This window comes from Carcharhinus amblyrhynchos, chromosome 6, assembly GCF_965287045.1.
Source record: "Carcharhinus amblyrhynchos chromosome 6, sCarAmb.v2.hapA, whole genome shotgun sequence".
Taxonomy (NCBI): domain Eukaryota; kingdom Metazoa; phylum Chordata; class Chondrichthyes; order Carcharhiniformes; family Carcharhinidae; genus Carcharhinus; species Carcharhinus amblyrhynchos.
This window is the reverse complement of record NC_137329.1, coordinates 112,056,574-112,485,883: the sequence shown is the minus strand read 5'-3', so window position 1 is coordinate 112,485,883 and position 429,310 is coordinate 112,056,574. Positions and strand designations below refer to the sequence as shown.

The 429,310-nt window shown below is 43.3% G+C and overlaps 3 protein-coding genes across 4 annotated transcripts; all 3 read right to left on the bottom strand.

The window, feature by feature from the left end:
* Positions 1 to 25,230: 25,230 nt before the first annotated feature.
* Positions 25,231 to 138,155, bottom strand: LOC145344221 (receptor-type tyrosine-protein phosphatase beta-like). 2 transcript variants are annotated; one of them, XM_080191201.1, is made up of 35 exons: positions 138,057 to 138,155; positions 136,227 to 136,628; positions 123,298 to 123,378; positions 121,892 to 122,016; positions 98,836 to 99,112; positions 89,253 to 89,531; positions 87,400 to 87,657; positions 85,900 to 86,163; positions 80,940 to 81,209; positions 77,094 to 77,354; positions 75,710 to 75,976; positions 71,547 to 71,810; positions 68,698 to 68,961; positions 66,251 to 66,508; positions 63,655 to 63,918; positions 62,298 to 62,570; positions 55,156 to 55,419; positions 52,345 to 52,611; positions 49,435 to 49,719; positions 46,299 to 46,577; positions 43,087 to 43,236; positions 41,790 to 42,033; positions 41,589 to 41,686; positions 40,997 to 41,102; positions 39,246 to 39,320; positions 39,119 to 39,136; positions 38,622 to 38,703; positions 38,401 to 38,491; positions 36,476 to 36,552; positions 36,205 to 36,339; positions 35,185 to 35,307; positions 34,181 to 34,344; positions 32,649 to 32,784; positions 29,517 to 29,637; positions 25,231 to 28,072 (listed from the first exon to the last, which is right to left on the bottom strand). In XM_080191201.1, exons 1-35 carry the CDS (start codon positions 138,109 to 138,111, stop codon positions 28,050 to 28,052), a joined length of 6,600 nt encoding a protein of 2,199 aa, XP_080047327.1. In that variant the 5' UTR covers positions 138,112 to 138,155; the 3' UTR covers positions 25,231 to 28,049. The 2 variants fall into 2 exon arrangements, with proteins under 2 accessions (XP_080047327.1, XP_080047328.1); XM_080191202.1 differs by lacking the exons at positions 121,892 to 122,016; positions 123,298 to 123,378; positions 136,227 to 136,628; positions 138,057 to 138,155 and adding an exon at positions 99,348 to 100,009.
* A 2,703-nt stretch (positions 138,156 to 140,858) lies between these two features.
* On the bottom strand, positions 140,859 to 344,423 carry ptprr (protein tyrosine phosphatase receptor type R). Its single transcript, XM_080191203.1, has 14 exons — positions 344,096 to 344,423; positions 328,012 to 328,334; positions 287,045 to 287,158; positions 285,215 to 285,370; positions 273,115 to 273,225; positions 270,307 to 270,569; positions 209,070 to 209,256; positions 207,393 to 207,477; positions 188,723 to 188,805; positions 187,205 to 187,342; positions 172,716 to 172,826; positions 171,385 to 171,542; positions 169,117 to 169,230; positions 140,859 to 142,111 (listed from the first exon to the last, which is right to left on the bottom strand). Exons 1-14 carry the CDS (start codon positions 344,151 to 344,153, stop codon positions 142,018 to 142,020), a joined length of 1,995 nt encoding a protein of 664 aa, XP_080047329.1. The 5' UTR covers positions 344,154 to 344,423; the 3' UTR covers positions 140,859 to 142,017.
* A 41,111-nt stretch (positions 344,424 to 385,534) lies between these two features.
* On the bottom strand, positions 385,535 to 414,634 carry LOC145344220 (tetraspanin-8-like). Its single transcript, XM_080191199.1, has 8 exons — positions 414,471 to 414,634; positions 402,520 to 402,582; positions 401,256 to 401,387; positions 395,854 to 395,928; positions 395,650 to 395,745; positions 391,412 to 391,537; positions 387,186 to 387,269; positions 385,535 to 387,099 (listed from the first exon to the last, which is right to left on the bottom strand). Exons 1-8 carry the CDS (start codon positions 414,528 to 414,530, stop codon positions 387,046 to 387,048), a joined length of 690 nt encoding a protein of 229 aa, XP_080047325.1. The 5' UTR covers positions 414,531 to 414,634; the 3' UTR covers positions 385,535 to 387,045.
* Positions 414,635 to 429,310: the final 14,676 nt, after the last annotated feature.

Sequence of the window (429,310 nt, the reverse complement as noted above, 5' to 3'; positions counted from 1 at the left end):
CAAAAACCTAGAACGTCCCAAAGCGTGGGACAAGAAACAGTTACAAAATCCTAAGTTATTTCATAAGTGGGCCACATGCATCTTCTCCCAATAGCTCCATCCAATTTACTGAAAGACAGTTATGTGAAGTTTCCTTATGACCCTTTTATGGGTGGCACAATGGTTAGCATTCCTGCCTCACAGTGCCAGGGATCCAGGTTCAATTCCCGGCTTAGGTACATTCTCCCTGTGTCTGTGAGGGTTTCCTCACACAGTCTGAAAGATGTGCTGGTTAGGGTGCATTGGCCATGCTAAATCCTCCCTCAGTGTACCTGAACAGGCCCCGGAGTGTGGCGACTAGGGGATTTTCACAGTAACTTCATTGCAGTGTTAATGTAAGCCTACTTGTGACATTAATAAGCTATTGATTACTGTCCAATGCTTTTAATGTCATCACGTGTCCATGATCAGTGGTCAAAATATTTCGTAGAGAATTTCAACAGTTTTGTGCTTACTTGTCGATATGTTTTAATTCAGTTCCCAATTACGTGATCTAAGTCTTGTAAATGTTGATTGACTCAAAGCTAATTGCTTTTGCCAGGATGCTGTTGAAGTTAAGAAAAGTAAAAAAGATTGCTACTTGTATCATCCAGTTCTGTTCTTAACACTTCAAAAAAAATTAACATCAGGCATAATGTGCAGGAAAGTTTCTAAGCAGTCAGGTCTTAGACATGTTGAAGGGGCCCACATATATTTCTGTGGACTCCCTAAATTTTAACTTGCATTTAGTGCTGTGTGTCTGAATATGCTTTCTGTTTGCCAATTGAGATAAATTACATATGGGTTCTCTAGAAAGCAGCTTCATGCACAAATAAATGGCCAACTAATTTGTGCTGTTATGGAATCACAAAGCAGGAAGCTACTTGACTGATCTGATGTAAAGCAATCAACCATTCCACACACCTGCCCCTTCCCCATAATCTGGCAATTTTTATTCTTGTCAATATACAGCAAAAGCAATTAGTCTTGTGTCAATGCAGTCATAAAGCTGCACAAGGAAGTAATTTCATCTTGGCCGTGCTGACAAAATTACATTTATTGCCCTCTATTTGAACTATTGAAGTTTTGAGATGCTGACGCTCCAATCAATAATGGCGTTAATATGGGGGAATTCCAGGATACTGAGAACGACTAGGGATCGCAATACATCTCCCAAGGTAGAAATGAGAGACACTTGGAAGTGAGCTTTGAGATGATGGTGTACCCTCATCATTATTGCCCGTCATTGTTGGTGATAGTGGTTGTTGAACAAGGAGGTATTATTGAGTGTTGTCGCTGCAGGGTATCCAATAGATCATACTGCAGCCAGTCATGAAGGTGATAGATATGGGGCACTGTTAGGGAGAAAAAGAAATTCTGCAGCGTTTCCATTCACTCTTCGAGAGACCTGATGATTCTTTTTGGAGTTTTAAAATGGTCTTTATTACGAGCTATAGCAAGGGATCTAGTGCTCCAAATGGTGGCACGCTGAAGAAGCCTGATCCAAGGATCACAAAGACCATTATAACAGTTACAAAAAATTTGCAATCAAAGTTATATATTTGTTATTGATTATCTATGTTCAATCACCATAATTAGGCTTGTGTCGTGTAGCATATTGAGTACAACTAATCAATTGCGACATGTGCACATCTATTTGATATAATGTCCAATCAATGTAAAGGCTATCTGATCTAATTTACTATCCGCTTCAATTTGTCCTTAACATGACAACTTACCTGTCTGACTTGCATATATCAATTATCTTCCCTTGTCCGGTGACCCTGAATTTTAATGAATTCTCTCAGGGCAAGGATGTTCAATAGACAAGCAAACTCTGTGCGAGCTGTGAGTATGGGCGGCATGTTGGCACAGTGGTTAGCACTGCTGCCTCACAGCACCAGGGGCCCGGGCTCAATTCCCAATTTGGGTCACTGTCTGTGCAGAGTCTGCACGTTCTTTCCCGTGTCTGCGTGGGTTTCCTCTGGGTGTTCCGGTTTCCTCCCACAGACCAAAGATGTGCAGGGTGGGTTGATTGACCATGCTACATTGACCAAGTGTCAGGGGGATTAGCAGAGTAAATATGTAAGGCTACAGAAATAGGGCCTGGGTGGGATTGTGTTAGTGCAGATTCGATGGGCAGAATGGCCCCCTTCTGCACTGTAACGATTCTACGATTATTACCTCCTTTCCATTATTTCCAGACAATGTGGTACCAGAGCAAATGATAGAGCATTTCCACATTGTTCTTACAGTCTTTGAGAGCCAACACCTATGGAGTCCCTGCCTGACAATTAACACTATTTGGAGATGCCGGCATTGGACTGGGATAAACACAGTAAGAAGTCTTACAACACCAGGTTAAAGTCCAACAGGTTTATTTGGTAGCAAATACCACTAGCTTTCGGAGCATTACTCCTTCATCAGGTCAGTGGGAGATCAATGTGCTGGGAAGATCTCCCACTCACCTGACAAAGGAGCAGTGCTCCGAAAGCTAGTGGCATTTGCTGCCAAATAAACCTGTTGGACTTTAACCTGGTGTTGTTGTAAGACTTCTTACTGAGAATTAACACCACAGTTTGTATCCTTGAGTGCTCCTTCACAGCTAGCAGCTCGTAGTTTGTGTCGCCTTCAATCAAACTGATTTTTTTTAGCCCTTTCAGACACTAATTGATAAAGTAGTTGGATAATGTCAAACGTATTATGAACAATGTACAAAATCATAGAATCTTAGAAAACCTACAGTTCAGAAGGAGGTAATTTGACCCATTAACAACAATCCCAGCCAGGTCCAATCCCCGTAACCCCACACATTTACCCCACTAATCCCTCTAACCTACGCATCCTGGGACACTAAGGGGCAATTTAGCATGGTCAATCAACCTAACTCCCACACTTTTGGGCTGGGGAGAGGAAGCCAGAGCACCCGGATGAAACACATGTGGACAATGTGCAAACTCCACACAAACAGTGACCCAAGCCAGGAATCAAACCCAGGTCCCTGGAGATGGTTTAATTTATATTTGTGTGTTTAAATAGCTGGAACATGGTTCTGGTTTCAATTAGAGTTTTTTTTCAGGTAGGTGCTGGGAAGTTTGTAAGCTCTGTTTCTATACATTATTTTTTTAATGAAGTTTTACAACCCTTAAAGTGAAGAGATGAGTTGCAAAGAAATCAGTAGTTTAGTGCATTTAGGGAAAAACTGTAGGAAAAAAATTATGCTGTTCCTTAGTGATGGGGTAAGTGACATTTGCTACCAAATAAACCTGTTGGACTTTAACCTGGTGTTGTGAGACTTCTTATTGTGTTTACTCCAATCCAACACCAGCATCTCCACATCCTTAGTAATGGGGTCAGGGCACACAAAGACACCAGACCTCCTGTGTATGTGTGTATGCCAGAGAGGGAAAGCAGGAGCTCTAAACACTCTAGTAAGCAATCCTGCAAGACTGCTGGGGAACTGAGTTTGGGGAGCTTGTGTTTGTTCTGAATTTAGAATGTGGTTTTTGGATGTCTCGGAGAGAGAGATGCCAGCGTGGGACAAAGCATCTAGTGAATGCTTGGAAATCCATCAGAACAAAAACTACTTGCAACAGAGGCAACCCAAACAAGCAAAAAAAAACTAGCATGAAGGCACTTTATCTGAATGCTTATAGCATTCGAAACAAGGTAAATGAGTTGACAGCACAAATCATTGTGAATAAGCATGATTTGGTGGCCATTACAGAGACATGGTTGTGGGATGGTCATGACTGGGAGTTGAATATCCAGGAGTATCAAACTGTTCGGAGGGACCAACAGGAAGGTAAGGGAGGTGTGGCTCTGATATTTAAGGATGACATTAGGGCGGATGAAATTAGAAATAGGAAGGAGAAAAAGTCACGGATAGGTGTAGTCTATAGGCCACCAAATAATGACATCATGGTGGGGCAAGAAATAAACAAAGAAATGACTTATGCATATAAAAATGGTACAGCAATTATCATGGGGGATTTTAATCTGCATATCAAATGGTCAAACTAGGTCGGTCAAGGCAGCCTTGAGGAGGAGTACATAGAATGTATCCGCGATAGCTTCCTTGAACAGTACGTAATGGAACCAACAAGGGAGCAAGCTATCCTGGATCTGGTCCTTTGTAATGAGATGGGAATAAATAATGATCTTACAGTTAGGGATCCTCACAGAAGAAGTGATCACAGTATGATTGAATTTAAAATATAGATGGAGCATGAGAAGGTAAATTTCAATACCAGTGTCTTGTGCTTAAACAAAGGAGACTACAAAGGGATGAGGGAGGAGTTGGCTAAGGTGGACTGGGAGCAAAAACTTTATGGTGGGACAACTGAGGAACGTTTTCAAAGTGATTTTTCACAGAGCTCAGCAAAAGTATATACCAGTGATAAGGAAAGACCGTAGAAAAAGAGATAATCAGCCATGGATATCTAAGGAAATAAAGGAGGGTATCAAATTGAAAGAAAATGCATACAAAGTGGCAAAGATTTGTGGGAACCTAGAGGATTGGGAAATCTTTAAAGATCAACAGCCGCGAGAAAAGCTATAAAGAAAAGTAAGATGGATTATGAGAGTAAACTGGCTCAGATTATAAAAACAGATAGCAAAGGTTGCTACAAATATATAAAACAAAAAAGAGTGGTTAAAGTAAACATTGGTCCTTTAGAGGATGAGAAGGGGGGATGTAATAACTGGAAATGAGAAAATGGCTGAGGCATTGAACAGATATTTTGTGTCGGTCTTCACAGTGGAAGACACAAATAACATGCCAAAAATTGATGACAGGAAGGCTATGGCAGGTGAGGACATAGAAACTATCATTATCACAAAAGAGGTAGTGTTGGGCAAGTTAATGGGGCTAAAGGTAGACCATTCTCCTGGTCCTGATGGAATGCATCCCAGGGTACTAAAAGAGATGGCGGGAGAAATAGCAAATATACTAGTGGTAATTTACCAAAATTTGCTGGACTCTGGGGTGGTTCCTGCAGATTAGAAAACAACAAATGTGATGCCACTGTTTAAAAAAGGAGGCATATAAAAGGCAGGTAACTATAGACCAATTAGCTTAACTTCTGTAATAGGGAAAATGCTTGAATCTATCATCAAGGAAGAAATAGCGAGACATCTGGATATAAATTGTCCCATTGGTAAGATGCAGCATTGGTTCCTGAAGGGAAGATCATGTTTCACTAATTTGGTGGAATTCTTTGAGAACATTACACGTGCAGTGGACAATGGGGAACCTTTGAATGGGGTGTATCTGGATTTCCAGAAGGCATTTGACAAGGTGCCACACCAAAGACTGCTGCATAAGATAAAGGTGCACAGTGTTATGGGTAACGTATCAGCATGGATAGAGGATTGGTTAACTAACAGAAAGCAAAGAGTGAGGGTAAATGGGTGTTTTTCTGGTTAGCGATCGGTGTCTAGTGGTGTGCCTCAGCGATCAGTGTTGGGACCGCAATTGTTTACGATTTACATAAATGATTTGAAGTTGGGATCAAGTGTAGTGTGTCAAAATTTCCAGATGACACTAAGATGGGTGACAGAGCAAGGTGTGCAGAGGATGCTGAAAGTCTGCAAAGAGACATAGATAGTTTAATTGAGTGGGCAAGGGTCTGGCAGATGAAGTACAATGTTGGTAAATGTAAGGTCATCCATTTTGGTAGGAATAACAGCAAAATGAACTATTATTTAAATAGTAAAAAATTGCAGCATGCTGCTATGCAGAGTGTCCTTGAGCAGGAATCTCAAGGAGTTGGTTTGTAGGTGCAGCAGGTAATTAAGAAGGCAAATGGAATTTTGTCCTTCATTGCTAGAGGGATGGAGTCTAAAAACAGTGAGGTTATGTTGCAGCTGTATAAGGTGCTGGTGAGGCCATACTTGGAGTACTGTGTACAGTTTTGGTCTCCTTACTTGAGAAAAGATATATTGCCACTGGACGGGGTGCAGAGGAGATTCACTAGGTTGAGAAGATTGTCTTATGAGGAGAGACCTTAAGAAGTCTCACAACACCAGGTTACCGACCAACAGGCTTATTTGGAATCAGTTGAGGCTACTCATTGAATGTTGTTAAGGCAAAGATAAATACATTTTTGAACAGTAAAGGTATTAAGGATTATAGTGAGCAGGCGGGTAAGTGGAGCGGAGTTCATGACAAGATCTGCCATGATCTTATTGAATGGCAGGGCAGGCTTGGGGAGCCAGCTGGCCTACTCCTGCTCTTAGTTCTTTTGTTCTTAAGAAGCCTTGGTATTGAGATAGTGGTAAGATCTTCACTAGGGTTGTGGGCCTAGAAAGGCATTGCTGGGTTAAAAGGAGTAGTGAGAATTTGAATCTAGTTCACATTGAAATTTTTCCAACCTTTTTGTCTAGTGTAATATAGTTAATGTTTAATTGTTCTCGTAGAAGTACTCAATAACTGACCACCACGGTTTCTTCTTTCTAAAAAAAAACAATATTAAAGTTTTTTTCATTAGTGTAACACATAGGCTTACATTAACACTGCAAGGAAGTTATTGTGAAACTCTCTTACTCATTACACTGTGGTGCCTGTTCGGGTATACTGAGAGAGAATTTACCATGGCCAATGCACCTAACCAGCACGTCTTTTGGACTGTGGGAACAAACCTGATCATCCTGAGGAAACCCACAGGAAGAATGTGCAGACTCCACACAGGCAGTGACCCAAACCGTGAATGGAACCCTGGCGCTGTGTGGCAGCAGTGCTAACCACTGTGCCACCATGCCACCCCTGTCTGGTTTCACTGACTTTTCTGGTATTAATAACAGCTGGGATTATAACAAATGACTCAAATGCTTTTTACAGCTGGATTATCCAGTTGAGTGGTAAATGTCATAGAATCCCTACAATACTGAAGGCCATTTGGCCACTGAGCCCGTCCCAACCACAGTCCCACCCAGGTCCTATTCCCGCACCTGCGCACATTTACCCTGCTAATTCCCCTGACACTAGGGTCAATTTTTCATGGTCAATCCACCTAACCCACATATCTTTGGGAGGAAATCGGAGCACCTGGAGGAAACCCACACAGACACGGAGAGAATCTGCAAGCTCTTCACAGACAGTGACCCGAGGCTGGAATGGAACCTGGGACCTTGGTGCTGTGAGGCAGCAGTGCGAACCATTGTGCCACCATGCCACCCCAGTCTTTCATCATGGGCAATAGTTTTGTTTTCCATTCACGGAATGTGGGTGTCATTTCCATTCACAAAATGCTGGTGTGGCCAGCATTTGTTGCCTGTCCCTTGTGGTGGACTGCAAGCTTGAGCCACTGCAGTCCATGTGGTGTAGGTACACCCACAGTGCTGTTAGGGAGAGAGTTCCAGGACTTCGACCCATCAATAGTGAACTAATGTGTTTCCAAGTCAGGATGATGTGAAGCTTGGAGTGGAACTTGCAGGTGGTAGTGTTCCCATGCGTCTTTTGTCTTTGCTGTGAAGAGTCAGGGAGGTAGGAGATAAAATACCTTCTCTCTGTCCTTTTCTGGTAAATAAGCACTCGACCAATCATGACTCCATCTCCCCTGATCTTGCTGGTGGCGGACTTGGCAAAGCTGGCACCATTGCAGGCTAAGAAAAGATGATTTTAGCATATTTTTGATTTGAAAGTTCATTTACTTGGCCTTAATGTGGCAATAATATTATCATCTTGCGAGCTCCAGAAGTACAATATATGGTTCCTGTTAAACTAAACTGCTTCAGCATCTGTGCTGGCCAACAAGCTCTTATCTATTCTACTCCCATTTTCCAGCACTTGATCCATAGACTTGTATGCTATGGTGTTCCAAGTGTTCACCTCATTGCTTCTTCAATGTTGTGAGGTTTCCCACTTCTATCGCCCTTTCAGGCAGTGAGTTTCAGAATCCCAGCACCCTCTGGGTGAAAACGTTCTTCCTCAGATTGCCTCTAAATCTCCTGCTCCTTACTTTAAATCTCTGGTTATTGACCTTTCTACTAAGGGCAAAAGTTTCTTCCAATCTTCCCATTCCATATCCTTCATAATTTTGTCCACCTCAATCAAGTCCCCTCCCCCCTCCTCGGTCTTCTCTACTTTAAAGAAACCAACCCCAGCCTATTCAGCCTGTCTTCGTAGCTAAAATGCTCTGGCCCAGGCAGCATCCTGGTGAGTCTTTTCTGCACCATTTCTTAATGTAATCCCATCCTTCTTGTAGTGTAGTGACCAGAACAATACACAATATTCCAGCTGTAGCCTAACGTGTGTTTTAAACAGCTCCATCCTTGCTCTTATATTCTATTCCTCAAGTATCCCATATGCCGATTTAACCATCTGTCTTACTGCCTTCAGGAATCTTTGGACATGTAACCCAAGGTCCCTCTGGTCCTTTGTACTTCCTAATGTCCTACTGTTCACTGTGTACTCCTTTGGTTTTTTTAGTCCTCTCAAAATGCATCACCTCACTCTTTTCAGGGTTAACTTCCATTTGCTACTATTCTGCCCATCTGAACACTCTGTCTATTTAACCCTGTAATCCAAGGCTTTCCTTGCTATTTACCACACCACTAATTTTCCTGTAATCTGTGAATTTCTTGATTCACATTTGGATCATTAACATACACTACAAACAGCAAGGGACCCAGCACCGATCCCTATAATAAACCACTGGTTTCCAGTAACAAAAGCAACCTTTGAACAACACCATTTGCCTCTTGCCGCTAAGTCAGTTTTGAATCCAATTTGCCAAATTGCCCTGAATCCCAAAGGCTCTTACCTTCTTGATCAGTGTCCCTTGCGGGATCTTGTCAAAAGCCTTACCATGTAGACTACATCAACTGCACTGCCCTCTTCTACACACCTGGTCACCTCCTCAAAAAATTCAATCAGATTTGTTAGACATGATCTTCCCTTGACAAAGCCATGCTGATTATCCTTGAGTAATCCTTACCACTCCGAATTCAGGTTAATTCTGTCCCTCAGAATCTCTTTCAATAATTCCCTACTACTGATTACCTGGATTTCCCCTACTTCCCTTATTGGATAATGGTTCCACGTTGACAGTCCTTCAGTCCTCTGGCACCTCTCCTGTGATGTGGAGATGCCAGCATTGGACTCGGGTAAACACAGCAAGAAGTCTTGCAACACCAGGTTAAAGTCCAACAAGTTTATTTGGTAGTAAAAGCCACTAGCTTTCGGAGTGCTGCCGTTTCATCAGTTGCGTGGGACTTCTATTCACAAACAGGGCATATAAAGTCTGTCTGGATGCCCTCATAAGAACAGGATATGGCGCTTGACTCATTGATCGAAATTTCTGATGGTCATGGCGAAAAACCGCACCAACCTCCACAGAAGACAAACATGGGACACGGTCGACAGAGTACCCTTTGTCGTCCAGTACTTCCCCAGAGCGGAGAAGCTACGACATCTTCTCCAGAGCCTTCAACATGCCATTGATGAAGACGAACATCTTGCCAAGGCCATCCCCACACCCCCACTTCTTGCCTTCAAACAACCGCACTACTTCAAACAAACCATTGTCTGCAACAAACCACCCAGCCTTCAGGAGAACAGTGACCATGACTCCACACAACCCTGCCACAGCAACCTCTGCAAGACGTGCTGGATCATCGACATGGACGCCATCATCTCATATGAGAACACCATCTACCAGATACACAGTACATACTCTTGCAACTCAGCCAACGTTGTCTACCTGATACGCTGCAGGAAAGGATGTCTTGAGGCATGGTACTTTGGGGAGACCATGCAGACGCTACGACAATGGATAAATGAACCGCTCAACGATAACCAGGCAAGAGTGTTCGGCCTCTGATCTTCGGGTAAACGTTCTCCAAGGCGATCTTCACGACACACAACGCAGAGTCGCTGAGCAGAGACTGATAGCCCACGAGGATGGTCTCAACCGGGATCTTGGGTTCATGTCACACTATCTGTAATCCTCACGACTTGCCTGGGCTTGCAAAATCTCACTAACTGTCCTGTCTGGAGACAATACACATCTCTTTAACCTGTGCTTAACACTGTCTCCAATTACATTGTCTGTACTTTTAAAACTTGATTACCTGTAAAGACTCGCATTCCAATCATTATTCTGTAAATTGAGTTTGTGTCTTTATATGCCCTGTTTGTGAACAGAACTCCCACTCACCTGACAAGGGGGCAGTGCTCTGAAAGCTAGTGGCTTTTGCTACCAAATAAATCTATTGGACTTTAACCTGGTGTTGTGAGACTTCTTGCTGTCTGTACCTCTCCTGTGGCCAGAAAGGATTTAAAAACTAGCATCAGAGCCTCTGTTATCTCTTCCCTTGCCTCCCACAGCAGCCAAGGATACATTTCATCTGAACCTTGGGGTTTATCCATTTTTTAAGCCCAATAGAACTGCTGAGACCTCATCCCTCTTATTGTTAATCTGTTTGATTATATTGCAGTCCCTCTCCCTGTTTTCCATCGTCCTTCTCCATCATCCTTCCCCAGAATGAACACAGATGCAAAATATTCATTAAATACCCTGCCTATATCTTTCATCTCCACACATAGGTTGCCATTTTGGTACCTAACAGATCCTACTCGTTCCCTGGTTAATCTCTTGCTCTTAATATACTTATAAAACGCCTTGGAATTTTCCTTTATTTTGTCTGCCATTGTTTTTTTATGCCCCGTCTTCACCCTTCTAATTTCTTATGTAAAGTATACTTTAGGACAGCCACTGTTTTGAGCCCCTCTGAATCTGCCTCTCCTCTTTCCTTATAAGAACATAAGAACATAAGAAACAGGAGCAGGAGTAGGCCATACAGCCCTTCGAGCCTGCCCCGCCATTCAATAAGATCATGGCTGATCTGTCGCTGCTCAGTTCCACTTTCACGCCCTCTCCCCATAACCCTTAATCCCCTCTCCTATCAAAAACCCATCAACCCGCGTCTTAAAAATATTTAGCGAGGCAGCCTCCACCACTTCAACGGGCAGAGAATTCCAGATATTCACCACCTTTGAGTGAAGAAGTTCCTCCTCAACTCTGTTCTAAACCGCCCCCCTTTTATCTTGAGGCTGTGCCCCCTAATCCTATTGTCTTTTTTGAGCGGGAAGAGTCTTTCCACCTCTATCCTATCCATCCCATTCATCATCTTATACGTCTCAATGAGATCTCCTCTCATTCTTCTAAACTCTAACGAGTACAAGCCCATTTTATTCAGTTTTATCTAAGTTTTGAATTCTGATGGCGGGGAGGTCATAGAGTCATAGAGATTCATAACATGGAAACAGGCCTTTTGGCCCAACTTGTCCGTGCCACCCTTTTTTTCAAACCCATAAGCTAGTCCCAATTGCCCGCATTTGGCCCATATCCCTTTATACCCATCTTACACATGTAACTGTCTTAGTGCTTTTTAAAAGGCAAAATTGTACCTTCTTCTACTACTACCTCTGACAGCTTGTTCCAGGCACTCTGTGTAAAAAAATTGCCCCTCTGGACACTTTTGTATCTTTCCCCTCTCACCTAAAACCTATGTCCTCTAGTTTTAGATTCCTCTAACTTTGGAAAAATATATTGATTCCTGCTGATCTCTACCCCTCATTATTTTATAGACCTCTTTAAGATCATGCCTCAGCCTCCTACGCTCCAGAGAAAAAAGTCCGCAATCAGTAAGGATAGGCAACAACACGTCCTCCACAATTATTCTCAACGCCAGTGCCCCACAAGACTGTGTCCTCAGCACCTTGCTATACACCTTATACACCTATGATTGTGTGGCCAAATTCTGCTCCAATTTGATTTTCAACTTTGCTGACGATACCACTGTAGTGGACCGGATTGCAAACAGTAATGAGATGGAGTACAGGAAAGAGATATTGAATCTGGTGAATTGGTATCACAACAATAATGTCTCCCTCAATGTCAGTAAAATGAAGAAGATAGTCATTGACTTCAGGAAGTGCAATGGAAGACATGCCCCTGTCTGCATCAATGGCGATGATGTGGAATTGCTCGAGAGCTTCAAGTTTCTGGTTGTTCAGATGAACAACAACCTGTCCTGATCCCTCCACACTGACACTATAGTTAAGAAAGTGCACTGATACCTCTGCTTTCTCAGAAGACTAAGGAAAGTCGGCCTGTCTGCTACAACTCTCACCAATGTTCACAGATGCACCATGGAAAGCATTCTTTCCGGATGTATCATACTACAAAGGGCTGTGAACATTGCCCAGTCCATCATGCAAGCCAATCTCCCATCCATTGACTTCCCGCTGCACTGGAAAAACAGCCAGCATAACCAAGGACCCCACACACCCTGGACATACTGTCTTCCACCTTCTTCCATTGGGAAAAAGATATAAAAGTCGGAGGTCACGTACCAAGCGACTCAAGAACACCTTCTTCCTTGCTGCTGTCAGACTTTTGAGTGGACTTAGCTTACATTAAGCTGATCTTTCTCTACACTCCACCTAAGACTGCAGCACTGTATTCTGTAAACTCTCCTTTCCTTCTCTCCTATGTAGTCTATAAACAGTATGTTTTAAGTGAGAAGTATTGTTTCTTGCTTGCTATACAGATAAAACATACTGTTTATAGACTACATAGGAGAGAAGGAAAGGAGAGTTTACAGAATACAGTGCTGCAGTCTTAGGTGGAGTGTAGAGAAAGACCGTTGAAGTGGTGGAGGCTGCCTCGCTAAATATTTTTAAGACGCGGGTTGATGGGTATTTGATAGGAGAGGGGATTAAGGGTTATGGGGAGAGGGCGGGAAAGTGGAACTGAGCAGCGACAGATCAGCCATGATCTTATTGAATGGCGGGGCAGGCTCGAAGGGCTGGATGGCCTACTCCTGCTCCTATGTTCTTATGTTCTTATGTTCTTATCCCAATATGTGACAGTGATAAATTAAATCAATTCAAGTTATTCCCCTCTCCTGTAAATTCAGAAGCAAAAGAAGAACAAAATATAGAATAGATTGACATCTTTGCACTCTTGGGGTCAATTTATATCCATTCTGGACTGATGGGGATAAATCCACTGCTTTCCAAGAGCCGGAAGGATTCTGTCTCACTCCAGCTCCTACTGAGTGCTGACCAAAACACAAACACAATTTATCCATCGGTCATGACTATAGTACAGTTGCTTGAGAACGTAATAATGACAGAATTGTGACATCACACTCATATTGCCAACTGCCTTAACTTGGTATCTGAAGTTCAGTGAAGCTTCCTTCTGCTCTTTTTCAATGGTTGGCATTAATAAAACTTCAAGAGGTGACTTCTTGGTCCATATAACCTTGAGCCAACCAAACTAGTTTTCATTCATGATGCGAGGTTTGGGTACCAGAAATAATCTGCCAACAAATACTTTTTTATTCTAATCCCCAAAGCAGACATTAGTTCTAATTGTATGTTTTTTTTGTTAAATTATTAATATATTTGATCTTTTTAAAAATAGAGACCACGATATGTCTGTCTTGGACAACATTTGTCCCTCAATCACTGTCAGTAAAACAGATAGGCTGCCCCAGTATCTCTGATTTGATTTTGATTTATTATTGTCACATGTATTAATTAATATGTAGTGAAAAGTATCATTTCTTGCGCACTATACACGCAAAGCATACTGTTCATAAAGAAGGAGAGGAGAGAGTGCAGAATGTAGTGTTACAGTTACAGCTAGGGTGCAGAGAAAGATCAATTTAATGTAAGGTAGTCCATTCAAAAGTCTGATGGCAGCAGGGAAGGTGCTGTTCTTGAGTCTGTTGGTACATGACCTCAAATTTTCCTATCTTCTTCCTGAAGGGAAAAGCTGGAAGAGAGAATGTTGGGGGTGTGTTTGTGGGACCTTGCCCTATGAAAATTGGCCGTTTCATTATATTATACATTTGTGACTTTTTGAAGTACTTTACTGGCTGTAGAGCACTTCCTGAGGTTACGAAAGGTTTCTATAATTATAGCTTGATTCCTCTAATAAATAGATTAGATAGGTGAGAAGACAATACATGAGCTGTGACATGCAAGAACAACTCGAGGAGAATTAGACACCTTCTGGCATCAGCACAAATCATTTACAGGGAACATACTGGAGTATTGAGAATAATGTATGGGTAATCTTGCAATTTGATGAGTGGCATAAGGTGTGTAGGTGGTATGCAAGGAATTGGCAGATTGATTTTCCTTGCAATTTTGCAGAAAAAAAGTGACTAAATGCTCTCCCAAATGAGAGCTCAAAAGCATCATGATGCGTTTTGTATAGTTCCCTTTGGTTTCAAGCCTAATGGGTTGCAGTGATAGGCTGCTTTTCAAAATAAACATTGCTAATCTTATTCATCTTCCGTATCCATACAGCAATACTTCCATGTAATGCTTCTTCCAAAAATGTTCGAGTCAGAGATAGCACTAATTGGGGAAATTGATATGTAGCAAACTGTGCGGGGGCGATCTTACCAAAGGAATGTGAAAATGGAATTGCACCCATTTTTCCAGTGAGAGAAAAATTCAGATCTTATGCCCCTTAGAGAAGAAAATGAGGCAAAGTGTGATTCCCGCCAATAGGGGAAGACGGAGCCTCTTCACATCCAGAAGCCCGCTGCTGACTGCTAGAGGACTTCATTGTGCATGCGCATGATCTTCCATTGCACTGGGAATCTGATACTCGCCTCAACCCCACCCCCTCCACCACTCTGATGTCGCATTACTGCCCCCAGTGATCCCGAATTGCAGAATGCGCTGGCAATCCAATGCCAGTATCATCGCAAGATGCAAGAAACCAGGCGCAAACGCAATCTTATTGGCTTGTTATGTTGATCGATCGGAAGTAAGATCACCACCAACAGATGTACTTGAGATGATAATTGAGGTGTACCTCAAGGATCTTTTCTGGGGCCACTGCTATTTGTCATTTTTATAAATGACCTAGATGAGGGTGTAGAAGGATGGATTAGTAAATTTGCTGACGACACCCAAGTTGGAGGAATTGTAGATAGTGAGGATGGATGTTACAGTTTGCAGAGGGACATAGATAAGCTGCAGAGTTGGGCCGAGAAGTGGCAAATGGAGTTTAATATGGAAAAGTGTGAGGTGATTCACTTTGATAAGAGTAACAGGAGTACAGAATATAGGGCTAATGGAAGGACTCTTAGTAGTGTGGACGAGCAGAGAGATCCCGGGGTACATGTGCATAGCTCCCTGAAAGTTGGCACCCAGGTTGATAAGGTTGTTAAGAAGGCGTACGGTGTATTAGCTTTTATTGGTAGAGGGATTGAATTTTGGAGCCGTGAGGTCATGTTGCAACTGTACAAAACTCTGGTGCGGCTGCACTTGGAGTATTGTGTAAAGTTCTGGTCGCCGCATTATAAGAAAGATGTGGAGGCATTGGAAAGGGTGCAGAGGAGGTTTACCAGGATGTTGCCTGGTATGGTGGGAAGGTCTTATGAGGAAAGGCTGTGGGACTTGAGGTTATTTTCATTAGAGAGAAGAAGGTTACGAGGTGACCTAATTGAGGCAGACAAGATGATCAAAGGATTGGATAGGGTGGACAGTGAGAGCCTTTTATCTTGGATGGTGATGGCTAACACGAGGGGACATAACTTTAAATTAAGTGGTGGTAATTATAGGACGGATGTCAGAGGTAGGTTCTTCACTCCGAGGGTAGTAAGGTCGTGGAATGCCCTGCCTGCAGCAGTTGTGGACTCGCCAACTTTAAGGGTGTTCAAATGGTCAGTGGATTGGCATTGGATAACATTGGAATAGTTTAGGTAAGAGGGTCATTAGATTGGTTCCACTGGTCGGCACAACAACGAGGGCCGAAGGGCCTGTACTGCGCTGTAATGTTCTACATTCTAATATTTTTGATTAAAGCCATTTGAGAAGCGTAGTAAAATAAGAACATAATAAGAACATAAGAAATAGGAGCAGGAGTAGGCCATCCAGCCCTTCGAGCCTTCCCCGCCATTCAATAAGATCATGGCTGATCTGTCGCTGCTCAGTTCCACTTTCCCGCCCTCTCCCCATAACCCTTAATCCCCTCTCCTATCAAAAACCCATCAACCCGCGTCTTAAAAATATTTAGCGAGGCAGCCTCCACCACTTCAACGGGCAGAGAATTCCAGAGATTCACCACCCTTTGAGTGAAGAAGTTCCTCCTCAACTCCGTTCTAAACCGCCCCCCTTTTATCTTGAGGCTGTGCCCCCTAGTCCTATTGTCTTTTTTGAGCGGGAAGAGTCTTTCCACCTCTATCCTATCCATCCCATTCATCATCTTATACGTCTCAATGAGATCTCCTCTCATTCTTCTAAACTCTAACGAGTACAAGCCCAGTTTATTCAGCCTCTCCTCATAGCTCAACCCCCTCAACTCCGGTATCAGCCTAGTAAACCTCCTCTGCACTCCCTCCAAGGCCAAAATATCTTTGCGCAGGTGCGGCGCCCAAAAATGCACACAGTACTCCAGTTGCGGCCTCACCAATGCCCTATAGAGCTGCAGCAAGACCTCCCTACTTTTATATTCAATCCCCTTCGCTATGAAGGCCAGCATCCCATTCGCCTTCCTGACCACCTGCTGCACCTGCAAGCTGGGTTTTTGCGACTCATGCACAAGGACCCCGAGGTCCCTCTGCACCATCGCCTGCTGCAGTTTTTCGCCTCGTAAGTAATAGTCCTTCCTACCATTCTTCCTACCAAAGTGGACCACCTCACACTTGCCAACATTAAATTCCATTTGCCATTTCCTGGCCCATTCGCCCAGCCTATCTAGATCCTTCTGCAGACTCTCCACACCCTCCGCACAATTTGCCGTTCCTCCAATCTTGGTGTCATCAGCAAATTTCGACACTCTACACTCGGTTCCCTCCTCCAGATCATCTATATAAATGGTAAAAAGCTGAGGCCCCAGCACCGACCCCTGGGGCACTCCACTAGTCACCATCCGCCAATCCGAATAGCACCCGTTGACCCCCACTCTCTGCCTCCTATTTGACAACCAATCCTCTATCCACGCTAACACCCTACCCCCAACTCCATGTCCCTCGACCTTCTGCAATAACCTCTTGTGAGGCACTTTGTCAAACGCTTTCTGAAAATCTAGAAAGACCACATCCACCAGCTCTCCTCCATCCACCGCCCTAGACACATCCTCATAGAACTCCAGTAAATTTGTCAGACACGACTTCCCTTTAATGAAACCGTGCTGCGTCTGCTTTATCAAGCAATTCCCTTCAAGATGCCTCGCAATTTCCTCCTTAATGACAGATTCTAACATTTTACCTACCACAGACGTTAAACTAACCGGCCTATAATTCCCCGCCTTTTGCCTGGCACCCTTCTTAAACAACGGCGTAACATTAGCCGTTTTCCAATCATCCGGCACTTCCCCGGAATCCAGCGACGTTTGGAAAATAACCACCAAGGCATCCATTATCACCTCCGCCATTTCTTTCAGAACCCTCGGATGCATTCCATCCGGTCCTGGGGACTTGTCCACAATCAGCCCCTCCAGTCTGTCGAGCACTGCCTTTCTAGTAACAGTAATGTCATTAAGACCCTCCAGTCCTACCACCTTTCTATCGCTAACACCCGGCAAATTATTCACGTCCTCCTCCGTGAAGACAGAAACAAAAAAGTTATTCAATACCTTAGCCATATCCCCATCCCCTACCACTAGGTCCCCTTTCTCATCCTCTAAAGGACCAACATTCACCCTAGCCAGCCTCTTCCTTTTTATATATTTATAAAAACTCTTGCTATCCTTTTTTATATTAAGCGCTAGCCCAGCTTCATAGTTTCTCCTACCCTTCCTTATCAACTTCTTTGTCAATCTTTGTTGACATTTAAACCTCTCCCAATCCTCTTCTCGCCCACTACTCTTAGCTACTCTAAATTCCTCCGCTTTTAGTTTAACACTTTCCTTCACCTCCTTTGTTATCCACGGCTTATTACCTCTCCTCCTACTATCCTTTTTGACCATCGGAATAAATTTCCGTTGAGCACCAAGAAAGATCTCCTTAAAGATCCTCCACTGCTCCTTAACAGACCCTCCCTCCAACGCGCTCTCCCAGTCCACATTCGCCAATTCTTCTCTCATCCTACCGTATTTCCCTCTATTCAAACAAAGGACGCGTGTCCGGGAACCCACTTTCTCCTCCTCCATCTGCACCAGAAACTCCACCATACAATGATCACTCTCCCCAAGAGGATCCTTCACCACAAGGTCCCTAATTCTATCCGCCTCATTACATAGCACCAGATCCAAGATAGCTCGCTCCCTCGTCGGCTCCAACACACACTGTTCGAGGAAACTATCCCGGCAGCATTCCAAGAACTCTTCCTCGAGCCCCCCACGTCCAACATGGGTCGACCAATCAATATGCAGATTGAAATCCCCCATAACTACGGCCGTCCCATTCTTGCACGCCGCACTTATTTGCGCGTTAACAGCCCGCCCCATCTCCAGATCATTATTCGGGGGCCTATAGACGACACCCACCAGCGTCTTCCTCCCTTTGCTGTTCCTAATCTCCACCCACAACGATTCCACCCTCTGCTCCTTGGCTCCAATATCATCTCTTACTACCACCGTGATGCTATCCTTAATCAGCAGAGCTACGCCCCCCCCTTTTCCCTCCTGCCTATCCTTCCTAAACACTTGATAGCCCTGTACATTCAGCTCCCAGTCCCTGTCACCCTGCAGCCACGTCTCTGTAATGGCCACCAGATCGTATCCATTTGTGTCGATCTGTGCCATCAGCTCATCCACTTTATTCCGAATGCTTCGTGCATTCAGATAAAGTGCTTTCATCCCAGCCTTCACCTGGACCCTATTTGCCGCAACGCCACCAACTATACTCACGCCCCCTACTCCCTCTATTATTGGGACATCCTCGGCCTCTTCCCTTACATGTAAACTCTCCTTAACTTTAGACCTCGTAAGGTCACCTACCCTCACACCCTCCCCCCCCCTAATTAGTTTAAAGCCCTGTCTACAGTCCTCTTTACTCGATTCGTTAAAATTAATTAAAATTCATTAAAATGATGAAGAAATATAAATCTGGATGTTGTGCTCATTGTGAAAAAACAACACTTTCCATTTGCTTCGCTGACCACTGTGTTCGGTATTTGAGGACTTGCTCTAATCCAGTGTCATCAATGAACAAGGCACAGGATTGCGGGGTCCTTCAACCGAATGAGAAGAATCCTGAGACACCTGCCTGGGTTTTAGGGGAGTCGGAATGATGCCAGTGGAATTTAAAAATGGCCGACAGGATTGCGACTTGTTTCCACTAGTGTGGGATAAGGTATTGGTAGCTAAACCCGCACCCTGCACTCCCAATGGCTGGTATCACTGTGGGGATGGGCACCTCCTAGCTCCATGTAATGTTCATGGGGTTGGACCAACTTGTCCTTGACTCCTGGCAGGCAGTGCAGACTGAAACGGGTGAAGTGGTGTGTGGCAGGACACATTGCCACCCAGGGGAGCACAGTCAGAAAAGTAGAGACCATTTTAAAGCCTGTCCAAAGGGAATAATGACTAAATACATGTTAGCGTTTGCAATAGTTTTGTGAGCACATTGAGATGAACTGATGTGATTGGTTTGTGAAACCTGAAGGCAGATATGAAGGATTTGGAGCAGGCTTGATGCTAAAATAATGATTTTCTTGTCAGGTGTGATCAGAATCCTATTTGAATGTCTGTCTAATAATCTTTTGCTTGTATTTTTGATCGAGCCCTCCTATTGCTGACTTTCAGCTATCTTTAGTTGCATAGCTGCCCTTCCCCAGAGGCACCGGGCCTAATGTTTTGTGTAGGGCACAGCATGGAACCAGGTTGTGTGAGACTGTCAGGGGAGCAAAGGAATTGCTTGATTGGAGCTTTACATATGAGCTTCAAATGATAGGAAAGGGATGTTTACTAACTTGGAGCCCTGGGGATAAGGAATGTCATTTGACTGAATGGAATTTGGGGAGGAGTGATATGAGAATCTTTCCATTGGTACAGAATGTAGCTGAGGAAGAGGGGCTGTTTAACATGGCTGAGGGGCTGGTTTGGGGGGGTTGGGAAGGGGAAGGCGCGGGGTGGGTGGGGGGGAGTGAATGTATTTGGACTCCTTGTCCAATATTTCCTTGGGTCTTCTTCCAAAGTTAGGACAGCGCCTTAAGCGAACATCTGTGGAAATTTATTTGATGGTGTCAACAGATTGGTTTATTTGATGAGGATATCCGGTCGGAATTTCTACGCTGCTGTGAAGTGCCTTGGGACTGCTTAAAAAAAATGTTATGGAAGAATGGATGTCATTGTTATTGTCATTGAATATCCCCCTTGAACGGCTTCAGGGAATTAAATCCTAACAGTGCCAACTCAGCCACTTCAAAAAGGGCTGGGGTGGGGGGAGGTGGGGGGGGGGGGCGGCGGTGAAATTCTCCTAAGCGTTTCAATAACTTTGCTGGAAGATTTGTAAAAGCCTGAGAATGTCAACACTGATTTATATTTGCCAGCAGATGAGGAATCTACCTAGAGGAGTGGGGAGTGTGGGTGATGGCATCACAAGGACCTCGGGGTCCTTGTGCATGAGTCGCAAAAACCCAGCTTGCAGGTGCAGCAGGTGGTCAGGAAGGCGAATGGGATGCTGGCCTTCATAGCGAGGGGGATTGAATATAAAAGTAGAGAGGTCTTGCTGCGGCTGTATAGGGCATTGGTGAGGCCGCAGCTGGAGTACTGTGTGCAGTTTTGGGCGCTGCACCTGCGCAAGGATATTTTGGCCTTGGAGGGAGTGCAGAGGAGGTTTACTAGGCTGATACCGGAGTTGAGGGGGTTGAGCTATGAGGAGAGGCTGAATAAACTAGGCTTGTACTCGTTAGAGTTTAGAAGAATGAGGGGAGATCTCACTGAGACGTATAAGATGATGAATGGGATGGATAGGATAGAGGTGGAGAGACTCTTCCCGCTCAAAAAAGACAGTAGGACTAGGGGGCACAGCCTCAAGATAAAAGGGAGGCGGTTTAGAACGGAGTTGAGGAGGAACTTCTTCACTCAAAGGGTGGTGAATCTCTGGAATTCTCTGCCCGTTGAAGTGGTGGAGGCTGCCTCGCTAAATATTTTTAAGAAGCGGGTTGATGGGTTCTTGATAAGAGAGGGGATTAAGGGTTATGGGGAGAGGGCGGGAAAGTGGAACTGAGCCACGACAGATCAGCCATGATCTTATTGAATGGCGGGGCAGGCTCGAAGGGCTAGATGGCCTACTCCTGCTCCTATTTCTTATGTTCTTATGTTCTTATCACATATGTATCCCACTCCTATTTAATTGATAGGATTTTGATGGTCTCCTAACCACAGGCTGAGTGGAATTTTAGAATCCTTACAGTGCAGAAGGAGGCCCTTCAGCCCATCAAGTCTGCACTGACCACAATCCCACCCAGGCCCTATTCCTATAACCCCACGTATTTACCCTGCAAGTTCCCTGACACTAGGGGCAATTTAGCATGACCAATCAACCTAACCTGCACATCTTTGGACTGGGAGGAAACCGGAGCACCCAGAGGAAACCCATGCAGACGTGCAAACTCCACACAGACAATCACCTGAGGCCTGAATGGAACCCGGGTGCCTGGTGCTATGAGGCAGTAGTACTAACCACTGTGCCACTATGCCTGCCACAGCTGACCCTCAGTGAAAAATGTTCTGAAGATGCTACAACAGATCAGTGCTAAACTTCTCTTTCTAGGAGCAGAATTCACAAGGCAAGTCCCAGCCTCTGCAACCCAATCCACACTTCCCCGTCACCCATGCCAAGCCTCTCCCAAGATGTCCTCCTGTGAGACCGTACCATATTCCCTTCCCTGCTATTTGGCAGGCACCTTCTAGACCAGGCAAGTGTCAGTTTTAAGCACCTAGCTGCCTCTGAATCGAATAGGCAGTATGCTGACTGGATGTAAATGAGACCTTGGTAATAAAATAGCCTGGATCTCCAATTGCCAACCAATGGCGCCTGGACATCAGGATGTAGGGATGATGTTCATCTTGTTTGGTGGTCTGCTAGAAATCCACTTCAAGCTATAAAAGCATCCCCTCCCCCACCGCACTCAGGGTTGAAGCTGGTTTGTATCCAGCAGGTGGGATATGGTCAGAACTGAGGTTCGACAAGTGTCCCGAGTGACCGAGAGTAAGATTGATGCTGAGAGTGGGACTGAAAGCAGCCCAACATTGACAATAGTGGCAAAGATTTTAAACATCTCTATCCTCTGTCCCTGGTGCCAGTTTTCTGATGATTAGTCTTTGAGGTAAAATTAACCAGGAATGAATTGATACTACACATTTCCTTTTTAAAACTTTAATATTATTCCTACAAATTACACACTTGCCCAGCTGTATGCAAAAATGAGGAAAAGTTGAGACACAATACATGAACAGTGGCAACCAGTGAAACATATTTACATATTAGAGTGACAATCAGTGTTGTCATCTTGGGGCATCAATTAAACAGCTGCGTTTCAAAAAGGTTATCTGTAATAGGCGACATATTCTAGACATTCACAATCACTGGGGATTTTTGTTTTGGTGCCTACAAACCCGCCTATAATATTCCTCTCCAATAAAAGAATCAGGTTGGGGAGATGCAACTTTCTACACAAACACTTCCATGTTCTTGATCCCACCCAGTCCAAACACTTCAGCCACAATTTGGGCTGGACTACTTACACCGACATCAGTGGTCCTAATGAGCCTTATGCATAACTTACACATTTCCCAGCCTCCTTTAGCCTTGTTGAACATAGGGGCAGTGCACTGAGAGATTAAGGTGCATTGTAGACATCAGGCTGCAATGGCCAATATTCCAGGGCCACCTGCCCTCTCCTTATGGGTAATGAATCCTATACCTATATGGTATAATACTGTTTTATTAGCGTAGAATAATAGAATCGCTACAGTGCAGAAGGAGACCATTCAGCCCATCAAGTCCGCACTGACCACAATCCCACCCAGGCCCTATTCCCATAACCTGCAAATCCCCCTGACACTGGGTCAATTTAGCATGGCCAATCAACCTAACCCGCACATCTCTGGCTTGTGGGAGGAAACCGAAACACCTGGAGGAAATTCATGCAAACACAGGGAGAACATGATGGATATATCCTCTGGCTCACAGGGCTAGAATTTAAACTTATGTGATAAAGTAGAATGGCTGATTGTGCATGGACAACTTGTTTTACTTCTTCCCTGGAATAGAGATTGTGGGGGCGACACAGTGGTCAGCACTGCTGCCTCACAGTGCCAAGCACCTGGGTTCGATTCCCGGCTTGGGTCACTTGCTGTGTGGAGTCTGCATGTTCTCCCTGTACTCAGCTTCCTCACACAATTCAAAAGACGTGCTGGTTAGGTGCATTAGCCATGCTAAATTCCCCCTTAGTGTACTCAAACAGGCACTGGAGTGTGGTGACGAGGGGATTTTGTCAGTAACTTTATTGCAGTACTAATATAAACCTTCTTTTGACACTAATAAATAAACTTTCAAACTTTTAAGTTGTAAAATGGGCTGTTGATTCACTGTCACCCATGTCCCACATCACACACAGTCACAATTTACCCCACTCTCAGCATTGTTACTGGGCACCCACAGGTTTATTATGATAATGAGTACCTGCTAATGTCATAGCCACAGAATGTTCCCAAAAACAATTTGAAGTTTGCAAACTTTGGTGATCGTTTGCACAAACTCTAAACGGTTAAGTCGCCATTGAACTGGTTGTTATAGGTAGCAGATGGAGAGCAATATCTGTTTAAAGTATCTAGGGGGCTGACAGACACAAATTATATGGGTGGTTGTGCCATTTTGGTGGGTAGAAGAACATCAGGCAGAAGTTAGGAAAGCTGGAGCAAAACTGCTTGGGGTAAAGCGCAAGACTACTCACAATCTTTGCTTAAAAATGGGACGAAAGGTCTATAAAATAATGAGGGGCATAGACCAGCTTGATAGTCAATATCTTCTCCCAAAGGTAGGGAAGTCTAAAACTAGAGGGCATAGCTTTAAACTGAGAGGGGAGACTTACAAAAGGGTTCAGAGGGACAATTTTTTCACACAGAGGGTGGTGAGTGTTTGGAACAAGCTGCCAGGGGTAGCAGTAGAGGCGAGTACAATTTTTTCTTTTAGAAGTATTTAGACAGTCACATGAGTAAGATTGCTATGGAGGGATATGGGCCAAATGCGGACAATTGGGACTAGCTCGATCGTTAAAGAAATGGGCGACATGGACAAGCTGGGCCAAAAGGGCCTATTCCCATGCTGTAAACCTCTATGATTTCTATGACTCTGTGAGTTCTGTGTCATTCTATTAAGACCACTTGTAACAGATAATTGACTAATATGGTCCATATTATTTAAAAAGCTGCAGATTTCATTGAATTTGGTCAAAGTAAAGTTGAAATAAATCATTATACAGCAGTGGGCAATCTACAGGTACTAGCTAGAGCTGTACAGAACCACACCTAAAGTCAAAGGAGGTGACAGATTAGCTGCTGGGACCCTTTGCCTTCCCAGGTATGATTTGAGTTGCATTGTATGAGGTTTAAATTGGGCTGAGTGTCACTATGTGCAGTCCATCCATTTGTACTGGTTACGAGTGCTCTGGCTGGAGAGATTGTCCAGAGAAAACTGGCAAAAGACATTTTCACTGGCTTACAGTGTGGAGATTATACCCCCTTCACCAGCCAGGGTTACCCAATCACCTCCCAATGACTGCTGAGCACTGTCAGCTGCCTGCCCAGCATAGAAACAACTGATTTCCTTCCGAGTCAATAAAATTGCTTAAAAATGGGCTTGGACCTCATGACAATGACAATAAGTGCATTCTGTCTGACAACAACCTACTGAATGCCAAAGGTTAAAAGTAGCCCTTCACATGTCAAGCATTCTTATGCCTGTGGGTCGGTGCCTGGCTTCACCAAACAGGCATGTGTGAGGACAACATTATAGGCCCTGAAAGCAGCCTTGACTGACAGGCCCATGTTTGGCGAATAGACTCGGTAGAATGATCTCTCTTTCTCCCCAGTCTGTATCTGGAGATGGTTGAGGACCTAGCATACTTGTCACATCAGCTTGATGCCAAGACCCTGATGACACAGAAAATGATTGCTGGTGATATTCCAGTCTTCTGTCTGAAAGAGAACCAAATGGGTGTGGAGATGTAGAAAATACGTTAAGTAGAAAATGGGATGAAATAAATTCTACAGACTGTTTTAAGCTTGGATTTTTAATAGTCCATATTATAAAATCTGTAGATTTCATTGGATTTGATCAACATAAATAAATGTATAATTGAGGAATCCATCGCTTTGTTGTCCACCTCTTGGCTAAAGACACGCATGAACATGACAACCAATGTTTAACAATGGCTTACACTGTGCCAATCTTTGCATTTAACTGCGAAATCTAAAGTACAATATCATCTTTGATCAAACACAACCTCTCATTTAAACACAAGTTGCATTTAAGAAACAGAAATTTTACATGGTGGTACGGAACATTACACTTGGCTGTACTTGATAGAACTTTTAAGGAAATTACATATACTAGTTTGCTGTTTAACAAGAAATCCCCAAGTTCAGTTCATTTGCCAGAATTGGTGGCTTTGGTGTAAAACTGTGAATTAATTTTTGACCAAAAGAAAATCAGCAATTCTTTAAAACTAATTCAACTAAATATTGGGCTATGAGAGGTGCCCTTTTTGAAAAAAATGCTTTTTGTCTTACACTTCTCAGAACAATGTAAGAATTCAATACAAGGAAAATTATCAAATTTATCAACAAAACTGAAAACATTAGATGTGGTTCTGCGATTGGACAACATTCGCTAAGTAATCCTCAGTCTGCTACAAATTATGCTGATGACCAATTTAAGATTTTCAGCCAGCCTCACAGTATGGCACATTTGCATTTGTACTTGAAGCTACATATATTAATACACAAAGCCCTGTGCTTTGCAGACAGAAAGAATAGATATACACATTGCACCTGTTTCAACTAAACAAGTGATGTCTCTTCACTTGTTCATTCTTTAGGACACTGCCCTGGCCAATCAGAGTCAAGCTGCCTGATTTGAATTTCAAACAATGGCTGGCAGTTAACTATCAGGCACCGCCTGGTGCATTCTCCATGGCAACATGTGTACCAATCAATGCCCGCTTGCCAATCGATCGGCACTCTCTTCTCATGCAATGTAAATTTGTTGATTTTCTTGCGAATGTCCTGATGAATGCAAGATGAAACATTTCGAAAAAGAAATGTCCCTTTCAGCAATACTCAATTCTGTATTACCAGAGGTGATCTTACTGGAACGGCTAAGATTCCGAGAGGGTTTGGCAGGGTAGTTGCTCAGAGGATATCTCCCCTCGTGGAGCACACTAGAACTCGGGTTTTAAATGGGTAGGCCCTTATTGAGAAAGAATTTATTCAACAAGGGTCATCAATCTTTGGCAGAGCTCAGTGGAAGGTGGATCATTAAATATATTTAAGGCCGCATTAGGCACATTTTTAATCCATAGGGAGTTGGGAGATAGGCAGGAAAATGAAACTGAGGCCACAATCAGATTTTATTGAATGGCCGAACAAGCTTGATGGGCCAAATAGCCAACTCCTGCACCTATTTCTTAGGATCTTATAAATGGTTTTTCAATATAAACTCCCAAAACGGACATCATAGTTGGGTGAAGTAAGGGGATAAAACCTGTGACTTCCTCACTGGTTGTCCTCGCTTTGTTTACAGGGTGTTTCTGATGGAATGGGACACTCCATAGAACGTTCAGTGCTTTTTTCTCTCTCTCTCAATTTAGAAAGGTAGTGCCCATTTTCACAGGCCGTGAACTGGTGTAATTAGTCACACACATGGCTCACAGATTCAAATAGTAAATAGTGCCAAGACCTGAACTCGCAAAAGAGCAAGGGCGAGATTCTCCGGCCTGCTAGCCATGCACTTCCCCTGGGCGAGAGGTGGCGCCTTGTTCTCCATGGAATTCTCTGGACCTGCTGCTGTCAATGGAATTCCCATTGGCATCACCCCACACTGGCAGGAAACCCATGGGCGGGGATGCACTGCCAGCGGGACTGGAGAATCTCATCGGCGTGAATGGCTGGAGAATTCCGGCCCATATGGTTTACAGCTGAAAGCATGGCGATGCGTACAGGCCTGATGTTGACAAACACCAAACCACAGCCTACACAGCCTGATGGAAAGGTTCATTCAAAGTGTTTATTCCTCAAATATCTTTCCAGTGTAACCACACAAAGTGTCCGCAAATCAACTTTCAAGTACATTCAGTTCTGATTTTCCTTCCACATATTGAGTTCCCTCATATAAAACAATTTGGATAGCATGGAATATTAAATTGGGAATATTCATCTCTTTAAAAAAAATCAAACAATGTGATTAAAAAAACAAAAATATATACAGATTATTATTTTTACTTACAATATACATTTTATAATAAGTAATATAAAATACATAATCTGCCAGTTTTAAAAATATATATAGTATAAGAAATATTTATTTGAAATATATAAGTATATACAATAATCTCTAATACAATTAAATTACAATGATACCCAAAAGGAATACCAAGCAAATAAATTATACACGCCACGATATGCCAGACTTGGTCTTTATTTAGTGCATGTTTAGCAGTGCTGCAGAATAGATTTTTTTCTTCACTCATGGGACATGGGCGTCGCTGGCTGGGCCAGCATTTATTGCCCATGGGCAGGTGAGAGTCAACCACATTGCTGTGGCCCTGGAGTCACATGTAGGCCAGAGCAGATAAGGAAGGCAGATTTCCTTCCCTGAAGGTCATTAGTGAACCAGATGGGTTTTTCCAACAATTGATGCACAGTCATCAGTAGATTCTTAATTCCAGATGTTTTTTATTGATTTCAAATTCCACCATCTGCCGTGGCGGGATTCGAACCCTGACCCCCAGAACATTAGCTGAGTTTCTGGATTAATAGCCGAGCGATAATACCACTTGGCCATTGGCTCCCCAACATCAGAAGATGATTTTTCCACTTTCTTCAGTGCCGTCCAAAGAGGAAATCTATAGAATCAGCAAAGAAAGGACGATTTCTCATAATTCTCTTCATGTTTCAAAGTATAATTCCTCATTGTCTCATGGTGGTGTTATGGTCACTAATTCATTGATGCTGAGAAGGAAACTAGTGGTGAAGACCATATCACCTATTAATCTTTAATGTCTGTCCATGATTTGAGTACTTTCACAGATTGAAGGCAGGCCTGGGTTACAGAAAATAAAACTTAACTACAGGAATGCATACGTGAGATTAAACCTATTGAAAAACGCTTCAAGTAAAGACTCAAAAATGTAAATGGAAGGTTTGAATATTATAAGGAGAGGCTGGATAGGCTGGGACTTTTGCTCCCTGGAGCATAGGAGGATGAGGAGTGACCTTATAAATGTTTATAAAATCATAAGGTGAATAGCCAAGGTCTTTTCCCCAGGGTAGGGGAGTCCAAAACAAGTGGGCATAGTTAAAGTTTATTTGTCACAATTAAGGCTTACATTAACACTGCAATGAAGGTACTGTGAAATTCCCCTAGTCACCACAAAGTGCGTTACAACCACTTTTGAAGTGTAGTCATTGTTACAATGTGAGAAATGGGGCAGTGAATGCATACACAGCAAGATCTCACAAATGCCAGTGAAATAATTGACTGAGACATGTGTTTTAGCTGTTGGTTATGGGACTCTCCTGTTTTTCTACATATTGCTTCAATCCACAAAGAAAATCAAATAAATTAATTGCAATCATTAGCTTCAACGACTTTCTCAGTCAATTCCTAAGGTTTGTAAAACTGGGGATTTGCATTCCCTCTGTAGAATCATAAAATCCCTACAGTGCAGAAGGAGGCTGTTCGCCCTATGAATCTGCAGTGACTCTCCGACAGAACATCCCATCCAGGCCCCTTCCTGTTACCCCATGTATTTACCCTGCTAATCCCCTAACCTACACATCTTGGGCAATAAGGGGCAATTTAGCATGTGCAATCCACCTAACCCACACACCTTTGGAGTGTGGGAGGAAACAGGAGTACCTGGAGGAAACCCCTGCAGACATGGGGAGAATGTGCCAACTCCACACAGACAGTCACCCGAGGCTTGAATTGAACCTGGGGTCCCTGTTACTGTGATTAGCCATGCTAAATTGCCCCTTAGTGTCGAGAAGATAAGCAGGGTAAATACGTGGGGTTACGGGGAGAGGGCTTGGGTGCTATTATTATCAGTACAGGCTCGATGGGCCAAATGGCCTCTTTCTCCACTACAGGTATTCTATAATTCTATGATTCTAGTATATGTGCGGTTAAAATGAGCTTCAAGGCCATTGAGTCCATCATATTGTGCTATAATTAACAGCTCACGCTCGAATACTAACACAGATAAATAGGAAATAACTGAATGCTTTATAAATAAACAAATGCAAGCTATTCCATGGGAAAGTTACCTGCAGGGATTATTTCCATACCTCTGTGATACTCTGGGTTGACGTTCTCATATATAGGAAACAGTGGATTTTCTTGTTCACCTCGTAGCTTTCTACTCCTCAAAATATCTCTTGTGCATAAATGTAAATACGCATACTGACACTGAAAAAAAGTACAGGCAGAAATGAATTTTCTTTAATAAAATCCAGTTAAATCATTTCATAGAATCTACAGAGCAGAAGGAGGCCATTTGGCCCATTGAGTCTGCACTGACCACAATCCCACCCAGGTCCTAATACCCAAACCTCATGCATTTACCCTAGCTAGCCCCCAGCATTAAGGAGGCAATTTTAGCATGGCCAATCATAAAGAACATAAGCATAAGAACATATGGACATGAGAAATAGGAGCAGGAGTAGGCCATCTAGCCCTTCGAGCCTGCCCCACCATTCAACAAGATCATGGCTGATCTGAAGTGGATCAGTTCCACTTTTCCGCTTTCTCCCCATTACCCTTAATTCCCTTGTCTATCAGAAATCTATCCACCCGTGGCTTAAATATATTCAGTGAGGTAGGCTCCACCACTTCAATGGGCAGAGAATTCCAGAGACTCACCACCCTTTGAGTGAAGAAGTTCCTCCTCGACTCTGATCTAAACTGCGCACCCCGCCCCCCCGCCCCCCCACCCCCCCTTATTTTGAGGCAGTGCCCTCTAGTTCTGCTATCCTTTCTAAGCGGGAAGAATCTCTCTACCTCTACCCTATCTAGCTCCTTCATTATCTTATATGTCTCTATAAGATCCCCCCTCAGCCTTCTAAACTCCAACGAGTACAGACCCAGTCTATTCAATCTCTCCTCATAAGCTAACCCCCTCATCTCTGGTATCAGCCTAGTGAACCTTCTCTGCACTCCCTCCAAGGCCAATATATCCTTTCGCAAATGCGGTGACCAAAACTGCACACAGTACTCCAGTTGCGGCCTCACCAGTGCCCTGTACAGTTGCAGCAAGACCTCCCTGCTTTTATATTCTATCCCCCTCGCTATAAAGACCAACATTCCATTCGCATCCACATAACCTGCGCATCTTTTGGACTGTGGGAGAAAACTGGAGCACCTGGAGGAAACCCACACAGACACGGGGAGAATGCACAAATTTCTACACAGATAATGACCCAAGCTGGGAATCGAACTTGGGTCCCTGGCGCTGTGAGGCAGCAGTGCTAACCACTGTGCCACCATGCCAACCAGACCACTTGCTTGCTGGTTTGTATGTTGCCTTAATGCTAGTAAAGTACACTATTATAAATAAACTTTGCATCTCGTTCACAGGTTTCACTCTTTAAAACACAAGGCCAGACAAAAGGCTCTTTTGCCTGTCTAGCCTTAACTTGCTCTTTCCTTACTTACTCAGCAGTATTGATGGATATTTCAGCAATAAGGAAGGAATAATTTTCTTGTTTGTGTTTATAGTTAACTTTTTAAAGTTTCCTTTGTCACAAGTAGGCTTGTATTAACACTGCAATGAAGTTACTGTGAAAATCCTCCAGTTGCCACATTCCGGTGCCTGTTCAGGTACACTGAGGAAGAATTTGGCATGGCAATGCACCTAATCAGCACATCTTTCGGACTGTGGGAGGGAAGAAACCAGAGCACCCGGAGGAAACCCACACAGACACAGGGAGAACATGCAGACTCTGCGCAGGCAGTGCCCCACGCTGGGAATCGGAACCCAGGTCCCTGGTGCTGTGAGGCAGCAGTGCTAACCACTGTGCCACTGTTTTATTTTTATTTCATTTTCCTTTCCTTGGGATATGTGTCATTTTCTGACTGCAAAGATTTCCTCGATTACTGCGGAAAACGGGATGATGGCAAAGTTTCGTCAGCGGATTGGGAGCAATCTTGAGAAAATTCAGGGACACAGCTACTTGAAGCATACCAAATAGAGAGAGAATTACTGCTCTTTATATCATGTTTCTGAGGATTACTGCACTCCAGAGGACAGTGGGATCACTCCCTTGTTGGCTGTCTTCCAAAACAAGGGGTCACAGTTTGAGGATAAGGGCAAACCTTTTAGGATTGAGGTGAGGAGGAATTTCTTCACCCTGAGGTGGTGAATCTGTGGAATTCACCACCACAGAAAGTAGTTGAGGCACAATCGTGGTGTGATTTCAACAGCACCCTGGTCTCTGCGCACCCCACTGAGGGGAGAGGGAGCAGCTCTGGGTTGACAGACAGCTGATGAAGGGTGATGGTGGGTGGCCTGGGGAGGAGGGGGGGGGTCACAGAAGGTTGATGAAAGAAGGGTAGAAGGTGATGAGGGGAAGGTTAAAGGTGACTGTGGGAGGGTGCAGGGGAATGGCTTGAAGTTCTAATGTCAGAGTGGGAATGTTGCAGAGATATTGTTGCGTTAGCTGGAAAAGATCCAAGAGATATGGGAATCATTGCAAATCAGGATGCTTAATAACATAGAAAGAAACATAGAATCCTGACAGTGCAGCGGGAAGCCATTTGGCCCATCAAGTCTGCACTGACAACAATCCCACCCAGGCCCTATCCACGTAATCCCATATACTTGCCTTGCTAACCCTTCAAACCTATGCACCTCTGGACACTCAGGGGCAATTTAACACAATCAATCAACCTAATCCGCACACCTTTGAACTGTGGGAAGAAACCGGAGCACCTGGAGGAAACCCACGCAGACACAGGGAGAATGTGCGAACTCCAAACAGACAGTGACCCAAGCTGGGAATTGAATCTGGGTCCCTGGTGCTGTGAGACAGCCGTGCTAATCACTGTGCCAAAATGCCGCCCTATTTTATCACTTCCTAATTAATTCCTGGTTACAAATGCGAATTAATGCACTCCTTCACACATTTCAATCTGGAACCTGGAGACGTGAATAATTATGTGAATGAGTTTGACCCAAGAGAAGTGAGTTTCGCTGTCATTAATTGTCGTTGTGGTTAGATTTGCATCATTTATCAATTCCACGCCTGTATATAAAAACCCTCCCCACGGTCTCCTGCTGCGAGACCTCCCTCACAACAGAGACAACCCCACTCGACACAGACCGAGACAAGTGTTAAAAACTAACACGCCGGTGTCCATTTAGATGTTGCAAAAGTTAAATCGCGTGTGACAGAATCATGCCACGGTGCTGCAGATATTACCTCAGTTTGCACCATGTGAACCCTGTGCAGCCTCAGGTCATAAACTGTCCCATAAATGTCGACAGAATCTTTGCTCTCCAGGTGCTGAAGGATTCTGTCCAAAGCGATAAACGTGCCTGTCCGACCGACTCCAGCACTGTGTGAAAAGCAAAGCAAAATCTAACATAAGCAGCAAAGGATTAAACAAACGGAACAGTATGTAGTCCTGTCAGTGGATGTTAGCACTTGAAATTGTCAGATTTCAAGAAGAAATTAGATATAGCCCGTGGGGGGCGAAAGGGCTCAAGGAATATGGGGGGAAAGAGGGATCAGGATATTGAATTTGATAATCAGCCATGATCAAAATGGATGGCTGGGCAGGCTCGAAGGGCCGAATGGCCTACTCCTGCTTCTATTTTCTATATTGCCTTTTCATCCTGAGAAAAAGGACAAATTCAAATCCAGGCCAAACTAACAGGGTCAAAACACTTTCCTAATTATCACCAAAATGGCCTTCTTCTGCACTGCAAGGATTCTATGCTTCTATACAGAGCGGGCCTACGGATCTGGTAAGACATTCTGTCAGAGAGTCAGCGCAGACTCAATGGGCCGAATAGCCTCCTTCTGCACTGTTAGGATTCTATGCCACTACATAGGGTGGGGGAGTGGGCCTGGGTAAGGCACTCAGTCAGAGAGTCGGTGCAGACTCAATGGGCTGATGGCCTTCTTCTGCAGTGTAGGGATTCTATGTTTCTATATAGGACAGGGAAGCAGGATGGGGTAAGGCACTCAGTCAGAGAGTCGGCGCAGACTCAATGGGCTGAATAGCCTCCTTCTGCACTGTCGGGATTCTACGATTAGGTCTGGCTGATTTCTGTCCAATTTTTATTGGTGCAAGCCCACAACTCAAAGCTATTTAAATTTTGATCGTGAGGGAGATCATAAAAACTGGAAACTTGGAACTATTGATTATTGGGATTACCACAAGTTCTAACCTAACCTTTCTGACATGTTTGAGGTTAGGGTTGAGATCCAGTGTTGAGGAGATGACTGCCAAGAAGCCTTAATCAAGATAAGATACGTCTAATACAGGAGGGCTTGTTACTGACACTACCTGTGCTGGACAAAAACTTTCCACTCCAACTGCCACGTTCTGTAATGACCATGTTGCAATGTCTTGTAAAATTCTTTTAGATATTTTACGAATAAAGTATTTTCTTGCCAAAAAAAAACACCTGTGCCCCTGACTGAGCATCCCAAGCTGTTGTTTCTTACAATGAAAATCCTGGCCGGAATTCTCCCATCCCTCCCCCCACGGGAGTTTTGGTGGGTGGGTTGCAGACAATGTGAAGGCCCATTGGTAGTGGGGTGGGAACTTCTGGCTTTTAGACCAGCACAGCCAGAGAATTCCGCCTCATGTTTCAGTTTGGCTTTGACCCCAGAGGACCATTGCTAGCCTGTCCAAAATTGCACCCGTCACCTCACATTATCTGTATTATCCTTGCAGTTAGTCATTCAGTTTTGAAACAGAAAATACCACTGATAATTTGTACCTGCAATGTATAACTGTGGGTCCAGAGTTTGGCGTTCTGTTAACATAATCTCTCACTGTTCGCACAAACTGGATTAAAGATTGAGCTGTTTCTGGCACTCCATGATCTGGCCAGACGGTGTAGTGAAAGTGACGAACAATCCTCGCACAGTCAAGTTGATCCTCCTAAATAATAGAACATAGAACATAGAACACTGCAGCATAGGAACAGGTTCTTCAACTCACAATATTGTGCCCAACATGACGCCAAATTAAACTAGTTCCTTCCACTTGCCCTTGGTCCATATCCATCTATTCCTTGCATATTCATGTGCTTATCTTAAACAGCCCTGTCGTATGTTTTGTTATTCATTTGTGGGACATGGGTGTTGCTGGCTGGGCCAGCATTTATTGCCCATCCCTAGTTGCCCAAGGGAAGTTGAGAGTCAACCACATTGCTCTGGCTCTGGAGTCACATGTAGGCCAGACCAGGTAAGGATGGCAGATTTCCTTCCCCAAAGGACATTAGTGAACCAGATCGGTTTTTTCAGACAATTGACAATGGTTTCATGGTCATAAGTAGATTCTTAATTCCAGATATTTTTCATTGAATTCAAATTCCACTATCTACCGTGGTGGGATTCGAACCCAGGTCCCCAGAACCTAAACTGAATTTCTGGATTAATAGTCTGGCGGTAACATCACGAGCTATTGTCTCCTCATTTGCCTCCACCACCACCCCAGGCATTGCAGACACTCTCTGTGTAAAAAAAAGCCTCTCACGTCTCCTTTGAACTTTCCCCTCTCACCTTCAGTGCAAAATGAGTGGTATTACTTGTTCTCCTACATACAAAATGCTGTGGATAAACTGGCCTAATGTAATATATGTAGAAATTTAATAACTTGGAATCTTGCTTTCTATACTGGAAACGTAAATAGATTTATATCTAACAGTTGAAATGGAAGGTTGAAGTAAAAGCGATTCAGTGAACTAATATTTTTAAGAAGACATTTACGGATCCTTACATTGCATATTTTGAATTCTCTGATTGTCCACTCTGGTAAGACAGATTCTGACAGCATCTGGACAATAAGATCTCCATAATACAAAGCATCGTGATCAAAGGGCCAGTAATGATCACATTTTACCTGTTGGTTAGAACACAGAAAGCAAACTGTCAGCAAGATTTAAGTTTGAGCAGCCCAACAAATAGGCAATTGCAATGTAAAGATCTGAATAATTCTTGAACAAAGCTCCCCCCTGAGTTTCCACTGGACTCCTCCTGATATCCTGCTGTAACTATGACAGGAATCTCAGACAAATGGTAGTATCTGCTACGAATACAGTTTTTCTTGGGTTTTCACTAACTGTGGGCTGTTACCACAGGAAGTTTCAAAGCCTTCAGGAATTTTATTTAAAACATTATCCTCAGCCCGTGGATTGCACTGGCAAGGTTGGCATTTATTGCAGATTCCGAGCGGCACTGAGAAAATGACTATGAGCCCTCATCTGTTTTGATTTAAGAAGCCTCACAACACCAGGTTAAAGTCCAACAGGTTTATTTGGAATCATGAGCTTTCGGAGCACCGCTCCTTTGTCCAAAGAAACCTGTTGGACTTTAACCTGCTGTTGTGAGACTTCTTAGTGTGCCCAACCCAGTCCAACGCCAGCATCTCCACCTCACGGCCAACTTGATATAACTGAGTGACAGATGACAAATATCAATTATCTGGGTAACGAACCAAAGTTACACGAGGGCTGGATTGGGTAAGGGTAGCAAATTTTCTCATAGTTATATGGTCACTTTTACAAATACCAGCTTTTTATTTCCAGATTCTTTTTTCCACTGACAACATTCTCAAAACTGCCATGATGGGATCTGAACTGCTATTTTATGAATGATTAATCTAGTCCCCTGGATTAACAGTCCAGTAACATAACCATGACATTACTGTTTTATGTCATATTGTACATACAAGCTCCATTCATATAATATCATTTGCAACCAGCAAACAGCTAAAGAAATGCAAATAGTGAATGCTTACCCTTCCCTTTTCTACGCATTGTGTGACCATCACAATATTGTGAACATTTTGTTCCCAAACCATTTTCCAGAAGTCATCTTTGGTGCCAGGCAAGGGACCTTGTGTGGCAATGTATTCCCTTCGAAAATTGCATCCCTGAAAATTCCCAAAGGCAGGTTACTTTACACATACTGGAAGGCTAAAACATTAACATCTGAATGACGTTCAAGTGCAACAAAGCAACTAAGCAGCTTAAAGTAACTACGTATATAGAAACAATAGTCCAGCTTACTGGTATATAACTGGCGTTGATGTAGTCTGAACAGGGATCATCATCGATGTAAGTTAATTTCACCCTAGTTGAGTCATCTAGTAGCAAAACAAGACAGTGGAAGCATGAATAAAGATCAAACTCTGGCTTGTACCTGAATATTGTTTAGGCTTTGAAAACTACAAAGGTGTTTAGCATATACAGTAAGTGGAACAATTTACCCAAAAAGCCAAAATTGATCTTTCATTCCCAACTCCACCTTACTCTCCACTCCCATATCATACGGGGAAGAATGGCCTAGTGGTATTATCACTATATTATTAATCTAGAAATCCAGCTATTGTTCTGATGACCGGGTTCAAATCCCAGTATGGCAGCTGGTGGAATTGAATTCAACGAAAACTATCTGGAATTAGGAATCTACTGATAACCACTGTAGATGGTCGGAAAAACCCACCTTATTCGCTAATGCCTTGTAGGGAAGGAAATCTGCCGTCCTTACCTGGTCTGCCCTACATTTGACTCCAGAGCCACAGCAACGTGGTTGGCTCTCAATTGCCCTCAAGCGACTAGGGATAGGCAATAAATGCTGGCCAGTCAGCGAAGCCCATGTCCAACAAATGAATGAAAAGAACCTGATACCCTGGCAAACCAAAACCTGCCTCTCAGCCTTGAAGCATCCTCAATCCTCTGTGGTAAAAAAATCCAAAGATTCATGCCCTTCATCGCTTCCTAAATAGTTGAGATTTCTGCGACTGTAACCCACCCATGGTCTAAATTGCCCAGCGGAAGCAGGAGTTCAGGGTCATATTGACATTGAGAGAAAAAATATTAACCCAGAGTTTAAAACAAATTGTATAATCCAGATCCAAAATAAATCAACTGCTCTGGATATATTATCAATTTTCTGAATATGTCAATCACTGGACCACTAAATTGCCCAATTGGCCTCCTCTGGATACTAGATGCTGTTGATGCAACCTCCTGTTATTCATATCTCCCAGAGAACCATAGAATCCCTACAGTGCAGAAGGAGACCATTTGGCTCATTGAGTCTGCACCGACTCTCCGACAGAACATCCTGGGTACTGCCCCCTCCCCCCGCACCACCACCCCCCCCCCCCCATCCCTGTAACCCCAAATATTTACCATGGCTATTCCACCTAATCTATACATTTTTTTGAAACCATTGAGCATGGCCAATCAACCTAACCTGCACTGTGGGAGGAAACCGGAGCACTCGGAGGAAACCCACACAGACACAGGGAGAATATGTAAACTCCACACAGACAGTGACCCACGGCTGGAATTGAACCTGGGTCCCTGGCACTGTGAGGCAGCATTGCTGTCCTGATAATAATTGGTGTTGCATGTTTTACACCAAAATCTAGCTTGCTGTCATAATCAATGTATCATAGAGGGTGGCACAGTGGTTAGCACTGCTGCCTCACAACGCTAGGGACCCAGGTTCAATTCCAGCCTTGGGTGCCTGGCTGTGTGGAGTTTACACATTCTCCCCATGTCTGCGTGGGTTTCCTCTGAGTGCTCTGGTTTCCTCCCACAGTCCAAAGATCTGCAGGTTGGGTGGATTGGCAACATTAAATTGCTCTACAGTGTCCCATGATATGTAGGTTAGGGCGATTAACATATGTAAAGGTATGAAGTTACAGGGATAGGACCTGATTAAGATGATCTGTTGGAGAGTCAGTGCAGTCTTGATGGGCCGAATGGCCTCCTTCTGCACTGAAGGTAGTCCATGATACTTCAGTGCATCTCAAGAAAAAGAAAATCCAGTGGTCAGATGGTTAAACAAGTCTAATAGAGTTTAACAATCAACAAGCAACACCATCAGCACTTCGGTACTCAAAATATTTGGTTGACACTAAATTCTAGCTGAAAAGTGCATCATCTGAAACAGTTGGTGACGTGACAAACATTACACTTACAGGGCAGAATATTATTGTATCGATTTTTTCCTCTGTTCTCCGGTAAAAGTGCTGTGTCAAAAGACTGGTTTCTTCCAACGTCTTTTAAATCCTTTCGAAGAGAAAGCAATAACTCAGTATGATATGCCCAGGGAGTTTTCTTATCATCTTTACCTCTCATCAAACAAGATTGTGTAAATGCATTTATTATGTTTCTAAATGGATAAAAGCTGTTGTCCCACCTCGTACTCCTCGGACAGGAGGTAGCTGGAGTCTGCTTGCAGTTTGGTAAACTGAGTTTCGAACTGGCTTGCCTTAATTTCTCTGAAATGAATTTGGCAAGAGTAGATTTATGAGAAACAACCACAGTTTCAAAGCTAGCATAATTAAGGACCCCACACACCCTGGACATTCTCTCTTCCACCTTCTTCCATTGGGAAAAAGATACAAAAGTCTGAGGTCACGTACCAACCAACTCAAGAACAGCTTTTTCCCTGCTGCCATCAGACTTTTGAATGGACCTATCTCGCATTAAGTTAATCTTTCTCTACACTCTAGCTATGACTGTAACACTACATTCTGCACTCTTTCCTTTCCTATGGTATGCTTTGTCTGTATAGTGCGCAAGAAACATTACTTTTCATTGTATACTAATACATGTGACAATAATAAATCAAATCAAAATCAAAAATTTCAGTAAGAGATTCACATGTCCAAGATAAGTATTATCAACACAAACCTGGAAGTTGGAGGTTGCCTGAAAAATAAAAGAAAAATGGAGTTGCAGTGAACAAATTTTCATCAAAAATTCCTGACTTGAAGAAAGAAAGTTAATGCAGTGAAACTGTTGACCAGAAGGTTCTTACCTTCCCTGCATAAGAGGGACATTAACAGATGACGGCCTGTCTTTTGGCTTTGATACTGGTCTAGATTCAACATTCCTACAATCACAAACACACCAAAGGAGAACATAAGAATTTTTAGGAAATGGACAAATTATGTTAACCCAACAAACCTCTCCCACTTTACATCCTTTCCTCATGTATCACAGCTTGGTATGGCTTCTGCTCTGACCAAGAAACCTACAAAGGCTTGTGAGTGTAGCCCAGCCCATCACATAAACCAGCTTCCCATCCATTAATTCTGTCGACACTTCCCACTGCCTTAGAAAAGCAGCCAGCATAATCAAGGACCCCAGATGTTCTCTCTTCCACCTTCTTCCGTCGGGATAGAGATACAAAAGTCTGGGATCACGCACTAACTGATTCAAGAACAGCTTCTTCCCTGCTGTCATCAGACTTTTTGAATAGACTTACCATATGTTAAGCTGATCTTTCGCTGCACCCTAGCTATAACTGTAACACTATATTCTGCATCCTCTCCTTTCTTCTCCCCCATATATGCTATGAATGGTATGTTTCGTCTGTATAGCGTGCAGGAAACAATACTTTTCACTATATATCAATACATGTGACAATAATAAATCGAATCAAATCTCTAAGCTTGAGATCACCTGAAACTGAATCACTGAATTGTCACTGTGTAGTAGGAGGCCATTTGTCTGCACAGGTCTCCAGATGAGCACCATGGCTTAGTGGCATTCCCCTGACAATTATTTCCACTCAAATAACCATCTAATGTCCTCTCAACTGCCTTGATTGAACCTGTCTCCACCACACTTCTAGGCAGTGCATTCTAGAGACCAACCACGCATCGTATGAAAAAGTTATTTCTCACATCATGTTTGCTTTGTCTACAAATCGTTTTAAACCTGTGCCCTCTCGTTCCTGATCCTTTTACAACACAATTGGCTGAATGGCCTCCTTTGGTGCTCGAATAATTATTTGATTTTGACGCAAGTTGTGCTAAAAGAGTGTTAGAGATAAACATTAATATCATGGAATCCTACCATGCTGCAATCGACTGCAGCCAAGAGATTCTTTGACGCTGGTGTTGGACTCAGGTAGACACAGTAAGAAGTCTCACAGCTTCAGGTTAAAGTCCAACAGGTTTATTTGCAATCACGAGCTTTCAGAGCACTGCTCTTTCATCAGGTGAGATTCTTCATGGCTGCTCTGACCCTGTTGCCATTACTTTGCCAGAGGTGCAATGGAAATTTTGTTTTTTTTATTCACTCGTGGGACATGGGTATCGCTGGCTGGCCAGAATTTAGTGCCCATCTATAGTTGCCTGAAGGCAGCTGAGACTCAAGCACATCTGGTGTTACATGTAGGCCAGACCAGGTAGGGACGGCATATTTCCTTCCCTGAAGGACATTAGTGAACCAGATGGGTATTTCTGACAATTCATGGGCATAAATAGATTCTTAATTCTAGATTTTTTTTGTTGAATTCAAATTCCACTATCTGCCGGGGTAGGATTCAAACCCGGGTCCCCAGAACATTAGCTGAGTTTCTGGATTAGCAGTCAAGCGATAATACCACTAAGCCATCGCCTCCCTTACCATTTCCACCGCTTGAACAGCAATGTAAAGCCAGTGGAGCCAGGAGCAGCTCCGAGGATCTCCATGGCTTGGTTCAAGGCACAAGGAGCTTCACTAATTCAAGTGGATCAACATGAAAAGCCAACTTTGTCAGAAAACGGCCAAAGTACTCACGCTGGCTTCACTTTTCTCCTGCAAACGATTATAGCCATGACTGAAATGAGGACAACAATGAGGAACACACCAGCACTCGCTCCTTCTATAACACCCAGGAGAGGTTCTAAAGGCAGGATGCAAAGAAATTGTTACCCATTTTGATACAGCTTGAAGTTTATTTAATACTGTCACAAGTAGGCTTACATTAACACTGCAATGTAGTTACTGTGAAAATCCTCCTAGTTGCCACACTCCGACGCCCGTTCGGGTACACTGAGGGAGGACTTAGCATGGACAATGCACCTAACTAGCAGCCTTTCAGATTGTGGGAGGAAACCAGAGCGCTCGGAGGAAACCCACGCAAACACCGGGAGAACGTGCACACAGACAGTGACCCAAGCTGGGATTTGAACCCAGGTCCCTAGCACTGTGAGGCAGCAGTTGCTAACCACTGTGCCACCATGCCCACCCCCCCCACCCCCCCCCAACTCCCCATGCGATTTAAAATCCATATCAATATGTGTTGAGTATCTAATGGGGATCTGCTGTATTCGCGAGAGATAAGTTTGACCCCTCAGATGATGAGTGGTTCGCATCAGCAAGAACTTACCTGCCTCCGTGGTTATAGGTAGGGAGAAAAAGGTGTCTGAAAACAAAGGATTGCTCATATCTTCGTCAAATAGCTGAGTAAAGGCACGCACACTGATTCTGGAAGAGTAATCCATGTGTTAGGTTTTGCACAGTTGTGAAATTTTCAGAAAACCTTTGTTAGAACATGCAGGAAGGAGCCAGTTCTACTGTGAGGTCTGACCTGTATGAAGTCCTGGATTTCAAAGGACCATCGCAGAATCTCTTCTGATCCTTCCCACATTTCCCTCCCAGCCTGTCCATCTGCGCTCCAACCTTTATTTCAAAGGTTTGCAATGTGCCGTCAGGATTTTCTGCGCATTTGCTCGAAAAGTAATTTGTTTGATAGTTTTGGACCGAGTTGTTCTGTTTGTATTCCAGATAAGATGGTAATGGGTGCTGTTTCTCTGGCTTCCTATTTTCAGTATCTAGGAATAGAAGCAGATAGTCACATTTAAATAAAGTGCATCATATCACTTCAGTAAAACAAAAACCCTTATCTGTGTAGCTCTGGCGACGAGGATGGTCACCAGAGCTTCTTTAGAGATCCCAAGCTTTCTGCAGTGTCATTCCAGATTTGCTGTTTTGTCCCCCAGTATACAATCTCTTTCTCAGCTTTCTACACCCGTATATACATCCTTATATACACATATGTATTTGCTGGTGGTGAGTTATCTGGGTCCATTTGTGTTCCAAAATTACTGGATGATTCTTTCATCTTAAATATGTAGCACTCCAGCAACCCATAAAAACACCGAAACTCTACCATACCACCCGAAATTGGAGCAGCTGAGAGGCCAACAATGAAATCTCCATTGATCTCGGGCAAGAATTTCATCTCGTCTGAGTGAGACTGTAAGATCCTGCCCGTTGCATGGAATCAATGTTATACTACAATCACTCACCCAGATTCCCAATGTAAATGTGTATTTTCAGCTGTCATTAGTCTGCAGCTCTCTATTTGAATGGAGTAACTGGGAAGGCGGACAGTTAATTGGTTCCTATGTTTCTGCAAGGCTGACACTCGCTGGAGGTTTGGATGTTAAAACCATGTAGAGAAGGCTGCGGTGGCACAGTGGCTCAATGGTTAGCACTGCTGCCTCACAGCACCGGGGCCCCAGGTTTGATTCCCGGCTTGGGTCACCGTCTGCATGCAGTTTGCACATTCTTCACGTGTCTGCATGGGTTTCCTGCAGGTGCTCCAGTCTCAAAGATGTGTGGGTTTGATGGATTGGCCAAGTTAAATTGCCCCTTAGTGTCAGCGCGGCTAGCTACAGTAAATGCATGGGATAATGGGGATAGGGCCTGGTTAGTGCAGACTCGATGGGCCAAATGGCCTCCTTTTGCACTCTATGATTTCCTGATCTTTGCTCCTGGTGTATTAGTGCGCCTTTGTCAGATTGCCTTGTGCCTTTCTCGGAATTATGTAAATCTTCACCAACATTAGTTTAACGGCACAAACCATGTCAATTAATGCTTACCTTCTGCTTCACACACTATGACAGTAAAGTACTTTATGGCTCCATTGATATCACTGAACCAACTGCAATTAAAATTGAAATGTATCGTGGATTTGGTAATGGTGACCGCTTTGTCATCAACACGGATATGTGAAGGTGGAGCTGGTGGACCTGAGGGAAAAATTCATTTAGTTAACTTTTGTTGTAAAATTTACGTTTGTACAGTATAATATGAATCAACCATGATGCCAAGCTACTTCGTCATGTTTTGCTCATTAAGTTATCCGAGCTATTAAGCAGCTTGGAGCCAGTTATGCCAAATGAAAGATTAACAATACAATTGAAAGGTTCCATTGCTGAACTTTTCGCAAATAACTGTGAATTCGCCGCTACATATAATTTTAAATGGAAACAATTGAAATATATCCTTGAGGGAAGTCATCACATTTATTCAATGATATGTGAGAGCTCTTTCTATCAAACTCAGTTATGCTTTCCCTGCGAGATGTCACAGGTACCCCAGTGTAAAATTTCAACCAAAATGAGGTATCCTAAATTGGACAATAATTGAAGACTAATTTGATAACACTTTAAAAAATGGTTGATAAATCATGGTGTCATGTGTTGAGAAAGGCAAAGCAATGATGTCCTCAGAAAAGGAGATAATTTTTCCGGGGCTGCAGTTTGTAAGTTAAGGCGATGAAGCGGTGTAAAAGTTGAAGTACTGGGCCCAGTATTACCAATAGCGGGCCAGATAACCCAGGGCTGGAGGGCCTTGTGCTGAGCCCCATAAGGGCCACCATCCACCATATTCTGGGATTCAGGCCCAAAGCTGCTTCATGAAATAAAAGTTCTCTCGCCTATTGAACCCATTCAATAAAATGTAAATCCCCTCAGATGGTCAATGTTCTAAAAACAAACACACATACTGGTCTGCTTCTAGGAGTGCCCATTGAGATAAAAGATGGTTTGCTTCCCCTCCAGTTCAATGGGTTCTGGGACAGTCGATCTGCAGACTTTGTCAGATGTGGGATAGGTGGCACTCGAATTTTCAAGCCCTCATCTATGTTGGAAACAAGGCAGGAGGGATGTAAAAATGTCAAGTGGGACCCAACTCCAGAATTCAGGACCCCATTCCCATTCTGTTGGATCATTAATATGGTGTGAGTGGCAAATTAGATTGTGAAAATATATATAATCTCCGAGTGCACACTCACCAACACCCACCCTGTGGCGGGCGAGGTGGTAAAATTCTGATCCATATTTCTCAGGATCCACAATGCTGCCTTCCTGTCACTAATTACCAGAACAATTCCAATTCTCTCACAGATCACTAGCTTCACTAAATTGGCACTGCCACTTGGTTTCTCCGAACACCAGTCCCCTGGCTGCACCAAGCTATAAATAATTTCCAGGGCTTCTCCTGGGCCTGTGTGCTGCAATAATTTGTTTTGTGTATTTTGAAATTCAGCCAAACATTCCCAATGGGGCCAGCTACCAAAGACATCTTGGAAGGTATCAATAATGGGCACCACTGAAACTGAAACACCAGGTGGCCTTTTTAGAAGTAATAGTTGAAGTTTCATTTCCATTTCAAAGCAGATTTTTTGCCAGTCCTTTGCAGGGGGTGACTATTTCAGAACACCCCTCCACCCCCTTCCCCTGCTATTTTCCTGGAGTTTTGGTCCTGTTTTGATAGGAGACGTGGACCACAGCACACCAGAGAAACTATGAACCACAAGGGAATCTATTCCCAAGTGGACAATGAAATTTCTTTTCCTGAAATTGTTAAATTGACAAGTTTTGAAATACAAAAAAAAATTTCAGTGAATTCTGCATTGTAAGATGGATGTGTTTTTACTGCAATGATTGATAAGAGGATTATGTCTCACAAAGATAATGTGATTACTATTATGTAAGTTTTGACATGCATTATAGTAGTTGTCCCAATGGAGAAATTGCCATGACACATTCAAAACTGTAGAAAAATGTGCTACAAGATTCTTCTCTCATGTTTTGGATTAAAATCTAAATATCACTGATCTTCAGCTTTGAAAATAATTGCTCTGCTTTTGAACATTAAAAAAAACGATGAGACAACTATATTCCATTGATTGACAAAGAAATCTGCTTTGAAATGGAAATGAAACTTTCTGAAAGGCCACTGTTTCAGATTCAATGGAGTCCATTATTGACACCTCCCAAGATTTCTTTGGTAACTGGGGCAATTGGGAAAGTTTGGCTGAGTTTCAAAATATACAGAACAAATTATTGCAGCACATGGGCCCAGGAGAAGCCCTGGAAATTATTTATAGCTTGGTGCAGCCAGGAGACTGGTGTTCGGAGAAATTTAGGGGCAGTGCCAGTTTAGTGAAGCTAGCGAAAGAGCTGGAATTGTTCTGGTAATTAGTGACAGGAGTGCAGCATTGCGAATCCTGGGAAACATGGGTTGGAATTTTACCACTTCACCTGTTACAGGAATAGGGTGAGCGAGTGGTGGACAATGGAAAGGTCCATTTGCCTCAGGCAGGACATTATGGTTTTGAAATGAACGAGGCCATAAAATCCTGCGCACAGTCTCAGGAGGAATAATTGAAAAGTTGGACATTAAGCAGTTGTTGACGCATGATTGGCTTTTGATGAAATTCAGAGGTTTAATCTTCAAAAGTGAAGAGTTGAAATTCCTTCTGATAGACCCAGAATTTAAATGAGGTATCGTGACTCATAGCAATTTGACGTCTGAGTGGGTTGCTGAGAAATCCACGGAATCTATCTTGGTAGCATCTGCCATTTAATGTGTAGTATGGTACATTTTGCTTATTAATTCATATTTACCTCATGTTAATCCTGAGCGGTAGAATATAAGATAGATTTTGTAGATTGTTTTACTTTTCTGAATTAGTAGTTTATTTTGTATGTTACAAATCATGGAATCCTGTGGCTCAATTCTCCTTGTGGGTAACTGGGACTTCAAATACCATCCATTTGAAACAAAAGGTTACTGGTTCCTAACTGGATTGTAACAAACATTGCACTTAGAGATTGGAATTCTCCAGCCGTTCACACCAGTGGGATTCTCTGGTTCCGCTGCACTGAATGAATACTTGGCTGAACTCCAAATTCTCCACCTTTGTTTGCAGCAGCAGCAGGGCTAGAATGGCCTGAGAATACTGGCCACAATGTTTTAAGCAAAATAGACAACAGATTAAGAATCCACAATAGGGGATACTTACTATCAATCATGGTAATAACACTGTCCTCAACAGCATCGCTGGTCATTTTATCAGAGATAACTTTTATAGCTACTAAATATTTCTTGTCTGGCTCCAGTTCCCTGATGATGTATTGAACTGATTCCTTTTCAATTCTTCGTGAGTATACCAATTCTTTTTTGTCCAAGTGGTAACATTTAACATCGTAGCCGTCATAGTCCGAGTCAGGGTGTGTCCAGGAGCAGGAGACTGCAGTGGAACTCTGGGGTCGACACCGGATATGTTGTATTTTGTCAGGTCCTGTAATGTTACAAACAACCGTAGAAACAATTGCAATGTCGAAAGGCAGAAGGATCGACACTAATATCAGTTTTAAAACAGGCGGAGAAACACTTTCACTCTAAAGGCTGCCTTGGCTGAATCTATCATGCTGACCTGGCACTTAAATGCAACTGAAAGTCTCAGGATTTGTAGAGATTCAACATCTGCGGGGGGGCATGGTGGCACAGTGCTTAGCACTGCTGCCTCAGAGCACCAGGGATCCCGGGTTCGATCCCCGGCTTTGGTCAATGTCTGTGTTGATTCTTGCACGTTCTCCCCGTGTCTGTGAGGGTTTCCTCCCACAGTCTAAAGATATGCTAGTTAGAATTTAGCCGTGTACCTGGACAGGCACCGGAGTGTAGCGACTAGGGAATTTTCATAGTAATTTAATTACAGTGTGAATATAAGCTTACTTCTGTGTAACAAAATAAACTTTACTTTAACATTGTCCTGTTGGTTTCTCATATTGACTCTGTGTGAGGTTCAATTTGTCTAAAGCTTCTTGCCCTCAATTTATCAGGCTCTCAATCGCGTTTATCTACTGGCTCCTTTTGCCCCAATGTCACAATTTCAAAACATTGATCTTTATTCGCAAATTTCTTCTATCTCCCGCCTTCACCTCCTACTCTGCGTCAGTTCAGCCCATTGTACCTCCTCCCGCCTCTTCCTAGCCAGCACTGCAGTCAGGTTCCTCAACCACTGTGGCCCTGAGTTCCAGAAATTTCTTCCCAAAAACCTTCCTGCCCACTGAACTGTTCTGCTTCAACTTTCAAAACAGCCGTCAGAGCCGACCTCTGTGATAATGCATGTTGTGAATCTTCCCAATTCCTTTTTGTTACTCGTTCCACTTTCTGTGAGGCGCCTTGCCAAGGCTTTGCTATTGTGAATGCACTGCTAAAGTGCAGCTGTTGTTGCACATTATAACCTAACTGTCTAAAAACTCCATTAATTTTACAGGAACATGAATTAATTTTCATTTACTTGCAATGGTATTTACTACACACTTGTTTCCATTTCTATATCTTTGTCTGACGCCTCAATATAGTTCCTTTTGTTCTGCTCTTTTATGCGTGTGTACTTTTGAAAATGCATTAATGTCATAGCCCATTTAATATCACAGATTTGGTGACATATTTAGGTCGGCGGTAAGAGGGTTTAACCTGTTGTCTCAATTCAGGCTCAGCTGAGTATTTTGAGATTACTTGATTTGGAGAACCAATACATAAATCTTTAAGCCAGCTTTCAGTAATCCAACAAACCTTATTCCTGGGAAGATTTAACCTAAACCTCTTTACACTGCAGTAATCCAACAATTCATCAACCAGCGAAGAAAAAAAGAATGGTGCAACAAGTTTTAAAATTATAATAATGAAACTTGGGCTTATATTCTAATCATCATATTGGAAGAAAGATGCGTTAAATAGTCTTACGTTGGAGTGTGGGAACAGCAATAGGCCATTTCACCCCTCAATCCTGTTCCTCAGTTTTAAATGAGCTCGTACACTATAGTGTTATACCATGCCAGCTGGGGCTGATTCTGTCCCCAACTGATTAAGATTATGAGATGCATGGACAGAGTGGATAGTCAGAAGCTTTCTCCCGGGGTGGTAGAGTCAATTACTAGGGGGCATAGTTTTATGATGCGAGGCGCAAGGAGATATATGAGGCAAGTTTTTTATTCCCACAGAGGGTGGTGGGTGCCTGGAACTCGCCGCTGTGGGGAGGTCGTGGAGGCAAATATGATAGTGACTTTTAAGGGGCATCTTGACAAATTCATGAATAGGATGGGAATAGAGGGATGCGGTCCTAGAAGGGTAGGGGATTTTAGTTCAGTCGGGCAGCATGGTCAGTGCAGAGTTGGAGGGCCGAACGGCCTGTTTCTCTGCTGTAATTTTCTTTATTCAAGGCGTTGGGACTAGGCGTGGTAATTCCATCTGAATTATGCATTCCTTTTTAATTGAGAAGAACTAACGTATTGTTGAATCATAGAATCCCTACAGTGCAGGAGGAGGCTATTCAGCCCATTGAGTTTGCATTGGGAACAATCCCACCCAGGCCCTATCCAAGTACGTCCACCTATTTACTCTCCTAGTCCCCCTGACAGTAAGGGTCAATTTACCATGGCCAATCAACTTAACCTGCACATCCTTAGACTGTGGGGGGAACCCATGCAGATACGGGGAGAATGTGCAGACTCCACATAGACACTGACCTGAGGCTGGAATTGAACCCGGATCCCTGGTGCTTGTGAGGCAGCAGTACTAACCACAGTGCTGTCACGAGAGCTGCCTAGGCTGAAGCCAGGCATTTTGGTATAACACAAGGACTAAAGCTAGATCTTTTCTGGTCTGTATAGTGTACTAGTAAATAGTGTACTTAGTCAGTAATCCATTGCAGGGGGTTCTGAATCATATAATCCCTACAGTACGGAAGGAAGCCATTGCATCTGTCCTGGCCACAATCCCAACCAGGCCCTATCCCCATTGCCCACATTTATCTTGCTAATCCCCCTGACACTAGGGTCAAATTAGCATGGCCAATCCATCTAACGTGCACATCTTTGAACTGTAGGAGGAAACCCGGGGCATCCGGAGGAAGCCCACACAGATATGGGGAAAATGTGCCAACTCCACACAGGCAGTGGCCCGAGGCTGGAATTGAACCCGGGACCCTGGTGCTTTGAAGCAGCAGTGCTAATCACTGCGCCTCGGTGCCGCCCAAACTCACAATTGTATTTTTAACATACATATTCCTCTGCAACTTAAAGTAATAGCTCTGCAGTTCAATAATATTTTATTCTGAATAACGTTTCAAATTATGTTGTGTTATCACTTACTTGTTCTTATATGAGCCTGAACAGGTTCACTGAAGGATTTCAGTGAATTCCCACTGACAGTCCGTACACTGAAAGAGTAGAGACGGCCAGGGTGAAGTTTCTGAATGATCCGTCCTTTGGATTTCACAGTGTTGTACGGGTTAAAAACAACAACTCTAGAATCTTTCGGAGTCCACTGCAGCTCAAAGTCATCATAATCTGTCCAATCTGGAGGACCCAGCCATGTGATGACCAAGGAAGTGTTTGTAACATCCGCAAAAGATACCGATCCGGGAGGTTTTGGTGCTTTGAGAGAATTAGAGATTAACAATAAAAATTAGGCCAAAATATTCAGCAACTGACCACAGAGCTCATTAAGAATACTTGCATAGCAGCGCAGCATAGTCAAGGATCCCACGCACCCCAGACATGCTCTCTTCCAGCTTCCTCTGTTGGGAAAAAGATACAAAGGTCTGAGATCATGGGTGGGGTTTTATGGCCTCATTTGTCAGTGGACCTTCCCATTGTCCTTCCCTTTGTCCGCTCCGATTCCCTGGTTGGGGCGGTAAAATTCTGGTGCATGTGCCAACCAACTCTTTTGTGACTTTTAAGGGGCATCTGGACAAACACATAAATAGGATGGGAATGGAGGGATATGATCCTCGGAAGGGTAGGGGGTTTTAGTTCAGATGGACAGCATGGTCGGTCCAAGCTTGGAGGGCCAAACGGCCTATTCCTGTGCTTTAATCTTCTTTGTTCTTTGACTCAAGAACAGCTTCTTCCCGGCTGCCATCAGACCTTTGAATGGGCCCACCTTATATTAAGTTGATCTTCCTGTGGCTGTAACACTATCCCTCTCCTTTCCTTCTCCTCTATACTCTATGAACAGTATGCTTTTTCTGTATAGTATGCAAGTAACAATACTATACACCTATATATGTGACAATAACAAATCAAATATATTAAATGTAAACTTTCACTGCCTGTGCTTACCTCGAACTTCTTCCTATCAGGGTCAATTAGTTTAGGTTTTCTTATCAAGCTCCAAGAAGGATTTGCTGTGTGACTAAACAACACTAGCTTTTATATAATGGTCAAGAAAATCCACAGGCATTGCTTTATTGGTTGCTCCCGACTGCAGCCGCTAGCTTAGACCTGGCTGAATTTGCAGGGTTAGGGTGTGGGGTTGGAGACTTTCAGCAACTCAGGTCACCTAGGTTAAGGGATAATTAATCTGGAACTGATGTTGGAAAAATATGCTAACCTTCATTAGGTTTAATTTCTGTCTCAGCAGTAGCATGTCAAAGTTTACCAGGGTAATGAATACCAACGACCCTACAGATCTGGGTATTAGCCTTTCAGACTTTTTCTAAGCGCAAAAGCACAGGTTATTAAGTTATTAAATACATCATTATACCAAAGTCCTCGCTCCTTTTTTCAAAAGCTGTAATTTACCACCACAGTGTGTGTGCATATTCTGCAATGGATTCAGTCTTCCTTGTTAATTTACTTTCTGAATGCAATGATTTTTTTACCCATTTTCTAGCCGAGAAGCCAATTTTCTCCATATAAAGCTATGATTAGAGTTCAAAAATATCTCGCTACCTGAGGCTGTGACATCTGTTTCTCGGCTCTTAATTTTAAAAGAAAACTTTTCTTTCAAATTGGATTAAAAACAGATTTTTGCTTTTGTAACATATTCCAAATTTGCCGATGCCCTGAACCGTACTACAAATTGAGGTTTTTTCAATGCAATGAAGTACAGTTTATTAGTTACAAGTAAGGCTTACATTAACACTGCGGTGAAGCTACTGTGAAATTCCCCTAGTCGCCTCACTCCGGCGCTTGTTCGGGACGATGCACCTAACCAGCACGTCTTTCAGACTGTGGGAGGAAACCTACGCAGACAACGTGCAAACTCCACACAAACAGTGACCCAAGCCGGGAATCGAACCGGGTACCTGGCGCTGTGAGGCACCAGTGCTAACCACTGTGCCACCGTTCCACCCACTGTCACTTTGAATCTCACAGCCCTCTCAATGATGGTGGTTTGCGTGGATTCAACTGGAAGTCTTCATCCTTTTTGATCTGACTTTTGACAGATTGATTTTGAACAAAAGTACTGAACCAAAATAAGGGTGACTGTGTTCAATTCAAATCAAATCCTGAAAGAACTGACCCTCCATCAGTGTGAAAAAATGAACAGTAACACTTCTCAATGGATGACAATAAAATCAGTACTTGGGAAGATTTTCTTTGAATTCCTTGCACTGAATTTACCCTCAAGTGTCCCTGGGTTTTGGATGAATCACACTGAGATTATAGACTGCTTTGTGTCAGCTGGGAGGAAAACCAAAATTTGCCATTCTGAAAGAGTGATCAAAGCGACACCACATTTATACTGACAGGAGTATTCTAACCATGTAGCATACAAAGGTATTATGCTAAATTGGAGTGTCGTTTTAAGGCTACAGAGTCTTGTTGCTGTAACTACTCTGGTGCCAGTTGGCTATTAATTGCTATTGCGGAGAAACAAGTGCCTTGCAAGAAGCAGGGATGCAAACGTGGGGAGAACTTGCAGACTCCACACGGATTCGAACCTGGGTCCCTGGTGCTGTGAGGTAGCAGTGCTAACCAGAATACCACCGAGCTGCCCCATTGGAAACATTGGAGGTAATTTTAAACATCATTGTTGCTGATAGTGAACCAGCCATCTGTTTACACATATCTGGCTTTCCAGCGGGAGTGAGACCGTGCCAATTCAGATACAATCACCTCTGGCTCCTTCCCCATTTGGGTTAATACATTTTCACATGCAGCGAAGTGTAATCACAGTTTATTCATGATACCATCTGAGCTCCATCTATGAGAGATACACTGGCTACGGATATTTAAAAAGCATTAAACATGAAAACATCAATCGGGGTTTACCTGTTCTTCCCTCTGCAGAAACTTCATTGCTCAATTCTCCACTCTGTGTTACTATCACTATCCGATAAATCCTACCAGGGATCAAGCCCAGAAAACTGTATGCCTTCAACTCTTTGCTTCCAGATTTGTTGCTTTGCACAGTGCCATTTGGATTATAAAGTGACATGTTGTAGGAATCAAACTCTCCCACAGCTGGAATCCACGTGAATAACAAGCTGTCAGTCTGGTTAGTGTTCATCCATTGCAGACGCGTAACCTTAGCTGGAACTAAACAAACAAAATTACACTTGGACGATTTAATAAAACAAGAGAATATAAACAAAGGTTTGCAAAAGTATGTCTACATGTATCAATGCCACAGTGCACAAGGTTGCAGACCAAGTGCTGGTATGTGGGATTAGAATAGATGTGGAGATGCCAGCGTTGGACTGGGATGGGCACAGTAAGACGTCTTACAATGCCAGCTTAAAGTCCAACAGGTTTGTTTGGAATCACAAACTTTCGGAGCGCTACTCCTTCATCAGGTGAGCGAATGAGAATTAATGCTTGATGGTTATCATAGACAGGATGGGCTGAAGGGCCTCTTTCTATGCAGTAAAACTCTATGACTGGAATGTTACGGCCATTCACGTCCGTGAGATTTTCCCATCCCGCTGCAGTGAATGGAGATTGGGCTGGGTACCAAGTTCTCCAACCTCGCTGCAGTGGGAACACAGCCGGTGAGATCGTGCCCTTTGGCTCTTTGGGCAGAATTTTCCGGTCTCGGAATCATAATGGGTGGGACATGGTGCATGTTGACCTCGAGCGGGATTTTACGGTCTTGAGGTGAGTGTGGCTGGAAAATCTCGCTCTATGGCTTTGATGAAGGAACTGAGAGTTTTGTATTCAACTTTGCAGAGTACTCCAAATATGTGGTATGGGATGAAACAGAACAAATTTGAACAGATTGAGTTGGAATCGAAGGTGCGAGTCCGTTCACCTCAGGTCGAAAAGAGACAAATTAGAATACTTGCTTCAAGGTAAGAAGAACTGTTTAATAGCAAAGAGATTCGGGTGTCTTGGTAAATCACAAATTGAGAAAAGGTTAATGGGACATCAGCCTTCAAAAGGTATGAAATACAACAGTGTACAATTTATGTTGCAATTGTGTAGGCCTTAGTCAGACCCTACTTCCAGTTTTACCCAGGTAGGGGAAAGAGAAAAAGTAGGAAATCAAAACCAGAAGAAAATGGAAGTGTAGATAATGAAGAAGTACTAGGGTGACAATTTATCAGCCCCAAATCCCCTAATGGTTGCTAAATCTCGCGAGCAGTCCAACAGCAGGGTTTATGCCAGTGAGATCTCAGTTTGAGATCTTCCCCACCCTGAGCTGGAGACCAGATTAATTTTCTACATTTTAATAATATCTACTTACTGGCCCCGAGTGGGTCCCTCATGTCTGGTTAGGTGAGTGGCGGGGGGGGTGCAGAGGGCTGGTGAAGAGGGAAAAGCTCCAATGCCTGTGAAGGGGGTGGGATGAAAAGGGGAGAGCCCCGATGCAAAGGGCACCCAGTCCCAGGATTCCTGGACTTGCCTGTGTCTTTAGACCGCACCCTTGTGAATCTTGCTTCCTTTTTTATAAGGGTGTTGCCCAATATGGTGAGAAAAGCTGGCTGTGCAGTCTGCAAGCTTCACACTGATTTACCACCTGAGCCAACACTTTGTGCATTTTTGGGAAGAGTTTGGCGAGAAGGGGAGAGATAATTCAGGTACGCAGTACGATTTATGGATCTACCACTTCCCAAAGGATTCATACTAGTCCAATAGCAGAAATAGTTAGGGTGTAAAGTAGCATACTGTTCATTGAATATCTTTGTCAAAACTATTGGTATAAGGAATATTATTCTTTTGGATTAAATATAATAATTTTATAAATATGAACTCTAATAAATCCTTTACATTGCAGAGCAGTTGGGGAACAGGGAATGCACTATTTAGTCTGGTATCTGTCAAAAGTATCCTATGGTACTTTTTATTCATGCATATAATGACAAACATTCTAGTGTAAGGAATTGTCAGAAAGAAGATGTTTTTGTTCTGTTTGTTGCAAAATTATAGACTTTTTCTGAAATGCATTGACATAACGGAAATCATCCTCACTGATAATTGAAAACCTAGTCTGATAATGCTGGAAGATAGCCAGGGCTCCTTTTCCTGATTGTTATCAAATAAACACTACTGTTTTTGCAAGGGCAGTGTTCAGGCAAGCTGTGCTGCCCTCTGTAGTTAACCAGCCGACCCTTCACAGCCAAATTGACTCACTGCCTGAAACACGATACTGGCAGGCATTTGGCAACATGAAATTGTATTCCACTATGAGTTGGCATCATCAATAGAGGGGTGGCAATAGTGGTTAGCACTGCTGCCTCACAGCACCAGGGACCTGGGTTCGATTCCTGGCTTGGGTCACTGTCTGTGGCAGACTCTGCACATTCTCCCCATATCTGCGTAGGTTTCCTCTCGCAGTCCGAAAGATGTGCTGGTTAGGTGCATTGGCCATGATAAATTCTCCATCAGTGTACCCAAACAGGTGCCGGAGTGTGGCAACTAGGGGATTTTCACAGTAACGTCATTGCAGTGTTAATGTAAGTCAACTTGTGACTAATGAATAAGCTTTTTTAAACTTTAAAGAATGGGACTGGACTGGGCTACCTTGAGTTGGTGACAGAGAAAATTAATTGCTGGCTATTTTAAATGATAATGAAAACGGCAGAGCCAACAACAGGTTGAAACAAATTAGCAGGAATGATCAAATTGATTACACTGCTTTACCTGTCCGTCCAAACACAGAGGATTCGTTGGTTAAATCCCCGCTGTGAGTGACTATCACAAGCTTGTACATTTTTCCGGGTGTCAGGTTCTGGAAGGAGCACTCTTCAAGGTTCTGGATGCCAGATTTCCTGTCGTGAAGTGTCTTATCTGAGTTGTAGAGGAATATTTCATAAGAGTCACATTCTCCCTCTGCTTTGGTCCAGTTGAATGATAGGATCTCAATGCTGCTGCCTTGCAACATCAGGTTTGTGACTGCGGCTGGAACTGAACAGGCAAACACACAATGATCAGATGCAGCACTTTATAAAAACAACTATGCATCTCCAACACGACCTTGCACTGCGATAATTAAATGGATTCTCTGGATTAAAGGCTCATTTTAGGAAGGAAATCATCATGATTGCCCAGCAGTTAGCGAATGGCAGGCCCTCAGTCCTACTTGTGTCGGTGCTCCAAATATATTCAGACACAGCATTCATGAGTGATTGATCCTTTATTGCCTACTTATTGATAAGGAGAGGAGAAAACTGCAGAATTTCTAAGGTTTCTTCAATCTGCTTTGCTGAATTGTGTACAGTTAGCCTTTTTTTATAGGGCATTTCTTACAACTTCTAGTAAAGATAATTGTTTCTCGTCACGCACACCGATAAATTATTTATATATGATACAAAGTGGTATGTCCGAGACAATAGCTGTTTGATCGTGTCCCATTGGTAATGTCATAATCTTTAGTGGTAGATGGATGGAATGTCCATTCAGACAATAGTCACTTAATCATGTCTTTATTACAGATGCGGCGCTGTTAGCAAGGCCATTCAGCTGTGTCTTATTGAAAGATACAGTGAAACATCCACCTTTGCCTGCGCTATCTATTTCATGTACATGCAGAGACAGTGAAGGTGCTGCTGCTGATGTGCTAATTTTCCTGGTCCCTGGCCGACCCCTTTCTGAGCTCAGTCTCCTCTGCCACACTTGCACTTGCTGGTCTCTGTGCACTTTTTCACTGGAAGTCACAGCAATAGAAAAACAAAATAATGGAGCATTTTCTGCAATGGATCTGGGATCTATGAACAGGGTGGCACCTTGGGCTGGGAAATTCATTGTTCAGCCAGCGGGGAAAGTACCTCCAAAGTCAGAATTTTCATTTCAGGGGTGGGAGAGGAGAGGGATTCAGGCTTGCTGGCCCTAGCAAGTATTTGAGAGCAGCCACAGGGGCTGCTGGGTGCTGAGAATGCATAATGTAGCTTGGCTGAGAGCCCAGATATCCATTAATCTGTTTGAACAGCTGAGCCCCGAGGAAGATATTGCTTGATTGGCAACTATTGCTCTGTGATCTATTCAGTTTATTGCACGTTTATTTACATAAGATATAGAGGTGATAACTGCTTGCAGTTTTTTCAGCTATTGTTACTTCAAATGGTCTAGGTGACTTACACTTTTACAGGGCTGTAGTAAAAGCATTTTTTAAAACAAAATATAAAGTTATAAATGAATGTTTTTTGAAAGCTTTTCCACACATGCCATTGATTCCATGGGGTTCATTGGTACAGAGTGTACACTGGCAGAATTGGCATGGAGGTTGAGTGGAGGGATATAACTTGGCATGAGAGGTCGTGCAAGGTGGGTTGTGATGCATATCCTGACATGAGGGAGTGGGGACTGCATGGATTAAGACCTTTTGAGCTTAGCTTTCAAAAGGCTCCTATATGCACATTACGGCTGGAAGTTTCTGGCCCTGTGGTGGCAGGATCTGCCACGGGAGAAGTGGCAAGCCAGCCAAAAGCCCATTGACTTTCAACAGGATGAAAATATCATAGTGGAGGGTGAGGCTGGAAAATCCTGACTCATGGTTCACAACACCTACGAGGGGCTAATAATCATAGGAGCTTGAAAATTGGCCCGATGCTATGAAGATAGTGGAGGGCAGTAAGATGCCTATGCCTGCAGTGAGGTTGGGAGTGCAGGCTCACGACTTGAACCAGTCTACACCTCTGTCCCTCACTAGTCAAAATTCTGGCCACCAAGAATCAGGTCCTGGTCATTAGAAAAGCTTCACAGGGTCTACCTGACTATGTGAAAATCCACCCCCTTGTTTTTCTTGATTCCAACAGTACTTACTGAGACACGCAGAGCTTGGTCTTCAGATGCCCGTGGAGATTAGTATTCCTATGTGGGCACATTGGTTGTGGAGGCTGTCACTGGATCCTGGTGCCTCCAACCCGGTTTGTAATTCTCAAAAGGGCCAGTGGGAGTAGAGAAGGGGAAAGCTACTCAGTGTCAATTATTGGCCTCTTAAGCTCCTTAAAGAACCTTTACAGAGGCTTGCCCAGCAAAGAATGGAATTTTTATTTCGCTGAACCCAAATCTTAGTGCACAGTTGTCAGGTTTTAGGCAGGGTCAAGTAAAGTTTAATTCTCTTTTGTCTTTTACTATGCCCAATAGTGCCAGGGCCAGTGCTGGACCTTTATTTTCCTAATGGACCCCTTCATCCTCGCTGACACTACTGGCCTGCTGAGGAGTTGCCAGCAGGCTCCAACATGTCTGCCTGTTTCTGTTACTGGTACCAAGCGGGCAGCTCCTGTCTCCTGGAGGGGCTTGGTGCCACTTATTGAGTGATGGGCATTTCTCCTGGTCAGTTAGACCATTTGAATTTAAAATTTAGCACCACAAGAGCGACATATCTGGAGGTGTGGGGTAGGGATAAGAAATCTATCTGGGCATGCTTTGAGAATCCCTTCTACTGAACTTGAACCAGTAGTGTAAGTTATAATATAATATTTAATCCAACAACAAGGCATGTACAGAAAGCAAAATTAAAAAAAGGAAAGAAAAATGGAATTAAAAGAGAGAGAGATAAAAGAAACAATAAGAAAAAGTTTAAAACTTCACTTTTTCTTTCATAGAATCCTTACAGTGCAGAAGGAGGCCATTTGGCCCATCAAGTCTGCACCGACCACCATCCTACCAAGGCCCTATTCCCGCAACCTCACATATTTACCCCACTAATCCCAATAACACTAAGGTCAAGTTAGCATGGCCAACCAACTTAACCCACACATCTTTGGACTGTGGGAGGAAACCGGAGCACCCAGAGGAAACCCACGCAGATATGGGGACAACATACAAACTCTACACAGACAGTCACCCGAGGCCGGAATTGAACCCGGTTCCCCGGTGCTGTGAGGCAGCAGTGCTAACAGCTGCGCTGCCGTGTAGCCCATGTGCCACTGTGCCACTCACACCACCAAATCACCAACAAAAATTAAAATCTGTTGGATGGACATTGCACTTTAAAAGAAAATCTGTGCCAGAGAGGTTGTTTAACAATACTTTAGATTTAGTGCACTGTTAAAAATTGAATCGGTAAGTCTTAACTTTTCTGGGCAAACTGAGTAAATATCTATCACTTAAATATCCCAATGTCATGCCCTTCCATATGTTAGAATGGCCAATCTCTCAGCAAAATATGTCGTCAGCAAGTCCTGTGGAGGAGCAGGAACAGAAAGTTCTAGAGATTTGAATTGAATTGCACACGTGCAGTCTCCAGAGGTTTCTGTCTAATTGACTCTTTAATAACAGTCAACACTGCTAGCCTCATGGTTATGTTTACGACCAAATCCAGAGCGGTAGCTTTATCTGGGATTTCAGCAGAATACTTCCAGGGTTAAAATGGATCATTTCTGAAATACATTGTTCAAACCATTATATGAGCAGAAATACATTTCAAAATAGCTTGATTTTTAATTTAAGAAGTTAAGAATTTGTGTGTGAAAATCCTACCCCAAAACTTATAAATTTGGAAATCAATTAATTGGATTGGGATTTTCCAGCTCCCCCGCAGCATGTTTTCCAGCAGTGGAGACGGCTTGCCATTGACCGCTGGCAGGATATTCCGGTCTCAGTGACACCATTTTGCATGGTTCTCCTGTCCTGCTGCCAGGGAACCGGTCGCAGGGGATCACCTTCCGTGGGACTGGGAAAACCCCTCCCAACATCATTCACTTGCGATAGCTTGTTATTTTCTCATGAAATGGTTTTCAGTTTCACATCACACAATGATTATCTTGCAATGTTTTAATTCAGCCTGTTTTATATTTAAAAACACATTCTCAGAGTAATCATAGAATTGCTACAGTACAGAAGGAGGCCATTCGGCCCATCGAGTCTGCACCAACCACAATCCTACCCAGGCCCTACCCCCATATCCCACCCACTAATCCCTGTAACCTACGCATCTTAGGACGCTAAGGGCCAATCAACCTAACCCGCACATCTTTGGACTGCAGGAAGAAACCGGAGCACCCAGAGGAAACCCATGCAGACACAAAGAGAATGTGCAAACTCCACACAGACAGCGACCCAAGCCGGGAATCGAACCCAGGTCCCTGGAGTTGTGAAGGAGCAGTGCTAACCACTACGCTACCATGTTTTGCCTTTAGTTTTTCAATGTGGATACAACAAAGGAGTTGATGTCTCAGTGATACTAGGTGGCACAGTGGTGAGCACTCCTGCCTCACAGTGCCAGGGACCCGGGCTTGATTCCCAACTTGAGTCATCGTCTGTGCGACGTCTGCATGTTCTTGCGGCGTCTGCATGGGTTTTTGCCGGCCGTTCCGGTTTCCTCCCATAGTCCGATAGACCTGATTAGGTGCATTGGCTGTAATAAATTCTTCCTCAGTGTACCCGAACAGGTGGTGACTACGGGATTTCCACAGTAACTTCACTGCAGTGTCAATGTAAAAATTTTTATTTATTAGTCACAAGTAGTCTTACATTGACATTGCAATGAAGTTACTGTGAAAACCCCCTAACCCTACTTGTGACACTAATAAGTAAACTTAAGAAAAATACTTTTCTGGCCTATAGGTGAGGCTGCTCACAGCTTTGTTGAAATATCAGCATAAATAACATGCTGAAATGCTGGGGTACTTTCTGACCCATACAGAGACAAAGATGCTTCCACTGGCCCAAGAATGATACTAAGAGGCCAGTTCCTCATGTTTATTTACATTTTCTTCTCTCTTGTTGCATCTAGTTCACCTTTGTGTCTTTTAGATGACTGATTTCATGTTTCATGCCTTAAGTGCTATTATTAACCGCATGGCCTTGAGATTGCTGAATCCTATAGATTTATAATTCTGAAAGTGTTCATGCACCTTTGCTTCCACCACAGGTTTTTCAGGTCAAACAGAGCCCATGCTGAGTCAATGATTGACTTGACTGTCAGACCTGAGCCTATGAGGATACATGAGTTTTAAAGGATTTGAGAAAGGCATCTGTCTTTGCAATGAGCAAATATGGGTCATACTCTTTACACTTGGAACATGACCAGCGACTGAGTAAATAGGAAGACAACACAAATGCCCTCTCTCATCCTAGTGCAATTAACCGAGCTCATTTGAATTAAATTCCTGCATTGACCCAGTTGTGAGAAAATCTCTATTTTCCAAAGAGCATTTAAGTTGCCGTTGACTTTCAGAAAGGTAGTTTGCAGTTGACACTCCTTTCATAGACAATTGTCCTTTTTGTTTTCTTCTATAGTAACAATATGCAGTCTGGAGTGATGAAGTGAATCCGTGAAGAGAAGCAGCTGCCACTTATTCCTCGCCTGCCCATTCCTTTCCGACATTAACACAGGCCCGTGTTCAAGATACCAGGTGGATCTTTCCTTACAGGCCTGATAAATGTGAAAGGAACCGCACACTTTGCAATCTACCTCAAAATGTTAAAACATTGTATTCCACCCCTTATATCTTTGCAGTTGTTTGCGCAAACACAACGAAAGTGAACCAAGTAGTGTCAAACACTAGTACAAAGAAGAGTACAGCACAGGAACATGCCCTTCAGCCCTCCAAGCATGTGCCAAAAGAACTAAACTAAAAGAAACCCTCTGCCCTTACTCTGTCTGTATCCCTCTGTTCCCTCCTATTCATGTACACATCTTGTTGCCTCTTAAATGTTGCTACTGTGCCTGCTTCCACTACCTCCTCTGGTAATGCATTCCAAGCACTTACCATTCTCTGTATGGGAAACTTCCCCCACACATTTCCCTTGAACTTCCCCCCTCTCACCTTGAACCTCTGTCCCCTTGTAACTTACAATTATGCCCTGGGAAAAAGCCTCTGACTATCTATCCTGTCTATGTCTCATAATTTTGTAGACCTCAGCTTCTGTCTTTCCAGTGAAAACAATCCCAGTCTAATGAGGAAAAGTTCACTTAACTGTTTTCCATAGATAAGATCCCATAGATTTCCTGTAGTGCAAAAGGAGGCCTTTCGGCCCCTCCAATCTGCACTGAATCTCTGAAAGAGCATCTTACCCACACCCAACCTCCACCCTATCCCCATAACCCCACACACTTACCACGGCTAATCCACCTAATCTACACATCTCTTGACGCTGAGGGGCAGTTTAGCCTGGCTCATCCACCTAACCCGCACACCTTTGGACTGTGGGAGGAACCCAGAGCACCCGGAGGAAACCCATGTTGACATGGGGAGAATGTGCAAACTCCACACAGACAGTCACCCGAGGCCGGAATTGAACCCAGGTCCTTGGTGTTGTGAGGCAGTGGTGCTGACCACTGTGCCACCATATAATAAAAGAATAAGCTGTGAAATGTTAATTGCTTTAATTTCCTTTTCTTACCCTCTCACCAGCACAGTGACTGCAGTCAACACACAGGGAATGCAGATGCAAGTGAGGAAGTATTTTAATGGTGTGCGTTTTAATTCACACCAGACTCTGGTGTGGAAGCTGGTTTCGAAGTAGCTAGCTATCACGGCTCGCTACTATGCTTAGAAATGTTTACATCCTCACCTATTTTTGTTAACAGTAAAGGTGAGTCACAGCCAGACAATTGCATAGTGAAATCTGAAGGGCATTACTAGACGTAATGACATCTAAATACATATAAATGCACTGGCCCCACAGTGAAATATTTTTAAGCCTTACTGCAGACGGTGACCCAGTTATGTCTTCTCAGTTTGGACTTGATGTGTCAAAGACTTGAGCTCAACTTCCACATCATAAAGAAAATGCAAGTGTTGGAGGTTTGGAAATGCGGGATTTAACTTGCCGGTGTATCAAGCAAACTGAACAGTCCTTAGGAAAATGAAAATTTTTGACATCAAATATCTTACCCGTTCTGCCCTCGCGCTCTGCTGCGATGCTGTGCAACCCTCCACTTACAGTGAAGACGCGAATCTTGTACTTCTTGCCGGGAGTCAGATCGCTGAACCTGTGGCCCCTGCTGCCGGTTGGCACAGACACGTTTGAGAGCATTTGAGTTCCTTGTTCATTAAGGAGTTGCAGCATGTAACCCTCCGAGACACCAGTGGCTGGATGCCAAGACACTGCCAAGGTGGAGGTGGTATGTTTGTTTTCTACGGATAAATTTGTCACTGAGGCAGGAACTAGGAATAAAAGAGAGAGGTTCCAAATTGACTCAGTAAGTCATGAGGCCGATTGAAAAATAAGAAGGAATATCCCATAGTATAATGAATCACTGTGAACCATCGGTAGTAATAATTTTACAAAGTATTGGTTTGAAACGAAAGGCATTATTTTGATGAAGAGCGGGGGAGTTGTCCCAGGCCAATATCTATTCCTCAATCAAGACATCACACAAAATGAAAATCCCTCAGATTATCTGGTCATTATCACATTGCTATTTGTGGGAGTTTAAACCATTGAACCATAGAAAAACCGAACGAGGCCATTCATCCCATTGTGCCGGCAGAGCTGTCTGCAAATTGGCTTTCCGATGTCTAACTGTGCTTCCAAACTAACCTCATCAGCCGTACAGCACTTTAAGACATATGGGGCGGGATTCTCCAGCCGTGCTTGCATGAAAACCGGAGATTCCCACCAGACTTCACATGGTCCGCCCCACCCCCCCGCCCGCTGGAATTCCAATGGCGGGCAGGATGGGAGAATTCCGGCCCCTGGTGATCATGAGAAGCGTAGGTCTGTCTTTTTCTGATTCATTTTCCGAGCCCAGGAAATTGATTTTTAAAGTCTGGTGGTTCCGGGGCAATCTGAAGGGTCGGTGGCCTTACATCAGATGCAAGTAACCCATCGAAATCCAACCCAGCGTTTAGAATTATGCTTTAACCCTGAGGCTTGGAAAATGAGGGCATGTGAGAAACGGAAACCCGTGTGTCCATGAAGTAAAAAGTCTCACAACACCAGGTTAAAGTCCAGCAGGTTCATTTGGTAGTAAACGCCACTAGCTTTCGGAGCGCTGCTCCTTCGTCAGATGAGTGGGAGCAGTGACGAAGGGGCAGCGTTCCGAAAGCTAGAGGTGTTTACTACCAAATAAACCTGTTGGACTTTAACCTGGTGTTGTGAGACTACTTACTGTGTTTACCCCAGTCCAACGCCGGCATCTCCACATCATGTCCATGAAGTAGCAGTTCTATTTATTAATACAGAGGATGAACATATCTAATTATTCAATGCATTTTTTTGTGGAACATTAATCACAGAACATCTTACCTGTGCGCCCGAATGCTGTTGAATTATTGTGGAAGCCACCACTATTTGACTGAACTAATACATGGTACAGTTCTCCTGTTTCTAGATCATAAAAGGTGTGCTCGTGCAGATGTTTCGGAATAAGTCGGGTGGAGATTGGATGGCCCTTGTGAGATAAGATCACAGTATAGCTGTCCACATCGCCTCCTCCAGGAGACCAGTTCACCTTCAGCCCCTTGGTCACTCCACTGTTTGAAATGTGGATATTTTTCACCGCACTGGGTACTGCAGGAAGATGTTTTGTACAGAAAGCATCAGTAGCTATAATCACCATGTACTATAATAAACAGAAACCAGTGAAAAGCTGGAAACTCTCAACAGGCCTGGCAGTGTCAGTGGTGCGAGGAGCGGGCGGCACAGTGGCACTGTGGTTAGCACGGCCGCCCCACAGCGCCAGAGGCCTGGGTTTGATTCCTGGCTTGGGTCGCTGTGTTTGCACATTCTCCTCATATCTACGTGGGTTTCCTCCAAGTGCTTCAGTTTCCCCCCCACAGTCCAAAGATGTGCGGGTCAGGTAGATTGGCCATGATAAAAAAAAAATTGCCCTTTATTGTCAAGGAGAGCTACCTAGAGTAGGTGCATGGGTGGGATTGTGGTCGGCGCAGACTCGATGGGCCGAATGGTCTTCTTCTGCACTATAGGGTTCTATAATTTTAAACAAAATTAAGACCAAATTTTTCTGGCTGTTCCCACCAGTGGGATCTTCCACTGCCACCGACCCCCTTGCCACAGGTTCCCCAATGGCAGAGGGTGCAGAAAACAGGAAAATACATTGTTAGTGGCAGGACTGGAAGATCCTAATGCTGGTTAAGGCCTGGCTGCCTCTGCTGATGCAAAACATGTCTCAGGGGTGGAGTGGGGGAGGGGCGTTGAGTGGAATCCCACCCAACATTATAGGGCTTTCCTCCTAATGAAATGTCCTTGACCCAAGATATTATCTCTGTTTCCCTCTCCACGCACAGACTCCAGTCTGTCTCCACATATGGACCCCAGTCCCTTTCCACACACAGACCCCAGTCCCGCTCGACACACAGATGCTACCGGACCTGCTGAGAATTTCCAATATTTCCTATCTATATTTCAAATTTCCAGCATCGCTTTTACACCATGGTCATGTACTACAGCTAGCTTCGAAGTAAAATTATTTTGTTTTACATTATTTTCCAAATAAATATCAGAGTACCTTGTTTTCCAGGCACACTCCTGAGCATTTTTCATAAAACTCTATGACTGAATAATAATAAAGACAACTTGAGGAATGGCTGTATATTACTTAATTTATTGTACTACAGGAATTAGGTATTTTTAAAGAGATTCTGCATTTTAAGATGTTAAGTCATTCTATTTATAGAATGCAGAACAAAATAATCTTTAATCCGTGTGGCAAAATATAGCAAAATAATCAGAGACCTTCACTTGAGTATCTAGTGTAAAGCTGCATGTTTAAGGTTGCTGCCCTTTTTTCAAAGGTCTGGATAATTCTCATCCTCCATCACAGAGTCACTAACCGATCCTTCATTATTATACAGTCAGAGGGTAGAATTCTTCCAAGCTCCTGTTGCTGGGTTCAATGGTAGATGTGAGGGAGTAATATGGGGGAAGCTCAGAACTTGGTTTCACACCAGTGTGAATTTACAATGGGAACCCGTAGTGGGTTCCAAAACCAGCCTGAGGCTGGTGTGGACATCATTTACATCCTGTTAAGGGAATGTAGATGAAGGTCCAAACCCCACCCCCTGCCGGGAAAACGCGCCAGTGTGAAACATGTTTGAAACGTGGCATGCAGATGTTGGGATGCATCTGGGATTGTCTCCAAAGTTGAGGAAGGAGGTTGCCTGCGAACCTGGAATATCACAGCTGTGGGTGAGGGGGCATAACTTCCAGATTAGGAATGCCGGAGGGGGTCCATCTTCCAGCCTATGAATGTTCCTGGAGATCCACCTTCACTTTCAGGTGGTCCAACTCCTTTCCTTAATGGGGGGGACGTCAGTGATGTTGGGCACCTTTTCAATATGGTGCCCAGACACAATGGCAGACTGCACACCATCCAAGTCTGTCCATTCACTGAATATGGCGTAGAACACCAGGGTGCATAATTAACCTTTATCTGCCAGCCTCAACAGTGGCAGGTACCCCATATTCCCAGCCTCACCACCAGACTTAGGCTGGAATTCTCCCATCTCACCTGCCCGCCTGCCACAGGAATCATAGCAGGTGAGACGGAACATGTTTAAAGGCTCATAGAACATAGAACATTACAGCACAAACAGGCCCCTCGGCCCACAAGTTGTGCCGATCACATCCCTACCTATCAGGCCTATCTATAACCCTTGATCCCATTAAATCCCATGTTCACTGAGCCAGGGTGGGAATTTCCATTCTTGGGGCATGTATGGCCACAGAATCCCAATCTTAGTCTCAAAAATGGGAAAATTCCATCCACAGTCTAGACTATAGTGTTAATGTATCTATTATTATACAGCAGTCTGAGATTGTGTCATACATAATATAATAGATATGTATAAGGCTTGCACATAATAGTCTGTGTTATTCTTACTTGTACGTCCTTCAATAAAGGCAGCCCGTTGTAGGTTCCCGATCCACGTGGAGACCAGGATATTGTAAAGACGTCCAGGAGTTAAGGAAGTAAATTGATGCGATGTGCCGCTGAGTGTTATCGGGAAGAAGACTTTCATGTCGTTGAACAGCAGTTGAATCTCATAGTGATCCACGTCACCAGCGGCTGCTTCCCAGGTGACGTTGAGAGTATCAGTGCTCCTGTCAGCCACAGTTAGAGAACCAACTGCAGCCGGAACTAGACAGACAGAGTAAGCTTAGCACCAGATATCCACAACCGTAATTGCAACCCACTACACAAAGATACCTTCAAAATTACATGGAAAGGAAGGATAAAAGCACTCTGAAATCTGATCGAAAGAAATTCCAGCCCAGACAAATTGTCAATGCTGGACTAACGGGGAAGCTAAACTGGTGAGGGATTCAGTATACTATGCCACGGTTCACATCTGCAGTTCTGTAAGATGACAAGCCCACAACCATGACCAAGCTATTGGACAAGGCACGTTACTTCCCTACATGAAGGTGATTCGCCCCAGGCCATTTTCGTGCAACTAATGACTGGCTGAAGTGCAGTGTTTTCAGAGGATTGCAAATCCAGGACAGTGGCCCATATTACCGAGCAATAAACAGTGTGCGGCAAGTGTGGGGGGAAAGCTGAACAAGGGAAGAAAATACAATAACTAAATAGGAGGAGTGAAACTAAATTAACAACTGCTCTATTGTCCTTTTACCGTGGCTTAACATAGAATCCCTACAGTGCAAAAGGAGGCCATTTAGCCCATCAAGTCTGTACTGACCACAATCCTATTCCTGTAACCCTATGTATTTACCCTGCTAATCCCCTTGAGAATTTAGTATGCCCAATCAACCTAACCCGCACATCTTTGGACTGTGGGAGGAAACCGGAACACCTGGAGGGAGCCCATGCAGAACGCCAAACTCCACACAGTCACCCAAGTCCAGAATCGAGCCTGGGTCTCTGGCGCTGTGGGCCAGCCGGGCGAACCACGGAGCCACCCTTTGTCACCTTTGTTTCTCTTGGAAGGAGTTACAAACTAATTTCTAAATTCATTGCAGGCTGATTTGGTGCAAAATGTGTGAAAGAGGAGTTGAGGTTGAGGAGTATCCTTGACCGTGCCATATGGCAGAGCGTGCTTGAGGGGCCAGCTTCTATTTATAACGCTCTCAGGTTCTTAATTGCATGCGAAACCTTGACTGTCTTGGTAACGTTCTCTGCAAGGATGTTATCAAGTCAACTGATACACGTTTTTAAACATGTGTGCAAAAAGGGGCAAGTGCATTTACAAAAGCAAGGACACAGCACAACTCCTAATGTGTAGTGGGCAGTCCAGTATTGTAGATTGCACAGTAGGTGAATACACACATCATGAACTCAGACCGGGTTTAATCATAGAATCCTACAGTGCAGAAGGCGGCCATTTGGCCAATTTAGCCTGCACCTATAACAATCCCACCCAGGCCCTATCCCCATGTTTTTACCCTGCTATGTCCCCTGGTACTAAGGGTCAATTTACCCAACTTAACCTGCACATTTTCCGATGCGAAGGGGTAATTTAGCCAATCGACCTAATCTGCACATCTTTGGACTGTGGGAGGAAACCGGAGGAAACCACACAGAGACAGGGAGAACATGCAGACTCGGCACAGACAGTAACCCAAGCCGGGAATTGAATCTGGGTCCCTGGTGCTGCAAGGCAGCAGTGTTAACCACAGTGCCAATGTGCCGCCAATGTTTTACTGATGGTTTTCTCATACCTTACTTGCAACGGTGCTTTTTGATTTTGGGTTAATGAATGATCCAAAGGCAACTTTCTGATGACATTTCCTATAGAAATATCAGGCATTTGATGTGTCATTACCCTTCCATTTCTAAATTAGAATTTGGTTTGGCCCCAGACACAGATTTAATTTTAATTACCTGACGTCATGACCACCCAGAAGTAACGATTTTACTGCCAAAAGTATTAACTTTCAAAAAGAAGTATTTGACACTCATTAAAACCAAAATGTTCTGTCAATTGCAGCAGATAAAAAGTCTCACAGCACCAGGTTAAAGTCCAACGGGTTTATTTGGTAGCAAAGGCCACTAGCTTTCGGAGCGCTGCCCCTTTGTCAGGTAAGGAGTATCCTTGATCGTACCATATGGCAGAGTGTGCTTGAGGGGCCGGCTTCTATTTATAATGCTCTCAGGTTTTATTTATATCTCAGGCTGGCCCCTCAAGCACGTTCTGCCGTATGGTACGGTCAAGGATACTCCTTACCTGATGGAGGGGCAGCGCTCCAAAAGCTAGTGGCTTTTGTTCCCAAATAAACCTGTTGGACTTGAACCTGGTGTCGTGAGAGACTTTTTACTGTGTTTACCCCAGTCCAGTGCCACATCATTGCTGCAGATATCATACTTACAAGTTCTTCCTGTGGCGTAGTGATGAGATTCATATTTCCCACTTTTGGTACTGACAGTGATGCTGTAGAGTCGTCCAGGAATTAAATTGAGGAATATGCATTCGTTTTCCGACTTTGGAACCACTAAGCTTTTGCTGAAGTTGTAGCTGTCTTTGATCGTTGCGATGTAAGAGTCAAAATCCCCCGATGCATCCAACTCGGAGACCTTCAGATAGTCGCTCCTCCCTGAGTTGATGACTGTGATTTTTTGTACAACTGCGGGTTCTGTTCAGATCAGAGGATGTTACAACATCTTTTAATCAAGACGCTGATGAATAACCCCGTGAATTTTATAAACTAAATTGGTTCAAAATAGTGGGCGGAATTTTTCCATTTTTTTCTCCCAGAGTGCTGCCTCCAGTGGGAAAGGCAGAGGGCAGCCGGCCAGCTGCTTTGCTGGGTTTTCCTGCTGTATTTTCAAACACTTAGAAAAAAAAAAGTGAAGAGGCATTTCCCAGGGCTTCATGCTGGCAGCATGGCCTCATTCCAGCTTCCTCGGCTCCTGAGAGACCCAATCTCCTTTTCTTTAAAAACAAAACAAAACCTAAAAGAAAACTAAAATAGAAAAGGAACATGAGGACAAGGCCCCTCCCCCCACCTCGGACATGGGATCAACCCCATAATGGACATGGGATCCTTCCCCAAGGGTCATCGCCCCCCCGCCCCCCCCCCCTCCCAAACAGATGTCCCACTGGCACCACCCACTGGTGTTGCCCAGGGAGTGCTGGGGGAAGTGTCAAGAAACAGTGCAGGGGACAGCACCAGGGGTCAGTGCCAGGCTACTGCCCAGCCATGCCCTCTCCCCAATGGGGGCTGGACTTAACTGTGCACCCCTGGTGGGGGACTGTTTGCCAGGTCCTCATTTGTCAGGACTTGCTGTAAGTCCCATTGTGGAGAGATATCAGAGCGAGGGTGTCTGCTCTGTTCCTTCATTAATGGAGTTCCTGACTGTTCGTGGTGGGAACCTCATTGTGCCATTGATAGGGGATGGGGACTATCTCAGTGGAAAATCCTGCTGGTGAAAATGCTGGTTTTGGACTCCGATTGGATTCTCCACATCCTCTGGCTTTCCTGCTCACCAAAAACGGGGGCACTAAACTCCTCCCAGTGTTGTAATTCAATCACATGCTACATTACATTGGAATGCCACAGGGATCAGTGCTAGGGCCACCATTATTTACAATACATATTAATAATTTGGACAAGTGAATATACTGTTGCCAATTTTACACATGGCACAAGAATAGGTGGGAAGGCAAGTGGTGAGGACGACACAAACGCCTATCACCTTGCCCGCCATGGAATCGGGAAGGGTGAGGGTCCGACAACGGAAATTTCTGTTGAGACAGGGAGAACGTGCAGGCTCCGCACAGTCACCCAAGCCAGGAACAGAACCCAGGATCCTGGCGCTGTGTGAGACAGCAGTGCTAACCACTGTGCCACCATGTCACCCATGTGTGGAATCCACCACCACAGAATGTAGTTGAGGCCAAAATGTTGTCTGATTTCAAGAAGAAATTAATTATAACTCTAAAGTGTAGAGGTGGAGGGAATGGGGGGAATTAGGATAATGAATTTGATGATCAGCCATGATCAAAATGAATGGCAGAGCAGGCTTGAAAGGCCAAATGGCCTACTCCTGCTTCTAGATTCCATGTCTCTATGTTTCATACACAACTTTATCATCATTTTTGTCTCTCACCTAAAATTATAAGGTTGAGGATTTTCTAAAATCTGGCAAGAAGTACAAACCTTCACAGTACTGAATTTTGCCCTCACCCTGTTTTATTTTGTTCGGAAAGTGTTATCTTTAATTTTTTCTTCACGAGTTTCACTTGTCATTGCATCTTTTTAAAATAGAAACTCTTGGGGAAAATTTTTTAAAAAGCGCAACCCAAAGGCATTTTACTCTACCTTGTGGCCACTAATCCTGTCAATGCAGTTAGCGCCTAACTTCACAGAAGAATGACTAATCTCCTGCAGATGACAATCAAGTCACCAAGCTCGTTCAGATATCTCAAAAAGATTCAGTTCCAACTTGATTCCTTCTGAGCAAACCACACACACAGCAGTAAAAGCAGGACTGAGATTATCTAACACATCAAGTGTAAGGCATGCTGAGATTTCGTGACATATGGTTGATTGGGGTTCTCAGTTTGGATCAGCTTATTTTACTATAGCCAGGTTTTGCTTGGCAACCGATTTGGAGTATCATCCAGGAACACTGTCGTAGGTTTAATCATATTGTTACGCAGTGATTTTGTTAAGCGTCTTCAAACGGTCATAGAATATATACTTTCAGGAGCTATTCAGGAGAATGAACAACAATGTTTTGAATAAATTTAACCTGAAGGGGAGAAACAGAGGAGAAAGGAAGGAAGGTATCACCATAGGGGTGCTGCAAAAACTGCCTTGTGAAAGAAACTTTGGCTGGTATACTCAGCTGTCACTAATGTCCTGTGCCATGGGGTGACAGCATGCAGGTTCACTTTGGAGTTTCCCCACAGAGTAAGATCCTGGTTCCGCATGTGCCATCTGAAAATGCTGAACTGAGATCAGGAAGAGGTAAAGGGGTGAAGAGTAGAAACTAGAATGCAGCTTCTCGAAGATTAAATCTAAATGAGCAGGGCACGTTAGGCTGTTGACCCTGGCAAATTGTCTGCTCCAACTGGAACAATGACAGCCCAACAAAGCCCATTATAGAATGATGAGTCTTGGCCAACACCATCCCGATCAATGAGGAAAACACAACAGTGTTTTACACCCATACGGGTCATCATCATTTCAAAGAACAAAAAGCAATCACGTACGTGTCCGTCCTTGCGTAACGGTGTAGTTTTCGTACTTCCCACTTCTGGTGGTGACAGTCACATTGTACAGCCTTCCAGGGGTGAGGGAACTGAAGGGAAATTCAGAGCTGGTTTTGGAGACTGCGTGAGATTGGACGACTTTCCCATTGTGAGACAGAGTCACGAGGTAACTATCCACGTCCCCAGACGTTGGTTGCCAGGAAACCAGAAGGTAATCAGTGCGGCCATGATTATTCACCGACACACTGGACACACTTGAGGGAACTAAAAAATGACAATTAAAAAACAGCATCATGTATCATAGGTGCTTGGTCATTATTTCAGAGTTAGGTATTTAAAAATTATATATTTTTTGGCTATTTGTACTTTTTAAATTCATTTGTAGGACATGCGGTGGGCATTGCTGACTGGCCAGCATTTATTGCCCATCCCTAGCTGCCTTTGAATTGAGTGGTTTGCCATTTTAGAGAGCAGTTGAGAGTCAACCACATTGTTATGGCTCTGGAGTCACATGTAGGCCAGACCAGGTAAGCATGATGTGGAAATGCCAGCATTGGACTGGGATGGGCACAATAAGAAGTCTCACAACACCAGGTTAACGTCCAACAGGTTTATTTGTTATTACAAGCTTTTGGAGCGCTGCTCCTTCATCAGCTGAGACTCAGCAGCACTCCGCCAGCTCGTAATAACAAATAAACCTGTTGGACTTTAACCTGGTGTTGTGAGACTTCTTACTGAGACCAGGTAAGGACACCGGATTTCCTTCCCTAAAGGATAGTAGTGAATCGGGTGGATTTTTCCGACAATTGACAATGGTTTCACAGTCATCGGTAGATTCTTAATTTCAGATACGTCTTATTGAATTCAAATTCCACTATGTGCTGTGGCAGGATTCGAACCCGGGTACATTAGCTAAGTTTCTGAGTAGTTATAGAGTTATTCTAGTGATAATACCACTAGGCCATTGCCTCCCATACATTGAGATTTCAGAATTCGTGCACCTTTTAGGATGAAGAGTGAAGAGGGATTTTTCTAAATTACACCCCAATTTAATTGCCAGAAGTGCGTAATTCAATGCAAAATAATTTTTAGAACTGCGAATCCATTTGCCCAAAAACTCCCTATTCTCTATAATTGATCCACTGTAACATGAATGAGGGACGTGGTGGAGTAAACAACCCTTCAATTTCAGTGGACTATTATAACAAACTGTCTTCCCATATCTCAATCTGTGCCACTCTTGCTAGCTCCAGCAGTTTCAGATGCAGCAGGTGATCCAAGGCGATGACTATGCCGGGACGGGTGAGGGCTTGGGTTGGGTTGGTCATGGGCACATGCCCATGGGGCATCGGAACATGAATCAAGTGCAAAATAACATTTCTGAAACTGAGCCACTTCCTGTCACTTACTCTATGACTCTGATCTGGAACTCACCAAGCATGGTAAGAAAAGGGCTTTGCACAGGGATACTTTGTTCTTTTAAACAGAGTATTTATTTATTTTTAAATTTTTCATCATATTTTATTAAAATGTAGACATTTCCAGCCTTGCTGAAGCAACTTGTCACACAGCATCTCTCACTGTATCCATTGTTTAAGTTTACTTATTAACGTCATAAGCAGACTTACACTAACACTGCAATGAAAATCCCTTAGTTGCTACACTCCGGTGCCTCTTCAGGTACATTGAGGGAGAATTTAGCACAGCCAATGCACCTAACCAGCATGTCTTTTGGACTGTGGGAGGAAACCCACCCACCGGGAGAATGTGCAAACTCAGGCCAGACAGTGACCCCAGCTGGGAATCGAACCCAGGTCCCCAGCAATGGGAGGCAACAGTGCTAACTACTGTGCCACCATAGTGCTAGTTACAGAACAGTAGGAAGCCAGAGCGTGTGGATTTAAGATAATGGGTAAAAAGTGACAACTGGAGGATTTGTTTTTTACATGAAGGATGGTTGTGATGATGGGGAAAGCATTGCCTGAAAATCAAGTGGAAGCAGGTTTAATAACTGCTCCCAAAAGGAAAGTGGATTTGGGAAAGAGAAGAAAATATGCAATGATATTGAAAAATATCAGGGACTAATTGGATAACTCCAGCAAACAGCCAGCACAGGTATGATGGACCAGAAGGCTTCAGTCTGTGCTGTGTCATTCCATAGCTCTATGAAGATTTACAACTGTTATTGTTGGCCCTCTGCTGGTGAATTGCAGTAGAAACCTTGCAATAACCATTGTCCAAAAATCAAAATACAATAAAAATGATTTTGTGGGCCTGCACTCCTGTCAGGAAGCCTTGTCTGACAGAAGGGCATCACCCACAAATTTGCAACTTTAAAAAATGAATATTGATTGTACGATCACATTTCCAGTATGTTCTCCCAGTAGGCCCAGGCTTGCCATGGGGAGCACAGGCCTGGGGAAACTCCAGTATTTATTTAATCCTTCTTTAAGGAATTAATTTTGTCAGTGCGGGAATCATATGATACAACAGGCCTACTGCTGCCTATGATCTAAAAAATAGGTTTTATCTCCAATGGAGTTAGACATTCTTAAACGGTTAAAAGTTTCAGCGCAGGCAGACAAACAGCCCAGTTATGGTCACACCTTTGTCACAAGTAACCCTCGCTGCGACAATGATTAATTCACCATCTCATTACTCAGCTGATTTAAAGGAGAAAAGCTGTGTGTAATAATCTATTTACAGAAAAGAATGGGGCGGCACGGTGGCACAGTGGTTAGCACTGCTGCCTCATGGCACCAGGGACCCGGGTTCAATTCCTGCCTCGGGTGATTGTGTGGAGTTTGCATGTTCTCCCCGTGTCTGCATGGGTTTCCTCCCGGTGTTCCGGTTCCCTCCCACAGTCCAAAGATGTGCGGGTTAGGTTGAGCGGCCATGCTAAATTGTCAGGGGGATGAGCAGGGCAAATACATAGGGTTATGGGGATAAGGCCTGGGTGGTCAGTGCAGACTGAATGGGCCAAATGGCCTCCTTCTGCACTGTAGGGAGTCTATGAATATTACAGTCCTCTATCAGTGAGCTGACAAGTTTACTTGTCAAATTCCTGGGTGGCTTTCCCACAATCCTTCCACCTGTCCCCGGGTAGACATATTGGTGGGGGGGGGGGCGGGTGGGGGTGGCGGCAGGGGGAATGGGTTTAAATCGAGCCCTCTATTTCCAGTAGCAGGAAGGTTAGTAATCTGACTTGGCAATCCTCAGGCGATTGGTTGACAGAACCGGAAATAACATGAGGATTTTTAAAAATGCAGCCGGTAATTCTGATCTGGAATGGACTGCCCAAGAGGTGGAAGCAGTAACTTTCAAACGGGAACTGGATGAATATTCAAAACAGAAAGGAAGCACAGGGAATTGGGAATACTTGCTTTAAAAATTGAAAAGCTGGCAAACAGCCTCCTTCGGTTTTTGACATCATTCTATGTTTTTTTTTGTATTATCCATTATTGGGATGTGGGTGTCATTGGCAAGATGTGGAGATGCTGGCGTTGGACTGGGGTAAACACAGTAAGGAGTCTCACAACACCAGGTTGAAGTCCAACAGGTTTATTTGGTAGCAAACGCCACTAGCTTTTGGAGCGCTTGCTGCCCCTTCATCAGGTCAGTGGGAGTTTTATTCACAAACAGGGCATCTAAAGATACAAACTCAATTTACAAAATAATGATTGGAATGCGAGTCTTTACAGGTAATCAATTCTTAAAGACAATGTGAGTGGAAAGAGCTACCAAATAAACCTGTTGGACTTTAACTTGGTGCTGCGAGACTTCTTACCTTCATTGGCAAGGCCAGGAATGGTTGCTCTTGAACTAAATGGCTTACTAGATCATTTCAGAGAGTAGTTAAGAGCCAACCACATTATCATGGGTATGGAGTCACATGTAGGCCAGACCAGGTAAGGATGGCAGATTTCCTTCTTTGGCAAACCAGCCGTGTGATTTTACCGTTCATTCATACTACACTCCCGCTGGGAAAATCCCACTGACGGGAACGGTGGGAAAATTCCGACCCAGGTGTTTTTTGTGCTAATTGAGGATAATTTTGTGGTCACCAACTCCTGACTTTATGAATTGAATTGAAATTCCACCAGGGGTTGTGGTGGGATTTGAACCCAGCTGTTGGCGCTCTTAGGCCATGGTTCTTTTCTTACCTGTTCTTTCTTCACCTAATGTCTGCCTTGACGGGATCCCGCCACTCACAGTGGTTACCACCACGGAGTACAACCCTCCAGCTTTCAGGGAATGAAACAGATACTGATTGGTTTCACTCGAAACACTTTCATTCTTGATCACAATGTTTTCGCGAATGAGGTGGATTTGATAACTGTCAATGTCTCCAATGGCTTTGGTCCAGCTGGTGTGTAAGCTATTGGTTGTCCCTTGGTTTGTCACGCGGAGGTTAGACACCTGAGCTGGCACTGTAAAGAAAAGCAATATTACAAATAAACTGAAAGCAGCCTTGCCATCACCTATTTCTATCTGCTGAAGATCATAAAAGCTCTTCTGAAGCAATCATGAAATTCAAATAGATCACAAGGAAACTGAAATAACTCCTCAGAGACTGGTATCCCTCACCAGATTCCCTTTATTTACAAACCTATCTCCACTTCTAAGAGGTACAACGTCAAAATCCAGATTGTCAGTAGCCCTGACATTCCCCATTATAGTTACAGATGAGGCTCCCTGATTGGGTAGGTGATCATTACCTCAATCATGGAGCTCATACTCCACGAGGCAGGCCCACCTTATGGGCCTCATTGAGGTCATTAGAGAAACCATAGACATTTACAAAGAACAGCCTGCCTAAATCATGGGGATTTGGTGGGAGACAAAACGTAGGGAGGGATTTTCTGGCCCTTCTCACTGGCGGGATCTTCTGGTCCCACAGATGGCCATCCCTCACCCTCGGTGGGTTTCCCGGTGGCGGGATAAGCGAGCCATGCAAACTGCTGTCGGCAATGGCAGCACCGGAAGGTCTCACAGGCAGACAGTCGCGGCTGGCTATTGCCTGAACACACGTCTCAGGCTGGCTAGAAAATCAAGCACCTTGCCGAAATGCCCACTTGCAGTTATTTCAATGCCTGCTGACGCATCCAGATTGCGTCCGTTCAAAGCTCCCACAACAGTTTTGCTAGCTTTGAAGGTCCGAATGAAAGTGTGACAATAAGAAAAAAGAAAATCTCACATTTATAAAGTGCTCTTCATGACTCCGAAGCACTTCATGGTCACAGAATTTGGAAGTGTGGTCGCCTTTGTAATGTTGGACATGGGACAGCTAACTTGAGCAGAGCTATAACATGCCTCCCCACCCCCTCCCGTCTCCCCCGCAATGTGGCAATGACCAGATAATCTATTTTAGTGATGTTGTGTGAGGGTAAGTATCAGCGGGGGAATTCCCCTACTGTTCTTCGAAACGTAACAAGCAAATGGAATTCTTTGGCTGCCAATGAACTTTGGTATCAGGGTTACATTTTCAAAACTAACACCATTCACAAAAATGGCAGGAGTCACTGGTATGGCATGAATTCCACTTACCCGTCCTTCCTTCTACCGAAGCAGATTTGCTCAAGTTGCCACTGATGGTGGTCACAGTAATGGTGAACTTCCGGCCAGGCACCAGACCAGAAAACGTGCACTCTTTGGCATCCTTGGCGAGACTTTTGTTCATGCTTGTTCTTCCTGTGTCCTTTAAGGATATATGGTACCTTTCTAGTTCGGTCAGTGGGGTCGCCCACAAGACGCTGAGCGTGGTTTCATCACTATGTTTTATCCGCAGCTGAAGGACAGCCTGAGGTGCTGTGGGGTACGAGTGAGAAAAGCTTAACGATCATGGGTCACAACCGCACTGCGACTTAAAGTAAACCAGACCGTGTTGCACTCTTCAAAGCAGCCAAGGGTGGTATAATAGAGAAATTAATAATAACAGATTCTGCTTTGAACACTATTCCCAATTTCAACTTACAGGCTAACATGGCGGGGAGGCAATGGCCTAATGGTATTATTGCTAGACTATTAATCCAGAAACTCAGCCAACGTTCTGGGGATCTGGGTTCGAACCCCACCACAGCAGACGGTGGAATTTAAATTCAATTCAAAAAAATCTGGCATTAAGAATCTGCTGATGACCATTAAACCACTGTTGATTGTCAGAGAAACGCATCTGGTTCACTAATGCCGTTTAGGGAAGGAAATCTGCCGTCCTTACCTGATCTGGCCTACATATGACTTCAGAGCCACAGCAATCTGGTTGACTCTCAAACGCCCTTTGAAATGGCCTAGCAAGCCACTCAGTTTGAGGGTGACTAGGGATGAACCATAAATGCTCACCCAGACTTTTATACCCATGTCCCATGAATGAATTCAAAAAATATCCAGACTCACACCATACAATCCCATCTGAACGAATGAAACGTGTATGCTCGCAAACTGCTTGGATTCTCAGAATTTTGACCTTTGCTGTGAAGATATTTTTTCAGTTAAAGTGATTTTGTTGTGTGTAGGGCCGTGACGGAAATAAAGTTCTTTTCTGTGCAATGGCTCCTGTTGTCCTCCATGAATTTTGTTTCAATCCCCTTCCTAGTTGGCACCAGAACACAGAACCACTCCAGCATTTCTTGCAGACGTTTTAAATTATATTAAAGTGCAGTGAGGCTATTTAGGACATCTCAGTGTAATGACTTCAATCAGATTTCCCTTGAGGTTGGCCTATTGGAGTATGAGCTCCCTGATTAAGAATCCAACTGACGAACCAATCAGGGGGTCTTTGCATTGTACTTAACTGGGAATGTCAATTCCTCTGACACTCCTGGAGATAGACTGACAGCACTCTGTGTACTGCTGTTAGTGTTTGTATATAAAGGGATTTTGGTGAAGGGACTTCTGCCTCTGCAGACGTATCACACTCAGGTTTGCCTGACAGGATGGGGATGCTTTGCTGAACTTTGAACTCATCTATTGATTTCTTCTCTCCTGTTTCTGTATTTTGAGACCATTTTTCCCATAGAAAAGAGTTGGGGAAAACCCCCTTTAACACAGAATTTTAAAAGCAATGCTTGTTTTCATGAGTTGAAGAAAAGAGGTGACAAGATCATATGCAGAGAGAACATGAATTGAGAGTCCTCCCCCCTAGGCAGTAGATGATAAAAGGGTTTGTTAGTTTTATTTGGCTGTTCAGAGGGGTATCTCTCACCATTGTGTCGGAAAAGCCTTTGATTTTTCTTGGTCTAAGAGAAGAAAATACTTTCAGGCAACATTTTAAGGACTGGACATAAACATTCATAAGGCAATAAAGATTTGAGAAACAGGTCACTGCATCGTCAAAGTCTGCAAGTGATATACTGTGGGGAGAGTGGGGTGAAGGAGAGAGTGGGAATGTGGGGAGAGTGGGTCTGCAGGGAGAGTGGGACCAAGGGGAGAATGGGATTGCGGGGAGAGTGGGAATGTGGGGAGAATGGGACAGTGGGGAGAATGGGAATGCAGGAAGAATGGGAATGCTGGAGGAGTGGGAATGCAAGGAGAGTAGGACCAAGGGGAGAGTGGGACTGTGGGGAGAGTGAGAATGTGGGGAGAGTGGGAATGCGGGGAGGGTAGGACACTGGGGAGAGTGAAAATGCGGAGACAGTGAGAATGTGGGGAGAGTGGGACAGCGGGGAGGGTAGAAATGCAGAAAGAGTGCAAATGTGGGGAGAGTAGGTCTGACCTGAGCTTTAGGATGTAGAAGGATTATTCTGTTTAAGAATACCTGCTGCAGTGAGGTTAATATTGTGCTTATCTTGTATTATTTTGCAAATTTTAGTACATTTGAACTGTTACTCAATGTGTTCATCCTACTGAAGGATAAGCTGGTTTGAGGTTCGAACTAATCTTTCCCCAGCCACTGTTAATTCAGTCTGCCATTCGAAAGATTGAAGACATCCACGTGCAGTGGACACAAATATCTGGTCTGGGTCACAAAAAGAGACTACTGTTATTTCCCCCAAAGGTATGCAATTGTACAGATCGGCAGAGGCCAATGTGGGCTAACTCTTACAAAAAGCAAGATCCACAGACCACTTGAGGCAGTGAATGATGCAAAGGAATCTGAAGAAGTTATCCAATGGCAGGCTCAAATTTTCAACAAATGGAGCAGGCACTTCGAAAATGTTTCCACTGGTCAAAAATATACAACACTCACTAATAAATCCAGTAGTGTATTCAGGAGAAACTTTTTACCCAGAGTGTGGTAAGAACATAGAATGCACCACCACAAGGAGCAGCTCAGGTTAATAGCATCAGTGCATGCCAGGGCGAGTTAGATCATAGAATCCCTACAGTGCAGAAGGAGGCAAACACAGAAACACAGAACATTACAGCACAGTACAGACCCTTCGGCTGAAGGGATTGGACATAGCTTGTGCCGAGCTATGTCCAATCCCAAGATCAAGCTATCCTTCCCTATAATTCTGGTCTGCTCCATGTGTCTATCCAATAACCACTTGAAAGTTCCCAAAGTGTCTGACTCCACTATCACAGCAGGCAGTCTATTCCACACCCCAACCACTCTCTGAGTAAAGAATCCACCTCAGACATCCCTCCTATATCTCTCACCATGAACCATTATAGTTATGCCCCCTAGTAACAGCTACATCCACCTGAGGAAATAGTCTCTGCACGTCCACTCTATCAATCCCTCTCATCATCTTATAAACCTCTATTAAGTCGCCTCTCATCCTCCTCTGCTCCAAAGAGAAAAGCCCCAGCTCCCTCAACCTTTCCTTGTAAGACCTACCCTCCAAACCAGGCAGTATCCTGGTAAATCTCCTCTGCACTCTCTCCAGTGCTTCCACATCCTTCTCATAATGAGGTGACCAGAATATTCCAAATGTGGTCTCACCAACGTCCGGTATAGGCTATTCGGCCCACGAAGCCTGCACCGAAAACAATCTCCCCCGTGCCCTATCCCCGTAACCCTACATATTTACCCTGCTAGTCCCCCTGACACTAAGCGTTAATTTAACATGGCCAATCAAACTAACCCGCACATTTTTGGAGTGTGGGAGGAAACTGGAGCACCCGGAGGGAACCCATGCAGTTATGGGGAGAACGTGCAAGTTCCACACAGACAGTGACCCAAGGCCAGAATTGAACCAGGATCCTAACACCATGAGTCAGCAGTGCTAATCACTGTGCTAATCACTGTGCCACCATGCTGCCCATGAGGGAGAGATGTATAGGAGGATGTGCCGATAGGGTGAAATGAAGCTGGGTGGGAGCAGCAGAAATGTTAGCATAGATTAGATGACCCGAATGGCCTGTTTCTGAGTTGCACACTCGCTGCAAATCAGTGCGATTAAAAATTTGGGTTAAGCCTCCTGAAGAATTTATTGAGCATATATTTCCTACCCGTTCTCCCGTTGCAGTATGCCTTGTTTTGTAACTGTCCACTCTTTACAATGACTGCAGCCTTATACAGCCGTCCTGGGATGAGTCCCATATCCTTGATCTCATATTCTCTGATATGCTTCTCCACGGGTACATTCAGCATCGCTGTGGAGTGGTTGAACAGCTGAATCCAGTAACTCTCCCAATCTCCAGCAGGGGGCAGCCAGCTCATTCTCAGGGAGCTTGTCGAACCATTGCTTGTCATTACCAAGTTCGAGACGGGGTTGGGGACTGGAACAAACATGAAATTTGCATACAATTTAATTGCATTCAACAATCAGTAATTAGACAAATGCATTTCCTTACATTTTCCTACAAAAATGAGGTTAAGAAGTTACAATTATACAGTGCCTTATCATTTCCTCAAGATGTCTTGAAGCCTTGGAATTTACTCACCGTTGTCACGTAGACAGATATGGCGGCCGGCCAACTTATGCACAATGAGATCCCATAATTTACATGAGAATGGCCAGAATCTGTACTTTGGTGATGTTCTCCGAGATAAAATGTAACCAGGAAACTGAGGACTGCCGGCTCTCGTTGATTAATGATCTTTAAACTGAAGGACTCTGTCGAGCTCCCCCACGACTGCCCAGAAATCCTAACCTGAGCTCAAGTCAATGGCTGCGAATGGAACTCATGATCACCAAGGGAAGGGCGGCACAGTGGTTAGCACTGCTGACTCACAGTGACAGTGACCCAAGTTCGATTCCCAGCTCGGGTCACTGTGTGGGGAGTTTGCACGTTCTCCCTGTGTCTACATCTATATATCTGATATATTAACTTGCACTCCCTTTACACATATTACTGTGTATTTTAAATATTTTTTTGTTCAGCAATTTTTATTATTTTTCAGAGAGTAATTTATTTGGCAACTGTAGTAGCCATGTTTAAGTAGTTACTTTAAAGTTTATTTATTAGTGGCACAAGTAGGCTTACATTAACACCGCAATGAAGTTACTGTGAAAATCCCAGAGTTGCCACATTCCGGCACCTGTTCGGGTACACTGAGGGAGAATTTAGCATGGCCAACGCACCTAACCAGCGCTCCAGTCTGAAAGGCGTGTCAGGAAAAATATAATGTTAGTGATACAGTGAGTATATAAGGCATAGGCTAGGACTGAATGATTGTACCCTTGACGCTGACTCTGGCAGTTGTAGATCCAAGTCCTAGTGCTAAGGTTCAGCACATACTCTAAGCTGACATTGCATGACAATACTGAGGCCCTGCTGGCATGTTGGCAAAACTGCCTTTCAGATGAAATGTTAAATCAAAGCCCTGCCTCTCCCCTCATAAAATGTCCTCTGGCACTTGTGAGCGAAGAACATGGCAGATCTCACAGTGTACTGGTTTATATTTATAAGTTAGACGTTTATTTATCAGTGTCACATGTAGGCTTACATTAATATTGCAAGAAAGTGACTGTGAAAATCCCTTAGTCGCCAAACTCAGGCACCTGTTCGGATACACTGAGGAAGCATTTAGCCAATGTATCTAACCAGCATCTTTTTTGGACTGTGGGAGGAAACCAGAACACCCGAGGAAACCCACACAGACACGGGGAGAACATGCAGACTCTGCACAGTGACCCAAGCCGGGAATCGCGCCAGGATCGCTGGCGCTGTGAGGCAGCAATGCTAACCACTGTGCCACCGTGTCGCCCACATCTCTCAATCAAAACAGCTAAAGCAGGTCAGCCAGTTATTTATTGCCCTTCTATCCTCAGATTGGTCTTTGCTCTACTCTATATTACAACAGTGATTGCATCTCCAAATACTTCATTGGTTGTGAAATAACTCCTCAGAGCCTGGTGTCATTTCACCAGATTCCCTTTATTCACAAACTCTATTCCACTCCGTGAGTGCTTCAGGTACAGTCAGAAACCGGAGTGCCAGTGGCCCTGATACACCTATAACTGTATACAGGTGAGACTCCCTGATTGAGCATGCAATCATTACCTCAATCAGGGAGCTCATACTCTAAGAGCCCAACCTGATGGGCCTCTTTGAGATCATTACAGATTATAAAGCAGTTTTAAGACACCCCAAGGTCATCAAAGACATTATGAAAAAATGAAGCCTTTGTTTCTTTTTTCCCATGTTATTACGCAATAAAGTGAGTAGGGAATAATGGATTCTCACAAGTGATTACACGGTAATCTAATTTGATATGAGTTGAAGATTGCCTCCTCTTTTAAATTTTGTACATCTGCAGCATTTTCTACGTTCATTTCAGATTCTATCTCCAACTTAGTTTTAAGCTTATTTATTGGTGTCACAAGTAGGCTTACATTAACACTGCAATGAAGTTAATGTGGAAATCCCCTAGTCACCACACTCCAGTGCCTGTTTGGGTACCCAGGAAGAATTTAGTATGGCCAATGTGCCTGAAGCACATCTTTTGGACTGAGAGGGGAAACTGGAGCACCCAGAGGAAACCCATGCAGGCACGGGGAGTACATGAAAACAATACACAGACAGAAGTCGGGAACTGAACCCGGGTCTCTGGCACCCGGGTCTCTGGGGCAGCATTGCTAACCACTGCGCCACCATGTTGCCCTAACTGAAGGAATTTAATTGATAAGTTAAAAATTGCAAGACTTTTCTCATTTTCAACAACCCCTGAGATCCAATTACTCCTTGGAACCATTTTAGTTTGCTGGAAAAATCTCAGCAGGTCTGGACTTGAAATGCTGGCTCTATTCTGTCTCCACAGATGCTGTCAGACCAGCTGAGATTTCCCAGCATTTTCTGTTTTTGTTTCAGATTCCAGCATCTGCAGTATTTTGCCTTTAACCATTTTAGTTTGTTGATTTTCCAGTTTCATGGGATGCTTATATTGGACATTTGATCTGATTTTTCAGACAGCTGGTATACTCCAAGTCATTGTTACATACTGAGCCTCCCACTCCAAAACTAATCACTGTGACATTACCATTATGAATTTAAGAAATATCCTTGCAGATAATTATTGATAAAATTAATGTTCAGTTCTTCTCAATAAATGATCTGGAGTCAAATGGCACGTACGTACTTGTTTCCAGCCATCAATTCTGCTCAAACGCTAAGGGATCCTTGCTGCTGTACTGGATGTCTCATTGCATTATCTTGACATACAGCACATTAGTGCTTAAGCAGTGAATGAACCTCAATACATTGCTCTGATGCAGAGTCATATCAGTCAAGGGGCAGCATGGTGGCAGAGTGGTTGGCACTACTGCCTCACAGTGCCAGGGACACGGCTTCAATTTCTGGCTTGGATCACTGTCTGTGTGCAGTTTGCATGCTCTCCCAATGTCTGTGTAGGTTTGTTCTGGGTCTCCAGTTCCCTCACACAGTCTGAAGATATCTAGATTTGGTTGATTGGCCATGCTAAATTGTCCCTTAGTGTCAGGGAGATCAGTGCGGTAAATATGCAGAGTTATACCTTGGGTGGGATTGTTGTCAGTGCAGGCCTGATGGGATTCTATAAACTCTATTTATGTTTGATATTTTATAGCAATTCCATTGATGAAACTCCTTTGCTTTAAAACACCCTGGTTGGGGTTTGACCATTGACCAGAGGTTCAACTTGACCAGCAATATGAATGCTGTGACTACGAGAGCAGGTCAGAGTTTGGATGTTCTGCAGTTAGTGATTCATCTCCTGGATCCCTAACTTCTTTCCATGACTTACAGCACGCAAGTCAGGAGTTTGGTGACAGGTTTACCTGGATAGGTGCAGCTAAAATAAGAAGCTCAACATCAACCAGGACAAAGCAATCCACTCAACCAGCAGTGCACCTACCAGTTTGAACACTGCCCTCCACCTTTACCATAATGTGGCTGCAATTTGTGTGCTATTACCGGAGGCACTGCAGGAAGTCACCATGACCGCTTTGGCAGATTTCCCCAAACCTTTGGCTTTCACCACTGACAAGGATAAGGGCAGCACACCCATGGGGGTAATACCCTCCAAGTCACACACCAGCCCAATTTGATATATCCATAGGATCCCTACAGTGCAGAAGGAGATCATTCAGAGCATCAAGTCTGCACTGACCACAATCCCACCCAAGCCCTATCCCCATAACCATCGGATGGCACAGAGGTTAGCATTGCTGCCTCACAGCACCAGGGACCCGGGTTCAATTCCCGGCTTGGGTCACTGTCTATGTGGAGTTTGCGCATTCTCCCTGCATCTGCGTGGGTTCCTTCCGGGTGCTCCAGTTCCCTCCCACACTCCAAAGGTGTGTAAGTTAGGTGGATTGGCCATGCTAAGTTGTCCCTTGGTGTCAGTGGGACTAGCTAGGGTAAATGCATGGGCTTACGGGGATAGCACCTAGGTCGGTGCAGACTTGATGTGCCAAATGGCCTCCTTCTGCGCTGTAGGGATCCTATGGGTACATCAGATTGGGCTGGTGTGTGACTTGGAGCCACATTATGGTAAAGGGGCAGGGGGAGGGGGGGTGCAGTGTTCAAACTGGTAGGTGCACTGCTAGTTGAGTGGATTGCTTTGTCCTGGTTGATGTTGAGCTTCTTATTTTAGCTGCACCTATCCAGGTAAACCTGTCACCAAACTCCTGACTTGCATGCTGTAAGTCATGGAAAGAAGTTAGGGATCCAGGAGATGAACATAAATATAGTATATATTACTGTTCCCTCATTGTTGCTGTGTCAAAGTCCATGGACGCCGTACCTAACAGCACTGTGGAAGTACAGTATGGTCATGGACTGCAGTGGTTTAAAAGGCAGGCCAACCACCCCTTCCCAACGATAATTAGGGACTTGTAATAAACACTGGCCTTGCCAATGATTCCCAGATCTGAGAATGAACAACAATAAAAACCCGACTGAAAAATAAATATTTCATGACAGATAGCAAATGATGTGAGGAAGATTCCGTGATATGATTGTTAGTTTAATTACGAGATAATGTTACCAGTTCTGCCACTGCTTGCAGCTACTGCCTGTAGCTTTCCTCTGATGGTTCTGATTGTAATGTTGTATAACCGTCCTGGGGTTAACCCACGGAAGACAGTCTGTGAGATACTTGACTGCAAACTCTTGACCTCTTTCACTGATCCCCGGTAAGACAGCGTGACGTCGTATGAATCCACATCTCCCTCAGCTCTCCTCCAGGACACTCGGAGACTCTCCAGGCTGCCGTTATTTGACACGGTCACGGCGGTGACCGCTGCGGGAGCTGAAAGAAAGAAAACAGCAATCTCTGTTTGCAGAAATCAAAAGACAGCACAGTGGCACAGCAGCTCGCACTGCTGCCTCACAGTGCCAGGGACCTGGATTCAATTCGAGCCTTGGGTCACTGCCTGCATGGAGTTTTCGTGTTCTCACCATTGTCTGCGAGAATATTGTTGAGAAGGTATGTTTTGTCAAAACTTCTCATCTTGCACTCATCAGGACAATCACAAGGTAACCAACGTCAGTGGTGGGGGTGGGGGGGTGGAAACTACTATCTTATTCTGTATGTGACTGTATCCCACTCTTTTCATTAGATACAACACTCTGAGAGCACATACCAACTGACTCAAGAACAGCTTCTTCTCTGCTGTCATCAGGCTTTTGAATGAGCCTACCTTATATTAAGTTGATCTTTCTCTATACTCTAGTTATGGCTGTAACACTGCATTCTGCACTCTCTCCTTTCCTTCTCCCCTCAGTACTCTATGAATGGTATGCTTCATCTGTATAGTACGCGAGAAACAATACTTTTTGCGTGTGACAAAAGTAAATCAAATAAAACTTTAGGCTAACAAAAAGGATTTTAAAAATCAGAATAAGTCATGACGCATTTTAGAGTCAAATTTATTCGTTTGAAACCAATTGAAAAGACATCTTATAGAATCCCTTCAGTGCAGAAGACCATTCAGCCCATCGAACTTGCACTGACAACAATCCCACGCAGGCCCTACCCCTCATATTTACCCCATGTATTTACCCTGATAATCTACCTGACACTAAGGGTCTACTTAGCATGGCCAAGCAACCTAACCTGCACATCTTTGGAGAATGGGAAGAAACCACAGCACCTGGAAGAAATTTACGCAGACACGGGGAGAATATGCAATCTCCACACAAACGGTGTGGAGGCCAGAATTGACCCCGAGTCCCTGGCGCTGTGAGGCAGCTTTGCTAACCACAATGCCACCATGCCAGGATTAGCAGGGTAAATATGTGGGTTTATGGGAAAAGGACCTGGGTGGGATTGTTGTAGGTGCATACTTGATGGGCTGAATGGCTTCCTTTCCGCACTGTAGGATTCTATGAATGCCACATTCTTTTTTAACTGGTGGGATGATAACGTCTCCAACTGTTTTGGCATCTCGCAAGCCTTGGGACCCTGGGTGCTGGTGGTTAATTTACGATCATGCGCTTACTCAAGTGGGGATGGAAACAGTTCAGCAGTCATTTCCTCATTTACCTGTCTGGACGGATTGAGAGCTGACGTTCTCTAGCTTTTCTGCTACACTGGTCACGGTGAGATTGTAAAACCTTCCGGCTGTCAATCCTGTGAAAGTGTGGCTGCGTGTCGAGTTGGAGACGGTCCTGTACTGACCCGCGTTCCCACTGTGAACCAGTGACAGTCTGAAGCTGTCCACTTTCCCTGGGCCAGGAGCCCAGGCTGCGGTGAGACTCCCCGACGTGCTTGAAATCTGGATATCTTTCACCCTGGAGGGAGCTGGAGAGTTAAACAAAATGAATACATTAGAGTTAGATCGGTCAAAACCACCTCATTCTTTTAGGAAAAGAAATACTGCATATAGTTAATTATATTGGGTATGATAATCCTATATAACTGTATTGCTGTGTAAAGAATATATAACTATTGAGGACAACGTGGGACCAGCGGATCCTAAAGAATAAAGGTTGAATGCCAATTCAGGCTCAGTGGGACAGTGGTTAACACTGCTACCTCACAGTGCCAGGGACCCAGATTCAATTCCTGGTTTGGATCACTGTCTACGCGGAGTCTGCACATTCTCCCTGTGTCTGTGTGGGTTTCCTCTCGGTGCTCCTGTTTCCACTCACCATTGGGAAGACATGCTGTTTATGTGCATTGGCCGTGCTAAATTCTCCCTCAGTGTTACCCGAACAGGTGCCGGAGTGTGGCGACTAGGGAATTTTCACAGTGACTTCTTTGCGGTGTTAATGTAAGCCTACTTGTGACATTAATAAATAAGCTTACACTGGGCGAGGGGCAGACAATGCAAATGTCCCTTGTCCTCAGGTAGGATTTTCCGGTCTTAACTCGAGTGAGGCCGTAAAATCCCGCCTTTAAACTTGTCCTAACACTGACTACATCCAGAATAAGGTCAGCTCATTTTATATTAAAATAATTTGGTATATGTCAAAATTGATCCTCTTGGAATTTCTTTTATCTCGAAGGAGTGAAGTTGAAACATAGTGAGGCTACCCCCAGGAGGTAATGACATCTCTTTCAAGTAAGTGCACTTGGAGTGACTTGGTACTGAATGTGGCTTGTGTAGTGAGTGGAGCAAAACATGTAGCAAGGATCTAATTAGTATAGGCAGGAAATGTATAGAACCAAGGGGAGCACATCACAAGATACCATACAGCTCTAATGCCCTAAAGTTAAAGGCCTAAAGTTACAATAGATTCACTTTCTCCCAGCAATAAAATGGGAACAATGCACGTGGCATAAATTTAAATGAATTCTTGAGATGTGAGGCCAACATTTATCGCCTGTCCCCAATTTCCCTTGAGGGGGAGGTGGTGAGCTGTCAAACTGCTGAGTTTGTGTGGTGTAGGCACACTCACTGTGCTGTTAGGGAGGGAATATCAGGATTTTCACTTAGTGTCTGTCCGAAATCCAAATCAGGATGGTGGGTGATTTGGAGGGGGGCTGCTGTCACTGTGCCCTGTGAACTTTAAACCAGTAAAGTTCACTGGTTTAAGCTTTAAACCAGTACAAGTTTAAGCTAGTGCAAAGGATACTAATCACGCAGGTTGCTTTGTGCTGGAAGGTGCCGAGCTTTTCAAGTGTTGTTGGAGTTGTGCTCATCCAGGCAAATGGAGAGTGTTCTATCACACTGCTGACTTGAACCTTGGAGATGATGGACAGGCTTTGGGGATTCAAGAGATGTGTTACTTGCTGCAGAAATCCCAGCCTCTGACCTGCCCTTGTAGCCATAATATTCACAGAGAGATGCAGTGCTGAAATCAGCAATCTGCCATCTTAGGAATATGAACATGAATATAAACCATCAGATTTGGCAGAGAAACTTGCAGCATTTTTGGAACATTATAACTTACTTGTGGATCCAAAAGTGTGGGGTCCATCACAAATCTTGTTTCCAGCAAGTGTCTTTATAGTGAAGCGGTATTTGCTGCCCGGTGTCAAAGTTAGAAAAGTTGCTTCTTTTTTGAGGGAGTTCCCAGGGACGCGAAGTTTCCGAGTTTCCCCACTGTCCACTCCAAATAAACTGACCTCGTACAAATCGACATTCCCAGGTGCTGGAGCCCAAGAAATGTGGAGGCTGGTGGAGGTCGTCCTAGTTTTGACCACTTCAATACTTTGGGGCGGTTTTGGGTCTAAAAAAATTAAAGCATGGTTAAAAGAGACAGACGGAAAATGCTGGAAACACTCAGCAGGTCAGGCAGCAACTGTGGAGACAGAACAGTTCTGATGAAAGGTTGTTGACCTGAGACATCAATATTGTTTTTCGCTCCTATCACACCTGCTGTTTATGTTCAGCATTTTCTCTTTAACTTCAGATGTTCACTACCCGCCTCACTAATTTTTACAGATGCACAACAGAAAGCATCCTTTCTGGTTGTATCACAGCTTGGTATGACTCCTGCCCTGACCAAGATTGCAAGAAACTACAAAGGGTAATGAATGTAGCCCAGTTCATCACACAAACCGACCTCACATCCACAGACTCTGTCTACATTTCCAGCTGCCTCGGAAAATCAGCCAGCCTAATCAAGGATCCCCGCAACCTGGACATACTCTCTTCCATCTTTTTCCATCGGGAAGATGAAACGAAAGTCTGAAATTACACACCAAACGACTCAAGAAGTGCTTCTTCCCTGCTACCATCAGACTTTTGAAGGACTTACTATATATTAAGCTGATCTTTCTCTTCACCCAGCTATGACTGTAAACTACATTCTGCACTCTCCCCTTTCCTTCTCCCCTCTGTACTCTATATATGGTATGCTGTATAGTGCACAAGAAACAATACTGTATCCCAAAACATGTGCCGTTAATAAATCAAATCAAACGTCCTACCAACGGATTGAAAGAGATTTGATGAAAAAATTAAATATTTCTTGTCAAATAAAGCCCTTAAAATATACTCCATTTATTTAATTTCTTTAAAATTAACATGATTTAATGCTGTTTCCACGAAAAAAATTATATTTCTTTCTCCCTTATTCATTATTGAGTACTGAGGGGGCAGATAGGACAAATGAGCATCTCTCAGTACATATATGCTATTACTGTCCAAGTGCTCTAAACTTGTACTATATATTAGTTAGAATTTATTTGTGTAGCTACAATATGATACATGAATTTTAAATAACTGTTTGCAAAACAAAAGCTGGAGAGAAAAACTGGTGCGCTTACACAGAATACATGTTACAATCTGGTCAAGGGAAAATGTTCACATGACAAAGCTGATTATAAGATGTTTTGAGTTTTTTTATTCTTTCATGGAACTTGTGTATCACCTGCTGACCATCCCTAGTTGCCTTTGAGAGTCAACCACATTGCTGTGGCTCTGGAGTCACATGTAGGCCAGACCAGGTAAGGACGGCAGATTTCCTTCCCTAAAGGACATTAGTGAACCAGATGAGTTTTTCTGACAATCCACAATAGCTTCATGGTCATCAGTAGATTCTTAATTCCAGATTCTTTTTTTCATTGACTTCAAATTCCATCACCTGCTGTGGCGGGATTCAAACCCAGGTCCCCAGAACATTAGCTGAGTTTCTGGATTAGTAGTCTAGCAATAATGCCACTAGGCCATCACCTCCCCTAGTGTAGAGCATTCTTTACTTTGGCAGACACCAAAATATGGAATAAAACAATAAAAATCATATGATTTATTTATTAATGGCGTTGTTTTTTATATATAATTATTTGTTAATTACTTGTGTTTGCCAATTCTCTCTAGCTTTCAGAATCTATGTGCAGTTATGTGTTGTTGACAGTTTTGTTTTAATTTTAAACACTAATGTTCATCACTTATCATGTGAATGTATGAATTTAGAATAGGCCATACTCTGTCATTCAATAAGTTCATGTACGATATCCAATTTATCAATGTAAGATAGATGTAACTTAAGTGACAAGACCACATTTGTTTAACTATTCCGCCTGGAAGTGTACAACTTGTGCCTTAACTCTGGTTCAGAAGGTTTTGGGTTCAAGATCCACTCCAGGACTTGAGTACAGAAACCTAGGCGGACACTCCATTGCAGTACTTGAGGGATTTTTTTATTTATTAATCACAAGTAAGGCTTACATTAACACTGCAAATAAGTTACTGTGATATTCCTCCAGTCACCTGGCCTGTTCGAGTCAATGCACATCTTTCAGGCTGTGGGAGGAAACCGGAGCACCTGGAGGAAACCCATGCAGATGCGGGGAAAACGTGTAGACTCCACACCGACAGTGACCCAGGCTGGGAATCGAATCCGGGTCCCTGGCGCTGCGAGGCAGCAGTGTTAACCACTATGCCACCGTATTGACCTATGATATTGCCAGAGATGAAGTCTGTTGGATAAGATGTTAAACTGATGCCCTGTCTGTCCTTTTCAGGGAATAAAAAATACAAAGGCATTATTTGAAGAAGACCCAGGGGCTTAATCTGGGTATCTATGCCAGTATTGATCAATAACAAAATGAATAAATTATCTTGTCATTATCACATTGCTATTTGTGGGAGCTTGTTGTGCACAAATTGGCTGCTGGGCTTCCTACAATACAACAGTGACTATGCTTCAGAAGTGCTGTAAGATGCTTTGGACATCAGGTGATCATGAAAGATGCCATAGAAATGCAAGTCTTTTTTTTGCTTTCAATAATTAAGTTGTTTGAAATTAGACTCTGCTTCCACTCTTCAGGAAGAGAATTCCAAAAACTCAGCATCCTCTGGGTGAAATCTTTTGGCTCAGCTCCGTTCTAAATGGGAGACCCTTTATTTTTAAACAGTAACCCCTAGTTCTAGATTCTTCCACAAGAGGAAACATTCTCAGCATACCTGCCCTGTCAAGACCTCTCCAGTTCTTATAAGTTTCAATCAGGTCCCCTCTTACTCTTCTAATTTGATCCCAAACTGATAGTTTCAGAGGAAATTCATTGGATGGGGCCAAACTTTCTTTGGAAATGTCTCCGACCACTTGAAATTCAAAAGGGTTCGCAGATAAAATATTAAGGATACATCTCAGCAATTGTATTAACATTGGAAGAGAAATGTTAGCACAAAAAAAGGTTACCGTGCTGAATTAAGATACTTTTGAAGGTCTGATCTTCTACCACCCGTTTCCTGCTTTCCCTCTTACCTGTTCCTATTCTCCTTTAACTATTTACAAAGGACTTTTTTTTAATATTAATCACCACTTGTTGCAAAACATTCTGCAGTCTAGACACTTTAAGTCACAAAGTTTGGTCTAACTTTTCCTGGTTACTCCAAAATGGATCTTGTAAATCAGAGAGTTAAAAGGATGAATTAATTTCTCATCCATACAATTATGGGTCAGAGGCATCATTTTCCTCCAAAGAATTACAAAATAACCATTGAAGGGTTGGTTAGGAGGCAAATTCTCATAACTTGTGGTGAATTGGTACATGCAAACATAAGAACAAGTAGCAGGAGTAGTTCATTCAGCCCTTTGAACTTGCTCTGCCATTTAATAAGATTACGGCTGATCTGTTAGTGACCCCAAACCTGCACCCTGCCTATCTCGAGAATCAATCACCCCCTTGCTTACCAAGAATCTGTCCACCTCTGCCTTAAAAATATTCAAAGACTCTGCTCTCACAGTCTTTTCAGGAAGAGAATTCCAAAAACTCAACTTCCTCTGGGTGAAATCTTTTGGCTCATCTCCGTTTTAAGTGGATGACCCCTTATTCTTAAACAGTGACCCCTAGTTCTAGATTCTTCCACAAGAGGAAACATCCTCACCACACCCAGTCTGTCAAAACCCCTCCGGATCTTCCATGTTTTCAATCAGGTCACCTCTTACTCTTCTAAACTTCAGCAGATACAAGTCCAGGCTCTCCAACACTTCCTCATAAGACAATACATCCATTTCAAGTCTAATCAGATATTTTTTTGAAGCGTACACACACATTTTCTTTCCCTTTGGGGACGAGCTGATTATCAACCATTAAAACATATTATCAAAGCTCCTCTATGGTCAACAAGGGAGCACGGTAGCACAATGGTTAGCAGTGCTGTTTCACAGCTCCAGGGACCCGGGTTCGATTCCCGGCTTAGGTCACTGTCTGTGTGGAGTTTGCACATTCTCCTCGTGTCTGTGTGGGTTTTCTTCCACAGTCCAAAGATGTGCAGGTTAGGTTGATTGGTCATGCTAAAATTGCCCTTTAGTGTCCTGAGATGCATAGGTTAGAGGGATTAACAGGAGAAAAATGTAAGGGTATGGGGGTAGGGCCTGGGTGGGATTGTGGTCTGTGTAGACTTGAGGGGATGAATGGCCTCTTTCTGTACTGTAGGGTTCTATGAAGTTCTGACGTTGGACTTAAACCAGAACCTTCTGGTCCAGAGGCAGGGACATAAATAAAGTTTATGTCCCTGCCTCTGTAAAATAAAGTTTACTTATTAGTCACAAGTAGGCTTAAATTAACACTGCAATGAACTTACTGTGAAAATCCCCTAGTCTCCATTCCGGCCCCTGTTCGGGTATACTGAGGGAGAATTTAGCACGGCCAATGTACCTAACCAGCACGTCTTTCGGACCGTGGGAGAAAACCGGAGCACCCGGAGGAAACCCACTCAGACGCAGGGGAGAACGTGCAGACTCCGTATAGACAGTGACCCAAGCCAGGAATCAAACCCAGGTCAATGGTGCTGTGAGGCAGCAGTGCTAACCACTGTTAGTTTTTTACTCAGAGGGTGGTGGGTGCCTGGAACTCGCTGCTGGGGGAGCTAATAGAAATAGTTATGATAGTGACGTTTAAGGGGCGTCTTGAGAAATGCATGAATAGAATGGAATATGGTCCTGGAAGGGTAGGGGATTTTAGTTCAGTCGGGCAGCATGGTCGGTGCAGGCTTGGAGGGCTGAAGGGCCTGTTCCTGTGTTGCGATTTTCTTTATTCTTTGTCCACTGTTAAGGCCTCCATGTGGTCAGGTAGCTGTATAACTCAGATGCAAATCTTGGAACAGGTTAACTAACTCCAGATTATGATTGAGTTGTAGCAGAGATACGCTTACTACCAGAAATATACACTTTGTGTTGTAAATGGTGCATGGAAACCTTCAAGTGATGGAACCAAATCCATTGAGTAACACTTCTGTTAAATAATGTTAAGATATCTATCTCTAAACGTGATTGATTATACTAAAATGAAAATGACACCAAAATAAGCAAACAAGTTTAACAATGAGAGTGCCCGAATAAGGGGATATAATCCTTCACTGCACCACATACCATACCAGCTATAGGGCCCACACGGTGAGTTGTTGCGTGCTTCGAAGGTTCAGTTCGGAAGCACATTACTTATCTAATCTACTTGGCAACAAATCTAAAACACTTGGGCCTTTTCTAACATCCGTTAGAACAAAGGAACAATGTGTTGAGGAACTGGCGGTGCTCAACCACTCCTGCTCGATTAAACTATTGTTTCTTATTTAGATATTGGCCTCCCGCCAGTAATATCACCGCCATTCTGTTCTGCCTTGCCGTTAACATCTGTATGCACTTGTCTGGCCCAACTAAAGGTCTATTGTTACGACAAGCTGCCAAAATACGGTCCCAAAGGGGGCTGTGAGTTTTAACAACTCTCGTCACCTTGAAATAAAAAAGCTCCTGTCCTTTAAGATGAACAAAATCAAAAGAATCTAGTGCGCACAGAATCAAGGCCATTGGAGAGAAACTAGGCAATTACTAGGGATTCATTTGTCAACTTTATTCTGTTAATTACATACATGCATTCCAACATGGCAATTAGGAGCAGGGGTCGGTCACTCAGCCCCTCGGACCTGCTCCACCATTCAACAAGAACAATGGCTGACCTGACTTTGCTTCAACCCCACATTCTTGCCTCGCCCCTGACAACCTTTCACCTCCTTGTTAACCTGTTCCAAGGTTTGCGTCTGAACTATACAGCCATCTGACCACATGGAGGTCTTGCGGCATGGTGCTAGTGTCCCTGCCTCTGGACCAGAAGGTTCTGATTTAAGTCCAATGCCAGGACTTGTTGACCACAGAAGAGCGTTCATAATATGTTTCAATGGCTGATAATCAGCTCTTTCCCAAAGAGAAAAAAAAGTGTGTGCGTGTACGCTTCAAAAAAAAGTCAGACCAGTACTTGGAATGGATGCGTTGTCTTATGAGGAAATGTTGGAGAACCTAGGCTATTATCTGCTGAAGTCTGAGGATACAGGGTAGGCCATTTAGGACAGAGATAAAGAGACATTTCATCACCCAAAGAGTGGTGAGCCTCTGGAATTCATTACCACAGAAGTAGTTGATGTCAAAATATTGAATGCATTCGAGAGGCAGCTGGATATAGCACTTGGGGCGAATGGGGTCAAAGGTTATGGGGAGAAAACAGGATCAGACTTTTAAGTTGGACGATCAGCCATGATTGTAATGAATGATGGAGCAGGCTCAAAGGGCTGGATGGCCTCCCCCTGCTCCTATCTCTATGTTTCTAAGTTCAGAAGAATGAGAGGCAACTTGAGCTATCTAGCTCTGTCTTAATATTATTCAAAGACTCTGCTTCCACTGCCTTTTGAGGAAGAGAATCCCAGAAACTCACGACCTTCTGGGAGAAAAAAACTTCTTATCGCTATCTTAAATGGATGACCCCTTATTTTTAAACAATGACCCCCTAGCTCTAGATTTTCTGACAAGACATCCTCTCCGCATCTATCCTGTCGATAAGGAGCTTAAAGATTTTGATCACACTGTTTGGTGTGGCAGGGCAATGAGTGAATTCACAACTGACCTTTCAGACCAGATTTTAGTGACACCTGTTTTTATTTTGAAAAAATTAGAGTCTTGCAATTTACTTTTGCAACGGTTCTGAAGAAGTTTCTGCAGGAAATGAATCCCAATGCGGGAATGCACTGCACGGAATAACAAATATTATAGATATTCTAGACACTTGACTATGTTAGAGTCAGTCAGATCTGTCTATTGTTCAGTCTCTGAAGTCATTTTCACGCTGTTTAAACTGCTGAGTTAACTTTGAATGAGAAATTGTTGCCTTTTATCTTTGGTACTTCTATAGCCTGAGCAGGCAAAGGGTTGGTGGAGTGGGTACCTCATCTCTTTTGATGTTGGAGGGAGAGTTGGCATGGTTGCAGATGCCATCTAGTGGTCCCTTATCGGCCAGCTTCGCAAGTGAGCTCAGGAGGTGCTGGACATTCAGACGAAGTTCTGCTTTTGGCTTCAGGTGAAACAAGTCACTGCCCAAACTACCGCACTAACCCCCCTCTCCCCCGGCCATGCTATTCACTTTGGGAATGTTTTTATTTGAACCATGTGATGAAGATGTGGAATTTTAAAGTGATTTAGATTAAATATTGAGGGTATTTATAGATATAGAGGTCTATAAACTAATGAGGGGCATAGATCAGCTAGATAGGCAACATCTTTTCCCAAAGATAGGAGAGTCTAAAATTAGAGGGCGTAGGTTTAAGATGAGAGGGGTGAGATACAAAAGGGTCCAGAGGGGCAATTTTTTCACACAGAGGGTGGTGAGTGCCTGGAAAGAGCTGCCAGAGGCATTAGTAGAGGTGGGTACAATTTTGTCTTTTAAAAAGCATTTAGACAGTTACATGAGTAAGATTAGTGTAGAGGGATGTGGGCCAAATGTGGGCAATTGGGACTAGCTGAGGGGTTAAAAAAAGGGTGGCATGGACAAGTTGGGCTGAAGGGCCTGTTTCCATGCTAAAAACCTCTATGATTCTCTATACCTCCGCAATAGTATTAACATAGAAAGCGGAATGTCAGCATGGAAGAAGCTTTTGCGCTAAATTTGATTCTTTTTGAGGTCTGATCTTCCACCACCCGTTTCCTGTGTGGTAAATTCTAACACTGATTTTCACTGCCTTATTTAAGTAGGTGAAGCAGAATTTTCCATATATCGTTGCAGAGAGGAGGCCATTTGGCCCATTGTGTCTGCACTGGCTCTCCAAATGAGAATCATGATCTATTGCAACTCACCTGCCTTTTCCCCATACCCCAGCACATTGTTTCTATTCATCATCTAATGTCCTCTTGAATTCCTCGATTGAACCTGCCTCCACCACACTTCCAGGCAAGCATTCCAAATCCAATAGACCCATCGTGTGAAAAAATATTTTCTCACATCACATTTGCCTTTTTGCAAATCACCTTAAATGCATGTCCTCTCATTTGTGATCCTTTTATGTGCAGCAACAGTTTCTCCCTATTTTTTCTCATGATTTTGAACATCTCTATCAAACCTCCTCTTGGCCTTCTTCTCTCCAAGGACAACAATCCCAATCTCTCCAATCTATCCTCACAGCTGAAGTTTCTTATCCCTGGAACCATTCTTATAAATCTCTTCTGCGCTCTCCCCAGTGCATTCACATCCTTCCTTTAATGTGGCACTCAGAACTGTACGCAATATTCCAGCTAAGCTCTAACTAGTTTGTTGTGTAGGTTCTGCACAGCCTCCTTGTTCTTGTACTCTATGCCCCTATTAATAAAACCCAGAATACTATAGGCTTTATTAACTGCTCTCTCTACCTGTCCTGCCACCTTCAACGATCTATGTATGTATGACTCAGGTCTCTCTCCTCCTGCACTCCTTCAGAATGTTACTCCTTATTTTGTATTATCTCTCCATGCTATCCCTGCCAAAACACATCACCTGGTATTTCTCCGCTTTGAACTTCACCCACCATACCTATGTATATCCTAGCAACCTTCAGTCAGGCATCCAATACATTATAAGCCATCCAATCAGTTGTATAGACAAGCTCCCCCTTGTTCCTTTCTTTCAATCTTCCAATGCCTAGCTGTGGGAGTTTATGTGGCACAATGGTAATGTTGCTAACTCTGGACCAGGAAGGGGGAGTCGGGGTGTCAAATTCTATTTCAGGGCTTGATTGGTTAGGTGCATTGCCCGTGCTAAATTCTCCCTCCCTGAACAGGCTCTGAAGTGTGGCAACTAATGGATTTTCACAGTAACTTCATTGCAGTGTTAGCCGACTTGTGACACTAATAAATAAACTCTTAAACTCTTGATGAGCATGGAAGGTACACCCAGCACATTGGCCAGAATTCTCCCATCCCGCCTGCCACTGGAATTCTAGCAGGATTAGGGGCGGACCATGTAAAGGGGCACTGAATTTGTGTGGGAATCTCTGGTTTTCAGGCTGGAGAATCCCACCCATTCTATTGAATAATAATCTAATGCCTCGATTGAATCTGCCACCACCACACTTTCAGGCAGAGGACTCCAGACCCCAATCACTTGCCCTTGTGGGAAACTTTTTTTTCTCTCATATCACATTTGCCTGTTTTGCAAATCACTTGAAATCTGTGCCCCTCGCGGTTGGTGATCCATTTTCACCCGAGGCAACACTTTCTCCCCATCAGCCAAACAGGCTGATCAAATGCCGGAAATATTGCACATCCAAGGGGAGGCCAGGCCGGTTCTTACCTGTCTGCACCGTGAGATTGGCGGAGGAGCTGTCAGTCAGGGACACAACCATGAGTTGGTGCAGGGTGCCAGCCTGCAGGTCTTTCAGCTCACACTGGTAGAAGTCGCCGCTGTAAAGAGCTGGACTGCAGCCTTCCTCCCAGGTCTGGCCCCATTTGTAAAGCACGCTGTAGTTACAGGCACTCCCCGCGCTGTTCCAGCGAAGGTGAACTGAATCCCCCGTCAGTGTGATCCCCGTCACGTTAACTGTACATCTCTCCGCCTCCACAATCCCAGACTGGAATAAAATGAGAGAGGGGGGAAAAGAATCAATTAATTCAGGCATGCATTCCTGAAAAACAACATTCCCATTCATAGTTCCCAGATTCGCTTTCAAACTTTTGTGAAACGAAGATGCAAACGGGTTATAAAGGCTTGTTTGATTTCAATAAACTTCCTCAGCCACCAAGGATTGTGTCGTTTCACACAATTCACATGGATATTAAAGACTGGGCAGTTGAATTGGAGCTCACCTTGACCAGACTGGATGCTATCCATAATAATAACATGAAGCCCCTTTCATATCCCAGCATTGCGTTTGTGGTTCTTATATAGCGACGCTCCCGGGCTAACAAGAGAATATAATGCCTTTTAACAGCGCCGTACAAATCCCGTATCCCTCCTTAATCACCGGTGTTAACAGCTTAGTGCACAACCCCACACTTCTGTCAGGGCGGAGGGAAATCCCAAAACTTCTCCAGCGAGGATTTTCTTGCTTGCGATTGTCTGCTGATGCCTCCCCCTCCCGCAGTTCGGCTCTTAACCGCTGGAGTTGTCCATGTATTTGTAACAGCGGGTGTAGTCGGTGGAGTGGGGCTGGTGTTCAATGTTGCCGCTGATCTTCTGCAGGGAGATGGAGATCCGTGCGCTCTGCAGTTCCCACATTGCCATCCTGACCCAATGATTCCACTCCACCGTTCCCATCGACTTCCTCAATCAAGAGTGAGTTTCCCTCGCCTCCTGTCCAAAGTATTAATCCAGACTTGGGACATCAGTGGCTTACACCAACAAGTACAAACCCCCCCTGCATTGTGATTATTTAATCTCTCTCTCTCTCTCTCTTGCTGTTGTTGCTTTGCTGATTTCAAAGGTTCAGGAGTTGCCAATCTTTTCCCTCCACTATTTCCTTTCCTTCACCGACCCTCCCAGCTCCCGCACTCAGACCTTACTCTCACTTTTTGGGAGCTTATTTGTTTTCTTTACCTCTCAGTGGGTGTGTCTCCTCCCTTCTCCCCTCCCCGTCTCTCTCTCTCACTTCCTTATTCCAAGTACAGTTTGTGTGTAGAAACATCTCCCCTGTTGTCTCCTCTCCAATTGTTACCCCTTTATTTACCCCTCCATCTTACCCTTCCTCTTTCCCTCTTAAGATATTCACTCTCCAATTGTTATCCTTTTATTTATTTGCCCCTTCCATCTTACCCTTTCTCCCCCTTTTCTTTTCCCCTCTCTCCCTCTTTCCCTCTCTCCCCCTCTCCCTCAGTTAAAACTCAGGCTGTCTGGACTCCCTGATTTCCTGAACCACTTTATTATGTTCAGTTTTCTCGCCCCCTCCCTATTTATTTTTATATGTTTTTTGTAAACCTCCAATTTCTCCCACTCAGTTGTGAATCATTTATTTTCTGGTTTTGATTTAGTTTTGCTGTTTCTCTGTCGCAGGTGACTGTGGGCTTTTCAAATATTTACTGTTCGTTGTGTACGTTGCGCATTTTCTAAAGTGCACAATCCGCATCAGATCCTGCAATTCTATACAAATATACGCATGACTGTCAGCCAAGTGGAAGGGTTACTTTTCATTTGATGGGGGAATGTGAATCGCAGGGGATGTAGCATGAGCAACCCTCCCGAACGCGCACTGATGTTGCGTTTGGTTTGACAAAAAGTAAACTGTTTAGATACTCCACAGAAGTCACTTGTTCGCAGAGAGCAGCCAACAATTGTCCCGCTCTGCAAGAGGAAAGTGCGGATGTCAGGCACTGGGAGGGCCAGGATGTGCTTTAATAGTCAGTGCGGCTTCGCCCATATACTTACCCGGAGTTTCCTGTCATTTTTCTAACCTTGATTTGAGGCTTTATCAAGAGGAAAGGGCTTTGCAGCACTTTTGTCTCGCAAGAATCTGAACTTGCACACAACCCTCTGGGCTATTTACAACTCAAACCAGACGGGGACCAAAGGCAAACAATAAGGTAGTGGGGGTTGCTTTCCCTCTCTCTGCCTGTGCCTGAACAAAAAAGGGCTACTTGTCGCCTGCCAAAGATCTGGAAATGGGGTTGGCTTTGAACTTCCCCTTGCTGGAAGCACACAAAACACTAGCAATCCTCGCACCATTTCAACTGAAATGTCAGTGACAAGGGGACATCTCCTGTTAGGGAATTCCAATTAACATTGGAGAATCGAACAAACCTGGGGTTCAAATGCAGTAAACTGATCTAGCAATCAGCCATTCATTTGGTCAGAGTATTTGGGAAAGTTTGTCTATAGATGCTATCATGATCTGATATTGCTGAAACTCTCACACCAACCGATCATCTCATGAAACCCGCCAGTGATAATAGTATCCTTCATCTTGTAGAATCATAGAAACCCCACAGTGCAGAAGGAGGCCATTCAGCCCATCAAGTCTGCACTGACAACAATCCCACCCAGGCCCCATTCCTGAACATTCACCCCGCTAATCCCTCTAATCTACACATCCCGGGAAACTAAGGGGCAATTTAGCATGGCCGATGCACCTAACCTGCACATCTTTGGCTTGTGGGGGGCAACCGGAGCACCAGGAGGAAACCCATGCAGACACGGAGAGAATGTGCAAACTCCACCCAGACAGCGACCCAAGCTGGGAATCGAACCCAGGTCCCAAGGTGGCAGAAGTGTTAACCACTGTGCTAACCAGTATGTCACCGTGCCACTTAATCTTAGGCTCACTGCATATACTGCAACTTAATTGCTCTAAACAAATATTGTTTAGTTCTTCACATCAGAACCAACAAGGGACTCCACAAACACTTAGTATAAACGCACAATACTGCAGGTGTTGGAATCTGAAACAAAGATAGAAAATGCTGGAAAATCTTAGCAGGTCTGATAGCGTCTGTGGAGAGAGAATAGAGCCAACATTTCGAGTCAGGATGACCCTTTGTCAGAACTCTGAAGTGTCATCCAAACTCGAAATGTTGGCTCTATTCCCGCTCCACAGATACTGCCAGACCTGCTGAGATTTTACAGCATTTTCTGTTTTTTGACTCAGTAAATATTACAACCCTGCAAAGCAGAAAAAGACCATTTGGGGAACGAGCTATCCAAATCATCCCACCGCCCCACTCTTTCACCAGAGCCTTGCAAATGTTCCAACTCACATAACTGACAAAGCAAAGTGACTGTTATGGCCATATTGCATGTTTCTATACCATTCACCTGACCATAGATTTGCCAATAATCTACCAGTCCCACTTCAGGTTAATAGTTTGATTGTTGCAATATTACTTTATCCACGGTTTTAACATTTTGTTTTGACACTGTTCCATCAATAGAACAGAGTTTAATAGAAAGTGAACAAACAGTAGTGCCTGATGAGATGATACAATAGACTCCATGGCACTACTGTTTGTTCACTTTCTATTGACCAGTGTTACACTATGTAAAAGCCATGTTGTAAAATAAGTTGAATCACTTTTACCATATCGGACTGCAGCAGACAAAAACATTAAAGAACCTGCTACATACAATTCCAGAGTCTTGCCCATTACGAGTGACACCCGTTCCGGTTTAGATTGTGATCCATTTTAATGTCACCCATAAAGGCGAATGCATTTATCTGTTGTTTATGGTGAAATGCCTGGATGGGTGCAGCTCCAACAACACTCAAGAAGCTTGACACCATCCAGGACAAAGCAGCCCGCTTGATTGGCACCACATCTACAAACATCTACTCCCTCCACCACCAACGCTCAGTAGCAGCAGTGTGTACTATGTACAAGATGCACTTTGACAATTCACCAAAAATCCTTAGTCAGCACCTTCCAAACCACAACCACTTCCATCTAGAAGGACTAGGGCAACAGATACTTGGAAACACCACCATCTCCATGTTTCCCTCCAAGCCACTCACAGTCCTGACTTGGAAATATATCACCATTCCTTTGCAGTCGCTGGGTCAAAATCCTGGAATTCCCTTCCTAATGGCGTTGTGGGTCAACCCACAGCACATGGACTGCAGCGATTTAAGGCGGCAGCTCACCACCGCCTTCTCAAGGGCAACTAATGTCCCACAGATGAATGAAAAAAATTGCTTATGAAGATTGCAATCTTTTTTAGTCTCTGTCACTGTCGGTCTCATTCCTTACATTTCTTGGATACCTTCATTTTTAGTTCATGAACACTTTGAGGAATTAAAGATGGAAGAATGCTTGGGTTTGTCATTTTCACTGTAGATCATTTAGTATTAATATTGCACATGCATTAAAGAAGACATTCCTGCATTCAAAATCATAATTGAAATCTGGCAATATTAAATGGTCAAAAGCCCCTTACTGTAAACAAGCAGGCTGGTACAGTGTAATATCAGTACTTTTTACACTGTTAGTCTCCCTGACGCTAAGGGGCAATTAGCATGGCCAATCCACCTAACCTACACATCTTTGGAGTGTGGAAGGAAATCAGAGCACCTGGAGGAAACCCACACGCACACCCACACGGGTAATATGCAAACTCTGCACAGATAGTGACCCGGGGCCAGTAAACCCGGGTCCCAGGTGCTCTGAAGCAGCAGTGCTAACCACTGTGCCCCAATCTGCTGGGAATCGAACCCGGGCCCCTGGCGCTGTGAGGCAGCAGTGCTAACCTTTGCGCCACCGTGCCACCTACCTGATTAACATTTAGTTATTTTATATTATGTATTTGACAATAAATGAAAATAATTAATCTGATTAATTAATTTATATTAACTTATAACATTTATTTATATTTGTTCAATAGTAAGTTCAAAGCCAGAGTGAATAATCCAATGATGGTGAATTCAAATCTCATAATAGTAGTTTGAAAATATTCATCTGGAGACAAAAAAAAATTGCTGTAAAAATTATCTTGAAGCAGTCAAATAACTGCAAAATCCAACTGGTTTACTAATGCCCTTCATAAAAGGAAATTGCCAGTCTCATAATCACAGTTAACTCTTACCTGCCCTCTGATTTGACCTAGAAAACCACACTGTGGTTAATGTATAACATCCCACCATCATACTTCGCAGGGCAACTAAGGATGGGCAATAGTAACCGGCCTTGACAATGACACCACATTTTGAGAATGTAAAAAAAACAGTGCATTTACAGTCCATAAGACCATAAGATATAGGAGCAGAATTAGGCCACTCAGCCCATCCTGACTTACAACTGTATATTTCATACAAACATTTTAACTGCATTATAACCCACCCTTATAAAAACAAAGGTAGCTCTTTTCCAAAATTGTTTTGCAAATGGAAAAGTTACAGTGATGCAATAACATTTGATGTGACATCTGTCTTAGCCTTTTACAGTGGTTTAGGATTTCTATTTTCTTGCTATTTTTACCACCCCATTAGGTGGGGTAACCGCAGCAAAAAATGCACCACAAACCTTAATGACTAAAGCCTTATTGCTTTTCTAGAATCATAGAACTTAGAGTACAAGAAGGATGTCATTCTGCCCTTCACACTATGTAAGCTCTCTGAAACACCTATCCATTCAGCCCAGATTTCAAAATTGTCCACTTGCAAATGAATCATGGGTACGTGAGATGATTGCCTATCTGATGACTGATTTCTGCACTGATTATTTTGTACACATTTTAACTTGGCTCAGTTGATTACACTTTCATCTTTGATTTAGGAAGTAATGGGACAGTCCAGAGGCATGAGCACTTTAATGAGCTGCTGGATGAGTACTGCCTTGTAGGAGGTACTAATCTTCAGAAAAGACATTAAGGGAGACAAGTCCCACTTGCCTGATGAGATGATACAATAGACTCCATGGCACTACTGTTCACGAAGAGGAACATTGAGTTCTTTCAGTATCCTGGCCAACATTCCTCCCTCAACCAATGCCAAAAAACACATGAACTCATTATTGATTTGATTTGCTGTTTCAGGAACCTTGTTGCTTATAAACTGCATTTGCCTGCAACAACTACACTGAAAAAGTAATTCATTAGTTTTGGGATTCTTTGAGGCACGAGTTCTTTCCTTATCAGCTTAACATCTCTGAATGGAGGCAACATCTTAGGAGGTTTGGATGACTAACCAATTCTTTGATTTTGACATCTTTCAGCTATCTGTTTGGCATTTTTGTGTTATTCTGAGAATTGCAAATTCCATTTTACAAGATTTTATTAATCCTGCATGGAAATGTTTAGAATGTAAAGTATGTTTGCCAGTGTCTGAATGTCTGCCACTGTTTTCTTCCAATGAATCTTTTTAAAAGTATTTATTGCTTTAATTTACTTGTCAACTGGCCTGTCTTTTAAATACTTTCATTTGGCAATGCTACATGATATTGCTTATCATGGGTTAGATAAATATTTGCACCAAGTTGTAAGCAGATTTTTTTTTGTTTTACTATTAGCATTAACTGGTTTGTTAGCTGCCTTATGTGTTGCAGAAAGAATTTTAAGTGTCTCTGAGTAACATCAGCATGAATTAAAGATTCTACCGATATGTATAAATGGAGCTAAAGTCGTCTGATGTTTGTCACTAGCTGCTGAGTTCAATTTTCTTATTATGGAAAGGCACTTGATTCATATCAAGTCTGTAAAATTTATTTGTGCAATTTATGCGTGCATGTTTCTTTCTCATTTTGCACACATTTAATATATAGAGTTATAAGCCACAGCTCAGCATTTGTAGGATTGCATAAGAACAGCTTCTTCGCTGCTGCCATCAGACTTTTGAATGGACCCAAATCATATTAAATTGATCTTTCTCTATGCCCTAGCTATGACTGTGCCACTATATTTTCACCCTCTCCTTTCCTTCTCTGTAAACGGTTTGCTTTGTCTGTGCAGCGTGCAAGAAACAATACTTTTCATTGTATACTAATACGTGTGACAATAATAAATCATATCAAATCAAAATGTAGTACATTGGAACACATTCCATTCAGATTTGTTAAAATATCAAAAAAAATCAATTTTAAAATTTGATACCGCATGGAAATGTGAATGTGTTGTGATTTTTCTCTCTGTGTGATTCAATTGACAATAGAATAATTTTTAATGAGCTTGCAAAGCAAGGAGAAAGTGTTAAAAGAGAATTTATTTCTAGAGTTGCTCTGTATTGTCATTTGCCTTCAAAATCTTTCAAGCACTGTTCTGTTGGAATCATAGAATCCCTACAGTGCAGAGAGAGGCTATTCAGCCCATTGAGCCTCCACCGACAACAGTCCTCTATCCCTGTAACTCCACATAATTATCCTGGACACTAAAGCTGGAATTTTCCCATCCTGCCCACCGCGAGAATCGGAGCGGATGAGGGGTGGACAATGGAAAGGTCTGCTGACCTTGAGCGGCATTTTACTGTTTTGGGACAAGCAAGGCTGTAAAACCGCGCCCTGAGGATCAATTCAGCATTGCCAATCCACCTAACCTGCATATCTTTGGACAGTGGGAGGAAACCGGAGCACCCAAAGGAAATCGATGCAGACACTGGGTAAGTATGTAAACTTCTCACAGTCACCTATGGCCAGAATGGAACCCAGGTCCCTGGCACTGTGAGGCAGCAGTGGTAACCATTGTGCCACCATGCCGCCCTGTTGCACAAGAAGATAGAAGATTCTGGGGAAGACCAATACAAGAACTAATATGTGGCAAGTTAGTATCAGGTGGTGTTCCACAGTCATGTAACACTCATGACTAGAGTTACTCCAGCTGATGTTGCTAATGAAGAATACCCACAACTGATCATATTCTTGACTGAATAGTGAAACCCTGGAATACTTTTCAGGCTTATACGGTTATTACCTTGAACATCAGCACGGGGCGGCATGGTAGCACAGTGGTTAGCACGTCTGCTTCATAGCTCCAGGGACCTGGGTTCGATTCCTGGCTCGGGTCACTGTCTGTGTGGAGTTTGCACATTCTCCTCGTGTCTGTGTGGGTTTCCTCCGGGTGCTCGGGTTTCCTCCCACAGTCCAAAGATGTGCGGGTTAGGTTAATTGGCCATGCTAAAATTGCCGCTTAGTGTACTAGAATGCTTAGGTTAAAGGGATTAGCGGGTAAAATATGTAGGGATATGGGGGTAGGGCCTGGGTGGGATTGTGGTCGGTGCAGACTCGATGGACCAAAGGGCCTCTTTCTGCACTGTAGAGTCTCTATGATTAGTATCACTAGTGGATAATGGCTGCTGTAGGAGCTGAAAGTGGAGAAAGAGTAGAAGCGGAAGGAGCAGAACCAGAATCAGGGGGAGAAGGCCTGTAAACACAGAGGCGCTGTAGAGGAAGCGATGGCCTCATGATATTATCACCAGACTATTAATCCAGAAACTCAACTAATGTTCTGGGGACCTAGGTTTAAATCCCACCACGGCAGAGTGTGAAATTTGAATTCGATAAAAATATCTGGAATCAAGAATATACTGATGACCGTGAAACCATTGTTGATCGTTGGAAAACCCAAGTGGTTCACTAATGTCCTTTAGGGAAGGAAATCTGCCATCCTTAGTTGGTTTGGCCAACATGTGGCTCCACAGTCACAGTTGACTCTCAACTGTCCTCTGAAATGACACAGCAAGCACTCAGTTCAAGGGCAACTAGAAACAGGCAATCAATTCTGGCCATGCAGTGACAGACATGTCTCACAAATTAATAAAAGAGTACAGTACAGCTGAAAGGGAGGGAACGCATCCCCCAGCCTCTCCAGGCAGCACGTTTATCACAAATCAGTTACCTGAGCCTAACAGAAGAGCACTGCTTGGGGAAGTAGGTCATGATTCTTGCCATTTCACATCTGAAGGCTCGAAGATGCATCCTACAATAAGTGTTGCTTTGTCTATGGCAGTCACTGGACAGAATTGAACTACTATGTGACTGGAAGACTCTAAGAGCACAGAGAACATTAGTAGAGTCAACCAATCTGTGGGATAATGATGAATATTATTGGCAACTAAAGTTTGTTTTTACACATTTTAATAGACATTGAATTTGCCATTGGATTCCCATCAAAAGCAGCAAAGGAATGACAGAAGTATTCAAATTGATAGATTCTCTAGAATATGGGCATTGGGGCCTATGTTACTATTTGTGTATTTGTTATTATTCTGATGGTCTACAGAAAAAAACACTCCCTCAATGTACAAAAAGATTATTTTGTTAAGAGGACAGTGCTACATGTGAATTTTATTTTGGTGGATGGCCACCCTGGACCTTACATGCTTGTGCAGAGAAGTTTTCCTGTCCACTCTTTGGGACAATAGAATGGATAGATGGTTCCTGGGCAATATGTGAGAAAACAACCCTGATCAAAGTTACCTGACAAAGCATATTCAGTTTACTGAGGCAATAGTTTATATCCCTACCCTTGTTAAGTGGGACTTTTGCTGCATGCTCCTATAAAGGGGCTCTCGTGTGGATAGAGCCTGGTATTGTGGTCAGTACAGACTCAATGGGCCAAATGGCCTCCTTCTGTACTGTAGGGATTCTACGATTCTAAAGGTGAGCAAAGACTTTGCTATTTGTTTCATGCTCTGTAAACTGTGGTCCAATTAGGCCTCCCCATATATGTAAATGAAAACAGTTTGTGATAAAACAAAACATAATGATTTGTGAAGGAGGAACTATTAGTTATTGCATTAAAAATACTGAGTTAGGAGTGAATTCAATTCACAGTGTTTTGGCTAATTTTAGCCAACAAAACCCATTGCATAATATATGTGCAATGTCTATTTTTGCAATTCCTTATCTTGCTTTCCATTGTTCACAGAGTAACTAAATTTCACTCAACTATCAATGAAGAACATGCATGGATAAACCCTTAGACTATTTGTTTTGAGTCAGTACTATTGCTTATCTGGTTCCGTTTGCTGTGGTTTGAACTTTTATGTAAATGCAACTGCAAACGCCCATTTCTATCACGATTGCAAGAAGTCCCACTGCTGTGGAAAGTTTAATTACAAAGAACACCAGTGGAAGACTACTTCTGTCAGTGACAAAGTCTTGTACGGTAGCATCAGTGCAGTGACCACTGCCACTGCGATTTTGGTGCTATCTGAGACTTTGACACCCATCATTTGGTTATGTGATTACATGATCAAGTACCAGTTGACAACACCAGTGCCAACTTCAAGCTCACTCTGTGTGGGCCACTAAATAAATCTGCCAATGAACTAATGCAAGCATACTTCTCCACTGTTCAGAGCTTAGTCAGCTGTACGCAGCAGACAGCCTTGTGAATGTCTGTGCAAATATGTGCTAAATCTGGGCTGGATTCTTCATTGATGGTAACTCCTCAGAGCTTTCACAAGATCATTGACAGTTGTCGAACCCTTGTCTGCATTGCAGAGTTCACAAATGTAGAAATGTGCTCAGTGGAAATACACCATCTACACAACCACATCTGGACGTACTCCCTCAAGCTGATTATCACAAATTAGCTGCCATTGTTCCTTACATCCAATAGTCATTACATTTCAAACTTAGCTATAATTCACTTTGAGGCGTGGCCAGATCCTGAAAGGTGCTACAGAAATGCAAGTTAGTTTATTCTTGTTTGCAAGACGGACATAGCAGAGACATGGGGCCCAGCTTTGCCACCAGGTTGTGCCCACCTTTGGGCGTAAAAACTTCATAAAGTCACATGTGAGCTGAGTAGCATGATCTATGCCCACCTCAGCGTCTGTTCGCCCTTTAACAAGGCCCAAAAATGGCCGCGATTGGGACTGAGCCTGAAACAGGTGCGACAATCATTTAAATGCATTTGCATGCACTTAAATTGACTTAATAGGCTGTATGCCCAACCTTCCCGGCACTTCCCCCTTTACCACCACATTCATCCATCCAGAATTTGCTCCACAAAAGTCCAATTTGGGCACTGAAGTTAGTGATGGGGTCAAGTACCGAGCATCCAAAGGCTTTCTCCTTGAGTCGGTGGGGGGAGTGGGGGGAAGGAGGGGAAAGGTGAGCCCAATGGCTCTCTGCCTGAGATTGGTGGGGGAGAGGAAAGATGCGTTTGTCAACTCTCTACCTGAGATCAGTGGGGAGGTCCGCTGCCACTCTGCCTGAGATCAGTGGGGGGATAGAGGGGTCCACTGGCACTCTGCCTGAGATCAGTTGGGGGAAGTGGGAGTCCACTGCCACTCTGCCTGAGATCAGTGGGGGGATAGGGGGTCCACGGACACTCTGCCTGAGATCAGTGGGGGGATAGTGGGGTCCACTGCCACTCTGCCTGAGATCTGTGAGGGGAAAGGCAGTGGAAAGGTTTGCAATTGGGCTGGGTGGCAGAAGGGGTTGGGGGAATAAGGAGGTCAGTAATACTGGGGGGGGGTGAGGCACTGTCTAGGGGGGCCAGGGGGAGGCATTATCCAGCCCGGGAGCCATGTGGCAGGGGAGCCGCATTCTATCAATTTTTTTGGTGCATGCGCAGTTGGTGATGCCAATTGGAGCTGCAGGATTTTGGGCACATTAAGCCCTGCCCACAGGCTTGTGCAGCGCGATTTGGAATCGCTGATATTTTTGCAGACAGAATTTTGCAGACATTCCCAATTTCAAGTCCACCCAGCACTTAGAATCAAAATGGCAAACTAAGTCCCATATTCTCCAATTGTCTGATCAGATCTCTTCAGTATTTTGACTATATGTAGCTCAGCATGTTCCCAGATCTGTTCTCATAACTTTGTTGGAAGTGCAATGGGAATCCCACTTGTGTATACAAATGTGGTTTCCATTACACTTCTGGCAAATTTATTGTGATGGAAAGGGAACAGCCCCGGGAAAATTCCAGGCTTTTGTAAACAGGCATACTGAAGCTTACATTCCCTGCTGTGGGCCGTGAATTACCAAGACTTTCAGAGGAATTTGTTTACTCCCAGTTTCCTTCCATACTCCAAAAGACATGCTGGTTAGTTGCATTGGCCATGTTAAATTCTCCCTCAGTGTATTCAAACAGACACCGGAGTGTGGCGACTGAGGGATTTTCACAGTAACTTCATTGCAATGTTAATGTAAGCCTACTTGTACATTAACATTAAATAAAATTAATCTTAAACTTAAAACTTAAAATGAAGAAGGGAAGTCAATCTGAAATGTTAGCCCTGTCTCTCTTTCTGCAGACATCTCCAGACATGCTAAATATTTCCAGCATTTTCTGTTTTTATTTCAGATTTCCAGCAATTGCAGCATTTTGCTTTCGCATGAATTATTTGAGTTGGTTTTATTATTGTCACATGTATTAGTATACAGTGAAAAGTATTGTTTCTTGCATACTGTACAGACAAAGTAGAGAAGGAAAGGGTGGTGTTACAGCCATAGCTAGGGTGCAGAGAAAGATCAACTTAATGCGAGGTAGGTCCATTCAAAAGTCTGAACTAAAGATTGTTAGAGATTTTAGAAGAGTTAGAATGAAGTTTTAAAAGCATAGAACGAGAGTAAAAGAATTAGAAGGCATGCTGGGCACAGAATGTCGCCTCAGTCCAGCACCATCTTGGAAAAAAAATTATGGAGTACAACTAGCAGAAGTGCAAATGCCCATGCCTGCTTACTTCTTAAATAACTGAACTAAAATATAACTAATCAGTAAATATGTCTCTCTGTTATTCACAAATGTTCATCATCGATCATTATTACTTCTGGACAAATAAGGCTAGGAAACATAATTCAGTTGAACAGTTTTAATAATGCACTACTGACACTTGGCTAGGGGATTTTCCTCAGACTTACTAACGTCTATGTCAACCATAGTTCTCTAATTCTAAGCAAGTCCGTCCTACAAGCACAATGCAGTCGTGTCATATAGTGAAAAGTTCAATATTTAGGCAGATTGGCCCCAATTTTAGGTGCAAACCTGGAGGCAATGCATAGCATGATGTGGGCTTCAGAAAAGAGCATCATTGTAAGAACTTACTGAAGTAGAATTACATTGCAGCCGTATAATTCTGTAGTTCGTGTTCAGCGCAGTGTTAACAATTTTCTCAAACTAACCTGTACTTGTATATCTCAATGGCTTTAACAATCATTGCAATATTAACACAATGGTCATGCTTACTAATGTGATTCTTTTACTAATGTGATTCTTTTTAAAGTCATATAATTACTTGCTCACTTCTTCCAGCAGAACGAGGCCATTCAGCCCATCGACTGTCCGAAAGAACATCTTAACCAGGCCCACCTCCCCTGCCCAAGCCCCATAACTACATGCATTTACCATGGCTAACCCACCTAACCTACACATCTTTCGACATTAAGGGGCAATTTACCATGGTCAATCCACCTAACCTGTCCATCTTTGGACTGTGGGAGGAAACCGGAGCACCTGGAGGAAACCCATGCTGACACGGGGAGAACGTACAAACTCCACATAGTCACCCAAGATTGGAATTGAACCTGGGTTCCTGGTGCTGTGATGCAGCAGTGCTAACCATTGCGCCACCACTGCTGCAATCTAAGTCAAACTTTATCATCTGCCATGGTGGGATTTACACTTAAGCCCCCAGAGCATTACCTGGGTCTCTGGATTATACTCCATGATAATACCACTGTGCCACTCCTATCTCCAGATGGGCATCTTACCCAAAACACACCTGCATTCATATTAGCAGGTCATTGCTTACCTACAGGAAACAAGCTACGCATGGACAGCTGATCATTCAGAGTAATTAAAATAAAATTTAACTCTTCTTGAACTGGCTTTGGCACAGAATAAGCTTGATTGAAACACACATTTCTGCCCATATATGATGCATTTAGCACATATCAAGCACACACGCATGAACTTCTTTTCTTTGTTATGGAACAACTGAGTCAAGTATACAAGGTAATGAAATCTGAAAATACCCTTTCTTTTCACCCTAACTTCTGACTTGCTCAATGCTATACTTCACTCTAATTTAGTGTTGAATTGTGGTAGTTTTGTGCTTGCACCCTGAGGAACTGTTCACTCATTTCACATTGAATTATTTGTACAGCTAGTGGTGATAAAAATTTTTATCTAAAAAGCCTGACCTGATTTTGAACACAGGGATAGAATTGCGGTCACTTAACTATGTGCAAAGGTTTCCTCAACAATATGCATTTCAACTGTGTCACTGGCTGATTAAAAACTTTTCAAAGAATTCACAGATGTTTGATAAATTTAAAATAAACAAATATAGTTCTGGTAATATTACTAAGGGGTGGCATGGTGGCACGCTGGTTAGCACTGCTGCCTCACAGCGCTGGGGACCTGGGTTCAATTCCCGGCTTGGGTCACTGTCTGTGTGGAGTTTGCACGTTCTTCCCGTGTCTGCGCAGATTTCCTCCGGTTTCTTCCCACAGTCCAAAGATGTGCAGGTTAGGTGGGAAACTGATCATGCTAAACTGCACCTTAGTGTTAGGGGGAATAGCTAGGGTAAAGGTATGGCGTTATGGGGATAAGGCCTGGATGGGATTGTGGTCGGTGCAGACTCAATGGGCCGAATGGTGTCCTTCTGCACTGTAGGATTCTACACTACTAATCCAGCAAAATAATTTTGCACACATTCATATTATTCTGTCGCTGAAAGTGATAATTTTGTATATATTATTGTCACTAAATCATTATGGAAATGTCAGGTTTGTGGAGGGAGTGGACCTAGTTTCAGTTCAGGTGCCTTAACCTCCCAGCTACACTCATCCTAAAGCTTTCAAGTGCTTTGGAGTGAAATTTCAGCATCTGCGTATCTTACTTGTTTTTACTTTAATAATACAGGCTCATTTTATTAAAGATGCTTGGTATACTTACCACAATGACTAGAATGTAGCTTTTAATCTTCACTTCTTATATGATTTAAGTTCAATCTCCTACTCTGCTAAGTTTTTTCCTTCTTCGTTCATAGAGTCTGAACATTGTATTTATTTTGTTTATTTATTAGGGTCACAAGTAGGCTTACATTAACACTGCAATGAAGTTGCTGTGAAAATCCCCTAGTCGCCACATTCCAATGCCTGTTTGGGTACACTGACGGAGAATTTAGCATGGTCAATGTACCTAACCAGCACGTCTTTTGGAGTGTGGGCGGAAACTGGAGCATCCAGAGGAAACCCATGCAGACACAGAGAGAATGTGCAGACTCTGCACAGACAGTGATCCAAGCCAGGAATCAAATCTGGGTCCCTGGAGCTATGAGGCAGCAGTGCTAACCACTATGCCACCATGCCAGCAAAGACCAGTGTTTATTGCCCATCCCTACTCACCCTTAACTGAGTGGCCTGTCAGGAATGCTCAGAGGGCAGTTAAGAATCAGTTAAGAATCACACACAGATCAGACTACTGAATAAAGACAGCAAGTTTCCTTCCCGAAAGACATTAATGAATCAGGTGGATTTTCATAGCAATCCTATCGGTCGTCATTACAGACACTGTTTTTTCTTAATTCCATTTTTATTTATTAATTGAGATAAAATTCCCCAGCTGCTGTGGTAAGATTTGAACTCATGTCTCTGGGTTATTGGTCTAGGCCTCTGGATTAGTAATGTAACCACTAAGCTACTCCAGTAACGTGTACTGCCAGATGTTGAATTAGTTGAGTGCTGTTCCTGGGTGCAGAAAGTTTTGGATCTGGAGTCCAGCAATGTTTACTCAACCTTTCATCTTTTCTGGATGGATGGACTTAATACTTAGAATGTCAAGAAGAAACTGGATGCTTCCAGGCTTGTGCAGTGACTGCTACAAGGTTATAGTAAATTTCTTAATAATTGGTTTTTAAATGCTGACCATTAAGAAAACGAATTGGTTGCAATACTATTTAGACCTCGCTCTGCACTGTAGGATCTCTGAGTTCTATACCTAATCTCAACAAATTCCAAGGTTTTCTTAAAAAAAGTGCTGAAAATTCAAAATAAAATGGGTAAACTACGAAAAACAGTTCAATATTTAACCTGTTAAACTGAAATACCAACTATGCAAGAGGTTGCACATTTCATTGATGTGGACAATATGTTGATGCATTTATCTTAAATATTCACATGGCATCCTTTTCCTTATACTGCTTAGCTACTTTAAATTTTCTCATAAAACTGCAACTCTGCCCACTCTGTGGCATTAATTGTACTTCTAAAAAATGCCTACACTCAGTAAGACACTGTAAAAGCTCAATAAATACTCTAAGTCATACTGCTTCATACAGATATACCCTATTGTTAAACCCTTATTGGTCTCTTATCATAGAATCATACAGTGCAGAAGGAGGCCATTCAGCCCATCAACTCTGCACCGGCCACAATCCCACCCAGGCCCTATCCCCATAATCCCAAGCATTTACCCTAGCTGGTCCCTCTGGCACTAAGGGGCAACTTAATATGGCCAATCCACCTAACCCTCACATCTTTGGCCTATGGGAGGAAACTGGAGCACCTGGAGGAAACCCACACAGACACGGGGAGAATGTGTAAACTCCACACAGACAGTGACCCAAGCTGGGAATCAAACCCGGATCCCTGGCACTGTGAGGCAGCAGTGCTAACCACTGTGCCACTGTGCATGGAGCACACAGAGGTAGCCCATTGGAATAGATCTTTGAAACAGCAGTCATACATCATCCCACACTCCTGGCTTTTGTTCGTAACCGTGGCAGTTACTCAAGAACTTGTTCCTTTTTTAAAGTTATTGATGGAATCAGCTTCCATCAGATTTTCAGGCAGAGCAGTCCAGATCCTGAGAACTCTCTGACTGGAAACAAATGTCAACTTCTCTCTTATTCTTTTGAGAATGATTTTAAACCTATGATTTCTGGTTATTGACCCAATAACCAACCCGCACATAACCAAAGTTATATATTAAAATAAAACAACATCTTGCATTTATGCGCAACATTGAAGGTAGGAAAGTATCCGAAGGTACTATAAAATAGTATGATTTGACAAATGTTATGATTAGTGTAAAATTATATCAGAATTTATAGCCTTTAGTACAGTAAAATAGATGTTTAATATTCCCAACTACATTTATAATAGCATTCCATTTCATGAAAATGAAAGAATGCAGTGATATTTTACGTGATGATGACAAAGAACTAAGGATTCAGGGAATGGCATGGTGGCATAATAGTTAGCACTGCTGCCTCACAGCTCCAGGGACCCGGGTTCGATTCCCAGCTTGAGTCACTGTCTGTGTGAAGTCTGCACATTCTCCCCATGTCTGCATGGGTTTCCACCTACTGTCCAAAGGTGTGCAGGTTTGGTGGATTGGCCATGCTAAATTGTCCGTGAGTGTCAGGAGGACAAGCTATGGTGATAGTGCCTGGATGGGATTGTGGTTGGAGCAGGCTTGATGGGCCGAATGGCCTCCTTCTGCTCGGTAGGATTCTATGGATTCTCCCAGAGTTCCAGCCTTTGTGATGATGTACCGATGATATAAAATGTAAACTCCTAACTCAGCTGTGAGAGGATACCTTTATGTTAACTTTGAAAGCTAATCATGTTTGGCTGTTGATATCTAACAGGTGGTGCAGTGGTTAGCACTGCTGCCTCACAGTGCCAGGGAATTGGGTTCCATTCCGGCTTGGGTCACTGTCCGTGTGGAGATGCAACGTCCTTCCCATGTCTGCGTGGGTTTCCTCCCACAGTCCAAAAGACGTGCTGGTTAGATGCATTGGCCCGAACAGGCGCTGGAGCGTGGTGACCTGGGAATTTCACAGTAACTTCATTGCAGAGTTAATGTAAGCCTACTTGTGACTAATATATGAACGTTACTTTATATTTCCCAATTTGTATTTTATATTTTGGTGGTAATTTATTGATCTGATAATTAGATATTTCAATACTATCCATTGTTTCCTCAACAACATTAATGCCAATTTTTAAAGTATGCGACTCACCGTTGATTTACAGTTTACTGCGATTTCACTGTTGCTAAAATATTGTGACATTGGTGAGTGCTGTAAGAAGGTGATTAGCCATTTCTACAAAGGACCCTTAGGAGTTTCTCTCCATTTGAGGAAGACAATTTGTTATAAAAAGTTTGTAAAATGTGAGTAATTATCTTATGGAATAACAGATCTAATATAGGTTTTTACTCATTTTTCCCTTTTTAATAAGCACAAGTCTTTGACATTCTTTGCGAGAATTAATATCGTTGCATAACAAGCTCAAAAGTGTTTCTGAAACTCCCGGATTCTTTTCATTCCTCAGAGATAAATGTCACCAATTTAGAGAGGTTTTGCATTATTAGCATACACTGGGATGTTGACTGAAATGGCCTCGTCTAAAATCACAATCGACCCATCAAGTAGATGGAATTCATTTGTAGGAAAACTGTTGAAAATGCCAACATTTTTGTGGTCTTATCCTTTTTCCACAGTATTTGCAGATTTGCTAAGCTGCAAAATAGCTTTAAAGTCTGAATCACAATTGCTACCACAGACTGGCTTGTCACTAAACGGACACCCCACATTGAGTCAGACCAGTTGCTCATCCTTCTGGTTCTTTGGCAATGGATTGTTGCAGAAGGGCAAGGGATAATTCTTTAATAAACTGGCGAATTTGAATCTCATGCCATAAAGACAAATATTTTGTGGATTAAGTTGTTTCTCCGCTAATTAAGAACAGACTTTGAGAGCTGTTTAGATCATTACTATTTGTGAAGTCTATGAAAGCAATCATTCTCAAGTATATTTTGAATTTGAGAGGGCAGCACGGTGGCACAGTGGTTAGCACTGATGCTTCACGGCTCCAGGGATGTGGGTTCGATTCCCGGCTTGGGTCACTGTCTGTGTGGAATTTGCACATTCTACTTGTGTCTGCAGGGGTTTCCTCTGGGTGCTCCGGTTTCCTCCCACAGTCCAAAGATGTGTGGGTTAGGTTGATTGGCCATGCTAAAATTGCCCTTAGTGTCCTGAGATGTGTAGGTTAGAGGGATTAGTGGGTACATATGTAGGGATATGGGGGTAGGGCCTGGGTAGGATTATGGTCGCTGCAGACTTGATGGGCTGAATGGCCTATGTCTGTGCTGTAGGATTTCTATGATATTTACTAAAATGCCAATATGTCAAAGATGCTTCCAAACACATTCAGTGAACAGCAGGACCCCCGCTGATCAGCGAACTTCCCCTTTTCTTTGACTACAATAATTTTGAAACCAAAAAATTCATAATCAAATCTTACACATTTTAAGGAGGGACAGTGACATTGTGAAACTGTCACTGGTTTAGTAATCCAGAGACCCAGGTTAATGCTCTGGCGACCCAAGGAAAATGTGAACTCAATAAAAAAGTCTGGAATTAAAGGTCTAACGTTGACTATGAAAGTATTGTCGATTGTGGTAAAAACCCATCTGGTTCACTAATGTCCTTCAGGGAGGTAAACCCTCTGTCCTTCCCTGGTCTGATGTGGAGATGTCGGCATTGGATTGTGGTGGTCACAAAAACAAGTCTCACAACACCAGGTTAAAGTCCAACAGGTTTATTTGGAATCACAAGCTTTCAGAGCACTGCTCCATACACTCACCTGATGAAGGAGCAGTGCTCCAAAAGCTTGTGATTCCAGATAAACCTGTTGGACGTTAACCTGGTGTTGTGAGATTTCTTACAGTGCTTACCTGCTCTGGCCTAAATGTGACTCCAGGCTGACAGCATTGTGGCTGACTTTTAATTGACCCCCTTAAGGGCAATTAAAGATAGATAATAAATGCTAGGCCAACCAGTGACGCCACATCCCGCGAAAGAATAAAAATAAAACACACACAGATGTTCTTGCCATCTACATACATGATTGAATATCCTGTTTTGGTTTTCTTATACAATTCTTAAGGGTCACCAAAGATGTTTCCAGTTTTTTACGGCATGTTAAGCATTATGTAGATAAAAAGCAAAGTAGTCCAGCTTCCTTTGCTGTTAGATATGCCTACACTTTTTAAGTGAAAAGAGTTAAGAAAGGATTATGCTGGCAAATGGTAATTCCAACACCTTGCCAGAAAGGTGAAATATTCACACTATCTTTTGTGATTGTGATATATATTGTGGTGCTTTATAAAAGATTTTTATTTATTCATCAAAGCTGTGACAATTGAAAGGCAAACTATCAGAGCCATTCCTAGGTGGTCTTTATGCAGACACAATTAATGGGATTGTAGCAGGCAAACAGGTACTAAAAACCATGGTATGGCTTCTTTCATCTGATATCATATAAAGCCTAACAAAGTGTAATAGATGTATTTTCAATGAACCTACAAGCATAAAGGTCAGTCATTCATGTCTCATTGTGATGCCACTGCAATCTGCTGGCACTAACATCTTTGGAAAAGGAACGTTCAAAACATTACACCTGTAAAAAGTGAAGTACGCAAGCCTTCTCTGGAAATGTGGGGGATGTGGGGAGCTGGCAGCATGGCCCAGAGCACCTCTCAGGCAGTGTGACTGGCCTAGTGTTCCTTTGCAATCCCTCCTCTTCTGCTAACCATGAAGAATCGCAAAGGCCAACACCCTGGTGTTAATAAAAGAAGCTCATCACAGCAAAAATACATTTGACAGAACATAAGGACATAAGAACATAAGAAATAGGAGCAGGAGTAGGCCATCTAGCCCTTCGAGCCTGCCCCGCCATTCAATAAGATCATGGCTGATCTGTCGCTGCTCAGTTCCACTTTCCCGCTTTCTCCCCATAACCCTTAATCCCCACTCTTATCAAAAACCCATCAACCCGCGTCTTAAAAATATTTAGCGAGGCAGCCTCCACCACTTCAACGGGCAGAGAATTCCAGAGATTCACCACCCTTTGAGTGAAGAAGTTCCTCCTCAACTCCGTTCTAAACCGCCCCCCTTTTATCTTGAGGCTGTGCCCCCTAGTCCTACTGTCTTTTTTGAGCGGGAAGAGTCTCTCCACCTCTATCCTATCCATCCCATTCATCATCTTATAAGTCTCAATGAGATCTCCCCTCATTCTTCTAAACTCTAACGAGTACAAGCCCAGTTTATTCAGCCTCTCCTCATAGCTCAACCCCCTCAACTCCGGTATCAGCCTAGTAAACCTCCTCTGCACTCCCTCCAAGGCCAAAATATCTTTGCGCAGGTGTGGTGCCCAAAACTGCACACAGTACTCCAGCTGCGGCCTCACCAATGCCCTATACAGCTGCAGCAAGACCTCCCTACTTTTATATTCAATCCCCCTCGCTATGAAGGCCAGCATCCCATTCGCCTTCCTGACCACCTGCTGCACCTGCAAGCTGGGTTTTTGCGACTCATGCACAAGGACCCCGAGGTCCCTCTGCACCGTCGCCTGCTGCAGTTTTTCGCCCCGTAAGTAATAGTCCTTCCTACCATTCTTCCTACTAAAGTGGACCACCTCACACTTGCCAACATTAAATTCCATTTGCCATTTCCTGGCCCATTCGCCCAGCCTATCTAGATCCTTCTGCAGACTCTCCACACCCTCCGCACAATTTGCCGTTCCCCCTATCTTGGTGTCATCAGCAAATTTCGACACCCTACACTCGGTTCCCTCCTCCAGATCATCTATATAAATGGTAAAAAAGTATCAGCAAAGAAATCCCAGAAAACAATTACGAGAGGCCAGTTAAAAAGACAAGGTTCACGTATCTTTGAATGTACTGGACTTTTAAAGGATCTTTCACCTACAGACCCACGCGAGACCTCCTTCCAGCCAGGCTTCCATGGTTGGGTATTGACTTGGCATGCCCATGAGGCAAAGGATGGTGCAATGTCCTTTGCCCCACTTTTAGATATGCTGATGTAGCTTCCAATTGCTTTAAGACAGAGTTTCAGCCACACATCCCAGGCCTGACAGAATAGACAATGTGGTTCAATACTAGTGTCCACCCAAAATAACTGATCTCCATGTGCCCGTCGTCCTGTCAGCAGCTCAATTTGGTGCATTAGGGAGACAAAAGTGACCATGTGTTGTTTCTCTCCTACAAAAATACTAATGTAAAAATACATTTGCAAGTACAGTACAAAAACAATTTCGGGGGCATGTGTGTTTATATTCTAAAAATATCATAAATTCTATTACATAGATTAAAAAAAATCAAAATAGTCCAGGTTCCTTTGCTATTATACAATCCATATCTTTTCAGTGAAACAAGTTAGGAAAGGATTTTGCGAGCACAAAGCAATTCCAATATGTCACTTACAATGTAAGACACATATATTTCCTTTTGTGGTTGTGATAAATATGGTGATGCTTAACAAAAGACCTTCTTTAATTTTAAACCATTTTCCACAGTGTTAGTAATGCATGGCACAGTAGTTAGCTGCCTCACAGCGCCAGAGACCCAGGTTCAATTCCTGACTTGGGTCACTGTCTGTGCGGAGTCTGCACGTTCTCCCCATATCTGTGTGGGTTTCCTCTGGGTGCTCCGGTTTTCTCTCACAGTCTGAAGGATATGCTGTTTTGGTGCATTGGCTGTGCTAAGTTCTCCCTCAGTGTATCCAGACAGGCGCTGGAGTGTGACGACTCTGGGGTTTTCACAGTAATTTCATTGCAGTGTTAATGTAAGCCTACTTGGGACGCTAATAAATAAACCTGAACTTAATGATAGCATTCTGTATGGCTGTACTTCAAACCAAATAGCAAGAATATGCATTAGGAATGGTTGGTAAGTAAAGATCAATTCATGTTTCAAGAAATTTGTTAAACAAAATGGTATTTCCCACATTCCCAGAGGTAATGGGATGTTTAGTGTGCCATGTTAAACCACTTAATCCACCACAATGGAAATAACATTTCCTTTCCAACACTGCATTCTCCATTTCCAACTTCAAGGAAGCTTACATGAACACTAAGTGCGTGATTTTTATCATACAGCAGTGCATCTTTTGTTGCTTACTTTTCCCAGATTGGTTCTTAATTGATTATAACTATAATATAACTCTTACCTTCTCAGTTTGATTGTAAAAGCAAGTCATTCTAGAACAGGGATCTTCTGATCTTGGGGATGAACTTGGAGATGAGGATGATAAGCTGTCCGTCGTTGCCTCAATTACTTGTTCAGTGACGCCTCCTGGAGAATATTTCATTATATTTAGAAATCATATCTGAAATACCATGGTTTTTTGTTTAGAAATGTGTTTTTATAGCACCAAAATGTCACAATTAGTAGAAGCAAGATGTGGATATGAAAAATGAGTCCCAGAGGGTGCAACTTTAATAACTGTTGATTAATCACAGTACAGTTTTCTTGGGTGGTACAGCGGTTAGCACTGCTGCCTCAAAATGCCAGGGATGTCCTATTGACGTAATGGGGTCATACTTTGCTTCAATGTAGGAGACCCCTGCCGAGTCAGTTAAGCCTGAAAAAACAATTATCTTCAAATTGAATCAGAAGAGCAGAGCAAATATTTCACCCACTCTGTTATAAGTACCTGTTCACCCAGCTTGCCTCTGGTGTGGAAGTTAAAATTCCCATCAGTGTTCATCCTTACTGGGCTGCTGTGCTGTGCCTTTTGTTTTATTCACTCATGGAACACTTTTTCAAGTTTATTTATCAGTGTCACAAGTAAGCTTACATTAACACTACAATGAAGTTACTGTGAACACTTGGGCATTGCTGACTGGCCAGTACTTATTGCTCATCCCAAGGTCAGTTGAGAGTCAATGACAATGCTGTGGCTCTGGAGTCACATGTAGGCCAGACCAGGTAAGGTTGGCAGATTTCCTTCCCTAAAGGACATCAGTGAACCAGATGGTTTTTTCCGACAATGGTTTTGTAGACATCAGTAGATTCTTAATTCCAGACATTTTTTATTGAAATCAAATTCCACCATCTGCCATGGCAGGATTCGAACCTGTGTCCCACTAACATTGGCCAAGTTTCTGGGTTAATAGTCTAGTGATAATACCACTAGGCCATCATATCCTCTGTCTGAAATCACGCCACATACTTCGGATGTGAAAGGGTGTTTCTCTCTTCCATGAGTTGACACTGACACAAAACTGTCAAAGAAACTTGATTGGGTCGTTGAATACCTTTAAGGCAGGGCTAGATAGATTTAAAACACCAAATGGGGTTCAAGTCAGTGCAAAAAGTAGTTTAACAGTATTCTAAACAGCAGCAGAGTCTGACGTGACACCTGGGTCCCTGGCGCTATGAGGCAGCAGTACTAACCACTGTGCCACCCTAATGGGATAAAGGTTATTTCGGGTTGGCAGGAATGCAGAGCAGTGATTAAAATCAGATCTGCCATCTTCTTACTGCTGGCTCATATGGGTGGCCCATTTTGGTCCTGTTTGTATTTTAAAACAACTTAAAAATTTCTGAAAACAATACCATTCATTGACTTACGTGCAACATCATCATTCCACTTGGCTTTATTTTCCCGAAATGAATGTGAATCTTCCTTTAAAGAATTGGCTTGAGGGGCTTCTGTGTGGTGGGTGGAAAGAAATAGAAACCTTCAATTTGGCAGATTACAGTTATTCCCAACATGTTTAAAACACCAAATAGGGTTCAAGTCTATGCAAGTGGTACTTTAACAGTATTTTAAACAGCAGCAGAGTCTGACATGATGGCTGAAATTCTCCGGCCATTCACTCTGGTGGGGTTCTCCGGTCCCACTGGCAACGCATCCCGGCCTGCGAGTTTCCCGCCGGCATGGGGTAACGTCAGTGGGAATTCCCATTGACAGTGGCGGGACCAGAGAATCCCGCCACTAGCAAACAGCACACCATCTCCTCCTGATGGGAAACATGCAGAAGGCCGCAGAATCTCACTCGATATTACAACAATGGTGGGATATGTGTCTAAGTGGCTGCCCTGGCATTAAACAGGCAGTCTCAGTTAGAAAATGGCTGCATTGGGAAATGGGAATGCCATTCCAATGCAGTATGTGGATTTGCAGATGGAAATTTTGCTTACACCTAAACTTAGGCCGTAATTTGACCTGATCCTGGAGTAGACATTGCAGAGAGCTATTTCATCACGTCATGTGAAGTGTGACTTTATTTTTGGAGTCACTCCAAGAATAAAAGCAGAAGAATCATTTTATAAACCACTATTTGCACCTACAGTGGGGGCTGATGCCTTTCTAAATGCATAAGAAAGTAACAGAAATCAACACTGCTCAATTCACACATCTCAAAAGTGGAGTTTTTCAAGGGGCTATATTTTAATAGCTATAATGCCAAAGAGAAGTTTCAGTGCATTAAACAATCTTGAAAGGTTATCTATTGTGCATGTATCCGCTGCTAAACATATGACCTAAATGTACTTTAATATACCCTGTGTGGCTGAGAAGCTCATTATGTTTAAGGAGGCGTATATTGTTAGACTTTGTGGCATTAGAGCAAAATTAAAATAAAGTGGATGCTGGAAATTTGATACTGAAATGGAAAGTGCTGTACTGTAAATACTCAACGGGCCTGGCAGCAACCGTGGAGAGAGAAAAATAGGAGTTAACATTTCAGGTCAATGGCCTTTTGGTGAAACTGGACAAAGTTAAGAGATACAGCAGATTTTAAGCTAGTGTAGAGACGGGGGGGGGGTGAGATTCTCTGATCCCCTCCATGGCCGCCCCGCTGTAAATGAGAATGGAGAATTTGGCATTCCAGACAAAACTCCATTTACTTCTGGTGGCACCAGAGAATCTCAGCTCTGAATGAGTTTGGAGGCTTTTGGCCAGGGTAAGAGGATGGGAGAATCAAAAGGGGAGTTATATATCGGATGGCAGGTAGGAGAGATTAAATAACGAAAGGAGAGCCAGTACAAGGCAAAAGAAGATGGTAACAGGACAGGTGAATAAAACAAAGGATGGACCTTGAACACGTGTCAATAGAACTTTCGTCAAAGCTGATGAAGGGTCATCCAGTCTCGAAATGTTGGCTCTATTCTCTCTCTACAGATGCTGTCAGAGATTTTCCAGCATTTTCTGTTTTGTTTCAGATTCCATCATCCACGGTATTTCACTTTAATTTCCGATGTCAGCCACTGGTGACGATTCCGCTTCTCCCCGTCACAACGTCCACAAGCCCCATTAGTTTCTTTATTGTTTGTTACCATCCCCATTTGTGCTACACCATTTAATCTCTCCTACCCATCATGGACCTTTCCTGTTGCTCTTCCCCAACAATGTTCCTGCCTCTATATTTGCTTAAAACCTGTAACATTGCTAACATTTTACACACACAAAGAAGGAAAATGCTGGAAACTTTCAGCAGGTCTGACAGTGGGAGAGAACAGAGCCAACATTTCAAGTCTGGATCAGATCTAAGAGCCAGAAATTTTCCAGCATTATCTGCTTTTGTTTCAGATTCCAGCATCCGCAGTGTTTTGCTTTAATCTGACATTTTACAGGTTTGATGAATTTTGTTTCTCTTCACAGATGCTGTCAGGGCTTCTGAGTACGTAGGGCATTTCTTTTGCTTTTATTTCATGTTATTAGTTGCATGCGAAGGAGAAGTGAAGTGTGGTGGGATGCCAGGGAGCACAACAATCATGAGGACAGATGGGAGAAACATATGGTGGAGAGATGGATTAACTCACAGGAATTAAGAGTGACAATTAGGGAGATAGCACGTGAGACACATCAACAGCAACATCACAAAAAATTACTGTTGAGGACAAATTGGCACATTTAGGCAGAGGTCGGGGGTGGACAAGGAAAATAATGTACAAATGGAAATAAAAGAAATAAGATGGGAAGTGGGATATAATCTAAACCTCCCCCCCAAAATAAAACTCTCCAACACACACACACCCCAGCCCCCAGAAACATAAACCCCCAACCTAACAGCCCCCTCTGCCTAACACACACCACCTCAACACCACCTCCCCGCAACCACCTAAAATACAGCAGAACTAGACCATCACTCTGATTTGCTCTCCCCCCGCCCCACCTCCACAACCCCCACCTTTTTCACCCCTACATGAGAGTACCACCCCTAGCCCCCATTGTAGATTGGGCCTGCACTCGTTGGAGTTCAGAAGGCTGAGGGGGGATCTTATAGAGACATATAAGATAATGAAGGGGCTAGATAGGGTAGAGGTAGAGAGAAGGGAAACCAGAACTAGAGGGCACAGCCTCAAAATAAAGGGGGAGTGCAGTTTAGAAGTTGAGAAGTTGAGAAGGAACTTCTTCTCTCAGAGGGTGGTGAATTTCTGGAATTCTCTGCCCATTGAAGTAGTGGAGGCTACCTTGTTGGGTTTGTTTAAATCACGGGTAAATAGATTTCTGATAGACAAGGGAATTAAGGATTATGGGGAGCAGGCGGGTAAGTGGAACTGATCCACTTCAGATCAGCCATGATCTTATTGAATGACAGGGCAGGCTCGAAGGGCTAGCTGGCCTACCCCTGCTCCTATTTCTTATGTTCTTATGTTCTTACGTAATGTTCATTCAACACCCCACACAAGAAAAAACTAACAGGAATAATAATATATGAAAAAAAGGAAAAGGCTCAGGAGACAAGAAGACAACAAACCAAAATTTAAGGGCAAGGCATCACAAGGGGGCAACAAGGGTTGGATGTGAGCCAAAAGAAAAGTGGCAGAGCACAAAGAAAAAGGGACATGTCCTCTCTCCGTTCGACCCCAAAAACCTAACAGTTAAAATAAATGTATTGTAATGGCATCAGACTGTTCTCTTCAGCGAGTAAGTGACCAGAGGAAATAGCTGTAGCTCAGACCTGACCCACTTTTCTGGGTTAGAGTTGGTTGAATACAAAGGATAGGCATTTAGCTGTATCACCACCACTCTGAGAAAGCCCACCTCTGCTGCTGGGATTCTGCAGTGGAATGAGAAGGCAGCGCACTTAGAAAAGGGCCTTGAAGATTCCGGAGTCATTCTTCAAAATTGAGCATATTGGATTGAACTGAGTCATTATGAAGAGAGTGGCGACCCTCTCTCTAAAAACTCCAAAAAAGTTCAAAAGGGTCTGCCCCTGACACCACAGATTCTTCAAGATTAATGGCATCAGTGGTGCAAAGCAACGATGTACCTGATTGTGGGAGAGTCCAAAACCTGGGGGTCATTGTTTGAGGATAAGGGGTAAACCTTTCAGGATTGAGGTGAGGAGAAATGACTTCATCCAGAGGGTGGGATTCACTACCACAGAAAGTAGTTGAGGCCAAAACATTGTGGGATTTCAAGAAGAGATTAGATATCACTTTTGAAGCTAAAGGGATCAAGGGATATTGGGGGGGCAGGCAGGATCAGGATATTGAATTTGATGATCAGCCATGATCAAAATGATGGGCTGAATGGCCTTCTCCTGCTTCTATTTTCTATGTTTCTATACAGCTTCCGTGACCTTTTCCCTTCACCATGATCTATCTGCAAAGATGTGTTCAGGGAGTGGCTGGTCACTGGAGCGAGGGGAGGAATATCCATGGTAATCCTACTGAAAGGAGCAGCACTGGTTGTAGTCTCCCACAGTCTCCCTTGATTTTCTGCTCCCCCGTACTGTTCAATGTTGGGTGAAAATGAAATGAAAACAGCAAAGTTCAGTCCCAATGATTGTGGAAAAAAAAATGGTGGAAGTTCTACTCCCTGACAAAGTGAGCTGCAATGATTAGAATCAAACTAGTGACAAGATGCTCTCAAATAATAATGTCTAAATAGCCACACAAAAAAAATCAGCGAATTACCTAAAAAAATCTCTATTACTCTTTGCGACACACTCTGGTCTAATTAACCATAATGGTTTCCAAAATGGCAATGCTCTCAATAATTGGATAACGCAAGAGGCTTTAACTGATGAGTTCAAGCTGGCTTAATGGTCTTTTATTTGGTGCAACCCACAAATTACCAGACTTATTAAATTTCACAACATGCCATGGTGGCTTTTGAACCAAATCTATTTGACATGTGGAGGTGCCGGTGTTGGACTGAGGTGTGCACGGTAAGAAGTCTCACACAATTTAAAACCCAACACATTTATTTGGAGTCATGAGCTTTCGGAGTGCTGCTTTTTCATTAGATAAGTGGTGATCACTCACCTGATGAAGGAGCAGAGCTCTGAAAGCTCGTGATTCCAAATAAACCTGTTGGACTTTTAAACTGGTGTTGTGAGACTTCTTACCAAATCTATTTGGACCACTAATCCAGCCACTACACTCACACACCCAATGCAGGTCATGCTTGAGAGAATCAGAAGTGTAGTAAATGTAGTTGATATGGAACTTCCAGGAAAACTTTTCATAAAACAATACACGAGATATGGCTGAAAAAATGGAGGACTATGGTCTAAAATGGCAAATGGTGATGTGGATAGAGAATTAGCTGGAAAGCAGAGAGGAAAGGGCTGTGGTAAACAGATGATTATCCATCTGGCAGGCAATGTCTATCGAGGAGCTCCAGAGCTTATTGTGGAGAATTTATCTTGCTTGCTCTCTCTCATATATTTCTGAATTCGCAAAAAGGACTAGATAGCAAAGTTTTCTGATGATACCAAATAGGGAAAGAGCAGTAAACTATGATTGGCGGCGTTCCATTAAAGTTTATTTATTAGAGTCACAAATAGGCTTACATTAACACTGCAGCGAAGTTACTGTGAAAATCCCCTAGTCGCCACAGCACCTGTTCGGGTACACTGAGGGAGAATTCAGCAAGGCCAATGCACCTAACCAGCAGGTCTTTTGGACTGTGGGAGATAACTGGAGCACCCGGAGGAAACCCATGTAGACATGGGGAGAACACACAGACTCTTCACAGACAGTGACACAAGCCAGGAATTGAACCCAGATCCCTGGCATTGTGGGGCAGCAGTGCTAACCACTGCGCCCCTGTTTAAAGAGAAATTGAACATAATAGGAAATAGCTTGTACCGGTTGCAAAAACAATGTTTAATGAAAGGTCATCAAACTAAAGCTTTTAACTCCGTTTTTACCTTCACAGATGCTGCCTGACCTGCTGACTATTTCAGATCTCCAGCAACCATAGTATTTCATTTTTGCATTAATAATTAAATCACATTTGGAATCCTGCATACACCTTTGGGTTCCTCATTATAGATGATAAATAATAGCCCTGGAGACTGTGTAATGTGGATTTGCCAGACAGATCCCAGGATTGTGGGTTTTGAATTATGGGGAAAATAAAACTAATGCAACTAGAATGATATGCTTTTAAATTTCAAATATTAATCGGGGATTAGAAATCAGTGTACATATTGTACAAGAAATAGACAAAGTAAACTGAATATTTTCATTGTTACATAAATCAAAGACAAGCAAAACATTAGATACATAAAGGGGAAAATGAGAAAATAAATCACAAGAGTTAAGAGTCGACTTATCATAATTTCCAACCAGAAACCAATAGTTCTTATTGTCCTTTACTTAGGAATCATTGCAGCCCATTTAGCCAGGCAGTAGAACTTTCACCTTTTTTTCTCAACTCCTGATATTTATAAATATCTTGTTAGGTCAGTATGAAGCAAAACTGCTTCATGCTGATACTGTAGCACAGTGGTTAGCAGTGCTGCCTCACAGTATCAGGGACCTGGGTTCGAGTCCCAACTTGGGTTACTGTTTGTGCAGAGTCTGCACATTCTCCCTGTGCTTGCTCAGGTTTTTTCTGAGTGCTCTGGTTTCGTCCCAGAGTCCAAAAGACATGCTGGTTAGGTGCATTGGCCACGCTAAAATGCTCCCTCAGTGATCAAGGGCAGGCACTGGAGTGTGGTGACTAGGGGATTTGCGCAGTAACTTTATTGCAGTGTTAATATATGCTTACTAGTGACACTAATACTTAAACTTAATAAAGATAATCAAAGTAAATGATACATAAGATACATAAATGGGAAAAATAATTAATGGGTTAACTTAGTAAACTTGGCATAATTTGCAATCAGAAATCATTCGTTCTAATTTCCTTTACTTTGGAATGGAATTGGGCCCTAACTCCAGATATTTAGAAAACAGCTTCTTAAGTCAGTCTGAAGTAAAACTGCTTCATATTGATACTACAGAATAGTAATTGGTGGAACAGCAAGCAAATCAATTCATATTGTAAAGTGTGATTCAGACTTTGCCCACTAGGTGAAAGCTTTGCTAAACTCAATTTCATGAGGAGAACACGAATGTTAATGTTAAGTTTTTGATCATATAAGGATTCAAGACAAAGTTTATAAAGCACCAGGAGATCCAAAGCTCTGAATAACAACTTTGCAGTCTAGTTTCACACTGGACTAAATTGGAGTTCCAAAACCCAAACGACGTGAGAAAGTGCACTTAAAGGGGGGGCCTGGTTGTGTTTAATTTTAGGACACTAAGTCCAATAGGAATCTAATGAAGACATGATTCTTACACTACATTGTCATTTGCATGTTGTTGGTGCAACTGAACCGCATCATTGTGAAACTGGCAGTGAATTAAAATAGTTTTAGAACTATTTGTATCTGGATTTATATCCCAATTAGAAATTGCAACATGAAATTTCACAGAAAGTGATCTGATTTCTGTTACCAATGCCAACTGCCATGCAGCAACATGTGGCCCAAATGCAACCCCAATTTCTAGCTTGTAGTTTAAGAACATAAGAACATAAGAAATAGGAGCAGGAGTAGGCCATCTGGCCCTTCGAGCCTGCCCCGCCATTCAATAAGATCATGGCTGATCTGTCGTGGCTCAGTTCCACTTTCCCGCCCTCTCCCCATAACCCTTAATCCCCTCATTGGCCCATCCAACATCATCCTAAAGATGCACTCAATTGAACAAGACATATTCAACCTGCTCTTCCTAAGTTTCAAGCCTCTTAGAGTCTCTCTCTTGGTGTCCAGGATCTCAGGATCACTCCCAAAACAAACCTGAGTTTGCACAAACTTCCAAATGCATTCAGAGTTGACTTAAAAAGGGATTTGAGACGTTGAGAGAGAAGTAAAATTACTAATACAACATGGCGGCATGGTGGCACAGTGGTTAGCATTCCTGCTTCACTGTGCCAGGGACTCAGATTTGATTTAGGTCTTGGGTCTGTGTGGAGTTAGATGTTCTCCCTGTGTCTGCATGGGTTTCCTTTGGGTGCTCCAGTTTCCTCTAACAGTCCAAAGATGAGCAGGTTAGGTGGATTGGCTATGCTAGAGCCGGTGGATGTGGTCTTTCTGGATTTTCAGAAGGCGTTTGACAAAGTACCTCATAAGAGGTTATTGCAGAAGGTCAGGGGACTTGGAGTTGGGGGTAGGGTGTTAGCGTGGATAGAGGATTGGTTGTCAAATAGGAGGCAGAGAGTGGGGGTCAACGGGTGCTATTCGGATTGGCGGATGGTGACTAGTGGAGTGCCCCAGGGGTCGGTGCTGGGGCCTCAGCTTTTTACCATTTATATAGATGATCTGGAGGAGGGAACCGAGTGTAGGGTGTCGAAATTTGCTGATGACACCAAGATTGGGGGAACGGCAAATTGTGCGGAGGGTGTGGAGAGTCTGCAGAAGGATCTAGATAGGCTGGGCGAATGGGCCAGGAAATGGCAAATGGAATTTAATGTTGGCAAGTGTGAGGTGGTCCACTTTGGTAGGAAGAATGGTAGGAAGGACTATTACTTACGGGGCGAAAAACTGCAGCAGGCGATGGTGCAGAGGGACCTCGGGGTCCTTGTGCATGAGTCGCAAAAACCCAGCTTGCAGGTGCAGCAGGTGGTCAGGAAGGCGAATGGGATGCTGGCCTTCATAACGAGGGAGATTGAATATAAAAGTAGGGAGGTCTTGCTGCAGCTGTATAGGGCATTGGTGAGGCCGCAGCTGGAGTACTGTGTGCAGTTTTGGGCGCCGCACCTGCGCAAAGATATTTTGGGCTTGGAGGGAGTGCAGAGGAGGTTTACTAGGCTGATACCGGAGTTGAGGGGGTTGAACTATGAGGAGAGGCTGAATAAACTAGGCTTGTACTCATTGGAGTTTAGAAGAATGAGGGGAGATCTCATTGAGACTTATAAGATGATGAATGGGATGGATAGGATAGAGGTGGAGAGACTCTTCCCACTGAAAAAAGACAGTAGGACTAGGGGGCACAGCCTCAAGATAAAGGGGGGGCGTTTTAGAACGGAGTTGAGGAGGAACTTCTTCACTCAAAGGGTGGTGAATCTCTGGAATTCTCTACCCGTTGAAGTGGTGGAGGCTGCCTCACTAAATATTTTCAAGAAGCGGGTTGATGGGTTTTTGATAAGAGAGGGGATTAAGGGTTATGGGGAGAGGGCCGGAAAGTGGAACTGAGCCACGACAGATCAGCCATGATCTTATTGAATGGCGGGGCAGGCTCGAAGGGCCAGATGGCCTACTCCTGCTCCTATTTCTTATGTTCTTATGTTCTTATCTCTTGGTATCCAGGGATGTGCGGGTTAGATGGACTAGCCATGGTAAATGCATTGGTTTGTGGGGGTCTGGGCCTGGGTAGGATGTTCTTTTTGACCACTGATGCAGACTTGACAGGCCAAATGCCCTCCTTCTGCAGTGTAGGGATCTTATCACCCAGGTGTGTCACTTGATTCCTCCTGTTGCATGCAAGGTCACAAGCGCACATTAGCAACCACAGAATGTGGTGCACATCCTTCATAGTTCGATTCACATTAGGATTTTTTTTTGCAAGCAGCAATGAGGGCAGGGGGCTGACTGATAGAGATGGGAACTTGCCAGTCAGAAACTGGAGATGGGAAAATGGAGTGGGAATGTCCCTTGGATTTGGAAAGGGCAAATTGAGCATCAACACAACAAAGTAGGAAAAAACGAAGCAAAAATGTACAGGAACAACCAAGTTAGGAAGCATAAAGAGCAAGAGAGCAAAATAAATAAAATATCTAGATAAGTTGACATAGACCTAAACAGATTCTGGTGAAGAGATGCTATTAGATCATGGAGCCAACCAAATGGAAATGAGACTACTGGACAGCAGGACTGAAGAATATGAAATGATAGATGGGCAAATAAGCAAATTGAGCGCAAAAGATAAAAGCAAAAGACTGCAGCTGCTGGAAATCTGAAATAAAAACAGAAAAAGCTAGAAAATCTCAGTGGATCTGGAGAGAGAAACGGAATTAATGTTTTGAATTGGTATAACTCTTCTTCAGTGCTACAGAGGGGTACAAATGTGATGGGTTCCATAATTTTGAAGGGAATGGAGCAGGTGGAGCAAAATGGAAAGTCAAGGATAGCTCGGGAGAGATTTGACAAAGGTGCCTTTGGATACAAGAGAAAGGGAGTGTTAATGATAGTGTTAAAGGCTAAGGCAGGGGTTAATAGTGGAATAAATGTCAATGAATCACACGTGTAAATAACAGTACAAAGGCCAATGCTCTGTGAAAGCGAAAGATGAGAGCAAGTTATAGATTGGCCTTTGTGGGGAGGAGGAGGTTGAAAGAAAAATATTTAAAAACTCAAAATAGAGGACAGAGTCCAGGATCTGAAGTTGTTGAATGTTAAATCCAAAGTGCTAATGGGAATATGAGCTGTTATTCCTCCAGTTTGCATTGGGCTTCACTGGTACATTGTAGCCGGCCAAGGGCGTGTGGGCATGAGAGCAAGGTAGTGCAAGATATTTGATGGAAAAGAAAAGAAAACGCCAGCGAGGGAAATAAGTGAGAAAACATTTCAAAGGAAAATGTGAATGAAAATAAGAGAATGCAATAATTGCTGAGTTTGTGGATTGGATGCCCCGCTGTCGTATTATTGCTGCCTTTACATTGTGAACTGCCTCAAGCGGCATGGTGGCACAGTGCTTAGCACTACTGCCTCACAGCGCCAGAGACCCATGTTCAATTCCTGGCTTCGGTCTCTGTCTGTGCGGAGTCTGCACATTCTCCCCATGTCTGTGAGGGTTTCTTCCAGTTGCTTCAGTTTCCTCCCACAGTCCGAAAGACGTGCTGGTTAGGTGCGTTGGCCGTACTTAATTTCCCTCAGTGTATCCGAACAGGCACCAGAATGTGGCGACGAGGGGATTTTCACAGTAACTTCATTACAGCGTTAATGTAAGCATACTTGTGACACTAATAGTTAAACTTAATCGCAAGCACAGCTCTTGCCGGGATGGTAAGGGCCAGTAGAATGGCTTTATCTGTGCTCACAGAGAACAAGAGTGGGCAATTCTTGGCTGCAATGTTATCTCTAGGTCCCTAGATTTTGTTACAGGAGTAAGGGTTGTCAGGCAGCCCTACTTCTCTCCTTGCTTCCCCGACCAGCTTTTATGCTTTTAAATTGGAAATTCCGCCATAGTATCTTGCTGAGATCCAACCCTTTTCTCATTTTAAAAAAAAATTCATTTCCCATTTCTCAGTGGCTAACCTGTTCCGGAAGCACAGATTGCTTCCCGATCTTGGTGTCATCTGAAATCCCCAAGGAAATGGAGACCAAGAGGTGGGGAAACGCGAGAGGAAAAGGCTCCCCTCAAGTGTGTCAACAAATGGGAATAGCATTTATTTTCTCAGTGGTGCTATGTAATCATTACAGGGTAAAATAGCGGTTGAAAGGCACAAGTTAGGATCAATGGTCTTTATCTGGCGGATAGAATGACATTTATTGGGTTATATTTGAGATATGTTGTTCTCAGGGGTGGCCACAAATCAGCTTTCCCTTCGTCCATTAACTTGAAATGCTGTCTCCACCAGTCCAGTCAAGGCCTCTCTCACAGTCATATCCTTCCTCTCCAAGACAGCCTTGGACGTCCACAGCATCCCTAAGAGGAAACCTCCACCCATCCTTTTATGTTGCAGCTCTCTGGGAGAGTGAGATTTTCAAAGTGTAGATTTATGCTATTTTTCCCTGTTGAGTGTAACAGCAGTTTCTCCCCCGCCTTGTGCGTGCGTGTGTGTATTTTTCCTCTTATCCAGAGTTTTAAACTGACGTGTTCTTTCCAAAGATCACCAAACCCTATTTAAAAACCTCTACTGTGGTAGCAGGACTGGAGGGGGCTGGCGTTACCCAGTTGTCTTGAACCTCTAACAAAACTCCAGGTTCCAGTGCAGCTGAGGGGAAACGGGGATGGGGATTTGAGGCTGTTTGAGGTTAAGGTCTCTGCCTGCTGTCTCTTACATGACACGACATTGGGCAGCTCCAAGTGCGTAGAGTTGAAATTCTACAGAAATCAGGAAAGTGGCCTATTCACTGTGAGAAAAGGGTGATGGTGGGATGGGGTGAGAGGGGGTGGGGGGTGTAACTAGCTCTGGCCCCAGGAGAAGGCACTTTTCTGAGGCTGGAACCGAGCTCCATTGTTGGGAGTTTTACTCCCCCTATTAAGAAAACCTGATTTAATCTCACATGAATAAGATGCTGAACCCATTACACATCAGAAGTGGGAAGTGCTATTATTCCTGGCAATAATGTTCCCTGCATTGTTGGGAACGAAAGTCACACATAACAATAAAAAAAGCCGTGTCAAGATGTCAATCAATCTACTCCACTGATCAACAATGTAAAACACAGGACAACTGGCAGATCACCCAATTTTGGCCCTGAGATTGTACATCCATTTTTTGTTGCTACACAAGACCATAAGATATGGGAGCAGAATTAGGCCATTTGGCCCATCATGTCTGCTCTGCCATTCCATCATGGCTGATATGTTTCTCAACCCCATTCTCCTGCTTTTTCCCCATAAACTTTGATCCCCTTGCCAATAAAGAACCTATCTCTGTCTTGAATACATTCAATAACCTGGCTTCCACAGCCTTCTGAGGCAACGAATTCCACAGATTCACCACCCTCTGAAGAAATCCCTCATCTTGGTTCTAAAGGGTTGCCCCTTTACTCTGAGGCTGTGCCCTTGGATCTTAGTGTCATTTACTAATGGAAACATCTTCTCCAGTCCATTCTATCCACATCCTAACACTATAAGACCCCCTTACTCACAAGCTGAATGTTTGATGACCATTAGAAACTCCTTATTTGAAATGGACACAATAAGGTCCCATAGGACTTGTCTGTCCCTCTCCAACACAGTTTAGCAGTGCTGTTGGTTGGTAAATGCTAAGTGGTATGATTATAGTGAGATTTTTCATGTGTGTAATGAATAATATTCCACATTAAGAGATGGAACGTCGTGTGGCATGTGTTGGGGGCTGGAAGTTTACTGCCTCGCCTGTCTCAGAATTGGGGCGGGTGAGGCTGGCAGAATGGCATTCTTTGTTGGCTTTGGGCAGAATCTTTTGAGCCTCAGGCTGGTGAGGTGGTAAAGTTTCGGCAGGGGTGACAGAGTATTGGAGTATAAGGTAGGCCACATTTCATAATCTGATGGATTTGAGGAACCTTAACAAATTGGACACATTTTCTATCCCCCCTCATAGCCAGCTGCCAGGATCTCACCTTGCGTTGGGCACATGCTCAGTTTAACAGGTTCCCCATCCTCCCCAAGCTGGTACCTACGCCAGCTATCAAAGTACTTCGTCTCGGCCTTCACCACCGCCAGGTAGCCCAACTTTTTGAGGAACAATTTCGGGTGGGCGAGCCCCAGGCGGTCCGGCTGGTTGTCGTGGCATTTCCAGCGAGGGGCCCCAGCACAGTCCCCCAGAACCAGGGTGCGGGAATGCAGCTGGGTCGAGCTGACCACAGCCAGGCACTGGTCCATCTGCCATAGGCGCAGCTTGCCCTGCTCCGTCCACTGCCACTCCTGCCATGGGTTGGTCAGGTTGCATGTAGCCACCAGCACCTTCTCTCTGTTGCCCAACAGGCACTGTTCTTTCCGAGAGTGCAGGATGAGGAATCCATCTGCAAGGGGAAAGGAACAAAACAGACACAGACACACACAAACAAGAGCCAGTTAGAACAGCCAGGGACATATTGCTGCACTGTCAGTAGACTAGAAAGACATCAAGGAGCATGCACAAATGTACAGATAGCTCCATAACAATCCTTACATGGGCATCAAACTGTTTCACAGAGCCACATACTCCCACTATAGCAGAATGATCAGACTCTTAGAGCACTGGGGACACATTTCAACAGGATTTGAATCCCTCTGGCATTCACCGAGACCACTCATTTTTTTAAAAAAGCTACAATGATTTGACCACAAACCATTTTCTTACATTTAGCTTTAAGTGGTTGGAAATAATTTGAAATAATTTGTAGCATTCTGTGATTCTGTGAATTTCAGATCATTAAACTTGAGACTTTTGCAAAGCCAAAGCTCCATTCACCTCCACCCCTTCCCCCTCACCCTCCAGCCAGATTTGTCCTAACGCAGGAGGGGAACTTTCACTTTAGTTGTTTGCCTCTTGTTCAATGTTCTCAGAATGTGGACCCCCCCCCCCTCCAACTAACCCCACAGTCCCATGACATTCTCTTTCTCTAACCCCCCCTTACCCCACAGTCCCATGACATTCTCTTTCTCTAACCCCCCCTTACCCCACAGTCCCATAACATTCTCTCTCTAACCCCCTTTACCCCACAATCCCATTATTGTCTCTCTAACCCCCTTTACCCCACAGTCCCATGACATTCTCTCTCTCTAACCCCCCCCTTACTCCACAGTCCCATAACATTCTCTCTCTAACCCCCTTTACCCCACAATCCCATTATTGTCTCTCTAACTCCCCCTTACCCCACAGTCCCATGACATTCTCTCTCTCTAACCCCCCTTTACCCCACAGTCCCATGACATTCTCTCTCTCTAACCCCGCCTTACCCCACAGTCCCACGACATTCTCTCTCTCTAACCCCACAGTCCCATGACATTCTCTCTCCCTAGCCCCCCCCCCTTACCCCACAGTCCCATGACATTCTCTCTCTCTAACCCCGCCTTACCCCACAGTCCCATGTTATTCACTCTCTCTGACCAGCCCCCCCCCCCCTTACCCCACAGTCGCATGACATTCTCTCTCTAACCTTCTGAAATTGCCACAAAGTAACTGGGAGAAGCAATTGGAAACCGAGATATCGGTATTATGTTTCTTGAGTTCACCGATTCTTAACAAGGCTAGGAGCAGACACTGCTGACAATGGGATAGATGTGCGGAGGTTCGTTAACAACGAACAACAGTACATTTGTGTACATAAACTCATTTCCGCTTGTTTTTTTTAAAATCTGTGCTTCGCCCTGTTGCTGCTCTGGCAAAGACTAACGTCAAATAATTTAGACATACTCTTCCACAGCTATGGAGCAGTGCTGGATTTATTTTTTAAAAAAGTACTCACCAGATAAAGCCAGCAGCGCATTGGTAAAAGGCAACACGAAGTACAGGATATTCATTTTCCCTCTATTCTTGTGACTAAGTTACATGCTGCCACTATAAGCGCAGATTCGGAATCTAAACGTCGAAAGGAAATGTGTCTTCAGGGGAAAAAAAATGTTAGTGACGACCACTTCCTTCTATTCAATTGCTGTTGGATTTTTCATACCAGTGTCATTTAGTAGACTTCTCGGAAATCATCCTTCCCCACCACCCCCCCACTCATTATTACACCAGATAGAAAGGGATATCATTTTGCCCACCACTGCTTTTGATAACTGTGTGTGTGTGTGAAAACTGGTTGCTCCTGTCCCAGTTTTGCTTGTGACGCGAGAATGTCATTTTTAGTTCAATGTAGGAGAAGGGCAATTTACAGTAATCATATAGAAGTTAGCGTAGAATGACATCAAACCACCCCATGTTTACAACCGTGCAATAAACACAGGCTCCCTTTGAAACACCGTGGCCATTTTTAAACAGCTTGCACAAGTTTATCTATTTTTACAAGCTCAAAGTTACAGTAAAAGGCAGGATGGCATGGTGACACAGTGGTTAGCACTGCTGCCTCACAGTGCCAGGGACCTGGATTGATTCCTGGCTTGGGTCACTGTCTGTGCGGAGTCTGCACGTTCTCCCTGTGTCTGCGTGGGTTTCCTCCGGGTACTCTGGTTTCCTTCCACAGTCCAAAAGACGTGCTGGTTAGGGTGCGTTGGCCATGCTAAATTCTCCCTCCATGTACCCAAACAGGCATTGAAGTGTGGCGACTAGGGGATTTTCACAGTAACTTCAATGCAGTGTTAATGTAAGCCTACTTGTGGCACAAATAAATAAACGTAAGTATTTTCCTGTGTTATCCTTTCAAACCTGGGAGCTGGGCGTCACATAGAAACATCGAAAATAGAAGCAGGAGTAGGCCATTCGGCCCTTTGAGCCTGCTCCACCATTCATTGTGATCATGGCTGATCATCAAATTCAATATCCTGATCCCATCTTCCTTCAATATCCCTTTACCCCTTTTTTTCTTCTTGAAATCACACAATTCTAGCTCAAAGGGAATCTTCTTTCAGTCAGCAGTGTGAGACTGGAGTATCCAAAACCCATTTGTCGCAGCAGAACAGTCACAAAACAAAACAGGCACACTTGACAATAATTGTGGTTATCGATCTTTGCAGGGGTGAATAGAGGCAGCTGATATGTGAAAGACATATTCACACTTTTGTAGTAGGTGATATTTTTCAAAGGGTGCTGATTATTGGAGCAGAGTAGAGTGATGTTTTCTTGATGTTGACAGTAACCTGGCAATTGCTTGATACTGACAGGAGGTACCCACACCAGAATACATTAGGACATTTGAAAAAGGAAGAGGAATATGGCATTCCCTCCTTCAAACCTGCTCTGCCGTCTAATAGAAACACTGCTGATCTGATAATGATCTCAACTCTACTTTCTTACCAACTCTCCCGTAACCTTTAACCTCCCTGTAGAACAAAATTCTGTCTAACCCAGCCTTGAATATAATCCAATGACCCAGTTTCCACCACTCTCCAGAACTCCAGAGATTTACAATCTCCTGAGAGAGAAGAGTATTTTCCTTGTCTCTTTCTTAAATGGGATATTCCTTATTCTGAAACAATAATCCCAGGTTCTAGAGTTCTAGATTACCCCATGAGAGGAAATACCCTCTCAGGATCTATCTTGTTCAAACCCCCTAAGAATCCTATCTGTTTTAATAAGAGCACCTCTCACTCTTATAAACACCAATGAACATAGCCCCAATTTTTTTTATTCTTTCATGGGATGTGGGCATCACTGTCATGGCCAGCATTTGTTGCCCATTCCCGATTGCCATCAGACTGAGGGTAGTGAAGCAGCAACCACATTAATGTGGGTCTAGAGTTACATGTACGCCAAACCGGATAAAGATGGCAGATTCCCTTTCCTAAAGGACAATAATGAACCAGGTGGATTTTTATAACAATTGGTGATTGTTCTCACCGTCACCATTACTGAGACTAGATTTATATTGCAAATTTAAATTCCATCAGCTGCTGTGGTGGGATTTGAACCCATGTCCCCAGAGCGTTGGACTCTGGGTTACCAGTTTGGTGACATTGCACTACGCATATCTGCTTAATCTGCTCAAATCTAATCTGCTGAATCTTCCCACATAAAACAACCAGTCCATCCCAGGAATCAACCCAGTGGCTCTTATTCCTATTGTTCAGCAGTGACATATTTCAGTTTGATGTATACATTATTTTAAATGCCTAATAGAATAAATACAAATACAAGTTACTGTGATTCACCCCTGATCCAAATAGAAACATAGAAACTAGAAGCAGGATTCGGCATTCAGCCCTTGAAGTTTGCTCCATCATTCATTTTGATCATGGCTGATCATTGAATTCAATATCCTGATCCCCCCTTTCCCCCATATCCCTTGATCTCTTTAGCCTCTAGAGCTATATCTAATTTCTTCTTGAAATCAGACAACGTTTTGGCCTCAACTACATTCTGTGGTAGTGAATTCCACTCACTCATCACCCTCTGAGAGAAGAAATTTCTCCCCCTCACGTCAGTCCTAAAAGATTTACCCCTTACCCTCAAACAATGACCCCCTCATTCTGAGCTCCCCCCCCCCCCCCCACCACTGGGAACATTCTTTCTGAATCTACCCTGTCTAACCCTGTTAGAATTTTATAAGTTTCTAGGTCATATTCAGAACATCAAAAGATTTCTGATCAAAATATACAGGCCAGAACAAAGATTTCCAAAATCTGTTGTATTTATTGTCATCATACACAAAAAAGTAACAGTGCTGAATAAAAACACGAATTATCCTGTGCAGATTCTGCACTGCTTTCTGTAAACAACTTATTAATGTAAACAATTTCCTGCACACGACAAAAAAAAGGAATTTAAAATATGTCTCATCGACTGGAACATATGCCAAGTAGCTGCATACAGAATAAAGCTACATCAATGCTTCATATTTTTGGGCTTCAATTATTACATTAGTATATATTCTGATACATTTATACAGTGCACTTCTTATCTGTCAAGAGAAAGAAAGTGTTGACACTACCTCACAACATTAGAGAGAGAGAGAGAAAGAGATGCTGTTAGTGTCAATCACAGGGTTTTGCTTAATATCTAGGAAGCTTGTACATTTGGACAATCTCAATAAAAATACATTGTCATGGACACTGGAATACATATAGTGATTGTTTAACATTGTGCAAGTTGACTGCTAGTTAGGATTATAAATATGCATACAATTCAACACCAGGTCACAAATAAAAATCTGCCTCTACGTTACATACAAAACATTTAGAGAGTTTTAAAATATTCCAGAATTGGACAGTTGTTCAAAAATTCATGAATGAAACAGTTGTGCATTTCAGCAGCATGACATTAATGTGGCAAAGAACTAAAATTCACCACATTGTGAAATAGCACTTTTCACATTACATATTAATAGATCACATCTAGAGCAGTGCCAGTTCAGAATACAGAAAACCCAATAAAGGACCGGGCACTATATTTCTATCCAAACTCCTGGCCTCTTTAAACAAATTCAACCGACACTGCTTTTCTGAGATTGCTGCAAGTATTGTTGAACTGAACTTAACATAAAAAGGCCTTTATTAAGACACATATAAGATGCCACACGATATTGCAGTTAGCTGCGTCTTCCTATAACAGAATTTAGGAAAATTTACACAACATTCAATCAATCTGGCCGACAGTATTTTCAAGTCCTACGGTGACTAGTTTCTGAGTTTACAATGGATTACCCTTCTGATGGAGGCAATTCCACTTTTTGTTTCCCTAAGCAATAAACACGTCAGTACCTTCAAGAGATAATTTACTCCCATGTAACTTTGAAATACGTTGTCACGTGCCAATAGTGTAATCTGATAGATTCACTGGCTAGCGTCAGCTGAGATCATGCTCTCATATAGACTTAGGGCGTGATGCACGAATCCATACTGTTCACTTGTCTGAATCATTCCTCCTCTGTAAACAAAGCAAACAGGTAAAAAGACATTGGACTCTGTTAAAATAAAAATGAGCACACATAATCTTCTGAAATTAGAATCACAGATTTATTGATATTTTATTCCACTGTGATTTGGTATCTTTAGGAGGTGGAGATGCTGGCATTGGACTGGGGTAGGCACAGTAAGAAGTCCCACAACACCAGGTTAAAGTCCAACAGGTTTATTTGGAATCATGAGCTTTTGGAGTGCTGCTCCTTCATCACTCACCTGACGAAGGAGCTGAGCTTCAAAAGCTTGTGATTCCAAATAAACCTGTTGGACTTTCACCTGGTGTTGTGAGACTTCTTACTGTGAGGGAGTTGAGAAGAGAAAAGTGCTGAAGGAATGATGGGTGAACGAAACATGTGGGTCTGGCATTTGGGGCCTAGATTTTTCAGCTAGTGCCAAACTCACTACTGATCTCAAAGGAAACTACCCACAAAGCTTCTCTGCTGCATAGATCTCCCCCTTTCCTGACATTGGGTTGAATCTGGTGCAAAGTCAAGGGAATCGCTAGGTACACAGCAATAATATCATTAAACCGAGCAAACAGCCGATCATGTTGAAGTACTCTTATAGACAGCAAACAAGAAAGCAAAAGGCACGGATTTTCCTTCACCTTGAATTTTGCAGGGAGTGAAATAACTGACTGGGACATATACATGGGAGTAAGGTAGAAGCTAAAATACCACAAACTCTTAAAAATATATTATTTTAAACATACATGGAAATTTTATTATAATATTGCAATTCAACTAATTAAACATAGGTTTCCATGGCCAGAGGGGTTTTCTCAGCAGTAATTATGGATATATAAAAATCTCATTCAACAAGATTTAACTTTAACGTATAAATTTATGTCAATCCAGTGATTTGTATTTGATTACTCTCTGTGGGAATTTTGACAGTGCACCCAGTGCCAAAGCACAGAAACACTGATGACAACTTCTGGATTTCTGCATTTAAGTATGCAGGTATAGATTCCATAATTGCTGTCAGCTTCAGAGGGATATTGACTGTAAATATTCTTGGGGTTATCATTGACCAAAAGCTCAACTTGGCTTGCCACATAAACACATATAGCCACAGGTCAGAGGCTAGGAATACTGCGGTGAGTAACTCACCTCCTGACTCCCCAAGGCCTGTTCAAAATCTATAAGGCACAAGTCAGGAATGTGATGGAACACTCCCCACTTACCTGGATGGGTGCAGCTCCAACAACATTCAAGAAGCTTGACACCATCCAGGACAAAGCAGGCCGCTCGATTGGTACCACATCTACAAACATCCACTCCCTCCACCACTGACGCTTAGTAGAAGTAGTGTGTACCATCTACAAGATGCACTGCAGCAATTCGCTAATGATCCTTAGACAGCACCTTCTGAACCCACGACCACTTCCATCTAGAAGGACAAGGGCAGCAGGTATATGGGAATACCACCACCTGCAAGTTGCCCTCCAAACCACTCACCACCTTGACTTGGAAATATATCACCATTCCTTCGCAGTTGCTGGGACAAAAACCTGGAATTCCCTCCTGAATGGCATTGTGGGTCAACCCACAGAACATGGACTGCAACGATTCAAGAGGGCACCTCACCACCACCTTCTCAAGGGAAACTAGGGATGGGCAATAAATGCTGGCAAGCCAGCAATGCCCATGTCCCACGAATGAATAGACTAGAATAGAACGCTAACTGTTTCACTGTCATTTACTGTCGCAAAATCTGGGCTTTGCCATTTCATCTAATTACGCTGCATCCCTGTCTAACAAGGGACAGCAGTAATACTAAACTAAAAATTCCTGGGTTATAAATAAACTATTTGTACAATCAATGAATTTCCACACCAACCTTTACGATCATTAATATAAAAATAAAATGAACCATGAGCGGCATATCAGTCCAAGGCATGAGTTCTTAAGTACTGGCTATATATCTTTACCCCATTAATTCCCCATGTATATTGGTTGCACAGATCAATAAATACATGCACTAGTACTGTGTTTCAGAAGGTATATGTTAATAAATCTATAATTATAAAAAGATCTATAATTATAACCATCTAGTTTAGTACAGTAGAAGCTTTGGTTTCTTATCACAAACAATGACCATATGAATTATACATATGTCATCATTGTTTGTCAAGATAATGAAGATAGGACAAATCAGCTAAACTAAGCTACTCATTTGGGGAGGCACGGTGGCACAGTGGTTAGCACTGCTGCCTCACAGTGCTAGAGACGCAGGTTTGATTCCTGGCTTGGGTCACTGTCTGTGTAGAGTCTGCACATTCTCTCTGTCGTCGTATGGGTTCCCTCCAGGCACTCCAGTTTCCTGCCACAGTCCAAAGATGTGTAGGTTAGGTGGATTGGCCATGCTAAATTGCCGGAGCATGGCGACTAGCGGATTTTCACAGCAACTTCATTGCAGCATAAGCCTACTTGTGACACTAATAGATAAACTTAAATTCACTTCACCCAAATTTGAATTTCAACTTGCAAAATATCAAATATGAAATGAGTTCAGCAGAAGCAGCATACCCAACAATCAAGTAAAAACCTGCCAGCATTTTCATAAAAGCTGGAATAGACCCCAAAATATCAGACTACTTTAAAGCAGACCCAGATATTGACATACAAAGGCAAGTATTTGCACTGAAAGTGCAATGGGACATAGGGGTGAATTTTACATGGGATGTATTCCTCACCCCTCTGGTCCCCCAGATTGAAAGGTAGTCAATGGCCTTAAATCTCGCTGACCCACAGTTACAATATGCTGAGGACAGCCTTAATTACCCAACAGTGGGATTTTCTTTCCCAGGGACAGGAAGTCCTGTCTTCAAGATTGATACTCTGTAGTCCCAGAAGTGCAGGAAGAGAGCAGGAGCCACAGTTGGGGCGACACGCAGTCCCCAGGAAGAGGAAAGATGTCTCTGGAATTGAGGGGAAATCCTGGGATTTTGGTTAGGGAGGAATTGAGGACCCTAGCAAAGGGGTGGGGGTCGGGGGTGGGGTGTGATGTGAGAATGGGGATTGGGTTTTGAAGACTGGCATAAAAAGCTAAGAACTAAGGGGTAGGCATCCCCGTTGGGCACAGAGACGCCCTCAAAGGAGAAACTGCACATATTGTTGTAGGGAAGATGGAATGACAAATTTAAGTGGCTATTAATTGGCCACTTATGGATTTCAATATGCCTAAGAGCAGCCCTGGTACCTTACCTGTTCCCCTGGAATATATGGGTCAGATAGGGGTTGGATGGGAAGGCAGAGGTCTGGTCACGCATTTTATTTGAAGTGCTTTCTCCTGCCTTCAAATAAACTATATTTCCACTCCCGCACCGCCCCCCACCCCCCCTACCCCTTCTTAAGCTTTAATGCAAGTTGCAGATAAAGGCAATGTCCCATCCTAGTCTTGCAGGGACAAGAACCTAGCACATACAAAAGCAAAATTTTCAGCGGGAGCAATTTCAAGTGTTTGTGAAAGGAATTGTAAAGTTTAAAGCCCTAGATTTATTTTCTGGAAAGATCTGGTGGCGTTCAGCCTCTCTCCTCCCAGAAAATATTGATTATTTTATCCTTTACTGGGGTGACCTTAAACACTTTGATACCTACAGTTTCTGATTTTAATCTGGGGACAGATTTTAGATGCAAAGTTAAGCAGTTGTATGGACTTGAATACATCTTTACGAGACTCACTTCTTTTCATTAAAAATATAATCCTATACAATGTATGTTGATCTCCGAACTGGTTTCTTTTACAGGATTCAGCCACAATAAAGTCAGCTAGTGTATGGAACCTAACGTAGACAAATGTGAGTAGCCCAGGGTTCTCCAAATTGCTACTCTTGATTTGAAAGGGCACAGTCAGAGAACAACATTTACACGGCCATCTCTGCGCTTGAGTGAACCTGGGTGTCTTTCGCACTTAGAGTGAAATGTTCATCTCTGAAAGAGGTGGGAAACATCAGTGAAATGTTCCATGGAAACCACAGAAAACCCACAGTGGGCTTACATGCAGAAGGAGGCCATTTTGTCCATCGAGTCTGCACTGACCACAATCGCACCCTATCCCTACAACCCCACACATTTACCCTGCTGATCTTTCTAACCTACACACCCCCCAGACACTAAGGGGCAATTTAGCATGGCCAATCAATCTAACCCGCACATTTTTGGACTGTGGGAGGAAATCGGAACACCCGGAGGAAACCCACGCAGACATGGGGAGAACGTGCAAGCTTCACACAGACAGTGACTCAAGCCGGGAATCGAACCCGGGTCCATGGAGCTGTGAGGCTGCAGTGTTAACCATTGTGCCACCGCGCTGCCCCCTAAGTTCCAGGACTGTATCAACTCAAAAGATACCAGCATTAGCTCACTTTATAAGATGGGGAGTGGGTGAGCAAACAATTCCTGTAAAATGTCACACTTTTTCTTTTGAGGAGGTCCAATCATGATTCAGAACTGGGCTGACAAATGAGCTCCATTCCCCCAGTGAAGAGGCTGGTGCACCTCTTTTCCTTGTACATAAAGCCTCTGAAGTTGCTTCAGCCTTCTCTACTAGATTGAGGTCTTGTAAACTTTCAATGTGGGAAATCCTTTCATCTGTCTTCTCTATGTCGATGGCTTTGTATGGGGTATTCAGCGGAATAACCCATACATGGCACTGCAGGAACTCCCATCACTGGATGATACTTTGGGTGCTGGGCCCTGGCCTATTTTTCAAGCCCTTTAGCTACACTGCAACTTATAGCTCAAGTCAATTGGAAGGTCTGAGGCCTTTGAGCCAGTTGTAGTATAAATTTATAATGAGGGCTCTACTTAACTAAAAGTAGACAGTCTGACACCACGTTATACTGATTCTACCATTATCATATGGGTGCATGCAGAGAAATAAGAGAGAGGAACAGAAAAAAAGAGAGGTTCATTCCAGCGAAAGCCAAAGCACTTCTCTGGGATAGGAAACAGCGGTGTGAAATTATAGCTATGCTGCTTGCATAATTCTCTTGCTTTTTCAAAGGGATATCTGGGGGTCAGTGCTCCACTTAATCAATGTAGAATCAGCATCCATCATGACTGAAATGGCTTCTCTTGTGCACTTTTAGATTGGAAGGATAAGTTGTTTCTGCATTATTTACAGTGTCAGTGGATCCCTGGGACTGGCTCCATTCTGTCTGCACATGTTGCATATTGTACCACGTGTGAATCACACTATCCCCATAGAAACCTGGAAAAGCTCCCAGGCAACAACTGAAGATTCTCTTCAAGTATTCAAGCTAAGTTAATCATCCAGATGTTTTAATGGACATTCAAGAGTCCTTCGGCTAGTCCAGTTAGGGGTTCATTTAAATCAGCATCCTGAAGTCAACTACTTCAGAAATTTAGGCTTAGTCCATCTATTGCTGGATAAGGAATCATTGTTGCCTTTCCAGAATATATCAATTAGTCTGGCATTAACGTCAGAAGCGAACTAGCTTCATTTTTTTTCTCATTCTCAAGATCATTTTTAAAATTCTAACTTTGTACGTATACTGCACATTTTGTTTCAAAAGATCTGTGCCCTGAGGAGTTTGGACCTCTCTATCTGCATCCTCATCTTATTCCAGTGCACAAATGTTTTGGACTTTCCCAAGAGGTGGCTGAACTACCAAACCTTTTTGCACTTTGCATCATGTTCTCCTGCCTTAACAATATGGCCCTCGTCTTCAGGTACCATCACACTTGGATTTTTTTGCTCTTTCAGTTCTTCATCCATTCCATCACAGAAACCAGCCTCCCATCCATTGACCCTACCTACACATCCCACTACATTGGAAAAGCAGCCATCACAATCTAGGGCCCCAGGCATCCCAAACATACTCTCTTACACCTTTTTCTGTTGGGAAATTGATACAAATATCTGATGTCACATACCAGCTGACTCAAGAACAGCTTCTTCCCAGCTGCCATTAGACTTTTGAATGGATCTACCGTATGTTAAGCTGATATTTCTCTACATCCTTGCTATGATTGTAACACTACATTCTGCACCCTCTCCTTTCCTTCTCCCCTATCTACTCCATGAATGGTATGCTTTGTTTGTACGTAAGGATCAATACTTTTCACCAATACTTGTGACAATAATAAATCAAATCAAATCAAATCATCCCTCATCACCTTTCTAGATCCTCATCAGTTACTGTTCTTCCAGATATCTCACCAAAGTCCCATCTTTACATCAAGGCATTCCTTTAGCTTGGTGACTATAAATAACACCCCTATCTACTGACTCTTATTTGAGAATTACTCCCTCTTTCTGTCTTCACTTCCAATCATTTTCTCATTTACTCTCCTAATAGTAGTCAGGGTCATCCCAATAATCAATTCATCACCAAGCTTCTCCGACACTGAGGTCATGAACTTCAACAAAGTCATTTATAACTAGTTCCTCATTTTCCTCATTATACATGTTATGATCACCTTAACACTTCTAACTTTGCCACTGAATAAAACTCTTAGTTGCTTTAAAGAAGTCTTTCTAACTCTCAACTGCTTTTGCTTTGGCTCGCAACCAACCATAACAATTTTATCTTTTATTGACCCATTCAGCACTTGTCTCTTCTTTTCTATCGATCATGTCGCTCATTCCCCATGGCACAGCAGCCAGCTTTGCAATTGGAAATTTGAGGGCTGTTAGATTGAGCTTGTATGATTCATGAGCAGCCTTATGGTCATTAATTGCAGCTCCAGTACATTGCTGAGGGAGTTTCAATTGAACCAGCAATACCAACTTATGGCAAGATCAAGGCAGCATCTGGCTTGGGCAGAAGGATATCAGGTAATATTTACGTAATGATGATCATTAACAAAAAATGTCCAACTATCTCCCTTTGATTTTTAACACTATCTCTCCTAGTTAGTCATCTATCATAGAATCCCATGGTATCATAGAATCCCTGCAGTGCAGAGGGAGGCCATTTGGCCCATCGAGTCTGCACAGACCACAATCCCACCCGGGCCCTATTTGTAAATCATAAGTTAATAAAGTACAGGAGCAGTAAAAGGCCATTCGGCCCATCAGGTCCACTCTGCCATTTGATCATGGCTGACGTTATCTTCATCCCTATTTTCCTGCCTTCTCCCCATAACCTTTCAATCCATTACCAATTAAAAATCTGTGTAACTTCTACTCAAATTTATTCACTGCCCCAGCATCCACCACACTTTGGAGTAGCGAATTCCACAGATTCACAACCCTTTGGACGAAGTAGCTTCTCCTCAACTCTGCTTTCAATTTGCTACCCCTTATCCTAAGATTATGACCTCTCATCCTAGAATGCCCCACCAGCTGAAGCATCCGCTCTACATCCACCTTATCTATGCCTTTTATCATCTTGAATATTTCAATTTGATCTCCCATCATTCTTCTAAATTCCAGAGAGTATTGGCCTGAACTGTTCAATCTCTCTTCATACGACAAACCCTCATCTCTCAAATCAATCTAGTGAACCTCCTCTGAGCTGCTTCTAATACCACTACATCTTTCCTTAAATATGGGCACCAAAACTGCACAATACTCCAGGTGCGGTCTCACCAATGCCTTGTATAGTTGCAACAATACTTCCTTACCTTTATATTCCATTCCTTTAGCTTTAAATGCCAATATTCCTTTCACTTTCTTTATTATCTTCTGTACCTGCATGCTAGTTTTCTGTGACTCATGAACAAGGACACTCAGATCCCTCTGCACTGGAGCACTTCAAAATCTGTCCCCATTTAGATAATAATTTGTCTTCCCATTTTTGCGACCAAAATGCATGATCTCACACTTATCCACATTAAACTCCATCTGCCACATTTTGGCCCACTCTATCAACCTACCTATATCCATTCGTAAGGTTCTAATTCCCTCATGGCAACTCCCTGTCCCACCTATTTTTGTGTCATCTGCAAATTTGGCTATAAAGCCCTCTATCTCTGTATCCAAGTTATTAACATAGATTGTAAATAGCTGGGGCCCAAGGACCGAACCATGTGGCACCCCATCAGCCAGTCATCTATCCAAGCTAATAAATTACCCCTAATCCCATGTGATCTAACCTTGTGAATTAACCTTTTGTGCGGCACATTATCAAATACCTTCCGGAAGTCCAGATATACTACATCTCCAGGATCCCCATTATCCACTTTCCTTGTTACATTCTCAAAGAATTCTAGCAAATTAGTCAAACATGATTTGCCTTTCATAAAACCATGCTGACTCTGATGGATAGCATTTTGACTTTCCAAGTAATCTCTTGTTGATCTTGGTGTTGATCCCGTAACTCCACATATTTACCCTGATAATTCTCCTAATACTAGGGACAATTTACCATGGCCAATCAACCTAACCTGCACATCTTTCGAGCGTGGGAGGAAACTGGAGTACCCGGAGGAAATCCACGGAGTCACAGGAAGAATGTGCAAACTCCACAGAGACAGCGACCCAAGCCAGGAATCGAATCCGGGTGCCTGGAGCTGTGAGGCAGCAGTGTTGACCATTGTGCCACTATGTCGCCCTATCAACAACATACCGGGATTCAACATTGGCAAGATGATTAGCTGGATCAGCATTATCAATACTGTAGCTCTAGGTATTCCCACTTCAAAGCCGTGCACAATCTATAACGCTCATTTTAGAAGTCTACATCTTTTACCATTTAACTATTTACCTGAATGAATGCCGCTCCAAGCACATTCTAGAATATCAACACCAGCCTGCATAAAGTGGTCTGCTTCATTAGTACTTTGCCACTAAATTCAATGTTCACCCCTCCGTCATTGACGCAGAGTGCATTGCAGCAACTTGCTTCAACTGGTAGAAATCATAAAAACCCTACCGTACAGAAAGAGGCCATTTGGCTCATCGAGTCTGCACTGACCATCAAGAGATCCCACTGACCTCACCTCTACTGTCTGGGAGGTAGTCAGGAAGGGCAGCATGGCAGGACAGTGGTTAGCACTGCTGCCTCATAGCTCCAGTAACCTGGGTTCAATTCCCGGCTTGGTTCACTGTGGGTTTGCCCTAAGTGTCTAAGTGGGTTCCCTCCGGGTGTTCCGGTTTCCTCCCACAGTCCAAAGATGTGCGGATTAGATGCATTGGTCATGCTAAATTGCCCTTTCGTGTCCTAGGATGTGTAGGTTAGAGGGATTAACAAGGTAAATGTGTGTGGTGACAGGGTTAGGGTCTAGGTGGGATTGTTGTTGGTGCAAACCTGATGGCCTGAATGGTTTCTTTCTGCACTGTAGGGATTCTATAAATCAGCTCTGCAGACAGTCATCAGACAAAAGTCATCCCAGTGCAGGAAGAGGACAATGATCTCATCGGCACTGCCAGGGTAAGTCAACCTTCAGCTCACTCCAATCTTACATTCTCACCATGGCATCAGTCACTCAAAGCATCACACAGCTCAGGAATCTCACACAGGATTAAAGGGGGAGGTATCAGCATCGAAAGCCTATTCATCAGCATCTCATCTACCTATTAGGAGATGCACAATAGCTGCACAACAGCAGCTTTCTCATGCAATAAGAGGGAGAGATGAGATTGCTCCTGTAGTCAAGGTGAGATCAGCCTCTCCCAGCTCTCTCAACAACCCTAGGTCATCCACTCAGTAGTAACTCTGCGATCCCAATCCCTTTGCCTGTGACCCCATCACCCTCACAGCAAGAGACCCAAACCAGGCCGGTCCCCTCCAGCCTTCAGCCCTCCAGAGGGTGCTTGCCAAAGTCATCAAAGACTGCAGGGAGTAAAAGTAAGCAAGCTCCCCCCACCTCTGCTGTGGATGTCAGTGATCCACTATGATATAGCAGTAGGCTCAGAAAGATCAAGAAACACCGCTTTAGGCTCATGGGTGTTCACTCACTGTGTGTATCACGCGCCTTCGTAAATACATTTGCTGTTCATTACAATGGTCTTACCATTTGAATGCTTTGTGTATCTGCATCTATGTGGCCTCTTATTCACCTCAAGCTCCCATTCAGTAATCACCTCCCTTTGTCAGCCTCTCATTCATGTAACTAAAATGTTTGTTAATCGCCCCTTACATGAGACAGGGAGATGCGTCGATCTCTTTGTTGAAAGACACTGCAAATTGCATTAGGAAGTGATATTCATTATAAGATACCAGGGAGCTCTGCATGCTTAATTACGTTGGAGCATTACCACTCATGTTGCCTCATCATTAAATTACTGCTTTCATTGTTTGTACCAAACCACAAGACCAGCAGCCATGATGGTCTCTCCAGCAATTTATACACCTCTGTAGCAGCAAGAAATATCTCATTTAGGAGGACATGACTGCATCAAGTCCACTACAGAGGTGGCCAATAAGGAGTGTTCGAATGGTGACCCCTCCCCGCCTTGGTTATGTTTTCCCAATTTACAGGGTCTAGATGCATCCCTGACCATGCCTTTCCCAACTGTAGCCCTGTACCAGCCAGACAATCCCAATGCCACTGACTATCAGATAATGGCCACACCGTATTGTCTGATCCCCATTGAGCACATCGGCCTTGACACTCCCTGGCGTGGGAATAAGACATTTGTGCCATATGTAGCTCAGTAGCATAGATAACAGAGCCCCAGGATTGCCTTTAATCTCTCAACCTAATGTCTTGGCATCAGTCCAAGGACCATGACTCAGGTTCCTCATTGAATGACCCTAAATCTGTTTCCCTTCGTAGATCATAAAACCATAAATCATAGAATCCCTACAGTATAGAAAGAAGCCATTCAGTCCATCGAGTCTGTACTGACTACCCAGGCCCTATTCCCGTAACCCCCACACATTTACTCTGTTAATCCCCCTAACACTAGGGTCAACTTAGCATGGCCAATCAACCTAACCCGCACATCTTTGGGAGTGTGGAAGGAAACCAGAAGACTTGGAGGAATCCCACACAGACAGGGGGCGAAAGTGCAAACTCCACACAGACTCAAACTCTGCCCTACTCCATTAGTCTCTGTGCAACCATACTCTTTTGTGGCACACTAACCACACCCCCCCCCCAACCCCTTTATTTATAATCCAGAGTCTGCATGATTTCCCTCCCCTTCATGCAAATCAAATCCCATCCATTTCCCTGGGCCCCAGTCTGCTGTCCCATGTTGGGTTGCAGCTTCCCCATCCCTAATCTTCCCTCTGGCTGCCATCGTTTCTCACCCCAACCCTCCAAAATCCCATTCACCCTCACGTCTCTGCCATCTTTGCCACCCTGGTTACCATGCTGATTTCTGTTTTGGACTGAGACTTGCAGCCCATAGCCATGTCCTGTCAGAGTGACACAGCAGCTACAATGAGCATCCTCACTGTACACCATTCCCCCCCACCCGCTGTCCCTGCCAGTGTGAGCTAACACCGACATCACCACGGAACGGAGCAGCACTGTTGCAAGTAACGTTTAAATGTTGCGCTCTCCTCAAAGTCACAAATGACATGAGGGTGGACAGCTGCACGCCATTTATATCTGGTCATGATTTCCTACTGGCATGGCACATAGTTGGGAGGGGGAGCGTGATTCTGGCGAGTTGCTTTTTCAATGAGTATTCATGACTGCAAATACACGCGAGCAGCATCTCTGACATGGATCAGTGGGAAGACTGACCCACCAGCATCCCGGCAAAGGGAAAATTCCGACTGTTTTTTCCACTGGCAAGCGTTAGACTTCACAGTGAATTTTCCGCTCCCACCTGTCACAAAACCTGCTACTGGGACTGGAAAATTCCACCCAAAGCCTTAAAGGAAATTCATTTATGAGGATTTATATTACAGTTGAAACTTTACAGAATATTTAAGATCTGAACCACTGATATCAACACGACAAGTTTGATGTTAGCCATTTTCAGTCCAGAAATGCATCCTTCCCAAGATATTGCTTTGTTCTTCAGATCTGTGCTTAATGGCAACAAGGTCCTGCGGTAGATCATACGGCCACACAAAGTACAGCATTTTTCCTGTCACTAATACGGACTGACTGCATTACATCCTGTCTAACCATTTGGTAACAACCTCAATTCCACAGATGTGACTCAAAGATAGAAAATTCTCCCACCCCAACATTCCTGCAGTTGCAGACAGGGCTATCAGGGATTCAGTTTTACTGCCCTGCTTTCATTCAGTTTGTAATAAGTGACACATCTGATTCTTTTTACTTGACAGAAGGCTGGAATTTTCCAGCTGACCAGGCCAGCCGATGGTGCATCCCTGCAGTGTTTCCCAGCAGCGTAGGGTGCAGTCAGTGGGAAATCCCTTCAACATCAGCTGGACTGGAAGATCCCACCACCAGCAAATGGCGCGCGGCCTACCGTCGTGGGAAACACATCACAGGGGACACCAGAAAACCACATCACCCACCACCCCCTGCACCACCACCACCACCACCACCGCTCCCCCCCACCTCCTATTTGAAAAAGAACTCCGCCTTGAAATCTACATTAAAAAATGATCCGTGTTTTTTTGTAATCAAGCCTGGCTTTTTAAAATCCATTTTCATTTCTCATCCCACACATCATTCCCAAAGGAGAGGATGGATGGATCTGCCTGAAGATTGTATTGATGCAGATCATGAATTAAGGAAATGTGTACACACTGATGACCTCCAATCTTTCCTTACGTCTTAATGTGAGGCATTTTGTTTTCACTTGGAATTTCCCTGATCACTTGACTGGAGACTGGGAGATCACCCTATGAGGAACCAAGCCCTTGGACTTGTATCCACTCTTTCCCAACCACACTTTAACATTTAACATGTTTAATGACTTTGTGAAGGCTCTATCTTGATCTCACTTGTACTTTATTGTGAAAATACTGGAAAATTGACAGAAAATGACTCAATTCTGGAACTTAATGACCAAAGCATGCAGAAAACCAGCAAACTAAATGACTAATGTCTGCTATAAACAAAGGACGTTGATTAGTCTGGCAACTACATCTCTAGGTTTAGCATACTATAGAACACAACTACGCATTTTGTGACAGATTTAGGTGAATAACTGTCAAGCATTATTTGATGAATTGGGACAGGCTCCCTAATCTTGATTAAGTATGGTTAAATTGTACTTAGTCACGCTTCAACTATGCAAAGCATAACCATTAAAACGCACAGAACTGCTCAGTTGCAAACTTATACAGCGTGTCAACACCATTCAGTGAACTCCTCAAGAACTCCAGTCAACTACCAGGTCCAAATTGTTGCAATAAACTTCATTCAAATTATAAAAAGCAGAAACTCATTCCAACTTTGTTCAACCAGACACAATGGGACCACATGCTACAACAATGCTCCTGTGGAAAGTTGTATGGTGGCACGGTGGCACAGTGGTTAGCACTGCTCTCTCACAGCGCCAGGGACCCGGGTTGAATTCCTGGCTCGGGCCACTGTCTGTGTGGAGGTTGCGCATTCTCCCCATGTCTGCATGGGTTTCCTCCGGGTGCTCCAGTTTCCTCCCACAGCCCAAAGAACTGTGCGTTAGGTTCACTGGCCATGCTAAATTGCTCCTTAGTGTCAGGGTAAAAGCGTGAGGTTACGGGAATAGGGCCTGTTGTCAGTGTGGACATGATGGGCTGAATGGCCTCTTTCTGTAGGGATTCTATGAATTCCAAAAATGTGCAGGTTAAGTTGATTGGCCACGCTAAATTGTTCTCTAGTATCAGGGTAAATATATGGGGTTACAGAGGTAGGGCCTAGGTGAGATTGTTGCTGGTACAGGCTCAATAGGCTGAATGGCCTCCCTCTGCACTGCAGAGAGTTTATGATTCTATGGATCGTCATATAGTGATCGACACTAAGAATAGCCCAACCTGTTCAGCAGATTTAAAATCAAACTGCATTTCATTTCTTTAATGTTGCTTAGAAACTGGGGAGCCCAGGCACATAATTGTTGATTTGAGCTTGGCTGGGTTGTGGAAATTGGACAGGCACCCAATTGCCACTTCACAAACTGGCTGAAATTCTCCACTATCGTTCACGCTGGGCTTTTCCCTGAGTCACTGAAAGTGAATGGGGTTCTGCCTGGAACGCCAAATTTTCCATCTTGCTCGCAATGGGTCCTCCCCACGGTTAGGCTTTGAATGAATTTAATGCCTGGGCCCAGTCAGTTTCCCACCTGAAATAGGCAGGACGCAGCTGTAGAACTGAAGGAAAGGACCACAGCATTGAGTTAAATCATAGGTTTGGGGGAGGACTGCAAATCCATGGCAGTTTAAAACTTTATTGGTGAGGCCTGGAGGAATATTCCTCCATCATTTATAGAATCATTGAATCCCTACAGCGCAGAATGAGGTCATTTGACCCATCGAGCTTGCACCAACAACAATCCCATCCAGGCTCTATCCCCATAACCCCATGTATTTACCTTGCTAATCTCCTTGACATTAAAGTGCAATTAAATATGGTCAATCCACCTCACCCGCACATCTTTGGAGCGTGGGAGGAAAGCAGAGCACCCAGAGGAAACTCACACAGACGCAGGGAGAACGTGAGAACATGCAAACTCCACACAGACAGTCATCCTAGGCCAGGATTGAACCAGCCGAGCACATGAAGGAGAAAGGGAGAGAAGGATTATGGAAGAAGCCTGGTATGGGCCAGTTAAAATCTGCCGCAGGCTCAGTCACTCAGTTAGTTTCCAGTCCGGCAATTAAATTTCCCAAACAAATAACTAAACTGTGGAAAATCTCAGCAGGTCTGGCAGCATCTGTTAGGAGAGAAAAGGGCTGATGTTTTGAGTCCAGATGACCCTCTGTCAAAGATGGGGAGTGGTTTGACAAAAGGTCGCCTGGACTCGAAACGTCAGCTCTTTTCTCTCCTAACAAATGCTGCCAGACCTGCTGAGATTTTCCAGCATTTTCTGTCTTGGTTTCAGATTCCAGCATCCACAGTCAATTGCTATTATAACTAAATCGTGATGTGTCCAATGGAAGTTTTCCTATTTCAGGATTTGTTAAAGAAATTACTTAAAGTTCATTTACTGAGGTAAAATACTTTGGTAAATTGTTTCATGTAGATGACAGCCAAAGAGGGAGAGAATCTAAATAGACAAAATAGAGATAACAAAACATTGAATGCAGAACTTATTCGATGAAAGATCAGGACTGAAGATGTGAGAACTAAAAGGCACAAAAGCCTTATTCATCCTGATTCGAAATGCTGGCTCCATTCTCTCTCCACAGATGCTGTCAGAGTTGTTGAGTTTCTCCAGCATTTTCTGTTTTTGCTTCAGATTCTACCCTCTGCAGTGTTCATATAAATATATAGCTTTTCCTTTCTTTAATGCAAGTGCTGAATGATTGACTTTCTTAATTACTGGTATATCTGTTAGCGGGTTCCAGTGAAGCAGGACATTATGTTGAAGTATTTCGGGAAGTTTTGATCATACAGCTCTTGACAACAACAAAAAAAGGAAACAATTTTCGTTTTTGGGGAGTTGAAAACTGCAAAGGAAGATCGGGAGAATGAGGCCTGGTGACACAAAGCCAGTTGGCTATTCCTAGTTTTTGACCATGCGCTCTCAACCTCTTTCTTTGACACCACGCCTGTGATTCACCCCGAGTTGCTTCATTACATTAAAGATGCTACATGAATGCAGGTTGTTGTTGCTGTTTTGGCTATCCAGCCATTGATTTTCCCTGATGCGTGTCTATCGTATCAATTCATCTCCTGAAGAAGCAACATGAGGGAAGCATAACCGGGCCAGAGTTAATATTAGTTCTTCTTTTTAATCTGACATATGGAACATTTCATTCTTTACACTTTAAATCAACTGTCAAAATGCTTGTTGTACTAAGCATTTACAGCTGCTGTTTTATTGTCAGAATAGAGGGGAGTACTATCCTTATTTCGCGTACTTCCCTATTTCAATGGTTGATTTAAAAAAAAATTGCTGACAGTTCCTTCTCCTCCTCTCCCGAAAGTGCTGATGCATACTGGGATATTGTCCCACTGGTGCCTTTTACTTGCCCAGTTGAACATTTTTCACCCATGAAGCTGAATAATGAGTGTTGTCAGGCGTTCAATTATTGGGAGCAACACAGCCAAGCTTCATCCTGTGCTTTACTGACATCCACTAACCCTCTTTTCAATTGGGATCAGGCAGTGAGCTAGAGTGAGCAAAGTTTATTTATTAGTGTCACAAGTATTAACAATGCAATGAAGTCACTGTGAAAATCCCCTAGTTGCCACATCTGTTCGGGTACACTGAGGGGGAATTCAGCACGGCCGATGCATCTCACCAGCTTGTCTTTGGGACTGTGGGAGGAAGTCGGCGCACCCGGAGGAAACCCTCGCAGACACGGGACAACATGCAAACCCTACACAGTGACCCAAGTCAGGGAATCAAACTCAGGTCCCTGGCACTGTGAGACAGCAGTGTTTACCACTGTGCAATGTGCCACTTGCTGTGGTGTTCTGTTACTTAAACAGTCCAAATCTTGATTTACTGTGGACTCTGGCTTCCAATTTATTCAGAACATAAACTTCCATGAAAATCAATGGCTGGACAGCCAACAACAACAGCTTGTGTTTATATAGCATCCTTTATCTAATGAGGCAACTTGGGGCCGGGATCTTACCACCGTTCATGCTGGCGGGATTTTCACATCCTGCCGTCGTGAATGGAGATTTGGCTGGCCACCAAAATTTCCAACTTCGCTGAAATAAGAGCGCGGCATGAATAGGCAATGAGAGAGCATCCCACGGTGTTTCACAGGTGCAATGGAAAACAAGACGTTTGAGAACACATGATCAAAAACTGGGCAAAGAAGTGACAGATGGAATACAATGTGGAAAAGTCTGAGGTTATGCACTTTGGAAGGAGGAATGGAGGCAGAGACTGTTTTCTAACAGGGGAGAAAAAAACCAGAGGGCATGGGTTAAAGGTGAAGAGAGAAAAATTTAAAGGCAATATTAGAGGGGGGGGCTTCTTCACACAGAGAGTGGTGGGAGTGTGGAATGAGCTGCCAGATAAAGTGGTAAATGCAGGGTCACTTTTAACATTGGACGGGTTTATGGATGAGAGGGGTGTGGAGGGATATGGTTCAAGTGCAGGTCAGTGGGACTAGGCAAAAAATGGTTCGGCACAGACAAGAAGAGCCAAAAGGCGTGTTTTTGAGGTGTAATTTTCTATGGTTCTATGATTAAATGGGAAAATACTTAGGAAATCAGAAACACAAAGGGACTTGGGAATCATTGTTCAAGACTCTCTTAAGATTAACATGCAGATGAACGTTGGCAGTTAGGAAGGCAAATGCAATGTTAGCATTCATGTCGAGGGGGCTAGAATACAAGAGCAGGGATGTATGTCTGAGGCTGTATAAGGCTCTGGTCAGATCACATTTGGAGTATTGTGAACAGTTTTGAGCCCCATATTTAAGGAAGGATGTGCTGACCTTGGAAAAGGTCCAGAGGAAGTTCACAAGAATGATTCCTGGAATGAAGAGCTTGTTGTATGAGGAATGGTTGAGGACTTTGGATCTGTACTCATTGGAGTTTAGAAGGAGGGGGGTGGGGGGGAACTATTGAAACTGACAGGATACAGCGAGGCCTGGACAGAGTGGACATGGAGAGGATATTTCCACTAGTAGGAGAAACTAGAACTAGAGAGCAAAACCTCAGACTAAAAGGACGACCCTTTAAAATAGAGATGAGGAGGAATTTCTTTGGCCAGCGAGTGGTGAATCTGTGGAACTTTTTGCCACAGAGGGCTGTGGAGGCCAGGTAATTGAATGTCTTTAAGACAGAGATAGATAAGTTCTTGATTAATAAGGGGATCAAGGATTATGGGGAAAGGGCAGGAAAAAGGGGGTGAGAAAAAAATCAGCCATGATTGAATGACGGAGCAGACTCGATGGACCGAGTGGCCTAATTCTGCTTCTATGTCTTTTGGTCTTATGGTGTTATGGTCGAAGAGATAGGTTTGTTTCGAGGGTAAATGTGAAATTGTCCACTTTGGTAGGAAGAATGAAAAAAGAAGCTTATTATCTAAATGATCTGCAGAGTTTTGAGGTGCAGAGGGATCTGGGTGACCGAGTGCATGTATCACAAAAGGCCGGTATGCAGATACAGCAAGTAATTAGGAAAGCTAATGGAATGTTATTATTTATCGTGTTCTCTAGAGTTCCAAAGAATGAGAAATGATCTCACTGAAATTTACAACATTTTTACAGTGCGTGACAGGGTAATGTTTCCCCTGGCTGGTGAGTCTAGAACCAGGGGACGCATTCTTAGAATAAGGAGTAGATCATTTAAAACTAAGAGGAGGAGGAATCTCTTCACTCAGACGTGGTGAATCATTGAAATTCTTTACTCCAGAGGGTTGTGAAAGTGCAACGTTGTACATGTTTGAGACAGAAATTAAAAAGATTTCTGGAGACTAATGACATGAAGTGATCTGGGGACAGTGGGGAAAAATGGTGCTAGAGATAGATCATCAGCCAAGATCTATTTGAATGGTGGATCGACTTGATGGACCGAATAGCTCATTCTTGCATTTTTTTTATTCACTCATGGGACATGGGCATCACTGGCTGGCCGGCACTTAATGCCCATCCCTAGTTGCCCCTGAACTGAGTAGCTTTTTCAGAGGCCATTTCAGAGGCAGCTGAGAGTCAACCACATTGCTGTGGTCTGGAGTTACTTGTAGGCCAGACCAGGAAAGGACCTAGTGGCACGCTGACACACTGGTTAGCACTGCTGATTCACAGCACCAGGGTCCTGGGTTCGAATCCTGGCTTGGAGTTTGCATATTCTCTTTGTGTCTGTGTGGGTTTCCTTTGGGTTCTTCGGTTTCCTCCCACAGTCCAAAGATGTGCCGATTAGGTGGATTGGCCATGCTGAATTGCCCTTTAGTGTTAGGGGGGGGCTCCCTAGGGTAAATGCATGGGTTGTGGGGATGGGGCCCAGGTGGGATTGTGGTTGGTGCAGACTCAATGGACTGAATGGCCTCCTTCTGCACTATACGATTCTATGGATTCAATGGATGGCAGATTGCCTTCCCTGAAGCACATTAATTAACCAATGTCCCTATGGGAGTTTAAAACATATTACTTTAATCAACGAATATCTCTAGAACCACATTATACAGTCAGTTTACCACAACTGTGCAATTTGATCATCCATATACAATAAAGCCTTATTTTTAACTTAGTTGATTCATTTTCAAGGTTTCAAAAGTCATTTATTTAAATGAACAAAGTGGCATTTCTGTGAATTTTACCTCAACTCTTTCAAATAAAGCAATAAAAAGTAGCATGGAAAGACTCAAAATCAACAGAAAAAGGTACAAAAAACAGGTGGAAACATCACGTAAGGATGCTGGAAATTTAAAACAGAAATGGGAAGTTTTGGAAACACTCGGTGGGTCAGTCAGTATCTATGAAGGAAAACAAACAAGTTTATGATTTGGATGGCGCCCTTTCTTCAGCCAGCAGCCAAGGAAAGCATGAAAAACAGAGCAAACCCCAGAATTTAAATAAGGAATCAGGAAACTGAAAAGTAAACAGCTTCAGGAAAGCATGAATGTTCAAAGAATCACAGCAGTCCTGCACTGTCTACAGTACAAGGGGCAGCGCGGTGGCACAGTGTTAGCACTGTTGCCTCACAGTGCCAGGGACCCAGGTTCGACTCCTGGCCTGAGTTACTGTCTGTGTGGTGTTTGCATGTTCTCCCCATGGCTGCATGGGTTTCCTCCAGGTGCTCCGGTTTCTTCCCACAGGTGGCGGAGTGTGGCGACTAGGAGAATTGCATAGTAACTTCATTGTGTTAATGTAAGATTTACTTGTGACTAATAAATAAACTTTATTTTTATTTTTACTTTACCATTCATGCTTAAATAGGATTGCATTAAATATACAGCACAATTCTGCCAATTTAACCCAACAGTTCATTCTTCACTTGAATCCCCTTGTATCCTTCCTCATCTAACTCGATCAGCAAAACTCCCTATCTAGTTTCCCCTTGAATGTCCTAGAATGTTCACCTCAATTGTATTCTGTAGTAGCGAGTTCCACATTCTCACCACTCTTAAGGTAAAGAAGTTTCTTCTGAATTCCCTATTTAATTTCCTAAATCGATTTTATTATTTTGATGACCTCTGGTTTGGCTCTTCCTACAAGAGGAAACATTCTCTCTGCATCCACTCCATTAAAAGCTTTCATAACTTTAAAAACCTTTATTAAGTCACTTCTTGGCCTTCAATTTGCAGAAGGAAAGAAATCCTCTCTTTTGTGCATTCCTGATCTATTCAGTCGCTTAGCCATGCGTGCTCTATCCAAGGGTAGGTCCTTTACCTTGCTTCACCTTGAGGTTTTTCCTTGCTAATTTTTTGGGAGGTTTGCCATTTCATGATGCAAGTCAAGGAGGCAAGTTCCTAGTTTACCTCAGCCATAACTTTAGTTGAAAAGGTACAAAGGTCTGAGGTCACGTACCAACCGACTCAAGAACAGCTTCTTCCCTGCTGCTGTCAGATTTTTGAATGAACTTATCTTGCATTAAGTTGATCTTTCTTTACAGCCTAACTGTGACTGTAATACTACAGTCTGCACTTTTCCGTTTCCTTCTCTATGAATGGTGTGCTTTGTCTGTGTAGCGTGCAAAAAGCAATACTTTTCACTGTATGTTAATACATGCGACAATAATAAATCAAATGAAATCAAAAATCTACACATTGGTGTTATTGTGAAGCACATGATGACCATTAATCAGCCAAGCTAACCAGCCTTCTGATATAGATAAATACCCTTTCATTTCTGATATCATAAAGCTTCTTTGTATTCTCTTGGGGTGGCACGGTGGCACAATGGTTAGCACTGCTACCTCACAGTGCCAGGGACCTGGGTTCAATAGTCGGCTTCACACTGTCAGTGTGAAGTTTGTACAATCTCCCTATGTCTGCATGGGTTTCCTCTGGAAGCTCTGGTTTCTTCCCACAGTCCAAAGCTGATTCGGTACATTGGCCCTGCTAAATTCTCCCTCAGTATACCTGAACAGGCACCAGAGTGTGGCGACTGGGGGATTTACACAGTAACTTCATTGCAATGTTGATGTAAGTCTACTTGTGTCAATAATTAATAAGTAAACTCCAGTGCCTCTTTATAATAACAAAGTAAAGCCATGGTCCCAGATTACTGTGGGCTGCTCTCCTCTTCCAGAGCGAGCTAACTGATGTTAACTTAACCTGAAGGTCATCAACCTCAGGCAAGGTTGAAAAGGTCAGGCCTTCATGAATAACCTCAGCCTGTATGAAAATTGAACCCATGATATTGGCATCACTCTGCATTATTAACCAATGGTCCAGCCAACTGAGCGAACCCTTTTTATGATATGGCAGTAGGAATTGTACACAATGGACCATGTATGGTCTAACTGAAGATTAATAAATGAGCCAACAAGAAAATCTAAGTTAACCATCTAATAATCATTAATAGTTTATTTATTTTAGTTTGCAATATCTGAGGTAGTGAAATAAGAAAAAGTTTTGGAAATTAACACAGAAGCTTCCTAAGAGTGATTAGACCCAACTGAAACTAAAATGCAACTTCCATCTGAAATAGGATGGTAAATGTTTCGAATGCAATGGCACAGAATTCAATCTGGGTTCAACTGCTGGAGTAATAATCCAGGGTAATGCTCTGAGGATCCGGGTCCAAATCTTACCATGGCAGATGGTGAAATCTGAATTCAATAAAAAATCTGGAATTAAAAGAACCATTGTCAATTGTCGTAAAAACCCATCAGGTTCACTAATGTCCATTAGGGGAGGAAATCTGCTGTCCTTATCTGGTCTGGCCTACATGTGATTCCCGAGCCACAGCAATGTGGTTGACTCTCGACTGCCCTCAGGGATGAGTAATTAATGCTGACCCAGCCAGTGACACCCACATCTCATGAATGAATTAAGAGAAACATTCATTCTAATGAATTTATCTCCATTATAGATAAAGGCAAGGAATTCTCCCTACCCCATAACATAATCTCTGACACAAAGGCCTGTGGTTTGTCGAATGTCTAATAAACTTTCTAATAATTTTATTGAATAAAACACCTCTATATCCAAGATCTCCAGCATCTTATCCATCGTCCAATATGGCCGAGATCATTCCAATCATTTCCATGTCATGGCACATTGGGTAACTATAATTTCTGGGTATTTTCTAACCACCCCTCCAAATATTCTATTAAGTTTAGTAAATGAGCTTGTTAAAGGCGCAGATTAACCACATCCAGCTCTCAAGGGATTAATCATTCCATGTAACAATGCTGTTGACGTACATTGGCAGAACTTTTATCCTGGTTACACAGCTGTCCAGTAACAAAGCAGAGGAAACATTTCTTAAACATGCTGTGAACTTCACATTGAAGGTTTCAGGCAAGGAGCGCTCCTTAAATCCCTGTATCGTTACTGAACGAATATCTGGATGTCTGCAGGTTATGACCTTGGGATTACATTGAAGGTGCCATATAAATGCAAGCTGTTGTTTTTTTGTCCTGAGCCTCAACATCAAATTTTCCAACTGTGTGGGAAGGAGAATGAGGAGGAAGGGCAGGAAAAGAATACTTCTGGAACTAGTCCATCTAAAAACTTCTCAGAAAGCAAAGATACAGTAGGCAAAATTTTCCCATCTTGCCTGCCACAGGAATTTTAGTGGGCGGGACAGGACCATGCAAAGGTCCGTTGACCTTGGGTGGGATTTTCCGGTGCTGGGCCGAGCGTGGCTGGAAAATCCCATCCAGCACCTCTTTAGGAAAGAAAAAAGTCAAAACACAGTGCTGACCTTTCTCCATTTATAGATTTATAGAATCCCTACAGTGCAGAAGGAGACCATTTGGCCTATGGAGCCTGTACTGACCACAATCCCACCCAGGCCCTATTCTTGTAATCCCACATATTTACCGTGCTAATCCCCCTGATACTAGGTCAATTTAGAATGGCCAATCAACTGAATGTAAATGATGCTGTTTAGAAAATCAGATTTGATATGTTTGGAAAATTTGAATATTAAGACTATTTTATAACACATCACATTATTGGATATGGTGTAAAATGCATCTGAAATCAATGCACAAAATAACCTCTTCAGATGAGGCAATGTTTAACACTTCTGTCAATATACATATTTTACAGAGTGGACCATGAATGTGTCGGAATATCCTGGGGTGGGGTGGGGGGGGAGCGGTGGGGGGGTGGGGGAGGCATAATTCGGAAGGTTAATCTGAAATGACTCTCATTCATGTGTCCTTTTTTGCCAATGTCTAATGGCAGTCAGATTCCTTGCCAATCTTATTAGGATGTGGCAGAATGTAAAAATGGGTTATGACAAGCAAAAATCATTGCATCCAACTCAATCCTGGGCATAGATTCCTTTTCTGAGCATGCAAATTCAAGTTTCAAGCCACTAGCCGTGCCCACTGGGCATCGCAAATTTAATTTTTTAACGTGACTTAAACGGTTATAGAAAAATGAACTGAAGGAAACAGCAAATAGTGTGTGGGTTTCGGGGAGGATGAATATCTTTATAAAAATTGATCCAATAAACATCAGAACCAAGATTTTATTTCCTGCAGTGCCTGAAACCCTGGGCTTAAATTTCACTGGCTTTGAAATAACACCCAGGGAATTCAAGTGCACAACTCCTTCATTGGGGTGGAGTCCCTCTAAAGAACGGAATTCACTGAAGTGTGAGACTGGCAGCCATTGTTGATGAATCGACATCATGGCGGAACAGCCAGTTGACCACTCAGCTGGCACTGTGAGGCAGCAGTGCTAACCACAGTGCCAACACTGCTGCCTCACAGTGCCAGGGACTCGGGTTCAATTCTGGCCTTGGGTGAGTTTCTGTGTGGGCTCTGCATGCTCTCCTCATGTCTGTGTGGGTTTCCTCTTTGGGTGGCACGGTGGCACAGTGATTAGCACTGCTGCCTCACAGCGCCAGGGACCCAGGTTCGATTCCCGGTCTTGGGTCACTGTCTATGTGGAGTTTGCAATTCTCCCTGTGTCTGTGTGGGTTTCCTCCCACAGTCCAAAGTTGTGCAGGTTAGGTGGATTGACCATGCTAAATTGCCCCTTAGTGTCAGGGGGACTAGCTAGGGTAAATGGGGTTATGAGGATAGGGCCTGGGTGGGATTGTGGCCAGCGCAGACTTGATGAGGCCAAATGTTCCCGTCAAAGTCTGCACTGGTGGGACTGGAAAATCCCGCCGTCTGTGTTGGCACCTGGTGCATGTGTAATATTGTTACATCTTTGACAAATGAAAAGGAGTAGACGAAAGGATAAACTGACTGAGGGAGTGGGAAGGGTATTGTGATCTTAATACAGTGAGAAAGCTAGAGATGAGATGGACTGCGAGTCCATAGAAAGTCTGTTGTTGGTTCAAGTACACAGGCCCACCTTCTAGAAGTAGAGAAAATAATTAGTGACATAGAAATAGTTATATTTCTGGTTCTAGAAATGTAAATCCAGAAAACATTAAATTGTGTAAGTAGAACGAAAAGAACAGGTTGGGAGCTATTGAAAGTCAAATTTAATACAATTTCAGGAAATTGCTCTTTACACAGAGAATAACTCGGACATGAAATTGTGTCCCCATAGAGTGGCAGAGCACAAAACGATTAAGAAACAATTTGATATTGCGTTGGGGTCATTGTATTGAATAATGCCATGCCTAGTAAAGGCATGTCCTATTTATAACTTTAAACATGGACTGTTCTCATTCATATGGAAGCTTCTGGAACTGCCCAAATAACTTTTTATGATACAAACAGGAAATGCTGGAAAATCTCAGCAGGTCTGACAGTATCTGTGGGGAGAGAATAGAGCCAACATTTCAAGGCTGGATGACCCTTCATTCGAACTAAGAGCAAAGAAAATCAGAAAAGATTTAAACTTTCAATTTAACCCTACTCTCCTGCCTACATGTCCATCCTTGGTCTTTTGTAATGTTCTAGCAAACCCCAATGCAAACTGGAAGAACAGAACTTCATTTTCCAATTGGGCATTTTACAGTCTTCTGGTCTGAACATTGAGTTCAACCACTTCAGAGTGTGAAGTCTCCCCTCCACCCCGGTTCCACTTACTTTATTTAATTTCATTTCATCTCATTCTCCATTTTATCAATTTTGCTCTTTTCACCCTCCCCCAAATGCCTGCCCCCCGCGCCCCCCCCGCCCCCCCAACAACCCCACCCCCGCCGCTCCCATTTTCTTCAGGCCAATTGCCACATTCCTCAAAGCAGTCTTTTACCAAGCTGTACCTTTGTTTTGTCATTAACACACTCTGGTCACTTAATGGACACTTTCAACACCTCCTCAGCCTTCCGCATGCTCATTTACATTCTCTTTGTCCAAATCCACCACCCCTTCCGGCTCTCATAAGAACAAAGAACAATACAGCACAGGAACAGGCCCTTTGGCCCTCCAAGCCTGCGCTGAACATGTTGTCCTATCTAGATCAACTGCTTATGTCCCTCTATTCCCCTTTTGTTCATATGTCTATCAAGATAATTCTTAAATGTGGCTACTATATCTACCTCAACCACGTCATTTGGCAGAACATTCCAGGCCCCCACCACTCTCTGTGTAAAAAACTTCCCTGAACATCTCCACTGAACCTTTCCCTCCTTATCATGAACTTGTGCTCCCTTGTAATTGTCATTTCTGTCCTGGGAAAAGCTTCCAACTGCTCACCCTATCCATACTTCTTATAATTCCATAAACTTCTATCAGGTTGCCCCTCAGCTTCCATCTTTCCAGGCAGAACAATCCCAGTTTATACAATCTCACCTCGTAGCTAATACCCTCCATGCCAGGCAATAACCTGGTAAATCTTTTCTGTACTCTCTCCAAAGCCTCCACGTCCTTCTGGTAGTGTGGTGACCAGTATTCCAAATGTGGTCGAACCAACATTTTATACAACAGTAACATAATTTACCAATGTTAGTGCTTGAAGCCCTGTTCAATGAAGGCAAGCTACAAGCGTTCAAGCAGCACTGGCGAATCAACCTTCTAGATGTTCAACTACAAGAAACTTTGCAAACCTTACAAGACCCTAATTTCAACATTAAATCATCAGAACTGTTCAATAATTCACTGGTTTGCCACATGGGACACCGGAAACATAAATCAGAAACTGAATTGACTATAATGTGTAAAAGTGCATTATTTTTATCTGCGCGCGCGTGTGTGTGTGTGTGTGTGTGTGCGTGTGTGTGTGTTTGTGTGTAAAAAGTTTAAAGTTTATTTATTAGTGTCACAAGTAGACTTATATTAACGCTGCAATGAAGTTACTGTGAAAATCCCCCAGTCGCCATACTCCAGTGCCTGTTCAGGTACACTAAGGGAGAATTTAGCACAGCCAATGCGTACAACCAGCACGTCTTTTGGACTGTGGGTGAAAACCAGAGCACCTGGAGGAAAACCATGCAGACACAAGGAGAACATGCAGAGTCTGCACAGATAGTGACCCAAGATAGGAATCAAATCTGGGTCCCTGGTACTGTGAGGCAGCAATGCTAACCATTGTGTCACATGTCACCATATGTGGAGTGGGATTTTACGACCATACTCGGGTGAGGTTCATAAAATCCCACCCGAGGCCAACAGAGAATTCCATTCTGTGAGCCTCGCCTATCCCAATTCTGGGGAAGGCGAGGTGGCAAAATTCCAGCTGTGGTGTATGAAGTGTGTGCATGTGCATGTGATGTTGCATTAATCTGGGATAAGTGTGTAAGAATGAATAATCTTCTTTCTTTTAAACTCACAAAAGCTTGCTGCTGATTATTTCATTGGATTACACACTCCATGGGTAAGAAAGAACATACGTATTTCCATACAAAACATACTGATTACAGCCAGTAAGGGAGCAAAGACATTCTGTTCATGACAATCGCTTTTCCCATCTATCATTATCTCGCCATCACAATTGTTCCTGAATCAACCTGGTATGTAAATGGGAGGAAAAATGAGCACTTACCTGTCCACTCGTAGTTGGCAAACAATACTTAGTATGTCAACCACTCCTTCGTTTTTCAGCTGATGGCATCCAATGGTGATAGCAATAAAACAGCCTGTTCTCCCGATCCCAGCACTGAAAGAGAAATGAAGTGACTGTGTACAATAATTTTCCACTCATTGTATTCATTGTTTATGCATTCTAAATGACATTATGTGGGTCAGTCTTCCAGTAAATTTTAGTTTTAGATCTGAGAAAACAGACCAGCATTTAGAAGTGGGGAATTATTTACATTTTATTGTTCAGTTGCCTGTGTCAGCTGTGGCAAAGCTGGCAGTGCTCTTGCCTCTGAGCTGCAAGGTTGTGAGTTCAAGTCCCGCTCCAGGAATTGAGCTCAGAATCAAAGCTGGCATGCCAAAAAAGAACTGAGGGGGTGCACCTCTGACAGAGGTGCTGTCCTTCAGAGGCCTGGCATCTGTTCTTTCACATTACCCTGAAGGGGAGCAAGGGAGTTATCCTTGGAGTCCTGGAATATATTTATCTCTCAGCTCACATCACAAAAACCAAATCATCTGATAATTTTCACATTATTCTTTGAGGAAACTTGCCATGCATAAATCATAGAACCCCTACAGTGCCATTCAGCCCATCGAGTCCACACCAAAAACAATCCCAACGAGGCCCCATCACCGCAACCCCACATATTTACCCCACTAATCCCTCTAACCTACACATCCTGGGACACTAAAGGGCAATTCAGCATGGCCAATCAACCTAACCCACTCATTTTTGGGCTATGGGAGGAAACCGGAGCACCTGGAGGAAACCTACACGGACACGGGCAGAATGTGCAAATTCCATATAGTCAACCAAGTCAGGAATCAAACTCAGGTCCCTGGAGCTGTGAGGCAGCAGTGCTAACCACTGTGCCACCCCTATCTTTCAACTCAGTCACATCACAAAAACCAAACCAGCCTGATAATTTTCACATTACTCTTTGAGGGAACTTGCTATGCACAAATTGGCTGCTGTTTCCTGGATTGCACCAATGTCTGTATTTCATTGGCTGCAAAGTGCTTTGGAATATTGTATGTTCATGAAAGGTGCCATATAAATGAAAGTTTTTTTCTTTTTTTTGAATATTTGGACTGAACGGTACAAACAAATAATTTTGAGAACTGAAGATTGGGCTAACTTTCAACAGGTTTTGTCAGTTTGATGAGTAACTTATTAGGAAGGGAGGTTAATTAAATGGGCAAATGTCCAGGTCCGCCTTTGACCTGTCTGTCCACTGATTATGTGAAAATTCAAAGCAATGGGATATGGAACAGTAAAGCCAGAACTGATTCATTAATTACAGTTCAAGAAACCAGACTCTCAGGGGAAGGAGAAATCTAAAAATATTACCTCTATTTCAGACCATACCTCAACCATGGCTCATTCACAAATTCTTTGCAACATGACTCACCTGTGGTGTAAGTGAAGACTTAAAAAGTACTCAACTGGTTGATAATTCTACTATTTTAAAAAACAGTAAATATCTCATTAGGTTTGTAATATTTAGATAGTTAGGCTTCAATAGTTTACTTAAATGTGTACGTCAGTCATGGCTTAATTGGTAGCACATTCATCGTTGAGTCACAGGATACTGGGTTCAAATTTCACTCTAGGGCGTGAGCACAAAAGTCATGGCTGACAGTTCAGTGGAGTGCTGAGGAAGTACGGTATTGTCAGAGGTGATGGGTGGGTTTTACAGTCTTGCTTATCCCAAAACCACAAAATCCCGCCTTAGGTCAATGGACTTCTCCATTGTTTGCCCCTCACCCACTCTGATTTCTGTGGTGGGTGCGGCAGTAAAATTCCAGACAGGATGTTAAACTGAAGCCCCATCCACCTGCTTGGGTTGATGTAAAAGATCTGACGGCACTCCTTTAAAGAACAGCAGGGGAGTTATAACCTGATATCCTGGTCAATGTTCTCAATCAGCTTCAAAAAAACATGGTCATTATCAATCTTCCAGTTCGGGAAAGTTAACTGTGGCAATTTGGTTATCACATTTCCAACATTACAATACATTTCAAAGTACTTAATTTGCTGTAAAGGACTTGGAGATATCTGGTGGTCATGGCAAATGCTACATAAATGCAAGTCTTTCTTCCTTTTGTATTTCTAAATTACAGTTGTCCAGTCTATTGGCAAACATGTCTTCAAAATATTTTCAATTTTCATCTCTGGAGATAAAACAGTTCTTCACAGACTAAAGAAGAGGATTATGATGAAACTTTTTACCTGCAGTGTACAATGATAGGACCTCGACCTGCTGACTTCTGCCTTGTCTCCTCCACTTTCAGCATGAGTTGCAATAGTGGCTGGGCACTATCTGGGGTCTTGTGATCAGGCCAGGACTTGTACCAGTAATGTTTGATGTTTTGAGACTTGCCTTCATGCTAAGACAGAAGCACTTATATTATTAAATTTGGTGATACTCCCCTTCATTCTTCCATTCAACTTATCTCCTCTCTACTCCATTCTTTTCCCAAAACTCGAAGTTCTGGTGCCCAATGCTTTTCTCTGTCTTCCATCTCTCCGACCATCTCCAGACTTATAAAACTCAAGGTTGGTACTTTCTGATCTACACCTTTTCTACTTTTCAAACTGGGTATGTCTTACATTATCACTCTTGGCTCTTCACTAGGGTTCCAATAATAAAAGAAATACCATTCCGTATCAACTTAGAGCTACAGTTCTTGACATTGAGCAACTTACATTTAATGCCAAAAATACTACACAAGTATATTGTGTAGATAAAATCTATAACATACTTAGTACATTCAATGGAATGGAGTTAACATGGGGAGTTTTAGAAAGAGCTTGAATTAGTCCTTTAATATTGAGATGTTTTAGTCAAATAATAAAAAAAACAACTGGAATATTGGGATACACAGCCAGACAGTTCATACAGGTTATGCTATAGTTTTGGGGTGTATTCTTTAGGTATCATGGAATACAATGTTCAATTTTAATCATCACTGTTGCGCAAGTTTCTTGCATGCATTGGTGAAAATGCAGGGAAAATCAACACGACACATTCTCAAATTTAAAGGAATAAGCTACGAGGAAAGATTATAGAAGTTCCATTTGTACAAATTTAGGTACAAAACATTAACAGTTGTAGATTACCCCAATGGGAACCTACAATGAAATTAGTGAAAAGTAAATTCTAAACAGCCAGTAGGATTTCTTACACTGAAATTGTAATAACGTTTAAGATAATCTGTCAGGCAGGGTGATAGAGAAAAATATACTTGGTTCATGCAAAAATGTTGCTTGATTGGGAATTAGAGTATCAGGTGGGTGTATCTCAATGAGCTTAATGGTCTTTTCATGTAATGATGCCCTTATAGATACATCATGTGTACTGCTTACTAAAAAGAATGCTTAAATAATGCACTATGGTGCCGACAGTACATTCAAAACCAATGTAAAATTAAACAATTGCAGCAATTTTATTAACTCTGAACAATGTTAACGTTGTATTTAATGACAATATAGATAGTTCAATTGTAGATCAACAGAAGTCCAATTCTGGGCACTTAACTAGTGTGTCCATCCATTTTTACCTTCAGGGTAAGGTCCCGCATGATGTAATGTTCACATTCAGTGACGCTGTTTACAAGAACTTCAACCTTCCCATATATGCCCCGCTTCTCTGGCCAGTATAAAACGCATTTCTGTGGCAAAAAATGGAAGGTTTGAATGTACACAGTGTGACCCACACCTCATCATTGAGTGTGATTAGATCAGTTGCTTAGGACAAGGTAAAACAAACCTAAAGGGATGTGTTTTATTTTGATATTACATTTCACTAGTACTACGCAATCTTAGTACAATAAGGCAAAACTTTGTTAGCAGTAACTAGGAGGATGTTAGGATTTTTGTTGTGACAGGAACAGCAAATTGAGAACTACTATCAGAATTTGAACTTTTTTGTCCTATAGTTCGCAAGTTCATAAGATGTAGGAGCAGAATTAGGCCATTTGGCCCATCCAGTCTGCTCCGCCATTCGATCATGTCTGATATGCTCCTCATGGCCATCAGGCTAACACAATCCCACTACATCAGCTTCCCCAGTGGTTGCTGTTGCAGCAGCTGCTAGTGTCCCCTTGACTCCAGTATAGTTTTTCTTAAAGCTGGCATCCTACCTTCAGTGGGAGAGACCACTTCGGTTGCTGAGTCATGACACAAATCGAACGGACAAGTCGTGCGAGAGTAAAAAAATTCAAGCAGATGTGAAGGAGCAAAGACAAGTCACTGGATCTAAAATTCCCGACCAGAACTGATATTTTATTACCCGTCACAGACTGCCAATCCCAGTGAAAAGGAACCTTAGGGTGGGGCCTTTATTTGGTAGGCCTTTGGGGAAACTTCCCATTTCCATTTTAAAATAAACATAAAACAATATTTCTCAAGTCATTGAGAAAGTGGTGTATTTCTTAGATTAGACTGGACTACATTTTAAATTAAGTGAGTACATCTAAATGTTCTGTCCTTTTGTGATTATTCAATTTAACAGCTCTTGGTCAAAATATCACATAAATAAATTGATCTGTTTAGTGTTAGTTTACTTGGATTTCTTTGCACTATTTGAGATGCTCAGTATTGTATATTCTGGAACTAATTGTACTCGAGTTGATATGGGAAGCACTATTTACTTTGGCTGTGATGTATATGAATACTGATTTGCTTGTTTTTGAAGCATTATTAGGGCACAGAAAGATTTGAATTGACATAAAACACCCAAAGGAGAACCTGGTCTTATTCTCCAAATTACACAATAAGTTCCTTCATCAGCATACACCCACATTTAATTATATCCAAACCACTCACAGAAATCTTAGGAAAATTATATAGGTGTCAATAGTAATCAGTTGAACGGAGAAAAACAATTCAAAGTGATTTCCTGTTAGGCAGAGGATAACTTTGCACTAAGGGGTTTGCATAACGGCCCACTACAACAATGAAGGAAATTGTACCTAATGCATGAATATTATGAGATATTAAAATTAAACATGTACAACTAATACAAGGAAGGTGCAGTTCTGCTTAGCAGGCAGTAAGAGGATTTGCTGCAGAGATTGCCAAACCTAGCAGGCCAACAGGAGAGAGGTGAGGTGAATAATTCTGACCCTTTTCAACATGAAACTGTTTGACAGAATAGAGTGATGGATAGAGCAGTTTCTCACACCATATCGGGAACAGATTGAACAAATGCAACCCAAACATATATGACTCAGTTAATTAATAGCTGAACCAAACTTTGATACAGTCCTCACTAACCAAGTACAATTAAACTCAATCCCGAAGGAGTTGTACACTTTGCTCTCTAAGATTTGAACTCATTTAGGTTGAAGCAGAGTTTAACGCACTGGAGCTATACAGAAACATGGATATTAAAAGACAATGATACCTGTCCTTGTAATAGCCCAACAGATGACTGTTTCTCCAAAACTCATGAAAGTCCTTCATTTCCCATGTCTCTCACCTCACCAGTACAGAGCAGTGTTCAGTATCTTCTTAAATTTCATTCAATGAATAACGTATATTCATTGTGTGATATATTTGTTTTATCATTTCTGGAATCAAAGTGAATGGTTCATGCTCCTCCCTCTCACTGTGATTTGATTTTATTGTTAATATTTCCAAAAGTACAGACCAAATCCATCATTGTCGGATCACTAAGACAATCAACCCCTTCTGAGACACAGAGATAAAGGAGCTATTTGATTGTCAGAGCTTTTAACTGTATCAAGGGTGTTTTTCTTGATCCCGTACCAACTAAATTATCAACATTCAAAGCTGGGTGGACAATGTACTAAACCTATTCATACAAACATATCCTACTGATTGTCTCATACAACACTAGCTACGCTTCAGTAAGCTATTTATAACTCCTTCAAATCTGTCCAATCTAAAATGCATTGTTAGGAGTGTTTACTCTTGGAAATATCTTGTATGAAATTAGCGTGGCTTAGGGACAACACTCAAGCCTCTAAATCTAAGCTTTGTGGGTTCAGATTCCTCTACAGACCTTGAGAATACAATCGAGGCTAATTTTGGGTGGCACAGCGGCTACCACCCCTGCCGGGGACCTGGACTCAATTATGGCCTGGGGTGACCATCTGTGTGGAGTTTGCATGTTTTCTCCTTGTCTGCATGGGTTTCCTCTGGCTGCTCCAGTTCCTCCCATCATACAAAGATGTGCAGGTTAGGGGGATTGGCCGTGCCAAATTTTCCTGCAGTGTCTAATGATATGTAGCTAGGTGAATTAGCCATGGTAAATGCATGGGTTTACGGGGATAGAGGGAAGGGTGTGGATGGGATGCTGTTTCAGAGAGTCAGTGCAGACTTGACCAGCCAAATGGCCTCTTTCTGCACTGTAGGGATTCTATGATTCTAGTCCAGAACTAAGGGAATGCTGCACTATTATTGATGCCATTTTAACATTGGACCCACCTGATGAGGCCCTCTGCACCAATCCAGGTGGGTGCAAAATATTTCATGGCACCTTTTCAAAGAACAGGGCATTTTTCCAATGTCCTGTTTGCCTATTATGTTCCCTGACCTACATTAGCTACTTGTTAAGCCATGCCCTAATCTTAAAATTGTCAACCTCATTTTCAAATCCCTTCAGGGTCTCCTCTCTCCCTATCTCTGCAATCCCCTTCCAGCCCCATAACCCTCTGAGTTATCTGTGCTCATTTAATTCTGGCCAATTGAGCATGGCTGGTTTTAATTGTTCCACCATTGTTGGCCATGCCTTCAGCTGACTAGACCAAAAACCCTGGAATTCCTTCTCTAAACCTCTCTGCCTCACTTTCTTTCTTTAAGTCACCCTTTAAACCTACCTTTTTGACCAATTCTATCTGCCCTATTATCACTTCAGCTGTATGTAAACATTTACTCTTTCACCTTAGAGGAGGCAGTGCCACAGTGGTATTGTCACTGGGCCAGTAATCCATAAGACCCAGGGTAATGCTCTGGGGATCTGGGTTCAAATCCCACCATGGCAGATACTTAAATTTGAACACCATAAAAATCTGGAATTAATAGTCTACTGATGACCATGGAACCATTGTTGATTGTAGTAAAAACCCACCTGGTTGACAAATATCCTTTAGGGAAGGAAATCTGCCACCCTTACTTGACCTACAGTGATTCCAGATCAATGATCCTTAACTAGCCTATCAAGGGAAGTTAGGGATGGGCAATAAATGCTGGTTCAGCCAACAACACCCACAGCTCATGAAATAATTAAATAAAAACACTCCTGTAAGCGCCTTGGGAGATTTTATTGTTTTAAAACTCTATAGCAGTACAAGTTGCTGTTCTTGTTGGGATTTTATGCTATTAGGTAGATACTTTAAGATGAAAGTATTGCACAGCTAAGGTGAAAGAGTGGGATTAATGGGGCTGATTCTCCCATCCCAATGTGCGTCGGCCCTGGAGAATCACATGTGGGTCGATTTGCGGGATTTGCCCTTGCGTTCCCGAGGCCCGCGCATCTCCAAGCGCCGGATACCCAGTGCGGTCAGGACCACGCTGGAAACTGGTGGGAACAGCAGATAGGTGATTTTAATCTATTTTTGATCTTATTTTAATGTCATTAGTGGGCCCAGGAATAAAACCTCTGGGCCGGCTAGCATCAGTGTACTTTCACTCCGGAGGGGTTCAGACTCGCTCTCCACCCTCGTGGGACTAACGGGCCCACCCTGCTGGAGAAATTTGGAGACCCCCGGGGGGTGGGGGGGGGGGGAGGGAGGGGAGTGGTGGTGCCCTCTGGGCATGGACACTCTGGCACCACACAAGGGGCAAAGTGCCTATGCCAGGGGAGCATTTTGGCACTGCCCACCAGGCATGGTGCAGTGCCAAGGGAGCAGTACCTGCCGTGGGTGGGGCCTAGGGGGCAATTGGGGGGGGGGTGGGGGGGGGGGGTCCCACTGCCACTCTGCCACTGGGATCTATCGGGTCTGGAGGGAGGCCAATGATTGGGGCGGACTGGCGGGAAGGTTCGTTTGCCGGCTGGGTCTGCCTCCTTTCCGGGGGGGGGGGGGGGGGGGGGGGGGGGGGGGTGGTCTGCCGGTGATTGGGGGGGGGGAGGTCTGCCGGGGGCTGGGGATGTTTGCAGGGTGTGTGGTCTGCCTCCTGTGGGGCGGGGGGCGCAGAATCAGATGAGAGAGCAGGGATTGTTACTGCTGGGGGTTTGGGGCTGGAGATTGGGCGCTTTGGGATGGGGAGGTGGCCGGAGCTAGCCCTGGAATGCTTGTGGGGGCAGGGGTGTGGCTGAAGGGGCAGCACTCCAAGTGTCCCGGGCTGGCCACCTCGATTGCTGGCCGGCAAACTGCAGGCTGATAGTTTGGGGCCGCTGAGCACGCGCAGATTTCCGGAACTATTAGACTCCAGAGTGAATAGGCCCCACCCCCGAGCTTTTAATGATATTCACGACTGTGATCTCTGCATTGCTCAGAGTGTGGGAGATTCTAGTGTGAACTCCCGCTCAAAACACAATCGTGAATTACACCAGTTTTCCGGCGAATTCAGCACTTAGAACTTATTTGGGAGAATCACCCCCAACGTGTTAGCTCTCTGAAAGAGCAGACACAGGCATGGTGGGCCAGATAGCCAGAGAAGGTGCTGTATGATTGAATTATACTTGCAATTTGGCTGTCGCAGTTGCCTGTGAAAGCAACAACAGCTACACTTCAGAAAGTAATTCACTGATGGTGAAGTGCTTTTAGATGTACAGAGGAAATTAAAGTCTCTGGATAAAACACGCCTTTCCTTTAAAATAAAACACAGGATAAAGGAATTTGACATCTAAATGAGTGTGAGCAGGCTTGTGACTCTACCCAAGAGCTGTGTCCTTCTTTCCTCTTCAATTTTTTTTTCCCTGCTTTCCTGAAAGTGACCGATCATTTTGGGATGCCGTCCCTCAAACCCCTTGGGACGAATTTTCCCGTCCCATCTGCCACTGGAATCGTAGGGGCGGACCACAGAAAGGTCCGAAGGCCTCGGGCAGGATTTTTTTTGGTTTTGGGGCAAGCACAGATGGAAAATCCTGCCCCTCATGTCTTAGACAATTCCAAGTACACATACTTCATCTGTGGGCATATTAAGATGTGTGCCTGGTGGAGGTTTGATTGTGAGGAATATCATGGTTTAACCTGATCATGCCCGAGGCTGAGACCCTTTCTCCTGCAGTGGTCAATGCATTTCAATGAGGAGTAAGAACGACAACTTATTGTTCCTCCGCCCTCGTATAAAACTGAGTTGTAATGAAATTTGGTTAATACATCATCATCCTTGTTTTCAAATTCCTCCATGGTCTCTTCCCTCTCTATTTCTGTAATCTCCAGTCTTACAATCCTCTGCAATATCTGTGCAGCTCCAATTCTGCCCTCGAGAACATCTCCACCAGTGGGGGTTGTCTTCAATGAAGGAGCTGAGAGAATTCTATTTCTCTGCTGGCTTAAACCACAACGAGTCAACATCAGAAAAATATCTTTGTCCTCCTTATCCTCTTGAAAGATAAAGCTATCTTAAGTTTCAGTTTTATTTTAAAACGTTGTCATCAAAAACACGTCTTTAAAGATTTATAAAACCGTCTTGCAGGCCCTGTGTCAGAATAATTAATAAAAACAAACATTTACATTCATAACCCAACATCAATGACAGCTAATCCCTTAAGAACCTCTTGGAACTGTCAGTCAAACTGTGACCGCCAGCTCTCTCCGCACGCCCCCCCCCCCCCCCCCACCGTGCTAATGATAAATTATGGAAGCAGTCATGCAGTAATGATACTCTAATGAAAGCTTATGTCAACAAACAGCTATTGAAATTGCAAACATCGACTTATTTCAACTCAACGACACAGCAGACTTTGTTCAAATTTAAAGGGCAGGGGATTTAAATAACTTGAAAGCTTGACTGTTACATATATCTTTATCCATTTTTTATGCACATTCACAACTGCTCCAAAAATAATCGGAAGTCACACACTGAAGGAAACAGACCTTTCTCCAGAACAAATGGGGTCTGTTTGATCGCAGCACTGGATTAAAATTGCCCTGCTGGGTTTGGCTGTGTGAATGATTTCCAGCCCCCTTGACGTGCCCCAATGGAAACAGGATTTGTTGGAAATGGGGTGGTTCTTTGGGATCCAGAATCTGGAGCTATATTTGTTATGGCATGGAGTGTCCATGACTCTGTGACAATTTGGGCTCTTGTACCTAAGTCTCTCTTTGCCCTTGGTCCTTATGCGTCTGTAACTTTCTCCAGCATTATGCCCGCACTTCCAAAGCCTCCTGTTCCTCTCAGTGTCTTATGCATCACCTTCACTACTTACTTCTACTTTGGCTTCCATGTCATCAGCATCTTAGACCCACATATTCTGAAGTACTTACCCCGAACCCTTCAATTTTGCCACTCACCTCTACCACATTAGTTACTCCTTAGAGTATATCTTTTTGACCTAGGCTTAGTGTCTATTTTTGCTTAACCTCTGTAAAAGTGCCTTTACAGAGGTTAAGACTACTTTCTAATGCTAAGGGTGTACGGTAGATGTTGATCTCAATATATAGGCACATAACTACTAGGAATGAACAAATATGAAACAAATCTAGATCACAATCAATCCAATTTCAAAAAATTCAAACCAAATGTTCACAGCTCAAGTTCACTTGCAAATATCCATTTTGGCATTTGAAAAGAAGAATGAAAATCTGAGTTGAGGACCAACAAAACTCATTTCTGATCAAGTTATTATAGAAGAAGGAGGCCATTCGACCCATTGAGTCTACACAGACCACAATCCTGGCCCTATTCTTATAACCCCACATACTTACCTTGCTAATCCCCTTGACACTAGGGTCAATTTAGCATGGCCACTTAACCTAACCAACACATCTTTGGACAGTGGGGGGAAACCAAAGCACCTGGAGTGAACCCATGCAGACCTGGGGAGAATGTACAAACTCCACACAGACAGTGACCCAAGCCGGGAATTGAACCCAGGTCCCTGGCACTGTGAGGCAGCAGTGCTAATCACTGCGCCACCGTTCAATCTAGACAGGGAATACAGAAGGTTTACCAGATAGATTCCTGGGATGGCAGGTCTGTCATATGAGGAGAGCTAGGTCAGTTAAGATTATACTCACTGGAGTTTAGATAAGTTCTACTGGGTCCTTCAAGTTTTCTGCCCTGTATTTGCTCTCAGTCCATTTGAACTTATCTGCTTTTCCACACAGATTTGATTAGGGGTGTGGTGTGTCTCTTGACTAATATGACAAAACAAACGCATATATTTCAACCCACAGGATATCAGATTAGCAGAATGCATTGGCAGGAAAACCCTTCGACTGATGTAAGGGGTTGTCTCCAAATGATTTTTCCCCTTACTGCAGTGAGAGACTTTGTTGTCCACAGAAAGTGCTGAAAAAAAGTTGGAAGTTGATTATTTTTAAAAATAGCGATTGAATTCACTGAACGCTCGAAGTGTTATTTGTGGACGGTCCTCAAACCTTCTGTTCTGCTTGTTAAATCCTAGCAATAATTTTCAAAGTTATACCAGCTTCAATCATCGGCAGAATTGAGTCAGCAGGTGGTGGCTTTAAGTTCCCCTCATGTCTTTGAGAACAGGAACACAGGAATTATAGAGTTATAGGGTGGGATTTTCCAGCTGCGCACGCCCCAGTGCTGGAAATTCCCATCTGAGGTCAATGGATCTTGGCATGGTCCATCCCAGCTATGATTCCCGGGGTGGTGGGGGGGGGGTGGGTGGTGGAGGCAGGAAAATTCATACAGCACAGAAGAGGCCCTTCGGCCCATCGAGTCTGCACCTCTAGAGGTAATAATTACAATTTCCTCAAATGTTATTATATTTCAAATGCTCTTCCAAATACTTTGTAAAGGTTTTAAGCTTCTATTATTTTCCCAGGCAATGCATTTCAGATTCTCATCACACTCTGAGTGAAACTAATGTTTTCCCCAATCCCCCTGAATGTCCTGCCCCTCACCTTAAAGCTATGCCCCCTCATGATTGACCCCCTCAGCCAAGGGGAACAGCTGCTCCCTATTCACCCTGTCCATACCCCTCATATTACACGCCTCAAACATGTCCCCTCTCAGCCTTCTCTGCTCTAAACAAAACAAGGAGGTGACAAAAATGGTCGACGAAGGATGAGCCGTTGATGTCGTCTATATGGATTTCAGTAAGGCGTTTGACAAAGTCCCTCATGGTAGGTTGGTACAGAAGATTAAAGCTCATGGGATATGGGGTCAGGTATCTAGATGGGTAGAGAACCGGCTTGCAAAGAGGAGTCAGAGAGTAGTAGTGGAGGGGTCTTTTTCTAGCTGGAGGTCTGTCACTAGTGGTGTGCCGCAGGGCTCAGTACTGGGACCTCTTCTCTTTGTAGTGTATATAAATGATTTGGAGGAGGGAGTAGGTGGTGTGATCAGCAAATTTGCTGATGACACCAAGATGGCTGGATTGGCGGGCAGTGAGGAGCAGTGTCGGGCAATACAGCGGGATATTGATAGGCTGGTTGATTGGGCAGATACATGGCAAATGGAGTTTAATCCGGATAAATGTGAGGTGATGCATTTTGGCCGGAATAATGTAGGGGGGAGTTATATGGTAAAGGGTAAGCCTGTAAGGAGTATAGAATCGCAGCGAGACCTGGGGGTGCAAGTGCACAAGTCTTTGAAGGTGGCAGTGCAAGTGGAGAGTGTGGTGAAGAAAGCCTATGGTATGTTAGCCTTTATAGGAAGGGGTATAGAATATAAGAGCTGGAGTCCAATGTTGCAGTTGTACAGAACGTTGGTTAGGCCGCATTTGGAGTACTGCGTCCAGTTCTGGTTGCCTTACTACCGGAAGGACGTGGAGACTCTGGAGAGAGTGCAGAGGAGGTTTACCAGGATGTTGCCTGGTATGGAAGGACTTGGGTATGAGGAAAGATTGAAGAAATTGGGGCTCTTTTCCCTTGAAAGATGCCGACTGAGGGGGGATCTAATAGAGGTATATAAGATTATGAAGGGTATAGATAGAGTAAACAGAGATAAGCTATTTCCTATGATAGAGACACATAGGACAAGGGGCCATGGACTTAAGGTGAGGGGGGAGAGGTACAACACAGATATTAGAGGGAGGTTTTTCACACAGAGGGTAGTGGGGGTATGGAATGCTCTGCTAAGTAAGGTGGTGGAGGCAAACAAGCTAGAGTCATTTAAGAGTAACTTAGACAGGCACATGACTGGGTTGGAGATGGGTGGATATAGAAGATTGTTTTAAATAAGGGTCATTAGCATTGGGGCATCCCTGGTAATGTAAATAATGGTATGATAATAATGTTTTTCTCTTTTCATTCACAGGTTTTAAGTCGGTCCACCTCGTGTCCAACGAGGGGCATACACGCGATGGGTCGTACTGGGGCTGCTCTTGGTTGTTCGAGATTGGCCTAGTGCTTCATGTCGTTAGTCTGTGCCTAAACTGGACAAGATACTGGGCAAGACGACAGCTCAGTGACTATCGCTGATTGCTGTGCAGACACATGGATTTGGGCCGGTGTCTGTGGGAGTTTGCGCATTCTCCCCGTGCTTGCGTGGGTTTTCTCCGGGTGCTCCGGTTTCCTCCCACACCCCAAAGATGTGCTGTTAGGCTGATTGGCAGGAATAAATTGTCCCTAAATCAGTTTCCCTCAATCTGGATGGCCATAAAACATTAGACAGGGGTCGTAGGTGGAGAGGGGGACTGGTGGTGTTGGGATGGCGGCGCGGGCTCGTTGGGCCGAAGGGCCTGTTTCCCGGGCTGATTTTGTTCTTTGTTCTTTGTTCAATCCAAGCCTATCTAGTCTCTCCTTATAGCTCAAATGCTCCATCCCAGGCATCAGCCTGGTGAATCTCCTCTGTACCCCCTCTACTACAATCATATCCTTCCTATGGCCAGCAGTAGGCCATTTGGCCCCTCAAGTCTACTCTGCCTTTCAATAAGATAATGGTTGTTCTGAATGTGGTCCCAACACCCCTTTCCTGCCTGTCCCCATAATTACCGACTCCTGTGTCGATTAAACATCTACCTCATTTAACCTCCAATGTGCTCTGAGGAAGAGAATTCCATGGATTAATGACCTCCTGAGGGAAAGAAAATCCTCCTCATCTCTGTTTTAAATGGGAGACCCTTGTATTTAAAAGGGAAGCATCCTTACTGCATCTACCCTGTCACTTCCCTTCAGAATATTACATGTTTCAGAAAGATCACCTCTCATTCTTCTAAACGCCAATGGGAATGGAGTCAATCTGTAGAGGGAGTACAGCCAAGCTTTACTAGGCTGATTCTGGGATGACAGGTCTGTCATATGAGGAGAGACTAAGATGGTTAGCATTATATTCACTGGAGTTTAGAAAGGTGAGGGGGATCTCATAGAAACTTATAAAATTCTAACAGGATTAGACACGGTAGATTCAGAAAGAATGTCCTCAATGGTGAAGGAGTCCAGAACTAGGGGTTATAGTTTGAGGATAAGAGGTAAACCTTTTAAAACTGAGAAATTTCTTCACCTAGAGAATGATGAATGTGTGGGATTCACAATCACAGAAAGTATTTGAGGCCAAAATGTGTGATTTCAAGAAGAAATTAGATATATCTTTTGGGGCTAAAGGGATCAAGAGATATGGGGAGAAGGGGATCAGTATGTTGAATTTGATGATCACCATGATCATAATGAATGGAGGAGCAGGCTCAAAGGGCCGAATGGCCTACTTCTGCTTCTAGTTTCTATCTTTCCATGTGCTCAACCTTTCCTCATAAAACAACCCCATAAACAGCCAGATGAACTTTCTCTGAATTTGTATCCTTTCTTAAAGTAAGGAGACCAAAGCTCTGCACAACTTTCCAAATGTGCTGTCACTAAGGCACTGAACAACTGTAGCAACACTCTATACTCAATTCATCTTGCAATAAACACCAATATTTCACATGCCTTCCTAATCACTTGGTGTATCTGCCTACTGACTTTTTATGATTCATGTGCCAGGATGCCCAGGTTCCTCTGTATTGCAGAGGTCTGCAGTCCCTCTCATGTGAAATAATATGCAGCTTTCTTATTCCTCCTGCAAAAGTGGACAAGTTCACATTTTCCCACATGATACTTTATCTGCCAAACTTTTGTCCACTTACGTAACCTACCTAAATCTCTGCAAACTTTCTATGTTCTCTTGACAACTTATTTTCCACCCAATCTTTGTGTCATCAGCAAATTTAGCTACCACACATTTGGTCCCTTCATCCAAAGCATCTTTGTACACTAAGGGGCAATTAAGCCAAGCTTCTATCATGCTAATAGGTTACCCTCTACACCATGAGCTCTTATTTGCTGTAGTAATCTTTGAGTTATGGCATTTGATAAAATGCCTTTTGGAAATCCAAATACACCACAACTTGCACCTTGCATGTTGCTTTGTCAAAGACCACTCGTAAATTACTCAAACATGATTTTCCCTTTTACAAACCCATGTTGACTCTGCCTGATTATATTCTGATTTTTTAAATGTGCTGCTATTATCATCTTAATAATGGAATTTCCCTGCGGCAGGTGATCAGCTGACTGACTTATAGTTCCCTGTTTCCCTTCCTTTCATGAATAGAGATGTTACATTTCTGATTTTTTGATCCTCTGGCACCTTTCCAGAATTGAGGAAATTTTGGAAAACTGCAACCAATGCCTCTACTGTCTCTGTAGCCAATTATTTTAACATCCTGGGATGTAGGCTATCATGTCCTGGGAACTTGTCAGCCTTTAGTTCTGTTAGATTTCCCAGTACCTTTTCTCTAGTGGTTGTTTTAAGTTCTTCCCTTCCATTTAACTCCATATTTTCAAATATTCAAAATGGACACATAATACCTGTCCAACACATCCGCCATTTCCTTCTTTCCCATTATTAATTCTCTGGTCTGACCTTCCAAGGCACCAGCACTCAATCCGGTTATTCTATTCCTTTTAAATACTGTAGGAACTCTTAGTGCGGAAGAGAAAATTATGTCCCCAGTGCAATGGTGGGTGGGTTTCGTGGCTTGTTTCCCTTGGGCAGTGGGATAGGAGATTGCACCTTACAACTTATTAATTATGTATCTCTGAATCACATGGCTGGCAGAGGCTCATCCATTCTACCCTTCGACCCCACCTACCTGATGGGGTCGAAAGTCCAGCCATTATATTTGAAAGCAACCCAATCATTACCCTCAGCATACCATGTCGTGGACGTGGGCGTCGCTGGCTGGCCAGCATTTATTGCTCATCCCTAGTTACCCTTGTTCAAAGGTCAGTTGAGAGTCAACCACATTGCTGTGGCTCTGGAGTCGCATGTTGGTCAGACCAGATAAGGATGGCAGATTTCCTTCCCTAAAGGACATGAGTGAACCAGATGGGTTTTTCCAACAAGCGCCAATTGATCATCAGTAGATTCTTAATTCCAGATGTATTTTATTGAACCCTACTGACAGGATTTGAACTGAGGTCTGGATTAATAGTCTAGCGATAATACCACTGGGCCATTGTTAGGCTATCAGGAAAACTCCAAGTATGGTGGCACAAAGGAAAAAGCTGCTCCCAAATTCAGCAAGGACTCTCGTAAGGCCTTCATCTGTGGGGTCCACCAGCACTGGATTGTCCTCTACTTGAGGAATGGCTCCAGGAGGCCCACCAATCTGGCCTTGCCAATCTGGGGATGGCAGCAAGGGAGGCCTGCTCATTGGGCACCTGCCCGAGAAATGCCATCCAATATAGGAAGAGGATGAATGATCTCATTCGCACTGCCAGGATAAGTCAACCTTCAGCTCACTCCAATCTCATATTCTCATAATGGCATTATGCACTCAAGTCATCACACAGCTCAGGAACCTCACACAATATTAGTGGGGGAGATATCAGCACTGAGCATCTCATGAGCACTTTAACATCACCAGCATCTCATCTATCATCTGTACAAACTCCATCCTCAGCTGTTATTGGGGAGGGTTCAGCACACACAACAGACTTCCATGCTTCCCAGCCTCCCCTCCATCCCTTCTCATCACATTCCACTCCATTTATCTTCATGTAGCCGAAGATCACCCACAACCACAGGTTCATATTCCAGATGGTAGGAGGACTGGCAAACATTCAGGCGTTGACTGGCTTTGAGGAGGATGCCGCCAAGTTGTAGGGCAAGGACCAAGATCACTCCCGTGGAGATAGTGAGATTGGCCTTTCCCTGCATGCCAGTACGGATCAGCCCTCCATGAGTTGCTCACATCCTGATAATCGCAGCGAGTGACAATGTTGTATTCTGCCTGCTCATTAAATGTATCTAGCTTTTCTCACTTACAGACCCAGACAGATACTCGAGCTACCATCAGCCGAGCCACCTCAGGCCACGTCTAATGGTAGAAAATCAGGTAGAGAGGCTAAGCTAGAATGAAGGATGGAGGAGTCCATCCAAGTTCAGTTTGATATTGTGTCTCCAACATGTGAGTGCCTTGAAGTCACCCTTGGTGACTGCCTCAGGGACCTTCGTCCAGCAGATCCTGTTGGGTTTGCATTCAGACTTGCACTGCATCAGTTTAAGCATTAGTGGGATCCATCAATGGCTCGACGAGAGGGTCGGGGGTAAAAAGTACTGCTTCATCTCTGCTCAGCAGGTCTGCCAGTATCTGTGGAGATTAGAGCTAATGTTTCAAGTATGGAGCTCTGAGGAAGGGTCATCTAGGCTTGAAGTGTTGGCTCTGTTCTCGCTCCACTGATGCCATCAGACCGTTTGAGATTTTCCAGCATTTTCTGTCTTTGTTTCTGATTCCTGCGTCCGCAGTAATTTTACTCACATCTTTGCTGCTTCTTATCTCTATCCAAAGACGATTTTACATTTTCCACTTCTGAACGATAGCCCTCTCTCTCTCACTAATGTACCACTCCAGATCTTTAAAAGGTCTTTGTACATAGGTACTGCAGTTTTTAGTGAGTTCCCTTTGCTTACAATGTTGCAACATGTTGCTTACAGTTGTATACCTTTGTTAGGGTCTTACCTCATTTTTTTCTTTCAGTTTGGTTATCATCACAATCACGGGACAATCCTCTTGCCAAACCATCCGCCAGAAATCATTCACCGTATTGATCATCGGACCCTGCGTTGCGATGTACGCTTTCTGCTGACCACCGTAACCCTGAATGATGTGAAGATGCCAGTCTTTTCAGTATAAATATGTAACTTAGTTATACAAAAGAAAATGCAGCAAAGACTAATAATCGCTTTTGCACATTCAGCAAAGGCAGCAAGCAATCGCATCTCAAGTTCATGTTATCATAGAATCCCAGCGGTGCAGAAGAGGTCACTCAACTCATCAAGTCTGTAATGGCTCTCTGACAGAATATCTTACCCAGGCCATTTCCCCCGACCTATACTGTATCCCATACATTTCCCATCTAACCTAGGCATCTTTGGACACTAAGGGACAATTTCACATGGCCAATCGACCTAACCTGCACATCTTTGGACTGTAGGAGGAAACAGGAGTACCCGGAGGAAACACACAGGGAGAATATGCAAACTCCACACAGGCAGTGACCCAAGACCAGAATTGAACTCAGACCCCTGGGGCTGTGAGGCAGCAGTTCTAACCACTGTACCTTTAATACTTGAAAAGTTTGACAATTACTTTAAATTTTTTAAAGTTTATTTATTAGTGTAGCAAGTAGGCTTACATTAACAATCCAATGAAGTTACTGTGAAAATCTCCTAGTCGCCACATTCAAAATGCACCTAACCAGCATTTCTTTTGGACTGTGGGAGGAAACTGGAGCACCCAGAGGAAACCCACGCAGATGTGGGTAGAACGTGCAGACTCTGCACAGACATTGACCCAAGATGGGAATCTAACCCAGGTCTCTAACCACTGTGCCACCCATAAGTAAAAAGTAGTAAAAATGTTTAAAGAGAAACAGTGGGGTTAAATTTCTGTGGTGGCTCTCTTGATCACCAGAACTATTGGGAGAAGAACTGTGGAAATGCTTAGAAAATGGTGTAAGTGTTTATTGTGTCACAGTTAGGTGGTAAAATATTATAAATATTGGCCTAATTTTTGCATTGGATTTAAATTCTAATCAGTGCTGTTAATTGCTAATTAGCTGCCTTGAGCTTAATCTGTTGACAATTTGACAAGCTGGGCTAAGGACTAATCTTAATAAAACAGCCTTATTGTCTGGCAATGTAGGCAATTAATCATCATTTGTTGGAAGCGAGGTTAGTTTTATTATTCGCTGTTCCTTTTGTACAACATTCAAAACATTTACAATTTCTTATTTGTTTTAATTCCCAGTTCCTGGATGTAGCAAATAAAATTTGATGACATTTAAAAGGCAGCGACTATATTGTGAAAATGCACGTGCAACAAATATAATGTAATGAGAAATCACCAAACAATTAGAAAGAAAGAAGCACAATTTAATTCTGTGGTGAAGGCTTAGCATAACTGTTCTGTTTGTGGACATTAGCAGTATTAATATAATCTCTGCTGATTACAGATGCAACCAATACACATACTCACCCTAATGTAGTTGGCATTAATGTAGGTATTGCTAACAGGTTCGTCTTGACTCTTTGGTATCAGGCATACTCTGCTGTGTGGATCTAAGAGAGGGGAAAAAGGTGAGAAAAGTTCAAATGTCCTTCGTGCTCCATATGATGTAAAGCAAAGAGTGGTATGTGAGAGCTGAGTTTGCAGTTAACATTCAGGGAATTGGAATCAAGAACAAACTTTGAAATTTGCATTTGGAAGATAGTCAGTGCTGAGGAGGACTGCAACAATAGTCCCTCCAAGAGTTCCTTCCAAGAGAGAATTAATAAACTTGCAGAATGGATGAATAATGAGAAAATGCAGTTTGAGGCGGCACGGTGGCACTGTGGTTAGCACTGCTGCCTCACAGCACCAGGGACCTGGGTTCGATTCCAGCCTCGGGTCACTGTCTGTGTGGAATTTTCTCCCCATGTCTGAGTGTGTTTTCTCCGGGTGCTCCAGTTTCCTCTGACAGTCAAAAGATTTGCAGGTTATGTTGATTAGTCTTGTCAAATTGCCCCTTAGTGTTGGAGGAACTAGCAGGACAAATGCATGGGGTTGCAGGGATAGGGCCTGGGTGGGATTGTTTGCAGCCTCAATGGGCCGAATGGCCTCCTTCTGCACTGTGATTCTATGGCACAGATTTATGTGAAGCAGTGCATTTAATAGGGAGAACATAGGGGTCATTTAATGCTTGGGAAGTGCAAGTATAGGTCGGGTAGAGGAACAACAGGCTCTTGGATACACCTGACACAGCGATTAGCAATGCTGCCTCACAGCACCAGGGAACTGGGTTCGATTCCCAGCTTGGGTCACTGTCTGTGTGGAGTCTGTGCATTCTCCCTGCTGCATGGGTTTCCTCCAGGTGCTCCACTTTCCTCCCAGGCTGGCTAGGTGCTAAATTTTTCCTTCCATGTACCCAAACAGGCACCAGAATGTGGCGACCAGGGGATTTTCACAGTAAATTCATTGCAGTGTAAACCTACTTGTGACTTATTATAAATAAACTTTAAACTCTATTACTAAAAGTTGTTCCACATGTTACCAAGGCTATAGGAAAAGCAAACAAAGCACCAAGGCTTTATTTCTGAAAGGATAGAATTGAAAGATAGGTAAGTTATGCTAGACCTGCATTGAATATTAATTGGACCACACAAGAATATACCATATTATATAAAGGATATAGAGGCACTGGAGAGGGTGCAGAGGAGAAAGATGATGCCAGAAATGTCTGCATGTGTCTACTACAGAAGGTTTGATATGCTAGGCCTCTTTTCTCATGATGAAAGAAAGGCTGAAGAATCTTTAAAATTATGAAAGGTTCTGATAGCGTGGAAACAAAGAGAGTATTTTCTTTTGTGGGGAAGAACATAAGCTATCAATATAAAAGTCATCAAGAAACTCAATAGGGAATTCAGAGGAATTCACTCTATATCCAAAAACTGATGAGAATGTGGAACTCGCTGCCACAGAAATTGGCTGAATGACTCATAGCAAATGCACTTCAAGGGAAGAGTAAGAAGCAACTAGACTGAACTATATAAGATCTTGAGGTGTCTTGACAGGATTGATGTGGAGAGGATATTTCTGTGTGTGAGTGAAACCAGTGCTAGGGTTGTCCATTTGAGACAGAGATGAGGGAAATTTCTCCCTCTCGTAGAGTTGGGAGTCTTTGGACCTCTCTTCCTCAAAAGGCTTTGGGGTCACAATCAAATCAGCCGTGATCACATTGAATGGCAGAGCAGGCTCCAAGAATCAAGTGGCCTACTCCGGCCCTTAATTCATATGTTCATGAAGCTAAAACAAAAATATCAGGGAGAAGGGAATAAATTGATTCTGAGGAAAGATGGGAGGAATCAAAACAGAAAATGCTGGATTAACTCAGCAGATTCTGTCAGAAGGATCATTTAGATCCAAAATATTGTTTCTGTCCAGGGATGCGTCCAAACCTGCTGAGTTCATCCAGCATTTTCTGTTTTTATTACAGATTTCCAGCTTCCACAGTATTTGCTTTTGTATAAAGATGGGAGGAGACTTGAGTGGAGCATAAACATTGATATGGATTGAGTTAAATGGTTTGTTTCTGGTGGCACAGTGGTTAGTATTGCTGTCTCACAGTGCTAGGGACCTGGGTTTGTTTCCGGGCTTGGGCCATTGTTTGTGCGGAGCCTGTACATAATTCTCATGTCTGTGTGGGTTTCCTCTGGGTGCACTGGTTTTCTCTCACAGTCAGAAAGATTAGATGCATTGGCCATGCTAAATTCTCCCTCAGTGTGCCTGAATAGGTGCTGGAGTGTGGCGACTAGTGGATTTTCACTGCAATTTCATTGCAGCGTTAATGTAGACTCACTTGTGGCACTAATAAATAAACTTTAAGAACTGTGCCAACTATCCTTTGTAATCTTACTTAATTAACAAGGAAGGAAACTCTTTTTAAGACATTACCAAACAAAAATACAATTGATTAAGTCTTAGCAGCTTTAGGAATAATCATAGCCACATTCAAAATGGCAAATATGCGAATTTAAATTCATCCCCCAAAAAAACTACATTTGAGTCAAACTGTTACAATTGTAATATTTATACAAATGATTCCTTATTCTGAATTGAATAGCTGGCAACAATATATAAAATTCCATTTCTTCCACACCTGCAAAATACAGATTCAGGCATTTATGTTTAGTAATCTTAATTGAACTTATTAAACTAGTTTCCTGAGAACAAAGACTAACAATTCCCTTTGAAGTGAGTGCACTTGCTGTTAACCCGCACTTGGTAGAATAAAGCGGTTGTTTTATTTTATGTGTAAATAAAAGTGGCACAAATTCCATAGCCTGCGATAGAGGAACTCCTTGTTGAACAGTTATCACTTACTTGGTTTCCTCTTTTGTCGTGGGAAAAGTCGTTGTCAAAAAGGAGTTGGATAATGCGCAGCTAATGACCTCTGTGCCAAAATCTTGAGGAAAAAGTTCACTTATGTAATGACACAAAATATCATCACTGCGGATGCACAGTAGCAAATACAAAAGAAAAAAAAATCTAATCTTTGCTGTGTCCTTTGATGTGCCAAGCAAGATGGAAAACACACCTCATTTAACACCCATTAACCTTGACCTTAAGCTGGTAATTACTACCCCACTATTTCTCTTTGACTTTGCTCAGTCTGTAATGGCCAGTGTCTTACCAATGAAAGAACAGGAAGCCTCCCAATTCTTTCATTGTGGATTAAACTATTTCAGTTTCCACAACCACCCAATGACTATGTGATCTTGCCAATCACTCCACCCTTGATTTGTCTTTCTTGTTGTGCAATGCTTGGACCACTTATGCTAAAGAGACGGTGATTCAGGTCTTGTGTGCAGTGTGTGTGCTTATTGCCTTCCAGTGTTTCTTAAGGAAAGAAATTACAGAAAAGAAATGGTTGTAAACTGTTGTCAATCTTAATTATTGGACAGGAATATTGCTGGCTTGGTTGCCTTCCCATTGAATGGCTTCCTTGCTAACTTTCTTGCACAATACAGGTGCGTTTAAAATAATGTCATCTTACATTAAAAAAGATGATTTCTTTTGTTAACTGGATGGCTTGCATAAATTGCATTGCAGTGAAGCTTATTCACTGCAGTTCTGATAATCTGCCTTTTGCTGCAGGCTAATTAACAGTTACACAATGGGAAACTCTTGCCTGGGGAGGTGGTTTGTGCAAATTCAATCCAGGCAGTGTTTTGTATGATTTCTCTTCAAAGAGAGGCTCAGAGTCGCAAAAGACAGTAAAATCTGCCTTCAGAGAGACTAAGAAACTCATAGCTGTCATATTAAACTGAGATACTGGGAAGCAGAACGGTTCTTAAGTTGTGCTCTTTAGACTCAGATCCAACCAACAGGAAACATTTTCTGTACATTTCTGTCTCCCACACGAGCCAAACTGATGCAATTTCTCACATTAGCAGAGTTTAGAAAGCGCTTTTGCTTTGTTTCTAATGTGGTTTCCTCTCATTGCAAATCGGCGAGGCCCATTCAGAACCAATTTGTAGCTAAAACTGGTTTGAACATTAGCAGTGAAGATGACTTCTTTGCAACTTTCTTCGCAGCTGAAACATATTTATAAACAATTTGCAAAGTTTTCAGTTGAATTACGCCGTGACTGAAAATTATTTGCAAACATTGTGCAGTTGAAATGATCAATGAGTTTATAGTTTAAAGTTTATTTATTAATCACAAATAGGCTGACAGTACCACTGCAATGAAGTTACTGTGAAAATCCCCTAGTTGCCACACTCTGACGCCTGTTTGGGCACACTGAGGGAGAATTCAGCATGGCCAATGCATCTAACCAGCACGTCTTTGGACTGTGGGAAGAAACCGGAGCACCAAGAGGAAAGCCATGCAGACACAGGGAGAACGTGCAAACTCCACACAGACAGCAACCCTGTCAGGTACAATGAGGCACAATGGTCAACCCACCTGATCAGTGCATTTTCGGATTGTGGGAGGAAACCAGAACTCTCTGAGGAAACCCATGCAGACACGGGGAGAAAGTGCAAACTCCACACAGACAGTGACCCAAGCCGGGAATTGAACCCACATCCCTAGCGCTGTGTAATACCACTGTGCCACCCTTACCACAGAAAGATAAAAGTGTAATATGGTAGCTACATTTGAAGGCAGTTTAAAATTATGCTCAAAATCTGTATTGAGGTGTATGTTATCGAAAGTACCCAAACATGATCAATACATTTTTCTGAAAATGCTATTATGAAAATTGATAAATGATGTCTATCATGATGACCAAATTAGTTTTAACTTATTATTATTATCTGAAACAGAGAATGGGGCTTTCCAGCCATGCTCGCCCCAATTCTGGCTTCTTGCGCACCCATGAGTTTAATCACTCCACCATTGATGGCCACGGTGTCAGTCACCATGGTTCTCAGCTCTGCAGCTCTCTTCCTAAATAACTCCATCTCACGACCTTTCTTTCTTCTTCTAAGAAGTATCTAAAAACTTACCTTTTTATCATCTACCTTAATATCTCCTTTTGTGATTCAATGCTACATTTTGTTTTATAAAGCCCTGTGAAACAAATGCCTTGGGACATTTTTTTATTTTAAAGGTGCCATGTAAACACAAGTGTTTCTTTTCATTGTATAAAACACAAGGGTTTTTGCAAATTGGTTAGGGGTAAAATTCAACTTCTTGTGGGGCAGCCACAGCAGCAGTAACAGATGAGTGTTTCAAAGTTTATTTATTAGTGTTACAGGTCAGCTTATATTAACACTGCAATGAAGTAACTGTGAAAATTCCCTAGTCGCTATACTCTGGCACCTGTTCGGGTACACTGAGGGAGAATTTCACATGGCCAATGCATTTTGCAAGCAATTATGATGTTTGTGTGTCTTGTGGGTACAGAGCTGGATTGGTTAGAAAGCCCACTTTGGTTCTCTGACTCAGAAGCCGATCTCCCAATATAATTTAAGGCCTTGAAAGCCTCACCTCTCAGTCTCCACACCCTCCACCACCTCCCCACCACCCCCCCCCCCATGCTACCCGTACTCCCTCAGGTTGCCCATGCCACCTCCATGTTCATTCATTCCCCATTCATCCACTCTGCTGCCCTTAAATCTCCATGCTACCTGCAGGCACTCTCACCACACCCCACCCTCCATGCCACCACTTTCTCCCTGAGATCTCCCATGCCACCTGCATGCTCCCTCTAAAGTTGCTCCCACAATATGCCTTAGGGTACAGTCCTCAGAAACCATTCATTAGGAATGGGAATTATTTTAAAATCATTGAAAAGAATTAACGTCTAATAATCCAATAAACCCCCGATCTCAAACAGACCACCATTGCTATGAGAAAGGAAAACAAACTACTCCAGTACAAAGAAATTCTAATTCTTTAAGTGCCAATTAGATTTACAAACAAGGAAAAACATTACATCAAAGGCATCTTCTGTTATTACAGCTTCTTAAACATTTCAATGGTTCTTGGATCAAGGGACCACCTGCTGAACTGAAGCCATTAAAACATTTTCGAACTGAGCCAAGTAGTCATATTGGCTACAGCTGTCATAACAAAAGCTTTCAGCTACAAAGCCTGAAACTGACTGAACAAAATATATCCCACTTCAATGTCAAAGCAGTGTAAGGTGTTTCATTTTTAACTTTCAAAGTAAGTGTTTTTTAAACAGTTATTGCTGTCAGTTGATTTAAATCAGAGTACAAGACATGGCATCTGAGAATGACAGGATTTTTTCATTAAATTTTAATGCATTATGGCACTTTCTCCAATGGAAAATGTATTGCAATGCATGATATAGACAATGTTGGTCAATGTAGGGGTCAATCTACCTTTGCAAGTCATGTCCCTATTTTGAATAGCTTCATTACAAATGCAATACAAAATATCACTTTGAATAATGACATTTGAAGGTGTTGAAACATTTTGTACTTTATACTTATACCCTTCAAATGTTCCCAACTTTTCAACAATGGTCACAAACAGAGGGCAGCACAGTGGCACAGTGGTTAGCATTGCTGCCTCGCAGTGCCAGGGGCCTGAGTTCAATCTGGGCTTCGGGTGACTGTCTGTGTGGAGTTTGCACGTTCTCTCTGTGTCTGCGTGGGTTTTCTCCGGGTGCTTCGGTTTCGTCCCACAGTTCAAAGATGTGCGGGTTAGGTGGATTGGCCATGCTAAATTGACACTGGTGTTAGGGAGATTAGCAGGGTAAATATGTGGGATTATGGGGATAGGGCCTGGATGGGATTGTTGTCGGTACAGGCTCGATAGACTGAATGGCCTCCTACTGCACTTCTATGACTCTGAACTCTCCAAAGGAGGTGAATTTTTTAAGGATTCCAAAATCCATACCAGCAAATGAACACAGTATGTGGGAAGGAATACCATTTTCCTGTGGTACTCACAATGAGAACGTCAGTTACGGAAGACATGCGCATATGTTTTGCACCCAACACTTTTCCAGCCTGCAAATGGGCCACACAAGAATGGTGTGTGGTCCGAAAGCAGAGGGAAATTGTTTTTAGCATAATGCTTAAGTTCAGCATTTCATGACCTGATTCACGCCTCTGTGGAGAGACAGAAATCTGGTCACCTGGTCTCCCACTTCACCAACTGGCTGCCAGGAATTTTACAAACATAGCTGACCCATGTATGCTGAAGCCAGGTTAATGCAGCAATATCACTCCCCTCAAACACTGAGGCAGGCATTCTGGTAGTGATGCAAATGGTACGGGTACCTGCCCATTTTAGTTCACGTCCTTGACCCCAGAATTTGGGATAGAGTCTGGGAGAAATTTCTGCGCTTCTCTTTGTGCGCCCCAACAGAATGCTTCAGTCCCAGTCTCAGAACACGGACTATGATACCAATAAAAAGGTACCAAAACTTGACACAACAATCCTTGTCAATACTAAGTGAAATTGTCAACATAGAGCTGAGGAGGTATAGGCTGTCAACCTACAACCATTAAGAACTGTGCGCTGATTCAGTTTATGTCAGACACTTACAGTCGGAAAGCTGAAGAGGTTTTCATTGCACCAGTAAACCTGGATTCCCAGAAGAAAAAGCGTAAGGAGCCAAGCCACCTGGCTCCAAACACTCTTCTATTATTCAGGAATAAGCTGTTTGGTCGCTCAGGTCTATTCTCCAATTCGATTAGATCGTGGCTGATCTGTCGCAACTCTGTTAATTTGCCTTTGTGCCATATTACTTGATAATCTTTTCCAACAGTGATCTTAGTTCTGAAAATTCCACCTGACCCAGTATCCACGGCTCTTTTGATTCAGAGAGTTCCAGATTTCCACTGCTGCTTACGTGAAAAAGTGTTTCCTGATTTCACTTCCAAACCTTTTCGCTCTTATTTTTAGGTTATGTCTCTTTGTTCTGGACTCTCCCATCAGAGAATATTGTTTCACTGTTTGCAACCTATTGAACCCCTTTATTGTTTTGAAGCAATCAGATTAGTTCACCCCCCCGCCCCACCTTTGACGCTCGAGTGAATACAAACTTGCAATCATAATGTAAGCTTTTAAAATTTTCCCACATTATTAGTAATTACACTTCGAAAAAATACCATTGATTGTGGGCTGTCCTGTGGTTGTAAAAGGTACTATAAAAACACCAATCCTTCTTTCTTTAGTTGTGCTTTTACCTTACAACTTATTAGCTTCCAGACAACTTTCTTTCCAGTTCATTGCATTCGATCCCTACAGGACAAATTTTCCCATTCCTCCCTGCCACGGGAATTGTAGCGGACAAGGGGTGGACCGTGGAAAGGTCCCTTGACCTCGGACAGGGATTTTCCGGTTTGGGACGAAAGCGACCAGAAAATCCCTGCCCAAAAATAAAATAATATAAAGTAGATATTTCTTTCTCATTTTTAAGTCAAATGTTTTCTCTCTTGCCATTGAGTCTGATACATAAAGTTAGCAAAGAAGATTATATTCAACACCATGTCTTTTTGCAAAGTAGTGCATTGGTACAGGTGTGAGGAAAGAACCAATGGGTAATTTTGCTGATCCCTTTAAGCCAATATTAAGTGTTGCCCTCTTCCAGAAAGAAGCACCCCGCCCCCAATCTGTGAGTGTGGAACTGCTCTATGTAACCTGAAAGAAAAATAAAAACCTGGCAGTTAAACCAGTGTAATATCATTTTTAATTTATTGTCACATGTATTAACACGCCGTGAAAAGTATTGTTTCTTGCGTGCTATACAGACAAAGCATACTGTTCATAGAGAAGGAAACGAGAGAGTGCAGAAGGTAGTGTTACAGTCATAGCTAGGGTGTAGAGAAAGATCAACTTAATGCAAGGTAAGTTCATTCAAAAGTCTGACAGCAGCAAGGAAGAAACTGTTCTTTAGTCAGTTGGTACGCGACCTCAGACTTTTGTATCTTTTCCCTGAAGGAAGGCGGTGCTAGAAAGAATGCCCAGGGTGCGTGGGGTCCTTAATTATGCTGGCTGCTTTGCTGAGGCAACGGGACGTGTAGACAGAGTCAATGGGTGGGAGGCAGGTTTGAGTGATGGATTGGGCTACATTTACGACCTTTTGTAGTTTCTTGCAGTCACGGGCAGAGCAGGGGGCATACCAAGCTGTGATACAACCAGAAAAAATGCTTTCTATCTGTAAAAGTTGGTGGGAGTCATAGCTGACATGCCAAATTTCCTCAGTCTTCTGAGAAAGTAGAGGCATTGGTGGACTTTCTTAATTATAGTGTCGGCATAGAGGGACCAGGACAGGTTGTTGGTGATCTGGGCACCTAAAAACTTGAAGCGCTCAACCCTTTATTCTCAGTCCAATCGTTTTTATACTTGTAATGACTTCCCTTGCTCTTCTGCCCATTGTTTGGCACAATGGTGCTGCCTTCTTATCAACTTCTAGTGGTGTAGAAACATAGAAACTAGAAGTAGGAGTTGGCCATTCGGCACTTCGAGCCTGCTCTGCCATCCATTTTGATCATTGCTGGTCATTGAATTCAATGTTCTGATCCCCCCTCCCTCCCATATCACTTGATCCCTTTAGCCCCAAGATCTATATCCAATATCTTCTAGAAATCAGCCAACATTTTGGCCTCAACTACATTCTGGGATAGTGAATTCCACACATTCACCACCCCGGGGTGAAGAAATTTCTCCTCACCTCAGTTCTAAAAGATTTACCCCTTATCCTCAAACTATGAGCCTCTAATTCTGGACTCCCCCACCATTGGGAACATTCTTTCCGAATCTACCCTGACTAACCCTATTACAATTTTACAAGTTTCTATGAGATCCCCTCTTTCTTTTCTAAACTCCAGTGAATATAATCCTAACGGCTTAGTCTTTCCTCATATGACAGACTTCCACTAGAGTTCAACCTGATAAGCCTTCATTGTATTCTCAGTGTAGCAAGGATGTCCTTCCTCATATAAGGACACCAAAACTACACACAATTCTCCAGGTGTGGCCTCAGTCTGTACAATTACAGCAAAACATTCCTATCCCTATATTCCCTGTGGAGTACTGGGGCTACCTGAAAGGGCAAATGCTTCTGATTCTGAAGACTTCTCACCCCAGTGCAAATTCATTTGAATGGCCAGAACCTTTACTTTGACATTTAAACCATTGCCCGTGTGTTAAAGAAGAGGAGATCAATGGAGGGTTTTCTATCAGAGAGCATGGCATGGGAGATGCCATCTGGGGGTGTCACTTGTCTCCAGTAGTCTAAAAATGGGATTCAATGAGCTAAAAAAATCTTAAAATAACCTTCCTTCGATATATAATCAAGTACCCTCAAGGTGCAGTCTATACTTGAATTGCTTTGCTAAATGGCTTCACAATGACTGGTACTTTTCGTGAATGACCAATAATCACACCCAAATCCTTTTCCTTTTATACCTTTGCCAAAGTACACCCATTCATTGTGTACTCATGTTCCTCATTTCCTGTCGCAGCAGACTTTGTCCGGATTTAAATGCATTTTTCAATCCATGGCTTAAGAACAGCTCATATTTAACATATTTATTTCAAAAAGGCACATTACTGTTGTTACGGACGGGAAGGGGATTGATTTAAACAGTCCTGTTTTGATTTTGATTTGATTTGATTTATTATTGTTGGTGTACAGTGAAAAGTACTGCTTCTTCTGCGCTATACAGACAGAGTATATCGTACATAGAGAAGGAATGGAGAGGGTGCAGAATGTAGTGTTACAGTCATAGCTAGGGTGTAAAGAAAGATCTGCCAGGATTCTTCCAGAATTAGTGTAAAAATTAGTGCCAAATTAGTGTAAAAATAGAATTACCTTGCGCTGGTTATTTGAGCGTGATTTTCAAAATGTATCTCCTGCACTCTGTGCCCCAGTGAAATTCACATTGAAAATCCAGGGGTGGGGCCTATTTCTGCTGGAGAGGCCAGCAGCAAAGCACTGAATGGGCCACTGCACCTGCACCGATCTGTCACAGCGGAGATCGGCGCCTGTGCACTAGCCCCGTGCTGCCAGTCTCCTGATCACTGGCCAGCTCAATTAGCTGTTTAATACAGCAGCCTCCCATCCTGACCGTGGGACACCCCTACCACCTGATTGCTGGTCTCCCCACACCACTTGTCTCCATCTCCCCGGGCCATCCCTTGCAGACCCGATCTGCCACACCCTCCCCCCCGCCACCCCCCCCCCCCCGCCCCCCACCCCCCCCCCCAATGGCAATTCCGAACACCCCCCAACCCAACAGTCCCAAACACCCTCCCACCCCAGGCAGCACATTGTCCTCCCCATGGCCAACTCGGAACCCCCACCTCTTATCGATCACACCCTCTCACAGGCCTTGCCCCTTCCAGTAGGCCCTACCCCCTCTGGCCCTGGTCACTTGGCACTACCCAATGCCTGTTGGGCAGATCCAAGGTGCCCCTTAGGCAATGTTGGCCAAGCTGGCAATGCCCAGGAGTCACCCCCCCCTTACCACCAACCTTCATGGTCTCCCTTCACTCCAGTGGGCTCGGGCTCCCCATTAGTGGAGAACTATTGTAAACCCCATTGGAGTGAACCGTTGCTGGTGTGGAGAGGAGAGATGCTAGCAGGACCAGTCCTGGGCCCACTAATGGGATTCAAATGCTCATTATAATATTTAAATCAGCTCCGTGCTGGAAATCCAAGGCCTGGAGACGTGCAGAGGCCGTGGTGCCCAGCGTGGAGCCCACTAAGCAGCGCCTCCAATGTCTCACAGCCCACTGCACTGCTGCAGGCTGGGAGAATAGTCTCATCAACCTAATGCAAGGTAGGTCCATTCAAAAGTCTGATGGCAGCAGGGAAGAAGGTGTTCTTGAGACAGTTGGTACATGACCACAGACTTTTGTATATTTTTCACGATGGGAGAATGTGTGTGGAGTCCTTAATTATGCTGGCTGCTTTTCCGAGACAGCGGAAAATGTAAACAGAGTCAATAGATGAGAGGCTGGTTTGCGTGATGGACTGGGTTTTGATCACAGTCCTTTGCGGTTTTTTGCAGTCTTGGGCAGAGCAGGAGCCATACCAAGGTGAGATACATCCGGAAAGGATGTTTTCCATGGTGTATCTGTATAAGTTGGTGAGAGCCATAGCAGACATTAAACTTTCCTTAGCCTCCTTTTCCACTCAAGCCATAAAAGAAAGGGGAAGAGAGAAAGGAAGAAGTTTACAGGGCAAAAACCACAGAATTGACAATTATAGTTTCATGAAAGTTACAGTCCATAATCAAAATTCAATGGTGTATTCTTTCACAGAGTCGGCAGGTTGAAGACTGATGCTGGATAATTCACTTTTCCATCAGAAATGACTTTGATAATGGGATAAGAATGTAGAGATGAATTTGTCCTATAGGAGTTCGGAAGTTCCAGCAGAAACAATGCAGATGGGGCCAGGTATTTAAATCCGAACAGAGCTCTGATTCTGTACTGCTGTTTGCGATATGGAAGACAGCGATATGGAATTTACAACTCTGCAGGTTCCCCCAGCTGGCCGGGTGGTGGGCGAGGGATGGGGACAGGGGGTTATGTGACTCCCACCTCTCCAGTTTAGCTTACACAAAGAATGAATATTCCTTAGCCTGGATTCTTGAGGTTGGTAATGTTTCAACCATTAAGAATTTCAGAGTTTTCAAGGTCCTTGGCAGTCTGGCTGTCATTGATGGCCAGAATTAGCTGAAAAAATGTAAGTGGCCTTTGTACAACTCCCGTGTACAGTGGGTCATTAGCATCTTTTCAGAGATGATGAGATAGCAGTCGTTCTGAATGTCAGAAAGTTCCTTTTGTTTGAGTTATGGCCAACTTTTGGTTCAATTCATTTTAAAGCCTTTGATACGGACTTGAAAAGTAACCTCTGTTTCTTGCTCCCAAAATGCTACCAGGCCTGCTGAATTTATTATTTGAGATTTCCAGCATCCGCAGCATTTTGCTTTTAGAATCCCAGGATCTGAGCCCTGTGAGTCCAGAAACCAGATAGGTTTTGGGGCAGAGAGGCAAAATGAGACCCAGCGGGTGAGTGGGGTTAACGGGGTTGGAAAGAGTGAGAGTAGGGTGTTGGTGGAGAAGCCGGGGTTGTGCAGAGGAAATGGGGTGGTGAAGAGCGTGCATCCTATGTTGACAGGAGGCTTTTGATGGAGGTGCACACCAGCTCCCACCTCCTCCTCCCCAAGACCTGAGCAGGGTCACTTTTTGGGCTTTCCCCTAACTTAAAATTGAGGCTCAGTGGGAAATAGCTCTTAAGTGGCCATTAATTGGCCACTTACAGGCCTCCATTGAGGCAAGAGTGCAAGGGCTGGCCCACCCTACTGTAAAATTGCAGAGCGGTCAGGGTGGGTGAGAGACCAGTGGGAAAGTAATCGAGGGATTTCTCTGCCATCCCACCAACCTGTTGGTGGCAGAACCTAAAGTTCTGCCCGTACAAAAGAAGCAATTTGGCAAGCGACAGGGAAAAGCCTTTTATGGAAGCATTTGATGTAAGACTGAAACCACAAGAAAGATAATGAAAGATGCTTTCTCAAAGTTAATAATACTGCACCAAGTTGCTTGCCAGTTGAAAAAGAAAGCAACTTATCCAATTGTAAATAATACAATGGAGCTCTCTCCATCTCCAATCCTTTAGAATTGGCTTTCCTGATATGTCAAGTTTTTTGTTACATTTCTTCTGAGTACCATCCTGTCTATATTTTAAAAGATGGCATTCATTTATTTTTAAAGATTAAATGGTGCTTTTAAATTCAACCGACACTTTTTTTGCTGAGTCAAAAGTTACGCAGAGAAACCTCTGTCCCAGGCATTATTCATCCCAACAATTTAAAGAAGTTAACTTGAGTGTGCTCTATAGTTGAGTGCAGTAGCTGAGAGCTTGGTGTGTGCGCAGGGGAGCAGGTAATTCCATCCCAGGGAGATTTATCTCCTTAGTTACTGCCAGTGAAATGAATCCGATCTTTAACATTACTTCTGGCTGCTTGGTTTTCAAATTTGTCACAAGAAAACATGGGGAGGCAGTGGCACAGTGGAATTATCAGTGGATTAGCAATCCAGAGATCCAGAGTCGAATCCATGGCAGATGATGAAATCTGAATTCAATAATAAATATCTGGAAATAAACATCTAATGATGACCATGAAATGATTGTCGTAAAAACTCATCTGGTTCACTAATGTCCTTTAGGGAAAATAATCTGCTGTCCTTATCTGGTCTGGCCTACAAATTTTTTAAAGTTTATTTTTGTGTCACAAGTAGACTTACTTTAAAACTGCGATTAAGTTATTGTGTAAATCCTCGAGTCATCACACTCTGATGCCTGTTTGGGTACACAGAGGGAGAATTTAGCATTGCCAATGCATCTAACTAGCACATCTTTCGGACTGTGGGAGGAAACCGGAACACCTGGAGGAAACCCATACAAACATGGGGAGAATGTGGGACTTTGTACAGACAGTCACCCAAGCCAGGGATCAAACCAAAGACCCTGGCGCTGCAAGGCAGCAGTGCTAACCACTCCAGAGCCTGTGACTCCAGAGCCACAGCAATGCGGTTGACTCTCAAATGCCCTCTAAAATGGAGGGCAGTTAGGGATGGCCAATAAATGATGGGCACAGATCAGCTAGATAGTCAATATCTTTTCCCAAGGGTAGGGGAGTCTAAAACTAGAGGGCGTGGGTTTAAGGTGAGAGGGGAGAGATACAAAAATGTCCAGGGGGCATTTTTTTCACACAGAGGATGCTGAGTGTCTGGAACAAGCTACCAGAGGTGGTAGTAGAAGTGGGTACAAGTTTGTCTTTTAAAAAGCATTTAGATAGTTACATGGGTAAGATGGGTATAGAGGGGTATGGGCCAAATGCAGGCAATTGGGATTAGCTTAGGGTTCTTACAAAAAAAAGGGGCAGCATGGACAAGTTGGATGAAGGGCCTGTTTCCATGCTGTAAACCTCTGTGACTCTATTACAGAGGTCTATAAAAAAAAATGCTGGCCTAGCCAGTGACACACAATTCCCTTAAAAATAAATAAAAACAGAATCTCAACAGAGGTTGAATGTAATAAGATGGTGCCCTGATTAATCCAAAGATACGTCAAACAGATGAATATGAAAACTCCTTACACTACAAAGAGATTTCCTCTTGCCTGATGGTGGAATTATACCACTTCCATCCTTGGAGGGTGTACAGGCGTCTAAAAAGGAGCCCTACAAGGTGAATGTATTTTAATGAGCTGTTCTAAAGAAATACTCATAGGAGTATGAAGGCATAATTATTTCACTGGATGAGTAATCCAGAAGCCTAGATTAATGTACTGGAGCCATGAGTTCAAATCCCACCATAGCAGTTGGGGAATTGAAGCTTAATTAAATAAATATGCAATTTAAATAAAAGCTTGCATCAGTTACAGCGACTATGAAACTAAGATATTATTATAAAAATGTCTGGTATACCCATGTCCTTTGGAGAAGGAAATTTGATAATGTGGTTGACTCTTAACTGCCCTTTGAAATGCCCTAGCAAACCATTTGGTTATATCCCAGAAGACAGCTCACCATCACCTTCTCAAGGGCAATTTAGAGATGGACAATAAATGATGGCCTAGCCAGCGAAGCCCACATCCCATGAATACCGTTTTTAAAAATAGACACCGACTTAGGACAAATCAATGAGTTAAAAAAAATCAAAATGCTTTCTCCTTATGTCACACTCTCCTTTAATTCAGGGGATTATAAGTTAAATAAAAACTTCTTCAGTCTTCTGCCTGAAGCAGATCTGAGCTGCAGTGCCAAGGTTGCCACCACTGGTGGGGCAAGGGGGTTCCTTTTTAGACACCTGTACACCCTCCAAGGATGGAAGTGGTATCATTTCACCATCAGGCAAGAGGAAATCTCTTTGTAGTGTAACCAGTTTTCATATTCATCTGTTTGACATATTTTTGGATTAATCAGGGCACCATCTTCTTACATTCAACATCTGTCAAGATTCCGTTTTTATTTATTTTTAAAGGAATTGTGTGTCACTGGCTCGGCCAACTTTTTTTTATAGACCTCTGTAATAGAGTCACAGAGGTTTACAGCATGGAAACAGGCCCTTCATCCAACTTGTCCATGTTGCTCCTGTTTTTAAAAACCCCTAAGCTAATCCCAATTGCCCGCATTTGGCTGGTATGGGAATCAAACCCCGTGCTGATGGCATCCCCCAGCATGGTATCCCTCTCTGTTCCTCCCCCATGGTATCTCTATCCAACCCCCCATTTCCCTTTTCCTTGCCATGTCCTCCCACATTTCTCGGGTTTATCAAGTCCGAGATAAACTTCTTCCTTGGAAATGCCTGTAGTCCCAGAAGTGGATACTACACTCTTCTGGCATTGCTGGGGCTACAGAGGTACAGGTTAATCAGATTGGCCAGCAGCTCGCTAGGGTGAGACTTCCTATCCTGGGGTGGGGGTTGGGGGGCAGATGTCCCACTCTCAAGGCTGCTGTCAGCGCATTATCACTTCTGGGCCAGCAGCTTTCGATGAGGTGCTGACAGACTTTTAGCAGGTCTTGTGCCCCCTTTGTAAGGTCCACTCCATCATGGGGTGGCATGGTGGCACAGTGGTTAGCACTGCTGCCTCACATTGCCAGGGACCCGGGTTCAATTTCAGCCTCAGGTCACTGAACGCGTGGAGTTTGTATATTCTCCCCGTGTCTGCATGGATTTCCTCCGGGTGCTCTGATTTCCTCTCACAGTCCAAAGATGTGTGGGTTAGGTTGATTGGCCATGCTAAATTGACTCTAGTGTCAGGGGATTAACAGGGTAAATGTGTGGGGTTATAGCAATAGGGCGTAGGTGGGATTGTAGATCTGATGAGCTGGATGGCCTCCTTCTGCACTGTAGGGATTCTATGATTCTATGTGTCATATAGCTTCTATATTTCAAGCACAGTAGTTTAACTTCTGTTTCAAGAAATAATTTATATTGCAAATGAAAGTTGATATGTTCATGGAACAGTTCACCCTCCAGATATCATGGTATTCTTTTCTTAGTCTGGGAATCTATAGTAATGCAGAATGAATATTTAAATGACCATCCTGTTATCTTCTGTGAGGGGGTTGCTTGTCTATAATCTGTCCCACTCCTGTTAAATGCAGAAGTGGGTGGCTAGCAGGTGGCTTAGGGTCAGGTTTCAGATTTTTTAAAAAAATTTACATCCTACCCACCTAAGTCCACACATATTTGGGGGTTGAAGTGTCTAAATGGGTAGAGGAGCAAAACGATCTACGGATACAGAGACACAAATCACTAAAAGTAATGACAAAAGTTAATAAAACCATATAAAAAAAGGCATGGGGATTCACTTTGAGAGGAATGGATCCATGAAGCAGAGAAGTTACGTTAAACTTCATATAATCTTGATGAGGCTACATGTGGGTGTACTGTGCACAGTATTATAAAAAGGACATGAAATTACTAGAGATGGAACAAAAAGGATTTATTAGAAGGATACTAGAAGTGAAAGATTGTACCTATCAGGAAAGATTCAACAGGTTGAGGTTCTTTTTTCCAGAAAAGGGAAATTTAGGTGAGTTCTTTAATTTTCTGAAAAGTTTGATGAGGAAAAGACCAGAACCAGGGCACAAATATAGGATAAACATTAATCTATCCAAAAATTAATTCAGGAGAAACCTCTATACCAAGGCAATGGTTAGAATATAGTCTCCCATAAATGTGAGGTGCACTTGGGCAGGACAAACAAGGCAAGGGGAAACATGATGACTGGCAGGACCCTGGGAAGCACCAAAGAGCAGACAGAGGAACATTGATGTGCATGTACACGAGTCCCTTAAGGTAGCAGGACAGGTGGTTCAGTAGGCATGTGGTATACTTGCCTTTATTAGCCGAGGCCTAGAGTTTAAGAGCAGGGAGGTTATGCTGGAAATATATAAAATGTTGGTTAGGCCAAGCTGGAGTATTGTGTGCAGCTCTGAAATCCGCATTACAGGAGGGATATGATAACACTGGAAAGGGTGCAGAGGAGAATTACCAGGATGTGGTCTGGGCTGGAGAATTTCAGTTATGAAGAGATTGGTGTTGTTTTCCTTGGAGACAAGGGGGTGGGGGAGAGGGAGGTCATGATTGAGATGTGTAAAATTATGACAGGCTTGGATGGAGTAGACAAGGTGTAAAATTTCCCCTTGGTAGAGGGATAAATGACTAGGGGGCATAGATTTAAGTGTAAGAGGCAGGAGGTTTAAGCAAATAAATGGAAAAACATTGCAGTGTTAATGTAAACCTACTCTTGACACTAATAATAGACTTTAAAAAGTAATTTTATCATAACATACTGCCTCCAGTAAAGATGATACAGTGTGAAGTGAGAATTTTTTGGATGCAGTTGATTGTAATGTACACAAGGTCTGATTGTGTGAAGTATTGTTATTAGTTTCATCGTTTCAAAGCCCAGTGCTCCACTGACCCCGACCTCCTCACCTGTGGAGCAAGTCAGCACTGGCAGTAATAGTGAAACCTTCTTACTGGTCTTTAAACTCGCTCAAGACTCCGTACATAAGTAATGTGTTACCCATTTCACTAATCACACAGGCTTGGCCAATGTAATTTGAACAATAAAGAAAATCAACATTTTGTATCAAGGGATATCCAAGACAATTATTTAACAGACAAACTGTGTAACAGGTGAACTTACTTGGCAAAATAGTCTTATATCTATTCTTAGCTCCATGACAGGGGATATTGAGCTCTTTGGGATTCACAAAATTCATGGGAATTTCCTGTTATTTGAAAGGAATAAAGAGGACAAGCATCAGGAATTCCAATGCACTTAGAACATCACATACCTCACTGCAGGAACAAATAGCTGTTATCAGGTAAAGATGTCCGCAATATATATATTTCAGTTGAACCTGAGTATCAATCATGGCGATATGAAATCCACCCTCAAAATCTACTTCCCCTCTCCCATGTCCCACACACTAATCTGATCCTCCGGTATGGGAGTGCCAGGTGAACGTTTTCTGTGGAATTCTGAAAGAATGTAAGGAATGTATAACCTACTGGGAAATACCCCAGCAGTCTTGTGATTTTGTGTGCAGTTTGCCACAGTGGCTACGTCATGAGATTAATTACATGATTAAACCTGTGGCCGCTTTCCTGCATTCTTTGTCTCAGACCTCTACCATATCAGGACATTCAATTTGCATGAATCACACGCATATACATATAGGTTAAAAAGATTCCGTGATCCATATAATTGAACATTCAAGCTATTTAACAGTGGATGGTTTACGGGAACGTTATCACAATGTAGGTGTAATGGCATTCTGGGGTTAATAATCAGAATGACTAAAGTACTAAGAATCTATTGATGTCCATGAAAACATTGTCGGTTGTCGGGAAAGCTCATCTGGTTCACTAATGTTCTTTAGGGAAGGAAATCTGCCATCCTTGCCTGGTCTGGCCTACATGTGACACCAGAGCCACAGCAATCTGGTTGACTCTTAACTGCCCTCTGAAATGGCCTAGCAAGCCATTCAAGAGCAACTGGGATGGGCAATAAATGCCTACCAGCTGGCGATGCCCATGCCCCATGAATGAATAAAAAATACTTCATTAACCCGGCCCATTCTGTAATCAAGGAATGCTAATGACAGGACATCGACAATGTCTGAGCTTTCCACATATTGATTAATATTCGCGAACAAATGTATTTATATACATCAGAACCTCCTTTCTTATTGCTCAACATCCACATTTCATTCCACATTGAACATGAGATCGAGGTAGGGAGAAAATCAACTGCATTTAGTTAACAAAAATAATAAAATCATGTCATAGAATCCCTACAGTACAGAAGGGGGCCACTCAGACCATTGAGTCTGTACGACCACAATACCACCCAGGCCCACACATTTACCCAGCTAATCCCACTGACACTAGGGTCAATTTGGCATGGCCAATCCACTCAACCCGCACATCTTTGGGCTGTGGGAGGAAACCGGAGCATCGGGAGGAAAACCACGCAGACCACGGGGAGAAAGTGCAAACTCCACACAGACAATGACCGAGGCCGGAATTGAACCTGGGTCCCTGGCGCTGTCAGGCAGCAGTGCGAACCACAGTGCCACCATGCTACCTCATCTATCTTTTTGTCTATCAATTTAGCTTTAAAATAACATTAGCCTGGCTGGAATATTCAGCTTCCAGTGAAAAACCTTTAAAAATGTTTGATCCTTCCTCGTTCAAATTGCAGCTTAGACAGCTATTGGTTCCTGCTGTGTCCCATTGAATGTGGGCGAGATGTTTCTCCAATTACAATTTGTATGATTAAACCGAAGTACAAAATTCACTGCACAGAGTATCATACCATGAATTCAGCTTGAAGGGACTGGGCATTTGCTACATATTCTTTCAGCTGCAATCGAGTAAGCACTCGGCTGGCAGAACGTAGATACTCCAGAAATATCTTTTCACGGGGCGTGGGAGCAACACTGAATGATTCAACATTTCCCAAGCTGCTCATGTCCAACGTAAGCGAAACATTCGAGCCTCTCCTGTGAATTAAGAAAGAGTATTTGAAAATGTTTATTAGATCCCGTTCTTTTTCTTGGGCCCTGAGGGCCTCTCCGCAAACAGCCATATTATTCAGTGGACAGAGAGTGGAAGAGAAATAATCTGTGAGGGTTCAGCCAGTGTGGGACTTGGAGTGCCTTCTCAAAACCCATCCATTTTCAGAAGGTAGAGGAACATCCAGCCCCCTCTTACGGCCTGATTTTACCATTTTCATTCTGGGCGCAATTCAGATCCGACTTGGAAATCTGCTTTCGGGTGCCCCCGTGTGCACTCAGCCTGAAAAAACAATTGCAGGTCTGAATCGTACTGTGGGCGGGGCTTAGCGCACCCAAAATGATTGGAGCTCCGAACTGCGCATGCACAGTTAGACAAAAGACTTGAAAAAGCGCACCCGTGTCAGATCGCTCCCAAGCCGCAGAAAGAGGAGAAAGTGGCCTGGGAACGAAAAGCGGGAGCGATGGTCCCCAGGGAGATCACTGTCCCCCTTATCCACCCACCCTCCCTGCTACCCAGGCTGATCGTGACCCCCTGCCTCCTTCCCCCCACTAATCACCCACAGAGTGGCAGCGAAACCCCTCCCGTCCCCGCCCCCCCCCCCCTCAGAAATACATCCTACCCACATCCCTCTTCCTTCCCCTCACACCCACCGCACCCCCCCCAACCCCGGAAGAAGCGATCTGGCCTCCTTCCCCCTCCCCCCCCCCCACAAGAGAATGATCTGGCCTCACTCTCCTCCCCCCTCACCCCCAGAGAATGATCTGGCCTCACTCTCCTCCCCCTCCCCCCTCCCAGACAACGATCTGCCCTCCTCCCTCCCCAACCAAACAACGATTTGCCGGCTCCCCCCCCCCCCCCCCCCCCCCCCGCCAACCAGCCAACGATCGGCCCTCCCTCCTCCCTCCCGCCCACCACAGAATGATCTGACCCTCTCTCTCTCCCCACCACCACCACCGATCTGAGTCAGAGAGCCTTTGGAAGCTCTGAACTCGCCTCTGCAGCAGCTGGAGCGCCAGACTTTTATTTAGCATGTCCGTTTCTGTGCAATTCCAGATCGGCGAACGCGGTGGTAAAGGGGGAAATGCTGATAAAGTTGGGCAGGCAGTTCATCAATTTAATTAGAATACACGCAAATGCATTTAAATTGCTATTGCACCCGGTTTGGGCACAAATCAGATCGTGGCCGTTCCTGGGTCTCGGTAAGGTGGGCATCTGCATGGACTTGGGCACGGATCATGTTAATGGCCTCACACCCGTCTTTATCACATTTTCACACCCGAAAACGGGCGCAATGCAATGGTAAAATCGGGCCCTTCGTGTCACTAGAAGTCTTACTGGAAGTGAATGCAATTTATAGACATCTGCTCATAATTCATTCCAGAACTCAGTAAAGATCTAACCTCAGCTTCCTTCTCTTCCTCATCTCCACATCAATGAGATTGACTATCACATAGATACCTCCACCTCTCAACCAATTCTCTCGACCACTTTGTACCTGACTGTTAACTAGGACTGAAAATTTCCTTCATGCTATTCCACCCCTGCCCCCCCCCCTCCAATTGGGTGGGCCAAATAGAGGACATGAAGGGCTGCCATTGTATACTTACTTCCCATCCTTTTCCCCAGCTCTGGAAATTTGGCAGGCCATAACTTAATGCTCACTTGGGGTTCACGATTTTAATTTCTGTTCCAAATGCAGCTTCTCCTTAGGCTGCTATTGTCGTGGTGATGGGTAAGTTCCTGTGGGGTGCAGGAACTATGCCAGGCAAGTCAGTTTAGACATTTACACTGTACTTTGTTTCAGAGCAATCCCAAAAAGCAAATCTTTACAAAGCATTAGGGTGCTAACATTGTATCAGTTTTTTTGCAACTTTACCTGTAGTTTCAGGACATCACATCACTTTTTTCAGCTAAAGAATTAGATGCTACTAACATTTTTGATGTCACATTTAAATATAAAGCTGGCATCAATGTTGTTACTTTAATAAAACCATACTTGAGGATTGAAACACTGCATTGATATATAATTCCCATCAAACATATTGGAATGGTGGAATTACTATACTAGACATATACAATGGGCTTTGAGGGATCCAACATAGTGTTTTAAAAGTTTTTTTACTATTGTCACAAGTAGGTTTACATTAATACTGCAATGAAGTTACTGTGAAAATCCCCCTAGTTGTCACACTCTGATGCCTGTTCGGGTACACTGTGGGAGAATTTAGCATGGCCAAATGCACAGAAACAGCACTTCTTTTGGACTGTGAGAGAAAACAGGAGTACTTGTAGGAAACCCACACAGACACGGGGAGAACGTGCAGACCCTGCACAGATACTGATCCGAGCCAGAAATTGAACCCAGGACCCTGATGCTGTGAGGCAGCAGGGCTAACCACTGTGTCACCGTGCCACCCTTCAGATATTGTACTCATCAATAGAATACCACACTGATTTACCGTGATTAAGACAAATTATGTTTATATCATATAGCACATTTAAATTCTTGCCCAATGATTTTTGGACCTCTGCTGCTTTCTCATGAAAATTAAGTCAATGTCTTTAAAATTTTAGGTTCATAGACCTTTTGACCTGTTTTCAATCTCTCTTTCCTCCCCAAAGTCCGTAAGTATTTTACAGCTTTCAAATCCATGCCACTTTTTCCTGCAGTTCCCTTTTTGAAAGTCTCCCATCTGGTTCCCATTTCAGTCACTGCAGCAAGAATCTCAAACTAAAGTTGTAAATGACATCCTTTGTGACTATGATCATTGTGCATTGTCCTTGTCATAGCTTGACATCCCTCATATCTATTGAAATAGAGATACAACATCTCCAGTGTGGCTTCTCTTCTCATTCTATCCCTAAAAGGCAAATTGACCAGTGCTATGTTTGGGTTCAGATGCCTTACAGTACTTTATCCAGCAAATTGAGTCACATTTTGCATTCTACAGTATGGAGAAACAGAAAATAATGTGTGTAGAGGATCTGTAATTTGATGTTCACATTCATTTAATGTCCTGACATTGAGACATTCTTCCAGTATCCATGGACTACAGGACCAATGTGGCATGTAATAACACTGGCAAGTCTGTGAAACATTCATCAACTAAATTAAAACAATCATCCATTCAGAATTTTCTTTGAAAATTTTTTTTTTCTTTCAGGCTCATAAAATAGTCAATCAAACACAGGCATTAATATTCCCATTGAAAAAACCTTTAATCCACTTAACATCTCATAGCCTTTTCCAAATAGACAAATAGGCATTTAAAATCCACTTCAAAGAAAGATTAACTTATTACAAACATATGAAGCTGTCAATCAAACAAAACTTGCCTTCCCCTTCACAGTTTGGATTCAAAGCATTCCCGCAGTCTTGAATCCATTACTGAGTATTTGAGGTCAGTCAATGAGACAATCTAGCAAAACAGATGACTGGCCATCTGTTTAGACAGCTTTGCTGATACAGTTGATAGATGAATGCACATAGAACTGGGCCAGTGTCCCAGTAAATAGAGCGAGTTTCTTAGCTGCTGGCATTGCCATCTACCCACCACTGCTGTTATCTCGAGAAGCAGTGGCCCTGACTCAAGCCTGCACTGGACTCCCAAAGGCCAAAATTCCAAAATTTTGCACCCTTGCCATTGACTTTAGCCACCTTCCCAGGCACTGTCCCAGGTTGAACCAGTTTGTTTTCAAAGTCAGAATTCTTTTAGACTCTTATCTGAGTCTGTACTCCCATATCCTCTTCAGCACGCTGCCTGTCTGCTTGTTAACACTGCCTGTCTTTTCCCTGCCTCAGCCCAATACCTGCTGAGACCATCATTTTTTTGTCACCCTCTAGACTCAATTATTTAAGGGCAGCATAGTGGTCAGCACTGCTGCCTCACAGCGCAAAGGACCCAGGTTCAATTCCAGCTTGAGTGTGTAGAGTTTGCACATTCTCCCTGTGTCTGTGTGGGTTTCCTCCAGATGGTCCAGTTTCCTTTCACAGTCCAAAGATGTGCAGGTTAGCTGGTTTGCCCATGCTAAATTGATCCTAGTGTCTGGGGTAAATATGTGGTGTTATGGGAATAGGATTTGTGTGGGACTGTGGTCAGTACAGACGTGATAATTGAGTGGCCTCCTTCTGTACTGTAGGGATTCTATGGATTCTATTCTATAGATACTCCAGTTTTCCCCACGTTGCCTCCTAGAAACTTTGCTGTCCCTATCATATCCTAAATTGTGCCCAACCACCATGCCTATCCTTGCTAACCTACATTTGTACCTGGTCCCCAAAGCCTCAAATGTAATTTTTAAAAAATGCATTCATGGGACATGGGCTTCATAAATACTGGATGGCCAGTATTTATTGCCCATCCCTAGTTGCCCAAAGGCAGTTGAGAGTCAATCACATTGCTGTGGTTCTGGAGTCATATGTAGGTCAGACCAGGTAAGGATGGCAGATTTCCTTCCCTACAGGGCATCGATGAACGAGATGGGTTTGTCTGACAATTGACAATAGTTTTATGGTCATCAGTAGATTCTTAATTCCAGATAATTTTTATAGAATTCAAATTCCACCATCCCAGGTCTCCATAACAGTAGCTGAGTTTTTGGATTAATCATCTAGCCAATGCCTCCTTTATTCTTCTCCTTATAATTAAAATATCTCATGTCCTCAACACCTCCACTCTGTAAACCCCCTCCTCCAAACTGTCTTGGTTCCAGGCTCTTGTATTCTTCCAACTTCCCTTCAACCTACCATTGGCACCCATGCCTTTGGCTCTCTGGATGCTACTTTCTGTCCTGAACCCCAACATCTCATTATTTCCATTTCGTCCTTTAAGTTCTCCTTGAAACCTGTCTTGTTTGTCAAACTATTAGTCATTACTTATAACCTCTCCTTCCTTGCCTTAGCATCCACAGTTCTTAGGTCCTACGTGAAGGTCCTTGTGACATTTTTCCAGGTTAATTGCTGCTGCCACAAAGACTGAGATTTGGCCTAGCAGATTCATTTCTTCAATACTTCAGTTGAACTGTCATACTGCCAAAGTCATACTGTCAAATTCAAGTGGATGCTTACAAGATGAACTGTACTATTAAAACCACACCATGATTTTATGGATTGAGGCCAGAACTCTTCGACCTCACCCACAGCTGAGATTCTCAGATCCTGCTGCTGTGAATAAATATTTGGCTGAGCGCCAAATGTTTTGTTCACACACCAGCGGTGGTGGGGCATACAAGAGTGGAGAATTCCAGCCTGAATCAGTTGGAATGGACTCTGCAAGAATATCTTCCACTTTTTTAACACCTACGCCAAATGATTCTAACTCAAATTTTAGCCTCATATTAAATGTCAGTATGGGTGAGGACTAGGTGTCATAGTGAGCTAACCTAATAGGCAGAATTTTATGAGAAAAATTCTTTATGTCCAGCTAGTGTGAAAATGGGAGAGTTTCAGATCTATTTTTGGGTGAGTCTCCCAAATCTTATGCACTTTGTGCATGAGAAAATGGGCTAGTCTGTTTCCAGCCACCAGAGACAGTAGGCAGGGCTGAATTCGCTAGCCAGCTTACTCTAGCAGCAGAGGGAGGTGTTGTGCATGTGCAGATTGCTGTGGGTGCACATGTGCAATTGCAACAGCAGAGGCCTGACAAAGTATGAGAGAGATCTGTCAGGCCTCAGCTGCTGCAGCTGGCCTCAACCCAGCAACCCCCCAGCTATCACAAGGGACACAGCCGATTGCAAACTTCACACTGCCCAGAAATATCACCACCTCCCCCCCCACCCACACTGCCCAGACTGATTGCTCCTCAGTGCCCCCCCCTACTCATTACCTGCAGGATGGCAGTGGAATCATCCCCCCGCCTCACCGACCCCACCCCACCCCATGCCCCCACCCCCACCAACTTCAACTGAGTGTGCAGCGGGTCCCCCTCCCACAGCTGCAGAGTGTGCAGCAGACCCCTCGTTCCCTCCCTATTCAGGCTGCCCCTGTAGGCCTTGCCCCCTTCAGGCCCTGTCCCTGTAGGCCCCATCTCCTCCAGGCCATGCAAAAAATTGGTAATTAAGAAGTCAAATGGAATTTTGTCCTTCAGTGTTAGTGGAATGAAGTTTAAAAACAGTGAGGTTATGTTGCAGCTGTGTAAGGTGCTGATGAGGCCACACCTGGAGTACAGTGTAAAGTTCTGGTCTCCTTCCTTGAGAAAGGATATACAGGCACTGGAGGGAGTGCGGAGGAGAATCACTCGGTTGATTCTGGAGTTGAGAGGGTTTGCTTATGAGGAGAGATTGAGTAGATTGGGACTATACATTGGAATTCAGAAGAATGAGGGGAGATCTTATAGAAACATATAAGATTATGAAGGAATAGATAAGATAAAAGCATGGAGGTTGTTTCCACTAACAGGTGAAACTAGAACTAGGGGGTATAGCCTCAAAATAAGGGGAAGCAGATTTAGGACTGAGTTGAGGAGGAACCTCTTCACACAAAGGGTTGTGAATCTCTGGAATTCCCTGCCCAGTGAAGCAGTTGAGGCTACCTCATTGAATATTTTTAAGGCAAAGATAGATTTTTAATCAGTAAAGGAATTAAGGATTATGGTGAGCAAGCAGGTAAGTGGAGCTGAGTCCACAGAAAGATCAGCCATGATCTTATCAAATGGTGGAGCAGGCTCGAGGAGCAAGGTGGCCTACTCCTGCTCTTAGATCTTATGTTCTTCAACAGGCCTGTCAACCCAACTGGTCCATGCTGACCATGGTGCCCTCCCAACTAATCCCAATTGCCTATGTTTGGCCCATATCCCTCTTGTCCTTTCCCATCCATGTACTTATCCAAGTGCTTTTTAAATGTTGTTATTATACTTGCCTCAGCCACTTTCTCTGGCAGCTCACTTCATATACACACCATCCTCTGCGTGTAGAAGTTGCCCCTCAGATCCCTTTTAAATCTTTCCCCTCTCATCTTAAACCTTTGCCCTTTAATTTTCAATTCGCCTTCCCTGGGAAAAAAAACTACAGCCGGAATTTTACCACTTCACCGACCCCGGAATCACTCGCAAACAGAATTCTCTGTTAGCCTCGGGCGGGATTTTATGAGCCATGCCCGAGCAATGTTGTAAAATCCCGTCCTATGTGCGTTCACGTTGTGTAAATAAACATATTCAAAGGTGTGTTCACTTTCCACTTGTGTGCAGCTATGTAATTGTGGACAGTAACTTGTGCTTTGAGGTGAAATAGCCACAATTCCCATTCATGTTGATACTGCATTGAGGTTTTTGCAAATTCAATCGAAAGACAGGAATTAGGCAGGTTGGGGAGGGAATTGTGTGCCCGACTTTTATGATGCCCAAGTTATCAGAATTCTGAAAATTAAGACAAAGTGACAAACTCATAATGCCATGCCTGAAATGTTAGCTTTATCGAATCAGTATGTAAAGGAGTGGTCTTTAAAAAAATGTGATTAATGGAGCATTGCCTCCCAAAGGGAAGCTCCACCAGTCCACCACACTGAACCATCTGATTACCCGAAGCCATAAATCGTGGAATGGGTCACAGCCCAGTTGTGGTAGTTTACTAAAATTACACCATAGCTCATCATCGCATAAAAGTAGCTCATCAGATGGTGGCTTCAAATTGTTTGTACAAGTGCTGTCATTTCTTTAAATACTCTCTGCAATGTTTGTTCAGAGCTCTCCAAATGTGGAACGCCCCACAGTCCTGGTCCATGGCCTTCGGTTCATTTGCTGGGTTGGGATTTGACTGAACTGGATGCTTGCCTGTTGAGAGTTATTGCACTCCATAACCTTGTGCTGTCAGGTTAGGGAGTTGCTTCCTCTTGTGTGCACCAAATCCCCGTCCTACCGTGAGCTGCTCCACTGCCACTCCTGGTTTGTTCTGCTGAGTGGAACCAAGTGACAAGCGTGCAGATGGGAGGAAGACATTAATTAGACAGAAGATCATCTCTGGAGCGGAATGAAGGGTTTGGTTTCATCTCAAAGAGGTGAATTTCTCGCCACTGGAAAAACAAACATAGCATTCCCAGTGGATCTCAGACAAAAATCATTAAAATCACAATATAATTGTCGGAGCCATGGAAAAAGAAAAATGAGGCCCATTTGTTTCTTTCCTGCAATTATATATCTCGCAATTTATGGAAAACTAGTTGGGCTGGAGCATGTTACTATGTTGAAAGAGAGTTTAGAAGTTGTACCAATTTATCATTGAATCTTTTGAATTTGGCAATGATTTAAATCTAGCTAAAGAAATCAGCTGATCAGATTCTGACCTATCTGACTGTAGAATCACAGAATCCCTACGGTGCAGAAGGAGGCCATTTGGCCCATCGGTTCTGCACCGACCACAATCCCATCCATGTCCTATTCTCCTAACCCCACATATTTACTCTGCTAATCCCCCGACACTAGGGTCAATTTAGCATAGCCAATCAGCCTAACCCGCACATCTTTGGACTGTGGGAGGAAATCAGAGCACCCAGAGGAAACCCATGCAGACACGGGGAGAATGTGCAAATTCCACACAGGTGGTGACCTGAGACCGGAATTGAACCCCGATCCCTGGCGCTGTGAGGCAGCAGTGCTAACCATTGTGCCACCATTTGTGAAACATTTGGAAACTGGACAGTGACCCCCATTAATACTGCTGCCTCGAAATTGAGAGCTCTAATTTCAAACCACTTGGGTGCCTACCAACCACTATTACCCACACCCCCTGCACCTCCCCGTCCCCCACACCCTGCATCCCCGACACCCTCGCACCCTCCTACACCCCCTGCACCCTCCTCGCACCCCTCCACTCTCCCCACCACTGCTGCCTTCCACTGGAGATTGCTGATCCAACTCCAATCACCAATATCCACCAATCCCCACCAGAGCTTCCCACCAATCCAAACCAGAGCTTTTCACCAAACCCAACTAGAATTTCAAAATTCAGAGGGTGATAGATAGAACATGGAACATATATCATAGAACATAGAACAGTACAGCACAGTACAGGCCCTTCGGCCCTCAATGTTGTGCGAGCTATGTCTAAACCCAAGATCAGGCTGTCCCGCTCTCTATAATTCTGGTAAATAGATCTTTGGAATTCCGTACTCCAGTGGAGACTCAGTCATTGAATATGTTGAAAGCAGAATTCAGTAGATTTTTAGACACCAATGATATTAAGGGATACCAGGCTAGTTCGGGAAGATGGCCTTGAGGTGGAAGATCCAAAGATGTGCAGGTTAGGTTGATTGGCCATGCTAAGAAATTGCCCCTTAGTGTCCAGGGATGTGTAGGATAGAGGGATTAGTGGGTAAAATATGTAGGGATATGGGGATAGGGCCTGGGTGGGATTGTGTACGGTGCAGACTCGATGGGCCAAAGGGCCTCTTTCTGCACTGTATGGATCTATGATCAGCCATGATCTAGTTAAATAGTGGAACAGGTTCAAGGGGCCGAATGGCTTACTCCTGCTCCGATATGTAAAAATAAAAAATGGGCTAGAAATGTTCTGCAGAAATCACCCTTTTATTATTAAATCAGTTTCACTTGTCTTTTGCATTAGTAACACCATTATTACCAAGTTTACAACATTACCTGTCCAGGATAAACCAATCTTTAAAAAATTTATAATTTGAAAGTGACCAGTTAACACGGTAACAGCATAGACAACAAACAACAAGTTATATTTATACAGCACCTTTAATATAATAAAACGTCCCAAGGTTCCTCATAACATGATAAAACTAAGTATGACACTGATGCACGTAAGGAGATACAAGGTCAGATGACCAACAGCTTGGTCACAGAGGTAGATTTAGAATCATAGAATCCCTACAATGCAGAAAGAGGCCATTAGGCCCATCAGCCCAACTCTATCACCTCGCCCACCCCGGAATCTGCGTGGGTGAGGGTCCCACAACAGAAATCTCTCTTGGCCTCAGGAGGGATCTTACAGTCTTGCCTGAGCAAGGCCGTAAAATCTCACCCATCGAGCCTGCACTGACAATGATCCCACCCAGACCCTATCCCTGTAACTCTACATATTTACCCTGCGAATCCCCCGACATTAAGGGGTAATTTAGCACAGCCAACCCACCTAACCATTGGAGAAAACTGGAGCACTCAGAGGAAGCCCCCACAGACACATGGAGAACGTGCAAACTCTACACAGACAGGCTGGAATTGAACCCGGGTCCCTGGCACTGTGAAGCAGCAGTGCTAACCACTGTGCCACTGTGCTGCTCTGTGGATTGTCTTTAAGGGAGAAAAGTGAGATAGAGAAGCAGTGATCTATAGGGAAGGAGTTCAAGGGCTTCGAACCTACGCAACTGAAGGCCTGTTATAGAATGATTAAAATTGGGGATGCTCAAAAGGCCAGAAATGGAGGAGTGGCTGGAGGAGATTGCAGAAATTGAGAGGGAGTGTGCCATAGAGAGATCTGAAAACAAGGGTAAGAATTTTAAAACCAAATGTTGCTTGACTGGAAGCCAATGTGAGGCTGTGAACAATGGCGAATGGGACAAGGTACGAGTTGAGGGAATGGCAACAAACCAAGTAACAATCTGAAAGTTGGTTTTCACAAGCAAATGCTTGGGATCAGCAGATCCTTGAGAAGAGTTAGTTTGGAAGTAGATTGGCGTGGGTCCACATCATTATTTTTACAATAAATGGAACAGAGTGCTTTGTAACATTTCTTTTAATATCAAGGGTTACTAGAGTAAAGGAAATACTATTGTTCGCCTTTCTGTAAATAGAAAGTTTGACTTTATAGGTCTGACCCACACAGCTCATGTTAAATTAAAAGCAAACCTCAGTTAAAAACGTGTTAGTGGAGTTTAGAAATTAAACTGGACTTAACCCCATGAAATAATTATGTTCTTTCTTTGTGGCCAACTTAGTACAATATGAACAACGGGACAATGGATGATTATTTGGTCACGTGCTTCCCAAGTGTGTTTACTGCATAATTTTCTATGTGAATGTTATAGTAAACCAATAAATCACACTGCAGGAATGCTTTATGAATGCCAGTGCTGTTTGCTCAGGATGCTGTCCTCTTAATGTCTGGGCAAAGCTACAGTGCTAGCCCCTAGTGCGGATATCTGCTATAATCAGAAGGACTGAACCCGGCTCTCTAAACAATGAAGGCCACCTTGGATGTGACGAAGCTATTCCAACCTCAGCAGGTCCAAATTGGCTGAGGAAATGATTTTTGACAAGCATTTCTGGATTGAGGTTTAATGCAATCAGTATCTGGTAGTGACAGGAACCACTCAGTATCCTGTGAAGGAAAACAGCTGACACAAGAGCAATTTCAGCTTTCCCCTTTTAATCACGCTTTCTAATGTACTGCCAACGCACCTCTGTCCTGGCTGTGATAAGATTAGTACACTAAATCTAAGGGAACTGACTGCTCACAAATACTAGTTACACAGCCTTCCCTGTGTTCCTGTAGATTAATCTGACTGCAAAATTACTTTCCAGCATGCAATGGAGTAACAGCCACCTACAGTTGTTGTCATTAATGAGGTTTGCAATGGAATTGACATTAGTTAGGCTGCATTTGGAATACCGCATGCAGTTCTGGTCACGACACTATCAGAAGGATGCTTTGGAGAGAACGCAAAGGGGGTTTGGTTGGTCTGGAGGGTTTTGGGTGTGAGCGAGAGAGTGAATAAACTCAAAGTATTTTCACAGGAAAGACGGAGGCTGAGGGGTGACCCAGTTGAGGTTTACAAAATTATGAGAGGCACAGTTAGGGTGGACAGAGGCTTTTTCCTTGGGTGAAAGGGTCGACTTCAAGAGGGCACAGGTTTAAGGTGAGAGGTGGTAAGTTTAGGAGAGATGTGTGGGAAGAGGTTTTCATGCAGAAGGGATGGGTGCCTGGAACACACTGCCAGTGAAGGTGGTGGAAGCAGGCACGATAGCAACTTTCAAGGTGCATCCTGACAGACACATGAACGGGAGGTGAACAGAGGGATAGAAAATGGGTGGAATTCTCCCACTTCATCCGTGACAGGAACCTTAGTGGGCAGGACAGGACTATGCAAAGGTCTGTTCACCTTGGATGGGATTTTCTGGTCTTGGGGGCGAGCGTAGCTGGAAAATCCCACCCCATGTATCCGTGCAGGCTTGATGGGTCTGTGCTGTATTATTCTTTGTTCTTATGGAAATTAAACTCACATATAAGCTTATTCAGAATGATTCAGATGATTTGGAGAAAAAGTAAAGCTTTTGAATTTTGCCCAAATACCTAGGTTAAATAAATGCTGCATCAATGGCTCAAACTAAGTGTGGAACATTATTTCAATAATCCAAAAACTGTACTGGTTTTGTCTCAGTAAATGCACAGTGGAAGTTAAATGGACAATGTATAATGTGAAATCATTGGTTTAGCAGCCAATTTATTGCACCAGGTTAAAAAGATAAAGTTGTTATTAAGATTCTAACCAGGATAGTTTCCAGTCACTTATAACTGTCTGTTAATATGGATAGGGAAGGGATTTGTTGTGAAAAAATCCATTGTGTGCCACCTTTATTCATCTGCTATTATTACTACTGACTTGATCCTTTAATTTCATGTATACAACTTCTGTAACTTTTGATTTTACAAAGTTTAAATCCTGCCTTGCCTAAAGATATGTAGAGGGACAGGTAGTATTGAGGAAGCAGGGGGGCTGCAGAAGGTCTTGGACAGGTTAGAAGAGTGGGCAAAGAAGTGGCAGATGGAATACAATGTGGAAAAGTGTGAGATTATGCACTTTGGAAGGAGGAATGGAGGCATAGACTATTTTCAAAATGGGAAAATGCTTAGGAAATCTGAAACACAAAGGGACTTGGAGTCATTGTTCAAGATTCTCTTAAGTTTAATGTGCAGGTTCAGTCGGCAGTTAGAAAGGCAAATGCAATGTTAGCATTCATGTTGGGAGATTGAGAACACAAGTGCAGGGATGTACTTCTGAGGCTGTATAAGGCTCTGGTCAGACTCTATTTGGACTATTGTGAACAATTTCGGCCCCATAGCTAAGGGAGGATGTGCTGGTCTTGGGAAGGGTCCAGACGAGGTTCACAAGAATGATCCCTGGAATGAAGAGCTTGTCATATGAGGAACAGTTGAGGACTCTAAGTCTGTACTCATTAGAGTTTAGAAAGATGAGGGGGATCTTATTGAAACTTACAGGATGCTGTGAGGCCTGGATAGAATGGATGTGGAGAGGATGTTTCCACTACTAGGAAAAACTCTAACCAGAGGGCACAACCCCAGGCTAAAGGGACAATCCTTTAAAACAGAGATGAGGAGGAATTTCTTCAGCCAGAGAGTGGTGAATCTGTGGAACTTTTTGTTGTGGAAGGCTGTGGAGGCCAGGTCATTGAGTGTCTTTAAGACAGGGATAGATAGGTTCTTGATTAATAAGAGGATCGGGGTTATGGGGAAAAGGCAGGAGAATGGGGATGAGAAGAAAAATATCAGCCATGATTGAATGGCAGAGCAGACTCAATGGGCTGCGTGGCCTAATTCTGCTCCTATGGCTTATGGTCTTATTAACTCTTAGCTTGAATATGGATTAACAGATGGAAAGTTGCTATTGTCCCAGATGACCATAGGCACTGACTGGAGGTGAGTTAACCTGTAGATCACCACACCTCCAGCGAGGGGCAAGGTTGAGAAGGTAAGCCTTCATGAATAACCTCAGACAGTACAGGAATTGACCCTGCACTGATGGCATCCCCCTGCATCACAAGCCAACCATCCGGACAGCTGAGCTAAACCGATGACCACCCTCCATTTATCCCATCACCATTCCTCCGAGGTTGTTCCTGCTCGCTTTGCCTTACTTTTGACTGTATCTTCATCCACCCAGGCTCCAAGCTCCAGAATTCCTTTCCTAAATTTCCCCACTATTTAGAAACAGAAAACTTGCTTTTACAGAGTGCCTTCCACTTCCACAGGATATCTGAAAATCCTTCAAAGCCAATTAATTACTGTTGCATAATCCCTGGGTTTTTTGAAGTAATCAAATTATGCACAGTAAGAACTCACAACTAACAATATAAAAAATGACTAAATTATCTGTTTTATGGCAATGTGGGTTAAAGTTTATTTATTAGTGTTGCAGTAGGTTTACATTAACACTGCAATGAAGTTACTGTGAAAATCCCCAAGTTGCCACATTTCGGTGCCTATTCGGTACACTGATGGATTTAGCTTGACCAGTTCATCTAGCCAGCACATGTTTTGGACTGTGGGAGGAAACCAGAGCACCGGTAGGAAACCCACGCAGACACAGGAAGAACGTGCGGACTCCACACAGACAGTGACAGGGAATCAAACGCAGGTCTCTGGCACTGTGAGGCAGCAGTGCTAACCACTGGACCACTGTGCTGCCCATAAAGGCAACTATAATTGGGACAGATAGCACTGGAGACAGAGTAAATGTTTTAGGCCATCTCAACCTTAAATGCTCACTTTGTTTCTCACCACAGATGCTGCCTGACCTGCTGTGCGTTTCCAGCACTTTCTGTTTGATTCCACTCTCCGCAGTATTTTGCTCTTCTTTCTGTTAAAGTTGGGATTAAGGAGCACTGATAACTTGGAGGATTGTGGGTTTGGAGAAGATAACAGAGATGGAGTGAGGCAAGGCCATGGAGGGATTTGAAAACAAGGCCGAGAATTTTTCAGTCAGGATGTTGTTTGACTGAGAGCCAATGTTGTTGAGCGAACGCAAGGGTATAAGGGGATTGGGACCTGGTGCGGGTTCAGACACAGGCAGCAGAGTTTTGGTTGACCTCTAGTTTACAGAGGCTAGCATGTGAGAGACCAGCCACGAGGTGTTTCGAATAGTGGAGTCAAGCAATGAAAAACCAATAAAGAGTTAAAATTGCAGGCACTTTGTCTGAATGCACAAAACATTCATAATAAGATAGAAATATGGATGGTAAAAATAGTGATGAATGTCTTTGATCTAGCAGACATTACGAAGACGTGGTTGCACTGTGATCAAAGTTGGGAACGATATCTTCCAGGATACTTGACATTTCAAAAAGACAGACAAAATGGAAAAGGAGCAGGGTGGGGGGCAGCCCTGATGATAAAATATGACATAAGGACAGTGGCGCGGAAGGATATTGGCTCAGAAGAGCAGGAAATTGAATCAGCGTGGTGGAGATAAGAAATGACAAGGGTCAGAAAATTCCTGTGGGATTAGTTTATAAACTCTCTAACAGTAGCCTTACAATTGGATGGATTATTACTCAAGAAATAAGAGGAGTTTTCTTCGAAAGGAATAGCATAATCACAGGGCATTTTAATTTTAATTTTTAAAAATTATTTCGCGGGATACAGGAGTTGTTTGGATAGCCAGCATTTGTTGCTCATCTCTAATTGCCCTTGGGAAAGCCTTCTTCAATCACTATAGTACATCTGGTGCAGGTGCAAACTAGACAGAAGGTACAAAGGTATAAACTGGAGAAATCAGATTGGTTCAGGGAATGCATTCAAGACAGTTTCCTAGAACTATGTGCGGAATTTTACGAGAATGATTCTAAGTGTCCAGCTAGCGTGAAAATGGGAGAGTTCCTGATAAATTTTTTGGGTGAGATTTCACACTCAAAATTACGTACTTAGTCATTGAAAAAATGGTATAGGTTGTTTCTAGCTGCTGCAGGTATTGGGCTGCGCTTAATTCGCCAGCCAGCCTGTAGAGAGAGCTGTCAGGCCCATGCTGCTGCAGGCAGCCTCAACACAGCACCCCCTCCCCCACAATCACGGAGGCCTATGGCTGATCACAACTCCACACTGCAAGGACATCTAGCCCCCACTGTCCAGACTGATCACCCCCCTTTCCCCATTGATCTCATCGTAACTGCAGAGTGTGCAGCAGCCACCGCTCCTCCTCAATCCAATCACATCTGCAGAGTGCGCAGAAGCCCCCCCCCACTCCCTCCCAGCTTGGGCCTCCCATTCTGGTCCTATCCACTTCAGGCTCCACCCCCTTCAGGCAATGCCCTTGGCCCTGCCCTCAATAGCCCAGGGGCAATGCAAAGGTGCCCACTAGCCATTGTCCATGTGCCAGGCTGGCAGGGCCAAGCTGCCATTGCTTGGCTGGCACTGCCCAAGGGGCACCTTTCCCTTTGCCCTTGGCAGTCCCAGGGGGCCTCAAAGGCCTCCAGTTCCACCAGTGAGGCCAACACAATTGTTGCCCATTCATGGGGAGTAGGTGTTTTCCTCACTGGAGAGTATCTCTCCCCAGTGAGGCCATTAAAGCAAGTGAGCCCAGGCAACTGAACACTGGGTTCACTAAACAGGTGCAAATCTTCATTTAAGTAAATTTGAATAAATTATTCAGCCTTTCCCTCATTTCCAATGAGAGGCTTACCTCGCCAGAAATCCGGGTCTCACAAAATCGCAAGAGCTGAGGAATTGGCGTGATCTTAATTTCTTGGCACTCGCGCAATTCTACTGCCTCACTCTGCCCATCGATGGGTCATAAAATCGTGGCCCACACGTCAAGAACAATCAGGACGAAGTTAATTTAGAACTTGTTTTGTGCAATGAAACCGGGTTAATTCGTAACCTCATAGTAAAGTATTTTTTGGGAAAGAGTGATCATATTATGTAGGAATTTAACATTGATTTTGAGGTTAATATACATATGTCCAGAACTAGAGTAGAAAGGTTGAAGAAAGCCAATCATACAGCTCTGAGGGCTGAACTGGCTGAGGTAGATTGGGAAAACAGATGAAAAAGTATGATGGTGGATGAGGAAAGGCATAAATTTAAATAAATATTTCGGATCTACATTCCACTGAAAAATGAAAATTCCACAGGAAAAAGATGGTTAGCTGAAGAGGTTAAAAATAACATTAGATTAAAAGAAGAGGTGTATAATGTTACCAAGATGACTAATAAGCCTGAGGGTTGCAAGTGTTTTAGATTGAATTTACAGAAGGCATTTGACAAGGCGTCACACCAAAGGCTGCTCCATGAGATGAAGGTGCACGGTGTTATAGGTAATGCATCAGCATGGATAGAAAATTTGTCAACTAACTGAAAGCAAAGAGTGGGGGTAAATGGGTGTTTTTCTGGTTGGCGATCAATGACTAGTGGTGTGCCTCAGGGATCAGTGTTGGGACCACAATTGTTTACAATTTACATAGATGATTTGGAGTTGGGGACCAAGTGTGGTGTGTCAAAATCCACAGATGACACTAAGGTGAGTGGCAGAGCAAAGTGTGCAGAACACACTGAAAGTCTGCAAAGGAATATAGATAGTCTAAATGAGTGGGCAAGGGTCTGGCAGTACAATGTCAGTAAATGTGAGGTCATCCATTTTGGTAGGAATAACAGCAAAATGGACTATTATTTAAATGGTAAAAAATTGCAGCATGCTGCTGTGCAGAGGGACCTGGGTGTCCTTGTGCATGAATTATAAAAAGTTGATTTGCAGGTGCAGTAGGTAATTAAGAAGGCAAATGGAATTTTGTCCTTTATTGCTAGAGGGATGGAGTTTAAAAACAGGCTATGTTGCAGTTGTATAAGGTGCTGGTGAGGCTACACCTGGAGTACTGTGTTCAGTTTTGGTCTCCTTACTTGAGAAAGGATATACTGACACTGGAGCAGGTACAGAGGAGATTCACTAAGTTGATTCCGGAGAGGGTTGGCTTATGAGGAGAGACTAAGTAGACTGAGATTTTACTCATTGGAATTCAGAAGAATGTTGGGAAATCTTATAGAAACAAATAAGATTATGAAGGGAATAGATAAGACAGAAGCAAGGAAGTTATTTCCACTGGCGGGTGAAACTAGAACAAGGGGGCATGGCCTCAAAATAAGGGAGAGCAAGTTTAGGACTGAGTTGAGGAGGAACTTCTTCACCCAAAGGGCTGTGCATCTGTGGAATTCCCTGCCCCGTGAAGCAGTTGAGGCTACTTTGCTGAATGTTTTTAAGGCAATGATAGATAGATTTTTGATCAGAAAAAGAAATTAAGGGTTATGTTGAGTAAGTGGAGCTGAGTCCATGACAAGATCAGCCATGGCCATATTGAATGGCAAAGCAGGCTCGAGAGGCCAGATGGCCTACTCCTGCTCCTAGTTCTTATGTACTTATACCATTGAAGAATGACCAAGAAAAGTGACAAAGGGGAAAATAGGATAAGAAATGAAACCAACCAGAAACATTAGAATTGAAAGTCTTTGAGAAAAGAGCTTCTATCAGTATATAAAAAGAGAGTAGTAGAGTTACTTGGCACCTTAGAAGCTGAGAGAGAAAAAAATAAAATGATGAAGGAAATAGCTGAAACATTGAACCAATGTCAGACAACAAACGACATGTCAGAAATAGCGTTAAACAAAGGCTACGAAGACTGTGAAAAATTTTTCATAAGAACGCAAGAACTAGGAGTAGGAATAGACCATTCAGCCCCTCGAATTTGCTGTGCCATTCAATAAGATCATTCCAATTCCAGTTTTCTTCCCGTATCTAGTAGCTGAAAGCTAGACAGATTTTTGTCTGTTTCCATAGCTAGTCATTGATGGGACAAGTTGTTTGTCTGTTTCTGGAGGCTTTTTGCTTGACAGATGCCACTCCACACCAAGCATGGCTGAGCAGGAGTCTCTCCTGCTCTAATCGCCGGCAATTGGGATGTTGGAAGGATTTGCAGTTTGACACAATTAACCTTTATGGTCATATTACCTTCATTGGCCACCAAGTCCTGGGCAGGGACTTGAAACCAGAGCTTCTGGCTCAGAGGCAGGGATGCTACTCACTGTGTCAAAGACCTAATAAGATCAAGGTTGATATCAATGTCAGCTCAACTCCAATTTTATGCCAGTGCCCCCATAACCTTTGACTCCCTTATAGATCAAAAATCTGTTCAACTCAACCTTGAATGTGTTCAGTGATCCAGCCTCCACTGTTCTCTGTGGTAGTGAATTCTGAGATCAACTAATCTCAGAGAAGAAATTCCTCCTCACCCCCATCTTAAATGGGAGAGACCTTATTTTGAAACCATGCCTCCTGGTTCCCAATTTCCCCCTGAGGGAACCATTCTCTCTACTTTTACCCTGTCAAGCCCCCTCAGAATCTTATATTTTTTCATCAGATCACCTCATTATTCTAATCTCCAATAAATATTGTAATGTAAAATATTAATGTAAATACACAATCTATATCATCAGTGGTAAACGATTACGTGACAACAGAGTATGCTGAGAGATAGTTCCATGTGTAGAGCCTCGTGCTAAATCATTATTGTACATAGTTAGCAGAATTAAGTTTATCAAGAGCCTTGCCTCCCCAGTGGTTTCTCTTAACCAAGGACAACCTCAATTATGACCCATAATGATCGTAACAAATGGTGACTGTGATGAAGAAAATGGAAAAAGCACTTAGTAAATGGCCCATCAACTAAAAAAAAAGCAGGAAGCTAAATCACTGCAAAAGAAAGGGCAGTGTGAACAGAGGAACACAGGAATTAGGAGCAGAAGTAGGCAAATTCATCCTTTAAGCCTGCTCCACTATTCAGTCAGATCATGCTGATCGCTTCCAGGTCTCAAATCCACCTTCCCACCTGTTTCTCATATTCCTATATCCCTTTTTTATTAGAAATATATCTATTTCCTTCTTGAACCCATTCAACTATTTAGACTCCACTGCGCTATGGGGCAGTGAGTTCTGCAAATTCACCACCCTCTGTGAGAAATAGTTCCTCCTCATCTCAGATTTAAATCTACCACCTCTCAACCTATACCTGTGACCTCTTGTTTGGGATTGCCCCACAAGAGGAAATATTTCATCCACACTTACTCTATCAATCACTTTTAAAATTTTATATACCTTGATCAGATCCCCCTCTTGTCCTTTTAAACTCCAGCGAGTATGTGCCCAAACTGTTTAACCTCTCCTCAGACATCAATGCTTTTATTCCCGGAATCAATCTAGCGAACCTGCCCTGATCTGCCTCCAATGCCACCACATCCCTCCTCAGATAAGGAGACCAAAACTGGACACAATACTCCAGATGTGGTCTTACCAACACCCTATACAATTGCAACAACACTTCCCTACTTTTATACTCCAGTCCCTTTGCAATAAATGCCAACATCCCATTTGCCTTCTTTTCGATCAGTGCTAGTGAAAAACAAAAATCATTGGCACTCACTGATTGGCACGTGTCGTGTTTTTTCTGTCACTTGCAAGATGTGCGGGTCAAACAGTAAAACTCAATGCTGCCACTGATCTTGATACCAACAGTGCTTTATAGAATTTCTGGTGGATCAGACCTTTCAGGAATAACTCACCCTCAAGTATTTCAGTGTGAGGCAACTCACAGACAACCATTTTTTTAGTTTGAAGTTTATCTATTCGTGTCACAAGTAGGCTTACATTAACACTGCAATGAAGTTACTGTGAAAATCCCCTAGTCACCACACTCCTGCCTGTTCAGGTACACTGAGAGAGAATTTAGCATGGCCAACGCACCTAAGCATCACGGCTTTCAGATTGTGGGAGGAAACCCAGAAGAAACCCACGCAGACACAGACGGAAGGTGCAGACTCAGCATAGACTGTGACCTGAGCCAGTAATCGAGCCTGGGTCCCCGGCACTGTAAGACAGCAGTGCTAACTACTGTGCCACTGTTCTTAACTCAATCCAAATGACTTTTAAAGTTCAAGATATACAGGATGGGGTGAAACACAATATCCAAGAACAATCCACTCCAACAAGCCGCCTGAATCGCAATACCATCTGTAAATCTCTGTTCACTTTCGCCTTTGTCTTCCTTATTAGGATGTTTTGATAAGAATCGTTCTGCCACATCCCTTTCTGTGTGTCCCAGAGGAAATGGAAAAGAAGCAAAGGCATTTTTTAAGAATAGACTATTTACAGCCATTGAAAATATTTTGGGAGAAGTTAAGCATTCTAAAACGGACATTCACTCCAATTTGTAGGAGGTCTCTCCTGCAAGAATTCACATGTGATTTGAACAATGTTCCACAGTTCTCCGGCCTTTTGATTTAAGAAGGGCATTTTGTTCCCATGCTATGGGGAGAGAAACCTCCTACAGATTTTCCCTTAAGTGAAGAAGATAATCTGAAACTCCCACTGGAGTCTTTCGACCTTGTAAACAAAGGTCACCATTTTTCAAAGTTGCAAGAAATTAGCGAATGCCCCATTTGAAAGGAAGTGGTTTGACTTTACAAAGTACAATTTTCTTCTGCTCATGTCTCAAGCTCAAACCTTAATCTGCATGACTCTTGTGCCTCATTACAACATTAAGAGTTTCCTGGCCACATGAGATAATGGCTCAAGTCATTTACTTCCAACATTTGTGGGTTTGGACAGAGGAGGAGGTCGAAATCGTGGAAAATCTGTCTACACCTCTCACTGCTCGGAAAAGCAGCCAGCATAATTAAGAACCCCATGCACCCTGGACGAACCCTCGTCCACCTTCTTCCGTCAGGAAAAAGATACAGAAGTCTGAGGTCATGTACCAACCAACTCATAGAATCTGACACTGCAGAAGAAGGCCATTTGGCCCATCGAGTCTGCACCAACCACAATCCCATCCAGGCCCTATCCCCAAAGCCCCATGCATTTACCCCAGCTAGCCCCCTGACAATAAGGAGCAACTTAGCATGGCCAATCTACCTAACTTGCACATCTTTGGATTGTGGGAGGAATCCCTACACAGATACTGGGAGAATGTGCAAACTCCACACAGACAGCGACCCAAGCCAAGAATGAAACCCGGGTCCTTGGCGTTGTGAAGCAGCAGTGCTAACCACTGTGCTACCATGCTAACTCATGAACAGCTTCTTCCCAGCAGCCATCAGAGTTTTGAATGGACCCACTTTGCACTAAGTTGATCTTTCTCTATGCCTAGCCATGATGTAACACATTCTGCACCCTTTCCTTTCCTTCTCTATGAACGGTATGCTTTGTCTGTTGAGCGCGCAAGAAACAATACTTTTCAATGTATACTAATAAATGTGACAATAATAAATCGAATCAAGTCAAATCTGTTTCAAGTCACTTTCCATAATATACTCTTTATTGTCTTTTACTGACTAATCTGATAATATTTTAAGTGTGTTGGGAGCTCAGCTTCAACCTGCCAACTTCTGTATGTCAATTCTGAGAGACCGGCTGCTGACAGGCATCGGCCCTGGGAGAGGCAGCTGGTTAATTTCAGCATGTAACTCACACAATCACAATGATACTGACATGGCGAGGGGGGGTTCACAATTTAGCTCTGGATGAAAAAGCTTCCTGAGTTTTCTGGAACTCAGGATCATAGAATTGTTAGGGCACAGAATGGGACCATTTGACCTATCGTGACTGCATTGGCTCTCCAAATGAGAATCATGACTTAGTGCCATTCCTCCCTGCCTTTTCCCCGTACCTCTGTATATTGCTTATGTTCAAGTAATTATCTAACACCTTCTTAACTGCCTCGATTGAACCTGCCTCCACCACACCCTCAAGGCAGTGAATTCCAAACCACGCGTTGTGTGAAGACATTTTCTCTCACATCACATTTGCTTCTTTTGCAAATCACTTTAAATCTGTGCCCTCTCATTCTTGATTCTTTTACGAGTAGCAACAGTTTCTTTCTACCTACTCTGTCTAAACCTCTCATGATTCTGAACATTTCTATCAAATCTCCTCTTAACCTTCTTCTCTCCAAGGTGAGCAGTCCCGACTTCTCCAGTCTATCCTCATAAGTGAAGTTTCTCATCCCTGGGGCTCATTTTTGTAAACCTCTTAGGCATTCTCTCCAACACGGTTGCATCATTCCAATAGTGTGGCGTCCAGAACTGTACACAATTCAACAGTGAAAGCAAGGCAAGAACACATAGACATTGAGGAAGATGAAGACATGACAGGGAAAGTACTTAGTGCTCAGAATAACAAGACAAGGGACTACTCAATGACTGGCAGGAAGCTCAGAGAGATCTGGGATGCTTGCTGACAGATATCTGAAAGTGACAGGACAGGTTAATAGGGGAGTTAAAAAGGTCTATGGAACACTTGCCTTTACCCGTCATGGCATAGATTATAAACCACGATGCTACCAAATAAACCTGTTGGATTTTAACCTGGTGTTGTGAGACTTCTTACATAGGTTATAAGAACAGGGAGGTTATGTTGGAGCGGTACAAATCCTTGGTTAGGCCACAGCTGAAGCATTGTTTGCAGTTCTGGTCACATTACTGTTAGAATGATGGAGAGTGTGCAGAGGAGATTCACCAGGATGTTGCCTGGGTTGGAGCAGTTGAGCTACAAAGGGAGGTTGGATAAACTTGGGTTGTTTTCTTTTGAGCAGAGGAGGCTGAGGGGGTCCTGATTGAGGTGTATAAGATGATGGTCTCGGCCCTATGTGTGAGACATGGACTTGACCCTGTGTGTGCGAGGTATGGTCTCGGCCCTGTGTGTGAGGTATGGTCTCGGCCCTGTGTGTGAGGTATGGTCTCGGCCCTGTGTGTGAGGGGTATGGTCTCGGCCCTATGTATGAGGTATGGTCTCGGCACAATGTGTGATGTATGGTCTCGGCACTGTGTGTGTGAGGTATGGTCTCGGCATTGTGTGCATACCTCGGCATACCTCACACACAGGGCCGAGACCATACCTCACACACAGGGCCGAGACCATACCTCATACATAGGGCCGAGACCATACCCCTCACACACAGGGCCGAGACCATACCTTGCACACAGCACTGAGTCCATACCTCACACACAGGGCTGAATCCATGCCTCACACACAGGGCCAAGACGATACCTCACACACAGCACTGAGTCCATACCTCACACACAGGGCCAAGACGATACCTCACACACAGCACTGAGTCCATACCTCACACACAGGGCCGAGGCCATACCTCACACACAGCACTGAGTCCATACCTCACACACAGGGCTGAATCCATGCCTCACACACAGGGCCAAGACGATACCTCACACACAGCACTGAGTCCATACCTCACACACAGAGCCGAGACCATACCTCACACACAGCACTGAGTCCATACCTCACACACAGAGCCGAGACCATACCTCACACACAGCACTGAGTCCATACCTCACACACAGAGCCGAGACCATACCCCTCATACACAGGGCCAGTCTGGGTGAGGACAGCAGATTTCCTTCCTTATGATCTGGAGGAGGGAACCGAGTGTATGGTGTCGAAATTTGCTGATGACACCAAGATTGGTGGAACGGCAAATTGTGCGGAGGGTGTGGAAAGTCTGCGGAAGGATCTAGATAGGCTGGGCGAATGGGCCAGGAACTGGCAAATGGAATTTAATGTTGGCAAGTGCGATGTTGTCCACTTTGGTAGGAATAATGGTAGGAAGGACTATTACTTACATGGCGAAAAACTGCAGCAGGCGACGGTGCAGAGGGACCTCGGGGTCCTTGTGCATGAGTCGCAAAAACCCAGCCTGCAGATGCAGCAGGTGGTCAGGAAGGCGAATGGGATGCTGGCCTTCATAGCGAGGGGGATTGAATATAAAAGTAGGGAGGTCTTGCTGCAACTGTACAGGGCACTGGTGAGGCCGCAGCTGGAGTACTGTGTGCAGTTTTGGTTGCCGCACTTAAGCAAGGATATTTTGGCCTTGGAGGGAGTGCAGAGGAGGTTTACTAGGCTGATACCGGAGTTGAGGGAGTTGAACTATGAGGAGAGGCTGAATAAACTGGGCTTGTACTCGTTAGAGTTTAGAAGACTGAGGGGAGATCTCATTGAGACATATAAGATGATGAATGGGATGGATAGGATAGAGGTGGAGAGGCTCTTCCCGCTCAGAAAGGACAGTAGGACTAGGGGGCACAGCCTCAAGATAAAGGGGGGGCGGTTTAGAACAGAGTTGAGGAGGAACTTCTTCACTCAAAGGGTGGTGAATCTTTGGAATTCTCGCCCGTTGAAGTGGTGGAGGCTGCCTTGTTAAATATATTTAAGACGCGGGTTGATAGGTTTTTGATAGGCAGGGGGATTAAGGGTTATGGGGAGAGGGCGGGAATGTGGAACTGAGCCACGACAGATCAGCCATGATCTTATTGAATGGCGGGGCAGGCTTGAGGGGCTAGATGGCCTACTCCTGCTCCTATTTCTTATGTTCTTATGTTCTTCCCTAAAGGACATTAATGAAGTGGATGGGTTTTTAAGAACAATCAATGATAGTTTCATGGTCCCCATTACTGAAAGCAGCCTTTCTATTCCAGATTTATTAATTGAATTTAAATTCCACCAGCTGCCATAGTGAGATTTGAAATGATATCTCCAAGGCATTAGTCTAGGCCTCTGGATTACTAATCCAATGATATTACCACCTTATCACCACAGCAACAATTAAGGAATGGTGATATTGTTCAAAGTCAGGATGCTGCCATTTTTTATGTTGACAGGTTGTGTCTATGCTGTGAGGCACACTCCTCATTATAATATTTATAGAATCATAGAAACCCTACAGTGCAGAAGGAGGTCATTTGGCCCATTGAGTCTGTACCGACACCAATCCCACCTAGATCCTATCTCGGTTACCCCATATATTTACCCCAATGATCCCTTTAACCTACGCATCCAGGGACACTAAGAGTTAATTCAGAATGGCCAATGCGCCTAATCCACACATCTTTGGACTGTGGGAGGAAACCAGAGCATCCAAAGGAAACCCACGCAGACACAGGGAGAATGTATAGATTCCACACAGATAGTGACCCAAACTGGGAATCGAACCCAGATCCCTGGCATTGTAAGGCAGCAATGCTAACCACCACGCCACCGTGTCGCCCAGGCAATTTGAAGCCTGATTTAAATTTAACACTGGTTGACTGGGTTTCCAGCGCTCAGGAAATCCAAAAGAAAAGGGGCAGGATGTTTAGGGGGCAGGTGAGGAACAATCCTTTTACCCAGAGGGTGGTGATGGTCTGGAATGTGCTGCCTGGGAGGTGAGTTCTTTCATGTCTATTAAAAAGTACCTGGATGGGGGAACACTTGCCACATCATAATATTCAGGGCTATGGGCCAAGTGCGGGTAAATGGGATCAAGTGGGAGGCCAGGTCTTTCTCACATGTCAGTGCAGGCTTGATGGGCCAAAGTCCCCTTCTGTACTGGAGTGTTTAGGTAGCAACTCCACAGAGCACAGCTTGTGAGCCAAAAGTGTTTTCCCCAGCCCCTGAGGCAAGTCACTAGCTGTGATCAGCTTTTACCCAAAAAATCCGTGGTCACCCCCCGCCTCCTCGCACCCCCATCAGCACCAACATCCCTCCCCCCCACCTCCCTCCACCCCTCCATCACAAATACCAGTCTAACTACCTTCCCCACACCTGCCCCACAATGCCTCCTTTTCCTCGTTCCCTCTCAGTCCCTACTTGCTGGGGTCTGTTCCAGCCACCGACTCCACCACTGGCTTTTCAACCCAGCAGGCAGCCAGCCCTTGTCAGTCTGGTTGGCTGCTGGTGGGAAGTGAATTAAAAGTGTGATAACAAAGTGCTAGAAGACCGCAGGGCTCCCAGGATTTCTGGGATCTTCCCTCCTGCCCGGTGTTTTAAAAGTTTAAAGTTTCTTTATCGAGTGGGCTTACATTAACACTGCAATGAAGTTACTGTGAAAATCCCCTCATCGCCACACTCCGGCACCTGTTCGGGTACACTGAGAGAGAATTTAGCGTGGCCAATGCACCTCACCAGCGTGTCTTTTGGACCATGGGAGGAAACTGGAGTACCCCAAGGAAACTCACGCAGAAATGGGGGGACCATCCAGGCTCCACACAGATAGTGACCCAAGCCGGGAATCGAACGCGGGTCCCTGGCGCTGTGAGGCAGCAGCGCTAACCACTATGCCACTGTGCCACCCCACAGACACACTTCCCTCAGTCCCTTGATCTCCACTTGCAGTAAAGGTTGGCACCATCTTCTTTTAAATCATATTCCAGCTTCTAAGCTTATTTTGTCTCCCAGGATAAAAGGGAAATGCTGGACTATTTCTGCCAAAACAATTAAAATATCCTGTTAAATGCAGGCAAGCCTTTCAGTTAAGTATATAGCAAACAAGTAGTGCAGTTGCAGTGTCTGAGTCACAAAGTGCCTAGATGTTTTTGGCAGTTCTATTCTGCCTATCGAAATACTGTCAAGTTGCATAGTTTGCAAATTTAGTGCTCGACTGTAAAGTGTTGAATAGTTTTTCTTAAGCTGTGCCAAAAAGGAAAAGAGTATGATGTTTGGAGCACAACAGACAAATGCAAATCTATATCCAGCCCACCAGAGCTTCCTGTCACCATGGGAACTTGGTTGATTGGCATCATAATTTCCTGTATACAGACCTATGGTGGATCTAACAATTTAGGACAAAACATATTAGAAAAAGACCAATACATCATAACACGAGCAGCATGGCTGGAAAATAATAAAGGCCACAAGGTAACGAGTGCACCGTCTCAAGATGAACAAGCAGTGAGCTTTTAAAAAGTTAAACCAAATCACTATGTGATGAGTATGTGGGAATTTAAATGATTAAAACAGTAAAACTAGGCACACTAAAAGGGAGGACTTAAAGCACAATGCATCTTGAGAATGAAAGAATCATAGAATCCCTACATGCAGAAAAAGGCCATTCGGCCCATTGAGCCTGCATCAACCACAATCCCGCCCTGATCCTATCACCTTATATATTTACTCCGCTAATCCCCCTGTCACTAAGGAGTAGTTCACCTTGGTCAAACTACCAAACCCGCACATCTTAGACTGTGGGAGGAAAATGGAGCATCCAGAAGAAACCCACATGGACATGGGGAGAACATGCAAACTCCACACAGTCATTCATCCAAGATTGGAATTGAATCTGGATCCCTGACGCTGTGAGGCAGCACTGCTAACCACTGTGCTAACTTGCTGCCTAAAGACGGGCATTTAGATGGCATTTTTCATGAATTCAGAATTTCCCAAAATGCTTTACAGCCAAAGAAAGGTTTCTAAAGTGTAGTCACTGCTACAAACAAGTGCAGCCGTCGATTTGTATACTTTAAACTCTCACAAACAGCAAGACCAGATAATCTGTTTGAATGTGTTTTATTCTTTCATGGGCTGTGGGTGTTGCTGGTAAGGCCAGAATTTGTGGCCCCTTAAACTGAGTGGCTTGCTTGGCCATTTCAAAGGTCAGTTAAGGAAATGAATCTGGAGTCATGTGTAGGTTAGACCGGGTAAGTTCAACAGATTTCCTTCTCTAAAGAGATGAGATTGGCTTTTCCAGATAGGAGGCAGAGAGTGGGAGTCAATGGGTGCTATTCGGATTGGCGGTTGGTGACTAGTGGAGTGCCCCAGGGGTCGGTGCTGGGGCCTCAGCTATTTACCATTTATATAGATGATCTGGAGGAGGGAACCGAGTGTAGGGTGTCGAAATTTGCTGATGACACCAAGATTGGTGGAACGGCAAATTGTGCGGAGGGTGTGGAGAGCCTGCAGAAGGATCTAGATAGGCCGGGCGAATGGGCCAGGAACTGGCAAATGGAATTTAATGTTGGCAAATTTGAGGTTGTCCACTTTGGTAGGAATAATGGTAGGAAGGACTATTACTTATGTGGCGAAAAACTGCAGCAGGCGACGGTGCAGAGGGACCTCGGGGTCCTTGTGCATGAGTCGCAAAAACCCAGCCTACAGGTGCAGCAGGTGGTCAGGAAGGCGAATGGGATGCTGGCCTTCATAGCGAGGGGGATTGAATATAAAAGTAGGGAGGTCTTGCTGCAACTGTACAGGGCATTGGTGAGGCCGCAGCTGGAGTACTGTGTGCAGTTTTGGTTGCCGCACTTACGCAAGGATATTTTGGCCTTGGAGAGAGTGCAGAGGAGGTTTACTAGGCTGATGCCGGAGTTGAGGGGGTTGAACTATGAGGAGAGGCTGAATAAACTGGGCTTGTACTCGTTGGAGTTTAGAAGAATGAGGGGAGATCTCATTGAGACATATAAGATGATGAATGGGATGGATAGGATAGAGGTGGAGAGGCTCTTCCCGCTCAGAAAGGACAGTAGGACTAGAGGGCACAGCCTCAAGATAAAGGGGGGGCGGTTTAGAACGGAGTTGAGGAGGAACTTCTTCACTCAAAGGGTGGTGAATCTCTGGAATTCTCTGCCCGTTGAAGTGATGGAGGCTGCCTCGCTAAATATTCTTAAGACGCGGGTTGATAGGCTTTTGATAGGCAAGAGGATTAAGGGTTATGGGGAGAGGGCGGGAATGTGGAACTGAGCCACGACAGATCAGCCATGATCTTATTGAATGGCGGGGCAGGCTCGAGGGGCTCGATGGCCTACTCCTGCTCCTATTTCTTATGTTCTTATGATACTTGTTATGGTCACCATTAGACTGAGATTAGCTTTATACTCCAGATTTTTTTATCAATTGAATTTAAATTCCACCAGCTGCCATGGTGAGATTTGAACCCATGTCCCCAGTGCATTAACTCAGGCACTTGATTACTGGCCTAGAGACATCACCATCTCCCCCTAATGGTATTGGTGGAGGAATGAATATTGACCATGAACACTAGGATGAACTCACCTGCTCTTTCTCAAACAGTGGCCCTTCATCTGAAAGACAGCACTTTCAATAATGTGTCACTCCTTCAATACGCCACAGGAATATCAGCCTGCACTTTATGCTTAAGTCTCGGGCTGGGATTTTCCAGACCCACTGTGGGGGATGTGGCAGTCTGGTCATAAGTCCATTAACTTTCGAGGGGAACGATGATCCCGATGATGGGACGGGCAGGAAAATCCAGAAGCAAGAGTGCTACTGAGTGACAGCCATAATTTACTTGTCTAACAAGCAAATATTAGGATGCTGTTGTCTATGAAGCGGTTAGAACAAAGGACAAAGAAAAATGCAGCACAGGAACAGGCCCTTTGGCCCTCCAAGCCCGTGCCGATCGTGATAGATTTCGACCGTCTGGCCTACGTGTGACTCCAAAGCCACGGCAATGGGGTTGACTTTCAACTCTGAACAAGGGCAATCAGAATCATAGAATCCCTATAGTGCAGAAGAAGGCCATTCAGCCCATTGGTTCTGCATCGACCATATTCCCACTCAGATCTCTATTCCCGTAACCCTACACATCTACCCCGACACTAGGGTCAATTTAGCATGACACTAGGGTCAACCTAACCCACACATTTTTGGACTCTGAACGACATTAGGATGGGCAATAAAGGCTGGCCAGCCAGCGATGCCGATGTCCCACAGATGAAGAGTTAATGGAGGTAAGGCTGGAAGTGACCAAATGACAAAATACGTGCCTGCATTGGAAAATCTCTAATTTCTGGGCCACTTTGAATCCGTGAGTAGACAAACACAGCCAGTAATTTGCTCATTTTCTTGTGCAACCAGAGCAAATTGTGGTGACAAAAATAAACATTCCTCGTCACAGTGCAATTTACTGAGGGGAGGATTCTGTCGCCAGTCGACAGACGATCCTTGTCAAAGATAGAATGAATAGTTTTTCCACTATTTATGAGCTGATTGTGTGCTAACCTGCCAAAGAACTACATTCTCCCGTTAAAGGGCCACTGCCTCTCTGCTGACCAGCCCGTTCAGCTGAAGGTCTTGGGAATCTTCCTTCCGCTGTGGGGTTGCTTCGCCCTTTGTAAGGTTCCGAGTCACCCCCACCCCTCCACCCCCCACCCTCCCCACCCCCTCCAACCAATGCTGAAATTGCATCTACACTCACACAGACTGGAAAGCTGCTGGATATCCATCATGTGTACACAATGAACCCTGGCCCAGAAAAAAATTGGGTCAGGACTGCGGCAGGCGAGAGCTGCTAGTAAACATCCTGCCCCATTGATAGAGGAGAAATGTCCCTATGGGTTTCCAAGTAACTGTAGATTTTTTTTATTAATTCGTGGGACATGGGCGCTGGCTGGCCAGCATTTATTGCCCATCCCTAGTTGCCCTTGGCTAGGCCATTTCGGAGGCAGTGGAGAGTCAGCCATATTGGCTGTGGTTCTGGAGTCACATGTAGGCCAGACCAGGTAAGAAAGGCAGATTTCCTTCCCTAAAGGACATTAGCGAACCAGATGGGTTTTTCTGACAGCAAAAGAGAAAATGCTGGAAAATCTCAGCAGGACCGGCTGCATCTAAGGAGAGAAAAGAGCTGACGTTTCGATGCAGATGATCCTTTCTCAAAACTCATCTCAACTCCAAATGTCAGCTCTTTTCTCTCCTTACAGGTGCCGCCAAACCTGCTGAGATTTTCCAGCATTTCCTCTTTTGGTTTCAGGTTCCAGCATTCACTGTAATTTGCTTTCATCCTGGGTTTTTTTTTGACAATCGACAATGGTTTCATAGTCATCAGTAGATTTTTAATTCCAGACTTTTTAAAATTGAATTCAAATTCCATCATCTGCCGTGGTGGGGTTCGAACCCAGGTCCCCAGAACATTGACTGACTTTTTGGATCATTAGTCCAGCGATAATAGGCCATTGCCTCCCCTCTGCTTTGTGAGCACTTTCTTCAAAGTATTGTCTGTCTCCTCACAGTGCAGGAAATGCTCACCCGCAAGAAATGCCCACCTATAATTACATTACCACAATTAAGGAAAGCTATATAACTATGTTTTCGACATCATGGCCTGAGTGCAATTTCAATGAGAACAGAACAGACAGCACAATAAGTACTGCTAACAATAGTATCTGCCTTTTCAGCTCATTCCTTTTCCATTAAATTGGGCTTTATTCTCAAACCCTTTCACAGCCAGCATTTATTTTTGCTCCACTTTACACCATTCTGGACACAGTTGAGTCCTTGTTGTAATATTTGTTTGATGTTGTAATAATGTTTGATGGATACCAGTTATTCTTTGATGTCCCACCCAAGTGGATGTTCTGCACGCATAAACTTAAGAAGCAAGGGGAGCAAAGAGCTGGTGTTTTGAGTTCAGGTGACTAGACTTGAAACATCAGCTCTTTTCTCTCCTGACAGATGCTGCCAGGCCTGCTGAGATTTTCCGGCATTTTCTCTTTTGGTCTCAGATTCCAGCATCCACAGTAATTTGCTTTTACACTTAAGAAGTGACTAGCATTAGGGTATGAGGTTGTAGAAGACATCATAAACTGGACATCACAACAGTCCAAACTTCTGCTGCCCCTACACTAACTCGCACATCACCTTTGTGCTCATGGGAATACATTGGCTTTTGATCTGGCAGAGCCTTGGTCTTAAAACTCACATCCTTGTTTTCAGAAACCTCTAAGGTTTCATGCCTCCCTGTCTTTGCAACCAGTATTAACCCTAGAAATCTCTGAGATATTTGCGCTTCTCGAATTCTGCCATCTGCCTATTTTAATTTCTCTATCATTGACAGCCAGCTGCCAAGGTTTGAGATTCTGGAATCACTCCTGAAGCATCTGCGACTTCCTTTCCTCCATTAAGACGCTTCCTAAAACCTCCTCCTTTGACCACGCTTTGGGTCATCTGTTCTGATATCTCATTATCAAATTTTGTTTAGCCAGTGTTACAGTGAAATGCTCTGGAATGTTCTACGATATTAAAGGCGCCATACAAATGCACAGTGCTGCTTATAACTAAGCCGGATCGCATTCTCAGCTGAACGATTACATGAATTCCCAGCAAGCAAGGGCCACTGAATTGTAATGAGAAGCTTGACTTTCAAATTGGGGTTGGGGACCTGACACCCAAATAATTTCAGGGTCCCAACACTGTGCCACACCGGTGTCGTATGCGATATTTAAATGTAAATGGCTGAAAAGTGTCAGAGGCAGCCATGATGGGGTCTGCCCTGACCTTCTCAAGGAGGGGGAGCTAACTAAATAGTCACAAAAGTGGCCACACAGCCAAACAAGAAGTAATGTGCATGATTCTGTGCAAAATCCCCAGGTCCTGACATTTTTCACCTGATAATAAAATAATCTTTCTGTTCTCCCTGCACTGAACCCGGCAGTTGTGCAGTAATGTGCACCAGACTGTTCAGATTCATCTGTTTGCCAATTGAAAATTGCATTCTCACCCCCCCTGGGCCCATGTGCAAGTTTCTCAAGGAGCTTAAAATGCTATTAACTGGAGGCAAGAGCGTTCCTGGCTCACTCTTCTTACCTGTCCTCATTTTGACAATTGGAGGATGTACTGGTGGCATCGGAAAGCTGAAGCGCTTTTCGTCAGCGAATTGTAGAATTCCTACAGAGCAGAAAGAGGCCATTCGGCCCATTGAGCCTGCACCGACAATAATCTCACTTAGGCCCTATCCCTATAATCACATGTATTTCCCATGTTAATCTCCCTGAAACTAAGGGGTGATTTGGGGCACTGTGCATTGCTGCCTCACAACACTCAGCACTCAGTTTCGATTCACACCTTGAGTCACTGTCCGTGAGGAGTCTGCATGTTCTCTCTGTGTCTGCGTGGGCTTTCTCTGGGTGCTCTGGTTTCCTCCCACAGTCTGAATAATGTGCTGGTTAAGTGCATTGGCCACGCTAAATTCTCTCTTGTGGGGCAACAAGGGGAGTTTTGGAATAACTTCATCGCAGTGTTAATGTAAGCCTACTTGTGACGCTAAACTTGAAATTTAGCATGGCCAGTCACCCTAACCCGCACATCTTTGGAGCATGGGAGGAAACTGGAGCAGCTGAAGGAAACCCACGCAGAAATGGGGAGAATGCTCACACTCCACACAGACAGTCAATGGAGGTCGGAATCGAACTGGGTGTTTGGCTCTGTGAGCCAGCAATACCAACCACTGTGCCAACGTGCTGCCCATTTGGGAATGTGATTTTCAAACCATGTCCATACCCATTCCCAACCCCTTCAGCAATTGAAAATCCAGCTGCGGAATGGGAACTTGGCTGAACTTTCCTTCCCAGTATGGTGCTTCATTTGCAATAAGCTAATGGTGTGTGTGTGTATGACCCTGGTACTTACTGGATAAATTTACTGAATGGCATTGAGCAATCCTGTCATTAATTTATATTAATATTCTAAGCTAAAAAACCAGAATAGCAGGACCCCAATTAAAGATGTCCTGCTACGTTATTCACTCATAATTAGCAACTTAACATCTGCAAGACACAGTATGCATTCAGAAGTCTCTTTTAAAACACACTGTGCCACAAATACCCTTCTAATAAATAAAGGCAATTAAAAAGTACATGGCAAAGCTTCAGACAAACTAAACTGTAATAGGGACATAAATCATGCAATAATTTATTGCACTAAATCCTCGTCTCTGCCCGACAAAGAAAACTTTGCCAAACACTTTTTTTCCCCTCCTGGACTGTCTCTTTAAGAGGTGCGTTGCAAGCCAAAATTAAATGCTAGCAGAATGACACAGCTCAGTGGAGTTCCCAGCTTCTTAACGAACACAATGGGCTGGTGATGAGGTTAATCTGCAAGAAGATCAGCAGATAAAGACTGGTTTCGATCCAAGACTTCTGTGGTTTCAGAGCAATGAAAATAAACTTCATATGTTCGTCCTGATGAGGTCACAATAAAACTGTGACATCCCAGCATGGAGCCCTTTTTATTTCCCAGCAAAACACAACATTAAAAAGTTAAAATTAATGATTTATTCGTCATATGCAAAGCAGCGCACAAACTATTATGAAGATTATGCTTCTTACTGGTCCGTACGATATAACCTTTAGTTCCATTTAAAGAGCTCACCATCCATCATTGTTCTGCTCATGACATGAGCTCTCTGGTCGCCTTTATTTGTGGAAATGAAAACCATATCCAGGCCTCAGTGAGATGTCCTCTGTGTGCTTCATGTTCTGCGCGTAGATTTCTCACACAAATATCAAAAGGCAAACTATAAGCACGTGGGCTAAATAATGACAGATGGAAGTTAATGCAGACAAGCAATGCAAATGGCTGCATATATGATGCAGAATGAACATCCTCTGTTCGAAATGTAATGATGTGTAGATGCCGGCGTTGGACTGGGGGATAAAACAGTAATAAGTCTTACAACACCAGGTTAAAGTCCAACAGGTTTATTTGGTAGCAAACACCACTGGAAATGTAATGCCAGAAGACCAGCCTGCAAGAAGCCAATTTATCGCCTGGCCATAAATCCCACTGTGGCTGTCAAGTGGAAACTAAGTGTTCATCGAACACAGGTGGTACAGTGGCAAGGCGGCATGGTGGCACTGCTGCCTCACAGCGTGAGGGACCTAGGTTCGATTCCTGGCTTGGGTCACTGTGCAGAGTCTACAATTTCCTTCCCGTGTCTGCGTGAGCTTTCTCTGATTGCTCCAGTTTCCTCTCACAGTCCAAAAGGCACGCTGGTTAGGTGCACTGGCCATGTTAAAATTCTCCCTCAGTGTACCCGAACAGGCGCCGGAGCATGGTGACTAGGGGATTTTCACAGTAACTCCATTGCAATGTTAATGTAAGCCTGCATGTGACAATAATAAATAAATAAATCGTGGTCCAGGAGCACTCAGCTCCATTGCTGACGGATAGGTTTTCAAACCCAGTTTTCTAGAATGGAGAAACTTCAGTACCCAGCATGTGGATTCAGAAAGAATGTTTCCTATGGTGGGGATGTCCAGAACTAGGGGTCATAGTTTGAGGGCCTTTCAGGACTGAGGTGAGGAGAAATTTCTTCATCCAGAGAGTGGTGAATTTTTTAAAAAAATTATTTCATGGGCCAGTATCTATTGCCCATCCTGAGGGCATTTAAGAGTCAACCACATCATTGTGGATCTGGGATTACACATTAGTTTTAATTAGATTTTAACTCCAGATTTTTGTTGGATTTAAATTTCATCATCTGCTGCAATGGGAGTCGAACCCACACACCCAGAACATTACCCTGGGTCTCTGGATTATAAGTCCAACAACAATACCACTACACCACCACCAACCACCTCCCTGAGGAATTCACTACTACAGAGTAGTAGTTGAGGTGAAAACATTGTGTAATTTCAAGAAACTAGATATAGCTCTTTGGGTTTAAAGGGGTCAAGGGATTTGGGGGGGGGGAAGGCAAGATCAGGATATTGAATTTGATGATCAGCCATGATCAAATTGAATGGCAGGGTGGGATAGATGGGCCGAATGGCCTATTTCTGCACCTATTTTCTACGTTTCTATCTCTATTGATCATTAAAGGAGAAATGTGGCAGCCATCTGTGCCCAGAAACAGCAATCCGAGAATGACCAGATAATCTGTTTCTGTTATGTCGACTGAGGGATAACTTTTAGCCAGGACACTGAGTGAACGTCATGACTTATATTGAGACCTGTATTATTTTAATGCTAAATACAATACACCCTTACTTCCTACAATGTCTGAAAAATTGCTATCACGCGACAATCTGTACGACTCTCAAAGTCTGGTGACTGTTGCATGTACGTCAGGCAACGTCTTTTCAGTGTGTCATGAATCGTAGCATCATAGTTTTGCTGTGAATCATAGATATTTACAGCACAAAATGAAGTCATTTGGTTAATTGCGTCTTTGATTACTGAAATGAGAACTTTACTGTTAAATTAACATTTAATTGAAGAAGACTAATCCAACCTAACCCCATCTGTCAGCTCTTGATCTGCACCCTTGTCAGTTATCGTACTCCAAGTACTTTTTTCAAATGTGACGAGAATTTCTGCTTCTACTAACCCTATATGCAGAGAATTCTAGACCACCACCACCATCACCACCCTCTGGGTGAAAATAATTCCTCAACTCCCCTCCAACCCTTCCGCTAATTCATTGAAAACCCTGCTCCTTAGTTACTGACTTTTCTGCCAAGGGAAATAAGCAATGCTCATTCAAGAATCAGCTGATTGCTAGTTTAACAGTGAAGTCTTTAGTTCAGCATCCTGAATGACGAAATGAAAATGAACAAAAACAAGTTCCATAGTTACCAATAAGATACAAGTAAACAGAAGAGAATTGAGAAATTGAAATCAGTATTTTTCTCAGAATAAGGGAGATAGAAAAAAGGCAGTTTTCCCATTAAGGGACAACGGGTGGAATTGTCCCATTCTGAGAGGAGGAGGGGAACAGCTGACTCCCACACCTGTCCTGCCGACCAGAATGTCAGATCCTGTGCTTGGAACCTCATTACTTATGCACAGGCAGGTTCTGCTCCAACTCTCCTGCCAGACCAGCAGCTGATTTGTCCCCCGACCTCAGCCGACTGGTCCAATGGTCCCAGCGCCATATTTAAACACCAGTCCTGTGCTCTCCCCAGCCCACCTGTCCTCAGCAGACCGGGCAGGATGTCAGTGACGCAGAGGGAAAAGGCTAGCAACCTCAAGAGGAAGTTTGTTCCTTGATTCAACCACTCTCCCCTTAAGCTCTTCACCTGCACGGCATGCATGCCCCACTTGGATGTCTACCCAGCACTTTGGGAGTCTTCAATCATCTCCTTCCAGTAAATGATGTGGTCTTCCTTTGACACCCGTTTCTTCACATTATCCCAATGCCTCTCTATGCTATTGTAAAGGTGTCGTCATGTCATATTAAGAAGGTACTTGAAGGCCAAGGCTGTTCATGATGCTTGTTTGACTCTTAGAATGACTTACAAGTATACAATAAGAAGTCTCACGACACCAGGTTAAAGTCCAACAGGTTTATTTGGTATCATGGGCTTTCTCCGTCATCAGGTGAGTCGCTGCCCCACCTCCAAAACGAACCCCTTTGGTCTCACGGCAGACACAGGGGATGAAGGAGCAGCGCTCGGTGATTCCAAATAAACCTGTTGGACTTTAACTTGGTGTTGTGAGACTTCTTACTGTGCCCATCCCAGTCTAACGCTGGCATCTCCACCTCTTAACAAATATACAGTAACGGGTACAAGCTGGGAGCTGTCTCCATGCTTGCAGGTACACACAGCTCTGTCCAATACTAGTCTGATTGCAGAAATGGCTGAGAAGCTAAATCAATATTTTTCCTCAGTTTACATGACGGAGGACATGTGTACCATCCCAATAGTAACAGAAAATGCAGAGGTTAACTTCAAACTATCATCATCATTAGGGAAAAAGTACTGAGCAAAGAATTGGGATTGAAGGCAGGCAAGTCCCCAGAGCCCAGTGGCCTACATTCTACAAATGAATATGGATAGGTTAAGTGAATGGGAATTTGGCAGCTGTAGCTTAACGTGGATAAATGTGAGGTTATTCATTTTGGTAGGAAAATTACAAAGGCAAATTATTATCTAAATGGAGAGAAACTTCGGAGTGCCTTGGTGTAGAGGGATCTGGGTGCCCTTGTGCATGAATCGCAAAAAACTAGCATGCAAGTACAGCAGGTAATAAGGAAAGCCAATGGAATCTTGACATTTATTGCTAAAGGAATAGAATATAAAAGTAGTGAAATGTTGCTGCTATTGTACATAACATTAGTGAGACTGCACTAAGAATATTGTGTACAGTTTTGGTCCCCTTACCTGAGGGGTATAGTATTGGAGGCGGTTCAGAGGAGGTTCATTAGAATGGTTTCGGAGATGAGGGATTTGTCTCAAGAAGAAAAATTGGGCAGTTTAGGCCTATGCTGTCTGGAGTTTAGAAGAATGAGAGGAGGCCTAATAAACTAGATGTGGAGAGAATGTTTCTGCTTGTAGGACAATCTAGAACAAGAGGTTGTAGTTTTAGGATAAGATTTAAAACAAGGATGAGGAGAAATTACTTCTCTCAAAGGGTCCTGAGTCTTTGGAATTCACTACCCCAGGGAGTGGTGGATGCTGGGACTTTGAGTAAATGAAAGTCAGAGAATGGCAGGAAAGGACAGAGAGGAAAAAAACTAATAATACACCAACAGTCAAGACTACATTTTACAAAGATAATTAAAAAGACAGAACTATACGCTCTGTATTTGAACGTGCATAGCAATCATAACAAAGTAAACAAATTGATAGTGTACATTGAAGTAAATAAATATGATTTGATAGCTGTTACGGAGACATGACTGCAAGATGGCAAAGTTTAGGTCCTGAAAACTGAGGGTTATGTGACATTCAAGAAGAATATGAAGCTAGGGATAGTACTGCTAACCAAGGAAGGCATTGGCACAATAGTTGGAGATGACCTGGGTTCAGGAGATCAGGATGTGGAATCCATTTGGATAGAAATGAGGAATACTAGGGGAAAGTTGCCAGTGGGAATGGTCTATAGCCTCCCCTAATTGTAGCCATAAGATAGGATAAAGTGTACAAGAAGAAATATTGAGTACTTGTGATAACAATCATGGATGATTTTAATCTATATCAACTGGAAAAATCATATTGGCAATAAAGCCTGGATAAATAATTCACATAATGCTTCTGAGACAGTTTCTTAGAGCAGCACGTTCTGGACTGCAGAGAGCAAACTATTTTAGACTTGGTATCCTGTAAAAGGTCATGAATTAGGTAGCAACAATCACAATATAATTGAATTTTACATCCATTTTGAAAGGGAGAAGAGTGGGTCCAAGACTGGTGTTCTTAACTTATATGAGGGAAATTATGCAGGCACAAAAGCTGAGCAAGCTGAATGGTCTTCCTCTGCACTGTACGATTCTGTGATTGGTCAAAATATAATGAACAGCAGAGAATCACTGATAGATTAATCAGGAGAAAAATAATTAGAGAATGAGAGGAAGTTAGCTAGAAATGTAAAAACAGATTGCAGGAGCTTTGACAAGAAAAAGGTAAGTAAAGTGTGTGTTGGTCTTCCAGCTAGAGACAATGGAAGCTAATAGCAGATAATGAGGCAGTTGTGGGTTAAATGAACAAATATTTTGCTTCTGTCTTCCCTGCTGAAGGTACAGAAAACATTCCAGTCATAGCTGTAAATTGGGAGGTGGAAGAGAGAGAGGAACTTGGTGAAATTGCAGTCTCAAGGGAAGCAAACTGATGGAGTTGGAGGTTGACAAGTCTTTAGGTCCTAATGGACTTCATACTCGGGTTTTAAAATAGGTGGCTAATGAGATAGTAGATTCGTGGAGATTAATTTTCCAAACGTGACTCGATTCTGGGTAGGTTCCATTAGACTGGTAAGTAACAAACCCCTACTGGAACCCGGTTACACAAGCTTCCCATAGCTCCTCTCTTGGAACCTCCCCACCCTCCAACCCAAAAAGGATCTTTATGCAGTGGGTGTTATTTGATAATTTCAGATTCATTACTGGAATACCACTGGGTATCAATTTGCTTATAATTAGTCCTCATCTAGATCCCACGCATTGTGCAATAACACTTTTCTCCCTGTAGGAAACCTTTCTTCCTTTAGTTGTTATTTGTGTACATTTATTATTCTTATAAACCCCATTTTGCTGCAAACCAAATAACCTGGTGAAGAACATAAGAACATAAGAAATAGGAGCAGGAGTAGGCCATCCAGCCCTTCGAGCCTGCCCCGCCATTCAATAAGATCATGGCTGATCTGTCGTGGCTCAGTTACACATTCCCGCCCTCTCCCCATAACCCTTAATCATAACCTTAATGATAACCCTCTTATCAAAAACCCATCAACCCGCGTCTTAAAAATATTTAGCGAGGTAGCCTCCACCACTTCAACGGGCAGAGAATTCCAGAGATTCGCTACCCTTTGAGTGAAGAAGTTCCTCCTCAACTCCATTCTAAACCGCCCCCCTTTATCTTGAGGCTGTGCCCCCTAGTCCTACTGTCCTTTCTGAGCGGGAAGAGTCTCTCCACCTCTATCCTATCCATCCCATTCATCATCTTATATGTCTCAATGAGATCTCCCCTCATTCTTCTAAACTCTAACGAGTTCAAGCCTAGTTTATTCAGCCTCTCCTCATAGCTCAACCCCCTCAACTCCGGCATCAGCCTAGTAAACCTCCTCTGCACTCCCTCCAAGGCCAAAATATTCTTGCGTAAGTACGGCGCCCAAAACTGCGCACAGTACTCCAGCTGCGGCCTCACCAATGCCCTATATAGCCGCAGCAAGACCTCCCTACTTTTATATTCAATCCCCCTCGCTATGAAGGCCAGCATCCCATTCGCCTTCCTGACCACCTGCTGCACCTGCAAGCTGGGTTTTTGCGACTCATGCACAAGGACCCCGAGGTCCCTCTGCGCCGTCGCCTGCTGCAGTTTTTCACCACGTAAGTAATAATAACTGGAATGAAACAGCATTTGATGTTTGGAATTATCATACTGTTAAACAGAGTGTGACCTCACAGCAGTATTCTCACTCAAAAAATTGTAAGCCATTCGAGTTTGGGCAAATTGGTTTCAGATGCCATCTGGATCTCCTGGACATTTATCTACCAGTTAGTACCCTTCTACCTATTTGTCAGAGGGTACATCCTACAAGAGTATATTACACATGTGCTGTACTCAATGGAAGTTAAAATCAGCCCTTGAGTCACAAGCTGTATACAGGAATAATCAAATCAATACATACCTGACTCAGACATAAGCCACAATGTTTCTCTACCCTCTATTGACTCTGAACCATACATAGACCTGGATCTTTGCAACAACGGAGAGCCTTTCTGCCTTTGCCAAAATAGTGGTTACGCCTGAAAGTTGGATGCCCTACCCCGACCTACCATTTCTCTGTGGGTCCGAACGGGTCCAGTCAGGATTCATAACTATGCATTTTGCAGAGACAGCTGCCCATTTAAATCAGCAGCTAATATGATGACCCAGGTGTGTGAAACACAATGTGGACAGGTTAGATCCGCTAACTACAGGTCAGAACTTTGTGCAGAGCTTCGGAAATTTGGGGTTTGCTTTTAGAGAGATACCCTGTGGCTGCAGGGCATCTTTGGGGGAGGTCAGATGCTCTTTGGTGGAAGTTAGGTGTCCTTTGGGATTGTTAAAAGTAGGCATAACTATGTGTAAAGGGTGGGTAAAGTCATTAACTGACAAGCTGTAAAAGCCACCAGGAACAGCCAAAAATGACAAAATGAACTGTCAAGGTGTCAAAACCTTTAAACTCCTGCCCTTTAAGTCTTTGAAAAAAAGGTCTGAAGTGCTTGCTATTTCATTCTGTCTGTTGACATCAACCTGAGGGCCTGCATCAGTAGATTAGTGCTGCATGACTGGTTTTACAACCTCTCGTGATTACAGCAGGGTGCCTTCTATTTCCCAGTTTGATTGACAGCTTCAAATGGTTGTACACACTTTGAAGTGAGACTATGAATTTCAACATTTTTTTAAATAAAGGATTAAGCACTTGAACAACATATTTATCTTTATAAGGGGTTAAGCACTTAATGAAATATTGTCATTACAAGGAAGTTGTTGAAGGTATGTGAATGGGGTTTTATGAATGAGACTGTTTTTTTAAATGAAGACTGCAATAGACACACAACTTTATTTTATTTAATCACAGAATAGATAATGAGGTCTGCCCATGGTGGATACTGGATGAGTTGACATGATAAGCATAAGTGGCAGTTGGTGATGGGTGGGACATGAGTTGGCATGAATAGGCACAAAATTATCATGGGGGCTATAAGGGGTGAGATACAGAGGCATAGGTTGACATGAATGGTAGGAGAGGCCAAGCTGTAGGTAGAGGGCACAGACTAGCCTACAGAGTATGAGGGGCCATGGTGGGGTTAGAGGGTACAAGGTGGCATGCATTGGCATGAATGGGACATGGGAAGCATATGGTGCCATGAGGGGCTGTTTTTTATTGTGTTGATTGAGTACAGAGAGTGGCCTTCTGGCAACCAACCTTCACACACAGCAACCTCAATCATTCATTCCAGGGCTATTGGGCGATGATGTACAAATTGGCTGCTTTTCATAGAATCATAGGATCCGACAGTGCAGAAGGAGGCCATTCGGCCCATCAAGTCTGCACCAACCCTAGTCTCCCCCAGGCTCTATCCCCATAACCTCATGCATTTACCCTAGCTATTCCCCCATGACACTAAGGGGCAATTTACCATGGTCAATCCACCAAACCTACATATCTTTGAACTATGGGAGGAAACCACAGTTTCCTCCAGAGCACCTGGAGGAAACCCATGCAGGCACAGGGAGAATGTGCAAACTCCACATAGGCAGTGCCCTGAGCTGGGAATCGAACCTGGGTTCCTGGAGATGTGGGGCAGCGGTGCTAACCACTGTGCCATCTTTTATCTTGTAGCTTAATAGAATTCCAAATCTAAACATCATGGTCAGCCAAAAGTATGTTCCTTGGTATTGATGATGCTGCAACAGCTCTCTACAATTGGCAGGTGGTTAAAGACATATCCTTAAATAGTATGATGAAGGTAGTATGGAATACTCCAGGATGAATCAATATGATCCTACATTGTAACACACCACATTGTCAAGATCTTGAGCTGCTTTAACATCCAGATCTCCCCACTAGATGGTGATCTTAGACTTCAATTTTTTTGGCATTATATTAGAAGGCTCCAGATGGAATGTTAAAAATGACCACACAAGCAGGCAACATGCCATCTCTGATTTCTTGCATGTTGAAAAAATTGAGGAATCCAGTGATATGCCAGTCTCAATGTCTGACAAACTGATTGATGGGATCCAGGATAGGTACAAGATTCAAAGAACAAAGAAAATTACAGCACGGGAACAGACCCGTCAGCTGCACTGACCATGCTACCCGACTTAACAAAAACCCCCTAACTTTCTGGGGACCATATCCCTCTATCCCCATCCTATTCATGTACTTGTCAAGACGCTCTTAAAAGTCACTACTGTATCTGCTTCCACTATCTCCCCCGGCAACAAGTTCCAGGCACCCAATACTCTCTGTGTGAAAAATCTGCCTCGTACATCTCCTTTAAACATTGCCCCTCACACCTTAAACCTATGCCCCCTAGTAATTGACTCTTCCACCCTGGGAAAGACTATCCACTCTGTCCATGTCTCTCATAATCTTGTCGACATCTATCAGGTCTCTCAACCTCTGTTGCTCCAGTGAGAACAAACCAGGTTTCTCCAACCTCTCCTCATAGCTAATAACCTCCATATTCATGAGAAGCTATTCATTCCTGTTATAGTGACAGTGGTTAACACTGCTGCCTCACAACGCCAGGGACCCGGGTTTGATTCCTGGCTTGGGTTACTAATTGTGCGAAGTCTGCACATTCTCCCCGTGTCCGCATGGATTTCCATGGTCTGAAAGACGTGCTGTTTAGGTGCACTGGCCAAGCTAAATTCTCCCTCTGTGTACCTGAACAGGTGCCAGAGTGTGATGACTAGGGGATTTTCACAGTAACTTCACTGCAGTGTTAATGCAAGCCTACCTGTGACACTAATAAACAAGCTTAAAAAAAACTTAAAAGTCACTTGGACAGAGATTTCAGCAGATTGTCTAATTTGTTTATTACCACGGATTATTTGCTTTTTTGGGGGACGGGGGAGTTGGGGAGGAGTAATTATTTCATATCGAGTCAGGACTCCCAGTGTTGCTTTTACTCCAAGGTATCTGAAAGCAATCCCTCAAGGTCGCAAAGTGGGAACATTTATGTGTGTGGTAACAGCTAGTGCCTTGTAGCCTGTCTGTTATGCACCTTTAACAGTGACATGAGGAGTTAGCTACAAGTTTTACTTTCGAAGTGCACAGTTGTTGACTGAGCAAAGGCACACAGCCACACATTTGTGTTCAGGATAAAACCGTGGGCCTCTTTTCACCAGCTTCCAACTGTGGAGAGGATGGGGTGGCGTCTGATAGTGGAGAGTGTATATATAAATAGAACAGATGCTCTATTCATTGTGAAATCTTTAGCTCAGCAACAACAATAAAGAACGCCTTTTTTTTGGGCAGATGCACAACTGACACAGATTCATGAACTACATATGTTGCATCTTGTGTGAAGGCAGGGAACAACAAGGTATCAATTCCCACTCAGATCAATGTAAGTCATTATTCAATTGATTTAAACATTTCTCAGCCTTCTGTTAGCTTTAGTCAGTGTAATATTCACAACCCATGATAGACATAAAACCCGACCAGAGTCGTCCTGAATATCTATTAAAAACATTGGGTGGGATTCCAAAACTGCCTTAGAATGGTACGAGAGGAGTGATTTTCTGATTTGGAACCGTCAGCAAGGAGCCTTCCTATACATTATTCGTGTCAAGAAATAAACCTTTAAAATGCAAAATAATAAAAGTTGAGAAAAAGGACACATCTGCAACATAAAATATCACAGGCTTGATTTTGTAGTCTAAATAACAGTTAATGATGCTCATTGCTTTTTACGCATACATTGTATGGGTGCTCAGGTGATGGGCAAATGCGTGGTCAAACGTGAAGTGGTAAAAGTTGGTGCCTGAGTTGTGTGCTCTGCTGTTAGCTTTACGACATGGTGTGGAACATGATGTGTCCTTCGAACAACCGTGCAACCTCAAACAGACCATTGTTCGCAGCGAACAGTGACCATGACACCACACAACCCTGCCACGGCAACTCTGCAAGATGTGCCAGAACATCAACATGGATAGCACCATCACACTTGAGAACACCGTCCACCAGGTACATTCTCATGCAACTCGGCCAATGTTGTCTACCTCATACCTGCAGGAAGGGATGTCCCGAGGTGCGGTACATCAGCGAGACAATGCTGACGCTACAACAATGGATGAATGGACACCGCTCAGCAATCACCAGGCAGGAGTGTTCCATTCCTGTCGGGGAACACTTCAGCAGTCAAGGGCACTCAGCCTCTGATCTTCAGGTAAGCGTTCTTCAAGGTGGTCTTCAAGACACATGACAATGCAGAATCGCAGAGCAAAAACTGATAGCCAAGTTCCACACACATGAGAACAGCTTCAACCGGGATCTTGCGTTCATGTCACATTACTTGTAACCCTCGCCATTTGGCCTGGGCTTGCAAAATTCTCCTAATTGTCCTGGCTTGAGACAATTCACAGATCGTTAACTGTGATTATCCCTCTCTCCACTCACACTATCTATACCTTGATTACCTGTAAAGACTCGCATTCCTAACATTACCTTGCAATCGTGTCTTTGCCTATATATGCCGAATTAGGGAACTCACCTCTCCACTCACCTGATGAAGGAGTAGCACTCTGAAAGTTCAGGATTCCAAATAAACCTGCTGGACTTTACCTGGTGTTGTGAGATTTCTTACTGAGCTTTGTGACAGAAACATTTCATTCTCACCATTAAAATGCATTGAATGTTGTGAAGTTGTAGTATTTATGTTACAATGCAAACTGAATCCACTGCAGATATTTAAGGCTAGTAATTACAAGTGCAAGTAGTTTTTTTAGCAATATGATACATCAATGCCTGCCAACCAACTTGACTGATGCTGAAAATTAACTAGTACAAGTGTGGAGTCTCATTCCTTCATGTTGTGAATTGTTACAGGAGATCCTAAAATGCCAAATTATAAATTTTATTTCTTGTTAATTTCATCTCTCTCAATCCAATCTTTGTTTCCCTCTCTATTTCTTTGTCTGGACCTGATTTGATATAGAATTAACCCCCTTTTATAGAATCCCTACAAACAGAAGGAGGCCATTTGGCCCATCAAGTCTGCATTGACTCTCTGACAGGGCATCCTGCCCAGGCCCTATCCCTGTAACCTCATGTATTTATCCTGCTAATCTGCCTGACCTGCACATCTTGGGACATGAAGGGACAATTTAGCATGGCCAATCCACCTAATCTGTACATCTTTAGAGTGTGGGATGAAACCAAAGTACGCAGAGGAAACACATACAAATATGGGGAGAATGTGCAAACCCTGCACAGACAGTGACCCAAGGCTGGGATTGAACCTAGATTCCTGGGGCAGTGCTAACCACTGCACAATTGTGCCATTTCTGTGCCACAGTTACAGTCCTTTTCTCCATCTTCTTCTATTTATATCCCATCCCTCATTAATTAAGATGCTGCCCTGTAGCTTGCCCTGTTCATTCAAATCCTGGATGCCCTTTTCTCCCTCAATGCAACATTATCAACTGGGACTTCTAGCTGCCTGGTGGGCGAAATAGATTTTTGAGCTAAAGGTTACAGAGATAAGTCTCCAGATTTTGAGTTAATATTTTCCAAGAGAAAGAAGAATGAACACAGGAGTTGGGGTGTCTTGCTGAAGTTGTACAAGGCATTGGTAAGGCCACACTTGGAATACTGTGTGCAGTTCTGGTCACCCCTATTTTGGAAAGAATATTGTTAAACCAGAAAGAGTGGAGAAAAGATTTTTCTAGGATGCTATCGGAACTTGATGGTTTGAGTTATAAGCAGAGGCTGGATAGACTGGGACTTTTTTCCCTGGAGCATAGGAGGCTTAGGGGTGATCTTCCAGAGGTCTAAAAATTATGAGATGCATAGACCAGCTAGATAGTCAACATCTTTTCCCAAAGATAGAGGAGTCTAAAACTAGAGAACATAGATTCAAGATGAGAGGGGAGAGATACAAAAGGCTCCAGAGGGGCAATTTTTTCACTCCGAGGATGATGAGTGTCTGGAACAAGCTGCCAGAGGTAATAGTAGAGTTGGTGCAATTTTGTCTTTCAAAAAGCATTTAGACAGTTACATGGATGAGATGTGTACAGAAGGATATGAGCCAAATGCTGGCAATTGGGACTACTTAGTGGTAAAAACTTGTCAGCATGGACAAGTTGGGTCAAAGGGCCTACTTCAATGCTGTAAACCTCGATGATGCTACGATCATTTCTTTGTATGTTCACACTTTTTATCTACTGGTAAGCTTAGCAGGTAAAAGATATCTCTGTATGAATATGTTTTATGTTCTGGACAATTATCATAGAATCATAAAATACTATAGAAGAATCCTTTCTTTATTCCTTCAAGGGAAGTGGGCAAGACAATTTTCATTGCCACCCCTGGTTACCCTTGAGACATTCATTGTCAGCCAGCTTGTGAACCACTGCAGTTGTAGGTACATTTACTGTGCTGTTAGAAAGGAGTTTCTAGGATTTTCATCTTGTGACAATGAAGCAACAAAGATGTAATTCCAAGTGAGGATGATGAATGGCTTGAAGAAGAGCTTGCAAGTGATGTTTCATGTGTCTGCTACCCATGTCCTTTTAGATGAAGAGGCCCTGTTTGCTGTCAAAAGAGCCTTGGCAAGTCGCTGAACTCATCTTGTAAATGATACACATTGCTGCCACTGTCACTGTCAGTGGTGGAGTCAGAGAATGTTTTAGAAGTGGTGGATTTGGAACCAATGAAGCAGACTGTTTTGTCCTGGATGGTGCTGAGCTTTTTGAGTGCTGTTGGAGCTACATTAATTCAACTGTGTTCACTCCTGGCCTGCGCTTTGCAGATTGTGGACAGGCTTTGCAGAGTCAGGGGGTGAGTTAATCATCACCAAAAGCCCAGTGTCTGACCTGCTCTTATAGTACTGTGCTTATGTGGATGGTCCAGCTCAGTTTCTGGTCAATGATACTCCTAGGATGTTGATGGTAATGCCTCAATGTTGAGTGAGATGGTTAGGTTATTTCTTGTTGGAGTTGGTCAATGTCTGGCACATGTGTGACATGAATGTTACTTGTCATTTAATTGCCCAAGCCTGGATATTGTCCAGATCTTATTGCAGTAACTGAGGAATCAGTTGAATGTTTAATCTTATTCAATCATCAGCAAACATCCCATTTCTGACCTTATATCGGAAGGAAAGTCACTGATGAAGCAGCTGAAGATGGTTGGGACAGGGACAACATCCTAAGGAATTTCTGCAATGGCATCCTGGGATTGAGATTTTTTTTCAATTGTGGGACATGGACATCGCTGGTTGGCCAGCATTTATTGCCAATCACTAGTTGCCCTTGGACTAAATAATTTGCTAGGCTATTTCAGAGAGGCAATTGAGAGTAAACCACATTGCTGTGGCTCTGGAGTCACACGTGGGCTGGACCAGGTAAGGATGGCAGATTTCTTTCCCTAAAGGACATTCATGAACCAGATCATTTTCCTGATAATTGACAATGGTTCTATGGTCATCAGTAGATTCTTAATTCGAGGTACTTTTTACTGATTTCAAATTCCATCATCTGCCATGGCAGGTCTGAGTTTTTGGATTAATTGTCCGGTGAGAGTATCACTAGACCATTGTCTCCCCTGAGATGATTGGCTTCCAGCAACAACAATCTTCCTTTGATCTCCAACCAATGGAGAATTTTACCCCTGATTCCCACTCACTTTGCTAGGGCTCCTTGATGCAAATACTTGATAAAACGTTGCCTTGATGTCAAGAGTCGTCACCCTCAGCTCACTTATTGAATTCAACTCTTTTGTTCATGTTTGGGCCAAGGGCCCAGATTGGTCCTGGTGAAACTTAAACTGAGCATCCAGAAGCAGGTTATTACTTAGTAAGCGCTATCTGATAGTGCGATCGATGTCCCTTTCATCACTTTGCTGATGATTGAGAGTAGATTGATGGGAGTATCACCGACCAGATTGGCTCTTTTTTTATGAATCTGATGTCCCTGGACAACTTTCCAGATTGCTGGGTGGCTGCCAATGTTGTAGCAGTGATGGAACAGCTTGGCTAAGGTTGCGGCTGATTCTGATATAGAAATCTTCAGTACTACGGCCAAGTTGCTGTCAGGGTTCATAGCGTGGGTTTCCTCCAAGCGCTCCAGTTTTGTCCCACAATCCAAAAGATGTTCTGGCCATGCTAAATTCTCCCTCAATGTACCCAAACAGGCCCCGGAGTGTGGTGACTAGGGGATTTTCACAGTAACTTCATTGCAGTGCTAATGTAAGCCTACTTATGACACTAAGAAGTAAACTTTAAACTTATTCTTCATTCTATATTCATCTCTGGAATATGAAGTTTGGGGACGAAGTAGAAAGGGGCGAGAGCTTCAGGTTTTTAGGTGTCTAGATCACCAACAACTTATTCTGGTTTCCCTCCCGCACCACTCCCCCCCCACCCCAGGCTGACACTATAGTTAAGAAAGCCCATTAATGCCTCTACTTTCTCAGAAGACGAAGGAAATTTGGCATGTCAGTTATGACTCTCACCAACTTTTACAGATGCACCATAGAAAGCATTCTTTCTGGTTGTATCACAGCTTGGTATGGCTCCTGCTCTGCCCAAGACCATAAGAAGCTACAAAAGGTCGTGAATGTAGCCCAATCCATCATGCAAACCAGCCTCCCATTCACTGACTCTGATCACACTTCCTGCTGTCTTGGCAAAGCAGCCAGCATAATTAAAGACCCCACACACCCCAGACATACTTTCTTCCACTGACTGACTCAGCTGACTCAAGAACAGTTTCTTCTCTGCTGCCGTCAGGCTTTTGAATGGACCTACCTTGCACTACGTTGATCTTTCACTCACTCCTTTCCTTCTCTATAAACAGTATGCTTTGTCTGTATGGTGCTCAAGAAGCAATACTTTTCACCGTATACCAATACATATGACAATAATAAATAATACCAAATCAAAAACCAAAACCACTGCAATGTCAGAATGTGATCGATAGCTTGTGTTCTTATTTTTTACCTTAAAGTTACAAAGCCATTGCTCAGAGTGGACCTAAAAACCAAATTCAAATACTAACTGAATCCACATTGATCTCACTGTGTGATTGAGGGTGTGTTTTAGAATTGAATTCACACATCGGACAGGATTCCTTGGATGGCGGCTTTCCTAGTTCTGCCCCACAAGAGAAGATCCAGGTGACAAGATAAGGCATTGCATCTTGGGCTCGATCTGACGCTTGATCTTAGCCAAGAGGTCGAGGAACTCACCACTGTGACAAACATGGGAGGTACGCTAATAAAGGTCATTCCATTGTTGTTATTAATTACAATGGTTACTATCTTGTTTCCCCACGCGTGCCAACAGTAGCTCCATGTGATATTCCAGCACTCACAAATAGAACAAAGGACAAGCGTATAAAATATCAGAATACTACTCCGTTTAAAACATTGCAGCTCACAATTCCCAAACAGCACATACTCACAAGCTGTGTACACATCATCAAGGATCATTTGAAGTATTTTCAGAACCAATCAGCACAGCTTATAATAGGAGCACTGCACCAAGGCTGAATAATGCTGAAACTAGCTCTCTGTGAAAAGTTTCTTCCGCCTGTTGCTTGGTGATTAAATTATTAAACCATTTGTAAAGATTTTTCCACAGGAGCTCTCCCACTCATTTTTCCAGGGTATCCATGGAAATTATAATGTACGATCGAGAGAATTTCCACAGAAATCCAGCTTTGTGTCACCCATGGGGCATTATCTGCCTCCTCGGAGTTTAGCTAGCAGTTTTAAAATGATACCTTCCTCTAACATCCCCACGATCCAGTATCTCAAAATATATTGACTTAAACATTGAAAAGGGTCTTAATTTTCTTTTAGAAATCACACTTTTTGCAGTGTTAGATGTTCATATTGTGTCTGAGGAGCGTTATAGGCTACATTGATTTATTTAGTTCCCAGCAGGAATGAGACAATTACAGCAGTTACCATTTTGACCTCACTGTGTGATTGAGCAGGTGCTTTTTAGAATTGACTTTACACATTGGACACAATTCCTCGGATGGCAGGTTTCCCAGCTCTGCCACCAAAAAGTCATTGGAGAACGCAGGCTACACTCATTTAACGTCCCTCACTCCAAGGAAGGTGCACTTCAGAGAGCTGGGGCTGAATCTGATTGAGTGGCAGCTCTATAATCCCAGCAGCGCCATTAGCAACAGAGGCCAGGACTGGTACTACAAGCAATCCCCAGATTTCAAAGGACTCCAGGACCAGGTAGGTGCAGGCGGTTGAATGTGGAGGTGAGGCCAAAGGGGAGGTGAGGATTCAGGGGTCAGGGTCATGATGGAGTGGTCAGGGCTGAGTGAGCACCCACAAGGAGCAGAGCTTGTGAAATAGAGCGTGATGTGAAAAGAAGGTTGTTGGGGGATCCATTCTCCCCTCTCCCCACCCCTTCTCGCCCGAGACCCGCGTGTGGTGACTTGCAAACTTCCCCAACCCCCTTACCACGGGAGGCAATGGCCTAGTGACATTATCACTAGACTATTAATCCAGACACTCTGGGGACCTGCGTTCAAATTTCACCACTGCAGATGGTGGAATCTGAATTCAATAAGAATATCTGGAATAAAGAATCAAATGATAACCGTGAAACCATTGTCGATTGTCGGAAAAACCTATCTGGTTCACAATTTAGGAAAGGAAATCTGCCATCCTTACCTGGTCTGGCCTACATATGACTCCAGAGCTTGGCACTATGGTTGACTCTCAAATGCCCTCTAGGGGGCAATTAGGGATGAGCAATAAATGCTGGTAGCCAGCAATGCCCATGTCCCACAAATGAGTAAAAGAAAATCTGAACTCTTCTTACTACTGTTAATCTTAAGGCTCTTAAATGGACATTAATTGCAAATTTACTGGCCTCATTTGGGGAAGGGTGGGTGGGAGACCCAAGGCTTCAACCGCCCTCTGAAAAATTAAGCAAATTTTAAAGAAAGCATGTGAATGAGCAGGAAATGATTTGACCATCATTATGATGATCTGTATTGGAAATGCTGCTTGCAAAATCTTTTCAAATCCCGAATAATGTAGAAATTTCCTTAGAAGCATCGATAAATGCAAAATTCACCTTGCTCCAATCATTTTATGGAACAAATCTTGATAGAAAACATTTGCCTCTGTGTGTAGCCCTCTCATTGCAAACCTGCCTGACATAAATCACAGCTCGAGTTCAGTTCCTTTGTGCTGTATATTACTTTGTTCCCATTTCCGTGCTTTTGCCATATTCTGTGTACGCAATCAAGAATTGGGAAGTCTTGATTAACTGTATATTTTTATCAAGGTGGATGGGAAGTGAATGAACCTTAGAGATTTACTTATCAGATTGAAATTCAATTTCGCTGCTATCTATTGCAGGGTTTCCCAAACCTTTCCAGCCAGGAAACCCTTTCGACCTCTCAAGAGTACTGGCAGAATGCCTGGGAAACATTTTTACTGTGATCAAGAGTTAAAGCACGAAAGAAATTGTTTTGTGCTATTGGTACAAACATACAAAGAGAACAAAGAACAATACAACACAAGAACAGGCCCTTCGGCCCATCAAGCCTACACCGATTCCTAATCCTTATTTAGACCCACTACTTATTGCCCATTCAAAAACCTGATTGAAACATGTATTTTCTATTTCTTATACGTGTATGTTTAATATAATTTTAAAAATATTTTATTTATAAATGTACTTAAACCTTACCTTTGTGTCATTTTTAATGGAGGAATTGGAAAGATGGATTCTGATATCAGACACACAAACACAAATGCACACAAAAAGAACCACCTTTTCCTCTATCACACACATGTGCTCACCTCTCTCCCTCTCACACACAGGCATGCTCACCTACACATGCTCACCCTTCTCTCTCACACACACACAGACACACATTCACCTTTCCCAAACACACATATTCACTTCTCGCTCATGCTCACACACACACACACTCTCTCTCGTCACACACACACAGTCACCTCTCACATACTCATCTCTCTCTCCCTCACACACATGCTCACCTGTCTCTCCTCACACACACACACTCACCTCTCTCTGACATACATACTCATACTCATTCCCTTTCACACATACATACTCACTTCTCTTATACACATACTCATACTCCCTCTGCCATACATACACACTCACCTCTCTCACACACGCACTCACCTCTCTCACACACACACTCACCTCTCTCACACACACACTCACCTCTCTCACACACACACTCACCTCTCTCACACACACACTCACCTCTCTCACACACACACTCACCTCTCTCACACACACTCACCTCTCTCACACACACACTCACCTCTCTCACACACACACTCACCTCTCTCACACACACTCACCTCTCTCACACACACACTCACCTCTCTCACACACACACTCACCTCTCTCACACACACACTCACCTCTCTCACACACACACACACCTCTCAGACACACATATACACACACACTCATACTCACCTCTCTCTCTCTCTCTCTGTAGTACACACACACATACGCACTTACCCTCTCCGCCTGTGCGGACTCTGCACATTCTTCCCTTGTCTGCATGGGTTTCCTCTGGCTGCTCCGGTTTCCTCCCATGGTCTGAAAGACGTGCTGGTTAGGTGCATTGTCTATGTTAAATTCTCCCTCAGTGTACCCGAACAGGTGCCGGAGTGTGGCAGCTAGGGGAATTTCACAGTAACTTCATTGTAGTGTTATATAGGCCTACTTGTGACTAATAAATAAACTTTACCAGGCACTCTCACACACATGCACTCACCTCTCTCTTTCTCACACACACATGCATTCTCTGTCCCTCTCACACACGTGCACTCACCTCTCTCTCTCTCTCTCACACACACACACACATACACACACACTTATTTCTTTCTCTCCTTCACAAAAACAAACCCTCAGCCATCTCTCTCAAATGCTGGTGATCCCCATTCACCTTGACCCCAACCCTCATCCCATTTTCCCCCTTGACAGGCTCTCATAGAACCAATAGAGTGCAGAAGGAGGCTATTTAGCTCTTCAAGCCTGCACCGAAAACAATTCCAACCAGGCCCTATCCCCATTTATTTACCCTGCTAATGCTCCTGACACTATGGGGCTATTTACCATGGCCAGTCCACCGAACCGGCACATCTTTGGACTGTGGGAGGAAACAGGAGCACCCAGAGGAAACCCACACAGACATGAGGAGAACATGCGAACTCCAAACAGACAGTGACCCAGAGCCAGAGTTGAACCTGGGTCCCTGGCACTGTGAGGCAGCAGTGCTAACCACTATGCCACCTTGCCTCACTCCCACTCTGAAGCCCACTTACACTCTCAGTCCCGCTCTAAGACCCTCTCACTCGTGTCCAAGGCCAGCTTCCCCTCTGATTATAATGTCCGCTCTCCCCACCCTCTGCGCTCATCCCAATCTGGAAATTTGTGTTTTGTCCTGTTCCCAATCAGAGGTTGGATTCTGGAGAAGCAAGTCTCTGATTGGACTAGCAGCTTTGCAGCATTTTTCAAATGTTATATATCAGCCTAGCCTGCAGTGGAACCCAGATTGGAAAACCCTGGCTTAGTGTATAAACTCTGTAACTGATTCAACCGCAAGCAAATCTATAAATGTACTAAATTGCAGCACTACTTGTGCCACCTTGGTTTCAAACTTTTCAATAAATCTGTTACAATCCAAACTGATGTAGACTAATTAAGAACACACAAACTTTAATGGAGATCTGGTTTAAATAAAAACATTGTGAAAGCCACCAGGGACATGTCACACCTGCCAAGGTGACCAAGACACTCGGAGAGCAGTGTTGCAAGGGTGCTCTTTGTAAGGAGGGTAGATTCAATTCCCATTGAAGGTTTACTAATTATGAAAACAGTATTTCAAACAAAAAGGTTGGGGAACATTTGGATCATGTGCTGAAAAATATGTTGCATGAATAGCTTTTACAGTGAGAAAGATAAATGGAAAAGATTGACAATTTACATACAGTCAACTCCCATCATTTGTTTACTCGTGTGAATGTGTACGTGCATTGAATAGTGGTTTGCAGCTGCAAAATCTCATCACCCATGATTCAAGCTCTTATGTTGAACTCTTGGACTGTTAAACCCTCATTTTCCCCACATCTTTCCCACATAGAAAGCGCGCACACTGCATGCACCGTCTCTGTGTATGTGTAAGTTCACCCTCCATGATTTCACCCTCCATGAGTGACGGAGTTGACAGTACTTCCTAGCTATATGAATCAATGCATTTTATTAATGTCGGATCCCAATAGAATGGATATACATAAAGCCCCTTCGTCAGGGCATTATATACACTCAGGTTTGATATATGGGAAACATTTGAGGACTCTGGGTCTATTCTGAGTGGAGTTTAGAAGGATGAAGAAAGCATTTCATTGAAACTTAGAATACTAAAAGATCTGGATAGAGTGGACAGGGAGAAGATGTCTCCATTAGTAGGAGACACTAGGATCCGAGGGCATCAGAGGAAAGGGACAATCGCTTAGAACTGAGATGAAGGTGGTGAGACTGTGGAATTCATTGCCATTGAAAGCTGTGGAAGCCAGGTCATTGAGTGTCTTTAAGGCGGAGAGAGATAGGTTCTTGATTGGTAAGGGGATCAAAGATTACAGGGAAAAAGGCAGGAGAATGGGGTTGAGAAAAATATCAGTCATGATTGAATGGCGGAGCAGACTCAATGGGCTGAATGGCCTAATTCTGCCGCTATATCTAATTGATTTAAATTAGGGTGGAATAATAATAGTGGAGATGAATTATGATTATAGGCCTAATATCATTGACAAATTGTGTCACAAAAAGTATAAAAATACTGAATTTAGTTTAGTTAACATGATTGGGGTAGCTTTTGGCTCTTATATAGTTATACAGAGTGTATAACTATATAAACCTGGAAACTGTTCGCATTCGAGCCGACAGCAACCTCTGGGTTCTGTGGTAATATTGTTGATTGGATATCATTTCAGAAAATAAGAATTACAATGCAGTCTGTTTGGCCCAGTATGTTCACTATTATTCTTCACAATGGGGAGGAATGGCACAGAGGTATTGTCACTGGACTAATAATCTAAAAACCCAAGATAATGTTTTGAGGCTCTGGGTTAGAACTGCAGATGGTAAAATTTGAATTCAATAAAAATCTGGAATTAAAAGTCTAATGATGACCACGAAATCATTGTTGGGTTCTCCGTCTTCCTCCCACCACACAAAGATGTGCAGCTGGGTGGATTGGCCACACTAAATTGCTCCTTAGTGCCCAAAGATCTGTAGGTTAGATGGGATTAGCCACGGTTAATGTGTGGGATTACACAGATAGTGCAGGGAAGAGGGCTTGGGTAAGATGCTCTGTTGGAGAGTCAGTGCAGACTTGATGGGCTGAATGTGCTCTTCAGTGGAGTCAATTTCATCTCATTCACTAATGGACAACACTGTGGTTAGCACTGCTGTCTCACAGCGCCATGGACCCATGTTTAATTCCAGCCTTGTGTGACTTTCTGTGCAAAGTTTGCACGTTCTCCCCGTGACCATGTGGATTTCCTCCGGTGTTCCAGTTTTCTCCCACAGTCCAAAAGATGTGTACTTAGGTGGATTAGCCACGCTCAGTTGCCCCTTGTGTAGGTTGGGTGGATTAGGAGTTAAGGGTTATGGGGATAGGGCCAAGGGGAGGGGCTGGGTGGGATGCTCTTTTGGCAAGTCAGTGCAGACTCGATGGGCCGAATGGTCTCTTTCTGGGATTCCAAGGTCCTCTGGTTTTACTGTCCTTTAGGGAAGGAAGTCTGCAAAGCTCTCCGAAATGGCCTAACAAGCAACTCAGTTCCAACATTGACAAAGGTCCTCTGAACTCAAAACATTGGCTCTATTCTCTCTTCACAGATGCTATCAGACCTGGTGAGATTTTCCAGCATTTTCTGTTTATGTTTCAATTCAAGGGCAATTAGCGAGGGGCAATAAATGCTGGCCTTGCCAGTGACACCCAGATCCCATGGATGAATTAAGAAGACACTGACACTAATTCTTATCCCATGAACTCGCCATATCCTTTTATCCCCTCTCTTTTAATCACCTCTCTAACCTGTTTTTAAATGTTCTGTTTTAAATGTACAGTGCAGTTGTACCCTCCACACTGTGACACCCTCAATGTGAAGACTTCTAACCTCAATATTTTCAGTTGTAATTGTTCATAGTTTGCAGCTGATGGTTCAGCTGTTCCAATATCTTTTCCCTGAGGGCCTCAGAAATAATGGCATCATTGAAATGTTGGCAAGCTCTTACCAGAGTTGGGGAGGGGATCGTGGTTGTCAGAGGTGTGATCAGAAACTAAGAATCTGCCCTAAGTGGGTGGGGATTGGTTACAAGTCAACTCTTGCCTGCAGAAGTAGAAGCCAACCATCTTCTGTTCTGATGGCACAATGAGCAGGGTTTTGTGTAGTAACGACAAATCTGTCATAATTCATTGCTGATACTGTAGCGCATGGTAACCTCTGGGAGCCCACACATGTGCGGAATAATGCTGAAACCTAGAGGCTGCTGTCAGTGATTCTACGCTTTACCAAAGAGGGTAATATTGAAGGACCAACTATCTTCAATCATTGGGAATCCATAGAATTGATAAGAATATCCATTCCTGCACTGTTATTGCAATGTCAAAACACTTGAAAAAGTTTACCCTGTTGAATGAGGTATAACTGAATGTACCAACTTGATAATTACATCTGCACACCCTCACTGGCCCTGAAAAGCTCATTCTGTATTTGTGGATTTTAGACAGAAGATGTCTAGCTGGTTATCATCGTCAAATCCGGAGATAAGGGGGTTAGCTTATGAGGAGAGATTGAGTAGATTGGGCCTGTACTCATTGGAGTTTAGAAGGCTGAGGAGAGATCTTATAGAGAGATATAAAATAGTGAAGGGGCTAGATAGGGTAGAAGCAGAGAGATTATTTCTACTTAGAAAGGAAACAAAAACTAGAGGGCACAGCCTCAAAATAAGGGGGAGTCAATTTAGAACAGAGTTGAGGAGGAACTTCTTCTCCCAGAGGGTAGTGAATCTTTGGAATTCTCTTCCCATTGAAGCAGTGGAGGCCACCTCATTAAATGTGTTTAAGTCACAGATAGATAGATTTCTGACCAATTAGGGAATTAAGGGTTATGGGGAGCATGTGAGTAAGTGGAACTGAACCACTATCAGATCAGCCATGATCTTACTGAATGGCGGGGCAGGCTCGAGGGGCTAGATGGCCTACTCCTGCTCCTATGTTCTTATGTTCTTATGAATCATCATGGAATCCCTACAGTATAGAAGAAGCCATTCGGCCCATTGGGTCTGCACCAACTCTCTGACAGGGTATCTTACCCAGACCCTCTCCCCAGGCCTATCCCCACTACTCCAAACATTTCCCATGGCTAATCCATCTAACCTATAACAAGGGCCAATTTAGCATAGCCAATGCACCTAATCGCGCATCTTTGCAGTGTGGGAGGAAACCGGAGCACCCGAAGGAAACATGGCAGACATGGGAGAGCGTGCAAACACCACACTCAGACAGTCACCAAAGGCTAGAATTGAAACTGGGTCCCTGGAGCTGTGAGGCAGTAGTGCTAACCACTGTGCCACCATTCCACCCATATGTGGGTAAAGCAGAACAAGAATATTCCTTTCGGCTTTTCAAAAATAACTTGGATCTCCCAGATAGTGCCACTTGCCTCCCAACCACAGCCAGAACCACCTTCCACCCGAATCTCCCTTTTAACCGATGGTTTCCACTGATCTCAGCTGTGGCCACCTGTCATAAAATTCCCACTCCCACCCACCAAGCAGATCCATCACTTGAATCCTGGAAGGTTTATGAAAATGAAGTCCTGCCGTTAATGTCAGCCACTCCTTCACACCTTGGGCTCCCCTTGTGCCCTGCTTGTTTAGGAGTTTGCATACACTGAACTGAACTGATCCCAAACTTTAAAGTGGGGACTTATGAGCCGGAATTTTACTGCCACGCCCGCTCTGATTCCGAGGTGGGTACAACTCGCAGAACGGGATTTTCAATTGCCCTCGGGTGGGATTTTAAGAGCCTTGCCCAAGCAAGGTCACAAAATATCAGTAATGGTGTCTAAGTTTGTTCCTTCAACATCTATATAACCAAGTGAAGTTCCTTTCCACTCACACACTGGTCAGCTGGTTCAGCACTAGGATAGGCCATGCTTTCAGACTAATTTCACTGGATGGAAATTTCCCATCCTGGAATTAGGTCTGATGGCGGGGGTGCGGTGAGCAAGTGGAGTGTTTCATGCTGCGGAAGCCAGCAGGAAAATGCACTAAATCCTCTGGCCCCAAACCCCATTGAGTGTGCAGCTGGGTGTTCTGAGCCTTATTCAGTGGTAGGACAGGCCTGATGGCACATTCTGCCATTCTATCTGGGCGTCATATTGAAAAGGCACCCAATATCACTGACCCACTAGTTAGGTGCATTGATCTGAACAGTGTGGTGACTAGGGGACTTTCACAGTAACTCCATTGCAGCATTAATGTAAGCCTTACTTGTGATTAATAAATAAGCTTTAAGATTGGAGGTGGGTCTACTGAAAATGAAGATGGATCTCTGGGAGCACTTTGCGGCTAGAAGGTGGACATCCTGGAAAAAGAAGATGGATCTCCAGAAACATTCTGAAGCTGGAAGATGAACTCCCTCCAAGAAAACAAATCTGGAAGGTCCACCTGTAGATGCATCCACGACCCACTGCTGTGGTGTTCCGAGGTACAGGGCTGCCAGCAACCTACATCCTGAGCTCTGGAGTCAGCCCCAGGTCTTTTCAAGTGAATCCCAACAACTGCACTACACGTTGTTCCAGACATGTTTTGCACTGGCATGTTTTCCCACTGCTGTCACGGAAAATTGGCGTGGGTGATCAGGCCCTGAACTGCATGTCATTAGGGGGATGCCAATGAGTTCCATTCTGGCCTCCGGTAGGTCTCCCGATCCATCAAGATGGGCGCCATCGGTGAAACCTGTTGTTAATTCATGCTGGTGTCAAATCGATTCTTGGGCCTCCCTCCACATTCTCCCTGTCCCCACCCACCATTGAACCTGCCAGCGGGAGTTTGGAGAGTTCCACCCACGATGTGTAAATCCGCTGGATGGAATTGTCCGCCGGTGAGATTTTCCACTGCTGCCAAAGTCAATGGGCTTTTGGATGGCTGGCCGCATTTTCCAGTCCCACCCCCTCAGTGAATGGAATTCAGCCCACAATGTTTTATTTCAGTGCTCTGACTCTGGTTCATGTCTTCAGTAACTGAGAATCTTAGATCCATTCGCTCAAAGTCACCCCAACCTCACATTAATAACTTTTACACCTCCACTACCACAAATACCTTAATTAATTAAGCACCCAATTAAAACCAAATCTGTCATGCTAATGCAAACAAGACTCACATAAACATCTACACTAATTATTCACACCGTGAGGTGACCTATTTACAGTTGCTGGTTTGTGCTAATTTCCACTCTTTTCGAAGTAGGTCATGAAGCAGACAACACAATCTGTTTCTTCTCATTTGAACCTGTTTCCATTTAATTCTAGTTGATCTTTTTACCTTTCTTGAAGACACGCTGGCTTCATTTTGAATGGCGAGGGACCAGATGAAACACATGGCTTGACCTCTGGTACGGGCCGACCCTGGGGATCGATGTTTACACTTACGGTGCCGGGAGTGGATCCAGGCTGCACCATACTGTTTGCAATTTTAACCTCTGGCTGTGGCTGCTGCACAGGAACGGATGAAAGATCTATCGACTGATGCTGCTGTTTATCCTGGTTGACTTGGAAGTGAAGCTTTTCCTTCAACCTGTATAGAAACTGATCAATGTAAAAATAGCGCTTAGCTATGGAGGAGGTGACTTAAGCATAACATTAAAATAAAACTTGCCCACCCTGCCAAATCCAATCTGAAGACTGGGGTAAAATGACTTGATGCAGCTAAAGGGGAACGAGATAAGCTCGAGAAGGAGAAGGAAATAAAGGATCCCCTCAACTTATTCATGTTTATAAATAGCTGTGATAAACATTGCCAACTTGAATATTCAGTGAGGGGAGGATCAGTAATGAGGTTAAAATATATCTAAAAGCATTAGAATGATGCTTCTGCACTTTTATGGGCATGAACCTCATGATATCACTGGCAAAGGGGTGTGGAAAATTGGGAAACGCGGTCTTGCCGGCAGGAGTCACAACTTCCGACTCTCACCGTATATTCTGCTCATGTCACCATTCTCTTTGAGGGCAAACGCAGGTTGAACATTGCCCCTATTTTGTTTTGACTCAGAGTTTCATTCTCCCTCCCATCCAGTTAGAACATTAACTGGGATTGTAACATGGGGAAGGATGGCAGGGAGCTCCAGTGGAACATATATGCTGTTATGTACTGGTTAGGCCAAATGGCCGGTCCTTGTGCTGTATATCCCACATAATAATGTCTAAATCAGGAGAACAGATACAGATCCTTTCAGCCCATAATCCATGTTACTGCTACACCTGCTGGCTATGCTGCTATGCTGGCTAACACAACATCAAATAGAACACTGCGCTAGGTGTTTTGTATTGCATTCCCTTAATGGCCTCCAAATGGATTGAATTATGTTGTGGGGGTGGTGAGAAACCATCAAGGACAATTTTCTATCCTGATTTCAAATAGAATACCATCTTCAATTGTTTTTAAAATATTCCATTCAGAATAGGGTTTTATTCATGTAATGTGCAGCTTTACCAGCACAGTCAAGATTTGCATAGATTTGTTTTGATGTTGTGTCTCTTCTTTAAAAGAAAATAATTCCTCTCATCTGCTTTCCCCATTCTCACATTTATATCATACCCCGTTCCACACATAGTGAATGCGCAGAAGAGCTGCTCCTAAGTTTTCTTCAATGCCTCTTCAACATTACTCACCTGGCAGTATTGGGAGGTGATTCCCTCTGGTTTTCTCTCCCCCTGTGTGAAGGAGACTGTGGTCTCCAGCCAACCCCCTCCCCATGATGATATAGCTGAGGTCAGAACTCAACATGAGGAGGGTCAGAAATGCGAAACCGTACCATGGCCAAATAAGAAATGTCCATTTGGCCATCTAGTTCGCATTTTATCACAGGGCCACACCATCATTGGTCTGTGTTCATTACCTTACCCACTGAGAAGGTGAATCTTGAAACCATGACATTTACATAACCATGACAACGGGGACGCAGTAGAAAGGGTCGAGAGCTTCAAATTTTTAGGTGTCCAGATCACCAACAACCTAATCCCCCCATGCCGACACTACAATTAAGAAAGCCCATCAACACCTCTACTTTCTCAGAAAACTGAGAATATTTGGCATGTCAGCTACGACTCTCACCAGCTTTTACAGATGCACCATAGAAAGCATTCTTTCTGGCTGCATCACAGCTTGGTATAGTTCCTGCTCTGCCCAAGACCACAAGGAACTACAAAAGGTCGGGAATGTAGCCCGATCCATCATGCAAACCAGCCTCCCATCCATTGACTCTGTCTACACTTCCTGCTCTCTTGGCAAAGTAGCCAGCATAATTAAGGACCCACGCACCTCGCACACTGTCTCTTACACCTTCTTCCTTCAGGAAAAAGATACAAAAGTCTGAGGTCACGTATCAACCGACACAAGGACAGCTTCTTTCCTATTGCTGTCAGGCTTTTGAATGGACTTACCTTGCATTAAGTTGATCTTTTTCTACACCCTAGCTATGAATGTAACACTACGTTCTGCACTCTCTCCTTTCTTTCTCAATGAATGGTATGTTTTGTTTGTATAGCGCACAAGAAACAATACTTTTCACTATGTTAATACATGTGACAATAATAAATCAAATCAAATCAAATCATTAAAATATTTGAAATCTAATGGTTTGGCCATCCATTATACACAGCACCCAATGTTTCATTCCATTGAATGCAATGGAACTGATACCATTTTGTGCCAAGGGTCGAGATGATTTTCCACCTCAAAGTCTTTAGGGGGAGTTTTCCCATCCACCTACCACAGGAATTGTAGTGAGCAGGGGAGATGTGGACCTTACAAAGCTCCATTGACCTTGAATGGGATATTCCAGTTTTGGAACAAGCGCAGTTGGAAAATCCTGCCCTTTAAGTGTCGTTCAACTTGACATTCTTATTCATAGTTTTGGTAGAAGGAAGTTTTGAGCATTTCTAAAGAAGTATCTGGAACAAGACAGGCAGAAAATTCTCTCAAAACTGCAGTGTCACAAATGAAGCTAATGTAACTATATAAATATAATTTACACGGTGAGTAATTACAAGCTCCAAAGATGAGAGTTATCAGATACAACGCTCCAGCTCAGTTAATTGCAAAATACACAATTAAAGAAAGGAATCTTACCATTAAACATGTAATGACAATAACAAAGGCAGTGAGGAACATAACAACAGCATAGACACCTTCTTTGTCCCAGATTCCATCCCTCCCATGTTCTCCATGTATAACTTTTTTCTGAAAAAAAAAGATCGACATTAGTCCAGGCTGCTAAATATCCTTGCATTTCTGCCTTGCATTTTATTTCGCAATAACAAACCTGTAATGTACCCACCTGTCACAGTTAGGAAAATCAAACCACAAAAAACAATTCAGACAGATGCACCTGTCAAAAATATTACACTTATCCGGTTTTGAAAGATAATTCTCCCACTTATCTGCAGAAACAATTTAAAATCAAGTCAAGCTAGAGACACAAGTCAGCTTACAGGAACACTTCTCATCACATACACACAAAATAATTTGTTTAAAGGGACCGCAATGTCTTTCTAGTGTCAAGAGTTCTCTACACTAAAAATCCAATTCTTGCAATTGATTTCCTGGTCAAGACTTCTTTCTGTTGCAGCTGGGCGTCTAGTTTTTGTCCAGCTATTTAAATATGGTCTTTACTTCCACAGATACCAAGTACCCTCCAACATCTCACCCAAGTTGCCATTTTCAAATGTATATCTTGACAAGTAAGCAACGGCAAATTATTTTAACAACAGGACAGCATGCTCCTTTATACTTTTTCCTGGGATGTGGGCCTCGCTGGTATTTATTGCCCATCCTGAATCACTCTCGAGAAGGTGGTGGTTAACTTTCTTAAACTGCTTCAGTGCATTTGGTGTAGGTAAATCCACAGCTCTGTTAGATAGGGAGCCTTTGGTTTTTAACCCAGTTATGGTGAGAAAACAGTGATATGGTTCCAATTCTGGGCTCGTGTGGCTTAAGGGGGAACTTGTAGGTGGTGGTGTTCCCAACCACCTGCTGCACCTGTCCTTCTCGGTGGTAAAGATTGCAGGTTTAGAAGTTGCTGTCAAAGGAACCTTGGAGGGTTGTTGCTGAGTGTTAAAATTTAAAGTTAATTTATTAGTCACAAATAGGCTTACATTATAATGAAGTTACTGTGAAAATCCCCTAGTTGCCACACTCTGGCGTCTGTTCAGGTACACTGAGGGAGAATTTAGCATGGCCAATGCACCTAACCAGCATGTTGTTTGGACTGTGGGAGGAAACCTGAGCACTCGGAGGAAACCCATGCAGACATGGGGAGAATGTGCAAACTCCGCACTGACAGTGACAGAAACTGGAATTGAACCCAGGTTCTTGGCGCTGTGAGACAGCAGTGCTAACCACTGTGCCACCATGCTGCCCTGTTTTGTAGATGGTACACACTGCAGCTATGGTGATGGTGGGTGAATGCTTAAGATGGTGGATAGCTTGCCAATCGATGGCATCAAGCTTCTTCAGCATTGGAGTTACTTGCTTCAAGGCAAATGGAGATTATTTCATCACACATCTAAATTGTACTTTGTGGAACAGCTTTCGGGAGTTAGGAAGTGGGTTACTCAACATAGAATACCAGCCAATTGACTTGCACTTGTTGCCATTGTATTGTCTGGTAGGCAATGTTGTCCCTGGCCAATGGTGACCCACAGAGTATTGATGGTGGGGGATTTATTGATTGTGAAACTATTGGCTGTCAACATGACTTTTGTAATTATAAACATATTATTAGCATTTGATTATTAATACAGGCTTTTAAAGTGATATGAGAATAAACTTATTTTGTACTTTTCAGGCCATATAATAAAGAAATAACATGAATGTTAACCTCGATGAGGAAAACTGAATAGGCCCTTGTCTTAAGGACCTCAGCTCCAAATAACAGACAGCCATCTTGACCAATTATTGCTCGACACTCAAATCTAACTCAAAATATGAGAAGTATTTGGAAAAGAAAATTTGTCATCAAGCTGAGACAATGTGTGTAATTAGCTAAAAACCAATGGGCTAATTCATTTATGACAAATTATAGACCAACTGACCATTTTCCAACTCAGCTTTCATTTTGTGAGGTGTAAAAAAGGGGGTCTTGAGAAGCTATTTTGAGTAAGGACAGGCAGAAGTAGAGAGGCAGGGGCTCAGGCAGAGAAGAAGAGGGAAGAGAGTGACGCACTGAAAGCTGTTTACAATGTTGTCATGTCACAGCTTGGGTCTGGGGAGGGTGGCGAGAAGTCTGTCAAAGTTAAGCTTTCTGTTCTCACCTGCTGCTGCTTGCTGTTAATTGATACTTTGGGAGGAATTTTCCATCCTGCCTGCCACGGAAGCGTAATGGGCAGTGAGGGGGGGAGGGGGGGGGGCGTGGTGGTGTAGCATGCAAAGATCCTTTGACCTTGGGAGGGATTCCGTGGGTTTGGGGCAAGCATGGTCAGAAAATCCCACCCTTTGTTTTTTTAATCTTTCTCACTTGTTGCCTTTTTGATGGTTAATAAACATCATGAATTCATCATTTAAAGTGTTCTTTCATCTTCCATATGGTTAAGTCTCTAGAACGTTACGTGATTTATGATGGGGAGGGGGGTGGTATTGCAAACAAATGAACCTCATAAATCTTCGTTCGCATAACTAAAAACAACTTCTACCTTGAATGTTGCCAAAAGGAAACTCAAACATCAACTCACATCTGGTTAGCGGAATATTCAATCTCCCATATATATAGTGAATGACAGACTTTGGACTACCTTGAGCACTTCCCAAGCCTTGGCAGTCACCTCTCTCAGAAGGCTGCCTTTGATGAGGTGGTCCAACACTGGATCAGCTAAACGGCTCCATCTTTTACAAACAATATTAATGAGTGTTCAGCAACACAGACATAGTCCTGGTGTACAGAGTAGCTGTCATCACCGCATTCCTGTACTACAGCAGGACCTGGACTGTGTATCAGTGACACATAAGAGCGTGAAAGAAATTCCACAAGACTTCCCATCGCATCCTCCGGATTCAATGGAAGGACAGTCAAACAATGATTAGTTTCCTTCTTGGAGCCAGCTTCAAAAACATTCAGGCAAATTTCGTGCAGAAACAACTTTGGGGGAGTGGACAATGTGTCCGGATGACTGAAAAGCATCTCTCCTACCAGTTTTCTAAACTCTTCAGTGGCTAACGTTCTGGGGAAAGGCAAAGAAAACACTTCAACGACACTCTAAGCTTTCCTTGGAGTGCAGCGATATTAATGGCTGTGGGGAACTTGTGACCAAACATTCAAAATGGCAACAACATGTCCATGAAGCAGCGACATGCTTTGAGTCCCAGTGCTTTAACAATTAGGTAGAGCGGTGGCAGAGAAGGAACAAATCCTGCATTACGGATCCCGCTGCCTTGTGGGCCATCCTGCCCCATGTGCCCAAAAATCTGTGGGTCAAGAATCAGCCACTTTAGAAAAATAAGGATGCAGAGTGGAAACTCGTGACCCTGAATAGACATCATCCTCAAATTGAAGGACAGCCAGAAATGATGAATGAGCTCTATCCTTTTCAATGTTATTTCCATCTAGAAAACCAGCAGCAGCCAAGCACAAAATTACCAAGCTTTATAATGATGTGATTAATTTTCAGTGTGCTTTGTTTCCCTGTAGCATGTGGTAGAAAAACACTGATACCACAATAGCAAGCTAATTTTGTTGTATTAAAGGTGTATTAACACTCTAAATGTATTAGAGTTGTATACAATTCTTAAAAGTCTGCTTTGGTTGCTGTGCGCACATATGTTTGGATAGCATGTCTGCTTTAATTGGACATATTATCTGTGGGTTCAATATTATTTCTTTAATCTCATGAGTAAATTTAAAGTTTGCAAAAAGGCAAGTTTAATAATTTGCCGGGTGTTAGAGTTGGAAAGGTGGTAGGACTGGAGGGTCTCAATGACATTATTGTTACTAGAGAGGCGGTGCTCGACAGACTGGAGGGACTGATTGTGGACAAGTCCCCAGGACCGGATGGAATGCATCCAAGGGTTCTGAAAGAAATGGCGGAGGTGATAGTGGATGCCTTGGTGGTTATTTTCCAAACGTAGCTGGATTCCGGGGAAGTGCCGGAAGATTGGAAAACGGCTAATGTTACGCCGTTGTTTAAGAAGGGTGCCAGGCAAAAGGCAGGGAATTATAGGCCAGTTAGTTTAACGTCTGTTGTAGGTAAAATGTTAGAATCCGTCATCAAGGAGGAAATAGCGAGGCATCTTGAGGGGAATTGCTTGATAGAGCAGACGCAGCACGGTTTCGTTAAGGGGAAGTCGTGTCTGACAAATTTACTGGAGTTCTATGAGGATGTGTCTAGAGCGGTGGATAGAGGAGAGCTGGTGGATGTGGTCTTTCTTGATTTTCAGAAGGCGTTTGACAAGGTACCTCACAAGAGGTTATTGCAGAAGGTCAAGGGACATGGAGTTGGGTGTAGGGTGTTAGCGTGGATAGAAGATTGGTTGTCAAATAGGAGGCAGAGAGTGGGGGTCAATGGGTGCTATTCGGATTGGCGGTTGGTGACTAGTGGAGTGCCCCAGGGGTTGGTGCTGGGGCCTCAGCTATTTACCATTTATATAGATGATCTGGAGGAGGGAACCGAGTGTATGGTGCAAATTGTGCGGAGGGTGTGGAGAGTCCACAGAAGGATCTAGATAGGCTGGGCGAATGGGCCAGGAACTGGCAAATGGAATTTAATGTTGGCAAGTGCGAGGTGGTCCACTTTGGTAGGAATAATGGTAGGAAGGACTATTACTTACGGGGCGAAAAACTGCAGCAGGTGACGGTGCAGAGGGACCTCGGGGTCCTTGTGCATGAGTCGCAAAAACCCAGCCTGCAGGTGCAGCAGGTGGTCAGGAAGGCTAATGGGATGCTGGCCTTCATAGCGAGGGGGATTGAATATAAAAGTAGGGAGGTCTTGCTGCAGCTGTATAGGGCATTGGTGAGGCCGCAGCTGGAGTACTGTGTGTAGTTTTGGGCGCCGTACTTACGCAAGGATATTTTGGCCTTGGAGGGAGTGCAGAGGAGGTTTACTAGGCTGATGCCGGAGTTGAAGGGGTTGAGCTATGAGGAGAGGCTGAATAAACTAGGCTTGTACTCGTTAGAGTTTAGAAGAATGAGGGGAGATCTCATTGAGACATATAAGATGATGAATGGGATGGATAGGATAGAGGTGGAGAGACTCTTCCCGCTCAGAAAGGACAGTAGGACTAGGGGGCACAGCCTCAAGATAAAGGGGGGGCGGTTTAGAACGGAGTTGAGGAAGAACTTCTTCACTCAAAGGGTGGTGAATCTCTGGAATTCTCTGCCCGTTGAAGTGGTGGAGACTACCTCGCTAAATATTTTTAAGACGTGGGTTGATGGGTTTTTGATAAGCGAGGGGATTAAGGGTTATGGGGAGAGGGCAGGAATGTGGAACTGAGCCACGACAGATCAGCCATGATCTTATCGAATGGCAGGGCAGGCTCGAAGGGCTAGATTGCCTATTCCTGCTCCTATTTCTTATGTTCTTATGTTCTTATGTAAACCAAGAATTAAATGTGCTGGAAAGATAACCAGGATACACCATAGCATTGGAATACACGGAATCTATCACAAGGCAGGATTTTCCAGCCTCCCTGCAGCATGTTTTCTGGTGGCAGAAGCAGCTCGCCATTGGCTGCCAGTGGGATCTTCCACTGCTGCCAATGTCTACGGCATTTTGCAAATCTCAAATGTCTTGCCATCGGGGAATCCACCACATGGCGTCACTATCGATGGGACAGTTTCTTCACAAAATACAGGTGGAAGCTACACTCGATCAGGGGTTATGTCCTTGCATCCCACTTATTTGCCATAATTCTGTGTCATGGGCTGACAAAAAAAAATTTGCATAAAGATGTCTGGAAGCACACACCAGCTGGAGTTTAATACCTTCTCCACTGGCGAGTTTGGTGGTGGGGACACATTTAATCAATTGGGAAGGTGGTGGGTGGGGACCATCTTCCTGCCTCCAACCTGATAAAGTCCATTGCAAAAAGGCCATGGATAGGCTTTTTTGCTCTCTCCACCACTGACACACTGTGGCAGTACAGTGTACCCATCCACAAGATGCACTGCAACAACTCACCAAGACATCTTGTGTTAGAATATAATCGGTGAATACATTGGATCTGTATAGTGCGACCAATGGTAACAAGCCGTAAGGGTCAGCTGACCCAATAAACTATGTAACCAATGAAAAAATGATGTGAGCAGCTGACCAGCTGACTCAGTATAAATAAGAACTTGTTGGGAATTGTTAAATTGCATGGAATGGCCCAAGGTGAGGCCTCAATTGTTGGAGTAATGAAGTTGCTTTATTAAACCTTTTTCTTTGATTTATCCGTTGGAGTGAGTTTTGTTTCATTTCATTTCCTCTACCACCAGAAAACATGCTGCAGGGAGGCTGGAAAATCCTGCCTTGTGATAGATTCTGTGTATTCCAATGCTATGGCGTATCCTGGTTATCTTTCCAGCACATTTAATTCTTGGTTTAAACTTGCCTTTTTGCAAACTTTAAATTTACTCATGAGATTAAAGAAATAATATTGAACCCACAGATAATATGTCCAATTAAAGCAGACATGCTATCCAAACATATGTGCACACAGCAACCAAAGCAGACTTTTAAGAATTGTATGCAACTCTAATACATTTAGAGTGTTAATACACCTTTAATGCAACAAAATTAGCTTGCTATTGTGGTATCAGTGTTTTTTTATCACTTGCTACAGGGAAACAAAGCACACTGAAAATTAATCACATCATTATAAAGCTTGGTAATTTTGTGCTTGGCTGCTGCTGGTTTTTTAGATGGAAATAACATTGAAAAGGATAGAGCTCATTCATCATTTCTGGCTGTCCTTCAATTTGAGGATGATGTCCATTCAGGGTCACGAGCTTCCACTCTGCGTCCTCATTTCCCTAAAGTGGCTTATTCTTGACCCACAGATTTTTGGGTACATGGGGCAGGATGGCCCACAAGGCAGCGGGATCCATAATGCAGGATTTGTTGGATGAACATCTTGGACAGCATCTTCCAAACCAGCGACTTCTACTACCAAGAGGAAGAAGAACAGCAGATGCATCAGAAACCACCACCAATAGGTTCCCCTCTAAGCCACATACCAGCCTTTCCTTCACTGTTGCTGGGTCAAAATCTTGGAACTCCCTTCCTACCACCACTTTGGGTGCACTGACATCGGATGCAGTTCACTGCCACCTCCTAGGGGCAATTACAGACAGACAAAAAAAAAGCTGGCTTTTCCAGCAATGCTAATGTTCCCTGAAAGAATAAAAAAAAGTCCTTGAATTTTCTGTTTTTGTTTTAACATTCATTTCACTCCTTCCAGAATCCAATTTCCTTTCCAGGGTTCAATCACCTGCGGTTTGTGGGAAACATAGATACACCTCACAGTTACAGCAACACCTCCTGGGTATCATATTTATGTGGGAGTGCAATGCTTTTCCTCACTTCCTCAAGGTCATTAAGAAATGGACAATACACACTGGTCCTACTCCTATCTCATGAACAAATAAATATAAGAAACCCCCTTCACCCACCATCATGCTCCATTCTGAAAGAGTCCCAAGCTTGCAGGAGATCTCACACACACAGCCACAATAAACCAAGATCTGTCAACTCAGCCAGCCAGAATTCCTTTGTCATTATTTATCACCAGTTGCTCAGCTCTCACAAGAATTATTTTCTTTGCACACGCAGCAGCTATTGACATCTACTGGCAAACCTCACTCCTGTCATGCCATAATTTTATTCAATATTTTCTGCATCAATATTTAACGTTGAAACTCTAGTGGCTGCTGCTGTTCCAACTGCTCCAATCGTTTCTAGATTTTCTTGGTACATCCACTGTTTAGTTCTTCAATCACAGTCGGCTGGCTGCTTCATTACTTTATTAGTTGGCACACCCACTGCTGTATAAAGTAATTACATTATTGCAATGCTCCAATTCTGTTGGGTTTTCCATGACGGATGAGTTGATTTGGCTGGTGCCATGTTGATTGATTGATAGCTGCCACTCTGTCAATGTGTTGCATACTGATCTCTGATTCTCCTGATCCAATGACCTTTGCTGTCCTGCTAATTTATTAAAGTACTGATGCCCTCTGCTCAGTTAAGTTTATTTCTTTGATGCTGTGCCTCCATTAGTTTATTTGTCGCTGTGCCCAGTAATGTGCGAATTTAACAATCCGTTGGCATCTACTCCCGAATTTAGTTTGTTGGAAGTCTGCTGTTCCATTAATTTCTTCATTGACTGGCACCCTCTAACATGTCACACTAATAACTTACTGGTGCCTTCTGCTTTATTAATAAGTTATTAAGTTGTACCTGCTGCTCCAGTCATTTATTCACTGACTGACACTTCATTAGTTCACAAGATCGTAAGATCAGAAGAAATGGGAGCAGGAATAGGCCGTTCAGCCCATCCACCTTTCAATAATGTCCATAACACCATAAGACATAGGAGCGGTTAGGCCACTCAGCCCATCGAGTCTGCCCTGCTATTCAATCAAGGCTGATATTTTTCTCATCCCCATTCTACTGTCTTCTCCCCATAACTCCTGATCCCCTTACTAATCCTATCTATCTCTTCTTAAAGACACTCAATGATCTGGCCTCCACAGCCTTTTGCAGCAAAGAGTTCCACAGATTTACCACTCTCTGGTCATGGCTGATCTAATTGTACCCTTAGCTCTACTTTCCTGTCTTTCCAACATAATCCTCGACTTGCTTGTCAATCAAAAATCTAACTCATCCTTGAATGCACTCAATCATCCAGGTTCCACTGCTCTTTGGGGAAGAGAATTATAAAGACTGATTACCCTGAGAGAAGAAATTCCTCCTCATAGCTTAGCTGAGCTGCAAAATTCATCAGTATCCTCTCATTGCCGCCCCTGGAGTATGTTATAGGTGGTTCATATTGGCTTCTATGGACTCAGTTTTCTTTTCGAATTGCACAATGTTTAAACAAAAGTGACATTTATTCTGGGCCTCAGGCCTCACTTACATCAGATCCATGAGTGCAGATACATGCATCAAGCAGCTTGGATGTTCAAAAGAGATTGGAAGAGTGGGGTGTGAGGCGATTAGGGAAAGGAGGGAACAGCAATCAGGAGAGAGAGGGAGGCAATTAAGAGCTGGGGCAAGTTATTGTTGGTAATGGCCTGTGGTTTTAACGTGCAGTTGGAAGGATCACTTCCATTCCTCCCAGTTTCTTAAAAAACCTTATCCTTCCAGGTGGCAGCCTACAATTGATCCCTTACAGATCACTGGTTCGACAACATCTAGACCTGGTTTTCCTGAATGTAGCCAGCTGATCAAGGATGCATTCAGGGCTGGGACTGAAAATTGTAATTAAATGTATTCCTGGATGTTTCATCACATGACTTTCGCCCACACTTGTGACATACTCCCCTCCCATACCAATTAGGGAGACAAAAGATTCAATGATGGCAAGTGGTATTGTCACTGGACTAGTAATCCAGACACCCAGGGTAATGCTCTGGGGACCTGGGTTCGAATCCCACCATGGCAGATATTGGAATTTGTAATTCAATAAAAATCAGAAATTAAAAGTATAATAATGGCCATAAAATCATTGTCAATTGTTGTAAAAACCTATCTCATTCACTAACGCCCTTTTGGGAAGGAAATCTGCCATCCTCACCTGGTCTGGCCCACATCTCACTCCAGATCTGCAGCAACATGGCTGACTCTTAACTACCTTCTGGAATGTCCTCACAAGAACATAAGAACATAAGAAATAGGAGCAGGAGTAGGCCATCTGGCCCTTCGAGCCTGCCCCGCCATTCAATAAGATCATGGCTGATCTGTCGTGGCTCAGTTCCACTTTCCCGCCCTCTCCCCATAACCCTTAATCCCCTCTCTTATCAAAAACCCATCAACCCGCTTCTTAAAAATATTTAGCGAGGCAGCCTCCACCACTTCAACGGGCAGAGAATTCCAGAGATTCACCACCCTTTGAGTGAAGAAGTTCCTCCTCAACTCCGTTCTGAACCGCCCCCCCTTTATCTTGAGGCTGTGCCCCCTAGTCCTACTGTCTTTTTTGAGCGGGAAGAGTCTTTCCACCTCTATCCTATCCATCCCATTCATCATCTTATACGTCTCAATGAGATCTCCCCTCATTCTTCTAAACTCTAACGAGTACAAGCCTAGTTTATTCAGCCTCTCCTCATAGCTCAACCCCCTCAACTCCGGTATCAGCCTAGTAAACCTCCTCTGCACTCCCTCCAGGGCCAAAATATCCTTGCGCAGGTGCGGCGCCCAAAACTGCACACAGTACTCCAGCTGCGGCCTCACCAATGCCCTATACAGCTGCAGCAAGACCTCCCTACTTTTATATTCAATCCCCCTCGCTATGAAGGCCAGCATCCCATTCGCCTTCCTGACAAGCCACTAGGTTCAAAGGCAATTTGGGATTGAAGACTCCAGGCCCATCTTAGAGGATAGGCAACCCTACCAGGGCAGCCTAACTTTCCAAAAAAGTCACATTAGGGCATAAGCTCATTGTGGGGACATGGTAAAGAAAGCTTCACTCTGCATATGGCTCTATGATGTCCTATTTGGCAGTGCTGAGTGCAGGTAGCAGTTACTAAATGTGTGTAAATGATCCAGCCCTCCAATACGCAGCAAAGACATCTGTCATTGTGTGCACTACCAGACAAAAGATCAAGAGTCCCTCTTCTCCTATTCATAGCCTTTCATCCTTGAAAACAAAAACAAATACAACTATGAAAATCATAAAAATAAGGAATAAATATTTTCTATTCTTAGAATTTGCTCCACATTGAGCTCTGTGAGAGCCTTAGTCACATGCCGTTGTAAAATCATTGTTCTATCCAGATATGGGATCATCAATTAATTACAGAATACCTCAGTGCAGAAGAGGCCCTTCAGCCCATCAAGTCTGCACCGACGTATTAAAGGCCCTGACCTGCCCACCTAATCCCACATACCAGCACTTGGTCCATAGCCTTGAATGTTATGGCGTGCCAAGTACTCATCCAGGTACTTTTTAAAGCCTCCACCACCCCCTCCCAGGCAACACATTCCAGAACGCCACCACCCACTGGGTAAAAGAGTTTTTCCTCAAATTCCCCCTAAACCTCCCACCCCTCACTTTTAACTTGTGTCCTCTCGCAACTGACCTTTCAACTAAAGGGAACAGCTGCTTCCTATCCTCCCTGTGCATGGCCCTCATAATCTTGTACACCTAATGTAATTAATATAAAATGTAAAAAAATGTAAAAAAGAAATGCGAACACAAGTAAGAAGGGGATGCTTGTGGCAACCATTCTGGACATTAGAATCTGGCTGGGCCAAGATCCCTTCCTAACAGCACTGTGGGTGTACCTATGCCACGTGGACTGCAGTGTTTCAAGAAGGCAGTTCACCATCACCTTCCCAAGGGGAATTAGGGATGGGCAAAATGGCTAAGCCCACATCCTGTGAAAGAATTATTTAAAAAATCAAACCGAGGGTGCAATTTTCCTGTTCCGCCGCCACAGAAATTATAGTGGGCAAAGGTCTGTGTCCTTGGGCAGGATTTTCTGGTCTTGGGGCAGGCGGGAGGGATAGGGCAGAAAACCCTGCCCCCAAGTCCTACCTCAAGGGCATGCTTAAAGCAATATAGAATAACATTCCCTCTGGTTCAGTGCAGAAATACACAGAGACAAACTGAATGAGGGTAATCATAGATAGAATTATTTGTCATTCAGACATTTTGTTGTCTGTCATCTCTTTCCAATTTATTTCCTTTTAGGGATGTTTTCTGAGGATACATAGTGAGGCTAATCGGACCTGCAGCTCCACCGAAAAGCACCCGGCTCAGCCAACAAAGTCCAAATGGACACCAGTACAGAAACACAAAATTAAACCTAATTAAAGCTGTTCCTCATCCCAGCAAATACAAATAGAGATTGCTTAAAACAACAAATCTGCGTAGAGCTGGAATTCTCCAGCCATTCACAACCTGCCATTGCTGCAAGCAAAGGGGAAGAATTGGGCGTTCATTGCAGCGGGACTGGAGAATCCCAGTGGCACGAACGGCCGGAGAACGTTGGCCTGTGCTTCTCAACTGACACCACGGAAAGTGAACAGTTGCTTACCTCAGTTGTAACCTGTGTGATGCCAAACTCCGACAGGCTTTGGTGCAACATGTTCACATTGAGCGACTGCATCACTTTCTCTGAAGGTATTGGATCCAAAATGCCACTTTTATCGTTCATTGAAGATATATAAAATTCAATGCAGTTTTTCTTGCCCTGAAAGTTATTTTCCAAATAACATAAGAATAATGATGGCAACGAGATCACCGGTTAAATAATTCACTCAACTCTCAGCTCAGCTCTGCTATTTTTATAGAAATAATAATTTTACATCAAGCTTAGCAGTGTAATTTATGAATGCATTTTCTAAGTTTGCATGTATTGAATATTTTATTATGGTTCGTATTCATTTAAGTTTATTTACTAATGCCACAAGTAGGTTGACCTTAAAACTGCAACACTACTGTGAAAATCCTCTAGTCGCCACACTCCATCGGGTACAATAAGGGAGGATTTAGTGTGGTCAATTCATCTAACCAGTACATCTTCTGGATGGCAGGAGGAAACCGGAACACCCGGAGAAAACCCACGCAGAGAACATGCAAACTCTGCACAGACAGTGGCCCCAGACGGAAATTGAACCCGGGTCCCTGACTGTGAGGCAGCAGTGCTAACCACTGTGCCATCATGCCGCCCCTAACATGCAGGACAGCACCTACTGAGTTACACAAAAATCAAAACCAAATTCAATTCTGAGGAAGCAGCTTTATTCTCCAGCTCACTTTTTCATCACATACACTCCATTTGCAAAGTATTTAATCAGAATTTATTGCTGACAGATGATAAAAACCAAGGAGACAGGAGGGAGAACAGAATGGATTATTGCAGTATCTTTCATAAAACTGCTAGCATGAGCGTACATTTTGGGGTTCATTAGATCTTATTTTTTTCATTAGCTCTTCTCCAGGTATCTCCAGTAACTGCCAGCAATATTGAAAATGACTGTGCTGTAAGATGTTAATTTGTCCTTTAACATTATACTAGATGTTTGGGCAAATTAAAAATAAAAGCCCAATTGTACATTAACGAGGAATTGCTTTTCTTCTATGGGGACTGATACATGATCAAGCTTTTGATGAAAAACTTACAAGTTTAAATGTATTTATTAGTGTCACAAGTAAGTTTGCATTAACACTGCAATGAAGTTACTGTGAAAATCCCCTACTCGCCACACTCTGGCGCTTGTTTGGGTGCACTGAGGGAGAATTTAGCATAGCCAATGCACCTAACTAGCATGTCCTACGCACTGTGGGAAGAAACCAGAGCACCCGGAGGAAACCCATGCAGACATGGGGAGAAAGCGCTAGGGACCCGGGTTTGATTCCCGGCTTGGGTCACTGTCTGTGTGGAGTTTGCACTTTCTCCCCGTGACTGCGTGGGTTTCCTCCCACAGTTCAAAGGTGTGTGGGTTAGGTTGATTGGCCATGCTGAATTGTCCCTTAGTATCAGGGGGACCAGCTAGGGTAAATGGGGATTGGGCCTGGGTGAGACTGTAGTCGGTACAGACTCGAAGGGCCGAATGGTCTCCTTCTGCACTGTAAGACTCTATGAGTCTATGAACGTGCAGACTCCGCACAGGCAGTGACCCAAATTGAACGTGAGTCCTTGACACTGTGAGGCAGCAGTGCTAACCATAACGTTAGATTAATCAAATGAAATGCTTTACCTTTTATTTAAAGAAAACAGGTGATACTGTGATAACATTTACATTTCTGGGGCAACATTACGGGGTTTACCATAACATGACATTTTTTTTAATCAAATAAAGATGCACGTGAATGTGGCAAATCTAACAGTTCACTGACTTCCAGTAATTGTAAGGTAACTTACATTAAGGTAATTTATGTGTACTTGCTGTGGTAAAAGACCCAATGCAGCTGCTATTCCTTCACGGAATATCCGAAGTAAGGTGACGTTCAATTTTTTTACATCCATTTGCAGAGTCTGAAAAAAAGAGGGTGGGATAAAATTCAACACAGGTTAGGTTTAAAAGTTAGAATTAGGCTTTCATTAGGAGTATTCCTTCCTGAAAAACACAGGTCAATAATTAGGCATAATAAAATACAGCACATATCACAAAAGGAAGCAAATCCAACTAAAACCTGGGGAAAGGGGGAAGAGCTGCGTCAGGAAATAGTTTTAAGTAATTTAGATTTGTATTTGTAGGTATTAGAAATAGAGTAATTTTAAGTAAGTTTATTTTTGTGATTTCTGTGCTTGAAAGCATTAATGACTTCCGTTTGGTTCAGATGCATGCATGCTAATGAGGGTTTATGATGTGAAATCAAACAGGGCTTAAGGGAAAGCTAGGCTGTTGCTTAGCAACCAGGGGTCATCATAAGACAGAAGGAACTTGTGAGTTACATTTAAGTTAGACCCTAGTGGAGCTGGACAGGACTAGGGAGCTTCAGAAAACAGACTTCCTAAAAGAACAAGAGAATATCTACAAACCAGGGAGTTGAGACAAAATAAAACAAGGAAGACAGTTAAATTAATGGAATAAAGAACAAATAGTTGAACAAAGTCCTGTTCAGGAGATTTCAAGGTAAAAGCCGAGAAAGTACATTGAGTTAAAGAGCTGGTTAGATGAAGCAGTTTTAAAGTTGACTAGGTGAGAAGCCAGGCATCTGAGGTAAATCAAAATTTGATGAAATCTTTATACAATGTGTGAAATAGTGGTGTTCTGTTGGCATGGCTGTGTACCAGCGAGATTGTGTGGAGCTTTGATGCACATGGCAATTCAAGGCAAAGGAATACTGAAAGGAGAGACTGAAATTCTGGATGTGGGTTCTTGATGAAGGCATCTCAAGGAATTTTTTGGAGAAGATTCCAAGTGTGCTTTTTGAGAGTGGAGTTTGGAAACACTCAAGTGGAAGTCAGAGTTCCAGTAAGATCAGTTGGCTTACAGAGTAACCCATATCTGGGGGGATCTAATGAGAAATCCACAGAAGTTATTTTGGGTGGCATCTACCACTTGGTTTAAGAGTGTGGTGTATCTGACCACAGTTGGCCTATTGGTTTACATGGACTGTGTACTTACTGAGAACATCCAAGTATAAGATAAAATGTAACATCTGGGTGCACCTACAAGAAAAACTAATGGCCCGCTCTATCATGTTCTGGGTGGCAGCATGACCTTGTACTCAAGCTGTCCATATGTGATTGGATGGCACAGAGCCATCCAATGTGTAGTATGAGTAACCATTGCCACCAGGCAGCCTGTCTCCGATATGTTGCAGTGGCTCAAATATAGCAAGAAGGGGAACAGTATCGGATGGAAGCGCAGGGCTCCTGCCAGGAGAGTGGCTGTTCACTAATATGAAATTGTGTGTATGACCGCACACCAACTACACCTTAAGGGAGTGAAAGTTCTCAGCTAGAATGTGACTGCCAATTATGCTGTTGGGATTGTCCTGACCTGCTGCAGTGAATGAAGATTTGTCTGGGCGCCAAATTCTCCAACTTTGCTGCAACAGGAATGTGGCGGCAATGGCTGGTAAGATTGCACCTGTTTGGTCATCATCTCCTTGTCAATGACAGACTCTGCTTCTGGCTGAGGTAGCGGTAGGAGGTGCACTTGCTGAGTACCCTAGATGGGTAAGGCCTTTTAATGAAAGCATCTTCTCCTTCCACTGTGCACAGTTTCATCTCTTTGCTCCCTCTACCCCATCCTGCAGATGTGCTGCTGTACCCCAGAGTCAGCAACAATCCCCTGAAGTAGTGCTAGCTAGTGCACTCCTTGTAAGAATCCATTAACATTCACTTGTCGCTGCACCTCCCCCAACACAGTGCTTCCACTCCAATCTGCAGTGCCAGTTTGGCTGCCATTTTTGTTTCTCCAGGCTTCCAGAGCGCCGTAGGCCACAGAGCCTAACCTTGCAGTCATAAACCCTGACTTTTAACCTCTGAAGCAAACATTTCAGTTCGCTCCCCAGAAAGGTCGCAGACACATCGTAAACATTATTCTATCCTTTGAATCGTAGAAGTTTGCCTTTCCTAATTGGATGCAACATGAGACACCAGGCAAACCCAGAGGTTTTAAATATTTGATGAGACTTTAATGGCTTTCAGAATGACCTGCAATCCACAGTGGAAGACAAAGAGGGCGAAGCCTGTGACAGACATAAATATTACAAATCATAAACAGTTGCCTTGGTTATTACTTCAAAACAGGATGTGGCTGATATCTTTTTCTTGGATGAAAAGGTTAAATGTTGAATTGCAATTAAAATGCACCAGCATACCTCTAGGTAAAGGATGATTATGAAAGCTCTTCCTGTGCAGATGAGAACATAAAACGTGCTTCCTGCTGTTAGAGCTTCTCCTGCAATGTTAATTATCGGTAGCTGGTTTCTCCTGCACTTAAAATGTCTCTCGAGTTCCGACTTGATTATATTGTGTTCCTAGGGAAGGAAATCTCCATCCTGATGGATCGGAGAAGTGGAGGTAATATTGATATTGCATCTTAGATGGAAGCAGCACTTGTCAACACTTCACGCAAATGTTTTGTCTCGAGGTTTCGTGCTCCCAATTTTGCATAGCAACCGAATTCTAATGCAGGCTAAAGCTCTTAGAAATTAAAAACCTCACAAACAACGTGCTTTGAGGATATTGCCGTTTCCAAATGCAATAAAACTAATGACTTATGTTCACTCTATTCGGCATACTGCTAATAATTTTGGGAGGCCAAGGTTTTTTCAGCATTTTGTTGGCATATTTTTGCAGGCTGCCGCTTCAAGCAACATTAACTATCCATGTTATCCAACAGAAAATATTACAAGAAGCAAATTGAGGGAACACAAAGTGTTAAGCTGCTAATCTATTAACTTCACTGAGAGACTGATTCCCCTAGGCCACAGGTAGGGGTTGGAGGGGAGGATTTTTTTCCAGGTCCCAATCCTGCCCCTGCAAAGAGATAGGTGGGTAGGAGTTTTGGGTGAGCTACAGGGTGGAAACATTCACCCATTGGCGAGACTGAAGTCATTCTTTTCAACGTCCATTCAAAGTACTGATTCCATCTCACTCCCTGGCAACAGTGCCTTCGCAACCTTGGGACCCGGGGATGAGCTTTCATCCTCATAATCATACCATCAGAAAGACCACCCATTTCCTATAATGGCTCAGGTTTTAATGGCTCTACGGTGGTGCAGGCTTGAGAGGCCTCGCTGCACAAGTTCAAGAGGCCCTGAGCCAGTGCAGGCTCAAGAGGTTCTGGGCCAGTTCAGGCCCGAGAGGCCCTGCGTCAAAGCAGGCCCGAAAGCCCTGTTTTGGGGCAGGTCCGTGAGGCCCTGTGTCAGTGCAGGTCCAAGAAGCTCTGTGTTAGTGCAATCCCGAGAGGCCCTGTGTCAGTGCAGGCCAGAGAGGCCCTGTGTTGGAGCAGACCCAAAAGGCCCTGTGTCGGAGCAGGCCCGAGATCCTGTGTCGGTGCAGGCACGAGAAGCCCGGTGATGGTGCAGGCTCAAGGGGCTGTGTGCCTGTGCAGGACTGAGAGGACCTATGGAAGTGCATTCTCAAAAGGCCTGCAGGGCAGTGCAGGCCCAAGAGGCCTGTAGGATGGTGCAGGCTCATGAGGCTCTATGTCGTTGAAGGTTCAAGAGCTCCTGTGGTGATTGTCCTTTTAAAGATTCATATTTAGAGTAAGTGTCACACAATCTGGGAAACAAATTGGGGAGCAAAGAGGGGGATCACCCCTGTTGAACTTGGGTTTCTGTTCCAGAACCTTCTCGGGAGCTGGCTGGGGCAGTCATGAGGCTGCAAGCCTCTCTATTATAGTTACATGTAAGCAAGCAGAGCAGTTATTATTTACCTAATTGGTGAATCAGTGTTACTACAGGGCGTATAGTGCTGCAGACCTAAGAGGCACTATGGCCTACTCTCCTCCTCTTATACTAATTGTTTTAATTACCTATTCTTACAAAATTACCAACAAATAATCTTTTAGTACTCGAAGAACACATTGGTATTACAACTTTAACATCATAGATAAAGAATGCTAATATCCTTGCAGCGCAATCGTTGCATTATAGTGTCCGCTGTTGTTGAGTTGGGAGCAGTCTTGCTTAGGCAGAGGGTTGTGGGCTCAGGTTCTGCTCTATAGATTTGAGCACAATGATCTAGGCAGTACAGAGGGAGTGCTGCACTGTCAGATGTGTCATCTTTTAGATGATACGTTAACCAAGGTCCCATCTACTCTCACCGTTGGACATGAAATGACCCATAGCATGATTTGAAAGTGGATATGGAAAGTTATATGCTCTGTCTGAGGCCAGAACTCCCCATTCACCTGACGAAGGGACTAACCCCGAAAGCTTGTGAGTGTACTATCAAATAAATCGGTTGGACTTAAACCTGGTGTTGTCAGACTTTTTACCATGATTTGAAAGAGCTGTAAATTCTTGTGTCCAAGCCAGTATTATCACCCCATCAACATCACTGTAAAAATAATGGTCATTATTACATTGATGTCAATGGACGTTTGCTGCGTGCAAATTGGCTGCTCCACTTAAACATAATAACAGCAACTATACATCAAAATGGCTGTGGGGCATTCGGAGGTTGTGAAAGGTGCTATATTAATATAAGTCTTTTTTTCTATTCTTTATAAGCAAGGAGTGACTCCAGTTTACACATGGGACAGGACTTTTCAATGGCAATTCTACCTGCCACCAGCCAAAGAGTTGGTGGGGAACTAATCCATACCAATCACAGCAGTCCCACAGGCATCGTTGACTCTGCGCAAATCCCATTCCTGGCAGCACCAGTGGCAGCAGTGGCCAGAACTGGAACTACAAGCGGAACCCAGATTCTCAGGCCTGAATTTTCAGGGTGGTGAGTGTTCAGCATCTGTCATCTGGAGAATTAAAGTTCAAGTTTAGGTTTATTTAGTTGTGTCACAAGTAGGCTTACTACATTGAAGTTACTGTGAAAATCTGTGGGCGGCATGGTAGCACAGTGGTGAGCACTGCTGCTTCACAGCTCCAGGGTCCTGGGTTCGATTCCCAGCTCAGGTCACTGTCTGTGTGGAGTTTGCACATTCTCCCCGTGAGTGTGTGGGTTTCCTCCGGGTAATCCGGTTGCCTCCCACAGTCGAAAGACGTGTGGGTTAGGTTGATTGACCATGCTAAAATTGCCCCTTAGTGTATAGGGATGTGTAGGTTAGAGGGATTAGTGAGTATGATATGGGGGTAGGGCCTGGGTGGAATTGTGTTCAGTGCAGACTCGATGGGTCGAAGGGCCTCTTTCTGCACTGTAGGGCTCTATGATTCCCCCAGTCGCCACACTCCGGCGCCTGTTCGGGTACACTGAGCAAGAATTTAGCATGGCCAATACTCCTAACCAGCACGTCTTTGGACTGTGGGAGGAAACCCACATAAACACAGGGAAAACCCGTTGACTCCACACAGACAATGACCCAATCGGGTCCCTGATGCTGTGAGGCAGCAGTGCTAACCACTGCGCTGCCGTGCTGCAATTGGCAAGGAATGCATGCCCCTCCTTTGTGCCCTTTCACACTCTAATGTTTTTTGATTGGCAGTAGATGTTACTTCTGTCTATATTTGGGAGGAAGCTCTGCCTTGGAGAGCTATCAACCAATCAGACTGGCCAGCAACGCTCCAGCTGTCATCCAGGCGGAGCACTGCAGTGGCTGGAGGAGGTACTGCAGTGCCATGCCTGAGACCAATGCCAGAATTTTACCAGCACGCCCGCCCTGTGGCTTGCAGAACGGCCTTCTCCATTGGCCTCAAGCAGAATCTTGTGAGACTCGGACAGGCGAGATGGTAAAATTCTGGCATAGGTCCTGGAAATCACTTGGCTGGTAAAGTACCAGGGGTCCCAGGGAGGGGAAGGGAGGGTAAGGAATGCCCAGAAGTGGGGTGGTCACCAGGCTGGCAATCCCGGGATTGTCAGGGGTGGGAGTGGGATCCAGAGGTATGCAGACCATAAGGAAAGGGAGCCTCCAGTCTGAAGGGCCTTCCGATTGGGTGAGGGTGAGAAGCTTTTCTGTTTCCCACCCTCAGTCATCGGGCACGTGCCAACTTAAATATTGAGGCTGGGTGGGAGAAAAACCGTTAAGAGTCTTAATTGGGGCATTGGTGTGCTTCCCATCTGAGGCCCTGTTCATCAGCAAAATTCAAGACCAATTTCAGAATTACAAGATCATGTGGAATTGGGACACCAAGATTGATCATTTCTTTTCTCGGCTCGAAGGTTGTGGGTTCGAGTCCCTCTCTAAGTTTTAAGCTCGCAAGCCAAGGCTGACATTCAGTCTCCAGCAGTGAGAGAGTGCACTGAGGTGCTGATATTTGGAGAAGGAATTAAACCAAGTCCCATCTTCCTACCCAGGTGGATCTAATAAATTCCGTGGTACTTTTTCAAAGCGTATCAGGAAATCCAGCAACATTTGAACCTCAGATATATCAACAGGCCACTCATTAAACCAAAAACCTGTCTCTCTGTTCAGGTCATAGAGTAATGGGCAAAGATTTGTGCAGCACAGAAAAAGCCCTTTGGCCTATCAAGTCTGCACCAACAATAACAACCACTGTGCATCTAATTAATTTCATGGTACTTTTTCAAAACATATCATGAAATCCTCCAACATTCATACCTCAATATATCAACTGGTCACTCATTGGCTGCTGTTTTTGCTTCCAAAGGCAACAGTATTTAAAAAGTAATTGATAGGCTGTGAAATGCTTGTGACACTCCGAAAACATATTGGGTGTTATACAGAGGAGAATGAAGAGTGACAGACAAACGTGTGTACTGTCTACAAGAAGCTCTTCAGTTACTCACTGAGGCTACTTAGACAGCATCTTCCAAACCCATGACCACAACCATCTGGAAGGACAAGGGCAGAAGACACATGGGAACCTGGAGGTTCCCCTCCAAACCATGAACCATCCTGGCTTGGAAAGATATCACTGTCCCTCACTGGCACCGGGCCAGAACACTGGAACTCCATCCCTAACTGCACTGTGGGTGTACCTATGCTGCATGGACTGCAGCGGTTCAGGAAGGCAGCTCACCACCACCTTGTCAAGGGCAATTCAGGTTGAGCAATCAATGCTGGCATAGCCCGCACCCTGCAAATGAATTTAAAAATCTATTTGTACAGTTCAACTGACATTTTCATGTAAGTACCAAGCAATTTCAGGTAGATCCAAAAGTGACTCAAAAATCCTCATGACTCCTGAGCACGGCAGTAAGAGATACTAGAGCACCTCAATATTTTACATCTCTCATTCTTTGCACCTTGTGCAGTAAAGTTGGAGGAGAAAATGGAGTTTTACGTGTTCAGAATCTTCAATGGAAGATTCTGGGGCTTTTTCAAACCTTTTGATATTGTGAAATGGGGAGGTGCCTCTCATCACTCTCTCCTGACATTTAACTGTGCACATACGCTTTTGATTTTTTGAATGATAAAGGCACCATAGTCCCAGATGACCAAAGGCACTAACTGGTGGCGATTTAACTGAGGATCACCACACCTCAAGCAAGGAATAAGGATTGAGAAGGCAAAGCCTTCATGGAAAACCTCAGCCGGTATGGGAATTGAACCCACATTGTTGGTGCCGCTAACCACCTGTCCAGCCAACTGAGCCAAACCGACCCCCAACACTTTGGGTATGTTTGCAGGGATTGCCTTTCTCCCTGACCTTGACAGCACTCGCAGTAAGATGTCCCTGTCTGTCTCACTGTGATTTACTACACTGAGGCTCACACTTGGGAAAGAAACCATTCCAAGATCATGTCAGAAGTACAACCGCATCCTGAGATACATTAATATTAGTATAAAATGCTAATTTCAACTACATTTTCTGTTGTCGCTCAAGGTTCGTTTAATGGTGTAAAAGGAAAAAGACTTGCATTTAAGCAGCAAATTAGTCCTGACCTTATAAAATTTGTGTAATTAATCTTTCCTTTCCCAGTACTTTCATCTGGTACTTGACCCAGTTCATAACTATGAAGTTAGCAAAATATCAATAAAAAGCATTGACTGGGAAAAGGTTGTTTGGTATTGGAAAGTCATTTTTCCCAAAGGACTTAGAGATCCAGCGAACAGGAAATGGGAAGCATTGAAGAATTTTACTAGTCAAAAGTCCTTGAAATGTATCAATATCTACCACAAAAGTTGGTCGCTGGCAATAATTTAAAGTAGTTTCAACTCCTGATAGGTCCATTAGAAAAATGCACAAATTAAGGAAAGTGTTGCTAGGGCTTATGAAACTAATTGCTCTCCAGAATTAAAGTGCTTCTGTGTAACAATTACAAATTACTCAGGACATAAAAGTTAATCGAGAAATTAGATTAAAATATCCTGAACTCCAATCCAATTAACTTGAGTTATCACTTCCATGTTCATTAAACTTTGTTGACTTATGAAACTGCTGGTAGATTGTCACATCTGAGTTATAACATCATTCATACGCAGTTAATAAAACAGATTGGTTGCACAAGATCCTGCATATATCACACCCAGGACTAGAAAATAGATTGACCCAAATTTAAAAGCAGTTATCTAATGCATTAAGAAGAATGATATCCTGACATTGCATTACCCAATTATAACGTAAATGAGCGCATATTTTACCACAGAAAGCATTGCTAATGACTGATAGGTTGGCAAGTGGCAAATAGCCAATGTATTCCTCCATTATATACTTTGTGTGGCTCAAAAAAAAATCAATATCTCTCAAAAGTTTGACTGCTGGATCCTCATCCAAAAGATCAGAGTGTAAGGCCCTGATTTTACCGGCATGTCCCCCTCCCTGATTTCGGGGCAGGCAAAGCCAGCAGAAAAAGCAGGAAATGGAACTGATCCACTTCAGATCAGCCATGATCTTATTGAATGGCGGGGCAGGCTCGAAGGGCTAGATGGCCTACTCCTGCTCCTATTTCTTATGTTCTTATGTTCTTATGGCCTCATGCATAATGTTACGAGCCTCGGGCAGGCGTGCTGGTGAAATTCTGGCCTAAATCTGCACTTTATCTCTTGAGAAGCTTTATTATCTATGGCCCTTGGATCAATCTTTTCCTTGGGGGGAGTGGTAGTGGAGGGGGAAGGGAGGAAGAGGGAGAAAAGCAGCCGGAACAGAACAAAAAAGACTGGCATACTACTAACTGTTTAAAAATCTACAGATTTGATTTACTATGGTCACATATTGCCCATGAACATCTCAGTTGGTGCTATTCCAGTAGTTGCACGGGGGTTATTCTGTACCCAAACAGTAATCTGCAAAGTTTCCTGTCCAATGAATAAAAAAGACTGGCATACTACTATCTGTCTAAAAATCTCCAGATTTAGGGGAATTTCTAAAGGAATTTCACAGTAACTTTATTGCAATGTTAATGTAAGCCTTACTTGTAACTAGTAAATAGATAAAATAAATAAAGAAGCTGCAGGCTGTTTCTTCAAGCCTGCTTTCAAGGTCTAGACTGCCCTTTCCAGAAATCAATTAGATGATGGATGATATGACACCATCCTAATGTGCCAAATTCCATTTGACTTCATAAAACAGATGGGATACAATGAAAATCATTGTTTCTTGTGCGTTACACAGATAAAACATACTGGGTAGGATTTTACAGTCTCGCTCATCCCAAAACAGTAAAATCCCCCTGGAGGTCAGCAGATCTTTCTTGGGTCCGCCCCTCGCCTGCTCCAATTCCCATGGTGGGCAGGACGGTAAAATTCTGGCCCCCAATCATGGAGTACATAGGGGAGAAGGAAAGGAGAGAGTGCAGAATATAGTGTTGCAGTCGTAGCTAGGGTATGGAATGGATTACCCTTCCCATTCTGTAAGCAGTAACACAGGAGGAGAGAGCAAGACAGTCACGAGTGGGGGCTGGCGGGGGGGGGTGTTTTTTCACATTTATATCCAAAGTTACTCTCACATATGCTAAGTAAATCTAATTAACTTATTTTCTTCTGCACTCGTTTGTGCTTATTGGACTTGGTTCTTTGCAATCCTTTTCGCACAACTGGTAAGCAATACATATTCCTTCCAGAGTTCCCTCAACAAGGCAGCCCAGTGGGCCATCAGACTTTCCATTTCCAAACTGTAATGATGCAGCGCCTTCCTGTTGTAATCTGTAATGTCCCAAGCCACTTCAATCGCCACCAGGTCTTCCTTACTGTCACAAACATGCCGGAAATTGTAGAAATTGTTCAGGTCTGATTGTTGTTGAGACATGGTCAAGATATGCAAATACTGTTGTCCAGGACAACCAGTGCTTCGCTATTCTTAACTGTGTATTAATAAAAGCTACCCCTATAAATATGAATGTGTTTTTACTAAGGAGAACTGAGCTCCTGTTTAATATTAAATAATGTCTGCCCTTGGTCTTGTTACAAGATTTCCCTTCTTCCAAAGATGTGACCTTGATCTTTTTTGTCTAATCAATATCTTACAGCACACATGTAAACACACAGCCACAAGAGACAGGATAGGAAACTACAGCCTTATCATCTCCTTGGGCAATCTCGGAATTTGCGACAGGTAGAGTCAGAGATAAAGAACAGCAACTACTGTATTGAACCAACGTTTTTCAACAGATGAAGGATGTTAGACTGCATTTGCTTTAATGAGGCAGAACTACATAATCACTGAATGATCTTTCTCACTCCCATTTCACTAACAAGAACATTCCTTTCACTGTATGAATAAAACACCAAAGTAACAAAACCTACCTGTTTTTAACACACAATTACAACTATTTAAAACTTTCTATTGCAATGTTTATAGTTGATTTATTAGTGTCAAAGTAGGCTTACATTAACACGCAATGAAGTTACCTTGAAAATCCCCTAGTCGCCACATTCTGGCACTTGTTTGGGTACACTGAGGGAGAATTTTGCAGGGCCAACACAACTAACCAGCCCGTCTTTCAGACTGTGTGAAGAAACCCACGCAGACATGGGGAGGACATGCAGATTCTGCACAGGAATCGAACCCAGGTCCCTGGCGCTGTGAGGCAACAGTGTTAACCGCTGTCCCACCCTGCTGCCCCGCACTATTGCAATGATTACCAAACGTTGTATTTTTAACATGGCAAGATACCTAAGTTACCTTTATGATTTGACATTTGGTTAGGCAGAATGGCAAATAGTACTTGTGCGTGCGCGCATACACACACACACACACACACACACACACACACACACACAGGTGCACACAGATGCACACGCACACATGCACACACACACGTGCACACACATGTGCACATACACATGCACATGCACACGCACACACAGACACATGTGCACACAGATGCACACACACGCCCACATGCACACACACGTGTGTATACACACACATGCCTACACATACACAATTTTATATTAATGTATCAATCTAGAATTAAAACCTTACCTTAACTAATTTAATATTATCCTTGTATAGGTCATGAATGTATGATCTATTGACATCAGAGGATTATACCAATGATGGAGCTCAGTGATAAAATCCCTTTACTATTCATTCACCTGATTATAGTACTCTATGTGACGTTACTATACAAAATTTAAATAGGTGTACATAAACAATCCGGAACAAAGATTTTGAATGCAGCTTTTCCTTATTCCTTCATAACTTACCTTCACTATATGCCAGAAGACACAGGGATGCAAGATGCCCTGCATAACCAAGCACAGGCTTTTGTTATCCTCGCAGTGCCAACATTTGACTGGAGATACTTTTTCCCTCACTGTATCCCTTCTCTCATTTTTCAACTGCTACAGGTCCAACGTCACCTAGTCGACACGTCTCTAGCTAATATATGACACCGTGACATTTAGCTCCATTGAACAGCACAGGGACTGCCTGTTATTTGTCGAGAGGTCGCAGATTGGTTAGAGCATATTCCTCAGGGACTTCCTGCACTTTTTGTACCTTGTAACTTTCAGGGCTGTATTGCACAGACACTAATTAAGGAAATATACTTAGTTGGAAATGATTTTTAACCTTATTGACAACTTGCAATTTAAAACAGAAGTAAATGAAAGCCACTTTCTTATTCTTTAACTCAGTGTCAGTCAAGATTCTATTCTTCCTCATGTGTAAATCTTTCTGCTAAAGAGAAGCCACACCTCTTTCCTTTGTTACCAGTAGCAACATGGCAACCCTTATATGAAATAAGAACATAAGAACATAAGAAATAGGAGCAGGAGTAGGCCATCTAGCCCTTCAAGCCTGCCCCGCCATTCAATAAGATCATGGCTGATCTGTCGTGGCTCAGTTCCACATTCCCGCCCTCTCCCCATAACCCTTAATCCCCTCGCTTATCAAAAACCCATCAACCCGCGTCTTAAAAATATTTAGCGAGGCAGCCTCCACCACTTCAACGGGCAGAGAATTCCAGGGATTCACCACCCTTTGAGTGAAGAAGTTCCTCCTCAACTCTGTTCTAAACCGCCCCCCCTTTATCGTGAGGCTGTGCCCCCTAGTCCTACTGTCCTTTCTGAGCGGGAGGAGCCTCTCCACCTCTATCCTATCCATCCCATTCATCATCTTATACGTCTCAATGAGATCTCCCCTCATTCTTCTAAACTCTAACGAGTACAAGCCTAGTTTATTCAGCCTCTCCTCATAGCTCAACCCCTTCAACTCCGGCATCAGCCTAGTAAACCTCCTCTGCACTCCCTCCAAGGCCAAAATATCCTTGCATAAGTACGGCGACCAAAACTGCACACAGTACTCCAGCTGCGGCCTCACCAATGCCCTATCTATTTTACTTGAACGAATCTATCTCTGAATAAAATGCTTTGTAGTTTTTACCTGGTCCTGATCTGCGCATCAGGAATAGAATTACACCAAGGCAACAGCTAAGACTGCAAACACTGACTGACACTTTTAATGAGATAGGTTCAGGCAGGAGCATTTAACGCTCCCAACAAGAAAGCAAAACAGTCTGTAATTTATCTGATAATTAGTAGCATCACTCTACGATGCTGTATACAAACATAAAGAAATGACAGGCAGGCCACCAACCAGTGGATGTGAAGCATGTCAATTTATAAGTATGAAGGTGTTGTACTACAGGCTGCCACACCAGTTGACAACAGTAGAAAGTCTAGGTGAAAAGGTAGAAATTAAATGGTTTGAATGCATATAAGGAGTAAATAGGCAGCACAGTGGCACAGTGTTTAGCACTACTGCCTCACAGTGCCAGGGACCTGGGTTCAATTCTCAGCTTGAGTCACTGTCTGTGTGGAGTTTGCACATTCTCCCTGCGTCTGCGTGGGTTTCCTCCGGGTGCTCCAGTTTCCTCCCAAAGACATGTGAGTTAGATGGATTGGCCATACTACATTGCCCCTTAATGTTAGGGGGACTAGCTAGGATAAATGCATGGGGTTATGGGGTTGGGGCCTGGGTGGGATTGCTATTGGTGCACACTTGATGGGCGGAATGTTCTCCTCCTGCACTGTAGGATTCTACGATTCTATATCAGTTAAGAGAGTAATTTTGGGCTCATGCTATCATGCAGTGCCCAGCGAGCAAAGAACAAAGAAAAGTACAACTCAGGAACAGGCCCCTTGGCCCTCCAAGCCTGTGCCAATCATGATGATGATGCCCTAACTAAACTAAAAAAAACTTCTGCCCTTACTCAGACTGTATCCCTCAATTCTCTCTCTATCATGTACCCATCCAGATGTCTCTTAAGTGTTGTTAATGTGCCTGCTTCCACCACCTCTGGCAGCACAGTCCAGGAACTCTGTGTGAAAAATTTGCCCCGCACATTTCCCTTAATCGTTCTCCTTCTCATCTTGAACCTGTGCCCCCTTGTAATTGACACTTCCACCCTGAGGAAAAGCCTCTGGCTATCCACTCTGTCGATGCCTCTCATAATTTTGTAGGTCTCTATCAGATCTCCCCACAGCCTCTCCCTTTCCAGTGAAAACAATGCCAGTTTTTTCAACCTCTCCTCATAATCAATGCCCTCAAGACCAGGCAACATCCTTATGAACCTTCTTTGCACACTCTCCAAAGCATTCTCTCCTGCTCCAAAGCAGAATTGGGCCTCTCCTAAAATGACACATCTGCAAGGAGAAAGACAAAATAGGAAGGTCAGAATTGCAAATGATCCTAAAGTGGGTCACAGGGAAGCAGCTGAAGGCATTGAGGACTCTGGAAAGAATTTGCCATTGGACAAAACAAGGCCAAATTAACATCAATAGAGTGAGGTGTTGCACATTAGAAGAAGTTGGAGGGTATACTTGTTATATATGGAAGACCTATTTTGTTTCCAATCAGATGTGACAAGGGAAACTTCTTTTTTATTTATTCATGGGACATGGGCATTGCCCACTGGTTGATCAGCATTTATTGTCCATCCCTAGTTGCCCCTGGAGGATAGTTGAGAATCAACCACATTGCTGTGGCTCTGGAGACACATGTAGGCCAAACCAAGTAAGAATGGCAGATTTCCTTTCCTAAAGGACATTAGTGAACCAGATGGGTTTTTCCGACAATCGACAATGGTGTCAAGGTCTTCAGTAGATTCTTAATTCCAGGTATTTTTACTGAATTCAAATTCCACCATCTGCCATGGTGGGATTCAAACCCAAGTCCCCAGAATATTAGCTGAGTTTCTGGATTAACAATCTAGTGTAATACCACTAGGTCATTGCCCATAAATTTCCACCCATTGAGGATGTGTTTCATTGTCGGAGGTGCCATCTTTCAGATGTGATGTCAAACAGGGGTTCCTGCCTGTCCTCTTCACTTGACATAAAAGATCCCGTGATACCATTCCTAGAAAAGCATGAGAGTCTCCCAAAGTCCCAGCCAATAATTATCCCTTAACCAACAGTGCTAAAAACAGATCATCTGGTCATTGATCTCACTGCTGTTTGTGTAATCGTGCTGAACAAGCACAATTTGACTTTAATATTTCTTGTTATGCCGCAGTAAAAGCTCAAAACATAAAATTGATCTCCTCAGAATAGACAGCACACCATACGTGAGTAACGTGTTCAGAGGAAAAGACAATTTGCCCCGAGATAAAAGTTTCAAAGTATATTTATTAGTGCCACAATTAGGTTTACATTAACACTCCAGTGAAGTTACTGTGAAAATCCCCTATTCTTCACACTCCAGCGCTTGTTCAGTAACTGAGGGAGAAATTGGCACAGTCCATGCACCTAACTCACACATCTTTTGGACAGTGGGGGGAAATTGGATAACCCCGTAGAAACCTACCCAGACACGGGGAGAACGTGCACACTCCACACAGACAGTAACCCAAGGGAATTGAACCTGGGTCCCTGGCGCTGTGAAGCAGCAGTGCTAATCAATGTGCCACAGTGCAGTATTCACAAATGTCTTTTAAAATTCAGTACAATTTGAAAGATAGCAGAGAATTCACAGACAGCACTTACTTTGGGGCCAAATCAAATAAACTAAATCAACAAATTGAAGGACAAAGCAAGAAGAGAAGCTCCCAAAAAGAAGGGACCCGCCCAAAAAAAAGACAAAGGAAATTTAAAACATCAAACCAAGATGTGATTAAAGAGGTCAATAATACACCCCAGCTCCTGCGGGGCCCAATGGGCATGGAAACCTGCTCATTTAAACTTGCGCAGTGCACTATATGAGGTGCTATGCGAGTCAGCACAGTGTATAATTTGTACCCTGTCATCTCAGTTCAGTTAAACAGAAGACCATAACACAGGAGCAGAATTAGGCCACTCAGCCCATCGAGTCTGCTCCGCCACTCATTCATGGCTGATTTTTTTTTCTCATCCCCATTCTTTTGCCAATTCCCCATGCCCCCGATCCCCTGATTAATCAAGAACCTATCTATCTCTGTCTTAAATGACCTGGCTTCCATAGCTTTCTATGGCAAAAAGTTTCACAGATTCACCACTCTCTGGCTGAAGAAATTTCTCTTCATCTCTGTTTTAAAGGATTGTCCCTTTAGTCTGAGGTTGTGCCCTCTGGTTCTAGTTTTTCCTACTAATGGGAACATTCTCTCCACATCCACTCTATCCAGACCTCACAGTATCCTGTAAGTTTCAATAAGATTCCCCCCTCATCCTTCTAAACTCTAATTAGTACAGACCGAGAGTCCTCAACTGTTCCTCATACTACAAGCTCTTCACTCCAGGGATCATTCTTGTGAACCTCCTCTGGACCTTTTCTAAGGCCAGCACGTCCTTCCTTAGATATGGGGCCCAAAACTGCTCCCAATACTCTGAATGGGGTCTGATCAGAGCCTTATACAGCCCCGGAAGTACATTCCTGCTCTTGAATTCTAGCCTTCTCAACACCCCACTAAGATGTGGCTTCTCGGGATGTATTGACAGCATTTGGAGCCCTTTTCTCTGAAAGTAACTGTGGAGAAATAGAAAGGAAAAAAATCCGCCCTCTGTAAATATAATGCGGATTTGGAATATTGACGGTATTCGTGTTTTACAGTTCTATCACCTAGCCCCCTTCAATCTGTGTGGTAACAGCAAGTAACGAGAAACAGGGAGTAAGACAATCTGTTGAGACTGGAAAGAAATTACCATGAAACCTATAGTTAATTAATCATCTGCTACACAGTGTTAAGTAGCAAAACGTACTCTTTCTTCTTGCAGCTAGCCAATTTCTGATCCAAACCGCTAAATCACGGGCAGCACGGTAGCACAGTGGTTAGCACTGCTGCTTCACAGCTCCAGGGACCTGGGTTCGGTTCCTGACTTGGGTCACTGTCTGTGTGGAGTTTGCACATTCTCCTCGTGTCTGCGTGGGTTTCCTCCAGGTGCTCCGGTTTCCTCCCACAGTCCAAAGATGTGTGGGTTAGGTTGATTGGCCATAGATGCATAGGTTAGAGAGGATTAGTGGGTAAAATATGTATGGATTGGGGGCAGAGCCTGGGTGGGATTGTGGTCGGTGCAGACTCGATGGGCCGAAGGGCCTCCTTCTGTACTGTAGGGATTCTATGTACTGTGAACTTTGCTCTTTCTGTTACATTTGTGGTATTCTCACAGGTTGCATGTTGATGGGCTGGAGGTTATACTCCCCAAGAGACAGCATTATTTCTGATTCACTTTCCTTCAACATCATTAGAAACATATCTGTCTGCAAAACACACATGGAGCAATTTTATCTTTCAAAGCTTCTAATTAGGAAGTAAGTTTAATTACCAGCTATGTTTCTGAGAAAGAAAACAGGGTGCGATTGGGAGCTCAGGGTATAGCTTCTAATCAGGTTGTGTGAGCTGGTAATAGGCTGGAGCTGCCTTCTGGGGGTAACCCTGCTACACCTCCTGCACCCCCCTCCCCATAGATACATTTCTTTGGTCACACCCTGCTGCATTGTACCTGAAAATCACAAATAGAGCCATAACACACAGACTTGGATATTTAATAAACCTCCCACTGGACAAGGTGGGCCACTTTTCACTACACAGCAGAAGACTGAGGGGTACAAAGAACAAAGACAACAGTACAGCACAGGAACAGGCCCTTCGGTCTTCCAAGCCTGCGCCAATCATGATGCCCCAACTAAACTAAAACCGTATGTGCTTACTGAATCCATATCCTTCCATTCCCATCCTATTCATGTATTCATCTAGTTGCCCCTTAAAAGCCGCTACCATACCTGCTCCCACCACCTCCCCAGGCAATGCGTTCCAGATATTCATCACCATCTGTGCAAAAAACTTGCCTCGCATATCTCCTCTAAACTTTTCCCCATGCACCTTAAACCTATGTCCCCGAGTACTTGACTTTTCCGCCCTAGGAGAAAGCATCTGACTATCCACTCTGTCCATGCCACTCATAATCTTGTAAACCTCTATCAGGTCACCCTTCAACCTCTGTCATTCCAGTGAGAACAAACTGAATTATCCAACCTCTCCTCATGACTAATATCCTTTGGACCAGGCAACATCCTGGTAAACCTCTTCTGTACCTTCTCCAAAGCATCCACATCCTTCTGGTACTTGGCGACCATAATTGTACACAATATTCTAAATAAGGCCTAACTAAGGTTCCGTACAGCTTCAGCATGACCTGCAAATTTTTATACTCAATGCCTCGATCAATGAAGGCAAGCATGCCGTATGCCTTCTTGACTACCTTATCCACCTGCATTGCCACTTTCAGTGATCAGTGGACATGTATGCCCAGATCTCTCTACCTGGCAATACTGCTAAGGGTTCTACCATTTACTGTGTAATTTTTACATGCATTAGACCTTCCAAAATGCATTACCTCACATTTGACTGGATTACACTTCATCTGAAATTTCTTCACCCAAGTTTCCAACTGGTCTATATTTTGCTGTATCCTCTGACTTTTCACTATCCATAACTCCACCAATTTTTGTGTCGTCTGCGAACTTACTAATCAGTCCAGCTACACTTTCCTCCAAATCATTTATATATACTACGAACAACAAAGGTCCCTGAACTCAGCCCTGTGGAACACCACAAGTCACAGACTCCCATTCAGAAAAGTGCCCCTCTGCTGCTACCCTTTATCTTCTGACAGAAGATTATGAAATGGCTTCATAGGGTATAGAATCCTAGAATCCCTACAGTGCAGAAGGAGGCTTTTCAGCCCACTGTGTCAGCACCAACGGCAATTCCCCAGTAACCCCATGTATTTACCCTACTAATCCCTCTGACAATTTATCATAACTAGCACATCTCTGGAGTGTGGGAGGAAACCAGACGCCCAGAGGAAACTCATGCTGGCACTGGGGTAACATGCAAAATCCACACAGTCGTCCAAGCCTGGAATTGAACCTGGGTCCCTGGCGCTCTGAGGCAGTAATGCTAACCACTGTGCTACCATACCACCCCAGGTGAAGAGAAGAGACAAAAACAAGGGACAATAAATAATCATGAATAATCCAACGGTGAAATCCCTGGCCCAGAAAGTGGTGAGAATGTGGAACACACTGCACAGAGGAATAGATGAGCTCAAATGAATTGAAGGGGAAGCTGGATAAAGGCATGAAGGAGAAAGGAATGAAAGGTACGCTGATGGGATGAGATGGCAAGGTAGGAAGTGACCTGTGTGATGCATAAACATGAACCAGTTTGAACAGACAGCCTGTTTCTGTGCTGTACATTTTGTGTAGCTCTATGGAAGTGGGTGGTTGGTCTGTAAGCAGAGCTGAAAATTGCAGCAGGAGAACCCGACAATTCAACACTGCAGCACAATGATTCCCCATGATTTTAAACTGCTGGCTACCTGCATTATGGGTGGGAAATAAATGCAAGTTGCTGCTTTAAAACTCTTTGGAAGGAGTTCTACACTCTGGGATAGGTCCTGTGTGAGCGGCGAGAACTGAGATTATTTCCTCCACCGTGGCTGGTTTCCTTCAACAGTCCAAAGATGTGCAGGTTAGGTGGACTGGCTATGTTCAATTGCCCCTCAAGCCGGAAATTTACAGTCCCGTCTGTCACAGGAATTGGAGCGACGAGGGACGGACCATGGAAAGCTCCATTGACCTCGGGTGGGATTTTCTGCTTTCGGGGCGAGTGAGGCTGGAAAATTTGCCTTTAGGCCGAAATTTTACTTCCAGACCTGCACTGGAATTGGGGTGGGTGTGGCTTACAGAATGGAATTCTCTGTTGGCCTTGAATGGGATTTTACGAGTGAGGTCAGAAAATACAAACCATGGTATCCAAAGATGTGCGGGTTAGGTGGACTGGCCATGGTAAATGCACAGGGTTACAGATATGAGGCAGAGGAGAAGGCGTGGGTGGGATGCTCTTTTGGAGAGTCAGTGCAGACTCAAAGGGCCGAATGGTCTCTTTCAGCACTGTAGGAGTTCCATGTGTTCCTTCTCAGTGAAAATGAAGGCATGTGAGATACTTCACTCACCACATCACACTGTACACAAGTAATATGCCTAAGAATGGCAAGACCTTCATTTTATTAATCTGTTTCATTTGCACTCTGTGCTAAATTCAACAAGTCTATTCATAGCAGCCCCTTCATCTTCTAGCCTTTACTATTTCAAGCTCCAATGAGTAATAATAGCATTTTTCTTTAAATCAAGTGACACTATCTGTCTCTGGAGAGATACCCTCGTACTTTGAAAGCTTCGACCATTGGAAAATAGATAAATGAACTCACAAGGCTTTGCATGCATGAGGGGATACTGAGAATGATTTGCTTCATTTGTGACCATCACTGTATAACAGTTATCACTGCCCAATATCCCTAGGGTTAGATTCTGCTTTCTTTCTCAGTAGATATCATCTTCCTGACACGCTCAGAACTTCAGGCTCCTATTCTATTAGTTTACACATCAAATAGGATGATACAAAATATTTTGAACAGCAACTGAATCTGTTTTATTCAAGTTCTTTAGCATTGTAATTATTGCATCAAAGGGAAGAAATACAAAGGTGAACAGTTGTAACTTTACTAATTAGCCTAATCAGCCAATGATAAATGCATTGAAACAAGGAATCACCTTCAAATTTCCTTGCTATTTAAATAATTAAAACTTCACTGTTATTTAACATATAGACAGTAGCAAATTGATTAATAATACATTTATGCTCTGAGTATTCTAAATAAAGAAGAATCCAAGATGGCACCAGAGCGAGACGACTTCTTGCAAGCTGTACCCAGCATACCTCTACCTTTTACTCTCATTCTATGCTTCTAAAACTTCACTTTAACTCTTTTAAACTCTCTAAATATTATACTTTGGAAGTATATCAACATTAAGATTTGCACACACAGAAAATCTAAATATTAACAGCACAGATTTCCTGATAAAATAACTGTGAATTGAATTTATATGTAAATTTCACACCAATGACAAGCAAGGAGCAGATGGGCAGCTAAACGTAGAGATCCAAAAGTTGCTGTCCGAGTTGCATCAGTCCACCATTAGTTTTGCAAAAATAGCTTCTCACTATCATCATTGAAATGCAAAGTGATAAGTGTTCATTAATTACCTCCAATCAACCTCTCTGGCATTGAAATCGTGGAATCTCATTCCTTCAGGTTTTAATTGTTGTTGCAGATTTTGAAAATGTATTTTTGAAATGTTTACTTTTTACTTACTTTTCCTCTCCTCTTTTTTCTCCCCTCTTAACCCAGCTTTTCCTTCCCTCTTTATTTCTCTTCTTGTACCTGACTGACATTGTATTTACCTGCTCTACTTTGCACCTCCTTCTCAATGCTTGCACTTTCATTTTCCCAATCCTTCAACCTGATAGTTAAGAAAATGCATGGGAAGGCGAGGGCCTAGTGTTATTATTGTTAGACTACTAAGCCAGAAAATCAGCTAATGGTCTGGGCACTCCGGTTCGAATCCCACCATGGCAGATGGTGGAACTTGAATTCAATAAAAAATACCTGTAATTAAGAATCTACTGATAACCGTGAAACGATTGTCAGGAAAACCCATCTGGTTCGCTAACATCCTTTAGGGAAGGGAATTTGCTGTCCTTATCTGGTCCGACCTACACATGACTCCAGAGCCGCAATGTGGTTGACTCAACTGCCCTCTGAAATGGCATAGCAAGTCACTCAGTTGTATCAGCGATTCAAGAAGATGGCTCATCACCACCTTCTCAAGGACAACTAGGGATGCTGGCCAGCCAGTGATGCCCATGTCCCACAAATGAATTTTAAAAAAGTCCTATTCACTCAGCAGCACCACCCCCCCTCCCCCCATCCCGCACACCTACACAACCATTGTGCCATTATCAGCTCACACTTGTAGCAACTTAGCCACACAAAAAAAACTAAAATTCCTAAATATGCATGGACAAGTCTAACTTAATGGCAAACACTGTTTGGTAGCTTGCTACATCAAATTATAGCCCACTGCTTCACCGTAAATCAATCAAAAAACCTGCAAGAATATTTCAGTATACAAATACACATTAAAAAATGTACGACTAAACTCGTAAAAGAACATCACAGGCTTGGATGCTCGGAACACAAATCATTCGACCTGTATTTTTTGTTTTCATCATTCCTCTTTGCTTTCAGAATTCTTGCCTGGCTGCATAAATTTGCAATACATAATCTGCAGCTAAACAAAATGAGGCTATGCAGCTAGCATGCAACAGGCTCATTCCATAGAACCATTACAAGACAGAAGGAGGCCATATGGTCCATCATGTCCATGCTAGCCTCTAAGTGGGTATAATAATTAATTAAGGTCTCATGCTGAATTTTGCCATTTTCAGTAAGGAGTGTGCTGAGCAACTAAAATAGACTCATGGGAGTCCTGGGACTTACCCTGTTTCAGTGTTCCTTTTTAAAAAGGAGAGCAGTTTCAATCACAAGTAACTGACCTTACCCTGTACTCCTAAGATCATGGTGTGCTGCATTTTATTTCAATGCTTAATTGGTTTTGAAGCGAAATTCTATTTCTTGCACTTTCAACATGCCTTTCCTTCATTATCCAAGGATGCAACTGTCACAATTTCAATTGGACCACACAAAGCAATGCGGACGGCAATTTGTCTCAGGGTTCTGAACGTGCTGCATGATTTACATGAGCAAGAGTTATTTATTTGGACTGGAAAAATGTAATTGGATTTTGTATGCAATAAACTGCTGATCTGCCCCCCATTGCTAGCCTGAGACTTCTGTTTATAGACCACCCCATAAAGAGCTGGGTGAGGAAGAGGTGACCTAGGATCGCTGTCCCTACTTCACCATCAGCTGCTGCACAACTGTACCATCTACCAGGACACTGCACATCACCAGATTCATGCAATGTAACACAAAGGGCATTTGCCACATAAGGCACCTTCAGTGTACGCATGTATCAAGTACAGTAAGTTACAAACACTGGGCTTGCAAGGAGCATCAAATTCATTGCTTGTCTGGGCACAGAGGCAGTGTTTACTCAAAGGTAAGGCATTGCCGATGGGATCTATGCGCGTATCTGGGTTCTGGTGGCTAAAGGATTTAAGGGTATGGAGGGAAAGCAGGAGTGGGATCATCAGCCATGATCATATTAAATGATGGTGCAGGCTCAAAGGGCAAATGGTCTACTCCTGCTCCTATTTTCTATGTTTCTTCATTGCAACTTTATGGCATAAACAAACACAAAGGTTTGCGCTCAATGAATGCTCAGATGGTACGATAGGGTAAGAGATGGAAAATCAGGTTTGTGCCCGATTTCTTGCTGGCCCCGTTCTGCCAGTGAAATCAGTAAGGTCTCGAGGATGATTTAAATAACAAGCCCCATACTCAATACTCTAGGCTCACTTAGCTTAACCCCCTCATTGGTTGAGGTCCTTACCAGCAAGGATCACAGATGGTCCCTGCCAATGGGAACCAGATGTGATGGCCTCGCCAGGTGGATCGGAGGCCATTGAAGCCCACCAAGTGATCTGGGGCAGGGCTGGGTAGAGCACAGGGTGTAGTGCCAGCCTGGCACCCTGGCAATGCTGCTCTGGCATCCTGGCACTGTCAGCCTGGCACCCTGACACAATTGGATGTGGGTGGTCACATCTTCATTTGCATCCCAATAGTAGGATGCATCATACCAGCTGGTTTCTCAATCTGGCATGTCGGGCATAATCCAATGGGAAATTCACACCAACAGAAATCCAACTTTTGGGCATCTCTCCAAACTCTTCCTTCACCCAACCCAACCCCTGAAACTGCTAGCACAATCATGGGAGAATTCTGCCTTACCATTTGTCTGTCCAAGTATAGAATGTTAAGTACATACTGCATTCAATAGGCAGGTCATTGGTCATGTTACCATGGGAACAGCATCATCAAGCAAAATCACTTTTTGTAAACAGGATTTATGATTTGTATGCAATACACTGCTGATAAATGTCCTGCATGATAGTTGATTCAATCAGGCAGAACAGACCATCAAAAGACATTTGGTTTGGTAGCTGCCTGCATGAATAGTGAACATCAAAGATGCTTGGAATTTACACAATGGCCAAGTTACAAATAATCATCTGTCATGGGTTTCCTGCAATTCAGCTGCAAGTTAAAACAGGAAATGGGAGCCAATTCCAGTCACAGAATGTTGGCCCAGGATTTGCAGAAAAAGAAGTGTTAATTTTTCAAATCTGACAGCAATTTGTGATTACAGAAACATAACACATTTAATAAAAATCAAGTTGCTGATTGACTTGCATCATTCTGCCATAAGATTAACGAAAATGGTATCTCCTCCTCATTCTTGCCATGAATTTCATGAGCCTGCTCTTAACTGCCCATTAACCATGCTGCAGGAAGTATTTTAACAACATGGTAACTGTTAATGATTGCCAATCAACCATTGTCCAGAAAATGAATAATTAAAAATGTGGTATCTCATTCCGTTAGTTTGTGAATTGTTGTTTGAGATTTTTTTAAATGTTAGGTTTTTTTTCATTTTTGTTTCTTTTCTGCCTTTTTTCCCACCTCTCTTGTAATCCCTTCCCTCTCTTAAATAGTCTTTTGGCAATTTGATCTGACGTTAAATTGACCCACTATAATTCACCCTCCTTCAAGTTTATAGAAACGTAGGAGGAGGAGTAGGACATTCAGCCCCTCAAACCTGTTCCAGCATTCAATGAGATCATGGGCTGCTTGGTGGCATAACACCATAAACCAACTTTGTACCATATCCCTCATTATTTCTTGGATAACAAAAATCTATCAAACTCAAATTTAAAACTGACAATCGATCTAGCATTATTCATTTGTTTATTAGTGTCACAAGTAGGCTTACAATAACACTGCAATGAAGTTACCATGAAAATCTCTTAGTTGCCACACTCTGGTGCCTGTTCAGGTACATTGAGGGAGAATTTAGCACGGCCAATGTACCTAACCAGCACATCTTTCGCACTATGGGAGGAAACTGGAGCATTCGGAGGAAACCCATGCATACACAGGGAGAATGTGCAGACTCCAAACAGACAGTCACCCAAGCCGGGAATTGAACCTGGGGCCCTAGTGCTGCGAGACAACAATGCTAACCAATGTGCCACCCGATTAAATCTAAATTTAATCTAAAACATTAATTGCCACTTGTGGATAACATCCAAACTTCCATTACCTTCTGTGTGTAGGAGTGTTTCCTCATTTCACCCATGAAAGACCTGGATCTAATTTCTAGACTATATCTGTCCAACCCGTTTCCTCAGATTATGGAAATAGTTTCTCTTTATCCTTTCTCTGTTTCCAAATCTTTAAATCTCAATGGTCAAGGAGATACGCACTCTCTTCAATTATTCACCAAGTTCACAGATGCCCTGTTGCCTCAATTGCACCTTTATCAGCTCACACTTGCAGCAACTTCATGGAAAAAAAGACAATTGGACTAAAGGAAGCAGCTGTAGCAATGTTGGCAGCACACCTGCCTCTGAACTGCAAGGTTGTGAGTTCAAATCCCACTCCAGGAATTGAGGTCAGAATCAAAGCTGACATTCTGAAGAAAAATTGAGGGAGCGTAGAACTGACAGAGGTGCCTGGCATGTGTTCTCTTTCACTACCCTGAAGAGGAGTGGGGGGTGGGGGGGATGCGGTTATCCCTGGAAAATATTTAGGGTGGCACAGTGGTTAGCACTGTTGCCTCACAGCACCAGAGACCTGGGTTCAATTCCGACCCTGGATGACAGCCTGTGTGGAGTTTGCACATTCTCCCTGTGTCTGTGTGGGTTTACTCTGGGTGCTCCAGTTTCCTCCCATGGTCCAAAGATGTGCGGGTTAGGTTGATTGGTCATGCTAAATTGACCCTTTGTACCAGGTGTATTAGCAGGGTAAATATGTAGGGTAACGGGAATATGGCCTGGGCGGGATTATTGTCGGTCCAGGCTTGATGAGCTAAATGGTCTCCTTCTGCACTGTAGGTATTATATGATCCTGTGAAAAAGCCTAACAGGATAGCCATTCCAACAAATGTTGGAGCAACCTATTACTCTCTGATCTTTCCTTAAATTCTAACAATGCTGCAAAAGTTTCATTGCTTCTCAGATCTTCATCTTGTTACAAGCGCCATGAGAGAATGAGATTCATATCCCAAATGTCACAAGTTGTGAACTATTTCTACACAACAACTGATGCATTTTGACACAACACTCCTCTGGCACTATTTAATATGCCATAGATTTCTCCACTTTATGCCTCTCAAACAACATCACCAAAATAGATTATATGGCAATGTATATCAATGCTGCTATGGGATCTTACTGTGTGTAAATTAGCTGTCATATTTACCAACTTTGTGAAATGACACAAAATCATTTCATCAACTTTGAAGTAGGGTGTGGCATCACTATATAAATGCAAGTTATTTAATAATTTAAGATTTTATAGATTCTGGCATTAGATCATATATGATCTTTACATGGTCCGTCCCTCACCCGCTACAATTCCCATGGCGGGCAGGACGGGAAAACTTCCCCCAAAGAATTATATATATTAGTCATCTATTTCTAAAGAAGCAGATGCTCTTTTTACTCAGCTGGGTGGTTAAGACTGCTGCCTCACAGCTCCCGGGATGCAGGTTCAATTCTGGCCTTGGGTGACCATCAGTATGGGATTTGCACATTCTCCCGATGTCTGTGTGGGTTTCTCAAGGGTGCTCCAATTTTCCTCTCTTCCACAGTCCGAAGCTGTGCAGGTTAGATGGATTGGCCATGGGAAATATGTGTTGTAACAGGAATAGAGAGAGAGAGCATGAATAAGATACTCTGTCAGAGAGTCGATGCAGACCTGAGAGGCTGACTGGCCTCTTCTGCACTATAGGGATGGTTAAACTAAACACTAATATTGGAAATAAAGATGACTGATTCAATATTGCAATATTTTATAGCATCATCCAAAGTCAAAATTAGTCCCAAATATACTTTAACAATGGGTTGGTATCACAGCCCACAGGCATCCAGACCAACTAGCATGGATGATAGCCACAATAGAATTTCACACCATTGCTCTTGGAAATTGGGTTAGGGGCAGGAAACACATTGTAGGCATAGTGTCATAGCATTATCGCGGTTTACAGCATGGAACAGAAACTTCGGTCCGACCATTCCGCCCTTTTTTTTGAAACCCCTAAGCTAATCCCAGTTGCCCGTATTTGGCCCATATCCGTATATAGACATCATACCCATGTAACTATCTAAATGCTTTTTAAAAGACAAAATTGTACCCACCTCTACTACTACCTCTGGCAGCTTGTTCCAGACACTCACCACCCTCTCTGTGAAAAAATTGCCCCTCTGGACACTTTCGTATCTTTCCCTTCTCACCTTAAACCTATGGCCTCTAGTTTTAGACTTCCCGACCTTTGGGAAAATATATTGACTATCTAGTTGATCTGTGCCCCTCATTATTTTATAGACCTCTATAAGATCATCCCTCAGCCTCCTATGCTCCAGAGAAAAAAGTCCCAGTCTATCCAGCCTCTCCTTATAACTCAATTCCGGTAGCATCCTAGTAAATCTTTTCTGCACTCTTTCTAGTTTAATAATATCCTTTCTTTCATACGGTGAACAGAATTGCACACGGTATTCCAAGTGTGGCCTTACCAATGTCTTGTACAACTTCAACAAGACATTCCAACTCCTGTATTCAGTGTTCTGACCGATGAAACCAAGCATGCTGAATGCCTTCTTCACCACTCTGTCCACCTGTGACTCCACTTTCAAGGAGCTACGAACATGTACCCCCTAGATCTCTTTGTTCCGTAACTCTCCCCAACGCTCTACCATGTGGAAGAGGTAATATAGCAGCAGCATGGTGGCAAGTAATGCTGCTTTTAACTGCGTGAGGATTTATGCAACTTCGCGCTTAACTGAATATTTCTGACTGAATGATTTTTATTCCTGATATTTGCATAACCAACAATAATGAATGATTATCAAAGAGGGACATCTAGTGGGTGAGGCTAGCATTTCCAAATGCATATTTTTGCATAACAATTTGCATTGATAGCAGATGAAGCAAAGCCCTGATGTATTCATCCGGAGGTGATCATTCAGCAAAGAGGAGATTGACTTCACTGAAATTGAAAATTGGGTTGCTGTTTCACCATTACACTGCCAGGGAATTTCAAAGAACAAAGAACAAAGAAAATTTTTCACAGTGCTCAGCAAAAGTCCATACCTGGGATAATAATCAGCAATGGATATCTAAGGAAATAAAGGACGGTATCAAATTGAAAGAAAATGCATTCAAAGTGGCGAAGATTAGTGGGAAACTAGAGGATTGGGAAAGCTTTAAAGGTCAACAGAAAGCCATGAAAAAAGCTATAAAGTAAGATGGATTATGAGAGTAAACCAACTCAGAATATCAAAACAGATAGCAAAAGTTTCCTCAAATATATAAAACAAAAAAGAGTGGCTAAAGTAAACATTAGTCCTTTAGAGGATGAGAAGGGGGATGTAATAACCGGAAATGAAGAAATGGCTGAGGCATTGAACAGGTATTTTATGTTGGTCTTCACAGTGGAAGACACAAGTAACATGCCAAAAATCGATGACAGGAAGGCTATGGCAGGTAAGGACCTAGAAAATGTCATTATCATGAAAGAGGTAGTGTTGGGCAACCCAATGGGGCTAAAGGTAGACAAGTCTCCTGGCCCTGATGGAATGCATTAAGAAGTCTCACAACACCAGGTTTAAGTCTAACCAGTTTATTTGATAATAATCCCACATCCCTGATGGAATGCATGCCAAGGTATTAAAAGAGATGGCAGGGGAAGTAACAAATGCACTGGTGGTAATTTACTAAAATTCGCTGGATTCTGGGGTGGTTCCCACAGATTGGAAAACAGCAAATGTGTGCCACTATTTAAAAAAGGAGATAGACAAAAGGCAGGTAATTATAGGCCAGTTAGCTTAACTTCTGTAGGAGGGAAAATGCTTGAATTTGTCAACAAGGAAGAAAAAGCGAGACACCTGAATATAAGATGTCCCATTGGTAAGACGCAGCATGGTTCATGAAGGGCAGGTCATGTTTGACTAATTTGGTGGAATCCTTTGAGAACATTGCACAGTGAACAATGGGGAACCTGTGAATCTGGTGTATCTGGATTTTCAGAAGGCATTTGACAATGTGCTGCACCAAGATCTGCTGCATAAGATAAAGGTGCACTGTGTTATGTGTAATGTATTAGAGGATTGGTTAACCAACAGAAAGCAAAGAGTGAGAGTGTAAATGTATTTTTCTGAATGGTGATCAGTGACTAGCGGTGTGCCTCAGGGATCAGTGTTGGGACCACAATTGTTTATGATTTATATGGATGATTTGGAGTTGGGGACCAAATTCGCAGATGACTCTAAAATGAGTGGCAGAGCAAAATGTGCAGAGGACAGTGAAAGTCTGCAAAGAAATATAGATAGTCTAAGTGGGTGGGCAAGGGTCTGGAAGATGGAGTACAAAGTTGGTGAATGTGAGGTCATCCATTTCGGTAGGAATAACAGCAAAATTGACTATTACTAAAATGGTAAAAAAATTTCAGTATGCTGCTCTGCAGAGGGACCTGGGTGTCCTTGTGCATGGAACACAAAAAGTTGGTTTTCAGGTGCAGCAGGTAATTAAGAAGGCAAATGGAATTTTGTCCTTCATTGCTAGAGGGGTGGAGTTTAAAAACAGCGAGGTTATGTTGCAGCTGTATCAGGTGCTGGTGAGACCACACCTGGAGTTCTGTGTACAGTTTTGATCTCCTTACTTGAGAAGGATATACTGGCACTGGAGGGGGTACAGAGGAGATTCACTAGATTGATTCCAGAGTTGAGACGGTTGGCTTATGAGGAGACACTGAGTAGACTGGGGCTGTACTCATTGGATTTCAGAAGAATGAGGGAAGTTCTTATAGAAACATATAAGATTATGAAGGGAATAGACAAGATAGAAGCAGGGAAGTCTGGCAGGTGAAACCAGAACAAGGGGGCATGGCTCAAAATAAGGGGAAGCAGATTTAGGACTGAGTTGAGGAGGAACTTCTTTACACAAAGGGTTGTGAATCTGTGGAATTCCCTGCCCAGTGAAGCAGTTGAGGCTACCTCAACTTTAAGGCAAGGATAGATACATTTTTGAACAGTAAAGGAATTAAGGGTTATGGTGAGCACTCAGGTAAGTAGAGCTGAGTCCACAAAAAGGTCAGCCATGATCTTATTCAATGGCAGAGTGGGCTCGAGGGGCCAGGTGGCCTACTCGTGCTCCTAGTCCTTATGTACAGCACAGGAACAGGACCTTTGGCCCTCCAGACCTGCATTGACCTTGCTGCCTGACTGACCTAAAGCCTTCTACTCTTCTGGGGACCGTATCCCTCTATTCCCAGCCTATTCATGTATTTGTCAAGATGCCCCTTAAAAGTCACTATCGTATCTGCTTCCTCTATTTCCCACTGTTTCACTCCCAATTAACGAAAATACTGCATCTATCTCGTTTCAAAAATCAAAATGGAAAATAAAATGCACAAGTCACGACATGACATTTTTTGTCACTCCAAATAAATAATCATATTGATACAATTAATTTATCTTGCCTTTGGCAGACGTTACCAGGTTATTAATGCTTCAAACAAATCACCCAAATGAAAAATGTAGCATGGGTCAAGTCAATGAAAAATCCTAAAATGTAATGCAAGAACCTGAATTTGTTTGCTTATTATTCTTTGCACTCTTGAGTCACTCAGAGTAGTGTAATCAATACCTAATCAATAAATACTCTATGCAACAAGATGCCACCAGATTGAATTTTATATTTGTCTTAATTTGAAATTTTGCACACATCTCTCTTAAGTTGAGGTCAAACGGTTTAATTCAGAAACAGACAAAAAAAAGGCATGTATTAACATTTGCAGATGAACTTTTATTTTAAAGAATAAAATCAATTGAGTGTAAATGGCTATACCTGTACTTTTATATATCCCCAAGACCAGGATTAAAGCCATCTCCATTCTCACTTATTCTATCATATTGGACATTCACTCATGTATGCCCTGCCTAAAGGCAGATCCTTGGCTCAATGTCTGCTGGTGCTTCCTTCAGCTGCTTTTTTGGCAGATTTTGGTCTGTCCTGTTCTGTCATTGTCCCTTCACCCTCTAGGGGCCGGGTGATGAGGCAAGCTCTGAGTCTACTTCACTTGGAATGGGACTTGTGTCCGTGCTGTTGATGATTGTTCTGAATTCAGCCAGCTGAGCTAACCTGCCCCCTCTCAAATTGGACATGATGGGCTAAATGGCCTCCTTGGTTATCCTAAATTGTTATGCTTTTATGATCACTTGGCTACACCCAGAGCTGCAGTGAAGAAAGTTTCCTGGTAAACCAATACAGTTTTATGAACTGTGCAACAGTACTGATAAACAGTACAGTTACAATGGCATGTGTTCCATTTTGATAGTTAAACTAATATAATTGAAATCAGATATTTAAAGCCACCAGAAGGCTATGTTTTCAGAGAGTTAGTTAATGAAATCCCAATTTACAAAAATGTCTCCCAAATTGATTTACCTTCTGATTGCCCCCCCCGCCACTAGAGATTTTTTAAAAATGTTATTATTTTCTTAAATTTATAAAGTCAATATGCAGAGTGGATAGGGCAAACCCCTCATCCATCTGGGTAGCATGATGGCACAGTTGTTAGCACTGCTGCCTCACAGCACCAGGGACCTAGATTCAATTCCTAGGCTGGGTCACTGTCTATATGGAGTTTGCATGTTCTCCCCATGTCTATGTGGATTTCCTCTGGGTGTTCCACTTTCCTCCCACTGTCCAAAGATGTGCGGGTCAGGTGGATTGGCCATGCTAAAATTGCTCCTTAATGTCAGGGGGACTAGCTGGGGTAAATGTTATGGGACTAGGGCCTGGATGGGATTGTGGTCGACGTTATGGGAACGTTGTGGGAATAGGGCCTGGATGGGATTGTGGTCAATGCAGACTTGATGGGCTGAATGGCCTTCTTCTGCACTGTAAGGATTCTATGGATTCTATGATCTCCTTGCTTGCTCCAAAAACCATGTTGACTTAATAATTTAAAAATCTCAATTCTCTGCAAACTTCCTGTTTGCTATACTTCACTTCCTGTTGTGTTGTCTATGTCACATTTTTAGTGCCTTTTCTACCCCATTAACAAAATCCTATGTCAATATTTAATTTGAGCTCAGCCAATGTAAATTTGTCACACAGTAATTAGACAATATGAACATTAGATGGCGTTTCATCGATAACAATGCTGGCCTTGCCACCAGCACTCACATCCCAGCAATTAATAAAACAAAACATCTACTGTGATCCCAATTCTCAAATCTCACAGTCCCACTCAATGCTGAATCTGATCTACCACACTTGCTGTCTGGCACATTTGTTGTGTTTCCATCCCCATTTGCTGCCCTTGTCTATATGGCCTGCCCTGTTTCTGGTCACCCCCAGTGCTCTCTGTGCCCTGTGTCTGCCAACAAGTCCCTGAAGTCATTCTCTAATGTTTGACTGAGAGCTGCTTATGGGCTAAGATTTGGGATGCTGCTGCACAAAATAGGTTGCAAGTCCGGGAAGCTTCAATGGCTCGGGGCTGAAGCTCAGAGCAATAGAATGGGAACTGAACAGACAAAAGTGCAGCAATGCGAACTCACTGAGCTGAGAGATCAGGACAATGAATCCAGGAAGCTGGGTGAAAGCCTAGAGAGGTCTAGAAAGCTGGAGGTCCAGGAAAGTGAGCAGCTTCCCACCGGACTCTTGAGGCACTCAGGGTTTCCCTCACCTTGTCACTCACTCCTTTTTCTCCTCCGCCATTCAGTTTTTCATCTCTCAGTTCCTCATTCTATTCTGATGAGAAACTCTTGACCTCCAACCAACACTTCTGCTTTCCAAATTGCAGTAGGATTTCCAGCTTATCTCAATATCACTCAAGTCAAACAGTATTAAAAATAAGGACAGAAGATATGATTGTAAAATGCTGGCTAAATTACATGAATGCAAGAGGTCGAATTATGCTTTGCTCTTTAACCCCAGTTAACTTGACAACTACAGTTGTGCTTTATTCTTCATCTGCAATGCCACAGAAGGTTAGTTATGGAAAAAAAGAAAATATATAGGCAGCTAATCTTTTATGAATTCGGGAAAACAAATTTTCTATACTTCTCTGTAAGAATTCTGTTTATTACATGTAGATTGCTTAGTATCATAGAATCCTTACAGTGCAGAAGGAGGCCATTTGGCCCATTGAGTCTGCACCAACAACAATCCCACCCAGGTATTTCTAGTCATATAAGTCTTATAAAGTTAAACAGCCATAGAGGTTAACAGCATCAAAACAGGCCATTTGACCCAACTTGTCTATGCTGCCCCTTTTTTAATGACTTATACCCATCTATACCCATCTTACTGTCTAAACGGTTTTTACAAGCCTCTGGCAGCTTGTTCCAGACACTCACCATACTCTGTGTGAAAGAATTGCCCCTCTGGACCCTGTTGTATCTCTCTCCTCTCACCTTAAATCTATGCTCTCTAGTTTTAGACTCCCTTAGCTTTGGAAAAAGATGTTGACTATCCAGCTGATTTGTGCCCCTCATTATTTTATAGACTTCTATAAGATCACCCCTCAGCCTCTTCATTGGGCCGAAGAGCCTGTTTCCCGGGCTGTTTTTGTTCTTTGTTCTCTTATGTTACAGGGGAAAAAAGTCCCAGTATATCCAGCCTCTCCTTATAACCCAAATCATCAAGTCCTCGTAGCATCCTAAATCTTTTCTGCACTCTTTCTAGTTTAATAATATCCTTTCCAAAATAGGGTGACCAGAACTGTACACAGTATTCCAAGTGTGGCCTTACCAATGTCTTGTACAACTTCAACAAGATGTCCCAGCTCCCTATATTCAATGTTCTGACCAATGAAACCAAGTATGCTGAATGCCTTCTTCACCACTCTGTCCACTTGTGACTCCACTTTCAATGAGTTATGAACCTGTACCTCTAGATCTCTTTGTTCTATAACTCTCCCCAATGCCCAATCATTAACTGAGTAAGTCCTGCTCTAGTTTGATCTACCAAATGCATCACCTTGCATTTATCTAAATTAAACTCCATCTGCCATTCAGCAGCCCACTAGCCCAATTGACTATGATCCCGTTACAATCTGAGATAACTTTCTTCACTGTCCACTATGCCATCAATCTTGGTGTCATCTGAAAACTTACTAAGCATGCCTCCTAAATTCTCATCCAAATCATTAAAATAAATGACAAGTAATAATGGACCCAACAACGATCCCTAAGGCACACCACTGGTCACAGGGCTCTAGTTTGAAAAAACAACCCTCTTCAACCACCCTCTGTCTTCTGTCATCAAACTAATTTTGTATCCATTTGGCTACCTCACCCTCAATCCCATGAGAGTTAATCTTGCGCAACAACCTACCATGTGATACCTTGTCAAAGACCTTGCTAAGTCCATGTAGACAACAACTTATCCCCTAACCCCATGTATTTACCCTGCCAGTCCCCCTGACACTAAGAGGAAACTTAACATGGCCAATTCACCTAACCCACACATTTTTGGACTGGGGGAGGAAACTGGAGCACTCGGAACAAACTCAAGCAGACACAGGGAGAACCTGCAAACTCCATACAGTCAGCCAAGGCCAGAACTGAACTCAGGTTCCTGGCGCTGTGAGACACCAGTGCTAACCTCTGTGCTACCGTGCTGCCCATGATTATTTAAAACAATTTTTTTTACTTTTTAAAAAAAGCATTGATTAACAATGAGTGTTGGAACAGCCATAAGAACAAAGCATGCTAAATATATTGAGTTTTGTTTGCATTTCAACACCACAGACCTTAAAACTCTCCGGAATATAAAGCAATGAGGGTCACAGGTCCAGCACTGAGTAAATCACTTCAGTGCAGTAAATCATTGAAGAAGCAGTGTGAATTGGTTCATGTCATATATTTTAAGACAATTTGATATCATCAACTGCTAAAAATGGCACACATCGTCCAATTTGTTAGGAAAATTCTGACAGAGAAGAGCACCCCAAGGTTGTGACTACGAATTGTTATCCCTTCAAAACAGTTCTTTCCTCCATTACCTCCACACAGTGAAACCCTCAGAGTCTCACGTAGCAATCTGATAGTAATTATACCTACAAGCCAAACCACTTAGCTTTTGTTTCAAAGTTTCCAGCTCAAATATTTACAAAGGATCAGGCAAGTCTGACCTTGAAGACAAAGAGAGAAACATAGAAAGATGCAAAATGTCCTTTTTTTTAAAAAAGGTAAACATTTATTTGTGGCAGGGAGGAACGCATTTATTATTCATTCTCAGATAAAACAAGGTTGGGCGATATTCCCGAAAAGATTCCAAGTGTTGAAATCGCGTAAAAATCCTGCTGGTTTTTCAACGGGTGTTTCAAAGTGAATCTCCCACACTCTGTGCATGAGCGTGAATCACGCTGACAATCAGTGGGCAGGGCCTAGTCCCACTGGAGAGGACGGCAGCATAGCGCTGAGCAGGCCATTGTGCAATGACCCCACACTGCCAGCCTCCTGATCACTGGCCAACCCCGCCACTTTCCAATAATTGGGCCCCTGCCCTCCCCCAACCAGCCCCACCGTCTGCCTACCTCGATCTCCACCCCCCCATCGTCTCCCTCCACTGCTCCAATCTCCCGATCATCCCCCCGCCTCCACCGGCAGTACCGATGCCCCCTGAAGCCCTGACCCTCCCCTGCCCCCCTGACAGACTGACCCCACCCCCCCATCCTTCTCCCACCCCGATTCCTAGCCCCGACTGCTGGCCTCCCTCCCCCTGCTCAAGATCTCAGTGCAGAGGGGTAGCAGGACCCCCATCCCCACTGATCTCTTTCTAGGGGCCCCCTCCAATAGGCCCCGCCCTCCCCATTTGGCCCCACCCACTTAGCACTACCCAATGCCTGGTGGTCAGTGTGGAGAAGCCCCCCATGCATTGGCACTTTGCTCCTTGGGCAGTGCCGGGGGCACAGGCTGGCACTGCCAGGCTGGCAATGCCCAGGCCCCCCCCCCCCCCCCATCGCCCCCCCAAGACCTGACTCGCTGGGGGTCCTTGATGGCTCCCCTTCACTCCAGCGGAGTTGGGTCATGAACTCCCTGCAAGTGGGGAGCTATAGTAAACCCTGCTGGAATTAACCATTCCTTGCAGGGGGTTGGGAGGTTTGCGCTCCTGGAGATTTCAGTCCCGGGCCCGCTAATGATATTTAAAGGAGATTTAAATGTGCATTTACATATTTCATACAGTTCAATGCCACAAATTAGCATGGAGCTGATGGCGCTGAAAATCCAGCTGCCGAGACACAGATGCCATGGCACCCAGCAAGGAGCCCCCTACGTGGCCTCCTCTTGAACCTCCCGGCCCACTGCACTACAAAAGCAGCGCAGCAACCTGGGAGAATCCCCCTCTAACGAAACTCCAGCCGCATAAAAGATCAGGAATGGATGGCTGTGTGGATGCAAAACTCATTATTGCAAGAACATGACCTGTTTATGTATCATAGTCTGTACTTGCAAATTGTAAAAGAACAGAACATTCTACCTATAATGCCAACACTGAGGCTCAGAAAATAAAAAAAGGTCGCTATGTATTTCTGAGGATTCTGATTGTAAGACCACCCAAAATTGAACTTCATATAAATCTTACATCATAAACCTGCTGTGACTTTAAATCAATCGTGGTGTCCAGCATGCATTCAATATATTAATTATGAGGCCACCATTAATAACAAAACAAGTCTGAATCTGTTTAACGTTACCACGCTGTAAATTTGCACTAGACCAGCTTGTTGCGGTGTACCTCTGCAATGCAGCACACACAGCTCTCATAATCTCTTTACTGCATTACCCAATGATGTTTAAGACTAATATGCCTTTAGGTTAGAGTATTCCACTCAGAATTGTTTTCTAAACATATAGGAGTAAGTCTATGCGATGCTTATTTCAGCTCCCAAGTTATAGAGCAAATATGTAAGTTTATTTTAAGTAAGAAGTAACAGTAATTCACTGCACTGAATTAATATGCTCTGCATGGCATCTGTGCAGTGAGGAGGAAGCCATTTGTGACAAAGAGTCATCTAGACTCGAAACATTGACCCTATTCTCTCGCCACAGATGCTATCAGACCTGCTGAGGTTTTCCAGCACTTTTCTGTTTTTGTTTCAGATTCCAGCATCTGCAGTATTTTGCGTTTATCCTACTCAAATCAAGTTGACTGAAACCTTGTTTAATGTTTACCATGCATTTAATATAATTGTGACTTTCAATAATTACTAAAATATGTGTGCACTGACTTGTTAAGCACCAGATCATTTCCTTGGCCTTTGATAACAAAATGAAGGCAATGTGTCGGGAAAATAATTGGTTTTCAAACAGCACATCAGCACTGGCACTAGCACAAAGTTCACCAACATCAATGTCAGAATGTGGACAGAAATTCAATTAAACTCATTAAACTTAATAAATAGGTAAATTGTAAGTACTTTCAGGTTTTTTAATGTATTTTTCATCTCTCGTGAACAAATTAACATTACAATCAGTGTGGAGTTCTCCAGAAAGGCTTTGGTGTGCAGGCTTAAAGAACAGGTACATGGAACTAGGAATAAGCCATTTAACCTCTCGAGTCTATACCACCATTCAATGAGATCGGAGTTCATCTGTGACTAGACCTACAAGACGTTTTGTTTCTACAATGCCTCCAAAATGTCTTTGCTTTCATGTGGGACAAAAGGATTTCTTGAAATGTTATAGTTATAGTCTGGAAGGTATAATAGAGCATGTCAATATCTCAAGCAAGAAATTCTAAATGGAGTTACGTGAATTTGAAAATGACCAGGATGGAAGAGAAAATGGAATGCTTAAATGACAACCCCCTGTTCTGAGATAACTACAGCTTTAATTTTTACAAAGGAAAATGAATTTTTTCAAATAAAGTACTAGGTAGGCGGCACAGGGGAAAGCAGTGGGAAAGGATGGCCAAATGGTATTATCATTAGACTGTCAATCCAGAAACTCAGCTAATGTTCTGGGGTCCTGGGTTTGAATCCTGCCACAGTAGATGGTGGAGTTTGAAAGCAATAAAAAAAAACTATCTGGAATTAAGAATCTACTGATGACCATGAAACCATTGTTGATTGTCAGAAAAACCCATCTGGTTCGCTAATGTCCTTTGGGGGAAAATGTCTGCTCTCCTTACCTGATTTGGCCCACATGTGGTTGACACTCAACTGCTCTCCAAGGGCAACTAGGAACGGACAACAAATGTTGGCCAGCCTGTGACACCCATATCCCACAAATGACTAAAAAAAAGCTAGTTCGATTCCAACTTTGGCTGACAGTTTGTATGGATTTTGCATGTTTTCCCCGTGTCTGCCTGGGTGTCCTCCGGGTGCCCCAGTTTCCTCCCACTGTCCAAAGATGTGCAGGTTGGTAGAATGGCCACGCTAAATTGCCCCTTAGTGCCTCAAGATGTGTAGGTTGGGGAATTAGCAGGGTAAATGCACAGGGGGTTATGGAGATTGGGCTGAGGGGTGGTCTGGATGGGATGTTCTGTCAGAGAGTTGGTGCAGGCTCGATGAGCCGAATGGCCTCCTTCTACACTGTAGGGATTCTGTGATTCTATGTATCATGACTCTTAAAGGGGGAAAAAGAAACACAAATAACTTAAATGGTCGGAATAGCTGGAATTTTCCAGCCCTGGCTACCAGTGAGTCCTTCCGGTCCTGCCAAAGTCAATGCACTTTTATTTGGTTCAATCTGTGGCTGTGCCGAAAATTCTGGCCAATAAAACTTTGGCCTGTCTCACTTTAATTTAAACGTGGCTAATACTATGAATACCGGTAAAATTAAAAATCATTGTGACCAGAAATGTTGTCAATCATTGAACAATTCCTCTGGTTGGAGAGTGAAAACTGGAGAACTTTGTCTCAGGAGAAGGGATGGTCACTTTGAATGTTTAGGAGAATTCCCTTCACTCAGAGTGTTCTAAATCTTTTGGGATTTTTTATCCCAGAGAGCTGTGGATGTTCTGTCATTGAATACATTCAAACCTGAGATTGGGGTGGACTTTAAGGTTGGCCATAGGGGTAACACCTAACACCTGCCGGCTGGAAAATCAACACAAGCTCCATATTCCCTATGCTGGGTATGGCCTATCAGAATTGAGTGCCCATTAGGCAATTAATAGGCCAACATCTGGCTTTCCCCAAGATTTAGGAGGCTACAATCATACCCATTAAGAGCTTTTGGCCAATCTGAAGCTGGCAGCTGTCCACTGTCTGGTGCTGCTGGGGGTGGTGGCCAATACCAGTATTGCACCCACCAGAAACCTAGGGCAGATGAGGAAGCTAGGTGGATATGGGTGGGATGGTGGTCACTGGCTGGTGTGGAGAGGGTCAGAAGAGAGGGCAAAGAGTGGCTGTCTACAGGGCCCCCTTCCTGATCTCAAGTCCCTCAATTGGCCACTGTGCTTTTGAACAAGAGATTCCCTCCCCATCAGTAGCCAACAAGCAAACCTGACTGCCTTTGAACTGTGTGTGTGGTGACTCCCCTGCCTGTCACTTGTTAAATAGCAGCAGCAGTGGGATGAGGCCCTTTGGCCACTTCAGCTCCTCAATTAGTGTCTGGTGGGAGGGCTGTCCACGAAGCTTCCTGTCCTGGACTTCACGGGGTAGAGGTATGAAGGTGATTGGGTCCCCATCCGTACCCTCCCAACCAATTAAACATACCACAAAACATGGTATTGAGGGACCATTAAATTTTGCCCAAATGACATCTAGGGACATGGGGAGAAGGTTGATAATAGGATCCACGGTCATTGTTGAAGTCAAAACTAAGTCACAAAGCCTATCCCTGCCGAGAGAGTTAATTGACTTTGCTCAGTGACAACACTCCTCACATCCATCCAGTATCCTAGTTATCTCCTAGTTATATGTACTCAAATATCCACCATCTGTTGTCTTTGACTATGTAATTGACATTAACAAACCTGAATAATGTATTTGGTGAGACACTGACGACCTGAGGGAATTGAATCGACCTTTTGGAACTGAGGGTATTTTACCAAGCAGGAGAGATTCCTCAGCCAGGGATATTTTCTCTAAAGAAAATAGGACGGGGGATGACCTAATAGAGATTGTGGAAAGGTTTGATGGGGCAGATGTAGGGAACATGTGGGCGAGACCACAACCCAAAGATCATGAATACAAGCTAAATACTCGTGAATCGAGATGAGGTTTCAGGAGAAACTGGCCAGAGCACGGTTAGAATGTAAAATCCACTACCACGGGGAGTAGATAAGGTGAAAAGCACAGATGCATTTAAGGGAAGATTGGATAAAAGTGGCACAGTGGTTAGTACTGCTGCCTCACAGCGCCAAGGACTCAAATTCGATTCCCAGCTTGAGTCACTGTCTGTGTAGAGTTTGCGCATTCTCCCCCTGTCTGTGAGGGTTTCCTCTGGGTGCTCAGGTTTCCTCAAGTCCAAAGGCGTGCGGGTTAGATGGATTGGCCATGCTAAATTGCCCCTTAGTGTCAGGGAGCGCTAGCTAGTGTAAATGCATGGGGTTGTGGGGAGGATGGGCCTGGGTGGGATTGTGATCGGTGTAGACGCGATGGGCCGAATGGCCTCGTTCTGCACTGCAGGGATTCTATGATTCTATGAAGCATGTGGTGGGGAGAAAGAAATAGAAGAATAAGGGGCCGGGGTTGGAGGAAGAAAGGGTGGGAGGTGGTTTGTTTTGGGAACAAACAGTGATCAGACCAGTTGGGACCAGTTGGCCTGTTTCTGTGTTGTAGAATGTCTCTTAAAGAGAAAAGATTTAAGAATTCCAGTTTACCAAACACTTGCCAAAGAAAGGTTGCCTTATATTGTTTCAAAGCAATACTCACCACCGAGATCAAATCATCATCAGGAACTGGGAGCTTCTCAATTTCCAAATGCCGCTCATTGTTTGCTACAAAGTGAACACTTCGCTCATTTGATACTCTCGGCAAAGTAGATTTGACAATCATGGCAGGATGAGGTCTGTTCCGGTTCATATACTCACTGAACGATGGCATGTTCACTGTGCTTCTCTGCATTTCTGTGACACCTAAGTCCACACCTTTATTTGTGCTTCGTATTTGATGATATATCATTACTGGTTTTCCACTGTCAGCTGACTTTCTCAGGCTTCTGGGCTTGAAGTGCTCATGATCTCCTGAAAAGGACCCTGAAGATAGAGCAATTGGAGGAAGATCAATTGCAATGTCTGCAAATTATTCAGCTGTTGACACAATGTAGACAAACATATCTTTATCCTTTGGAGCTAACTATAAACCCATAGCTGTTTATATCCCAAAGTTTAGATTTGTAAGGAGGAGTAGCCACAGGGGGCTGCTTTAATTGATAACATAGGGCAGCACCGTGGCACAGTGGTTAGCGCTGCTGCCTCACAGTGCCAGGAATCTGGGTTCGATTCCTGGCTTGGGTCAATGTCTTTGTGGAGTCTGCACGGTCTCCCCTCATGTGTGCATGGGTTTTCTCCGGGTGCTCCGGTTTCCTCCCACAGTCCAAAAGACGTGCTGGTTAGATGGATTGGCCATTCTAAATTCTCCCTCAGTGTACCCGAACAGGCGTCGGAGTGGTGACTAGGGGATTTCCACATTGCAGTGTTCATGTAAGCCCACTTGTGACAGTAATACTTAAACTTACGGACAAATATTCAAAAATTGGTTCGCCAGCACACAAATTCTCAAGCGATGGAATATGTTACATCCATATCAAACATAAATATTGGTTAACACAATAATTATCCCATTGTGAACATTTTATGCATAGTTATTTTACTATGTTCGAGAAAAGGAGACAAATAAGCACTCAATTTTCCACTTGCATACTGAGTACCACTGCTGGTTTGCGCCCAGATTACATTTCACTGTCTCCTTTCCTTTCCCCAAGGGGCCAGGGGCACTTTCCACAAAGATGTGCCAGTGCATGCAGAGTTATAGCAAAGAGAAGTGGTAGGAACACCTAACTCTTCCCCCTTGGTTTATGGAATGTATTCTGAGTGGGGAAAATAAATAAGTGAGATTATATTGTTTAAATGACGTAGGAATAGTAAACAGATGTCACAGCAAACTAATTTCCAGGCTTTGCATTGGCTCCACACAGGGTGGATTCAGAAAGAACGTTCTCAATGGTGTGGGAATCCAGCACTAGGGGTCATAGTTAGAGGATAAGGGGTAAATTTGTTAGGACTGAAGTGAGGAGAAATTTCTTCACCCAGAGAGTGGATTTCACTACCACAGAAAGTGGTCGAAGCCAAAACGTTGTGTGATTTCCAGAAAAGTTAGATATAGCTCTTGGGGCTAACAGGATCAAGGGATATGGGGGGAAGGTGGGATTGGGATACTGAATTTGATGATCAGTCATGATCAAAATGAATGGTGGAGCAGGTTCAAAGGGCCAAATGGCCTCCTCTAGCTTCTTGTTTCTATTTTTCTATGTTTCCAAATCAAATTTATGCTACTGAGTGGTTCGCTGTTACAGGTGTTTGAAGAACAAGCAGGTAGATTTATTTGAGGTCACTTCAGGATTATTTTTTCCTTAACTCGTTTCTTTGTATTTTCATTCTATTGGCACTGAAGTTCTCAAAAGCCTAGTGTGGTGCTGCACTAAAGAAGGAATGCCAGAGTGATCACCATAGGTAATTGCACCAGCCACTCACAGACTGGCACAACCAATAATTGTACCATTCCAATCCTGCACCCATCCACTTCCAGACATATTTCAACACAGACACATGGAGGGTGGTATCATAGAATGGTACAGAACTCAACCATCTTTCTAAATACCTCACCTAAACTGATGCCCACTTTGGAGTATCAAAGAATGTAAGGGTTGAGTAGTGGGTTGCTCCATGATTTGCATGCAACCTGATGCCTACGCCTTAAGCTTCCTTCCCCTTAATCCTTGCCCAACATTCCACCATCTGTTCCTGTAATTGTGGCAAAGGGTTTTGGTTGAAATGCCTGTCATGTCTTTCCAAAGACACTCAGGATTTCTGTCAGCCCAGTCTGCAAGTTACGTTAGGAGGCATGGTGATACCGTAGTTAGCACTGCTGCCTCACAGCACCAGAGACCTGGGTTCAATTCCCGCCTTGGGTCACTGCCTCTTCAGAGTTTGCACGTTCTCCCCATGTCTGCATGGGTTTCCTGCAATTTCATCCCACAGTCCAGAGAGGTGCAGGTTAGGTGAATTGGCCATGCCGAATTGCCCCTTGGTGCCCCAAGATGTGTAGGTTAGGGGGATTAGCAAGGTAGTATGTGAGGTTATGAGAAAGGGCCTGGGTAAGATCCTCTGTCGAAGAGTTGGAGCAGACTTAATGGTCCGAATGGCCTCCTTCTGCACTGTAGGGATGCTATGATTTCCAAAGCTACTTCTGTGTGGCTCCCAACCTTAATTGATGGAACCCACTTTGATGACAATGAAATGGCTTATTTCAATTTTCTAAACCTCTTATGAACATTGCACTTGTGAGAAAGTATCATTCAATAAACAAGTGCTTTTATATAAATTTTACACATTTCAGAGCAATCTAGCCATGATATGAATTCTATGTGTGTACCAGGTTTTCATAGAATCACAGAATCCTCGCAGTCCAGAAGGAGGCCATTCGGCCCATCTAGTCTGCACTGACCACAATCCCACCCAGGCCCCACTCCACAACTCCACACATTTACTTTGCTAACCCCCTGACATTAAGGTCAATTTAGTATGGCCAATCAACCTAACCTGCACGTCTTTGGACTGTGGGAGGAAACCGGAGCACCCATAGGAAACCCAGGGAGAACGTGCAAATTCCACACAGACAGTGACCTGAGGCTGGAATTGAACCCAAGTCCCTGTCGAGGTGAGGCAGCAGTGCTAACCACTGTGCCACCATGCTGTCCCTGTTTTATTTCCAGTTCTGTTTTCTCTGGTGCTAAGCTTGGGGGCAGGGAGGGCATTTAATTAGACGGAATGGTAGTGTGCTGGAAACCCACTCCCCAGCTAGACAAGCTCCTTCACACCTCGGCAAGATTCCATCCCACACTTCTAGCCCTGACTTCCAGTTCCATTTACAGGTTTGTTTACTTTTCTCTGAGTCAACACCCAAGCTTAACTAATGAAGCACAGTGAACATCAATAGTAAACAGACTCACATAATCAAATGCAATTTGCCAGAATTTAGTTGTGGGTGAGAAGGCCTAGGGTAGACCTTCTCACCCCTACACCAATCGAAGCCCTTAACCAGACATTTAATGACCAATAAGGGCTTCATTCTACTCCTGCTGGTATTAACCCAGTCACAGACGGGCTAGTCATCATGTGGTGCGTTTGATAGTTATAGCCATCAGCCATCTTATCCATTTGGGGGTGGGATAGAGGGCTCGGTTTAATCAAAGGCACATGGTACCTAATTGAGGGACTTAGCATCAGGAACAGGTCAGAGATGGGAGTGGTGATAGTTGCTGAGAGCCACGCCCTTGGCCTTATTGCTGATGCATTCCTATCCTTGTGACCGCCACCACAAAACCTCATCTCCATCATACTATTTACTGGGCATTCCTGAAATGAGGTAGTACACATCTCTCTTCAGCTCTCCCGCCGCTAGACAAGCTCCCTCACACCTCAACAAGATTCCACCCCACACTTCTAGCCCTGACTTCCAGCTCCATAGACAGGCTTGTTTACTTTTCTCAACACCCAAGCTTAACCAATCAAGCACAGTGAACATCAATGGTAAACAGGCTCACATAATCAAACACAGAATAATTAAACAATACAAAGGCCTTTAAAATATTATTGAAATGTGCCCCATTTTTCATTATTTATTTATTCATCATTATTTATCTGGTATTTGGGTAACAGCATTGTGACTGTTAAGATAACTATGCTTTTGACTACATTTTAAAAGATGATCCTTGTTGTAATTAAAGTTGCAAGTCTCTGGCTTTTGGTAACATTTCTTTTTAATTGTCCCGATCCTTTTCACTTCCACTTATAAAGGGGTTTCCACACCCACTGCATCACTTTTTTTAATTTGACCATTTTTACTGAATCGATTTAAAAAGATAAATACAGCTTATATGTATAATGAATGAATATAATGTAAAAAGCAAAACTGTATTGAGTTAACAGCAATTAACCATCTCCATAGCAACTACTGAAAATTAACTGCCCTTTCAGCTACGCGGAATTGCCGAGGCATTAGGTGAAAAATGTGTGGAAGGAGAAATCATGCGAACATTTTTCCTAACTCTATCCAAATCTAAAACAGGATCTCTTTTTTTCAGTGCACAGATGGACTGACCCATGAAATATGAGTGCTTCCATCATGCGACCATTACGGCATGATTAGCAGCACTTCTTAACTATTTCGACATTGTCTTACTCAATAGATGAAAATCAATTCCAATATGTTGACTCAAAACTGGTTAGAGGATAATAAATGCGGGAGTGGGCAATTCAGCCCTTCAAGCATGTTCTGCCATTCAACGAGGTTGTGGCCGAGTCCATATGCCGATCCCATTCATCTTTCTTTTCTGGCCTACAAGTTGATTGCTGATTTAAAATTATTAATTGAGCTGGCATCTACTGCTTTTTGAGGGAGAGAGTTCCAAATTCTGACCGTTTCTACCAAAGAGAAAGCTTAAGAGGGAGCAGTGCAAGAGCAGGGAGGAGAAGAAAGAGTGAGTCTGGGAGAGAGCAACATGAGACTATCTGGAAGGTAGTGCTGTGAGACTGTCTGTGAGGTGGGTGTGAGACTGTCTGTGAGGGGGAGTGAGAGACCATCTGGGGGGGAAGTGTGAGATTGTCTGGGCTGGGGGGTGAGCGATGAGACTGTTTGGGAGCGGGGTGTGAGACTGTCTGGAAGAGGGCAGTGTGGGGCTGTCTGGGAAAGGATGTGAGACTGTCTGGGAAGGGATGTGGGACTATCTGGGATGGGGGTCTGAGACTGTCTGGAAGGGGTGTGTGGGACTGTGCAACAGGGCAGTGTGAGACTGTCTAGAAGGGGGCAGTGTGACACTGTCTACGATGGGGTATGAGACTGTTTGGGAGGGGGTGTGAGACCGTCTGGAAGGGAGGGGGAGTGTGAGACTCAGAACTGACCAATTGCATTATGAAGAAAATAAACTGATGGCACAGGGAAGCTGATAAGTGATTGTTATGTATTTTGTTCTTTTGTCGCTCTAAAGATATTCACTAGGAAATTAAAAATATGAAATCAGGGTTAGTGCAACTGTACATAAATTAACAAGTATATAAACAGAGTTGATCTAGAGGTATTCAGTGAAATTAATGACTTAAACAAAATATTAACTGGGAACAGAGTGTTTTTTTACATCATGGATAGGCATCTAAGAGCTGCTGTGTATAATTCCTGCACCATGTGGGAACTTCAGGACATACTGCATATCTTAGTTTTTAGTAAGTGTCTCTAGCTGTTCCAGTTTAAGCTCAGGATTTGAGAGCTTGAGGGGTAGCTGGAGTCACAGCGAAGCATCCGAGACGATTAAAGTTTCCTGTACCATACTTCCCAGGAAGTGGTCACTCCAGGGCAAGTGGGAGCTGGAGATAGTAGATGGGTGGTAAAGGTAAGGGAGCTAAGAACAGGGCTCCAGGGAAACCAAAAGAGACAGGGAATATGATGAAACAATAAAGGAGAGTGTATGATGCATGTCAGGTGAATTCTTCAAATGGGAACCAGGCCAAATGCAATAAGCTGAGAACAGAGAAAAAGAGAAAAATAAGACTGGCAAAGAGAGAGTATGAGTAGTCAACATAAAAAGGAACCAAAAACTCTTCTATCAGCATCTAAATAATAAGCTGTGATTCCTATAAATGGCAAGACGATGATATATGCTTAGAGGTGCAAGGCTAAGAACTTAATGAGTACTTAGCATTAGTGTTTACCATCGAAGAGGAAGCTGACAAATTATCAGTACACACAGAAATAATGGAGGCAATGGATAGTGTGAAGATTAAAAGGGGGTAGGTGTAGCACATTGGCATGTTGGTTAGCACTGCTGCTTCACGGCACCAGGGTCCCAGGTTTGATTCCTGGCTCGGGTCACTGTTTGTGTGGAGTTTGCACATTCTCCCCGTGTCTACATGCCTCCAGGTGCTCCGGTTTCTTCCCACAGTCCAAAAAATGTGCTGGTCAGATGCATAGGCCATGCTAAATTCTCCCTCAGTGTACCCAAATGGGCACGAGAGTGTGGCAACTGGAGGATTTTCGCAGTAACTTCATTGCAGTGTTAATGGAAGCCTACTTGTGACATTAAGAAATTTTAAAAAATTAAAAACTGGAAAGGCTGCCTATGTTTAGAGTAGATAAATCAACTGGTCCAGATGGCTTACACCCCAGTTTGATGCACTCATTGCACATTTTTTCAAACCGTGCCATTACTTCTATATTGCCTTTCCCTATCCCTTTTGCCAAAATGCATCACTTCACACTTCTCTGTACTAAATTCTACCTGCCATTGTCTTCCCATTCTGTTCATTAACCCATGTCCTATTGCAGTCAATTTGTATCACCCTCACTGTTGTCATTCCTCCAAGGTTGCTAAAGAAAGTGGGAGAAGTGCCAGAGGAAGTCCTTGCCTTAATCTGTCAGTCTTCCCTAAATTTGGAAGTCCAGAATGTTGGAGAGTGACAAATGTGACACCCTTATTCAAGAAATATTATGAAGCTGGTCTAACATCAGTGGTTGGTATGGTTTTAGAATTTATATTAAATTTGAAGGGGGGGAGTGAGGTGAATCAACAGGCACTTGGGAAGGTTTGCATTAATTAGGGAGAGCCAACATAGATTTGTAAAAACAGATCATGCTTGGCTAATCTGATCAGAATTTTTGATGACGAAGCAGAGGAGGTTTATTAAGGGAATGTGATTGATGTTCTCTATACGGTTTTTAAGAAAGTCATTGACAAAATACCACACAAAAGGCTGGTTAACAAAATTGAGGCTTCTGGAACAGGAGGGTTATTTCCAATTAGATTAAAAATTGGCTTAAGGACAGGAAGCAGCCGCAGATGATTATTTTTCAGACTGGAGAGTGGTAGATGCTGATGTTCCCCAAGGGTCGGTGCTAAGACCATTGTTATTCTTAATAAATAAAAATGACTTGGATCTTGGAATACGGAGTAGAATTTCAAAACTTGCCAATGTAGCAAGCTTGGAGGAATGACAACAGTGAGGGTGATACAAATTGACTACAATGGGACATGGATAGATGAGCAGGATGGGAAGACAATGGCAGGTGCAATTTAATACAGAGAAGTGTGAGGCGGTGCATTTTGGCAAAAGGGACAGGGAGAGACGGTGTAGACTTAATGGCACAATTCTAAAAAGTGTGCAGGGATAGAGGGACCCTGGTATGCATCGATCTTTGAAGGTGGCAGGACATATCGAGAGTGTGATTAGCAAAGCATGTGGATCTTGGGCTTCATTAGCAGAGACATTGAGTACAAAAGCAGAGGAGTTAGGCTAAGCCTTTGAGAGGGTGTAGACGAGATCTACCAGAAAGGTTCCAAGAATGGAGGTGTGGGGCAGGGGAAGAGTGCAGGGCGTGGTGGGTGTGGTGTTAGTTACAAGGGTAAGTTGGAGAGGTTAAGGTTAGTCTCCTTGGAACAAAAGAGGTTGAGGGGAGATTTAATCAGTTGTACAAAGTCTTGACAAGATTAGATAAGGTAAACAAGGAAAAACTTCTCATTAGCTGATTTACGAGGGCCAGGGGTCACAGATTTAAAATTTTGGACAGAAGCTGCAGAAGGATTGTGAGAAAGAACTTATAGATCCAGAAAGTAATAATGAGCTGGACCTCACAATGGTAACCTTTAAGGGATAGCAGCATGACGTCACTAAAATGGAAGTGTGTTGTGACATCCATCGTGGTTTCATGTTTGCCAAGGAACAGAACACAGCTCTGCTGCTGAAGCCTTCAAGCTATCGATTAATGTATAGCTGTTCTCATGTACCTAGTCCTTATGAGTGACTGCTCATCATGGCAACATGACACTTGTTGCCAACGAGGGTGGTAGAAGCAGAAACAATTGATGACTTCAAAGGGAAATTGGATGGCTACTTGAAGGAGATAAATGTTTAAGAGATCTCTGGATAGGTTTATGGACGAAAAGGGATTGGTATAGGCTAGTGGGTCATTGTTTTTGTAACTGGTCGGCGCAACATCGTGGGCCGAAGGGCCTGTTCTGCGCTGTAATGTTCTATGTTCTATGTTCTATGTTCTATGTGAGGGATCAAATCGTGGAAAGGGACTGACTGGAGTGTTCCGCAGGAGCTGGCATGGATTCAATGGGCTGAATGGTCTCCCTCTGTGCCATAAAATGACTCCAAGAATTTTATGTGAAGAAGTGATTCTTTCCTGAATAACCTAGATCAAATTTTAAGGCTTTTTATTTTTTATCATTTAAAGGATTCAATCCAAGGATTAAGCTGTTGATCAACCTGCTGTACTTAAAGCTGTTGTTGGTTACATATGATAACTATTTGACACAAAAATTATATAGTTACCAGGTGCAACCCATATCCCCATGGGGAGAGAAAGGCAGGAGCATTTCACTCTTCAAAAATATCAAATGATAACAAAAACAAAGTAGAATTGGATGGATGCCAGCCACACATAGTGCTCTTCTTCCCATGTACCGGTTAAGAGGTCTATTGGGAATGTATGTATCCTGATTAACATCCAGTGAACATTTATTTTGTCATCTTGACACAGTAATTGATTCTGGTGCTCTCAGTTTTAAACTCAAAAGGCCAGATAATTGGCCTTGAGTTCAAATCAACATGTACTAGGCTGGGCGCTTGTCACACACAAAGGTGTAGGCCCAAGGCCTGCTGGGAATTGAACCTAGGGTATCATTTGTTTTTTTAAAAATTAATTTACAGGATGTAGGCGTCGCTGGCTAGGCCAGTGTTTATTGCCCATCTCTAGTTTGCCTTTCAGAAGGTGGTGGTGAGCTGCCTTCTTGAACCTTTGCAATGCCTGAGGTGTAGGTATACCCACAGTGATGTCAGGGACGTAATTCCAGGATTTTGACCCAACAACAACGAAGGAATGGTGACAGATTTCCAAGTCAAGATGGTGAGAGGTTTAGAGGGGAATCTCCAGGTGGTGATTATCCCAGGTATCTGCTGTCTTCAAAATGACTTGGAAGGTGCTGCCTTAGGAAACTTGGTGAGTTCCTGCAGTGCATCTTGAAGCTGGTGCAAAGGAGAAAATGTTGGAAAATCTCAGCAGGTTAAAGCCCTGCTTTGACAAAGGGTCGTCGGGACTTGAAACGTCAGCACCTTTCTCTCCTTACAGACGCTGCCAGACCAACTGAGATTTTCCAGCATTTTCTCTTTTGGTTTCAGATTCCAGCATCCGCAGTAACTTGCTTTTATTGAAGCTGGAAAACACTGCTGTCACTGTGTGTTGGAGGGATTGAATGTTTGTGGAAAGGGTAGCAATCTGGCACACTGCTTTGTCCTGGATGGTGTTGAGCTTCTCGAATGTTGTTGGAACTGCACTCTCCAGTGGAGAATATTCCATTGCACTCTGGACTTGAACCTTGTAGGTGGGACAGATACCAATCGGGCATTGCCATGTAGCTCACCGCTTGGAGCCCAGAAAAATTGAGCTACAGTTAAGTCTTGGCAGTGAGGCTAGGTTGTGGGTGAGTGCAGAGGGGAGGATGTGGAGTAAATGGGCAGGGGGATAACAGGGGCAGAGGGAGAGGGGTCAAGTGCAGGACAGTGGCAACCCACAGAATTTTCTGAGAAGCCAGAAAAGCATTAATCAAGCATCCAAGGATTTGATATGGACCTAAATAAAATGTTTGTTAACACTGTGACTGCTAAAAGATTGCAAATAGCTGAAGGCAAATTTCATGAATTCTGGTACACTAATTCAGTCAGACCATTCAAACATCTTAGCTCCCAGTGCTCAATAATGAAAGAACCATTCTGCTTTAATTGCAGATTTCTGGTACAAGAGTGGGGCGGGGAGGCTAAATGTGGCTTTGTTCATCTTTGTCTCTTGCCCATTGTATTGTTTTTTGCCTTTTGATTTTTTAAAATTTATTTTAAATTTAACTATTCCCCTGACTAGATTTCAGAATCAAGGCAAGGTAAAAGTTACATACTATATATGAACACAGTTGAAAACAATCAAGTTATTGACATAACAATCTCCATTGCAACTACAGAAAACTAATTATTCTTTTTGCCATGTAAAGTTATCCAGTCTTGCTTCAAATTGGAAGCCTGGTTTGTATGAATCTGTTATTGTTCATTCACTGATTCAGAGCTCAGGCATTAAGCACTGTTAGATCTCCTTTATATGAATATATTATCAGATTCACCTATTTTGTAAGTCACAACAATTCACCGTGCCATATGTTTGTGGTGGCTATTTCATAAGATCCAAAATGTGTGAAGGATAAATTCTATAAAAGGGAGAAATAGCATCAACCCATTTTGACATAACCAAGCCAATCTTTCAAATAAATAAAACTAGAAAATGCTGGAAACATTCTTCAACTTGTGCAGCATTTCTGAAGAATCATAGAATCCCTACAGTGTACAAAAAGGCCATTCGCCCATCAAGTGAACACCTACTCTCCAACAGAATATCTTACCCAGGCGCCTTCCCCACCCTATCACTGTGACCCCACACATTTACCATGGCTAATCCCCCTAATCGATACATTTTTGGACACTAAGGGACAATTTACCATGGCCAATCCACTTAATGTGCAAATCTTTGGGCTGCGGGAGGAAACCGGAACACCTGGAGGAACCCCACATAGTCACGGGAAGAATGTGTAAACTCCACACAGACAGTGACCCAAGGCCAGAATCGAACCCAGGTCCCTGGTGTTGTGAGGAAGCAGTGCTAACCACTGTGCCAACATGCCAAGAGAGAAAAAATGTTAAGATCTCATTGAATGGTGGAGCAGACTCAGTGGACTGAATGGCCTACTTCTGCTCCTACATCTTAAGGTCTAAAGTTCTTGACCACAAAGAGTGGTCAACCTGAAACAATTTTAATTCTGTGCAAGTGGCTGGGTTTGATTGGGCTGTGCATGCACACTGAATCAGGGACTGGGATATTCAAACTTTTGGTTTCTCTATTTATCTACACCCTTCAGTACTTTTCCATTAGCATACGCTCTATTACTGGTTTTCCTTTCTCCCAGATACATACTTATCCTCTTTAGATTACACCTGTCCACTCATTCCACTAACTGTTCTGTCTCTTCCTGAAGTCTTTTTCTCTCTTCAACATTTGTCTAATTTCCTTCTTTAGTGACATCAAAAAAAGCTTCAGGACAATATAGAGAGAAAATCTAACCATCTCCCCTTGTTTATCAATTACTTTACCTTCGGTGAATCACCCACTATCAACATTTGCCAGAAGAGGAACCTTATCAACATTATAAATAATATAGCTACAGTATCAGATCAGAAGTTACAAATTCTGTGGTGAGTAATTTATCTCCTGACTCTCAAAGCCTGTCCACCTCCCATAAAGCACAAGTCAGGAGTGTGATGGAATATTCTCCACTTACCTGGATGGGTGCAGCTCCAACAACACTCAAGAAGCCGAACACCATCCAGAACAAAGCAGCCCGCTTGACTGGAACCCAATTCACCACCTTCAACATACACAGTAGCAGCAATGTGTATCATCTACAAGATGCACTGCAGCAACACACCAAGGCTCCTTCGCCAACACCTTCCAAACCTATAACCTCCACCACCTAGAAGGACAGGAGCATCAGATGCATGGACACGCCATCATCATTGATTTCCCTCCAAGTCTTTCCTTGATGGAATACTCTCCTAGCCAGCAATGCCCACATTCCACGAAAGAATAATTTTTAAAAAATCCCTTCACCCAAATTAAAAAAGATTTACGCTCTGGTTTCTCTTGATCCAATAAATATTTTATATCTACAACAAGAACAAAAACAGACTCAGCACCGGCATCTATCTTGGCTCTGTAGTATACTATAATATGTCACAGAGTGATTTATTGCACTACATTTCAACATGACAATTAGTTTGCATTGCCTCAGCAGTGACACAGAAATGATAAAAAAAAACATGCTTCAGAGCAACTAGTTAACTAATAGAATTAAAATATTCATTTAAATACTGCTTGGAAGGAAACAATAGTTATTATTAGAGGAATCACGTTCTATGTCCTATACTTAAATAGTAAATATTTAAAGTTAAAGTTTATTTATTAGTCACAAGTAAGGCGTACGTTAACACTGCAATGAAGTTTTTGTGAAACTCCCCTAGTTGCCACACTATGGAACCTGTTTGGATCAATGCACCTAACCAATATGACTTTCAGACTGTGGGAGGAAACCGGAGCACCTGGAGGAAACCCACGCAGACACGGGGGGAACGTGCAAACTCGACACAGACAGTGAGCCAAGCCAGGAATCAAACCCGGGTCCCTGGCGCTGTGAGGCATAATGCTAACCACTGTGCCTCCGTAAATACTTGTTTGAATATGAAAAAGACACATTTGCTTATAAATACTCAATATCCCAGATGACTAACATGTCAAAGAAATATGATCAAACTGCTGGAATTCAGACCTGCAAGTCTATGATATATTACATACTCTAATCTTTTAATTTAAGGCTTTGAATTTGTATTTTGTGATATAATTTAATTAAATCTGGATTTATAGCAAGCAATATTCTATGGGTAGAGCAAAGATAAATCACAAACTACAATGCTGTGATTGCAATGCATATGCTCCAGAAACTAAACTTTTAATTCTGAAGATTGATTTGCCTTTAAATCCCATCTTGGAGGTAAAACAACATCCTGAAATCTTGAGAAGATATTTGATGAAGTTCTATTTTGAGCCGCCATCTCCAGGTGGGTCTTCATGATGACAGCTGCTCGCTGTGGAAAAGCTGTGAGGGGGCAGTTCACAATTTGTAAAATGTATTAACGGGGCTTCTAAACTTAAAATAAAATCATTGTAAAGAACGTGGGTTAAATTATATTAACCCCCCATTACACACAAGTGGCGTAAACAAAATCCTCATTGAAATGTAGTGCATTATTTATTCTACTTCAAGGCTTTAGTAATCCACTCAGTCATGGCTCCCAACTGATTAAATATTCCTCAGTCACAGAAAGACTTTGATGTTCCAATGTTCCTCACTGAGCACCTGCCATCTATCTCCAAATTTCTACAGGTTGCATGGCTTAATGGGAGAATTGATTCAACTGGTAGCATTTTTGTCTGTGATTGAGCAGGTTTTTGGCTTACGATCACCTTCACTACTGATACATAATGTAGGCTTATGCAGAGAATTGAGAGACATCTGCATTGTCAGAGGCAAAGCTCTTTGAAAGAAATATTTAAAAATAAAGCCCCATACCTAAGGCTACTGGTTCAGGTGGACATCATAAATCACAGGGCTTTAATCCAGGAAGAACATGAAGTTTCTCCAGTGTTGTGGTCAAGGTTACTGTTAACACTCACCCAACACCTAAAACCCAACTGATAGTCATCCATCACACTGTAACTATGCTGCATTGGACTCCTTAACATTAATGACTGCTGTAAGAAATGGTCTGAAATTGTCTAACATGCTATTTAAATGCAAAAGGTTTGAATAATCACATTCCAGTCAGCTATTCCTGAATTGTATCTTTTAAATAGACAGAAAAAGGCTTTTGAAAAAAAGATATCCAATCTCAATTTTATCTCCTTTATATTATTACATTTAGCTAGCAAAAAAAAAATTGGGGACAGCAAGGCAGCATTTAACTGAATGTGGCATTAAGGAATTCCAGCAAAATTGAAATCATTGGGAATTGTTGGGGGGGGGGAAGGAAATGCTCAACTGATTGGAGTGATATCTGGCACAAAGGAAGGTGCTCATGATTGTTGGAGTCCAACATCTCAACCCAGGACATCACTATAGGAGTTCCTCAGGGTTGTATTCTATACACAGCCATCTTCAACTGCTCAGAAGTGAGGGTGTTCATTGATGATTGCACAGTGCTCAGTACTATCTCCTCAGGTACTGAAACACTCAGAGTCTATGTGTGGCAAGACTTAGACAACATTCAGGCTTGGGCTGATAAGCAGCAAGTAACATTCATGCCACACAAGTGACAGGGAATAACCATCTTCGACAAGAGGGAATATAATCATCTCCCCTCGATATTCAATGGCATTACTATCACTGAATCTGCAGCATCAACATACCGGGGATTACCATTGACTGGAACCTGAAATGGACCTGCTGTGTAAATATTTGTGGCTACAAGAACATGTCAACAGCTGTTTTTTTTTTATTCACCATGGGATCTGTGCTCGATGGTTGGGTCAGCATTTATTCTCCATCTTTAATTGTCCTTGAATTGAGTGGCTTGCAAGTCCATTTCTGAGGCCATTTAAGAGTCAACCACATTGCTGTGGATCTGGAGTCACTTGTAGGCCAGACCAGGCAAGGATGACAGATTTCCTTCCCTGAAGGACATTAGTGAACCAACTGGGATTTTACAACAATTGAGAATGGTTTCAGGTCATCACTAGGCTCTAATTCCAGATTTTTATTGAATTAAATTTCACCATCTATCATGGGGGTAATTTGCAGTGTGATTCATCTCCTGACTCCCCAAATCTTTTCCACCATTAACAAAGTACAAGAGGATGACTGAGCATTCTCCACTTCCTGGATGGGTGCAGCTCCAATAACACTCAAGAAATTTGACATCATCCAAGACTGCCTGATTGGCACCCCATCCACCATCTTCAGCATTCACTCCCTCCACTACCAATGCATAGTGTTGGCAGCGTGTACCATCTACAAGATGTACAATAGCAACTGACCGAGACCCCTTCGACAGCACCATCCAAACCCATGACCTCGACCACCTAGAAGGACAAGGGCAGCAGATGTACAAGAACACCACCACCTGCAAGTTCCCCTCCAAACCATACACCATCTGACTTAGAAATATGTCACCGTTCCTTCACTGTGGGGGGGGGTCAAAAATCCTGGAATTTTCTCCCTTACTACACTATGGGTGTACCTACACTTCTGCGGTTTAAGGTGGCAGCTCACCACTATCTTCCCGAGGGTAAATAGAAATGGCCAACAAATGCTGACCTACATCCCATAAAACGCTAAGAACTCTAGGATCTAACCCTGCAATGTACTCTGATTTTCTCAGACTCGACCCAATTCGTGAAATCAAAGCCAAATTATGCTGCTCCCGGACAGTACATTGCTTCCAGTATGTGCAGAGCCCAAAGTGTTCCAATGCAGTGTGGGTGTTCAGACACAGTACAGTGACCTGAATCTTTTATATGTATGTTTGGCCACAGTGCGCTGACCCTGGTGCTGAAACGGGCCCGAATATTCGTGAAGGGCTTCACCCCTGCTAAACCCGACCCTCGCTCTCCCTTCCCACCCCCTCCAATTTCAGAGGTTAGGATTGATATCAAACCACGGAGACAGCAGCGAAGGTGCAGAAGCAGTGCGAGAGAGAGAGAGAGACAGCTCAACCCTGTGAAGGGAGGATTTATGTATCTCTCCCGCCTGGCTGTGCAGTCAATCTGGTGCTGGGGCTGGGGGGGGGGGGGGGGGGGCGGTGGAGGAACGATAAGGGAAGCATTTTAAACCTCACTTTACAATCACAGACTTCCCACCCAGAGGAAAACGCTGGCTGCATTTTAACCATGTTAATTCCATTTGATGCACACATGTGTATACGTCTAAACAAATATTTGGGGGAAAATTACAATTTTTCCCGCACCATTGCCTCTTCTCCCTGGTGGTAGAGATAAAACGCTGCTCTGAGTACTAGTACCTGCTTCTAAAGCAAGCCTGGCCAGGTTGGGTTTAAGATTCAGGTGATAAAGGGTGGTGGGTGGGTGGACTTACCTGCAGTCTGGAGCCGGAGCAGTCCGCATACGACCAGGACGCAGAAGCTGCCCCACATGCTGTCTGTTCACCTTCCACCATCCAACGCCAGATACCATCAGTGCGAGTCTTCCCAAAGCAGAACCCCCTCCCCTCCTCTCCGCAAACCTCCTTCAAAAGGAGGGGGTCTCGCCCCAGTGGGTGGGGGAGGCGCAGTCAGGTTTGGCAGCAAGGTCCCTGTGCCCAGGGGGGTTAAGATTCTGCCTCGGTCACATCGCTGGGGTCGCACGTTACAGCCCCAAATGAGGCAGAGCAGGGAGATGCAATGATTGATATGGAAGCTGTCCTGTCCTCTGCTCCTCAGGCGAGCTCTGCCACTCCACCGAAGCAGTGTTTCGAGAGGGGAGGGAAGCTAAAGTGAGCACTCGGGTCTGGGCGAATGGCAAACGGGTTTGGAAGGAAAACGTTGGCAGCTGTAACGCAACTCCTAGCAACCAGACATCACGTGTGTTTAACATTGAACTTTGGGTCTGGTGTATGAATCAAATGGAATATGCGTGTATTTTTTCAGGTTCAAATGCTGATACTGAAATCGCAGGCGCTCCTTTTCAGAGCAAGGTAGCTGTCAGCTTCAAGCACAGTCAGAAGGCTTCAGAATTCCTTCCTCAGGATTTTCTAGGGATCTCTAAATGACTGTGAAACTGACATCTTTCATTCACACGATTAGAACAACATTTTGCACATTGGGCCAAAATATTATTTCGATTTGATTTGATTTATTATTGTCACATCAATTGGGATACAGTGAAAACTATTGTTTCTTGCATGCTCTACAGACAAAGCATACCATTCATAGAGAACATGGGGGAAAGGAAAGGCAAGGGTGCAAAATGTCATGTAGCTAGTTTGGAGAGAACGATCAGCTTAACATAAGGTAGGTCCATTCAAAAGTCTGATGGCAGCTGGGAAGAAGGTCAGTTGATACGTGACCTCAGACTTTTGTATCTTTTTTCTGATGAAGAAGATAGAAGAGAGAATGTCTGGGGTGTGTTGGGTCCTTGATTATGCTGGCTGCTTTTCCAAGGCAGCGGGAAGTGTAGACAGAGTCAACGGATTGGATGCTGGTTTGAGTGATGGACTGGACTATGTTCACAACCCTTTGTAGTTTCTTGCGATCTTGGTCAGAGCAGAAGTCATACCACACTGTGATACATCCAGAAGGGATGCTTTCTAATATTAGCCTTTTCCAGTGAGATAACATCAAAAATATTTAATAGGCCCTGTACTAAACGGGTCTTCACTTCTGCAGTTAAAATGGGAGATCAGGGTTCCTGTCTTCAAGTGAGTTGAAAGTTATTAGGGCGACACAGTGGCACAGTGATTAGCGCTGCTACCTCACAGTGCCAGGGACGCATGTTCAATTCTGACCTTGGGTCACTGTGTGGAGTTTGCACATTCTCCTGTGTATGCATGGGTTTCCTCCGGGTGCTCTGGTTTCCTCCCACAGTCCAAAGATGTGCTGGTTAGGTTGATTGGCCATGCTAAATTGAGCCTAGTGTCAGGAGGATTAGCAGGGTAAATATGGGGGCTTATGGAAATAGGGTGTGGGTGGGATTGTGGTTGGTGCAGACTCGATGGGCTGAATGGCCCCCTTCTACAGTGTAGAGATTCTATGTTTATTTATTTATGTATCTGTTGGTGTTCTTTGGCATATGTTGATAATATGTTCTTAAGGGTGATCACTCTACGTAACCAACAAGAGTTGGAGTAAACCATTCTGCCCTCAAGCCTGCTGCACCATCGAATAAAATCATTATTAAACTTCCATGTTAGCTGCACTCCCCCTCCCCACCCCCACAACCAGCTGTTCCTATGTATCTGGATCCTCTTAATATCTAAAAATAGTAGGTCTCTAACTTCAATATATTCAATGATATCCACAGCTCTCAACCCACAGTGGGTTAAGAATTCCAAAAGTTCACAATCTTTTGAGTGAAGAAATTTCTCCTCATCTCAGTCCTAAATCCAAGCAGTGCAAGCATCCTTCCAAGATTTAACCTGACAAGCCACTTAACTACACTGTCAAGCCCTTTTTAGAAGATTGATAGATGTTGGTGAAGTCTGATAAGGGATGTTGGTATTATAGTACAATCACTGGATTAGTAGTTCAGAGGCCAAGGCTAATGGTTGGGAACATGGGTTCAAATCTCACCGTAATTTAATTTTTTTAATTCATTTAGGGGATATGGGCATCGCTGAGCCAACATTTATTGCCCATCCCTAATTGGTCTTGAATTGACTGGTTTGTTAGGCCAGTTCAGAGGACATTTAAGAGTCAACCACATTGCTGTGGGCCTGGAGTCACATGTAGACCAGACCAGGTCAGGATAGCAGATTTCCTTCCCTAAAGGACATTAATGAATCAGATGGGCTTTTATAACCATTGATAATAGTTTCACGATCATCATTAGACTTTTAATTCTGCCATCATGGGATTCGAACTTGAGTCCCCAGAACATTACCTTGCTAGTTGAGTGACAATGCAACTGCCTCCCTCCATTATTACTGGATTATAAAGCTAGCCCATGAGAACCATTCCATCTGGTTTAGTAATGTTCCTTTAGGGAAGGAAATCTGCTATCCTTACCTGGTCTGGCCTAAATGCGGTTGACTTTCAACTGCCCTTCGAAATGGTTTAGCAGATCACTTGATTAGGGAAGAACAATAAATGCTGGCCTTTCCAATGATACCATACTCCATGAAAGAATATAAAAAAAACTTCAAATCAGTTGGCAATCATAGCCCATTTCCTCGATTTCAGTGGTGTTTGACGCGTTGTATCATTGAGATAATGTGTTGTAATTCATTTATAGCAATCACATAAAGAAATGGACAAAGGTTTGAAGCCTGTACAATGATATTGATGTTAACACTCACAGTAAAGCAGTTTATACTCAAACCACAAAATTCAGATAATTAGAGTTCAGAAAAATTATGCAGCAAACATTTTTTCCAGCACTGCTCAAGGTTTCTCATTCCATTTCACCCCTGCAAAGTCAATACTTCAAATTGTTTCACTTGCATAATTGATGGAGCTCTTCCTAGGCAGCACAATTAAGTTGGTCTTGTTGTGGAAAAGGTCACAGAAGAATTGATCCCAGGGCTGCTCTGTGTTCGATTAGAACAATAATAGGGAGCGGTCCCACAACAGCTAGATCCAGTCATAAATGTGTCAACCTATCTGAAGAACTGCAGTAAAATGTAACAGGAGACAACATGGAAAACAAAAGGTTAAACTTAAAAATAACTGGAGGTGTTTAGCGATGAAGACTTCACCAGCACTGCAATTCTCTACCGTAACCACAAAGTGGGCCTGCAGCAGTTGCTTTTATGCACAGCACGGGCCAGATAATTTTCCACCTCAAGCAATAAATCAATTAGAATTCATGTATATTGCACACAGTTGCTTTCCGTGGTCTTAAAGGACATCTTTGAGTTTTGGCTTCCTAGGAATCAGTGGGATTTATCTCTAATCAAAGAGCAGTTGAAGTGTTGGATGTGCCAACACAATTGAAAAAAAAACAAATATATACTTAGCATGGGCACATTACAGAATAATCGTTACGGCTACAGGGTTCTTTCAATGAATCCACTGGCATTACTTGATGAAGGATTTTAAGAGCTTATCAGAAATCACAGAAACGAAGGTGGAAACATTTGTAAATGCTGCCTGAACTCTGATGTGGCATTACATAAAACCATTCCTAGGCAACTATCATTTTTTTGAATACACTCTGTGGATTTTTGGATGTAATCTACTTTATTAAGTTTGATTTTCGTTATTGACAGTGTCTCTCATAATGCATAATAATAACCATTACACTCCATGTCATCAGTGCAGAATGATTATGAGTGAACAGAAAAATCGACCATTAATTGCCAAGAAACTGTGGGCTGGAAAATCAATTGTGTAGCACCATTGAAGGACTGTGGTTTGCATCACTGGTTTCTGCTTCACATATGACATGCATGGCATGAAGACAGAGGGACAATTGTAAGTCTATCTCCCGTGTGCGTTGGAACAGTGTGATCTGATGCTATTTTGGCATCAAGCAGCTGATGAATTGAAAGCAGCTCAAGGAAGGTTTATCAAACTATTACCAGGAATGGGCAGGTTGTCTTATGAGAAAAGGCTGGACTTGATAGGCTTGTATTCGCTGCAGTTTAGAAGAGTAAGAGGTCACTTGATTGAAACATACAAGATCCTGAAGGGTGTTGAAAGGCTGGGTGTGGAGCAGATGTTTCCTCTTGTAAGAGAAATTAGGACGAGGGATAATTGTTTAAAAACAAGGTGTCGGCTAATTAGAACAAAGACGAGGAGAATTATTTTCTCTCAAAGGGTTGTACATCTTTGGAACTCCCTTCCGTGGAAGCAGAGTCTATATATTGTTAAGTCAGTGCTAGATAGAGTCTTGATAAGCATGGGAATGAAAAGTTATCAGGAGCAGAGATGAACGTGAAGTTGAGGTTCTTATCAGATCATACTGACTGGCATAGTAGACTTGAGGGGCTGAGTGACCTACTCCTGTTCCTAATTCCTATATTGGTATCTTGTGGTTCCAGGATTCAAACCTCTTCCAGCCCACGGAAGGGAGTAGCAAAGGTGCCATGTGGGTTGGATGTCTTTCACCAATGCTGCCTATGTAAGATCCTGGGCATTAGATGGAGCGACAGTATCAGCAAGAAAGATGTGCTCCAGAGAACTAGTCAATGTCAGCTGCAGAATATTGTGACTGAGAGATGACTGAGGCTGGCAGGACATGTATGCCTCCGTTTGGGCATAGAGTGAAAGCAAAAAAGCCAGAGGAAAGTAGAAATCTGGGCTGGCCAAAGAAAATCTGGTGAAGAAAATTTAAGGAGGGTGCCCAAGAGTAGGGCAGCATTTGGGCTGGAATGAAAGAGATTGCGATGGAGCATGGCTGGGATCAGCTGTTCATTGTCCTGAGGAACTAAGCCTAAGTAAGGCTAAGTCCAGCTCATGACTCGTATACCACTTACCAAAGATCAGGCGTGGGACCTGAATCTGTGCAAATTAGAGGATTGCTTCCTGAGTTCAAGCTGAGATGGGTTTCAATAATTTGCCCTTAAACAAAAGTGGCAATAGTTCTGTGCTGGCTTTGTGGAGCTATTTTGTGCCACATGAGGATAGTTGCCAGGGACGACAGATGGTGGTCTGAATGACTGATTCAGGTCAGGAGGCGGTTCTTTCATTGGATTCTGGTCTGCAATAGAGATGGGACAGAGATGGCAGAGAGATCAAGTTCTATGAGAATGGAGGGAAGGAAAGAAGCTTCCAGGTAAAAAGCTAAAGAAAGCTTTAGTTTTACCTTACAAGTGCCTCTAGTTGCTAAGCAATGTCTGCATTCCTCTGCTGGCCTGCTGATTTTTTACTGTCTATCACATAGAATCCTCATTTGAATTGAAACCAAAACCCATACATATAAACAACTTTCTCCAGCATGAATCTAACCACAGGTTCCTTAAAGACACAGAAACGTTAAACTAAACCTGCCTAAAGCTATACTTTATTTCAAATGTTTATCAATGCAAATATAAATCCCATAAAACTACCTTTTCTTTACTAACACTTACCTCTGACTAATACGTCTGAAGAGCAGGACAGTTATTTTCAGACCAATTGAATAATATGCTTTTCTTAGTAGGAGGCTAACTCTAATGCAGCTGAAGGTTAAGCATCAGAATTATTTGAAAGAGATTACACACAGGGTGAGTACAAAGCCACCTTCGCATGTGTTTTATTAATAAAAGTTCAACTGTTATATCCAGCTACTGGCTGAATTTTGGTTTTCTTTATTAAAGAGTGTTTCAAGATAAACTACTTTGTGTTTGTTTAAATGACTGTTTAGTTTAAATATTACCTTCAGCGAAGAACAGAAGCTGAAAGTATAGCGCCCACATAATATACACTGAGGAATCACTCATTAATTCATCACCTTTGATCAAACACATTGCTTGCATTGTTTCAAACAAAATGATTTTCGTTTACCTCCTAGTAAGTGTGAAAATGTGACTTGAATGAAATTTTGCGAACATTTACTCGTGCAAGCTTGCCAAATCAAGAATTTTACCGAATGTGTTGTTGAATATCAACGAAGGAATAACCGACTTAATATCAAATCATCTTGCCATTTGCACAAAAGGTTGACAAAGCAGAAGAATTTGAAAAAAAGCATGCAGGTTTGGGGTGGCATGGTGGCACAGTGGTTCAATTCTGGTCCCGGGTCTGTGTAGAGTTTGTACATGCTCCCCATGTCTGCGTGCATTTCCTTCGGATGCTCTGGTTTCCTCCCACAGTCCAATAATTAAGTTGATTGGCCATACTAAATTGACCCAAGTACTGGGGGATTAGCAGGATAAATATGTGGTGTTATGGGAATAGGGCCTGGGTGGGACTGTGGTCAGTGCACACTCAATGGACCGAATGGCCTCCTTCTACACTGTAAGGATTCTATGAGTTTTTCTTCAATTGCTCTCCTCTTAGAAGGCCAAGCTGTTAAATAAGTGCCTATGCATGAGATGGGCAGCGTGCTATCCAGTACTCACCAACTTTCAATATTGCCTGTGACTGATTGTCAAGCAGAATGCAAGAGTAATGAATACAAGAGCATCAGCCAACATTGGCTCCATCTGTAGTTAATTAGCTGCATTCTGCTCAGTGTCTTGTTGGGAAACCCAATCTTCCAGAGCTACCGTTTTCTTTTAAAATTTGGAAGGACAGTTGCATTATTTGGGAATATTTTTAATGATCTTTGAGCAAGCGTGCCTTTTCCAAGAATTCAGCTGACCAGTTTGGCACTTGCGATATTTGCTTCTTTGAACAGTAATTACTTTAATGGTTGCAATGGAAATTTTAAAGGAAAAGGCCCTAGTGATTTACCAGAAATCATGTAATGAAGATAAGCTCTATGCTTTGGCCTTGTTTTATTTATAAACTTCATTGGGAATAAATCCAGGAAGAAAGCTACCCAAATCCTTGCCTTCCTTGCCTTGCATGAAATACAATGTCCAGTTAGCGTTCCCCATCTCAGTGGAACTGGTTTGTGATTGGAAACCAAGGGGCTGAAAGAAGAGGGAAGTCCCGAGAATTGATCAGGTTTTATTCTCCTGTGTGCTGAAGCTCATTTGTTGAGAACCATTGTTGAGATGAGAGTAACAATGCTTTGATCGAGAGTGGCATCAAAGAGCTCTAACAAAGCTGGAGTCAGTGAGAATCAGAGGGAGAAATCTCTTCTGGTTGGAATCATACCAGCCCAGAGGAAGATGGTTGCAGTGGTTGGATGTCAATCAGTATTTTCCATGACTAAATTTCAAGAATTCCGCTGGGTAATGTACTGGGCCCAACCACCTTCAGCTGCTTCATCAATGACTCTCACTCCATCATAAGGGTAGACGTGGGAAAGTTCCCTGGTGACTACACAACATTCAGCACTATTTGTGACTCCTCAGATACTTGAAGCAGCCCATATCCAAATGCATTAAGACCTGGACAATATTCAGGTTTGGGCTGACAAGCGGCAAGTAACATTTATGCCACACAAGTGCCAGGAAATGACCATCTCCAACAAGAGAGAATCTGTCTATCGTCCCTTGGCATTCAGTGGCATTACCATTGCTGAATCCCTCCTGATGAACATCCTGGGGGCTACCAGTGACCAGAAACTGTATTGGACTAGCCGTATAAAGACTGTGGATCCAAGAGCAGGTCAGGGGCTAGGAACCCTATGGTGGGTAACTCACCTTCTGGCCCTCCAAAAACTGTCCACCATCTAAAAGGTACAAGTCAGGAGTGTGATGGCACATTCTCCACTTGCCTGAATAAGTGCAGCTCCAACCACACTCAAGAAGCTCAATACCATCCAGGATCAAACAACTTGATTGGCACCACTTCCATAAACATTCACTCCCTATACCAAACAATGGCAGCATCTACAAGATGCTGGAACACACTAAGGCTCTTTAGGCAGCACCTTCCAAACCCATGACCGCTATCATTTAGAAGGACAAGGGTAGCAGACACCTGAGAAAACAACCACCTGGAAGTTTCCCCGCAAGTTACTCACCCTTCTGACTTGAAAATATATTGCTGTTCCTTTGCTGTCACTGGGGAAAATTCTGGAACTCCTTCCCTAACATCACTGTGGGTGTACTACAGGGACTGCAGTGGTTCAAGAAGGCAGTTCACCAGCACCTACTCAAGGGCAATTAGGGATGAGCAATAAATGCTGGCCTAACCTGTGATGCTCACATACCATAAATGAATAAATAAAACCCCCCCAGACATCAACTTAGACTTTGTTCCATCTTCACACACAGGAGCACCAAATCAACAGCATCAGCGCCCTGCAAACTTTATCCTTTCCAGAATGCTTTCATTTAACCATAAATCTTTGAGGTGGCCCTCTTTGTTTGTGCTGTGTATGTGTGTGTGTGAGAGAGAGAGAATGTGGTTTCATCAATTGCTGTCTCATAGAACCATTCAGTCATAGAGTTTTACAGCACAAAAATAGACCCTTAGGCCCAATGTGTCTGTGCTGGCCATTGAGCAAATATCTATTCTAATCCCATTTTCCAGCACTCGGTCCCTAATCTTGTGGGCTATGGTGTTTCCAGTGCTTATCTAAATGCTTCTTAAATGTTGTGAAGGTCCCCATCTCTACCACCTTCTCAGCCAGTGAGCTCCAGATTCCCACCACTCTCTGAGTGAAAAGGATTTTCCTCAAATCCCCTCTAATTCGCTTGCCCCTTACCATAAATTGATGCCCCCTGGTTATTGACCCCTCGACTAAAAGGGAAATGTTCTTCCTATCCATCCTATCTGTACCCCTCCTAATTTTGTGCATCTCAATTTGAGTAAATCAATCTTGACCTCCACTTATCATTCTTGATTTATCTCTCTAATAACTACTTGATGACAGACTCCAATGTTTTTGTTGGATTTGAGCAAACTGATTTTTTGAGCATACAATTAGAGGCTGGGTGTGCTTACAGAAAGCCGCCAATAGATGGCAGTGCATCAGAAATATTTCATTTAATCAGCAGATATTTCCCAGATTTTTGCAATTGTGATGGCAACAACAACTTGCATTTATATTGCACCCTTAATGTAATAAAATGTTGGCAATACCTCGCTAATCCCAAACCTCCTCCCGCAGTTGTGATTGCCAGAGCTGATGCTACAGTACATCTGTGACAGAGGCTACACACCTAGCACACACACACACAGGCGGCATGGTAGCACAGTGGTTAGCACTGCTGCCTCAGGACCCAGGTTCAATTCCTGGCTTGGGTCACTGTTTGTGTGGAGTTTGCATGTTCCCCCTGTGTCTGCATGGGTTTCTCTGAGTGCTCTGGCTTCCTTCCACAGTCTGAAAGATGTGCTGATTAGGTACATCAACCTCAACAGGTGTTGATTAGGGGAGTTTCACAGTAACTTCATTGCAGTGTTAATGTAAGCCTTACTTGTGACTAATAAATAAGCTTTAACTTTTAACCCTGCCACAATGAATGGTTTGGTGGCTGTGGCCACTTTCAACTTTGAAAAATGGAAGGGTCTTCAGAAGCATCTCTGACGGGTGAGCTGTCAGATTTTCAGTGGTGGGTGGTCTCCTACTGACCAGCAACAGGTATCTATCTGCCCGCTGTCCACAAGCGGATGAGTCTCCCAGAGATGGCCATGTCATTGGTCATCTCTGGGTTCCTGACCCACATTTCGTCCATTGACAGGATTGGAAGCTGGCTGGGAATGAAACCTCAGCCCCTCAAAGTCATATAACTAAAGACCTGCTCAAAGAGAAAGTTTTAATGTCTTAAAAGCAGGTTTAACTTTATTTTAGCTTTTATCTGAAACTAACAATGTTAATTTATTTCATTATTTGAAAATTTAAGTTAAAAGTGAAGGGATTCAATGCATTAAGGTCTGTGTTTGAGGGGGGTGTCTACGAGAATAATTCAGTGAGATTGGATGCTCACCCTGCTTACTAACATTAGAATGAGCTGCCAGAGGAGGTGGTAGAGGCAGGTACAATCACAACATTTAAAAGACATTTGGACAGCACATGGATGGGAAAGGTTTGGACTGATGTGGGCCAAACGCAGTCAAATGGGACTAGTCCAGTTTAGGAAGCCTGGTTGGCTTGGTCTAGTTGAGCTGAAGGGCCTGTTTCTGTGCTGTATATCCCTATGATTCTATGACAACACAGTTGCTGCATGTCCCTTGACTAGACACCAGATTTAAACCAGGAAAGAGGAGTCCACACCACAGGGGAGCGTTTTCTTTAAGGTCAGTGGTGATTGCTGTTGCTCCATGGCTGACTGCAAAATCTAAATGTCATGATGTGGGAATGCCGGCGTTGGACTGGCGTAAACACAGTAAAAAGTCTGACAACACCAGGTTTTAGTCCAACCGATTTATTGTCAGCCACTTCAGGTCTTGAACAGCAGGTTAGGTGTAAGGATTCGCATTCTAATCAGTAATCTCTAAACTGTCTGTGCTTTATATGCTCTGTCTGAGGCCAGAACTCTCCATTCACCTGACGAAGGGGCTAACCCCGAAAGCTTGTGAGTCTATTATCAAATAAATCGGTTGGACTAAAACCTGGTGTTGTCAGACTTTTTACTGTGCAAAATCTAACCCAATGAGACAAAATATACTTTTGTTCCCACAACTGCCATTGATGGTTCTGCATATGTCTCTAAATGTATGTATATATTTTATATATTTAAGGAACCATTTAGGAGTTTCAAACACAACTGAAGTCCACCTAATGTTTATCTCAGTTCATTCACAATTAAAGTGAGCCATTCTGAAAATTGTACATTCTATCTCCACTGGAATTAGGTGAGTTCCATTGTGCCTTTAAAAAGTAAAGTGGAAAATGAGTTCCCAGAATTGCGCACAGAATTCTAGTTGTGTTCTTACTAGTGTATGACACAGAGTTGTAATAATTGATGTTATAAATGTGTTGGAGAGACACCTGAAACCCTTGTTCCATTGTTGTCCTTAATCATGCATATTGAAAAGGAAAAAGGTGTCTTTCCTAACTACTGTGTGCAGCCAATTTAAGAAAGCCTTTTGTGTGTTTAAATAAAGAGGATTGTTTATTCATGTTTTACCCTGAAAATTTAATGTTACATCACTCATTCACACACTCTCCCACTCCCTTCACACACCCACTCCCCTACACACACATACACACACACACACACACACAACACACACATACCCACTCCCCTATACACATACATACACACTCCCCTATACACATATACACACACACACACCCACTCCCCTACACACAAATACTCCCTTACACACACACACCCAAACACGCACTCACACGCATACACCCCCTCCCCACCCCCCCCCACACACACACACACACTCCCCCCCACACATACACACACCCACTTCCCTGCACACAAACACAACACCCCCCCACACACATACACACACCCACTCCCCTTCACACACACACACACACATGCATGCAAGCTGCTACACTCCCCTACACCCTACACACACGCTCTCCTACACACACACCTATACCCACACACCCACTCTCCTACACACACAAACTCACACACACACCCACTCCTCTAAACTCGCACACCCCCAAACACACAGGGGGGAATTTTGCCATCCTTCCCACCATGGGAATCATAAAGATCCATTGAGCTTGGGTGGAATTTTGCGGTTTTGGAGTGAACCCGGCAGGAAAATCCCACCCATCTCTCACTCTCAAGGAAAATACAGTTGAAGAGAGTAGTACGCTTCTCCAAGTTATGAGCAAAAGCAAGTTGATAATTCATGGTGACTGGCTTATCTTGGAAAACACACTCTGCGTGTCCGGCGAAGGAGATAATTTTCATTCCTGAAATGTAGGCAGGTGGATACGACAATTAAAGCTGTAGCTGTTGTTGAACTTTCTCAGAGGGATGGACTTTCCACAGGTCATCAAATTAGTTACTTGTAGCCTCGATACAAAGTGGTCGGTCTGCTGTATTGGAGAGCTAATGCGTCGCCAGTTTATGAGACATAAATGTTTCTGTCATCTCTGCTGCTGTTGTTCTGTCTCTTAGAGACAGCGCCTAAAGATTAAAAAGGGGAGGCAGTGTGAGTGCCTTGCAATGTGATTTCTCACAGTCCACTTTTGCAAATCTGATATTGGGCTTTACCTGGCCCATTATCTGCAGATATTTACTCCAGAGGTTTGACACAATTGCCATCTTGGTTTTAGAGTGGCCCATTCAGGTCAGGAACTCACTTTGGATAGTCTCAGGATATGGCTACTGACACTTCTCAGTCTGGATTGTGCCCTTTTGAGATAGTGTGGCAGTACTTGAATTCACAAACCAAGGCAGGTGATGCTCGGTAGGTGTTTTTTGCAACATTTTATTGACTACTTTTAAAGGAAAAGTCAGTTCCAGGAGATCCATATTGAATGCATTTCATGCTTTTTTTTATTCATTCATGGGACATAAGCATCACTGACTGTCCAGCATTTAGAACGTAGAACATAGAACACTATAGCACAAACAGGCCCTTCGGCCCACAAGTTGCGCCGATCACATCGATACCTACCAAGCCATAGAACAATCTGTAACTCCCAATCCCATTAGATCCCATATACTCATCCAGAAGTCTTTTAAAAGACCCCAGTGAGTTCGCCTCCACCACAACCGACGGCAGCCGATTCCACTCACTCACCGCCCTCTGATTGAAATACTTACCCCTGACATCTCTTCTGTACTTGCTTCCCAGCGCCTTAAACCTGTGTCCTCTCGTAGCGACCATTTCAGCCCTGGGAAATAGCCTCCGAGAATCCACCCTATCTATTTCTCTCAACATTTTATAAACCTCTATCAGGTCGCCTCTCAACCTTCGTCTCTCCAGGGAGAAGAGATCTAGCTCCCTTAACCATCTTCATAAGGCATGCCTCCCAATTCAGGCAACATCCTTGTAAATCTCCTCTGTACCCTCTCAATAGCTTCCACATCCTTCCTGTAGTGAGGCAACCAGAACCGCGCACAGTACTCCAAGTGGGAGTATTTATTGCCCTTCCCTAATTGCCCAAGGGCAGTTGAGAGTCAACCACATTGCCATGGTTCTGGAGTCACACGTAGGTCAGAGCAGATAAGGACCCGGTAAGATTTTCTTCCCTACAGGACATTAGTGAATCAGATGGGTTTGTCCGACAACCTACAATGGTTTCGTGGTCACCATTAGATTCTTAATTCCAGATATTTTTTACTGAATTCAAATTCCACCATCTGCCATGATGAGATTCAAACCCGGATCCCCAGAACATCAGCTGAGTTTCTGGATTGATAGTATAGTGATAATACCATTGCGCCATTGCCTGCTTTATGCTTTAAAAGTTTTGAACAGAATATGCCTTTATAGGGCATGACATTCATTTCAGCTTGTGTTCAAGTGCCTTGAGATGGATTCTATTATTTGATCAGCTTTGGTCAGAGCAGCCTCCATTGACTGGAAACTTACAGTGAACGATTAACACTCAGACTCTTTTGAGCTTCCATCCTTGCTGTAAGTGAACATCTCAATATCTCCCAATTATCTCATTACATTCACCACTTGCCAACAGTGTGAACAACAAGCAATGATAGAGAGGAAAATGCTGTCTCACTGATCACACCTAAAAATTGTGGTCTCCTGGGAGAAACGAAGAAACATATTTTTTAATCGGCCGGGCCTATTTGCGTATGGGTATGATAAGCAAATTTGACAATGACACCTTGTGTTTATATCGTTCCTTAATGCAGATAATGGTTCACAGCACTTCACCGAGGGTGGCACGGTGGTTAGCACTACTGCTTCACAGCACCAGGGACCCAGCTTCAATTCCTGGCTCAGGTCACTGTCTGTGTGGAGTTTGCACGTTCTCCCCGTGTCTGCATGGGTTTCCTCCAGGTGCTTCGGTTTCCTCCCACAGTCCGAAAGACGCGCTGGTTAGGTGCATTGACCCGAAAAGGCACTGGACTGTGGTGACCAAAGGAATTTCACAGTAACTTCATTGCAGTGTTAATGTAAGCCTTACTTGTGACTAATAAATAAACTGTAATGGGCATCAAATGGAATGGACTTCAGGCAGAAATAGGAAAGGTACCAAAAATATATGATCATAAAGGTGGGTTTTCAAATGGCTCTCAATGGCTGGCAGAGGTAGTCAAGTGGAAGGGGAGGGAGTTTCGGAAAAGCTCTTTTCTGAAAGTAAAAATGTCATTGGTGGTGAAATGGAGAGAGAGGAAGAAAACCAACAGGGAGGTACAGAGGTTCAGCACCAGAGCAACAACCAATGTAAAATGGAATAAATAAAAGCAGGAAAGTCCTGCTGGTCTTGGGGAAGGATAGATCCAAGTCCAGAACCTGACCGATGTTGGAGAATCAAAGCCAGTCATGAGTGTTTGGGTTTCAAAATGCAATTATGTAAGAAAGGTCCAATCTGCCTTGCCATTGTCATGTGGCCTCTGCCATGAGGCACAAAGGGGATTGGTTTAGCCCAGTTGACTGGACGGCTGGTTCTTGATGCAGAGTGAGTGCTCATTCAATTCTCGTACTGGCTGAGGTTATTCGTGAATCTGTTCTCAATCTTGCGCCTCAGCTGAGTGTGGTGACCCTCAGGTCAAGTCATCACCAGTCAGCTCTCCCTCTCATAGGACACAGGGCCATTGGGAGCCATGTTACATTCAGTTCAATAAAGACATTGTGCTGGAAACACTCTACTTCTTTGGCCTGGTAACAATGAGGCTAAGGTCCAAAGTCAGTGTGGTGATTAGGAGTAAAGCACATTTCATGATCTGATGATAACTTTACATTATTATAAGAAGAGCCTTTCCTCAAATAATTTGAGAAAGAATATGAACAGGAGGACGTCCAGTTCTGGAAAAGAAGTATGCTGCAATAGAATGTGAGGAGAAAGGAGGTCACAGTCATATTTGATGCCATGGGATCACAAACCAGGCATTTCAGAGAACACTATGATGAGGTTATTCCTTCTTAAGTTTATTTATTCGTATCACAAGTAGGCTTACATTAACATTGCAATGAAGTTACTGTGAAAATCTGCTAGTCACCACACGCCAGGGCCTATTCGGGTACACTGAGGGAGAATTTAGCACGGCCAATGCATCTAATCGGCACGTCTTTCAGACTGTGAGAGGAAACTGGAGCACCCAGAGGGGATCCATGCAGACACAGGGAGAACGTGCAGACTCCACACAGTCAGTGACCCAAGCTGTGAATTGAAACTGGGTCCCTGGTGCTCTGAGGCAGCTGTGCTAACCACTGTGCCACCGGAACTGAGTGAAAAATGGGCACATCATTACAGAAGAGGGAGCAGCATGCTGGAGAATTAGATTATTTTCAGACTGTACAGCTAAGCAGTATTTGGAGCCTTTACTGGGGGTGTCCCTCGCCAATGAAAACGCAAAGTGCAGATCTCAAACCTGGCACACATTCCCACTCTCTCCACCTTTAATGTTCCAGTGCTCCCTCTTCTGGCAGTTCATTATAATGCAGAGATGCCGGCATTTGTAAACACAGTAAGAAATCTCACAACACCAGGTTAAAGTCCAACAGGTTTATTTCGTAGCACTAGCCACTAGTTTTCGGAGTGCTGCCCCTTCATCAGGTGAGTGGGAGCTCTGTTCACAAACAGGGCACCTAAAGACACAAACTCAATTTACAAATTAATACATGATACGTGACACAGCAAGACTCGCTGAGCAGAGACCGACAGCCAAGTTCCACACACATGAGGACAGCTTCAATCGACTCTGCGTTGTCGTGTGTCATGTATTGTTTTGTAAATTTAGTTGGTGTCTTTATATGTGAACAGAACTCCCACTCACCTGATGAAGGGGCAGCACTCGGAGAACTAGTGGCTTGTGCTACCAAATAAACCTGTTGGACTTTAACCTGGTGTTGTGAGACTTCTTACTGCATTCATTATAAGCACGGGCATACTGACATTGATCAGAATTTAAGCCCAGTCTGGAGAAATTCCATATCTGGTCTTGCTGTGAGAGGGTTTCGAGCTTGTTGTCTGACACAGTGCAGACGTTGATGAGAATCCAATAAAGTACCATCAAAATGACAATCAGTCAATTCTTTTTTCCAACTTAAAAGACCTGAGAACATCAATGCCAATTGACATCTTAATCCTCACCTTCAGCAGCACAGAATTTCAGTATTATTATTAGTAGGCCTAATATCATTGGGTATTGCTCCATGGCAAAACCTCTATCGATCAAAATCCACCTGCCAACCAATAAGCATTCTTTTCTCTTACAGTATAAATTTATTTTCTCCCTATAATCAGTATTCCTGCAAAATATGCAAGATGAAAACCTTTGTCTAAAATGTTTTCCTTTCCAGTAATATTTTTGTCACTTATAAATATCCTTTTCACTGTGTGCCTGTTATTTAACATCTCCCTCATACATCACTTTAAAGAGGGAAAGACAAAACATATATTTCTCCTTAGCCATGGTGACTTTATTGGAATTTAATTTATGGAAATTGCCCTCAATGTGGGTCTTTCTTGCATAAAATTGTTGAGTGTTGTTTCTTTGTAAGCACAATAATGTTAAAGAAAATGCTTAAAGAATAACCTACAGCATGGCAAATCCACACAATATTATTTTACTTTGCGCTTACAATGACCATGGGGAATGATCAGGTGATTGAAGGATCTGGTCAAATTTGTTCTGTTACAGTCATCTTTTATACAGATCACGCGAGTGTATTCAAATCTATACAGATCTCGTCACACTCCTCAGTACAATGGATTTCCTACCTTGTTTGTCCAATAGATCTGTACCCAGAATACAATTACACCCATAATTAAATCACTTATGTGTCTGTAGCTTTTTTTTCCTAGGGAACTTCATTCACCTTTGTTTTATGTGAGTCATAAACTATCCTTTCAATTACCTGTCAAGCCACGCTAAACAATATTTTCTGAGTTAGCCCTTGATTTATATTCTACGTTCTCAATAGTAACTAAGTGAAAAAAAGGTTAATATTCAGTAAAACTTTCTAGTGACAGAGCAGTCAAACTGAAATGCTTCGGCCCCAAGGATAGTGCAATCAAAATGCGTGTCCAGTCAAGAATTAATTCTTTGGCTTTAGGTCAGATTTTGTCTCTTCTTTTGAGATACAATGCTGCAGGATCTCCCCTATTCAGTCAGGCAGTCTCTACCATGCATTCGCTGTGTTCATTTCTTTGCTTTGGGGATATTGGTGACTTTGTCCAATCAGTATTTATTGTTTGGAGGTCAGTTGGAGACAAGAGGGGTGAATTTCCCCATTCTGCCCATCACAGGAATCATAGCAAATGAGGGGCAGAACATGGAAAGGCCTGTTGAGGTCAGGCAGGATTTTTCAGCTTCGGAGCAAGTGTAGCAGAAAATCCTGCCCAGGGAGAGCAGGACAGTAGGGCAAAGTAAGACCATAAGACATTGGAGCAGAATTAGGCCATTCGGCTCATCCAGTCTGCTCTGCCATTCAATCATGGCTGATATTCTTCTCATCCCCATCCTCCTTCCTTTTCCCCCAAACCCCTGATCCCATCAAATGGCCTATTCTTGCTCCTCAGCCCTTTGTTCAATCATGTTGCATGGGACTGGAGTATAGGTATAGGTGAGAATGTGTCAGGTTGGTTGGTCTCTCCTTGAAAGACATTAGAAAGCCACTTGGCTTTCTACAGTAATCTGGTAGCTTTGGAAACCATTCTGCTGGTGCAGGTCCACACACTGTGCACTCTACATTGACATCACAGTCAGAATGCACAATGACTGAAGCAGAAAACAAGGTAATTGCTGAACCAAAAAAGGAGAAAAGATTGGAAACAGCTGGTGGATGATAAACCAATCACCTATTGTATGTTGGATTTCCTCTAGACCCATAGAAGGAACATATATTTGCCCCTAGTCATATTGGTTCCACTGACCTTAACAGGAGGGTTTTTTTTATTTATTCTTTCACAGGTTGTGGGTTTTTCTGGCTAGACCAGCATTTATTGTCCACACCTAATCGTCTTTGAGAAGGTGGAAGTGAACTTCCTTCTTTAGCCACTGCAGTGTAGGTACATCCACAGAGCTGTTAGGAAGGATGTTCCAGGATTTTAATGCAGAAAAGGTGAAGGAACAGTGACACATTTCCAAGTCAGGATGCTGAGTGACTTAGAGAGGAACTTGCTCATGCTGGTTCCCAATGTATCTGCTGCCATTGTCCTTTGAGAGTTTAGAAGGTGCTTTTGAAGGAACTTTGCTGAGTTGCTGCAGTGCATCCAAATGGCACACACCAGAGTGCATCGATGGTGGAGGAAGTGGATGATAAAGGTGGTGGATGGGATACCACTCAAGTGGGTCGCTTTGTCCTGGGTGGTGTTGAACTTCTTGTTGGAGCTGCACTCATCCATGGAGAGTATTCCATCACACTCCTGATTAGTGCCTTGTCAATGGTGGACAGGCAAACTGGATGTAAATTCACTGAGAAGCCTGGTAATTTATTTAGTTATTAGTGTCATAAGTAGACTTATATCAATCCTGCAATGAACTTAATGTGAAAATCCCCAAGTTGCCACACTCGTCAGGTATACTGAGAGAGAATTTAGCATGGCCAATGCACCAAACCAGCACAACTTTAGGACTGTGGAAGGAAACTGGAGTAAACCCATGCAGACATGGGGAGAATGTGCAGACTTGGCACAGAAAGTGAACCAAGCCAGGAATCGAACATGGGTCCCTGGCACTGTGAGGGAGCAGTGCTAACCACTATGCCACCAATCACTCCTATTTACCATTTAGGGGAAACCTATAGATCCACCATAGTTTCCATATTGGCATTTCCTGGCCTCCTTTGAATTCGGTAGAATCCATTTTTTCCCTTTAGGTGAACTTCCAAGTGAAATTTCAGTAATGATTCCAGACTGGACTTAAGCCCCAAGTTTTCTGCAGATAGTTTTGTGAAAGCAACGATTGATATCTGAAAAGGCCACTCAGTGGTGGCCACTCAGTTCAAGAGAAATTAGAGATGAACAATAAATATTGGCCTTTTACCAGTAACTCCCATGTCCCATCAAAAATTTTGACAAATATTGGTAGATATTCAGATTCCTCTGTGACGAAACGTGGAACGGTCTGACTATATGGAAGTGGTTGTAGATGAGGAAATGGTGGGAGACCAAACTGATGTCATGAGCAGAAATATGGAGGTTGACCCCGTGTCAGTGGGTGGTGTTACTGAGAGGCAGGATGTAAATGAGGAACTTAGACACCACTCTATAGGAGTGGAAAAAGAAGTCATTACTGGAGATGCGCTGACTGCTTTTGGATGGATCGGAGTGAAAGCAAACCAGGGCAGTCTTTGTAGGCTAGGACAACAGAGAAGAGGCATGGGGGCAGAATGGCATGAATGACCATCTCATGTGGTACCAACTGTTGCAGGAGCACAAATAGCGATTGTGCCCCACCTTGGCAGTCACAGGATGTTGCATTTGTAACTTTAGCCATGATAGCCTCAGAGCTGTGGGTAGGCAGACCAAAGGACCCTGAATAGGGAGTTTGGGTTGGACGTGTGTGGTTTTCAGAGATAGTAACACATTTAGCAAGGAAAAGAAATTTAGAAGGAACACTAATTGAAGCGTATGGATGAAGATGGGAGTCATAGAAAATCATAGAAGAAATCATAGAAGCCCTACAGTACAGAAAGAGGCTACTCAGCCCATCGAGTCTGCACTGACCACAATCCCACCCAGGCTGTAACCCCATGTCCCTACATATTTTACCCACTAGTCCCTCTAACCTAGGCATCTCAGGACACTAAGGGGCAATTTTAGCATGGCCAATCAACCCAACCTGCACACTTTTAGACTGTGGGAGGAAACCAGAGCGCCCGGAGGAAACCCACGCAGAGACGGGGACAATGTGCAAACTCTACACAGACAGTGACCCAAGCCGGGAATCACACCCAGGTCCCGGGAGATGTGAAGCAGCAGTGCTACTGTACCATCCAAAGGAGGTTTTATTTTGTAAAGTGGCGTGATGTAAAAAACATTATTATGCTTTGGACAATAGTGAACCAGATGGGTCTTCGTGACAATTGACATAAGAGTGGTTTCCAGATTTTTATTGAATTCAAATTTCACCGTCTGCTGTGGTGGCAATCAAATTGGTTCCCAAGTGTGTTACCTTCAGTTGTTGGATTTCTAGGCCAGTGATAGTAACCACTGCGCCACTGCTTCCTCATGTTTTATATCGTTGCTATTTCTGTCATTTGCTGTATAATATTTTGAACATTTACATGAAGTGGAAACCCACAGCTGCACAAAAGACTTTCAAAATCATCAGAGCCAGATTTAACTTCAGCAGCTGTTTCATGCAGGTGTTCAAAATATACAACGAAATGAATATACAACAAAATACACAACAAAACAGAAAAACAATAAGTCCCTGTAAATCAGAAACAGCATACAGAAAAGAAGCGGACAAAGTTTAAGTTAAAAACTTGGATGGGACATTTCACTCAAGAAGGAGAAATACTGATTCTGTTGATGACTTGCACCACCGGATTTTGAGTAACTTCAGAATTACTGTAGGGGGCAGCATGGTTGCACAGTGGTCAGCATTGCAGCCTCACAGCGCCAGGCACCCAGGTTCGATTCCCGACTTGGGCGGAGTCTGCCCGTGTCTACGTGGGTTTCCTCTGGATGCTCCCATTTCTTCCAACAGTACAAAGATAGGTTAAGTGGGTTGGACATGCTAAATTGCCCCTTAGCATCAGGGCGACTTGCAGGATAAATATGTGGAGTTCCGGGGGTAGGGTCTGGGTGGAATTGTCAGTGCAGGCTTGAGGGGCTGAATGGTCTCCTTCTGCACTGTAGAGATTCTATGATTCAGAAACCTCTGCCAGTTACTCTACGCTAGCAGGTTTTACTGTCACGCAGCATTTTATGTCAAAAATTTATTTTCCAACAAATATGTCTTATTATTTCAATACAAGGAAGGAGTCACCATGTCTTTGTGATATTTCTGTCTGGGAAAGTGCTAAATCAGTTAAAATCCTGGAAATTATATTACTATACTGTTTACCGGAAAGCAGTTCTGTGTAATAATTGAATTCAAGTTTGGCAGAGCGCTGATTAGAGCTCTTTGCTTCTTTGGTTGGTTTATTACATTCATATTTTTGCATTAAAGTATTATGAGCACTCACAATATTTTACAGTCAGAATGTTAGCTGTAGCTCCTGACAAGGAGACATGATGAATCATAGAACCCTACAGTGCAGAAAGAGGCCCTTCGGCCCATTGAGTCTGCACCAAACACAATCCCACCCAGGCCCTACCCCCATATCCCTACATATTACACCCACTAATCCCCCTAATGTATGCATCCCTAGACACGAAGGGGCAACTTCTTAGCATGGCCAATCAACCTAACCCGCACGTTTTTGGACTGTGAGAAGAAATCGGAGCACCCGGAGGAAACCCATGCAGACACAAGGAGAATGTGCAAACTCCACACAGACAGTGACCGAGCCAGGAATCGAACCCAGGACCCTGGAGCTGTGAAGCAGCAGTGCTAACCACTGTGCTACCGTGCCACCCACATCTTCCTCTTGAACATAGTAATACAATTTGGGAACTTCCTTTGACTATTACAGTGGCCAAAATCATTCTTTTACTGCAGGATTTCCCAAACGTTTCAAACTGTAGAACTCCTAGTAACTTCCCAAGTACATCGGGGAGTCCAAGACTTTCTCAGAATGTCAACACCCATTTATTGCTGCAAAGATAGGTTCACACACACACACACAAACACACACACACTCACACACACATACACACACACACACACACATACACATAGACACACTCATCCTCACACACACACACATACACATCCTCACACACACACACACATCCTCACACACACACACACACATACATACTCACACTCATCCGCACACACACACCCACACTCCCATCCTCACACACACACAAACATATCCTCCGTTAGGATACCAGATCAGAATCCTCAAGGTATATTATGAAGCCAGTCTAGACCCAAAGATTTTCTATTTTGGCATTAGTGTGATCATAAGCTGTTTCAATCCAGGCATTAATTTATTGAAAAAATGGGACGCTTTTATCAAAACAAACTTTATTTAGCAACACAGTTTAACTATAACAAATGAATTATTTTAACCTTTAACAACTGAATCATAATTAAACATGACAAGATACAAGTCTTAACTATGGCTCTGGAATCACATGTACACCCGACCAGATAAGGATGGCAGATTTCCTTCCATAGAACCATAGAACATTACAGCATAGAAACAGGCCTTTTGGCCCCTCTTGGATGTACCGAACCATTTTTCTGCCTAGTCCCACTGACCTGCACCTGGACCATATCCCTCCATACCCTTCTTAGCCATGTACTTGTCCAAGTTTTTCTTAAATGTTAAAAATGAGCCCGCATTCACCACTTCATCTGGCAGCTCATTCCACACTCCCACCACTCTCTGTGTGAAGAAGCACCCCCCCCCCCAATATTCCCTTTAAACTTTTCCCTCTTCACTCTTAACCCATTTCCTTTAGTTTTTTTCTCCCCTTGCCTCAGCGGAAAAAGCCTGCTTGCATTCACTCGAAACCCATCATACTTTTATACACCTCTATCAAATCTCCCCTCATTCTTCTACGCTCCAGGGAGTAAAGTCCTAACCTATTCAACCTTTCTCTGTAACATGGTTTCTCAAATCCTGGCAACATCCTTGTAAACCTTCTCTGCACTCTTTCAGCCTTATTAATATCCTTCCTATAAATTAGGTAACCAAAACTGCACACAATACTCTAAGTTCGGCCTCACCAATATTTTATACAACCTCACCATAACATTCCAACACTTATACTCAATACTTTGACTTATGAAGGCCAATGTACCATGTTATTTAATGTGCTTTGAATGCAGGACACTAGGTCACCAGCACCCTCCCTGACCAATTCCTGTATTTTCTTCTCCTTTGACACTTCCCCCTGTTGTACTGGGGCAGTAGGATGAAAAATTATCAGGACACCAAGAGATGGTGTGAATCTTCTTCAGATAGCGCTAAATAAGTTTGTTTGTATACGCTGTAACCAGGATAATCAAACATGCCTTCTGAAAGTGCAGCATCTCTGAGAGGGTTGCGGTAAAGCACCATTCTCAATAATGCCCTTAAGCCCTGGAGTGAAGCTTGAACTCTCTCCTGAACCAGAGGGAAGGATCTCACTGTTGAGACAAATTGTCACCTCCACTTTCTAACTAATTATCTAGCTCACATTGAATAACATGGACTGTAGGTAAATCCTTAGTGGGTGGTGATGTCCTATAGTTTACTGAGGGAACCTGAGTTACTGTGGCAACATGTACTTCTAACATATGTTGTAGTCTGAGGCTATGGGTAATGATGGCAGAGGCCCCAACCTTCGTTTCATCACACAACTGACCATAAATCTCTCTTGCTATTACCAACAATCATTATAGAATCCTACAGTGCAGCAGAAGGCCATTCGGTCCATCAATTCAGCACCAACTACATTCCCACCCAGGCCCTACCCCCATAAACCCTTGCTAGATCCCTAGCTAGCCTCCCCCCCGACACTAAGGGGCAATTTAGCATGACCAATCCACCTAACCCACATATTTTTGGACTGTGGAAGAAAGTTGGAACACCCGGAGGAAACCCACGCAGACACGGGGAGAATGTGCAAACTCCACACGGACAAGCCGATTATTGAACCCAGGACCCTGACGTTGTGAGGCAGCAGTGCTAACCACTGTGCCACCGCGCCACACATTGATAGCAAACCTTGACCATCAAACCCTAGAGTGGGGCTTGAACTCAGAGCTTCTGGCTCAGAGACAGGCAGGCTACCACAAGGCCTCAAATTCTTAATACTAAGTGTTAATTAACTAATTTACTTTGTTTCTGCAAAAAAAAACATTGCATAAAGTTTTTTTTTCATTAAAGTAAGCTCTGCAATAGGAACATCCTGACAGAAATGAGAAAATCAGTCTCTGTAATCTAATTTCTCATCTGGGCTTGCTTATTTCTCTATTAGATCAGAAACTTAATATGAACAAATCCTGCAGCTGGCAATCCTTTCACATTTCATTGTAAATAAATTAGCTGCAAATGGTGGGCTTTTGCAAGGGCAGATATTTTATTGAACCTTGTAGGCCAGTTCCAGTTATTCAAATGGAAAATGCCAGTCTAGTAACAGATACACATAGCAGCTTATAAGTCTGCTCATCATTTAGAGTTCTGTTTATAACATGATTGGGAATATATATTTCAAATTTTGAAACTTTAATGTGGAATCTATCCCTATTTCCAATTTATTTTCCTACCATGGCTTTTACGCCCACATTTCCTTCTCAATGAGATAGACTGGAATTACAGTATTCAAAGCTATATTCTGGGATCTCACAGCAGAAACTTTTTTTAGTTCCAGTGTTAAAACATAACCCTGAAGTTATGGATGAGCAAGAGGGGCCGATGGTAATTCATGATTTAAGTGATACCTGTTTTTAAAGAACTAGATGAAACAAAGACTTGTATTTATAGAGTGCATTTCGCAAGCCAATGACATCCCAAAGTGCTTTACAACCAATGAAGTCCATTTGAAGTGCATTCACTATTGTAACTCAAGAAACACCTCAATGTTCCACAGTGAAGAGTAAAGTGATAATGACCAATCTTAGTGACCTTCGTTGAGGGATAAATTTTGACCATGGAGCACTCCACCGCTCATCTTCAAAATACAACAATGGGATCTTTTACTTCAAATCTTCTGATCTCGTTGATGGCAACCAACACCCCCACCCCCCACCCCCACCACCACTGTCCCCCCTGCCCCCGCCAGTCCACCAGTTCCCCAGTGGCTGAGGGTACAAACCGCACAAAACAAAATGCTATAGATATTGGCGGGACTGGAAGATCCCACTGGCGGCAGCGTTGCACATGAACCTGGGCCATTTGGGAGGAAGGGCACGCATTCCCCAGGGCTGGAAGGCTTCAGCTGGAGTCAGGGCGTTGTAGGGAGTGGATCTGTATAGAAATGCTGTTAAACCCTTAGTTGTTTAGAATTCTTCTCAGTCAATAAATCCTTTAGTTTGTTACCAGCCACATTGAGCCGCCTCGGGTTATTAGATGGATGATCTCCAATCACTTGCCTTTGATCCATATTCCTCATTACTCTTACTGAACCTAAATCTATTGCTCTCAGCCTTGAAAATGATGATTGATTTAACATCCATAACCTCTTGGAACAGTCAAATGTGGATTTCCAATGCCTTTTATTTGTAAATAGTGTTTCCCGTTTTCACTCCTAACTGGCCCAGTTCTACTTTCAAAACTATACATTATCTCACCAGATGAGAGAATTTGTTTGTTTACATCCTATCAAATTCCACTGTCACCTTGGTCTGACTACCCATCAGCAGCCTACATAGGGTTACATGGGATATGCACCTTTTCCCTTCCTTCTCCCCATGTACTCTATGAATGATATGCTTTATCTGTATAGCGTGCAAGAAACAATACTTTTCATTGTATCCCAATATATGTAACAATAATAAATCAAATCAAAAATACCAACATTTGTAAAATTCTCCTCTAAATTCAGCAATGATTAATTCCAGCTTATTACCCTGAAAACATCCCTCATCAGCTTTGCTTAAAAAACACACGTAAATGTCATTTTCTTTCAAACTTGCTTTTCCACCCACTCTCTTTTCTTTCCTACCACCACAGTGAGATATCTCCCTGTACATGAGGGGATAAACTTTCTCTCAGCCCAATTTCCTCAATTGGCAGATGCCTGTTTCCTTTGGAATGTCGGTCTTGGTAACATTTCTCCCAACGGATCATTAAAAAAATTAAAATTTCCTAATTTTGCACTGTAGGATTTACACACAATTGTAAATATTTAAGTGGTGTATAAATTAACAAGTTTGTAGAGATGGAGTTAAAAGAAACATGAAAGTAGATTAACACCTTAAAATATGCCAAAAAATTTAACACAGGGCTATTTTACTTCAAGTCATTAGGTGACCCATGAGCAATTCGGAGCAACTTTTAGTAACACTTGCCAATTGTCTCAAAGCTGTTGAATTCTGTCTTATAGTGAAGGTCACTGAATTCTTGTTATCGTAATAAAGAGGCCAGATCCATTCCAGAAGTTGTTAAAACTAAATTCCATTTGCTACTAAAAATGTTGTGTTGATGTTAGCTGAGAATAAACACAAAAGGAAAACCTCAGACCTCTTTTGCAGTCAGTATTGGCTATAGTCAGTGTTATGTATTATAAACCAATGCACCTCTGTTTGATTAGTCACATGACATGTAGTGACATCATCAGAGACATTCGTGGGTTTTTCTCTCTCTTCCATCCTGGACAGTAAGCATGCAACACCTTTTCAATAAAGCCCAATTAACTGGTTATGTAACTCATGCCATTTTCATCCTTTTATCTTTTGTGCAAATAGGCTGACCACGTCAATAAATAACAGCCAACATAGTCCCCTCAGAGGGATAACTTCACACAAGCTAATAGTTTAAACATTAACAGTACTTAATGAGAAAGTTGGATCATGAAATAGCTTTCCTACCAGATTGCATCAGCGATTTATCAAACATTCACAGCAGAAGAAAGAAGGCGCTTTTTAACAGCTTGAGTTCACACTCTGCTGGTTCCCTTTAACATTAGGGAACAATTTAGATAAGGAATTACTCCACTGCACATTAGATAGTGGGAGGGGAAGAGAGAACGGAGAAAGAAGGGAGGGGGAGGGAAGATGGAGGAGAGAGGGAGGGAGGGGAAAGCAAGGAAGGGGAGGAGGGAGGGAGGGAAGGAAGGAGGGAGGGAGGGCAGGAGAAGGGCAAGGGAGGAAGAAGGGAAGAAGGTGAGAGGGGTGGTAAAAGAGCTGGGAGGGACAGGGTTGACCCAGCACCTTAGTGTCATTTTGAGTTGAATTAGCAAATGGAGAACAGGCTGGAGCTTGAACTGGGTTCATTTATGACTTGAATGTTTTAATAATGAAATCATTGCAGGACTAAGTCTTTATTTTAAATATACCTTACTGGGGGGGAGTGGAAGAATGATTAATGGGGCAGGATTCCATGACCTCACTTATCCTGAAACCATAAAATCCCGCCCAAGGTCAACAGGCTTTCCCATACTCCACCTCTCACTCACTCCGATTCCCATGGCAGATGGGCTGGTAAAATTCCGGCCATGGTATCCATTTTGCTGGATGTTCCAGTATGTACGGGACCACTTTCCTTCACAGGCTGCTGGTGAAACATGCATTTATTGCCCATGTCAATCTGCCCAAACGGTAAAACATTTACAGATTAATGATCTGCTATTTACTTGTTAAGGTGTAGCTGCTTTCAACATTAACTGCCAGCAACTGAGCGGGAACTTCAGACATCCAGTAATTGTGATATCATCAAGCAGGGTCAGCAGCCAAAGACACTGAAGTATTCTCACTTCAGCAAAGAGGGAATGATTTGATTTGATTTATTATTGTCATATGTATTAGTATATAGTGAAAAGTATTGTTTCTTGCACACTGTACAGACTAAGCATGCAATACACAGGGAAGGAAAGGAGACAGTGCAGAATGTAGTGTTACAGTTATGGCTAGGGTGTAGAGAAAGATCAACTTAATGCATGGTAGGCCCATTCAAAAGTCTGATGGCAGCAGGGAAGCAGCTTTTCGCCAAATCTGTAAAAGATTGAATTAGAGCAACGTTAGAGAGTTTAAGAGAGTTAGACTGAAGTTTTAGAAGCGTAGATCAAGAGTAAAAGATAGAATTAAAAGGTATGCTGGGCATAGCTTGCAAGCAGTCGCCTCGCTCCAGTGCCATCTGAAAGATTAATTCGTCACAGCAATCCAGGAATGGATTACCCTTCACATTTCATGTGTTACAGCACATGAGAACAAATGACTGGGACATACACATGGGATTAAGGTAGCCACTGAAATAGCATCAACAGACTTTTGAAATATAATTCAAAGTTTGTTTTATATTGGAGGAATGTAATGTTACAAATATCAAATCGGTTTTTCAAAGCCAGTGAGGCTGTTCAGCCGTAATTATGACCTTAGTGCACCATTGAAAATCCAGTTACACAAAGTGCAATTTTTTCAAGGGTTTTTAATGTTAAGACAACCTTTAAAAGGTTACATTCTCATCTGTCCAGTGATTTTTACTTGATTACAGTCTGTGGGATTTCGCAGCACACCCTCTTTTTTTAAGTTTAAGTTAATTTATTAGTGTCACAAGTAGGCTTACATTAATACTGCAATGAAGTTACTGTGAAAATCCTCAATTCGCCACCCTCCGGTGCCTGCTCGGGTACACTGAGGGAGAATTTAACATGCCCAATGCACCTAACCAGCATGTCTTTCAGATTGTGGGAGGAAATCGGAGCGCCTGGAGGACGTGCAGATTCTGCAATGACTCAAGCTGGGAATTGAACCTGGGTCTCTGGCACTGTGATGCAACAGTGTTAAGCACCGTGCCACCACGCTGCACACATGGTAGAACCATTGACAGCAATGCATGGATTTCCATGTGCAACCGCACATGTGTGGACAGCCAAAGTTGCTGACAGTTTCAGAGGACCAGTTTCACCACTCAATATTGCCACAAAATCCAGGCCATTATTTTGTTGGACAATTTTATCACAAGCTGCATGGATGCATGTTTGTTGGAGAAAAGTAGCTTTGTAATCATTTGACAGTGTCTTTTCATATAAGGCACAAATCACCTAAAAATGGCTTATATTTGAGTGACCATTTCCTGGTTTGTAGCTATACATTTGGCATCATTTCCTCTTATATTTCAATAAGTAACTTATTCCTGGAAGCACAGTATGCAAAAAGCTCTAAATAGCATTCTAAATGTTTATGATAGACCTTCGCTAACCGGTTACCAGCCACATGGCTTAATGGCTACACAGAGCCGGGTAACACCAATATATTTTTATCAATTTAAATTTAAACTGGTCTGCCCAGAGAGAAAATCAATTTGTTGCAGGTCTCGCCCCGACTACAGAGCTCTTTCCTGTTTTTGGTAACCTGAGAGTGTTTGAAGGGGGCTGCTATGGTGACTGCCCTCTGTGTTGCTGAGTGTCTTTTCTATGTATACATACAGTCCAATTTCCCAGGCAATGCTCGAGAAGGGCAGCTACCTCCCTTTGTTAATTACTAATCCTTCATTGTGCATGGGGAAGAAATATTCTGTAAACTGAGTCCTCTCAGCTAATTATATACCAACAAAATTACCCATGAATTGATATGTATTCAGGCTAAACCCTGCACTAACTCTTCCGTCATCTTGGCAGATTAAAACACATGCTCTGTTTACATCTGTGTGAATGATATCACGTAGTAAATTCACATCAATCATTTAGTACGGGCCAGATCCTTTGACCTCGCCCGCAGCCGGAATTGTCCTTCAGTCCAGCTGCAGTGAATGGAGAATTCCGGCTGATATTTAAAAAAAATTTTAATAGAGTCACAAGTAGGCTAACATTAACACAGCAATGAAGTTACTGCAAAAAATCCCCTGGTTGTCACATTCCAGCACCCATTCAGGTCCTGATAATCTTCATCCCAGAGTACGACAGCATGGTGGCACTTTGGTTAGCACTGCTGCCTCACAGCACCAGGGACCTTCTTCACTCAAAGGGTGGTGAATCTCTGGAATTCTCTGCCCATTGAAGTGGTGGAAGCTACCTCGCTAAATATTTTTAAGGCGCGGGTTGATGGGTTTTTGATAAAAGAGGGGATTAAGGGTTATGGGGAGAGGGCGGGAATGTGGAACTGAGCCACGACAGATCAGCCATGATCTTATTGAATGGCGGGGCAGGCTCGAAGGGCTATATGGCCTACTCCTGCTCCTATTTCTTATGTTCTTATGACCTAGGCTCGATTCTCAGCTTGGGTCACTGTCTGTGCAGAGTTTGCATGTTCTTCCAGTGTCTGCGTGGGTTTCCTCCTGTCTTTCCTCCCACAGTCTGAAAGACGTGCTGGTTAGGTGCATTGGCCATGGTAAGTTCAGTGTACCCAAACAGGCGCCAGAGTGTGGTGACAAGGGGATTTTCACGGTAATTTCATTGCAGTGTTTATGTAAGCATACTTGTGGCACAAATAAATAAACTTTGTTTTAAAGTACATAAAGAAGTGGCCCTGGAAATAATAAATCCAGTGCAGGTCACTTTCCAAAATTCTTTGGACTCTGGACTGGTCATTCAAAAAGTAAGGGAGAGAGAAAACAGGGAATTGTAGACCAGTGAGCCTGATGTCGGTAGTGGGGAAGCTGTTAGAGTCCATTATCAAGGATTTTGTTAAGAAGTCTCACAACACCAAGTTAAAGTCCAATAGGTTTATTTGGAATCATGAGCTTTTGGAGCACTGCTCCTTCCTCAGGTGAATGAAGACTCCACTCAGTCCATTCACCTGAGGAAGGAGCAGCGCTCCGAAAGCTTGTGATCCCAAATAAACCTGTTGGACTTTAACCTGGTGCTGTGAGGCTTTTTACTGTGCCCACCTCAGTCCAATGCCAGCATCTCCACATCAAGGATTTCATAACTTAGCATTTGGAAGGCAGTGGTATAATCAGACGAAGTCAGCATGGATTTATAAAAGAGAAATCATTCTTGATGAATATATTGGAATTCTTTGAGGATGTAAATTGTAGAGTTGACCAAAGAGAACCTGTGGATGTCTTTTACTGAGGCTTTCAGAAGACTTTCAACACGGTCTCAAATAACAGACTATTCTGTAAAGAACATGAGATTGCAGGTAACGTCTTGAGATGGATAAAAAACTGGTTAGCAGATAGGGAGCAAAGAGTCGGCATAAATGGATCATTTTCTGATTGGCAGTCAGTGACTAGTGGGGTTCCACAGGGATCTGTGTTAGGACCCCAACTGCTCACATTATATATTAATGATTTGGAAGAGAGAACTTAAAGTATTATCTCAAAAGTTGGGTGAGAGGGTGAGTTGTGAGGAGGATACAGAAATGCTTCTGTGCGATTGGACATGTTGAATGTGTGGGCATGTGCATGGCTTTGGTAGCAAAAGTAGGAAGCCAGATTATTACTTGAGTGGGTGTAAATTGAGAGAGGTGGAAACTCAATAAGACTTTGGTATCCTTGTGTATCAGTCACTGAAAATAAGTGGGCAGGTGCAGCAGGCGGTAAAGAAGGTAAATTGTACATTGGCCTTCATAGTGAGAGGGTTTGAGTATAGGGATGAGGATGTTTTACTACATTTGTATAGAGCGTTAGTGATGCCACAGCTGGAGTATTATGTGCAGTTTTGATGTCCTTATCTGAGAAAGGATGTCCTTGCTATAGAGAGAGTACAGCAAAGGTTTACCAGGGATTCCTGGGATTGCAGGTCTGTCACATGAGGAGAGACTAAATCAGTTGGGATAATACTCACAGGAGTTTAGAAAAGTGAGAAGGGATCTCAAAGAAACTTACAAAATTCTAACAGGTGTAAGCAGGGTAAATTCAGAAAGAATACTCATAATGGTGGAGATGTCCAGAATTGAGGTCATAGCTTGAGGATAAGGAGTAAACCTTTTAGAATTGAGGTGAGGAGAAATTTATTCACCTACATAAAGTATTTGAGGCTTAAACATTGTCTGATTTCATGGAGGAATTACATATTGTGCCTGGGGCTAAAGGGATCAAGGGATATGGGGGAATGGAAGGGAGGAATCAGGATATTGAACTCAATGATCAGTCATGATCAAAATGAATGGCAGAGCAGCTTGAAGAGCTGAATGGCCTATTCCTGCTTCTAGTTTCCACGTTTCTATTAACTTGCAAACCTGAATTTGAATCCTTATCTCAACTATCATTCACATTCAAATCAGTCTTGATTATATCCGTGGATATAATGTCAGCATTTTCATGATATAATAAGTTTAGCGCAGCTGAGGGAGACCATTTAGCCCATCTACACATTAATTTTTCTTTGCACAAAACTTCTCAGCCTTTTAGCTGAGGTGAAAAGTAGGATTAGGCCAGAGAACAGGTGTAATGCCTGATCTTGTCAGCTTGGATCTAATGTTTCCCTTGTAGGGACTGTTAGGTTACCAGATCACAAATACCACGGTATATTGTGAAGCCAGACTAGACCCCAACAATTTTCTACTTTGCCATTAGTGGTAGGATAGAATGTTTCATTTCAGGCACGATTCTATTGACAAACTAGGGATCTTTTACCAAAACGAACTTTATTTAACAACACAGATTAATTATATCAAATGATGGAGCTTAAGCTTTACCAATTGAACAATACTTAAACATGACCTATCCCTATGAGTTCCAATCAAGCAATATTTCTCTTATAGACTTACCCTTGCTTCAAAATTAGTTAGCAAAAGACAGACATACTTGATTTGACTTAGTTTACCAGGCTTGGAGCTTTCAGAAAGTCTTTGGAGGGAGCAATAAAGAGACACTGCTTCCTTCCAACAGTCTAGGCAGCAACTACTTACATTGTAAAAAGAAAATGAAACTCAGTCTAGGCCGCAACTGCTTGTATTGTAAAATGAAAATGAAACTCTTTCTTGCAAGCTTAGCTCCTCCCATTAACTGCATGACTCTGTCTCTGTCAGTCAACCTAATCAAAACTCACACGACTCTGCATACCTAGTCTAAAATCCCAGGAGAACTTAAATAAACAAAATGCCAATTAACCCTAAAAGTAAAACATCTCTAATTAAGATCAATTATTAGTCTGCATTCTTAGCATCTGCTGCATGTTTATCTGGCAAATCAACTCTTCTCTTGTAACAAAACACTGCATTTTAAAGCAGTAAACTCTTACACATACAATATATCAAAATAGCACAGAGGGCCATGAAGTGGATTTGAGATGAATTTGAATTGATGTTTGGAGCAAACACAGAGATGGATTAAAGGGTTGCCCTGTCACTGCTACACATTGGCTTTGTAACTCTGAGAAAGGAAGGAGTTATTTCTAATAATTGCCCTAATTCATCTTTGTTAATCCATGTCTCTTGATATAGTATTCTGGTAATAACTTCTGTTATTCAGGCTTTGCTGGCTAGGCCAGCACTCGTTTCCTATCCCAAATTACCCTTGAGGATTTGCCATTTAATGCCTTGTATATTCTTTTAGAGTTCCCATCAGTTACCTCCTTTCAAGGCACGTTAGCCTGAGTTTCTTTGCTTCTTCCCTATAATCATCCATTGTCACCTTGTGAATCTTCTTTGCAGTGCAATATTGATTTGAATATGGAGCCAGCCAGTAAGATGGCAAGTGTGTGGTTGAGAATGACACCGACTGTGAAGGGGTTGATTCCCATTCTGGCTGTGGTAGACTGCCTGAGAGCGGAAGGCAGGGGTGGCATGATGGCACAATGGTTAGCACTGCTGCGTGAGAGGGCATAGGATCCAAGGGGCTTTGGCCTTGTGGATCCAGAACTGGCTTGCCTGCAGAAGGCAGAGAGTGGTTGTGGATGGGTCTTTTTCTGCATGGAGGTCGGTCACCGGTGGAGTGCCCCAGGGATCTGTTCTAGGACCCTTGCTGTTTGTCATTTTCATAAATGACCTGGATGAGGAAGTGGAGGGATGGGTTAGTAAGTTCGCTGACGATACGAAGGTTGGTGGTGTTGTGGGTGGTCTGGAGGGATGTCAGAAGTTGCAGCGGGACATAGATAGGATGCAAGACTGGGCGGAGACGTGGCAGATGAACTTCAACGCAGATAAATGTGTAGTGGTCCATTTTGGCAGGACCAATGGGATGAAGGAATACAATATCAAGGGTAGGAGTCTTAGCTGTGTTGAAGAGCAGAAGGATCTTGGGGTCCGAGTCCATAGGACTCTTAAATCGGCCTCGCAGGTAGAGGATGTGGTCAAGAAGGTGTATGGTGTACTGGCCTTCATTAATCGAGGGATTGAGTTTAGGAGTCGGGAGGTAATGCTGCAACTTTATAAGACCCTTGTCAAACCCCACTTGGAGTACTGTGCACAGTTCTGGTCGCCTCACTATAGGAAGGACATGGAAGCTATTGAAAGGGTACAGAGGAAATTTACAAGGATGTTGCCTGGATTGGGAGGCATGCCTTATGAAGATAGGTTGAGGGAGCTGGGACTCTTCTCCCTGAAGAGACAAAGGTTGAGAGGTGACCTGATAGAGGTTTGTAAGATGTTGTTAGGAATAGATAGGGTGGATTCTCAGAGGCTATTTCCCAGGGCTGAAATGGTCGCTACATAAGAACATAAGAACATAAGAAATAGGAGCAGGACTAGGCCATCTAGCCCTTCGAGCCTGCCCCGCCATTCAATAAGATCATGGCTGATCTGTCGTGGCTCAGTTCCACATTCCCACCCTCTCCCCATAACCCTTAATCCCCTTGCCTATCAAAAACCTATCAACCCGCGTCTTAAAAATATTGAGCGAGGCAGCCTCCACCACTTCAACGGGCAGAGAATTCCAGAGATTCACCACCCTTTGAGTGAAGAAGTTCCTCCTCAACTCCGTCCTAAACCGCCCCCCCTTTATCCTGAGGCTGTGCCCTCTAGTCCTACTGTCCTTTCTGAGCGGGAAGAGCCTCTCCACCTCTATCCTATCCATCCCATTCAACATCTTATATGTCTCAATGAGATCTCCCCTCATTCTTCTAAACTCTAACGAGTACAAGCCTAGTTTATTCAGCCTCTCCTCATAGTTCAACCTCCTCAACTCCAGTATCAGCCTAGTAAACCTCCTCTGCACTCCCTCCGAGGCTACGAGAGGACACAGATTTAAGGTGCAGGGAAGCAAGTACAGAGGAGATGTTAGGGGTAAGTTTTTCACTCAGAGGGTGGTGAGTGAACGGAATCGGCTGCCAACAGTGGTGGTGGAGGCGAACTCGCTGGGGTCTTTTAAAAGACTTCTGGATGAGTATATGGGATCTAATGGGATTGGGGGTTATAGATAGGTCTATGTCTTAGTAGGTATAGATGTGATCTGCGCAACTTGTGGGCCGAAGGGCCTGTTTGTGTTCTATGTTCTATGTTCTATGTCACGATGCCAGGGAACCGGGTTCAATTCTGACCTTGGGCTACTGTGTGGAGTTCGCATGTTTTCCTTCTGTCTGTGTGAGTTACCTTTGAGTGCGTCGATTTCCTTTCCAGAAGATGTGCTAGTTAGGTGCATGGACATGCTAAATGTGCCCTCAGCGTACCTGAAAATGTGCCAGAGTGTGGCAACTAGGGGATTTTCACAGTAACTTCACTGCAGTGTTAATGTAAGCCTCCGGATTGAGGGAAAATGGACAATCATTGAAGGACCCTGCAAAAATCCGGGGGTGTGGATCTATGTCATAATTGTTGGGAAATCTAAAATCGGAGTGTGGGATTTTCCATTCATGCCAAGGCTGGCAAATCTCCCCCGAGGTCAACGCACACTTTCATGGTCTGCCCCTCCCTCCCTCTCCCACCCGCTACGATACCCATGGTGGGCAGATTGGGCAAATCCCACCCAGAGACTTTGAACTGCTCTAATGTATTTAGGAAATGTTAGACAGTTTAATTCTGATGTCTCATTCCTGGGTAACTACATAACTGATACCTCAATAACTTCCTTCCCCACCACTCCCTAACTACCCTCTGACCACCCGATTACACTTCCTGACTACACGCCCCAACCTCGACTATTCCCCGATCTGATGACCTTCCTGATCCGATCTGACTAACCCCCGACTCCACAGCTAATCCTCCAACCACCTAATTATCTCCCTCCCCCCCCCACATTGACCATCCGTGGTAATCATCCTTCCCAACCCTCTCCCACTGCCCTCCCCACTATCCTCTGACCTGACTAAACATTTACCCCTACCCACCCAAACTCCTACCCACTTACCCATCTCACCCACCTACTCCCTACCCACTTATCCACCAACCTATCTCCCCCTGTCGATTTATCACTTACTTTATTCACCCACTTATGTACCTCAACCACCTATCCATCTCATTTGCCTACTCATTTATCTACTTAGCAACTCCCATCTCGCCCCCTACCCACACCCATCTGCCCATGTGCCCACCTCACCTATCCACTTCACCCACTTACCCCACAACTACCTACCAACCTCACCCACCTACTCATTTATCCAGTTGCCCCTTACCCACATTCATCGACCCACCTGCCACCCCACTCACTCGCCCACTTCACCCATGTACCCCCTAATCACTTACCTACGTACTCACCCACTTAAACCCCCTTGCATGTGGGTCCACCTACCCACCTCATAGAACTAGCCACCTCATTCACCAGCTCTCTCCCCATCCTCCCCATTTACCCACCTCTTCCCTATCCACTTATCCATTTTGTCACCTCCTCCCACTTCCCTCTACCCACCTCCCCATTTAATTATGCACTTACCCATTTACCCATCTATTCACTGGACATTTAAACTTACCCTGCGACTCTATCACACTCCAATGAACTGCAGACCAGTCAAAACCGGGCTTGGAAGGCCCTGCAGGAGCATCCAGCCAGGAGGAATTATCGAGAGACAGCAGCTATCTGATGGAGCTAATTAATTAAGCACAGGTGAGTTTCCCTCCAAACCACCTGGTGAGCTGTCAGCTGATTAGTCCACCTGCTGTCCGCTGCCAGGTTCAAAGGTTCTGGGGCCATATTTAAACTGCAGTCCAACACACTCCTAGAACCCTCGCCTGTCTTCACCAGACTGTTCAGAATGTCAGCAACTCAGAGGTAAATGGCTAGCAGCCTCAAGATGAAGTCTGTTCCATGGTTCAACCAACCTCCAATCCTCCTGTAAGCCCACCACCTGGGAGGAACCTATGCTCCACGTGGGCCCCCACTAACCTTATTTGCAGTATATGAGCATCCGCTTCCAGCAAGTAATGTGATATCTCTTTAACTCTCTTGTATGGGAGCTACGCACGCAGCCTTGACAGTGTCTAGTTTCCTTCCCCTCAGTCTTTATTTTGCCTTCCTCTGTCCACCTCCTTCACCCACCTCCTTGCCTGTCGCTGTGCCTTCTCACTCTTCCACCACCCTCTTTCCACATTGCCCCACCCCCCTTGTCTTTGTCAGCCCCCCCCTTACAACTGACCCTCACTTCACACACCATGCTTTGGATCGTTGAAGTGGAGGGTATATGTGTCCCGCAGGAGTGGACAGCACAAACTGGTCTGTTCCAATCCAATGGCGTTCAGTGCCACAGGAGCCGGGCAGGTGCTGCAGCAGGTAGGCCATGTTGCCCTCAACCTGACGTTTCAAGTGAACAGCCTTGTGCACATCTGTCTTTCTCAAATGGGCTTGATGCTGATGGGATTTCCCGTAGGCATAATGCAAGATTACAAGGCCTAACAAGATTTCGGCCATTGCTGTTTTAATAAGATGCAATCAGGGTTCAAACTATCAGGTAGTTGGAGAACCAACCCCCCCATTAGCCCCACACCACCACCCCCCCAATCAGGAAAACTGCAAACTGTTTTATACCAGTGGGTTTCTGACTTCTCAGTTCCGACTGGAAGTTTTCACGCACGTGTCTCCCCCCCTACCAAACCCACCATAGGCAGGGACGAGAGAATTTCACCCAATACTTCAAACTTCCCCTTCATGTGGCAGCCCAGTGCTGCCTCACAGTGCCAGGGACCCAGGTCCAATACTGGCCTCGGGTCACTGTCTGCGTGGAGTTTGCACATTATCCCTTTGCGTGGGTTTCCTCCGGGTGCTCTGGTTTCCTCCCACACTCCAAAGATGTGCAAGTGAGGTTGATTGGCCATGCTAAATTGTCCGTTAGTGTCAGGGGGACTAGAAGGGTAAATATATGGGGTTAAGGGGACAGAGCCTGGATGGATGTAGACTCGATGGCCTCCTTCTGTACCAAAGGGGTCCTATAATTTTACGTTAACAGCGAGCATTTATATATTCAAAACAAATCAATGGCTCAAATTGGTGATGTTGGAAGGGATAACACAACATTGCATCACTGGGATATATCAAATCTCTCCACACATGTATATAACCTATTTATATAATAGGAAAATAGGCAACTATTGATCAACCAAAGCAGCAAAAAGAAAAAGATTTTTTAGATAATTCCTAAAAAAACAAGCAGATCCCATGTGGGTTGTTTGTGGCAAATTAAACAATGACTACTTGTTTGAAATAAATAAAACTACAGCTTGCTCATGTAGGCCTTGGAAATATAAAGCCCTTGTTTATAAGCATGTTGTAAAACTGCTGGTAGTAAAACCAGTCACAGCATTTATAACTACTCGACTGTTGCAACTGTAGATCCCAAATCTGGCGCTGTTTCAAAAGGCTGACGAAAAGGCAAATATTTGTCCATCGTGTGGTTAGATGTTTCTCCATCTTATTATTATGCTAATAAAAGGGCTTCTTTGTACCAGGCACTGCTGTGCTGATTGCATAACATCGGGAAGAAAACTCACTTTGTCCAGAAGCCTGGATGGCGATTGGTTCAGAGTAAAGAACTGAGGAAAGAGATGCATGGACAGATGTGATGACAAAAACTTTCAAATCTAATAAAGGACTCCCATGCTGTCAGGACTTCCATTAATTTTTACTCATCGTGCCAACTTGAAAAAAGTTACGTTTTTATAATTCATTCTTAGGACATGGGCATCACTGGTTGGCCAGCATTTATTGCCCATCCCTGGTTGCCCAGGGGCAGTTCAGAGTCAACCACATTGCTGTGGCTCTGCAGTCACATGCTGGCCAGACCAAGTAAGGACAGCAAATTTTCTTCTCTAAATTACATTAGTGAACCAGATAGATTTTTTAAACAATCAGCAGTGGTTTCAGGGTCATCAGTAGGTTCTCAATTCCAGATTTTTAAAATTGAATTCAAGTTCCATCATATGCCTTGGCAGGATTCGAACCCAGGTCCCCAGAACATTCGCTGATTTTCTGGATTAATAGTCCAGCAATAATACCATGACGCCATCACCTCCCCCTACTTTACAATCCATTCCCCTGCTGACTTGAAGAAAAATCTTCCGTATTCAACTAGCCGGGACATACTTGAGAATAAAATACTCCCCAACAATGAACAAGCACAAGGGAAGTCATTTTCCCCATTGTGCTGTGATCATATATATCTATTTCAATCCCATTTACCTGCACCTTTCCCCATATTTTATTTAGGTTTTTTGCCATCATTACCTAACATCATGACCAACTTAAGCTTTAATAACCATGATTTACATTAATGTATTGCATGTATTTTTCTTTCATTCATTCATGGGACATGGGTGTCACTGACTGGCCAGCATTTATTGCCCATGGCTAATTGTCCTTGAAGGGCAGTTGAGAGTCAAACACATTGCTGTGGCTCTGGAATTGGATGTCAGCCAGACCAGGTAAGGACAGCAGATTTCCTTCCCTAAAGGGCATCAGCGAACCAGATGGGTTTTTCTGACAATCGACAATGGTTTCATGATCACTAGTAGATTCTTAATTCCAGATTTGTTTTATTGAATTCAAATTTCAAGACCTGCCGTTGTGGGATTCAAACCCCAGAACACGAACTGAGTTTCTGAATTAAGAGTCTAGCAATAATACAATGAGGCCATTGCCTCCCCAACTTTATTCTGTAATATTAATCCATAATGTTACTCCCTTATTAATTCAACAACAAAGGAAAAAGTTTTTGGCCCTTAACCCTCTCAGCTGTAATCGTGCTTTCAAATGTTTCTCCATGAAAATTTTATCATTTGAATTACAGATCATTTCTCTCTCATTTACAATAAGAGATAAAGTTGCATCAACGTAGGTTCTGATCTGTCCAACGACTAAGTTTTGCTGAAGAGAAACGTGCTGCTGAAGCTTTTCATCTTGCACTCATCAGCACTGACATAAGAATACTAAATATTAAAGGGGACAATTTCTACTGCATGAGAAAAGGATGTTGATCAATTGGCAAGTGGACTCTGATTATTTAAAGCATTACCATGGAGAATGGACCATGGAATAGTTAAACGCCAATCTTTGGTTTAATTGAATTAGTATGCTGGGATGTGTAAGTTAGAGGGATTAGTGCGTAAAATATGGAGGAATGTGGGGGTAGAGCCTGAATGGGATTGTGGTCGGTGCAGACTCAATGGGCCGAATGGCCTCTCTCTGTACTGTTGGGTTTCTATGATTTCTATGAAAGATGTGCAATGCCTGGACACAGTATCTTGGTTTGCAGAGGACAAGGCATATAAATACACATAGCTTCTGGAAAGGATAAGTAAGCCCCATTGTGAGTTTGACTCAATCTTAAATTGGTTCTTAGCATACTTGAGATTGTTCTGTAATTGCTGCCTAACCTGAGTGTCCAGCATTGGGTGTGATTCCATGTTCTGAGATTTGTAAGCATGGTCAGTACTTTGCCTACTGTAGGGACATGCTGTTAGAAATGATCAACCAGTCATTTGGATGTACAGCCTGCACACCTGGCATCACACCCAATATACACCACATTACTCCTTTGTGTTTAAGGCTGGACTTCTTTTTGGCTTGACGGCAACATCCTGATAGTGGAGAATACAATTCTTGTTGCTACTGCATGGTGGCAGCGTGAAACAGGTAGCTTCAATTGCTACTCAAATTTTGAGATACTTTATCATTCCAGGGTATACATGAGGGAGGCTGGGCATTTTGCAGGACTGAAAGTGGCGGCCTCATGACTGCTCATGCATTTGGCCGATATGCCACCACTAAGTGGAACTGAGTGAGGAGAGAACAATTGACGCCACACAACCCCACTGTCTCCCATAGCACTACATTTTAAGGACAGAATCGTTTGGATCTTTTTAAAAGTAATCATAGAATCCTACAGTGCAGAAGGCAGCCATTCAGCCCATTGAGTCTGCACCGACCACAGTCCCGCCTAGATCCTATCCCTGTAACCCCATGCATTTACCCTAGCTAGTCCTCCTGGCACTAAGGGGCAATTTAGCATGGCCAATCCACCTAACCCGCACATCTCTGGATTGTGGGAGGAAACTACAGCGCCCGGAGGAAATCCACGCAGACACAGGGAGAATGTGCAAATTCCACACAGACAGTGATCCAAGCCAGGATTTGAACACGGGACCCTGGCACTGTGAGTCAGCAGTGTTAACCGCTGTGCCATTGTGCCACCCTGGTGCAAGTCCAGAGTCATCTCTGCAAGTCTCAGCCTATTTTATGACCATCTTAGCACTGGGTGGACTGCATCATTTTAATACAGACATAATTGAATGCAATATTGGAATAAAAAGCCAATGACTTCTCACATGTAGCACCCATGTTCAGTTTTATAGGTTTTTTTGTACAAACACAACAGATTATTAACTTTAATTCCAGTGATTCCATTTATACATCCTCAATGCACAGACATCTATTAGATTTAATTCTCTTCATAACAATCATTTAAACTTTGGTTCATTTATATCATATCACATAGACAGGCAACAGCCATAAAAATGCCACAAAAACTTAGAAAAACTTTTCCTTGCTGCTTATGACTAGAAAGTAGTCACCTTGCGCAAAATATTCAGCTTTTTCAAAATGTGGTAGTTTCCTTTTTGTTGGGTGTCCAACAAAAAGTTAAAACCAATGGGGGGGATAAAACTCCTCAATAATACAAAACCAACTGCGAATGACTGTGATTTATGATCATCAAATGGGGTCTTGTTTTCTATTCTGTAAGATCCAGAATGGCTCAGCTGCACTTGCTCGAGACCCTAAATACCAAATATGTTCCTGACAACTCAAATTCAAGTAGAAATCCGATTTGAGTAGCAATCCCATTCTGAACAAAGTTTTGCGAGTGATTCTGCCGAAGACATGAACCAAGGTAAACCTGAAGCAATGAGAATCGTTTCTCAAGTGAATTTTCAGCACCGAACAGGTTGATGGTAATTTATACCTAACTGTCCCATTATAAATTCACTTCCGTTTGGAAGGACAAGTTGACCTGTCTGACATGTTCAGCGGATAAGAACCACAATTTCACACCTTTGTGTGTGTAAATGCTGAGTCTCTCAGTGAGCTCATATTTATAGCAAACCTTGTGTTGGAGCAAGGCAACTAGGGCAGCAGTTGTCTGATCTCTACGTTTACACAGCGTGGATACTGGGAATTGCTATCCAAACTTATTTAAGAGTTGAATCGTTCTTACTGCAAAATCCAGGACGTTAATTCAGCTTCACACACCGACAGACTGGTTCTCTAGAATCAGTAGGGATTTAATTGTTCTGTGTCAATAATATAAAACACTTGCCTTGACAGCCTGTTTTCCACCCTACTTGGACAAGTTGCCTTCACTGTTGCTACGAATCACTTTTGCCCATTTGGCATCGACCAATTCCACCCCAGTTCCTCAATGTCACAGGCCCCATCTTTTGATCAAAACCAGTTCAAGACCTCCTCAATAACTCTTGAGGGCAGCATCGTTGCTGTGGGAGAAATCAACATTACAAAGAAAACTGCGTTTATGAGCTGTGACAAGGAAAGGGCTGAAATCCTTGACCAAAAAAAAACGTTTTCACATTTGGTCAGCATGTAATTTTTCTAAGTGAACAGCCCAACAATAAACCACAACACCACTTTACAAAACATATCTGCACATGTACTTGCAGTAAACCCACAGGATACAATGAGGAGCGCTAATGCCTGAGCGACATTCAACATCTGAACTAAATTAATCAGAATTTGAAAACTACAAATTAAGCACAAGAATGATTCATATGCCAAAGATTAAGCAACACTAATGAGTCAGTGCAATGATTGATGGAAATCCTCCTCCTCACTTGTTCTTGATTTGGCAATACAGGGTCATGGAGAAGGCCAATCCCAAAATCTAGAAAGAACACAGTGGAATTAAAATGACAGGAAAGTATTCAGTATGCCTCTTTAAATGGCAAAGAATTCACAATGTTGTAGTACCTCAATCACAGCCAGGCCAAAAGCAATGCCAATGATGATGACACAACTTGCCTTCAAAACGTCATTCATGACATCGACACAGGACTAGAGGAGCAAAATGAATAAAGTTTAAAAAAATTAAGTGTTGTCCACCAATGAATTAAATCAGGTAATAGCAACATTATGGATTAGCACATTCGATACTCGGGACAGAATTTAATCCATTGCGTCTTGAACAAAGAACAAAAAAAATTACAGCACAGGAACAGGCCCTTTGGCCCTCCAAAGCCTGCACCGACCATACTGCCCGTCTGAATTAAATCCCCTACCCTTCTGGAGACCATACCCCTCTATTCCCATCCTATTCACATATTTGTCCAGACACCCCTTAAAAGTCACAAGGAGGCCATTTGAGCCTGCACCGACAACGATCCCACCCAAGCCCTATCCCCATAACACCATATATTTACCCTGCTAATCCCTCTGACAACTAATAGACAATTTGTCAGGGTCAATCCACCAAACTCCTTCTCAAAAGTGTTAAGTTTCCTTTTCCAAACCGGGCCTCTGCTGTGAACACAACTGACACGGAAAGTGGTCCCAAGCCGGGAATCGAACCTGGGTCCCTGCTGCTTTGAAGCAGCAGTGCTAAGCATTGTACCACCATGCCACCAGCACTAATGATGCTTGCATCATTTCTAAGCCCCTTCTCCAATCTGCCACTAAAGCCATGACACACCCATACACACACAGACAAAAAATTGGGGGGGGATGCAGGTAAATCCAAACAATAATCTTGAAATTAATGTGACAGAAGCATTTCTGGGAAAAATAAAAACTTTTCCTCTTTAAGTGATCACCGCACTCTGGCAATAGAGAGATATCTCCTCAATCTCAGTTAGCTCCACTCTCAATGTTTTATCCCTAGCTTTAGTCAAAACGTTCTATGTGCAGCCATTAGTTAAGTTTTATCCTTAAAATAATTACCTCAGAAATATATTTTTCCCAGTACCGGTGTAATTTTTCAGTCTTTCAGTTAGATTACCTGGTAGTTTATTTCATTATAGTTTGATATGTGAAAATGACAGCTGTGTTTCCTCTATTCAGATTTGGTTGTTTTTAAGCTAATTTCGTGAGTTCTTTGAAGAGGATTGATGGGATTGAACGGTTAATGTTGTATATAGACTTACAAAATGCATTTGGTAAAGTACCCATCAGTAACTGCAACACTACATTCTGCACCCTCTCCTTTCCTTCTCCCCTATGTACTCTATGAACCGGTATGCTTTGTCCATATAGCACGCAAGAAGCAATACTTTTCACTGTATCCCAAGACATGCGACAACAATAATCAATTCAGTTCAAACCCCAGTAAAACCTTATTGGGCCTGGCCTCGTGGCCACTGTTTAGGAGCTGTAATTAGCCCCCATCATAGCATGCCTTGGATTTTTAAGGATTCCTCATCTACTTTCTCCGGGATAAAGTTTACCTTCTCCTTTTTCCATATCAGAGGAAGTGTGCAGCCACATTTTGAACCTATAGTTTCCAGGGCTAATACCACTTCTTACAGAAAGTTCACTATTAAATCTAGCCTATGTTTTGCCTCATGTGCATACATCCCTAAACAAAGCAAGAATTTGTGGCCCCGAGTCAATACACTGGATAGTCAATATCTTTACCCAAAGGTAGGGGGAGTCTAAAACTAGAGGGCATAGGTTTAATGTGAGAGGAGAGTGATACAAAAGTGTCCAGAGGGGCAATGTTTTCACATAGAGGGTGGTGAGTGTCTGGAGGAAGCTGCCAGAGGTAGGTGCTAGAGGCTGGTACAATTTTGTCTTATAAAAAAGCATTTAGACAGTTACATAGGTAAGCTGGGCATAGAGGGTTATGGGCCCATTGAGGGACTAGCTTTAAAAAAAAGGGCTTCATGGACAAGTTAGGCTGAAGAGCCTGTTTCCATGCTGTAAACCCCTATGACTCTAAACATTGAATATCCTGACTTCCCCAGTTAAAATGATGCGCCGTCTGGGGAAAAAAAGGTATCCAAAAACACAAGAGCTGCACATTCCCCTCACCCCATCCACAGCTCCTGCAAATTGGACCAACTGATAACCAGACGAACAAAAGGGAACTCAAATTTTGAATAACTTCATGGGAATCCTCTCCCAAAGGAGGACAAATCCAGTCAATCAATGTCTGTCCCGGAATTCGGGCACAGAGTCAACAGAGAGACTTTCCATCCTTTGGCAGCGTGAGGAGTCAAAGTGAAAATAAGAGTTTGAACTGATTTCAGCAAATGACTGATTGCTTTCTCACATTGGCCTCTTTAATGTATTTTTGGCCTTCTTCCCAGAACTCCATGAGATCATTAACGCCACAACAAGGTGTTTCAGTGCTCCTCACTTCCCTGTCAGCTGGATGCCTTAATTTGCCAGGAATTAGCATGATCATTGACTCTTACAAACCTTAGTTTGTTTTTTGGGTGCAACTTTCATCCATTAACATTAAGTATCTTTTTTAAAAACTTATTCTTTCATGGGATATGGGGATACGGGCATATCTTGCTAGGCTAGCAATTATTGTCCATGAGAATGTGGTAGTGAATAATGCAGGAATAAATGTGGGCAATGCACCCAGAATTGTTCCCACAAGTCACCTCCCGCATACAATGTAGTAAGGGACCCCAGCAATAGCTGCCCTTCTACTTTAACCTATTGTTGCAACACCCAATTCAATTGATTATTGAGCTCAGAGGTTGGGAGTGTCAAATCTCCTAGGACTTCAGACGTTCTGTAGGCCAGAACTATACAAAACCTGGGTCAGGTAATTGAGAAGCAGTTGGCAAGTGTCCCAAGCTGGGAACAGGGTGAGCGAGAGGTCCCAATAAGTATCTCAGGTAAGGGAAAGAGACACGTCCTTTGTGCAGACAAAGTGAAGTAGGGCCCTGGTACTCAAAGAGGGTTAGAAGATTCAAGAAGGCAGCCAAAGGCAGGTGACTCAGTGCTATGGGCATCGGGGAAAGGTACCCCTTTGGATCAATAGCGTTCTGCTTGACATGGCAGCACAGTGGCTGCTGGGGGTGGCATGGTGGCACAGTGGTTAGCATTGCTGCCTCAGTGCCAGGGACCCGGGTTCGATTCTGACCTTGGATCACTGTCTGTGTGGAGTTTGCATGTTCTCCCCATGTCCCTGTGGGTTTTCTCTGGGTGCACTGGTTTCCTCCCACAGTCCAAAGGATTAGGTTGATTGGCCAGGCTAAGTTGACCCTAGTGACAGGAGGATTAGCAGGCTAAACGTGGGGTTATGGGAATAGGGCCTGGGTGGAACTGTGATCGATGCAAACTCGATGGGCCGAATGGCCTCCTTCGACACTGTAGAGATCCTATGATTCTATAGCCGAAGAACTAAAATTGTGCTTGTGAGTTGATCAAGTGTAGATTCGGGAATCCAGGGTAATGGAATCTTAGAAAGCAAGACTGAGACCCTGCATGATGCGCCATCCTTGAAGCCATTTGAGTTGGCACGAATTCCAAGGCGAGATAGTTGAAGGTGAAGATTGGAAACCCTCGTGAGACAACCAAAGTGAGACTGGTAGTTATTACCAGCTGGGTGGATTGTTGAGAAGGCCATGGACTTTACCTTGGTTGCATCTGCCATTTATTGTGTAGTGTGGTGTGCCTGACCACAGTTGGCTTATTTCACTGGTACCACAAAAGAGAGATGTGATTAAATTGTTTTTACCTTTTTGACCTTATACAATAAAGTTTATTTTTGCTTGTTCAGAACTCATGGAATCCAGTGGCTTCCTTTGCTGAGCAATTGTCTTGAATCTCATACATTTTCTCCATTAAGCGTAAGGTCATTGATCCCTAACTGAATCCTGTCAATAATTCGGGGGTCTGGCCAAAGATTGCAACACTTTTTCTTTTACAAAAGAATATCATGGGGCAATGAAATGGTATAACTCTCAGTGCCATTCCAAAATGCAGGAATGAGATTTTTTATGCACACAATTGATCAGCAATGACACATCTTTGAACATTATGGTCAACCTTCCAATGACCGATCATGGAAAAGGTAGGTTTGCCAGCACAGTTACCGTAAATGATCTTAAAACATTAATATTTGTTTAAAATGCAATGATAATGACACAAGCAATGTGGAAGAAAGTTGATGACTTCAAATTCAAAAGCAAAAAAATTCAAAGCTAGCTTCATTTTTATTTGTCACTTTAACAACAAGGTACCTGAGCCCAAACAGATTTGCCCGCTGTTATCACACAATGGTCATTCCGATCAGCTTTACAGTCGCAGGACGCCGGAATGGAATTTCCCCAGTCCTTGTAGCCATTGAGAAAACCACAACACTTGCTCTGTAGCCAAGGGGGGGAGGAAAAGAAAACACAGAGGAAAAGTTACAAAACGTTTGAATTTTTTACAACCACTAGACGTTTGAGAAAAGGTGCAAGAATATTTTTAGTTTACATTGCTCTTCTCTGTGTTTGCAGATGCACTTTGGAGGCAGTACACTCTGAAGCAAGTGAACTCTTTGCAGAGCTCATGAATAATTAATGTATAAATGTGTTAAACCTCTCAAATCATCAGAAATGGAATGCTTTGTCATCAGAAATGGTAGGGGCAGAGATTATTACATCTTTTAATGGATAAGTGGATGAATATTTGAAGCAGAGGATGGTACAAGGCTGTGAACAGACAACATGTGATGAATTACTCCAGCAATATCAATGGGTCAAAAAGCCTCCTTCAATCCTGTTAATGTCCATTGTTTCAGACTATTACATTGGGAAAAAGGTGAGATTCTAATTGTGATTAACATTAGCCTTTTTTCAAAAAAAAAGATACAAGACCAAAAAACATGCAATCACAGATAATTTTAATTGCCTAAGTACTTTTAAGGCTCCAGAGGCTGCCCTCAAGGGTGCTCAACTAGAAGGTCTCTTCATATTCTGATGCACAAGAATATTTCAAAAACTGATTAGGCCATTAGCTGAGTAAAAATGCTGACAGGTTTAGTCAGAACTTGTGATCATTAGATGTTGATGGGATATTATGGATTATGGACAGTATGTTTGAAACAATGTCAAGGTAACTGTGGAAAATGTGCCTCCCCCCCGCCCCTTCCCGAGAATGCACAAGTCAAACTTATCATGAGCCTTAACTGTTGAAATTCCAGATAAGACAGTGGGTGGAATTTGTCTATCCCACCCGCCTCAGGAATCGTGGTGGGTGGGACAGAAAGTTTGGTGGGCCATTAAAAGGTCTGTTGATCTTGGGTGGGAATTTCCAGTCTTGGAATGTGCATGGTGAAAAATCCCGTCTAACGTTCTCAAGTATATTTGACGAGAAGGTTTCTTCTCTGACTTTTTATTTGCATGAACTGAATTCAAAAAAAGTGTCAGTAGAAGCTTTCGGCGCACCTCACTCAAAGACTGTGCAATCATCCCCTAAAAAAAGCCTCAAGCGGATAGGATCATACCGACCATACAACTGCACTTACTGCTGGCCCCTCCCAAGTAATCTGGTTAAGGAAATCACATTTAGGCAAGACAAATGGGAAACAAATCATAAAATGTGAGTGATCCTATGTACATTTAGCCCTGTTTTCGTCAGTCTATGCAAAGACTTAGTTTTAAGATATTTCTGCCTATGTTAAAATTGGGTTCAACTAACACTTGACCACATTTTAAAACTCAGAAGGCATGCTGGGTTAACAGAAAATTGACTGCATACCTGAAGAATACACAGCAGACAAAGGAGTTTTGATAAAAAACAACTCCAACAGCTGTTTTCTCTAGACAGAGAAAGACTAATAATAATAAGAATTAAAATATAGTTTGGGTCTGTGTGTTCAGTTTTCAGTTTGTTTTCGAGATCCTGTTCAGGTTCAGTTCAGTTTTCGGGTTTCGCTCATCTCAGTACATGATTTCATACTGACAGTAAAAGCCAGTCTCCAACCTTTCTCTTACTTTTCGCTTTGGTAGTGTTAATGTTAAGCTTTGTTCAATAAAAGAAATTCATCATGCTGTCCCCTCATCTATTTGAATGAACGAATGGGCCCTACAAATGTAACAACTCAGACCTAATGCTTCATACGAAACAATATAATGGCAGGATAGCTTCACACGCTCTTGTTTTGTTTTTGAGTAGCTATGTATCCAGCCTGGAACCATAGAAATCATAGAAATCCTACAGTGCAGAAGGAGACCATTCAACTGATCAAGTATGCACCGACCACAATCCCACACAGGCCCTATCTCCTTATCTCCACTTATTTACCCTGCTAGTCGCACAGACACTAAGTGTCAATTTAGCATGGCCAATCAACTTAACCCGCACATCTTTGGGCTTTGGGAGGAAACCGGAAGACCGACAGGAAACCCATGCTGACACGAGGAGAATGTGCAAACTCCACACAGACACCAATGACCCAAGCCGAGAATTGAATACGGATCCCTGGCACTGTGAGGCAGCAGTGCTAACCAGTGTGCCACTGTGCTGCCCTTTTGAGATGGCAGATTTCCATCCCCAAAGGACATTTGTGGACTAGATAGGCTTTCATGACAATCAACAATTGTTTCATGGTGATCATTAGGCTTTTAGTACCAGATTTCTGTTGAATTCATACTTCATGATCTGCTGTGGTGGGATTCAAAGTTGTGTCCCTGGAGGATTATTTTGGGTCTCTGGATTACTAGTCCAGTGATAATGCCACAACATCACTCTATCCCCCCTAGATTAATATTGCTAGTTTTATGCAAAAATCATTATACCTTTCCAATGCAATGTGCAATTCTGCCAAAGATAGTCATGCACACGCACATAGGTTTTAACAGAATCGCATTTAGTGGGCCAGTTATATTCCCACCTATGGAAAAAGATTAACAAATTCATTTGACCGAAGTCAACTGAATGAAATTTAGGAGTTTAGTGCTGGCAGTCTGGTGAAATGTCTTACAATATTTAAGAGCTATATAAACACAAGTTTTTGTTGTACTCTCATACAGGGATGGCATGGTGGCACAGTGCTGCCTCACAGCACCAGGGTTCAATTCTGGCCTCGGGTCACTGTGTGGAGTTTGCAAGTTCTCCCCGTGTCTCTGTGCGTTTCTTCCGGGTACTCCAGTTTCCTCCCACAGTCCAAAGATGTGCGAATTAGGTTGATTGGCCATGATAAGGGTATTAGCAGGGAAATATGTGGGGTTACAAGAATAGGCCTGGGTGGGATTGTGGTCAGTGCAGACTCGATGGGCCGAATGGACTGTAGGAATTTTATGTTACTAAGTTCAACACCAAACTGCAGTTTATAACTCAATCTGTCCTGTACAATATAACAGAAAATTCCAGGTGATAAAGCTTAAAAATTAAGATCAAAAGTTTTTCTTTGTTAAGAACAGATGTCATTTGGCTTCCATTACCCTCAAAAAAAACTAACCAGGAGAAACTTGATGACCGAGTGGATTAGACGCCTGGGCTCAACTCCAACTGCTGGAATAAAAGTCTCGCTTGTCTACCAGCTACAGGGATCGGATGTAAAATCAGTCTCTAAACTCCCAATCCAGTTCCTAATGGGCATGGGAATACAGCAGAATAAGCAACTTAATTAACTATAGGTTAGCTCTTACAGGGTGGAAATAGAAAAGCGACATTACATTAATGCAGTGGAGTAGGGGGAGTGCGCTTGGTTGGGTTGCGAAGTGAGACACCTATTTTTGTGTCAGAATACAGAAACTTTACTCCACCTTGGTCATACTCTCCCAGATGACTGTGCACTTGACATAGGAAGGGTTCTGCTCCAACCTGCTGTCAACATCCCTCAAATGAATGAGTCCATAAATAAAGCATAGCCAGAATACATGAAAAGTTCCACTTTAGCTAATTTGCAAAGTAATGCACAGCAAGCAGTATAACCTGAATATGCCAGTTCTGCATTACTGTAATATCTCTCGCATATTAGTAGCACAACAACTAGCTTCACCTGGGCCAGATACAGAGGGAGGGAGTGACATAGTGGTATTGTCACTGGTCTCGTAATCCAGGAACCCAAGATAATCCTCTGGGGACCCAGGTTTGAATCCCGCCATGGCAGATCGTGAAATATGAATTTAACAAAAATCTGGAATTAAAAGTCTCATGATGACTGTGGAACAATTGTCGATTGTTGTAAAAACCCATCTGGTCTACTAATATCCTTTAGGGAAGGAAATCTGCCATCTTACCCAGTCAGGTCTACATGTGACTCCAGACCCACAGCAATTTGGTTGATTCACAATGCCTTCTGAAATGGCCAAGCCAGCCACTCTGTTCAAGGGCAATTAGGGATGGGCAACAAAACTGGCCCAGCCAATGATGCCCATGTCCCATGAACAAATAAAACAAAGGGAAGAATTTATACAAGGATCAAAGAGTTATTTTCTTTGTTGAAAATGCAGTTTAAGTGTCGATCCTATTTTAAAATCAGACTCACCTCCTCCTGCAATTCGTCTATCTCTTTTATAACTTCAGGCTTTTGAGCACCTAATGGAATATAATTCTTATATGTATCATTTATTATTGTTTCCACCTTGAAGAAACAAAGAGAAGACATGTTTCAGCTTGAAGACACTCGAGATCCAATTGGAAATTACTACTTCACTTCAGGAAAAAATGTAACCGAAATGCAAAAGATTACCTTTGATGAATAAACAGTGCCTAGAATGCCAGCAGTTACTTGAAGAACCAGAATTAGGAGCAATCCAATGAAGAACTGTGAAGCAAAAGAAAGATTCTAAAATGCAGAATAGATTTTTAGCAAACACATTCCAAAGATGTCATAGAATCACAGAATCCCTACGGTGCAGGAGGAGGCCATTTGGCCCATCTAGTCTGAGCCGACCACAATCCCATCCCAGGCCCTATCCCCATAACCCTACTTATTTAGCTTACTAACCCCCTGACATTAAGGGGAATTTAGCCTGGCTAATCAACCTAACCCGCACATCTTTGGACTGTGAGGAAACCTGAGCATCTGGAGGAAACTACGCAAATACGGGGTGAACGTGCAAACTTCATACAGACAATGACCCAAGCCAGGAATCGAACCTAGGTCCCTGACACTGTGAGGCAGCAATGCTAACCACTGCGTCACCATGCTGCCCCAAATTTAGATACATTCTGGCATCAGTTGCCTCTTCATTTGTCTGCTGCATTAATCTTTGCTGCTGTTCCTCCAATCACAATGTATCCTTTTAGTTTTTATTCTGATCTTTGTCCAATTCCTGTCCATCTTTGCTGCTCATCAGATAAAACTCCAAGGAAACAATTATTCATTCACTTATTTTGCAAAAATAGAGTTTCTCTTCCTGTCATTACGCCACATTTGCTTCACTTTATTCCATTTGTCCATCATTCAAACAATTTTTTTCTAACACAGTCTCAGAAACATTATTTTAGCCACAATACCCAGACTGTCACATAATAACAAACAAGGCTTAAAATATTAAATGAAAATAAAGTGTCAGATTTCACTTCAAAATGGCTCTAGGTCCGACATTCACTTCACCCAACATTTTTCAGTGAAAGCCAAGCTCAAAATCCATGACAAAATTAAACAATAATCTTAATGTGACTGCTACATGGGTCTACATAGTGCAAGCAAATGAGTTTAATGTTTATTTATTACTGTCACAAGTAGGCTTAGATGAACACTGCAATGAAGTTACTGTGAAAATCCCCTAGTCACCGCACTCCAGCGCCTGTTCGGGTACACTGAGGGAGAATTTAGCACGGCCAATTCACCTAACCAGCACATCTTTCTGACTGTGGGACCATGGCCAATCAACCTAACTCACACATCTTTGGAGTGTGGGAGGAAACTGGAGCACTCGGGGGAAATCCACGCAGGCATGAGGAGAACGTGCAAATCCACACAGACAGAGACCCAAGCCAGTGAGGCAGCAGTGCTAACCCACTGTGCCACCCAAATTTGGTTTGGTGCTTGATCCATCTTACAACAATATAAGCTGACAGCACGGAGGTGTACACCTTGTTCCACACTATTCTGCATTCCTATAGATAACAGCCTTGCGTGTGTGTATATAAATACTACATAGCTCTACTCACTGGCACAGTGCTGGAAAAGACCTGAATGTCCACAGTCTTTTTCGACAATTAAAACTCCATCCACTGAATTTACATTATGTTTAAAAAGATGGTTTTGCAATGGGTTTGGTTAATGCATCTAATGAGCTCTCCTTCCACTTCAGTGATGAGCGTGAACATCACTCTTTACAAATCAATAATGGGTGCGGTGGGATTGTCTGGCCTTCCCATCGCGTCTTTCCCATGACGGGAGGAGGTGTGCCGTTCGCCAGCGACGAGATCTTCTGGCCCCGTTACTCTCAATAGGATTTCCCATTGACTGTGCCCCACTCCGCTGGGAAACCCACAGCTGGTTGAAAAAAACAGCCGGAAAATTCCAGCCAATATCATTTCTGATTCAAGAAATCACTGTGGAAAATGGTGGGAACAAAGCACGAAGAACTAAGGTTCAATCGCATTTTCAAACCTCACAACAGGAGCTATCTAAGGAAGGATGTGCTGCCTTGGGAAGGGTCCAGAGAAGGTTCACGAGAATAATCCCTGGAATGAAGAGTTTGTTGTATGAAGAACGGTTGAGGACTCTGGGTCTATACTTGTTGGAGCTTAGAAGAATGAGGGGGGGATCTTATTAAAACTTACAAGATACTGCAAGGCCTGGATAGAGTGGACGCAGAGAAGATGTTTTCACTAGTGTGGATATGATCTGGTGGCCATTACAGAGACGTGGCTGCAGGGTGACAGGGACTGGGAGCTGAATGTACGGGGGTATCAAGTGTTTAGGAAGGATAGGTGGGAGGAAAAAGTGGGGGGCGTAGCTCTGCTGATAAAGGATAGCATCAGGGTGGTAGTAAGGGATGATATAGGAGCCAAAGAGCAGAAAGTGGAATCGTTGTGGGTGGAGATTAGGAACAGCAAAGGGAGGAAGACGCTGGTGGGTGTCGTCTATAGGCCCCCAAATAATGATCTGGAGGTGGGGCGGGCTATTAACGCGCAAATAAATGCGGCGTGCAGGAATGGAACGGCGATAATTATGGGGGATTTCAATCTACATATTGATTGGCCGACCAATGTTGGACGCGGTGGGCTTGAGGAAGAGTTCTTGGAATGCTGCCGGGATGGTTTCCTTGAACAGTGTGTGTTGGAGCCGACGAGGGAGCGAGCTATCTTGGATCTGGTGTTATGTAATGAGGCAGGTAGAATTAGGGACCTTGTGGTGAAGGATCCTCTTGGGAAGAGTGATCATTGTATGGTGGAGTTTCTGATGCAGATGGAGGAGGAGAAAGTGGGTTCCCGGAACAGAGGGGAGTATGATAGGATGAGAGAGGAATTGGCGAATGTTGATTGGGGGAGCACATTGGAAGGTAGGTCTGCTGAGGAACAGTGGAGGATCTTTAAGGAGATCTTTCTTGGTGCTCAGCAGAAATTTATTCCGATAGTTAAAAAGGATTGTAGGAGGGGAGATAATCAGCCGTGGATAACGAAGGAGGTAAAGGAGAGTATTAAATTAAAAGCGGATACATTTAGAGTAGCTAAGAGTAGTGGGCGAGAAGAGGATTGGGAGAGGTTTAAATATCAACAAAGAATGACGAAAAAGTTGATAAAGAAGGGTAGGATAAACTATGAAGCTGGACTAGCGCTAAATATAAAAAAGGATAGTAAGAGTTTTTATAAATATATAAAAAGGAAGAGGCTGACTAGGGTGAACGTTGGACCCTTAGAGGATGAGAGCGGGGACTTAGTGGTAGGGGATGGGGAAATGGCTGAGGTCTTGAATAACTTTTTTGTTTCGGTCTTCACGGAGGAGGACGTGAATAGTTTGCCGGGTGTTAGCGATGGAAAGATGGTAGGAGTGGAGGGCCTGAATGACATTATTGTTACTCGAGAGGCAGTGCTCGACAGACTGGAGCGACTGATTGTGGACAAGTCCCCAGGACCGGATGGAATGCATCCAAGGATTCTGAAAGAAATGGTGGAGGTGATAGTGGATGCCTTGATGATTATTTTCCAAACCTCGCTGGATTCCGGGGAAGTGCCGGAAGATTGGAAAACGGCTAATGTTACGCCGTTGTTTAAGAAGGGCGGCAGGCAAAAGGCAGGGAATTATAGCCCGGTTAGTTTAACGTCTGTTGGAGGTAAAATGTTAGAATCCGTGATCAAGGAGATAATAGCGAGGCATCTTGAGGAAAATTGTTTGATAGAGCAGACACAGCACGGTTTCGTTAAGGGGAAGTCGTGTCTGACGAATTTATTGGAGTTCTATGAGGATGTGTCTAGGGCGGTGGATAGAGGAGAGCCAGTGGATGTGGTGTTTCTTGATTTTCAGAGGGCGTTTGATAAGGTGCCGCACAAGAGGTTATTGCAGAAGGTAAGGGGGCATGGAGTTGGGGGTAGGGTGTTAGCGTGGATAGAGGATTAGCTGTCAAATAGGAGGCAGAGAGTGGGGGTCAATGGGTGCTATTTGGATTGGTGGTTGGTGACTAGTGGAATGCCCCAGGGATCGGTGCTGGGACCTCAGCTATTTACCATTTATACAGATGATCTGGAGGAGGGAACCGAGTGTATGGTGTCGAAATTTGCTGATGACACCAAGATTGGTGGAACGGCAAATTGTGCGGAGGGTGTGGAAAGTCTGCAGAAGGATCTAGATAGGCTGGGCGAATGGGCCAGGAACTGGCAAATGGAATTTAATGTTAGCAAGTGTGAAGTTGTCCACTTTGGTAGGAATAATGGTAGGAAGGACTGTTACTTACATGGCGAAAAACTGCAGCATGCAACGGTGCAGAGGGACCTTGGGGTCCTTGTGCATGAGTTGCAAAAACCCAGCCTGCAGGTGCAGCAGGTGGTCAGGAAGGTGAATGGGATGTTGGCCTTCATAGTGAGGGGGATTGAATATAAAAGTAGGGAGGTCTTGCTGCAACTGTACAGGGCACTGGTGAGGCTGCAGCTGGCGTACTGTGTGCAGTTTTGGTCGCCGCACTTACGCAAGGATATTTTGGCCTTGGAGGGAGTGCAGACGAGGTTTACTAGGCTGATATCGGAGTTGAGGGGGTTGAACTATGAGGAGAGGCTGAATAAACTAGGCTTGTACTCGTTAGAGTTTAGAAGAATGAGGGGAGATCTCATTGAGACGTATAAGATGATGAATGGGATGGATAGGATAGAGGTGGAGAGGCTCTTCCCACTCAGAAAGGACAGTAGGACTAGAGGGCACAGCCTCAAGGTAAAGGGGGGGCAGTTTAGAACGGAGTTGAGGAGGAACTTCTTCACTCAAAGGGTGGTGAATCTCTGGAATTCTCTGCCCGTTGAAGTGGTGGAGGCTGCCTCACTAAATATATTTAAGACGCGGGTTGATAGGTTTTTGATAGGCAAGGGGATTAAGGGTTATGGGGAGAGGGCGGGAAAGTGGAACTGAGCCACGACAGATCAGCCATGATCTTATTGAATGGCGGAGCAGGCTCGAAGGGCTAGATGGCCTACTCCTGCTCCTATTTCTTATGTTCTTAGTAGGAAAAACTAGAACCAGAGAGCACAACCTCAGGCTAAAGGGATAATCCTTTAAAACAGAGAGTGGCAAATCTGTGGAACTCTTTGCTGCAGAAGGCTATGGAGGCCAGTTCATTGAGTGTCTTTAAGACAGAGATAGGTACATTCTTGATTGATAAGGGGAAAAGGCAGGAGAATGGGGGTGAGAAAAATATCAGCCATGTTTAAATAGCAGAGCAGACTTGATGGCTGAGTGGCCTAATTCTGTTCCTATGTCTTATGTTCTTGTGGTCTAATCATATTTTCCATCAGTAATGAGAACAGATAATGGAGTGGATTTTGTTTTGGGTGATAATATAAAAATGATATATTAAAGGTAGCACATTTGATCAGCCATCCATCACACATCTCTCATTTCTATAGATGATCAGATATTGTTCACTTTAACCACCACCAGTGTCAAGTTATCTCTCAACATCTTCCAAATACTCCTCATAGTCAAATACATACCAAGATTAACATGCACTTGCTCTCTTTAATAGCTCCACAGCAACCAAGAAATCCAAGCACCATAATTATGGACCCAACAGTGATCAGAAGATTTATAGCAGGGTAAAAATCCTCAATATTTACTCCAGCAGTCTGCAGTGGAAAAGACATAATACATTGAACAATAAAATGACAGTATGTTACTTTATACTAAAATGTACATTTTGCCATAAAAGTTAACATTTGTAAGTTTACAATTCCAAAATTGTTTGAACGTTTTACAATATTGCAAAACAGGATAATAGCTGAATTCATGAAAATTACTTTGGCTCACTGGAGAAAGTCAGTCCCATTCTATCCTTGGATAGATTGGGAGGGAACGAGTGAATTGGAGATCCCATTTTCCATCCCATTCATAAATCACAGAATCCCTACAGTGCAGAAGGAGCCATTTGGCCCATTGTTGCACCAACAACAATCCCACCTAGACTCTATCCCCATAACTCCACAAATTGAACCTGCTAATCCCCCTGATGGTATGGGGCAATTTAGCCAATCCACCTAACCCACACATCTTTGGACTGTGGGAAGAAATTGAAGCACCCAGAAGAAACCCACGCAGACACAGTGAGAACATGCAAGCTCCACACAGACAGTTCACCCAAGGCCAGAGCTGAACCTGGGTCTCTGGTGCTGCGATGCAGCGGTGCTAACCTCTATGCCACTGTGCCACCCATACGCAGAATCACAGAATCTACAGTGGAGAAGAGGCTGTTTGGCCCATCGAGCCTACACTGACAACAATCACACTCAGGTCCTTTCCCCATAACCCCATATATTTACCATCCTAATCCCTGCCACTAAGGGCAATTTGGCATGGCCAATCAACCTAACCTGCATATGTTTGGCCACTCAAATGTAAAAGAATCATATTGCACTATTCTATGCGATAGTGCACAGGTGTCCAACCTAATATTTATCCCCCAGTTGGCAGCATGCAAACAGATGATCTGATTGTCATTATTGAAACATTGACGGGAATTCTCCGACATTGTCCGTGGCTGGGATTCTCTGGTCCTGCTGCTATGAATGGAGAATTGGCTGAATGTCAAATTCTCCATACTTGCTGGCAGCGGGGCGCACCAATTGATTACTGCATTTCTGACATTGCCATAGTGACTGTGCTTCCGCTAGGAAATGCATTGAAAACACACAAGTTCCTTTTCAAAACTAAATTGCAGCTATTGGTAGTAAACACTTTGGATCAAACATCAGTCGTCGTTACCTTCCCGGCGCTTTTGCTCACACGTAGCCAAATTGAGATTCCAAGTATAATCGAACCACACAGCTGAAAGCCAAAAGATTGAACAGTTTAAAAATACGTGCCCGAACGGGAAAAATTAGTTCAGTTCGAGTGATCACTGTAAACAAGTAATACAACCAACATCTTGTTATCCCATGGCACTCAAAAATGTACTCATAGGCCCCCAATTTCGGGAGCGGGTGAGCCTCGGAGAACAACATTCTCTGTTGGCTTCGGGCAAGATTGTACAAACCTCGGGCAGACCCGCCGGTAAAATTCCACCCATTACCTCATGAGCAATACAAAATAACTGACAGGTCATACAATTATAAATCCATCACTGTCACAATAAATTACACTGAGGAATGCACTCAGGCAACTCGCTAGCGAAGGGATCCTCTGGCCCCATCACCGTCAATGGGAATTCCCATGGGAAACCCAAGGCAGGGGCTGCACTGCCGATAGGATCTGAGAATCCCACCAGCCCGTGAACAGCCGGAGAATTACAGCGTTAATCTTTATTATAAGATATGATGTACATTCCTCTATGCGATGGTCTAGTGGTATTATCACTGGGCTATCAATCCAGAAATTCAACTACTGCTCTGGGGATCCTGGTTCAAATCCCACCACAGCAGATGACGCAATTTGAATTCACTAAAAATATTTGGAATTAATTATCTATTAATTTCCATGAAACCATTGTCAATTGTCGGAAAAACCCACTGGTTCACTAATGTCCTTTAGGGAAGGAAATCTGCCATCCTTTCCTGACATAAGAACATAAGAAATAGAAGCAGGAGTAGGCCATCTAGCCCTTCGAGCCTGCTCCGCCATTCAATAAGATCATGGCTGATCTGAAGTGGATCAGTTCCACTTTCCCGCTTTCTCCCCATAACCCTTAACTCCCTTGTCTGTCAAAAACCTATCTACCCGAGACTTAAATATATTTAGCGAGGCAGCCTCCACCACTTCAACGGGCAGAGAATTCCAGAGGTTCACCACCCCTTGAGTGAAGAAGTTCCTCCTCAACTCCGATCTAAACTGCACCCCCACCCCTTATCTTGAGGCTGTGCCCTCTAATCCTGCTATCCTTTCTGAGCGGGAAGAATCTCTCTATCTCTACCCTATCCATCCCCTTCATTATCTTATACCTGACCTGGCCTATTTGTGACTCCAGAGCCACAACAATGTGGTTGACTCTCAACTGCGCTCTGAAATGCCTAGCAAACCACTCAGATCAAGAGCAATTAGGGATGGACAATAAATTCTGGCTAGCCAGTGATGCCCATGAATGAATAAAAATAATTTCTCAGGTTTATGAATTCTTGGTGCAGTTTCCACATGACTGGCTGGCATAGGAAATAAATATCAAGAGTTTTGGAGACATGTGAATCAATGCTGAGCCTAATACATTCATCTAAACATTAGAAGCATGAGATGAGATTTATGGAAAAGGGGTGGCATGGTGCAACAGTGGTTAGCACTGCTGCTTCACAGCTGGGGACCCAAGTTCAATTCCAGCCTCGGGTGACTGTCTGTGTGGAGTTTGCACATTCTGCAGTTCTACCTAGCTGTAAGATTAATGTGTTTCATGTTGCCATGGGAAAGACAGCAGGTAATTTTGATATTGGCTCTGTCAGAATGGGGTTTTGGATGGTTGGCCAAGAGAAAAGCAGCCTGACTTTATAAGCTGAGTTACTACAGCGAGATGCAGGAGAGAGACACAGGCTGGAATTCAGCCACCACGCCTGCCCCAGAATAGGTGTGGCAAGGGTCACAGAATGGAATTCTCCGTTGGCCTCAGGCGAGATTTTATGATCTCAATCAAGTGAGGCTCGTAAATTACCAGCCACAGTCTCTAATTGAAGAGACACATTCTTCAAGTTTCTCCAGATTCCAGGATATTTGTCGTGGGTGGAGGGGTGGTCAGTGGAAGATTCCTTGGTGTCACTTTACGACAGGTGATGAATTTAAGAAAACTGAAGGAAAGGCCTCTTTTAGCAAAACGGGGATACAGGAATCCATTGGAAGCTGGGAGTAACTGTAGACTGCTTGTTAAGAATAAATCCATGGGGAGTGTGGTGAGTGATAGGTATAAAAGGTGAAATAATTTTCTGTTGCTTAAGTTGTCCACAGAAATGTTTAGTCAATAGCATTTTGAGTCATTTTTATAGTAAAAATTTTAAACATGAAATTTTGTTGTGCCTTTATTTCTGCTATAAACTGGAAGTTTAAATTCACTTTTAAAAAGAAAATGTAAAGTCTCCCCAGGAATCATAGCAATATTCTGAGTAAGATTTTTCCTGTTCAAATGCATCACATATGAAACTTGCTATAGCCTGTGATGCAAGCTGTATATTCTTTCTATTTGATTCAGTGTTTGTAAGATTCAATTAAACTAAAACATTTTAATAACGTAAAATAAATGTTGTAAGTAAACTAAATGCTACACAATTAAGAGAAACATCAACAATGAAAAAGGTGAACACCCAACGTAAAGAACCCAGTTGAATATCAATAACTTAGCTAAAGCTGTTATTATGTGAGTGGTTTTGCTTCAACATACAAAACGGTTCCATTTTACCTCAATGCAAAAACAGAAGCACAAATATAAAGCCAGATTAGTGAGCGCGTTCCAATGCGCATCATACTCAGAGAAGGAAATTCCACCATTCTCCTGTCTAAGGCTCCTTAGACAGCAGTTAAAGTTTATTAGTCACAAATAAGGCTTACATTAACACGGCAATGAAGTTACCATGAAATTCCCATAGTCGCCATAGTCCGGTGCCTGTTCAGGTCAATGCACCAAACCAGCACGTCTTTCAGAACGTGGGAAGAAACTGGAGCATCCAAAGGAAACCCATGCAGACACAGGGAGAACATGCAAACTCTGCACAGACAGCGAGCCAAGCCAGGTATCAAACCCAGGTCCCTGGTGCCATGAAGCAGCAGTGCTAACCACTGTGCTACTGTGCCGCACCTTCCAAATCTACAATCACTACCATCTAGAAGGACAAGGGCAGCAGATGCATAAGAACACCACCATCTGGAAGTTCCCCTCCAAATGACATACCAGACTGACATGGAAATGTATCGTGATGTAGAGATGCCGACGTTGGACTGGGGTAAACACAGTAAGAAGTCTCACAACACCAAGTTAAAGTCCAACCAGTTTATTTGATAGTAATCCCACAAGCTTTCGGAAACAGTGTTCCGTCGTCAGGTGTGTGGAAGGTTCTCTGATCGCAAGGAAAATTAGGGATGGGCAAGAAATGCGGGACATGAATGAATAAAAATAAACCTCTCCTCTCAAGCTGTTGTATTAAGGGTGGAGATGAACTCCACCAACAGCCGAATGGATACAAAATTGGATTGATGACAGAAGCCAGAGGGTGGTTGTAGAGGTTGTTTTTCAAACTGGAGGCCTGTGACCAGCGGTGTGCCTGAGGGATCGGTGCTGGGACCACTGTTATTTGTCATTTATATTAATGATCTGGATGAGAATGTAGTAGGCATAGTTAATAAGTTTGCAGATGACACCAAGATTGGTGGCATAGTGGACAGAGAAGAATGTTATCTAGGATTGCAACGGGATTTTGATCAATCGGGCCAGTGGGCTGACGAATGGCAGATGGAGTTTAATTTAGATAAATGCGAGGTGATGCATTTTGGTAGACTGAACCAGGGCAGGACTTACTCAATTAAGGAGAGTTATAGAAGAAAGTGATCTAGTGGTACAGGGTTCATAACTCCTTGAAAGTGGAGCCACAGTTGGACAGAGTGGTGAAGAAGGCACTCGGCATGCTTGGTTTCATTGGTCAAAACATTGAATACAGGAGTTGGGATGCCTTGTTGAAGTTGTACAAGAATTGGTAAGACCACACCTGGAATACTGTGTATAGTTCTAGTCACCCTATTACAGAAAGGATATTACTAAACTAGAAAGAGTGCAGAAAAGATGTACTAGGATGCTACCAAGACTTAATGGCTTGGGTCATAAGGAGAAGCTGGATAGACTCAGATATTCTTTCCTCTGGACCATAGGAGGTTTCAGGATGATCCTATGGAGATCTATAAAATAATGAGGGGCATAGATCAGTTAGATAATCAATATCTTTTCCCAAAGGTAGGGGAGTCTAAAACTAGAAGGCATAGATTTAAGGTGAGAGGGGAGAGATACAGAAGGGTCCAGAGGGGCAATTTTTTCGCAGAGGGTGGTGAGTGTCTGGAACAAGCTGCCAGAGGCAGTAGTAGAGACAGGTACAATTTTGTCTTTTAAAAAACATTTAGACAGTTACATGGGTTAGATGAATATAGAGGGGTATGGGCCAATCGTGGGCAATTGGGATTAGCTTAGGCGTTGAAAAAGGGGCGGCATGGACAAGTTGATTCGAAGGGTCTGTGTCCATGCTGTAAACTTCTGTAACTCTATGAGTAGTGTGCAAAGGACTGCATCAAAATGGATACCAGGAAAGGCTGAAATACTATGGGGATTGGCATCTTCTCCAGAGTCCAAAAGTTTTGATGCAGAAGATTATTAAAATTAAGACTATTAATATATTCTTTCCACTGAATACTAGACTGTAGTTTGCTATGTACATGACACGGTGGCACAGTGGTTAGCACTGCTGCCTCACAGTTCCAGGCACCTGGGTTCGATTCCTGTCTTGGGCCACTGCCTGTGTGGAGTTTGCATGTTCTCTCTGTGTCTGTGTGGGTTTCCTCCAGGTGCTCTGGTTTCCTCCCACAGTCCAAGAAGTGCAGGTTAGGTGCATTGGCCATTCTAAATTGTCCTTAGTGTCCTGGGATGTACAGGTTAGAGGGATTATCAGTGTTAATATGTTGAGTTACAGAGATAGGGCCTGGGTGGGAATCTTGTCAGTGCAGACTTGATGGGCCAAATAGCTTCCTTCTGCACTGTAGGGATTCTATGATTCAATGACACACACACAGGAAACCAGTAATTGCATTCTGCACAATTAAAATGCAAGTAACTAGCCACAAGGTGGTACATATTGTAAAACCTGCACTCTTAGAAGGACATACAATTGTCTAAAGGGGGAGGGATCAATGAAATGTTGAGGGAGTGCTTGTTTACTTAACATAAATATTAATCTTGACTAACTGCAGGCAATTAGCAAAGATCTATGTGGTTTTTAAGAGCAAGAACCTCAGGTAAGCAATAAAGGAAAATTCACGTCCCACACATCAATTCCCTTAAACGTGTGTGCTGGCAGAAAGTTGTCCCCTCCCAATCTTTATTAGAGAAAATAATTTAAATTGCTGCTGAGAAGGCATGAAGATTTCTACAAAATGAGTTGCATTGTGTAGGCAAATTATTGAAGGGGAAACACTGAATTAAATCTTAATGAAGAGATCCATGCACTTAGGTCAAACTTGCAATTGATAAGGAGCGAAACTCCTGTAAGGAGTCAGGGAGTCAGTGGCAGTCTTACAGCAAGTCAAGCAATAGGACAGAGATGCATGATTGGATGTGGAAATGTAAACACTACAGTTCCACATGGACATTACATTTTAATTACTTTAGCTGTAATCACAACTGTAACAATTACTTCCTGCAGCGTGATAAGTGACAAGCTATCAATTAAATTTAAAAAAACACCCAAAATAGAAAGTTGAAGAACATGGAATACCTGATGCATTTATTAACTCCTTCTATTTTCCTGTTTTTTTGCTTTTTTATTTATTCATTTGTGGGACATGGGCATCACTGGCTGGCCAACATTTATTGCTCATCTCTAGCTGACCTTGAATTGAGTGGCTTCCTAGGCCATTTCAGAGGGCAGTTGAGAGTCAACCACATTGCTGTGGCTCTGGAGTCACATGTAGTAAGAAGTCTCACAACAACAGGTTAAAAGTCCAACAGGCTTATTTGTGATGAACAACACTCACCTGATGAAGGAGCAGCACTTCGAAAACTAGTGGCTTTTGCTACCAAATAAACCTGTTGGACTTGAACCTGGTGTTATGAGACTTCTTATTGTGTTTACCCTGGTCCAACGCGACATCTCCACATCATGGTCACATGTAGGCCAGCCCAGGTAAGGACGGCAAATTGCCTTCATTAAGGAACATTCATGAACCAGGTGGGTTTTTACAACAATCAACAGTGGTTTCGTGGTCATCAATATATTCTTAATTCCAGGCTATTTTTATTGAATTCAAATTCCACCATCTGCTGTGGTGAGATTCAAACCCTGGTCCCCAGAACATTCGCTGAGTTTCTGGATTAATAGTCTAGCAATAATACCACTAGGCCATCACCTCTTCTTACTTTGAGTGAAACTTTAATGCTGTTTTTCCTGCTCCTCGCTGACTAGATAATGAATGAGCCACTCCCACCGCGGCTGTAAAGAAATCTTTCAAAGACAAGCTGCCTGCTTTAGCATTAGATACTGCGCAACGTGTGGAGAGTTCAGCAAGTACACTGGGCGTGGCTATCAGAGAATCAGTGACTCTTGTGCAGGCAGCAGAACATGAACACAGGCTAATGTGATATCCATTGTTTTTATATCAAGTGATGAAACAGACCCAGCCAACTTACACAACACTGCTGATTCTGATTAACTGCAATGACATGCATTCCAAAGCCCAATGTAATTGATTAATTTTGGCAGATAACATTTCAAAGTAGGAGGGGTAGGTGGTGAGTATTCAGAATGACTTCCATAGGACAGAAACAATTCCTGGTATAATTTAAGAAACTTAGAGCAGCAATTAATGCACTGTGGGTATATTTTGATGGGTGAATTAAAGGAGCCAAATGGCCTTCCTCATTTATAAATGTTCAACTTCTCCCAACTCTTCCTCTCCCCAAGAAGCGAAAAGAAGTTACGCAATGTTCTGAGTGTTCGGACCATTCCTGTTAAACATTGTACCTCACTGTCAGAAAGTATAGGCTCACCACCCGCTTCTGCATATGCTAAAGAAGATTTCAACATCTGAACCTCTCAACTTCTACCCTCTCTCTCCTCTTCAAAGATACTCCTGACAGCCGACCTCTTTGACCAAGCTTTCGCTCACTTCAAACAACATTTCTGTATGTGGCTCAGCGTAAAAATCTTGTTTGACAATGCTGCTGCAGAGTATTTTATGACATTTTTGTACATTCAGAGGCACAATATAAATGCAATTTGCTGTTGTTGAGATTAGAAGTAGCCAGTGAATTTAGCCAGAGATATTTTGCAGTGTAATAAACCTACCTAATGGCGGTACCTGGGCAAGCTACAGGGAAATGGTTTCAAAGAGAACTAAAGATTTGTTTCAAAATAAGGGAGCAATTCAAGTGTATAAAGATGGCTGGAATGCATGCTTGAGATCAACCAAATGAGTTTGTGGACCAAACAGCTTTTTCACAGAAGCCGTAAAGCTGTTGCTCCAATACTAACAAAAAAACTACAAAACAGGGACACATTTACGGATTTCTATGCTTTTTGACTGATGCTTACAAATGTACATGCATTAACGTCTTTGAAATATTAAATTGACTTCCAACTATAAGAAATTTAATGCTTCCCTCAATATTCTACCCCGATTCAATTTCTCTTTTCTGTAATAAATTTTTTTGGAGCAAAACAGCCTCAAAACAAGGGCCACAGTTAGTTTCTTAATTGATGTAAACATCTGCATCTGAAAGAGATTTGTGTGATTGGCTAATGGGTGATAGGCTAATCACTAGCTCAATGGCACATGACATCGCGCTGCTTGGCAAAACTATGACTTACGACTTTTGACCCATGCCATGCTTAATAAAATTCTAGTTTTTCTAATTAAATGTTTCAGATTCTAGCTGTTAAAATGTCTATCGCTAAGGAGATTAATTGTTATCTAATATTTTTAAAATTAGAAACCATTTTGATAACTATTTTCCAAATACTGATAGAGAATAAAAGGTCCTTGTGAATCCTTCATGAGCAACATATGGTCGCCTGGATGAAGCAGAGAGTGGCAAAGGTACAGAATGTTCTCTGGGTGGAGGACTGCAACATCCATCATCAAGAGTGGCTTGGCAGCATCACCACAGACTGAGCCCTAAAGGACAGACCCAAAGGACTGGGTCTGTGGCACGTGGTGAGAGAGCCAACAAAGAGGGGAAAGCATCATCCTCACTAGCCTGCCTGCCGCAGATGCATCTGTCCAAGTGTATCAGTAGGAGTGACCACCACACAATCCCTGTGGAGAGGAAGTCCATCTTCATATTGACGATACCCTCCATTGTATTGTATGGTACTGCCACCATGCTGAATGGGGTAGATTTTGAACAGATCTAGCAACTCAAGACTGGATGTCCATGAGGTGCTATGGGCTATCAGCAACAGCAAACTGTACTCAACCAAGAATCTGTAACCTCATAGCCCAGCATTATTACCCTCACTATTATTACCACCAAGCTAGGGGATCAACCTTGGTGCAATGAAGTGTGTAGAAGGCATGCCAGGAGCAGCACCAGGCATACTAAAAAAAAGGAGTTAACCTGGTGAAACTACAACACAGTTTAAAGTTTACTTATCAGCGTCACAGTAGGCTCACATTAACACTGCAATGAAGTTACTGTGAAACCGTTCCCCCCCCTCAGTTGCCACACTTCTGCACCTATTCGGGTACACTGAGGGAGAACTTAGCATGACCTAACCAGCACGTCTTTTGTACTTTGGGAGGAAACCCACACAGATACGAGAAGAATGTGAGGTTACGACATGGCAAAACCAGGATTATAGGAACCCATTACGAGCAACTGTGGACTGTTTGCTAAAAGAATAGTAATTCCATGGCCGGGGGTGGGGGGTGCTGAGTGATTAGTATAAAAGAGGAAATGTTTACTGAAGTTTAAGAAGCCTACAAAAAAGTGCTTATCTAGTAGTGTTTTTGGTCATTTGTTACAGTAAAAATTTTAAAACTCATCTTGTCACATTGTTTCTTTCAGCTATTAGCTGGACATTTGAATCTTGTTTTTAAAAACATTTAGGTCTTTGAAGATCATAATATGCTGGGTGATGTTTTGCTTGTTCCAAATACACCACATACTAAAAAACTTATTTCTACTATTGTCTGAATTCTATATAATTCAGTGACATAGCAAATCCACGTTTTCTTAAAGAAAAAAACTAAATTTTGTCAAACAAATTACATGCCCCCCCCCAACCAAAACAAAAGGAGAATAAATTTTGTAAAACAAATTAAATGCCCCACAAATAAGAAAATTGAAACATTAGGGGAGAAAAAGCGAACACATAAGGCGAGAAAAACAGTTTTAAATCAGAACTGAATATTTATGAACAAAGAACAGTTGAGCACAGCAACGGGCCCGTGGCCTACAAAATCTGTGCTGACACAGATGCCTCTCTAATCTAATATTTTCTTGCCTTTGTGTTGTCCTAATCTCTCTACTCTCTACCTATTCATGTATCTAGCCAGATGCCTCTTGAACATTGGTATAGAATCTGCTTCCACCACCTCCTCCAGCAGCACATTACAGGCATTCACCACCCTCTGTGGAAAACATTTCTTTTAAACTTTCCCCCCCATTTTCAACCTATACCTCTGAGTGATTGACCCTTCGATGCTCCACTCTATCCAAGCTTGTGGTAATCTTATAGCGCTCGAACAGGTCCCCCTTCATCCTCCAGGGAAAACAGTCCAACATTTCTATCTTTCTTCGTAGTCCCATAACTTCCAAATCAGCCGACATCCTGGTAAATCTCTGCTATACTCTTTCCAACACATCAACATCCTTTTGTTAGAGTGGCAACCAGAACTGCACACAATATTCCAAATGCAGTTTAACCAAACTCTTATACAGCTGCAACACGATTTCTCAATTCCTGTACTGCTTATCACAGACTCCAATTAGAAAAGTACCCTTCCACTGCTACTCTCTGCTTTTGAAGCCCAAAGTATGCGGAGAGCCAGCGTTGGACTGGGGTAAACACAGTAAGAAGTCTTGCTTGTTGTAAGCCCAAGCTGGTTTTGCATCCATCTTACCAATTCATCTCAGATCCAACACAACGTCCCCTTCTGTATCAGCTTGCCATAAGGAACATTGTCAAAGGTTTTAGTAAAATCCATATAGACAACATCCACTGCCCAGCCCTCGTCAATTTTTCTTGTCACTTTCTCAAAGAACTCAATCAAGTTTGTGAGACATGATTTCTCCTTCACAAAATGATGCTGACTATCACTGATAAGACTATTTTTTCCAGATTTCAGTATATCCTGTCCCTAAGAATCTTCTCCAATAATTTCCCTATCACTGATGTAAGGCTCACTGGCTTGTAACTTCCCAAATTATCTCTTTTGTCCTTCTTAAACAGAGGTACAGTGTTAGCTGCTCTCCAATCCTCTGGTATCTCACCCGTGGCTAAAGTGGATACAAAGATTTTGGCCAAGACCTCAGCAATTTCTTCCCTCACCTCTCTCAGTATTCTGGGATAGACCCTATCTGGCTCTGGAGACTTATCCATCTTAACGTTTTTCAAAACCTTCAATACTTCCTTCCTTTTTATCTCAACATGTCCTAGAATGTCAACATCCTCCTTTCTACACGCACCATCCACCACATCCTTCTCCTTTGTGAATACTGATGCAAATTACTCATTAAGAATCTCACCCACCTCATCTAGCTCCACCCACAAATTCCCTCCACCTTCCTTGAGTGAACCTACCCTTTTACTCTCTTTCTCCTCATATAGGCATAACAAAGTCATCGGATTTTCCTTAATCCTACCTGCCAAAGATATTTCATGGCCCCCTTTTGCCCTCCTAAATCCCTGTTTAAACTCTTTCCTGCTATCTCTGTATTCTTCAATTATTATGATTCAGTTAAGACTGCAAGTAGTTTCGCATCAACATAGAATGGTTTCATTTCATCTTAATGTGAAAGTATAAAGTCAAATTAGCAGGCTTGTTGTCCTATGCCTTAACAGGGGAGATAAGTCCCACCCTCTGGGATGTTACATGCAGGATGGAGATTAAGTCGAGCCAGCATGTCTGCGGGCTTGCACTGCACACCAGAAGAGGCGGATATCCCATTATGGGAGTGGCATCTTCTCCAGACTTTAATGGTTTTGATGTAATTTGATATGCATTCCACTTCACACTAGCTTGTAGCAAGTTCGAGGTCTGCATGAAGTTTTACGTACACGTAGGGAAACTAGCAATAGTTTCGGCTCAACTAAAATCGCCAAGTAATTCCACTGAGGTCAGTACATGTGGTTAAAAACTGCACCTCTTAAAAGAACTCAATTGTCTGATGGGGGGAAAAGAATCAGTGAGGTGTGGAGAGTGAGCCTGTTTACTTAAAAAATATTAACCTTGACTAACTACAACCTTCACTTTGGTTCTCATCTTAAAAACAGAGCAATTAAAATCCAGGCACGTAAGGAACGGGATCTTAAAAAATGGCAAGTAGTAATGAGCAAAATCCACGTGCTTTTCAAAAGCAGGAAAGCAATAAAGGGAACATTCACGTCCCACACCTTAATGACTCCGAACATGGTCATCTTATCAAGCAGTAAATCTCACTGCGCGCTAACAGGAAGTGGTTTCTTCCCCTATCTTCATAGAAAAATTACTAAATGACTGTAAAGAAGACATCGCGGGTCTCTACAAAACGAGTTGCATTGCGCAGTTGAGTTACTGAACTCAGTGACTGAACTAATTTATGCCAACTCAACTGGTTAAGGGGCTCAACTCCTGTAACGGACTGATTGAGGAAGTCTTGTAGCAATTCAAGTATTAGGGTGAAGATTAAATAAAACATCACTAGGCGCGGAAATGTAAACGCTGCAATTTCACACGCACGCAACATGTTAATTACGAGGATATAACAATTTTAATTAGTTTTGATCGCAATGGTTACCTACCGCAGCGCGGAAACTGATCAGATAGCAATTAGAATTAAAACAGCTCACCCAGAATAGAAAGTTGAAGAAGAACATGGAGTACTTTATGCATTTATTAACTCCAGCCATGTTCCTGTGTTTTTTTTCCCCCTTTCTCCCGTGTGTCTGTATCCCGACCAGCGAGTGAAACTTTAACGCTGCTTCTCTTGCTCCTCGCTAACCTGATAATGAATGAGCCACTCCCACCGCGGCTGCAAAGAAGCCTTGAGAAGGGAGACTGCGTCAGACTCTGGGCAAAAGTGTGGAGAGTTCAGCGAATGTACCTGAATGTGGCTGTCAGAGACTCCTATCCGGACAGTGTGGAATATGGAGCTAGTCTAGTGTAGCGTCTATGATTTTTTTAAAAAAACAATGATGAAATAGGGCCAGACATCTACACATCAATCACTGCTGTTTCTTATATTCAGAAAAGGGCTTGCATTCCGGAGCCCGATGTAAATCGGTTAATTTTGGCAGATGACATTTCAAAGTGGGAGGGCCAGGTGGCCAGTATTCAGAATGGGCTTCCGAGCAATAGAAACTAAGCTCTGGTATCATTTAAAAAAAACAACTCGGGGGCAGCAATTGGGACAGTGTGTTCCATCTACAAGATGCACTTATACCCATTAATCCAATGCTGAATTCTTCTTCAGTGTACCCGGAGTGTGGCGACGAAGGGATTTTTCACAGCAACTTCACTGCAGTGTTAAGTTTAAGCCTACTTAAGGGGCCAAAATGGTCTTCCTCATTCATTAATGTCTTTTGAACTTGCAGTTATCAGCCTTCGGGTGGAATACTAGGAACGGAAGGCAAAGTTGCTGAACTAAAAAGAATGAATAAAAGTACTGGAAGTATGTGGCAGGTTTGCTATCAGCTTAGCTGGAACGACCCAGGTCATCTAAGCATTGATTTGATTTATTATTGTCACATGTATTAGTATACAGTGAAAAGTATTGATGACATTAGGGTTTGGTTTGATAACAAACAGGAAACCCATTTTTAAAAATGGTTGGCTGAGATTCCTTCAAGCTGTTGGTAATGTTTAATTTATAATATCTGATGTTTATATACAATGCAGCAACTTCCAACAAACAAGATGATTGTGGTGTGTCTCAGTATAAAATTTAAATGTGTTCTCAAACATGGGCAAATTGTTCCAAATGAATTATCCATAACAAGTTACACCAGTAATGTCAGAATTTTAAAATGTTTTCACAGGAGGTTAGTAGTCTTGCCCTTCATTCAGAAGATTAGCGTTCATCTACAAACCTATTATGGCTACAAGAGCAGGTCAGAGACTGGGAATGAATTATGCAGTGAGTAACTTACATTCAGATTCCCCAAAGCCTGTTCACCATCTATTAGGCATAAGTTAGGAGTGTGATGGAAATCTCTCCCCTGGGATGAGTGCAGTAAGTCAAGAAATGCGACACCATCCAGGACAAAGCACCCTGTTTGACACCTAAACCACCACCTGAAATGATCACTCCCTCCGCCACTGATGCACAGTGTGTACCATCTACAAGATGCACTGCAACAACACACCAAGACTCCCTTGTCTTTCCAAACCCACTGCCACTACCGTTCTGAGGACAGGGGCAGCAGATGCATGAGAATACCACCAACTACCAGCTGCCCTCCAAGCCACACACTATCCTTGTGGATATATAATCGAATATAATGTCGCTGAGTTGAAATCATTGATCTTCCTTATCAACAACTCTGTGGATGGACCTACCCTAGATGCCGTGCAGCAGTTAAAGAGGGGACTCACCAATGCATTCTCAAGGGTAATTAGGGACAGACGATAAATGTTGACTTTGCTAATAACATTCACATTCCATGGAAAAATATTTTTTTAAATAGCTGCCACACACAAATCATAGGGAGATATGATTAATTAAATACAGGGTTAAAGCAAGGTCATCAGCTCATAGTCTTAAATCTGTACATTTTAATGATCACAAACTAGACAATTATTCAGAAGGTTGTGAACCTTTGGAAGCTCAACTTGTTTAAAATTAGTCCAAATTTATTTTAAAACCATCATTGTCTAATTCTGCAGCTGGTGATGGGCCATAGAACCCCACTGATGCCCGGTTTTGAGCTGCTACATCTGTTTTGCATCTATCCCATTGAGCACAATGTAAGGGATTGCGCCCGCAGTGCAAAGATGGGGCTTTCTCTCCACGAGGACTGTGCAGTGGTCACTGTTACCAATGCTGTATTGGACAAATGTGTTTGCAACAGGTAGGTTAGTGAGAGCAAGGTCAAGAAGGTTTTTTGGTTCTCTCACCACTGGTCGCAGGGCCAGTAAGTGAAATATTTAAGACAGTGGCTTTGTCCTGGATGGTGTCAAGGTTTTAAGTGTTGTTGGAGTTGCATTCATCCAGGAGACTTGTGCTTTGTCAATGGTGCACAGGCTTTGGGGAGTCAGGAGATGAGTTACACATTTTAATACCATCATTGTCTAATTCTGCAGCTGGTGATGGGCCATAGAACCCCACTGATGCCCGGTTTTGAGCTGCTACATCTGTTTTGCATCTGTCCCATTGAGCACAATGTAAGAGGCCCCAACCTCTGACCTGCTCTTTTAAACATAATTCTCTATGTGGATAAACACGAATCTTCTGATAATGGTGTAATTGAGTGATGGAGTCTCCCATGTATCCTGTGCTATTGTTACCCTCAAGTGCTTCTCACAAATTGTCCAACATGGAGGAGTACTGACTCGCAAGGCCAGTAGGTGGTAGCCAGTAGTTTCCTTAACCATATTTGACCAGAAGCTATGAGATTTCAAGGATCTGGATCTGGGATCTGGAGCCTCAAAATAAGGGGAAGCAGATTTAGGACTGAGTTGAGGAGGAATTTCAAAGGGTTGTGAATCTGTGGAATCCCCTGCCCGGTGAAAAGTTGAGGCTACCTCATTGCATGTTTTTAAGGTGAGGATAGATACATTTTTGAACAGTAAAGGAATTAAGGGTTATGGTGAGCGGGTGGGTAAGTGGAGCTGAGTCCATGAAAAGGTCAGCCATGATCTAATTGAATCATGGAGCAGGCTCGAGGGGCCAGGTGGCCGACTCCTAGTCCATATGTTCTTATGGAGTCAGTGCTGAATATCCCCAGGGCTGCTCCCTCCTGACTGTATATCCTAGTGCTGCCACTAATCATGGGCCTTTCTTGCCAGTGGAACAAGATGTACCCAGGGATAGTGGCTGGCTGTAAGATATGTTTTGCTTGCCAGGGGCAGTTCTCCCAAATTTGGCACAAGTTCCCTGGTGTTCGTGAGGAGGACTGGGCAGGGTGTGCCTTTGTCATTTCTGGTTCCTAGGTCGATGCCAGGTAATACCTCCAGTTTTATTAGTTTCCAACTTTGTAGAGGTTTGAAACAACATCACGGCTAGCCATTTCACAGGGCATTTAAGGGTCAACTATACCATACCATTGTGAGCCTAGAGTCACATGCCGGCCAGACGGGGAAGAGATGACAGATTTGGGCGGGTTTCCTCCCACAGTCTGAAAGGTTAGGTGAAAGGCCATGCTAAATTCTCTGTGTTTACCCAAACACACACTGGAGTGTGGCGACTAGGGGATTTTCAAATTACTTCATTGCAATGTAAGCAAACTTGTGACACCAATAAATAAACTTTAAAGATTTCCTTCCCTGAAAGACATTAATCAACCAGATAACTTTCACAACAATGATTAGGAAATTGCTGTCAATGTTATTGAAACAATTTTTTATTTCAGATTTATTAACCAATGGAATTTAATTTCACCCTGGACAGCCCAGTGGGTTTTGGGCCATGCATAAGGTCCATCACAAAGTAGTTGGCAAACATTTATTAATCTACCAAAGTTTACACAGAAGAGTTTTATCATTGCTGTTGCATGTAATAGCCTATCAAGAATAACAGTCTTCTGAGCCTTCTCTCCATAAAGCAAACGAAGACCTTCCCAATGTTCTAACCTGTTCAGACAATTCCCCTTAAACAAGAGAAACTGGCATATGTTTGTTATAAAGTACTGGCTCACTACCAACCTCTGTGTATGCCAATGAAGATTTCAAAATCTAAACCATTCCACCTCTATACCTGTCCTTCCTTTTCAAAGGCGCCCTTTACAGCCAACCTCTTTGACCAAGCTTTTGATCATCTGAACTAACATTTCTGTTTGTGGCTCAGTGTCAGATGTTGTCTGACAGTGCCCCAGTGCAGTATTAGATGTCAGTTTAGTCCATTTAGATGCACAATGCAAATGGAAGTGATTGCAGCCGGGAGTTCTGCCAAAACAATATCACAGAGTTGTGGTGCCTGCTGCACAGTCTGAGTTAACCCTTATACAATGGACAAAGAACTGCGAGTAGACTTCTTGTTAGGATAACCAATATTTAAACACACACAAACAATAATCACCCACCCAACCAACAATAAGTTACCTGACAGAAAATACTGATGTTCAAGTCCAATACGAGACCTTGACATAATTTTGCGTGACTGGCAAGTACCCAAGCAGATATTGGCCTTCATCTGTGTGCTGGTCTCGGTAGTTCTGAGTAGTGTGATCCTTTGGTCTGGTCTGGCATTCTGGCTGTTGTCTTCCTTTCTTCTCAGATACTGTGGCTCTTCTCGTGCTGGTCGTTGCTGACGATGGTCTCCGTTGTTCTCGTTCGTGGGGTCAGAGAGAGAGAGATTCTTGGTTGCATAGCACCCTTTATACCCTGTTGGGTTTCGCGCCCCTTTTGGCCATTGCCAATCAATCGATCAGGACTTGGACACCCTGATCGATAAAGTCCAATCGGGTGCTGCCACACCAATCTCTGGGTGTGTCCCCAACAGCCATGTCTGTTGGTGCTGGGGCACACAAGACACACACCTCCCTCCCAAATAAGGGGTTACGATGCCCCTACATCTGATAAACAACCCAGTTTGACCAGAAAGTCCCTTTTGGAGATGACCCATATCCTGTGTATTCAGTCGTCTGAGTTGCAGCCTGTTTATTTTTGTTTTATAGGCAGCAGTCTGCTGTTTTAGTTCTTGCCCAATTGCCCCAGAGTGCTTTACAAATCACCATTTTAGGTGGCCCGTTTGGCTACAGGGTAACAAACCCATGTAATAGGCTACCAGGGCAGATCACTGAAGGAAGCAGCTGCGGAGAGAAATGTGCTCCAAGGGAAGAGAACAGTTGAAGATGGCTGGAATGCCTGTTTGAGATCAACCAAAGTACCATCAGACTGTGAGCCAACTTTTCCTGCTGTAGTTTCCTTTGACCTTGAAGCACCAGCCTTGTAACAGTCATGTTGTACAAGGAAACAAAAGTGGCAATGAGCCAAAGTTCAAACCAGAAATTGAGAATAAAGCTGTGAACCACAAAGTGTAAGTGTAGCTAAAAAGGTGTCAACTTCATCATTTGAAAATCAAATCAATGCCTGGGAGAAGATAAAAATAAATATTCTGTTTTATGTTCAACTTTGACAAAATAAATGTAACGTATTTGTAAAAATGCTGTTTTACTCCCAAGTCTCGACAAATATGCAACTTTGGATCAAATTTCTGACAGATCTTTCTGAGGCTAAAAAGTCTCTGGGGTGGCCAAGGTGGGGTTCTTGAGCTGAAACACTAACCAGGTAAAAGAGCTTAACTGCAGTCTACGAACTGCCAAATGGATCTTTGAAGGGATGATTGCTATTGAAATTGTCTGTTACATTCATTAACGGGGTTGCGCCATAGTTTTGATGGAAAGCACTTAACACTCTCTCCTACAATCTACCAACTAACTGGAAGTAAACGAGTCTTTGCTGAGGATTTTGTACACTTCTGTTTCCCTGTTGCTGGAGATTTGAGGAGCTGTTTCGAAACACATTGAGATACTGCCTTGGTCACTTTGTCAAGAATTCTCATATACTGCATTTTTATCCCTAAAGTTCTCTGAGGATTTCACTTTTAAAGAGTGCAGTGCCAAACTATTAAAGGAGAAAGGAATGCTTGCTCATGGGAGTCCTGCCTGAGTTCCCCTTGGTCTGGATGAGGAACAGGAGGGGAACATGAAACTAGGTAAAACACAGAAAACTGGCAATATCCTCACAAAAACTAACTTCCTGGCAAGTGCTCTGCTACAACTCCTAACTTACCCCCCCCACAATAAAAGCCTCTTTAGCGAATGCCCTGAGATAAACGTTATCCCCTGGCACGTGCAAAGACCTCTATCAAGTGTCCTATTTTTATTCCTTTTTTTTTCTAGGCAGCTTTTGCAACGTTCAGTCCATGTAGTGCAACACAACAGATAACTTCTAATCACAAATATTGGCAATTTTTGACCATGGCAGAGTAATTTCTGGTTCCCTACAACAAACTAACTTAACATGGACCCTGCGATTCTCCTTCTAGTCAATCAGCATCCAAACTTCTGTTTCTTGTTAATGTTAGACATGCTGGAAATATCCTCCGACTATAACTCTACTGGCGGAAGTGTCCCATATCCCGATTGGTGCGTTCAATGGTGGGAAGGCAGGAGGGGAAAGAATTTGGTAGGAGGCCCAAAATTGATTTTACACCTGTATAAATTTCCCATGGGACCAGGACTCACATGTCCGATTCTCTGTGGTGCCAGTGAGAAAACGTGTTGGTGCGAAACACATCTGGAACAGTGTGGCAAGCTGTTGTCAGGACTCAGCTGAACAATACTTAGGGCTGCCTTTGATGTTCAGGATGGAGGCTTCCTGGACTTGGAACCCCATGGCACTGCTTGTGGAGGGAGCATTTGCATGTAGACCATCCAGATTCACTGTCCTGGACAGGGTCCATCTTCCAGTCTCAGAATGTTCATAGAAGAATCGTAGAAATCACTACAGCGCAGAAGGAGGCTATTCAAGCCTGCACCGACAACAATCCCACCCAGGCCCCATCCCTATAACCCAATGTATTTATTCTTCTAGTACCCCAGACACTAGAGGGCAATTTAGAATCATCAGAGAAATCATAGAAACTCTAAGGCCACTTGGCCCATCAAGTCTGCACTAACCACAATCCCACCCAGGCTCTACCCCCATATCCCTACGTATTTTACCCACTAATTCCTCTAACCTACACATTTCAGGACAGTAAGGGCAATTTTAGCATAGCCAATCAACCTAACCCACACACCTTTGCACTGTGGGAGGAAACCGGAGCACCCGGAGGAAACCCACGCAGACACGAGGTGAATGTGCAAACTCCACACAGACAGTGACCCAAGCTGGGTATCGAACCCAGGTTCCCTGGAGCTGTGAAGCAGCAGTGATAACCACTGTGCTACCATGCTGCCCATGGCCAATCCACCCAACCCACACATCTTTGTTCCCAGAGATTTGTCTTCTTTCTCAACAGGTCTACCTTCTTGGTTCAGTAAGCTCCCAGAGGACCTTCTTTATTTTCAGGAAGTCCGCCTTGTTTCTTCAATAGTGGGTCACTAATGCTGGGTCACCTTTTCAACATGATGCCTAGATGGGATGGCAGAATGTGCTCTACCAGGCCTGCCCCACCATAGAATACAATGTAAAACACTTAGCGGCTGATGGAAACATAGGAACAGGAGTAGTGCCCCTTCAGCCTGCTGCACCATTCAATTTGATTATGGTAGACCTGTACTTCAACTCCACTTACCTGCTTCACATCCCTTGATAACTTTGGTCAACAAAAATCTATCAATCCCAATCTTGAATTGTCCTGGCATCCACTGCATTTTGGGAGAGAGAATTCCTGTGTATCATTATCTTTCCTTTAGGCAAATACTTGAATTCATTCCTAAAATATTGTGTCCCCTTGCTCTCAATTCTCCCCACCAGAAAGCACAAGTTTCCTGTCTCTACCCTATCAATCCTTTGAACTTTTTAAAACACATCAGCCGGATCACCTTTTTATATTTTAGGGAATGCAAGCCAAGTTTCAACAAACTTTCCTCTTAATTTGCACTGGAGGGGATGCAGAGGAGATTCACCAGGATGCTGCCTGGGATGGAATATTTAAGTTATAGAGAGAAGTTGTGTAAGCTTGGGTTGTTTTTAATCTCTGTAACCTATGTAACAGCTGTAAAGACTCGCATTTTAATTAGTATTCTGTAAACTGTGTGTGCCTTTATATGCTTTGTTTGAGACCAGGACTCTCCACTCACCCGACGAAGGGGCAAACCCCAAAAGCTTTTGAGCTTACTATCAAATAAACTTGTTGGACTTTAACCTGGTGTTGTGAGACTTCTTACTTGTTTTTGTTGGAGCAGAGAAGACTGAGGGGTGACCTGACTGAGCTGTGCAAGATTATGAAGGACATGGCCAGAGTGGATAAGGGGCAGCTATTCCCCTTAGTTGAAGGGTCAGTCACAAGGGGACATAGGTTCAAGTGAGGGGCAGGAGGTTCAGAGGGGATGTGAGAATAAACTTCTTTACTCAGAGGGTGGTGACGGTCTAGAATGTGCTGCCTGGGAAAGTGGTAGAGGCAGGTTGCCTCACATCCTTTGAAAGCTATTAAAAGACATAATACACCTTGGACATACTCTCTTCTACCTTCTTCAGTCAGGAAAAAGATACAAAAGTCTAGGTCACATCCCAACCAACTCAAAAACAGCTTCTTCTCTGCTGACATCAGACTTTTGAATGGACCTACTTCACATTAAGTTGATCTTTCTCTACATCTTTGCTATGAATGTAACAGTACATTCTGCACTCTCTCCTTCCCTGTCTACAGTATGCTTTGTATGGCATGCAAGAAACAATACTTTTCACTGTATACCAATACATATGACAATAATAAACCAAATCAGAAAGTATTTGGATGAGCACTTGGCACATCATAATATTCAGTATTGTGGGCCAAGCGCTAACAGATGGGATGAGGTGGGAGTTCTGGTGTTTCTAATGTGTTGGTTTGGACTCAATGCACCAAAAGGCCTCTTCTGCACTGTATGATTCTAACTCTGAACTCTCAGTATCATTGTGAATCAGTACTGCATCCCATAGCCATTTTAAAATGTGTTGTCCAAAATGTAACACTGGAGGTCTGGCCAAGACTTTATGCAATTGATGCACAGCTTCCTCCATTTTATAACCCAGCTCCCTTGAGGTAAAGGCTAATGTTCCATTAGTTCCTTTCATTGTTTCTCTACCTATCCACTAAATTTAAATGATTGGTTTGCTAAGACTCCCGAATCTCTTTACTCCTTTACACTATCATTTCAACTTCACATCAATTAGACAGCATTCATTGAGTGCACAGTTAGTAAATAATTTGTGGTCCATTGTAACAATACTCAGCAGAAATGATGGGAGAATTAAAAAAAAGAAATGTAATCTAGTTAAAAACCCTATTAGCAGTCTATGTAAAAAAATTGTAACCCCGTGTAGGCATGTCATACCTTGTCTACAACACCTTATCAAAGACACTGGGTCAAAACCTGTTGCTATGTTTTATCAATGGAGATTTATCTCTCACAATGTCATCCACAGCAATTAGGGAAGTCTGCAGTTTCACTTGAGAGAATTAAACAGGCATCTGGCCAGTACACTATTAAATAGTCTTGGTGCCACAAGTCATAACGCTAATGTTTCTGCCATTGACAATCTTCAGTAAAGGCACTTTAGCTCCTTATGCGGAACAATGATTTAAGGTCAATTCTTTGTTCTTGTATTCTCCTTGAATTGAAGTTAGTTGATTAAACACTGTACACTTTATCCTGTTTTCCAGTCATTGTGGTTATCTCAGGATATAGTATCTTCATTCACGGATAGCTCTCATGTAAAATGGTTTATATTAACAGATTATATCTTTTGGTTTATACTGTTCGAGTGCGTGTGTGTTTGATCAGAACGGGAGTGAGAGTGAGAATAAGAAAGCAAACAAAAGCATCCACGTACAGTTGCTTTCACTAAAAAGGTTCTGTAAAGGCCTGAGAGGAATCTTAGCATTTGTGTTGCTGTGACTTAGGGAGCAAAGGAACAGCTGATTTAACTTTGATGCAAGGTCATGAAGTAACTAATATTTGGTGGGAAGTAGAAGTGCACCCTCATGTAAAACATCCTGATGTACATAGATCTGTAAATAAACAAGAATAGCTGCCACGAATAACAGTCTGTGGAAACATTCTTCAGATTACAGGCAAAACCCAAAGAAAGAAACTCCACCTAGATTCCAGATGCATGACTTTTGATTTGATTTATTGTCACATATACTGGGGTATAGTGAAAAGGATTGTTTCTTGTGCGCTATACAGGCAAAACATACTGTTCATAAAGTGCATGGGGGAGAAGGAAAGGATAGGGTGCAGAATATTGTGTTGCAATTACAGGTAGGGTGTAGAGAAAGATCCACTTAATATATGACAGGACCCTTCAAAAGAGTGATAACAGCAGAAAAGAATTGTTCTTGAGTCTGTTGGTATGCGTAAAGATCCAGAAAAATTCCAGCTGAAGACCGCAGACTTGAAACACCTACAAATACTGGCAAAATGGTAAGAAAGAAAGATTGAAAATTCATCTGAGAACGGAGCATTATGAGTGCAAGTTGACTGACAAGACCAGAGTCCAGAAGGTAGTGGGTGCAGATCACAATCTGCTTGCCAAGCTACTGAAGCAGAAAAGATCCATTAGAGCAAGTGTGACGCCTACATTGCCACTCCCAGAAGGTTTCCAAAATACTGATGCTGAAGGTTGTACACTAGAACAACTGGGGGGGGGAGATTTTCCAGATACTTTATTCTATGCAGTAGGGGCTATTGCAGATGATGTAGTAATGAGACAGGAAGTTGATGAAGATTCAGACTCATACGATAAAGTCCTCCAGACATTCAGGGCAGGATTTTACAGTCTTGCTCAGGCAAGGTTGTCAACTTCCATCCAAGGCCAACAGAGATTTCCATTCTGGAAACCTTTCAGCCTCAGTGTGTATTTTAGTGCTCTAAAAAATTTAATCAGCACATGCACAAAATTTATGAAGAAGAGAAAACCGAGTGAATGTATGGAATAATTTATAAAAGACCAGTATAGGCTAGCAGAAATCTGCAACAATCAGATCCTCAGAGGTGAATTATTATGCAATTGCATAACAATTAGGCGAAATCCTATTAGATTTCTGGCAAACAAGGGAAGATTTAGCTCTCTCAAAGGTAGTGCAGATAGTGTGAAAGATTAAACGTAGAAAGCAAAACAGAGTGGGGTCATTCGTGAGAAAGTGATATCCCATGGAAAAGAATGCATGAGGCTATTCAACACATCAGACAAAGAGAGCGCATTGAAGAAAAGCTGGTGAAAATTGGGGAAAAGTGCACAATTGGCATTGTGAGATGCTTTCAGTGTGGCGAAAAGTCCCTACACAAGAGGGAAGAATGGCCAACAGGGTGTATAACACAACTGTGAAATGTTAGGACATTTTAAAATTATCTGCCAATCCAAATGAAAAGCTCAAAGAAAGAAAGAGAAAATAACAAGGCCAAATCAAATCCAAGAAGTGGAAGAACCATAAAAAGAGCAGAATAATCTTTCTAGGAGAAGTTAACAAAACAAAAAATAGTTATTGGAATGCTATATTAGAAGTTGACAGGCACCCCACAGAATTCAAGCTAGATACTGGTGCAGATGTTTCAGTATTACATGAAGAAGTAAAGTGGTTTAAAAATATCATGTTTTGGTCATCTTCATTTCAATTGCAAGGTCCAAGAAGGACAGCACTTGGTAATATGAAGATATCATAATAAAGATATTATTGAACCCCTGTATGTTATACAGAACCAGGTGTAATCATTATTGAATGGAAAAACATGGTCACATTTGAGGCTGATTTACAAGGTTGATAAATGGTCCAATAATGTATTTATAGACACTATTTTGACCACTATTTTCAGACTTAGGAAAGCTGAAGACTGATATAATGTTGACTCTATGATGCTAAACACATATGTCTTCTCACCCAGTATTGAACAAAATCACGTGTGAGATTGAACACATATTACAACCAGGGGGACATCTCTCCAGTAAATATGCCAACAAAATGATGTTCAACTGGAACCTGCCTGGACTTGCAGTAGAGTGTGCAATAAAGTCCAGCCAAATTAGAAAAAAGTGCCCGCCTTCACAAAATTGGATGCATACAGCAGTTTATGGCAGTTGCTTCTGGGCAATAAATCCAAATAGTTAGCTACCTCTATCATTGCTTTTTGATTACTTTACCAAGTTACCATTTGGAATTGCTTCTACACCTTAGATGTTCCGAAGAGGATGTCTTAGAACCTTGAAGGTATGGAAAGAAAAATGTGCCATTTGGATGACATTCTCACACATTCATCAGAGGAAGAATATGGCCATCGAGTGAGTGCAATCCTCTGTTCTACAAGAATTAGCTTTGATCTGGAATAACAATGTGAATTTGCAAAACTTCTGATAAAGTTCCTAGGGCACAAGCTTCAGGAAATACCCCCTGAAAATCAATTCTCACAACCTAGAGCCATCAAGAGTTACGAAGATCCCTTTGGATAGTCAAACAAGTTGGCAAGTTCCTCACAAACTTGATGAAAATTAATTAGTTGTCATGGTAGCTGTTAAGACAAGGTCAACAGTGGTGCTGGAATGTGGACCAGCAAAATGCTTTTGACAAGGTCAAAAATCTCCTGATTTCACCAGAGATTCTAGATCCAAAATTGCTAACAATTGTAATAGCAGACGCGTCAGCAAAAGGCATGGGGGCAATGCGGATTCAAGTTCAAAAAGATGGACAAAGAAGACCAGTTTATTATACCTCAAGGTCTTTTACAGACACAAGAAAGATATGCGACTACTGAGAAAGAAGCTTTATCAGTCATATGAGCCTATGAGTAGTTCTCTGATTATGTCATGACATAAACGTTTAAAATTGAAATTGAAAGTAACCTTTGGTTACTCTTATAACCTAAAAGAAAGTGCAAAAATGCAATGCAGAATTTAATGTTTCAGATTGATATTTGTAAGATACAAATCAACTGCAGAGTATGTTCAAAGGAAGTACCAGAAGACAGGAGATGTACATTCAAGAAGACCACTGGAAGGGGTCAAATGAAAAAATTTTAGTTTTGTTGAAAGTGCAGTCATATACATGACTTATTACCAAACACTTACCAGGCATGGAACAGAGATTACAAAAGATTAAGCATGTACAACGAGGTGATGAGTGCATCCAAATTATTGGCAGGCTATACTCAGAACAATACAATACTCTGAACTGACAAAACATCTCAGTCATTAATGAATTCTTATTTTTTAATGCCAGACTAGTCACTGGGGAGGAACTTTATCGTCCTGCCCACCAGGGGAATTGTAGCAGGAGGGACACAGATCATGCAAAGATCTGTTGGCTTTGGGCAGGATTTTCTGACCTTAGGGTGAGCACAGCCAGAAAATCCCATCCTTCAACTCAGCATTCTTCAAAAAATGTTGTGGGAATAGTGAAATGCCTCGTAAAAGCTTAGCCATCAGTTTGGTATTAAGGACCAGATCAGAAACGCCAAGGTATTTTATAAAGTTAGCCTAGACCCTAACTTTTACAATTGATTTTGGCATTAGCATGAGCACAAGGTATGATTCAAGTGATCCACTAGGAAGCTTTTATCAAAACAAACTTTATTTAAGAGCACAGTTAGAAATAACAAAAATATATTTCTTAACAGTTAGACATATCTATTGTTCAGCAGCATTTCTCTCATAAGATCTTAAAAAGCAGACTATCTTGCATTCTCTGTGAAAGCCTAGCTGTACCTATGGCTCCACTTGTCAATCAACCCAATAAAGTCCCACCCTGCGATGTCCCAGGGAAAAGCACAAAATCACAGGACCCTGCATTAGTTCAGATCAAAACAAACACTGTATCCTGTCATGGCAGCAGTGGAATTTGAATCAATTTAAAAAATTTGGAGTTAAGAATCTACCATTGATTGTCGGAAAAACAGATCTGGTTCACTCATATTATTTAGGGAAGGAAATCTGCCCTCCTTACCTGGTCTGGCCAACATATGACTCCAGATCCATCGCAATATGTTTTACTCAACTGTCCTCTGAAGTGGCCTAGTTCAAGGGCAACTAGGGATGGGCAATAAATGTGAGCCAGCTGGTAAGGCCCATGTCCTGTGAATGAATAAGCAAAGAAAGGCATCAGTCACTCCACTGAAGAGTTCATCAAGCATTGCTCATGTGCATTGAGTAGCCTACAAGCCTTGGAGTGATTTTATTTCATTTTAAGAGACAAAATCATTTATTGCTACTTGAGCTGGTTTGGTGTGAGTGGACTGAACTGCATCACGGCAGAAGCAGTCATTACATCACTAACAAAAAATCTTTGTGACACGTGGCATCCCAGGCCAGGTGTCTCAGTGGTAGCCACGGTCACATTGCATCCCAGATGTTGTGGTGTCGGAATGGCATCCCAGATGTTGTGATGTCAGACAGTTAAATGACATCCCAGATATTGTGGTGTTAAGCACGGTCACATGACATCTCAATTTCTGTGGTATTAGACACGGTCACAAGACATCCGAGATGTTATGTTACTAAACAAGATCACATGACATCCCAGATGTTATGATGTCAGATACAGTCCTCGGTTTGCTCATGAACTGTTCCATACTTTGTGCAGAAATATAGTTTGATGCATGTGCCTCATTCACTAAGATATCCTCAGTCAAATGTTCTTGTTAAATTTTATTTGTGTCACAAGTAGGCTTACATTAACACAGCATCGAAGAAAATGTAGAAGCAGAACAATCAAGGAACTGATGAAAAATAATGAAACTATTAATGAACGACAGAATGTCGCCAGTAAAAAGGGTTCTTGCCATAAGAACCATAATGTTAGCTCTACAACAATCAGTACAACCTATCAACA

Excerpts from the sequence above, each read along its gene's own strand:
- LOC145344221 (XM_080191201.1), bottom strand. The coding sequence starts at position 138,111 with ATGAATATCCTGTACTTCGTGTTGCCTTTTACCAATGCGCTGCTGGCT. Across the intron at positions 75,977-77,093 it reads TTCGGTAGAAGGAAGGACGG|TGCCAGCTCAGGTGTCTAAC; the intron begins GTAAGTGGAATT and ends TTTTCTTTACAG. Across the intron at positions 36,553-38,400 it reads ATACAATAATATTCTGCCCT|ATGACTCAACTAGGGTGAAA; the intron begins GTAAGTGTAATG and ends TTTTGCTACTAG.
- ptprr (XM_080191203.1), bottom strand. The coding sequence starts at position 344,153 with ATGTGGGGCAGCTTCTGCGTCCTGGTCGTATGCGGACTGCTCCGGCTC. Across the intron at positions 273,226-285,214 it reads TCACACAGGTTACAACTGAG|AAAAAAGTTATACATGGAGA; the intron begins GTAAGCAACTGT and ends TTTTTTTTTCAG. Across the intron at positions 169,231-171,384 it reads CCTATCATTGTACACTGCAG|TGCTGGGATCGGGAGAACAG; the intron begins GTAAAAAGTTTC and ends TTTCTCTTTCAG.
- LOC145344220 (XM_080191199.1), bottom strand. The coding sequence starts at position 414,530 with ATGGCTGGAGTTAATAAATGCATAAAGTACTCCATGTTCTTCTTCAAC. Across the intron at positions 391,538-395,649 it reads TAGACGAATTGCAGGAGGAG|AGCAAGTGTTGTGGTTTTCT; the intron begins GTGAGTCTGATT and ends CCTTGGCTACAG. Across the intron at positions 387,270-391,411 it reads GCAAATCTGTTTGGGCTCAG|TCCTGTGTCGATGTCATGAA; the intron begins GTACCTTGTTGT and ends TTGCTCCTCTAG.